The sequence below is a fragment of the Phocoena phocoena genome, chromosome 1 (assembly GCF_963924675.1).
Source record: "Phocoena phocoena chromosome 1, mPhoPho1.1, whole genome shotgun sequence".
In the NCBI taxonomy this organism is placed as follows: Eukaryota; Metazoa; Chordata; class Mammalia; order Artiodactyla; family Phocoenidae; genus Phocoena; species Phocoena phocoena.
In genome coordinates, this window is record NC_089219.1 from 180,987,723 (window position 1) to 181,484,962 (window position 497,240).

Consider the following 497,240-nt stretch of genomic DNA (forward strand, 5'->3'; position numbering starts at 1 on the left):
CTTAAATATGGAGATATACAGTTAGATATTATTAACGTATCTTATTTTACATGATTAGAGTATGAGAAAGAGGAGAACAAAAAGAAAAAAATTCTGTGATGTGATGTGTGTGGGGGGGTGGGGAGATTTATCACACACATACACACAAACATATTCATATCAAAATAAGGAAGAAGTACTCGTAACTATTACAGTCTGTGTTTCTCCTGTTGATCACATGATCATAGCTGGTATGTATAACACGCTTCTTCCACTACCATCCTGTACACCCTATACCCTCAGCAAGCGCTCCTGTTGGTCACAGACTCTTGCCTGCTAAACTTACCCAAACCTTTATTCCTGAAGAAACTGGACCATAGCAGCCCAACTTGAATTGAGTTATGATAGTTTTCCACTGACTTTAATCATATGAAATGAAAGTATTAAAAGGCACCCTGGAGGATCTCCTGCATTCCATACAGACCCTCCTTTGCCCACATTATTTGGTAGCAATCCAATTTCACCTTGATAGAAGAATCTCTCCAACTAGTGCAGAAACCCCATTCTTTGCCTGTTAATTCAGAAGTCCCATCTGGCTAGGTCAAACTCTCAACTTCTACTTCAATGAAATTATTGTCAGGTTCCCTGGCAGAAGCATTATTTTCTTTGGTACTAAGATCTCACAGGACTTAACGTCATGGAGATGAGAAGCAAATATTTTGCTAGTGGATCACTGGCAGTGATAGTGGAGGAGCCTCTTCCATTTTCCTCCCTTGATTCCCTGACCCAGGAACTCTGACTATGGGAGATATAGCACTATATGTGAAGGAATGGCGATCATACGGAACACCCTGGAGATATTACCTCAGCCCTGAAAGGTATTGCCATCTAGCTGGCACCATAACTGAGTCTCCCTTAGACCATTCCACCATTACATCTGTGGTTCTGTAAGGAAAACCATGGTTGGACTAATTAATTCCGTGAGAATGGACCCATTGCCACATTTCATTTGCTGTGAAATAAGTCCTTCGGTCAATGATGGCACATTCGGCGCATTGGGGAAGAGCATGGTGATGAATAAGGCATTCTGTACATACATAAGGTAGTCTTGTGGGCAGATCGGGCACTTGGCAGTGCCTGTAGCCAGTAAACCTTCACTTGGGACACAAATATGTTCAAACTGTGTGTCTGTTTGGAGGATTTTTGTCACCAGTTGACCATCCAAGCAAACAGCTGGACATAGACCATGTATCACTATAGACCTGAACCTCTGGTTATTTCTCATTCTAAGCAAAATGAACAACAGGGTGCACTTTTCCCATTCTGCCCATTGGGAAGGTTTCTTTTCATCACTGTCCTTCAGGGCTATCCCATAGTGGAGCTGGAGAGCTGCCACTGTCCTCTTTGAGAGGTACCTAAATATTGTGCAAGACCACAGATAACAGACCTGAGGGTTTTTCTTCCCCTCATTCAATTGATTGTAGGGAGCTTAACATGACACCATAGACGTGGACTGGGAGAGAGATGTCTATATAGCAGGAGTCCATGGGCAGTGGGACCATCTCCTTGAGCAACTCACTTGTGTCTTCAGGGCCAGCCCAGCCCCATCTCATATATACCACTGCCATCTGGTGGTGGAGCGCTGCAGTGCCTGCCCCGTTTTATGACTTGGTGGGTCAGACACACCCAGTTCATAATGGGCAGTTCCCTGTTGCATGGTAACTTGGTGGTCCATGGTCAAGTTTTCAGTGTCTACTTAAGCCCAGTAGCAAGCCAAAAGCTGTTTCTCGAAAAGAGTGTAGTCATCCACAGGGCTTTGCTCCAAAATCCTAATAGTCTGTGTAGTGATTTACCTATGACAGGCTTCCCAAGCCTTCAACAGCATCACCATCAAATGTGCTGAGCCATATGGCCCAGGAGTCAGAGCAGACTGTTATACAGCAGCCTGAACCTGTGGCAAAGGCTCCTTTTATTCCACGCCTGACTCAAAACTGCCGTTTTTTACTCATCTGGTAAATGGCTTGGAGTAGCACATCAAAATATGAAATTCCATTAATTCCTAAAGTCTGTGGAGTAATCGAAACGATTTCTTGGAGACATTCAAATTTAACATCATATAAGTATACTCTGATTCCCAAACCATAAACAGAAGTTCAAATCAGATTTGGAGACATTTATAAAGATACATAATCGGGGAATTTCAAAATGTCCATCTGTCACTATTTAAAGATTTGATTGTTTCCCAGTCAAAAATAAAGTGTATTTCAATCAATGTGTCCATTTGTGATCCATGGGTTAATGTGTGCCTATGATTCCATTTATGTGATAATTTCTTTGGTTCAAATGCTGGAAATATTGATGTAGTAGCTCATTAGTTTCAGTAAACTCAGTCCATGCTGTTTTCTAGAGGTGAGATATTAAGGTAGAACACAAAGAGCTATAAATGAGAATCCATAAAAATTAGTATTATATTGGCAAATATAAATGATGAAGAAAATTGAATGTTGACGATTTAGCCTATAAAAGAGAAAGCTAAAGGAACTATGTTTTGAAGAAGATGTAAAGTTTCTTCTAAAGTGAATTTAAAAGAAAACAAAAAGAAATAGAAAGGAAGTATGGGAAGGAGGAAGGAAGGAAGGAAGGAAGGAAGGGGGAAAAGTATAGGTTCTCCGCACTGGAAGTGTACTACATAGAACCAAAAATGACACGAGAGAGATGTGTTTAGACTTCCTCTAGTTTCATTTTTCTAACTCATGTTTACAATCTAGAAATTATAAACATTTATACTCAACCCTAATATTTAATAGAAAGGTGAAGCCTGAATTTTGAGTAAACAGATGGCATCTACTACAGAAAAATGCACTCAGCCCCACTTCTTGTTTGCCTACATCTGCTTCCAACTTGGATCATTTGTTTGGCTTCCTTCCGTGCTGCATGTACACAGATTAAACAGGTTTATTCAATATGCTGTTTATTCAATATCTTATTGAGATAGAGTAATTCACTAATTTGCTATATTTAAGACTAATACCTTACTGTACGGCAGGTTTTAGTCCATGTTTTCAAAAGAGGTGCTGATGCAAACACGGAGCTACCAAGGTAACTGTCAATAAACCCTTCCATCTTTTGTTGAAGTGCCAGTTCCCATTTCTTCTGCTGTGACTTTTTTTTTTTTAAACATCTTTATTGGAGTATAATTGCTTTACAATGGTGTGTTAGTTTCTGCTTTATAACAAAGTGAATCAGTTATACATATACATATGTTCCCATATCTCTTCCCTCTTGCGTCTCCCTTACTCCCACCCTCCCTATCCCACCCCTCCAGGTGGTCACAAATCACCGAGCTGATCTCCCTGTGCTATGCGGCTGCTTCCCACTAGCTATCTATTTTACATTTGGTAGTGTATATATGTCCATGCCATTCTCTCACTTCGTCCCAGCTTACCTGTGTTTTCCGTGGAGACGGCATGGCGTATTACCCTTCAGGAAGCCCTCCTTAGTAACTCAGGTTGGTGAGCCGGGCTCCTTGCAGGAGAGCAGAGGGTTAAATGCAGACTCTCCTGCTGTTCTCAGTCAACAACCAGGTAGATCACTGGTTCAAACAGATGTTTCTCTTGTAGATCTTTAAGAACTATAATTGGGTGGAAAAATAGCATGTTTCACTTAATTCAATTTACTAGTTGCATTCATTTGTTGGAAACTCATTTAAAATCCACATAAATATGTTGTTTTGAATAAATGAAGGTAGTCTGAGGTGTATGATTCTGTCCAGATGTCAATAAAATATATTACACAATGGTTGACACTAATAAATGGCAGCTTAACTCTGAGAGAATTCTCTGTGAACATATGCCTAACTCACTTGATAACAAGGGTCTTGACGTAGTGTCTAAAGTTCTCTAGGTCTGGCAACTTCTCTATCTGGGTTACTGCAATATATTTATCTTCTGGCCTTGACAATTAAATACCCAGTAAAACTTAAGTTAATATCATATTTAAATATAGGGTATACATTTATACATATTAAATACATATTGTACTATTATATTTATTTAGCTATATGATGTGATATACGAGAGAATAATTAAAGGAAAAAGATAAAAATATAATTGCATGATTATGTCATATGTATACGATACCTTTGTTATTTGCAAATATCAGTAAGTTCTTTTAATTTACTTTGTATTTTATTAGACACTAAAACCAATGGAAATGGAAATATAGGGAGAACACAACATATTTTATTTATTTATTTAAATTAATTTTTATTGGAGTATAGTTGATTTACAATGTTGTATTAGTTTCTGCTGTACAGCAAAGTGAATCAGTTATACATATACATATATCCACTCTTTTTTAGATTCTTTTCCCATATAGGTCATCACAGAGTATTGAGTTTCCTGTGCTATACAGTATGTTCATATTAGTTATCTATTTTATATATAGTAGTGTGTAATGTCAATCCCAGTCTCCCAATTTATCCCTCCCCCATTTCCCCTTTGGTATCCATAAGTTTGTTTTCTACATCTGTGACTCTATTTCTGTTTTGAAAATAGGTTCATTTGTACCATTTTTTTAGATCCCACATATTTTAAATAGTTATTAATTTATGGGAAAGAATCTAAAGAAATTATAAGCTTGAGAGATGGAGTATTTTTAAAATGTGATCTGTAATTTTGAAATTTTTATTGACAGATGAGAGTGGAGGAACCAATGTAGCAAAGTGCCCAGCTGATCACACAGAATTTTATATTTTTTTGCTGTGTTACATAATTTTTTAACATTCATCTCAATTTGAACCAATATGGCACATTAATTCATCAGAATACTGCATAATTATATTTATGGGTTAGTTGGCCATTTTGAACTCATTTTAGGACTCGATAAGAATTTTCTTCTGGTTTTTTTTTTCATTAGACCCATATTCAAGATCATTCACTGTGGTTTACATATTTTTAATATGAAGTGGAAGACTTCAACTTAGATTTTGTTTTAGGACACATTAGGAAATTCTGTGGAGCCATAGTTTTGGAGGTGGCCCTGGAGTTAACATCCAATGTTTCAATAGTTTAATAATTTAATATTAGGGTTTTACTTCATGTAACTGTGGTGTTTCTAAACATTTTCTCTGTATTATTTCTGGGATAACTTACACTCAAATTAGTTCTTAAGAAGCTCATTTTGAGAGTTAACTATGAATTCAGGGGCTCACTCAATTTTAATTTGTTTCACCATTGCATGGGAGATATCAACAAAGTTATCTTTCTTACTGAATGAAGGATAGCTGTATATAAGACGTGATTTTTTTGTTTAGTAAACACCTTGTCATATAAACAAGTTTGTAGGACATACTAACAAGTTCAGAACACCTGAGAAAGCTATTTTCTATCTCTTAATAAAGCCATAAAAAATCTTTCACTGGACCAATGGAAGTCACATAGTGACAACCTAAATAATTATAAATATTAATCTTTATTGAAGTCATAGCATCTTTCAAATTCAGCAGGCAATTCAAGTCATATCATCTTTCAAAATCAGCATTCCTAAAATACTTAACCAGAAATGTGGCACACAAAATTTTTCATAGCAAAACATCATACAATCCACCAACAAAATACTAAGAAAAACATTAATTATAAATTTTTAAAAATTCATTCATCAGAATCATAATCTGTGCCATAGGTCTGATCCTCTAAAGAGTATAGTCATCATTTTGTCAAGTCTACTTCAGCTAAACTTCTCAGTCTAGTCCCCTAATCCTCCAAAACATGCCCAGTTCGGCTATGAATAAGTTTTCTTCTATTCATATCTTCCTTTCAATCTCTCACCCTATCTTCCATTTCACAAATTTATTATAGAGTCTTGGGCCATCTACCTACACCCTTCCATATACTCTCAACATTATCAGAGAATTCTGACAATTTTGAAAGTCAAACACTATTAAAATCTTCTTTCTCATTAATAAGGACGGTCACTTTGAGACAATTATCTCTCTCTTCCCCTTTTCTCACCACAGCACTTAACTCCATATGTATTCAGGTTAAAGAATAAAATAAAGTCTTTAAGGAAAAGAAAAAGCACAGTATAACAACCTAAAAGCCAGCCAACTTACGGAGAAGAAAGTTGAATAATAGAAACCTAGATTCTTAATATGAGAAAGAGTCCTTTCCCTTAATGCAGAAAGCTCCTGTGTAATAACCAGAAAAAAAAAGATTAATAGTCTTTGCTTGAACAATTATAGCAGTGGGAAATTCACTACTTTATTGGGGAGATCATTGTATTGCTGGACAGCTTTCAGATTGGAAAGTTCCACCTGATATTTGTTCATTTTTCCATATAGATCGTGAGCAAAGTGTAAAGCTAACGTAGCTGACCTCATCCAGACTCTGAACAGGGATGACCTCCCTGGATTTGTGTGCTTTGTACTGCAGATAATTTGACAGTAAAGGGCCATGTAGTGTTCACCGTTCAAAATGTTCACGTGTAAAAATATCTACACAGATTCTTTTATTTAAAATTTTGTACAGATGATAAAATACTTTCTTGATAGCTGAACTCACACTCTGAAATGAGAGCCTGACCACACAATGAGTTACCAATCTCCTTTTCCTGCTCACCGAGGATATGGTGAAACTCTTCACCCATGTGCCTGAAATAATAATTCTGGTTTGGTCTGGATCTTACACAGTGTGCCCTTTATAGTTTTTGCCCTATTCAACGTGATCTAAAAATACAGTTGCTTCTTTTAAACCAAGTCTGCTAGTCTATTGATTTTGCCCTTGTTTAAAGCACAATCTTTTATACTAAGCATTGTGTGTTTAAGAAATAGCTTTGCCTCCTTCCAATGTACCTGGCTGGATGCCAGCTGGGAATGTGTAGGGCTTCCCACCTGTCTGAGCTTTAGAGGCTGTGAAGATGGAGGGAGATTAGCATTGAAGACTGTGGGCATTAAAACCTTTTTATAAGGCAAATCCAAACCTGCTTAGTGTTTGAACTCAAAAAAGTGTAGCACATCTCTTCAACATTGGGTCAGTGTAGCAATAACGATCCCCAAGTATGATTAGCTTAGGACATGACGGTGTTTGAGTTTTACAAAGAAGTTTTAATTTTAAACATTTTCATATACACACCATCCTGTATACCTTCCAACCAGGACACCAACTACCAACTTGAAGTATCTGAATTTATATAAACTAAGTGTCTAAAACAAAAAAGCCTACCCCTAATTTTAAGTGACAGAGGCTCAGACATTTATCTAAAATATCACAGTGGTATCAGTACTGGTTCTTTGTTTACATTTATGCTGTGGAAGCCCTTACTAGTTTTTAGCTACAGATAATACAAACTAATACTTGTCTATATATCCAGATAATCAGAAGCAAGACATCAAACTACTATAAAGATACAATATTTCTAAAGATGTGTTTTAATTAATTTACTCAGAAAGACAGCAATACAATAAAAATAGAATACATGAACTGATGTTTGACACAAAAGTAAGTTGAATTGATATTTGACACTAAGTTTTGACACAAAACTAAGTTTGACACAAAACTAAATTGAATCTTGAAGAGTTACATTCAGGGAAGTATTTAGATGTTTTATTTAGAGAACATTCTTAAAATGGTTCCAGATGCTTGAGAACAACTAAATGAGTCACTTTTCTTTCCCAGTGATGTTTCACTTCTTTGTTATTTGAGAAATCTTTCCAGACAATTATGCAAAAAAGTGTGAAAAATAAGGACAGGATTTTCTGAAAATGATAAAAAGAGATTATTTTTACTAGCTATGTCTTTGTAAAAGAGAAGCCACGTATTAAAGATTTAAAATGTAGAAAAATTAACATTCATGTACTGTATTAAATTCAGACAGAAGTTTCACTAAGGTGAAATAATAAACATATGGAGCATGTCACCAAGGAGACCAATTAAAAATGTCATCAATCAAAAGTACTGACGGGCTTCCCTGGTGGCGCAGTGGTTGAGAATCCTCCTGCCGATGCAGGGGATGCGGGCTTGTGCCCCGGTCCGGGAAGATCCCACATGCCGCGGAGCGGCTGGACCCGTGAGCCATGGCCGCTGAGCCTGCGCATCCAGAGCCTGTGCTCCGCAATGGGAGAGGCCACAACAGTGAGAGGCCCGCATACCGCAAAAAAAAAAAAAAAGTACTGTCATCATCCTGGTGGAACAGAAGTAAAGGGGAAAACACAAGAGAAAACAAGTAAATGTTTTCTATATTGACAAAGTTCAGCCATTATTATTTTTTATCTTAATATATACAAAGTAGACTCTCAGTTGGTATAAATTCCTAACAGAAATCTCACCCCTGCATATAAAATTTTTAAATTAACATTTTTCCCATCAGAATTCTATTCTAAAATACCCAGTCTTGTATTTTTATTCTCCCATTATCTTAATTATTCATTTTAGAATGACTACATAAAATTCTGAATTTTGTTAGAGCACACCGAGATTAACTTTTTCATATTTAGGATTATTATAATTGATCAAGATACAGCCACATCTATATACTGAGATAATCTTTCATACATAGTAGATACACATATCTTTCTTCACTTTCTAAATGTCTTCACCATTTCTCCAAATATTGTTTAAACAACTAAACATTTAATATTTCTGGTTAAGTCATCCTGCTCTTTCTGTTAAGATGCAAATTCCTCTACATAGATTCCTCAGTCATAATCAGGTGTATCCTCTAATAGGGTCCATTTATTGAACATCACTATTCCAACATCACTATTGACTGAGAGAAACTGTAACCTGGGTTAAAGTAACTTCATTGTGTAGAGAGCGTCGAGGATGCTGCAAAGTGCAGAGTTTTGCTCATCTCTAGGCAAATACAGTCTCCAGGCAAGTAAGGAACCAGAAAGGAAAGACATAGACCTCTGGGAACAGAAAATGGTTGGAAGAAAAAGTTGGGACAGCAGAAGCAAAATGCAGACAATTAAAAAAAAAAAAAAAAACCTATTTCACAATGTAACCTCTACATTTGGATTAGCCAATGTGTTTTATTACTTTAGTTCTATGTATCATTAATGTCTATACATCATTATGAAAATAAAAAGTGTAAATCAGCTTATCAAAATTAGAGTGTCAAAGTTTTAAAATTAATGTTTATAAAACATTTTAGTAGAAAACGATGAAATAGACCTGATATCTGTTCATTTACTCTGCAAATAATTCTCAAACTGACTGCTCACAATGAACTGTGCTTACACATAACTTACAATGAGGCAGAGGGTACGAATGACATTTCTTTAGTGCTACAATTGGCTCTTGCATATATTTTCATACTTTGACTTGTTTAATCTTATGAGCTTTAAAATTTTGAGTGGGACTCAGGGATTACACTATTAGAAGGTAAGTTTATTTATAAGAACCATTCAGAAGGAGAGAAAGGATATTGCATCAGAATGATTTAGAGAGTTACATTTTTAAAAATTATGATTGTACTTAATTGAGAGAAGATTTAGAGCACGTATTCTTGGGAAAACTATGTGTCTATGATATTTTCAATTTTTGTTTATAACCCTGGAAAGGAAAATATTATTATCCATAATTATGGATTGATACATCTGGGTATCAAGCTTCTTTGGAAAGAAATGATGGCTTGTTGATATGTTCTCTAAATCATTTCACAGTCTAAGATAAAATTTTACTGGTTGATGAAATCTTCGAGAGTTACCCTTTAGGTAAATTATTTTACATTTCATTTAGTTTTCTGTTTAACTTTATATAAAACTGGAGCTGGATACTTCTGGAAAATAATTTTAATACTAACATGCTATCAAAATGCATAACAGAGTATGGCACACTATAAATTATAATAAAATTATAGTATTTTCTAATTTTATATTATGATTAAAATAAGTTATAATCATATAATAAAAGATAACCAGCTTACTAAATATTGGAATACAAGCTTCTCCTTGTATATATATATATATATATATATATATATATATATATACACAGTACACAAAATAGTGCCTATCACATAGTAAGGAACTTAATGAATATTTGTTAAGTGAATAAATGAATTTAAGTTTAAGTGGACAAAGTGACTGCTTACTTGAGTCACTCATGTTATACTCAAATCAATGCATTTCTTGAAAACACTGTGTTCAAAGTTCTATGTTAAGCAAACAAGTAAATCCTAGTTGAGATAAAAAAAAAATGGAAATAAAGAAAGAGAAGGATGGGATTCCCTGGTGGCACAGTGGTTGAGAGTCTGCCTGCCGATGCAGGGGACACGGGTTCGTGCCCCGGTCCGGGAAGATCCCACATGCCGCGGAGCGGCTGGGCCCGTGAGCCATGGCCGCTGAACCTGCGCGTCCGGAGCCTGTGCTCCGCAACGGGAGAGGCCACAACAGTGAGAGGGCCGCGTACCGCAAAAAATAAATAAATAAATAAAATAAAGACAAGGAGGATTTAGGTCAGCAAGAGGAGGAGGGAAGAAGAGGAGAAGTCAAAGGAGAGCATTTACCAGTTACCTTTACCTCTGGCATCCTTCCCCCCGTCTTAGTAGCTTTTATCCCCACCTTGGTGCATCGTTCCCCAATTCCTACTAAGGGACTCAGAGCTACGGCAGTATTTCTGGGATGCCTTTGAACCTGCAGCGGCCCATCAGTGGCTTGTCCTGGGAATCATCAATGCCATGAATCTCCCTCAAAATACTTACAAAATGTTCTCTTCACACATATTCTGCAACAACATTCTATATTGCAAATTACCTAATAAATCATGGCTAACTTTCTAGTTGGTAATTAAGGGCAATTGCTTCATGAGATATTCCTTGATGACCAAAACAAACAAACAAAAAAGCAATCACAAAAAGGCCCTAAACAAAACATGCAAACCAACAAAAGATCATGTCTCTTATCCTACATCTAAGGCAGCCAGCACTGCCAGGGAAAATTACACACCCTGCATATCTATACTTCGATAACTTAATGTCTTAATTTCTCCTCAGGACATTTGACTCTGCTTCTTAGTCTGTCTCCTCAACTGCCCTTTGAAACTTTATCACCTCAGATGCCCATCTGGTAATCATCCCCTGGGTAATTTTCAAATGATAATTCCTAATTCATAAATTTCCTCAACTTTTTATACCCACAGGGAAATGCCCTCACCTTTCCCTCCAGTCTCAGAAATAATAAAAACATAATAACACCCTGGGCTAATGTACACAAAGAATAGTGTTTAACAGAGTCATGATCAATAATTGTTTTTCAATAATGACAACAACGCTCTGAAATAATACTAAAATTGTTACCATTTTTTTAAATAATAAAACTGAAGTTTAGAGAAGTTAGGTGATATTACCATTTTCATGTAGCTAGTAAGTAGCAGATCCAGTATTTTAACCCTCCTGTTTGGAGATCTCCTTCTCACCTTCACTTAAATTGAAAGAGAATAAGCGTTCTCCTCTGGATCCAATTTAATCCTCAGTCTACCACGAATAATCCCTCCAAAATTATCCTTTGGGGATGTAAACAGAAAAGAGTTGAAGAAGAGAAGATGGTCAATAGTTTTGTTCCTTAAGTTCCCAGCCTCTTTTCTTACCTCTACTAATGACCCTTGTTCTATGGGTATCTAGAATATCTGCTGGAATGGATGTGTGTCGTTGATACTCAATAAAGATACACTGAATGGATAAATCTCAGTTTCTCCTCATAGCCAAGAAAAGACATCGTCTTCAGGGTATTTTCTAAACTCTGTGCTAATTCTTTTGTTCCTCATTCCTCTGGTCCTTAAAGACTGGTGAAACCCAGAATTTTATCCTTACTCGTCTTATTTCACCCTAACCCTTTTCTTTGGGAAATTTATTCAACATCCAACACTCAGTTTCCACTTGTAATATGCTAATTTATTTCAAATCAATCAATATCTTATGCTCAGGGCTCTTATTTTCTTTGTCTCACACACTCAACTTCTATTTATACGTGAATGCCCAGTATGCATCATGAATAAAAATAAACTTACTTCCCCCCATAATGAGTGTGTCCTGTATTCTCTGCCCATACAAGTCAGCAACAATTACCTAATTCCTTAGGTGAAAAGCCTGGGAGGTATAAAACATAGCTCTTCTTTCTTGCTCATGTATAACTTTTCCACATCAAAATAGAATTTATTTTCCCCTTTTGGCCATCTCCACTGCAACAGGTTGTACTCTATCATTTTCTTTGTGTAATAATTTCTAACTGAGAATTATCCATATTTCACAATGCATCATAAGTGAATTTTCAAAAATACAATTCCAATGCTGTAATACTCTTATTTAAAATTCTTTACTGGTTCCTATTATCTTCAGAATGAAAATCCAACCTCCTCCATGTTGCATATCTTCTTTCTATATCTATCCTTCATGTTCTGCATAGATATATAGCACTTTCTTTACCAAATTCTTCTTCCACGACGTCTATACCCTTACTCTAGGTTCTAACCATTCTGAATGAATTGATTTTCTGAAAATGAGATGTATTTTATTTTGCTAGTGGCTAACAATCTGGGTCTCAAGATGCATTCCAAGTAGCAACTCCTCTGAGACATTTTTCCCATGACCTCAAGAAAATGTCCCCAGGTTGTGACAACATAGCATTATTTACAAAATTCTATCATAATGGATTACTTTTCCATCTCCCTCTTTAGGCATTGGCTCCTTGAGAGCAGGGAGCAAAGCTTTATCCTTGGAGCACTGGAAATTAATACAATGCCTGTCACTAAGGATTTTGTTGTTCTCTTTCTTTTGACTTGCTAGTGGAAACTAAATCTTTACCACTGGAATTAGAAACATCAGTGAAAGGCAATTTGAGCATATAGGTTACATACCCTCTTAAATAAAGCATTTTTGGTTAGGGTTTACATATTTCAGTCTATTTTCAATAATGATTTCTTGTTCAGATTCATTACCTAAAAGTGTTAGCTACCAGACAAATTTTACTCTAAATGTGGTTTCAATTCCTAAGGAAGTTATGAGGGAAAAATCAGAGAAGAGGAAGAATGTTAATAGATTAATTTCAATACCAGGTAAATTACTAAATTGCAATTATCAAGAAAGTATTATGTGGAGAATGTCATTATTATTCACCGAACTGTGAAGTCCAAGGTAACTATCTTTTAGTTGACACTATGACATATCTTTCCATTACCTCTGCCCTCAATTCTTCTGCATAATCAACCTTGCCCTTGGTGGTAGGGCTTTTATCATTGTGTTAAAAAGTCAGAAGCATCAGTATAATCTGTGAGTGAATGAATCAGTCTTTTTTTTTTTTTTTTTTTTTTTTTTTGCGGTACGCGGGCCTCTCATTGTTGTGGCCTCTCCCGCTGCGGAGCACAGGCTCCGGACGCGCAGGCTCAGAGACCATGGCTCACGGGCCCAGCCGCTCCGCGGCATGTGGGATCTTCCCGGACCGGGGCACGAACCCGTGTCCCCTGCATCGGCAGGAGGACTCTCAACCACTGCGCCACCAGGGAAGCCCTGAATCAGTCTTTTTAACTACATGTATATTTATATCCAAGCCATATCCATATCTAGATGTTTCAAACACATCATGAGTACGATAGTTATAACAGAAATTGGTATATGTGTATTCTTATGAATTTTATATCAACATATGTTCCTACTAGCAAATACAAATTTCCCACAAGTCCCAAAGTATCATGTTCACATTAATGTAATTGCATATATTTTATTATCTTTAAAATAAAGGTCATTATTAGACAGGACTTGGGGAATAGAGACAGCTGTAATATTACAGGCCCCCATACCAAAATGCATCACTAATTTATGTATTTGCTTTAAAAAGTGGGATTGCCTCTCCATTATTTTTTGCATAGATAGACATACAAGTTTTCCACTTTATTCGTAGCCAAAAATATGTGTAAACTATTTGTTAACCAAATTGAACAGCTGCTTTTTTTATGCAGTTGAGTGTTAGCTATAACAAAGGCAAAATATAGGTCATTTCTTTTTCTCTCAACTGGTACATTTATTCAATTCAGATATACAGCTGGGAATTTTTTCAGTGTTTTTCCTATTCTGTTAGTCAAATCAGCACATCTAAGATTGCAAATGAACAGATCAATTTCAGAAATATTGTGAATGTCATTTAGACAGCAGGCTCTGTCCTAGGAACTCTGTTAGAATTCCTTTCCCTGAAGACACAGTTCTTTATTATATTCTCTCTATCACACAACAAATTGTTAGTGTCCTGCAGACACAAAGTCTGAAGTCAGGTTTAAACCTCACGTTAAATATATTCACTGTCTTAAGCAGAAACACATAGGAATAAGGAAATTAAAAATCATATTATCTCCTGCTATGATGTTTTCTATTTCCTCCCACAGGAAAAAAAAAAAAAGAAAGAAAGAAATCTTGAAGGATACTAGTATAGGACTATTCAATCCTGTGATGTTGAATTTTTCACCCTTGTTGTTTAATTTTAGCGCTATCTAATTTATTACTTGAATTTAGAGCATAAACTTTGTCTTTAGGCTCCAGCAGCATTATTTTTATTTCCGACTTTTATTCTTTTTTGATATTAAAGCTTTATACTTCTAAAAATTAAATATAGATCACATTTTAACAAAAAGCCTGTTTTCAATGAAAATTTAGTTTCTAATCTTCTGATTAGCCAACCTGAAAGTGTACAACTTGCTTTTCGTAAACGGTCTTTGCCCTAAAATACCTGACATTTCTTGCTGGTATTCTTCTGTATTCTGTGTGTTCTTCCTACACATTTTGGGGTTGTTTTTCCTGCAATTATTTCAAACCCTGATTATTTTGATTCACGGTTTAATTCAAGTGACATTTATTGAAATTCTGCCCCCCAAAATCTTAGTTTTAAAGGATACAAATATGAAGCAAGCACAAACCCTATCCTTTAGCTTTCAGAAAAAATTGAGAAATCTGACATTTATTGTACATCTAATATGCACCAGATTGCCTCTGATACATATTATTAGCTCAACTGCTGATTCACAAACAACTACCACGCAAAGATATTAATATTATCTATTAATATGAAGGGCTCAGAAACATTAGATAAAAATGTCCTAAATAGTAGGGTCAAGATTTGATGTAAGAGTATATAATGCCAAGCACATATATATACTACCATGTGTAAAACGGATAGCTATTGGGAACCTGCTGTATAGCATAGAGAGCTAAACTCAGAGCCCTGTGATGACCTACATGGGTGGGATGGGGGGGAGGGAAGTCCAAGAGGGAGAAGATATATGTATATGTGTAGCTGATTCACTTCGTTGTGCAACAGAAACTAACACAACATTGTAAAGCAACCAAACTCTAATAAAAAAATAATAAAAATTTTTAAAAAACACGCTCTTACTATATGACCCAGAAAAAAAAATACAACATGCAGTTTAAAATATTTTTTTTGGTATCAGTGTATGTTCAACATTATATTCCTTGATGAGAACTTTAAATTCACTTCTCATTCAGTATCATAGGACTCCAGGTATTTTCTTAAAGTTTTTCTTCCTAACATGACCCAATTAATGTTCTCTGGTATTTTTTATTTATGGGTTTATTTGACATACAATAAATGGATATATTCTTTCTCTGGACACTAATACCACGCACTCCAGATTACTGGCCTTAGGCTGTCTTTCAAAGATAGTATTAATCCTCCAACTCTCTTCTTTTACAAAGTTATTTTCATTATTCTATGTCTTTTGCATTTCCACATGTATTTTTAGAATCAGTTTGTCTGTCTTTACTAAAAATCTTCCTGGGGTTTTGATTTGGCTTATGTTGAATCCATAGATAAATTTGGGGAGAACTGATGTTTTAATAATACAGTGTCTTCCTTTCTTTCTTTTTTTTTTTTTTAATTTTTTGGCCATGCCACGTGGTTTGTGGGACCTTAGTTCCCTGACCAGGCATCGAACCCAGGTTCCCCGGCATTGGAAGCTCAGAGTCCTAACCACAGGACCACCAGGGAATTCCCAATACTGTGTCTTCTGATCCATGCATATGGTATATCTCTCTATGTATTTACGTTTCTTCAATTATTTCTAGTCATAATTTGGAGTTTTCAGTATGAGACTTCTGTCAGATCTGTCCCTGTATTTTGTATTATTTGTTACTGTCATGGCATAAGACCGTCTAGAGGCTATGACATGGAAGGAGAGGAGGGGCAGGGAAAGAGGGGGCTAGAGAGGGATGTACATGTCCAGGTGAGCACAGCCAGGGACCTCTGGGTCAGAAAACACCCAGGGCTGTGGCAGCTTGGGCTCTGTTTGTAGCCTCAGGGCTTATTTTATCTATGGCTAGCACAAGGTGCAGATTTGCAGGGTACAGAAAGCCCCTAAATGGCTAAAAATCTGCTTATATTTTAAGACAATTGGATGTGCAAAAATTTTGAGTTTGGTGCCAGTGGGCTTTTGAGCTAATGGGCCCCAGCTTTCTATGAAGAAGTAAACAACATAGGCTCACTATACAGAGGCCACCTTTAGCTCATTTATATGACAATCCATCCCTTGGCCCCATGGTGCTTTACAGTCAAAGTTGCACATTATAACACTTGAATCTGAAGAAAGGGATAAAGCATCTTCAAGACTCAGAATCCTTAAGGGTCATAATCTTGGATTTCAAAGTCCTTTTGCAGCTAATCTGACCACGTAGTGGAGGAAAACCCTGGGGAATAGATGAGAAAGGAGATTCTGATTTGGTCAATCTGTTTCGTTAGTAAAGTGATATTATGGCCCCTTGGCTGTGTGTCCCTGGCTACCTGTAAAGCAAACTTGGCCAGTGTCATCTACCCACAAGCAGCAAGATGTTCATCAAGTGTACAGACCCCTCCTTCAGTAGCCAATAAATAATCTAGGATCATGTGATTATCTACCACCATGACCGGTAAAGCTCGGTGAGACGCAGGCCGAGAGCTCCAGCCCTCGGGCTGTTTGTTTAATTTGTGTGAATAACTCCTTAGATATGGCTCTCCATGTTGTATGCTGTCCTGTACATGTGAAGTCCCTACTGCCTCCAAAATTAGCGACCTGAGGGTGATGAGTTCCAGGTGGACTCTTCTCAAAGTTCATTTGCAGTGTTGGAGAGCTGTAGCAGTGTAGTTTGTAGGAACAAGAACTTTCATGGGGGAGGATGTTCATCTACTGAGTAAAAATCTACTGGAATTTTGAGCCAAACCCACGTGCAGGAAATTATTGGCCAGGGTTGGATGAGAAGAAGCTTAGGGGAAGCTGTTTGATTCCCTCACTGGTCCATGAGGCTCCCTCTGCTACCTGTATTCTCTGTGTTCTATGAAATAAGTTTGTGTGGCTTAATACCGTTCCAGCTGGTGTTAATAGGAGCATAGAAAGGTATCATGAAATAAGCTTGCATGTCATCTGTCTTGCATTCAGCACATGGGTCAGTTAAATTGGTTATGGGTTCAGCCTATTATTGTCCACATATCAGCAAAACAAAACACACTATTAACTGGTGCCCTCAGGCAAACAGAGCAACGGGGCCACTACCTATGAAGTCTCATTTCTGTAATGCCTAGAGATTGTATTCAGCCACTGTTACTACCAGAATGCTCATGATCGGTGCGATCAAATTAAAGCTGCTGTAACCTATAGGCAACGCTGTCAGATTCTACAGCATTACAGAGATAAACTTATAGCTCTTACTATAATCCTCATCTTACCCTGGGATGATGATAAATGTAACCCCTGCCAACAATGTACACCCCTACAACTACTGGCTTCTTTTCCTATTAATTGTAATAATCTCTCTCCCCATCCCGTACAAGCCCCATTTATCGGTGTGGAAAGAAATTGCACTAGCCCAGTGGCTAAGGGCACCTTAACGCAGGTCTCCTCCTCAGCCGCTAGGCACTAAAACAAGGGAGACAAAGTATACAAAATAATATGTATACAAAAAAGGCAAGTTTTACATAATACTCCATGACAGCCGGCTCTCCAATAATTGCTGAATCAGGTGCCTACAATACATAGTCATAGCTCTTGGTAAGTTAACCTCAGAACTTAGATGTTAGCCACATCTAAGACTCCAAACCATTTACCCATGTTATTGCGAATGTCACCTGTGGAGGTAGCTATACCTGGTAGAGGGAAGAGCCTTGCTTAATTCTCTATAGTCTCTACTTAGCCTCTAGGCATTAGCAGCTGGCTTTAAGCACAGACCACGCCTGGGAACTGAAAGGTGAACTAGTAGGAATTAGTACCCCTTCTTTAAGCAAAGACACTGCAACCCTTCAGTGCTTTGCCTTGGGGGCACTGTGGCATGTCACCACGCACATCAGTAGGGGAATGTTTCCTGGTTCCCACTGGGCAGCCCTCAGCAGCAGCATAAAAGCTCAGGCTTGTTCTGTGAGTAACCTGCTGACAGAGGACATACCTTCCAATAATGAGAAAAAAAGCCTGGGGCAGAGGGATGCAGTGAGGAACAACCGGGACAGAAGCATCTTTCAGCAAACCTGGGCCAATTTTAACAGTTCGCTGTGTAATGACCCCTTTATTTAGTCCTCCCAGGAAGCCAGCACTTCCTGAAACCAGGTCAGGGGAGAGCAGGATCTCATAAAGCGTGAGGTCTTCCTGGGATGTGAGATTTGTGCACCAGGATCCCAGAGAGCCAGCCAGTGTTGTTTATTTTTTGGAGCGCAAACTACAGTTAATGTGGTAAAGGGGAGATTGTCTAGAATCTCACAGGAGGGGACTGCTGGATCCCTCTGTGGAGCAGGTTTCTACCACTCCCTGAGATGGGGGCAGGAATGGAAGTGTAGGGGAGCAAACCTTGTCACCCTGAAATGTTTCTTTGGCATGGGGATTATTTCCAGATGAAAAAAAATCAGGGCTCAAAAGACTCAGGAAGAAACTTTGACTGCCCCCCAACTATGAATTCTTCATCCACACCAGCTTCCCAGCCCAATTCCAAGTCCTACTGTACACTTCCCCTACACTAGCCTTTTTTCAAATTCCTACTCTTGTTTCAAATCTCAGATAGCTAACAATTTTTCAGGGAACCTTCTCTTGAAAAAGATACATAAGCCCTGCACCACTTACTACCATGTGTTTTCATAGAAACACATATCTCTCTTTGTACAACTCATCCCAGTAACATGTATTCAAGTGAATATATTTTTCGTCCATATGTGTCCCACAGTTGACTCTAAGCTTATTGAATTCCAAACACCAAGTTCACTTCCTGGCACATGCAGTGAGCCAATGCATATTTGGTGAGAGGAAATAAATGAATTAAAACATGTATTGGGCTTCCCTCGTAGCACAGTGGTTGAGAATCTGCCTGTTAATGCAGGGGACACGGGTTCGAGCCCTGGTCTGGCAGGATCCCACATGCCGCGGAGCAACTAGGCCCGTGAGCCACAACTACTGAGCCTGCGCGTCCGGAGCCTGCGCTCCGCAACAAGAGAGGCCGCGATAGTGAGAGGCCCGCGCACTGCGATGAAGAGTGGCCCCCACTTGCCACAACTAGAGAAAGCCCTCGCACAGAAACAAAGACCCAGCACAGCAAAAATAAATAAATAAATAAATAAACTCCTACCCCCAACATCAAAAAAAACCCAAAAAAAAAACAAACAAAAAAACCCAGGTATTGATTACTTCTTCTGGGCCAGATAGAGTACCTTATACAGAAACAGCCACATTTGTAGGGGTCTTATCCTAAATTTGTAACTTTAATGCTTAATTGCCAATTATCAGAATTTAGAGTTTAAGGTATTAATGTAATTGTTCTGATCCTTAATTTTCTGGCACACACGAGTTCAATTACTGACTATCGTGCATTTCAAATGCTTGTTACCAACAAGGTAGAGAACTGAAAAATTGGTTAAAAACTAATAAAATGAGATTCTACTCAGGGAGTGATATGTACCACCATATATCTATGGAAAAAATAATAATCTAAAATACAAATTGAAAGGGCAAGAGTTACCTGGAAGTGTGTAAAGCCATACAAAGCGTTGCATGAGGGTAGATAGCAAATTGTATACATAAGTCCCCTACATACAAATGAGTTCCATTCCGAGAGTGAGTTCGTAAGTCCAACTGTGCATTAAGTCCAACAAAGTTAGTCTAGGTGCCCAACTAACACAAGTAGCTATATATTACTGTACTGTAATAGGTTTATAATATTTTCACACAAAATATACATAAAAAACAAACAACAAATAAAGAAAATATTTTCAATCTCATAGTGTAGTATCTTGAAAAGTACAGTGGTACAGCACAACAGCTGGCACACAGGGGCTGGCATCGACTGAACAGGGAAGAAGAGTTACTGACTGGAGGAGGGAGAGGAGGTGGGAGATGATAGAGCTGAAAGATCGACAGCAATAGGAGACAGAGGGCGAGCTGCTGTTTCACTCTCACCTGACCCTGATGGCATGCGCATTCGCATCTTTGAAAGTTCGCAACTTTCAAAATGTTCGTATGTTGGGGACTTACAGTATTAAAAATAAATAGGCATCCAAAGGTCAGTTATTCCCTGTGCTTTATATCAAACTGCTGTCAGCAATGAGATTATGGTCTCCAAGTATTAAAATAAAAGCAGCACATGATAATCCACCTGCTTCTGTTGGACAATATGTCATGGGATATATAGGAAACTGGTGAGTCAAAATGAATTTAGCACCTGTTTCAGATGTTGGTAACACATGGTCAGAGCTATTGCAAGGATGGAAGAGTAGGTGATGATGCTAAACTATTTACCATCAAACTGTAGTCCTGCCATGATCTGACGACAAATAAATTTCAAATCTTTTCTCAGAAATTCTCCTTTGCTCTTCATTTTCTTCTTTACAGAACCCCTGTTGCATCCGTACCATTTCATCTTTTCTTCATCAACAGCCCTGATCCATACATACATCCTAATGGACAGTTTCTCAAGTTCCATTTTCTTTTCATTGTAGAGATATTGATTAATCCTGAATTTATGATTATAACTTTATTCTCATTTATAGCTCCTTAACTTCAGGAAAGCATAATAAGGATGGAAAAACCATACACACTCTTTGGAGCCTTAAAAAAAAACCTGTTTAATCTTGTTCAATCATTTGTTACCGCTTTGATTTGGGAAAACCATTTAAACCATGAGAGATTTCTTATCTAAAATGGAGAAAATAAAAAAGTCTGGAAACAAGTGTTTATAAAAACTACTGGAAACTCTTTAAATGTTAGTCCTCTTCTTCCCCTTAAAATAAATGATATTTAGTAAAAAGGAAAAAAAAAAGTGTGGGAATGAGCACCATGAACTTCATCTGGCATTTTCTCCTCCATCATCTTTGTGTACTTGGAGTCAAAAGTGTTCTCCCATTTTCTGAAATACAGTTTTATTAATTAAAGCAATATCTTATAGTGCACATCATGATCTCTAAAATTAATCAGATTAAAATTTTCATTTCATATCTAATATTTACCATTATGCTAACTATAAGATTGGATTCATAATGTTTCATCACTTGGCTCACAACTAAAATGTGAGACTTAAAATGATGCGCGTGGCTTCTCATATGAATCATCTTGGAAGGACATTAACATCAGTATGAGGTTGAAGGCAGATGAAAGTCCACAAATCATTGAATCAGCAACCTCATTACTATCCTACAAGATTATACTGTAAATAATATAAGACATATCACAAAACAATCACTAACTTCAAGGGTTTGTTTGTTTTTTTTTTTTTTTTTTTTGCGGTACGCAGGCCTCTCACTGTTGTGGCCTCTCCCGTTGCGGAGCAGGCTCCGGACGTGCAGGCTCAGCGGCCATGGCTCACGGGCCCAGCCGCTCCGTGGCATGTGGGATCTTCCCGGACCGGGACACGAACCCGCGTCCCCTGCATCGGCAGGCGGACTCTCAACAATTGTGCCACCAGGGAAGCCCGAGGGCTTTTTCTTCTTGAAGTAACTATTTATCTTCTAAAAACTGGCTTATTTTTGTCATTTATGAAAAACATAAGAATGGAAAAAGAAAGATTAATGGATTAATTTTTAAAGAAAAGATAAAACACATATTCACTGAAATTAACAAAGTTTGTTTTGGGTACAAGATGTCAACTACTCTGTGATGGTCACTGGGAATCAAACATGAATTCCCTTTTTATATTTAAGGATCAATATTATTTCAAAAAGAGGTTTGGCAAAGTTTTGTTTTAAAAATCAAGTGTCAGTCTGATTTCATTTGGTAATTTCAATGTAGGAGTTAAATGTTAACCTAAACTCTATTGTGCAGAAACCTGAAAGTGATTCTTTTATATTACATTCCATTGTTATAAAAGGGAAACAAAAGTTTCTCTACAAAGAACCATCAAAGAAAAGAAAAGAAATGTAGTGAAACAGCATGTTCAGAAAACAAGCATCTTGTACACACATAACCCTTTCAGGCAAGCCCTTGAGTAGGGTCATTTCAAGATGAATCACACCCAGCTTGAGTTCACTGTACCCCCTGACCATGCATTGATATGGATGGAAAAGCAACTTGCTTTCACTCCCATCCAGGATATCAGGGCAACCCCAGTTATTTTTTTAATCTTGACATCTTTATGCACATTGGACACCAGATTTTTACCTTTCAAACTCTAAGGGATACTCATCAATACTTCTAAGGTTTCTCATTCCCAGGTGATCCGTGATGGCACTGACCCTCCACTGGTCTTGGGTTTGACATGTGGGCATTAACATCCTTCTCCTCTCTCCTATGGCTAAGGGAAGAAAAGTGTTCCCCACCACACAAACAGCTGTTTGCAAGGAAATCCAGACTTCGATCAAACTCCTTCACAGCCCTCCAGGTTTCTCCTATCCAGAGGCTGGAAAGAGGCGATGGGTTGGGGAGTCCAGAAGATACTTTTGGCCACTTTTTAGAGAGTCCTGCCAGGATGTGTCCAGCATCTTTCTTTTGAATGTGTGGGTCTTTCACATCCATTGTCATCAACATGGGGGTACCAGTTAAAACTCTGGAAGAGAATGGAAAAGTCAGTTTAACATCCTTCTAAACGAATACCATTAAATCCCCACAACCTGTCAACAAAAGCATTATTTTATTTTACAGGACAATACACTAAGCAGATTAAGTAATTGGCCTGATAACACACAGCTAGAAGGAAGAATGGCAGGAATTCCAATGCAAATAGTTTGAACCCACGATAGTTCTACAAGGTGGAATCTTAGTAGACACTTGAGTTTACTGACCTGTGTTCGTCAAGGACCCTCCTCAAGTTTAGGGCAGCAAGTCTGATTTCCAGTTTCGCTCACTGGAGAAAATGGGGCCACTAGTATACTGTCAGGCTTCTTAATGACTGGTTCTAACAGAGAACAGAGGCGAGTCCACATGGTGAAGGACCCCAGGTCTTGTATTAATTAAATGAAAGTAAGACAGTGTAGGGCAAATGGCCAATGAGGCAGTGCATAATGGGGAAAAAAAGAAACTTATTACTCTCAGATTATTTTAAGCGGGTAGACCACTATGTTTCATGTGTCTTTTTAAGAACAGGAGTACTTTACAGATTACTTTGCCATTCCCTAGAGTATCCTCATCGTTGTCAAGGCCAAAGCTAGGCTGATACATGCAGATTCTAGACAGAGAGAAGGGAAAAGTGTTTGTGAGGCATAATTACCATCCAAAGGCACCATAAGGGACGTGCACATTTCCACCAAGTCCATGGGTAAGGACTGACTCATGTAGTCACACCTAACTACAAAGGAGGTTGGGTAATCAAGTTGATAACTGGAATATTTCCTGACATATCAGTTAACAAAGGATGTCACAGTCATCAGCGATTGAGCTGGTGAGCTCTGAGGGAACTCAGAAAGGAAGAGAATACCTGCCATCTAACAGCCATCAGACTGCAGCCACTCCCCACCATGAGCCCTGAAGAGACTCAGGAGGAGAAAACACAGGATGCTGGCCCCAGCGAGCTGAGGTGCATATCAAAGGAATGATTTCAGTGAGCCCAGACTCTTGCATCTTCCCATACATAGAAAAAGATTATATTCCTTAACTTGGGATTTCTAGTTTTCTTGGATTAACAGTAATCTTTTGTTCCTACTACCTGCCCTTTGTGGCAAAACTCTCTCATGGTTACTTGAGATGCTGCCTCCCGGGCTTGAAGTCCTAAAACTTCCCACTGAAAAAAACATAACTCTTAACTTTTAGGTTGTGAATAATTTTTTAGTCGACAAAGTACAGCGGGGTAACCAAGTACCTGACTACAATCTCAGCATTAGGTAAGAAGGGAAGAAAAAATTACTGTGGGAGACTAGTAATATCTGGCATTGGCCTCCAGTAAGACACAATTGCAGAATGAAAAACTGAGTAGATGGAGAGAAAAGACAGTGGAGTTCGGAGAAGAGACACAACACAGAAAGGCAACGGGTGTCCACAAAATATGATTGCCACACCGTGTGAGAACCATGGTTGACAATGACATTTACAACACACATATGACAGAGCTGAATGCCTGAGAGCAAAGATCAGTAATGCTGGGTGGATACAAAAGAGCCAGATTTGCAGAGGAATTGTGGGAGGGCAAGAAGAAGCTGTAATGGAAACTATGTGGTTTAGTAAAAAAAAAAAAACAACACAAAATCAAAAACAAAACTTGAACAAAAAGCCAGACACCTGGATTCCAAGAAGGCATTTACCATTGATTTTCTGGGCAACATAAGGTAAGTCAGTCTTTCTGCACCTCAAACTTCTAGAACTACACTCTGTAATTCAGTAGCCACTAGCGACATGTGGCTATATATTTTTTATTATAAGATCTTTATTGAGGTATAATTGACATACAGTAAACTGCATATGTTTAAAGTACACAAATTCATAAGTTTTGTCACCACAATCAAGGTAATACACATCACCCCTAAAGTTCCCCTGGGTCTCTTTGTAAATCCTTCCTGCCAACCTAATCATTCCCTTCCATTCCCAGGAACCAATGAACTGTTCACTGTCAGTAAAGGTAAATTTGCATTATTAAGAATTTTATATGAATGAACCCCACAATATGTTTTATTTTAAAGCAAGCTTCTGTTACTTGACACAATTATTTTGAGATTCATCCATGTTGTTTACATTAATAATTCATTCCTTCATGTCACTGAGTAGCATTACATGGTGTGAATGTACCACAGTCTGTTTATTCAGTTGTTGGACTTTTAGGTTGTTTCCAGTTTGGGGCTATTTACAACTAAAGTTGTTATCAACATTTTTGCGCAAGTCTTGCTTTTGTTTCCTTTGGGTAAAAACTTAGTTGCAGAATAGCTGGATCATGTAGTAAGTAAATGTTTACCTTTTTTAGAAACTACTAGGTTGTCTTTTAAAGTGATTACACCATTTTACATTTCCAGCAAACATGTGCAGGAGTTCCAGTTAATCCACACTTTTGTCAACACATGTCAGTCTTTTTAATCTTAGCTTTTCCAATAGGTTTGTAGTGGTATCTTGTGATTTTAATTTACATTTTCCCCATAAATACTGATGTTGAATATCTTTCCATATTTTTTATTTGCCATCAGTATATCTTCCTTAAAGTAGCTTTTCAAATACTTTGCCTATTTCTTAAACTAGATTGTGTATTCTCTTATTAAGTTTTGAGATTTCTCCTGAATCCATGTCTTTCATCAGGGACATCACTAGCAAATAATTTTTCCCAGTTTGTGACTTCCTTTTCCATCCTCTTAAGACTGACTCTGATAAAGTCAAATTAGTTAATGTGTTATTTTATGGATTTATGTTATTTTTATTTTGTTGTCATGTCTAAAAAGTCAGTGGCTAATCCAAAGCCACAACAAATTTCTCCTGTTTTCTTCTAAAGATTTGACTGCCTTAGGTTTTATATTTAGGTCTGCAATCCTTTTTGAAATTTAATTTTTGCATGTAGTGGATGGTATGGACCGAATTTCATTAGTTTGCAGATGGATAAATAATTGTTCCAGATCCATTTGTTAAAAAGACTATAATCCTCCAATACATTGCCTTTGCAACTTTCTCATAAATGATTTGACTCTATATGTGTCTATATATGTGTCTTCCATATTCTTTCTTCTGAATTTGTCTATCTTAAGGCCAATACCACACTGCCTTGATTACTATAGCTTTATAAACGGTCTTGTATTCAGGTAATATAACTCTTCCAAATTTACATCTCCATATAAATTTTAGAATCAGCTTACCACCTTTTACAAAGCAACAACAACAAAACACCACTAGCTATATAATGGAAAATAAGCACTTGACAGTATTGAGTCTTACAATCCATGAACACAGGTCTCCATTTATTTATATCTCTTTAATTTCTCTCAGCAATGTCTTGTAGTTTTAAATGTATAGGTCTTGCACGTCTTTTTCCAGATTTATCCCTTAATATCTCATAGATTTGATGCTACTGTATGGAGATATGATAAATGGATGTTTTTCTAAGCAGAATGTATATTGCAGTACTAACCATATGAAACATACATGATGCAACGTTTTGTCAATTTAGTCTTCTCAGAGGTCTCTTCCATTTTGTTAAAAGTATATGTTTTAAAATATTGAAAGTGTTTCTTGTATGAATTGCCAAGATGCCTTGTCATCATTCTCAAGCCACTGAGAGTTATGATTAATAAGAAAATGGCTCTAAATACAGCAATCCCTTATTTAATGATTCTGAAAATTTTTCACATCATGGCTGCCATAGACTGAATGTGTCCACCCAAATTCATACATTGAAACCTAGTCCCCAGTGTGAAACCTAGTCCCCAGTAATTAGAAATAGGACCTTTGGAGGTCATGAGAGTAGAGTCCTCGTGAATGGGATTAATGGCCTTGTAAAAGAGACGCCAGAGGGCTTCCACGGTGACGCAGTGGTTGAGGGTACGCCTGCTGATGCAGGGGACACGGGTTCGTGCCCCGGTCCGGGAAGCTCCCACATGCCGCGGAGCGGCTGGGCCCGTGAGCCATGGCCGCTGAGCCTGCGCGTCCGGAGCCTGTGCTCCGCAATGGGAGAGGCCACAACAGTGAGAGGCCCGCGTACCGCAAAAAAAAAAAAAAAAAAAAAAAAAATTGTATGGTTAATTAGAACTTTAGGGAAAATCACATTGAAAAACTGCCTAGTTGCCTAAAAGCATTGATGTTAGAAACAAATTAGCCGGGGAGGGAATCGTATGGCATGTTGCGTTAGACATGGAGTGCCGGGGGCATTCTAAACATCAACAAGTACAATTTTTGTCACGCTCGCGTTCCCTTTCACTGTAGTTGAGACATCTGACAAGCAGTCTCCGCGCTACAACAGACAATCTCCCTAGACACCAGGAGCTTTCAACAATCTTAATCCAGCTGGTTGCATTTCAAAAGAGTTTCAGTAAGTCTGAAAAACCAAGGGGCTTCTCTTCTCCATACTCACTGCACAAACAAGAACCATATTATTGCAAAGTTGAAGAGGATTAGTGATTATGCCACCTGGCTTCATTTTATTATTATTATTATTATCGTTATTATTATTTGAACACCATTTTTATTCTCAAGTGTAATAAATTTGGCGATTCTTAATTCAGTATGAAAGTTGGATTATATCACAACAGAAACAAATCAGCTTTTCATTTGTTTTGATGTAATGCACATGACAATAGCCTAGAAAAAGTGTGACTTGGTTACATTAGAGGTTAAAGCCTATACTTTTCCTCTGATACAATTTAGGAAGCAATAGAACTTTGAATAATATTTTTTACAACAATTCTCCCTCACCTCTCAGTGGGCACATTGTTACCAATACCCTTATCCAGGTTAGCATCGCATTTTGCTTGGACTAACAAAGTAGCCACATCATCAGTCTTCCCACAAATCTCCTCTAATCAATATTCCATCCATAGGTGTCATTTGAAAATCCAAATGTGATCAAGTTCCTCCCCTCCTTGAAACCTACAATAGTTTCCCTTTGCTTTTCCACCGGGATCCTTTAAATCCTTACAAACTCTATACCAACAGCTTCAAAGCCCTCTTTTTGTTGTTAGAATGCCCACACTTAGTTCCAACATGAATTTTCATGTAGCAAATACTACTATTCTCTTTGCTTGGACAAGGCTCTGCTCTCATTCACCCAACACCACTTTCGACTCATTCCTTACCTTAGTTCCTTATCTCAAAAGTCCCATGTTCAAGGAGGTCTTTCCTAACCTCTGAGACTCTACAATTTCCCCATTTAATGATCTCACAGGAACCTACAGTTCTCTTTTGCAACAACTGTAAACAAATAACTAATTGTGTATTTAGTCAGTTGATGTCTGCATTCCTTGCTAGAATTTAATTTTCATGAGGGCAGTTCTAGGGAACTATCATCACCCTGCATAGTAGAAGACCATTAAATATTTATTGAATATGAAAATTAGTATTGTTCATTGACAGAAAATAAAATTCTAAACTAACTAATTATCATTATAATGTACCCAAAGAGAAGTATGTTAGAGAAGTTGTCATAGAGAAGTTAGGTGGCCCACAAACAATCAAATCCTTAATACTCAAAGTAGATTGGTGTCTATAATACTATTGGTATTACTCCAACATTACTAAATACAACTTAAAATAAAATTTCAGTCAGTTTAAAGCAAATAGAAAACACTGGTAATTTTACACCCTTTGTGTATATATATATATATATATATATATATATATATATATATATATGTTGTAATGCTGAACCACTTAATTTTTCTAAACATTTTTTCATAGCTGACACAAAAATAAAGCTTATTACATAAAAAAGATTTCAACTTAGAATGATAAAATAAATTGTCAGTTCCAGACTAACAGACAGGCTACAGAACTAGAATTTCTTTTCTTGGAAAAGTAAAGCCAGAATGAAATTTAAAATATGGCATAAATATTATCTAAAATGAGTTATAGACAAATAAAAAGGCTTTGTATTATGAGTATTATTTAAAATATTATAATATTTATATATGTAATTTAAATTGAAAATAACATATTGAACTCTATAAGAATGTTTATTAAAAAGTTTAAGAAAGAAAAGATAAACAATAAAACTAGAAAATAGTCCTAATTTTTTCACTTAACAGGTATTTATTAACATAAACAATGTTCCAGGCATTATGTATTTTGAGCACTGGGAGATAAAAGATGGGCAAAAGTTGATATTGTCCCTACCTTCACTGAACTTTATATTCGTCAGAGATCCAGGCATTAATCAAATTATCACAAAATTAATGGAAAAAGTTGTTATGAATACATTAAGGCGGGGACATGATGGGGTGAGGCATATTACAAAGACACTTGACCTTTTCTGTGGATTTTGGAATGGTTTATAGTATTTGAGGATGAATATTTAGCTAAGAGTTGACTCGGTGAAGGTTTAGGGGAACAGAAAATGGATACCTGCCAAAGGAAATAATGATGGTTTCAACAACCAAAAAATTTCAAAAGCCAATTTAACAGTATTACAAATTATTTTTCTGTCCTTCTCTGTGTGATACAGAGTCACTCAGTTGGAGAATGGAGGGTGTTTAGACACACACACACTCACAATACACACATATAGATAGTAATACATGCATACACACTTATATATGAATGACAGAGCAAAGGGAATAATTCAAGAACTTAGGAGGAAAAATTTTAAAAAGGCATAAACAAGCTCTGCAGTCTTAGTAGGCACCTGACTAGTGGCCAAGAAAGATTTTAGCCTTAGTTATATTTTCTTTTCTTTTTGGTTTGTTTGTTTTCATTTTCCTCTCTTTGTCACTTTTCAGAAATAATCTATTAATCAATTAGCTGTGTAGTTTAAAGTTAATGTTATTAACTTGGCAATCCCCAAAATGCATTCATGGCTAAATATTTTTAAATCCATTTTACTGAAAAATTATTGAATTATACTTAGAGTAATACATTTGGTTACTTATTAAATATTGATTACTTAATGTTTTAATGACATTTTATGGTGCATATAAAGTAATAAACAAAGTTTCAACTTGTTAATATCAAATTAGTAATTATTACATTAATATTTTATACGTTCCTATAAATGTCTATCCATCCCCCAAGTATGTGACTGGCTCTGCTCACAAACCAGGTTTAATTTAAAAATTCCAGACTTGCTTACAGGGTTATGCAATTTCTAATTTTATAGGATTCTAACTCTCTAATGAGCACTCTACTACAGAAAACTAGTACAATATAGCATCTGCAACCCAAGACACATACAGATTTCTGACCACCACTAATTGCATGAGTAAATCATTTAACTTATCTCAGCTACAGGTTTGCATCTGAAAAACAGACATTCTAAAATTAAACTTCAGAATTGTTTTAAGGATGAAGATAATGGTTTTAAATTACCTGCCACCCTTGGTGCTCTTCCAAACTATGACACAACAAATGCAATATGGTGGAAATAAAATTAGACTGGGGACAATATGATTTGGTTTTTTGTCCTGGCAAAAACAATTAACTATCTGATTCTTACATGTGACACAACTCCTGAGCAACTGTTTTCTTATATATGTAAGATAGAAAGAATAAAATCTGTCCTGCCGTTCTATGAACATACAATGAGATAACACACGAGGAAAGGCAGCAGAACTGAACTGATGCCACCAATGCTTTTGAAATAGACCTCTGAGAGTTCTTCCCACGGTGTTTGTCTAGGTGGATTTTCTCTGACCAAGGAAAGAGCCAAAAAGAAATAGGTAAGCTGGGGCCACTCAATGCACTCCAAATAACTAGGGAAAAAAAACTTTCTCTGCTTCCTATTCCATCATCCACCCCCTCGTCGTCCTTGCTTAAAATAAGACCCCTATAGGCAAAAGAAAGCAAGTAACGTCCAAAGAGATCTAGGCTGGATTTTGCATCAGAGCCAATTTGTACTAGTTATTCTACTGATGTGAGAGTGCTGTATTCATGAGTTATGATTTTTTTCTTACAGGTCCAATTGCTGTACGTTAAAAAACAAAAAACAAAAACAAGAGAAGTTATATCCTAACACCGTGACAATGTGATGGTAGTTTTACTTGAATCTTTATCTTTTAATCTAATTTTAAAGACATAGGATGAATATAAATGTGTTTTATTTTTTAAAACAAAAGACTTTAGCACAGTAGATATATTACACAAAAGAGTAGTCTTACGTTTATGTTATTTGGAGCTATGTAACTTTTTCGATGATATTTGAGATCTGTATGAAAAGCTTAGGGGAAAACTGATGAAAGTAAATGAAAATAACCCCATTTTTCTAAATTTTTGCCTTTTAAATTCACATAATTCCCCTGATTATTTTCATTTCTTATATACCCGTATGATGGAGAATATATTTAAATGATAATAGAATATCTCTTTGTCCCATCTTATGTAGCACCACTGTTTCAATACATACACACTTGTGTGTCTATGTACATATCACAATATACACACAATATCAAATATTCTCATAGGCATTATATATAATGAAACTTACTGGCAACACTGCTTTATTGAAGACTGCATTTTTAAAGAAAGCATATAACCTTTGTTTTTCTTTCTCTGAGAATTAATATGTGGCTTGAACTATGCCAGAAATTTCAAGTTTATGTAAAACTATATTTTTGTAAAGAAAAAAGTGGAAAAGATAGAAATTCGGAAGGCAAGGGATTTAACTGGAAAAGAAATGGTGAATTTCTCTCTGACTCCATCATATGTGCTAAAAATCCTGTTGTGCATACTTTAGACACTGAGGTTTATTAATATTCAGGAAGCCTAAATGAAAGTAGATATGCATATCCAAATTTAAAAATAGGAGATTTATGAAAGGAAAATCCTCCAGTGACCAGACACAGGCTCAAATTTTTCCTTTGACCAAATGAATGAACATCATTTTGCCTGAGCATTAAAATCGATTAATCCTGGATCAATTGCAGGAAGATGCATTTCAGATGGTATAAGGATAATTATTAGGATAGTGTCCTTTCAGATAAATGGTTTATGATATCCATTATCCTATGTTTTGCTAGGATGAGTTTTTAAAATAATATTTTATTGAAGATTAGGGGAGAAACAAAAGACTGAAAAATTGAACTATCTCAACGATTTAAAATAAATTTCATATCTGTCAGAGCTCATATGTGAGAAATCAAGTAATACATGTTTACACTGCAGTAGAATCCCAAACAAATTATATTAGCCATCTGCTTTGTATTATTCATATATACCCTTGTGAATTTGATTTCTTTCCAGAAAATTTCTCTCATTTTTAAAGCTGCAGCTAAAATGCAATGCCTGGTTTCTGCTGGATGTTTATATATATATATCTCCCTCTCTAATAATATTTTATGGGTCCCTGTGGAATTATTTTTTAATTTAATTAGATAAAAAGATAAATACTGTTATATTATAACAATAAATTTCAAATCTTCATAAATTATCTATTAAAACAAGAATCATAACATTTGAGGATTCCATAAATATTTCCTGTGAATTTCTCTGTGACTTTTTGGGATTTTTGGCCCTGAGTATAACAAAAACAAAAACATAATGGTCTCCATGATTTCATAATCTATTAAAAGAATTACACACTCCTATAAGCAATTATCCAAGAGATCGGAACTATTAATTCAGCATTATGAACAATGAAGAACATTCTCAGCAGAGATGAAGAAGCAATAAAGTGTATTGTTTATGGAAAGTGAGATGAGGCTGTTACGGAGGGAAATATTGAGGAAAAGTTTGGCTGGGAACCCAAACATTCTAGGGAAATAAGAATAGGCTATGGTGTCAGAAATACCTGTAAACTGGCTAAGACATTGTGACTTGGGGTTTAATTCACCAATTCTTATATACTTCATGCACTCGTGAAGGCAAGAATGCCTTTTTTTACAGAAATAATGTATCAGATGTGGAATTGCATGCATACTGCCTGACACATACAGAAAGCCAGTAATTTCTAAGTATTAATTTTAATTACAAAGAAAGTAATATTTTTGATTAATTATTTATTTATTGGCCGCGTTGGGTCTTTGTTTCTGTGCACGGGCTTTCTCTAGTTGCTGAGAGCAGGGGCTAATCTTCGTTGCGGTGCACGGGCTTCTCATTGCAGTGGCTTCTCTTGTTGCAGAGCATGGGCTCTAGGAACACAGGCTTCAGTAGCTGTGGCTTGCGGGCTCTAGGGCACAGGCTCAGTAGTTGTGGCGCATAGGCTTAGTTGCTCTGCGGCATGTGGGATCTTCCCTGACCAGGGATCGAACCTGTGTCCCCTGCACTGGCAGGAGGATTCTTAAGCACTGCACCACCAGGGAAGTCCAACAAAGAAAGTAATATTTGAACTCACCATAGAAAATGACAACTACTTCTTCAGATAGAGCATGAAGAATGTTAGTTTCAATTTGAAAGAAAACATAAACAATAGATGGAAATGTAGCACATATAAGGGAAACATTAAATATTCTCTTATGAGTAGAAGTCGTACAGAGATAGTGGTGGGAGATGATGCTGGGAAAGGAGACTGGATTCTGATAATAAAAAATTTAAATGCCTTACTCATAAGTGTGGACTCCATAGTGTAGACAATGGGAACCAGGAAAAAGTGATAGAGGGCTCAAGTGGGTAGTGGTATATTATCTGTAGATAAAACTTATTTTTGATTAACTGATAATATGAGCAATACTATCACAGTATGATCTATTTATCTATATTATATAGAAATAGAAAACAATCCTAAAATTACTTTGGAACCACAAAAGACCCCAAAGAGCCAAAAACACTTTGAGCAAAAGAACAAAACACCTGGAGATATAATACTTCCTGCTTTCAAAATATTTTACAAAGCTGCAATAATCAAAACAGTATTGTACTGACATAAAAGCAGACATATAGACCAATGGAACAAAATAGAGAGGTTGTAAATAAATGCACCCATATATGGTCTCCTAATCTTCAACAACGGTGTCAAGAATACACAATGGGGGAAATATGGTCTCTTCCACAAATGGCGGTAGGAAAACTAGATATCCACAAGCACAAGAATATAAGTGGACCCTTATCTCTCCCCATAGAAAAAAATCAACTCAAAGTAGATTAAAGAGTTGAGCATTAAGACCTGAAATCATAGAATGCATAGAAGAAAACATAGGGATAAATAAACAAGTGGGACTACATCAAACTTAAATGTTTCTGCACAGTGAAGAAAACAATCAATGAAATCAACCTATGGAATGGGAGAAAATATTTATATACCATACATCTGATAAGGGGGTAATATAAAAATATATAAGGAACTCCTATAACTCAGTAGCAAATAGAACAAATAATCTGATTTCAAAACAGGCGAAGGACCTGAATATTTTTCCAAAGAAAGATATACGAATGGCCCACGAGTATGTGAAAAGATGTTCAACATTGCTAATCATCGGGGAAATGCAAGTCTATGAAAACAGTGTTTAGGTTCCTCAAAATTTTTAAATAGAATTACCATTTGATCCAGCAATTCCAAAGGAATCAAAGTCAGGATTTCGCAGAGATATCTGTATTCCCATAGTACTGTTCACAATAGCCAAGATATAGAAACAACGAAAATGTCCATCGCTGGAGTAATGCATAAAGAAAATGTGATATATACATATAGCAGAATAGTATTCAGCCTTCAGAAAAAAAGGAATCATTGCTATTTTTGACAAAATGAAAGCACTTGGAGGCTTTTATGCCAAATGAAATAAGCCAGACACAGTAAGACAGACATGGTTTGACCCCTGCATTATAAGGAATCCAAAATAGTCAGATACATAGAACCTAAAAGTAGAAGAGTGGTTACCAGGGGTCGCAGTAGGGGTGGGTGGGAGGTAGTGGTCAAAGGACACAATATTTCAGTAATGTACATACTACTCTAGATATCTGCTTAAAACTTATGTTAAGTGTTCTTACCACAAAAGAAAAAACAGTATAAAAAAGGCAGAGAAGGGAAATGGGAGGAAACTTCTGGAGATGAATCATACATTTATGGCCTCATCATAATGACGGTTTCCTGGATGTATCCTTATCTCCAAATTCATCAGTTGTATGCATTAAATATCCATAGCTTTTCATGTGTCAATTATAACTCAATAAAGTGAGTTTTTTGCAAAGGAATAGGCCTCATTTATTTGTAAAGCACAGAGGGGAAAGGAGGAATGGATTACAGAGTTACAACAGGAAGTTTTTAGGTGTGGTGGTTACATTCATTATCTTGATTGTGATGATGTTTTCATAGGTGTATACATACGTCAAATCTAATCAGATTTTAAATTTGATATATTTTATATGTCAAGCACATCTCAATAAAGTTGTTTTTTAAAGAAAGAAAAAAATACCTTGAAAATCAATATCCGAAACACCTAAAGAATATATATTCTACACAAGTCTGTTGCTTCTAAAACAACATTAGGGAAGAAAATTGATAATTGAAAAATAAATTTATTCCATGCCCTATCTTGTAGACCAAATTTTTGCCAGAGCTGTGACCTTTGAAATCTTCAATTACTTATTAGTAACTGAATCTTACCTCTGAGTTTCTTTACAGAGCTTGCCCAAGAACTCATATCAATCTCTGAGCAAAAGGTCAGAATGTTTTGCCATGTAATATGAGTTTTCATTATTTCCTTATAAACTATGACATTTTCAAAATGTCTGCATCAGAGAAAACTCTAGGGTTTTTCATTCTTTCTTCTTGATATGTACTACAAAATATATTACATGGAATTCATATGAAATAAGTTTAACTTGTGACGTGTAATAATTGGTGATACATAATAGTAATATAGAGGGCTTTTAAACAACTTTTCTTAAAGAATTTAAAGGCAAGTTGAGGTGTGTTTCTAAGTTACCTAAGAATACGGATGACGTGTGTTAGCAACCACACTTTCCACTTAAAATCTCTCACACTTAATTTTCTTGTGGAGTCTGAAGTCACATAACAAATCAGTGAAACTCAAATGTGGCCTTCAAGTGAAGCAAATCGAAATCAGTAAGATATGCTGTGTAAATTTGGACTAATTAAATAAGCCTAAATAATTTTCCCATCAAAGTAAAATGATTTTAAATAGATCCTTTAAAAAATGAAAATTTTATTAATTTAGTAGTTAAATTTCTTTTTTTTTTTTTTTTTTTTTTTTTTTTTGCAGTATGTGGGCCTCTCACTGTTGTGGCCTCTCCCATTGCGGAGCACAGGCTCCGGACGCGCAGGCTCAGCAGCCATGGCTCACGGGCCCATCTGCTCCGCGGCATGTGGGATCCTCCTGGACCGGGGCATGAACCCGTGTCCCCTGCATCGGCAGGCGGACTCTCAACAACTGCACCACCAGGGAAGCCCTAAAGTTCTTAATATGCTCTATTTTAAAGTACGTTATTCTAATCTCTGCTCAGTATAATACTTAAAAGGCAATTTCTTTGAATCAATTGCATATACACTCCAAAAACAACTAGTACAAATATACCACATACTTTTTCATTTAAACTGGCATTAACATTTTCTAAGACCTCTGAGTTCCAGTAGGCTCCCATAATTTAATATTTGCTACATTATATCCTATTTGGTTTAATTTGTTCATTATTAACTCTGGATTTTTGGAAGTATAGAGTGAAAATCAAAGTCATGCTCTGTTATTTTCAACAGCTTTTTCAGGCTACTAGAGGAGGAGATTGTGTGTGAATTTGAGAAGGTGCTGCTCCCCAGACGTCATTTATTTCCCACAGGATCTGACCTATGGAAGGTACTGTGTGAAAATACACTTCTGAAGGACACATGTTATTTTCAGAAAAAGAAAGGTCTGACTAGGTTTTCACTGAGTTGTAGTCCTCATTTTATTGTTTTTTTTTTTTCTTTTTTAATAACTAACTGAAGCAGTTGCTGCGGTTAAGTGTCTACTGAAGAAGTAGCATCTGGAAGATGAATTAGTATTGTGTGTTGAATTTTATTCTTCTAAAAGTGAGATGGGGAGATTCCCATCAATATATTAATCATAGGCTGGTGAATACATAGAAAATTAGCAGCCATGGCCCTGCATTGTATCCATACACTAATATTACATGAACTACATACAATGTTAAAAAATATTACAAAACATGAATATGAGGGGAAACAAACTTTGGTATCTATTAACCATGGATCACCAGAGTTGATTCTGCTGGAATTTCTCTTTCTGAATGGAGACATGGCTACAGGACATGCCTCCATCTGGAAACTATGAAGCTGGAAAATTTCAAGGCAATAAAAATTCCAATGAAAGAATGTAACCATTAAAAGAAGGAAAACACAGAATTGTAGACCCATGTTCGGACTGGATTCCTGCCTAAGGGCACCTTTCACTGCCCGGTGGAGGGAGGTTGAGCCCAAACAAAACCCAACAGTCTCACTACATCAAGGATGCAAAGGTCAAGCCTGGAGAAGAGGCAGGACTCTCAGAAACAAGAGGGGACAGAGCAGCACAGAAGAAGGGCATCCGATATTTGCGTGGGGATGCTCTGTGGTGTCTTAGGTAAGGGCCGGGCTAAAATGTACAAGGCAAGACTCCGTGAGGACCACCTGTGCGTTTGAAAGCCAAACAGGTACCAGAGATCACTCAACACAGGGATGGGTTAGAGCTGCAGTCCTGCCAGAGTTGAGAGATTCTTGTGAACCTGAAAGAACAAAGTCCATTCCTTATTACTGCAGACAAAACTAAAATAGATTTGCCCTAACAAAGAAATGAAAATAAGGCTTACAGAATCAGTCAAGAGAATTCTCCAGTAGCCGAACTGCCTGCCATAACAAAACACAAATATGAAATAGCAGCGAGTACCCAGATCTGAACACCAATTGAGCAAATTGACATTTACCAATTTTATCCCCAGCGACATAAAAGGTAACTGAATAGTTTCATAGCTGTTTTTTAAAAAGTTATTTATTTATTTATTTTTGGTTGTGTTGGGTCTTCGTTGCTGCGTGTGGGAGCTACTCTTCGTTGCAGTGCGCAGGCTTCTCATTGCGGTGGCTTCTCTTGTTGCGGAGCACGGGCTCTAGGCACACGGGCTTCAGTAGTTGTGGCACACGGGCTTAGGTGCTCCGCGGCATGTGGGATCTTCCCGGACCAGGGCTCGAACCCGTGTCCCCTGCATTGGCAGGCAGATTCTTAACCACTGCACCCGCAGGGAAGTCCCTCATAGCTGTTTTTAAAAAACTAAGTTTGTCTGTAGAAACTTTAAAAAAGGACTCAAGGTCCGGATGGTTTCACTGGTAATTTATATCAAATTATATCAAAGTTATAGAATTACATTAAACCCCTTATCTGCATTTTGCTTTCAATGGTTTCAGTTACCTAAAGTCAATTACAGCCTGAAAATATTAAATAGAAAATTCCAGCAATAAACAATTCATAATTTTAAACTGGGCACCATTCTGTGCAAAGTGATGAAATCTCTCACCTTCCTGCTCTTTCGCGCCCAGAACAGGAATCATATCTTTGTCCAGCATCTATGCTGGACATGCTACCCACCAGTTAGTATAGGAATAAACATACTATAAACAGGGTTCGGTATTATTGGTAAGTCCCCCAGTTTCAGGCATTCACTGGCGGTCTTGGAAAGTATCCCCTACAGATAAGAGGAAACTACTGTTTCCAGATTCAAGAGGGTGGAGAAAAGCACTGCAACTCTTGGATGAGGAATAGCCAACGTGACGGTGCAAAGAGCACATGTAGTGGCAGTTAGTGCTGCAGATATCCTTGGAAAACATAATCTGTCACATAAACATTTATTGAATTTCCAGCATGTGAAATTGTCGGATGCTTTAGGGTACGTAGTCCTGGAATCGGCTAGCCATCTAGAGTGGAGCTCGGCAACAAAACTTCAAATAACAGAATACAAGGTAGAAGGTGCCAAAGCAAAGAACAGAGTGCTGTGGAGCTTCCAAGGAAATAATCGACATTCTAGCGGGGAGAAATTGAAACAATAATGCACACAAGAGTTGGAGTGCAAGGTGGCCCTTGAAGGAAAGATAAGCTTTTTTACAGATGAGGAAATGGGAAGCAACATATAATTAGTGAATATTCTATTTGTGGAAACAAAGAAGAAGATGAAGGAAAATGGGGCAAACCTTCTGGAATCTTTGTAGGAAACAAGAAAAAACAGTGTGTATTAAAAAAACACTAGAAGTTTTTAAAAAAAAAACAAAAAACAGGCAGGTATGTGGATATTATAAGGCAGAGAGAAGGACCATGATTTGAGTGTCAGCAATGCAACAGGAAGGATCCTGGGTATGTTACGTAATTTAACTCACGTTATCTTCATAGCCATCTTGTAGGTTTTAGTATCGTTAAAGGAAGTGAGGCTTTCAGAGTTTCAAAAACTTGCTCAAAGCAGAATAGAGAGTCAATTCATGCTCTGTTCTGGAGCCCATATGTTATACACTTCACCAAGTGCCTTCCCTTGAATGAATCTGATTTGGTATTTAGCAGAGATTCATAGAAGGGTGTGGACAATTTTAACTGTGTTTTAGAAAGATTCTGATGGCTTGAAAAGAGAACTAAAAGAACTTAGGGAGAGCATTCAACAGGCCACAACAAATTTCCATTACAAAAGATATGAGACCTTAAGTTATGACCAGGCAGGGGCATATATCCAGACAAACCTATAATTCAAAAAGATACAGGCACCCCTATGTTCACAGCAGGACTATGAACTATTGTCAAATAGCCAAGACATGGAAACAACCTAAATGCCCACTGACAGATGAATGGATAAAGAAGACGTGGTACATATATACAATGAAATACTACTCAGCCATAAAAAAAGAATGAAATAATGCTATTTGCAGCAACTTGGATGGACCTAGAGATTATCATACTAAGTGGAGTTAAGTCAGACAGAGAAAAACAAATGCCATATGATATCACTTACATGTGGACTCTAAAATATGACACAAATGAACCTATCTATGAAACAGAAACAGAATCACTGACATAGAGAACAGACTGGGGGTTTCCAAGGGTGAAGGGGGAGGGGGAGAGATGGAGGGGGAGTTTGAGGTCAGCAGATGTAAGCTTTCATATATACAATGGATAAACAACAAGCTCCTACTGTATAGCACAGAGAACTATATTCAATATCCTATGATAAAAACTATAATGGAAAAGAATATTTTTAAAAAGAATGTATATATATGTATAACTGAATCACTTTGCCATACAGTAGAAATTAACACAACATTGTAAATCAACTATACTTCAATAATAAATAAATAAATGTCAGGCAGAAAAAAATAGAAAAATAGAAAACAGACTTAAAGGAACTTGCAGACTTAGCCTAGGACTTGACAATCAATTGTACATGTACATCTGAGACATTTGGGCAACAATAGGTCAACAGTGAAGCCAAAGAAAGAGATTGATTGGTACAGATTTAGTCAGAGAAGATGCTTGAAGGTATATTTAGTCTTTGATGAGATACTGATGATTTTTTTAAAAAGATAAAGTGTAAAAATAGCAACTGACATTATCAAAAGAGAGATGTAATGGCATCACAGAAAAGGCATTAGCAATGGCCTTGAATATTAATGGAAGGATAAAAATTCTCTGAAATCTCTGTGAGCTTAGCTACCAAAAACATATGACAGACAGGTGGAGTTTACAACCAACCTGGCATGCAGTTTTATTACGTGCAGAGTTTTGAGTATTTAGAAATGAGCCAGGTATAAAACCTGCAGCAATATCTTACTGTTTGTTATCCAGGCAGAGGTCCTTGATAACTGAAATATTAAAAAGTGAATGTGTCACAATTCCAAAGTTTTACTTGTCTATTTCTCTCAAAGAATGATCCAATATTTTTATGGTAGGCAGATGGTCTTTTTTCAGTGAAACACTCACCTCTACTTACTGAGAAACCAAATGAATGGGGGTCACATTTCTTCCAGATTTATCAGCGTGGTCTCTTCCCTTGTAAACTATTGATTCATAAAGTAATACTGTGTTTCTATCGTAATTTTAATTAAAGTCCATATTATATATTAGCTTAATTTTATCCATACAGCTCCCCAAGGGGAAGAAAGTTATGATATTGTAGTCTCTGGTCTCCATTAAATAATGGTGGAAAGTGTTACGTAGAAGAATTCATTAACTTACCCAAAGTCTTAGAGTAATTGTAAACTTGGCACAGATATTAGAACCCAAGGAGCCCAGCACCCACAAATGATACTATTTCTCCTAAATTGAAGTACTATTTTTGTCCATAATGAAAAAAAAAACAAGATCACATTTACCTAAATAATATTCTATTCCATGCCTATGCCCAACATATTTACAGGCCTTAAAATTGTCCACCCCTATGAAATACACATACTCAAAAATTATATATATATATGTATATATATATATATACACATATATACACACACGTATTTATACAATTGTAAATGTGTGTATATATACCTTCACATATGTGTATATATTCACCATGTGTATATATTAATACACATTAACCATATATTTATATTTATATACTATATGTACGGTATTATATGTAGTATTTATATACAATGAATTAAAACAGTGTATATATACAAAAATACTGATTATTTCCAAATATGATCTTTAGGAAACCAATTGAAAGAAGTTCAATGTCAAATCAAAGCTAAAATTATGCCAATATTGGACTTCCTGATTCATACTACTCTAATTTATCGTCCACTTTTTGTGGGAAGGGGGCATGTTGCTCCCTCTGGAATACCAGTAAGAGACCTTGAGCCCTGACTGACATCCTGCCCTTCCTGATATGATTGATTCCCTGAGGGGAAAGCAGGGTGCCGCTGTAACAGTCCCATCAAACTGCATCCGTTGTTGATCGAATCATGAGGAAACACCGCACAAATGCAAATAAAAAGACTTTTTACAAAATAGCCTGGGATCTTCCAAAAAGTCAAGTCATGAAAGCCCAGGAAACAATAAGGACCGGATTTGGAGTAAGGAGACTACGGAGAATCGCAGTTAAATGTATTAGATCCTGATTCAGTGAATTTTTTTCTCTTTCTAAAGAAATTAGTGGGACGATTACAACATTTGAATGTCTATAGACTAGGTAATAATATTGTATCAGTATTACTTTTCTGATTTTGAAAATTGAACTGAAATGATATAATAGAATTCCTTGCTTTTAAGAAATACATATGAAATTACTTTTGAGATAAGGCATCAGGTTTGCAACTTACTGTCAAATATTACAGAGAAAAGCACACATACATGAATACACATTGAGAGGAGAGAAAGATGTAAAGCAAATTAGATGACATCTTAACTTTGGGGTCATCTCAGCAATTATATGGGAATTCTTTGCATTATTTTTGCAACTTTTCAATGTCTGAAATTTTTCAAAATAAAATGTTAAGAAAGATTATAAATTCTCATTCATTCTTATTTTGCTCATTTTAATTTTCTGAAGCCAAGACAAGTGAAATTACACACATTTTAAAAAGAGAGAACTATACCAAACAAACAAGATAAGAGGAATTGCTATGTAAGATTATAAATTACAAAACTATACCCCAGAAAATGGAATGCTGAGTGGTTTGCATTTAGTTTCTAAATATCACTTTGAAAGTTTTTGTTAATGTTGATGAATATATGAGGATGGATATTGTTACAATCAGAAGATTTCAAGTTAGATATACTCCAAGTACCATGCACCTGTTAACACTATAAAATTTTGCTGAATCCTATTTCTTGTCCCTTCAGGGACAAAGCCATATTGCAATATTTAGTATCTTTTTGTGTATCTGTTTCTTATAGATAGGAATACATAATTCCTTCTTTGAACTTCTTAATCAAAAAAATGATTCATAAATGAATATTATTCTTGTGAGTAGTATATATAATAACACAGTGGGGGAAGGGTCCTCAGCATTTCTGCCCCAGAACTACTTTACTTCCTGAAAACTCTATACTCTCTCATCCCTAGAATAATCTTTCCCCCTCAACTTCAACTCTGAATTATCCCTTTCTTTATATTCCATAGTTGTTTATACTTCTTGTAGAGACTATCACACCTCAGTATAAATAATCACTCTCTTTTCTGCGTTGTAATGTCTTAAAAGACAGGTACTAGCTCATACTTTTCTTTGAATTTGGCAGTTAGCCCATTCCTGTCACATAGTAGACACTCATTAGTGACGCAGAAGCGCTGAAAAACAATGGGGACTTTGGTGTCAGGCATGCCTGTGTGAACTCCAGCAAATGACTTAACCTCTTTTGGATTCAGTTTCCTCATATGTCAAGTGAGAAGAGTAATTTTATCTCACAGAGTAATATTCAAGCTAGTCAGCTAACGTCTTTAAAATCTAACCTGTTCTCAACATGCAATGAATGTTAAAAAAAAAAAAAAAAAGACTTCCTAAAGGTAACACTGAATTCAATGAATTTTTAAAAAGTTAATAGGGCTTCCCTGGTGGCACACTGGTTGAGAGTCCACATGGGTTTGTGCCCTGGTCCAGGAAGATCCCACGTGCCGCGGAGCGGCTAGGCCCGTGAGCCATGGCCTCTGAGCCTGCGCTCCGCAACGGGAGAGGTCACAACAGTGAGAGGCCCGTGTACCGCAAAAGAAAAAAAAAAAAAATAGTTAACAGAACACATAATATGGAAAAGTACAGTGAAAAGATGAGCCTATCTTCACTTTCCACGAATAATCTGTACTTTGAAATATTAAGTGATTATACCGAAATTGTTCCATATTCCTTTCAGAAGGGTATTTATTACTGTTGTGTAGGAAGTAGAAGGGTATTAAAAACAGCATTGTCTTATAGTTCCTACTTCAAAAAGGAACATGCCCAGCTCCTAACACAATGCCAGGCATAGCCAGGCACTAAAAAACCAGGTACTGAATGGATTATTGAGTGAATACATATCCACTAGTGAATAAATGAGTAAATACCCATTCTCTCCTTCTTTCAATTGTAATCTCATCAATTGTTACCTGGGCATAAATTGCCACCCAGAATTAAGACCACCTTTCTCAGCCTCAGGTGGACCTCATAGGACTTCACGGAAAATATCCCAAGGAACATGAACTTATAAATATATACTTTTACACTCCGAAACATGGAAATAAGGCAACATGGGCAAAGGCAAAAATCATGAACAATTGAATCAAATCACAAAGGCACTACACATTGTAATCAAATTTTATATTTATTAAATGTTTATGATAGACTCAAACAGAATTTTGGAAATATAAACAAAGAACAAGAAATTATCTTAAAATAATAAGGCATATTTTAAAAAGGACCAAACAGAACTTCCCAATATTGAAAATATAATGGTTGAAACAAATAATTAAAATGTGGTACCTATTTCAAACAGAAATTCTGAGCGCTATGGACTCTTCAATAGAGAGCGATGCAGTAATGTGTATGTTATCTTACTGGCTTTTCTATTTGCAGTAACAGCATTGGAAACAAGATAAATTTAAAACATTAAATCAGCACGATACCTTAACAGAATGTTTTGCTATAGTTAACATGTTTTCAAGTGCATTTTTTGAAGTTAAAGTACAATATAATGTCAGCTGACTTAGTACCTTTGACATTCAGAGTGAATTATTTATTAACGCTGCCTCAACAACAAAATCATTTGCAATAATAATCATGCAATAATCAGTAATAATCATTTCTCAATTTGTTTTAAAACAAAATGTCAATATCAAATTTAAATGCATTATTCAAAATCATTTTCAAAAAAATGCGTTATTCAAAATGAGTAAAATATTTCATGTGCATATTATTTATTAATTTATTTTTAAAAATTTTTGCTGCATTGGGTCTTCGTTGCTGCACACAGGATTTCTCTAGTTGCAGTGCACGGGCTTCTCATTACAGTGGCTTCTTTTGTTGCAGAGCACGGGCTCTAGGCACACGGGCTTCAGTATCTGCGGCTTGCAGGCTTAGCTGCTCCATGGCATATGGGATCTTTCTGGACCAGGGCTTGAACCCATGTCCCCTGCATCGGCAGGTGGATTCTTAAACACTGCGCCACCAGGGAAGTCCTCATGTGCATATTTAAATATGCACATACTAAGCAAAAACACTATATCTCTTTATCTCACTTTGTTTCACTCTTTTCATTTTAAACACATACCAAAATAAACTGCAAGTGTGCATATAGAAAAATAGAAATGAAAGAAATCAAGTTCTGTTTCTTTCCCTTTATAATCATTATGAAATCATCTTTAAACATCAACAAGTAGGGTTTCTCAACCAAGGTTCCGTGGAATGCTAGTTTTTGGCAAGAGGCCACTAGGGTCTCTGTGAGCGACTATGGTTAAACAAGAGCAGTTATTTCCACTTTACGTGCCACATGACACGAGTGCTCCCAGAGATAGAGTGCAGCCCCTTTACCAATTGCACTGAGGGATGTTCCGGCCCACTTGGCGCCATACAGAAGAATGGTCCCTTTGGCTGAGTCCAGTCTGCGTTTCCGATGTGCAGGGACAGAGGCTATTGATAATTGGAGGGTGTCCAATGGCTTAGAGGGACCTAAAGCTGATGATGTTGTTCTCTCACTCTTCAGTCGGCTCTCCTCCCAGCTCCCCTCGCTGGAGCTGACATACCTAATAATAAGAACATGCTTTACTCTTAGGATAAAAAAATCACAGGGGAATTTCCATCCTAAAGAAGGAATTTATTGTGTCCCAGCTGCCCCAGTCATCTTGCTATTATGTTAAGGGCTACGAAATGTGGATTATGCAGATTAGAAGTAAATTGTTGTGCGAAGTTTTCATATGTTTTTCATCTTGTCACTCATCTATTAAGCTCTTCCGTTTTATCTTTTATTAGTGTTTACATTTTGCAAACTTGTCTGATAGTGTTGCTGAAACTCAGCCTCTGTTCACTGGTGCCAAACAGAAAGGTGGAGACAGAGTTTTGGATGAAATAAAAATCAATAGCTTTATTGTTTGCCAGGCAAAGGGGGCCACAGTGGGCTGCTGCCCTCAAGACTGTGTGTCCCGCCCTGGAGGGGGTGGTGGAGAGTCTTTATAGTATTCAAGGAGCAGGGTGTGATCTGCTCGTGGGCACTCTTCTGATTAGCTGGTGGTGAGGTCAACAGGAGGTGGCATCATCAACCTTCTGGTTCCAACCAGTCTGGGATCTCCGTGCTTGTGGGCAGCAGACCGTTAACTTCTCCCACTGGTAGGGGTCTCAGTATCTGCAAAACAGCTCAAAGGACATGGCTCAGAATATTATCTATCATCCTCGAGGAGGAACCAAACGTCCTTGACTTTGTTTACTGGCTAAAGTATTATTATTTTGTCTTGCTCAACTGTTTTCCTTTCTGCATTTTCTCATTTATCTGATTAAATTTATTCTTTGGCTAAAGTTTTTCTACAGACAAAAGGCAGGTGGAGGACATGGGTGGCATCTATTCTGGGAAGGCCTTGTAGGGTCCTGCTTGGTTACAATAGTCTAATATGATTATTTTTGAAGATGATATATGGGATGGAAGAGAAGGATTCTGGGTCTACAATGATGAATACATTGGTAACAGTAGTGATAAAGGATGAAAATCTCCACTGCACTAGTGCAACAGAGGACACAAAATAAATCCTTTGTTGCAAGGAAAACTACTTATCACTGGGTCTTACACAGGCTGCTGGTCCAAGCCGTCCTATTGCACTGCACATCGTCTGCGGCAAATGAGTCAGAATGAGTCAGATATGCTGCAATGGCTCTGGCCCAGTTGTAAAGCTGCTTCACTAAATATCAAGGCATTTGAGAAGTAAAGGTGCTGATTATTTAAGACAAGTATTGGAATCTCAAAACAGAGTATGACTTTAAAAAAAAACAGTTAGTGGGGCTTCCCTGGTGGCGCAGTGGTTGAGAGTCCGCCTGCCGATGCAGGGGACATGGGTTCGTGCCCCGGTCCGGGAAGATCCCACATGCCGCGGAGAGGCTGGGCCCGTGAGCCATGGCCACTGAGCCTGCACGTCCAGAGCCTGTGCCCCGCAACGGGAGAGGCCACAACAGTGAGAGGCCCGCATACAGAAAAAAAAAAAAAAAAAAAAAACAGTTAGTGAAAAGGTTCAAGAAGAAGTTATTGCCCCAAGAAGCAAAATTACACAGATGGTGAAAGTCTATAAGACATTTAAGGAAGTAAATGCTAGGTCAAGGTGTAGTATGAAAAGTTGGAAAGATTCCACTCTCATAAAGTATAATGAGTTGACGTACTGATAATATGTCACACGATGCTGAAGAGGCTTTGTGTAATAAACTGATAAACAATAGCTTCTATGCCCGGGTGGATGGGTCAGCCAATTTTACCACACTGTAGCTGGTTTAGATTTGTAAATGATAATGAAACTTTAGAAAACTTTTCTGTTGCAAAGAGTAACCTAAAACAAGCAAAGGTCAAGATCAATGTAATGTTTTGTCTTCATAACCGGGAGCAAAAGCTGTGTCTTGGAGAAACTATGTTGATAACTTTACTGATGGTTTTCCGTGGTTAAATCTACCTCCAGCCTATAGATCATCAAAACTGATGACATATGCATATTCTTCATAATATGCTGTGAAATAATTGATTGATCTTTTACAAGAAAGACTCCAAACAAAGTATTTGAAAGTCAATTTAGACATAGTATCTGGCCTCAGTGAGCTGAAAAATCTATTGAGGGAGCAGCCCACACACATAAAGGCCTTTTAAACAGTGGTATAAAGTTTGGGGGAAACAATAAACAGCAGAATTCCTGTGAGGATCAATGTTTACGAAGACAGTCAGGAACGTGAAATGTAAGTTGACTTTCGTCTCTAACAATAGACCTTAACCAAGGGGAAAGTATAGAAGCTTCAGCAACCGTTAGCCAACATGCATATACATTAAAGGAGAAAGGTTGAGTGTTTTGTTTGCATTTTACCATAAATCCAGACATTATTATTTGAGTCAGGCTCACAGTCAAGAATACTAATGAAACACTCATTGACTGTTTTCGTTGCACAAGACTAACGGCCGTGGCAGATGGAAAATATAACTGGTTCGTAATCTCTGAATGTTCATATTATATCTTGAATTTAGTTTTAAAAGAGCAATAGAACATTTTGTCCATATTGTGGATTGGTTTATAAAGAACAAGTTCAGGTACGCTTTGATCATTCACAGTTAACTTCAGGGTTATTTATAGCAAATTTTACCATCATTTCCTTAATACTTAATAGTGTCATACAAACTAATATATTTTGTATTTTCTTAAAAATGAAATATCTGAAGAAAAAAAAAATGAAATGAAATATCTGGATGTCCCCTGTAGAGTGGAAAAGTGTGAGAAAATGGACGACAGTTGAAAGTGTCAATTCTGTTTCTCATTACCTAGAAAGATAACTTATGTTGTAACAAATGCCCAAATATTACACACATATACTCATGTTTAAATATATGCTGAAATATTTATTTTGAGCTCAATAATGTCTAAATATCACTATTTTATACTATATAAATGTAATCCATCGTTACTCGTGTATCATGAAATTGGCTACATTCTTATATATGCATGCAAAGTTTTCAATTAAAATCACAATAAAAAACATAACTTTGTACAATGAAAAATAGACCTCTAATGAGTTGTTTGACAGGCATCGGATTTCTAAAATCATACTATTATTTCTTCTCTCCGCATCATTGCATGGGACCTGCCACGTGGCCACAGTTGATTGTTCCAGGGTAGACATGAATCCAAGTTGTGCAAATAGGTTCTTTTACTGAGAACTTTAGATCAGCATGTTAGGGAAAGAAACCATTTTCTCCTCAGTGTTGGATGTGCTCTAAAGTTTTACTAGGGGATTCTCAGAAGAAATTTTTCTTGCTATATTGAGAAAGCTAAACCGCAGCTACAAAGAATGAAGCAGGTGAGTGAGAATGTGTGAACATACTTGTTACCCATATTTTTGGTCCGCAAAATTAAATCTAACTTTCTGAACATTTTCAGTATGATAAATAAAAAGTAATGTTTCAATGTGCTTTAAACAAATAAATGTGGCTAAACATCTCTTCCTGTATTTAAGAACTATGTACTTTCATTCACAGCCTTTGAGTATTCCCTGGTTATTTGTTACCTAATGCCAGTGACTGAATATGAATTTTTATAAATACAAATGCCTGTAGTCTTCATAGCTGTTTGGAAATTCCTATGAAGGTGTTCATCCTGATTCTTGCATATGTGCTCAAAATAGCCTAATTTGTATACTTAATTTGATCATTCTTCATTTTTTGCATTTTTATTAATATATATCAGTCTTTTTATTGGTCCCTGGACAATGGAGGTATACATTTGAATAAGACCTTACTCATAAAGATATTATATTATAGTTTTGAGGAAAGACAATTAAAAGAGAATGATAAATCCTACAAAGTTATACCCAACCATATATAGGAATATGGAGGAATTGCCTAATCCAGAATTGGGGAAACAGGAAAGTTTTACGAAGGGTCCATCCTGACTGTGGAGGCAGGGCATTCATTAATGTAGGAGGAACATTTTTTGTTCCTCAAAGTCAAGAAAACACACCTTTAATGTGAAACAAAAATACTCTTAATTTCAGAATTTGAAGTGGTCTTGGAACTAGATTTCCACATCGATTGTGAAGGTAGGTTTTGTGACATATGAGGCTGGAGAGATAAATGAAAGTTTAGAGGCTGGAGTTTACACTGAGAGCCCCTAAAGGATTCTGAGCATCCAGATGACACAGAGTCATGCACTTTAGGAAGAAAATATTAACTCAGCAAAGACTGAAGAATGAATTGGAGCAGTGATAACATTGGCAGAAATAATGCAGGAAAGACATCGTGCAAGAATGAATGTGGGAAGTCAATGAGCGGTCCTTGGAAGACCTTGCAAACCAGACAGGTCTCACCTGCAGTTCATGATTTTGAAAGTTTGGAGTTGTCTGGAAGTAGCTTTTAGAAACAAGGAAAATATAAAACTGTCCCAAACTTGAAGGTACATAAGATACGCAGTTATGTATAACAATATATAGGAGTGCATGGGAAGTTAGCTAGTCTAGAGCTGGGGACACAGGGAAGCATCTCAACACGGACGACCCCTCCCCAGTTTAGAGATCTGTATGAAGTGGCATCATTAGGGATAGCACTGATTTTTTTTTTAAAGGCAAGAAGGTAGAGTGGGCATTTTGTAAGCAGATTAAAGATATATTTTGCTTATCATACAGTGAAATTTGCAGAGGTCACAATCCAAAGATTATGGAGAGTAGTGTACAGTGAGAGATTGGATCCTGGGAAAAGAATCACAGAGTATTTTGAGAAAAAGAATTAAGGGAAACAAAGTAATAGATGACCTGAAGGGGATAATATAAGAGCAAAGAGGACAAGGAGGTAAATGATGGAAGTAGAACTAGCCTCAAATATTTAGAAAAAATTTGAGGCAAAATTGCCAAGGGAGGGGCTTCCCTGGTGGCACAGTGGTTGAGAACCTGCCTGCTAATGCAGGGGACACGGGTTCGAGCCCTGGTCTGGGAGGAACACACATGCCATGGAGCAACTAGGCCCATGAGCCACAACTACTGAGCCTGCGCGTCTGGAGCCTGTGCTCCGCAACAAGAGAGGGTGCGATAGTGAGAGGCCCGCGCACCGCGAAGAAGAGTGGCCCCCACTTGCCACAACTAGAGAAAGCCCTCGCACAGAAACGAAGATGCAACACAGCAAAAATAAATAAATTAATTAATAAACTCCTACTCCCAACATCTAAAAAAAAATCCTCCCATTCTACAAATTGTTTTAAAAAAAAATGCCAAGGGAGGTGTCAGTAGAAGACTCATTTGGAGGTTAGAAGTTTGGCAATGCCATCAGGAAGTCTGGACTTGTATATGTTCATTTTAAAGGAGTGCTTGGGGATTAATGCAGACCACCCTCACCTGGAAACCTTTGTTTCATTGATAATACCTTTTCTATCTTTATTAATAAAATAGCTAGATCATCTCAGATAACGGTTGAGCTTTCAGAAAGTTTCATTTTTTGTATATGCACCAACGGAACTGCATTTTCCAACCTTCGATTGAAGTAATAATGCTATGAAATTTCTGAGTTTTCCACATAATACCTGTATCAGAGTCCAGGTCAGGAGAGAGAAATGATATTGGTTTATTTTAACAGAGAGAAAATATTCTTTAATGTATTAGCTCGGTGTGAGCTTATTAACTTGACGACTGAAAAAGGAAAAAGTGAAATTATCTTGGAAGGAGCAAATGCAGGAAGCAGCTATGACATCTACGTCTGGACGAGAAGATGTAGAGGCTAGAGTTACTGAGCCTAGAAGCCTGGGGAGAGGGCCGTGGGCTGCTGAGACGCAGACCCCAGGGAAGGGCACGGTACTTGGCTCGGCTGGCATCTCTGAGTTTGGGGAAGGAAACCTGGGGAGGGGGACTCAGACCTCTGAGCGGATGTACGGAGAGAGCTGCATTGAGATTGGTCCTGCTGTGTTAGAAAAGCAGCAAGCTGGACTTAGATGCTGCCAGGAGAGGGCGCTGTTGATGCTGTGGCTGCAGGTGCCGCTGCTCTGAAGAAAGGATCCCCCAGGAACGTAAGGCCCAGGAAAGGAGGTGGAAGGAAGGAATCCTGAGCCTCCCAGTCTCTCTCTAGCAGCTTCTGTTGGTGAAGTTTATCAGGGAAAGAGCTGGTAAAGCAGAAACGTGGTTTGCAGATTCCAGCCCCAGTATCACAAAGCTGAGTGTAGAAGGATGGAGTTAGACCCAGAGCCCAGAGCGAAAACTCAGCAACTGTATTCAGGACTCACAATGTATAAATTATACCTGAATATCTGACCCAGAAAAAGTGCTTACCTCTAAGTATATGTGCATGCACGTGTGTATGTGTGTGTGGTGTGTAATGTATACATAATATACACCTGAATATATATATATTATTAGTATATATCTTTATATCATTTATATGTATATAGATGATTTTATACACACACATATATATATATATATATTTGTAAAATGTATCTACTACAAAGCCTCCCCCCAGGGTGTAATTGAAAAGCCTCCATTCTTAATGGGTAAACAAGGTCTTACGGTATAGCATAGGGAACTATATTCAATATCCTGTGATAAACCATAATGGAAAAGAATATAAAAAAGGATATATATATATGTATAACTGAATCACTTTGCTGTAAAGCAGAAATTAACACAACATTATAAATCAACTATACTTCAATAAAGAAAGAAAAGCCTCCATCCTTTAACTAGTTTTGACATGCACTTTCTCTAAATGTTGTACTGTGAATTTGTTTTCATTCTGTTTTTCTTGAACTGTTCTTTACCTTTAGTAATTTCATTTAATATTTGAGTAAATTGTCTGCTGTCTTACAGCAGCTAGAAACATTACCCACTGCAGCCGTAAAATCTTATGGGCCTTAGTAAGTGAAAAATGCATTAGTGTCTGGCTTGCAGCTCTGGCCGAGCATCCTGCTTCGTTATGAGAGAAAGGAATCTGCAGATCTGCCAACTGTCAGCAGTTTCCCTGGTACAGACTCTTCTTTCCCCTGATACTTGACCTGTGAGCTAATACTCATAAACACAGCTTTCCAGGATGGTGGTATTATGCTCGGCGTCTCTGGCACCAGAGTTTGGAAATTAATTTGTTTGACTCCCTTAAATCATGCAGATTTTTAAAAACTCTTCTACTGTGCACTTGTCATCAAGCCTAAATAAGCATCTGTTTTTTGTTTAAATTATATTTTCATACACTAAAATAGAAATAAAATACAAGTATTTATGTGCATACAATAAAGCCATGAGTAGAGTTGCAGAGCAAAATGTATATTCATTTAAGTAATTTGAGCCCTATTATTTCACAGAAGCTTAAGCCTTTATAGGTAAAACACTGTTTGAATTCTCATAAAAGTGTACTCAAGGAAAGGAGAAAACAAAAAATGCCTTAATAAAAGTAAATCATTAGAAAGAATAATATATTTTTTTAATTTATATTTTTATGAACTAAAACACTTGTAGAACATAGGTTACTCATTAGGTCTTTTTATGAGAAAACTGACCAACTACAAAAGATAAAATTAAAATACACGTATTTTATATTTCATTGTTTCACTAAAATATTTAGTAAATATTTCTCATAACATTTCAGAAACTCAAACATGCATTAGTTCACATCACTTTATTTTTAAAAAATATTGGGGGTATTATAAGATTGGGGATTCATGTTCTCATAACCTAAATAGTTTGTATTATTCTTTAACAAGTCCCGTAATAAGGCTGTGAAGCTGTATAGAAAATTTTAAATCATATGAGTAAGCATTAGTTCTGTGATAGAAGGATCATGCATTCAAAGTATTTGAAGCACAAATTTAAATGATAATATTCATTCAATATTATAATTCAATTATAATATTCATTCTCAGTAAGAGAATGTGCTTACTGTATTACTTAAAGTAAAAGATGATAATTTGGTTTTTCACTTGGAAAAGAAGACTGAGTTGTTCGGGAGAGAGACTAATTTGTCTAAACTGAAGTCTAATAATAACCATTTTTAGAATGTTTATTCCGAGTACGATTTGAGAAATGCGAGACTGTGCTAACACGACAATAAAGGCAACCAATTAAAGTTGGAAAATCAAACCTTTTAATTTGGTCAATTTCAGTTATATTACAAATAGTATAAATTGGCCTTACTTTCCCCCCAAATAAGTCAAGCATACAGTAATATTATTGATCGACAGATATATCCTTTAAATTTTTTCCCCAGTATTTTAGTGAGAATCTTTAAAGGACTCTAAGCCCTTGTATATGTGTGGTAGCCACCCCTCAAAAGGGCCCCCGATGATTCTTGTGTCTTGGCACTCAGGCCTCCTGTAATCCGTTCCCTTATTGAATAGGTCTGACCTGTGTAAGCAATAGGATATTGCAGAAATGATGGGTGTCACTTCTGAGGGTAGATCATAAAAGACCGGGTGTTTCACATTTGCAAGCTCTTAAATCACTGCTCTGTGGAAGCAGGTTGCCAAGTCATAAGGACACTTGAGAAGACTGATGGAGGGGTCCAAGTGGTAGGAACTGAGGTCTTCCATCAATAGCTGGGAAGATACTAAGGCCTCCGACCAACTGCCCCGTAAGAAGCCATCTTGGAAGTGATACCCACAGCCCCAGTCAAGCCTTGAGTTGACAGTAGCAGTATCTTGACTGCCATCTCATTAGATACTCTGAGCCTGGACCACCCACCTAAACTGCTCCTAGAACCCTAATCCCAGTCTACAGAAATAACTTAAGATAATAAATGTTTACTCTTGTTTTAAATCACTATATTTAAATTTGTTGGGCATTGGTAGATAACTAATAAAAATGTGTTTACTATTAAACTTGAATTCTTTGTTAGGGTAATTTTTTAGACATCAATAGGTAATGAATAAATTTATGTTCAATGCTAACCTGAAATCTCACGAGAGAAGAAACTCAGAATTCTACTTAAGATTACTCTAAATCAATCATAAAATTTCCTTATGTCTTTGAAGACTAGCTTGGAGATTGTTATAAGGCTGTTCAGTAATTAAACATTGACAAATGGGCCTGAACTTGGAAAGCTTCCTTTTTAACCACAGGACCCATGCACGCAGAATATCGAAGGAAAAAGGGGTAATTGCATAGACACAAAATGATGACAGGAGTCGTAGGTAATCATTAAAGATAGCAGATGTAGCAGCAAAATCACTCTGGCTCCAATAGCCAATGTGAATAAAATCTAAAGATTCAAGGACAGCCTTGGCACAAATTTGAAAATGAAACTTTCCTTGAGAGGTAATCTGGTAAAATATCATGCACTCTGGATGTGAGTAATCATTTGAGCAGCTAACTAACCTAAAGGCTGAGTCTACACTAACGAGTGAAGATTTTGGGGGAAACATGCAATTTAAATCAAGGTGACTTGAGTATTATCTCAAAGAAAAAACAACTGTAATGTGGTTATACTACATACAGAAACCTAGGCTGTTTATTTTGTCCCTGTTTGTAGGAAAAATAATAAACTTAATGTAATGCCAATTTAAAAAAAAGTCATACAACTTTTTTAGAGAACGCGAAAAGTTGATGCAAAATTTCATATGGAAAAATAAAAGGCAAAAAATGGCAGAAAAGGGCTTCCCTGGCGGCGCAGTGGTTGAGAGTCCGCCTGCCGATGCAGGGGACACGGGTTCGTGCCCCGGTCCAGGAAGATCCCACATACCACAGAGCGGCTGGGCCCGTGAGCCATGGCCGCTGAGCCTGTGCGTCCGGAGCCTGTGCTCTGCAACGGGAGAGGCCACAACAGTGAGAGGCCCACGTATGGCAAAAAAAAAAAAAAAAAGGCAGAAAAGTATGAAGAATGAGTATGGGGGATGAATTCACCCTACCAAATATCTTTCTAAATTCGGTGGGAATATACAAAACAATAGAGAGCTGATAAAATAGATATGTTAATATACGACTGAAGGGTATTACAAATAAGTAAGGAAGAGATAGGCTAGTCAAATAGACATATATAAATGTATTATTATATATATTTCAGTTATCCATATGGAAAAAAAAATGAAATTGTATCCCTACTTCAAATCATACACAAAATCAAAATGCAGATGGATAAAGGTCAGTTGTGAAAACTCAAACCATAAGAGTAAGCATGGAGTCTATCTTTAAGACATCAGGATCAAACAAGGCTTCTTAAACTAGTCACAAAACGCATCGGCTGTAAATGAAAAGATAGACAAATAGGCCACATCAACATGTATTTTAAAATTCTTTGAGTACAAAGACAACACAAAAACATAAGAGATTGGAGAGGATCTTCGCAATGCATATTATTAGCAAAGGATTCATTTCTGGAATGTATAAATCATTCCTACATTAACAAAATATAAAAATACTAATAACCCAATAGAAAATAATTGCAAAGGAATAATAACATATCTGAAGTGCCAGTAAATATACAGAAAGATTTTCAGACTTATTAGTAATCAGCAATGCATTGAAACATTAAAATACTACTTTTTCAAAATATAATTAATATACTAATATTAAATGTTGTCAAGGATGTAAAAAAATAAGAACTCTTGTGCATTGCTGCTAGAAGGGTAAATTGGTTTAACCATTACAGAGGGTAATTTGACAAATTTCATTATATTAGAATATGTATTCACCCTAACACACAAAATGCTATTTATAAAGGTCTACCTTAAAAATTTTCATCTTCTGCACAAGGATGTTTGTTGTAACATGGTTCCTAATGACAAAGCTGGAAACAACTAAACTGTCCCTCATTATGGGAAAAGTAAATAAATAAAACCTGTTAATTTATACAAAAGAATAGTATACTTAATATGAGTGAGTGAAATCTCTGTGTGGCACCATAGATAAATCACATAACTCAAACCAAGGAAAGAAGCAAGTTGAAAACATATACACAGAGTAAGAGATTTAGGTAAAAATTCAAAGCACCTATAGTTAGATACTGTATGCACAGAAATGAAATAAACTAAATTTCTATGAGGAGGGAGGAATAAGTAGAAAAATGGGACAGGACCAGTGAAATAATTAAATCTGCATTTGGCTTATTAAAATTGGCAAAATATTGACACCTTTTTAATTGTGGGGTAGGTATATAAAATTGTATTCAGTGATGAATTTCAAGAAATTACTTAAAGGAGAAGAAGGCTGCTGCTGGAATATTCTAAAATAAAATAAACATGGATAGTCAAAAGAAAAAAGGAACCCCAGGCCTTAGTGTTTGCTCTGTCACTAATTTCTGCTGTGATCAGGAAACTTATGCATTCCCTCTGCACCTCAAATTATCACTGACTGCCAGCCAGCTTTGACATCCTGAGAATCCCGGGTCTGTGGCTGTGAAACACTGAGGAATATTCCCACAACAGTGGAGGAAAGTAAAAAAAAACACGTGTTATTTAGCAGAAGAATATCATTGTAAACTTTGAATTTAGTCTCCTTCAATCCAGAGTTTGGTTTTCAAAGTCTTAGTTAAAATGTTACATCTTGGGGTCTTGAGGGAACCCCTTCTAACAGCCCTTTGAACTATCTGCTAAAAACAGTTATGACGAACTGGGCTGGAATGAAAAAGATGGAATTTCATCCTGGAGAAATAGGGCAACTTGGAGAATACTTCTGTGTTCTATAAATGCTCTCCCAATCTGTGTCCCAGTTCACAGGTATAAAAATATATATGTGAATTCGGACTAAAGCAGAATCAGAGGAAGCATTTATTTTGCCAACATGTGACTCCTCTTAGAAAACAGGGTTCTCCTTACTAATGTCAAAGCTGGACTTACCTGAAGTTCACACTTCCCCAGCCCTCCAGGTTTAGTATGAACCTAGATTTCATAAAGAATTTGCAAGCAGCTCATGCAGCTCAATAACAAAAATACAAACAACCCAATCCAAAAATGGGCAGAAGACCTAAGTAGACATTTCTCCAAAGAAGACATACAGATTGCCAACAAACGCATCAAAGAATGCTCAACATCATTTATCATTAGAGAAATGCAAATCAAAACTACAATGAGATATCATCTCACACCGGTCAGAACGGCCATCATCAAAATATCTAGAAACAATAAATGCTGGAGAGAGTGTGGAGAAAAGGGAAACCTCTTGCACTGTTGGTGGGAATGTACACTGATACAGCCTCTATGGAAAACAGTATGGAGGTTCCTTAAAAAACTACAAATAGAACTACCATACGACCCAGCAATCCCACTACTGGGCATATACCCTGAGAAAACCATAATTCAAAACGAGTCATGTACCACAATATTCATTGCAGCTCTATTTACAATAGCCAGGACATGGAAGCTACCTAAGTGTCCATCAACACATGAATGGATAAAGAAGATGTGGCACATATATACAATGGAATATTACCAGCCATAAAAAGAAATGAAATTGAGTTATTTGTAGTGAGGTGGATGGACCTAGAGTTTGTCATACAGAGTGAAGTAAGTCAGAAAGAGAAAGACAAATACCGTATGCTAACACATATATATGGAATCTAAGAAAAAAAAAATGTCATGAAGAACCTAGGGGTAAGACGGGAATAAAGACACAGACCTACTAGAGAATGGACTTGAGGATATGGGGAGGGGGAAAGGGAAGCTGGGACGAAGTGAGAGAGTGGCATGGACATGTATCCACTACCAAACATAAAATAGATAACTAGTGGGAAGCAGCTGCATAGCACAGGGAGATCAACTCGGTGCTTTGCGACCCCCTAGAGAGGTGGGAGAGGGAGGGTGGGAGGGAGGGAGATGCAAGAGGGAAGAGATATGGGAACATATGTATATGTATAGCTGATTCACTTTGTTATAAAGCAGAAACTAACACACCATTGTAAAGCAATTATACTCCAATAAAGATGTAAAAAAAAAAGAATAACAAAATTAGACTGATAAAATTGGATGTGTATTACATTTTAATATAGAATCAGATGAGAAGCATAAACAGGCCCTTAGGAGTCACAGAGATGGCACCAAACACACGTGTTTCCCTCCACAACTTTGTTTCAGTTCACGCACACATCTGTGTTTTGTGTACGTAATACACACCAGGCACTGAGATGGTATATACGGTAAGAAAACAGATATGTCTACTCCAGAGGAGTACACATATTAATGGGAAAGGTGGGTAACAAATAAGTAGTTACCGGTATAGCAGGATGCTCAAAGAAACTATTTTTATCTCATTTTCAGTCGAGGCACCAACACAAATGAAGCAAGCCACAGTCAAAGTAAGGTGAGACCCTGCCATGAATGACTTCCTTGGAGGATGCAATACAGTCTGCTCTGTCCAGAAAAGACAGATGCTGAATGATCATTAGGGTACCAATTGATTAGGACTTTTCCAGTCCTTTATCCCCTCTCCTATCCTGCAGCTCAGTCCCTAGAAGGAGAAAAGAGCTTCTGGGTAATAAGTTAGGAGAGAAATAGCAGAAACACTAGATGGGAAAGAGAGAAGAAATTGATTGTGATCCCTCCTTCTCCAGGGACCCAAACAGGGTCAGAGAAAAGTCTTAGCTCTAAATGAAATTTGATTTTTTAAAATTACCATTAAACTAGAGTAGATATAGTAATTGCTAAACTGAGAGTTTTATGACTAGAAGTAACCAAAGAGATTTTACTATTTAAAGATGATTCAGACTATCACAAATTGTAAACCAATTATACTCCAATATAAAATAAAAAAATTTTTAAAGAGATACAAATTGCTATGTATAAAATAGATATGCAACAAGGATATATTCTATAGCATGGGGAATTACATCCACTATGTTGTAATAACTTTTAATGAAGCATAATCTGTTAAAATACTGAATTACTATGCTGTATACCTAAAACTAATATTTTAAATCAAATACACTTCAATTTCAAAATTATGATAAAAATATAAAAAATAAATCTCTTACTAAAAAGAAATTAAAATGATGAAGAAAGTCCTGGGACTTACCCTGAAATTCATCGAAGTGTCAAAGGGAAAACCCCATGGAGTGATTATGAAAACACAGAGAGGGAAACAAAAAATGTTTTAAAAAAATTAAATGTTGCTCATTCAATGTAATATGATGAGCTATAAGAAGGGAAGTAGAGTGTGCTATGAAATTCTATAAAAAGAAGGATCTAAACTTGTCTGGAGATCAGCCAAACCTTTCCAGGAGACAGAATTTAAGCTCGTACCAGAGGGATGAGTAGAAATTAGTTAACTAACATGTATTGTGTGCATCGTCTATATCAGACACTGCGTGATTTAAGCATGTAGATACTATTATTATTTCTATTTCACAGACAAGGAATTTGAATGGCAGAAAGTTTGATAAACTTGCCTGAATGATTTAACAAGCGATCGGTGGTACCAGGATTCAAACTGATACCTGTGGGGTTTGAGAGCATTAAATCTTAACCAGATGCAAAATTGACACACAAAGTTTGGTTCAATCTAGACTCAATAGGCAATTTAAGCAGACGGAATGCTGGTGCTAAGAGATATTAGATACTTCTGGAGAATCAACACCGCTACACGTAAAGGAGAAATACACACCACTACACATAAAGGAGAAATACAGCTTCTACTACAGGAAGGGGATTGGTGTCAGGATGGTCCTGAGGTGGGTAATGTAGGCAGTTATCTACACATCATGTTTCAAAGGGCATTAAAAAGACCCCTGACTCCGGTATATTTCCGTCAGTAGCCTCGTCTTTACACCTGAAATTCTAATAGACACTCTCATGATTTAATGTGCTGCAATGCCTAATCAAACATGTATTTATTTTCTCCACCCAGGCAGATGCTACTGCCTTAGGGGGGAAAAGATAGATAGATAGATGATAGATAGATAGATAGATAGATAGATAGATAGATAGACAGATAGATCAGGTTAATTTCTGAATAATAGAGCCTAAAGGAATAAGTGAAAGAGTGTTATTTTCTGAAGAAAGAATAAAGTTTCAGAGTGCAGTATCTCTTCTGGAGACATATAACTAGAATTTCATCAGAACTGGAAATGTTATGAAATAATCCTGAGACAGAATTAGAGAGGGGTAGTAAAAACTATGGCAGTAAAAATGCAGAAATTATATGTGGAAAAGACAGAAATGAACCAGTTGAGACGTTACCTTGACAGGCTAGTCCCAAGGCTAAAACTAGGTTAAGCCTAGATGTAAACGTGATCCCATTACATGATGGCATTTATGGGTTTTGACGTATGGTGTGATTAGGAACCTTACTAGAGTAAACTGTGGCAATTTAAACTTGTCTGCATCATTTGTCAAAGAAAATGAGTTTTTGTAGATGTAACTAGTGTAAAATACATTATATTGTAATGAAGAGTAAGCAGGTAGGAAATAAAATTTAAAAGTTGATGCTGCGACAACACAGAATTTCCGCGGGATGGAAAGAATTTCCCCAGGATGGTCCTGAGGTAGTGCCACAGCCCGTTACCTACATGCTGTGTCTTAAAGGGCACTAAAAGGACCTCTGACTCTAGTATATTTCACTCACTAGCCTGTCTTTATACTGAAATTCTAATATCATTCTAATATCATCTAACATCATTCTAATATCATTCTAATATTGAATTCTGATAAGAACATCAGCCCTATTAATAGGTATTTACTGAGGAGACTATAAGAGTATAATGTAATCCATCAAATGAAGCTTCTTCTTTCGTTGATAGGAGGATTATTTTTCACAAGGAGGGGTAAAGGGGAAGTTCACAATTTAAAATCTTATAGATAATTTAAACCTAGAATGGCAATTAAAGGACCCATAATGTCAGGAGAATCATCCTTTTCATCTCATTCTCTTCTGGAAGGCTAGAAAATAGAAATTTCTGCCTTCTTGGAAGAATTAAACAAGTGGATTCTACCCTTCTCTGTCTCACGGGCTCTTCACCAGGAATGAGTTGTCCAATTGTCTGATTGGAGAGGTTGTCGAAAGTTTGAAGGACACGTGCGTCACCAAGTCTGAGGTCTTTTTGTAAGGGAGAGCCCTTCCACTGCTTCAGCTTTGACTCCCTGTGTTTCGTCACTAAGGAAGGCTTCATTCCTGGGACTTTGCATTTCCAAGCTACACTTCCTGGCACCACGAGAGTCAGTGCAAACCTCATTCCCCCCTTGGTTAGATCCCAAGGTCTGGACTTGGAAAAAGCAGAGAATCCCAAATTCTGAATTCCAAGTCCAGTCTCAATCTATGTCCCCCAGTGCAGCTCTACTGGAAATAGATCTTATTTTTTTATCTCCTTCTGGTCCCGGGTCTATTTCTACTAAATCCAGAGTGCTAAGATTGAGCTAATTTGATACATTTGATTATTATCTTCAGAAACGAAATATATAAGAATTTTTTAATACTTCCATTCATTTACATCCAAAAGTTTGGACTGTCTTGACCTCTATTACTTTGAATGCATAAACTACGTAACACTGTGTGACACATTAACTTTGTAATAATTTGTTTAAATATTTGTCTGCCTCTGGTAAACTGTAAGTTGAGTGAGGGCAGTAATCCTGTCTGTTTAGTTCATTCTCACGACCAGGGTCTAATGCTGTGTCTGATACATCGATGGTTCTCAGAAAACACTTTAATAAGTGAATTCAGCAATTATTTATTGAATTCACATCATCCTAGCTCCCCAGAATCCTATACTAAACACTACAGATATGATTTCAGGCTTCAAAGAACTTTACTTTTTCTATCCTTTCTCTTAAAATCTCTCCCATGGTGACCCGAATGGTAGCACCTCTCACGAATAAAGTGTTCACAGAATAAAAATTAAGAAGGTGCTTGTGATGTTATCAGAACCATCTAGGGGTTGAGGAGGTAAAAGCTTTGGAAATTTAACTTGCAAAATTTTTACTTTTCTTCCTTTTATCACAGCACCAATACACTCACATACTTCCAAGTTACACTTGCTTGTTTATTCTCTATATTTATTCTACCGGGAAATGAGTTGGTAACATCCACACTTCAGCCTGGCCTTTTGGACTTCAAAGCAGAGATTTTTCATAAGACAAACTTTTTGACTAAGATGATTTCCTCCCATGAATAATTCATTCTGTGCCCACAGTGCTCTTATTTCTAGAAATAATTCCTTAGATGTACTAATGGATGTTGTTGGGGGAAATGACTGATCGGGTGGGGTTGTGGTTTGATATATGAAGTATGTCTCTGATTGGGTGATATGTGAGCAGGACTCTGGAATAAAGGGAGGGATAAAGTTATGCCAAACTACGGATGGAAAAATATTCCCAGCACAAAAACCAAACAGTGTAACGGTACTGAGAATGTGGGCCTCTGAGGAATAACCAGGGGCCAGTGTGGGATGTGCCATACTGGCTGTTGAAATAAAATACAGCCCATCTCTCTCTGCCTTCTCTCTCTCTCTTTCTCTGTGACCTTAGTTCCCCCTGGGTTTTGCCAAGACCTTCCTATAGCTTTTTCTTTTCCTCTCCTTTTTTTTTTTTGATGGTTGTAATGCATTTTTAAAAATTAAAGTATAATTGACACACACTCTTCCTTTTCTTAACAAAAGCCTCAGATGCTGTTATCAGGCCATAGTAGGATTTAATCCACTTTTCAGGCTGTGATTGTTCATTGTTTTGCAAAAAACTACAGGGCAGGCTTTTATTCAATACAAAAGAAATCCTCCAACTCCGAAGGCAAGTTGATTGTCTCAAACAACTCAGATATGTTATGTCTAGTTCCCCCCCTTTTTTCTAGTCATATTCAAGAATTTACAAATTTAAATTCAAAACAGAATAAAACACATCCTGAGTCTTTATATTGAAACAAAGTAGAAAGCTTAAATCCTCTCCATCAACAGTCCAGTGAATCAGCCAATCCGAAATATTTACCTTCCTAAATATCTCCCTTATTTAGCCTCTTGGCAAATGATCCAGACACTATGGTAGCTTCTGGGAGAATTAAGACAAGAGGCCCAGACATCAAGAGATGCCTATGCTATTACAACCATATTCTTTTTCCCCAGCCTCATACCATTCTCTATTTTTTTTTCTGAAAACACTGATTTGATCACATTGTGATCTTGCATAAAACCTTCTTTCACCTTACCTGGTTTGGAAGATAAAGTCCCAACTCCTCAGTACAGGCTGAAAGCTCTTTAACTCTGGCCTTGACCTGTGGCCTCCAGACTTGTTATCAAGCTCATCCTCCCTAACCTTGCTTATGTTCTAGCACGATGGTTCTCAACTCTCGCTACCCATTGGACTCAAAATGGGGAGCAAAAACGCCAATGTCCAGGTACCACCCCAGAAAAATTAAACCAGATTCACTGTGAATGCAGGCTGGGCGGCAATATCTATTAGAAGTTCTCTGTATGGATCTAAGACGCATGGGCTGAAAATGGTTGAAAAGTACTCCCACGGCATGTTGCTGTTTCTGTTAGCAATTTAGCCTAATTTCCAGATGTACTAATTCAAAATCCAATAAAGGAGTGATGTAAAATAACCACACTGAGCTTATTTCTCAAACATCCATAGGTTTCTATGTTCACAGATACTTTCAGTCAACTTAGAACAATCTTATGCACCTTCTCAATCTGGCAGCCTCCTATTTATATTTCAAAAGGTAGTTTAAGCACAGATATGGAGAACAGACCTGTGCTTGCCAAGGGGGAGGGGTTTGGGAGAGGGATGGATTGGGAGTTTGGGGTTAACAGATGCAAACTAGTATATAGAAAATGGGTAAACAACAATGTCCTACTGTATAGCCCAGGGAACTATATTCAATATCCTGTAATAAACCATAATGGAAAAGAATCTGAAAAGTTTTATATATATATATATATATATATATATATATATATATATATATATATATAACTGAATCATTGTGCTGTACACCAGAAGCTAACACAACATTGTAAATCAACTATACTTCAGTTTTTTTTTAGTGTAGCTTGAGTACCACTCCTTGAAAATGCTCACAGTTCCAAGGACAGTTAGTAACTTCTGGTTCTAAACACCACAGTACTTTGAATTTATCTCTCTTAGGATGTTGTAGAAAGATTACTGGCTCTCCAGCTTACCTCCTGCATAACGAAATATCACAGCCTTAAGGACAAGGAACCAGACATGTTTTGTGTGTTTATCTGCCCTATTCCTCTTGAAAACTGTAACCAATGAGGTAGAAGGAAAATCAGGGGGATGCAGAGTCCCAAAGCCAATGGAAGACAGATTTTTGAAAAGGAAGAAATAATCAACTTGTTAAATGATGCTGATAGGTTAGAGACGACAAGGATCAATACTTGACAATTATATTTAGAATATGGAGATTACTGGTGAGTGAGAGAGGTGATAGAATGTAGATGGACCTCAGAGTTGTCTGCCTGGATTTTAATCCCACCTCCACTTCTTACCAGCCACCTCGCAGGCTGCTCTGAGGATTAGGTAAACAACTAAACAGTCTTATAAAGCACTTGGAATGTAGTAAGTAGTATATTGGTGTGAGCTGTTATTAGCAATATTTTTACATAAGCAGTTTCACTAGAGCAGAGAGGATAAAACAGTACTTGGAATATGTTTAAGAGAGATTTGGAGGAGAGAAAGGAGTATATTCTTTTGAGGAATATTACCATTAAAGACAGAGGAGAAATGAGTTAATAGCTGGAGGACAATATTAAAACAAGAGAGAGCTTTTATTTTTAAGAGAAGAGAAATAACACTATGCTTGTTTGCTAATGGGAATGGTGCAGGGCTGGAGAAAATTTAGCAGAATTACTGAAATGATATCCTTTAGGAGATGGAAAAAAAAAAAGCCTGGGTATCGGTGCATATGTGGGAAGATTAGACTTGGAAGTGCCAACAGTTTACCTTCAGTAAAAGAAGGCAAAGAAGAGATCATGATTCCTGAAACTTTGGGGCACAAGAATGGTAAGTGGCTAGATGTGGGGGAAGACGGTAGAAGTTCTTTTCCAGTTCTTTTGATTTTCATAGCGATGTAGAAGGTAGAATTATTAGCTGATGAGGGAGGAGTTGGTGGGGATTTGTGGAGAGTGCTGGAGATGCGAAATTCTGGCCCAGAAGAGTGGAAGAGTAATTGGATGACGGGACTATCTTAGAACTGCCAGGTGGCATTAGGATTATCCATCACACTTTTCATAACAGGCTTGACTCTAAGCTACCGGAGGGCAAAATCTGTGCTTACTACATGATGCAGTACCTGGTAGGAAGTAAGCATTCAAAAAATGTTTTGGTAGGCTATGAAAATATCCATAACACAGTCAATAATCAAGCCCCTTGTGGCAGACAGAGCAATGGCCTCCAAAGATGTACAAATTCTAACCCCCAGAATTAGTGATTATGTTACCTTACGTGGCAAAAGGGACATTGCACATTTGATTAAATTTGAGATAGTGAGGTTACCCTGAATTATCTGGAAGGTTCCATACACAGATCTTCCTGGATTCATGATGGCATGATGTCCTGATACACCCATTGTAAGTTGCAAATATTGTAGGTCAAAAATGCAGGTAAGGGGCTTCCCTGGTGGCGCAGTGGGCCCGTGAGCCATGGCCGCTGAGCCTGCGCGTCTGGAGCCGGTGCTCCGCAACAGACCACAGCAGTGAGAGGCCTGCGTACCGCAAAAAAAGAAAAAAGAAAAAAAGAACATGGAATTCAGCCAATGTGTTCATAATCTGGCATTTGTTAGTTGATTATCAGGCCCTAAGCCTGATAATCAACTATCCCCAACCTTTTGATTCCAACACATTTACACAGATACACATACACACACACACACACACACGCACATTTCATCTGAACGGAAACAGAATCACAGAATTTGGAATTTATTCAATTTGACTGAGTAATGTCCTCCTCATTGTTGTTGAAAATGGGAAAGCTTTACAAAATAGGCTAATTGTTTTTGTGAAAACCCCAAAGTTCTGTAATTTTAGAGGGCAGACGTAGTGCCAGTCTATCCTGATATCAGAGCCAGATGTTAGAGTTGGGTTTTCAGTCTGTGATGGGCTGCTTGCATTTCTGGTGATGCCAACTTAAAGTCCTTCTTGCATCTGGCTACACATATTTCACAGAACACAAAACCCCGACAATTTCAACAATACAGGCAAATACACTCTTACGACTTGCCACTAAATGCTTCCACGTGAACTTGCTCTGAGTTTAGGCTTTAGGGAAATAGGGAAGGTTGACAATGTGAGCTTCTTTGCTTCCGGCCAATCTGGTTTAGAGGAGGAATTTCACTGGATCCAGCCTTTGGCTCAAACCACCACTCACCCCTCTTCCATGCATTTTTTTCAACCAACCCTTTCTCCTCATTAGACATAGAAAACCATTTGTAAAATGCAAATTATACCATATAATTCCCTAGAGCAATAGGGAATTTAGACAAAGTTAAAAAATTTAGACAAAGTTAAAAACCATAAAGGGCTTTACAAGGTCAGAGAGATTTCACCCTTGCCTCCCTCTAAAGACTTATCCTATGCCCTCCCGCTTTCACTCGGTATGCTGGATTTCTGTAAATTCAAATTTCTCATGCTTTTTTTTTTTTCACCTCCAGGACGTCAAATATGCCGCTCCTCTTTTTTCTTCTCTCCGTCTTCCTACCTCTTCTTTACCCTCCAAATCTCAGCCTAATTGCAAGCCCTTCTCAGCTCTCCACAATGAATTAGGTACCATTATCAGACACTCTCATATGCCTTGTTTGCAGCACTTGGCACTGGCTGAATTATTCAATTAATTGAGATTATGTGTCTGATTTGTATGTTTCCCACTAAACTATAAGCTCCAAGAGGGCAGGTACTGTGTTGATTGCTTATTTTGTTGCCCTAGCAACGAATACGGTGCTTAGAAATATATAAAATACTTGGGGGCTGATTAACTCACTGGATTTCAGCTCTGGGAATGTGATACTAAAGTCCCCATTAACGACAAAGTGTTATTTTCCTTGCTTCATTCTCTGTGCATAAACTTCCCTCAGGGGACCCTGAAGGAACTTGCAGGGCAGAACACATTTCTTCCCCAGCCAAATAGCTTCATAATTTAATGTCAGGTGTGCACTGTTCATCACCATTTCTTAAAATTCATGCTCATTTTATCTTCTTTCTCTTTGTAATTTTTTTTTACCATAATTTAAGATCCATTTCACTAATGCCATATAGTCAGTGTTTTATAAAGAAATAAAATAGAGATGACTAGAAAGAAATAGAGATTTTTCCTTAAGGCTTCCTCCTAAAGCAGTTCTATAGAGATTCAAATTCAAAATGTGCACACAATGGACGGAATATTTTATCCTTTTCCAACGTGTTGTTTTTATTGTATTAAGCTTGAATCCACACCACATTAGTTTCTTTTTTAACATTTTATTTTTTTAATTTCATGTGTGTTTTATAAGCTGGATGGGAGATGAAACAAGATGCATTTTACATTGGACTTCAGTGAGCAACTAGAACATGTTATTAGAAGCTACCCTTTGATTTCAGTCTATGTCCAAACTCAGGATAGACCACTGATTTTTTTTTTTTTTAATGAAAGCTTATTTATTTATTTATTTTTGGCTGTGTTGGGTCTTCGTTTTTATGCGAGGGCTTTCTCTAGTTGCGGCGAGCGGGGTCCGCTCTTCATCACGGTGCACGGGCCTCTCACTGTCGCGGCCTCTGGTCACGGAGTACAGGCTCCAGACTCACAGGCTCAGTAGTTGTGGCTCACGGGCCTAGTTGCTCCGCGGCACGTGGGACCTTACCAGACCAGGGCTCGAACCCATGTCCCCTGCTTTGGCAGGCAGATTCTCAACCACTGCGCCACCAGGGAAGCCCTAGACCACTGATTTAAACAACAAAGTTTGAAACAGAGACATACACACATACAGAGATTTTGAAGGTAAGATGCTGAGAACTTATTCTTAGTTTATTTTTACCACCTTAGTAGCTAATTTAGATAAATTGTAATCTATTAACAATAATATGACAGAAATTTTCATTTTCAACCCCACACACGGAACTAAAATGGAATTTCTAGTATTACCTCACCATATACCTAAAGACATATTTTATTTATAATTAGAAATGTGAAAAACATTTCTCTGAGCTTAAAAACAGATGCTGCACTATACCAGGGCAATCAGTGCATATTTTAAAACTGTACAATGAATTTATAGTTAACTTATACTATTATTTTCCACTGAATTTTGGAATAATCATAGAAGTTTCTGTCATGGGCATTTTTCTTTTTCTTTTTTTGTACTTTCAATCTGAATCTTGTCTCTGTATTTAGGGGATCTCACAACCTATATATCTGGGTGGAAGAAATTGTCCATTGATGCTGAAAATACTGGATACTTGCTTTCCCAGCATCTCTTGATTGTACACTATTTCTCCACTCCTTTGATTTGGGTTGGCCCTATGAGTGCTTTGATTAAATACAACCATAGGCCTTATTTGGCTGGGTGCTTCTTTCCATTCCTCTAAGAAGCCAGCTTTGAGAGAACCCTGGAAAGACCCAAGCAGATAGGAGCCACAGTTCCCAGCCGTCCACCCAGCTGAGCTCGCATCGGTATCGACTTGCTCAACATGTCTGTAAAAAAACATTTTTCATCCTTCAACCCTGGTTGTTTGAGTTATCTCAGCTGAGGCCCCAGATAGCATGTGGCAGATGTTCATGGTGCCATGATTGGATGATACTTTGGGAATATCAGGATATCAGGTATGGTGTCAGTACGTTTTGCATGTGAATCATGGTGGCCAACGCTATCTCCCATCCCACATGCCACTCTACATTGTGATCCTGCCACTGCTCCATCAAGAGGTGAAGCCTTTTTTTTTCCTACCTCCTTGATTCTCGTCCATGAGAGCTTGGACCAATGAAATAAAGTAGAAGAAGTCTACTGGACTGGCCATCTCTGCTTGCTTTCTCTTGGAACCCACTCTATGCTGTGAGGAGAACTTGGATAAGACCACATGTAGAAAAAGTGATGTTGCTGGACCACCATGTGACTGATGGAGACATACTGAGTATTCCAGCCCAGCCGTTTGCTCTGTTCCAACAGAAGCTCCAAACATCCCCTCTAGGCTCTATTTGAATTGTTGAACTACAAAACTATGAGCTTGTCACTAACTTTTGGAATGTTATGCAGCAATAAATAGCCAGGACATTCCTATTATCTACCAGTAATTTTCTGGGTGTTGCATATACAACAGTAAATAAAATAAACATAATTCTGCCCACATTTGAGTGAGGAGAAACAGAAAAATTAAAAGCGTAGTAGTAACGAGACAATTTTAGTTTCATATCGTGATGAGTTCTATAAAATAATACACACATGCATACGTACGTAAACAAAGGTAATGTGTATCGTAAGTTCATGTGATATTCAGTGCCTCAGGGGGAGGTGGTAATTTAAGGTAGGAAGATCGTGACAAAAATTTCTGAAAAAAATAACTGAGGTATGAATGATGAAAGTAGCCAACCATGTAATATCCTGAAGGTTCTAGACAGAAGGAACAGTAAATACAAAGAACCTTAGATAGGGATTACCTCGACATATTTAAGGGGGTAGCATTTGAGGTGGGAAAAGGGACGTGGCCAGGGGTCTCGTGAACTACGCGGGGAGCTTAGGTGTCACTGTATGTAAAGTAGGAAGACATTGAAGAATCAAAGGAAAGGGATAACATAGTCTGATTTAATTTTGATGCCCGTTTTGGGGGCATAATTTTAGATTTACAGAAAAGTTGCAAAGATGATACAGAAAGTCCCTGTGTGCCTCTCACCCAGTTTCTCTCATTGTCGATGTCGTATGTTACCATGGTACTTTGGAGAAACTAAGTAGCATCAGTACATTATTATTGACTAAACTCCAGACTTTGTTTGGATTTTACCGAGTTTTCCACTGCATTTAGCTGTCATGATCCTTTGTCTCCTCTGTCTAATGGTCAGGTGTCTTTAGACTCTTCTGGTCTGTTACTTTCTTTGTTTTTCGTGACCTTGACAGTCTTGAAGAATGACTTATTGTTTTCATTCTGATTAGTACCTAGGGAATGGATTATAGGAACAGAAGTGTGAAAGTGGGAAGAGCAGAGCAATGTGATTGGAAGTACAGGGATAGACAGTCTCCGCTTGTACTAAGTCTTCAAAACCTGGTGTGTATTTTGCAACACATCTCAATTCAAGAGCTCAACAGCCACACTGGACTGCATGGTTCTAGAATATGGGGCTTGATACGCTCTAGAAACACCACTTTCCCAGACAAACAAAGAGCAATCACAAAAACCAAACCCTCTGTTAGAGTATGATAATCTAAAAATTTAGATCACTTCCGGCTTCATTAAGGAGGTTAGGCACAGCGATTTTTACAACCAATTTTCTTCCAGAGACTCTATCAGTCCATCAGCATAAGACAATAAGCCTTCCCCTACGGACTTGTTAATTGACAGGAAGGAATTAGCATATGCCAGGATTCTTTCGAGTAAGATGCTACAGAGTCCTTGTCAAAATTGTAGGGAAGAAGGAAGATGCAACATCTGAGCAGAAAAGCAGGCTTCAGTGTCTAGAGCTCCTCTTGGTTGGAGGGACAGACTTTGAGTTGGGATCCAAGGACATGCAGGGAGATGAATGTTCCAGGATTCAGACTGGATATTAGGGAAGAGTGCCTTCATATCCAGTGAAACTAAGAAGACACCATAGACCCTGTTCTGAGCAGTTGTCCTCCACGGAATTAACAAATGTAGATTGGAGCACTGGCTCTCTTCCAGTAAGACAGGACTTTGCATACATCTGCTGTGGTTGAGCACATTCAAGCCCAAAGGGCAGTGTTATGAATTGACACTCACAGGGAACTATAGCAGGACATGTTACAGTAGAAAACAGTGGGGTAGTAAAGTGACTCAGTTGGAATGAGGGTGACAGTGAATGATCCACCAGGAGAAGAAAATCTAGAGTAGCGGCTCCAAAGCCTTCCTCTCAGGGCCTCCTTACGTTAGTGATAATTATTCAGGACCAACCCTGAGAAGTTTTTGTGTTTGCAGATTATCTCGATTACTTCAATTAGAAATTAATCTAATTAAATTTAATTAGAAATTAAAGCTGAGACATTTAAGAATATTAAATAATTTAGTTAAAATTAACACACCCACTAGGTTTTAACACAAATAATATATTTTATGGCAAATAACTGCATTTTTCAAAATCATAATGAGAAGAATAGCCTTGCTTTACATTTTTGCAAATCTCTTGGATAAACTCTTAACAGAAGACAGCCAGATTCTTATGTTTGCTTCTCCCTTTACTCTGTTGCAATAAAGGCATCACACAGCCTCTGGAAAACTCCAATGAACACTTGAAAGAGAATGAGAGAGAAAAAGGCAAGTACTGTCTCAGGGTTATTCTGAAAATATTTTTGACCTCACGGATCCTCTGTAAAGGACCTCCATGGTCCCCGAACCACACTTTGAGAGCCGCAGGGCAAAGGAATCAGATGTTTGGGATGGATGGTTGTAGCTTCTGCTGCTTCTCTTGCTGCTGGATGGCATGTTTCCAGAGGTAAATATGGCGTCCCTCACTCTTTGGGTGAGGGCTTTCCCTGTTTGGATACCAATATCTTTAAACACTGAAAGAAGAGAAAACACATCGTACACCAAATGGGCCAACTTTGGTATTAGAGACTTTCATGTATTTCAGCTTATTTATTTCCTCTCAGCATTCTGAATTCTTCTTCCTAACAGAAATTTTCACAAAGGAGGATACTGAAGTCCAGAACTATAAATAACTTTACTTGTCCTGCACAACTAAGTAATAGCAGAGGTTGTCTCCCAAGGCTATATGTTCTTCCCATAACACTCGTTCTCTCCCCTTAACCGATAATTATAAAATACAGTGATAATTAGGAATCATGGGAAAATGAAGGTCAGTTGTGAGCATAGTACAAATTAAAAAAAATAAAAGCACTTGAAAAAAGTTAGATTGTGAGGAGGTTACAAACGAACTGATGTCATAGGCCAAACGTAAGGTGAACAGATTTTTGTTTAATCTGCATGACAATAATTATAACAAAAATGCTGGGATCTACTGAATAAAATTAAAGCTTATTATGGAGAGCATCTTCTGGGCTGGGTGGTTCCATTAGTAACAGAGAAATGGCAGACGTGGACACAGTCTGTGGAATAAATAGGCTGTCTTGGGAGAATTGAGGGAAAGGAGAAACCCAGAGGTAATCAGCCTGAGGCATGACTCCTAGAAGACCTGAATTGTGCAGACATTTGGGGGAGCAGTGATTGGAGTCATTACACGGAATTTCAGAGTCATCTCTTTAGCTGATCTTCTATGCATTTTCTATGAATTCTATTTCAGTAAACCTATAGATGTCTGTAAAGAGTTTTCATGACTTTTTTAATGTGAAACGTAACATTTCAAGAGTGCGGCTTATCTCATTTCATTATTATTGCTGCCAGATTCACTTTATTTCTGCATAAAATGGTGACACCTTGGGTTATTGGGTTGGTTTTTTCTTTGTAAATAACTCCAGCACTCTCTTCTGACAGGCAATTCAGATTATTACTTATGAGGGCCATCGAGCTGCAGTTGCATTTAGCTGCATTAAAAATAAAATACCATTCCTTATGATTCATGATATGTCCAGAAAGCTTAAATATTTTAGTGTGTATAATATATTTTGTCACTGTAAGTCACTTTCACAAATGACTGAGCAAGAAGTTATTAGCGGGTTGCCAATATTTTCTCAAATTTGAATCCACCTGTACGGCATTTGCCAAAAAATTTCTGAGCCTAAATCCCGTAAGGAATTGCTATAATGTATATAAAAATGAAAATACATCTAATGTTATTTACAACTAAAATGAAATAGGCCCATAGTGCTGGGGCTTTTGTTATCATATTATAACCACACACGGCATGAAGATATAACTGTGTCACACTTATCTATCATCATAATGAAATTCATTTATTTTCCATCTTTTTTTTTGAGCGAAAAGGGAATTTATGTATTTCTTTATTTTGTGTGTGTCTATTCTTTTTCATTTCTTTTCCCAATTAAGTTGTTACAGAATATGGAGCAGAGTTCCCTGTGCTATCCAGTAGGTTCTTGTTGGTTATCAATTTTAAATATAGTATTTATTCTCCATCTTGAAGGTCAAAGGATGGGGTAATAGAAGGCAGAGGGAAGCTATCTCAGTGTTTATGTGGAAGTGAGATAGAAATTCAGCCCTCGGGACTAGGATTTCTACTAGGGATTGTATCAGCCCCTTTATAGAGGTAGGGAGTGTTCGGTTTACAGTCCAAGGAAATAATCAGTTTAATTACCATGTCTGTTAGTTTCCTACTGGTGCTACAACACATTACCACAAGCTTATTGGCTTAAAGCAGCACAAGTTTATTACCTGATAGTTCTGGAAGCCAGAAGTTCAAACAGAGTCTTTGGAGGCTAACATCAAGGTGTGTGTCCCTTTGCTAGGCTACGGAGGAGAATCCGTTCCCTCGCCTTTCCTAGTTGCGGGGAGCTGCCCGCATTTCTTGACTCCCGGCATTTATCCTCCATTGTCAAGTGTATCATCCAACCTCTGCTCCCATCCCCCAGCACCTCTGCCTCCCTCTGGTGAGGACCCTCATGGTTACAGACGTTCCCCAACTTACGACGGTTCTGCTTAGAATTTCTCAGCTTTACGAGGGTGCTGAAGCAATAGGCATGCAATATAAACCATACTTTGAATTGTGAATTCTGATCTTTTCCTGAGCTAGGGATATGAATTAATACACTCCCTTGTAACGCTGGGCCACAGCAATTAGCCACGCGATCATGAGGGTGAACAACCCATTCTGTACCCACTCAACCATTCTGTTCTTCATGTTTGTTTTCTTGTTTTTAATTAAAAATTTTTTTTCTTATTGGAGTATAGTTGCTTTACAATGTTGTGTTAGTTTCTGCTGTACAATGAAGTGAATCAGCTATATGTATGCATATATCCCCTCCCTCTTGGATCCCCCCCGCCGCCCCATCCCACCCATCTAGGTCTTCACAGAGTGCCGAACTGAGCTCCCTGTGCTATACAGCAGGTTCCCACTAGCTATCTATTCTACACATGTTAGTGTAATCTGAATCAATCCTAATCTCCCAGTTCTTCTCATTTTTAATACAGTAGTTAATGAATTCAATGAGATAGTCAACACTTCATTCTAAAATAGGCTTTGTGTTAGGTGATTTTGCCCAACTGTAGGTTAATGGAAGTGTTCTTGGCACGTTTAGGTAGACGAGGCTAAGCTGAGATGTTCAATTGATTAGGTGTCTTACCTGCATTTTTGTTTTTTTTTTTTTTTTTTTGCGGCACGCAGGCCTCTCACTGCTGTGGCCTCTCCCATTGCGGAGCACAGGCTCCGGACGCGCAGGCTCAGCGGCCATGGCTCACGGGCCCAGCTGCTCCGCGGCACGTGGAATCTTCCCGGACCGGGGCACGAACCCGCGTCCCCTACATCGGCAGGCGGACTCTCAACCACTGCGCCACCAGGGAAGCCCCCGGGAAACCGGGAAGCCCCCATGTTCTTTTAATATCTGTATGTCTGCCTGTGTGCTACCCTGTACCTTAGCAATCACACTGAATAGTGAATAATGGAGATTAATGAGATTCACCTGAGTGGTCACACGACGAGCCGAACTAACCAAGCTTTGGTAACAAAATACCAGGACTGGAGGAGTTCTGAAACGGCCCTCCACTCAGGTGGCATCCTCTGAAACTTTGAAATCTCTGAGCAGAATTGTGGGATCGAAAACTTGCAATCCTGAGTGATATGACAGCGTTGCTAATCACTCTGCCTTAGGAGCCAAGGGCACCGACTTCCTTCTATATCCCTTAAACAGTCCCCCTTGCTTGATTCACTGAAGTGTGTCTGAGGCTGCTCGTTTCATCAGTCTGAACAAACTGTTGACAAGATAGTTGTGCACTTTCCTGCCAGAGGTCTGACTATCTGGATTCTGAAAAGCATCAGCGCCTCCTTGGGGATGCACACTTGGGGTCTCTATACCAGCGAGCACATTCAAAAGTGTGTTTTCAAACAAACAGAAGAGCCGCAGCAGGCCCTGACTGAGAGATTCAAAATGACTGAAGCCCAGTCCTTTTCCCCGGGGCCTTGAGAGAACCCTGGTCCTCTGATGTTGCAAAGGGGGATGCGGAGACCCATGCCAAGCGGAGCCTGGGGCAGACTCAGGGGGTCCTACAGCATCAGTCACGGGCCTTTCAGACTAGACATCTGTCCAATGCAGCTGCTTAGTACCCACCCTTTAAAAGACACTTATAAGCCTCCTCCTGGGCACTGCTTTTTGCTATATGTGCTGCTGAAGACCCCATGTCTGAGACCAGATATGACGAAGACTACATATTTTGCATTCCTTGCAAATAGGGAAGGAGCAGATTTTTGAAAATTCACTCATTTAATGATAAAAGCAACCAACCCCATCTCTCTGGAGAGAAACAGCACCTACAGGCACCTAGAAACGACCCCCAAGCGTTTGCTTACCTGGGACAGATGCCAGAATGTCACGCGTAAGTTGGTTGGCAGGTGGAGCTAGAACGTTTGATTGACAGCTGAAGACTTGATGGGGGCCGCGTGAGAGTGTGACCCCCTGAGCTGCAGACACTGGGGGGTTCCTTCTCTTTTGTAGGCTTTTCCTCCCTGTACATCGCCCGGCATCCGAGGGGAAGCTTGGGGGGGGGGTCCTGGAAAATGTTTACCTGTTTTGCCACCTGGGGAATGCAAATAGCCGCTGCCAGAACGGACGCTACACGAATCCATCTCCTCCAAGGGAAGCTTTCATCTGTACGGAAAAGGACCACACACGTTTTCCCCTGAAGGCATGCAGGGGAAAATGCAACTCTTGGGGTATGAGAATAGGGGAAAACCTCTATCCCTGGAGAAGGAGGAGGGAGGCGTATTAGGCTCAAAGTTATATCTACAGGGGAGGCAGGAAGCCCCGTGAAAGCCTCATCCCCAAACCTGGGTTCCCAGTGGTGCCTAAGATCGAGGCCAAATCAGAACACCAGAGAAGATCCCATTCACCACTCCGCCCCTGGCACTGACAGGCACGAAATAAAAATAAAAGTGGGGACAGGGGGACAGCTGCCCTAGGCAGATTTTCTTGAGGCCCAGCACAAAGGGGAGGCCCAGAGACAAGCAGGGAAAAGACATTCAAGGATAAAAACACCAGCGATTAGCTTGCAACAAACACAAGGTGTCAGTAATTCGACATCTCCTGTGCTGTGAGAGCCACCACAGCACAAAGCAACTATAAACTCAGTCCAGCTCCTGAAGAGATGAACACAAATCCCCACTCTAAAGCCCATCAGAAGGAAAGGCAGACTCACCTCCAAGCAAAAAAGATATTTACCTTAGTATCAACTGTCTTATATGACATGTCATACACGCACACACGTACATATGAGGCACAGAAAAATGATTAGTATGTGAAAGGTACCAAAGGAAAATGTAAAGACAAAGTGACTCAAAGGATGGGAAGGAGAAATTGGGAATATACTATATATTATCCAGGATCAGATAGGTATTTTCGTCAGAGAGACAGACGCTGTAGAAACCCAATGGAAATTGGTGACCCGCAAGATAGATTGATAAAAGCTACGAAAAACTGAAATGAAAAGAGAGAGGGGGGTGGGTAAAACAAAACAAAATGACCAGAGCATCCAAGAGCTATGGCACAACATCAGTGGTCTCATATATAATTGGAATTCCAGATGAAGAAGACAGAGAGAAGGGGGTAGAAAAATATCTGAATAAGTAATGGTGGAGAAATAGACAAGAAACCACAGATCCAAAGGTCAGAGAACCACAAACAGTATGAATAATAAATTTTTAAAGCCTTAGCATATTATATTCAAACTGGTAAAACAAACAAAAAAAAAAGAAAAGAGGATATCTTGAAGGCAAAGAAAAAAGACACGTGAACTACAGTAGGGAAAGAATAAGAATTTTAGCAGATTTGTCACAATCCATGCAAGCAAGAAGAAATGGAGTAACATCCTTAAAGTGACAAAAGAAAGAAACAAACTATCAGAATTCTATACACAGAGAAAATATTCTACAAAAGAAATGGAAAATTAAGATTTTTCTCAGTAAAACAGGAGCTGAAAGAATTTCTTGCTAGCAATCCTGCTTTATAAGAAGTATTAAAGAAAGTCTTTGGTAAGAAAGAACATGATATGGGTCAGAAATCTGGATGTACAGAAAAAATAAATTTTCAGAAATTAAATAATTGAAAGTAAAATATATTTTTATCTTTAAAAGATAACTGTTTAAATGAAAACTAGTTATAATATACTGTGTGTTTGTAGCACAGGTAGAGAAATGTACAACAAAGTGACTCAAAGGATAGGAAGGAGAAATTGGGAATATGCTATATATTATATAAAGTCCTCATGCTACTTAAGAGGTGGTTTATTATTCTATGAACATAGATTACTTAAAAGTGAATATTGCAAAGCTTATGAAACTATTGAATTAGTCAAAAAGAGACATAAATAATAAGTCAGCAGAAGAGATAAAATAGAATCATAAAGAAGACACAAACTCAGAGAAAGCAGGAAATGAGGGGAAAATAAAAGCAAAAAAATAAACAAGTGGAAAAAAACGTCTAGCAGACTTAGATTAATAAAACCATATTAACAGCCACTTTCCACGTGAATGGTTTAAACACATCAGTTCAATGAGAGAGACTGTCAGATTGGGATTTAAAAGCTAGACCCAATCTTATGCTATCTAAAAGAAAAAGTGCTTTGGAAGAAGTGTTTCACTTTCAGGGTATGAATTTCCTCCTTGGCAAACAGAAGGGTTTGCACTTGTGACACCTACATTGCCCTTCAGATTAAAGACTCCGCGTTCTCTTTCTTGTCATCAATACTTTGCACCTATAAGCAGACAGATGGGACATGATCCTTCCTGGAATAATCTCACAATCTAAATTAAATGGTCACGGGAAATACACCCTAGGGGAGAAGATCGAAATGGGGCCATACTCCTTACAATGAGCTACAGTTGATAATTAGAAATTGTGCATTATGAAGAAAAATTAACATTAAATTTATAGCGTTGGCAACGGTTTGGAATAAAACACGGTGAGATGGTTCCCAAGAAAAACGAAATTGATTGAAATGGCCCCTCATTCCAACATAAGGAGTGGAAGGCAGGCAATCTAAACCTGGAGTCGTTTGGTTACACTCACTATTAACACCTAATATGAATAACACAAATTTTGATGGCCTTTTCTCTATTACACTTTTCATACTTATGACACATTTCCTATGGATTAGAGACTGTTATCTTTATCTTGTCAAGCCCTTAGATTCTAAAATATTTTAATGATAATAGAATTTCTTCAACTTTTTTCTAGAATGTTTAACAAGTAAGTTCATAACTGGAAATATTTCTGATTTTAAATGAATTCCTCTATATAATGCATGGTAGACAGGATTTTTCTTTGTTCAAATACAACCTTGGTTTTAAAAAGTATTAAATACTTTTTGGCGTATCAAATTCGCCTTAAAGATTACAATAAGATCTTTCTCAATAATTTACATGATGATAACCTTTCTGACTCTTAGATAACACAAAACCAGTTCTTAAAATTACAGTAAAATCACTTTAAAAAAGACAGCGTTGTATAAGTTTAATATGGTAGAATATACATAGGCAGCTTTATATTGGAATAAACCCAGCCTTGATTAGTTTGCAATGCAACCTATTTTAAGTTTGGCCACGAGATGGTGCTATCACAAAACAATTCCAAAGAAACCAAATCATATTCCCAAGTATTTGTACTTCACTTGTGCTTATTTCCAAGGTAAGTCTTTAAATATAAAACTTCTCGTCAGTCAGTGTCTTCTCCCAACTTATTTTGTATTTCTTGATCTGTTCCGTGTCTGCATTTTGGGTTGTTTTTTTTTTTTTTGGTGCCTCATATCTATTGCCTCAAAGGAGATCAACTAAGTCTATTGTTTTGAAATCTATATGCAATGTTAGCAATATAATATTTCAGAAATACGAAATAATATACTTCTATTTGTATTCATTATTGTTGTTTATTTGTTTCTTGTTATTTAACAGAAAAGAGATTTCCCGCTCCTGGACCAGTGTCAACGTAACGATGACAGAGCAAGCACTTGGGAAAATAATAAACTCAATAACAGGCTGTAAGAATACTTTCGTTAAGTTGGCCAGGTGGTCCCTCTTTTTCCTCACCACGTGGATCTCCATGTATTGAAAGTTTTGCCTAGCCAGCAGAGAAAACAAACAATTAAGAAACTTCTCCAAGATACACAGAAATTGAGAGCAAACCTTAACAAAGCATCATTCCCAGATGATTTGACATCCTTCACACTGCATTCGATGATCTTGTGTCCAAAAGGTGCGGTTACTAATTATTACTGCTTCATGAGGCTCAGAAAAATTTCAGGACTGTAATGCTGCAACTTGTCTAGAACCTAGGTGTAACATCGAAGGTCCTGAAGACCCTCAGTGTATCAGAGGATAGTGATTTTAGGGTTTGTTGAAGCAGAGAATGAATTGTACTAGAAATTGCAGAAGCTAATGGTCCAAAGGTGAAAAATGCACGGTAGGTATAGATTTTTGGAACTTTCTTGGACCATCTCAGAGTTAGCACCACGTTGGCACTTTGTGCATGTACATATTTGGTAACTGCCCTTCATTAACTGAGTGATTTTCTCACCTCCCGATTGAATAATAGATGTTGAAACTGATCGTCTGTATACAAGATCTCACAAACGACGCTAGATCCCCTCTTCGCTATAACCGAGTGCCTCATTTTATTGTGTTTTGCTTTCTTGTGTTTTTTACAAATTGAAAGTTTGTGGCAACCCTGTGTCAAACATTTCCAATAGCATTTGCTCACTTCATGTCTTTGTGTCCCATTTTGGTAATTCTCCCAATATTTCAAACTTTTTCATTATTATTATATTTGTTATGGTGATATATGCTCAGTGATCTTCGATGTGACTATTGCAAAGAGATTATGACTCGCCAAAGGCTCAGATGATGGTTAGCAATTTTTAGCAATAAAGTATTTTTAAAATTAAGGTCTATACATTTTTTAGACATAATGCTTTTGCACACAATAGACTACAGTACAGTGTAAACGTAACTTGCACTGGGAAACTAAAAAACTCGTGTGACTTGCTTTATTGTGATATTCCCTTTACTGTAGTGGTCTGGAACTGATCCTGCAATATCTCTGTGTAAAAATCAGTCATTTCTACAAAATAACAATAATTAATATTTATTGAGTGATTATTAAATATATTAACACATGTAAATCCCATAACAACCATATGAAGTACAGAGACTTATACCCATGTCTTACCATGACAATACCCATATTGAAGAAACTGAAACACCAAGTTGAGTAACTTGCCTGATGGTCTGTAAATACTGAATTGGGGGCCTGGAGACTGACCCAGCATCTCTGATTTCAGAGACAACACTCTTAATCACTTTGCCACGATGCCAGCTTAGGTCCTGCTCAACAAAATCAATGTTGATACATCAAAGCAAAATACATTCCTGGCACCTGCATAGAGTTGCAGCTCCATTGGAGCTGATTCTTGGCTACTGAGAACAATCCTGACAGAAATTACATACTTTTATCAATGGGAGAACTGAACTTTTCCACTGGAATTAGATTTCTGTTCTTTTTCGCTATGTTGCTTTGGGCAGATCGTGTAACTTCTCAAGGGCTGTTTCTTAGTTTGAAAGGCAGGTAATAAAACCTACCTCATATGATTGACCCTTAGGAATGTAAACTGATGGAACCAATGCAAAAGTGCCTGGTATAGAACTCGACATTTTACATCTGCCAAGAATGCTGTGTCACACATTGTCTCAAAATACAGTGGCCTGAAATTAAAAGCATTTATTGTTTATTTCTGTGGGCCACCTGGGGGTCAGCTGAGCCAGGGTGAGCACGGCTGGGCTGGACTCCACGCTGCAGGTCGGTCCAAGTCTGCCTTGATGCCTCTCATCTTCCCCAGACCTGCGGGCTGATTAGGGCACATTCTTCTTATTGTAGTGATACAAGAACAAGAGAGCAAGTCCAACCCCACCAGCACATCTCAAGATTCTGCTTGCATTGTGTATGCTTACGTGCCATTGGCCAAAGTCAAGTGGGAGAACATGAAGTCAGGGGATAGAAATGCACCCTGTCTCTGGGGGAAGGAACTGCAAGTTCCCAAGGCAAAGAGTATGTAGGGAAAATAGAGCAAAAATTCAACCCTGACTCCTAAGTCTTTGCACACATCAAATCAAGCAAACCATCATCTAGAGAAGCCAAAATGATAGAAGCTCTTTTCCCAATATCCATAGTAATAAGTTAAGTGATGATTTTAAAACACTAAATAAATGATCTATAATTCCACCCATCAAAATGTCATAGTAAAATAATAATAATATGTAGTTTAGTCAGGGTGCTGTGGAGATTCAAAGCTGGCGTTACCTTGCTTGACAATATATTCTAAAGCCCTGACGTTATTCAGAAATTCTGATAGAGAATTCCTATAAACAGCCACTTTTTTCTCTGCCCAAGAACTCAACAGCTGATAGAGGTTAAGAGAACATGGCTTAGTTTTGTGGCAACGTGATGCTTCTAATACTGAAGCCCAGAGTCAAAGACTTGCCCATATGATCTCAGGCTGCCCTGAAGACCCGCAGGCCCCCTGCCAGGACAGAGCCCTTATCGATAAACCTTAGGCACAAATGCCCACCAGGCTCTCTGCCGGCTTATAGGGCCCCAAATGAGGAGGGGGACAGGGGACTGGGCTCTGAACGGTCTTAGCTCTTGTTACTAACTTATCATTCTGAGAGGCTTAGAATGCTGCTCTAATGACTGTCTCCACCTTTCAGGAAACATCAAGAATAAATTAGGAAAGCATTAACGTGTCTGAAGATGAATCTTTGGCTATAATCCAAGGTACAAACATATAGAACCCATGTGTCAAATAAGAAAAAAGACCTAAATATATATATTTATTTATATAAATATTATGATGTAAATATCCATTATATAATATATCAGTCAGGAGTCGTGAAGCAGAAAAAAAGGGTGGGTTTGGAGCTGGGGACAATAGCTTAAAAACCATATGAAAATGGTTACATTTGGGTGTATATAAATGATGGGACATTATACAGTCATAAAGATGTTTTCAAGAATGCTTCAAACTTTGAAAAGTCCCACAGTAGAATATTAAGTTCAAAAATCAAGATATAGGGCTTCCCTGATGGCACAGTGGTTAAGAATCCGCCTGCCAATGCAGGGGACACAGGTTCAATCCCCTGTCCGGGACGATCCCACATGCCGTGGAGCAACTAAGCCCACATGCCACAACTACTGAGCCTGTGCTCTAGAGCCCTTGAGCCACAACTACTGAGCCCACGTACCACAACTACTGAAGCCTGGGCGCCTAGAGCCCGTGCTCCGCAACAAAGAGAAGCCACCACAATGAGAAGCCCAAGCACCGCAACAAAGTGTAGCCCCTGCTCGCCACAACTAGAGAAAGCCCGCATGCAGCAACAAAGACTCGATGCAGCCAAAAATAAATAAATTTTTAGAAATAGAGAAAAGAATCAAAATTAAATTAAAATTTAAAATAATCAAGATATAATACTACAGGTGCATCTAATATAATATTCGATATACGTACTATACTGAGAAAGTTATGTAGAAAGAAGAAAAACACAAATATATTAATAGAAAATATGTTTGGGAGCTGGAATTGTAAATTATAATGATTGTCTTTTTCATATTTTATGTATATTCCAAAATCTCTATAAGCATATATATAACTAATTAATAATAGCACAAATTATTTAGATACATTGTGTATATTTACCTTATTCAAGCAAAAGCATTGTTGAGATAAGCCTTAGTTATAAACAGAGTGCTTTTTTTTTTAATGTCCCTTCATTGTGAATATAAATTCATGGATGTTGGGCAATTTCTCTTCACAGATTGGACTAAATTATGCATTTATAACTTTATATTCTGCAAAATCAAGTACTATAACTACACTTGTGGAAAAGCTTTCATTGATCATTCTTACTGTAGGGAATCCCGAGTTTTCATACCCTTGGTGAAAGCTACAGAGCACTTCCTTCTCAGGTTAAAGTAAATTCTTGACCATACTTAAGATCATAAAATCAAACTATGATAAACTAAGTATATTTTTCTTCCACTGGCACAGAGTACATACAGTTTGCAAATCTATTCCATAAACCAAAACCACTGAAGACAGGTAGAACAGAACAATTCTTATTGGTTTCAAAACTATGTACTTTTTTTTAAACATCTTTATTGGAGTATAATTGCTTTACAATGGTGTGTTAGTTTCTGCTTTATAACAAAGTGAATCAGCTATATACGCATTTATAGATATACACACATAAACATTTTCAATAATGTTCTAGGCAGTGCATTATAATACACAATAATTGTTGTCTAATCTAATGGAAAAAAGACATTAAGCAAATAATAACAACATAACTAGTATGTAACACAAATGGCAAACGTTGAAAAATGATGCAGTGAATAAGTATAATAGGGGAGGGAGGCATTGTGTGTTGGGAGATTCTGAATAATAGACATTGATGCTGTGACCTGATACATTTAAATTTGGGGAGTCATCCACGTGAAGATTGCATATATTCATTAGTTTATTGCAGAAGTAAATTAAATTGCCTTGAGAAAGAATGTAGGTTGTGAAGAGGATTATAACTCGGTGATATGAAAACCCTCAGAACTATTTATTGATGTCCTTTGCGTCTAGTAGAATCGTTACGTTTTCTTTATTTTTATATCCTATTTATCTAGAGGCTTTTTGGTGTATTTTTCCTTGAACTATTTCCCTTTGATTTTAGTCCAGCCCTGACATTAGCCTGAATGGCAACTTTGGGCAAAGTATCTCTTCTTTAAGATATTTAATTCCATCTGACTTAAAATCATTTGTTATATGGATTTTCCAGGTGCAAGGCATTTTACTGCTATCTGGAGAAAATTGTCCTCAGAAATCTAAAAATCTTCAATGTGTACATTAGGAAAGTCACCCCCTTTAGATTTAGAACCATACAGGGTAGCTCCGTCTTGGTTTATTTATTTATCATAAGATTGATTTTATTGGGCCCATGGAGCTCCCCATCCACTTTCTACAATATGGTAAATAGTTTCCCTCTAATCTTGCATTCCATCCTTCATTGTTCTTTCCTTTTGCTTGTGTATATTGACAAAAAAACCTCATGAAGAAATAAAAAAGGTGAATGGGAGATAGATTATCTGAGTCCTTCCATATCTCAAAAATAACTTTTTTTCTACCCTCAGACGACACTGATAATTTTATTTGGTACAGAATCAAAATGGAAAACAATTTCCTTAAAACTTTAAAAGTGTAGCTCCATTATGTGCTAGACAGAGCATGTTAAAGAGAAATCTGTTGCAGATCTGAAATTCATTTATTTCTAGATGGCTTGTTTTATTTGTGTGTCTGTTTGTTTTTCTTTGTTTCTCTGGGAGCTTTCAGGTTGTTATTTTTATGACTCATGTCCTAAATCTTATGGTGTGTCTAGGTGTATGTGGCAGCCGTTGGTTATGCTCTAAATATTGCCAGCTCTCTCTTCTGAGCCCTTGAGATAGGTTGGACCATGTGACCAGCTATGCACAGTAAGGGTGAGTGAAAGTGTTCTCAGTCTCTCTCTATCTCCACAGACGTGGAAAGAGACAATCTAAGGAGAGTAAGATAGTCAGGTTTAAGGGCTATATTCAAATTTCAGATCTCACTACTTGACCAGAGAATGGATGAAAGATGAACTGAAATCAGGTTATCGCTTCGTAATTATGAATGCAAGAGAGTAAAAAAAGAAGGGTACATATATGCAAGATAGTTTAAACAAACTACTCCTGTCATTAGTAAAAATGGACCAAACAGTGTCCTGGACTTTGGAAAAGTAGATTAGATTTTCTACTACTTGAAATGAAGTAGAAAGGTGAAAAGAGTAGATTACTCACCACAGAAATCATTATTATATCCTCATTTAAGGAAATGTGGTGATTTATCAGCATTTGGTTTTCTGTTGATATACATGATATTAGTGTCTACTATGCTGTCAGCTATGTATTGTTTCTGCTCCTGCGGTCAGAATATTCTTGTTCAAAATCAAAATGAGCTGACAACATTAAAATATTTTTTGCTTGTTATACATTTTCAGCATCATTTGTATCAACTATATGAAACCAAAGGTATAACATTATTTTCAGATCCAAATTTCACTTCATTTTACCTATAATGTCAAAGGATCAAGATAAATGAGAAAAGAAAGACACATATTTACTAGATAGGGAAGATCAGCGCTTTAGAGCTGGATATACTTTCTCTATTGCAATATATCAGCTCCTGAAGACACTTGAAAAAGTTACAAAACGTGAGTCACATAAAAACAGCAATTATCTGTTCTCTGCATTTCATAAAATTGCCTTTCTTAATCTGTACCATCTACTTACAAATGAGCTACTTACTTTTTCATACCTTCTGGTGCCCAAACCCAATACTCTTTTAGCTCCAATTATAACAGGAAGATAATTTGATTTTAATTTTCAAAATTTTTCTGAAAGCAGAAACTTCATCCCTTAAGGAAATCAAAGCAACAAAAACCCTCACAATGAATGCTTCTACCAGAAATCTGTTTACTATGAAAAAAAAAGTTTAATGGCAATAGACGAACTTTTAAAACTAATGAGAAAAACATGTATTCATAGGCATATTAATTTTTTTAAGTCAATGAAATACACAAGTGTAAAGACTAAACATCATTTTTAGTATTTGTTAATCTATTCCTAACCATATAAGAAGTCAGATGGAGACAGTATCAGGAAAACCTGGGGAAATGAAACTGTGGTACAGGGTTATCCTGTGGTTCCCATATGTAAGCGAAGTGTTGGGAGAGACAATTCCACTGAAGATGTAAGGAAAGAAAGTAGAAAAGGTCATGATATTATTCAACAGAACTTTTAGGATACATAAGAAAACTTGACCCATAAAGTTCTAATGGGTATAAAATGGGTTACTATTTATGACTCCAGTGTCCATTTTTTTCATGAAAACAGACTCTGATGTGTGTGTTAGAAGAGAGATCCTGATATAAAAACTATTAGCAACAATTTCACCGTCAAAGCTTTATTTCAGTGGCTTCCTATGAGAAGAATTTTGCTTATATGAAATTCTGCTAAAAGATGGTACATGCTAATGGGTGTTTATCTTCAAGTACAATACTCAGATTTTCTTTCTGGAACTGGATATGTGCTTTTAGAATCTTTGGCCTCAAAAAATCTACACTGCATCTTTCAGCATTAGCTATAAACATTTAGAAGTTGTGCACATAGGTTTAGGTTTTTAGAGTTTAGGATTCTCGATAAAATTGCCACCCAGAATATCATTCTTTAATTTATATAAACTTAAGTTTTCTTTATGTCTTTATAATAACCTTATTACTGCACATCATTTTTTTTTCTACTGAAATGATTATACTCTGGAGACTTTTTCGAACAGGTAAACTTCCTTGTTCCGAATAAAGAAGAATTGATTCTATCACAATCTGGGCTTTTGTGACCTTTTGTGTTCGCTCTATGAAATTCAAGCTATACCACAATTATGAGATTCAAATTTGACTCCATCATAATTTGAATATCAAAAGAAAAACATACAACTAAAAATTAAAGATGATTTGATTATCTGAAGTTGTTGATTCCCTACTGATATTTATTATGTGTGTAACTTTGAGAATTAGTTGGGTGAAAATGCAGTAAATTCAAACCAAGAAGTATTAAATGATTATAGAAAGCATAAGAGTTACTCTGTGGGAATGCAATAATGAATAATTAATGATTTGTTATGGTTTTACACACGTACAATTTTCTCCTACCAAAGTCATTTCCAATTTCATCACCCAGGTACCAAGGCCGGTGGTTTACATTCCTCAGAGCCTCAGACAGAGATTACCAGGTTGGTAAGAAATATCACAGAAACAACAGCCATGTTACAATATTGGGGAGTTGATACTGGGTGACAAAGCACCTTTCCACACAGACAAAATTTCCCACTATTGAGCTTCTGCACACCCAGCACTAAGTAGCTGCCTCTGTAAGTTGGTGCGGTAAACCGTACCAGGATGCAACACAGGTAAGTCCAGAGACATGATCAATATTGTATACACAAAACAAATTACTTACCCTTGATCATCACCTGTATCCTGTAGTTTATCCTGTGAAGATATTGCAAGAGTTACAAAGAAACAATTGATTTTGGACTCAGATGAAAATTGTCTTCTATCCATGATACAAAAAGACATTAAGTTACTTCACTAAGTTACTTCAAGGTTACATGAATTTAGTAATTGCTTTGGTAGCTATTTTATATCAAAAGGTAGACAAAAGGAAGGTGTTGAGGAATATTGAAATATATCAGGGAAGTCTGATTCTTTTAATACAGAAAAATGGCTCTGTAAGTCCAAATAATTATGAGGCAACACAGATCTTGTCAATATTTTAAAATAGTTTCTATTTAAGAAAACATTTACAAATATTACAGGAACTCTTGTGAAATGCTAAGCTTTTGTTCTTGCAGATTCTTTTTTTTTTTTTTTTTTTGGCTGCACTACAGAGCATGCGGGATCTTAGTCCCTGGACCAGGGATTGAACCCGAGCCCCCTGAAGTGGAAGCGTGGAGTCTTAACCACTGGACCACCAGGGAGGACCCCTTGCAGATTCTTAATAATACACGTTTAATAGTTTATTTACAGGATGTAGTTTTGTTGATCCAAATGAAAATGTAAAATGATGCAAGCTCAAAATTGTCAAAAAGATGAGTTTATTCAGAAATAGCAGAGGAATTGCTATTTGGGATGTGCAAACAGTAGTAAACTACAGTACAGGCAAGTCTGTTGAGGGTTTGGGGTCGGCTGTATTTATGGGCAGGAATGTAAAGAGGGGAGAGTTCAGTTAGAATCTTTTAAAAAAAAAAAAAAAAACGGAGACCACCTTTGAAAATTCCCCATGCAGACAAAACCAGCATTGCCATACAAACAAAGCTCAATTCAGTTTATTTTGTGAGACCAACCTGACCTGGGTCAATTTTTGTTCATCCCTCTAGAAACCATGAAAAAATTTCCTCAGGTTGATATGAGGCAACACCAGACCAGCCCCCTATCATTTAAGAAATTCTAATATTATCAGTTTTCTATAAATCAGGCATTTATAGGAAGTCAGCTTCTCAGTCTTTAAGTTTTTGTCTTCCTGAAGGCACATGTGTGAGATTTTTCCATTTTATATCCCCTGATCCGTTTTAGATGAAATTCTTTCACACTATCAATATTTCAGCAAAGAAGAAAAAAAATGATAGCATGCCCCCAAAATGACAACAAAATAAAATTATTTTATTAAGTGATTTTTAACTTATAGGACCATCTAATAAATATCACAACCATGTTGTTAAATAGAAATTTTTCAACAGATTTTTAAAAATGTGTCCTGAATTATTTATATTCCAGAGTGATCAAGGAACCATCTTCACTCCTGCTAACACAGGTTCTTGAGTTTGTAACAGTGACTTGGAGGTAACTGATTACTCTCCATTTTGCTTCAAATTGGATTTCAATTTGTTTCCTAGTGGAAGGATACATTTTAATTTCACTCAAGTGAAAAATGAGGATTGCCCACACTAACTTGGAGGCCGTTGAGTACTTCAAAATAAATGATTTTGCTCCTTTAGTTAGAGATAATAAATCAAGCACAGCTACTTAATTATTTTTAGTAACGTTTTCCAGTGAAAATGTTAGTCATGTTATAGTCATTTCACAGCATGCTTTTTGCCATAAACATTAAAAATCAATTAGTTTTTATTAAAAGGCAATCATAAGATAGTCTCTTTTCAAAATCAAATTGTTTGCAGCTTAGTTGGCCCAAAATATCTAAAATTGAAGTATTTTTCAAGTAGTTAGTGTTTTCTCAACATTTTTCATCTAAGTTTGAATTCTAAGATAGTAAATATTTCCATTATATTTATACTACTCCAATGATTTGAATATTTATATTATTCTAGTAATTGTGTTTACAAACATCAAGTTCAGTACTTACCTCAGGCATAGTAATAAGAGCATCTCATAGGTCCTATCTTTTGTAAGTTGAGAATATTCCAAGACCTACATAAGCTTTCTTATTCTATATAAATATTAATAACATACGGATCAGGGAAACACAGTCTGCAAATTCAGGAATGTTTCCTTTTGGAATTGTATTTAACTTTCAAGTACAAAGTTATCTAGCCTGGTAGCACATGAAATGAAACATATTTTGTATGTGATAGATGGAAAACATAAATCTCTGTGTAGAACTATATATTTCTTTGGAGTGTGACTAAATAATAGTGCAGTTTCTTATATTTCTGCTATGACTTATACTTAGGAAGACAGACTATTATTTTATCTCTATTAAAACATTTTAGATATAAGCAATAGAATAAAATTCTGTTGAATATTATGATAGCACATAAGCTTCAATTATAAGCCAAGTAACTGCTTCTTTAGAACCAGTTGCTATAATCGTAGATTGAGCTACCATAGTTAAAACTGACCTGTCCCTCCAAATTATATAGACTAGAGAGAAGTCCTATAAAAAATCAGGGAAGATCAAAATGAAATAGAAGTTGTCTTATGCTCCCAGGAATAAGCATTGTCTGTCTTAAAAATTTCCCAGCAGACACTATTTAATTTGTTGAATTTTCCCAACATCTGTCCTTCAGATTCCAGTCCTTGGAATTTGATATCACCATTATCTCAGATTTATTCAGATGGAGAACTCATTTATGCATCCAGTCTCAGCCAGCACTCAATCTGGAGAAATAAACTACACAGTGATTTGGACAGAGAAAGTTTAAGGTAGATAATTATAAACTGTAGCAGAGCTTTGGAGTAATGACAGATTGGTTAGTAACAAGTAGTAAGAACTTGAAAATAATATAGCAATAGCAGATACAAGGAGCATGCATTGTCTTCAGAGCTGAGATACAGCATCCCATGAAGAGACCCCAGGGCTGAAACCCAGACTCTGCTGGCACTGCTGTGGCTCAAAGAATTGCAGAAAAGTCACTGGGGTTCTCCCTTGTCGCCGGAGTGTCTTCATGGGGAAGGGTCTCACTGGAGGCACTTGACTACACCACCATCCGAGGGGATGCTGAGGGAAGCTCCTAGCCACTGGGTGTGTTGACCACCATATATTTAAGGAGACATTCTCTGAACAAGCCAATCACACTGCAGGATCATCAGAAGGCTGGTGCTGTGACCGTTGCATATGCTGCAAAGTCAGCCCCTTGGAAGTACAGAGCAGTTTTTCTTGGTAATTTTGTCCGTGTTCATTAGTATTTCCGTATATCCAGAGCAAGCTCCACAGAACGCAAAAAGAAAACCCACCATGCTGCTCCTCCAGCTCCAGTTCCCTACTCCATCTTCCTTCTCTTTACCTTTCAGTCTTCTTATGCTGGATTGATGCATAATATCTGTTACTCAACCAGACTTGGGTCTTCTTGCCCAACGTGCGGCAAAGCCAATTTTCTGACACTTGGTTGTGGTGAAGGAAAGTACAGCATTTACTGCAGGGTGCCAAGCGAGGAGAACGGTTAGCTACTGGTCAAAAGACCCAAACTCTCCAGTGGCTTTCGAGGAAGGGATTTTAAAGGCAAGGCGAGGGAGAGGGTCCTGTGTAATCAGTTCATGTACATCCTTATGATTGGTTGGTGGTGAGGTAACAGGATGCTATTTCAGGAGTCTCAATTTTCAATTTTCTTGTTCCACCTGGTGTGGGATCTGCGTGCTGGTGGGCAGCACACAGTCAGCTTCTTCCCTCTTGCAGGGGTTTCAGTATCTGTAAAACAGCTCCAGGATATGGCTCAGAATTTATAGCTCTTGAGGAACTAAGGGTCCTTGACTGTTTTATGGCTGAACTATTATTATTTTGTCTTGCTTCACTGCTTTCCTGAGACATGGTGCAGGAGGTGTCTGCCCCTGGGAAGGCCCCACAAGGTCCTGCTCAGTTTCATATCTAGGGTTTTTACCTGTATTTAGGAGAAGGAATGGGGAGAAAAGTTTCTATTCCATTTTCCTTAGATCAAAAGCCTAGTTTTGCATTTAAACTTATTTTTATTTTCTCTAACCAGTGCTTTTCTGGCCTTTAAATGACTCTATTGAGACATTATCTTCCATTTTGTTAAAAAAGAAAATATTCTCTTCTGGCACCTACATTGTTTTCATTTCGCCTTCTTTTTCTTCTCTCTTCTTCCCTTTCCTTTTCTACTTTTCCCTCCCTCGCTTTGTTCACTTCCTCTTCTCTCTTTCCACCCTCCCTGTCCTTCCTTCCTTCCTTCCCTTTTCCTGTGACATAGCTATTCAGGAGCTATTATGTTAAGAAGTAATTCAACGAGTTTATTTATGGCTATCTTTTCCAACAAGATCACCTTCATGTTTATATTGGTTTTGAAATATTAAAGTGACAAGTGAAAATATAATTGTGACAACTCAAAATATAATTTGTCTAAATACCTCAAGTTTTGGCAAAAAACATCAAGGGTTTTCATCATCAGAAATAATTTTATTATTTATTTTAAAGCAATTCAGTGTAACTGGTAGCAAAATGGTACATAGACAATAAACAGAACCAAATCCCATAGGGTTACAAGGACTAATGTTGACTTCATTTTTTATTTTCATATGCAAGTGTAAGTATTTAAAAAGGCAACTGTTTGTTAAAAGGCTTTTATAAGTATGTTTTTATTCTTTAAATAACAGAAAAGCTAATAAACTATCATTATTATAGCAAGCTAATATGAATTGTGTCAAATATTAAATTTGGACTAATGTTCATAATCAAAAATAATTATTGTAAAATTTATGAAACAAATTTTATAGTGTTATAGGAAATATAGTCAGGTCCTAGCTTAAAATCCTAGTCTTGACAACTGTCATAATGCAAAAATACTCAACTTGAGATCTTGTGGGGAAATAGAAGATTCATAAAATCTTACATTTATTCCTAAACATAACTGTAATGGAGTAAAGAAAAGGCAACTCAAAGAAACATCATACTTAAATATCAATGTGCAGATATAAAACAAGTTCATTAAATTTATTATTGTTCTCCATTACATGTATTTGTTCAATTCCACCTTTAGTTTGAAATTTTACATGTGAATATGTATTTGTCTGATATATTTCAGCTGTGTTTATAACATATACACATACATATGCATACAATCTTTGTTTTAAGATATGTTTCCAATTTTAAGTAACCTCTTATAAATTCTACTTCCCTGTATAGTTAAAGAAAATTAAATATAGGCTCTCCCTATTTTAGGGGAAATTCTTGATGTTCTTGTCATTCTAAAATGAGAGCAATGTAAAATACTAAACAAATAGGCATTTCATATTCTCAAAGCCAAATATACAATGGCTATATAATCTATAATTTCACATTTTATGTTTTATATTTTATATCCATAGAATTATTGGGGAAATATTAGGCTTTCTTTATTTTTCTTTATTTATTTTTTTGCGGTACACGGGCCTCTCACTGTTGTGGCCTCTCCCATTGCGGAGCACAGGCTCTGGACGCTCAGGCTCAGCGGCCATGGCTCACGGGCCCAGCCGCTCCGCGGCATGTGGGATCTTCCCGGACCGGGGCACGAACCCGTGTCCCCTGCATCGGCAGGCGGACTCTCAACCACTGCGCCACCAGGGAAGCCCTCTTTATTATTTTGAATCCTTCTATTTTCCTTTCAATTTATCTGCTTCTTTGTGAAAAGAAATGATAACACGTCTCTTTCTAGTCTTATGTGTCCTATTTTCTGTTGAATTAAAATTTAATGTCAAATTCAGAAATAAAAACATACAAAATTGGAAGAAAAATATCTTTTTAAATTTGTCAATGTCTCTTTCATGGGAATGACAGTGCATTTCAACTGCCTGGCAAACTGTGCTCTGTGCTTTTCAACCTGTTTCTGAAAGGGAATAATGCAACGTAGGTAAAAGCACTGGTGTTGCCAAAGGTCAGCGTTTCTTTATTTATAACTGTCAAATTATGTATGGTTTACCTTACATTTAAACAGCAAAACCTACTTATTTTTATTTTATGCTGTTTCCTCACAATGTTAAAACATAGCTCCTATAGATAACTTTCCAAAATTAGATCAAAATTTTTGATATACCAATTTTTGGTGTATTATTATTTCAATACTAAAGGCATAAAGGAGGACTTTTAATGTTTTGAAATTTCTTTGTATTCTATAAAAAGTATAATTTTGTTTCTTTTAATTTTAAACTATCTTTCTAATGAAATATACTGTATAGATATATAAAAAATGTTAAAGCTCAAGAGTCTAATGAAAATCATTACTGAATATTTCAATTAATGTTTCAATTCTTAGATTAAAGTCAACAAGTGTGTTTTAAGTATTCTCTATGTTAGGACTATTTTAGGAAAACAATAAATATTTGCTTTCGCATACTGTTCTTGGCATACAACGTGTGTTAAACATAAAGTTAGGGAAAAGTTCATGTAGTTGATATTTCTTTTTGTTTGTTTTGGTTTCTTCAGAGTAATAAAACATGCTATGAACAGCTCAAATTCTAAAATGAATATATCATGTGAAAAGTCAACAAAAAGGGTAAAATGACTTAAAGATTCATATTCTAAAGCAAACTATGATTCTTACACAAAAGTCAGCCATACAAGTTTGTCTGTTAATCTGTGTAGAGAAGGCCGGACACTTGTGATGAGCTCATTTTTATAAAATGGCAAGTTTAAAGAATATAATAGGACACATTTAATTTTAAGTGGAGCAACAATCTTCTATGTCCATTGGGACGCACCAGATATAACTGGACTTCTAGTTTACTTTCATAAACCTTAATACTTTTTAAAAATTGGCTTCATACAGTTTGTATTATTGTCAAACAATGAAACATCAGGTTCAAATTTTTGCGTTTCAATTTAGGTGTTCAAAATCATTCCATTGATGTCTTTCAAATATTAATGGGAGGAGTACCAGCAAAGCAGTACTTTAAATTTCAAAATTATCTAAACTTCTAGGAGAATAGATTTTTTTTTTAATATGAGAGAATTGGATATACTCCAATCTACTTTATTTCATGCCAGCAACACTCTTGTTTTTCTAAGATTTAGAGTTGTTTCAAGCAAGATCCTTGTAGGAGAAAAAAATCTCTTATTTTCTTTTTTATCAAAGCTGAGTTTCCTCCCGAGAATCTTGGCCTGTGGTGTTGCAGATGCTGTTTTTTCGACTGGGTTCACCATTTGGTAGGTAGGCCAGTGGATCGGGTCGGATTAAGTATCTAAGAAAAGAAAACAAGGCAAATAACTGTAATCAAAAAAACTAGTTCACATTGACACTTTAGATTGTTACTTTAAATTTATTTGTTCAGTGTTTAAAGTTACTGAAACTTGTCTCTATATGACGTTGGTGGAAGGACTTGCTGTTTATTTGGCAAGGGCTTGTAATAATTCTACACCTGAGAAAATTATCAAGATGAATGTGGATGAATGAAGAATCATTATCTTTCAGTTAGGATACATTTCACCACCTCCATCTTTTCAAAAGTTTATGTTTTATTTTAGTATTTTGTTGATTTATTATTCTTTTCTTTGGCTATTTTTCTATCAAGGATACCTAAATCCTAGCCATGATTATATTAATCAACTGCTCTTAGTGTTATTTTTATCATTCATAAATAAATTTGACCTACATTATTCTATAGGCTTTTTAATTTAAATATTCTATGATTCTATAAAATTAATGATTTCATAAACGCTCTGGAGGATATTATGCCTAGATAATATTTTAATTATTGGGAAATTTATTAACCTAAAATTCAGGTTATGCTATAGTAAGAAATTGGACAAAGAAAATAATTCTCAATTCATTCTACTAGTAAATAGGAAAATGTTGACCTGCCAAACTCACACATTTCAATAATGTTAGAATTTGTCTCAAGAGAGATGTTTTACTTCAGACCGTCAAGTGACATGAGCGTCCGTTTCTTGAGCGTGTCTGGACTACTGGGCTAGGTCCTGGGAATACAAAAAACCATACACTTCTGACCCCTGCAGAGGATTAACAGAGCGTAATTTATGAAACAGATGGAAAGATTAAAAAGAAATTCCAAACAACACAGAAAGACAAAAAGAACAACAGTGAATGAGGGAATAGTTTATTGAGGAGGTTGGATTGATGGCTTTCCAGGCTTAAGTGGAGACAAACGGAGAGGAAATGGGACACAGAAAAGGATGCTCCCAACACGTTTAGAAAATGAGTTTGACTTTAGAGGACCAGTTAGACCAGGAGACGATGGTATGTAAATTCAGGAAGAAACATAGAAAGCAGCTAATACAGGACTTTAAGTTTCAGGATAAGTAGTTTCTATTTCTGTTCCAAAGGCTTCCCACTGGAAACCACTGAGGTTTTGGAAGGGAGAGAAGGAAAGTAAATATATGTAATACAGCATTCTAAAAGTCTTGTTCAGGTGCAAATGCAATTAGTATTTCATAGTTTTATAATAATGTTCGGAGTTACAAAATAAATGGAGAAACTATTTTAAAAGCGGGGACTCTAATGAAGATTTGTACTGCTCCTCTTAAAAACCGAAGGAAAAATATTTGTAAAATATGTCCCTTAAAAGAGCAATTTCAAGCACTACAGTCTATTTTCTTGGATCAAATGAAAGTTGAGATTAGCGTCCTTGGATCTATTTATTAACTAGATTTTGTTATCCAACCACCTGCTTTATAATTACTTTGAATATCAATAGCATAGTAGATCAATGAAGAAAACTAACAGTGCACATTAAGCTTTTTAACCCCATATCACCTAGTGATTTATTGTTCTTCAAATCAAAGTATTGTTGCACCTTCATTTAAAATGAACTTTTGAAAGTGATTTTTTAGAAAAACATAAAAGGTATGAGTATAATCCATTATCCCCTAAATTCATTGATGTAGCTGCAAAATTTCCTTTCCCTATTATAATCACTACTAAAAGTATGAGTCTAATAAAATAAGTTTCTTAAATGCATTTTTTGTACTGCTTGTCATGGTAGCATATTTTCTTGCTCCAGTTATACTAAAATTTAATTATCTCGATGCAAAAAAACAGATCATGGAAAAAAAGAGTTCTTTTTTTTTTTTATAGCACTCAAGTTGATGTTTTAGCTTAAAACTAATAAAAAATAGTAGCATGCAAAAGGCAGAAAATTCCATGCTTATTTTACCTGTATATATTGTAACATCATATATTTTATTTTTATGTTTCAGTTTTAAAAAGTTTCAGGAATTATTTTGAATTATAAAATCTATCTGATGGAAGGATTTGTATTGATACATAGACTCAAAAGGTTAACACTATCTTCCCATGCCATCAAAAATAATCATGGAAAAGAATTATATTAGGCTTAAGAAATTTACAACTTGTTATGAAATAAAAATAAGGTAATCCCAACTTTTTAAAAAAAAACATATATAGTTGATAATTTGAAAAAGAGACATATGAAAGTTGGGACTACAAGGGCAGATTTTTTAAAAATTGCCTGATTTTATGGGTTAAAGGAAGAAAGACATGTGTAAATATGGACACAAGAAAAACGGAGCAGTTTTGCTGTATTACAGTCATATGCTAAGTAAAGTCTCCAGAATGGGCAGTTGAAAGCCAGGTGCATCACAAATAAGATATTTTCCTCTAGCTTAAAGTGCTCCAAAAATTCAGCATCCCCACTGGATATAAAGTTTGACAGCCGCCTTAAGAACTCTAAGCAGCTGGAATCACCATTCATCAGATTCCCCCAAGTTCCTATACTCTAACCAGTATCATCAGATGGCAAAATAAAGCATTATTAAATTTGCTAGTTGTATCTTAGGTGACTTACAAAAATCTTTTCACACTGATTTTGGGTCAAAGTTACCCCTGCTGATGTATTTTCCTAAGAAGCCTTTGAAGCACATTCATCTTTTTGCCCTAAAACTGAGCAGCACTCAGCAGGCCAATATTCATTCTTCTACTTTTACTTCATGTATCGCTTTTTTTCAAAAAATCATTCTCTTTTCGGTTTTATTCATTTAGAAGGTGAAAAGTAACTAGTTTCTATATAGAACTAGCTTCTTTCCAAAGCTTGGTACTGTATCTCTATATGCTTTCTAGACATTTCCACTTAGCACACTGAACAAGGTACCTAAATCCCAGCTCATCATCTCTCTTTTCTCCATACCCAACGACTGCTCTTTCCTGCTTGAAAAAGTGCCTCCCTCTACTGACTTGTTTCAGTGAAGCAGTAATTTCTTTTGCAATCACATAGATTTGAAATCTGAAAGCCATGTGAGAGCCCTTATTTTCCAATTCCCAGACCGATGAACAAATCTCACTCTTTGTCTCCATAAATTTACCTCCATAGGATCTTGTCTTTACAATCCATCATCCAGATGTTATGAGCGATTCTTATCTCCATCCTGCCAATCAATTCTATTGCTTTTTACAGAGCTCTTTTTTAAAAAATTGAACCCTCCAACCCCAGCCAAAATCTCCCACGAAACTGACAGCATCTAATTGCTGGCATATTACTGGCTTTAGTTCTAAATCACTTGCATGGATCCACTTCATGCTCTGCATCACATAATGTTCTCACTCTTCTTAGTCACTGACCTTATTATTTCCAGGTTATAGATACAAACACATCCTGTGGACCTAACACCCACCAAGACTTTTGAATCTTTGGCATTTGTTTTGTCACCAATACAACCTGGAGTTAACTACCCTGTGTAAGCAGGCCTTGATGCAGCTCGGCCTTAGAACCATGAACCTCAAGCTCAGACTCATTAGGAATTTCTCACCTAGGTTTACACCTACAACTGTCAAAATGCCTTTGCTAAAATCCTTCTACTTTCTCGCTCATATACCCAAGTGCTGCCCGTTGTCTATAAGGTTGAATATCAATTCCTTATTTTGTCATCTAAGGTCCTTCCAAAGCCAGGTTTAATATGTTGCCAATATTATGTTTAACTAATTAACAACAGAGATGTTAATACAAAGCTTTTACTCTGGTCAAACTAGGCTCTGTTGTATTGCCAGCTGGCACACATTATGCAATGCCCAGGCAGTGCATTTTCTCAAGCCATCTCCCTGTTCTGGAACAAATGTTCTGCATTTGTCCCCTCCTTTCTCTCCACCTGCACAAATTCCATCTACCCTGAGTGTCTAGTTCAAGTCCGTCGTCCTTTGTAATCCCTGTAGCTCACAATAATGGCTTCTCTCCTGAATTTTGAAAACCACCATCTCACTTAATCAATGCTTAAGTCATGTGACAAACTCATATATATACTGCTATTAAAAGTTAAGGCTTAAATTGTAGTTTTGTTAATTAGAATGTAAACACTTTGAAATCAGGGGAAACGCCTTATTTGTTTCTATAGAGCACATTTTTAAGGCAACACTAGTACAACTGAACATGCATAATACATAGTTTTTAATGAATCAAATTACTACCATAGATCCTTTCCTAATAAGGGTTTTGACCAATTTTACCTTGGCTTTGAGAAACTCTCAGGTATTTCAAACTAGCTAGTGTGGGATATTTTAGGTTTTCCTTTGAGCTGATCTCTTCTTGTTCCACATATTTTCTATTATTTGTCCAAATGTATATTTGCTCACAAAATACAAAATTCATGCTGCTTTTTCCTTCTTTTTTAGCTCTACCATCCTACACTGCTTTTATATAGTATTACACACAGCAATATACAAAATGCATTTGTTTATTGAACACAAAATTTAGACTTTGATTTCCTAAGCATTCATATCACAAGAAAGATAAGGGGCTATTATGGTGGAAATAAAAATATAAAAGTAAATAAATCCATGGTTTTCTGAAAATACATGCCTTATGTGAGATCAACTTACACAACATCATTCAGCTCTAGTCTGGTATCTGGAGATGGGTTTATCAGGATGTAGGAGAGGGTACTTTGATGATCGTTCATTTCATCTAGAAGATAAATAAATGCCAAGTGTGTTATACCACTTACAGAAAATTACAGGAATTATTGTAGAGTGTCTTATCTTCAAACCATAGAGCTGTCAACAATAACTTGCTACAGCTTTGTCCACAGCAGGATCGTGTACATAACTTTGGCTATTTTCAAATTACTGCCACTGGAAATATCTGACAGGTGCTCACCTTTTGTTCCAATAGATGTTAAAAATAAAGTATCTAATTCTGTTCAGAACAACCACAGTTATAATCTACCTTGTAAGCTATTACACTGAAAAAGTATTCCTGTTAATGAAATAGCTAGACAGGATGTTCACTTAATTTATTATGCTTCAATAATTATTTAAAAAATTGTGGTTATAAATGGCCATCCCAGAAAGGAACATTCATATGGGAATTCTGCAAAAAATCATCTAATGTCATCGTGTTTAAAAAACACAACAGAAATGTACCTAAAAAGCACGAAGGCCCTAAATACTTTTGACTTCCTTACATGATATATCTGATATAAGACATGGTAATGTTCTTGCCAAATGCAAAGAATCCCATGGAACAGAATTTAATTGTAAGTTTTAAGGGAAGTGTACCACGGGATCCTTTGTTTTTTCTCTAAAACAATACATATTTTAAAAATAAAAAGCTGTGCCCTTTAAGTTTGTCAATTCACTCTGAAAACATCATCAGACTTCAAGTATAGAGAACTGAACTGGCACTGAAAATGAAAATAGCTTTAGGATTGAGATTTTTTAGCTGCTAAGGCTATGAGAAGGTGTAAATATAAAGCCACATGGACACATACTCAATAAATATTAATCTTCCCAAGGGTAAAGTTTTTAGGCTGGGAGGGCACTGTTTCAAACCCTGCTCTAGAGCCATAGTACTCATCTAGCCACTTCAGTTGCAGACAAGCTTGGTTCCTAAAAGTAGTACTAAATTTTGCAGTTTGTTCCAAAATCTAAGAATATATTTCATACTAATAGAGATATATCAATATATATCAAGTATATATCAAGATATATACTCAAGTAACTGCCTAAAATTAAAGATCTTTTTTAGGCCAATATAGCTGATCCTGATAATTTCCTACACTTGAAAATATATATTATTTTTATAAAATAGCATCTACCACTAGGTTTGACTAGAAACCTGTCACTTGACTGTGAAAGACAGTAATTTCGGTTATGATCTTTCAAGTTGATATCCAGATGTGCCTTATTCTTAAGTCTATAAATGAACATCCTTATCTTACAAGGCAGATAAACTGCAGTATAATCGAACCCACCGTAAGTTTGCCAGTAAAGCTATTATAATCATAAGATTATCAAATTAATACTCAAATAAAGGAATATTTTCAGTTGCATATCCCAGGGGCAGACACAAGGAATTGTATCCTGTCATGGGGATAAGGTTGCCAGGCAAAATAGAGAATGCCCTGTGAAATCTGAATTTCAAATTAAAAATTAACAATTTTTTAGCATATATATATATATATATATATATATATATATATACACACACCAACTATTATAGGTAACACGCTTATACTAAAAATCATTTGTTGTTTATCTGAAATTTAAATTTAACTGGGAATCCTGTATTTTTACTTGCTAAATCTGCCAATCATACCTGGGGGAGGGGGTGGACGGCTAATTCAATCAGCTGGAGCTTGGAATTCCAATGAATATATAGCGATGAGCTTACTCCAAATAAGGTGCAATTTCAACTCAAAGCATATTGTACTGGCAGAAGATTACCAGAATCATCTTTCTACATAAAAAGCAATTTTGACTTATGTATTCTTTCTGAGAAATTTCCCCCTTGTGTGAATTTCCACAATAATGAAACCAAAGAACAGAGGTTAATGGTGCATTCTGGAGACTAAAGCAGGATGCCCTGAAATGTGATAGGTCATTAGAAAATCTCCACCTATTTGGCTATGTATAACTCAATTTCACATGTAAACAATGGCACTGTTGAAGTCTCTTATGTAAAGCAGTGAACATTATTGAACAGTGGCACTAGAGGGAAAACAATTTTAACAGATACCTTCTCAGTTAATATTGATACTCAACCCTTCTCCTTGATTATTAACATGATGTTGTACTCATTTTTGGTTCTGGGATGAGGTCAAAATCTTATTGGTGACTTGGTATGCCTGTTACAAATGTAAAAACTCTCTAGATAACTGAGAACTTTACAGAACTAGGTATAACTATCGTGTCTGTTCAAGCAGATAGTTGGATTTTATCTTTCTGAAGATTTTTGTTTTTCCATGGACTCCAGGAATTGGAGCAAACATTTTGCTGATGTGCTCAATTCAATGATCCCATAAGGTTTATATGGAAACACGGGTAACATCGCAGTCAGAACTCATCACTCCTGGTCTTTCCTCACCCACCCCTCACTGACCTCCTCAGTGTTAACAGAATTAAAATAAATTGCAGAGCTCAAAGCTGTTCTCTCTTTCCTTCTGATGCCTGCCTTGCTGTAGGGTTCACCTTGTCTGCTTGTTCTCTGCCGTGCTGCTCTGTCTGGAAGTCCTACAGTTCACTCTCTTTCACTCTGTGACTTTAAGAATTAGACGGTGAGCTTTTAAAAGCCCACTGTAGTCATCTATCAAAATCACATTCAACAATCTAGTTGTATCAGCCCTAAGTCTGGTATTTTTATCTCTACCAGTTATTCCCTACATATTTTTTAGTTATTTCTGAATTCTGGAGGGAGAAATATGGTAGGTTTCCTGTATTTTTAAGACCTCATCATAGTAATTAATCACCATTGGTGGTGGCAAAGACATGAATAGATTAAATCTCTTGGGACTTCCCTGGTGGTCCAGTGGTTAAGACTCCACGCTTCCAAAGCAGGGAGCGCGGGTTCGATCCCTAGTTGGGGAACTAAGATCCCACATGCCGTTCAGGCAGACAAAAAAAAAAAAAAATTGCAGATTGACCCTCCATATCTGTTGGTTCCATATCTGCAGATACAACCAACTGAAGATAAAAAGGCTCTTTACCACAAATATAATAACATATTTAGCGAAGAAAATAAATTTACTTAGGAAAATTTGGCTCATGAACCAGAATCGAGATTTTATCTCCTACCCAGCAAAAATATCTACTAAGGAAATCTATTGTGAGGACATTCAATGTGTTCTTAATATGCAATCTCTGACCTTGGTAAAATAAAAAGCACTATATCATTTAAAGTGTCTTATAGAAATTATTGTTCATCATTGACATACTTATCTTAATAAAACTATTCTTCTTTGAAAAGTTGAAATAAATGAAGTAGAATACTGAAAACTTTAAAAGAAATTCAAGTCAAGTTAAACAACTACTAGTAGTGTTTACCAAGAAACTTCTTTTGTTGCATTAATTAGCATATGTAATTATTCAATTGAAATCTTCATATAGGAAATACTCTGCATAGAGTGTTTCAGGTAAATAGATCATAACAGAAAGGATATAGATGTATATTCCTATTGTTCTTACATAATAATTGATTGAGTCCCATTCCACACACATGAGTTTCATATTTTTGTTTTGTTTCAGTTTTTAAAACATCCCTTTTGAAGTATTTTAAAAGAAGTTTTAAAAGAGGAGAATAAAATTTGATAAAATAAATTTAAATCTTACATGTATTTGTGTAGGTTTTGTTAAATAAGACTGCCAAAAACACACATCCATTGTGTATTGTTATCAGAGAAGCATTTCAAAGAATACAAAGGTATCAATGAAAAGCTCTGTTAAGAACAAAGACCCTGAAACCAGAGGGCTTGCATTGAAATCCTGGTTTCCCAATTATGCTGAGACCTTAGGCACATTACTTAATTTCTTAATCTTTCTCTGTTCAGTTTCCTCACCTGTAAAATGGGGTAGCAATAGTTTTTTGTCTTAAAGCGTATTATTAGAATTAAATGATAAATGAATAATAAGTATAATTTAACATTAATATATCAGAATAAATATACAGTTCTTAGAATCAATTCTGATCCAGAATATCAAGTGCTGTATAAAGGTTTCCTATTATCAGAGCAGGCAAATTCAATCCATAACTTGTAAATAATAATTGTACCTATATTGTGATATGAAGGTGTTGGCATCCAAAGATAGGGGAAGAAAAGTTTACAGACAAAGAACCCCAAATGGGAAAGGCTGAAATGATTGAGTTTAAGTTGCAGAAAGCAGGTCCTTGAGAATGGACTAAACAAGGAGGAGTTAGTTGGAGACAATGTCAAAAGGGCAAGCTGGGTCCAGACCCTGGAGAGCTTTAGAGACCTTGATCAGAAGTTTGAATTTTAGTCTAAAGGCACAGGGAAGCCATTGAAAAGTTGTAAGGATGGGAGGTTTGGAGGCATGATCTGATTTCGTGTTGAGTATATCACTTTGGCTGCTCTGTGGGAAATGGACTTTGTGGGGGCTCAAATTTGCCCTCGGGGATAGTAGGCGAATAGTACAGAAGCCCAGGGGAGAGACGATGGTGGCTTGGGAGCAACGGAAATGCAGGAAATTTGGGAGGAGGGAGGGAAAGATAGACGGAGAGCTTGAGAGAGCAAGAGAGCCATATAGAGAGAAAGGGGGGGGAGGGGAGAGCAGAGTGAAGTGGGGAGGAAGGGAGGGAAGAAGAGATGGAGATGTTTTAGGATGGACACCACAGTATATCTGAATGCTGATGGAAAAGGCAAGTAATTAAAAAGGAAGAAATTGGTCTGTACCAGCGTGAGAGCATATTTTTTCTTCAGTGACACAAGAAATACCAGAGAAAATACTCTCCATGGCACAGTGCTTATCTCCCCAACAGGGTGCAGTCCAAATAACTGGTAATAGCACAACCTAGAGATGATTTCCCTTTCCCCTCACCTGAATTTCCATCTACATTATGTGTTATCCACCTATGAAACGGGTTAGTTTTTTAGTGCTTATTTAACTGGCTCATGTATTCCAGTTTAGTATCAAACTGTGTTTATGAGTACAACTATTTTGTTCATTTTACTGAACTTACCAGTGTATTTTCAGGGAAGAAAAGGTGGCTAGAGGTACAGATAAAAGAATAAATATATTTAACCACCTCTACTTAAAATGATTTTCATTACCTTTCGATAATTTGGAACTACTTTATGATACACAAGATAAAAGCAAGAAATATACTCTCTTAACCTCCCTTCATATAAACATCCAGAAATCAAGATGAGATGAAACAATTAGCCAAACAAGAAGAATGATAAAAAGCAAAGCTTCAGAAATCACTCATTTTCAACTGTCATGAGCCTCCCCATCACTTACTAGCTTCATACACAAAACTAGTTACTTTAGACTCAATTTGCTTTTAAAATGGAGTATTTGATATTTCTTAACATTTAGAAATCTATATTACTACCTTGTATAAATGGTAAAAGACCAAAACCCCCTTGCTATTTTTTAATGTGATAGAGAATTCAAAAAAAGTGAATAATGTGTCTAGAAGCATACTATTTCTTCAATGGTTCAGGTTCAGTTTTGTTTTTTTAAAATGCTTTCTCCACTGCCCACCCTCCCCTAAACAAGAATTGACCTTTAGAGCTATTATGTGTCCCTAGTGAATGGAAACTGCTCAATAAATGCTAGTTTCTTTGAAAATACTATTACAATACTTTACATTAAGTGATGTGGGCTGAAACAGTACAGATTGTCTGCAAAGTAACAAACACAGGTACACTTTAAAAAATAGAACATTAATTACATTTGCAAATAACGGGCTCAATATATTTTCAGGTGAATATTTCTAAATTTAAAACTATGATCTAGCTGATCATCTGAAAAAGTAAAATAAATACACTTCTACACAGAAAGTCCAAAAGGTTTTGGAAAGACCTTATTTATTTTCATTTTAGTAGTTGGATACACTACTTTAAACTTAAAGGTACTTCACCTGAAATAGTATCTGAGATTGAAGAAAAATGTATTGAACATATTATCTGAACAAGTTAAAAATAAGTATATAGCATGTTTTTCAGTTTTGCAGCTAACCTGTAGTACCACCGTATGACTTACCAGAGGCATTTTTATGATTAGTTGATAATCATAATTTATCACATGATATTCATTATTTTATTCTACAATTTAGTCATTTAATAATGTTAACTGGGCATGATTATAGTCACAAATAATTCTAAATCTGGGGACAGCAATGAACAAGATAGGCAAAGTCTATAGGTTTACCTTTAACAAGTTAACTGTAAACTTCCTAGATGATTTTAAGCATATAATTTATCTTTGGATAATCATCATTGTTCTGTTTATCTCATAGACTTATTGGTAAAACAAAATAAGAAATTTACTAATTCAAAATGCACATTCAATGAGTTTTGATATATGCATAGAATAGTGCAACCTCTACCATAATTACAACCTAGAACATTTCTATAATGACAAAAAGATCCCTCTTACCCTTTTGCAGTCAATTTCCACCTTTCACCTCCAACCCCTAGAATCACTGATTTCTAGGAACAATAACTCTGCTAAGATCTTACAGTGTGTTTCTGTGTGGCTTTTTTTCCCTTTGTGTAATGTTTTTGTCAGGCATCCAAGTTATTGTATGGACCTACTTTAATATTAATATAGCCACTCCAGTTTTCTATGGATTTGTGATTATATGAAATATAATTGTATGCTTTTACTTTTGATCTATTTCTTTGTTCACATTTTAAGTGGGCTTCTTTTAGGCAACACAGAGCTGGATATTGCTTCTTTTAATCCCATCTGATGCCTTCTGCCTTTTAATTGAAATGTTTAGTCCGTTTATATTTAATATAAATATAGTTGAGTTTAAATCTACCATCTTGATAGCTGTGTTTCACTTGTCCCAGATGTTCTTTGCTCCTCTTTTCTTCTTTCCCTGTCTTCTTTGGATTAAATGAGTTTTTTTAAAGCTCTTCATATGATCATTCCATTTTATTTGCACTATTAGTTATTAGTTATATCTCTTTGATTTAGTTGTGTTGTAGTTTCTCTAGATCATGGGTTGGCAAATGTTTTTTTTTCTGTAAAGAATGAAATAATAAACATTTCAGACTTTTCAGGCCATATGAGCTCTGTTTTACTTATTAAATTTTTTAAACTGTAAAGTGAAAGCAGCCATAAAAAAATACAAAAACTAGAAAGAATGTTTGCTTTTCTCCAAAAACTGGTGTGCCTCAGTTTGCTGTCCCCTGCTCTAGGGTCTAAAATATATAGCTTTAACTTTTCGGTATCTACTCTTAAATAATACACCACTTCACATGTAATATAACAAGCTTACTACATTATACTTCTATTTCTTCCTTATTATCTGAGTTATTACTGCCATACTTCTTTGCTTCTATATATGCTATAAACCTTACAATGTTTGTTATAAACAGTAAATTACCTTTGAACAAAATTTTAAAAATAGAAATGTATATTTTACATGTGCCCACATACTTATTTTGTTTAGATCTAACTTTCCACCTGGCATCATTTTCCTTCTATCTTAAGAACTTCTTTGAACATTTTTTTTAGACTGAAGAGCTGCTGTTGACAAATTTTCTCAGCTTTTTTCCCTAAAACTGTCCTTACTTGCTTTTAGTTTAGAAAGATATTTTTATAGAGTATTAGGTAGACTATTTTTTCCAGTACTCTAAAGAAGTTCCCCAACTGTGATTTGGTTTGAGAAGTTTCTGACAAGAAGTTATCTATTGTCCTTTTATTTGTCTCTCATTCAAGAAAAAAAAGACTTCTTCCGCCAGCTTCTTTTTTTTTGTTTGTTTTTTTTGTTTCCAAAATGCTCTTCTGCCTACATGGAAACACAATAAGAGGTAAGTATACTGTGTTGTCCAGTTTCTTTTGATGCGTTTTATCACTGGCTTTTGGCAACTTTTTATATTGTGTCCTGGCATTATTTTATTTGTTATATTTATATTGCTTGAGTTTCACTGAGCTTCTTAGATCTTGAATAGAGTCCCCATCAAATGTGGAAAAAAAATGTTAGTCATTATTTCTTCAAATATCCATTCTCTTCCTCCTTCTGGTACCAATTACATGATTATCTGATACTGCCCCACAAGTAACAAACAGTATTTTTTCAAGGTTTTTTTCTTTTCTTCTCGATTTTGCATTTTGGATAGTCTATTGCTATGGATTTTTGTTCATTGATATTTTCTTCTGTGGTAGCTATTCTTATGTACATCCCATCCAGTACACATTTTATTTTGAATACTGCATTACAAATTCTAAACTCTAATAAGAGTTTCATATCTTCAATTTCTCTCCTTATTCTCCTGTTTCCCTCTACCACCTTAAACATATAGATAGTATTGTAATAACTATGTAATATTTGTGTTTTTTGAGTCTGTTTCTGTTGATTGATCTTTTTCTACTGGTACAGGTCATATTTTCTAATTTGGGGTCCATTTACATGACTTCCAGCCTGTAAAAAGCTTAACTCACTTGTTAACCTTTTCTCAGGTAACAAAGTTATATGCTAATTTTTTCCAAATCTGCACACACTGATTTTTATTTTTTCTAGTTATTTAAATTGAGAGCATAAACAGTCATCATAATTGGAAATTTCTTCTTACTGTTTTAATGTATTTAGAAAGCTCATTCTTTTCTCTCATTGACTATTTATACTCAACTCATAATAAAATGTTGGAAGTAAAAAGTTCACTCAACCAGTTAAATTTTTTTCTCAATGACAAAAAAAATATTTTATTTTATTCAAATGGCCACATTTTTCTTACACTTATGCCAAAACACAATACTTGAATTTCCAGTTGTAAAAATAAAATATATGTATATTTAAGTGCAATTAAGTTAACCATGGTGTTAAATTATGTAAAAATGTTGATATCATTGAGAAATTAATGTTCTGGGAAGGATATGATACAACTCCATGAAACAAAACTTTATAGTTTTACTTTAGGGATATATGGAAAATTCATTGCAGAAATAATTTCATTTACCATAAATCATTATCAGCTCAGCAATTACCTCCTTTGAAAGCTTCATTACTTTATCTATTAAGAAAACCATTGAGTTTGTTTCTTTCTATTAACATTCTATATACAAAATGAGATTAACATAAAAACCATGGATTTATCCTTCTGTGTCTGCCTGTCACCTTGTGAGAATGGGTCAGTTCTGGAAACATTAAATCGTCCATTTTCTAGAAATCTATACTGGCAGTATATACTGATTGTACATGTCAACACTATTGTACTAATTTATATTGGGAGATGGAAAATGATATATTTCAAAAATCAATAAAAATCCAGTGTCAATTTCTTTTGAAATAATAAATTGTTATTGAAGTCATTACAGTGATCTCAGATACTTCTATTATTCCTCCTAAATACTAAATGTTGTAAAACACGCTAGAAAAAGACCTAGCTTTGATGCCTTTTCCCTCTTTGGTAATTTGTGTTAGGATAAATTTGTAAGTAATCTTTTACTAGAAAAAGGTACCTAACCTATTGTTTAGAATTTGGAGGAATTTTTTATTAAAAGCCTGTATGAAAATGGTCAATGATTTATAAAAGAGTCTAAAAATAGAAGTTGATGGTTTTACTATTACTATTACTGCTACTATTACTACTACTGCCATCACCATATATATCATACATTTGGGTGGGAATAACAATCCTTTCTTGTTATTTTTGTTTGTTTCTATCCCATAAGAAAGAGGATGATTAAGAATTAAGTCACCATATTAACTATAAAAAAAGCTCTTGGTTAACCCATCCATTATTTCAGGCAAATTATGAATTTACTTAACAAAGAAACGAAGGCTTCCTGGTGGATGTAATGAAAGCCATGTCTAACTAGAAGTTACTCTTTGTCACTTAAAAGGATTTCATTTTTTTCCCCCTTGGCATTCCCTCATTTACTAACAGTATGAAACGTAAAATAAACCATGTCAAAATCAGCTAGAATCTGTAGCAGCAGCCACACCAGGAACACTTACTTGCCGATTTATAATATGAAAACATATTCTATTTTATATAATACAAAATCTTATAATATAAATATTGAATATTAAAAATATGCAATATTCTAAGTGCTACTCATTTAGAGTCTGTTAACAGTTTTTAAGAATAGTTCTTAGTGACTATGAAAGCCAAATAGATTGTTGAAGAATAATGCCAGTTATTAACAGAAAGAAAATAGTAACTATATATTTGCAGCACAGTTTATAGACTGAAAAATCTTTTGTCACATGCATTCTATTATTTCATATCTCACCCCTTCGGAAGACCTGATTACCCCTATTTGATGGTTGAAGAACATGAAATTCAGGGACACAGTAACTTACCCAAGGACACATGGCCAGTTAGTATATAATGCCATGATCTTTGAGGTCAATAAGTTTTTAAAGTTATATCGAAGATGTTTTCAAACAAATTTCAATGAAAAGCAGGCAGAATTTGTAGATTCTCATGTTATTTAATTTCCCAAGACAGGCAGGTCCTCAAATTCTGTCTCCCAAACCCCTGGGGCCAGATGTGTACCAGAACTGAATTTTTTAGATTTAGAAAGTAATATTGGGCACATAATGTATTTCATGTAATACACTCAGTTGGGCCTGAAGCAACAGACAATTTCATATTTCTGTAGCAAACATATGAATATTCACAATAAATCTGATAAAGGATACAAAGAGTTTCAAGAAGTTTGGATAAGGTTCAGCATTTATACAAGTTTTAGTGTCAAACCTGCTTAAAAATTCAATCTTCAGAAATTTGGATTTTAAAATTGCAAGTGAGGGATTATATACCTGTTATCTCATTAATGTCTTTTGGGGGATAGGTATATGTTTATCTTAGTTAATACATGCACAAGCATTTATAGTATTTCAACCTAACCTGTAGAGATAGGCATGTCAGGAAATATTAAAAATGTTATCCCCTGGTTTTTAAGAATTACCTTTCTTTTGGAATTGAATACTATAAAAAACAAGTGAGAGGTAATCCATGCCTTCAGCAAGCACGGTTAATTATCAAATATTAATTTAGTGACTTTTTAGGTTTTAAGCATTTTTGTCAGTGTTTCTTTATGATTTCCTATTATTTGAGATATAATTGTTTTTCTTTAAATAGTATAAAAATAACTTTTCTAATCTATCACTTATAAAGCAGCATTGTTCTACAAGTTTGATCATTTGAAGTGATTTTCATGCAAACACTTAGTTGAAAGCTAAATTCAGAAAGAGGACAGAGAAAGAGGATCCAGGAAAGGATATTGCCGTAGATAGAGCAGGGAAAATAAGAATCCTTTGTATGTGACAGTGTTCTCAGAAAAGGGGTAGAGAAGGAGAAATGTGTGGAGAGTAAATGTGAGGTAATAATGCGCAGACATGGAATGTAATTAGTAGATAAAAGAAAGAACACAAGAGAAAAGGTGAAGACTAAAGGGTGTGTGTGTGTGCATGCACGTGTGGGTGCATGTGTGTTTCTGTTGGGATTACGGGAAGGAGACCTGATTTCCTTGGAAGAGGAACTAAGAGAAAGGAAAGGGAGAAACATGAAAGATTAGGAAAGAGTGGGATTAGATGACAGAATCTGGATTTGAAGGAGCCAGGAAGAAGTAGGATTAAAAGCATGGGAAAAGAATCCTTTCTTTTCATCTGAAGCAAATAAGTTAATTATAAAATTAATTCAGAAGAAGAAGCATCCAAATATAGCTAGGCAAATATTGAAAAAGAAGAGTGCAGTGCTCCTAGCCCTACCAGATATCAAAGACTCCAATTAAAACTGTAGGTGTTTTTGTCAGAAGAGGCAGACAGACCATTGTAACATGACAGAAAGTATAGAAATAGACCCAATAACAAGTACAAATTTAGGATCTGCTAAAACAGGATCTAAAAATCAATAGAATGGGGTGTGCATTTTAATAAGTGGTATTGTATAACTAAATATGAAAAAATATCTTAGATAATACAAAACTGTGTTCCCTTGCTCACCATATATACCAGGATAAATTCCAAACAGATGGGATATTTAGATGCAAAATGTGAAACCAAATAAGTAATGAAAAAAAAAAAAACATAGAAGAACTTCTCTCTTAACTGGAAGAGAGAAACATGTTCCTATTACTTAAAATTGATCAGTAATCATGCAAATGATTTAAAAATTGGATTAAAATATAAAATAATAAAAGTAAAGGAAAAAGACTAAGCTGAGAAAAGAATATTTGCCATTAATATCCATAGTTCTAATTTACTTAATATATAAGCACCTCTAAAAATATTAAGAACAAAAACTAAATCTATAAAAATTGGCTAGATACAAATAATTCACTAAAAATGACTCTTAACCACATGAAAGGATGCTTGACCTCATCAGAATAAGAAGGCTTCCTGAGATACCCCCTAAAAAAATCTAGTAGATTGGCAAAACATGCAAAAGACTAACAACACATTCTGTTGGCAAGGTTTTGAGAAAATGGTCTCTCATACTTTTCTAGCAGAAATGCAAAATCATACATATTTAAGGAGGAAAATTTTTCCAGTAGCAAAATTTTATATATATATACACACTTAATCTTTAATCCAGTAATCTCACTTTTAGATATCCATACCAAAGACACACTGAGAAAAAACACAGAAAGATGTAGGCGTATGCCTATTAATTGCAAGACTTTGTAATTAGAAAAGACAGAAAGGACTAGCTTAATAGACTATGATACATTTATACAATGGAGCATTAGGCAGCTGTAAAAAGAAATAAGAATTATTTCTATATTCTACTAAATCAGTGATCTCCAGGATGTACTGTTAAGTGAAAGAAGAAATGTGGGGAAAAAAAGAAAGGAACATAGCATGCTACCATATATATTTTTAAATTTATAATTAAAACTGGAAGGATAAACCATAAAGTTAAAAAAGGTTACTCACGGAGGAGAAGGAGATTGTGTGGCAGTGACAGGGACAGATGTTAAATTTCTTTGAATATAACTTGTATTAAATATTTCTCTTTGGACTGTGTACATAGTTTACATAACTAAAAAACAAAATTAAATTTTAGAAAAAGCAATTCTTAAACACTGAAAACAGAAATGAGTCTAAATTTATATCCAATTGATAGTATAACCACATCAAGAAGAACTTTTCCAAGACTTAGAATAGTTTTACTAAACATCCCTATTGGGTTAGTCTATAAAGTGAAGAATGCATAAAAATGCACTTTTAGCAATTATAGTGTTAATATTAGCATTATATTATATTCTGAGACTGTTTTATGTATATTGTGAAAAAATACAATATGATTTTTTTATAATTCCATCATTTCTATTGTTATTGACAAGCAGTAATCTAGGTGTAGGAAAAAAGAAGTACAGATATAGGACAGAAAAAGTTAAATGAAATCCCTATAGCCTGCATTTTAATTGTAAGTATCCATATGAACTGGTGAAATAGTTTACCTATCTATCTATCTACTTATCTATCATCTATCTATCTATTTATCTATCATCTATCTACCTAATCTTTTAGCTCTCAACTGAAAAACTCAGAAAAAGTGACAAACACAGTAAAAATGAACATCTCTGAAACTTGGTTATAATCTTGAAATACCATTTCCCACTAAAAGAGATAGGATCCTTGGAGGGATGCCTTATTTTAGGTGGGGAGCATTTAGCCCTACAGAGAGCAAGGGAAGTCGATCACAGACAGTTGATGCCATGACAAAAGGACCCAGGAGGCTATTTGAAGAAGCTCCCACTGGCCAAATTTAGAACAACATGATGAATAATCTAATAACATACAGATTAAAACATATAAAATACATTTAAATCTAGGAGTTCATAATAATAACAAAAAGTGGTTAAAAAAAGAAAAGACAGGGAATAGAATAGGCCAACTTAGAGTGGAAATTCAGAGTCTAGGAAACCGCAGGACAGAGAGTGAGTTTCTTCAAGAAATAGATGGCAGTAGGAAAAATACAAAATGAGGGAAATTAAAAATGAGTTAACAAACTTGTCACCCATCTCCATGCACAGACCTTCATTAATCCTAATTTAAATAAAGTCTAAAAAATTTATGACATTTGTGAGGTCACTGGAAATTTGAACAAGTGAACACTCGATGATATTAAAATTATTTTTAAGTGTGAAAATGGTAGGTGGCTATATTTTTTAAACTAGTATTTAAATGATAGATCTACTATCTATATATTTCAGTATCTACTGAAATATATGAGGTCTGAAATTTACCTGAAATTAATATGAGACATGAAGGAAATTGGTGGGCATATACATGGAAGAAAATAGGCCATGAGTTGATAATTGTTGAAGCAGAAAAATGAGTATACGTGGGTTCGTTATACTTTTCTTTCTACATTTATTCATGCTTGAAATTTTCTATATTAAATTTTTTTTTAAAATCAAGAATAAGACAGAAAGGTTTGTCTCGCGCAGAAAGGACACCTTTTCCTCTGAAGCTGCAAACATTCTGGCTTATTTTTAAAACACTCACCCTTCCACTCTTGCCATCATTCTCAACAGACGATTATACCTCTTACTATCACGTGAAATATTACTCAACTTCCTGTCAAAATACCTACCTGTTAATGCAGTTTAAAACAGTCATCTTTTCCTCACTTCCAAATATCTAAGCAAGGGCTCCAACTGTGATATCTTTTCTATATTTTCTTTCAACTTCTCCACTGGTGGCTTAATCTTATTTAAACATGCTCTTACCTCTCTGACCTTAAAAAAAAAAAAAAAAGAAAAATAGTCCCTCTTCCCTCTCTACTTTCTCATCCAGATTCTTCCAGATTTCTCACCTCTCTTTCACAATGACATTTCTTAAAAAACATCCACTGAGTCAGAGAATAGTTGTCTTTCAAAAGACATTTGCCTTGTCTTCCTAAATATTAGATTCAGGCCACTGAAAATGAAACATACTTGCTTGCCAATGGGACATAGTGGAAATGGTGTACACAACTACTTAATTGAGGAGACAACCCTTTCTTCTCTGGTCTCTGCCTCCTTCCTCCTGGATGGAATTTCAACATACGTCTTGTACCGTGATATGACTTTGGCAATGGAAACAATAGATCATGGAGCAATAAGACAGAAGACTAAATTTTCAATATCTTGAGGTCCCTAATATATGAAATCTACTATATCTAGATATTAATTCATCCTAATGCTACTCAAATCTGGCTTTCACACATGCTATCCAACTGATACTATCCTCACCAAGGTCAGCAATGACATATCACTATACTTTCTGCACTATTAATCATTCCCTTCCATTTCTCTACTGCAAAATTTCAACATTTTTTTCATATCATAAAACACATAGGACATACAACTTTATATTACATTGGGGTAGCAGACAAACCTGCTTATGACTAGAAGTGACCAGCTTCTGACCAACCCAGGCCCCACCTGGCCTTTGAAAGGTATAAAGAATCAATGTAACAATAAAACATGTAACCGACTGATAGCATATTATTGTACTAGGACACATCTTTTGGGTAATTCAGTTCTAGACACTTCAGCCTCTTGTCTTATAAAGAAAATAATTCTTCCCTTAACATTCCAGGAATGTATTTTCTAGAGTTCTCTTGTAGTCCTTCACCTGGGGTTATTCCATCTACTTCTATGACCTTACTCAAAATCTATAGGCTGATGACTCCCAAGTCTCTATACACATCTCATTTGTTCTTCTTGAGCACCAGACAGCAGAAATCTAGCCTCTTATGGATCAATATCCATTTGAAGTCTTCCAGGCACTCAAATTAAATGTATTATCTTCACCCCAAAGTATTCCTCTTCTTCTAAGCTCAGTGAATGTCACCACCATGCACTTACTTGCTCCAGCTAGAGCCCTCAAAAGTCATCTTTTGACTCCCTTTTCTCTCCTTTCTGTCTCATATCCAATAGGTCAAAAGAAATCTATTCATTCTCTTGAATCAGGTGACACCTACTCAAGAAAAATCAGATTATGACTCGTGGTTAAATCAATCATCATGCATTGTGTATAAAGCACTTAAAAATATTTCAAATCTGTAAAGCGCTACAAAATATTGACACTAATGTAGGAAAAGTAAGTGGTCCAGTGGATACACAAAAATATATGGAGTCAAAAGTCACAAGTTAAAGGACTGACTTGAGTGTATACTAGGTTGGGAGATCCAAGTAAATCGTTTATATTTGAGACCCAGTTTTCTCATCTGTAAGCACTCCATTTGTTCATGCAATCAACATGCAGCTACTGGGTTCCTATGTCTCAGGAAATGTGTAATTGGTTTAGGGATACAAAGATTAAAGAATGAGTAAGACATTTCCTTTTTCCCAAAAAAAGAAAAAAGAAAGGCAAACATGTAAAACAATAATTGTCTCATAGCATGTATTCTGCTTGAAGCCAACATTGCCCCCAAGGGTGCAAAATGTGTTTGTTGTTTTTTGAGGTGGGCAAAAAAAAATTACTTTTTTTATGTATAAAGCACAGACAGACACACAGTACTTAGACAGATACACAGTAGATCTGTGGGATTAGCTGAATGCCAGTTCTGGGCTAAGCACATTATTATTCATTACCCCATTTGTCCTTCACAACAAAACCTACAACATAGGTATTATTATTTCTATTTCAGAAATCAGAAAATGGCCTTGAGAAGTTAAATAATACAACAAATCTACCGGCTGACAGTAGAATATAAATTCCATAAATGCAGAGGTCTTGTCTGAATAGGTCATTGGTCTATTCCGAGTACCTGGAACAGTGCCTGACACTAAGAAGGCAACCTAATAATATCTGTTGAATGGATGAACTATTGTGAGTTAGGAATAAATGGAGAAGTTCAGAGGCCCATGATGCATTAGATTCCAAATCCTGTCTTCATAATCGCTATGTTATTGGAGGGTCCCAATACAGGACTTAGAACGGATTGATGGATCTATGGGTAGATAGATGGATAGAATGGATGGAGACAGAAAGAAGGAAAGAAAAGAGAAAAAACGGTGGACAGTGTCTGTTCTTCCTTCCTGTAAGAATTAGCATGAGAATTAAATTAATAAATTTACATAAAAAAAGAGAGAATGGCTAAGTGTAAGGTAACTGATAGAAGTTTTATTAGCAATAACATAACATGCTTTCCTGATGATTCTCCCATGCAGTCAGTTCACGCATCTTGTGTCTCTCAGAGTCAAACTATTATTTGCCACACTGCCTTCAGGACCAGCCTGGGGTTATAATGTCCATGAAACACAGCTGGAACTTGGATGGATAATCACGTATTAGAACTTTAAAAAAAAAAGAAAAAAAATACCTGAATAATAACTAGAAAAAGTACATGTAATTATAGGACTGTAAGAAGTACAATCATACTTCATGTCATTAAATTGGCAAAGAGCTCCTAACATAATTTTTAAATTAAGATTTTTTCTTTTAATTTGCCTCAATATAAGACCTTTTGTGCTTATATGAAAATTATTCGTCATGAATGAGTCTGTACTACATTTTAAGTAAGTGAAATATAATTATGAATTTCAAGTACCTATGGAATCCTGACTTCAACATATTTCAAGTTTATGTCCTCGAGCAAGATCTTTTACCTCTCGAACTTCAACTTCTTGAAGGGCAAAATGGGACACACATCTAATCAGTGTTTATAAGGAGTAATAAGAAAATATACATAAAGCACCTAACACAATTCCTGGCATAGATTAGGTACTCAGTAAATATGCTTCGTCTTCTTGTTCAAAGAAACACAGATAACTTCTTTTAAACTCCATCCAGTTCAATGATTAAAATTTCTCCCTATGTACACTGTTTCAAGTTGAGACGTTAATAATAAAGATGAGATGGGGGCAAATACGGCATTTATTCTATGTTACCCTTAAAACCTACATGATACTGACATCTTAGCTCCTGATTTACCCAAGTTATGTATATATATACATATACATGTATATATATATAACAAACTAAAACACCTTATTTATTATTTGATTTTCTCATATGTTGACAAAATTTCCTTTAAATAAAATTCTTATAGTGATAAATGACATATTTTAAAATTGTCTTTGCATTATTTATTTAAGCTGTGCTATATGCAATATATATATATTACGATCATATATCAACATAAGAGCACAACAGTCATTGGGACATATCTGCACTGTATGAGGTTAAGCACTGTTTGAGCTTCAGATGAAAGCTTTTGAAGATTCTTTGTTTCTGGATCACAACAAACTGAACAAATTTTATAGAAACATTTTGGTTCATCTGTGGCTCATCCATTTAGTTACTTGCCAATGCCACAAATTAATTTTATCCCAGGCCCTAAAATAAAATGTGGTGTGTGTGTGTGTGTGTGTGTGTGTGTGTGTAAAACAGACTTTGGAGCCAGACAGAACTGGATAGAAATCTCAGTCAGGCTATTAACAAGCTAATTAGCAAGTTACTTGACTTAGTTTCCTTATCTCTAAAATGGAAGATTTTTTGTGAAAATTAAAATTAAGATAATTCTTGTAATGGGTTCAGCACAGTGTCTAGAGACCTGAGCAAATACTTAAAAATTTCAGTGCTCTCTTTTTAATATCATTGTTACAATTGTCTCTAGGAGATTAGACATGTGTTACTAGTCCCTTCAAACTGACCTGTGAAACAAAAATGTGATTCTTAAGTTACTAAAGTAGAGCCAACTCTGTTACAACTAACTGCAAGAAATCACAAGTCCACATCATACAATACTTGTAAAGAGCATACCATATCCCACTGTAGAAAGACCCAAGTGTTTCATTCTATTTTTCACAAGTTCAGCAAGCTCTTGTCTTTCTGACCTCCTGTAGAGGTTCAGGCGCTGCTGGGTTATTTTCTCAGCTGTTTTACCGGAGTGTTTGGGACCTTTTCTGCTCAGTCTTCGGGCCCACTGCATGCTCTTCCTCCTTAGCAGGGGATGGTCGGACTGGTCACTGGATGTTGAGTTGCGGTGGTTACTTCGGTGGTGACCTTGCTCTTTGGCATCTTTGGTGTCTTCCCACTCTTCCACACTGATGGATATTTGAGACTTTAAAAGAAATGCATATTGGTAATTAGATATTTTAGGAATCATGTAGCCTGGAGTTATATTCTTATTTTTTGCTAATATCTTAATATAATTATATATCTCATGAGAGTTTTTACAGAAAGAGCAAAATCATAATCATTGATACTAATTTTCTGCTACTAAAAAATTAGAAAATATGTTTTTTGAACTTATATTTGAACCAGATAAAATATGCTTGCATCCTCCAATATAAGTTTCTTTATAAAAATAATTTAATTTTTTATGTATCAGAGTTATCTTATCAAATGACTACTAGCATAGAGTTGTTTGAAACCACAAGCAAAAGAACTAGATATTTTATAACCTTATTCAAATAAAGTCAATGTAATGGACTTTTCTCAATTTGCTCCTAGTATTTCACATGAAATTTAAATAAGGATTATAAAAGTTGTTTTATTTTTGGAATTAATAATATTTTTAAGGTTTTAAATTTACTGTTCTTTCTAAAGAAGGCATTGGCCTGAACTTTATAAAATGTGAAATTTTTTATTTGCTCATATGACCCAGAGGAAAACAAAAAGTACATTTTATTTAATTCATGCATTAATTATTCACCGCATAAAATGTTTTCTGATGGAAATATTACAATATATTTCAGGAACTGTTCTCAGTGTTCTAAGTGAAACTGTGTTGTAAATATTAGTATTTCACAAATGTATTCTAGAATCACAAAGAAAACTTAAATCAGGCTCTTCTCCATAGGAGGGAAAAACAATGAACATATTCATAAAGTCTATTTTGATCTACTCTTTTACTACTAAATCTGATTTTAAAGTAAGAAGCTTTCCTTTGATTATAGGTCCTTAGGAGCCAAAAGTTTCCTGTTTCAAAATTGTTGCTTTTCATACCAGGAAATCATATGAACTGAAACACGGTTCAAAGCAGAAAACCTTACTTTCTAATGCATGCACATGCAAAGGGACAGCTTCCTGCATTTTATTCTGCATAAGAGCCATGTTTAGGAATCCTGCTGTGTTTCCTGTCTGTGAATGGAAGTTTGAGCTTCAGCTTCAACATGCATGTGTCGCTGGCTTCCAAACTAATAGAATTTAAATTACCAAGTTAAGTAAGGTCAGGAGTCAGATCCAACAAGATCCTTTAAAAGTGAATATGAATTATGGAGGCGCAGTCAATGCCTTACACACAATTCTGAGTGGCAAGCTATGCAATCATCTCACACTTAAATTCAATAAAAAATGTAAATATTCATTCACATTTGTTCCAAAACAGCACTGTAGAAGAGTGATATCAAAACAATTTGTTTAACCTTCATAGCTTCATGATAAGAGACTATTTCTCTCTTGTTTAGATTGAATTGTTTATATATGTATATAACTAAATCACTGTGCTGTACACCTGAAACTATTGATAACACGACATTGTAAATTAACTATACTCTAATTTTTTTTAAAAAAAGAAATAATTCAATCTAAACAAGAGAGAAATAGTCTTATCATGAAGCTATGAAGGTTAACAAATTATATATATATTATACATATAATTTTTCAGGTTCTTTTCCCTTATAGGTTATTACAAGATATTGAATATAGTTCCCTGTGCTATACAGCAGGCCCTTGTTGGTTATCTATTTTATATATAGTAGTGGGTATATGTTAATCCCCACTTATAGTAGGGATAAGAGAACATTTCACCCAAAATATAGAAACCTCATTTTAGCTATAGAAATTTAGGTTGGAAGTATTAAAAATTTTAATACAATGGTTTTGCAGTAATGGATACCTTTATAAGTCTTAACTTATTCTAGTTTTATCTGGTTGATAATATACTGAAAATCCTCTTCTCTGAAAGTAAAATACATAAACCCTTGAGTAATATCTACCATCAGTAAAGAATATCAATCTTTGTTCAGTAATTTCAGTTTATGTGTACTTTGTGGCAAAAATGAAAACATGTTAGTTCATTCATATTTAGATACTTGGCTTGTAGAGATTCATGAATCACAATATTAAGTTTATTTGAAGTAATCTTTCTAGTCATAAGTCCCTGTAATAGTTTGATTCCTACAAATATGTGGAAATAGTATCTTATCAGACCAAATACTCAAGATATGCCCATATAATGTCACTGACAATTAAAGTCATGGAACCGTAAGTTAATAAATATTTTAAGGGAGAGACTGGAGATTCGCTTCTCTTCCAGGTAGACGATACAACAATATTTGTCTTTGTGAATGCTTCCTCTTAGTTATGTGTACCAGGAATTATATCAAGTATATATTAGCTAAATAATACTGGATCCCCTATTCACCATTGTTTTGAATTCCCTAGGGAAATGATATCATGATTTATACAAAAAATCCATAGGACTCACAAGGCATTTTTATCATTATTTCAATAAAAGTAACACCTTTTGTTATATACCAGTTTAACTAAAGAGAAAGGGAATTAGAAGGAGTTGGGGATCAATTTTAAGAAATCTAAACTGACAATACATAGATTGTTCTCTACATGTTTGGAATTTGTATGCCTTTCTCCCGTCCTTCCAGTATGACATAATAAAAAGTACTTTGAATTTTTCTGCATTAAGATACACAAACTTGATGGATATTTCCTAGCTCTGTGCCTACAATAAACTGTGTAACCATTATGTAACATGAGAATAATGATACCCATCTCCTACCTCATAGAAATGTGCAAATTCATATAACACATTAATATATAAAGAAAACATGTCACCTGTATCCTTCCACACATAATAATAATATTAATATATCCTGGTAAGAATGATGATCCATAATATCAGTTACTTTGGTAATAAACTGAGTTATTCTATTGCTGGGTACTGAACGTGTGTAGGCACACGTGTGTGCCTCTGTGTTTTAAAAGAAGGTCAACTTATAAATATATTTTCCTGGTGCCATTTCATCACCTGGTTGTAACTCTACTGTGTTCCTAACATGACATCATGACCTACTGGAAATAGAGTAGTGCTAGGATACACGAACGTGCCTTCATCGTAGGACCTTTTCCTGAACATAGAGTCAGGGTTATAGAGTGGTTAAAAGCAAGTATTCTGGCATCAGATAGAGCCGGGTTTAAATACAAGTTCTACCACTTACCAGTTCTGTATTCCTGGTTATGTAACTTAAAAGATTATCCCCAGTTCCCTATCTGAAAAATGATAATTATATTATTACTTTGCTCAAAGTGTTTTACCAAGCAAATCTAAAAGATGACTCATGAAAAGTGCATAATATAGTGACTGTCTCAGCAAGTGCTAAGTAAATATTAGTAAGTATTATGGTTCATAATCTTATATGAAAATACCATAAAAGGGAGAAAAGAAAAATAAATAATTATGAGGAGCTATATAAAAGTGAAGCATAAGTATGACAAAGGAATGACTCATATTTTGGTGCAGTTCCTCTACCAGTGACTATATTTCATAAGAAATCAAGGTGCTATAATCAAATTCTTGGGGTGAAGTTTCCTCAGTTAAAGTTTTGTGAAATCTGAAAAACAAAATAGGTATTTAAGCCAAAGGGGAGATTTATTATTCTGTACTGCTTCTATGAATTATTTTTCACTATTTCTATGAATAATTGGAGAACTCTGGCTTTACTTTTTGTACTTTTATTGTCAGAAGCCTAACATAATTATTAACCTGAAAAACCAAAGTTTAACACTAATGTTTGTGAGAATGAAAAAATATATCTGCATATTGCCATGGTCTGATCTGAATGTTTGTGTCCCCTCAAAATTCATATGTTGAAATCCTAATTCCCAAGGGTATTTGTAGGTGGGGCCTTTGGGAAGTGATTAGGTCATGAGGGTGGAGCCCTCATCAGTGGGATTAGTGCCCTTATAAAGGAGATCCCACACTGCTTCCTGGCCCCTTCTACCATGTGAGGATGCAAGGAGAAGTCTGTGACCAGAACAGGACCCTCACTGGACAGTGCTGTTACCCTGATCTTAGGCTTCTAGCCTCCACAGCTGTGAGAGATAGGTTTTGGTTGTTTGTAAATTACCCAGCCTGTGGTGTTTTGTTACAGCAGCCTAAATGGACCAAGAAACATTGTACATGAAATGATTCTAGAAACATATTTATATAGTTCAGTAAGGAAATGAAAAATTCATATGGCTACACCAACAACAATTTTCATATACATTTAAAACTTCATCTTTTTTTAAGTTATATTTTTTCCAAATATTTATCAAACAATATGGTTGAAAAAAGCTAAAAGTGTATCTTCATAATAGTAAGACTAGAAAACTTTATAAAGAATAAAATGTATCTTATGCTTAAAACAGCTTAAGTACCTTAATTTTCGGAAAGGTAGAAAGTGTCAGATTGATAAGATATATGAGACATTCTTTTCCATACTTCACATGCACACAGACACATACACACAGCTGACTCTATTCAACTTCTCTCAATTTTTTATTGAACAGTTATTCATGTCATAGGTTATTGAGCATCTGTGGAACAAAGTGGTATTTTAAAATAAATCAATTCACCCAGCAGTTTGAAAGTGTATGTAATCTGGATTAGTGGCTCCCTTAAGAATAGTTTTACAGCCTTAATAATAGATTTAAACTGTGCTAGCTGATTTATGTCTGAAGACATTCTGGACTGTTGCTAAAGAAAACAGAGGAAAATGAAATCACTGGAGATGTGTTAGTTGAATCTTATAGGAAAGAATTCCTATAAAATGTTTTCCATTAAAATAGGTTAAATTATAATAATATTTGAAAGATCATCTAAATTTAAATCTACAAGCAACATGGCTAGTAACTCTGGGTCCCCTGGAAATTTCTTTTTATCAGTACAAATCCACAGAAAGACATTTCTCCATTTTCAATAAAGACTCAGTTTAACAAGTTCATTTAGTCTTTGGTCTAAGAAGAGATATAAAATAACTAGTTACATTGTATTTAGATGTATTTCCAGAATCACAGAGATAATTAAAGAACAAACAATATTATGGGCTAAAAAATGCTGGATTTGGAATCAAATGCTAAGTTGTATTTTTAATCACATCAGGTAAATGCTTCATGACTTTGAGCAAATCAACTGAGCTTCTTGAAAAATAGTGATCACAATACTTATCCTGGTTTTCATAGCAAAAATAAACAAAACTTACAAGAAAACAGTAGTAAAAATCTCACCAAAATTCTAAAACCAAATAATTTCTCAAGAATTCAGGCTCAAATAATCGATTTTCTAAAGCTAATAATTTGATAGAATAATTAACATTATTCCAATCTCTTGGCTTCATCCATATCTAAAAATAAGATAATTCATCTACATGTTCTCTTAGGCACCTTTCAATTTTATCGTTATTCTATGAATATAAGGTTTACTAGTTGTAGGTAGAATCTCCATTAACTATTAACTCACCATTTCAATCCAATAACTTCAAAAGTCAATGTTTAATTTTATGTCCAAGTGAAAAAAAATTTCAGATTCTCTAAAGATAATGTTGAATAATCTACAAATTTATGTTACTTATTTTCCACTATGGTCAGACCACATCTTTTCCTCCTCCTTCCCCTCCCCCCTTTCTTTTCTTTCTCCCTCTGTCATATGTAAGACCTATCTTTCTGTTGTTATCTGTAAGAGAAAATCAAACCTAGTCAGTTACTTTTCTATTTATGAGTTAAATCTCATTTTTGATTATTTGTTTGCTCTAAATGTACAATTAAGTTATATATTCACACATCTTTGGTTTTCCGTGTGTGTGTGTGTGTGTGTGTGTGTTGTATGTGTGTCTAATTAAATCTCTGCTTTCTTTGCTGTCTGTGAAATTTGAAACTTGGCTAATTTATTATCTCGATATTATTTCTCACATTGGTCATTAATTTTTTTCCTTTGAGCCTTCAAAACTGTCATTCAGAAACAACTAGTGTACAAGGGTTTCAATTATCTAATGCCTTTCCTAGAGCTTTAAGCCCAGAAAATCTTACTTTTTTCTTCTTTGTTTAGGATCTTGAATACTATTATAATGAACTTGCTAACTACATGGTGGATGTTTTCCCTTAAAATTTAACTAATTCATCTTGGTTCATAAGAACAAATTGAGAAATAATTTTGACCTAATTTTAGTTGGTTGTTTGTGTTCTTTTACTAGGAGTCTTGTAAAGTGTTTATAAATATGTAGGTGTTAGTTGGCAAATATGTTACTCATTTTGTTTTTTATCACATGCTTAGGAAGTTACACTCCAAAAGAACTAGTTCAGTTTTTAAATTTTTACAGATCAAAGTCTGAGAAGCATGTTTGGAAATGGATATTAAGGGTACGGGGTAATGGTGGAAGAAACATAAATTTGGATCGGGCAGGATTTATTGGGCTCACTAAGCGTTTAACGTTACAGCCTGGGGAGTCAGAAAGGGTTCTTAAAGTTGTAACAATCGGTACAGGAAGCAGGGTATCTAGGCCACGACTGCCAGCCACACAGTTTTATGTTGCATTTATTCAGTCCTCCCACGCTTCTGTTTGGATTTAACCAACCTAAGTTAGAAGTTTCAATTGGCATTTAAGGACAAGAGTATGGAATTGGGGCTCTAGTTAAAGTGGTCCTGTGTCATATGTCTCAGACTTATCTGAGTGTTTCATATTGAATTTTGTGCCTAGATTCCAGTAAGGAACACGACTGACATTAAGCTCAAAGAATCATCCTTAACCTGTGACCAGCGTTTGTGTGTCTAAAGCAGGCATCAATCCCCATTGCATAGAGCGTTCAGGGAAAATGCTGATACCTTGAGCATCCTACAGCTGGATTATGTGGTTGCTTGTGTGAAGGGAGAGTAGTTGCCATGCTGAGATCCACAATTCTGAACACAGCTCATTGGGACCCTACAAAATGCTTCTGCTGCTGCCGCCTATGCTTCTGGAACAATAGAGTTGTCGATCCCCATAGCAGTAAGGAGAAGTAGGAGCAGCAGACTTATACATATGAACAGGGTAGAAAAGAGCTCCCAGAGTGTCTACCAACCAAAGACAACAGCAGCAAAAAAACTGGAGGAAATGAACAACTGCAACAGAAGTCCACAATTAGTCCAACTAGAAAATTCTTAATTCACCAAAAGAGTTTATTAAGACCAAGAAAAATACAATAAAAAGGGAGCTGACTGGCTTTGTGCCTCTACAACATAGGTCCCAAATTAACTTTAACATCTCCTGAGATGTACCGATTGGCAAACCTTTAGGGCCTTCTTTTCTATTTGAGTTGGAGCTCAAATTATAGTTATGACTGAAGATCTCACTACTTTTAAACAAAGACCCTAAATATGGAGATTGCTCTAAAATTAAGGTAATCTCTATACTCTTAGTGTAGTTATCAAATATAAAATAGAGGAAAAAGAGGTATGCCTCATGTTAACTATTAGAGCTATTTATCGCCTTGCCTAAATTTCCCATGGTCATAACACCCATGGCCCCAAAACATCCCTTAGTAGACATGAACACTCTTCCAATGAGTAATAAATTAAAATTAAATGAAATAAAACCTTTGGTGCTTACAATCAGTTGGACAAAATGGGACCCTATGAACCTTCTGTCTGCCCAATATAGTTAATAAAATCTCCAAGGATAGTACAGAACTTTCAAGGATTGAAATCCATTATACGAACTATTTAGAGAACAGATGATAATCACCACTGCTTCTCCATTTAACAGCCAAACTGACCTGTTCTTAAACCTGTTCTTAAACCTGGAAAGAATGAATGGTGCCCCACAGTAGACGGTCCCAACCTTAGTGCCCCACTCCCACATATTAAGGCGCCGTGCCCAATATTGTTGAAATTACTGAATCTATTCAGTTGGCAACTGGTAAATACTTTGCAGTCATAAATTTGACTAATATGATTTGTTCGGTGCCTGTTTTGACGGACTCAGCCAGTTTCCCTTCACCTTCGAAGGGACACAATACTCCACTTAACTATACATGGGGCACCTCAACAGCCCTGCAATCACACACAGGCTTCGCAGGCAAGATCAACACTGCATCCAACTTTCTCTGGAATACAGGTATGTCATGACATCGATGACTTATCATTCAAGGAGAGTCATTTGACACCCTCATTCAGGACACAGAAACATTCACAAAGGAGCTCACGAACAGGGACGGGCCACTGTCTCACACAAAGTACAAGGTCCCCTCAACTTAGGAATATTTCTAGACATTATTTGCTCAGTCAAGGGGTTCTCTATCTCTGACACTGTCGAGAAATAATTATTGACCTGTAATTACCAACAATATTAAGACAAATCTAATACTTTTAGGCCTTTGGGTTCTGGAGACAACGTATTTGTCATTTACAATTTTTTTAAAGCTCATTTATGCTGCTACTCACAAACTGACCTACACTGAATGAGGTCCATTACAAGAAAAGATCTAAATTCTCTCCAAATTGCAATACAACAGACAACTGCATTAGTTTCACCTTTCCCTCCTCTGCCTCTACCCCCAGATTCCTTCACTGCAGAGGCCTCCTCTAGAACCTCCTGGAGACTCTGAACCACTCACAACAGTTAGGTTGTCCACGGCTTCCAGTGCAAGAAACTGTCCTCCTTGGTCTCATGCTCACACCATCAGAGCAGCAATTACAAGGCATGTATCCATAAACATTTACATAAAATTAAGGGTAATACGATAATTAAGGGCCAAAATTTATGACAGATGTGGTACAAAGAAAATTATATAAATTTGTGTAGATTTGAAAGGATGACTGTATGTTGAGAAGGAGATCTGTGTCTGATTTCAAGAAACATACACTGAACACTTGTGCAAGGCACTGTCCAAGGCACGTGGGATACAATAATGAAAAGATAGATGTGGTTTAGCGATAATTCCCCAATTTCAAATTTTATACCTCAATAACATCAGTTGGAGAGTATGACGTAGAAGAGAAGTGAGAAATTAAGAATAGGAGACAAGGTAGAAGAATGGATTATCTTGGAGTCCAGGAAGATGCATTTTTCATGGAATGGAAGGGGTGATGAATATTGTCAAATAGTTCCTACTGTAGCTTTTCTTCCCTCTAACACAGGGGTCCCCAACCCCCGCACTGTGGACTGGTACCGGTCTGAGGAACCGGGCCGCACAGCAGGAGGTGAGCGGCGGGTGAGGCTGAAGCTTCATCTACCGCCCCCATTGCGCACATCACCGCCTGACCCATCTCCCCACCGTGACCCGTCCATGGAAAAATTGTCTTGTACGAAACCGGTCCCTGGTGCCAAAAAGGTTGGGGACCGCTGCTCTAACATACATGTCATAAATAATATCTATCATTACAGAGACATGAGGAAGAGGAAGAAAAGTTATAAAAGGTCATTACTTTATCTAGGACCATAGCATTGCCCTATGATGGAAGTTTGTTTGTTTGTTTCTTTTAATAAAGGTTAGGCATCTTCCACTCATATGAGTATGTTACAGAAATTACTGGTGATCTTGAGAAGTCAATTTTCTAAATAGCAAGTTGAAATATTTACTAGTTAATATATCTAACATAATGTTTTTTTGAGTTGTGGTGTTCAGAAATGCATTTTAAGTGTTCAGTGAAATTACCTTAATTATGTCATGTTTCTATATCATATAGCTCTATCAATGTGGCAGCACTACTTTCTTTCATTGTTTTTCTTATGAACTCAGGTGACCTTTCACTGTGTAACAGTGGAATGTTTTTATCTTTTCTGAAGCTATAACATTTATTTTCTCCTCAAAATAATGTTTTTTTTTTTTTTTTTTCAGTACGCGGGCCTCTCACGGCTGCGGCCTCTCCCGCTGCGGAGCACAAGCTCCGGACGCGCAGGCCCAGCGGCCACGGCCCACCGGCCCAGCCGCTCCACGGCACGCGGGACGCTCCCAGACCGGGGCACGAACCCGCGTCCCCTGCATCGGCAGGCGGACTCCCAACCACCGCGCCACCTGGGAAGCCCAAAATAATGTATTTTTAAGGTGAAGTAATAATATTATCAGCATCAAAATTATCACTACTGTACATTTTGTAACTACGTTTTTTGTAGGTCTCAAGGCATCTCTTCACTCTTCTAATGGTTATTTAATATTGACTGTTGTATTTCATGTTGATACGTGTCTGGTAGGTTAGAATCAAAGTCTGGCTCAAATCTAGACTAATTTCATCCTCATTAACTTTCAGTTCATTAAGGAAACTAAAAAGCAGTTTTCTTTAACCAAATGATTCATTTTATATCTAGAAATAACCAAATGCGTCAACATATTTTCTTTCTACATGAAATGTCCTTTTGGGGTACATATGATTTGGTTTTTATGTATTGTACATACTTATATATGTGTGTGTAGAGAATTTTCTTATACACCCGAATAGTTTTAAACTGCAAATTTGACTTATAAACAAAAAATCAATAAATGGAAGAGTACTTATTAAGCACACAGGTTCAACACAGCAAGAAAGGAAGGCATTCAGATAGTTTACATGATCAGAATCATAGTTTCATTGCCAGTTCTGTCATCTTCACAGTACAATTCTCACTCATCATTTTCTAGAATTTTCTAGAATTACAGGAATACATAGCCTAAAGCAATGGTTTCAACCACATGTATATGTGTGTGTGTAGACCCTACATACTATAGGGTAGGTGAAGGGGGCTATCATTCTATCACCTCCAGAATCTTACAGTACAGAAGAAAACATCTAAGCATATAAAGTTATGAAAAACTATTATAGTGATTTCAATATGAGTATAGCATCAATTCCACCACACCCAAACATTTTACACACACACACACACACACACAGACACAACACACACACACAGAGTCCTCTTCTCTTTTTCAGCATTTGAGAACCACCACCCTAAAGCATGTAACAGTTATGAATAAATGAGACTGTGGAAAGAAAATTTCTATGATATATGTAACGTCTTAACTAAGGAAGAGATTCAATGGTATAAGACTTGGTAGATATGAATATTTATATTCTTATGTAAAGAATCTATATAAAACGGTATTATTGATCCAAGTATACTGTTGCTGAGTGATCATCACTCCCTTATTAAGACCTAGGTGGCTTAGATCAACCTTATAACTTTCTATTCAGTTCTGATTTTGTAGACTCCAGCATCCATGCAACAAGAAGTTGTGACTAAAGGCTTACTTTACTTCCTGTGGCTGGGTAAAGTGAAAGAATGATGTCATGCAGTTTAAGATATTAAGTGAACAGAAAGCCATGACTATGTAGTTAAAATAAAACAAATAGACTGGATGTATTTAAATAGCTTCTTGCTAATAAGTGTGCCAGTGAGACTGTTTTTTCTCTTTCTCCCTCCCCCAAGCCACACAGCATGCAGGATCTTAGCTCCCCAACCAGGGATGGAACCCACACCACCTCCTGCAGTGCAAGCTCAGAGTCTTAACCTCTGGACTGCCAGAGAAGTCCCATGCCAGTGAGAGTCTTAAGTTAAGGTACGTAAATAATGCAAGTAAGAAAGGCTTTCCTGACATTGAAAATAAGATAAGAATTAGTAGAGCTAGGAAATATTATAAAAAAGAATAATAAAATGGACTAAAAATATTCGAGTCAAATTTTTATAAAAGTGAAAGAAAATTACAGGTGAGCTGAGACCCATGGTGTGTGTGTATGTGTGTGTGCCTGTGTGTGTGTGTATGAATTAGAATGCACTTGAGGTTAGTGAATATATCTACTTCTGATAATATTACAAGGTATTTATCCAAATCACAGGAATACTTCCTATTATTTCATTTATAAATTTAAGTGTATTGACACAGACATTTTCTGAAGCAGTGTTATCCACTCAAAAACGAAGAAGCAGTGAAAAATGATGAGATGAGATCTATGTTACTCTATGTACGTTGGCACAGAATTGTTTGCCATTAACTATGAACGATTCACTTAACACATTTCTGCCTTTTTTCTAACTGTTGAAGTGATAATAATAAACCTCCCTACTTAACCTCCACTCTGCTATGTGTTGAGAATTGCCCAAGTTCACACACAGCTAGTAAAAGTAGGAGGCAACTTTTAAACACAGACTATCTGGCTCCATGTCTAGTGCTTTTACGGTCAGACAAACTAATTGAATAAATGAATCTTCCCAGGAACAGGGACAGAGGAGAAAAAAGAATGGCTAGAATACAGGAACTTAAAATTGGGTCACAAGCAAGTGACTTGGTATGACAGGCATCAAACATCCACGATTAGGCATTGTTAATCTGTGTGTATTACACAAGACACTGAAGGGAAGAGAATTTGGATATCGTAAATCCACCCAGAAGTAATTAAATCCAAGAATAGGCATGAAGTGTTCATGTCCACTTTCTGAGAAATCTTTCTGGTATGTTTACTGACTCATTCCAAGTCCCTAGATGAGAACATCTGGACCTTGGTGGTGCTCAGTAAATATCTGTAATTCTGGAAGATTATAAGACAGAAAGTATCTGGCAGATAATGAGTTTGTCATTCATGTGTAGGAATTAGAACAGAGAGGGCAGAGAACAAAAATTTGCCATCCCTCAACCCCGAAGTAATCATTGAAACCACAAGATACATTGAGTGTTACAAAGCCATGTGTTGAAAAGAGGAAAAGCCTTTTCCAAATCCCCAGTTTTGGTTCAAGTGGCAATTCCCACGTTGATTCCCAAACAAAGCACTTTGGGATCTCAAAGCAGATGGTGGAAAAGAGAGAGGTGGCCGGAAATTGGTAGAAGCTCCTACAGGGAAACCTAGTGATTAAAAAAAACAGGCTCTGATGTCAGAAAGTGATAAAGTTCAAACCCAGGTCTGCTACTTCCTAAGTTTTTTTTAATCAAGTTAATGTGTCTAAGTCTCTGCTCATTTACAAGTGGGAATAATATCATCCACCGTCTTAGCCTGCTGGGCAGATTAAATAAAACAAGAAAGCGCTTAGCATTGTTCAGGGATCGAGATTAATGCTCTGGGAGAGATGACCTGCAGTGAACTTTAGCCCACCCTTAGGTAGATAATGAAGTACTTTCTGGAATCTAAAGATGAAGCCCCATCCTAGGGTAGGAGGCGAAGGTGATCGCTGCCTCTCCTTGGGGTCCTGCGTTCTAGAGCCAATCCCGAGAGAGGAGATTAGATGAACCTTCAGATGGAAGATCACAGTAGCAGCATCTAAAATGAGCTGTTACAGGCAGAAACTGAAGAGCAAAAAAGGGGAAAAAGAAATAAACCAGTGCAAACAGGGAAAATAGGAGTAATTCATGATATGAAAACTAAGGATAAGAGAATTTTAAGATGTAAGAGATAATGAACCCTGTTAAAGGTTCTACAGTGCTTAAACAAATTACAACTAATTTAAAAGGCCAATGATTTTGGCTAAAAGAGATTTTTAATAATTGAAGAACAGTATGGATAAAGTAGTGGGGGAAAAACTGGGAGATAAGGAATAGAATGGACAGCATGTATGAAGTCTTCTGAGAGTTTAACAGCAAGAGTAAAATAAGAAAAAACAGAAAAAAAGGAGAAAAATTTCTTGAGATTTGGGGAAACCTGAACATATTTGAAGCGAGAGAGAAAAAACCAAAACAAAACAAAACTAGAGGTGGAAAGGATGGAAATTGTATAAGAAAAAACTGGAATTACAAGGATAAGCATATTTTAATATCTAAAGTACAATTAGAGCTTTTTCTTCATAAAAAGGATTGTGAGAAGGATACTTATATTGGAAGACTCAAACTTCCCAGCAAATTAAAGGGAAGACACTTTATTTATATAGGGAATTGACTGGAGGATTTTGAGACCTCAAATAGTAGCCATGAGAAAGAAAGCAATCAGAGGAAAAATGTTATGAGTCAACTTGTAATTGGCTACGAAAAGTCAGAAATGAGCCAAACCTTTGATTTTCTGCATCTGAAATGGTAAGTTAGAGAAAAGAGGAGATAGTGAAGCTTGACATCTGAATAAAAAGTGAAGAACAACATTTAGAATCAACATGGAAAACTGCAATACAGCCAAAACCTACATTTAAAAAATTAACTTTACTTTCAAACATGAAGCTATAAAGTTTTTTCACAGATGAAAACTTTGTTCTTACTGGGACATGGTGTGACCACTAACTAGTGTTTCTACCACCATGGAGCAGATCTGGACTCACACCCTAGAAAGCCTTCAGTAGAGGCAAAGTGAAGCAACCTGGCTTGTGACATGTTCCTAAAATATTTCCTAAAATAATGTCTGCCAGTTCATTATAAATAAAATTAAATTTTATTTGTGAATCAGGTCAGGTCAAATGCTGGTATAAATTTAAAATTTTAGAAATATATGTTTGATCTCATGTGAGCTCAAAGAACTACAAAACATATTCTAATAAAGCAACTGTAAGAACCCTAAGACGAGCTCCCCAAACTTTGCATGTGCCAGAGCTGTGTTCTGCATTGAACTAGAACTTTAATTTGCACCACCTGTGGTGGTATCTGGACGCCCTGAGCAGCTTCATGCTAAACAAACGTTCCTATTTTCTATGTACCATCATGTGAAAAAGGTCGGAAAGCATCTAAAACATTTTTCTTACATCCCAAAGTGAAGCCTCCTTAGTAAATACTTAGTAAATTCCAAAGGAATACATATATGGGAAAACAAAATTAGAATATTTAACAATATAATAAAGCTAGAGATTATTAAACCTTAAATAATTTAGGATGCTCAAAATAATTTAATAAACAGAATTTGCATTTATTACATGGATTCAAATCTATGATGTAGAGAAAACAACAGTCACTCTCAAAATGTTGGGTATTATGATAATACAGAACTTCTCTCCAAAATTCAACAAGCTCAAAAGTAGACTCGTACCTTTGGTTGGTAATTTTGGCACACAACTTTTACACTTGTGACTGTGTTCTCCCAGTGGGCTGAATGGTACCACTGCTTTGACATTCAAAATGCAATTTTTAAAGTTGAAAATGTTTATATTTGTAATAGTTTCTTTAATTCTATTTAATGCTTGGGAGTTTGTGTTAAGTACTAAGGCCATAATGACAATTATTTATCGTGATTTAGATGAAGAAAATGGAAAATAAAATTAAAAAATGCAAATCACATGAAGATAACATCAAGGGTTCAGGAATATGAGAAGTGTATGTAAACATACATAATGTATTATTAAGAATTTTTTTATTGTAGTAAATCAATGCTTATCACAGGTTAATATTATCAAACATTAAAGTGATGGCTTCTTCATGACAATAAATTAAAGCTATTAAAGAATAAATTCAGCATTAAAAAGTGTCCCAGAGGAATCCATCACAGGTCCTATTGTTCCCATAACCATTTCTAGGGGGTCCAGCCTACATAAGAAGCAAACTAAAGGTATGTTTTATATCAAGACCCCCATTCCCTTTCAGTACCAGCTGATTGCATTGAAGGTGGCACCTCCCTTGAGGACAATCTACAGCCAGTAAGTGACTAGCTGGTAATGACACCACACAGTAAAATATGTGATTGGATTAATACATAAACATAATTTGAAGACAAACAGGTAAGATTTGGAATATTAGGGAAATATAAATACACTAACTTGAAAATAGAGCATTTAAAAGCACTTCACCTTACTTGTTTTCTTTTAAAATATGAAATATTGAATTCAATCTTTAATATTCTTTTCATTTAATAACTGAATTAATACATTAGACAATTTGAGGAAAGGGAGACAAACAAAATACTTACTTGTGATGCTATTTCTCGACACTGACACAAAGCAAGGGAAAAAGAAACACACAAAATACAGTTTAAACAATGACTAAACAATACATACAGAAACCAATCAGTAACAGGACAATATATGACAGATACCACAGAACACATCATCTAATTATGTGTTTGATTAGTTATCATAGCACTTTTGAATACAATTAGGTAAATAATAAGCTAATATTTTTAAAATTTGCTAGAAAGTTGTTCTTGTTAGATTTTTTTTTTCTAAAATCGTCTAAGATTTGATAGAAAGTTAATGCGGTGCTAATAGAAAATAAAACAATTGATAAAAGCTTATGAAAGTACTATATTCATGAGAGGATATTGACACAATCATTGATATTCAATAATCACTATTGGTATTAATAGCTGTACTATTTAAAAAACTTTAGACCTTATAATAAGATTGTTTTTTCACCTCTATGTATACATTTAAGTAACTTTATAGAAATAGATTTAGTTATCACATAGGCTATAGAGGATAAAAATTGATCTGCCCAGTCAACACATAAACCCTAAATATTTAGGGGTTATAAAAATCATGCTATCTTTTTCTTAGGAATAATATTTTCATTCCTCAAAAGGTGGAAGTGAAATTTTCAATTATATTCTTTGGTGTAATGTAACTCAAGTCTAACCCATTATCTAGCATTCTCACTATTGTTACAAATATTAAAAATGCATAATAAATACATGAATATGGGCTCCTTGAAATTATTTGTCTGCAGAGTCTTAACAATTGGCCCAATGAGTGAGTGGATAAATGCAGAGAATGGGCAGCTCGAGTTTCAAAACTATTTTATCTAAATCCTTACTAAAATCATTGTACTAATGTAATTTTATAAAATGAAAACTTTGTTTTTTGGCTTTTTTTTTTTGCCATATGCAGACCTCTCACTGTTGTGGCCTCTCCCGTTGTGGAGCACAGGCTCCGAACGCGCAGGCTCAACGGCCATGGCTCATGGGCCCCAGCGGCATGTGGGATCTTCCCGGACCGGGGCACGAGTCGGCAGGCGGACTCTCAACCACTGCGCCACCAGGGAAGCCCGAAAAGTTTAATCTTAATAATATATTTAAAATATTACTTTCCAATTTAAGGGAACCCTCCCTTACTGTTGGTGGGAATGTAAATTGGTGCAGCCACTATGGAGAACAGTATGGAGATTCCTTAAAAACTAAAAATAGACCTACCATATGACCCAACAATCCCAATCCTGGGGATACATCTGGAGAAAACCATAATTCGAAGATATGTGCATCCAATTTAATTGTAAAAAGTTAATGGTTGGTAGATGGTTAACTATTACCTATGCACATTTTTTTAAAAATATAGGATTTATTGATGATGAAGGTGAACAACAGAGTAACATACTCCACAAATTTATTGGTTATACTGTAAAGCTGTTGGTATTTTAATATGCTTTAAAATGACCTCTTTCTAATTTCTAGTAAAATCTTCACTGGTTGTGGTTCACTTCAAGAAAATGTGATTTTCACTACACTGGAAAACTGAAGGCAAATACAGTTTCACATTTTCTTACCAAAAAATGAGAATAAATATTTTTATTAATTCAGAAGTTTTCAGATTTTGGAAAGTATCATATACTGAATAGTAGGTAATACCTTCAGAGGGTCTTGGGTAGTATTTTATAATAAAAACACTTCTGTAATGAAAAACATGAATATTCATTTTAAGGGGAATAAGTAAGTATTATGAAAAATCTCAGAACAGTTAAAGTGAGGTTTTGCCACCAAATCAGTTTAGTAAGCTTTCTGAATTTGAGAATTATGGAGAAAATATTGTGGACAGAAATACTGTTCTCCTTTGTCCCCAAGAGAAGCACGAGTCCTTGTTGATTCTCTATTTATTTTTTGAACCAGAAAAGTATGGTATTTGTAAAACTTCCCTGAAATAGACATGTAGAGAGTGGTCTATTCCAGCTTGGCGTTGTACAATTAGGTGAAAAGGGGCTGACCCAGCTGTACCCTACTCTCCACGGACTGATTTTCCAGTCCCTGTACGCACCTCCACTGTATGTTTGTATGAATCCTCCTTCCACCAATTTATAGCCCACAAGGAAAAAACTGAGTAAGTGTGCCAGGGCTTTTATAAATTTCATGATTTTAACTATGTGTATTTTTTTATCATCACGTGTCTTTGAAAAGACATCTGCAAAAGGATTTGGTGCTTCCCCTCCTCCCACAGCCAAAGCAGTGACATAATTTAACTTTTTTCTCTATACACCAAATATGGGAAGATATTGAAGTCAGATTAGGAAACGATGTGGCATGAAAACCTGCATCTGCCTTTAAAATGTATTTTTTTTCAACTCCATGAAAAAACAAGGAAGCAAGACCTAGATTTTTTATATTAGTTTATCCCTCCTACATTCTTATATGAAATGTTGGCATTAAATTTAAAATATTTCATATATTTTGAATAGAATTGAATAGAATAGAATTGGATATTTAAAAGCATAAACTGAAGAAAGGATCAATGAGTCTGAAAATGAAAGTTTACAGCTGGAAATGTATTAGTTGTTTTTATTAGTTATACATACATAGTTTAAATAGTCAGAAAATGTTACGGTTTGTTTTGAAAAATAGCAGCTCCCACCATGATCTCTTCTATTTTCCTCTGGTAGGACCCAGCTACTTTTACCTCTTTTAGCTAGACATGTAGGTCGTTATCTTTGTGTCTCTATATAACATGCTTGACTGTCATTTCTTAATTTTTTTTTGTCAGTTTCTACTTTTATCTATTGACTTCTCACTCTGGAAGAAGAGAGAGTAACTATCTTTTCCACCCACCATTGCCATATCCCATCATTTCAAAATGGTTGAAGTATAATTTTGGTTAGATCAAAATTCAGGGCATATTATGACTACAATTTACAGCTGAAATACATGGGAAATGTGGTTACTATTCATTGCCTGCATACTCTTTTGATGTTGGTGATATTGTATTCCTAGAGTTAATTAATTACTTTTATTAATTGCTTCATTAGATTTGTACTTGGTAATCCACCCTGAACTCTTTGGCCATTGTCTAATCTTTCTTTAAGACAGTGAGATGCATCATGTATCCTACGGCTTCCATTTTCCAGAAGAAAAATTTTCTGAAGCTTTCTGACCTGCTCAGAAAGGTTGCACTTCTTGCCTGGTGGTCCTTTCATCACCTTCTTGACTTTTGCCTTGGCCTCATACTTGTTGCCAGGTTTCCATAAAATGTCTGGTTTCTTTGCATACATGATTACTTCCTCAGTTTACTCATTCATTTTGGTGGAAGTAATTTCCTTAGAGAGCAGGCATGGGAGCATATGTTGGAGAAAATTTTGAAATATGATTAATCCTACCCTAACACAAGTCTGGTAGTTTTGTCTGAATATGGAATTCTAGTTTGGAAATAATATTCCCCCAAAATCTCGAGGGCATTGTTCCATTGTCTTTTGGCTTGTAATGTTGCTGGTTGAGAAATCCAAAGAAATACTTTGAATGTGACCTACCCTTTGGTTTTCTCTCCCATCTCTTTTAAGATCTTCTCTTTTCCTTCAGTGTTCTGAAATTTTATGATGCTGTGCCTTAGCGTGAGCCTATTTTATTCACTGTGGTGGGCCTCTGGTGACCCTTCCCATTTGGAACATGTTCTGTTCTAGGATTATTATTAAGTTATTAAACTGATATGTCGTCAATTTGCTTTCATTTCCTCTTTAGGGAAGTCTTAAAATTCAGATCTTAGACTCTTAGACCTCCTGGACTAGTCCTCTCATTTTATCTTATCTTTACTATTTTCCATGTTTGAATTTTTGCTCTAGTTTCTTGGTGGTTTCCTCAGCTTTATGGTACAAACTTTTTCACTTCTGCTCACGTACTATCAATCCCCAAGAGTTCTTTTTTATTCTAAATGCTCCTTTAAAAATACAGCTTCCTATTCATCTTTTATCCTTATAATATCTTATCTTTCTAATAATATTAATTACAGCTTTTCAATATAGAACTTCACTAATACATATTTGACATATCCTATAATTCACCCACTTCAAGTGCAAAATTCAAGGATATTTTAGTAAATTTACCGAGTTGTACAACAAACACCATAAAAAGATTTTAGAATATTTCCATCACCCCAGTAAGTCCCATCATGTTCATTAACTGTTACTCTCCATTCCCTCCACCTCAGCCTGTCTTAGGCAATCACTAACCTACTTTCTGTCTGCATATATTCACCTTTTTTGGAATTATACAATATGTGGAATTATACAATATGTGGTCTCTTGAGTCTATTCTCTCACTTGACATAATGTTTTTGAGGTTTATCCAAGTCACAACACATATAAGCATTTTGTTTCTTTTTATTGCTAAATGATACTCCATTGTATGGCTATACCACATGTTGACTATCTGTTCGCTAGCTGAAGGACTTTTAGGTTGTTTCTAATTTTTGGCTATTATGGATAATGCTGCTGAGAACATTCATGTGCAAGTCTTTGTATGGATATATTTTCATTTCTCTTGGGTAAACAGGAGTAGAAGTCTTTATTATATTTTATGTTTTATATTTTCTTTTCCCTCAGTGATCTTTCCTACAAGTTCAGTTTTTTCTTTCTGTTTGTTTATTTTGGTATCTCTATTTCATTCTATTCCCTGAAATAGGGAATTTTGAGTTGTCTTCTTATATTAAGAGTATAGGGCTAATTGATTGAAAGCTCTGGGTGGGGTGTTTTTAGTGTGAGTTTCATGGTCCCCTGACTAGATCATTGACCTGGAGACTCTCCCGTGTCTGTATCATTAGGCCGTTCACGTGGCTTGGTCAGATTCCCTGGGGAAGACTCTTCAATCTGCTGTTGAAGGGTAAAGTACACAGAATGTACCTTTGCACTTAGCTCTGTGAATTCACTGTGGTACTACTGCCTGCAAACGTGCAGTGTCTCCCAGTCCACAGACCATCTGTGTACCCTCTTCATAGAGTCACCTTTCAAACTGCCCCTGCAGGGTGAGGGACAGTAACACAGCTCTGTGAGCTGTTAGGGAGAATGAGGACCTGTGAACCATCTAAGAAAGAAGATGCCAGATGTTTCAATTCTAAGCTGTTGTTGTTGCCGTACGTGGGCCTCTCACTGCTGTGGCCTCTCCCGTTGTGGAGCACAGGCTCCGGACGCACAGGCTCAGCGGCCATGGCTCACGGTCCCAGCTGCTCCGCGACATGTGGGATCTTCCCGGACCGGCCCGTGTCCCCTGCATCGGCAGGCGGACTCTCAACCACTGCGCCACCAGAGAAGCCCCCAGTTCTAATTATTGAATGGAGTTTCTACCTCCTGGAATCTGGTGTCCTTTTTTTTTCTCTGAATTTTTTTCTTTTTCTTTATTTTTGGCTGCCTTGGGTCTTCGCCACTGCACGCAGGCTTTTTCTAGTTGCAGCGAGCGAGGGCTACTCTTCGTTGCAGTGCGCGGGCTTCTCATTGCGGTGGCTTCTCGTGTTGCAGAGCACAGGCTCTAGGCAGGCGGGCTTCAGTGGTCGTGGCACTCGGGCTTCAGTAGTTGTGGCGCATAGGCTTAGTTGCTCCGCGGCATGTGGGAACTTCCTGGACCAGGGCTTGAACCCATGTCCCCTGCATCGGCAGGTGGACTCTCAACCACTGTGCCACCAGGGAAGCCCTGGTGTCCTTCTTTAATTAAAGTAAGAGAAAAATTGGCATTTTGGACAATGATAAATTATTTGAATTCTAACACTTGAGTATTCTCGAACCATTTGAAATCTGAGAGAGATGGTGGAATATATGAGCCACTCTTCCATTTCATTAGATCCACTAAGCTCTTATTCTCTGTTTTTATATAATCAGGAAAAAGAGAATGTTTTCCCCTTTGCACAAAACCCAATGTCTTTACTGAGTTAATACTGAATTGATGTTCCCCTCTTTAAAAAAAAAAAAAAAATAGAACATCGACTTAAGGGATATTCACCTTATTGGTACTTTTGCATCTTGCAAAACTATAATTAAAGATAGATAATGTTCATCATGTTATCTATCTCTTAAATAACTCTAAATATTCAATGTCTTAAATAAGGAAGCACATAATATACTCATTCTTTTAACAGTGATCAGGAAAAACAAATCTTTCTCTAGATGAACTTACACCCTTTTGTGTATCAAACTACAAGTATTATAAAACTCAATAGCTCTATTTTTGATTATTTGCCAGGAAAATAAACGTAGAACTCCTTTTCAACTGTAGCAGTCACTTCATTTTAAATGTAAAGTAGCATTAATTTCTCTGCCCCTATTAATATATTTTGCTGTAAAAGTGCTTGAAGGTCCTATTTTTATCTTTAATTATTTAAATTGCCTTTTTTTCTATAATAGGCAGAATGTAAAATCTAAATAAAAATATGTGTTCCAGAAGATGAACTGAATTCAGTATAGGAAGACAACAGGTATTACCCTCATTTAACCCAGTATCCTTTTATTTTTCCAAGGAGGTGTGTTTTTAATATAAGCTAAAGGGTTGGGGGTTTATAAACATTTTGCTGGTTTGTGATAGGAAGAAATGACCAAAATGTAACATTAAATACTCCTTGATGACAGTACAAATACTCAATTACTCTTTCCCTATCTGTACTGTAAACAGCATACAACATCCCTTAATAATACATAATGACTGAACATGGATATGAACTTGACCAAGGGCAGAATTTACCATGTTCAAATTCACAAAGTACATATTATAAGATAAAAACAGGATAGTATTCTGCTGTGTGAAAATCTTCTTTTTTCTTATCAAGTTCAAATAAGGAATGGTTAATTGCTTAGGTCTGAAAGCACTTCTTTTCTCTTAACCTTTCATCAAATAATAATTTTTTGGATGCAGTGTTCTTTAAATTTTAGGCGTATCTGGCTAAGCTGTCCTACACATTTAACTTTCTGGTATGTTTCTCCCATCAATCATTCCTGATTTTCTCTGATTTTGTCTTGCTCTTTGTGGTGTGAACCACGGGGACCACAGCCAATGACAAACTCAGATTCAGTAGCAGAGCTGGCAATAAAGCTTCTTTTAGCACCTCTGAAGCTGCAGTGAAACCACTAAAGAGCATCTCAGAAAAACTGAACTATTTTCTTCTGGCCTCAATATCACTTACTTAAATGTCAAACTATAAATTATATCAAGAAAATAAAAATCTACTCCATTACTCTTATGCTTCTTATTAAAATGCATGTAATTAATCTGAGCCTCATAGTTGAGGTTCTATTTTGCATAAGACCAAAGAAAGAAATGGTTAACCAAAATTTTGAATAACTTTGAGGTACCTGAAGAAGAAAAAATCTTTCAAGAATATAAACCGTAAGTTGGAACCACATAGTGTGACCAAATTAAAATGTGAATATGTTTTTGGTCACACGCAGGCATCAGAAATTCTGTTCCATTTTCATAGGCTCTAGTTTGCTTTTATAATTACTGAGCTTTCCTCTGGGAGGGTCTGGCACTGATCCTAGAGTTTTTTCTTAGCTTCAAAGTAGTCCTCAACCTAGAGTTTGAAAAATGTGAGTTTCATGCTTCCTAACTCATCTTTGTTTTCCCTCTTTCCAAATGCTAATATGTGGAGTTGAAGATTATATTAGAAAACTAGTTTGCTTGCCCTGAGAACTTTTCTTATGTATCCAAAGGTTACTTAGAATTAACTTACTTCCTGAAAACCTACAAAAGACATTCAGAGCCCAAAGTCCACAAACTCTAAAACAGACCTTTAGACAACATTATTTTATGAAATTCCTGACATAATTTACATAATTTAATGGCATATTTCAGAAATAAGTTTATAGGCTTAGGAATGGCAGTATTCAATAAGATTAAACATTAAGACAGGAATATTTTGATATTTCCAAACCTCAGATGTAGTAAGTTTTTGAGATTCAGTCCTGTAGATTCCAATGGGAACATCTCCAGTAGAAGAACATAACTTCTGATACAGTCTGGCATAAGTCCTGATCCATAAGTCATCCTCGGTGATTTTCATCTACAATCAGATGAATTATTTACATATCAAATTTTAAAGAAATAACCCAATGGTAATTTTTCACTCTTTAAAGGTAGATTTTATTGATATTTTGAAATCTCAAAGTGGCATTCATAAGTGCTTATACATGTATGAAAGTTTTTTATTACATTCCATCTCAGCCTTATCCCTGGGTTCACCCAAACTTAAGAAACCAACTGCTCCATTTGTGGCAGCATGGCACTGTATTAGTCCCATGTACTTGGAATATCACTGGTAATTGATTGGGAATTGTTGGAAAACCTGTAAGGACTCGTTTGAATGTTGCAATAACCTTAGTGGACAGGGTCTGCTGATGTTACAAGTCTTGAAGTGCAAAGGACACTCCAGCACAAAAACGAATTGTCCATCCAAAGTTCTACCCATACTGAGGAAGATGTGTAAAAGTATGGAGCACAGGACTCACAGACAGGAGGCATAAGTGCTGGTCTCTCTTTGCTAAACATGAATTTGAATTTGTTAGCAAGACACTTCATTAAATACACTTAGGCACAGTATACTTATTTATAAAACAGAGAGGTTAAATGTCATGATCGCTGTTTACCTTGGCAGTGTAGCATCCTATGTCAGAAACTGTCAGTCTCAGATACCTGCTAGAGTTTTGTACAGAACGGCTACCTTCAGGATCATTTTTGTTCTGAATTTTGTACAGAATGGCTATCTTCGGGATTATTAATTTAAATAATGTTTTCCCTAAACATTGTTTAAGGGATTAAAAAAAACTAGGATGCTATTCTTTGAGCACATATTAGAAAAAAATAAATAAATGACATAGAAGAGTTAGCCAAAGTACATTATAGATGGCTTTCAGAATTGCCTGTCAGAATAATCTACACCAGAGATTAGTAACTTACAGAGCAAAGAAACCCCGATCCTGGTGTAGTGTCCAATCCCAACAGAAGTCTGGTGATAGAAATCATGTAGTCCTTCACAAATGACTGCAATATAAACAAAATATGTATTTATTGTGTGTAGGAAATACATAGAATAGCTTAGAGCATGAACATCTTATCACATCTTAAAGGTTATTTCTTGTAATACATCATTAAGCCCCCATAAAAAAGGAAATGAAAATCTATCTTGCCAGTGTCCTCAATACACATGTACAGTTAAGCTGTCCTTAAAGAAATATGGGAAATGATTATTTTCTAGAATATCTGGATATGCTTAAATTTTATGGATGTTATTGGACGTGATGAAAACATTTTTAGATTTTTAATAACAAAAACTATAAGCCGAAATATAATAGAGAATGTTTTAAAAACTCTAAAATGACTAAAATTTACAATGAAATATTTCAACCGGTATTTGGTTTTTTGTTAGGATTAAACTTGATGCTAGTAGAATACATTTCTATATAATATTTAAGTAAATCTAAATATTAGAGAATTAATAGGCTAGTATTTTTTTTTAAATAAATTTATTTATTTATTTATTTTTGGCTGTGTTGGGTCTTCATTTCTGTGTGAGGGCTTTCTCTAGTTGCGGCGAGCAGGGGCCACTCTTCATCGCGGTGCGCAGGCCTCTCACTATCGTGGCCTCTCGTTGTGGAGCACAGGCTCCAGACGCACAGGCTCAGTAGTTGTGGCTCATGGGCCCAGTTGCTCCGCGGCATGTGGGATCTTCCCAGACCAGGGCTTGAACCCGTGTCCCCTGCATTGGCAGGCAGATTCTCAACCACTGCGCCACCAGGGAAGCCCGATAGGTTAGTATTAAATACCATCATGAGACTATTTTGTTTGCTAACATATATTTTGACATGTTGTTAGAACACTACTCAATAGTTAGAATATTAACTGAAAAATGCTTCTAGTTTCTTCAGTTTATTTTTTGGTCTGAGTGAGAAGATAGAATTTCAACCCATACAAGCAAATTTCACCATGATATGTAACAATTACTTCATAAATCGTATGAAATTACTGCCTTGAGTTTGATCGTCAGGTGTTAACAAGTGAAACATTTAAATAATCATCTAAGTATTTTGCACCCTTGTTGCTGCAAATGGCATTATTTTGTGGTTTTTTAATGGCTGAGTAGTATTCCATTGTATATATGTACCACATCTTATTTATCCATTCATATAGAGATTATCATACTAAGTGAAGTAAGTCAGAAAGAGAAAGACAAATACCATATGACATTGCTTATATGTGGAATCTAAAATATGGCACAAATGAACCTATCTACAAAACAGAAACAGACTCTTAGACATAGAGAACAGACTTGTGGTTGCCAAGGGGGAGGGATGGGCTAGTAGATGCAAACTATTACATTTAAAATGAATAAACAACAAGGTTCTACTGTATAGCACAGGGAACTATACCCAATCTCCTGGGATAAACCATAATGGAAAAGAATATTAGAAAAAAGAATGTATATATGTTTATAACTGAGTCACTTTGCTATACAGCAGACATTAGCCCAACATTGTAAATCAACTATACTTCAATAACAAAATAATAACAATAAATCATCTAGTTATTTTGTATAGCAAAGACTTTAAAAGTTATAACACCTTTTTTTTTTTTTTTTTTTTTTTTTGTGGTACGCGGGCCTCCCACCGCTGTGGCCTCTCCTGTCGCAGAGCACAGGCTCCGGATGCGCAGGCTCAGTGGCCATGGTTCACGGGCCCAGCCACTCCGCGGCATGTGGGATCCCCCCGGACCGGAGGACGAACCCGTGTCCCCTGCATCGGCAGGCGGACTCAACCACTGCGCCACCAGGGAAGCCCTATAACACCTTTTAAATAAATCATCTAGACTACTTTGTTGATTGCTAATTTCTTTTACCAAGAGCTAGTTTCAAAAAAATAAACCCATCTAAAAAAGAACATAAGGAAACACATCTATTCCATTTTTTTCAGGCCATTTATTTAAATGGCCCTTTGGTTTTCAAGGCGTATTAACCTCCTAGTAATTAGGACATGAACGTATTGGGGCCACCAAGAGGAGCTGTGACACACACCCCTGTTAGCATCATTCAATCTCATTTGTAACTCAGTGTGTGCTAAAGAAAAATTTTAAACAAATTCTTGGGCACTTAAAATTATTATTTCCAAAATAAAAAACAGAAAGCACTCATGGAAGAGAAATTAAACTGAAGATTTGGCAAACGACTATTTTAAATTATTTTAGAGCCAGGTGTGGTAATATAGCTAATGTTTACTGTATTCTTCATCAACACATTCTTTGTCCAGAGGTCATCTGTCCTGTAACTTCATCAGGGCATAGACTAGAGTTAGATGTGAGCCAAAAATGTGGATAGCCCCATGTAATATCACAAAATCCATGCATTAAGTTTTATGTGATGCAATCATAGAACATTTTTCATAGAAGATTTTTTTAATATCTATTTAATTTTATTTTAGGTAATAACTTTTTTAATAATTGGCTTCCCTGATCTACACAGATGAGAATTAATAAAAATGATTAAAAATATGAAAGTGATCTGTGTTTCAAGTGGGATATAATAAAACCCAACCAAACAAGCAAACAAACTCAAGCATTATACAAATGCAGAGTCATTTACCACAGGAAAAGGGTCGGGATTAATCTAATGAGGTATGCATGGCTTGAAGATGAGTATTCCCACTAAACACTGGACAGTTGACCTTCCTGAGCCCTTGTCTCATCCATATATTATGACTGATAATACTGTTTATATTACAGTTTTCCTTGGGGAAGCAAATAAAATGAGGTCTAGAATAGAATTACATTAATAGTAAATCACTATAAAATTGTAGTCATCTATAATAGTTCTTGAATATATAAGCATTTATCTTTAAGAAGATGGGTTTAAATCATTAACCAAAACAATTAGATTGTATATTTTAAGAATAGAAGAATGCATGTTATATAATTTTAGAGAATAAAATATTTTAAATTTCTAATCTCTTTTTAACCTGTAAATAAATACTCTTTACCTGTCTGAAAAACCTACCATTAAAATATCTCATTTGACATCAGAAAGTAAATGGGCAATTACTACTTCGAAAATTATTGTTCTAGTTCATTCTTTCTGCAGCTGCTAGCTTTGGAAAAAACACAATTTCCTGTATTTCTATGTGTAACAAAAAAAGTGAAACAAAAATGAAAGTAATAACTACTGCTCTCCAATTCTACAGAATGGTTTTCCTTCTACTTAGCTTATATATCAAAGACTTTCTCATGAGATTTCGTTTAAACATAAGGTATTGTGGCTAAAATATCTGAAAACCACTGGTGCATAATGACAGCAAGCATTTGACTGCTATGGATATAAATCCCCCCAGAGGCAACACTTCCCTTCAAACAATCCCTCCCTTGAACCCCCTCTTTGAGAGATCAGAATTACGTGTGCCTGGCAATGGGGTCTGGGGTAGAAGCCTGGCTTCCGGAGTACCCAGATAATGTGTCTGGAAACTTTCGGGAGAACAGGAGTGTTTATGGTTCTTTACTGTGTTGTTCCCGCATTCATCTGGCATAAGCAGATGGTTTGAAACACGGCCAGAGACATAGTCATAGGCATAATTAGCCCAGAGGCCAGTAGAAAAGCCTTAACTCTCTTTGGATTAGTTTATTCAGCCAAGCATGGAGGAAGAGGGTACATAAAATACATGATCAAAAAAGACAACACAATGCTTGAATGCTTAATTTGAGATTAAAGTTATCAAATAACTTAAAGGCTTATGAATATCTTTTTTCTCTTAATGGATATATTTAAAAAGTATCTGATTACTTGATTCAGAGAATATGAAATATTGCTTTTGTTCAGTTTCTGAAAGAGTTAAAAAAAGATCAAAATATTTTAGTGTAAAATAAAATCTCTATGAACTTCTTAGGTAAAGTTAAGAATGATAAAATGACAATGTAAAACTCTGGCATTCAGGAACAAACTGAATGGTTCTTAGGGGTTGTAAAATCTTCCTTACGTTTTTCTGAAGCAGGCAATAATTAGCAGATGTTTAAAATGTCCTTGGTTTATCAGTTTATTGACATTATTTGCTATTACTTACTAAAACAATATGTATTAGAAAGAAAGCTGTCTTTTTTTTAACCTAGTAATTGTTTCTTAGCTTTTATTGTCTAGTAATGTGCTTAGAGGAATATGCAAAATGTATTAAAATGTCACATTAAACATTGTAGGACACTGGTGTCATAGAATGCCTGATATCACTTCATAGATTATTCTGAAAAATAATTTTTTCTTACTGTGTGTTTCATAGGCACATTTATGTCATTAAATACATGAAGTAAAATATTGGATTACTTCCAGAGCCAATTTTAAGTTAACGGCTCCAAGAGAAACACTAGTTGTATTATGCATTTGATAGAACCTAAAGAAAATAGAAAATAAACATTTTAGACAGATATAAGAAACACTGCATACCTGGTAAAGAAGCGTGTCCAACATACTGATACTGAACACCCTCCCGGCAGCAAAAGGCAGTCGGAACATAAAGGCCAAATTAGAACCTCGCTCTCTTTCTTTCTGTTCAGAAATTTGAAAAAGAAAAATTTGTGAGCATTCTCTATTTTATGCTTTTCTACTTACTTAAATTTTCCTAACATATGTGAAGAAAGCCATTTTTATCACGTGGTTCTTAACTATGAATGTGTCATGACTTCACTTTTAATTGTATTTTTAATGTCCCTTTACTTTTCATAACCAAGTTTTCCTGGTTAAAAATACCCAATAGTAAAGAAAGCTTAATCCTTTCATACATTAAACATTTATTTACTCTTAGTACCTATTTCTGAACAGGATTTGAAGTGACATTAATAAAAGGAACACACATAATAACATTATTTCATCAAATATAAAAAAACCTAAAGCCACATAATGTATCCTAACATCTAGAATATCTGCTTTTGAATATTCTCATATGTGAGGACAAAAAACGTAGGCAAGTAAGGGCGATCACAACCAGTGGTTCCTAGCTTTCTGTCATTCGAGTTTTAATTTACCCATCTGCCTTTAAAGTTGTGCCAACCATACCAATCTCCAGCTAAGCTTCTGTAAGTGACAAAAAAAGTGTGTGTGTTTGCGTGTGTATTATGGTGGATGAGGCTTTCTTTTGAAAAATTCTGTTGCTATTAGTGCCTGCTAATAAATGAAGGCCTAAGACCCGATGTTTGTGTAAGATTGGAAGGAATTTCTGAAGAATGAAACTTAACCTTGTACTTAAGTGGTAACCCCAAAAATGTTCGTTTCTTTTGCTGCCAACTTCCATTTAACAAGAAATTACAAGACACAGCCAAGCCAATAAAAAAATCACCCCTCGCTCTCAGAGGCAATGGGAGGAAGCCCCTGTTTCTAATGTAGCAAATTTGGGAGATCTCAAGGGAGGGGACGTCTCTGGGTCCCCCTTTTTAAGAATGGAGGGGAGGGAGCATTGCTGAAGGAAGGGGTCTTGGAGAGGACGGGGGCCACTGCTGCTGCTTGCTGTCATGATGGTACTAGAGAGCCTTGACCCCTGGGCTTCCCCTGGACAGACGGATGAGGCTGGTGCTCAGAATCAAACCTTTCAGGGAGAAACAGGAGTTATTCCACCACATCTAGGCCCATCCAGACTATAAGGACATCCTCACTTGAGATGTAGACAGAAGGAGGGATACGCAAGTGGTGCCCCCTTGGTGTCCGTGTCCATTACATCACCACGCAGTCTCTGATTTACTAGGCTTGGTGCCAAAAATGCTTCATTTGAACCGCCTCGGTGGTTAGGAGATGCCTGGAATGAGCTGTCTTCTTGCAGGGATAGGCAGGCTTTCCTGTGAATTGGGGGCCACATCTGGTTCTTAAGGTGTACTGCCAAAACCACAGATCTTCAGCCCATGTTAAAGCAAGTAGCCAAAATAAAGTGCTGAGACCCTAAGAATCTGAAGTCCAGCATCTGTCACAAGATCAGGTGGGAAACAGCAAGACTGCTGGGCTCTACACATGGCTCATTCAGGATCTTCTTTCCCAGAACTTGGCGACGGATCTCTGTTACCTGCCTGGGATCTTCTACGCCAAGGACCATCATCTCTGTTCATTGTTCACTCCTCTAGCTAACAAGGGGCTTGGGACACATGGCAAAGCACGATTTTATGCTTTTGCATGTTTTCTCATCCCTTAAAATTTTTAAATCAAGTTTTGTTCTTTTTTTTTTTTTTTTTTTTTTTTTATTTGATGCAGACTTAGCTGCAGTGGAACTAGACAGGGAATTAATTTGTTCATGGTTAGACTCAGAGAGTCGTGGTGGTCGGGTGGTGGCGATGGAGAGGCACAGGAGAATGTTCCCAAGGTGATCATACGTGGGGCTGGGGTGGGTGGGAGGCAGGGAGTGCGCAGTGGCTGCACAGACGGAGATCCGAGGAGCCGGACACACTGAGCACGTTCCAGCTGTAGAGGAAGATGTGGTCTCAAATACTGTTCAAAAATCAAGTCGGAGGAAGACTGAGAAAAGCCATAATTTAGTGATTAGAACATGATTCCAACTCCGGCCTCTCCTCTGCTCTCTCAGTGTGAAACCGTCTAGTTTTTGGCTTTAAATATCTCATCTTAGGACTTCTAAACCCATACATTAGCATTCACATCTTTCCCAAAGTTCAGTTACAGCTATCAGCCTGAATAGTTTTTTTTTTTTTCCAATTAGACAACTTTTACTAAATGAGAAAACTACATTTAAAATGTGTTTTAAAACAAAATGGAATTAGAAAAAAAGACATATGCATTTGAAAGAAGGTTGTACTGTGCTGAAAATCAAATCTCTTGCAGTAATACAATACGCCAATTCTTAAAACGTAAGTCAACAGAATTCTCAATTTAACATTTTCAAAGACGATATTAAGGTCAAGAATTTCACATCTATGGTAGCACTTATAGAAGGGCACTTATAAATATGATGTCCATCCCTGTGAAGCTTACACATTTGACAACGCTCAATAAAAGCTTTTAGAATCACATCCAAAAGTGCTGCATGCAAAGCATCACAAATCTGTGTCCTGTAACTTCTCCTTCTAACATCTGTATGTTGACTTTTCTACTCCTGTCATTGGTTAATACTACCCTTAAAAAAAAAAAAGAGAACAGGAAAAGAAATGCTGCGATAAACCCTTGGTCATGTACAGAAATTACTGCTACTATAGTTCACTACAAAGCATGTCTATACAATACCATATGAACTTTGATCATGAATATCTTTCTGTAAACATAATCTCATGCTTTACTAAAATGAATTTCTCATCATGCTGAATAATCGCCTAACTAGTTAATCAAAGGTACTGACTAGTCAATCAGAGAATCTCTGACCCCCATCTCCGCATCCCTCTCCCCAGTCCATCCATTAAATTTCCAAACTCCAGCATTTATCCTTAGAATTATCTTAGAATTATTCCCCTCTTTGCATCCTACTGCTACAGTACTTGCTGGGGCTTAAACCGACTATTAATTTGCCAATCTCTAGTCTTTTGTAACACCCAGTCATCCAACACGATGCTGCCAATTCATATACAAACAATTGCAATAATGTAAATTTTTGTTCATAAATCTAAAATCAGTTTACTCTAAGATTCAGACTTTCTTGCGGAATACATGCCTGGAGAACTCAAAGGCAAGATTTCTGTGAAAAAGCAACATATCCTCATGAAAAGAGCTTGTCCTAAGAATTTCCTGACAAAAACTTGAGTCTATGGTAAGCTCAGTGGATCAGAGGCAGGGTGATCTTTGGCATATAGCGGTTTCTTTCACTCACAATTATCCCTGCTCAATGATTTACTGACGGAGAAGATACATTTCCTAAATCCAGTGGGTTGTTCTCTAATTTTAATAAAGGTTTAACCAATATTTCAAATGTTCTCTTTTATTATATACCTACATTTACATAGATGCTTCAGTTAAATTACATTACGTAGCACATTTAATTTAAAAAAATTTTGGTTCAGTTACATTTTCATACACTGTATTTTCCAAATACAGAAATATTCTTTTACCTTCAGGGCTTACACTGAAGGAAAGGTACTCTCTTCCTTTTTCCACACATCTGAATCCTATTGATAAGTATCATTTTATAAGTCATTCATTATTAAAGGTTCCAATCAAACATTAACTCATTCATTTATTTACTAAATTAGTCAGTTAACAAATACATTAGTCAGTTAACTAACAAATACATTAGTCAGTTAACAAATGTTGACAAGTCTACTCTACATAGGGCATTATCCTTAGTGCTAGGCATACAGAATCCCTGTATAGAACTCATAAATTCTGTTAATATAGAATTATTATGCATTGAATATGGACCAGGCACTAGTAAACAAATATGGATACTTTCCTTGCCTACAAGAACTCACAAACTGTGAGTGATACCAAAAACAAATAGGGAAGACACCGGGGTGAGAATATGCAACAAGACAGGGGTAGATGCTTGGGTAGCACGTAGGAAGGGCGTCTACCGTAGTCTTCTGGTGGAAAAGTCGAGAGACTGAATTAGAAGTGATGTCTAAGTGGAGACGCAAATATGAGTAGAAATTAGCCAGTAAATTTGGGAAGGGCAGGTGTTAAGCAGAAAGTTATAAACAAAAGGTTCAGCATATGCTAGAAGCTGGATAGGAATAAAGCTTAAGAGACTTGAGGAGCTATAAGCAATTCTGTTTGAATACAGCATTGAGTGTGAGTGTACGGGCTGGAAGAGCAGGTCAGAAGTGAGACTGGAACAGAAGCCAGGAATTAGATGTTAAAGTTCCAGGACACTTGAGAAGAAAAAGGATGTTATCAAGAATTACACTGAAAAACAAGGGTGAAAATTGGGACAGCTCCAGGAAAAATAGGATATAAGATGAACCCATTTTGAAATCATGTTAACAATTTTGAATTGTATCTTAAGTGTAATGAGAAAAAACTTACATATTTTTTAAGAGGAGGAGTGATATGGCCACATTTCTAGAATGGTCATTCTGGTGACAATATGGAAAATGGACTGGAAATGGGGAGGTGGCACTGGGAGACCAAGCAAGTTAAACGAGGGTGTTAAGGCAGCAATTCTAGTGAGAAATGAAGGTTTACAGAAACAGATCTTCTTCAAATATATTTAGACATCAGACATTAAATTTGAGGGGATTTTTGACTGAATTGGGTAGTAGAGAGAAGATGAAGATGATACCCCACTTTCTGGATAACTGGGTGGATAAGTGTGCCCTTCTGTAAAAAAAGGAAATGTGGGAGAAGAGAAGACTGTAAGTTAATTTGGACTTGAGTTTCAAGGTTAGTAGAAAAGTCCAATTGCTAAAAATATGGATCCAACAGACAGTATAACACACAGTGGTTGGGAGCTTGGATTCTACAGACACACAAGGTGACCAGTCAAGTATTGCCACTTCTGGTTGGATGATCTCATACAAGTTACTTAAGCCCCTTCTTCCTCTGTTTCATCACCTGTGAAATGGGGTTCATATTGGTGATGACATTGCATTGTCATTCTAATAAATATACAAGATAAAACATCTAAAAGTATTATGTATAGTAAGCACTTACTGTCTTCTATTACTAGTAATTCTTCAAACACATCAAATGATGCATCACCTTGTGGACTTGATATTGCTTGCTTTCTTCCTGTACTGATACTTCCAAGTTTTGACTGGGCTGGTCTGGTGTTATCATTATAGCTCAAATATCACCTCCCCAAAGAGACCTTACTTTATCACCTTATTTAAAGTAGGCGTTCCCCAGTTACTTTTGAATATAACCCTGTTATGACTTTCAGAGATCTGAAATCTATAATTCCTTGTTTATTTTTTTATTAGTTAACTGTTGGTCTGAGGTAGCTCAGTGAGTCCCAGAACAATGCCTAACACAATGCCTGGCACACAGTCAATGAAATTTATTGAACAAATGAATAAATCCTTTCCACTTATAGTAGTTGCCTACATCTAGTGAAAATTTGTTGCATAAAGTTGAAAACATTTATATTAAGAGGGAGGAAGGAAACCCTTTGAGGTTTACTCAATACCCCTTCTTCTCACTTTGGTTCTTTAGGTTTGAAGATGGAAAAACTACAATGTTTGTGTTATATAAATTTCTCTGACTTTAGTATTTCTTTTGACTATTGTGTGTTATAAAATACAATAGTAAATATTTCTATGATTGCTTCGAGTATAAATATATAATACCTTTTTATCAGACATATTGTATTTGCTTCCTTAGTAGAATTCTAGATTCAACTGAAGCTTCCATGATGATTTTGTGTTTTCCTAACAACCACTTACCTAAAAATACCTAAAAGAAATCTGAGAAATCCAAATCAATATTAAAAGATCCCAGACACTTTAATACCCTTGGTCTTACCTATTTCTTTCATTTGGTTTGTTATCATGAACATATGCTTTTTCTGGAAGAAGGGATCTGTTTCTGGCAGAAACTGTGTTTTTTTTTAAACTGTGTCCATCCAGTACCATATGGAATAGATGATAAAATTATTGGACTTAGCAGAACGGTGTGGGAGGTGAAAAAAAGTCAAGAATTTTATTGGCATAAATTAACGGTTTCTATCCGTATTTTCTCAGCGATTGGCTTTTCTCACCATTCATCCTACTTGACCTTCTTTACACTGTTTGACATAATGTCTTCTTTTTTTTCCCTCTTTTCCTCCCTCTTTCTCCCTGTCCCTACCCTAGTTCACCAACAACCCTCAAATCCTATTTCCAAATTCTCAGGTCCTGGGCAAACTAACTCTGCCTTTCCTCTCACAAAACTGCTTGCCGAGGGAGTGGCCTTTTGAATGCAAATACAGAAAATCCTTATATTAAAATACCAAAGCCTTCAATGAGTTGCTAGTGTTTTATGTATCCTGTTTACAGAGCCTTCCCCAGAAAGAGACTCATCTCTACAGAAGGTACCCCATCACAGGGGCTCTGCATAGCAGCTCTGAGATGCGCTGGCTCTTCCAGAACAGGTTTCCTATCAGAGCCTCTCAATGAAGTGTGTGCTTGGGAACTGAGGAGAGGACCCTGGGCCATCGGTGGCTTTAAATCAATCTCTCTTTCTCTTTCTTTCATCTCTCCTCTTTTTATATTGCAAACAGAAAGAGGAGGAGATTCTAGTAATAAAGAGCATTTCTCTCTGCCTGTTCACTTTTCTTCTTACTGGAAAGAGTAGGTTCCCACTACACCCATGCACACACACACGTACACAAACACACACACACACACACACGCACACGCACATCTGTTCCAGTCTAAGTGGCAGCTTAGAGGGGGTGCATTTGATGGACACTCAGGGAGTCCACCTTGTTTATGAGGATTCAAGGCTAACTCAGACCCACGTCCCAAAAAACCCTTGAGTCAACCCAAGGCAAGTTCATGCTGAAGGAGTTTGGGGTGTGCGGGACCCTCTTCCTTATCTTAGAGAGGAATGCAGGGTCTTCTAAGCAATGTTATTATCCTCCTACACTAAAATACAAGTGGTCCTTGCCTTATAAATAGGGTGATTATATAGTTAACCATCCAAATCAGGACATCTTGACAGGAGCTCCTAGTAATTATACTGAGACAATAGCCATACACTAGGAGTGATGGGCAAAACTGGACTTCAACCACGCCACTTATATGTTAGAAATATGTGTTTTACAAACAATACACACAAATGGCTTCCTGCACCCTGTTCTCCCGTGAAGGCCCTGATGCTCCTGAGAATTGAGAAATTTGGAAAAGTGGAAGCTTCTGAAAGACATGTAGGTTCAGAAATAAAGAAAGAAAGGATGTTGAAGGATTAAACATGTGAATTTTGGTGTGTGGGGGGGCATAAACATTCAGCCTGTGACAACTTTGAAACTATTGTGTGAAATCATAATACTATGCACACTCTTTTTTTCTTTTTTTCTTTTTTTTGGCTGTGCTTCACAGCTTGCAGGATCTTACTTCCTGGACCGGGTATTGAACCCAGGCCCTATCAGTGAAAGCACCGAGTGCTAACCACTGGACTTCACTACACACATTCTTAATAGATACATTTGTACATTAAAATAGTTATCCATATATAAATTACATATCATCACTCCTCTAGAGTAGATCTGGCAGTGCTTTACTACATTTAAAAGCAATAGAAACTAGTTAGCATTATCAAATTCTTCCTGGACCAATATGGGGGAAGGTAAATATTTTCTTAAAAATTGGATAAGAAATTTTCCTAATGAATCCGGAAGATAGCACCAAACTCTCCCTCATCATTATAGCACTTAGATTATGAATAAAAAGTAGTCCAAGTTGTTTGGACAGAAAAAAAAAGAATACGGCAATGTGTTTTTGTTTGTTCCGATATATCTGTCTCCCGTCAAATTACAAATTCTATGTGTTTTATTCAAATTCATAACTTCTAGCATTGAGGAAGGCATATGGCTCATAGTAGGTGCTCAGAGAATATTTAGTGGCTTGAATTTAAATTGAGAATATGTAAAATTTTGCCTTCTAGCTTTAAGACGGCGAATATGTTAAAAAGTAAATGATATTCTTGCCTATTTCTCCTGGAATATATCTCCAATGTGTATTATTTTGCTCTACCACTGACTACATTAGCAATATATGATTTATAGCCATGACTGTTTCTATTCTGACACTCATTCTCTAACACCAACAGGGTGTCCTACAATTCAATCCTGACGCTCACTACTCAGAGTTGGCTCAGACCCCCAAGGCTGCTCTCATTTCAGCCACCATCTCCAAGTCCTTGGTGTCTCCAAACCAACAGCACTTCTTCTCCATCCAGCTACAAATCTGGGGCTTCCCATAACAGCCTCAGTTTCAATAATTTTCCAGAATGCTCACAGAACGTGTGAAAGTGCTATACTTAATGATTATCATCTTAATATAAAGAATGCAAATGAACAACAGATGAAAAGGCACACAGGGCAAGTCTGGGAGGGTCCTGAGCACAGAAGCTTCTGTCTCCATGGAGTCTGAGGGCACCACCTTCCCGGTACATCAATATGTTCACCAATCAGGAAGCTCTCAAGCCTCATTCTTCAGAGTTTTATCAAAGTTTCATGATGTAGGCATGATTAATTAACTCATTAACCACATGATTAAACCCAATCTCCAGCCCCTTTCCCCTCCCTGGAAGCAGGGAGGTGAGGAGGTACTGAAAGTTTCAATCTTCAAGGCCCCTCCATGAGTTGCCTTGTTAACATAAAATCAGGCATGGTTGAAAGGTATGAATAACAGAAGACACTCCTATCACTTAGGAAATTCCAAGAGTTTTTGAAGTGCTGTGTCGGGAACTACAGACAGAGACCAATTATTATTTTTTATTATACCGTATTATTCATCTCACTTTTTCATTACCTTTCTTCTTACATCAATGTGTAATTACCATATGATTGCTAAAGTGTAATTATGATCATCACAGCAATTCAAAAGCAATTTTTAAAAAGCAGTCTTGAAGCAAATTGCACCATAAGCATGAATAAAATTCATTTTTATGAAATGCATCAAAATAAGAGAAATGAAATAAGTCTTTAGAGGGAGATGAGACAAAAAATTTCTCTTTTTTTTCTATTGTTGTTTTCCTCTCTTCCGGTTCCTTGTTACCCGTCACATTGCCCATCTTTGCTTAGCTCTCATACTGTGTTTCTGCTGCCCACTACATCAGATTTTTAGGAGAAGTGTCAATGACCCAATGACCAATGACTGAACATGGGAAGTACGGTTGGTCCTGTGTATCTGCAGGTTCCACACCTGCCAATTCCACCAACCACAGACTGAAAATACTGGAGAAAAAAAATTCCAGAAAGTTCCTAAAAGCAAAACCTGAATTTGCCACCTACTGGCAACTATTTACATAGAACTTACATTGTGTTAGGTATTATAAGTAATCTAGAGATGATTGAAAGTACACAGGAGGGTGTGCGTAAGTGATACGCAGACACTACACCACCATTTTATATAAGGGACTTGAGCATCCTCAGATTTTGGTCCCTGCTGGGGTGGGGGTGGGGTGAGAAGGGAGGGGTCCTGAAACCAATCCCCCATGGATACCGAGGGACGACTCTACTTTTGAGTAAACAGTAGCAGTAAGGTAATGTCAATATCCAAGACAAGAAAGATAATGTAATAGAAAATAAAACAACTCAGCAACAATGAAAGAATAATCAGATGAAAAAAATACAAACTAAAGCATGATGGTCTGGTCCATTAGGAAGTTATTATTGTGGATATTCTTCAGTGAGTTGTCGCTTCCAGAGAAACCTTGAAGAGTATTCCTTCATTAGCAATGGCAACGACATATCTACGAGAATGCAAGGTCTACCAAGAACACATCAGCTACCAGGCTGAATGCAGGCTAACCTTCCATACTCATTCTTGCAAATCCTATCACTTCTTCAATTTGAATGACAACCACGATCAGTTTCCTAATACTAAAACTACCTCCCTGTGCTTAGAATACAAGTATAGGAAGATGATTACTTTAAACAGTAAACTAACTGTATACGTATAAGTGATAAGAAGCACTGATGAGAAATGAACAGTTACCATTATCACTGATGGCATGTGTGTGAGATTGCCAGGGCTGCCGTAAGGAAGTATCATAAACTGAGTGGATTAAACAACAGAAACTTATTGCCTCTCAGTTCTGCATGCTCAAAGTCTGAAATCAAGGTGTTGGCACTTTTTGGTTCCTTCTGAGGACTGTAAGTGAAGGTTCTCTTCCAGGTCTCTCTCCTTGGCTTGTGGATGGCTGTCCTCCCTTTAAATGTGTCTGTCTCTGTGTCCAACTTTACCCTTTTTACAAGGATTGCCAGTCATTTTGGATTAGGGTCCACCCCAATGGCCTTCTTCAACTTGCTTATCTCTGTAAAAACCCTACCTTCAAATAATGTCACCTTCTGAGGTAGTGGAGGTTAGGACACCAACACATCTTTTTTGGTGGGTGGAGGGACATAATTCAACCCACAATAGCACAACAGTCTAAAACATTTCTATGTGACGATCCTATTTCAATGGATAAAAATGATAATAAGTGAATTAAAAAAGGATTTTCCATGGTTTTATAGCATTCAAACCATTGGTTTCAATTCCACTTCCCCTAACTCCTCTGTTCCTAATAATTAGGTAATGTATTGATTTTTTGTATTCTTCTTGGGAAATATCTAGAAGATGCAAGGGTAAACATAAATCTAAAAAAAAATGAATTTCCCCGATGCCAAAAAAGAAAGAAAACTCCCCTCTCCCACTTCTTTTTCCTAGAGAGTTTCCTTAAAAATAACTTGGAATTGTAAATCCTTTCCATGTCTCTTTGAGATGGATACAAAGTCTGAATAACTTCTAGCTAGCTTCGTATCCCGGGAATGCCTTTCTCGAGGGGGGTGGGGGTGGGGTGGGGGTGGGGGGGCCTTGGAACTATCTTTTTGAAATGTGAATGTAATGTATCCTGTCTCTCTCTTTGGGAGCTTAGCCTAGGTGCCTGGCTCCAAGTTGTAACCTTTTGCTTGCTACAAAGTTAGAAGACATTTTATTTTTCCTTTGGATCAAGACAGTTAACATGTATGTAAATGACTGTATCTGCCTGGCTATATAAAAGGATAAGATGTCTTTCTTTCTTTGCAATGTCTTTAGTGGATTGCTGAGATGCATATCACAGTCTGGTTTAATGCTTATTCAAACAAAACTTTTCTACATTTCTGAAGAGGACTTCTAGGTTGGATGAGGATTTTATTTTTCATTAATTCCCCAAAAGAGATCAAAATCTCATTTCGTTCTTCTTTTTCCCTCGTGCAGTAGATACACAATAATATAGACACACACATTTACCAACATGAAAATCTCTTCCACAATTATGACCTTACATCAACTGATCTGGAATAAAACTGAATACACACAATAGAATATTTATTAGTGATGATGTTGACAATAGTAATTTATAATTATGAGTTTAGGGCTATTTATTTGAGTACTGATTATATGCCAAAACTGGGCTAAGTATTGTGACTAGATTGTGTGGTGTGATCTTGGCAATGACCCTATCATTTGGCTATTACCACTATTTTCCAGAGACAAATCCCAAGGCTACAAACGTGTCATAGATTTATCCAGGTTCCAATCCTACAAAGTAGTAGAGCCTGTCTTCTTCATCATGGGGTGAGCCTCCCTCTCTTGTCATGGAGGAGACTGTACCACACCAGGCCAGCATGGGTTCCACTGGATTCCCATCCGTGGGTTTGCCTTTGGATTCTCAGCCATTCAGCTGTGATTCCCACCCTTTCCATGCTGTTAAAGCAGTTTGACATAAGAGATGCTTTCTAAACATGAATGGCTTTAAGTTTCTCTTACGGCACTCACTCAATGACACTGAGCAGGATACTGCCTTTTGTTTTTCAGTCTCCTAGACCTTCCCTGAGTTCTAAAGGGCAGATTCACTTACTAATTAGGGGAGTGAGGGAATGCAGAAAGAAGCAATTGTGCTCCATTTATAGCTATTATAAAATACTGGCTATATTCCCCCTGTTATCCATATATCTTTATAGCTTATTTTATACCTATAGTTTCTCTTAATCCCCTAACCCTATATAGCCCCTCCCTCCTTCCCTCTCCCCACTGGCAACCACTAGCTTGTTCTCTATATCTGTGAGTCTGCTTCTTTTTTTGTTATATTCACTAGTTTGTATAACCTTTAAAAATTGTGAATCACTGTATTGTATATCAAGTATACTTCAATAAAGAAAGGAAAAGAAAAGAAAAAAGGCAAGGAAAGAACAGAAAAGAGTAGTACAGCAATGGGGCCTGATCGTGGTTCCTCCTTGGGGGATGTACAAAACATTTACATACATATCTCTGAGCTCTGTGGGAACTAAGGCTCCCACCCTGGTGGAGGATGGTAACTTCAGGCAGACCATAAGCTCGTGAACCCAGACTGGTTGGAATGAGAAGGTTGATGATTGAGATTCCTGGAATACCACCTCCAACCAATCAGAGGAGAGTAACACACCCTGCAGCCCCCTCCCCAAATTTTGCCTATAAAATGTCTTCCCCAAAAACCATCAGAGAGTTCAGGTCTTTAGAGCACTTGTTGCCCCGTTCTCCTTGCTTGGCCCTTTCTCTGCTCCAAACTCTGACCTTTCAGTGTATTTGGCCTCACTGTGTGTTGGGCACAACAGTTATTTAATCTGTCTTAAACTCTGTTTCCTCATCTGGAAGCAGTGCCTAGCAACAAGGTAACTATGCCTATAAAGGGGCGGTGGCAAGGTTCCACCAACACAATGTATGTGACCAGCGTTGAAGAAGGAAACCATAAGACAAGAGTACCTCACTCTGTGAGTACCTCACAGACAAGAAAGAAGTGACCTCACTCAACAGTACGTCACCCAGGAATCAGGACAGTGCCCGACGTAACAGGTAATCAAAATAAAATGAAGTGAAGGAAAAAAACTAACCAAAAAAAATGTAAGCCATCCTTATCTCTATTTTATAAATATTATTACAAACAATAAAGATGGCATAGATTTAACACATTTTCACATGTATAAGATTGGATCTTATTTTTTTCTCTTACATCGAATTCTCCCAGTACACTAGTATCAAGTACACCTGGAATGCAAAATCCATTTATCCCCACACTCAGCCTGGATACTGAGAAGAAAACCACACTTTTCTGTGCCCATAACATGACTTTGCAACAACGCTACTGTCTTCCTTAGCGTTATTCTCATCTCTTCCCAATCCTAGTAAGTCCCCACTTGAAAAGAGCCTCATTAAATACAATTCCCAACTCTTGATAAACTTTGACCTTCCTTTCCCCACTCCAAGACATTGACAAAGCTCTCCTGAGTCTTAATTAGCTCTATCTGATTGCAGGCATTTTTTAGATTTGTGGGGAGAAAAATTCATCTTTGGCTATTATAAAACCACTCTTATTTCTTAGGTGGACTTGAGTCTTTGACATGTCCAGGCCAACTTTTTTTGGATCCCAGGTATATGTTTTTATTCATGGATGGCTCACTTGGGGTACAAATTTTGGAGACCTTTTATATAAAGTTGTGAAGAGAGGTGTTGGCTAGGAAGGCAAGGAACAAGGAGTTTTAAGCAAAGGCAGATGTGCTGTTATCCTAAAGATTCCAAGGGCATTTATGACAGCAGTCATGCATCTAAACAGGTGACAGGCAGGTGGATGGATGCTCATGGGATAGAAGAGCAAACAACTTTCAATTTTAATAAATATTTATAAACCAAAAAAAAAAAAAAAACAAAAAAGCTCTCTTGAGGTGACAGCCTCCCTTACGTAAGCAATAAACTTGGCTTTGTCTCAGATTGTGAGCTTGTGTCTCATATTATCTCCTCTGGGAACTGACTTTCAACAAAGCCTACAAGTTTCCTAGGACTGTAAGGATTTATGAAAACTGCAAATTCCTACGTAAATATAGATGTCTTGACAGAGTACTCGTGGTATTATCAATAATGGACATTATAAGTGAGTATATATACCCCTGCTGAGTTTAACTCTTTCATATATCATGCTTTCAATTTATGATTAATGATGATGGAACGAGATACCTCTATCATGTTCACTTGTGATATATATGGTTCAAATCCATCAATCCATACTTTAAAAAAATTATAAATTAAGATTTTAGCCCCCATATAGGAATTCAAAACAGCATTTTTATTTTTACTATTTCATGGCATTCCTCTCTACATGTAGAAATTTTAGAGTTAGTCTTTCAGCCCAAAAGGTTAAATGCAACTTACTTCATGATGTGAATTCCTACCTTTTCCAGCTTGGAAAGAGCAAGGGAGTAACAGTCTTTGGCTCTGAATTGCATGAATCTCATGTTGGCTGGGTGGGTGAGCTCTGTGATAATACTGAGACTGGAAAACAACCTGCATTTCAAAGAAACATTTGCATTACGCTAACAATCCAATATGGTATTTTTTATAACAACATATTTATGAGTGAGTGATACCTAGCTGTAGGCATAAAACTACACGCAATTATAAGAGCAGGCCATACCACATCACCTGTTCTGTGCAGTGCAAGAAAAATGAAACCCTCTTTCCCAAAGAATATTTTAACCAACATTTTAGCACCATAAGAAAAATAAATTCAGTAATTTGGCTTTTATTAGGCATTTTCTTGTCACACATTCATAAAGCTGATTGAAGAAGTTACCTCATGGATAATATTGAAATAGAAATTTGTAAGGTGAATATCCGGATTGGCAAAAATTTCCTATGATGAGCTTATTGTTCATAATTGAGTTCTTTGATCTTCTATGGTTCCCTGTCCTCATAGTATGTGCTTTTAAATGCCAAATCCTGCTACAATGAACTTCTGAGAAGAGCAACTATTTTAACTGAAATAACAACTCATTGTAATGAATTGAGGTCATGGCTCAATTGATGGCATTGTTCTAGAAGGATCCTGAGACTTCCCACTTGCCCAGAGTTTTGCATTAGCGTTCTTTCCATTTACCTCCTCTCCCTCAAAAACACACACGTGTGCAAGCGCACACATACCCATGCACACGCATGACTTCTCCCCCCCCGAAAAACCGGGCAAAATAAAACCACAGCAAACACCTTCTTATTGTCGCTGTGCTTGATGTCGCTGATCTCTAGCTGATGTCCGTGATCACTGGTAGCTGTCCTGGCTCAAATATTTTGAGATTCTCTGTGGCGGCCACATCATGTGATAATCAGCTTTGCTCTCCATACAATATGTCTTCAAACCCAGTTATGGCCACTTCAAATTCCTACCAGTAGCTGAACCCATGCCTTGAACTCAGGCACTAGAACTGACCGAAATATGCTGGCCAGAAACATCTGACTCGTGGCTCAGAAACAAATCAGCATCTCCAGCTGATCTCGCATTATCTGCGGGGTCCAGGAGTGAGGGCACTGTTACTCCATCTGCCTGAGCGCTTGGCTTGGTGTCTTAGAGAGGAAGCTGGGAGCCCTGACTCTGAACTCCAGAATGACGGATGCGATTACCCCTTTCCTCGGCTCTAACTCCCTAAAGCTGATGGATGGTTTGCTAGACCCTCTCCCTCCTCTCAGGGAGTGAGGGTCTGTCTGCAGGCTTGCTGGGCCTTCCCTGAGGGGCCCTCAGGTCAGTTTCCAGGGGGCTTAGTCACCCTATCAGTTAAGACCTAAAAAATGCTTAAAAATGCTATATTTCAGAGTTATCTGTGAAAACTACATGTGCCCTCTTGGTTACATTGCTGGACCGGTATCGAGACTTACCTAATCAAAGCCTTTGCAAATGGTATCATCAGGTGTTTCATGAGATCCACTCTTCGGAGGAACAAATATAGCCACACGGCCTCATCTCCATTTTGAGAACAAATATTATTGTACTTTAAGTACAACAGGTAACTTGTAATAAGTTGGATTGAAATAATATCAGCAAAAGAACAATCAGAACATAATTTCTTTTGTTGACTTTTAATGTTAAAAGTATAATTTTATTGGGCTTTCCTGGTGGCGCAGTGCTTGAGAGTCCGCCTGCCGATGCAGGGGACACGGGTTCGTGCCCCGGTCCGGGAAGATCCCACATGCCGCGGAGCGGCTGGGCCCGTGAGCCATGGCCGCTGAGCCTGTGCGTCCGGAGCCTGTGCTCCGCAACGGGAGAGGCCACAGCAGTGTGAGGCCCGCGTACCGCAAAGTATAATTTTATTTGTGCAGTTCATCACGGTTTACAATAGTTCTGTTACCTTGAGTTGATTGAGGAAACACTAAACCTCAGATTCTGTACAGGAGAGGTGGTATGAAACTTAGAGATACAGTTTGTGAAAGACTTAGCACAGTGTCTGATACATAACAGGTCCTGTTCCTTAGTTGTGGTGGTATTACTATTTTCTTAACTTTTTTCTTTTTTCTCCTGTTGCTATTTCTGCTTGAAACGTAGTTTCCTCCTTCCTTACTCTCCTCCTCCACCCCTATATTTGGAATCTCAACAATTATTTAAAGCTCTTATCAAATCTCATTGAGATGAAGCTGTACCATTGCTTAAAGTCAGAATCCACAGTGGCTCCTGGTATTTGGTTTATTTGTAATACTGCTTATTACATTGCATTTTGCACTAAACTCTGGTTGGTTTCATCCACACTTCAGCCTTCCTACTAAAGCACAGCAGCCAGGAAGGCAAAGTTTCCCTCCTAGTGTCCTAGTAGTTCACATTATATTCCTCTAATTGATAATTCTTTGTTACAATAAACACATCTCGCAGTTCTGATTTGTGTATTTTTGGTTTAGTGGATTAAATCTTGGTGAAGAAGGGGTGTGATTTAACTAGATTAGTTTATGGAGAAACACCATATAATCTGTATTCCTCAGGACTTTCTTTTAGAAGCTCTATTCTCACTCAGAAGTCCCCAGTGGTAGCACATTTGATTAAAAGTTCATTTTCTCAGAAACTTTTGAAAAATTAGAAGAGTGGCCTGATAGAAAAAAATATCAATTGACTTTTGGGCTGGTGGGACTCCATCTGGTAAGCCTAAGAAATGACAAATCTCGTACCATCTGGAAGTTTCAAAAGTATTCACTTAAGAAATATCTTAAAAGAACAATGTCTCTAAAGATATTTACCATGATATGGTGTGTCAATCGGCTGTCAAAACAGAAACTAAAATGAATAAATAAGAGCAACATGGACGAATGAAGATAAAGCATGTAGTCTCATTTAGAGAATAAATGCCATATTCATGATCTGAGCTTCTAAAAAGGAAAATTAACTGACCTGAGGTTTTTCTCTTTGTCTTTTCACTTTTTAAATTTTTTTTTTTATCTTTTGGAAGGTTAAAGAAAGGTCCAAAACCCGATAATATCTAAAATTTACAGAGCATTATTCTTAGAGCTTTCCATGTATTGATTCATGTAATCTTCAGAACATCAGGTTAAGGACCTCCTTCTTTTGGGCCTCCATCTGCACCCCCTGTTCCCTGGGAGGAGTTGGGGACATATGGCTCACTTCTGACTCTGCCTTTTCAGTATCTCTGGGTGTGCGCTGGTCTGAGCCAGGCCATGAAGTGAGCCCAGCCCTACAGGGAAGACCCAGTGGTTGTCTAGCAGGGCTCCTGATCAGGGTTCTCCACTACTGCCAGGCACCAACGCTACACAGTTCTGCCTAGCATGGGATCCCCAACTGCCTGACTTCTTTGGGTCTCGATAGTTTCCAACTTGTTTAGGAAATCGAGAGAGTCACTTACTGTTTCTTCAAATTCCAAAAACTACTCTATGATTTACTTACAATTATTAGTTTACAGTCGAAGAAACTGAGGCCCAGAAAAACCAAATAAAACGTTCAAGGTAAGATTCTAGTAGGTAGCAGAGCCTGGGTCACACACAAACAGTCAGGGTCTAGAACACGAACCTGCCCCCCTCCCTATTTTAATAAATAGGTAGGTAGGAAAGGAAACTCAAATGACCCAAATAAAATAGTAAGTTATTAAGAATATCTAGTAACATGTTGGAGTTTCAGATATTACAAGTCAACTCTATTTTAAACTTTTGTAATCTCTACTTCTGTAGCTATCCGGAAATAGGAGCTGTTAGATCATAACTTCATTATTGTTGTTTCAATTTACTGAGGACAATATTTAGTATCTAATTTAGCAAATAAATATCAAGTGTTTGCTGTTGGAGAGCTCTGGTCTCCAGGAGATAAAAAAGAAGTGGAACATGAAATTCCTGCCTTTATATTAGACTCTTATGATCTAATAGAGGAAACGGCAACAAATTCATAAATTATAAGGATGTACATATTTTTCTAAGGATGGTAAATGTGGATGACTGAAATCTGTGGTTCACAAATTAAATAGCTTTAAGATGCTAGTGAATGGATAGCTTGTGAGGAACATCTTGGAAGGTACTGAGATATATGGCCAGAGAAGGAATTTCTGAGGAAACAAAAAGTAAACAAATGAAAAATATATCTCAACTTTTGGAAATTTTTATTTTCTTTGAGAAATATGGCTTTTATCTTTCACATATATTATTTTTCTAACTTTAGACAAATTTGTGACCACTTGAAATCTTTTGTTTATAATCCTTTTCTAACACATTACATCAAACAGAATATATATATATATATATATATATATATATGTAGCCAGATGTATTTGAGGTCTTAGTAAGAGTCAGTAATAAAATGATTGAGTGATCTAGTCATTGTATTTAAGTGACTTCTAGAGTTGAAATTAGATAGGACAACAAAATTTATGTGATGTGCCATTTCTGTTCTATATAATTGAACCTACACCATTTATGTTAGTTTAAACTGAGAAACTGCACTAAGTCTGCCACCTAGTGAAAATCTAGAACTAAATAATACTTAAATAATGAAATATTTTATTGTAGTGCCCTTCGTATCTATAAAATATTACTTGTATTCATTTATAATACTTTATATTTGCAAATTTGGTTGTCTAATAGATTTAATTATATATCTTTAAAATACTAATACTGTACATCCATTTCTGAGCCTTAATATGACCTAAATACATTTTGAATATATAACATTTTAGAATTAAATGACCTCATAAGTCTCTTTTCCCTAGGTACTAGGATCATCATAAAGCAATATAGTAATTGAAAATAATGTAGTTTGTTCTATTTTAAATTGTTCTACAACTACTTCTCTAGTTTAAGTTTTAAATGACTTGTTTAATACTTTCCTTGTACATTGGAGCAAAACTTGCTATCCCAAAATGTCTTTGGCAGTTGAAATGGTTGCTTTTTATTAAAGACACATTTTGATGGGCCAATTTACTCGGTGACGTAAGTATAATTGTGTAAAATACCTACGGAATTGTCATCTGCTTGAATTAATTCATTTAATAAATAATTTTGACATGCCCAGGTATGTTAACCAACACAAAGATGAAAACCATACCATATACTTCATTTCAGAGACTGGGAGAACTCTGAGACTAGCTGCCTGTATATATTAAAGCAAAACAAACAAACATCAGAACATACAAATCTGAAAATTATTTACAATATTTTAATAAAAATATTACTTAGGGCTTCCCTGGTGGCACAGTGGTTGAGAATCTTCCTGCCAATGCAGAGGACACGGGTTCGAGCCCTGGTCTGGGAAGATCCCACATGCCGCAGAGCAACTGGGCCCGTCAGCCACAGCTGCTGAGCCTGCGTATCTGGAGCCTGTGCTCCCCAACAAGAGAGGCCGCGACAGTGAGAGGCCCGCGCACTGCAATGGAGAGTGGCCCCCGCTCGCCGCAACTAGAGAAAGCCCTCGCACAGAGACGAAGACCCAACACAGCCAAAAATAAATAAATAAACTAATTAAATTAAAAAAATATATATATATTACTTAGTGAGCTAGTGTGTTACACTATAAATTTTGATCTGTGGTGGCTGGGAATGATGTTTCTGAATAACAAAGGGTGTATATTATTATGAAAGGTATAGAAACACACTTAGATGCATGAGCCCCCAGTTTTAGACTATGATTGAATATTGGCACTAAAACAAACATGAACATATTTTTTCACAAATGTTTTTAAAACACTTTAGATCTGAGTCTGGGGTAGTAGTAATAAATGACAGTAAAATAATTATCAGATATCTCCTGCATTTAAAATTTTAATCCATGTAAACTGAACAAAATATTAAAAATTTTGCACTGTATAAAAAATTACTCTTGCATTGATACGTATTCGGTATCAATGTTTTGAATTACATCGTTTCCCAAGTGCCTATGTGTGTTATTTCTTCAGTAAGCCTATGACTATTTTGCCAAGCTAGAGACGATATTCCTTTTTTATTTTTAACTTGACATTTATGCTCTTATAGTCCTTGCAATTCAAAAGTCTTCTAACTGGTCGGTTTTCACCCACTCTCACTTTTCCCCAAACCATTCTTCACACTGTAGCTAAAATAATATTTTAAACTTTCCTATCTTTCAATGATTTCCTGTTATTCTTAAAATAAAGGGCAACTTACTAAAGTGTTCTTCAAAGCCATGAATAGTCTGGCTTCTGGTTTCCATCTCAGCCTCTGGCGTACCTTCCTCCGGCTCTGCTCCAAGTCCTTGGATGTTTAGTACCTAGCGCCTTGGTATTTGCTGCCCCCCTGTGGAATGCTCTGTTCATCTTTTAAGCCCACTTACTGCCTTTATCTTTTTAGTAAAAGACCAGTTCCTCAGGGAGAGGCATTCCTTCACCCACTGGACTAGATCACATATATTCTTCTATTTTCTTTCAGTAGTTGCCAAATTTATAATCCTCTAGCTAAGTCCTTAAATGACTTGCTTAATACTTTCCTTGGATAGTACAGCAAAACTTCCTACCCCAAAATGTCTTGGGCATTTGAAGTGGTTGCTTTTCATTCAAGGCACATTTTGATGTGCCTATTTAAATTTAATTTAGATACTAATACTCGTTCATAAAAATGTGAAAACGTTCAATATTTTCAGAATGTATCGAGCACCTTGTTAGGTAAAACTTTAGCAAGAGAAACTTAAATTTGAAAGTAAGGACCTGCTTTTCTTATTTTTTTTTATTTTTATTTTTTTGTGGTACACGGGCCTCTCACTGTTGTGGCCTCTCCCATTGCAGAGCACAGGCTCCGGACGCGCAGGCTCAGCGGCCATGGCTCACGGGCCCAGCCGCTCCGCGGCATGTGGGATCTTCCCGGACCGGGGCACGAACCCGTGTCCCCTGCATCAGCAGGCGGACTCTCAAGCACTGCGCCACCAGGGAAGCCCCCTGCTTTTCTTTTAATTTGGAAATCAGACAGGGGACCTTTGTGCTAGGGAGACTCACTTGAGTGTTTCTCTTAGAAATGTAAGGAAAGGTGCTTAGACAGGTAGCAGAGAAAGTTTAACAGGCTCTAACCTGACAAAGACCTTATCTGCCAATGTCTTCTGTGCTCTGAAATGCTCTCTGGGGGAGGTGGTGGGCCAGCTACGAAGGATTCAGTCTCTTCTGAGCAAAGTAGTGGAGCCATTCCCTTCCTCAGGGCGTCTGGAACCTCTGGGCTAGAGGTCATCCCAGAGGAAGTTTGCTGCTTTATGGGGCTACTAAGAACCCATGAAGGAAAACTCACCTTGCGAGAAAGAACACATCTGGGTAAGGACCCACTTAGGTCCTTCTGGAGAGGCAGCTCATGCTGGCACAAAGCACAGCTGGAGGTTCCTCTTGGTCCAGCCATCCTAGCACACACTTCAGAGTGCTCACTAAATGAGCGTTAAAACTCTGGACACCATGCTCTAGGCTTTGGATGTTAAAGATGAATCACTTCCTGGGTAGGTTCTCCGGGGCCAAACCAGCAAATAGGTAATCGCCACACAAGGTGGATGAAGACACATTAAGTGTGTTGTGAGCTTCTGAATAAAAAATTTAACCTTATTTCAGACTGGTCATACCAGTTACATCAATAGGTTGTGAACTAGAGCACTCTTACTTTCATTCCATACTTGAATTCCATCTCATTCTTGTCTCCTGGGCTCTAATATAAGCACAGACTGAAGACTTTTCTAACACATTCCTTCACAGTTTTAGAAGCAAAAAATGTAAAAGTCAAAAAACCCCACATCCAAACAGAATGTCAAAATAATCAAGTTAAAATGGCATGGCCCAAACAGCTAAACAGTCAGAAATGCTAGCATAAAATGTAGCATCACCCCATATAAAGTAACAGTATAAAGTACTCTTTATTTGCCTAGTACCATCCAGATACTACAGAGATCACAAGGTTTGATTGTCTCCTAGAAATAAATAAGCCAAAGAAAATATTGCATCTAAATTCTTGCCCCAATTTTCTAACTAATAAAGTAACCATGATGTCTGCTTCCACATTTTCGTGACCACGATATTTTAGAAACTGCAACTTGAGGACACTGCCAATTATTATCTGCCTATTATGTGCCTGGCGCTGCTGAGTGCTTTTCAGAAATCATCTCACTTAGTCCTTTCAGCAACCTTGCTTGGCAGGATGATGCGATAGTGTGGGCACATTCAGGCTGCCTAGATTAAAATGAACTTGATGTTAGACTTTGGGACCCTTCTGATTTAAATCCTAAGCGCCATCAATAGCAGCTGCATGACTCTTAAGATAGACAGTTCTCACTTTACGTTAAAATGCTTCAGCATAAACAGTGTGATAGGTTCAAAGGTTTGGTTTAAGAGAAACTCCAGGTACAGCTAAGCATTCTATTTCACCACTCAGGGTGGCACAATTTGGTTTTGTAATCAGAGTACACATCCCAGAATTGAAATGGCTTCTGTTAGCCATACTTCTATCAACACCCCAGCCTTACTAGTTAACCAGTAAGAAATTGGCTCTCGTTTGAGGAAATGAATGATGGTCATAAAGATGCAAGGATTGGCTGAGATCTTTTAGACCTACTATTGTTGAAATAATTTCTAGGCCCAAGATGGAGTGGCTCCTGCCCTGGGTGCCACATCAGCAAACCAAAACCTAAACTTTCTTGTTCCTGTAAATGTCCCACTTGACCAGATATAGATTATAGTCAGTCAGCCAACCCCCAAATGCCAAGCCAACTCTGGGCTCTGTACTTATATCTTTGTTCCTTATTCATTTTCTATTTTTTTTCTCTTCCTTGTTTCTCATTCTTTAAGCTATAAAAACTTTCTGCCTCTCACCCCAGTTTGGAGTTCTCTGGACCCTTGGGGATGCAGACTGTCCACTTCATGAAGTGTTAAAGTTTGTTTGTATTACCTAAGTTGTGTTCTTTAATCATGTTTAACACTACTTACTCTTGCATACTCGATGTGTAAGAATCTAGTTCCCTTGGAGATGGGGCCCTAGGTTTTTCTCCTAAATAAATAGTCTGCTATCCATCCACTGTGACTGGACTTCTGGGTGCCTGACGCTTACTTATAAGAGTAACTGGATCCTCTCTCTGGAGTGCTGTCATCTGCCTCTAGGAAATTTCATGCAAGCTGGTGGGTAGAAAATCTGAAAGGACAGAAAACTGGGAGTAGGAAGAAGACAGAAAAAGGAAACAGAGTTGAGATCTGTGTTAGCCCATAGTAGATAATCAGTAATTGGCTGTTTAGGGTTTCAGCACAGGACTGTTTGTCATGACTGATCTTGGAGTTTAATCCAGGTAAAGAGGGAAGAGAGCCCTCAGGTGACTAAGGACAGTAGAATCAGTGGACAGTAGATTCCAGCAGAAAAGGACTGTTCAGAGTGGGGGATATGGGAAGCAATGAGGTAGAAAATAAGTAGTAGTGCTCAGAGAGTTGAATGAAATTCAGAATATGGCGGGGAGGAATTATTGGTACTCTAATGACCACGAGAATAGGTGGCTAAGGTCAGACATCGAAAGGACCATCTGGGTAGGATTTTTGAAAACATCAAGAATTATGGTAGAAGCAGGGTTGGCAAGAGTCACAGTGAATCAAGAAATGAAACCTTCAAGGAATGTGGCAGAGTGACCTCAAGGGTGATATCTGACTGACTGCACCGATAAAATGAAACTACCGAGTCTGTACGATTTGGGTCATTTATCTACATAAATGGTATTCCATATACCATAGGGACCCACTTGTATCTGACTCTTTTATTATGGAAGACTAGCCTAGTTTAGCATGCCTAGATTAACAGCTGATGAATTACTCCATAAAAAAGTTTCATAGATTTTTTAAAGTTTATTTTAAATATTACCATATTTTTTAAAATAGAAGTATAGTTGATTCACAATGTTGTATTAGTTTCAGGTGTGCAGCAAGTGATTTGGTTACACATACCTCCCTCCCTCCCTCCCTCTCTCTCTCTCTCTCTCTCTCTCTCTCTCTCTCTCTCTATATATATATATATATATATATATATATATTCTTTTTCAGACTCTTTTCCCTTATAGGTTATTATAAAATATTGAGTAGAGTTCCCTGTGCTATACAGTAAGTCCTTGTTGGTTATCTATTTTATATATAGTCATGTGTATATGTTAATCCCAATCTCATAGTTTATCCCTCCCCTCCTTTTCCCCTTTGGTAACCATAAGTTTGTTTTCTATGTCTGTGGGTCTATCATAATTTTTTTTTCCTGAAAAATATTGTTATATACTTAGAAAAATGATAATGCCTTTACAGACACAGGAAAAGAGAGAACAAAATTTGGGTATTTCATAGTTCTTCTCAAATTTCTGCTTAAAACTATTCAGTCTAGATGTTTTTATGAGCCATACAAATTGCATAATTTCTAAAATGTTCTGCTGAAGATAGGTAACCTTAATAGTGAAAAGATCCAAAATCACTCATTCACTCATCCAGTCATTCTTTCAATATGTGATGCCTCCTCCACCAGGTACTCAGGGAAGGCAGCCTTCCCACCACCAGCAACCACATGTGCGGCTGCCCTTAGTTATTCTGGTCAGCTAGTTCATTGAAAAAAATTAATTAGAGCCTTTGCACCTCTCAGTAAGATGGAGATTTATTATTCTCTTGAAATAAAAATAATTCATTCAGAGAATATGTCAAATCAATACAACTGTCACCATAAGAGAAATAAACTCACAATAAGCTGAAAATTAAAATAGCACGTTTAATCAAAAGACCAGGATCCTCTCCTGTTAAAACTGTAATTAGCTTTTGCCAAGCATGGAATCAAAAAGATTTTACTTTATTCATTGGCTATAAATCTCATCCATCTGAATTCATTTTCCACCCTGTGGTTTCCTTTTTCATTCTCTAGAGAAAAAAGAATGCTTATATATATGTCATATTTTCCACATGTGCTATGCTACCTTTAAATGTACTATTTACATAGCTCAATGACTAGTTAGCTATATTCTAAATGAACTGCCCATAACAGTAACTTTAGAGGGTGTATTACTCTTTCTGGAACAGGAGGAGATTCTAATGCAAGTTAGGGTAGATTTTTCCAATTGCTGTGACAGATTCTTTACATACCTGATTTCCTGTCCTCACACTGACACTGTAAGAAGGGTTAATTATTCTCCACATGCATTTTATAGATGAGGGAAACTGAATTTCAATGCGGTTAAGAAACATACTCAAAGTCACAGTAATTTTCTGCGGGAACCTCTGGGATAGAGATCATGTCAGATGAAGTTTGTTGCTATATTGTTCCAAGGTCTGTAGCTTTTCCACTCTGCCCCACGTAAGTGATAAGTCTTTGGCTAATAATGATAGTAGCTAACATTTATTGAGAAATTGAAAACAACCAGGCAGGTACCAAGGCATTATATGTTTTTAAATCTCCAACAACCTTGTGATTAAGACATCAAGGTTTAGAGAAGGAAAGTAATTTGCCTAAGATCATATAATAAATAGTCAACTTAAGTGAGACACACAACTTGGCTCTCTCTCCTGAATTCTGACTTCAAACTATAAACAGATAACTATCCTCAATATATGGTTTGCTACAATACAAAGGTATGAAGTGAGGGGAGATGAAGATAGAGTTCAGATTGCTTTATTCACTTTCATAATTTGGTAGCTCAGATATTTCCTTTAGACTTCTGCAAAATGCATAAAACTGAAATAATGATCTTTTAGTTATTTAAATTTTACGATGATTTTAGGAAGAATCATTCCAAATGACACCGATGTCTTGATTGATTGGCAATTTTGACTTTGCTCACAGCATGAACTTTTCTCTGGTCAGTATTGCTAATTCTTACGCAAAGATGACCCTAACGGGAATTCCTACCAGGATGGGTTTAATTATTGAAAGACAGGAAGTGTCTTTCATTAGGAAGTGAGGATAACATTGTGACTTGGCTCCTAACATGGGTATATTAGCCTTGTGATCTTTTCTTCCTGGTTATTCAGTATGTAAATGCATACCTTTGGCTACTGCTGGGCATAAAACCAAAATTAAACATGCGTGGTTTGGCAAAAATCATGACTGCTACTGCACACAGCTTTTTAGAATTTCTTAAACTATACGAAAAAACAAATGCATTATTCTTTTTATTTTTAAAAGAACTGCTGACCTGATGTTAAAAAGTAAACTTCACACAGTACCAGCCATACATTAGGTCCTAAATAAGTATTTGTTTTATGATAAAAGGAATAAACATAACTGCAGTATAAATGTCTCATGTTCATTCTTTATACACAGAGTCACAGAGTCATATATCTCACAGATGCTTAAGGGCTGGGTTATCCAGATATTTACCTGAAAAGGGTCTGCACGTTTACAATCGTTTTGGCATCTGCCATGTAGTCTTCCTCGGCACTCATGGTGCTTTCTTTGTCCACAACCACCATGTTGGCAGCGAAAGTCACTCCACACCTGAGTAAATCGTCTAGACTTTGATAAAAACCAACAGAGAAAAATGAACTTTCAATAAATCTCAGTACTAGGATGGTGCTAAAACTTGTTTACACCCCTGCACTTACAGACGTATAGGTTGCCCTTATACGTGGCTTTCACAGAGTGGACACTGGTAGATGTTATGGGAACTAATATAAGACAATATTCTCTACTGATATGAAGTAAATTGTATTTGGGGTTTCTTTATGTTTCATTAGATCTCAACCATTTCAAAGCACGCGTTAAGGATCTTTATTTAATAATACTTATTAATTTTATAAATAAAACATGGAAACACCCATTTTACAACCAAATAGAATTAGAACATGTTAGAACCTTGTTTTTACAATTAGCACATAATTTCAAAGACACGACATTCACATTTTTTATCCCTGAGGCACTTTTGGTAAGAATAGAAATGAACACATATTAATTTAGATGGTCAAGCCTAATAAAGAAATATTTATTAAAAATACTTATTTTTAAATGTCTATTATTTATTTGTGTAAAGCTATGTGTTATAGATTGGTTCTACACAGCCAAGAGCATGTAAAATATATAAATATCGGTTGCATTCAAGCCTACCTTCTAGCCACTTTTGAGCAAGTGATTGAATGAAGTAATTTTGTTGGTTGCAGGAAATAATTGCTAAACTAGGACACAAGCTCCTATGAGTTACCACAGAGTCAGTCTTCTCCCCTATCACTGATAAAAATTTTACCTAGCACTGAATTTAAAAACAATGTTACCATAAAAGCTGAATTAAGAAAACCATTATCTCATTGCCTTTGCTTCATACAAACTACAAAAATAGGACTGAACTGGATAAGGGAGATTGTATCAAAACTTGAATGAGTGCAAGAGTAGTCTAGGTTCAGAACTGACTGAAGATAGATAAGAAGAATTGGGCTAATTGATTTCTACATCTTTTGATTTAAAATGAGAAGTGTAAAACTTAAAGAACAGTAGCTCTTTTTAGCTTCTTAAATGGAAGAGTCAGTTCCCCAAGGATCTTCTCCAAGTTCATGATCACTTGAATTAGTCATCTCACTAATTCACTAGAAGGAATTTTCCTTTTATGGGAAGGCAAGAGGCAGGATTTCTTACTCTTTTATATGGTGAGAGAGTATTACCAAAGCTTTGAGTCCAAGATCCCCAGGAGTAGTCCAGAAAAAAATATTTCGCTTGAATCAGGCACAGTGTTCTGTGGCAGGGATTTTATGGCTAAAACTGTGGAAACAGAATGTTATTCCAAATAAATTTCCTATGGTGAGAGGGGCCAGGACCATAACACCCAATCAATATGATGACCAAGTTTAAATCTCTAGGAACACTTTACTAGGGTGTTCCTTTTAGCTAGGAAATTCATAATTGTTCTTACATCTATTAAAATACATTTTTTAAAAAGAAAAATGTAGGTGGAAAATGAATGTGATATGGTCCCTTATGTACCATAAAAATGATGCCTAAATCTTACGTCTTCACCAACCTTATTTTAGTGGTAATCCACTTTCTTATATTTCATTTCTTACAATCTTTACTTCCCTGATTAAAAAATTATAATTTTCTATATAGGAAAAGGGAAAGATAAGGTGGTAGAAGGTAAGCTTGACTGAAAAAAGATACACAAATAGAAGTGATAATAAAATATGAATATTTCATCAGCAATAAATCAATGAAGTTGAGACTTAACAAAAAACTTAACTATGAGAATTCCTGTACTAAATAGTCACTAACTACCTAAACCTGTATATATCAGTTAATTCCATACTCAAAATATTGGCCTCTGTAGTTGACACATAACTTTGGCAAATGATTTTAGTAATTATTATTAAATATGAGTTTAAATCTAAAGAAATCTATAGAATCTATAGAAAAAATATAAAATTGGAATGGCATTTCTGAACCACGTAGAAACTTTTTTGTTCTTCATGTTTTAACTTTAAATTATTTATATTCATTTAATATTGTATTGTATTCTTTCTTTCCTTTTTTTATTTGGCTACCGATTTATTCTTATAATTCTGTGTCTATCATAATTTCTCCCCACTATCTTATCTACAAAGCCACTGCCCATTTTTTCTTTAGCACTATTGCTTTACGCAGTTTGGTCACCAGATGGTGGCCCAAGAAAAAAGTCAACATGGATGAAAAACAGTTACAGATAATCTAACTGACATTGCCCCTCTTTCTACCTTTCTCTGACTTCCTTTTCGAAGAGAACTAGAATGTAAAGGAATGAATATAGGTGAATGTTTGTGAGTGTGTTCTAATTCATTCATAGTTTTCTTCGCTTATTTATGTTTAAGGAAACTTTCAAACATAAGCAGAAGAGAATACTATATACTGAACCTCCTGTACCAATCACCCAGCTTCAATAATTAGCAACTTGTAGCCAATCCTGTTTCATCTCTAATCCTAGGGATTTGATCCTTTCCATTCTTCTTTTCCTCCCCGTAAATACTTTTATAGATGGAGAATTCATTATATAGTTTACATCAAAAAAGACAGATGAGAGGTTTATTTTATATCTTTTAAATATAATGTTCTAATGAATTTTAATAGAATACTCTCACAACAAAGAAACATTACTATTGATAAAATATGGATTGATTTCATTTTCATGGATTTAAATAATAGTTTTAGTACATCTACATTTTAGTTAGTTGGTTAGTATTATGCAACTGATAACATAAATTATATTAATGTAGAATGGAAGCTAAATATAGGTTAATCTGTTTGGCCTTTAATGTGCCCACGGCCAATAAACACTGTCAAAGTTACGAAGCTTTGTTTTTCAGCATCTACAAGATGAAATGTAAGCATGAAAGTTCTCAATGGATAACCTTTAGCATTTTATTTGGAATGTTTTGGGCTGATTTTTTTTTAGAATGGAAAATTAACACATTTTATAAGCATACTAGTTTTCGGATCTTTTAGTTTTTATATTTGTCATAATGTCATCTTTATGCATATAACAATTTGTATTTTAAAACTGAAGCATTGCACACATTTGACCTTTAATTAACAAATTTTTGGAAGACTCTGGTATGTTACCAGAATAGACTGTCAAGGAAATGCTCCAGTTAATAAATCTGATTTAAAATGAGCATTTCCAAATTATTTTGAAGGTTTCCAGAAGTTATGATAATGATACCAATGCATCACAATGTTGAAATTCTAGGTTTTCTCTACAAAGATGTTAACAGTAATAAAGTTACTGCTATAGATGACACAAAACTGGAATAACTTTAGAAAGGGAACGAAATTGACATGCAACAAGATTTGTTTTAATTCAACAACAGATTACTGCTTAGGAAGTTTGAATGCAAGATGTGTAACACGAGAACATAAGCTCCACATGCAATAAACATATTTTCAACACTGAAAGGGCAAATTACACTCATCATGCAACACAGGGGTGCAGCACATGACAAACCACAGGACACCACACTAGTTAGTGTGCCAAAGATTTTGTCACCTACTTGTCAATAGAGCCCACCATGTAGTAAACCATTGGAAACCAACAGATTGCATCCAGAAAATGCATATCTGGCCTAAGTAGCAGATGGGTTACAAAATGAAACACAATGTCACAACAGTGGCAGCACTTCTAGGGAAAGGAAGTAAGTTGACTTAGTTTTCATTTCCAAAACTAAACATTGTTGACAAGATTAATTTTAAGTGCCTTTTCTCTTAACATTAATTTTAAAATGTCATTTGCACTTGTTATGAATAATACAATGCGCTCAACAATGATAAAAACAAGTTGTATTTCTGCTTTCTAAATCAGAAACATTATGGCATTATTCTACAAAAACACTGAATTGATACTCTTAATTTATAACTAAAAAGTCTTGTCAGTGAGTTTAAAATTATTCATGATGAGAGAGTCTTGTAAAATGGGGAACTGATGATTTTATTTTGATGATATAAAACATAAGGAACTAAATTATCATGCCTATTAAGAGCAATTTTCTCTAAGGGATATACAGAATCACAACATGTCCCTTAATATATCAACATATCAATAAATAAATAAGTGTATGTACCCATCAATATATATATATATATAAAATGTAAAATTAAAGTAATTCACCTTTTACATTACTGATTTCCTCCATATACATTGTTGAGCAAATGTGTACTGCAACTGAAATCTTTACTCTTTATGCATATTTGGGGAAAGAATCATGAACCTGGAAGCTTCCTTAGAAATTACCTAATCTACTTATTCATTTTGTAATTCTTTGAATTTGTATTCATTTTGAATTATTAATTCTTTCATGTATCTATTCCCTCAGCATATATGTATCCAAAAATTTTTATCTAACAGACATTTTGGTATACGCAGGTGTATGCAAAAAGAATATGTTGTTAACTTGTACTGTAAGAAATAGAGCTTTTGGAACACATAAGTAAAAGCACAAAATTACAACACATTGTAATCTGAAAAAATAAGGAATAGGTTGCACTCAGGAGACAGAGTTCAGGATCATTTCACAGAGGATATATTTAATTTGGATGTTGAAGAACGAGTAGGATTTGGCTCAGTAAAGGAGAAGCAAAGGGAACCTCTAGGCAAAGGGAAGTACAGCCCCTGCAATATCCCAGGTGCTTCTCCCAGCCTGAAGAAGTCTTGTCCTCCCTGATTTATTTTCTTCCTGTTGATCATACCCATCTTTTTCCACTCTAAAGAAAAATAATGCTCAGTGCAGTGAAGCATTAAAAGAAAACTTCCAAAGACTATCCCTGTTGATCACCTCCCTACCATCAATAAATTACTTCCTAGCCATTTTAAGTGGCCCCATATTACTACATATTATAAATGTACCACAATTCATTTTAAAAATCCTCAATTATTTCATTTATGTTATTTTCACTTTTGTGCTATTAATTACTGGAGTTCCAAGCTATTTCCAATATCCAGCTATTATAAATGTTACTCGTTTGGACATTTTTGGATGACTCTTTTTCTAGCATTTGTTTTTATCATTTACCCCAAAACATTCATAAAACTTTTCACATTAGTAAATCACAGGTTACAGATATTTTTAAAGCTCATGCTGTAGGTTGTTTTCAACAAACATAATCATATACAGTCCCAGTAGTGGTCATGGCTAGTGCCTGCCAGTTCTTCTCTTTCTGGGCATTGCTCAGAGGGGGTATTCTCACTGCTGACTCAAGACCCTCCATGTCTCTTACCCACCTCGTGATTATAGAATAATACATCAGGATACAAGTGGCACAAGACAGGGACAGCACTGAGATTCTGCGGTGCTTTGAAAGATCCTTTTGACTGTGTCATTTGGGGGGTTATTATTTTGTTTTATCTCTCTTTGCTCCAACATAGTTCCAGTCAGATAAAGTGAGTAGCTCAATAACTTGTGTAGCAGAGTTGGGTTCATAATTCCTCATTATTAATTGCAGAGCTATACCCTGTCTGGAATAACCTCCTCATTTTTTTAAAATTCAGATTATTTCAATTATTTACACTATCTTCGTGACCATCTGTCCACTGTAACATATCTGTCTTCCAAAGTCTTGCAACAGTAGTTAATGTTATTGAATAATTCAACTTAATAAAGATACCAAAAATTTTCCATGTGATAAGAAGTACCGGGGTCACTAGTCCTTATGCTATGCCAACTCTTCTGTTAGAGCTAAAACTGAAGATGTGGCCTTTGTATTCTTTTGTTTTGTCCAGTAGAAATCATTCAAAGTACGTAGACATCAAAATTATTGCCTTATATATTCCTAAAGCTCATGAATCTTACTGACATGCAATTCTGCCACAAACATGTATTTACAATGCACAAACAATCTTTCAAATCCTTAGAAATTAACATCTGTATCGTGGTAGCACGATTCATCCTTACATGAATCCAGCTGTGTTACAAGGCAAGGCAAGTCACCTGAAACCTGGTAGACATATAATCCTGATGAAGCATATCTAATGTAGGGAGTTTAGTATGCCATACCCTGCAAAATTTAACTTGCAGAACAAACAGATCCATCCACTACTTTTACTGATAAAGGTGGTTTAAAAGGAAACCTGAAATATAAAGAATATATCAACTATACGTTCATATGGATTATGTTGGCTCATTTAAGTAAATCGGCAAAGGTTTTGATGGCACTAAACTGCCTAGGAAAAAAAAATGAGCACATCATTCATCAGAGTCCTAACTGTAATTCTATTAAGAAACATGACTATTTATGAGTCTAAATATCTTCATTATATTTAAAATATCTTCATTATCATCTAAAAATTTTCATTATATGAAAATATGAATTAGCTAGCTATTGATAGGAAGTTAAAAGTTTTGGGAAATTGCATGGATTTGCAAGTTGAAGATCATTTCATTTTTTCCCATTTAACTAATAACTATAATGAACTTAATTTTTTATTTCAAATTCAAGAAAAGAATGCAGTGAGAGTTTATTTTGCTAGCATTTCATAATTCCACTTTTAAGAAGTTTATCTCTCCCTTAAAAATACAGTAGTAGCTTAATTTCAACAACTTGAAATAAATTTCCCATTCTTTGTTAATTGGGTTTTCACAGAAATTCTCCCATCAGTTTAAATAGTGACAATGTCCTTCTCTTGATTGGTAGAAGGGGGGAAACTGACATTTCCTCACTGCCTTTTATAAGTCAGATATGGTACTCGTCCTTCATAGACATTATTTTATAGACTTGCAAAATAACTTAAGATAAATGTTCTACTCATTGTATAAATGAGAAAATTGAGGCTTACAGCAATTCCGTAATATGCAACAGGCCTATCAAGAGGGTAAACTTAGATCTTATTTCAGATCCGTATGAGTCTAAGGTCTGAATGTCTTTAATAAGGACCCTGACATATCAGACAGTTTATCATTATTCTTGAAATAAGCTGAACTGGAGCTTACTTGTAGCTCTATGTGGAAAGAAGATTGATTTAGTAAAGGGATAGTTTAAACAAGATGTTGTAAAAATTAAGGAGATAAGCCTGGATCTTGGACTACCTTGTGTAGCTACCTTGTGTAGCTTTGGGTAATGTATTCCAAAGTGTTTGACTCTCTTTTCCATGTCTCATATGAAATGGTATCAGGAGATGACTAGACGATCTTTAAGGGTGAGATGGTAATCAAAATATTTAAAATCAGTGTGGCCCAACAACAGGCCAAAGAGAACAGATGGCCAATCAATCAGAACTGAGACCAGCTCCAATGAACCAGTATCAAGTGTAAGATGTTTTCCAATGTACACGGTTTTATGTAATTACCATATGAAATGGAGAAGGCTTTCTATTTGGAAACATTGTGAAGACTTATTTTGACATATTATGTATGTGAATATCATAAATTTAATTTACATTTTTAAATCCCATATTTGTGGCATCTGTTATTTGTTTCTGGTATATTGAATAAATTGGTCTTCAACTAAATTTCCTAAGTAGCCATGTATTGATATTATTTTCAGCAATGCTTATGTGCATTAAGTAAAGTCAAACCCCACTAAGCTAATAATTGTAGAAGTGTGTACAATTATTAGTGTGCAAATTCTTATAACCCAGAAATATTTTAAAGAAGACATCATATTTCTTTGTAACACTATAGGATAGACTGAAAAATACTAGCCACAGCAGAGAAACAAGTATCTCATTGTTTAAAAAAAAAGAAGAGGATTGCATAAAATTTCCTGGAACATTATTTACTGGTGTTTAGTTTTTGCTTCCTCATTCTCAATCAAAGGAACAGAGAACAACAAATAAAAATGTTAGATACTGCTTTCGGGAAATGCACAGGAAGCTGATAAATTTTACAGCCTGAGCTTTCATCTCAACGCTTTGAAAAAAAGTCAAAACCCATTAAAATCATTTAACAAACAACATCATGTGAATAGCTAGATTCCAAACTGTAAGTCCTTAGGAAAGCCGAGAAAAAATTTAATGCAAAATATTCTAAAGTTAAAATATTCTTGTTTCTAAAAACAATTGACAAACAATGTATTTTTGCATATATCAAAAACCTGTAAGTAAAGTAAGGTCACATAGTTGAAAGATCAATGAACTATGAATTGCAGAGAGGGTTCTAATTCTAGAATTGACCTTGGAAAAAATCATTTAACTTCTTTGGCCTGTTTTTTCCTTTCTATGAAATAAGAGGCAGTGGTGTAATCAAGTCACACAGACTGAATTCTTTAAATGTTATCATTGTAATTTGTAAGCTTTGAGATCTTAAGCTGCTTGGTACATCTTTCTGAGGATAAATCATCACTATATGACATGGATATATTTTTTATGGAAATACGATGTGAAATAAAGGTTAGGTATCTACTATGATGATTGCCATGTAGTAAACGCTCAACAATTATTACTATAATAAGCAGAGGGTGGTGGCAAAGAATATTAATTTTATTAAATAGTCACTATGGTATTATTCAGATAAAATATTCTCTGATAAAACCTACATCTATATTTATATTGAAATACTGACCAGTTTGCCAGTAACTAAGAGAAACAGAGTCTTCAGATTTTTCTGTGATTGATCAGATTCAGGAATTAAGACTCTAGAAATAACCACTTGATTTTTATAATTCTAATATACAAACCAATCAATCAATCATTCAGTAACTGGGCAGTTAGGTAACCTGTTAATTCAAAACCAAACAGAAAGAGGCTGATTTAGTTATGGCAATTCCAAAGTCTACACCAGGTACACAGGTTAAGAAATCCTAGCTCCTGCCACCTGTTCATTGGAATAATAAGGGGGAGAAAGGGGGATTAGTGACTCTGAGATAAGATTACTTAGCAAGACTGGTTATGGAAAAGGATTGGAGCCCATCTCCACTTCATGGAGTAAACTCCACTCCCAAATTTGGCAAGACTGATTCTTTATTGTGTTTTATAAGGAATGTATATTTGGTATTCACATTCAGATTTCTCACATATATTTGGTCTTCACCACATTTTCTAGCTCACAGCTCCCAAAACCCTTGGAATTTCCTGAGTGATAACAGCAATGGGAGCATCTTTTGTCGTAATATTTGGTCTCTAATCCTCAGTTCCTGAAATCACTTCAGAGCCAAAAAAGGTGAAATGGGTGTCTTGTTCTTCATAACAAGCCCCTTTCCAGGACCACTGGGTTTAAATTAATGAGGTGCCTTTTGGAAAGTACCTAAGGATGAGGCTGTTTGCCAGGGAAACTGAAGTTCCAACCTGAATAGAAGGTTGGAACTTCAGTCCCACCCCGTGATTTCTGAGGAAGGGGGAGGGGCAAGAGATTGAGTTCAATCACCAATGGCCAATGAATTAATCAATCGTGCCTATGTAATGAAGCCTCTATTAAAAACCCAAAAGGCTGGAGTCTGGAGAACTTCTGTGCTGGTGAACAGGTAGAGATTTGGTGATAGTGGTGGCCACATAGAGGGCATGGAAGCTCCATGCCCTTTCCCCATACCTTGCCCTGTGCATCTCTTCCATCCAGTTGTTCCCAAGTTATATGCTTTTATAACAAGGTGGCAATCTGGTAAGTAAAACGTTTCTCTGAATTCTGTGAGCTGCTCTAGCAAATAACTTGACCTTGAGTAGGTGGTTGTGGGAACCCCCGATCTACAGCCATTCAGTCAGAAGTACAGGTAACAATCTAGACATGCAACTGGCATCTGAAGTCCAAGGAGGGGGTCACTGAAATTTCCAATCTACAGCTGATCAGTTATGGGGTGATAACCTGGCTTGTGATTGGCTTCTGAAGTGGGAGTGGGACAGTTTTGTAAGACTGAACTTTCAACCTGTGGAATCCAATGCTATTTCTGGGTAGACGGTGTCAGAAGTGAGTTGAATTCCCCCAGAACTGAGCTGGTGTCCTGCGCATTGCTTGCTGGAGGTGTGGAGAAACCCTCTGACACACACATACACATTGAAATCAGGTCCAAGAACCCAATTAGGAGATTTACACATCAGGACAAGAAATTATACCTTGAAATAATATAAGTAAGGTGAAAGGATAGTTTTTCCCCTTTGCTTTATCACAGGGCTGCTGTAGGCACAGTGCCACTTCTTTCTTTCTAAGCCTCTTCCTATCTGCTTCTCTGTATTCTGGGGCCTGAGTTGATCCACTTTGATCCAAGCCATCCGAGATGGGAATGCTCTAAGTCAATCAAGCTGTAAATGCCCCTGTCTTAAATTCATCTTTAAGGCAGTGGACACATTACACCATAAGCAAAAAGAGCCAAAATTGGACACTTCTGAATTCACACAGCTGATGAACATCTCTTATGTGCCAGATCTTCGCCAGTTTCTTAGAGCCTCCTACCAGAAAAGTTCCAGAATAAGGGATATATCCCAAGGCCTTGGAGGTGCTTTGCCACCATACTCTATCACCCTAGCCATCCAGTAATTCAACTTTTATTCTCCTAAGATTTGTTTTATTAAGCTTTTATTTCTTCTGACATTGGGTCCAAGTTTTTGTTCCCCTACACCTGCCCTAAATTTATCTCACCTTTCCTTGGATGCTAAAGTGGTATCAAAGAAGTCATTGAGTCATCAGACCTGAAAATTCTTCAACTGAAACCTCTGGAGGTGTGCTCAAGTTTTAGAGTTGATTACCATTGAGATACTGACTCTAAAACAAGATGCATCAATCAGTATCTTGATATTCATATATTCAGAATAAATAATGTCATGAAGTTACAATATATTGGGGAGATACCTCTGTTTTGAAAAAATTCTTTTGATAAATTTTAAAAGCAGAGACAAGGCAGCAGATTTTGGCCTCATTTGGTTTACCCTGAAATTTGCATCACTTTAGAGTTTAAGAGGAGAGTTGGAGGATTCTAAAACATGGTATTGATTTAAGGACCATCTGCTACTAATCTGAGTCAGAGAGAGAAATATTGCAATTTTAGTATACAATGGATTTGACCACAGCATTTAGTGATGCATATTTACATTCATATAAGGATTCTGAAATGCTTAAGTAGTCTTATTTCACAAGAGTATATCAAACATTTTCAAAAGAAATGAACATTGTAAAGCACAAACTATTTATGTTATGTTACAGAATATATGTTTTAACAGTGGAAGAATCATAAGAACTTATGATGATGTGTAATGGTATGATATAAAATGGATCATTAATATGCTCCTCTGATAATTAATGGTTCTTCACAAAGACAATGAAATTGTCCAGTTTTGGCAGAGATTTTCCAGGCTAGTTGATTAATTTAATGAAAATAACTATAATTATTTCAGTGGCATGTTTCCCACTGGTAGAGAGCAATGACCACTTGCAAAAATAGTTTTAAATAAAAGGCTCAGAGTACTCCAGTGATGTTTTAAGTTGTATTTGTGAAACACAATCATATACAATGGTTGTTTTCTACCACAGCACAGAATAGATCTCTCAATGAATCATGTGCCATAATGTATCTGATTTAAAATATTCTAAGTAAATTAAATTATTTTTGATAAAATATTAACAAATTTTTGTCTTGTTTGTGCATTTAAAAATATACTTACGGGTTATCCAATAGCAGTATTACGGGATTAAGTTCTTTCTTTGGTCTATAATATGCCCTGAGAGGAACAATAAAATTATACAATCCATTTCCAGCTGTTTCAGCTGCAACTATAATTAGCTTATTTTTGAATCCATAGGCTTTTGCGTCCTCATAGTAGTTATGCTGGCAACTCTAGAGAAGAAAAATTATACAAAGAAAGGCCATTTTTATACTCCACTAATATTGGGTAAAAATATTTAGAAGATCTGGAAATGTGAAATTAATCTAACCTAGTAAATCCTTTGTTTTCTAACAAATTTGAAAATAGTTACATTTTTCTATGCCAAGTTCTCCAGCCTGAAGGTGTGCATGGACAAGACAAATGAATTGCAGGTATGCAGCTTGATTTGGGGAAGGAAAAGGCAGCAACACAGTGTACACATGTTCCACTGCAAACTGAAACTTGCTGCCAGATGACATCTGGGTATCAATATTAAGGCATCGTCACAAGGTATATGTATATCAAAGCATCACGTTATAGACCTCAAATATACACAATTTGTACTTTTCAATCATACCTCAATAAAGCTGGAAAAAAATAAATAATCTGCCTCTGACTTTATTTCCAGAAATAGAGTAATATTAAAATTAAATAACCTTGGAACATTCCAAGTATGGAATACCAAAAGGATGGATATCGATATTGAAAGGGATTATTTTTTTGGTTAAAAAACAAAAATTAAAAGAAAAAAACCCTAATTGTCTAAATGTATACCGGAGCTGGCAAGATAACGATGCAAATACTGAAATGTAAAATACTAATGTTAACAATAATAACAACAAATTACCAAAATGTGTTTCCTGAGGATATTTTGCTACTTCCTAGGGAGCTAGAATTTACTGGACTTAGCATTATTAAATCAAGATCCTTTTAAAATTATCTGCCTGGATAATTGCTTTAGTGTTCTGTTTTTTTAATCTTTATATGTCTTTATGAGGGTTTCTTTTTATTTGGGTTGAGATCTGTTGATTCTCTGTGGATTCATCATCAACTCTGGAATGTTCTCTGCCTTTACTCTTTAATAAAAAGTTACAGAACATTGCTGGGAACAAGGTACTTTGAGTCAGCTGAAACAATAAACACCAGAATTAGAATCACAAAGATTACAGATTTCACTGTTATAAGATTCAGAATAGAAAATGAGCGTGTTCACTATGTTTAGAGAAATAAAAGAGAACATTCAAAGCATGAGCAAAGAACAAGAGGGTATTTAAAATATTCACTTAGATGTTTAAAAAACTGCATAGACTCTATTCTGGAACTAAAAATATAACAATTAAAAACAGAAGCTCAAAAGATGATTCAAATTGCCCGTTTGATGCATCTGAAGGGATCAACTGCATGATTGAGTTGAAGAGTAATTACTCAGAATACAGAAAGAAAAGAGAAAGTCATATGGAAAAATTAAGATACTTCGAAGATAATGTGAGAACGTCTAATACACATTTAAAAAGAATACCTGAAAAAGAGATGCAAGAATCAGCAAGAAGCACTATTCACATAAATATTGACTGAGGATTTTCTAGAATTAATGAAATATCCAAATCCTCAGGCTCTGGAAACCCAATGAATCCTAATCCAAATAAATAAAGAGAAAGCCAGTGTCATACACATTGTCACAGTGCAGAACAGCCAAGACAAGAAGAAGATCTTAAAAGCAGCCAGAGAGAAAAGAGAGCTTTAACTACCAGAAACACAAATTAGCACGATGGCCGACCTCTCATCAGCAGTGTGGAGCACAGAAGGTAGTAAATAGAATCCTAACAGGCTAAAAGAAAAAGAAAATTCAGAGCCTGGAATTGGACACCCAGCAAAACTATTCTTCAAGGAGGAGGACAAAATAAGGACATATCTAGGGAAAGTGAAATTGAAAGAATTTACCACTAATAGGATCTCATTAGTAGAATTTCTAAAAGCTGTAATCATGGAAGTAGGAGGATCAATCCAGCAGGAAGGATTAAGGCATAAGAAAGAATGGAGAAATGGGGAGTGGTAAAGGAGAAGGACAGGCAGTCTTCACTGGAAGTATGATTGGAGAATTACTACTATAAACAGGATCTGAAGCGACATGAAATTAGGTCACTTACAAAGAGACTGTGGAAGGAGAAGGAAGACAGGCTGAGGCTGAAATTATTAAGAACTTCATTTTTATGAGATCAAATGAGGCAAAAGAACTAATTTAGAAGATTTAGAAGTAGCTCAACTAGTAAGAAAAAAAAAGAAATAGAACAAGGACAAAACAGGGAATTTAGTATTGATAAACCTTGACCAAAAGGAGCCTGCTGATACTAATGCAAAACGGACTGGGCAACAAAATACCTGCTCACAGACTTCATGGACACAGTAGGATTGGCTGCATAACCCCATCTGCTAATCGCAAAATGGGCACTCATTTACAGAGCAGACCACCACCTCCAGCCAGACTAACGCCACCTAAAGAATGGATAACCCCAGATGTTATCGGTCAATCAACAATACTCGGATACATCGCTTTTTACTTTGGTAAAGAGACAACTTGTCTTTCGGCTTTAAAAGACTGTTTCTCCTCCAGCAAGCCTCATCTCTGAAAGCTTAACTTTTCCTGTATCAGGTTCCCTTCTTGGGAATCAGTGGAATCATTTCGACTCTTTGGTTTCCCAACATTACTTTCATCTTTGTGTGTTAAAAAGTAAAATGCCACCAGGTGTGAACCCAAGCTTTATGGGACCTAAAGCTTATATTATTTTGGAAAACCTCTTTAAGGAAAAACACACAAAAGTCACACATAAAAAATCAGTCACAGGTTCTTGGAAGGGGCCAATACAGGAGAAGGGCTCTGAAGCTTAAGATGCATCAAGGTTACCAAAGATGCAGAGCGAGCCAGCGCTAGAAATGCTGTGAAGCAGGAAAGCAAAACTAGGACTGACAAAAAATAAGGCATCGAGAGACGGAACTGTCCACCTTAACGGACCCAGATGAACATCTGGGAGCAGGGGTAAGGGTTCACAAAAAAACTTTAGGAAGATAGAGGCAGAAATTTTCTAATGATCTGCTAATCTTCCTCAAGAGTGACAGCTACAGCCAAGATTCATAATGTTTATCACATGGAAAAAATAATAGTAGTAAAAATATTAACAAAATGTATTAAGTGCCTATACATTTATTACATTCCTGGCACTGTGAAAAGCTTTCTCCATGCACAAATTTATATCATCTTCACAAGAACCCTATAAGGTTCATATTAAAATTACAAGCATTTTGGAGCTATGGAAACTGAAGTTTAATGATAATGTTATTTGCCCAAATGGCTGAGCCTGGAAGCGGAGAGCTGGGATTTTAACTCCAGCTAACTCCAAAATATAGAATAAAGGAAGAAATTCCTGGTTAGATTTAGTGGCACATTTTAATTTCTGGGAGATGGGGCGTTTGAGAGTCTTCTTTTTATCTGCTCTCTGACTCATCATGAAAACAAATTCTTACCCAGGTCATGTCCAATGGCCATACTGTGAAAGAGAAAGATTCCTGCTTTCTTGGAATCTTTCTGTTTCGGATGGTTTCTCCTGAATATCAAGGCAGGAACCAAGAACTACTGTAAAATCTTTAGGAAAGGGGACATTAAGCAAGACACTTCTAGTCTAATAATTCAATAATGAATTATGACTAGCTAATTTCACCATGTAAAGCGATTCCACTTTGAGATTTGAGGCAAAAATGTCTAGTAAAATATATAGAGCGCATCTGGCCAAAATGATCTGGGGAGACTCTGGTTTGAGGCTCTGGCATCTTTGTTTTTCTCTTTGAAACAATGACTGACCAACTTGTTGGCTACATTAGTAGAGGGTAAAGCACTTGGGTAACCTTTAGTGCAGTTAAGAAAGTAAAATTCACCACTTTATGTATTACATTTACATTTGAAAGATAATATTCTTTTAACATATTTCAGTCAAAAGACTATACAAAATTATTTAAATACATGTAATTACACAATGCCATCATTTTAGTTTTACAGAAAATAACAGCAGTAAGTGCTTACCTTGTCTAGTCTTAAGCAGCAAAATGGCACTTTTTCATGAAGGAGATGACAAAAAGTGGGTGAACTGCCTATATATGGAGAGTAAGGTGGGTAGCCTTTAGCATATCTGTAAAACAATAGGAAATATTGAATTGCCTTGAATTAATGCAGGCAAAGTCAGACAATCAAGTTATAGCCGTGTTCCTCTACTTCGATAAAGTTAGATGCAGTAATTCTTTATTTTGATATGGACATAGTTTGGAACAGGGCCCATGGACCTAATCTGGCTCATCGCATGGTTTTTGTGAACTAAAGTAGTTTTAGTATTTTTAAATGGTTGGAAAAACAAGTCAAAAGAATAATAATATTTCAGCTCGTGAAATTATATGAAATTTCAATTTCAGTGTCCAGAAGTGAGTTTTGTCAGAACACTGTCATGCTCACTCATTTTATGTATTGTCTTGGGGTGCTTTCACGCTTCAGAAACAGAGTTGAGTAGTTGGGGCAAAGACCACATGGTCCATAAAGTTGGAAATATTTACTAGCTGGTTCTTTCCAGAAAAAGTTTGCCAATCCTCAGTTTAAAAGATTTAGACACATTTTAGAAAATAGTAATGTTAATCTTTACAAAACACATGAAAGCAAAATGCATTATTATGATTCACTCTATCACTATTCATCAGTCATGGATGCATAACCAAAAAAGAGTAAATCATTTTAGATTGAGTAAATTATTCCATTAGACCCACACAAAAGCCAGAGTTTCTGCTGGAATCACGCTTAAATATTATCAAAGATGCTCAGTTTATTTGCTGACTTTATAAATATAGTCACATTATGGTTGTAAAATTCTCAAAATGAAACTATCAAAAAGTAGCAGCACAAATGAAAATTAAGAAATAAAAGAAAACTTAGTAGAGGCAAAGTTATTTTATCCAATATGAAAGCTCTTTTTTGATAAAGAAAATTTATCTTTCAAACCAAGAAATTTCAAATCTAGGTATTCCAGACATCATTAGCTAGGATGGTAAAATGGAGAACATTTTGCAAATTTAGAAGTTGATAGTCTCCCACTATTACTTCAACATCTTTTTCATTTTTCTAGATATAAAAAAAAATTCCACCTCAGTTTTTTCAGTACATGTAAAGAAAGAATTTGTATCACACCACACAACACCATTTCTAGAAATATACTGGTGGTCAAACCTCTTCTTCTTCCTGTCAAATATTTCATAAATCTATTTGAGTATTATTAATTTCTTGGAGAGTGGACTTGTCTTCTGTGGGTATGTGTAAGTTTCTTGTAATAAATATTTAAAAGTGTGAAGGATTAACAGAAGGATTTTTCTAAGTTTCAATTATATTTCAGTTCATTTTAGTTCAGTTCAACATTGATTGAACTTCTATTATATGAAAAATATTAGAAGTGTTTGAATGATGTTACCTTTGCCACTACGACCACTACTACACCAAATAGTATTTAATGCTCATTGAATGCTTACTCTGCACAAACCATTGTCCTAAGCACATTACTCTATTACCTCAATTAATCTTCATATGAACACTATTTACAGATAAAGCATCGTGGGTCAGAAGATTTAATCAAAGTCACTGGCACACAACCAGTATAAGGTAGAACTGCCATGGGACACAAATTCCTTCAGACTCCACTGTCAAGACTGTTGAACACTGTGCTTTCCTCATGAAATGCCAACAGGGCTTCACTGGTGGCGCAGTGGTTGAGAGTCCACCTGCCGATGCAGGGGACACGGGTTCGTGCCCCCGTCCGGGAAGATCCCACATGCCGCGGAGCGGCTGGGCCCGTGAGCCATGGCCGCTGAGCCTGCGCGTCTGGAGCCTGTGCTCCGCAACGGGAGAGGCCACAACAGTGAGAGGCCCGGGTACCGCAAAAAAAAAAAAGCCAACATAATATACGACAAGTAAACAAACTCTACTGTAGGCTAAAATGTGATTAATAGCTTAAACATTGATACTATCTGTTATGGAATCTTAGTAAAGAGAACTAGTACTTCCTTTATTCAGTCATTCAAAATATTATTGATGTATCCTGAATAAAAATGATTGCTGAATGCTGAAATAAGAGAAGCTTAATGGAAGAAGCTGCATTACATGTCATTGAATAATTGATTGAACTTCAATATGGAAGTGAAAAAATAAATTAGAGGTAGAAGGTACATTATAATTCAACAAAACCATATAATTATGAAAATACAAACTGTATCCTTAAAGAAAAATATGTAAAATATGATATAGGTTATATCATGGAAATGCTGATTTACCTATTTTTTTCTTTAAGGATAAAGGATAATATAGAGAAAAATGAGGCTGTCAATAGCTGTTGAAGCCAGAAATTTGAGGACTTAGGTTACTTTATCATCAAGAGAGATACTGGCTAATAGGAAGGGTGTTTCGGTAGAAGCATGTAGGATTGATTCTAGGATGTCCAGAAGGGAAGGATATTAGTTTTTCATGGCAAGCACAAATCCCAGTAAATGTTACAAACATACTCCACATTTGAGGACATTTCTTCATCTGGTGTAGTTTCATCTTCTGATTGATCACTTAGAAGATCGCATGTTTGAAGTGATGACGTATCTGCAACCTCTAAAACGGGAGCAATGCTGGGTCTTCTGACTTCTTTGTTTCCTTCTGAAGGAAGAGACAGGGTAGGGCCACTTGCTGACCTACAGCTTGTGTCTTGCAAGTCTATGGCCACAGTACCTGGAACAATGAGACATGAAAATCTGTCAAAGCATTTGCCACCTAACCTATAGGACCTGTCAATCATTTAATGATCAAAGTAAGATGAAATACAGCCAGTAAAACCAGGAAATATACGATATACTGTTTATCCTTTAATCTCAAAGGTTATTTATTTCTTTTTAATATGGGTCTTTTTGCCTGCATGGATAAAAAAATTTCTATATTTGTGCAAAAGTGTATTTGCTGCAACGAGCTCTATAGTATGAAACATAAGATTTGTGAAATCCTGAAATACTTAGAAATTTCAGTTAAAAAAATACCTTGTTTCCATTTATATTTATTTAAAATTAATGAAAAAAATTTAGGCCATTGGCATTTTGTGGGTTTCTCATTATATCTTTTCCCCCATTTTGTTATCTTTCTCTTACTGATTTATAAACGCTTTTTTACATTAGAACCAAGCACTAAGAACCAAGAACTAAGTACTCTGTGTGGCAAGCACTAGTCTAGGCACTTGAGATATGCAAGGAACAAGGCAGACAAGGTTTCTACACATACGGGTTTATCTTTAAGATAATCAAGTGGACAGAGAAGTGAAAAAAGTAATTCCTGATAACGCTAAATACCATGCAGAAAATAAAACAGAGTTATGTGATACGGAATAGTGGGGATGGGAAGCGGGAGGAGGGATGAGCTTTTCACTAGGCGATGACAAGGGCTACTCTGAAATCATGACATTTGATTTTTTTGACCTAAAAGAAAGCCATGAGCACAGGAGCCACGGAAATACCTTGGGGCAATAAGAAGAGTGAATCTAAATACCTTAAGGCTTTTGAATTCTTGGGATACTCAAGGAATAGTAAGCGGAAGAAACAACTTCCTTTGAGATTTTAAATTAACATTTAAAAACTAGTCTAAACATCAGTATATGGAAAGTGGATGTCTCTCCCCTTCTGGAAGAAATAATCCAATCTAACGGATAAGTGCCTCCATATTTTACGATAACTCACTTCATGTATGCTTTTATGGATAGCCGGTCATCCTTCTGAAAGCCCTTAGTCCTCATTTCGTCTCATTCTTCGAAGCAACTATTAAAACACTCTCCACTTCCTTCAGACTTCTGTCTGACCTTGCCACCTTCTTCACTATAACAGCCTGAGTTTGTAAAGGGGGGGGAAAAACCTCATGGGTTTTGGTATCTCAATGTTTCTGAGTGTGAACGTTGATAGAAACAAGAGACTGGGGAGAATAGCTGGGTATTCCTCAACATTGAAATGTGGGAGGTCAGGTTTTAGAGGCTAGTACCTCTTCATATACTATACACAACACTCAGATTAGAGGGAGGGGTGGGCTGGTGTGTCTACAGTCAACAGGGAAGACTCCTGCGAGGGGCCTGTAAGAATATGTCTAGAGCTGCTGTGCCCGAGGAAAGGACGTGATGACCAGCAGTCAGCAATTCCAGTATCTGAGCAGAGACAAAGGCGGTTGGCATCAGAAGCTGTACACTTGGCCACTGTTTTAGCACCGTAAATAAGGATTAATTTATAATTCCATCTATCTTAGAGGTGAGATGGAGATCTTAGAAAAACTGAGATTGACTTTTCCACTAATCAGGTGACTGGATCTGATCAAACATGAAATTTTATAAGGTTGATTTATCGAAATAAAGCCATATGATATGATTTGCATCTTAATACTATTAATCCAAATCCATATTTATGACGTTTGTCCCCTGCAGATGACCACGTCGTCTAATTCAGAGAGAAAAGAGAAGTTACGGCAGAAGAAATCCTTCAACTTCTTCAAGCAAATGAACATGAGAGTTTCACCAGACATTTTTTTTCCCCCTCATTTACGTTTGGAATGAAACAGACATACCTCCATTTATGTAAAACTAAGCCCTACTCTTGCGGTGGGGATAAGTCCCCACCTGCTTCCTAAGGAAACATGTTCTCTGAATTCCACCCCCTCCCAAATATGTCTCCACATCACCTCCAGTTACATCTTCACCATCTTCCTGACCAACACAGGAAATGTGGTCTCTCCCTGACAATTCTGTCAACACTGATATCTGGCACCAAGCTGGGCTTGGGGGATATGACCAAGAGAAAGTCAGAATTTAGCAGAGGGAAGACACAATTTTAGAAAGCAGTCACAGTTACAGAAACAAGCTCTTCTTTGAATCCTTCCTTCCCCTAACAAAACCTGGCTCTTCTCCGACATCTTTCCCTGCAGTTCTGAAGGCTGCAACACCTAAAGAGATGTCTGTGTTTTGGAAGTGGGGAGATACCCTCAATGTTCTCACTGCCTCTTTCAGACCATTTTCCTTTCATCACCTATAATACCCCAGCTCTGTACCCAGTATCTTTCACTATATTATTTGTTCAGTCCTGTGTCTGTCATCCCACGTAGTGTTGTTGTTGTTTTTTATTGAAGTACTGCTAACAACATTATATTAGTTTTATATTAGTTTCAGGTGTACACATAGTGATTCCATGTTTTTTTTATAGACTATACTCCACTAATGGCCTTTTCTCCCATCATTCCTTAGCCATTCACTTTCACGGTCATACCCTAGATTTTATAATTACTATTGATTACACATCAGCTCTATTTCTGGCGTCTCATTCTTTGATACTTATGGTCACCTCTTCTCTTGCCAGCTCCCTCCTTTTTGATTCCCACTGGAACTATAATCTATTAAATTCACTAGCTTTTCAGTCTCCTTCAACCAACAGATGTCTTTTTACTTCCTTACCTAAGTTCCATGGTCCATCGCTGTACTCATTCTCTTACCTACACTCCTGATTAACTTGCCCTTCTCACTTTCTTGCACATCTACCATTGCCACCAAGTGTTTTCCTTGCACTCTCTTTCAGCACAACTTTTTCAGAGTCGTCTAGACCTAGTTTCTCTACATTGTCTTCTGCCATTCTGTCATAAACCCCTCTGACCTGGCATTCTCCACTACCACGTCATTGAAAGGGCTGCTATCAAGGCAAAGAACACTGTTTTGCTAAATTCAATGGCCAGTTCTCAGTTCTCATGTTATTTGACCTACCAGCAGCATCAGACATGGCTGGTGACTCCACCCTCTGCATACACTTGATTCATTTGGGTCCCAGGACAGGACACTCATCTGGTTTCCCTGCTACCTTGTAGTAGCTCCTTCTTTGTCTCCTTTGTTGGTTTCTTCTTCTCATCCTGATATTAATATTGACGTGCTGTAGGATTTGGTCCTTTGTCTTTATCCCTTTTCTGCCCACAATCATTTTCTCAATGATCTTGTTCAGTCTCATGGCTTTAAATATAATACATACGCTCAGGAATCCAAAATTTACTTTTTCAGCATACACCTCTCTCCTGAACTCTAGACTCCTATCTCTCTTTTTTTTTTTTGCAGTACATGGGCCTCTCACTGCTGTGGCCTCTCCTGTTGTGAAGCACAGGCTCCGGACCCACAGGCTCAGCGGCCATGGCTCACGGGCCCAGCCACTCCGCGGCATGTGGGATCTTTCCGGACCGGGGCATGAACCCGTGTCCCCTGCATCGGCAGGCAGACTCTCAACCACTGCACCACCAGGGAAGCCCCTAATCTCTTGTTTGACATCTTCCTCTCAATGTCTAACAGGTATTTGAAATTCACTGTGTCCCAAACTGAACTCTGTATCTACCCTGGCTCCCCCTAAACCTTTACTCCCCCACCCTCATTGATGGCCATTCCCTTTTTCCTGCTGCTTATATGAAAAACCTTGAGTTCTTTACACTTCTCTTTTTCTTACAGTTCACTTCCCATTCAGCAGCAAATCCTGGTTCCTCTACCTTCACAGTATACACAGAATTTTTTTTTCTTTTTTACCAATGCCACTTGAAAATACACTGGATCCTTGACCTAAAGCATCTATTCTCAACAGCAGCCAGAGTGATTGTGTTAAAACGGAGTTCAGCACAGGTGAGATCACGCTGTTCCTCTGCTTAGAACTTTATCGTGACTCCCACTTCACTCAGAGTAGAAGCTACAACTCTTACGTTGACTTAAAAAGCCCAACATGATCTGACCTCTTTTTACCTTTTCCCTCTCATCTCCTGTACTCTTACCATCAAATCATCATGTTTGAGTCACAAAGGCCTCTTTTACGTTTTTAAATTAATTTTTATTGGTGTATAGTTGCTTTACAATGTTGTGTTAGTTTCTGCTGTACAGCAAAGTGAATCAGCTGTATGTATACATATATCTCCTATTTTTTAGACTTCCTTCCTACTTAGGTCACCACAGAGCACTGAATAGAGTTTCCTGTGCTATACAGTAGGTTCTCATTAGTTATCTGTTTTATACATAGTATCAATAGTGTATATATGTCAATCCCAATCTCCCAATTCTTCCCACCCCCCCTTCCCCCTTGGTATCCATACGTTTGTTCTCTATGTCTGTGTCTCTGTTTCTGCTTTGCAAATAAGATCATCTGCATCATTTTTCTAGATTCCACATGTATGCGATAATATACGATATCTGTTTTTCTCTTTCTGACTTACTTCACTCTGTATGACACTCTCTAGGTCCATCCACGTCTCTACAAATGACTCAATTTTGTTCCATTTTATGGCTGAGTAATATTCCATTGTATACGAGGGCCTCTTTACTGTTCCTGGAGCACAGTCAGGCTCCTACTCCTACTTTAGGGTCTTTGTACTGGCTATTATCCCTGAAGGAATGTTCTTCTTTCAGACAATCACAGGGATAATTCCCTCATTTTCTTCAAGTATTTTCTCAAATGTCACCTTTTCCATGAGGTCTACAATCCACTCAAAAATCCAGTTCTCCCAAAATTCATACGCACTTTTACTAGCTCTGTTTTCTTCTCTCTTTTATCTTATTACTCATCAACTTCTAACATACTAAATAATTTACTTTTTTTTATATGTGTTATTTATTGCAAGTCTTCCCCATGATAGAATGTTAGCTCTGAGAGCTAGGGATCTTTGTCTGCTTGTTCTCTAATCACAAATACTTATAAGTGTTCCTGGCACACACTAGGTACTCAATAAGTAATTCTTGAATATGTGGAAGAAATGAATAGAACTGCTATGGAAGAGAAATAATCATGTTATATCAATGACAATGAGATTTACTTAACAAAGTCCAAGCAGGGCCAGGAAATATGCCTCAGAGGGGGTGATATTGGGACTGAGATGCAAAGGATTAGAAGTAGTTACACCGGCAAAGTTAGGGGCTGAGGAGTAGATCCCGTCCGAGGAAACAAAGCATTAAGGTCCACTGGTGAAAAACCATTAGGGAAGATTGAAATGAATTAATATGATTGGGGCTTAGGAGAGCAATTGAAGAGATGATGAAAAACCATTAGTGAAGACTGAAAGAAATTTAGTATGATTGGGACTTAGGAAAGCAATTGAAGGGATGGTAAAATGTGGGACTAAAAATATAAGAAAGAATCATTAAAAAAAAAAACTTTAAGTAAAGTGACTGTGTAATTTATCTTCTAAATTAAGATATTCCTGAGAGTCAAAGTAGAGTTCTGTTAATAATGACACCAGGACAATGTATATAAACTGGTACTGCCCTGGGAAAACTGGGATTGCCTCATGTAAAAAAGAGGTTTTGATCATCCAATTATAAGCCATGTTATAAAATTTAGACTTTTTTTCCAATGGCTCATAGGAAGCAATTAAAAAGATTAATGCAGGAGAATGACTATAACATTATGTAAACATTATTACTCTGGTTGCAAGGTGGAGGAGAGTGCAGGGCAGCAAGGCCGGAGGCGTGCAGAAAAGATTGGGGGGACGATGCTGCAGTGGAGAGAAAGGATGAGGGAGGTTCAGACTGACCACACTGATAGCACTGAGAGTGGACACAGAAATGAATGACATTAGGGGCTACTTAATGATCAGATTTAGTAGAATTCAGTGAATTATGAAGTATAAGAGGAGAGGAATCGTAAAAGTCAGACTTGTGGCATTACCAATCAGAGGATGATGATGTCCCATTTGTTTTTAGCAAAAAAAAAAAAAAGGAGGTGGAAATGGTTTTGAATGAGGGGGGAAAGATTAGTTCAATTTGAATATGCCGCGTCGGTTTTTCCTGTAGGCACTCAGATAGAAATAACCCACGGACAGTTGAATATATTGTTGTGAAGAGAGGATTAAGGTAATGATTTAGGTAAGGGAAGCATCAATTTATGGAGAACAGTTGAATCTCTGAGATCAGATGTGACTATTTAGGGAAAATGAATGTACAGGATGCAGAGGGAAAGCACTAGAGCGTTTTAAGAACCGTCACACACTGCGAAGATGTCCAATGGATTTAGTGACAAAGAGGAGAGTGGTGGCCTTGCCAGAGTAGTTTCAGTAATATAATGCTTGCAGATTTCAGACTAAACTGGTAGAGACGTGAGGGAACGATAAGATTTCAAGCTGTCAACCGCAGACAGCTCTTTAGAGGAATTTATCTGTGAAAATGATGTTGTAACATGAGGTCCAGAAGTGTGTGTTTGTGTGTGTGTGTGTGTGTGTGTGTGTGTGTGTGTGTAGAGAGGTGAAGTCAGAGAGAGAGACAGAGGGAGATAGGAGAGAATGAACCAGGGATTTTGAAAAAAAAAAAAAAAATTTAGGTAATGAGGATGAATAAAAGACTGAAGTCCCTAAGGGGGAAATGGAGAAGGGTCCATGGCATAAGTGAAGGCACATTTATACTAAGATATTAGAAGTTAAAAGAAGAAACACATTTTCCTTGTGATAGAAACTAAATGCTTATAGGTGTGTAGGTGGTTTGGTGGCAAAATTTAAAGGAAATTCTTATTTGTCTGAATCTTTTTTTTTTTTTAATTTCTGTGTCACAGAAGCCAAGTTCAGTGATGAGAATTAGATGGATAGGAGAGTTTTGAGAAAAATGGAGAGTATTTGAAAGACCCACTACTGATAACTGAATAGGGAACTGACAAAGAAACATAGAAGTGTCAGGTGCTTATATACTAATCAGATATATGAAATCATCGTTAGAAGTATGGAATTAGCTTAATTCCTTACCAAGTTAACAGATTAGAAATTTTGTTCTGTATACTTAGCTACACCAAGTTTGTAATACACACAAGTATGTTTTAAATTTGGCTTTGGAATTTTAAGAAAAATTAAAGTATATTTATTATTCATTTCAAAGAAAGAGACTAATGATATTTCCAAATGTATTTATACTTACCCATGCTGGCAATTATGCTATGTACAGGTAATCTAGATGGTCCATGATAAAATGACCTTGATACATTGCTTTTTTTCTGATGGTCGTGGTTTTTAAATGCTGAATTCTCTTCTTTGGTAATATTAATATAGAAACATATATCTGTAGCACTCATAATGTATCGAGGACCTGGATTCAGCAAAATGTTTTTATTATCCTCCCTCCTAATACCAATCAAGCAGACACCAAACCTTAATTTAAAAAAAAAAATAAAAGAGTTTAAGGGTTAAATTCAGCAATTAGTTGTTTTTTTTTAAAGTTCACATATGTAAGAAAATAATTAAACTATTATAAGGCAGAGAAAAATTAAAACCTCAAATAAGAACATTTGAAAGCTTGAAAAGATCCTAAAAGTTCAAGGCTCTTGTTTTTAAAGGAAAAAAAAAAAAATCAACTATGTCCTTAGTGTGTTGTGAAATCAATTTAGTTAATTAAGACTATATATGTTTTTTAATAAAAAAGAATGGAATAAAAGATAATAGAAATATCAGAGTACATATCATTTAGTAAGGGTAAGAGTTTTATTGTAAATTTTGTGTGTGTGTACTGGGTCTTACCATAAAATGACCTTAATTTGGTCAAAAAAGATAAAACAGTATTTCTTACTTTGGTCAAAAAAGTTTGACAGCCATTGGCTTAGGGGAAAGGAAGAAACTTACTCAAGGTCACAAGAGAAAGAATTAGGGTCCCTAAATTTATTTTTGTTCTGTCTTGAATTTTAGAAAAAAATTTAGAAAAAAATTGAATAGGTACACAACTTAATTAGGAGAAATAATAACCACTAAATGTAACAGGTGTTGCTTAAAATTTCTTATATACTTTTTCAGGTTATGTTCCAAACACAAAACCTTCTGAATATTTTTATCTCAATATGTCTTATAGTGTTACAAATAAATCAAACTTAAAAATATTTTTTAGGGCTTCCCTGGTGGCGCAGTGGTTGAGAGTCTGCCTGCCGATGCAGGGGACGCGGGTTCGTGCCCCGGTCTGGGAAGATCCCATATGCCGCGGAGCGGCTGGGCCCGTGAGCCATGGCCGCTGAGCCTGCGCGTCCGGAGCCTGTGCTCCGCAACGGGAGAGGCCGCAACAGGGAGAGGCCCGCGTACCGCAAAAAAAAAAAAAAAATTTTTTAAATATAAAAAAAGTATATAAACAGAATCCTGTTGGGAATTAAGGTAGAATACTTTAGATATTAGATTACTGGAATATACTAGATTATTACAGATCTTAAAAATGTTATATTAGTATTTTATAATACTAATAAGATATTATTTTCATGTTAGACATACTTTTTATTTCTTAAGTAAAGAATTTCTCTCAAAAAGAACAAAAATAATAATGTTCTATGTTTGAATTGGAAGGTACTATCATTTATTTTTAAACTTATTTTTCTGGACAAAGCAAGTTTTAAAAAAATGTCTAGCTTTTATAAATGTTATTTTTACTTTGTTTAAATTTTTAATCACCACTTTAAAATTTAGATTTATAAAGGAGATTCATTTTCATGTGAATTTTTACAGGATTAAAATATTTTTAAAGATAAATTAAAAGACACTAAAGTCAATATTCTTACTAAGTTATATGATACACCCAAGAATCTTAACTCGTAGAGACCATACCAAAGGCCAGAATTCAAATGTCTCAATAATTATGTCAAAAATTCAAGAATAATTGCAACTTATGAGCACCAATATGGGTTATATTATGGAAAACTGTGTTTAAAGGTAGGACTGATTAATATTTTAATTCCACTCTGGAAGTAGAAACATACTTTTTGTGTGCATGGAAAGAAGCATAGGTGAAGCTCTTTCCTTCATATTCAGCAAAAAATGTACTTTCTTCCAAAACGATGTGGTACACTTCATTCCCAGAGCATCTGCCGTACATCTTCTGCCATTGTTCTGGCGATTGCTGGCCTTCTCTGCAACAAAAGCATACACACATACACACAGAGAGAGACAAACAGGGAATGTGGTTCAAAAAACGGTCCTTGTCATACATAATCTGGAGTTTTCCAACTGTAAGAATGGACAAGCACAGTTCAAAGAAGTTATCTGTGTGGTGCTCAAAATGATGACATGATTTACAAAGAGTTGCTATAAAAATTTCAAAACTAACACAACATAGAAACTTGAGAGATGGCAAATTTTTAAAAAGTAGAAGGTTTTCACAATCCAGTTAATAAAAGCATTTATTGTGATCATGAACCAGTGAGCTATAGCATCTGATTTTTAGTCTTTGTTTATGTATATCATGTCATGCACGACCTATATGTAATACTTGCCTTATAGTCTCAGTAATACAGCCCACTTCATCCCCTTTATGATACCTGCTTGGCTCCTGTATGTAACTGACTTTGCTTTGTTTTTAAAATTATGAATACATACATCTCAAATTATCAGTTTGATTTTATAGGAAACATACTCTTAATTTCTGTCCATATCATAGCAATGGATTTCTTCCAATTGTGTACCAGTTAAGAAAAGATACTTCTTTGTGATAAAAGTAAGGATCTCCAAAAGAGATTGCCAGAAGTATTTTTTAAAAGAAGATAAGTTTATCACAGAAAGTACAGTTTCTTTTTTATTCTAGAATATTCTGCTCAGTGAGTTTGGAAATTTATTAAAAACTCAACTTATGACAAAATTTATTGTGAATATACAATAATGATTTTTCCCATTTTATACAATAAATTCCATTTACTTTTGGTGAATAAAGTTTATGAACTCTGTAAGTACAACAAATGCACCTCCTAGAAGAAAAGAGATGAATTTATAAAAATCAAAATATTTCATCATAACCTCTGTAGCTTCTGGATGGATTAAAGCAGACAAGTCATACTTATCATATTTTAAACTCTGAGTTTTGTCTGAAAACATTATAAAACACTTATAAACATTTTCAAAGTGTCAATAAATTTTTAAAAAACCATATATTTTCCATGTATGTTTCACTTGCACTTCATTCCTTCTTAAGGATGTTTAAGGGTTAAGAGTCTGAGCCTTGGAGTCTGACTGCCTGATGTGAACCCTAACTCTGCAATCTTGGGTGAGTTATTTAACTTCTCTGTGATACTTTACTTCTGTAAAAAACATTATCAGTCTCACTGGGTTGGAGAAAATGCAGTGAATCAAGTAAATCATTTAGCAGATGTTGGGAACACAGGAATCTTCAGTAAATGTTCGCATCCATTATTACTTTGCTGTTCTATCTTCCTCATTGCTGAATTCGGGAGCCATTTTCAACATTCCTAGTCACAATATGAACAGTATTGCTCTTAAAATCTTCACCCTTTCTTCTGTAATGTTAACATATTTTTTAAACTAGGAAAATAAAACAAAACACATTTGACTATTGACTATATATGGCTACACCTAACTACTACTTCCTAAGAATGATTGTTCTTGGTGGAGAAAACTCTTCCTTTGGCCAACAGAAATAAAACTATTTTTGGTATGTAACATATTGCTACTTGGCAAGATAGTACTTGGCAGAGATAGAATTCGTTTAAAGGGCTGAAAATGTAAGAGAAGGTGCCAGTAATTCATCAGGGTTTGTTTGTCATCCAAAAGGCCTCATGGGGTCAAATAATTGTCACATAAGGGCACTAAAAGCTATTCAAGAGAATCACAAATCTAATTCCAGCAGCTGAAATGGAAATACAATATGGTAACTTGGAAGGAAACAGAGAAGGACGGGGTCAGACAAGGACAGCTCTGATGAATTTCCTTAAATCACTTGCTGGTTCCAAGCTATTTTATACTGGCACCTTTTTACCAAACATCTTTAATGAATCTCTAAATTCAGCTAATTGTAAATATATAATTCTTTTTTCTTTCACGTCATGTTAATTACCTGAGAAATGTTGGAAATGAGCAACTCCATCTACTACTAATGGGTATGTCCAAGTCTCACTTATTAATTCCTACATGAAATATTTATTGAGCACTTGGGATGCGGCAAGAAAAGTTCTAGATTTCTAGGCGATGACAGTTGACAAAAAGGGCAGACATACTTTCTTTCTTGAATCCTTTAGTGGAGGAAAACTGACAATATAGCAAATTATGTGTTGGAAGTGATAAGTGGTGGGGGGAAAAATAAAGCAGAGAGGGAAATCGTTTTCAGGGGTGGATTGGAGTATAAATAGTATGACTGAGGAAGACCTCGCTGAGAGAATGACATTTAAGTAAAAATCTTGAAATGGATGAGAGAGGTAGTCACAGGGGAGAAGACTGTTTCTGGCAGAAGCAGCAGCAAGTGCTTCCCTGAGGCAGGGGGATGCCTGGTATGGCTGAGGAGAAGCAAGGAAGCCAGTTTGGCTGAGGTTGAAGAAGGAGGAGAAAATGAGGCCAGAGAAGTAACCGGCAGGGAGACAGGTCATGAAGGGATTTCTAAAATCTTACTACTTTGACCTTTGTAGGGAAAATTTGCAAAAGATTCTGACTTATACTTCGCAAAAATCCCTCTGGTCATTGTCCTGAGAATAGACTGAAGCAGCAGCAATGAGCAGTGAGGAGTTTATTGCAATGATTTAGCAAGAAGATGATGGCTTGGACCAGGTGAGATCCTGGGTGTGTTCTGCAAGTGGACCTGAAAGTATTTGCTGATGGAAGAGAAAAATAAAAATAAACACCTTAAGTGCCCATGGCCATCAGAAATATGAAAATTAAATGAATAAATATCCATACAGATAAAAGTGAAAATGTAAGTACTAATGCTTATAAAGCACCATGGGGAAATCTCAAATACAAAATGTTAAAAGGATTAAGTAGCTCTAGGTGGCTCATTTAGTTAACTAGGTCCTAGGGAAGAAGACACATAAATCAGAGATAGTATATGTGGGCTTCACAAACATGTGGAATGTTTATTTTTTCTAAATTTGGAATGCTAGGTTCATGGATGCTCATAATAATATTCTTATACCTTTGAATATCTGAAATATTTTCTAACAAATAAAAAATAAAATGCATCACCAAAGTGAAAACACAAACCAGGGCTAGTAGTAAGGATTTTAAGCTTTTTGTTGTTATATTTTTCACTGCTACCTTTCAAGGCAGCATTACAGGCTACACTATACAAGGCCTCCCTGCTTACCAATATTTTGAGACTAGCATTTTATTTAGGCAGAAAGTAATATTTTCCCCTCTTACTATGAGGAATGTATCAACAATTTTTTTCCAGAAAGCTACCCAGTTATTCAATTTATTGAATAGTCCATCTTTTCACACGCTGGTTTGAAATAACTCCCCTATCAAACACCAAATTCCTGTTACCTATGGGCCTCGATCTCAACTTTCTAGTCGGTCAAATTGATTTGCCTCTACCCATTACCTAACACTACCTATGTCGACTATTGTAGCTATAAAATTGTTTCAAAATATATCAGGATAATCCCTCTCGTTATTATTCTCCTTCAAAAATTTTCTTGCTATTCTTGTCTCTTCATTTTTCCATACGAACTTAAAATCAGCTGGTTTACTTCAAAAAGAATACCTTTGATATGATTATTGGGATGATTAATAAATTTGGGTGAAATTGACAGCCTTGTGATATTGACAATCTTCATTTGTATGTTTATTACTTGTCTATTTCTTCCACTATCTCTCACTCATCCTGCAGCAGAATGTAAGCACCAGAACTTCTCAGTCCATTGTCTATCCTGATCTCTGTGGGATCTCCAGTAAATAGAACATCTTCTAGAGTACAGTGAATGTTCAAAAAATGTTTGTTTAATGACAGCATTTAATTCTTCTGACAATCTGTGAGATGCATGCTAGTATTATGCCCATCACACAGATAAAGAAACTGAGGCTCAATGGTTTCAAGTCTTTGGTCTTGCCAGCATGGACAGACCAAAGAATTCAACCCAGGCAGTCTGGCTACAAACATTGCCCCTTACTCCGAAGCTTCAGTTCTGAGTAACTCCAATATTTAGCGTGAATGTGTAGCTGTTCTATTTCTTTTCTTCAGGATACTAGAATGTGAGAGCCAAATTTTCCTTTTACCCTTATTAATAATACAAGGCATTTTATAGCCTGTAGCTTTGTAAAAAACAAAAACAAAATAAAAAACTTCTGATTTGTCTTCAACTTACCATTCTACCTGAATTTTCTTTTGTCTTTTCCCACTTTATGTATCTGGGGAGACTTAATTCAAGATTATTTTTGAATGAGAGGAAATGTATCATATAAATAAATAATATATTTCCAAATATTTTATACAAGAGAATTCTTTAATTCTACCACTTAAGTAGCTCTTAAGTAGCACTTACCTATTTCTCCACCATCCACTCTTACACTCCTAAAAACTGTGCTAACCCATCTCCTAGCTTCCTTGCTTCCTGTGTTGATTGGTGCTACATTAGGAGTGAATTTCAAAATCTCAAATCACTTCATGTCACTCTCCTGCTGAAAATAGTTAAAGGGCTTCCTCCTTCCATTTGAAAAAGGTGAACTTTCTTACCATCATTACAAAGCCCTCCTGACCTATGCCATGCCTGTCTTCCAAATTTCAAATATCATTCCTGTGTCGTTTCTCTTGAGCTCTCCAGCCATGAGCAGTCTTTAATTTCCCCTGAAGAAGAAACTCTCTTATCTTGGTCTTCTCACAATGCTGTTCTTTCTTCCTCCTATGCCTTCCTTGTTCCTGGACCCACAGCTCAGGCATTACTCTCTCAGCTGTGCAGTGGTGTACTTCCTTCATGATATTATAACACTAAATTGTATTAACTAATCCTTAATGTCTTGCTTCCCTGTGAAATAGTCCCCATGAGGAAAGGGATCATGTCCTGTTTACCACTGTATCTCTGAGGCAAGACATCTGTTCTGACACAGAGTAACTGCTTAATAAATGTTTTGTTAAGTGAACAAAGAATAACCTAACAATGTTCTTCATGCTCAGTTACTAAATGTTCTGCTTTTCTAATCATATAATTCCTTTCTCCTTCACCAGAATCATGTTTTAGGCCTCACCAATTACTTTCCCCATGATGAATTTGCTGTTAGAATGCGAGGAGGACCTTCACTGAGTTTCATAATCATAAATGGATATGAAATGAACTTAACCTCAGCAGCAGTAAACAACACGAAAGATATTAAGCCTAAAAAAGCAAAGAATGGAAAGCTCCGTGAAAAGCCATTTTAAAAAGACTTACTATGTGTTTACACTAATCAAATGAACATTTAGGGAAAATAGTTGGCTTGTGCATTTAATTCCTGTTAACCTCGAAGTAAACCCCAACCTGTAAAGTAGGATAGCCCATAGTCTATTTCATACACTTTCGAGGCTGCTCTACCATATTGACTGGTAATTAAATAGTAATAAATTCTTCCTAGACAGGTTTAGGTACACCTTTATTTTCAAAATAATGGCAGCTCCAGCTGTTTGTAAAGGTGTTAGTAGAAAAAGAAAGAAGGAAGAAGAGGAATATGAAAAGAAAATATTCTACTAAGAAAGTAAAGGAAGTACAGAACGAACGTGTATGCTCAGTACTTGAATCTCTTTAGATCTCTATTTGCCCTGAATAAAGGGTAATGCTGTGAAATCCATGCATCCAATACCATAGTCATGAGAGCCTTAGAAAAATGTCAGTGGGAAGCTTAGAAGGAAAAGAAGCTTGTGCCTGCTCTTGTCTGCATTTTAAACCCTTAACAAAAGTCTTAGTGAGAAAAATATTTGGGAGAAAAAAAAAAGGAAAGTGTAAGGACAGGTGATAGAGAATTGTTTATGAGAAAACAAACAAATGTCCGGTGAAGTAAATTACAACTTCCATGTTAAAATCTTCATGACCTTGTAGCCTTCGGCCATGCTCTGTCAAATCTCCATCCCTGTCCTATAATAATAATGTCTTGGGCAGATTCCACTTCTTTCAAATCATGTTCAGTTATTAAAAAACCCAATCCCATCTGATTTGAAACTCCAATCTTCCCAGGTCAGGCTAATTCTCCCTGGAATGCTGATGCTTAGAAGTGACTCTAACTGGTCAGCAATGGCCTCTGTGAAGGTGTCTTGTAGAGACATGTGAACATACTTTGTGGGGTATGAGGGGTGGGCCTCTGGGCACCATCACTGGGAAGCAAGAAACTGTCTTTCACTCTATCTCACCTACTTCCCAGCAACACATCCCATCCACCCTATGGCTGCTTGGGTTTCCTCACCTTGTAGGCAGAACCCTTAGATGGGGTACCACAGAGAGAGAGTGCAAATCTTTTTAAGCCATCAGCTGTGCTGCTGGAAACCCAAGCACGGGAGGGAAGGTTCTGCCATCTCTCTTTCTCAAATTCTTTTTTCTTCAAGTTCAAATAATCACAGAAAACTACATATGCAGATGTCCAACGAGGGAACGAATTGCTAGTTCCCACTTCCTGCAGATACTCCACGAGTATTAGGTCATTTTTTGGACTTCACTTCATGAGGCTGGGGGTAGGTGCAAAAACACTGTGCTGTACTACTGCTCCCTCTCTGATCTTCTCTTTCTACAGAAAGGTGGGGAGATTAGAAAATGGGATTCTTGACTCTTTTTCCTCCTTGGTTTTAGGTTATGGTCACCAATCCTGGGACAACATGAAAAGTCCCTCTCATGACCATAAAAGGCCAAACAGTGGGCAGTGACCCAATTCCTGGAAATCTCTGCCCCTTCCCCAAAATAGTTGTAATAATTCTCCCACTAATGAGCCTATGAAATTAGCCAGCCCATAAAGAACCAACCACCCCATATTTCAGGGCCTCTTTCACTCTCTGAGATGGACCACATACTGTCTATGGAATTCTGTCTCTAAATAAACCCGCTTTCACTTATAAATAAATAAATAAAAATAAAATAAAAATTTAAGAAAAGGTATGTTCGTTCTATCCTGTTTATTGTTCCCAAGTTAGAAATATCATTTGCTCCAGTTAACTTTTCAATGGTGCATAAATTAAATTTGACAACTGATTTTATTTTTCTTTCAAATGCAAGTTGCACATCCCTTGTTAACCCACGATTACACTTTCAAGGCAAACGGGTTTTTATTGCCGGAGAGCAAATTAACTCCTATACAGTCTCCTGTGCTTCAACACGACCAACCAGTTGGAACAGGACTGTCAGCTAATAAGTGCTTGGGTCTGCAATTTGCAGAAACGTGCTTCATACAGGCCTCTGAATGTAGTAAAAGAATCTGACATGGTTTTGGTTTTCAAAATTTCCCTACATCAGGGCTTCCCTGGTGGCGCGGTGGTTGAGAGTCTGCCTGCCGATGCAGTGGACACGGGTTCGTGTCCCGGTCCAGGAAGATCCCACATGCCGCGGAGCGGCTGGACCCGTGAGCCATGGCCGCTGAGCCTGCGCGTCCGGAGCCTGTGCTCCGCAACGGGAGAGGCCACAACAGTGAGAGGCCCGCGTACCGCAAAAAAAAAAAAAAAAAAAAAAATTCCCCCACATCAAATTTTCCCAAAAGGAGAAAATAAGAATCTAACTGGAATTTCCTGTTCCAGATACAATACCTTGAAGTCTTATTATACTGCACTCTCTGTTCCTGTTTCAGGAATGTACTGAATGACCCTGCTCAGTAATGTGGTTTGCATTTTTTTTAAAAACAGCATACAACCTTATTTGATGGACAATACCCTATTTTTATGAAGATGTATGTTTTTGTAAAACTCAAACTAATAACTTTTAGAAGGTAAAATTTGAATTTTACTTTCATATTTTCTTTGTGTATTTAAAGATGCCACCAAACTAAAGGTAAACTCAAGAAGTGTAAGCAGGCATTACTGCCTTCAAGATTGTACAATGAAATTATTAGTGCAAATCCATCTCTTCTACAATATTATATCTGTCATTTTAAACACCTCTGCATCGTAATTATTGGATTTAGTTTTGCTAGTACATTTTGTTCTCTTCAATCCTAAATAAGGCATTTAAATATACAAAAAATGGTTAGTTTCAGATTCACCAAAATTGACACAGATTGCCAAATTAGTTGCTTTTATATACTTATTTTTATTACCAAACTAAGTTATTTTCACATCAATGGGAATAAAGAACATATTGTCACAAGGTATCTTCGGTATAAAATCCATTCTTCAAAATGTAATAAAAGGCTTTACATATAACTGGAGGAAATCTTTGCCTTAGGAAAAGATGTCATTTAAATTTATACTTGCAGAGTTACATAAGATAAAATTTCCTTATGATGTTTTATTTTAAACATAAGAAAATCTATTACCTCATTATACTAGATTGAAAGTAGATGTAAAAAGTGTAAAACAAGTGACCCAAAGGTTTTAATATAACTGAAATTAACGTATTTTATTTAATTCCATACTCTAGTAGTTCACCAATTTAATGTCAGCTTGGTTCCAGATAATTGTTTATATTCTTTACAGGAGCCTCTCTGAAAACATACATGAATTACATTAATTCACAATTGTCCCAAGCTTTTACTTTATTTAAAAATTAAAATATTTAAATGGTATTCCAATTCCCTTTACTATTAATGTCAGGAATCTACAGTGAACACTGCAAAAGAAATGATTTTGACAAATTGTAGCCTGTGTCATTGAAAACATAATTGTAATTTATGGAATGGAAAGGGCATATTAGAGTAGACGGAAACTTCCACTACAGGTGAGGCTACAAAAGAGAGAGCTAACACAGAACTTTGGATGAAAATTTATTCCTGCTGGTCTGGGGATCGATCTGACACACAAATTGTGTGTCTTACCTAGAAAGAAAAGTAGTCAAGTAGACTACTTTTCAAGTAGTCTAGTCAAGTCTAGTAGTCTAGTAGTCTAGTCAAGTCAAGTAGAAAGAAAAGTAGTCAAGAACTCCAAGTAGAGGAGGTAATAAAACTCAAGATTAAGTAATAAGACTCAAGATTTTTTTTCCCCCAGCTTTTTATGGTATCAGACATCAAAATAAAAACCTGAGTCCTAACATTAAAACCATGTAGAGGATGATAATCAATTTTCAGCCACTAGATGGAACCAGAAAGCTGTTTGCCAGTCTCAGGATAAGAAAAATTGCTGTGAAAGTGAGGAGAGGAGAGAAATGCTATACAACTTTCAAGCATTCTTAATAGTGAACATAAACAGTGAACACCCTTTTGAAAGAGATTTCAAAGAGAAATGAAATAAAGCTCCACCGTTAAATTTGAAAGGCTGATTGCACATGAAAGTGGCCCAAACTCACTACCCTTAAAGTTTGTTCTTCAAAAATTCTAGTGTGGTTTTCTGAAGTGCTCACTTAACTCAAGAAGCCACCTAATTATCACACACACAAATCCTAAAATTCTGTGAAGACTTTTCACCTGCTTCTTAAACTGTCAGGTGAAAAATAAATGCATCTCTCATAATGACAATGAATTCTCAGCTCTTTAATTCCATTATTAAATAAGTCGTATCCCACTGATTTTAAACTGTTCTCCTTTAGCATTAATAAAAATCCATAGCGAAGGGGTACCTTCCCCCTCTCTCTCTCAGAACACAGCTTGCTTATGAATAAGTACCATACACTTAGCTTATGGTCAAGTGCTCCGTGCTCTTGTACATTTGCATTGCTCTGCTGTATCTGTCACTTTAGTTGAGAACATCATAGTGAAGTCTTCGGGAAAGTTGTATTCTATAAATATTAATATTTAGGGATATAGGAGTTTCATAAGCTCCTATTGTTGTTATTCACATTTTATCATTTTGAGTATGTTTTTTGCTCTTTTAAAATTATGTGTAACTGGCAAGTTTCTTCACTGGCTGTCCATGTTGTCATTTGGTTTATTCTCAAGGTATGCAAACTAATCTTACCATAGCTAAAAGAAATTACATTAATAAAATAAATCTACTAGGGGAAACTTATAATACATTGCAAACATACATAAGCCATGTTTACATTGTATTCTGCCTTGTGGTTTTATTAGTTTTTGTGACCAGAATGGAACATTTTCATTTTTGTATTTCCCAAATTCCTAACACAGTGTCTTACACTGTATGAATGCATGTGATTGTTATCGTGGGATGAATGAATGAATGACCAAACCATAACAATATTTTAACTCTATTCAGTGCTATTTTTAGCATGGGACTTCATTCATAACTTAAATTGACCCAAAAAAAATGCTTCCAGATTCTGGGCTTCATTTGAAGAGTTTTGAGGTATCTCAATAAAAATGTGTTATCAAATTTTATTGCTATGTCATTGTAGGCATTTTCTATTGACCACCATCTCTGAGGTGTGAGAGAAAATAATTATCTCACAACAGATTCCCCACAGGGCTGGAAGTATAGAGTAGCAGTGACTATAGATACAGGTCTCTTGATTTTCCATTTTGTAGGCTGAGGATATTAGCTACTCTCCCTTCTACATCTCCTCCCTACTTTTCTCTAAAATATCATTGCCTGCACCTTTTTACATTGTTGAAAATGCAAATATCTGTATTTTGTTCCCTGGCTATAAATAAATCAATGGCTTCAGATAAAAGTGGAGAACCCGTTGTACATCTCAAACTTATACGTTACATGTCAATTATAATAAAGCTGGAAAAAAAAAAGTAGAGAACATGAGTTCAGTGATTACATTATTAGGATTATTGCAACATAGTTCATTTAAGAGTTCAGTGGAATGCTATAATTATATAAACTTCTCTGTATTCCCTGAGCAATTCAAGAGAGAATACCAAAAAAAAAAAAATTCCTTACTTACTGACAACCTATTGTTCAGTATTATGGCACATTTTAATTTGATTTATTATAGTTTCTTTTTCATTTTCTTGGAGTTTATGACCACCTTTTTTTTTTCCAGTTGGGAGAGAAAACAGAAACTTCCTTTGCCACATCCCATTGTATATGTTGCTTTTAATCTAGTCCAGTCTCTTGTTGAGACTTGTCTGGCTTTTCCTATCTTGACCATAGGTTTTAGCTATGGTACAGACATGTGACCTAGGTTCTACCAATTGGACACAAATGCGAGAGTTTATTTTGGAAGTGAGCTAAATGAGGAAACAGGCAGGCAAGGGAGCATCTATATTGTTGAGATGTTTGGCTGCAGAGGTAGCTGGCTCCCAGGATGTTCAGAGGTCAAAGTTCCTTATTGGGTTAGCTGTGAGGTGGGGTAGTGGGAACTGTTCGTGCATGTTGAGCCTAAATAAAGGTTAACTTTCCTGTTCTATGAGTTATCTATATTCCTCCATATACCTCTTTATAATCAGACTAGCTCAATGAATATCCTTGCCTAAAGTTAAGAATCCTAGTCAATATTGAGATTGCTCTTCCTTTCTACAACTTTAAGAGAATTCTTCTTCATCATTACTGCTTTATAATTTGGCAGTGTTATGTCTCTAGGTGTGGTTCTCTTTCATTCATTGTCATTCACAAGCAAGAAACCCGGTCTATTTAAAGATTTAAATCTCCCTTCTTCTGTTATAATTTCTTGCATTCTATTCTCTCCATCCTTTCTGGAATTCCCACCAAATCAGATATTACCTCTTTAAGACTGATCTTGTGTACTGTGAATTATTTTTCCTACATATTCTATCTCTTTTTTTAAATCTGAAATCCTCAAGATTTCTACGATGTTATCTTTCAAGGTTTTTATAATCACTCTGTTAATTTCAAAAGGTCTTTACTTTCTATTTCTCTACTATAACTCCTTTTCGTATCTTCCTGGGAGTAATAATTACAATTATTTTTAGCTATTCTGGATTTGTGTATTTATGTATTATGGCTTTTCCCATTATTATTGAAGAGAAAACCATATACTCCAGAATCATAATCAACAAATTTAAGTTAAATATTCTGAAAATTCTCAACTCTACAAATAAAAAAATTCCTCAGCATTTTATTCCTTTGAACAATCATCATCACCCTTTCATAATCCTTCAGTATTCTTGTGAACTATTATTTATATTTCTCTACTGTTCAAAAATACATTTGAATTTCTTTTTAATGTATTTTTGTTCTCATTTACTGTGACTCTCCTTCCTTCCAAACATTTGACTCTCCTTTCAAATGTTATAGTTTTTTGACCTTAGAAAAAATTGTTTGCTAGTGAGTAGAAGACCCAACAGCCCTATTATACCAAAACAATTCCAGTGTGAATACAGATATTGTTCTCTTCTAGCTGGATTTGTTCCCTTCATTTCAACCTGCATGCTGGCTGTCAGCAAATGTCAGGAGCCATATTTCAAAGTTCTGAGTATAATATATAGGGATATTAAATAGATTCCCTTCTCTGTGAATATGATTTGTTAATTCATATTACACAGGTTACATCTTATATTAAGCAAGAAGGGCTCAAACTATCTAGTCTGGGGTCTCTAAATGCCAGATTAAGAGCGTTGAACCCCAACCCCAAACTATATGCTGGCTTATAATTCAGACTAATTCATTTAGGAAAAATCTGATTTTTCCCAGTGGTAAATGTCTGACTAAACTTAATTATAGAGAAATGGTACTGTGGTGGATGAAACAGGGGTAACTTTTTCTGTATACAGAAATTCAATCAAAATGTGTCCTCTTTTTTTCTAGGTATCTTGCACCCCAGAGCCTCACTGGGGGCTGGGATTTTGTCCTGCTGTATCACCTTCTAAACATATGCTGGGATGGAGGTTTCATCAAGTTTATTTACTCACTTTCCATCTTCTAGGAATTCACTGAAATCTCTTCTTTTTCACTGATAAAAGCTTATGACTTTTATTTATTTGGTATCATTTCAATGGAGCAGATGAGGAAGAGCAGAGGAAGACTGTGGATCATAAACTACTTTGAACCAGGGGCCTCAATGAATCATCTTTAGTATATCCTTTACTTCATTTACTTAACTAGTGTTTTTTGAGCATTCATGCTGTGAAACACTATAGAAGGTATAAGAATGAGTAAGACATGTTCTCCACCTTAAACGAAATTATACCCTATTATGTAGGAAAAAATAAAAGGACCATAACACATGCTCTGGCAGAACGTCATAAAATTCTATGTGAGTTTGTAGAAGGGAAAGATCACATTAAATTGGGGAGTTTAAAAATATTCTTGAGGAGATAGAATTTTTGAATTCTAGCAAAACCCTCTAGGAAGGCAGAAAAAATTCAAGGCAGAGGGAACAACGTTAAAAAAAGATGTAGAAGGCGGAAACTGCAAAGTATATTTAGGATCATGTTATTTGGAGAACACGATACATATGAGTATCATGAGAAATAAGGATATAAAAATAAATTAGTACTAGAGCATACAGGGCTTTAAATAAATAAATGGATATACTTAAATCTAATTTGATAATGAAAGATGAGCTATTAAAGCCTTTCCAAGCAGAGGACTGTCAGACTGAGCAGGACCTGTATTTCTCAAGATATGTTTAATAGAATAATGTTCTAGTCAATCTTTTTTTTTTTTTTTTTTGCGGTACGCGGGCCTCTCACTGTTGTGGCCTCTCCAGTTGCAGAGCACAGGCTCTGGACGTGCAGGCTCAGCGGCCATGGCTCACGGGTCCAGCCGCTCCACAGCATGTGGGATCTTCCCAGACCGGGGCACGAACCCGTGTCCCCTGCATCGGCAGGCGGACTCTCAACCACTGCGCCACCAGGGAAGCCCTCTAGTTAATCTTTTAATAGGCGTGATTAGGAAAGACATTTCTCGGGTAATCAAGCAGATTTTGGATACACCTAATAAAATGTAGTTCTGTGGAGATTTTCAGTCCATGTTAGTTTATATAAAAGAAAAATGAGTAACCTTCAGAGGTATATCGTTTCCCTTTCTTGCAATTACTCCATTCAGACCTCCAGTCTTGAAGTGTGTGTGTGTGTGTGTGTGTGTGCGTGTGTGTGCGTGTGCACGTGTGCGTGTGTGTGATGGGAGAAATGGAGAAAGGGCCACCAGGGATATACAGACAATCTTTCTTAATCGCCATGATCAAAGAAGCAGCTTTCTGTGGAACCAGAACTATCTGCTGTGCAACAGAGCTTTCATTATTTTTCTTTCTTATCTTCCTGGACAAACTTAATGAAGTGGCGGCCTTCGACCAGGCTTCACTTTCTTATCATCTCCTTATTTGTTCACACTATCTCAAAATGAGAAAGTCTCCATCGTCCAAAATTGTTTTCTCAGAACTTCCCAGAGACCAGTGACCTACTAAGTCTGTTTGCGTCTTCTCCATCTTAAATCATCTGTATTGTCAACCATCCAGTTCTTTCTAGAAATCCTTGCTCCTTTTTGTTCTGTTAGGCTATACTATAGTTGCTGTCCTTTTCTTCCATCTGTTTCCTAAGGAAAAGCCTTAAGTGGTCATTTTCCCCAAATCCCCACCATTTCTGCTTTCACCTCTGTGGCCCTGAATAGCCCTGATCTCTCCTCCGGAACCAAGAGTAGCAGTAATTTCCACGAGCAATGATACCCGCATCAGAAAGCAAATAGATCCAATACCAAACTCCTTTCTCCTGCCAAAACCACACATTTTATAGTTCTCTACTGTCAAACCTCAGTGTGTAAATGGATTTTTTTCTTTTTTTCTCTTTTCTACATCCATAACTCATCAGTGGCCAAGTTGTGTAAATTCTAACTTTGCAATATTTTTCTTATCAATTCTCTCTTTCCTTCCCATTGAGGATCACTAAGAGCAAAAATATTACCTCTTGGATGGGACTAATGAAATAAATATTTTCATGAAAGTAAATGGAAAGGAAAAGAAAAAATTGAATTTTGATAGAGACAAAATGTCATCAAGATGGGCCAATTGAAGGTCTACTAACTGTTCTGATAATTTGGCATCTCCTTGCTAAAATCATCACCTGTTTGACAGCCTACAGTGATATCGATCCAAAGAATAAACTTCTGTTCCTCTTTCTAATGAGTTTGCCAAATAATTCAAAATGTTAATTTAATTGACAATAAGAAATACCTCTGCCAAGAGCACTGAGCCCTCAAATGTAAATGAAGTGAGTGAGAGGGGAAAACTATGAAGGGCTAAAATACAGAGTAAACTTGAATGAACAAAAGGAGCACAGTTATTCAAAGTCACCGAAAGTTAGCATCATCTAGTTGACTCACAGATCAAATAGAACAAGATGAGTACATTAACATCTAGGAAAAGAAAATGTAAGATCGTGACAGCATTAATGAGCCTTGGGAGATATTGTTCAGGGTCCCAGCTAAGTTGCTCCAGAGACTCCAAAATATTTTTAAAATTAATATTCCCCATAGAAAAGTACAGAGGTAGGCAATTCGTACTTAATATATGGTTTCCATCTTTCTCCCCATTATCACGGGCTAGAGGAAGAGAACTAAGAAAAGGACGAAGGTGTTTTTTAAGTGAGCAAATCTAATTCTAAGGCTGAATTAGGAACTCCATTCTCAGACCTAAGGCAGGTCTGTCACTAAAAGAGCTGACCTTTCTATCTCTAACTCCTGTTTCCTTTGTCTCTTTTATTTGTTCCACAACTCATATTTATTATTTTCCTTAAATACCCATAATCTACAGAGCACTTAATTTTAAAATATATTTTTAAGTTAGACTATTTTAGGTTTTGTATTATATTTATGTCTGTGTTTGTTGGATCTTAATGTGTTTAGCTTGTCAATATCAACTATTTTTAGTCAAAAATCACCATTAGGGCTTCCCTGGTGGCGCAGTGGTTGAGAGTCCGCCTGCCGATGCAGGGGACACGGGTTCGTGCCCCGGTCCGGGAAGATCCCACATGCCGCGGAGCGGCTGGGCCCGTGAGCCATGGCCGCTGAGCCTGTGCGTCCGGAGCCTGTGCTCCGCAACGGGAGAGGCCACAACAGTGAGAGGCCCGCGTAACGCATAAAAAAAAAAAAAAAAAAAAAAAAAAATCACCATTAAAAGTTCATTTATGATATAATGAACTTCTAATAATATTATTCTCTCTCCTTTTTTAATGGGGAAATTTGAGTATTATCGTAAGCTTTTTTTCAACTAGTGGTTTGATAATCTTTGCATAAAGCATTTCCTAGACTATTCAACATTTTCCCCATTATACTACTTAATTCAGCTCCCGAGTTTGTTCTCTTATTATTAAATCAATATGTTTGAGCTCTCTGATTTCTGCTGATGCTCAAAGGCAAAATTTCAAACATATTCTGTTAATAACTGAATCTTCACTACACCTTCATTTAATTCATAATACAGAAGACAATACAAATTACTTTAGTCATACAATATTCTTAATAAAATATACTAGATATTTTAAATTAAGTGATCTGTTTGGATGACTATTTATATTCAAGTGATGGTATTTATCTGTTTAAAGATCTGAATAGGTTTTTCTTCAAAGGTGATATGAAAGTGGTCAATAAACACATGAACTAATGCTCAACATTATTAGTAATCAGCAAAATGCAAATCAAAACCACGAGACAGCACTTTACATCCACTAGGACAGTTATGATGCAAAAGGCAGATGATAACAAGCATTGATGAGGACATGAAGAAATTGGAACCATGATACACTGCTGTTGTCAATGTAAGATGCTATAATCCCTTCAGAAAACATTCTGGCACTTCCTAAAAAAGGCTAAATCGAGTTACCCGATGACCTGGCAATTCCACTCCTAGATATAGACCCAAAGAAATTAAAGCACATGTCCACACAAGAATCTTTACATTAATATTAAGACCTGACTTATTCACAATGTCGTAAACAGCCCAAATATCCATCCGCTGATGAATAGAAAAGTAAAATGAAATATACCCATACAATGGAAAATTATTCAGCTATAAAAAGGAACGAAGTAGTGATGCATATTACAATATGGATGAACTTTAAAAACATTATGCCAAGTGAAAGAAGCCAGTCCAAAAAACAAAAAAGCACATATTGTATGATTCCGTTTATATGCAATATGCATTGTCCAGAATAGGAAAATCTATAGAGACAGGGTAAGATTAGCCTATGGTTGAAAGAGTTTGGATACAATGTGGGCGGTTGCAAAAAGGTAAAGAATTTCTTTATGGGATGATGAAAATATTAGGAGTTAGCAGCGATAGTTGCACAGTACTATGAATATACTAAAAATATTACATTGTATACTTTAATGTGTTAATTTTATGGTATGTGAACTATATCTCAATAAAGCTGCTATAAAGAGAGTTATTTTGGTAGACTAAGGCATTTATTGTATCACTTAACTGAAAAATAATTTTGCAGGTCAATCTTACTTGTGGGAAATCCTTAATTATGTGGTAACAATGTATTCAACAACATCACTTTCATTTTTAATATGACAAAATTCATTAGAGTATATTAGGAAAAGTCCTATTTTAAGTGTCGCTGAAATTCTTTTTAAATTTATGTTAAGTGCAATTTGTTCACCAGGCAATATTGTGTGCCAATAAATAATATTTACTAGGAGTTGGAAAATGTAATTTAACCGATCTATAAATACTAATGTGTGTTAGTGGTGATGGGCCTCGTTTTATCATTTGTGCAAGAGAGAAGCTGGGCTAGATATTCAGCTCTAAAGCTGTATGATTCTATGACAAAGATGGATGACAAAATAATGAAGCCATATGATAAGTTCTATGAACATTCAATTAGTTGGTGACAAAACAGCTTTCAGTATTTTATTTAATTCCATCAAAATGCTAAGTATGTCCATCAAAGAAAATCAATTTCATCCATGATCCTGTTACATCCTTTCCACTGCAAATCTTAAAGGCTTATAAATTTATAGAATAGAAACATTTATATTCAGAACTTTGAGAAAATTGCTCCTGGGAAAATCTTTCTGTCTCAATAGAACAGAGACGTAACTAGAGGTAAGAGAGTAAAATCTACTTAAAATACCAGAGGGCATTTACTATTTTTCAATCAGCAATTTCCTCCGTCCAGTACTAAATCCCAGGAAAGAATTTTCCTTTTCCTTGACTTATTTGATTTGGCACATCACTTAAATAACTATTAATTAACTCACTAAATTTAAATTTTCATAACTACAAGCACCATGGTGGAATTTACTTAGAAAATCAACATTTTGTCTAAAATACCAAGTAAGGAATATGAAAAGTACGAAATTCAGTGCAACATTTGTCTTTAAATAAGGGCAGTAACTATGTTCGCTGATTGTATTTTACTCGATTATGCAAGTCAAAAACAACCTCTATATTTTATGAAACTCTACCAAAATAAACAAATAGGAAAAAATGTTTTGATGATATAATTTCCCTCAATACCCTGAAATTCATATTAAATATTATTTCTTTTATACTACATTAGCTGATTTTATCAACTACTTTGTTATCATTCCATAATAATTATAAAATTTTAATTTTGAGCTCATTTGTGCACATGTAGCTTTCAGATAAAAACTTACCTCAGAAACAGAAAAAAACCAGCTTTAAGGCCATACAGTAATGACTGCTGTCATCCTGTTTTTACAAGTTTTATTTGAGAATTACTAATCTTGAAAATAGAAACAATGCCCTAATCCTAGGCCTAACAAGTGATGAAGACATAAAATTTAGGATGAAACAAATTATATCAAGATTAGTTAGAAAAGACAGCAAATCACTGTCAATTTCCTATATGGCTTGGACCCTATAACAGTTTTGTATTTGTCTGTCTCTCTACCTATCTATCTGTCAGATGATGATAACTCACACAAATACAAGTATAGGTACATATCTAGCTGTATACCTAGGCTTACTACTGTATTTCTAAATCACATAACTGCACTTATATGTTTTATAATTTAAAATGCATTATCTTAAAGAAAAAATATACTTACTGCCCTCTAGAGGTATGAACCAGTAGTGTAATAAGTGTAGATGTTGCTGGGCATATACAGTTTAAAGCTAACATGGCGTATTTAAACTCTTCTTCACAAACAACATGATCTGTTTGAAATAAAATAGGTAAATTAGAATAATTTACCTTGGGATAGTAGTATTTTAAAATAATATGAAAAATAAAACAATGAATAAAATTACAAAACTTTCCATATAAACACACTTGTTTTAGAGAGGTTTTTACATGTGCAAATTTATCCCCAGGAAAAATGATTCATAAGAGAGAGTACTAGACTATGAGGTAAGTTATTGAGGCATGGAGGATCTGGCCCCAGACCTGTCTTTACTAAAATTGACAGCCTTTGGCAAAATGCTTATTTTTCCTGTGCCTCATCTGTACAAGGAGGTAACATGTAGGTAGGTTAGAGGTACAGTCTGGATAATAAACCAGAGACTATATAAAGTCTCTTTTACTTCTGATAATTCTATGGTATGAAATACAATAGTACTGATTTATAACATAATTGATTTATCAACTTCATAGTCAACATGAAGACTTAGAAAGTGATCATTAAAAAATGTGGCAGATAATATTTGCACAACATACAAGTAATAGATTTTTATAATCAAAACAACCATAATTACCAATCAATAAAAATTAATCCTGAAATAAATATAAATTTAAATTATACTTTAACCTCAGGACCTAGGTCAAAAATTCAAAAGATGATAGAGTCCAGTCAGAAAAGATAATAAATGGTATAAAAAGAAATCCAATGACATAAAAACAATAAAGAGTGTTACAAAAGATGGCACGTAAGGGGGCGCAGTCATATTAAAGGGGGGTGATGCTACTCAGTCCAAGTATATTATTTTCATGCAAGAATGAGGGCCCGGATGCCATATACTTAATTTTCCACAGAAATCATATTTTAGAGAAGCAATTAAAGTTTGTTTGGGAAAAAAGCTGTTTGTTTTGGGGAAAAAAACTTCCCTTCCAAGTAAACTACTATAGCTGGTATTGGAAATAAAGACTGTTTAAAGTTCTAATTAAATAAATATTCTTAGGCAGAAAATAGCAGTTTTAGCTAAATTAAGAAATAGAAGGTTGAATAGGTGAGTCGGATCTATAAAATGAATACATACACCATACAATTTATGAAGAAACAAGATTACTTGGGAAATCGTTCATCAAATGCTCCAGACAGATAAATAATAACATTACTCCAATTTGTATAACATGAGTTAGCATATGAAAGAGCCCATTATTTTTTTCTTTTTCCTTCATTTCCTTATTCATTTTTTTTCTTTCATCTTTTATGGAAGAAATTATATGCTATGGTTACATACCAGGATTTACTCTTAAAAAAATCAAGAATCTGCTAACAATGTCTCTTTCTTTGTTTCTCTTTCATCTTTTTTTGCTTGTCAAATATATTATAATGATAATTTTTAAGGAAAATCTCAAAAACACATAACCATGATAATATTTGGCAGGAAGGCAGGTAGATTCAAAATCCAATTTTGAATGTGGAAAAGTATACAAAAATATTTGCAAAATAACAGTGACTTAAACCACTATTTCGATATTTCTCAAAATAATTTTTGAGTGTGTATGACCTATCTATGAAAATAAAGTAACAAAACTGGTAAATGAAGAGTGTTATTACTTTAGAATCATATGATAGCCATACATATGGGGTCCATAAACCTTAAACCATAAATTGAACATATGATTTAAGAAAAATGTTTACACATATTATGACATGAGATAGACTACCAGAAAATTTAGAAGGTAAGTTTACCATATATGCAAAACCACATGCAATTATTAACTTTCCCTTGGTTTAATGTACAAACCGTCTTTCTTCTAGTAGGGGACCATGAGAAAATGTGATAGCTCTGTGACAGCTGAAAAATATTCCATCTTAGTTCCCTTCAGTGGTTAAAAAGTAAAAAATTGGGTCCCCTTCCTTCCCTTTTCCTCACTTAATGTGTTCATCTGTGTTTGGTTGGGAATGGTTGATGGAAGATCATGTTGCACTCGCTAATTTTTCAAAAACTATACTAATCTGTGGGAAATGGAAAGAAGGGAAAGATTAGTAAGTTTTAGGTACTAATTTTTATTTCTGTATATGCTTTTTTCTACAAGTAAGTAAAGTTTTTGCAGTGTCTATTAGCCTATCCAGCACTGTACATATTACTGGAGGCTATTTTACACATAAATACAAAGTAGGTTCTGCACTATTTTAGTAAATACTGAATTATTTAGAAAGACAACCACTGTATGAATTAAGAGAAAGTTTATTTTGTTTAGTATTGTATGTGAGTCATTAATACAAATTTAAGATATGATCATTAATAATAAGTATGTGCCCACTACTGTCAGTGTCAGTAGTGGGCACATACTAATTGGTGCAAGCAATTGTCTCTCTTGCGTTGTCTTTTTTTGGTTATTCATATCTGGGCATTTACATATTGAAAGATACACTTCCTTACTATTAATTATTTCCCTCTCTTTCTCCTTCATATTACAATTAGGACATTATATTAACTATCTAAAATGTATTCATATAGATGTTTACATTTACTCTGAATTTCATTCCAGGATAGTAAAGGAAGTGTTACAAAATATTTATCATAAAAAAGAGGTATTGGATCAGATACGTTGAAAACAATCGTCTTAGATTAATGAGTTAATTGTATATAATGTTGGGATCCCTTGTTAGATAATAAGAAAAATCAGTACTCTTTTTATAAAGAAAACATCTATGTAATCAATAAGGATGATTGTATAATCTCCAAAATATACAAACGGCTCAGGCAGCTCAATATCAAAAAAATAAACAACCCAATCGAAAAATGGGTGGAAGACCTAAATAGACATTTCTCCAAAGAAGACATACAGATGGCCAGCAAACACATGAAAAGATGTTCAACATCACTAATTATTAGAGAAATGCAAATCAAAACTACAATAAGGTATCACCTCACACCGGTCAGAATTGCCATCATCAAAAAATCTACAAAAAATAATTTCTGGAGAGGGTGTTGAGAAAAGGGAACCCTCATGAATTTTTGGTGGGAATGTAAATTGATACAGCCACTACGGAGATTCCTTAAAAAACTTAAAATAGAACTACCATATGACCCAGCAATCCCACTACCGGGCATATACCCAGAGAAAACCATAATTCAAAAAGACACATGCACCTCAATGTTCACTGCAGCACTGTTTACAATAAGCAGGACATGGAAGCAACCTAAGTGCCCATCAACAGATGAATGGATAAAGAAGATGTGGCACATATATACAATGGAATATTACTCAGCCATAAAAAGAAACAAAATTGAGTTACTTGTAGTGAGATGGATGGACCTAGAGTCTGTCATACAGAGTGAAGTAAGTCAGAAAGAGAAAAAAAATACCATAGGCTAACACATATATATGGAATCTAAAAAAAAAATGGTTATGAAGAACCTAGGGTCAGGACAGGAATAAAGACGCAGACATAGAGAATGGACTTGAGGACATGGGGAGGGGGAAGGGTAAGCTGGGACGAAGTGAGAGAGTGGCATGGACATATATACACTACCAAATGTAAAGCAATTATACTCCAATAAAGATGTTAAAAAATAAATAATTAAAATTTTAAAAAAAAGAAAATGTGGTACATATATACAATGGAATATTACTCATCCATAAAAAGGAACAAAACTGGGTCATTTGTAGAGACATGGCTGCACCCAGAGGCTGTCATACAGAGGTAAGTAAGTCAGAAACAGAAAAATGAATATCATATATTAATGCATATATGTGGAATCTGAAAAAATTGATATAGACAATGTTGTTTACAAAGCAGACATAGAGACACAGACGTAGAGAACAAATGTATGGATACCAAGGGGGAAAGGGGGGAGTGGGATGAATTGTGAGATCGGGATTGACATATATACACTATTGATACTATGTATATAATAGATAACTAATGAGAACCTACTGTATAGCACAAGGAACTCTATTCAGTTCTCTGTGGTGACCTAAATGAGAAGGAAATCCAAAAAAGAAGGGATATATGTATACATACAGCTGATTCACTTTGCTGTACAGTATAAACTAACACAATATTGTAAAGCAACTATACCCCAATAAAAATTTTTTAAAAAATTAAGTTCAGTGCGGGGATTGCTACCAAATACTTTCAGGTCAGGTCAGATTTTAACACCAACACAAATACTAAAATATTTTCTTTTTTCAGAATTTTCTGGATTGGGGATTACAGCTAAGGGATGCTGGACCTTTATTCAAACTCTGATAATCTCTCACTGGGGGTAACAAAACAGCTTCTGAATTGCTCTTCCTGTTCTCCAATTCTTCAGCATCCCACCTATCACCCTTCTAAAACTGTGTTGGCCAATACAGTTGCCTCAGCCATAGAAAGGAATGAAATAATGCCATTTACAGCAACATGGATAGACCCAGAGATTACCATACCAATAAGAATGACACAAATGAACTTACATACAAAACTGAAGTAGACCCACAGACATAAAAAACAAACATGATAATCAAAGGGGAAAGCAGGGGGAGGGATAAATTAGGAGTTTAGGGATTAACCTATACACACTACTATATATAAAACAGATAACCAACAAGGACCCACTGTATAGCACAGGGAACTCTCCTCAATATTTTCCAATAACCTATAAGGGAAAAGAATCTGAGAAAAAATAGATATATACGCATGAATAACTGAATCACTTTGCTGTACACCTGAAATGAACACATTGCAAATCAACTATACTTCGATAAAATAATTAATTACATAAAATAAAAATGAAACTGTGCTGGCCAATACAGTTGCCTCTGCTACATGTGGCTATTTACATTTAAATAAACTAAAATTAAACAGAAATAAAAGTTCAATAACAAGTTCTCAATAATACTTGTGACTACTGGCTAGGTATTAGACAAGGCAAATACAGAACATTTCCATTATCAACAATAACTACAGAGTGCTGTTTGATCTGCCAAATGGATTAATGACCTTTCATAAATCCTAAAGCGTATAGAATATATTTCGAATTCCTTAAAATGTCATTCCTAGATTGTCAGAATTTGGGTAATCTTACTAACATATCACTCTTTTCATGCCTCTTCCCAGCCATATTGCTACTAAAATTGTTCATCTATAATAACAGGAAAAAAGGTAGAATATATGGGTGTTCTACCTTCAGGTTGGTGGGTAGATGTGTAGACAGACGTTTACGAAAATTTTGTTCTTCTTCCAATCGTTCTACTTTCTTACTAAAATAGGTGGAAATGATGATTGGGGAAGAGGTTGGAGGTGACAGAGCAAATATGGTATCACTGTTTAAGAGCGTGGGAGAAGAAACAGTATTGAGGGACAGAATGATCGTTTGGCAGCTTCTAGACCCCTAAAAATTAGTGATCATGAATTTAATGGAGGAATAGCCTGCAGGTCGTCTTTTGTTTGGTTTCCTCTGGCCACAGTCAAATGCATGGAAGTAAACACCTAGAAGACAGAGAGTTGTTCACTAGAGTTGGTTTCTGACAAACAAGTCTAACTAATGGAAGGTCAACGAACTAGGCTGAATTGAAATTATGGGTTCTAAAGGTGTGCTATGGGATGCAAACAGGTTAAGAAGGGAAGACAGGACCAACAGGTGAAAACTTGGTCGAATCAACAAATTGCAAGTCCCAGTGTAGTCAAAAGATTGTTGGAGTTCTGTATTAGAGGACATGAACTAGAAAGATAGGGGGTGGTGGTCACAGAGGAGGGGGCTAGGAATAGCCATGATAGAAGGCTCACATTTACATGATCTAGGGAATATGTCTCTGGAAGTGGGTGCAGAGATAAGACGTGGGCAAAAACACTGAAAGAAGGGAAATCACCGAAACACAAGCCTAGGGCACTGAAAGAAGCATTTCCCTGGCTATCCATACCATTAACTATTATGACCAAGCAGTGTGGAAAAGAGGGACAGTGAGTTAGGAGATTGGGCAGTTTTTCAGCTCATTTTTTTTCATCAGCTACTTACATTTCCTTTTGGGGACATTTCAAGCCACAAACTGCCAATTTTTATCAAGTGATTTTCTAATTAAAAACTGGTCATCATCAAAAAATCTACAAACAATAAATGCTGGAGAGAGTGTGGAGAAAAGGGAACCTTCCTACACTATTGATGGGAATTTAAATTGGTGCAGCCACTGTGGAGAATAGTATGGAGATTCCTTAAAAAACTAAAAATAGAGCTACCATATGATTGATCCAGCAAACCCACTCCTGGGCATATATCCGGAGCAAACCATAATTCAAAAAGATACATGCAACCCAATGTTCATTGCAGCACTATTTACAATAGCCAGGTCATGGAAGCAACCTAAATGTCCATTGATGGAGGAATGGATAAAGAAGATGTGGCACATATATACAATGGAATATTACTCAGCCATAAAAAAAGAACAAAAATGGGTCATTTGTAGAGACATGGATGGACCTAGAGACTGTCATACTGAGTGAAGTAAGTCAGACACAGAAAGACAAATATCATATATCACTTGTATGTGGAATCTAAAAAAAAAAGGGTACAAGTGAACTTATTTACAAAACAGAAGTAGAGGCACAGATGCAGAAAACAAACTTATAGTTACCACAGGATAAGGAGGGGGGGGATAAACTGGGAGATTGGGATTGACATATACACACTACTATATATAAAATAGATAACTAATAAAAACCTGCTGTATAGCACAGGGAACTCTACTCAATACTCTGTAGTGACCTATATGGGAAAAGAATCTAAAAAAAAAAAAAAAACAAGAGTGGATATATGTATAACTGATTCACTTTGCTGTACACCTGAAACTAACAACCCTGTAAATCAACTACACTCCAATAAATTTTTTTAAAAAAGAAGATTAGGTTATATAAAATTTAAGTACTATAGAGATGCATAGTGTAGAATTATATCTGTGACAGAAATTGCTATGTTTCCCTATTATCCATTTTCCCTTCTGAATGCAGAAACTACCTGTCGATGGAGACACGTATGGGAGAGGTATCAGAAAGGGCAAGAATACTAACGTGGGTGACAGCACCTTGCTGATTTTAGTAAGGTGACAGATGATCTGGGGCAAAAATCGATCACTCTGCAAGTGGAGAGAAAAGGGAAAATTGCTTGAAGCCAGAAACCTAGGAGTCCAGGAATCCGGACAGTTGCAGAACCAAAACAGTGAACTGTACCCTAAATCATGGGAGATGACACTGTCTTTCAGATCTTTATCAGTGACTTCCTTTTCAGACTTTTCAGCTAGATCAATAAAGCTGGACCTAATGTGGGGATCAGATAAAGGTGCTGTGCTGCCTTCCCACCCAATAAACCTATTGTTTCAGATGATGCGGAGGTAGTTGCCATGACAACCAAGAGGGTGATACAGACACGGCAACAAAAGCCAGTAAATATGGCAAGTGCAAGAAAGTTCTTAGAAAAGAACTTCGAGCACAATTATTGACACATAGAAAGGACTGGAGGAAATCTGTTCTAATTTCAACGTTCAACGTAGCCACAGAAGATAGTGACCAAGGATCTATGCTTATGAATAGACAAAGGAGTTATTTTCTAAGAGCAGGATGGGTGTCTAATCAAAAAAATTACTGCAAGGTCTCTGCAATTCATGTCCCACAGGATTTCACCATTCCTATGGAACAATGTCTGCTGTGTGTCTCCCTTTCTTTTTCCAAAACCCACTATTTTATCACAGCTATCTTGCTCTGCTATTATATATGCATATGGGGTGGGGGAGAGGTAACTCACTTATTGGTTTGTTCATTGCCAGACTATTAGGATCCACAGCTAGCAATGACTCTGTATTATCGAGATATCCTGCACTTTGAGTTGGGTTCAGCAGTTGAGGCAACTTTGGGGTATTTTTCATAATAATGAATGAGTATCTTAATGTATAAGGGAAAAACACTGTACACGGATACTTGGGTGGACAAAAAGATTTGAACTGTGGCTGAAACTACTCTCATCCCATATTCATTCTCTCCTTCTTCCTTTTAGTAAGAGGCTTCATTTTCCCTCACCCATCCCCAAGGTTTAGCTGGGTGCGTGCCTGTCCAGGGAGAAATGACATGTCTCAACTCCTCTTTTAGTTAAATATGGTTACTAGACTAGGTTTTGTAAACTTCTGGATTAATATTTTGTAGACACATCCACTTCCTCTACACACTGTCCCTCTTTGCTGGTGAGACCACATAAGTGGCAAAAGTCCAGTTTTGATTATGCAGACAGAGATGACTCCTTAGCAATGATCAAATCTGTCCATGTTTTCTTTCTAATTTCCTTCCCTTGTTGAAGAAAGCATTTCCTCTTTCGAAATCTTGTATTTTCTTCTCGTCCCTGTAAAGTTGCCGTTTTGACTCAGCTCTTTCTCTTGGGTTGCTTGCCACCAGAGCATAAGCACGTGAGAGCAAATGGTGTCGCCCCCAAGTGTGCCAGGCCACCGGCAAGGTCCTGATCCCTCAGAGCCTAACTTGCCTTATCTTTAAAACTGTAAATCATACATAATATTTACCTCATAGGGTTTTCTGCGGAGAAAAGTAGAAAATGAATATAAAATGCTCATCAGAATTCTAAACAGGTACTATTTATCACCACAATCCTACATTATTAAAAATAAAAAGATAGATTTCAATAAACCATCTTGAAAGAACGTCAATAATACAGTTTTAAAATTTAAGTAGCAAAACGATACAATATAACTCCATTGATAAAAAAGCTGACTTCTGCATAATACAGTTTTAAAATTTAAGTAGCAAAACGACACAATATAACTCCATTGATAAAAAAGCTGACTTCTGCATATATGTTCATGTGTGCATACGTATGTCTGAATAAGCATCAAAAATTGTACGACTGGGAATCAAAATGTTAATAGTAACTCTCTTAAGGAATGGGAAACAGTTTTCAAGGGCTACGACTTTTAAAATAGCAGGATTATGTGAGAGTTGTGGTTTCTGTTTTATGGCTGTTTTTATTATTTTTGATTTAAGAGCTCTTCAGATAAGCAATTGCAATTAAAGCTACAAATTTATAGATAGATACGATCAAATCTATTTTCAAGGCCCTTTTGCTTTATGGAAAATCAATTTGTTAATTACATTATAACAAGTCAGAATATTTTTTTAAAAGTCTGCCTCACAGTATTTTTTGAGCTTGTCTATGATTTAAAGTACTGGAAGCTTCTTCCATGCAGTTGCTAGGTAACAGCTCTTCAGAAAGCAGTAAGCAACAGTGGACAGTGCATGAAACCAATCTAGTCCTGGATTTTGATTTACAGAAATCAAATATCCTTTGGAGAAAGAGCTTTTAAAGAGAAACACGAAACAGGGTAAATTTTAAAAATTGAATGTTTTTTGTTTTTATTTTACAGGGAAAGAGTTTATTACATAGACCGACTGAACAAATTGCATTATAAACCTCTCACATAGCCTTCGCTTATTAGACTCGGTTTATAAGCATGAGTGGGTTGATTGCCATGAAAATTGCTTCTTTTTCTTCGAGGAGAGTAATCTCTAACAATCGAGTTTTATTTTGATCCTGTTGCTTTAATCAATAAAATACCAGTCAGAGTGTGTGTGTTTGTGTGTGTACATGAGCAGACATCACACTTCTGCCAATTCTAGGACTGTGAACCATTCAATGGCTAAGAATAGGTTTAAGTAAAGCTCTAAAAGTCATTTAGTTTCACAAGATCTAAATACAAGATGCTTATTAAATATACAGAATTCAACCCAGTTTGACACTGGCAACGTTCTATAAACAGATGTATTTCACTTCAGTAATATTGAGTATAAAACACATTTTTGTGTGTTTCTAATTGCTTGAATCCTTATGTTAATGCTGTAATTTTTTTAATGTATCATACTAATTAAGTGCTAAAGGGGAATCATTTCCTGTATCCTAGAGCAAAACAGTTCAAATTTTAATAACCTCCTTTTTTTTTAAAACATGTCACAGAAACAGCAGTCTTAATATTTTTTGAAAAATTGCTGACCTCAGAACTCCATTTATTTAGGTACTAACCGAAAGTATTCATTTCTCACTAGCTCATGATAGTAATTGATGTCATGAGAGTTAATGATATAGTTATTGAATTGTCTTAATATATTATAATAATACTAATTCCAAATAGGATTTCAAGTTTTATGCTAAATGGTACATATATATGTATGTATGCATGTGTGTTATTAAACCTCAGAAAAGTTTTATGATATATATTGTGTTAAACAGTTTTCAGATAAGCAATTAGATGTTCAGAGAGGTCAAGTTACTTGCCTAAATCCATTATTAACTTAAATTCACACGGCCTATAAAGAACTCTACAAAAGCTATACAAGTCTAAAACTGATTAAGGAAGCACATTACAATAAGTGAATCTTCTAGTGGTTTTTCTCTCCCCTGAACTTACTTTAAAGCTTACTACTTGCTACCAGACGGACAAGTGGTTCAAACAACCTCTTAATTGAACTGAAAAAATACAAACACCACGTTTCCCAAAACCCCATCACTTTATGAGGGAGTTTGGAAGGAATGTGGCCAAATCTGACCTTGAAATCAATCCCATTGCTTTTCAATCACAAACACCCCAAAATCATAGCTGGACTAAAATGATTTGAGTCACTGATTCAAAGGGATTTTGAAAGATCTCTAGAAAATTTATTAGTAGCAAATATACTGTGATAAATTTTATAAAGGACATAAATGCAAGTGCTCTAAGAAGATACAAAAGGATACCTTTCCTGCTCTGCAGGAATCAGAAAGAGTATCCCCAAAGAAGTGATGTTTAAACTAAGATTTTTAAGGATGATTAACAGCAGTTAGTTGAAAGGTGAAGAAAGCATACAGAGGTGATTTTCTTAAAAGTAAATCAGAGAGGTAGGAGGATATTTAAATTTTTATGGAGATAAATTAACAAAGAAAGAGATTTGAAGATTAAGGAGAGAAAAATATCACAAGGTTGCTGACAAGGTACAAGGTGATGGGGTCCAGCCTGGAGATAAGGAAATCCTATTGTAACAGGAGAAAAGAAGGAAATAGTAAGTGAAAAGGAAGTAACATTAGGAAAATATGGTAGCAAAAATCTGAGGAAATTTTAACTCATTGGCTTCCCCTACCTAAGAATTAAGAGGTGAACTAAAGATTGAAATGGTAACTGCAAGAGTAAGAGTGTGTTTTGATAAGGGAAAAAAATCCACACAGTTAAGGGCCTGTGAGCTGCCAGACCATGAGTTCACAGTGATACGAGTCTGACCCACGGGGTGATTTTTTTTTTTTTTCTAGCAGGGCTCAGTCAAGGAGCAGGAAAAAAGAATCCATCCGATAAGAATTTTGTTTGTTTGTATGTTTGTTATTGTCGATCAGGCGGCATAAAAAGTTAAAACAAAGGAAAGCAGTATATACAGATATGAGGTTGGCTGAATGACAGACCACAGAGTTCAGGTGGTTTAAAGAGGACAGGACAGAAAAAAGGAAGGTGAGGCACAGAAGACTCTAGACCGATAAGGCATCAGAGCTATGCTTCTCAGCTCTTCGTGATGAAGGACAAATGTTTCTTTTCTTTTTAATTTCCAATGCATTGCAGACACATATGCAGTTCTAATGTGCATGCCTGTATAGAACTCAAGCCATATGTGACTCACCTATGCATATGATATGATCCAAACCAGTCTATTCGCTTATCAAAGAGACAACACACTGTGGTGCACTAGGGTGTCAGAGCAATGGCAGATTGCTATCAAAGTTTCTAAATGCTCACGGTCAATTTGGTATTTATTTTATAGCCTAGTAAAAGTCTGAGCCCACACTTTGAGTAGCACTGCGTTAAAAGCTAATTGATTTACAATGTTGGACCAATCTCTGCTGTACAGCAAAGAGAAAAAATGAAATAAAATAAATTAAATAGGTCTCACATCAAAAAAATTTACAAAAGCTAATTGAAAAGCATTGCATCAATGAAGTGGAGGGGAAGGCTTTAGATAGCACTAGATGGTTGAATTAGCAAAACAGAAGATTGAGTTTGGGTATTGTGAGGTCTGAACAGTGTAAATAGGCCTGAAATCACTTGGGAGGACGTCAGGGGACAGGTATACACTCCACTACATATCTTTTTCACTCTAAATCTCTGGAAATCATTGTCAATTAAACTGGAAAACAGACTTTCTGAACCACACATTCTATGAAGACTAAAATATAATCTCAGCATTTGTAGAAATACATTATAAAGTAGGAAAATGTTGTAAAGGTACTCCTGTACTTGGCTGAAAGAATCACTACATTTGGAACCACAAGGCATAAGTTCGAATTCCACGTCTTTAAGCACGTTAAGGTTTTGAGCAACTATGCCTAGTATCATATTAGACAAGTTGGTATAGTTATTTATCTCTGTCTTACACAAATGTAAACTTCAGATTGAAATAACACAGAAGAGCATACAGCAAACTCCCATGATACGTAAAGTTTTTTCTTTCATAAAAATAGACAGTAAGTGGAAATATGCACTTCCGTGAGTACACACCTTTTCCTTACCAAAGACAGAAGATGCTACGATCTGCCTAATCTACCCACGCAAATGACAACCCATAGCCATATTTATAGCTGTCATGTATAACCTGAGACAGCTGTTTTCAGCCATGTCATTACTCTGGACAAAACTGCAAAGGAAACTCTCACCTCATCTCTTCTATTGGGTATTTAGGATACACTCTTTGGCCACCGCCAATGAGTGTATTCTAAATACTGTTTTTCAGCAGTCTCCCATAATAATCAAATCTTTTCCTTTCCCTCCAAAATGTCCATGCTTACAGAAATAAACAGGTAGATAGACGCTACTATCAATTAGATATTCATCTAACAATCTTAATAAAGAGACATACAAAAGACGATTGAAATTTCAATTTTACCAGGAGGCATATGCAATTTAAAAGGAGTTTCTTAATGCAAAGTGAGGTTGACTTAATGGGATAATTGAGGCACGTGTCTTGTCTTGCTGAGTCCCTGCCTACTATGGACTATTCTTCCACCAACCAGCCCCTACAATTTTTCAACATGATGTTCACATCAACAGATTCCAAAACAATGAAGTAAGTTAGGCATTTCAGTCCTTCACGATCCACACATTCTTTTTGATCTTAGGAGATAATTCTAGGGGTTGCTAAAAACTCTGTCTTTAAGAAAAGTAACTATTGGAAAAATAAACTGATTTGAACTATTACATGATGGATCCTTGGATAATCCAGAGGCAAAAATCATAAAGAAAACATTGATGATTGTGCAAGAAGGAGACAAAAATTCTGTTAGTTAAAAACACCATGAACACAACAGAAAGACAATTGGCAAACTGAAAAAAAAAATGCAACTTTCAAAGAGTCAAAATGTTAGTAATTTTAGAATACAAAAAATCTCTACAATTCACTAAGAGAAAAATAGTCACCTCTGTAGAAAATAACGGTAAAGCGATGTTTTATACACAAATGCACACACAAATTAAATGTACAATAGATACATGGAAATGTGCAACTGTTAGTAATCAAAACTTTAAAATTAAAACAAACTATTAGTGGCAACACCACATGTCTCTTAACAGCACACGTTCTGGAGACAGAAAACGTGCATTTAAGGTCCAGCTGTACCACTAAGTTATGGTTCCATCAGCATTTTACTTAACATCTTCCTGCTCAGTTTTCTCATCTGTAAAAGGGGTATAATACTGGAATCTACCTGTGGCAGCTAGCCTTCCAGACAGCCTCTATGATTCTCATATCCTAGGATTTAGATCCTGTGTCATTCCCACCTACACAGAATAGGACTGATCTTGTGACCAGTAAGATATTGTGGAAATGACAGAGTGTGACGGCCAAGGCAAAGACATTCTGGCTTCTGCCTTAAGGAAAAGTCTAAGTGGGAACTGAGGCCTCCTGCCAACAGCCAGCACAAACTTGCCAACCATGTCAGTGAAAAGGGGACCACCCTGGATGCAGATCTTCCAGCCCAAGTCAAGCCTTCAGATAACGTAGCCCCAACTGACATCTTTACTGCAACATCACACATATCCCGATTATTACTCCTCCCAAATTCCTGACCCACAGAAACTGTGAGACAATGAGTGCTTACTGGTTATACCGTGAAGACGTGAAGTCATTAACTCAGTATCAGCAATGGATAACTAATCTACTATCTTAACAAGGTTGTGATGAAAATTCATTGAGTTACAATACTCTGTAATGACCTGTATGGGAAAAGAATCTAAAAAAGAATGGATATATGTATATGTAGAACTGATTCACTTTGCTGTACAGCAGAAACTAACACAACATTGTAAATCCACTCTGTTCCAATAAAAAATTAATTAAAAAAAGAAAATTCATTGAGTTAATCTATAAAAAGTAATTCAGAACCGTAGTCATTGCACATAGTAAGCATTAAATAAATGTCAACTGCCACAATAATAATAATAATAATATAGTTCTTATATTATTTTTCATCCAGCCAAGGGGCAAAAGTTAAAAGGAATATTGCTCACTCCTGCAATGGTAAGTTATTCATTTCTGGAGAGCAAATTGGCATTGTGTATTAAAAACCATAAAAGTACACATACCATTTAACCTAGGAATTAAACTAGATAATTATCTTAAGGCTATTATAACACAAGTTCACAAAAACCTCTTTTATGATAATTGAGTTTTTATTTTACTTTTTTTAGTTCCAGACAAAACTGAATCTTAAGAAGCTGAAAACCTAATAATGAATAAAAAATTGAAAAAGAAACTGATTTTGTCAAAATTACTCATTTACAATTTCAACATACTACAAATTTCTTTTTCTTATTTTTAAACATGTAAACTTCCAAAATTTTTTGGAAATAACTTATCTCAGCTAATTACATTCACCTTGGTGGTTTTAAAAATAGCTACCCCTTTTTAAATTGACTTATTTCTCAATCCTTATTGGAAGGTGAATTTAACATTCTCAAGGAGGAACTAGGTATTGGCTAATTCATCAGATTTAGTCCTTATGATTTACTACACAGAATAGCTTGATGGTTTAAATGAGAACTGGGCACCAATGAAAGTTGTCATTATATCAATATATTAAATGAGAGTTGGTTGTGGGTTATATAACAATATGCTAATTGCACAGATCTGTAAGTTCACATACATTATCTTTTACCCACATAATAGTGATATTTCAGGTCTATACAAACATATTATAGCCTATATAAACATAACCCCTTGTTGTAATTAACATCTTCCCTGCTTAGATATAACTATTTGCAAATTTTTTCATGGCATTAATTACACTTGATAATTTGGATCTTGGGGGAAAAATGTGAAAATGTAAACTCCATAAATAAATTAAAAACAACCATCTTCAACAAACTTACCTTCTAGCTAGTATTACATTTACATATAAAATACAATTTAATGTACATAAATAGTATTAATAAAAGTGTTACCCTACTTTAAGGAATTTCCTATCTTGCTTATTTCATCTGTACTACTCTTCATTTTAATATAATTTCTAACAATGACTTATAGGTGCATAATTTATATACACACCACATCTTGATATCTTATGTATGTGTTCTCATATGAGACACTTCACTTCTTTCTACATCTATTCTTACAATAAAAACTGTAATGGATGTCTTTTTATTTAAATGTTGTGTGCAGGTCATATTATTTCCTCATGAAAGCTTCACGTAATTGTATAAACCGATACTAGCTGATGTATCCATCCTTTTTGGATTTCTGCATGTGCATCCTTTTACTACTTTATACAGTACTCTCATACCAAGCATTTCCCAATACCCCCAAAGTAGCATTCTACAGACACACATTTTAATGACACTGCTAGAAAAAATGAATGATGCAGAAAAAGTTACGGGGTCTGTACCTAGATTTCTGGTGTTCTTTTCCTGTGTCACTCCTTCTCCTGTAGAATTCCTTGTTACCACATCATGGTGGAAGCTTACTTACTTATTTGAAAGCTTTTTGTGAGATAATAGAAAGTATATATATTGATTTCTATCCCCAGTTTTCCTGACACAGAACTCCTGAAACCATTGTAATATCCTGGTTGATAAGAGCACTCGGAACATCTCTCGTTATTATATTTGGCTTCAACCCAGTCGCTGACATGGAGCTCTTAAAACTGTTGTAAATTCCTAAGTGATAAGAGTACTCAGAGCAAGTTTTGTCCTAATGAGGTGGCTCTGGGTGGGCTTCTGGATGGCTCCAGGATGGGACTGGTCACCAGAAAGACCAAGTTATGATTAGAAGCTTGGAATTTTCAGTTCCAACCCCATCTTCCAGAGAGGGTAGAGGGGCTGGAAGTGGAGTTAATAAATGGGCATGCTTATGTGAGGAAATCTCCATAAAATACCAGTGGTCAGGGGTCTGGAGGGCTTCCAGGTTGGTGAACACATCTACCCTGGGAGGCTGATGTACCTCAAATCCACAGGGACAGAGGCTCCTGTGCTCAGGACCCTCCCAGGCCTTGCTCTATTTACCTCATCATCTGGGGGAGTCTTGCAGGTCTGGTCCCTTACCTGTGGGATCTGATGCTATTTTTGAATAGACAGTGTCAGAATTGAGTTGAATTGTAGAACATCCAGCTGGTGTTGCACAGAATTGCTTGGTGTGGGGAAAAAAAAAAAAACCCACACATTTGGTGACCAGAAGTGTCAGAAGCGAAGTGCTCGGTGTGAGAAGTAAAGGTCACAGCAAAGAAACAGGAGGAAAGACCTGGGGTTTCCCCAACACAGGTGGAAAACTGTACTTTTTTTTTTTTTTCTTTTCACTATTTCATACATTTTTGCATATTTTTATTCTCCTGAGTTACGGTATTACTTTTCAACATTCTTAACAGATCATTTAAGTTTTTAAATCATACGAGTTAAATGAACATCTAAGCAACTACAAATAGATTCGTTAACTGTTATAGTATAATTCATATTAAATATGAGAATACACAAACAAGAGATGGAAAGTTGCAAAGATAAAATTATTTCTCACTCTTCTGTGGCTCTCACAGTCAACTTATTATGAAGTCTAGAGAACATCTGAAATGATTTGTGAATCCGTTCTCACCCTGAGCGACCATTAGGTTCAATCTCTCAGTATCGCTCACCTGAACAAATATAATAACTTCCTAAATAATCACCCCATGAGGTCCTTTTTGTCCTCTTCCCTGCACTCCATATTTCCCCTGGAGTCACTCTGTTAATTAGTTAAAAATTTACACCTTTACCTGAAACTTTCATTAGCCTCTCATCGCTTCTCCAACAACATTCCAATTGTTTAGTAAAGCCAAATTCACAATCGCACACACACACAACACCCACACATGAGCATGTTTACAATATGTCCTTACGCAGTATGATTTGAGGCAATGTTAGATTAAATAAACATCCCATTATAATATTTGCTCTCTCCACTTGTTGGCTGTCCTAGTATTAGGATCTCATTCTTTTGGGGTTAAAAACTGTGTTTTAAGAGACTCTTTTCAATACAGAAGTAACTATTCCAGGAACAGGGATATTATATCAAATCATGAAAACTTTACTAAATTAGAACATAATTGGGATCATGAGTTTTGATATATAAGGAGGGTGGCAAGGGTTGAGGAGGAGAATTCTAAGGTTACAAATGAAGTTCTCTGTAGAGAGAAAAAGCTCAGTTGAAGTGCTATTCTTGGGATGAATGTAAAGGCGCACTCCCTGGTTATTAAAGGGTTAGAGGTAAAGAAAATTAGAAAATCTGCCATTGGAATAGATAGCTACTCCATCTTCATCTTTATTATACCACTAGTGCCTGGAACAATTTATTGCTCACAGTAGGACTCAATAAAAATGTTTTGAATGAGTAAGCAAGAATAAAAGAGGATGTACCTGGTTTTCTTTATGAAACATTCATATCAAGAAACTACTTTACAGACTGAAAATCATAGGCCTAGGTTGTGATAGAATATGTCTGGCACTTTCCTAAGACAGAAGAAGAAAAACGTTTCTCTGGTTTCCGGAATCATGAAAATGAGTCTTTGAGAAATATACAACCATAAGAAAATTAATGGAGAAAAACATAAAGATGCTTTGAGTTAATTAAATTATAAGCGGTCCACAAGAAAATGGCTTTAAAAACCTAATGGTCAGCAGCAATTAATCAAGTGTCAAAGAGAAAAGGCAGGAAATATGGTTTGGCCCATATTTTAAACTTGTAAAAGTCACAGAAAGGAAAAACAAATACAAGATTGATACTTAATTAGGAGGAGCAAAATACAGGAATGCATTTAACTTAAAAATAATCCACAGCAATGTTAATTTTTAAAATTTTGATTAAATGGGCCATGGCTATATAAGAAGTTAACATTCCAGGAAGCGTGTTATGTGAAAGGCTACATAGAAGCGCTCTGTTCTATATATACCATTCTTCTGTTGATCTAAAATTACTTCTACAAAAAAACTTAAAAAGCAAATGCAATTAAAAATAAAATGTTGATTTTCATCTCTTAGGGGTGAAAATGTTATCTTGGCTATGTAGCAGAATGTCATTCTTAGGAAAAACATGCTTATGTAAAAATGTGTGTGTTTGTGTATGTGTGTCTGTGTGTGTGTAATACACAGACAGAAGATGAAACAAATGTGGAAATGTTCACTGTTGAATGTAAATGGGGGTAATACACACTTTTTCATTGTATAATTTTAAAACTGTATGTTTGATTTTTTTGCAAAGTGAAAAATAGTGGGAAAAAATGTAAAAACTCCAAATTGTGCTGGGTCTGAAGATGGCCTTATGTTAAGTGGTTTCTGATAATCTTCACAATAAGACAAAAATCAAAAAGAAAATATTTCCATCTAAAAATGGAGAATTTTCAAAGTTTTGGTAATTTATCTTTTGAAAATATAAGAATTCAAAGCATTATGTTTTTAAGTAGGTTGTAAGAATGAAGTTTAACATGGTGTCTATGTGGGTGTATATGGGAAATGAAGAAATTATTCAGCATGAAGAACTCACACATCACCATTTGGTAAAAGCCAAGCCTTGTGCATACATATGTTATTTAGAAACAGCTAAGATAATTTCCAATATTTATATTGCTTAGAAATATTTTTCCACTCTCTTTTTGGGGAGGAAAAATTGAGGCATTGGAGTGTCTGGTGCGCCAGTAAAAACCGATGGCTAAACTTTTAGTCAAATCATTTCTCCAATATGTGCGTGTGTGTGTGTGTGTGTGTGTGTGATTTTAAACCATATTGTTTTTATAACGGTAGCCATCCATGACTATATACTATAAGAAAAACATATGTTTATAGAGTATTGTCAATGATATTGTTAGAAAGTATTTCCTTTTGTCCATTTTAACTTTTTTTTGCAATTAAAATCTTTTTTTGTTTTTTCTTTTAAGTTGCCAGAACTAACTCCTATAGTTCTAGTATCATGAATCATTCTTCTCGGCACACTTTAGTGGTGAAGGAGAAAGAATTTTATTAATTCAGCACTTTACTGTTGTGGTCTGATTCTTCCATTCATTCATGAACTTTAATTCAAATCTGTTACTTAGGAAATATCATCATCGAAGCATGGGAAATAAAATTCATAGAAAATTCACAAATCACTTACAAATTGATTTTATGTTCCTCACTCCTACAAATTTATTTACAGACATATGTTTACATTCTTTACTCCTACTTGTGGGTGAAAATTTATCAATTTGATTTTTATGCCTTCCTATATTTGTTAAAATGAAGTGGGAAATTTCCAGAGAACCCAGTAGTTGAAAGAAAATTAGTCGATAAAGAAAAGGGAATTGAATAGTCACAGATGACCTAACACTTTATTTGGCAGGGGGAGTATAGAGTGGGAACCTAAATTTAGCAATTAATTTACTCAGATAATAGGGGTTCACCCTCTCACAGATTTTCTGAGTAATTTCATCTGATTAGGAGACAAACAGCAAAGATTTTCCATTCAAGGGACAAACTGGAGAGTACAGTTCATTCTTTAAGTTCATTCAAGGCTTTTCAGTAAAGGAGTTCTTCTCCTAGTCAGGTACATATTTTTCTTGTCCATTTATTTTGTTTTGTGTATTTTTTTTAAAGAGTTTAGGAATGCACAGTGAAGAAAAAGATATGGGTTTGGTTTTATTCTGATTAAAACGTGGGCTACAGAAACACATCTAAAAACCGAACTACTATAATGTTTTGCCTTTTTCTTCACAGTTTTGTCACTAAGGAGAGACAATTTATGAACGGTTCAGCAATGTGGAGGCGAATCTTTTTTCCAGGTAATTTCAGGTCAAATATTTGACCCTGGAGAGGCTTTACTGGAATTGCTAGTCCCACAAGAGGCTGACAAAGAGTACAAGATGTTATAAAACCACATTTTTCTATTAGTCATAGCTAGGGAACACTGCCATTACCTCTTCCTATGTTCAGTACCAATTCCCACTTCTAAAAAAGAAGTGCATTGACAAAATTATTTCTCACAGGAAAAAAGATTTAACCTAACCAAAGCTATATTACCATTCAATTTTTCATCTACAGAGGTTGACAAAAAATAATCCACTAGAGTCGTTTAAAAGTAATGATGTTGGGACTTCCCTGATGAAGCAGTGGTTAAGAATCCACTGCCAATGCAGGGGACACGGGTTAGAGTCCTTGTCCAGTAAGATCCCACATGCTGTGGGGCAACTAAGCCCGTGCGCCACAACTGCTGAGCCCACGCGCCTAGAGCCCGTGCTCCGCAAGAAGAGAAGCCACCGCAATGAGAGGCCCACGCAGCACAACAAAGAGTAGCCCCCGCTCGCCGAAAGCCCACGCACAGCAACGAAGACCCAACACAGCCAAAAATAAATTTAAAAAAACATAAAAACAAAGCTGTAAAAGAATGCTGGCATCCATATACTGAAAGGAGGAAACAGTGAGTTTAGGCTGACATCGATGGTATGAAGATGTAACTGTCTCCTACAATACACAAATGACATTCATTATTGAAAATATGATGGGAATATGAGAGCAGCAATAAGTTTATAGATATAATTTGTAAATACTCAGGAAAAAAAGGAAAGGGAGTGTTTTGAAACAGCCTAAGTAAAATTTGATTATGGCATGGACAAGGGTTGTGTCTGTGGATAAGCCTGAGATATTCAGGGAGTGGAACCATACACCACTTGATGGACTGGATACAAACAATGGAATAATGAAAGACTCATGGGTTTTGGGCTTGAGTTCTAAGTATTAGTAGATGCTGCTGGGAAGAATGGGGGTGAAACAGATTTTAGGTCAGGGAAAATCAGTAACTATCTCTAGATATCTTAATTTTGAGACAGCTATTAGAAACCTAACAGGAGACACTGACTATTTATTTAGAGGAACAAGACAGGAGTTCATAGTGGATATTTGAGGGAGAGACTCAGTTTTGGAAATCAAATAAATGGATGAGCTCCCCTAAGGAAAAAGTATTCTAGGAAAAAAAGAAAATTCTTTTTAATTTTCTTAGTAGAAAATCTTATGATATGTGGATAATGGCAATTTTATTTCTCTTTTTCCAATACTTATTCCTTTTATTTATTTTTGTAGTCTTACCGCATGCCTTAGGATTTCCAGGACAATGCTGAGTAAAAGTGGTTTTAGTAGGCATCCTTGTTTGTACATAATCTTAAAGACAGACTCTCAATATGTGACCATTAAATATTTGTTTTCCTCTAGGTTATTTTATAGATAACCTGTCTTAGGTTAAGAAGTTCCTTACTTGTAGCTTCCTAGCATTTTATATTTTTCTGTTTTTAAAATTTTGAAAGGATGTTGAATTCTCTCTCAAATGCTTTTATGTATCCATTGAAATAATAATATTTTCTTCTTTGAAATGATCTACTTCTAGAATAATTCCAACTTGGTGATGATACATTATTTTTTAAATACATTACTTTGCTAATATATTTTCTATAATTTTTCAACCATGTTAATCAACTAAATTGGTCTCTAATTATCATTTCCCATACTATGCTTAATGAGTTTTGTATCAAGGCCATAATCCCATACAATGAGTTAGGGAGACATCTTTCTTTTTCTGTTCTCTGGAAAATATGTGCAAACTGAAAATTATGTGCTCTTTGAATGTCTATAATAAGCTCTTTGTAAAGCTTCATGGGAAACCCTCAGTTACTTTTCCTGGAGACAAAGATAATACAGACTTATTAGGAGGGTGAGACATAGGTATTCAAGATTCATGACAATCATCAATTTGATAGGTACTAATTACTAGTGGCTGATGTTCTTTTGAGTAATTTTTTTAATCATAACAACCCTATGGGATAGTTTCTCTTATTACCCTCACTGTACATACTGAAGAACTCAACCTTGAGAGATCAAGAAGCGTGAGATCATGCAGTCATTACATAATAGAACAAAGATTTGACTGAGGTCAGCCTCATTCCAGAATTTGCAATACATATCTATTCACTTTGACAAATTTATTATAAAAAAGGGCAAACTGCTGAAAATAAATACTGTTTTTCTATGAACCAATTTGTGTTTATTTTCTTCTTGAAAATTGTGGTGATTAAAATAATCAAATTATCTGTGAAGGATATTTTTATTTTACTTGAATCATTACAATTTATATTTGGGCTCATATTCAGAAATCTTTTATTGTAACTATTATTTTCCTGAGGATTTTGTTCTTTCTAACTCTAGGCTCACTATGTTAACTTTCTCTCTTGTTGACATGAGTAAGAGCATATCTTTTCTATTGCTGAAATCATGTCCATATGGACTTTTCTTCTGTGAATCTGATCAAAATGTAGAAAATAATTGTATTTATAATTAATACTATAATAATTCACATAATAATTGTTTTTATAATTAATACTATAATAATTCATTCAAATAATAGTGTAACAATTCCATAATTTACTTTAATGAATGCCTACAGTCTTTTTGTTCAGGAGAAAATGATCCATAAATTATATAAATGGTATATCTGCATAAAGTAATAGTTACTAGGTTGCTACATATGTTTTTGCTTTCTAATATTTTCCATACATATCAGTTGACTTTTGAAGTCCTCCCTTTCATATTTTAAAAACGTGGATTTACTTTAAAAAATACATCAATGATAGTCATGCTAGGAGTTCCACAATTTAGGGGACTTGAAGAAAGTAATTAAATAAATGGAAATAAAAATATATTTTATATCTTGTGATAATTGGAATCATGCTGTTTAATACTCATGAGACTACAAGGACAAAAATATAATGAATATTACCAAGTAAATATGATTTAAGATTAAAGCAATTATTATTTTATTACAAACAGTATTCATTATCTATTGCTGTATAACAAATGACTCCAAAATTTAGTGACTTAAAATAATCATTTCATTTCTCAACATTCTGTGGGTCAGCATGGATTTTTGGGTTGGTTGATGGGTGAGTTGGGAGCTAGGGAGGTGGGGTGCCAGGGATGGATGAGCCTCACTTTCCATGTGATTTCTCATCCTTGGAAAGACTAAATCGGGATTCTTCACAAGCAGTCTCTGGGCGGTGTTCCCATGAAAGGCAAGCAAAGGCTGGATGGCCTTTTAAGGCTTAGTTTCTAAAGTCACACAATGTCGCTTTTGTCACAGTACATTGGTCAAAGCCAAGTGACAGGACAACCCATACTCAAAGGGTGGAGGAATAGATTCCACCTCCTCATGGAAGAAGCCACAACGTGGAATCACAACAGGACACAGACACAGGGAGCATGGCTCATTGGAAGCCATTATTTTAACAACCTACCACACCAATGAAATGACAGCTTGATACACTGCCTTTTGAAAGGTTAAGTCCATAATCTTTTTAACCTCATGCTGAGATATAAAGCATATTATATTGGTTTGAGAGTCTCATACATCACCCCAAACTGTTTCTTATGGCATTTTAATGAAACCACGGTGCTTTCATCTTTTCATATTATAAAAAGAGTTCCTCTGAGATGTTTTAATCTCAGCCATAAAAGAATACAGACATTATTAAAATGAATTTCAGCAGATGCCATAAATGAGAAATAATGAGATAAACTATTGGGATAGAATTTAAAAACTGTTCATTTTGATGGATTTATCGAAATAACAGCAAAATAAGAATGTGAAAGAATCAATTCAAATCATTTTGTAAAATGGTTTGTTTGTAAAATAGACAATTTCAGTGAGTTTGGTCTGTTGTGAGCACATCCATGGCTTGCTAAAGGGAGAAAAACTAAAATCTGCTCTGAATTTTAGTTATAGCACATTCAAAAGTAAAAATTGTTTTCCCAAACGACATATTGTTTTAAGATCCACATTCAATGCTCATTTATTGAAGACCTAATATGTTTCAGATATTATTTATTTAATCCTTACTGCTAATTCTAAACAATGGAATAGAGACATTATAATATTATGGTCATTTAACAAGAGAAAAATATAGGAGCAAAAATACTAATACGCTGAGCTAAATCTTAAATGTTGGCACTCAAAGTTAAATATATTTTTAAGAACTTTAGTGCTGTGCCATTACTATCTTCCTAAAAATTTTATCATACCAAGTCATTATGAGGTATGAAGATTTCGCAAAAACATTCCTTTTCCTAAATAATAATAAAAATAAGGCAGCTTAGTTACAAACTTTTTTTTAGATAAATAATTGGCACTTCTTGAATGTTAATAACAAATGTAACTGGCGAAGAATGGAATACTTTACATGTATTTTTCCATTCAATTTCAAAAGATTGTCTACAAAGGAGGTACTGTTACTTTTAATTTTCGGTTTAGGAAACAGGCTTAAAGAAACCCTGGCACCATCTAAACCATTTAAATTCACAGAGACCATTTAAATTCTCAGAATCTTTGGTTAGTACTTTAAAAAAAATCTTCAAAACAGATTGTAAAATGCTGCCAAAGTTGAGAGTCATTGCTTTAAGTTGTTTCCTATACTTTTTTAGAAAAAAGTGATGTCATTAGCAGCAAGGTTAAAAGATAAGAGTCAGAGAAAATTGAATAGCAATAATTTCATGATTCTCATCATTATTTTAAAATTTCTTAGTGTTTATAATGTTTCTTTTAAATATCATATGCTAATAGTAAGCATTTTAAGGTATGTGAATGCATCTTCTGAAGGACATACATTTTGTAAATGCATACTTAAAATGATTTACATTTCAATGACTTTTGAAGGTTTAGACCATTAAGGTGAAATTTTATAAAAATGGTTCTTATATTTGAAAAAAAAGTATATAAATTACTGCCTGGATCAAAATCAATTCCTACAGAAGCACTTAAGAAAAAAAGAAAGTACCATTTTACTGTTCAATTTTCTAACAGTTTAAAGTATAATGCCTTGTGGATAGTTATTTTAAAAGCAGCTCCTGAATGAAAAATTCACATGTATCTTGTGCTTGAATTGTTTTCAAAATCTACCCCCAAATTAAGTCTATTTAAAATACTTGAATATATTATATTATTCTATTCCGTGGTAAGTTTATATGTACATAAAATGATCTATAGCAAAGTATTATCTATCTATATGTAAACATAAGTATAAATTAGTACGTAGAACATTTGAAACCTGTGTCTATATTATGTACTCAACTAATCACGGCTAAACTATTCAAGCTTACTAAGGTATCCAGCAAGTTCGGTTACTAAAATCACCAAATTATATAAAAAAGTAAAAATTCACCACAAAGATTTACATTTTAAAGTGAATAAATCCTCATAACAAGTAGATGATAAAAAGGAAATTCTTCTGTTCTACAGAAGCATGAATGTAATAAGTTACCACTAACTTCAGAGACATAACTCTTACAATCAAAATGGGAATTTGAGGCAATTCAAAGGATCTCATTCAAGGCCAAACTTACCAGCAAATTTGATATGGAATTTATTTTCAGGCTTTAAGATCTGGACATACAAAGGGCAATTTGGAGCAAAATCTTTTACAGCCCATGCTCTCAAAATTGTTTGGTGGTCCTGAAATGATAAAAATCAAAGTATCATGAGATAAATTGAAAATTTTATAATGTATTAAGTAAAAATCATCAGTCAGTGTGTGAAATGGTCATATTTACAGTTTAAAATTAAGCATATGAAATCATTCTTTGTGAGGTCTTACTATTAAAGATAGTTATTATTTCTATAAAAGAGATCAACAATACCTAATTCAATCAGTAGTAATTATCAACACTTAGGAAATTAGCAGAGATTAAGAGGGAAGTCTCTTGACAAGCTTAAAAATAATTTTCCCAGAAAATACTGGAGGGGTAGAAACCTTCAGAAATGCAGCACAACTGTTAGTTTGTAATAACAGTTTCCATGGAAAAAAAATATGGACATAAAATAATTTTAACATAGTTAGAAAGATTGGTAAAAGGGGAATGACTGCAGTGACTATTTGTGAGGAGAACACATTAGTTTACATTTTATATGACAGTAAAGATAAAAGGATTTTGACTGTGTGTGTGTGTTGGAAGACCAATAACGTTCAGATATTAAAAAAATAACAGAAAAAAGATCTTTTAAAAAAGATGCTAAGACTGAGAACGACAGTGAAAATCATGCTTACCATGAAATTTTACACAGTGTCACCCTATAAATTATTACTTAATTAACTGAATAAAACAAAGCAAATTACAGCTGTCCCTCAGTTTCCAGGACTCTCTGTGGACAATAAAATACAAGGATGCTCAAATCCCTCATATAAAATGGCATAGTACTGGGGGCTTCCCTGACGGCTCAGTGCTTAGGAATCCGCCTGCCAATGCAGGGGACACAGGTTCAATCCTTGGTCTGGGAAGATCCCACAGGCTGCGGAGCAACTAAGCCTGTGAGCCACAACTACTGAGCGCATGTGCCACAACTACTGAAGCCCATGTGCCTAGAGCCCGTGCTCTGCAACAAGAGAAGGCACCACAATGAGAAGCCCACGCACCGCAATGAAGAGTAGCCCCTGCTCACCGCAACTAGAGATAGCCCGCAGGCAGCAACAGACCCAACACAGCCAAAAATAAATAAATACAATAAATAAATAAATAAATAAATAAAATTTAAAAATTTTATTTAAAAAATAGAATGGCATAGTATTTGCATATAACCTATGTACCTCCTCGCATATACTTTGAATCATCTCTAGATTATTATAGTATTTAATACAATGTTAATAGTTGCTGGCAGGCAGTAAATTCAAGTTTTACTGTTTGAAAATTTCTGGCATTTTCTTTCAAATATTTTTGATCTACAGTTGGTTGAATCCGAGGATGCAAAACCCTCAGATACAAAGGGACAACTGTATTGGAGAAATTTGCTACTCAGCTACATTTATTTTATTTATTTATTTTTTATCGAAGTATAGTTGATATACAACATTATATAAGTTACAGGCGTGCAATATCGTGATTCACAATTTTTAAAGGTTATACTCCATCTATAGTTATTATAAAACATTGGCTATATTCCCTGTGTTGTACAGCTTATCTTATACATAATAGTTTGTACCTCTTAATCCCCTACCCCAATATTGCCCTCCCTCTCCCCCTTTCCCCACTGGTAACCACTAGGTTTGTTCTCAATAAATGGTAGTCTGTTTCTTTTTTGTTATATTCACTAGTTTGTTGTATTATTTAGATTCCACATATAATGACACCATACAGCATTTGTCTTTGTCTGACTTATTTCACTGAGTATAATACCCTCCAAGTCCATCCATGTTGCTGCAAATGGCAAATTTTCATTATTTTTTATGGCTGAGTAATATTCCATTGTATATATGTACCACATCTTCTTTATCTTTTCATCTGTTGATGGACACTTAGGTTGCTTCTATATCTTTGCAATTGTAAATAATGCTCCTATGAACAGTGGGGTGCATGTATCATTTTGAACTAGTGTTTTAGTTTTTTTTTCAGATACATAAGCAGGAGTGGAACTGCTGGGTCATACGGTAGTTCTATTTTTAGTTTTTTGAGAAACTTCCATACTGTTTTCCACAGTGGCTGCACCAATTTACTTTCCCACCAAGAGTGTACGAGCATTCCCTTTTTTCCACATCCTCACCAACATTTATTATTTTTGTTCTCTTTGATAACAGCTATTCTGACAGGTGTGGGTGATTTCTCATTGTGGTTTTGATTTGCATTTCCCTGATGATTAGTGATACTGAGCATATTTTCATGTTCCTGATGGCTATCTGCATGTCCTCTAGCCACAAAAATCAGAGAAGAAAACAAAATAAAAGAACTCCAGATTGGAAAGGAAGAAGTAAAACTGTCACTGTTTGCAGATAACATGATACTATACATAGAAAATCCTAAAGATGCCAACAGAAAACTACTAGCGTTCATTGGTGAATTTGGTAAAATTGCAGGATACAAAATTAATATACAGAAATCTGTTGCTTTTCTATACACTAACAACAAAATTTCAGGGAGAGAAATTAAGGAAATAATCCCATTTACCATCACATCAAAAGGAATAAAATATCTAGGGATGAGGAGGTAAAAGACCTGTACTCTGAAAACTATAAGACATTGATGAAAGAAACTGAAGACCACACAAACGGATGGAAAGATATATTGTGTTCTTGGACTGGAAGAATTAATATTGTTAAAATGACCATACTCACCAAAGTAATCTACAGATTCACTGCAATCCTTATCAAAATACCAATGGCATTTTTAACATATCTAGAATAAATAACCTTAATATTTGTACGGAAACACAAATGACCCCAAATGCCCAAAACTGTCTTGAGAAAGAAGAATAGAACTGGAGGAATCACACTCCCTGACTTCAGACTATACTACAAAGCTAATCAAAACAGTATGGTAGTGGCACAAAAACAGACACATAGATCAATGGAACAGAATAGAGAGCCCAGAAATAAACTCACATATGTATGGTCAATTAATCTACAACAAAGGAGACAAGAATATACAATGGATAAAAGACAGTCTCTTCAATAAGTGGTGCTGGGAAAACTGGACAGTTACATGTAAAAGAATGAAATTAGAACACTCCCTAACACCATACACAAAAATAAGCTCAAAATGGATTAAAGACCTAACTGTAAGACCAGAAACCATAACACTCCTAGAGGAAAACATAGGCAGAGTACTCTTTGACATAAATTGTAGCAATATTTTTTTGGATCCATCTCCTAAAGCAAAGGAAATAAAAGCAAAGATAAACAAATGGGACCTAGTTAAACTTAAAAGATTTTGCACAGCAAAGGAAACCATCAGCAAAGCGAAAAGACAATATACAGAAAGGGAGAAAATATTTGCAAATGATATGACCAAAAAGGGTTAATATCCAAAATATATAAACAGTTCACTCAACATCAAAAACCAAACAACCTGAATAAAAAATGGACAGAAGACCTGAATAGATATTTTTCCAAAGAGGACATGCACATGCAGATAACTAATACATTTCAAAAAAGAAAGCAAAAATATGTTCTAGTGTAGCACTGTCCATGCAATAGCCACTAGCCAAATGTGACTGTTTAAACTTAAATTTAATAAAATTAATTAAAATTAAGAATTCAATTCTTTATCACACTAGCTACATGTCAAGAGTTCAAAGCAACATGCAGCAAATTCAAAACTGTATTGGATAGTGGAGATATAGAATATAGAGCATTTTCATCATCACAGAAACTTTTATCTGACAATACTATTAGGGAAAAGGAGGATTAAAAATATAGGTAGATCTGAGGGACTACAGTGCAGAAAGAAGAAACTGTTGTCAATGGTTTGTAACTTTAAGTTGCATGAAAGTTAATGAAGAGTAAACCAGAATTCTTTACGTGAACAGTGTGTGTCTTCCAAAACATAACAATGAGCCTAATATGGTGTGATAGTTAATTTTATGTATCAACTTGACCAGGTCACAGGGCGCCCAGGTATTTGGTTAAACATTGCTCTGGCTGACTGTGAAATACCAGAATATGGAGAGGCAGAGAAGAGAAACCACAGACTGTGTGTAAAAATTTACACAACATTGGCTGACCCCTGAACCGTACATGCATGGGGCTGAATAAAAGCAATCTGAACTAAGACTTGAATCACTGCCAACTGCAAGGGTGATATTGAGTTGGATCAAATTAACTGCTTTCTAAAACAAGAACATCAATACTCTTGGAGGAATACAAGAGAATCCAAGGCTTCGCCACAAAGCACTATAGACAGAAAACAAAGCAAAATTACTGAATATATGAAGTGGCAGAAAAATGTGACCTATTTTCATTGGAAACAAACAAATAAAACAATACCCAATAGCTGCTAGCCTCTAGATGATCTAGATGTTAAAATTATCAGACAAGGATTAAAGCAACTCCTATAACTAAGATCAGCGAGGCAAAGGAAAATAATGCTTGTAATAAACAGAGAAAAAAAATCAGTAGAGTAATAGAAAATACTTTAAAAATTAAATAGAAAACTAAAATATCTGAAAAATATTCACTGGATGGACTTTGAGATAGACTGGAAATGACAGAGGAAAGAGTCAGTGAACTTGATCACAGATCAGTAGAATTTACCCAATTTGAAAAACAAAGAAAATAGGAATGGAAAAAGGAACAGAGTTCAGGGACTTTTGGAGCAAATGTGAAAACATCTTAAGTAATGTAATTGGACTCCCAGGAAAGAAACAAAAGATAAATTAAAGCAGAAAATTATCTGAAGAAATAATGGTCAGAAACCTCCCAGTTTTATGAAAGACACAAATTTACAAATTTAAGGAGTTCAGCAAATCCCAACTTATGTACACAAAATGATAACCACACCTAAGCACATTGTAGTCAAACTGTTGAAAACCGAAGATAAAGATACTATCTCGAAAGCAGCCAAAGAAAAACAGTCATAAGACCAAGGACTCTCATCGAAATCATGGAAACCGGGTGACAATGAAACAATAGCCTAAAGTTCAGAATGATGAGGAAACAAAACAAAAACTTGTGAAACCAGCATTTTATATATAGAGAAAAATCCTTCAAAGAGGTGAAATAAAGGACTTTTTCAATAATAAAATCTAACAAAATGTGCTGCCATCAAAATCATACTACAAGAAAAGTGTAAGAAACTCCTTCAACAGGGAAAGTTAGAACTTCAGAAACCAAAGAAGAGCATTAGAAATGGTTACCATTAGAATGAATAGAAAAGACTATTTTCCTCTTAATTTCTTAAAAATATATGTCTGTCTAAAGCAAAATTTATAGAATTGTCTGTGGGGTTTCAAATTTATAAAGATAACTGACACCTGACAATTACAGCATAAAGGAGAGCAGAAGAGGAATAAAAGCAAAGTATCTCATTTTAAAAAGTGGTATAATATTAACATGAATTAGACTATAAAAAGTTAGTGAAGTGTATTGTAGTCCCTAGAACAGTCACTAAAAAATATTCAAAAGGTATTTCTAAAAAGCCAATAAGTATATTAAACTCAAATTCCAAAAAAAATTCAAATAATTTTTAAAAAGTAGAAAAGAGGAAACAGAGGAGCAAAAATCAGTGGGAAAAAATAGAAAACAATTTAGAGTTACAACCAACCACAAGAATGATTATATTAAACGTTAATGGACTAAATATACTAAAACATAAAGAATATCAAAAGGACAAAAGAAGTAAGACCCAACTATGAGCTATTAAGAAGAGATGCATTTTAAATATAAAATTACTGATAGGATAAATGAAGTAGATAATAACAAGAAAACAAACAACACAATTTAAAAATGGGCAAAAGATCTGAACAGACATCTCATCAAAAGCATGCACAGATGACACACAAGCATATGGAAAGATGCTCAACATATTATGTTGTTAGGAATTGCAAATTAAAACAACAATGAAATACCACAACACACCTACTAGAATGACTAAAATCTAAAACAGTGACAACACCAAATACTGGTGAGGCTGTGGAGCAGTAGAAGTCTCATTCATTGCCGGTGGGAATGCAAGATGGCACAGGCACTTTGGAAGAGAGTCTGTAGTTCGCAGCAGCACTATTTACAAAAGCCAAGGTATGGAAGCAACCTAAATGTCCACTGACAGATGAATGGATAAGGAAGATATGGCATTTTTTATATATAACCACAAGTCTGTTCTCTATGTCATCAAGTCTGTATACATATATATATATATATATATATATATATATATATATATAGTGGGAATTTGGGGTTAGCAGATGCAAACTACTATATATAGAATGGATAAACAATAAAGCAATATATAGCACAGGGAACTATATTCTATATCCTGTGATAAACCATAATGGAAAAGAATATAAAAAAGAATGTATATATATACATATATATATATGTATAACTGAATCACTTTGCTGTACAGCAGAAATTAACACAACATTGTGAATCAATAAATACCTCAATAAAAAAAGATGTGGTATATATATACACAATACAGTATTACTCAGCCATAAAAAAGGATAAAATAATGCCATTTGAAGCAACATGGATGGACCTAGATATTATCAGACTAAGTGAAGTAAGTCAGACAGAGAAAGACAAATATCATATGACGTCACTTATAGGTGCAATCTAAAAGTATAATACAAATGAACTTATTTACAAAACAGAAATAGACTCACAGACATAGGAAACAAACTTATGGTTAACAAAGGGTATAGCAGGGGGAGAGGAGAGATAAATTAGGAGTTTGGGATTAACATATATACACTATTATATATAAGCTAGATAAACAGCAAGGACCTACTGCATGGCACAGAGAACTATATTCATTATCTTGTAATAACCTACAATGAAAAAGAATCTGAAAAAGAATATATATACGTATATGTGTATATACATATATGTGCATATACATGTATGTATGTATAACTGAATCACTTTGCTGTATGCCTGAAACATTGGCTTTCATTACTCTCAGTATCAAGTCCAAACTTCTTAACAAGGCTTGCAAGACCGTTTACTCAACTGTCCCCAAACTACTTCCCCAGCCTTTGGACTCTTTCTTCCAGTGACGAGGCATTCTCCCCTCCTGAGACTCCAGGATTTCCCACATGGAACAATTTACCTGGAACCATTTGTCATTCACTCTAGGAAGTCCTTTCTTCGGACTGAAGTCCACGGTACTTGTTCCCACTGTATTCTGTCTCTGCCTGATCATACCATTAACCCCACATATTTTTTTTCGAGTTTATCTCCACTAAACTATGAGTGCCATGAAGTCAAGGGCCATGTCTATATTTTACTCACCCTAAGCACAACCCTAGCACCTAGCTTTCATTTGTATTTCACAGATGAATAAGAAAAACAATATTTATTTCATAGAGATATTGTGAGCATTCAGTGAAATAATATAAAGACCAGCAGACACATAGAAAGCACTTAGCAAATATTTCAGTTCAGCAGATAGATGGGATGAAGTACCTATTGTAAAGGCCCAGAAGCCTTCTTTATTTTATTCATACACAGTGCCCTACCAAGATATAAGCAACATCTATGATCCTGTGAGCGATGCATTAAGTGAGAAAAAAGGAAAAAAGATCAGTACACTACGGCATAAATTTCACATAAGGAACAGAAAATAAATATTTTCCTACTACAGGTAATAAAATTGGAACAGAAACAAGATTTTTAATTCATTCTTCTAAAAGTAGAGGATGATATTAATTTTTTTTTAATTTCCTTGCTGACAAACTAATCTTCAAAAAAGATACTCTATTTAATTTTAACCAAAAAGTAAAAGTGCCAACTGTACCAACTTTGGGATAAGCAACCTATGATAATAAAGGAAGGTAGCATAGGGTATGTTTAGGGCACCCTAGTGTCCATTGCTACTGTGAAAACAGAACATTTCACCTATATTCAGTTCACGTAAAAATCAAATTGACTAAAATGTCTTCATAAAATTCAACTTTAATAATTTGAAGCATGTAAAAATTATCGTTGGCATGCTAAGGACCTAAAATAAATCACTGTATATACTGCAGGTATTTTTTTTTAATGGAACTCCAAATGACCATCAAGGAATTGAGACATTTCAAGTGAAATTTTATACATGGATTGTTTCCCTCTCCTCCATAAGAATTTGTAATTTTCATTACAGTCTCAAACAGAGTCTGTGACCCAGAAAATGGTAAGACATTGGTCTGGTCAAAGGTCAAAGGTCACTTTCAACCCAATTTTCAATTTATAAAATACATCTGTAGCCCTTAGAAATGATAGACTTATTTTTTTACATTGTGAGTATGTTTTGCTAATTTATCTATTGGATACTTTGGTAAGATGACACTAATTTATAAATTAAAACTGAATTATGAAACTTAATATTTGAAAATAAATATTTATAGACAACTGAACAAAGACAAAACATTTATACAAGAGAGAGTAAAAAGTCTTGCCACAGACTGGATAACAAATCTTTCCTAGAAACACTCAAATGTGTTGTTTTATAACAAATTCTGGTTAAATATAATCCTTGCCCAGAGAACAATTTACACACAGAAAAGCTTGTAAAGAGTTTGCATTAGATTAGACTCAAAAGCACCTGAGTACATAGATCTGTTTTATTCACGTTTAGGTTGTCATAAATTATAAGGTTAGATTACATATATAGATATCTATAATGTAAGGGATGAAATGCAATTCTGATACAAAGTACCTATAACATATATCATCTATAATTAGTTGGTCTAACTTTATGACTGAATTTAAAAACTACAAGATTTCATTGTAGTTAATTATAATTTATATCTTTGGAGAAGCAGCCTTCAAATTTGATATATACTTATTATAAATACAAAAGTAATTCAGAATGTTCTGAAATAAAATACTTGAAAACAAAACATATAACCAAAACCCTTAAGATACAAAAACACTAAAATACATTGCTGCCTTTTAGACTAAGAATCTATTAGAAAGCAAATGATCAGGCCATCTAGTTTTAGTCAAATACCTATAGGCTCAGCAGTAACTCGGTCTTCAAAAATAATCTGCACCACAGGCAAGAATAATTAAAGAAGCTTTAGTCTTGTATTCTGGACCTTGGTGTCAAAACTCATAGAGCTGTTAGCATAATTTTATCTCCCTGCCATGTTTAAACAGAACAGTTTTTACATTATGTCTGGGACCTGCTAAAGAGAAAAACCCCAGGCCCAAAATGGCATCACTTGTGCTAAAGTCCATGATACCAACCTTAGATTTAATACCTAACCTGCATTTTTGATCTTTACCAGAAGTGTAATCTTAATCAGTTTGGAAATTTCTGGTCAGCACCAGTGAGGTAAGGTGTCATGTGGGCCCTTCTCCAACCCCACGAGAGGAAGAAGAGGTAATCTGCAAGGTAAACCCCTTGCTGATCTCCTGGCCCCAAATATCCCTTTCTTTCTTTTGTAATGACTACCTGGATCCATCCTCCTTTCTATAAAATCCTTCCATTTTCTACCACTCCTCAGAGCTCCCTTCTACTTGTTAGATGGGTTGCTGCCTGATTCATGGATCACCTATTAAAGCCAATTAGATCTTCAAATGTACTGGGCTGCATTTTGTTTTTTGACAGACTGAAAAATTATCTTGGATTCCAGTTTTAAGATTACTTGTACTCCCTTGCTCTTGACAATGACTTCTCAGGGATTGTAATCCTACCTTTGATTTCTGAGAGTATACTAATTCTCACAGATATGTACTGGCAAAAACCTGACTGCCTGTCTGAATTTCTAGATATAACGTATTCTTAGAATGTTACTGGAAATTTTGGGACTGAGAAGCAAGTCAACTATAGTCAGTTCACATGTTTACTTTCTCTTTCCTATACAGAATCTATTTTGGACTGTGCTTCTCAGAGCTGAAATCCTATACTGTTTTCTAGTGCTTGTTGGTCTGAGTTCCAGCCACTTATTCAAAGCCCTACATAGTGCCTCTGGCTTATTTAAATCCTCTCCCAGGTTCTGGAGGAATCCACCCTGAACACCAAATCCAACTCCAGACTGTAACTGAAGTCCAGTGATGATCTGTCAAGAATTTACCAAAAGGTATTTCTGGACAGATTAAAACACAAATAGCCACAGTTTAAAATTCTGTGATTTTATGAATCGGTAAGAAAGATCTTTTTGAGAACAGGTTAACCATTAGATTGAATAAAAAGCAAAATAAAATTGCAAAACCTCTCTAAAGAATTTAAGGTACATTTAAGTAGGGAATAAAATAATAGAATGATTATGTACTACAGTGTTGCTTTGTTTTGTTTTTTTGCGGTATGCGGGCCTCTCACTGTTGTGGCCTCTCCCGTTGCGGAGCACAGGTTCCGGATGCGCAGGCTCACGGGCCCCAGCCGCTCCGCGGCATGTGGGATCTTCCCGGACCGGGGCACGAACCCGTGTCCCCTGCATCGGCAGGTGGACTCTCAACCACTGCGCCACCAGGGAAGCCCCTATTACAGTGTTTTAATGCCCCAAATGGATCTGCTTAAAACAAAACCAACTTAAAAAAAAAAGTTTAAATTGTGAACGGTAGCAGAATATGCTAACCAAAATACGCCTCTTTAGCATAAGGATTATTTTGAGCTGATTATTTTTGAGAAAAAGCAGACACAGGAGGAGTTCTTAAATCAGAGTAGAATTTATCCTTTTGTAAGGGCAATTTATATTCAAAAGGGAAATCTCCATTTTTAAGGATATGTCTCTCTTTGTACCAGGAAGGATGACTAAAATCACAAGAAACTCTATATCAGTAAGGAAGGCACCAGACTTAAATCTGCATGACAACCTTATGGTACCTTTCCTGATAACCTCCCATAAATAGCCTCCCCTCTCCCAGCTCCTTTCTTTTGTCTTTAGTTGAAGATAGTATTTGAGGTGGTGGCTTGGACCCTTTGGGGGAGTTTTACTCAGTCTTCCTAGGTATCGCCCAGGTACACGTGAGTTATACATGTTACTAAGCTTCGGTTTGTTTTGCTCTCCTTAAGCAGTCTTCTATTACAGGGGTTCTCAGCCACGGAAGGTATTGAGAGAATGTTAAGGGAAGATTATTTTTCTTCCCCTGCAATTGCACATATTTTATTTCAGTTCTTTTCTCACGCTCTCTGAAAGGGTCATCCAGGGAAATTACTGTCTGAGCCCTCAATGATTATTTGCATTCTACTCTAAGATCCCATATATTCCAAAATGCATGTAATGATCAGAAAAAAAAAAAATCTTTGACATTTAAGAGGAAAGCTAGGGCTTCCCTGGTGGCTCAGTGGTTAAGAATCCGCCTGCCAATGCAGGGGACGTGGGCTCAAGCCCTGGTCCCGGAAGATCCCACATGCCGTGGAGCAACTAAGCCCATGCGCCACAACTACTGAGCCTGCGCTCTAGAGCCTGTGAGCCACAACTACTGAAGCCCGCGCGCCTAGAGCCCGTGCTCCGCAACAAGAGAAGCCACCGCAATGAGAAGCCCACGCACCGCAGCGAAGGGTAGCCCCTGCTCACCACAACGAGAGAAAGCCCGCGCCCAGTAATGAAGACCCAACGCGGCAAAAAAAAAATTTAATAAAATTAATTAATTTAAAAAAAAAAGAGGAAAGCTAACCATATGGTCTAAGATACAACTTTTTCTGAGACTTAGAATACCAAGTCTTTGGAGTTGGATGACCAAGATGGCCTTAAAGTTCCCCAGGCTTGACTTTCTGACAGGTTTCTTCAAAACTATAGGCCCCTTGCCTCCCTTTTCTTAGGGCATTTACTTTAGAAAACTTTCAATTATAAATTCTTTCTCTGTGCCTTTGAGATGTAAATCTTCTCCAAGCCCCTCACCAGATTTACATGAGAGAAAAGTCTTTCTCAAGGGCCTGGAGGTCATCTCTTTGAAATGTGACCTTCAGAGGTGAAATCTTCCTGATCTCCAGTCTCTGTGGCCAGAAGACAGCGGACTTTCATACACAGCAGTCAGCAAATGATGGCCTAATCACACTGACCAAGCTCCCCAACCCAGGACTTTTCCACTAGCTCACCCCAGAGGGTAAAAATCCTCCAGCCTTTTGCTTCAGAGGAGTTGAATTCAATCTCTCTCCCCAAGGCAACAGCCTTTAGTAGTCTTCCTTGCCTGTTTAACTCTGTCTGGTACAGTTTTTCTTTGACACAGAGTAGGGTATAAATACAAGGTCTGTGAGCTACTAACCCTATATCCCTAGAAGACTAAATAAAATAGCTAACCTGAGCCTTGGTTTGTTAATCTACCAATTGGAGCTAGTAAGAACTTCCTTGCAGGATTGTCGTGAGAAATACATCACATGCATAATATGTATAAATATATATAAGTAGTCTCTAGCCTGTAACTGATATTTAGTGATGGCTAATAAATGAGGGTGTTATTGTGTAGTTCTTGTCTCTCTCTTTTTTTTTTTTTTTTTTTTGCGGTATGCGGGCCTCTCACTGTTGTGGCCTCTCCTGTTGTGGAGAACAGGCTCAGGACGCGCAGGCTCAGCGGCCATGGCTCATGGGCCCAGCCGCTCCGCGGCATGTGGGATCTTCCTGGACTGGGGCACGAACCCGCGTCCCCTGCATCGGCAGGCGGACTCTCAACCACTGCGCCACCAGGGAAGTCCTCTTGTCTCTTTTTATTCCCAAGAAGCAAGAAGTCTAAAAATCAGTAGTGCCTAAAAAGCTAAAAGAGAAAAGCAGACGCTATTGGTTTTTTCAGAACCAGATCACTTTAAGTAAAAATTCATATGCCTAGTTCAGCTAAGAAAATCAAATTCTTTCACCACTGCAAAGAAAGGCTATTTAGAAGGTAAAGCAATTATGCTTCCTGCATTATAATGACTCAGAGAAGAGACTTAGCTTTGAACAAATCTTTAAATTGAGCACATCTACTGATAGACTGAGTGAACAAGATGTTCAAAAGTAAAGTGTCTGAACCTTGGAAAACATATCACAATATAAGGCACCCTCCTTCCGTCCTTTCATTGCCCCTTACTTCCCAGCTCACTGTCTAGGACGGTGATTCCAATGAGTGTCTGACATCATAAACAAATTCAATCTATTGACACTACCAATTTTCATTCCCTGTTACCTCTATACCCTCATCTTCGTTTTGCTTCTTATCAGCTTACATTAAACGTTTCACCAAAATAACCAAACCCTTGTATAAACAGTCCGTTTGCTTGCCTCCCTCACCCAGGCCTACTCTATAGGCAAAATTACAACCTTGATGAATCCAACGATCCATCTACTGCAAAGAACAAAGAACGGTTGGTTGGGCGTAAACACAAATAGATGATAAATAGGTCCTTCTTTAAATTCATAGTCCATAATATCATCCAGGTGGTGAGTATTGTCCAGGAATTCCACATCTGTCCAGTCCATCCCCTCTCCCACTGTTTTAGAGAACTATTTTATATCTTCTTCTCTCACCTCAAACCTGTACCATCTGACGATTTCAACTGCTATAAAAATAATAATAAAAACCGGGCTTCCCTGGTGGCGCAGTGGTTGAGAGTCCGCCTGCCAATGCAGGGGACATGGGTTCGTGCCCCTGTCCGGGAAGATCCCACATGCCGCGAAGCGACTGGGCCCGTGAGCCACGGCTGCTGAGCCTGCGCGTCCGGAGCCTGTGCTCCGCAACGGGAGAGGCCACAACAGTGAGAGGCCAGCGTACCGCCAAAAAAATAAATAAATAAATAAATAAATAATAATAATAACCAACATAGAAACGGTAAGAGAAGGACTTCCATAGCTCTCTCATATCACATTTGACCATATACTTGTCTCTGGATCTATATAGCTTGTCTTCCCTGTTTTTAAAATACATGAGCATTTTACTCATTTATTTATCAAAGGAAAATCTTCCAATTTTCCTTCTCCTGCATTATTCATTTTACTTTCTCTGCTAGGTCACTTCCTTTAGCATATAAGACTTGCTAAAAAATTTCCCACTTAGGAATAAAAAATATGACACAAATGAATCTGTCTGTGAAACAGAAACAGAATCAGGGACGTAGAGAATAGATTGGTGGTTGCCAAGGGGAAGGGGGTGGGAGAGGGAAGGATTGGGAGTTTGGGATTAGCAGATGCAAACTATTATGTACAGGATGGATAAACCACAAGGTCCTACTGTAGAGCACAGGGAACTGTTTTCAATATCCTGTGATAAACCATAATGGAAAAGAATATGAATAAGAATCTATATATATGTATAACTGAATCACTTTGCTGTACAGCAGTAATGAACACAACATTGTAATTCAACTATACGTCAATAAAAAATAAATTAAAAAAAAAAGAAATGGAAAAAAATTTTCTCACTTAAACAAATGGGCAAATATTACCCATCAGTTGCTGCCTTATTTCTCTGCTCCCACTTACAGAAAGCACGTCTAAAGACTGTAATTGTTGTCTCCACTTCCTCTTTGCTATTCAATTTTTAAACTTCTTTTCTAATACAAGAATTTAAAACTATGAATCCCTCTTTAGGCACTACTTGAGCTGCATCCTACAAATTTTGAAATGTTGCATTTTTCATCACAATTCAATTAAAATATTTCTAATTCTCCTTGTTATTTCATATTTTATCCATGGGTTAAAAATGTATAATCTAATTCTTTAATATGTGGGTATTTTCCTGCTATAGTTTTAGTATTAGTTTCTTATTAAATTCTATTATGATCAGAGAACATACTCTGCATGTTTTTTAATTCTTTTATCTTTTCTGTCATTGCTTTTACGGCCCAGCACATGGTCCATCTTTGTGAATGTTCCATATGCACTAGAAAAGAACGTGTATTCTGCAGTTGAGTGTAATGTTCCATATGTCAGTTGATCTAATTGATGAAAATGAGTTCAAGTTTTTAATAACCTGAATGATTTTCTTTCTATTTGTTCTATTAATGACTGAGAAATACTGAAATTTCTAACAATAATTGTACCTTTTTATGTTTCCTTTCTGTTCTGTTGTTTCATACTTCATAAATTTTGAGATTTTATTATAAGGTGCATACACACTTAGGAGAGTTATGTCTTCTTCATGAATTAACCCTTTAATAAATATAAAATATTTCTCTTTATCTCTGTTAAAAGTTCCTGCCTTTGAGGTCTTCTTTATTTATTTTATATGGCCATCCCAGCTTTTGTATGACTAGTGTGCACACAGTATATCTTTTTCCATCCTCTTACTTTTAACCTAATTGTACGTTTTCCTTTTGAGTGAAATTTCTGTCGTAGTACTTCATTTGGTCTTTCTTTTACTTATCCAGTATGAAGACCCCTACCATTCAATACTGAATTTAGTCAATTCATATAATTCACAGAGTCATTGATATGGTTTAAGTTTACTATCTTGTTGTTTTCTACTTGTCCTATTTGTTTTTTGTTCTTTTCCTGCCTTTTTTCAGATTAAGTAAATATTTTTAGTATACCATTTTGTCTTCTGTTTTATCTTAGATATCATGGTCATTCTGTTTTATAACATAAATCTCTATCAAACTCTTCATTCAAATAATATGTAAAGCGCAAGAATCTTATTACAGTATATTTCCACCATCCCTTTCCAATCTTTGTCATATTATTGCCATTAATTTCACTTCTACATTTCTTACAAGTTCCACGACTATTATTTTTTTTGCCTTAAACAATAATTTATATTTTAAAAATTAAGGTCATTTATATTTACCTACATATTTACCATTTTTGCTCTCTTTATTTCTTCATATAAATCTAAGTTCTCAGAAGACATCATTTCTTTTTGTTGAAGAACTTTAACTTTTTTAAAAATGTAGTCTGTTGGCAATAAATGCTCATAGGTTTTGTTTGTATAAAAATGTTTTTATCATGGCTTCCTTTTTGTGAGATATTTTTACAAGAAATGAAATAGTATATTGACAATTTTTCAAAGCACTCTAAAACAGTTGTCCCATTGTCTTCTGATTAAAATTGTTTTTTCCTCTGTATGTAATGCATCTTATAGCTACATAAGTTTATCTTATTGATTTTCAGAAATTTGATTATTACAAGTTCCAGTGCAGTCTTTTAAGTAATCATACTTTAGATTTGTTTTATGAATCCGTGGTTTTATAATTTTTGTCATAGTTGCAATAATTTCAGCCATTATTTCTTTATTTGTTTTCTGCCCAGAAGCGGAAACTTCCTCTCCATATATTCAACCACATCAGGGAACGTTGATCTCATCTTTTTCCAGAGGCAGACCTCCCTTCTTGCACTCCCTTCTTGCTTTTGTCCCAGAATCTGCTTTGACCGTAACCTTGGGAATTCCCATTCCCTCCCCTGAGTTGTATTCTGTCTTCACTCACTCCCTAGTTTTGGTAAAACACATCTCCCAGCAGCCTCCTGAAAACTGTGCATTTTTGCAACTTTTTAATATCTGTAAATATCTTTCTATCTTCTTACTTGTGGAGCCCTACATCAAGGACACAGGACAAAAATTCTGGAATTAACCAAGCCCCCATAGCAACTGTTGCCATGCGCTCTCCTAATCTAAACTGGACAGCCCCCCAACTCCATATTAGGTAAAATAATCACCATGTAGTAACCTTGTAGCATCCTGACCAATTACCTAATGCCATCCTGCCAGCAGGAATTTTCTTTATCTTGAGGCTATAAAAGTTGGCCACTAGCCCACAAAGGAGGTCGGCTCTCCCTGGTCTATCAGGAAGTTGGCCCGTTGTATTTGCAGCGCCCCTCACTAACTCTGCTCTTTCTTCTCAATAAACTGTCTTTTCTAAAATACTTCCAGCCTGGAAATTCTTCTTCCACCCCACGCTCGGACCACAACATTACTGAAGTTTTGCCAGGATACAGAATTCCAAGTGGAAAAGTACTTTCCCTCAGCATTTTGAAAGCCTTGACCCACTGTCTTCTGGCTTCTGGTATTACTGCTAAGTCTGAAAACATTCTAATTCTCCATCCTTGGTTTTGAGTGTTTTCTTCTACTTTACCTTCTCTTCATTTTCATTCTTTTCTTCCTCTTGGTCCTTCTTGTATCTCAATTTCTCTGGCAAGCATAACATTTTTTAGTCATTAATCTCTAAAAAGTGGCCCCTCTTGATCTGACAACTTCAGTCTGAGAAATTTGTTTTAATTTCTGGGGTTTTTGAATTTTTTTATTTTGTTTTATATTTTTGCTAATAATTTCCCCCATTTTCTAGACGTTGTTCCTTAAATTCTTACTATATGGATATTGTTTCTTCCTGACTACTCCTTTCATTTTCTCTTGTTTTGACTCCCCTTTTCCATTACTTGGTTTTATTGTTCATTTTATTACTCTTCATTCTTTCAATGTCCTTAGATTTATCTTCTAAATATTTTATTTAATTTTTCATTTGTTACCTATATTTAATTTCCAGAAGCTCTTTTTGGTTCACTGAATGTTCTTGTTTTGTTTTGATTTGTCTTGTTCTATAGCCTACTATTCTTGTTTTATATATGTATACTCTTCTCATCTTCTCAATTACTAAATGACTAAAAATAGGATATTTATTACATATTTTGAAATTTATTTATTCTCCCAGAATTCTATGGTGGTATTTGTGTTTTCCCTTAATTCCTCTTTTCTATATGCTTTTTGTATGTCCGTTACTTGGTTCCTTCTTTTTCTTGTTAGGAAATTCCTTAAATGTCTAGTGATCACTGTTGTTTGAACATATGTAGGAGTGAAGTACTCAAAAGCTGTTTGGGACCTGAGTGAATGCAGGAAGCTTATTTTCACATCCTATGTACACACACACACACACACACACACACACACACACACGCTTGGCCAAGAATGCTTCCAGTCCTAATGTGTGTCTACCAACCAGTCTTGCTGCACCAACCAGCCCAATACCAAGGGAGCCCTTCTGGGTGTTCCTGGAGGGCCCCCACTCCACCATCTGGATCACGCGGTAGCCTGAGCTGTCTCCACCATAAGTAGGCAGAGGAAACAGTCTCCTGCGTCTCCTGTCCCCCAACTGCTTCAGTAACTCACACTGACCTTCTCTGAAACTGCACAGAATCAGAGGATTTCGCTTCCAGTGCTTCATTCCCAGGGGGCATCAGTGGGTCAGGAGTCTCTGCCACAGGCTAATTTCCCACTCTTTCTTCCTGGGCAGCCAGAAAGTGTTTATTTTGGCCAAATTCACCAAACAGTAAACCCATTTTCCAAGGATGGGGAGAGGGGCCAGCCATGGATGTGTGGAGGGGTTCAGGGAATCTAACTGCTTCTCCTCCAGACTTTTAATCACTGTTCATATATTTAGTACCACGTAAAACCCTACTTGCAGAGGCATCTGGTGCCTCTATTTCCTGCAACTTTTGAGGCTCCATTGCAGAAAAGAGCCTGCTTCTGATTTGTTTCCTCTCTCAACTTAAATGTTACCTTCCTTCTGTCTGTTAAGTCAGTTACCACCCAGCCATCTGCTTTCTAGCTTCCAAACTTGTATTAATGTCTCCTCATCTACCATCTCCTTTGTCTTGATGAGTGAAGTCTCTTTATGCATTTCTTATAAATTTTCTAGAGCATCAGGAGGAAATGGAATGCATTTGTTTAATGGAAAGCTTCCGAATTCACCTTGTAAAGGGTACTCTAAAAGACATTAGGTAATTATTTCCTAATGTTTACTCCCCTTGTTACATAGATACTGGAAGACTGGAAGTCTTCTGAAACTAAGCGGCCACTGGAGAGGCCCAAGATTCCCAATTACATAAGTTAAATAATTATAGAAACATAAGGTAGAGGATGTTCAATTCCAGTTCACTTATTCAATAAATATGTTTGGAGCATCTAATGTGTGGAAACAATTAAGAAACCATTGCAATAGTGCGTAAGTGGACCGAGGAGAATCTGGTCTGAATTAAGACAGTAACTGTGGAGAAGGAGGGGAGCAAGTGAATTTTAAAATATATATTTTTTAAAAAGAAATATTTTACAAACTTTGCAATCATTTGTTTGGTCTATGGCCTTACATTAGTTTGCTAGGGCTGCAATAACAAAATACCACAAACTGGGTGGCTTAACGAAAATTTATTGTCTCATCGTCCTGGAGGCCAGAGTCCAAAATCAAGGTGTTGGTAAGGTTGGTTCCTCCTGAGGGCTGTGAGGGGAGTATGTGTCCCAAGCCTCTCTCCTGGCTTAGAGAAGACTGCCTTAATGTGCATGTGGCATTCTCCCTGTTATCTGTCGGTCACCACATTTCCCTTTTTTACAAGGACACGGCTCATATGGGACTAAGACCCACTCTAATAAACTCATTATAAGTTGATTATCTCTATTAAGACCTTATCGCCAAGTAAGTTCACATTATGAGGTACTGGAGGTTTGGAACACACGAGTTTTTGAGGGATACAATTCAACACATAATAGTCCTCTTCAAATGAAGGATGAGTAAGTTGGTTTAAAAATGAGTAAAAATTTTAGTTAAATTAGAGTGAGAACAACACAAAGCCTGTCACATTCAGGACTTGCAATTCTAAAGTAATGTACCAGAGCACACCTATTAGATGCTCCAGAAAAGTGCAAATCATGTCCCTAAAAGACCCAGACATATTTTGCCTTTTCCCCAATCACTACAGAAGCAACCAAGGTTCTCATCTACTCTGTGTACCACAGGTATGACTACCGATGAACTTACTGGCTTAGAAACACAGGAGTTAACAGTACATCCTCAACATAGAATAATAAAGCACTTTTTAAAAGTAATAAAATTAAAATGTATTTAAAAAATAGAAGTTATAATTTGGTAAATTATAAGATTTAATTTAATTGTGAGTTTATAGAACTTTAGACCTAAAAAATGTATCATGGAGATCATATAAGCCAGAGATTTCCAAATTGGGAGGTGCTTCAAAATCACCTGGAGATCTTTTAAAAATACACAGCTTCCCAATCCCCACCCTGCATATCCTGAATAGAACTTTCACAAATGCATATTTTTTTAGAAACTCTCCAACTGATTTTATGCAGAGTGCCTGATCCATCTGCCTTGTTTTTAAGTTGAGGAAATTGAGATCTTTTGAACAAAATCACATAGCATAGGATATATTTAATTAAAAATGATCTAGTTCTGTTTATATATGACTCATTTCATTTTGATCAACTGAAAACCCAGGGATTAGTGATAACTACTTCAAGAATACTTTCGTTGATACAGTCAATGATGCAACTATTCTTATATTTTGGCAAGATAGTTTAGAGATATTTACTTCCATTTAGCAAAATTTTTAAGGTCATCAATATTTAATGTTGGCAGATTAAAAAATAAATAAATTAAAAATCTTCTAAGGAAAAAAGAACAATTTACAAAAAGAGATTTTAGAAACTTACAGAGGATGTCCTATCTACTTCACAACGGCTGCTCAGAATAAAACAGGCCTCAGCATCATCCATCCTAAATGCAGATGGAAAAATAAAATAATCACACACTGACATATCTGTGTATATCTATGCATTATCTGCAAAATAGAATTCCAGTGCATATAAAGTACGTGTAAACTACGGACATCCTTAGGTTTAAATGAAAGTAGGATTTCTAGGATCGTGACTATATTTGACTGTAAACAAAATAATTGTTGTAGATTGGCTATATAACTCAAGAGCTTATAATGACAGAAGTTAAAAAAAGTCAACTTTTATTTTCTCTTTTATCATTATATATTTTTTTCATATATATACTTTGTGTAAATTGAGGGAGTTGTATTAGCCTTTAGTTTAGATGGATTACATTTTGGCTTCAGTATGTCAACAAAACTAAGAGAGAGGAAACAAAGCTGCTTAGTATTTGTAAGCCAAACTCTACTGTACATTTATATTTCCTGGAGATGAATCATCAACTGTTCGAAAACCTTTCCTTTCATGCTAAAGTTCTATATTTCTTAAATGTAGTGATAAACAGTAATTACGCTTCAGTGCTTGATAAGTAATGTTCTAAAAACATAAAACTGTATATTTTCAAAATAAGGAATTATTTATCTTTCTGGTTCATTATGATAAAAGAATTTTTCTCCAAAATATTTTCTATGAAAAATCCATGGAATTAGACCAAACCAAACAGTTCTGGAAAAATGTGAAGTAGTCATGGTTATTAAGACACTATGAGCATTGTATAACATTTTCTAAACGTCATCTTCAACAGAGCAATTCAAAACTCATACAACTGACCTTTGGAACTGGTCTGGAGAATCCTACTCCTTGTTTCTTGCATGGGGAATTGTATTGAAGAATGTATTACTTAACATTAAATCCCAAATCTTCATGTGACACAGGATAAGAAATGAACATAGAAATGGTGCCTTCTTTCTTAATTCAGCTTTTTGAGAATTACCACCCTGCTACCTCTCACTCATCCACACTTTTCTTTTTTATTCTTATGGAGGAATGCTTCTTGCAAATGTGACTGATTTTGCTAAGAAACCATTATTAACACTATTAATACTAAATGAGTGTGTTAATCCTAGGTAGTATTGAGCTAAGACACTAATAGCCAATCCTAATGGCTTAGATTAATTTATTAGGTAGTCAAAAGACTTCATTTATCACAGAAATTCATACTGACCATAATATGTGCATGACTCATTGTTACCATATGAAGAACTTAACTCATTATAATAAATTAAGCATATTGATTACCTATGCAGATTAATATAAAGATCCAAGTTATATTACTGTCTAAGCAACTATTTCTTTACGGTTCCCAAATAATGAGTATAGATAGCAAATAGCAAACACCTGTGTCTTACTTGAGGTACTGGGAGAATCTGACTTATTCTAGAACTGTCATGTATAGTGACAACATATATGCAGTATGTAATCCACAACAAATACTAATATTGGGTGGGCCAAAAGGTTCGTTCAGTCTTTTGGGTAAGATGGCTCTAGTATGGAGAAGGTGCTGCGACTGATTGAACGTGTCAAAAGTGGTTTGCGAAGTTTCGTGCTGGAGATTTCTTGCTGGACGATGCTCCACAGTCAGGTAGACCAGTTGAAGTTGATAAGGATCAAATTGAAACAATAACTGAGAACAATCAACATTATACCACGCGGGAGATAGCTGACATAACCAAATCAAGCGTTCAAAATCATCTGCACCAGCTTAGTTATGCGAATCGCTTTGATGTTTGGGTTCCACATAAGTTAAGCGAAAAAAACCTTCTTGACCATGTTTCCACGTGCGATTCTCTACTGAAACGTAATGAAAATGTTCCATTTTTAAAACAAATTGTGATGGGCAAAGAAAAGTGGATACTGTACAACAACGTGGAATGGAAGAGATCATGGGGTAAGTGAAATGAAGCACCACCAACCACACCAAAGGCTGGTCTTCATCCAAAGAAGGTGATGCTGTGTATATGGTGTGATTGGAAGGGAATCTTCTATTATGAGCTCCTTCCAGAAAACCAAACAATTAATTCCAACAAGTACTGCTCCCAATTAGACCAACTGAAAGCAGCACTCGATGAAAAGCGTCCAGAATTAGTTAATATAAAACGTATAATCTTCCATCAGGATAACACAAGACCTCATCTTTCTGTGACGACTAATGTAGTGATAAACAGGCAAAAACTGTTACAGGTTGGCTGGGAAGTTATGATTCATCCGCCGTATTCCAGACATTGCCCCTTCGGATTTCCATTTATTTCAGTCTTTAAAAATTCTCTTAATGGAAAAAATTTCAGTTTCCTGGAAGACTGTAAAAGGCACCTGGAACAGTTCTTTGCTCAAAAAGATAAGATGTTTTGGGAAGATGGAATTATGAAGTTGCCTGAAAAATGGCAGAAGGTAGTGGAACAAAAAGGTGAATACGTTGTTCAATAAAGTTCTTGGGAAAAATGAAAAATGTGTCTTTTATTTTTACTTAAAAAACTGAAGACACTTTTTGGCCCATCCAATATATTCTCAAAGAAGCTTAGTTTTCCAATTATGTACCATTCATTATATCCTGACAGTTTCTACTGACTTTTCTGTTTCAGAAGTTATTAAATCTTTGGAAAAATCTCAGTTAAACTGACCTATTATATATAAATCAAAACTAATGTCAGAGTTCCTGTTATTAGCTATCTAGTCATCTTTTGCAGGAGTAGGCAGCAAAAAGGAGTTTGGAAATTTTCTTCTGTTCTTTTCCGTCACCCACACACCCCCTCCCCCATACACACACAGAGAACATGCATAAAGAAACACAGAACATACACAAACACATGGAGAACATGCACCAACACACCCACTAACACACATACTCAAGCGATCTGGAAAAAAACCAAAATAACAACAAAGAAAAAAACACTTATGTCATGAAATTGAGGGAAGATACTTTTAAACCTAAAAGAGTTTGTAGGACAACTCAAGGATAAACATGAAGATATGTTTAAAACTTGTAAAACAAGAGAAAACATTGAGCAAAACTACCTGTGCTAAGGATCTCTTCTGGCTTCTGAAACTAAGGATGCTGTTTTGCAGATGCCCAGATTCGCCAGTGTCTACAGCCTAACCAACCATCCTCTCACTCTGCCCCCATGAAATGACCCTCATGACCTGTGACAAATGTGTAAGACTATGTCACCTTTAAGCTGGGTTGGCTGGCATCTACACAACAAGAAGAGAGAAACTAAGACCCCTGTCACCTTTCTGATTCTTCCAGTTCCCAAGGACTCTTTCATCTCAGACACCGGGCAACACAAGTGTTACCCGACCCGTATATGATACAAGCTCCTTAAATTTAAACCCTGACGCGAACTGCTTTGGCATCTCACACAATGTTTAGCCCAAGATTTTTATCTGTGGAATAAAAACAGTATCCAGGGATTTGGAGATGACTCTCCTTGAGTCTGGATAACTCAGCTCACCTCCCAGCAGCCTGAGATAATTACGTGACACCACACTTCTCACCATGTTGTGTGGACACCGTCTGCCAAACATCCCTGCCCTGAGAAAGAGGAGCAAATACGCAGATTTTATATTTTTAACCTTCCGATTTGACCAGCAGTGGGATGAAAGCAAAAGCCTGTATTCAAAAACACACCTTGCAACACTGAAAACTGCTAAAATTTGGAGGAGAGAAAAGATATTAAAACAGTACAAGATGGAAAATATTGAAGAGATATACTCACTTTGCTCGCAACAGATCCTGATCTTTAAGGGCTGAACCTTGAAGGTAGATGACTCTTTGTGACCACATCGGAATCTGTAGGACCCTTCGGACCTGCACATCCATTTCAGTAGGACACAAAATCACCACATAATAATCCTACTCAAAACAAAGGGGGCCGTGGCTTAGAGACAATAATGCTTTATTTTATACTACGTAGGTAAGTAGAATATCTAAGGACATTTTGAAATATGATAAAGTAGAAATTAACTCTTAATAACAAATAAAAGTTTGCATTTAAAACCTAGCGTTAAATAAAATGATTCAGTAATAAACATAACAGACATATAAAAATCTCATAAATCAATATATTCATCCTGATCTTTTTCAATTTTCGATTTTATTAGTACCAGGAAGGGAAGGTAATCGGTGCTTATACTCAGCATTTCCAGTCTACGAAGTTTTCAGTTACGACTTCAGGCTGATTCTAAAAGATAAATTGCATACCAGCCAGAAGTCCTAAGGATCAATTCATACTTCGAATTGTTACTTTTAGAATAAAAACTGTGATGGTGATTTGTATCATTTGGTAATATTATTATGAACTGATAATATTGAAAATATTCTGATGAATATCTGAATGGAAAAAGATTCACAAAAATATTGATAATACTGACAAAGTAACTTAAATTTAAAAGTTTGAGATCAAAATATTTCAAAATAATGGTCTTTTGGAGAAAATAAAAAACAATCTGTAAGAATTTAAAATCTATAAGAATTTAAAATAATTTATCTATAAGAATTCAAATTCTCTGGTAAACACTCACCATTTTATCACTTTATAATATATCTAGTAGGAATTTTTGGAGTTCTAAGAATTCTCCATATTGATATTAGACAAAATAAATTACTAGGGATCAAAATTTGGAAGGATCGGATTTTCCCCCAAATAGATTTTCTTTGTGGGTTATAATAAGCATCTGAAATTATTTAATATGAATAATAAAAAACCTAACCATTAAATTTGGAATTCCTGCAAAAAAGGAAAAATAATTTATGCAAAAACAGAAGAATATATTATATAAGTATCACTTCTAAATTAGATTTTTTTTTTTTTTTTGTGGTACGCGGGCCTCTCACTGCTGTGGCCTCTCCCGTTGCGGAGCACAGGCTTTGGACACGCAGGCTCAGCGGCCATGGCTCACGGGCCCAGCCGCTCCGCGGCATGTGGGATCTTCCCGGACCGGGGCACGAACCCGCGTCCCCTGCATCGGCAGGCGGACTCTCAACCACTGCGCCACCAGGGAAGCCCTAAATTAGATTTTTTTTAAATCCAAAAAAATAGTATTTTAAAAGTTCTCTAAAATATTCAAGAAAAAAAGCTCTTTATTTAAGGGAGAGATAATTGATGTACTCAGCACTGTCTTGACCTCAGGATTGTCCAAACTCTTGCCACTAATTTATTGGGGAAACACAAGAAATTCAAGTAGCTCTTTGCTGTTAGGACTAGATTAAGTGCCTTGAGCAGCAAAGGAGATGACCTAAGTCTACAATGACCCAGAACCATGGCAAGTGGAAGAAGTGTCTGAGGAGTTCGTCTGCATAGACAGAAGAAGAGATTTTTCTGAATTTATGATCTCGATCAGCAAGTTATTTCCCAAATTTTGGTCACTTATTATTACTATAAATAAGACCTAGTTTCACTCCAGGAAACAAAAGGAAAAATGGAACTTCCAGACTTCCACATTTCTATCAGCAACACTTGATAAAATTCTGAAATATTCAAGTGAGCAGATGATATTGCAATGATTCTTTCATTGTTTTATTATATTTTATGTTAAATTTCACTGTTTCATAAAAATATCATTTATGCATTACCCAAGGGAGAAAAAAGCAATCATTTTAATCAGAGGAAACCTTTCTCTGTAGCAGTAACATAATTCCATCTGTCTTTCAGTATAGATACAGAAGGAAACTTAACATACTGTGTATTCCTCCAGCATTTTTTTCTATGTTCCTGGTTATATTTGTAGTTCTTCATTTTCTCATTCTAAATTTGAGTGTATAAATAAAAATTCTCCAGAACACAGGCTGTACCATGATTAACTGACTTTGACAATGTTAGTAGGTATGATCTGTTTAGAGGTACCTGGAGTCTTGGATGAGCATAGAATTCATTCAAAAAGTCCATGAGTAAGTCAATCTTCAGTGAGCTGACACACAGAACAACGTGCTTTTCAGTTTGAGCTCTGTGTCGACTATAGTTTCCACCTGACTTTTGTCTCTCCATCCACAAATAGGCCAGCTGTTCAAACTGTAATGCATTTTCCACATGTGAATGAAAGACACGGGACATAAATAAAAATAAAAATAAATGCAATACATCTGTTGTTTATTAAGTATACTCAATTTCTTAGATGAAAGTCTTTGAGATCCAAATGATCAGTGTTCCCTTCCGTAAGAGGCTCTTCACAGGATGGCTGCAGAGCTTGCTAATGCCTCCCAGGGCCTTCAGGTCTTCAGGAAACACAGTAATATGATTTTCCTATTGTATCATAGCAGGGCACTAAGAGGTCCGTGCCTCTGCTCTGTCCAGTAGCGTATGCAGCTATATATGTCATACACTGAGTCAAAGAGAAAAGCCTCACTTTTTTCTCCCACATTCTTATATCAACTTCAGCCCACATCTCCTGCAAGGGGAGATACCCTTACCACCAACAAAAGGCCACATTCTAGTTATTTAGTAGCTGGTATCTAAGGGTTGTGGAGTGTATAGGGGAGGGGTGTCATTAAGGATGACATGTATGATTGGATAGGAACGGGAAGATCTTTTTTTTTTTTTTTTTTTTTGCAGTACGCGGGCCTCTCACTGTTGTGGCCTCTCCCGTTGCGGAGCACAGGCTCCGGACGCGCAGGCTCAGCGGCCATGGCTCACGGGACCAGCCACTCCCCGGCATGTGGGATCTTCCCGGATCGGGGCACGAACCCGTTGTCCCCTGCATCGGCAGGCGGACTCTCAACCACTGCGCCACCAGGGAAGCCCGAAGATCATTTTTATACCTATGTAAAGTATATTTCAATACACTGTGTCCAATGGTTCTGTAATGGAACATGCAAGATTTATTTGTATTGGCCACATCCTGTTTCTGACCTGCCCACCCATGGACACCCAGAGTTCATTGCAGGAAAAAGTTGAAGATTGCCTCTATGTACCTTTAGTCTCATTTTATATCTCTGTCTGTCCCTTTGCTATCTCCTTATCCATTCTCCAAAATGCTGCATGATAGCTATGTATCATCTTCGATTTTGTTTTAGTTGACCATCATATGGAAACAATTTTTATTCATTACAACATATGGCTTTTACATGTATTTTCAAGACTCAAGAGAAATCAACCCTTCACAAGTATATTTCCTTGAGCTATCATTCTATAATTTAAAAATATACTATCCTACAATTCTAAAATTAACATAAATACTCTACATTTGAAAGAAAGCACCTTGAAGAATTCAAATGAAATGTGAGCTATCAATTGTGACTGGAGGGAAAAAAAACTCAGTGTTTCTAATACAATGCAAAAAGGCATTTCTGATACAATTGTAATTAACTGACTGGATGGAACAATAGCAGGTGTTAATATATTATTGTTAGATTAACAAGCCACCCTGCAATTTTTATTAAATGTGGAAGATTTGATTTCATAAGACTTTGCAGGTTCCTATAAAATTTAACATGGTTGTGTTTACCTGTATGGGGAGAACCACGAGAGCAACACAGATCATGGCAACAACGAAAAGCTTGGACGACCATGTTTCTGGAGTGACATCCCCAAAGCCCACAGTAGAAAACGTCACAATGCAGAAATAAAGGGAGTCAAAGAGATTCAGCTTCTTTCCTATTCGTTCCAGATGTTGGATTCCACAAATGCTAAAGAAACACATGTGTATTTCAATTAAAACTTTCAAATTAGGCACACTGCTTCTCATCATGACTCTCTTGAAAACCAAAGTGCATTTCATAAAGCCACTTAGTAGTTAGGATCTTATATGGAACAGTATTTGGGTTGAGGAAATATCATTTTTAAGCTTTTTTACCTACATCAAACAGATATAGTCTTATTTTCATTAGTAGCCAAAAATTGTAGCCAAATTATCACAAAGTATATTTGAATAACATGTAAAATAAACAGACTGAATTTTTTTTTTTTTTTTTTTTTTTTTTTTTTTTTTTTTTTTTTTGCTGTACGCGGGCCTCTCACTGTTGCGGCCTCTCCCGCTGCGGAGCACAGGCTCCGGACGCGCAGGCCCAGCGGCCATGGCTCACGGGCCCAGCCGCTCCACGGCATGCGGGATCCTCCCGGATGGGGGCGTGAACCCGTGTCTCCTGCATCGGCAGGCGGACTCCCAACCACTGCGCCACCAGGGAAGCCCAACAGACTGAATTTCATGGGTGACTTACACAAACATTTTGAGTGCGTGTCAAGGAAACACAGACACCAGAATTCACTAGATCTCTTCCCCATCAAAATAGCAATTGTCAGGGGGTGGTGGTGGGATGAATTGGGAGATTGGGATTGACATATATACGTTAACATGTTTAAAATAGATAACTAATAAGAACCTGCTGTATAAAAAAAGTAAATAAAATAAAATTCAAAAGAAAATAGCAATAGTCAGTAGTCTTTTTTTTTTAACAGAGAGACATTTTTCAGTATATACATGTGGTATAGATATATGTGTGTATATTCCGTGTGTGTGTGTGTTCCATACACAGTCATCCTTCAGTATCCCCTGGGGTCTCGTTCCAGGATTCCCCACAGATACCAAAATCCACAGGTGCTCAAGTCCCTTATATAAAATGGCATAGTATTGATATTTGCATATAACCTATACATATAACATATAACCTATACAACCTTCTGTATACTTTAAATCATCTCTAGATTACTTATAGTACCTAATACAATGTAAACACTATAAAAATAGCTATAAATAAGTTGCAAAGTCTATGTAAATAGTTGTTTGTATGCGGCAAGTTCAAGTTTTGTTCTTTGGAACTTTCTGGAAATTTTTTCCCAAATATTTTCAATCTGTGATTGGTTGGATCGACAAATGCGGAACTTGTGGATACAGAGGGACAACTGTATACAGGAAAGGCTTGAGGAGTTAACCATTGCAAGGTGCCCCTAAAAATGAGTCTCTAAGTAGATCAATTATCTGTACAAAGCTATTGATGATATGAAAGTAAGGGAACAGCATAGAAATTGTTATAAGATGTTCCCAAAGTAGAATTCCTAAAATAGCATTAGAAATAGCACTGCTACTAGCTAAAAAAAAAAAAAAGTAAGGCTATGAAACATGCATATATGTGCAATGTTGGAGGGAAATGAGATTTGCAACATAAAAAATCAGCAATAAAAAGGAATCTAGTACTGACGCATGTTAAAATATGAACAAGCCAAAAAAAGAGTGTAAGAAGCCCGATGTAAAAGACTACATATTGTATGATTCTGTTTATATGAAATGTCCAGAAAAGACACAGAAAGCATATTAATGGTTGCTTGGGACTGATGGTAGGAATGGGGTGATGAAAATGTTCTAAAACTGGACTGTGGTGATGATTGCAGAGCTTTGTAAACATATTAAAAATGATTGACTCTTACACTTAACATGAATGAATTTTATGGTATGTAAATTACTCTTTTATAAAGCTGTCCAAAAAAATTCCTGTATGCTTCTGGATACTCCTTGTAACTTCTATACAGAACAAGCAGACACAGCTTGATTATGATGACCAAGAAGATGTGCTATTCAATGTTTAAACTACAGAAATTCCTTTTCCAGCCTTTTAAGATATCTATGTATTTGTCTAAGTTACATATCATAAATATTCAATTATCTTAAACCTTTTTAAGGCAGAGTATATAAGCCACTGGATAGTTAGGAAGATGGGTAGGCACAAAGGTAGATAAACCAAGGGACAGAAGAGAAACAGTAGGGTACGTGTCACCATTTTGCTTCTGAGGCAGGAACTGTTCTGTTCTTTTACTGTTTTCTTAACTCCAGGTCTCCAGAACATTTCAGCAAAATTTCACTTGTTCTATGTTCAGAAATTTTGTGTAAGCTGCCAGGTCATAATAGTTGACTCGTGTCAGTTTATTTTCTCAGCTGCCTATATGCAATATACCAGCCAAGCTAATTCTAAGACTATTCAGATGGAGCCTTCATACAACCAAAGAGTACAGCTGTTTGATAACAATAGACCTTTCTGTGGAATATGTTTTTTACTTTATTTAAAATAATTTATATTTGAGAAGGTAAACAACTTTGCATCACTTTTATACTTCAGTAGGAAATAGAATGAGGAAAAATATAATTTATATATTTTTAAGAATTCAAATGTTACTGAAGGGCTTACTATATTTTACATCACTACACATTAAAAGCAAATCTCTGTTTATAGATAAAATGTATATTTCCTAATTCAGACATGTGTTACCGTGACCAGAACTACCAGAAAAAAATCTGCTCTGCTTCCTGGTCTTCAGTTTGTCCTTCTTTTAATGCAACCCACTAATAAAGGCCATATTCATATTCTTTAAACACAGCTTGGATATATCAATCTCAGGTTCAAAAAAGCAACTGGATTCTCACTGTTGAAGAACACTTTCTGTTTGTTTGTTTGTTTGTTTCGGTACACGGGCCTCTCACTGCTGTGGCCTCTCCCGTTGCGGAGCACAGGCTCCGGATGCGCAGGCTCAGCAGCCATGGCTCACGGGCCCAGCCACTCCGCAGCATGTGGGATCTTCCCGGACCGGGGCACGAACCCGTGTCCCCTGCATCGGCAGGCGGACTCTCAACCGCTGTGCCACCAGGGAAGCCCAAGAACACTTTCTAATTTGTGGTGTGACATATTATTATAATAGCTGCCAATAAATCAATTCTTATGTTCATTCTCCTTTGCAACATGATATTGCTGTACTTCCCACTAAGGTGTACAGTGTGTCTCTCCTTGACCTTGAATTTAAGCTGGCCTATTGACTTGTTTTGACCAATAGAGTATTGTGGAAGTGATGCTGTGTGAGTTGCATAAGCCTAGACCTGAGGGGACACTGAAGTTCTTGTTCTCACTTTCTTGGAAGTCTAAGACCAAGACTTCCAAGTCTCGGAAGTTCTGAAGACACAGAAGTTCTTGTTCTCACTCATGGTGCTGTGCAGCAGCCCCATATAGTCAACTGGAGGATGAGGGGCCATGCGGAGAAAAAACAGCATGTCCCAGCTGCCAGCCAGCACAAAGAGCTGCACAGCAGAGAGACGCCATCTTGGACTCAGCAGCAGCTGTGAGGCCGTCACGTGACTGAAGCCGAAAGAGTAATCACAGGTGAGAACAGCAGAAAAACTGGCCCAGTCACCCATCACACAACTGTGAGAAACTACAAAGTTTTGGGTTTGGCAGTGGCTTGTTATTCAGCAATAGATACATGGTGCATATAGAATTAACTAGAATCCAGGGGCTTCCCTGGTGGCACAGTCGTTAAGAATCCGCCCTGGTCTGGGAAGATCCCACATGCCACAGAGCAATTAAGCCCATGAGCCACAACTACTGAGCCTACGTGCCACAACTACTGAAGCCCACACACCTAGAGCCCGTGCTCCGCAACAAAAGAAGCCACCGCAATGAGAAGCCCACCCACGGCAACAAAGAGTGGGCCTGCTCACCGCAATGAGAGAAAGCCCACACGCAGCAACGAAGAGCCAACCCAGCCAAAAATAAATAAATAAAATAAATGAAAATGAAATAAAATAAGGTGCCTCTAGTAAAGAGAAATAAGGTGTAAAATAAGGTGAAAAAGTAGCAGAAATAATTAATAATCATTTGATAAATCTTTGCAAAGCTTTGTAAGAAAAGAGAATTAACTAGAATCCAAAACCTGAATCTAACCTGTTTTTTCTTCAACGTTTGTCTCGCTTATCTCCCCTTTACATGTTATTTGGACTGTTTGCTTATCATAATATATATAACCCATGGCCCAATGTATACTTTTTGCCCAATCTGTTTCTTTCAATTGAAAATCCTCTTTCTCCAATACCTACAAGAATTCCCATTTTTTGAAACCCTAGCTCAGATATGACCTCCCTCATGAAGACTTCTTTGTATCCCAAGCTACAGTGTTTCTGATGAATTTCTAAAGTATATATGAGTTCATGTCTTAGATAGCTACACTTTTACAAATATGTATATATATATATATATATATATATATTTAGTGTTAAATATTTATCAACCCTACTCAACTATTATCAACCTCGATGACAGTATTTATACTTTATAATTTTCCTACAACACTTAGAACAAAGTGCATAGCAGCTATCCAGTAGCTAACTGCTAAATGAACAAAAGAACACTGAATTAAACCCTGCTCAAATAATATATACAAACAAACTCCAAAAAATAGTTCATGCATGTTTCAGTTTTTTATTACTGCATAACAAACTCCCCCAAACTTAGTGGTTTAAAAAAGTAACAATTTATCATCTCACATGGTTCGGTGGGAAGCTCCTCTGGTTTTCTTGGGCTCACACCGGCAGCTGTGGTCAGCTAGAAGTCTGGCTGAATGGAAGGCTCAGGATGGTCCCACCACTGGGGTCTATGGTCAGGTTTCATTGTTGGCTGTGGCGCCTAGTTTCTCTCCATGAGACCTCTCAGCCTCCAATCAACTCAACCAGCTTCCTTTTTGGCATGGCAGCTGCAAGCCCTCTAAAGACCTAGCTTTGATCTGCCCATTCTATTTGCCAAAGAAAGTCACAAGATCATCCCAGATTGAAGGAGTGTGGAAACAGACTCCATGTCTTCATGAGAGGAGCCACAAAATATTATGGCTATGCTTTTCAATCTACCAAACTGTATACATGATAATACCTATCACAACCTATGTAAATCTTAATAAATTTTGCTGAATAAACCATATTGCAAGGTATTTAATTTCCTTGATATGGTTGTAGTTAAATCTATACTTATAATCATTTTTTTATAATCCTTATGCAACATTCCATTTACTTGACCTGGGAAAATCATGTGAGCCTTTCACTTATTTGTTAATATTACACTTACACTTAAAGGACTTGGTATACCTTAATGCTCTCTAAATTGATACGAAAATGAAGACCCCTAAAATGATAAGAAAATGAAACAGTTGTTGCATATTTGGTATAATTATACAAAAGCAAAATCAACTTTTTAAAAAAAGACTAATAAAGATGAATACACTGAATTACTTTTAGAGTTTTCCTCTGATTTTGAATAGGCTCGTCTGCCAGTTTCTCTTAGGGGCTCATTAAATGGGCCACTGCTTAGGTTCATGAGTAACAATGTCCCTACAGTTTTTAAAACATTGATGTCAACATATGATCTTCTAAGTCAATAAATATTTTTGTAATAAATAAATGACTTTTGTTCCTTCTCCCCAAGAGAAAATGATGCAGAGGATACTTAAATATCTAGCCCGAGAACACAATAATCCTTTTAAATTACAGGTCAAATCTTGTTCCCTCTCTGTTTCTAACTCTCAATGCCACATTCAGAATAAAATCCCAAACACCTGGCTCTTCTCTGACCTCATCTTCCGAGATCACCCCGAATTCACTGTCCTCTAGTCCCTCAGCCTCACTGCAGTCAAGCATCAACCAGCTCCTCTCAATGCCTTCCCTTTATTTCCAATAGACATCTCAAAGTTAACATGTCCAAATGGAATCCTAAACTTCCTCTCAAACTCTTCATCATTGGATGGTGGCAAAGAGAGCTGTCTTGAACCAAAATCCTGGAATCATCCTGGACTTTTTTTTTTCTTTTTTTTATAACAACCCATATCCAATCTTTTAGCAAACTCCACTGCTTCTAACTTCAAACTATAACCAGACTCCACAATCACTACTCACCATTTATACTGCCACCACAATGATCCCTGCCATCAGTTTTTTTTCCCTCCACTGCAGTAAACATCCCTACCCTTTTTCCAACAGCGTATAGTCGACCCGTCAGCCAGAGCTGCCCTATGACAACGTGAGTCAAGCCATGCTATTCCTCTACTTAAAGCCCTGAGAGGGCTCCCTCTTTCGCTTAGACTAAAAGCTAACCATCTTTCATTTGTCTCCAGCGTGCTCCTCTATCCGACCCTTCCCTATGCCTTTTGGACTAATTTTCTACTGTCCTCCCTGTGGTTTGCTCTGCCCCAGCTACACTGGCATTCTTGCTTTCTGACCAACATGACAGGCATGGTCCGGACTCAGAGTCCTGTCATGGACTGCTCTCTCTGGCTGGACCCTATTGCCGAGATATTGTCATGGCTATCTCCTCACATCCTTCAAGTCTTTACTTCTATCCTGACCATCATATGTACCCCAAGTCTTTCTTATACTGCTTAATTAAAAAAATATATAATAGTTTTAGTCATTTGCTGGGTTTGATGCCCATTATCCATAAACCTCTATAAGAATGGAGTCTATTAGGACAGAGTCACATGGTGTCTTCATCTATGTTGCCTGAGCACCTATATTACTGCCAAGAACATAATGATGTGCATTAATATTTCCTGAATGAATGAGGGTCTGAATGTAAAATACACAGATCTCTGTTGCCCACATTTAAATCACCTAGCTATTTAGCCTGTTTAGATAGATATAAACTAAATACATTTCATTAAAGAAAGAGCACACAAAAATGTTTATCTCACCACTGCCTTAATGGTGGAATCTAATACAACTAAGAGGCAAGGCTAAATACTTCTTTGTCAAAACAGGCAAATGACTTTCCCACCACCTTTTGAAATATTCGAGTACTTATAAACAAGTAAATTAGGTTTTATTTTCCTTAGTAACTCGCTTTTGTAACCCCATCATTTGTTTAGTTAGCACTACTTAATATGATAAATACAAAATTTGGAAATTTAAAATGCATTGACTTACTTATTGAAACCCATTCTGCTTGGGTAGTAGGCGAGCAAATTGTATAACTAAAAATTTGTCTTTTTATAAAATCAAATTTAATATTCAAATATAAAGCTTGTATTTATTTAGTCTTTCTGTCTAAACTTTCTAAACTTTCTGTCACTAACATATTTAAAAACAGTTTGAATTACTGAATTAAACTGATTATATTTCACGATTTACTAATCAAAAGTTTTACCCAAAATCCCATTCATGTTAGTGAGTGAATCTTGCATACATTAAGTTCAGTCAATCAGGTTAGTTACATAGCTATCATAATAACAAAAGTATCCAGCTTATGTTTTATGGAAGAAACAAATTACTCTCCAACATTAGAGAGAGATTTGCCTACAATAACTTTATGATCTTGACTTCGTTGTTGGGATTCACTTTCACATGAACTTCTGCAACTATTTCCCTTATGTTCTCTTGTATTTACGTAAAGAATCACATTATTTGAAGGGTAGAAACACTTTAGAAGGGAATTCTGCAGAATTTGCACTAACATCAAATTCTAAGATAGGATCTTCACATTATTTAAACAAAAAAGTCTTTCAAACCTCCTCTAGAATTATAAAAATTAGATTTTAAAAGTATTTTGAAAATTACTTGCTGCATGTTTTTATTTTACAAAAGTAAATACTAACACATGGGGAAGCTTAATAAAAAGGCAGAGACCAGACTACTCTGATCACATTATATGGACACAGCATCACTTTCTGATACTAGTCATAGAGCATCTACATGCAACACGTGGAGAATGTTAAGAATATCTGCCAACTTATTACATACCATTTTGGTTATAGGTGACACAACTAGGAATGTTTTAAAGAAATATGAAAACTTATATTACTCTTCTATGTCAATCATTCAAATAAAAATACTTTAATATTGTTCATATAAATTATCTTTCTAAACAATAATTCAGCTACTTTTATGAAGGAACGTAAAAAGTGCACTTTCAGGAGAGACAGATACACAGATAGTTTACTGTTACTTTATTATATAATTCTTGAAGCTAAGACAGTTTTAGCATTGAAATGCCATTTTATTTTACTATGCATAAACATTAATATTTCATTTATACGTTAGCTATTTTTCCTAGCACTGTGAACGCTACAATGTGCTGCATAAGGATTTGAAGCTATTCAGTGATTATAATCCATTTTAATATAGATTGTTATCTTATTTCATTCACAGATGTCTTTCGAGCCATTATTAAATGAAAACTGCCTCTTCTCCCTGATCATAATTGATGAAGTTCAGTTAATTATTATTTTGTCTCTGTACCCAGAAGTGATTTTAATGATGGCACAGATTTTCTGATGAACTAAATCCAAGAATGTGCTCAAATACAGCACATTCATAATCAAAATATCCTATTTTGCCTTCTTATAAAAGAGATACATCTGTCCAGTCCGTCAAAGCCCAAGGTAAACTGTTCAAGTTATATCCTGAAATGAAAGTAGCAGTAGGATTTAATAATATAGAATTAAAAAGTAAATAATCATAGCTGGTGGATATTAGTAAACACTCTGTTACCTTCAAATTTTCTAGTAATCAAATTTAATGTTGTTTTGTGACTGGGCCATAATATTTAAGAAAAAAAGCTCACTTAAATGCTTAATTTTAACGGATACCTAATTGTAACCAAATTTTTGTTTATTATCATGTATCCCCTGCCTAAACATTTGAAATTAAATAATTTACTACAATCTAAGATATAAAAATAGACCAATATCACACCATGTTCTATTTGCCTTTTTGTTTCTTTAATATGTATACAAGTTACTCAGATTCATTTGTAGTGAGTGACTTTGAAATGGAAAGTTGCAAATGAATATATTTTTCTTATAATTTCTCTACTGTAAAAATACCTATCAATTTTAAATTTAAAAATGATTTCTATAAAACCAGTAAGTGCTATAATATTTTAATCAAATGTTTAAAATGGAAAAAGGGTGAACTAATATCATAAAGGTAAGTCATGTTTATTCATACAAATACACTTATTGATGGCTTACTAGTGCCAGGCACTGTGCTGTATGTTAGAGATGCAGATACATGACATCTTAGTCTACACAAAAACAGTTTCTAAAATCTAAAGTGAATGATTCTGACCTCAACTTTATAACACTAATTACTACTAGCAATAACACCATAAATTAATAATCAAACACTTAATTCATAACTTGATTGATACTAACTTAGGGAAACTACTTAAGCTTTTTAAACATCATGCTCCTCAACTGAAAAGTAAACGTAATCATGTTAACTTCTTCATTTGGTTATTATGAGAATTAAGTGGCCTAATGCTCAGTGAAATGCCTGACACCTAAGAATCTTCAATGAATTCACTAGTAATTTTGTTATTTATATGACAGCCCCAGCATAAAAGAAAAAGAAACACAAAAATGAGTCAAATATAAGGATCCAATATCTCCACATAAGTGTTAAAAAGCCCTCTCCGCCTGACAAAAAGCTAAATGTACTATTAGCAAGAGAGTCAGGGACTGTGGAGGAAGAAACTGGCAATGAGAAAACAGCCTGTTTATTCTCTTTGCTGTGGATTAGCTAACAGAGTTGTTAGCAGCAGAAAACCACCCATGGATTAATGAATATCTGTAATCGTGTCCAATCTTTTCTCCGCCCTGTAACTCTTAGCTGCTAGGGGAAGTGGAAACATGGGCAAGTGTGGAGGGCTCTAAAAAGAAGAGTTAGGGGCTCCCCTGGTGGCGCAGTGGTTGAGCGTCCGCCTGCCGATGCAGGGGACACGGGTTCGTGCCCCGGTCCGGGAAGATCCCACATGCCGCAGAGCGGCTGGGCCCGTGAGCCATGGCCGCTGAGCCTGTGCGTCTGGAGCCTGTGCTCAGCAACGGGAGAGGCCACGACAGTGAGAGACCCGCGTACCGCAAAAAAAAAAAAAAAAAAAAAAAAAAAAAGAAGAGTTAGGCAATTTGCAAGGTAAACCTATAATCTTTAACTATTTAGAAAGATGGTCATGCTGATATTAGTTAACCTTTGGAGGGTTCACTGTCGTCATTTACAGAAAGGGACAACTAATTCTTGGTAATGCAGTAAGGGAAAAAAAAAAAAAAAGTTAGGTGTTATTTCTGGGCCAAAATGTCAATATTAGGCTAGTGACTTGTTCTAAAACGGAATACTTATTTTTAAAAAAGGACTACTTATCCCTGAGATTGCTTAAATGAAAGAATTTCTATTGTGATTATATAAAAGACTGTACATATGTATATTATATATGTATCTATTTTAAAAATTCACTGACAGGTAACTACTAAGCATATCATTATATGGTAATATTTTAAGATTGAAATGTTAAAATCATAATATTTTGAAAAAACAGTACAATTTTCTCTTTTTGTATTATTTAACATATTAACTCATACTCAAGGCTATCATTTAAATATGTATTTAATTTTATATAACTTATGAATTTTCTATCTTATGAAGATTAAATATACCTAGTTTTTGAAATTCTATGCATTTTGAAAAGCAGAGTATTCCTGCCATAGAGTATTCCTGCCATTCACATATTTATGTTTTTTTCATAATTGTAGTCAGTATTCACAATACTGGGCTTAAACTGGAATTTCAAAAATCTTTCACATAGCCATTTCTGCCTTAATGCAATTTAGTTTTACATGAATACTCACTTGTGACAATGTCTATTTTAAAGATCATTATCACAGAATAAAAACCATTGAGGAATTTTATAGCAAGCACTTTGGAAAGTTTTTTGTTTTTTTTTTAAATCAAGTGGACATGCATTTAAACTATGCAGATTGGAGGATGAAATGCCAACTAGTCAAATATGTCTTTAAATACCAACTCAGAACTTGATTATCACCAACATGCACCAGAAACAGAGAAATGTCCTCGAGATTTCATATCATCCAATACTTCCACGATCAATAAGGACAAAGACTGACTATATGCCTAGAACCATATGAACAAACACAGCTCATGAACGATACAATGTTTTGCTTGGTTTTTAACCAATATTTGTTGTTTTTCAATATGACCTATAGATATCAAGGAATAAAGGCAACAGATAATAGCGGCATAAGAAAAGAAACAGTAGGAAAAATTTTGCAGATGGAGAGGGATATAAATTATTTAATTTGGGGATATGTTGAATTTATCATTCCTGTAAAATATTATGTCCAGTTCACTGTAATAAAGTAGTTTATTAATATATACCTATAAGAAGCCATACCTACACTCCTTGGGTAAATCTTACCTGATGGTAATTTTTTTACAGTTCTAATATTTTAAATTCCAAAAATCAGTAATATGTGCTTGTTATTACAAGACAAATAACGAGATATAAATAAGAATTAATATCATTCCACCTCTTTTTCTCCATGAGGTAATAATATTTAATATATACCCTTTTGCTTGTTTGGTATTTTGTTTTGTTTGCTTTTGTCCTTAATGTAAATGCACTTTTGATTTGAGTTTGGCAATTTATTACTATAGGATTTTTATATCTATCTTTTTAAAGTGATCTTGGGTTACAGTTTTATATCCCAACCCATGTTCCTTGAAAAGCCAGTTTGCTGACCAGACATAGGGGTCTACAGTCAAATACATCTGGCAACTCTGAGTTATGTATGTTTTATTTAGCAAAGGATTTTTCAGATCCCTTTAATGAGTTAATGTTGATCATGAATCTCTGAGAATAGAATATTTTTCATAGGATTAACCAAACATATCTGCCAAAGTTCTTACTTCTGATAGAGTATCTTGAAGTAGGAGCATTTTATGAACTAAAATATGAGAACATCAGCCCATAATTTGTGCTCTGAGTATTTCAGAATAACTGTTTAGCTTAATCATTAAATGATTTGGGTAACTTTGTACCTTTGTCCATGTCCTGGACTGTTCCTTGAAGAAGTTTAACAATGAAACATTCAGTTCCTGGAGTTTTTTGCTTTGTTTTGTTTTTTGTCTTTTTAATTGAGATCAAAAGATATAATTTTTAAATGCAACATTTTAAAGGTGTTCCATCTCTACCCTTAATCTCAATTTATTTAATACTACTTAAAAACCCATAAATATGCATTTTGGAATGACCTACCATTCCTTCCATAGATCCACAAAAATCAATATGCCTCGCTCATAATTCCTTGGTCTTTACCGACTTCCTACAAAACTGAACTTTGAGCACATATGACAAAGGACAGTTTATAAATACAGGTCCACAGCAGCCGTGCTGAGTGCTGGATATACATAGAAGAGTCCTCTCTTTCTTCCTGCTCACAAAGAAGCTAAGAGAATAGGACAAATTTTTTCATAGGCACTGTAATTATTTAGATGTGGATTGCCAAATTGAGTATCTTATATGAAAAAGAAGACTCCAAATTTTATCTCATTAAAAAATTTATAAATTCTCCTTTTTTGTTAACTGAAATAGTGTTAAATCTTAGGATAATTTTTTCAAAAGTATTCAAACACATGCAAAAATCATAATCACATTAATTAAAAAAGGATTAGGCTCCGTTTTACACTAAATATATATAAAGCAATGATATATATTATACCACACATTTAATTTCTAGTTAAACTTAGGAAAAAACAAAGGCTAATGTAAAGTATTTATTTCTTAAGTCTCACTTTCACTAAATACTCCTCCATTTAGAAACGCTGACATCTTAATTTACATATTTTAAAATCTACTTTGTTTCTCTTTCACTCACTTAGTGAAAGAAGGATCACCAGAGTATGAGTTAGAAATTATGTAAGGCTATACGCTACACTAACCATAACCAAATGGTAAGTGTTCTTTCTTATATTAAATATTTCAATTAAAGAGATTCCACATTGTCCCTTACCAGTCCTACAGAATACATTTATTTTCACAAAATTACATTAAATTTTAGTTTATTACATTCCCTCTCTTTTCATCAATAATGACCTAAACAGAATAAAAGCATCTACTCAATAGTCTATGTAAATGACTCATAGGCTCATCAGCCTATAGGCCATTACTAGTATATTGCACACAGATGGAAGTAGGATTTTTTGCTCATGGTACGAAAGACGGAATTTATAATCATGTAGTGTTTTTTTTTTCTATGTTCCTCAGGTTATATGTTGAGCATGTATTCATATTCATCCATAATTATTTATTAAAAGAATGGGTACTGTGTGTCGATGTAAAATGTATTTTCTACTATAAACTGTGAAGGAAGTAGGCAGATAAAGAAACAAGGCAGTGGGATAAGAAAGATGATTAAACTAGGTGAAAACAAGGAGACAAAATCATCATGGTTAAAGGTAATAAATAACATGGTATAGGCAAGAATCAAGTAAAATCAGGATGATGTTCTTGAAAATCTCACTTTAGGAGACTCCAAAATTCAGAGATTAAGCCCTTACTGGAAAAAATGGGGAACTGTATCACTAGCAGAAAGCTATTAAAATTATGTTCATATTTTTAAAACAAAATAACATGGATAAGACAGTAAATAAAGACGTGATACTTATCTTATATTCTTGTTAATAAGTGAAAGCATTTTTTACTTACTACTCCTTGCTTTCTGGAAAACTTTTAGGATTTTTCTTTCCTGAAGCTTCAGTAAAGGGCTTGTAATTTCATTTCCACTGTGTTGTAGATCATAAGCATTTGAAAAGTTTTTACATTTATTTGTTCTCCTATTTAGTGAGTGTTACTAAGTGTTTGTCTCAGTACTAGGTCCTGGGAGAGAAAATGGTATAGAAAAACTTGCAAGACTACTTCCTCAATGGGAGTTAGAGTGCAGTGGAAGAGATAGAAAATGATGACTAATGTAAATATATACAAATAACAAAGGAGAGCCCTCTAGTGCTATGATTTCCTGTAATAATGGAATCCAACCTACTCAGGAGAGTCAGGATTCAATAAAAAAAAGTGATGTTTACATAAAAAGGTGAGTCTGACCTTAGTCTGCAGAGAAGGCAGAGCATTTTAGGAAGGGGGGGGTGGTTAATCTGAAAGAGGAATCAGGGAAAAAGAAAGAAAAGCAGAGTTTCTTCTTGAGAAAGAAAAGATGGGGGGAATCCCGATGGTGAAGGAAATTTAGAACTTATTAAGGAGTTTTGTATTCATCCCACAACACATGGAAAATCTTTAACAAGCATTAAGCAAGTGGTGACACAATTGTATTTACATTTCCCAGTGCTCACTGCGGTGGACACGAGATGAATGGTTTGGAAGGGAACCAGGGTGGACAACAGGAAAACCAGTTATAGGGCTGTTGCCATAAAAAGGTTATGACAGTTTAGATGAGTGAGGTGAGACTGAGAGGGACAGAAGTGGGAAGATTTCCAGGATATACTGGAGGTAAAGTGTATGGGATTCGTTTTATCATGTACTGTGTAACAGAACAGGACATGTGACGAATGACTCCATTCTTTGGGATTGTCCAAAAAATGGAGAGTAGCTGCTATTTCAGAGTTACGGACCATTTGGGGGAAGAAATAGCATAAGTTTGCTTTTGAACATATTTTGTTTGAGGAATCTAAGAGGAAATGGCACAGAAACGGCTAACTATAAAGGACATAATTAACACCATAGAAACTGGCCCAAGACAATTTGGTCACAATTATTAGGTTCTTTCTGTTGCACATTTGTAACCTCCAACGAAAAGAGGAAAAGTTGTGGTGTCAGAATCTCTCCCTAACAACCTTGTTGCCAATCATGACACGATGAGAGCAAGTCATGGACTGAATTCTGCCACATAAAACACTCACGAATCCCTGTTCTGTAAGATCCAAGAGCTTCCTGTTCTCTTGTCTTTCTGTGCATAACAACAAATACATTGAAAGAAATGATCATACCAAAGAAAGCCTGAAAACATACTGAGGGTAGTTTCTGCTCATGGTCTGTGGGATGAGATGACAAAATGCTCTAAGTAGGAACAGGTTTGAAAGGGTCTCTAGACCTAAGGCACAACTTCCTTAAAGGGTTAGGCTGCTGTGCTCACCAAATTCTTATAGTCCAGTTATGCAGGAGCAGAAATAACCAAACCACACTTTCTTGACAACTATATGTCTAGAAAACGATTTTTAATTCCCTTTATGTTAATTTGTAAAAATTCTGACACAGATATTGATGCTTTAATCTGTTGATACCTGATAATGAGTCCCTGATGAGAATCCTTCACACACTTATTAACCATCCCTAGATTTTAACTTGTCTGGACACACGTATACCATGCTGTCTTGTGGTATGTATGTGATATTTACGGGATTACAGAAAATATAACTAAAATATATGATACATTTCTAGAAGAAAAATAAAAAGGCTGAGCACTGACTGCTGAGAAAACACATCATTTAATGAAATGTTATAGAAGAGAATGAAGACATAAAAAGAGTGTGAATGCACATATGGGGTGTGTGTATGTGTGTCTCACATGCCCAATGCATTCTCATAACCCCCATGTACATGTAAATTATTCTTCATGTAAATTTTTCTGACTTTAATACTGGGAAATATTAAATAATATTTAATATTAAAATATTGGAAATATTAAAGTCAGTGACTTACGCTGGCTTTCTGAGTCCTACTGTGATATCAGAGATTCCTTCAAATATATTTTTGCTCCATTTCTAGTAATAGAATAACAGAATAAAGTCAATAGCTCTAAGGATCATATTTCATTTTTTCCTCATTTTTAAGGCTTAAATTTCAAAAACAAACAAAAAGTATGATATCTATTCTTCTTTCCTCTTGATTTACACTTTTTATTTCTACCCATAAGTTTACTTTAACAGAGAAAATAAAAGGTATTCTTGATAGGAAAAGCTTCACAATCAAGTCATGAACAGTTCAAAGTAACTTCTACTGGTTGCAAAGAAGATAAAATGGAATCTTGCATAAAAACCTCAACTGTGAAAAGTATTGCTATAGTGCCATTGCCTACAGTATAGCCTTCAGACTAAGACAAATAAGGGAAGATAAAGCCGGTGATGTAAGACAGGAAAAATTGTAAATTGCTTTCTATACAACACCGAAGAATTTATACTATACTGAAGACTCCAAAGACACGAATGAAGAATTTTAAGCAAGAGAATGAATGATATGATCAAATCAAATAGTGTCGAGCTCATTAATAAAGTCTGCTGATACTCTGAGTGGTTACTACTGCTCCAAGCAGTAACATTTACACTAGACTCTCAGTCTCCAGGCTGACAAATCACCTTTAAGACACTGCCCATGCAAATCACCCAAGTGAAGTTCCATCTGTGAGCAGAGGAAATAATGGCTACTACATTCAGTCCTAAAGTTTCTTCTAGGCTTGAGCTCTTGCCTCTCTGCAATATACTTTTTTTTTTTGCTCGATTTTTAAAAAATTATCTTATTCAGTTCTCAAAAGTGAAGTATATAACCAATAAAATATTAGTTTTACACACCATTAATTCCCATTATATATGTAAGATAGGTTTATAAAAATATGTATACATATTTCTTTTCAGAAAATATTTGATTTACAATGCATTTCTATTTTACTATCAAGAAGCTAGTAAGATAAACACTAATTCATATGTTTCTGTACATATGAAATATGTAACAGTGCCAAATAAATATCAGCTAATTTAGGCTGATTTATACTCATTTAACGTGTTCCCACAGGAATGTCTTGCTAGTTACTGTCACATAACAAGACCAATCCCAAATATTTAGTCACTAGTCAACAGTTTTTGGAAATCACCTAAGGCACAAAACAAGGCTTATTTTATTCTATCTGAAATGATCCAAATTTAATTAGCCATTAGAAATAAAAGAAAACATAGACCCTCACATGTTACTTTATATTGTAAGGAGTGGGAATTACTCCCATAGAGAAAGTGACTCTTACTTTTATGTAATAATTTACTTGAATCCAATTTTTAAAATGTAATATTGTTATCATGTTCATTGACAGAAAAACTCTGTCATACTGATAACAATTTTACATTCATAACACTTAATCTCTGCTTAAAAGCAATTGAAAACTCTCCCCTAACAGACAGTGAGGTGAACCTATAACCATTTCATAGACTCTATGAAAGCTAATATTTCAGAAAACTCTGTAATATAAAATATTTCTATATGTGAGTCAGAACACTCGTGAGAAGTATCTGACTGGCTCATTTGAGCATTCGACTAATTGATGGTGTATTTACTGCTTCTAAGTTAATGCCAAATATATCAGTATCTATGTAGAATTGTCTCCTAGGTAAATAATTAATTTTCGTTTTCACTGGGAATCACAACTGTTTTCCTGATAGATAATATTTGTTCAAAGGGCAGTTTCAGGAGGTCAATCACACATTCTAAACTAAAGAAATTTATTGGAAACATGGTTTGCATTAACATGTACCTAAAGCACATTTTGCTCCAATGGCTTCAATTTTTAAAAAATTTGTACCAGCTTTCCCATATCAGATTATATATACTCAAAGACATTAAGCTAGGGATTAATATTGCAATTAAGGTACTACCATTCAAAAAAATCTTTGATTTTTTATTTTTTGGCATCCAAAAGAAATTCACTAAGCAAAACAATAGCATTTTTAGGGTCAAACCTATACAATAAATATGGCATTTCCTTTACTTTTTACTCATCATAAGACTCATTCAGCTCAAAATTTCATTTAACATACATCATCCTAATAGAATTTATCCTCATTCTTAGCAATTATGAATGTCATAGAATGATATAACTTCAATAACCCTGCTGGGAAAGTTCTGGGACACCCAGGGTACCATGGCACACTGGATTGAGAACAACTGATCTAGTCCAACTCCTTTCTCTTCAGAGGCAGCATCTCAGGGAGAAAAGAGTCCAACACTTGACCAAGGCTATCTATACTCTTAAGAGGGAACACCAGGAATATAACAAAGTTTCTTTTCCCCTACCCACAACTTTGTAGAGATTAAATAACACAAGCTTTCTTTAATAAAACTGTGAAATTAGACATGTTTTTGTTTGAGAGAACAATTAGAAAGGAAACCAATTGCCTCAAAGCAATTTGTTAATTTAAGTTGTAGGTTCTAAATCCTTCCTGTACCAAAGTGACTAATGATCTATTTAGTTAGTAATTAACTAGGGTGAATGTCCCAAATAAGATGAAATTTGACTAAGCTATGTTGTCTTTCCTGAGTGACAAATTTGTGTACAATATCTTCCACCTAGGTAAGGCGAAGAGGAAAAGACTCATGTAACATCAATCCTTTTACTACATTCTGTCTTTAACCATCTGAAATGTAAACCGATAAAACATTTTGATACATGTTTTAGTACTTGTGTCAAAGTGTAAAATAGGGCTAGGATAAGAGGGACTAATCATCTATAAAGTGATCTTTAGTATTAGCACCTTTAGATATGACTGAACTTAAAATCAGCTTTATATTTTACATCCTCAAGCAAGTATTTTATCCCAGACTTACAGTACAAACTCAGTATCATTACATAACCTATTTTATATAAGAAAAAGAAAATAAGTCTAATTTCTGATAAAGACAGATGATTAAGATAACAGAAGGCTAGTGCACTGCAGAACCACTGCTTGTGGATGATACAGCAGAGTTGTCAGGACCCTTGACTGAGTTGTTAAGAAAGGTTCCATTAAGGCTTTAACATATGAGCTGAGGCCTTAAGGACGACAAAAGCTAAGTGGAGATTATACAAAGCAAAGAGAACACTGTTAAGAAAACCCAGAGGGACCTTCAAGATGGTGGAGAAGTAAGACATGGAGATCACCTTCCTCCCCACAAATACATCAGAAATACATCTACATGTGGAACAACAACAATATGTGGAACAACTCCTACAAAACAACTGTCTGCTGAACGATGGCAGAAGACCTCAGACTTCATAAAAGGCAAGAAACTCCCCACGTACCTGGGTAGGGCAAAAGAGAAAAGAAAAAACAAGGAAAAAAGAATAGGGACGGGACCTGCACCAGTGGGAGGGAGCTGTGAAGGAGGAAAGGTTTCCACACACTAGGAAGCCCCTTCAGGGGCGGAGACTGTGGGTGGCAGAGGGGGAAAGCTTCGGATCCGCAGAGGAGAGCGCAGCAACAGGGATGCGGAGGGCAAAGCGGAGAGATTCCCGCACAGAGGATCAGTGCCAACCGGCGCTCACCAGACCGAGAGGCTTGTCTGCTCACCCGCCGGGGTGGGCGGGGGCTGGGAGCTGAGGCTAGGGCTTCGGTGGGATCCCGGGAAGAGGACTGGCGTTGGCTGCGTGAACACAGCCTGAAGGGGCTAGTGTGCCACGGCTGGCCGGGAGGGAGTCCAGGAAAAGGTCTGGACCTGCCGAAGAGACAAGAGACTTTTTCTTGCCTCTTTGTTTCCTGGTGCGCGAGGAGAGGGGATTAAGAGTGCTGCTTAAAGGAGCTCCAGAGATGGTTGCGAGCTGCGGCTAACAGCGCGGACCCCAGAGACGGGCATGAGATGCTAAGGCTGCTGCTGCCACCACCAAAGAGCCTGTGTGCCAGCACAGGTCACTAGCCACACCTCCCTTCCAAGGAGCCTGTGCGGCCTGCCACTGCCAGGGTCCCGTGATCCAGGGACAACTTCCCTGGGAGAACGCACGGTGCGCCTCAGGCTGGTGCAACGTCACACTGGCCTCTGCCACCGCAGGCTCGCCCTGCACCCCGCATCTGTACCCCTCCTTCTCCCCGCCTGAGTGACCCAGAGCCCCCGAATCAGCTGCTCCTTTAACCCCATCCTGTCTGAGCTAAGAACAGACACCCTCAGGTGACCTACACACAGAGGCGGGCCAAATCCAAAGCTGAACCCCAGGAGCTGTGTGAACAAAGAAGAGAAAGGGAAATCTCTCCCAGCAGCCTCAGGAGCAGTGGATTAAATCTCCAAAATCAACTTCATGTACCCTGCATCTGTGGAATACCTGAATAGACAAAAAATCATCCCAAAAATGAGGTGGTGAACTTTGGGAGCAACTGTAGACTTGGGGTTTGCTTTCTGAATCTGTTTCTGGTTTTATGTTTATCTTAGTTTTATTATCATTGGTAGATTTCTTTATTGATTTGGTTGTTCTCTTCCTTTTTATTTTTTTTAATATATATATATTTTTCCTTGTTCTCTTTTTGTGAGTGTGTATGTGCATTATTCTTTGTGTGATTTGACTGTATAGCTTTGCTGTTACCATTGGTCCTAGGGTTCTATCTATCTGTTTTTTGTTTTGTTTATTTTGTTTTTAGTATAGTTTTTAGCACTTGTTATCACTGGTGGATTTGTTTTTTGGTTTGGTTGCTCTCTTCTTTCTTTCATTACCTTTTTATTTTTTTATTATGAATAATTTTCTTAAATGCTTTGTTTTAATAATTTCATTTAAAATTTTTATTTTATATATTTTTTCTTTATTTATTTCATTCTTTTTCTCTCTTTTTTTCTGAGGCATGTGGCTGACAGGGTCTTGGTGCTCTGACCGAGTGTCAGGTATGAGCATCTGAGGTGGAAGAGATGAGTTCAGGATACTGGTCCAACAGAGACCTCCCAGCTCCATGTAATATCAATTGGTGAGAGCTCTCCCAGAGATCTCCATGTCAACACTAAGACCCAGTTCCACTCAATGACCAGGAAGCTACAGTGCTGGACACCTTATGCCAAACAACGAGCAAGACAGGAACACAACCCCACCCATTATCAGAGAGGCTGCCTAAAATCATAATAAGTTCACAGACACCCCAAAACACACCACTAGACATTGTCCTGCCCACCAGAAAGACAAGATCCAGCCTAATCCACCAGAACACAGGCGCCAGTACCCTCCACGAGAAAGCCTATGCAGCCCATTGAACCAACCTTAGCTACTGGGGGCAGACACCAAAAAACACTGGGAACTACGAGCCTGCAGCCTGAAAAAGGAGACCCCAAACACAGTAAGTTAAGCAAAATGGGAAGACAGAGAAATATACAGCAGATGAAGGAGCAAGGTAAAAACCCACCAGACCTAACAAATGAAGAAGAAATAGGCAGTCTACCTGAAAAAGAATTCAGGGTAATGATAGTAAAGGTGATCCAAAATCTTGGAAATAGAATGGAGAAAATAAAAGAAACGTTTAACACGGACCTAGAAGAACTAAAGAGCAAACAAACAATGATGAACAACACAATAAAAAAAATTAAAAATACTCTAGAAGGGATCAATAGCAAAATAACTGAGGCAGAAGAACGGATACATGACCTGGAAGATAAAATAGTGGAAATAACTACTGCAGAGCAGAATAAAGAGAAAAGAATGAAAAGAACTGAGGACACTCTCAGAGACCTCTGGGACAATATTAAATGCACCAACATTCGAATTATAGGGGTCCCAGAAGAAGAAGAGAAAAGGAAAGGGACTGAGAAAATATTTGAAGAGAGTATAGTTGAAAACTTCCCTAATATGGGAAAGGAAATAGTTAATTAAGTCCAGAAAGCACACAGAGTCCCATACAGGATAAATCCAAGGAGAAACACGCCAAGACACATATTAATCAAACTACCAAAAATTAAATACAAAGAAAACATATTAAAAGCACCAAGGGAAAAACAATAACTAACACAAAGGGAATCCCCATAAGGTTAACAGCTGATCTTTCAGCAGAAACCCTGCAAGCCAGAAGGGACTGGCAGGACATATTTAAAGTGATGAAGGAGAAAAACCTACAACCAAGATTACTCTACCCAGCAAGGATCTCATTCAGATATGATTGAGAAAATAAAACCTTCACAGACAAGCAAAAGCTGAGAGAGTTCAGCACCACCAAACCAGCTTTACAACAAATGCTAAAGGAACTTCTCTAGGCAGGACACACAAGAGAAGGAAAAGACCTACAATAACAAACCAAAAACAATTAAGAAAATGGGAATAGGAACATGCATATCGATAATTACCTTAAATGTAAATCAATTAAATGCTCCCACCAAAAAACACAGACTGGCCGAATGGATACAAAAACAAGACCCATATATATGCTGTCTACAAGAGACCCATTTGAGACCTAGGGACACATACAGACTGAAAGTGAGGGGATGGAAAAAGATATTCCATGCAAATGGAAATCAAAAGAAAGCTGCAGTAGCAATTCTCATATCAGACAAAATAGACTTTAAAATAACAACTAGGGCTTCCCTGGTGGCGCAGTGGTTGAGAGTCCACCTGCCGATGCAGGGGACATGGGTTCGTGCCCTGGTCCGGGAAGATCCCACATGCCGCGGAGAGGCTGGGCCCGTGAGCCATGGCCGCTGAGCCTGCGCGTCCGGAGCCTGTGCTCCACAACGAGAGAGGCCATAACAGTGAGAGGCCCGAATACCGCAAAATATAAATAAATAAATAAATAAATTAAATAAAATAACGACTATTACAAGAGACAAAGAAGGACACTGCATAATGATCAAGGGATTGATCCAAGAAGAAGATATAACAATTGTAAATACTTATGCACCCAACATAGGAGCATCTTGATACATAAGGCAAATACTAACAGCCATAAAAGGGGAAATCGACAGTAACACAATCATAGTAGGGGACTTTAACACCCCACTTTCACCAATGGACAGATCATCCGAAATGAATATAAATAAGGAAACACAAGCTTTAAATGATACATTAAAAAAGATGGACTTGGGCTTCCCTGGTGGCGCAGTGGTTGAGAGTCCGCCTGCCGATGCAGGGGACACGGGTTCGTGCCCCGTTCCGGGAGGATCCCACATGCCGCGGAGTGGCTAGGCCCGTGAGCCATGGACGCTGGGCCTGCGCGTCCGGAGCCAGCACGTCCGGAGCCTGTGCTCCACGATGGGAGAGGCCACAGCAGGGAGAGGCCCGCGTACCGCAAAAAAAAAAAAAAAAAAAAAGATGGACTTAATTGACATTTATAGGACATTCCATCCAAAAACAACAGAATATACTTTCTTCTCAAGTGCTCATGGAACATTCCCCAGGATAGATCATTTCGCAAGTCACAAATCAAGCCTTGGTAAATTTAAGAAAATTGAAATTGTATCAAGTATCTTTTCTCACCACAATGCTATGAGACTAGATACCAATTACAGGAAAAAATATGTAAAAAATACAAACACATGGAGACTAAACAATACACTACTAAATAACAAAGAGATCACTGAAGAAATCAAAGAGGAAATCAAAAAATTCCTGCAAGCAAATGACAAGGATAACACAATGACCCAAAATCTATGGGATGCAGCAAAAGCAGTTCTAAGAGGGAAGTTTATAGCAATACAATCCTACCTCAAGAAACAAGAAACATCTCAAATGAACAAACTAAAGTTACATTTAAAGAAATTAGAAAAAGAAAAACAAAAAAACCCCAAAGTTAGCAGAAGGAAAGAAATCATAAAGATCAGATCAGAAATAAATGAAAAAGAAATGAAGCAAATGATAGCAAAGATCAATAAAACTAAAACCTGTTTCTTTGAGAAGATAAACAAAATTGATAAACCATTAGCCTGACTCAGCAAGAAAAAGGAGAAAACTCAAATCAACAGAATTAGAAATGAAAAAGGAGGAGTAACAACTGGCACTGCACAAATACAAAGGATGATGAGAGATTACTACAAGCAGAAATATGCCAATAAAATGGACAACCTGGAAGAAATGGACAAATTCTTAGAAAACCATAACCTTCTGAGATTGAACCAGGAAGAAACAGAAAATATAAACAGACCAACCACAAGCCCTGAAATTGAAACTGTGATTAAAAATCTTCCAACAGACAAAAGCTCAGGACCAGATGGCTTCACAGGCGAATTCTATCAAACATTTAGAGAAGAGCTAACACCTATTCTTCTCAAACTCTTGCAAAATATAGCAGAGGGAGGAACATACCCAAACTCATTCCACAAGGCCACCGTCACCCTGATACCAAAACCGGACAAAGAAGTCACAAAAAAAGAAAACTACAGGCCAATAACTCTGATGAACATAGATGCAAAAATTCTCAAAAAATTACTAGCAAACAGAATGTAACAGCACATTAAAAGTCTCATACACCATGATCAAGTAGGGTTTACCCCCAGGAATGCAAGGATTCTTCAATATATGCAAGTCAATCAATGTGATAAACCATATTAACAAACTGAAGGAGAAAAACCATATGATCATCTCAATAGATGCAGAAAAAGCTTTCGACAAAATCAACACACATTTATGATAAAAACCCTCCAGAAAGTAGGCACAGAGGGAATTTGCCTCAACATAATAAGGGCCATATATGACAAACCCACAGCCAACATCATTCTCAATGGTGAAAAACTGAAACCATTTCCACTAAGATCAGGAACAAGACAAGGGTGCCCACTCTCACCACTATTATTCAACATAGTTTTGGAAGTTTTAGCCACAGAAGTCAGAGAAGAAAAATAAATAAAAGGAATCCAAATCAGAAAACAAGTAACACTGTCACTGTTTGCAGATAACATGATACTAATCATAGACAATCCTAAAGATGCCACCAGAAAACTACTAGAGCTAATCAATGAATTTGGTTAAGTAGCAGGATACAAAATTAATGCACAGAAATCTCTTGCATTCCTACACATTAATGATTAAAAATCTGAAAGAGAAATTTAGGAAACACCCCCATTTACCACTTCAACAAAAAGAATAAAATACCTATGAATAAACCTACTTAAGGAGACAAAAGAACTGTATGCTGAAAATAAGACACTGATGAAAGAAATTAAAGATGATACAAATAGATGGAGAGATAGACCATGTTCTTGGATTGGAAGAATCAACATTGTGAAAATGACTATACTATCCAAAGCCATCTACAGATTCAATGCAATCCCTATCAAACTACCAATGGTATTTTTTACAGAACTAGAACAAAATATTTCACAATTTGTATGGAAACACAAAAGGTCCCAAATAGCCAAAGCAATCATGAGAAGAAAAATGGGGCTCAAGGAATAAGGCTCCCTGACTTCAGACTGTACTACAAAGCTACAGTAATCAAGACAGTATGGTACTGGCACAAAAACAGAAATATAGATCAGTGGAACAGGACAGAAAGCCCATTGGCTTTCTATGGTCACCTGATCTTTGATAAAGGAGGCAAGAATATACAATGGAGAAAAGACAGCCTCTTCAATAACTGGTGCTGGGAAAACTGGACAGGTACATGTAAAAGAACGGAATTAGAACACTCCCTAACACCATACACAAAAATAAGCTCAAAATGGATTAAAGACCTAAATGTAAGGCCAGACAGTATAAAACTCTTAGAGGAAAACATAGGCAGAACATTCTTTGACATAAATCACAGCAAGATCCTTTTTGACCCACCTCCTAGAGAAATAGAAATAAAAACAAAAATAAACAAATGGGACCTAATGAAACTTAAAAGCTTTTGCACAGCAAAGGAAACCATAAACAAGATGAAAAGACAACCCTCAGAATGGGAGAAAATATTTGCAAACGAAGCTACTGACAAAGGATTAATCTCCAAAATATACAAGCAGCTCATGCAGCTCAATATCAAAAGAACAAACAGCCCAATCCAAAAATGGGCAGAAGACCTAAATAGACATTTCTCCAAAGAAGACATACAGATTGCCAACAAACACATGATAGGATGCTCAATATCACTAATCATTAGAGAAATGCAAATCAAAACTACAATGAGGTATCACCTCACACCAGTCAGAATGGCCATCATCAAAAAATCTACAAACAGTAAATGCTGGAGAGGGTGTGGATAAAAGTGAACTCTCTTGCACTGTTGCTGGGAATGTAAATTGATACAGCCACTATGGAGAACTGTATAGAGTTTCCTTAGAAAACTAGAAATCGAACTACCATATGACCCAATAATCCCACTACTGGGCATATACCCTGAGAAAACCATAATTCAAAAAGAGTCATGTACCACATTGTTCATTGCAGCTCTATGTACAATAGCTAGGACATGGAAGCAACCTAAGTGTCCATCAACAGATGAATGGATAAAGAAGATGTGGCACATACATACAATGGAATATTACTCAGCCATAAAAAGGAACAAAACTGAGTTATTTGTATTGAGGTGGATGGACCTAGAATCTGTCATACAGAGTGAAGTAAGTCAGAAAGAGAAAAACAAATACCGTATGCTAACACATATATATGGAATCTAAAAAAAAAAATTGGTTCTGAAGAACCTAGGAGCAGGGGAGGAGTAAAGATGCAGACACAGAGAATGGACTTGAGGATATGCAGAGGGGGAAGGGTAAGCTGGGACGAAGTGAGAGTTTGGCATGAACATATATACACTACAACTGTAAAATAGCTAGCGAGTGTGAAGCAGCTGCATCGCACAGGGATATCAGCTCGGTGCTTTGTGTCCAGCTAGAGGGGTGGGTTAGGGAGTGTGGGAGGGTGACGCAAGAGGGAGGGGATATGGGGGATATATGCATACGTATAGCTCATTCACTTTGTTATACAGCAGAAACTAACACACCATTGTAAGGCAATTATACTCCAATAAAGATGCTAAAATAAAGAAAGAAAAGAAAACCCAAGTCAGGAATCGTCATAATATCATCAAGGAACAGAAAGAAACCAGTCGTGTGGCAGCCCAGTGGTTCAGAGGAAATACAATATAAGTTGAGGTCAAAGAGGTAAGCATGGGCCAGACCGTGGACAGCCCCATAATTATTTTTGGTGTTTTGATCCAAGTGCATTGGGGGGGAAGATGGAGGTTCTTAAACTTGTAAGAATATTCTTACTGCTCTGTGGAAATAGATTGTAAGAAAGCAAGGGTGTCAGCAGACAGACCAGATATCCAAGCAAGAGACAACGGCTGTTTGAGGGGTAGAGACAGTGCAGATAGAGGGGGATGGTGCCTGGAGGGATCTTGGCCCTTAAGCCAGTAGGCTTGCTGATAGATTGGATGTTCTGCCTGAGAAAAAAGGAGCAGGCCAGATGACTCCAGGTACTTTACTTTTTTTAAGGGATGGGTCAACAGTGGGATAATTGAGAACATATAGGTGAAAATTGCCTGGAAACAGAGAAGAATTAAAAATGTTTTGGGCTGCTGAAGCTGTCCGCTTACAGATGGTTTTGGAAGCCATAGGCATCAATGAGCTCACCTAGGCAGATAGAGTAGCCAGGTCGTGGAAATCAAGAAAAGCCTTGATAACTTTCTCTGCCAATTCTTAGCAAAGGTCTGGAAAAAAAAATTTATGTTGGAGAAAGTTAGGTGAAAGTACAAATGATCTTTCCACCCTCTACGTGTTCTAATTGATCTCCTAGAATAAAGTTGAACCCTGCCAAGCACCATAATTTGTACCACCACACATTGTCTCCTGAAAGAATTGCTTTCACGCACCTGTTAAGGCCTCATATGCATAGAAAAGATGACAGGTCATGTTCAAACAAATCTGAGCTCATTCCTGGAGCCCCACTTACTTCCAAAACTCCTTAACTCTTTCCTCTGCCCTTATTGGTCTCCTCTCCAAACTAGGGATATAATGCATACCTCAGAGTGTCATAAGGCTGTCATGGGGGCTTAGGAGAACACTAAGCCAATAAGCAGAAAACCAATGCTATCTTTCCATTATGTAAATTTTTGTAAAAATAATATACATTGTGCATCTACCCTTATATATTGTCTCTGTATCATTCTGCCTACAGAATGAGGTTCCTGAGTTCTGCAGGAAACAGGGAAAGAGGACATTAATTACATTGAGGGATGTGTGTGCTTTCTTTTTTCTGATAATGAGAGCTCAGTATAATTCATTTCTCTCCCCACCTCAGCTGTCTTAAAACTTAATATCAGGTTTATACTTCATCCCTACTATGTTGATTTATTGTTTCTTCTACTTCTGTTATAATGACCCAATTTCATGTCTGTTTTGAAAACTGCCTCCAACTTTTGTTGAAGATTATGCAGTGTTTTTCTGTCTCCATTTGACAAATGAATAAATTAAGCCTCAGAGAAGCTATAATTTAACTGAAGTCACAGCAAAAAAGTGACACAACCAAGAAACCTTCAAATCCAATGAATTTCTGTTTTTACCTAAAGCCCCTCCAGAGAGCTGCATAGGTCCCTGTGAGAAATAAAGCCTAAGAAGAACGATTTCTTTGTTAAACTAAAAATCTGTCCCCTAAATTATGGCAATGAAAATTACTACTTTACATTTACATGTATTAACAAAACGCTTTTATATAAATGATCTTGATCTTTGTGTTTATTCAGCACTGGGTCTTGCTTGACTTTATAATTAGAAAATAGAGAAAATTTAGTGAAAGGCAAACGAACAAACCAAAAAAGTCCTGTAGAGAAAAATTAAAGCACTTGGGGGATATTTGACTTGAAGAAAAGAAGACTGTGCTTCAATTGTCAATATAAAAGCTAATTATAAAGCAGGGGATTGAAAGTGGTTTTTCACCTTCCCAGCTGGCACACTAGAGGGAAGAAGCTCATATGAAATTCAAATGAGGTATTTAGAACATCCTAAAATCAATTTGCTAGCAAATGAGAAGCCTAAAAATAAATGCCAAAAACTTAAATATAAAGGTAGAACAAGGGCCTATAATAAATATAATTCAGTGGGCTAATAGACAGGAATGAGAAAGAATTTTAAGTAGCTGAATCAGCCTGAATTATTAGGGATAATCAGAAATATTCTGTATACCATTTGCATAGCAAAATGTTGGTGAAAGTTATTATAACCTTGGGGCAGGAGATACCACCAGAATAAGCAATGGGTCTAGAGAAAGGAGACAGTGCTGAAATGAGGCTCTCAACACTGAATCAAAATACTCAAAAGCACAGAAAGAGGGTAAATTACAATACCCTCTATCTATTTAAATAAAATATAAATGTAAAATATTATATATTTTATAACATAAAATAATTTAGAGAATTTACTAACAGGAAGTTGTGAGAAGAACAGCAATGATACATGACCCTGCTAAAAGTCAGTTGAAACACAAAAGTGTTTGAGCAATTTAAGGAGTTCAGTAACTGAAAAGGAATTAATGAGAAGGGAAAGACAAGATGAAAAAATGAGGAGGAACTTTGAAAGAGAAAAAAAAAAGATTTTATGGTGTTTTAAAAAGATGTATGAATTTTGCATAGGCTTTGTTGCTTGATGGTAAGAAAATGCTTTTATTATAATGAAAATGTACTATAAAAGCTCTGACGTTGACTATGGTTTGAAATAGGCAGCCATCTGGTTGGACGGTATAGAGAGGGCTATGTTTGGAGAAGTGAAAAATAAGAAATATTCTGGGATCCACTTGAGTATGATTCTTTATTAAAGTCGTCTGCTGCTATTATATTTTTATCAAGTTCTCCTTGCATTTTCACTAGTTTTTACTTTATATATTTAACTGCCACCTCTTTTGGATACAGAGGTAAATGAAGATCCCGTCTCCTTGTAAATTGTGCCATTTATCCTCTCTTCCTACCCTGTTAAGGTTTTTGTTTTGCTTTGTTTTTAATCAGAATTTCTACTGTGTTCTTCCCTAGGTGCTCTTTTTTTTTTTTTTTTTTTTTTTTTTTTCCGGTACCTAGGTGCTCTTTTCTAATCCATTGCCTTTAATGCTGATCCATATGTTGACGGTTACCAAATTCACCACCTGGTCCCCACCCTTCTCCTAAACTCTGAGCTCCTACAGACACATGGCTACTCAACACCTTACCTTAGGTTTCTAAAATGTGTCTCAACTAGAATGGACTCTTTTTCTTCCCCTTCATGTTCCTTTCCAGATTTCCTTATCCTCACATATGGCATGACATTCAGTCAAAATGTAAATCTCAAAACCATCTTCAATTTTCCTTTCTCTCTCACCTTACGTCCAATTTGTCATCAAAACTGTGTTACTTCTGTTAAAAAAAGAAATCATGGGCTCCAAATGGAGTCACTTGTGCTGAGCCCCACATCAGCAAGCCAAAACTTAACTGCAATTTTAGTCTCTCCCAAGAATGTACTCTTTAACCAGTCAGTCTGGAATCACCTGGTGAGGTCATCTGCTGGATAGACCCTTGCCTCCCTCCATGGGAAAGTGACCTTGCCTGAAACAATCTACTCTTTGCTAATAAACTTCCTTTCCCCACCCTCTTTCTGCCTTTGAAAACCTTTCCTTTTCTATAGCTCTTCAGAGCTCCTTTCTATTTGCTAGATGGGCTGGCGCCCGATTCATGAACTGTTGAAGAAAGCCAATTTGATCTTCAGATTTACTCAGTTGGATTTCAGTTTTTTACCCTTCTAAATATTGGAGTAAAACACTTAACATGAGATCTACCCTCTTAACAAATCTATAAGTGTACAATAAATGATCTAAAGGTATAGTCATGGAATTAATCAATGGAAAAGGCATAACATGAACCCAGGATTGTATTGCTCCAATTTATGATTTTTACCATTATACCAAAGAGCAAGCACACCTCAGAGCTCACCGAAAAAAAGCAACTCTGTAGTCATTCTGGTATGACAACAGCTGTCATTAAGATAGAAATTAAAGAAGTTCTTAATAAGTGACGGAAAATAACCGTGTTTAAGACCAACCTGAGTGAAAGGCACACAGAAAATGAAAAAGTTTCAGCACAGATTGAACCAGAATGGGGCATTTCTTAATTGTTGTAACGCTCTGTATTTTGGCCAAGGTCTCACACACCATTCTTACGGAGGAGCCAGCAGGTAACATAAATCAGTATGTGGCTTGTCCTGACCTTGAGGGGAATGCACTCACAGCTTGAGAATACAGGTAAGACAGTACAGGTGAGTCATGGTCTCAAATTGCACCATTCACAGCAGTGATGGACCTGGGCTCTTAACAATGATAAGAGCTAGAATTAGAAGACAGGGCCCTGGGCACTTGGAAGGCTTATGCAGCAGTTCAAGACAAAGCTCCCAGTGCACATATGGTTGGAGCTACAGAGATGCAGCATTAGACTTACCAAGTATCTCAGCCCCAACCTGCAAGGAGGTCAACCTACCTTATTAAAATGACATATATAGAGTTTTGTTAATATGTAGCTGCTTCATTAAAAAACCAATACTGAAAAATAGTATAGGCACTGAAAACATACTTCATTTACATTCACATGAATTAAATACATTTTTAAGTTTCAATGTTAGCTTATTATTATTTGCCTTTTAGAAAAATATGTTTATTTTTGAAATGATTCATGAAGAGTGCTGGATTTAAGAGTCTACTGTGAGCTTTGCTTCTTTACAAAACATTCTTATGTGCTGTCTTTGACACAGATCCATGCAAAATAATTTTAGTGTTATACAATTCTAAAACAAAATGTGAACAACATTTATTTAGGATTTAAAATACAGACTCTCATGCTACCCTCTTTAAAAACGACTGAAAAATCGTAATTGATTTGCTTACTTAAATAGGTTATAACTATAATAACAAAAGCACCTTAATTTCTAATCACTTGTAATTAGTGCTTTTTAAAATGTGCTTCTTTTAATATGTTACCTATACATTGAGTTATACAAGCTTTTTAAGCTTTGGCAAGGTTTATAAGGAAAACATTAATTTGAATGAAAGGAAATATTGAGACTGTAAACTTTCTCACCACAAATTTCACCTGGTAAATGTCAATTTGTACAACGAAATGTTTTCAGAGGGGAAAAAAAAGTCACATAGCAGAAATAAATAAATATCAACGCACTCCCTATGAATCCCATTGCTGTGCAGAGTTAACTGGAAAAATTTAATTAGCAATGGCATTCTGTGCTGAAAGCATCTAACACTTTGATTTCGTGCTTGTAATTCAGACATTAGCATTCAGATCAACCCACAACTTGCAATTTGGTATTTACTGAATGAATACCAATTAAATTGTTCCAAATAATCATTTGTATTTCCTGTAGAATGTCTGCCTAAAACCTAAGATTCCCATTGGATTTAATATCACTTGAGATGTTGGGATTTTACATTTTCTAGAGAGAATTGTTGCTTTTGAAGTAATAATAAATCTCATTTTTCTATTGTTAAAAGCAAGTTCTCGCTCTGCTGGTCATTGTCTTCATGTCTATGCAAAAAAAGGTTAGTAACTGATACCACAGGCCACAGATCGGAAGTCAACATACACTGCAATTTAGTAGTTCGTGAAAAGTGACCACACCCCACCCTATGCCCTGATGCACAAACGTGCATTTTCTTTATTTCAAAATAATAAACAGACTTTTCAGGAGAGGATTGGGATTTAGATCAGATGGGAGCAACAAAAGTGAGATTTCAGGAACCAAAAAAATCAAGGAAAGAAGTAGAAGAAAAAACAAACAAACAAAAATCCTAAGAGATGATGGGAAGAGAAAAGCATGAGAGTACATGTATCCCAATGCTCTCTAGTATCACACAGGAGGTGATAATTTCAGTAATTTTATGACTTTGCTCTGCTCTCCCAAATTTTAACATTAAAAGAAAAATTCTCAAGACGTAAATTCTGAAGTTATATGGAGAGAAAATTAACAGCCAAAATTTGATTTATCTGGAAGCTCCTATTTATGAGGTATGTGTATGCAATTTATAAAAATTATTTCAGAGAGCATCTCTTTTTAACTAAAAATGTTGTAGAAGTTTTACTACCCAGTTATATCTCTTTGACAAGTGAACAGAACTAGAATGTCTTCATAAAACCATAGTGGCCTAGAAGGTTACAATTATAAAGATTCTTTCCATCACCTGACACCAAAATGTGAAAAGAAGGCATTTAAAAGAACATTCTCAGAATATATGGTTTGAATATGATTAGCTTACAATATATTTAAGTATCTTCAGTTGATAAGGATATTGTCCTGGGATTTTTAACCCCGGAAGGTTATTTTCTATCAATCGCAAACATTTGTTAAGCATCTTATATTTTCCAACCACAAGAGATACTGGACATAAAATGGTAAGAAAGGAAAATTGAAACTTTGTTATATATGATAAAAATTTGGCAGGAAACACTGATAATTAAAGAAGCATTATATATTTTATAATTTTTTCCATCACTGAGAAACATAAAGCTTGGGCATCTCCCATTAATTCAGATAAACTTCAAGAAAACTTCATAAAAGAGCTTCAATCTAAAAGTCGAGACTCAAAGGATAAGCAGGAGAGAAAGGTGAGGAATTTAGATTTAAAAAAACTTAATATGAGAATCATTTTACAAATGTAAAAAATTAATCATACAAATCATATTGAATGTGATCCTTACATTTTGCATTTTGTGTTAAATTTTTTTGCCTCTTTTTAAATCCCTTAATTTTTGTGACTTTCGTTTTAAAAACTTACACATATTCATTTTGAAAATTTAAACCATAGCAGAAAGTATAAGAAAGTTAAAAGAAAAACCCTATATCCTTATAGAATCACTTGATATATTCTTATCTATATCTCTATAGAAACATAGAAGTATAGAAAGACAGATGAACAGGTAAGTGGAAATAATCTGAACAGATTTTAATCATGTATATATGTGGTAATTTTATCTAAACATATCATATTTGTTGTTGATAAAACTAAAAAAATAAAGATTAGAAACTTGCTAAATTTAAAGTAACTATTCACACAAAAGAGAAAGTAATGGCTAAAATATTTTTCTATAGTTAATCCAAAATATCTTTACAAATGAAGAAAGTGTCATCTTAATGTCTTATTAAACTATTATCCTACTTTAAACAGTAATTTAAAATTCACAATAGAAATGAGCAAATTATCATAATTCTATTTGAGTTTTTAGTTTGATTATAATTTTTATATATCTAGGTTAATGACTTCTAGAACTTCATACAAAAAATACTACAAAGGTTAAGGAGGTGGGCTCTGGAACCAACCAATTTGCCTAGGTCCAGAACTGAGCTCTGCTTCTTACTAATCGTAGACTTTGGATAAACTAAGGCTTATCTTTCCATCTAACCTTTCTGTGCCTCAGTTTTCTTTAACATTAAAAGAATGTTACATTTATTCTCTGTAAAATGAGAATAATACCTACCATAGAAGGTTGTTGTGCAAAATTAAACAATTTATTACACATAAAGCAATAAAAAAATTGGCTGGCAAAGAAGGTAAACATTAAATAAGTATTAACTATAATTACTATTATGATGACATTTTAGGATCTCTTTGGGAACAGAGCATTCATGTCTGCTGCCACAAGTAAACTGATTTATCTCTTACCTCAAATCTTTTATCAAGACTTCTTTATTTTCCTTAATTTTATTTCTTAATTTTGTAGATTTTGTCCTAAGGTAATTTTTTCAAGGAGACCTCACATGTGTCACACTCGCTACGTGTATTCATTTTTGAGGTTATCAGTTGATGGCTTTCATACATAACTGACCATCTTGAGTAGTATAAAACCAAAGTCACAGAGCCTTTCCTGCAGAACTATTATTCTCCTAAAGACCATCAGAAGTCGTTGATTCTCAATTAGTGTAGTATGACAACTGGCTTTCTCTCACACCTTTACCCCAGCTTCTAAGTGGAAACCTCCCTTGGCTAGGTGTCTTCACCACGGACAATAAAAATGAGGTCTCTGCCTCTGCTTGGATAAATCTTCAACTACACTTCTGATAAAATGAAGTGTGAGATGGGGTTTCCCAGAGCCAGATCCAATGAGTAGCTGTTGCATATACTACTGCTTCTCATATTTTCTTTTCCCTTTACCTTTTTTTTTCTTATTTTTGTAATACATGTTTAATACTACATAGGTAGCATACTTTCTAAGTTCTTGTATATCTGAAAATAACTACATTATTCTCATAATTCAATGAGGGCTTAAATTCTATTAAAGTTTAGGTTCTAAATCAATTTTTCTTGGAAACTTGTGAACTGTGTTTTAGAAACTTTTAACTCAGATGAGAACATGGATATCAGATTGATTCTTATTCATTTGTAGGTAATGCCTTTATTTTTTCCTGAAATTTTAGCACAGCTTACAGTAGATAAGTGGATATTTAAGATAGATATACTTAGCTGTTTTACTTTTTTTGCAAATTCCTTAACTACTTTGTGCCTCAAAGTTTCTTCATCTATAAAATAAGGACAATAGAACTTATCTTACAAGCTGTTAAAGGTTAAATTAGTTAATACATGTGCTCAGAAAAGTGCCTAACACATAGGAAACTCTTGAAATGTTAGCCATTATTCTCAGTATTAGATGTTTGAAAATAACCGTACATTATTGTCATATTTCAAAAATTGCTTATTTGTTGCAGAATTTTAATTCAAAACCATGCTTCTTAGATTTTTATATTAATAATAATTACATAATTATTATTTATATATATTCAATAACCATATTCTGCTTTCCTCAATTTGAATTCAGCTTACTTGGTTAATTAACTGCCTAAAACTTGGCTGCTCACGTATGCAAAATTGAGTTGGGACAAATAGTTTTCTATTTGTTCTAGTGTGAAACAAGCCTGGGGACTGTTAGTCAGTTGCCAGATCTTTAGACAAATGCACTTTCTGTCGTTCATTTGTAATATAAGCAAAACAAATGTGACCTAACAAAACTAGTAATCAAATATCATGATGGTGCTATACTGCTAGACCATATGTTATAATACTTTCTCCAAACTACAGTACTTAGCTTCTCACTGTCCACTTCCCAAGTAGCTCTTTGCCCTAAGAGTCAATTCAGTAAATTGAGTTCAAGAACTTAAGCATCCAGTATTCAATAAGTATTAATCAAAGATGCACAAGAAAATCCCAAATACTTTTGAATTAAGCATGCTAATAATGTTTAACTAGATCATATTTTAAACAATAAATAAATAGGTTCATTTTCTCTTTAAATAAGACTGAGGAGGTAAAATAAATTTTTTTACATTGGACTAAAACACAAAATATCCACTAACCTAATATAGCTCTTTGCTTTATAACTCTACAAAATAATATGAAAATATGTAATACATATTCAAATAAAAAATTTGAATCAAAGTAGGTGCAAAAAAAATCTACTAGTGTAAAATTAGAAACACCAAATGCATTATAAATTAGAGTACTTACTATTGGTTAGAATATGCTGATAATTAAGCTAAAGTCATGCACTTAATTACCAGATGGACCAGTTGTCTCTGCTTTGTTCCAGAGACACAGGCTGAATCACAATTTCCAGCTGTCTTGGAACTGTGCACTACTGAGCTAGAGGGGCACACAGCCGACATGCGGGAAGATTAGTCCAATTCCATTACAATGACAGGAAAAGCAATTCTGAGCACATTCCCTACAGGAAGGGGTCAGTAGCCTCATTTTTATTTCAGTCTGGCACTGAGCATGGTGTCTTTTATAGACGAATGCTTAATGATAGTCCTTTTTAATGTTCATAATGTTGAAGACAGGATACATTTTAAAACCATACAGCAGCTTTCCAAACAGGTAATATTAAGATTGTGAGATCCATGAACAACAGAGCCATTTCATCAAATATTAGTTCCTGAATCATTTGGGGCTTAAAATTTAAAGTATGTATTAAAAGTTCTGATTTGGTAAAGCAATGATAGACTTGCTCTATGAAACAACTTAACAGCAATTAATTATGACTAATTTCACCACAGTGGAATATATATATATGTGTGTATATATACATATATACCATTACATATACATAGATACAAATATATATAATACACATATTTACAAATATACATATAAAATATGTACATATATACACACACATATATATACATATATATATAATGGAATACCACTCAGTCATAAAAAAGAATGAAATCTTGCCATTTGTGGCAACATGGCTGAACCCAGAGGGTATTAAGTTAAGTGCGACAGAGAAAGACAAATAATGTATGATTTCACTTATATGTGGAATCTAAAAAAACAAAACAAGTATATGAAAACAAACAGGTGGTTGCCAGAGGGGAAGGGCTCTGGGGACTGTACGAAATAGATGAGGAGAATTAAGAGGTACAAACTTACAGTTGCAAAATAAATGAGTCATGGGAATGAAATGTACAGCATGGGGAATATAGTCAATAATAATGTAGTATCTTTGTATGATGATGATGGCGGTCAAAAGGTACAAACTTCCAGTTATAAGATAAATAAGTACCACGGATGTAATGTAAATCAGGATTAATATCAATATAATTAACACTGCTCTGTTATATATGAAAATTGTTAAGAGAATAAATCCTGAGTTCCCATCACAAGGAAATTTTTTCTTTTATTTTATATTTATATGAGATGATAGATAGTCACTAAACTTATCATGGCAATTATTTCATGATGTATATAAGCAAATCATTATCCTATACACCTTACATTTGTATAATGCTGTACGTCAATTATTTCCCAATAAAACTGGAAGAAAAAAAAAAGTAGTCAGTCCCCTGTCTGCTGCCTAGAGTCATTTTTAGGCATCCTGATTCAGTTTCATAGTATTATTAACAAATTACTATGCTTAAACATTTTAGAGTAAATCTCTTTTTGCAGGTTCACGTGATAATTCAATCATCTTGTATAAAGAGGACTTCTGAAATTAAAATTTTTGGAGTGCTCACACCATATGCCATGCCCTCTGTTAGATAGACATTTTATAAACATATCCAATTTAATCCTCATTTGAAAAAACACAAACAACAAAAATCTTATAGGGTGATTAATATTGTACTCATTTAATGATGTGGAAAACAAGGCTAGATAAATAAGTAATTTGCCCAAGGCCTCCAGATTAGTATAGCCTTGAGTTTTAAACAAACAGTGTACATGTAAACGTTCATGACTTATCATTGCCAGAGACTGCTTATTGTTCCACAGCATCACATTTTTTTTTTCTTGATAGTATAATATTCAACTGGGTATTTGTTGCCCCGACAGACTACATTTTTTGCAGATCCCCTGCAGCTATTGTGTGGGTATATGACCAAATCTAGCCTAAGTTATGCACACAATTTCTGGGTTGTGCCTTATATTCTTCTTTCCTAAGGATGGAGTAAGGACGTAATGGCAAGAGCAAAGCAGCCATACTAAAGCATGGAAACCCTGTTTTGAGAATGGCTGAAAACAAGATATAAGCAAACTTTGTCTCCAACAGTATTAAGCTGATGTAACAATCTTGGACAGACTACCTAGATGTTTCTATTTGTGTAAGTTCTTGTATCTTTGTGTATATTTGTCTTTTATAATATGTGTAGTGTAACTCTTCGGTAAAATAGCCTGATGATACAGCATAAGTAATGTATCATTGTTCATATTTTTCTTGTAGGTAACCCAACCATCAATGGTGAATTTGAATAAGACTTATTCTACCTTACTATGATGATCATGATTTATGAAGATATTTCGCTTGTAATGCTAGAGAAGAATACACAAAGAAATCAAACTTCAGCTTTTCCATCCTTGATATTATAATTTTAAAACATATTAATGTAAATGTATCGAGTACGTGTGATTAAAAACAATAACATTTTATGTACCTAAACTAACTCTATATTATAATTGCATGTTAAAAGGTAGACTCATATCCACGTATTGGTGACAGTTTTAACATTAGATAGTATCTGTCAAAACTACCACTCAAATGTCTAAAGTTTAAACATACACACAACAACAACAAAGTAACTATAATTGCAAATAAAACAAAAAGTGAAACACAAATGATTAAAGTGACAAACTGCATAATAGAAATTACATATAGATCATGAAAACCCTTTATCTAGCACAGCACTGTGGCATAAGAAAGTGGCAAAATTTGTGTAGTTGTTTCCTTTGAAAATAAAAATTACTCAAGAAATAGATGTATAGGCAGAAAGTAACAGCAAATAGAGAGCCCATTGTGGGTAGTTCACTGTGATGAGGATGCCTCGAGAACCAAAGTACTGGACTAAGTGTTATCATATAAAAATAATCTGTCCTTACTTTTGCATTAAAATTTCAATTACCTCTTTAGCAAATTTACTTTAACAGACTCCCATATTATTTAGACTCATTCATTTTACTTTTTGTAATTTTCCAGTAATTGAGAAAGTAGCATGTGCATAGGTATATAAAAATTTTAAATAATACTTTCCCTTAAGTAAAATGAGAAAATTCCTAAATTATCTAAATTATGTATCTTAAAATTAAGAACTTTTTGTGACATTAGAAGAGAAGACATTACTGTTAGTATTTCAAATTTATGCAGTTAGATACTTACTAGGTAAATAATAAAAACAATTTGTGAAGACTAAAAAAAAATTAAATGATAAGATGGCATTGTGTCCATTTTAAAGGGGTATTTTATGTTTAAAGGCATGGAATATCCTAAAATGTTTACTTTTTAAATATAAAAGTATGGAATAAAACATATTTTAAATCCATTTAATAGAGGTATTAATTGCATACTACTTAGGTGTAATAGTTGTTATATTGCTGTACCTACAACTATATTTACATACATATATCTATAGCTATACTTTAATCTAAAAATAGTATTGTACTAGTGATGAAGGCATTCTTCCTACTGTAGTACTTCCTAATTAGCTTTTTCTCTTTCTCAGTAGGTCAAATCCAGGTCAGAGCACAATTACACATAATTAAGTTGAAAAACAGACATATCATTCTACCTCATTTTTTTGATTTTCACATTTTTTTTTCTCTAGTAAGGCTCTGCATGAATCCATATGGGCAGTGCATCATTTCTCATTCCAAAAGAAGAAATACTGCTCAACATCACTAATCATTAGACGAATGCTAATCAAAACTACAATGAGGTATCACCTCACACCAGTCAGAATGGCCATCATCAAAAAATCTACAAACAATGAACGCTGGAGAGGGTGTGGAGAAAAGGGAACCCTCTTGCACTCTTGGTGGGAATGTAAATTGATACAGCCACTATGGAGAACAGTATGGAGGTTCCTTAAAAAACTAAAAATAGAACTACCATACGACCCAGCAATCCCACCACTGGGCATATACCCTGAGAAAACCATAATTCCAAAAGAGTCATGTACCACAATGTTCATTGCAGCTCTATTTACAAAATAGTCAGGACATGGAAGCAACCTAAGTGTTCATCGACAGAGGAATGGATAAAAAGATGTGGCACATATATACAATGGAATATTACTCAGCCATAAAAAGAAACGAAATTGAGTTACTTGTAGTGAGATGGATGGACCTAGAGTCTGTCATACAGAGTGAAGTAAGTCAGAAAGAGAAAAACAAATACCGTATGCTAACACATATATATGGTATCTAAAAAAAAAAGTGGTTATGAAGAATCTAGGGGCAGGACAGGAATAAAGACGCAGATGTAGAGAATGGACTTGAGGACACGAGGACGGGGAAGGGTAAGCTGTGACAAAGTGAGAGAGTGGCATGGACATATATACACTACCAAATGCAAAATAGCTAGCTAGTGGGAAGCAGCTGCATGGCACAGGGAGATCAGCTCGGTGCTTTGTGACCACCTACAATGGTAGGATAGGGAGGGTGGGAGGGAGATGGGAGAGGGAGGAGATATGGGAACATATGTATATGTATAGCTGATTCACTTTGTGATAAAGCAGAAACTAACACACCATTGTAAAGCAATTATACTCCAATAAAGATGTTTAAAAAAATAAAAAACTAGTTCATAAAAAAAAAACAAAAAACTGTTTTCTATAATAAAGCAAGGTACCAGTTGCCTCGCACTGTCCTGTCTGCCCTCGCTTTCTGCCTGGATGCCTGAGAGAACATCGGGGGAGGAGGGGCAGGCAGACAGGGATGGGCAGGGACAGTGTTCTCAACAGCAGTTCTGCTTTGAAGAATATGGAAAGATGAGGGCACCCCCATGCCAGCAGTTTGAAGGAAAAATTATTGTTAGACAACTGTGGCCTGCAGTACAAATTCTTGTGATCTGGTTGTTTATAGCATTTAGGAAAACCTCAGAGCTGCAGTAAATATCAATACCAAATGGTTGATGTGCTTTCTTGTTTTTTTCCTTAAGACTGCAGTAAGGATTTTACTTCTATTTCTACAGGTGACCATTACCTTTTATGGTGAATATTTATCTATTCATTTACTGTAGCCAAATCTTAATTAAAGTGGTTTATTATATGTTTTTGTAGAACTATAATTAAAACAAAACATAATAAAAATGCTGATATGTATGATCTTACCAGGTGAAGATAAGGCATAGTAATGTAGATATTAAAATCAAAACTTGATTAAACATTGCAGACTGTGTACGCTGAATGGCTCTGTGTAGATCATTCTGAAATAATACAGAACAAGCATATTTAAAATTTTGATAGATACTACATATTCAGGAGTTTTGTTACATTTATCACTATGTATTACATTTCAACTATCTTGTGCATACTCAACACATATACTTTAAATGGATATAGCAGCATATTTTAGTTTTTGCCTTGGTCTATATAACCTTACTGTAACATTCATATTACCAAGATAATACTATGGGAGACCACCAAAGCACCAAATTTTAGTTTACTCGCCTTACAAACATCTGTAGAGTTGTTACACTGACTCCCCAAAAGCCCTCCACGGTGAGTATGCTCTCTTGTGGAAAATTCTAATTTTAAAAGATCAGAAAATAATATGTTCAATTAAGGGGAAAGTAATAGCTGGATCAAACTACAACCATATCTCATTCTCTGAATCAGGAAAAATAACATGAATTATGCCAAGTGATTTATCATAAAAATAAAAAATTATATAGCCAATGAACATTTTTAGATTAATTTCATTCATATTAAGAGAAATGTGAATTCAAGATATAATTTTATTTTCCAATTGAAAAACATTGAAAATAATAATACCCACTGTTATTTAATATGCAAAAAACAAGCACTCATATATAATACTGCTCATGTAATTTGTCATAAATTTCTTGAAAGTAATTTGGTAATACAGGTCAAAATTCACAAAAGTATGCCCTTTCTACTTCATGGATTCATTCATTTAATTAGTATTTACCCCATAACATAATTTCTAAAAGCTAACCACATGAAAATTATGAGATGGAAATCGAATACTTATGTATGTTCATCTTTCTTACAAAATTTTAATATTTATTACGTGAAATAATGAATGTCCATTACTATTAAAGTAACTAAAAATGCAATAGAAAAATGGTTAAATAAATTGATCAAAACTAGATAGCAGATTTAGATGCATCCATTAAAAATGGTTTGAACAGGAATATTTAATGACATAGGAACCTGTCCACCACATACTATTATATGACAAAAAAATTAAATTATAAAATTAAACATACTATTTTGTGTGTGTGTGTTTTCATAGAAAATATTAGAAGAATATAAATTATTACTAGTGCTTAGTCTGTGTGGAAGGTTTGTAGTTTTGTATAATGTTTTATTTTATGGTTTCCTGTTGTATAAATTTTTTATAGTAACATTTTAACAGTCTGCATATCAGGACTGCGTGAGATAAATAACTTCATCAATACAAGCAAAGTCTCAATGAGCCATAGTTTATCTTTCTCTACCACACATTTAACCAAAACTATAACAAAAACAAACTAAGTTGACTAGAATTTCACCTCGCATCTCTTACTTTCTTCTAACAGAGGTGCTAATGAACAGAAAAATAAATTAAAATTTAGCAACCAGGGAGAGGAGAAGTAAAATAGAGAGCTATGATGGAAAATGAATCCTAAATTAACAATGCAAGCACTACTTCTACTCTCAACGATTGACTAATAATTCCTCTCTTGGTTAGGTTACTTTTTCCAACAGCTAACAAATGCAAATTAGCAAAGACGTTTATTTTTTTTTTCCTGGAGTATTTTTTTTTCATTAGGAATTTAGGCAATCTATATTTAGTGAAATAGTATTTTTTTGGACAGTTAAGACAGACTGATGTTTCCACAAACCATCCACAGGCTACAGTCTCCCCTTCTTAGACGTGAACTTTCATGAGGCTCCAGTGGTTACTTAACACAGATGTTTAGAAATATTCATCTGGTTGTGAATATTCAAATGTTATCCAGATATTCCTTTTGGCCACAACTTGTGTCATAATTTCTGTTAAAAGCTATTTACATTGTAAAGCAATTATACTCCAATAAAGATGTTAAAAAAAAAAAAAAGCTATTTAAGAGAAAAGCAAGTTTGCCTCCAAACAAATTTAATTTCTGTGTAATAAAATTAATAATATTGAGCCCTTACTATGTTTATGCCAGATACAAGATTTTACACATACATATATATGCATGTATATATAATTTCATTTAATTCTCACAGCAAGCCTGTATGTAGGTACTTTTATTCTCTTGTGAAGATGAAGACATTAGCAAAGAAGCTGAATCATTTGCTTATCTTATCACAGCACTTAACATAGAGTGGACTCCTATTAACACCTGTAGAATAAATGACCAAGCAGCAAGCTCACTCATAAGTGTCCAAGTCTATTATAGCAAAGAGACTTTGGTCATAATAATAAATCAGTCCTCTGAACAGGGTCAGCCTTGGGCAAAACGCAACTGTGGCACATCTCTGAGTTCTGCATCTCTTCTTTCCTGCTTCCCTTTCTCCCTCCTAATATCCTACTACCAACCCAACCCGGCCTAAAAAGGTGACTTTACATGAGGGCCTTCTGGCTCCAATATAGGGTCTTACAAAAGCCCATAGATATTTACGGACTGCGAGACTACCTACAGTTAAGAACAGTTTGACAATGTTACCTCCTGAAGCCTTAAAACCAGGGGTCCCGTTATACATCAAGAGATTGCCTTAGAAGGGAAGGCTGTTTGTCTTCAGGAAATTGGCTAACTAGTTGGACCAGTCCGAACAGCAGTTAGCTTTGGTTTGGTGATATTTGGAATATCTGAACTATTTCTGTTTACCAGCTCATAGGGCCTTATGAAGGAAGGGACTTGGCAATATGGGCATTTTATGACTTTTCATTCTCCTTAGGGTATAAGCCGACTTGGGATCTATTAGCTTAGACATTTATGCAACACATCACTTTAATGAGGTAAGAAATAATGGAGTGTTGAAAAATATTTTTGTCTTTACACTTGTCTTTTATACTTACAATCATATTTTCCAAGGCATGTTTGGCAAGCCAACAGTTTAGAAAGACTGGGACAAACAGATTTCTTAAGGAAGGCCAGAATATCTGGAAAACAAATCAAAACTAAACTTTTATCTCAGAGCAAGAAATCGATATGATTGAGAAGAAATGTGAAACAGAAATAAGTTATGAAAAACAATAGAATGATCTAAAACATGTGGCAAATACTTTAAACTCATATGACTATTGAAATGCAAGGAGCAGACAGGATCTTTTCATTCATTCTCTAAGTCTTACTTAAGGAAAAATTCTTTGGAAAATTATTGTAGAAGCAGAATGAAAATAATCAGCCCTCACTGGATGTCAGCTATAACTGTGCTAATTCGATCACTAAATCTTTTAGTGTGACAGTTTATAATAGACATCACCTCTTTCTTTCCTGCAGCTGAAAGTAAAAAGTAGATGCAAGGAGACAGAGCTTTAGTTTTTCATAGCATTACCACTTAGTCTCTGCAGATGCAAACATTCTTAGTGACATTGGGGAACTGTACTCCATTGGAATTATGTTTAATTTAGCCAGTCATTCAATCTGGGGCCAGTTGCTCCTCTAGATAAATCACTCAAATTAAAATAACTGTCAGAACTGAGCAACAGCTTCAGATCATATTGACTTCTTTTCATAATTTTCCAAATAAAATTCAAACAAACAAAGTTTAGAAAGCATATTACCAACAGATATTACTGTAACTTTATCAAATAGAGATTAAGACCTAATTTTGCAATGGGAAGGTGCTAGTTACATACTTTGTAGTTAAAACAGGATCACTGTGGAATTGGTCCTCCACAGACTTTGATAAAGAAGCAAATTACTAGTTGTCTGGCTGACGGCAACTTTCTTAGTAAAAAGAGAACTGGACTTAGGAAATCCTGTGGTTAAGCTCGAGATAAACATATTCTTAGCATAAGAAACTTTTATAAATAGTTGGTTTTACTTGGTTTCTATTTTTTTTTAATTCCACAATATACACAAGAAATGGAATGATTCATTCCTGGTCTGTTTAGAAAATATTGACACTTGTTAAAATGGCACCTCTAGAGTGTATATTTCTAAAAGCATTTCATCTTGCAATTGTACTAAATCTCATTAATTTTCACTTAATTTCACAATCCAGTTACCCAACTGATTTTACTATTTCTTTTTTAATACCATGATTTAAAACAATAACAAAGTCTAAATTAATTCATCTGAGCTAATATGTTATCTATTACTATTTAGATTTAAAGACTTTATGTCTAATAAAAAACTTATTTCTTTTAAAGACTCTTTTCGGACTTACTGAGATAATGAAGGGAACCGCATTAATTACTTCCAAGATGAAGGGTATTCGTAAAATCTGTTCCCAGATGTTTCCCTTCCAAGAAAGAATGAGTAAAAATGAAAGTCAATTATAACTGAATCCCATTAAAGGGGGAAAAAGACAGCATCAGAATTTCTCTAGCAATAAGGATGCTTATATTAATAGAATACCAAATCATTATTTAGAAATGTAGCAATGACTTTTAGAGATTATTTTGCTGAATATAATTGTGCCCTCTCAATTTTGTAGTCAGTGTAAGAAGTAAAACAAATGTTTGTAGTAATCCTTGAATATTGCATGTAACACATTTTAATCATATCATATTTCATGGAAGAAAAGTTACTAGTAAAAATAAAACACATTAAAAAACCTTACAGAATCAATGAAAAAGCGACTCAATCTTAATTTTTTTACTATAATAATTACATTCACAAACTTTAAAGCATATCAAATAGTTCACAAACATATAACAATGTTCCTTGGAATTAACATTGTTTTTAGATTAATAAAATTTAAAGGGAGGATTTTCTCAATCTTCTGGATTCTAATTTTCCAACCCACATAGTGCAACAATGTTAATCAGGCCTGGCTACCTAATTTGTGGGGCTAAGGGCAAAATGAAAATGCAGGGCCTCTTAGCAGGGCCTCTTATTAACAAATTATGAATAACTTCAAGAAGGTGACATCAGAGCATTAAAACAAGCACAGGCCCTTCTAATTGTGCAGCTCTGGGCAACTGCACTGACTAACAGGTCATTCCTGAAACTTTCTTGAACGGTGTCTAGCAAAAAAGGACTCAGAACTTCCTAAAGCAGTTTATTCGTCTATGAAAACAAGAACTACCCATTAGTAAGGCAATTTGAAATCTGACTCCCTGTAATGTCTAATTATTTTGTGACACTGGCTATAATATTGGGATTCTTTATTTTTCTTGAGGTCCCAAAGCCTTTAAACATTACAATGATATAAAACACCTCCACTTCACAAGGCAAGTCCTAGATCAGCAATCGTCTGTGTGCTAAAGAGGTTTTATCATCATTCGTTCATCACCCGTCTGCAAGCTGTATAAAGAGTGGAGGAGGGAGCAGGTGGAAGAAACAGAAGCAATGAGACCTCCTCTGTGTAGAGATACAAGGGTGCTGTGTTACTTCCCTCACCACATCCAGCTCAGTGAGGAGAGCTCGGGTGAACGACCCAGACAGCTGTGCTCAGACATGGGGGCTGCATTTGGCGAATGCTTAAAACATCATCAAAAAACAGCAGAGCAAAGACAAAGAGGGTTGAGATGAGAACAGGCCACACTTATCCCAATCCTAAGAGGTACTTATTTTCTGCGGATGAGATATAGACCCTAAAGAATGAAACTTATGGCCATTCTAAGTTCACACTCAGGAGGGCTGTGTTCCTAAGGGGACATGGAACCGTGAGAGATGGTGGCCCTCAGGACCCCAGGGCCTGGGTCAGAGCCCTAGTGGCCAGCCTGAGGCTTGAGGCATCAAGGAGCTTTGGCCAAAGGCCTCAGGAGAACCACAAAAGCCCCGTTTGGACCTGCCATCAGAGCAACCCAACCGCAGACTGTTCTTGTGCCAGTAAGGCAACTTCGTCCCAGAAGCTGACCTCACTTCTCCCCATGCCTCCTCAGCCCTGAGGGACCAAAATCAGCTGGTGTCAAATAAGGGAGGAGGGGAAAAGAGGAGATAGCCCCCAAGATGATCCCCTGCCCCATGTGGTTCCAGGCCAAGAAAAAGCTAAAACTGGATAAGAATTTTAAATGTTTACATACTGATCATAATTTCTTAAGTACTAAACTGAGATTTGCATTGCGATTGAAAAGTCTAAAAAAGCTAAGATACCTGCCCAAGACTTCATCTGATGAGCATGGCTCATAAGGACAATGACTGGATTTGAAGGAGAAATGCAGGAAAACTAAAGCCTTTTCCTACTTGCACTGAGTCAGGCCTACCTGTTCAACAGACCATTTATAATTGATCTTAATTAGGTGAAGCTCCTATTTTTTACTGTGCAGGTTAACATTACCATTTCTTTCATCAGTTTTTTACATGACTCTGATTCCAGAATGCTTAACACTTGCCTTACTCTCTCCCTACTGTGTTTTTACTTGTCATTGTACATTGTTCCTTGATGTCAATGATTCTGCACAGGAAAAGAGACCGATGTGACCAGAAGAAGACGGCAGGGTGGAGTGGGGAGGGGTATGAGGACAGTTACCACTGGTCATACGGCAGGATCTTTCTACGAATACACAGCAGGATTAGTTCGTTTTCTTAGCTGTGACACACTGGAAAGTTTAGCTCATAGTAAACCAAAAGCCTTTCTATCTCTAATGTCCCTCTTCATTTCCATTTATAACACACCAATTCGATTTTTGTGATTTTTTTCTCAAACCAGTAAAAGAGTCTCATGACTGGTATGTGACTTGGTTGGGTTCACTTCTGATTTACCTTCCATATTAAAGCCAGGGAATTATTTCTAAAGTTCCAAATTTCCATTGCCATCATATTAACATCCAAACTCCTCATTACATCATATGAAGTTTCATAACTTGGACTCTGGCTACTGGTTTGGTTTGTACCTACTACATTCCTAGCCCACCTTGAATTCAGCTACAGATTCATCACATGTAAAACTGATTTTGATGCAGTTCTCTGAACACACTACACTGTTTCATACTTTTACAACTTTGCTCACATACTTGTCCCTCTGCTTGGAATGTCTCAGTCCCCATACCTTCACCACTAACTACCTGGATATATCTTTGTAACATTTTATAAAACTTATTTGTTTATATGACATTTGGACTCAATAAGCATGTTAATGAATAGATGAAACTTTCAAATATCTTATACATATTCTTCCCTTCTTGGTATAATTAATTTTTGACCTTAAACATTTATATTTCTTTCTATGGGATCCAAGTGGAAACCCCTGAAAGAATATTAGTGTTTAAAGCCTTCTTGGTGCAATTATAAATAAGTTGTTAAACTTATGGCCACAAAGCTCAACAGGTTTTCCGGAAGAAAGCATTTCAAGAATACTTGGCTATATACCCATCTTAGGTAATCTCATCTCTGTGTCAACTTCAACATATCGTCAATAATAAACCAATGCCTTCCAATGTTATATCTCTAGCTCAGATCAATATTCTATCTGAGAATCTCTTTCAGATCTCCACTGCCTAATCCACTGCTTCACACAGATGCCTCAAAGGCACCCTGTGGGTAATATGTCTAAAAGTAAAATTTAAACGACAATGAAAACAAGACAATCCGAAACCTATGGGATGCAGAAAAAGCATTTCTAAGAGGGAAGTTTACAGCAATACAATCCTACCTCAAGAAACAAGAAAAATCTCAAATAAACAACCTATCCTTATACCTAAAGCAACTAGAGAAAGAAGAACAAACAAAACCCAAAGATAGTAGAAGGAAAGAAATTATAAAAATCGAAATAAATGAAATAGAGATGACTCATCTTGATGACTCAGACTCATCAAGAAAAAAAGGGAGAGGATTCAAATCAATAAAATTAGAAATGAAAAAAGAGAAGTTACAACAGACACCACAGAAATACAAAGGATCATAAGAGACTAACAAGCAACTCTATGCCAATAAAATAGACTACCTAAAAGTAAAATTTATGATGTTTGCCCTGACTGGTTCTCCAGTAACAGAAACCAAAAGTTCTGGAGAAACTCTTTACACCTTCCTTTCACATGCTAAACAAGAATAATTCGACAATAAGACTTCCTGATTCATATATGGACCTTGAGTCCTCCGGTTCTCATTCTAATGCTAATCCCACTCCAGCCTCCTAACCGGTCTCCTCCCCTTCCTTCTTGCCCCATTCCCATTCACCTCCCACAATGTTACCAGGAATACGTTTCTAAGGCACATCTCATGTGCCAATCCCTACCCCTCACCCCACGCCACCCCCACTCACTTTGTAACTCTTGAACAATTCAGACACTTGCACAGCGAAACACAGATTCTATTACAACCTACAAAAGGCAACATATCGTTTAGCTCTCCTTGTCCTCTCCCCCCGAATTTTAAAGATCATTCTTTCCTAAGACCTTCCACTCCTCATATATGCCAGGGCCTTGGCACGTGCTTTTTAAGAGACTTGGAAAATCTCCACCTTCCTTTCCAATTTCCCTTTGTCTAGTTAATTCACACACATCTTTCAGCTCTTAACTCAAAATCTTTTGAGTGTTTTGAGGCTTTCCTTGCCCCCTCACTGCACACACACCAGACAAGATCAGATTCCCACACTAGGTTTTTCTATCTTCATCAACATCCTTCTCATTCCTTTTTTTGTTTGTTTTTATATATTTAATCAACACTTGATTTTAATGTCATGAGGTCCAGGTGAGAGCATCTGTTTAGTTCGGGATTCTTTGCTCTCTTCCTAGCACAGTCCTTGACAGCCTGAAGCTCCTCAATAAAAACTAGAACGGCATTATGTCAAACACACTCCTGTGGATTCATAGCTAATGTGTGTGTATTTGTAGCAAATAAGGAATTTCCCCCTGAGGACTAATTTTCACAATATAAAATTATACAGGGAGGCAACGTACTCATTGCTAAAAATAAGCAAATAACTTTTCGATTATATTCATTAGGTTTAATTCTAAGATCTCAGGTTGTCTTCTGAACATTCATAAATTATCTCCCCTAAGATAAGCTGATGAAAAATAGATAGAAAAATTATCCAAAAGTTGCATTGGCTATTAGAGAGTCCCCATGGGCCTGCATCATATAAATCCACATGATAAAAGTAATTATGGTGGAAAAAGAAAGCCTAAATCTGGAGAATGCGGCTACCTAGAGAAGCATGAAATAAGATCCAAAAGGCAGGCACATGCCTTTCAAAGTTAAGTTAAATACCTGTTTCACTTAATCTTATTTTCCTGAATGAGATGAAAGGCATTAGTCTCCTTCCAAATGGTAACCTAAAGAAAAAAAAGTTTCTAAAAAGTAGGTTTTTCTGTTCTAAGCGTGTAGAGCTCTCTGTGTTCCTCTCCTTATTGACAGAATTCAGTAAAATAAAAATAAAACCTAATCTAACCATTCTACAACATTTGGTATGGATGTAACCTTCCTTAACCAATAAAAATGCAGGACAACAGGTGATTTTCTAAGATGTACCAGGCTTTTATTTTTATCATAAAAGAAAGTGCAAGTGTGGAACTATTATCTAGGTAACTCTAAAAAGCACTTTAAAAATTATAAGATTTATGGTAATTTAGTTGTTAGCCCAGGATGGAACATGGGACTTTTAAAAAGCATTTTCTTCTATAATATTAAGAATACCTATATTTAAAATATTTAACCAAAAAGACTAATAACTTACTTTCCTTCAGTGAGTTTAAATTATGGAGTAACCCTATGGCAGTCTTTTGTATTTCTGAATGTAAACTCAACAACATTTAGATTTACCATTTCCATGGCATGGTAAGCAGAATCACCAGGATCTAGGCGTCCTAGTCCAAATCCTTTGTTCTTTCCAGAAATAAGCCCATCATGATGTTAACATTTCAAAACTGTTGCTTTTTCATAAAGCGATTACTGTATAGAAAAAAGAATTGTAGATTTAACCAAAGCCTTCTAGGTGTGCTGAACTTTTGTTTTCAGAGATTTGGAAATTATGCCAGGGTGTGTTTTTGTTTCCTTTTGAGTTAATGAATGTATGTGTATAAATAGAGTTCTATTTTGAAAGCAGCTGATAAAGACATATAGGGTATCTATCTGACAGAAGAATAAGAACTTCCCTGTTGGGCAGTCCCTGCGACTATTTTGACAAACAGCGACAAATAAACATGAATTGAATGATGATTTAACTTCAGACCTGCAATTCTGTATGACAGAGGACAAAATAAGTGGATGTAACGGATTTGTAAGTTATTATCTGCTAACCTCAACATACACTTTTAAGAGTTTTTGCTCATTTTGCTTTTACTCATTAGTCTTTTGATTTAAAAAAAACTATAGTCTCCATGATAGTTTAAACTTTTTTAATTGTTAAGGATTAAGTCATGCTTATTTCAGAAAGTCTAATTTTAAGAACTATGAAGTACTTACAAATAAAGTATTAAATTCATTTTAAAATATCACATATATACATATATGTTGTATATGTAAATATATACATTATCTGTATATATATATGCAGATGTAAACAAATATGAGAAAATTGTATGTTGATTTGCTATTGATATTTCAGAACTAGAAATATCAAAGAGCAATATTAGAAATGGATTTCATTACTAATGCAATATCCATTTCTGCATACCTATCTATAATTTTTCTTAAAAGTCTACTTTGAGAGAAAGACCTCATTTGAAGTTCTGCTGTATGGATTTGCATTATATATATGCCATAAATAGTTATCAATTATTTAATTTTTTCATTCCAAAAAATGTATCCAACAGTTTATTGAAAGGGTCAGAAGAGTTCATGAATTTGACTGAATATATGAAAGGAAAAGAAGGTAATTAACAGCAACCTGTCCTTCCAATGTCACATAACTCCTTTTTATCTTTTGTGCTGTAACACACAGGACTCTCACCATGAACCTCTCCTCCATCTAGACATTAATGTTTATGAAGGTCAGAATGAAAATATTATATGTCATCTAGCTCTACCTGCTAGGTCTTTGCTCTCATTTTATAAATGGCAGGAATTAATTGATTACAAATGTCAGCACCACATAATTACAATGGAAAATTATAATTCCACCTTGAATCTCTTCGTGCTTTTTAAATGACTGCTATTAGCAAAGCACCAAAGTTAATTTCATATTCCTTTTTAGTTTGAATTTGGAGCACATACATTCACCAATGCAGATTAATATTTTGGCCAGTTTATGCATTTGTACATACTCTTGTACTAGCGGAAGAGATTTCATTAAATTACAAAAAAACACCCACATGCCTAATTTTTTAGTATGTCACTTTTTGCGTATCATATTCAACATTTATCACATACTTGAATACTAAAGACCTTAGAAGATAACATCTTCGATGTTAATTTACTTGATTTTTATTTTATTCTTCTAGGTATCCAAAATCCAGATTTGTCAATCAGTACATATTTATAGAGCACCTATTCTGACAAGAAGATATACTAATAAGCCATTAAAAGATCCCTCCTCAACATCTTATTCTATAGTGTCCATCACTACGCTAGTATTTTCTAAGTAATTTAGGATTAAGTGACCAGCTATGTGCAAGATCTTTCAGCTTCCTCCTCTAACTTCAAAATATTCTTTCAGGCACCATTTTCCATCTCCTGTGCTCTCAGAAAAGAACAGAATGTATCCAAAGCTACTTAGTAGTCCTCAACTTCCTGTTCTAGCTTATTCTTACTTTTTATAAACCTTGCTTCATCCATCATTTTTTCCTGTCCCCTCTACTTGCTCTCTTTAAAAGATGCATATTTTTATCATCGTGAGGCAATCTTCCACCTCATTATATTGCCTCTAGGGAGCTCCTGTACCAGTCAATCAACATTCTTCATTTGACAATTTTACTCTCAACTGTATTCCATTGAAATTGGGCTCTTAAGGGTGAATAACAAATGATCTCCCAAATTGTAAACCCAAAAGCCTTTCTCAAGCTTCTTACTAAACTTTCCAAGGTTCCCATGCTTTCATTTAACACTTTTCTTCCCTAGACATTTCTAACATCCTATTTTTCTCATAAATATTAAATCAATCCATCTGTATTATTTTTGGAAGGCACTCACTCTTTTCTTTCTACACTTTCTAATTCATCAATCTCACCTTATTAGACACTGGCCTTATGTTCTTTAGGCGGAGTTAATGAGAGTTTTAAAAAGGAAGCCAGCGGAAAAGGTGAAAGAGTTTGTAAAGACTTCTTGCCCTAAATTTTGGATTAAAAAGTAGTCTAGGGAATGTTATCTTCAAAACCTTATGTTATGAAGTGAGAAAGAAATTTATATGGTAGATAAGAATTCCCCCAAAACAGAACCTTGAGTGCACTTGTTGACGTCGTACATGCAGAACCTGCGAACTGGAAATCCGTGATGACTATGACAACCATTCTGATGACTTTCCACGCTTCTCACCTATCCCTCTGTCTGTCCTCATTGCTCGGTTCTTCCTATGGACACACTATAAGCATCTTCATTAACGTGGGCCTTCTCTTCTCCATTGGCTACTATCCCATCCTTAATGGACTTGCATGCTTCCTTCATCATCTCTATGGAAATGACTGTCAATTCTTAATAAATCTCTCCTGCAAGTCCCAGATCCTCCTTTTCAATTGCCTGCATGTCACAGCTATTTGTCCAAAAATACCTCAGATTCATCATTTCCAAAACCATTTCCATCATTCCACCTATCTCGACCCCAGTCTGATTTTTTTCTTGATGTAACTTTTCTTGGTTTTACTGCCTTGTTCCCAGTCATTTGGATTTAGGAAATCTTAAAATGATTTTTGACATTTTCTTCTCCTCATCTATTTCAACTAATCAGTTGATGATTTCTTTAGTTTCTACCTTCATGACTTATCTTGCATTGAATGTATTCCTTTCACCCAGCCGAAGCTTCACTCGAAGTTTTCCTTTCATACTGCAAATGCATCTTAACTGAGCATGTAGTTTTCAGTGTCACGTCTCTTTGACCAGTGCTGCACAGATGTTCTGAACTAATACTCCTAAAACTTAGTTACAATTATAGAACTCTCGCGTTCAACATCCTGCATCAACTTCCCACTGTAAGTTGCCGTACAAGGCCCTCACTATATTGTCCCATCTTTTTCCACCAATATTTTCCTACATATGCCATACTCTGCCCAAACCTAAGTACTTATTCATTCTTCCAATTTTATATGCACATTCCTTCTTTTATGCCTTTGCTAATTCTATAAATCCCTGATGTTCTGCCTTTTCATCTTTCTTTAGTGAAGTTACTGATTCAAGGATTCTGCTTAAATCAGTCTTTTTGCCTCTCTCTACGAAGCCCCACAGGACTTTAGTTGCACCTCACAGGAAGTACCTATTATTCAGCCTTGTATTATTATTGTCTATATAATTTTCTCCTGCCCACCCCACTTTCTAGATTGTAAATTCATTGAGAAAAAAACAATGCACAGTGTGGTGCTCTTCATCAAATAAGAACTTAATAAACATTTGTTAAATTGGGTTAGCCAAGCAAACCTTCGCCAAAACTGAAGGGAATTCATTAAAATAATTCCTAACAGACATGTTTTTCTCCCTCAGTGTTTCCTGTACAGATCAGGAAAAGAGATGGAGAACAATAAAAAGCCAAACCATTCCATCTGCTTGTCTCATATGAGCATGTACGTAATGGGTAAATTAGCCCATGGGAATTAGCGAAGTATGTTTAAGACACCGAGGAAAACATTACTGTGTTACCACAGCTTTTTATCACATACTGGAGAGGTTCAAAACAGTTAAAGGGGTTTAAGAAGAGCTTGCTTTATCCCCAGAGTATGAATTATAAATAGAGGAATACTGGGTCAACGCTAGTAATGTGTTCTACCAGCAGAAAACTTCTAATTAAAATAACTTACCTTATAACTGAGATAACCAAGTAGTATTGTTTCAAAGAGACTTATCAATGCCACTGAAACCTAAAATATAAATTATACCTTAATGAGAAAATCCAACAAAATCAAAATATATATTCTGATTACAATACTTTTAACTTTATAAATATGTGCATATATGTGTGTATATGCATATATACTTATATATATATCATATATGATATGTATATATATATATATATATATGATATAGGAGGTGCTATGTGGCACTTTAATTTCTACATACAGGTGGTAGGCAGCAGGCTGTCCCAGGCACTACAGCTTAGTTTTTATAATTTCTAATACTCCTCACTAAATCTTTTTAAGTTTATTACCACAAATGTAAATGTGGGATTGGAACAGTCAGATGGCTGGAATCTTCACCATACGTAAAGAATAGGTTTTGTTTGTGTGTGTATTCTTAATACACACAATCACACACAACTGTCCCATCACAAATAATGCTCTCCCCCAGCCACACCACCACCATCTCAGTACACCCACCAAAAATGGCAGTTCCCTTCAGAAAATAAAAGAATACAAGCTTGGAGTTAAAGGATACTTTCCATCCTATCACCCACTTCAAACAAAATGAAACATCCTCAAACACTAAACAAAATAGTCCATGTCAGCACTTCAAGATAGTTTCAGATTTTATTTGAATGGACTTCACAGCCAATTCCCCTTCTGCCGCTGGACATGGGCATCCTGCAGCCCCCTAGACAAGCTTCCACTTTTCTCTCTATTCTCTACTCTTTATACAGTTTCCTCTGCTCAGCTACCAAAGAGCTATGATTGCAACAGAAAAAGTAACCAGTAAAGACATCCAAATTATTTTGTGTTACAGACCCTAAGCACTTCAGGGGACAGGAATATAATCAAAATAAGCAAGCATCAACATGAAATAACTGAGGTAACAAATATATTTGTTCATAGATTTGTGAGAGTACAGTCAATCTGCATTAGAAAGGCAGATACCATAGAGTTTTAGATTCTGACTCCTGTTGGAATGAAAACTTTGATTTAGGTAAAATATAAGGAGAATTTTAAAACATATGAATGCATGACAATCTAAGTAAAATAAGTCCAGAAGTACATACAGTAGACAGATAGTAAAATAGAAATTTTTCACTTTTTCAATTTTCTCCACAAATTCTCTAAATCATAATCTCTTACTTTTTCTAGAGGTACACATTGTTAGATGATCTTGAGACCACTTTTAGCATGAATTGCCCAAAATCCTATGTGAAAATGAGTGTTTTTATTATTTTAGAATATCACTATCAGATAAAAAGCAATTTGAACAGATCAAAATATATTTCAAGGTCATATATAACTATTCATAAAAATATTAACTTACTTTACAAGTGTGTACGGCACTGAAATGAAAGTCAGTAAAAAAAAAAACATAAAACACAACTTGACTTCAATAAAATACAAAATATGCAGACATAGTAAAGACTTGGTTCATAGTTATAATCACAATGCATACATAATTAAAATAATTCATTGTCACATATAAAATGTACAGACCTCACAGTCAACCTGACTTTAAAAGACAACCCAAACATTTGATTTTAAAGTATTTTAAAGGTTGTTTATACACAGTGAGACTTGAGTCCTTCCATTTCTTCCAGACTCAACTGTTTTTAATCTTAGAGACTCTCTTCTTTGAATGATTTTTGCTTTTGAAAAACAATAGAAACTAAAAAGTATCTGCAGAGACACGAGTAGAGGAGATGGGAAGTTGTAAAAAGTTTGCCTGGCATGAAATTCAACAAAAAAAGGAACAAAGATAGATCCAGAGGACTCCAGGGAACACCACAACAATGTACTTCAGACACACTGTGCTCCACAGGTTCCCTTACTCCTTCTTCAAGACTCCTTTTATGCCAGGGCACACTTTTTGTTTTATTTACAAAATTATCTGCTTAGGGACCAAGCTCTTCCTATTGGTAATATGAACTGTTTGTTCATTTGTTTATTCATTTAACAATTATTTATTGAGATTCTACCATGTTCCCAACATTGAGCACATAAGGTAAAAAATGCAAACATGGTTATGGGCTTTTGATTAATTTTTCAAAGATGATATAACCTAAGACTTTAGGAATGCCTAAAGTAGTTTGGGGAACTTGTTGTGCCTTCAAACAAGGTTGGGTTTACTTTAGTTTCCTTCAGATCCTCAAAAGCTTTCTGAAGTCTAAACCTGATCATGAGGAAATTCTCAAAAGGTAGAATGGAGGGCTCACGTAGACATGAAGAAAGGAATAAAAATTTTAAGATGTGCATCAAGATTAATTAAACAATAAACGAAAACTCATTTTTAATGTCAAAACTTTTCTCCCTGGTAGTATTGCTCAGTAAAATATAAATAAATCCAGAAATATAGGAATACAACAAAATTGTACATAACCTGTAAGCCCCATAAAGGTAGACTTCTGTTCACCCAAAAGATATGAGACCTATGAAAAGAATAATAAGACATTAGTTTTTTTTTAAATGAAAAAAGCATTCATTTTCACATTTTCACTAAAGTTGGAAATATTTAAATGTTGTTACCATAAAAAAACAATAAAATACCATAACTAAAATTAGAAAAAAAATCTTACATTGCTTCAATTTTCTTTTTGGTAATACTCGTCTCTGTTCCAGGAAAAAAAAACCCTTTTTAATTTTGTTTTCCGTCTCATGTTAATCATGTAAGAAAAGACAATGGGCCCTTATTTAAGGAGTGAGGATGGCCAGGGTAGAAAAACTCAAACCACCTGCTAATCAACTCTCCATTGAAAAGCTACTTAAGGCTCTTCCATAAACTCTAGGACTTTGTTATTTTTAACACAATATATCGGCAACACACATTCAACAGTTGAAATAATCAGAAGAAAGTCAGTGACTCAGATTGCAGAGCACATTTATATTCAGATTTGAATCTTTATAAAATATTTAATATATCACCCAAAAACCTGTGACTGAGGTTAGCATAAAACATTATGCAGGGGCTTCCCTGGTGGCGCAGTGGTTGAGGGTCCGCCTGCCGATGCAGGGTACACGGGTTCGTGCCCCCGTCCGGGAAGATCCCACATGCCGCGGAGCGGCTGGGCCCGTGACCCATGGCCGCTGAGCCTGCGCGTCAGGAGCCTGTGCTCCGCAACGGGAGAGGCCACGACAGTGAGAGGCCCGCATACCGCAAAAAAAAAAAAAAAAAAAAAAAAAACATTATGCAGGACAAGGAGTAATTGTCCTTAAATGTCTCTTAAAAATCCTATTATCTCTGACGTTAAAAATTGTTTATAGTCTGCAAAGAACACCATACATTCTAATGTCCTACTAGTTATAATTTCTCACTGTTTATACCTCACCCTTACCTACATCATTTGGTGTACAGTTGATTCAAATACTAGTCATTCACAGCAATACACTCTACTTAGGAAAAGATGAAAATAGCTGTATTACACTGCCCAAAATATGCAAATAAAAAACATACAAAGCAGAACAAAGCCTACTCACTAGAGTTAGGAAGTATTCGAGGAATCCCATAAAAGACTGTGTATTTTTAAATCTTTGAATCATTTTCTTTTTCATAATATGTTAAACAAAAATAAAGGGCAAGAAACTCTTTAAAATTCTTGTTTTAAAGAGAATTGCAAACTTTAGAAAACTATTCAAAGAAATTACCAAGCATATTAGACTAAAGTACTCTTTGTGATTCTAGAATGTAACATCTACCTGGGTGATTAACATCTTCAGTTGCTCCAAAACAAACCTGTGACCTTTCTCACCAAAACAGGTCCTCTCAGGTTTTCGCATCTCAGTAAATGGAACCAAATTCCATTGTGTTTGGTTAGCGGAAGACTTAGGCATCGTCTTAGATGCTTTCCTCTCCTCTATTTGTAAATACTTAATACATGAGTCACCAAACCTTTTCAATTCTTCCCACCAAATATCTGTAGAATGTACCTACCTCTCTTCATCTCCACTACCACAGCCACCTTAACCTAAATTAATCATTTTTTGCAACTGGACTCTTGCAAAAGCCTGCAACTGGAACCCTAAACCTCCTTTTGCCTTCTACAGTTTTTCTCCAAATTACAACTACAGAGATTCTTTCTAAATGCACATCATCACATCACTCCACTGTGTATTTTTTTAAAGCATTTCCTTTTTTTAAAAAATAGTTATGAAAAAAAATAGTTATGTATTTGTTTTTGGCTGCTTTGGGTCTTAGTTGCAGCATGCAGGATTGAACCCACATCCCCTGCATTGGAAGGCAGATTCTTAACCACTGGACCACCAGGGAAGTCCCTCCACTGTGTACTGACACTTCACTTTTGTCAAGATAAGGACCAAAACCCTTGACCTGGCATTCTGAGACTTTGTCAACTGTGACATGGTCCTTCCTATCACAGCCCTTTTCACATGTTCTTCCCTTATCTGAGAGCTCTCAGCTCAACCCTCTCTCAGGGAAACCTTCCTGAAGGCTTCCCCTTGATCAACGTAGCCAATGAATCTCCATGTGTAGCCATGTCACTCACCATACCTCCCCTGCCACTCATCTAGGTTGTAACCTTGTATTTGTTTGTAAATGTATTTCTTGAATAGTTGGCACCTCACTAAACTGCAAGTTCCACAGGATGAAGTAGTATGTCTATTTCACCCACCATTGTGGTCCTAATGTCTTCCCAAGTACGTGCCTATAGTAGGCTAGGCATTCAATACAAACAAATGGATGGTGCCAGTAAAAGCAAATTGTGAGTGATGAACTCAGCAACACTGTCATTTCCAGAACACATCTCACATACGTTCTCAGTAACATTTGAGAAATCAGGCCAAAATACAGTATGCAGGAGCAAAGAGGGATAATCCATGTTTTTTTGCAGATAGAAATGTATTCTACAAAAACTATGAAATAATTAAGGAGATAGCAATCTCTGTAAAATCATAAAATAAATTGCAAATAAGATGTTTGAGAACATTTTCAAAAAGAGATTGGTAATTAGCATAGATTTACTAAAAGCTAGTTATCAAACTAACGGCCTTTTCTTTGATCTGACATTGTTTTAATAGGTCTTGAAAGATCATATACTTAAATTTTTTTTTTTTTTTTTTTTTTTTGTGGTACGCGGGCCTCTCACTGCTGCGGCCTCTCCCGTTGCGGAGCACAGGCTCTGGACGCGCAGGCCCAGCGTCCATGGCTCACGGGCCCAGCCGCTCTCTGGTACGTGGGATCCTCCCGGACCGGGGCACGAACCTGTGTCCCCTGCATCGGCAGGCGGACTCTCAACCACTGCGCCAGCAGGGAAGCCCCATACACTTAAATTTAAATAAGACTTTGAAAAAAAGATTTTTTTGGACAAGACTGTGCCATGTGGAATAAGTTTCATGATCCTTAAAAAAAGTTTCTACAAGACTGTAATATGTAAAGTTTGATAAAAAGTAAGATCTCCAATGGAAAGTCATCTTTTACATCCATTTACCAGGGACTAAACTGAATAAATGCATAGAAGGAAAATGTACACATTTTAATAAAAAGCTAGTGCCCAAACTCTCCTGCATAAAATAAATTTATCAAGAAAAAAGAATGTGGGATCTGATCTGCACAGTCCTAGAGAACCATCAAAACAAACAAGAGTTGAAACTGAAACTAGCAGACAGACTAATTCCAAACGAGGCTTCAATCCCATTGACAAAAAAGCACTTGGAGGAAAGAAATCCTGTACAGAAATATTTATTGCAATATTATTTAGAGCAGGAAAGTAACTGGAGTCTACCAGACCAACAAAAAGAGAATAGTAGTAAGTAGGCTCCTCATCATTAGCAACAGCAAAAATACCATCCCTGAGAGAAAACTCACTGATAAAAATGATGTAGATAATATTGTCATAATTGTATCCGTGTGAGTGTGTTACACGTATACGTGTATAGATAGAATTTACAAAAGATGGGTGGTCAAAATACTAAAAATACTTATTTCTAGGTATTGAGATTTTAGGTAACTTTTACTTCCTTTTCCTTGCCCTATGTATTTATATTGCAATAATCATGAACCATTTATAAAGTCATAAAAATAAATTTCACTTTTTAAAATTATAACAATAAAATAACAAAAGCAAACATAAAAATGAAATTTATATCACTCAGTTATTCTAAATTAAAGTAGGCCTATAGATAAAATCATGTTGAAGCATCATTATGAAAACTGGAAGAACCATATCAAACAATGGAAATAATGAAGTTAAATATGGAAAATTAATAATATGCAGCCCCAGCCACTCTTCACAGCGTGCTTATTTATGGTGAATAAATACCTCTCCTAAAGGTAAGAAAAGAGCTGCTGAAAATGTCAGAACTGCTTGGGCCACAGAGGTGGAGGTCAGGCGGTGAATATGTTAACCGGAAGAATCAAGCACCTGCTAAACATGCGAAAGTAACAGGGTCACCACATGGGGCAGAATTCATATGAAAGACTTGTGGGTCACAGCTCAAGGTGAACTCGGGTTGCCAGAGCTCCAAACACAGAAGGCAAGCTAGTATTGTATTAACGAAAGTGTAAGATCCTAAACCAGGGAGGAAAATTATGACACTCGCCTAACCATAACAAACACTAAGCAATGAGTACTACCTGTGGTTCTAAGTCCACGTTTTTAAAGACAGACAAAATTTAGCATATGACCAGGATACTGAAGCACAGGAGAGTCTTGACAATATATTAGGAACATTTTCCAATAGCCAAATCCTTTCAAAATTCAGGTATACTTTACACTAACTGTCAGGGTGTGGACGAGAGAACTAAATGTTGAGCCTTTGAGAGAATGGAAGTTAAGAGCCTTTCCATCTGACACACACGGGCTGAGGCAGAAGTGGCTTTCCATCTATCAACATTCATTCTCCCCTTCCACGGTACAGAGCTGGGTGCAAAAAGCGACTCTTCATCAAAAGGCCACATTTCTCAGGCTTTGTGTCAAGGTATGACATGTGACCGATTCTCAAATGAGATCTGAGTATGAAATACAAGTAAGAGTGACGCTCCTCATTTGTCGGCCAATAATTTTAACAACTGTATGTGCCTTCTCCATGCTCTCTTCATCTTTCTGAAAGCTGACTGCGAAGGATTCTAGGGTCTTAGGACAGCACATAGCCACAGAATGAAAGTGGCTTGCATATATAATATGGAACTTACCATGTTATAGTGTGTGTGTGTGTGTGTGTGTGTGTGTGAGATAGAGTGTGTGTGTCGCCATATGGAGAAGTATACTGACTAAGAGCACCAGTGTTAGACTCTAGTAAACAAAGAAATTCTTTTGAATTTTTGAGTTTACATGTTACAATACTTGGAGATGCTTTAATCTATACTATAACCAATGTATATGAGAGAAGAAAAGGCCTACATTATGATATTCAATCTTATTGGTCATCAGATATTTAAAAATACTGTGAAAATGATATTCCTTCTTTGAATAGTTGTTACCCTAAAGAAGAAATACCCTTTAAAATTGGAATGTCATCTCAACACACTTGTTGCTCTATTAGGCACTGATTTTAAATGTAAATCCAAGTACCATAAAATATAAGCACATTTACATGCTTCTTACTTTTGTCTTTATCATTTGATGTTGAAAATTAATAATCACTTCAACAACTCTTAAAGTGGGAAAGGATGCGTGAGTTTTGACCCATTGAAGAGCCACCATAAGCACCAGCAGGCAATGAGTCAATGCTGATGATTCAGCTCTCAATGAAATTCATGAACTACATGCTGGATGTGTTTCCTTTGCTAATGCCTTTAAATCATTTACTACAAACTGGGTGTACATGAGAGCTTGTCATTTGCACAATTTCATACATTAAGAGTAAAATTCTTTTCATATCCTTCAGTTTGTCCACACCTGCAACATTTTCATATCAGTTTTGACTCCTGGGACTTAAAAATAAAGCAAAGCGGCACAAAATACCTTCAGCTTTATTATGTCAGAAGCTCTAATTAAATAAATCTCTTTGCTGAATTAGCCTGATTATTTTAAAATAGAGCCTGTGCTCATAAGGGCCACTGCTGTTTTTCATTAACCAATATTACATTGACAATGGGAACCAAACAGAACATTGTATTCAAAATAGAGCCCTGAGTTTTTTTGTTATATTTTTTCATTGCAGTAATCTGATTTTTCAAGTGTATATCCTCTGTAATTACAGTTGAATATTCTTACTAATATGGCATAGAAGTTAATTATGGGAAACTTTGTTCCTCTTAATGTTTTCAAATAATATTATCTCATTTTTCTATCACCTGCCAATGCCCTTTTACTCTTAGAAGGATTCTATCATGCCTAATTTTATGATTCCCAGGTCTCTCTAAAGTACATTTTATTTATAAATCACCAAGTTTTAAAAACAATGCTGGAGGGTTTCTGGAAGGGTTTGAAATGTGATCCATTTTTAATAACACATAGACAGAAAATGTAATAAATGTAATACTCACTGACATCTCTAGGCAGTGGTCTTCAATCATTGTGCAACATTATCAGTAAAACCATTGAGCATAATTCCATTAATTCAGCAACATTCACTGACCCACCAAGTCCTATGCTAAGTATGAAAGCTACAAAGGCAAATACAACATGGCCCTTGACCTTGGTGAATGTATAGAGAGAAGAGAGAAGTAAACAGTGAAATCAAGGGCAACATGTTAACTGTGGTGACAGAAATATGTGGGGGACACTCGCAGAATCCCCAGAAACCACTCCTAACCCAGAGTGGCACTGGGTTATAGGGCATGATGTCAAGTGAGAGTGTCAGATTAAGTTTTATCCAATAAATTGTGGTTCTGAAGGTCCAAAGGTCCTGAGGTACATTGAAAAAGAGTGAACGAGGAGGGACAGGAGTGGAAATCATGGGCCCAAGAACTGGGAGCAAATGTTCAAAGGCCCAGAGACAGTGGAGAGCAGAGTATAGGTAAGTAGCTTCAAGTAGGTCAGCATGGCCAGACTAAGAGGCTGGTGAGGTGAAGTAAACAAAGGATCTTCATTTACTCATGCTCACCCATTACTCAATCAATACTCACTTGTTTAATAACTACTAGTGCCATATGGTGCCAGGCTCTTTGGATTCAGACAACAATCTGTGCCCTTGTGAAATATCTATTGCAATCTACATGGAACAAACAGAAAACAAAATAAACAAGTAACAGACATACCCTATGTGAAAGAGATAAAGGCAATGGAGAAAAATGTAAAAAGAAAGGAAAAAAGAGTATTCAAGAGAGTCTTGTGAGGTGAATACAATTTTAAACAGGATGTTTGGGTAGAGCTTCACTAAAAATTTGATTTTGAGTAAATATCTGAGGAAATGTGCCAGAGTTACCTGATGAAACTCCAGACAGAGGGAACAGCAGGTATGAAGGCCCTGAGCTGGCAGGGTGTCTGGTGTGACCCAGGACCAGAGAAGAGGCCAACGTGACTGGAGCAAAGTGGGTGGGTGGGGGGTTGAGTAACAAGGAGGGAGATGCAGGGAAAATGGGGGTTCTTATAGCCATGGCAGGTACTTTGGCATTCAGAGCACAGCTGTGCCAAGATCTGACTTATACTTTAAAAGAATACTGGCTGCTTCACTAAGAATAAACCAAAAGGGAGAAAAGGCAGAATTAGCAGGACTAATTAGGAAGGGTACTGCAGTGATCCAGAGGAGAGAAGATGGCTTGGCCAGGATGGTAGCATTGAGAAGTGATCGTATGCTGAACTATCTTGAAGGTAGAAATGATGGAACTTTCTGCGCATTTTGCACATGCTGCAAATTGTGAGGAAAAAAGAGAAGTGAAGACTTACTGACTCCAAAACATTTGGCCTGAACAACTGTTCGGATGAAGTTGCTATCAACCGCAATGTAGGAGGCTATGGGTTGAGCAGGGTTTGGGGAAGGATGGGGTTGCCATTCACTGAGATGTAGAAAAGCACAAAAGTCGACTGGAACATGGCAAGTTTGCAATGCCTATTTGACCTCCAAGTAGAGAAGGTGAACGTGTAGTTAGAATTTGGGGAGTGGCAGGGAGGTGCTGGCTTCCTGCAGACAACAAGTTAATCAGGGATAAAAAAAATTACTTTCTGAGGTTCTCAAAGTGGAGGTCAAATAGGAGAGAACTTCTGCTTCTTTATATGTAAGGTAGGAATAATAACATTAAGTATGTATTGAAGGAAATAACATATATAAAACAACTAGCCCAGAGCCAGAAAATATAAGAACTCTAAAATATAAAGCCTTTTAAAGGGCTGAAAATTTCCTGAGGGTAGTTAATGTTCCTTTTCGTAGCTATGTCTTCATTTGCAGCAATATGAATATATACTAAGTATTCAAAACAGATATAGCGAAATATCCATAATTATATTCATTGAATAAATTATATCATAAAGGATTATCATGTAAATTATTACACAATGAAATTTCACTTTTTAATCTTTATCTCCAAACCCTTTAACACATATGAAATCATTTTCACTATCTAAACAAGCTGAAGAGTAACCAATTCATTTAAATGCATATTATGACTTCATTTCCCACTTAACTTTGATCTTTTTTTTCTTTACTTTTCTTAGGGCGAGCCTCCACATGAAAAAATAATTGTACAGAAGTTAGTCATCAAATTCAGTTTCTGCTTTGAAAATTATTTTCAATTTTGTAGGCTGGACAGAGACCCACAGTAGCTTTGAGATAATAATTATTTAGGCCATTACACACCCAGTCCCCTTCCCTACTGCTTCTAGCAAAAGACAGAAACTAAAAGGAAAACCCATAAATGAATAGAAATGCAATTTAATAAAAGCAACATGATAACGAAGGGAAAAGTAAGTTAAAATAAATCAATGTCATTTAACTCAAATTAGATAAAGAACTACACAAGCTAAATCTGTGACTTGAATCAGGCATCCCAATAAATGCTGATATGTTTCTATTCAAGAATAAATAACCAGTTTTGTTTTTGTTTTGTTTTGTTTTGTTTTAAGATTCCACATGTGAGATCATACAGTATTTATCTTTTTCTGTCTGACTTATTTCACTTAGAATAATGCCCTCAAGGAAGCTTAAAAAAAAGTAATGTCTAGACTATAACTGAAAATACTTACAAAACTGGTATACAGTAGAGTAAACCTTTTTGGAGTATATGTGAATCAAGAACAGAAAAGTATTTGGGTCTTTAAAGAGACTGATTCATTTCAAACAATTAAATAGAGTACTTTGACTAGCAATAAAAATTGTATGGGTAGGTGTCAAGTATTAGCATTAGACAACTAGATAAACGAAATAAGAGATGTTTTCAAAGAAACTACAAATACTACATTGATGTATTAACTGAAAACCAGATCAATTTAATTGCGACAAACACCTAAAATGTCCTTGAAGAAATAAATTCTATACAACATTCTTTAAAACTATACTACAATTCAGGAGGTGATTCAAAATGGCAGTGTAGAAAGATCCTGAACACATCTCCTCCCACGGACACACCAAATATATTGCTACATATGGATCAATTCCCTCTGAAAAAGACCTGAAAACTAGCAGAAGTGTTCCTCCACAACAAGGGATAAAAGGGCCACAATGAGACACGTAGGAGAGGCAGAGATGCAGTCTCATCAAAAACCCCACCTCTGGGGCTTCCCTGGTGGCGCAGTGGTTGAGAGTCCGCCTGCCAATGCAGGGGACACGGGTTCGTGCCCCGGTCTGGGAGGATCCCACATGTCGCGGAGCGGCTGGGCCCGTGAGCCATGACCGCTGGGCTTGTGCGTCCGGAGCCTGTGCTCCACAATGGGAGAGGCCACAACAGTGAGAGGCCCGCGCACAGCAAAAAAAAAAAAAAAAAAAAAAAAAAAAAAACCCCACCTCTGACGCAGTGACCCACGGATGGGAGGAATCTCACAATACAGCGCTTCTCCCTGAGAAACAGGGAGTCTGTGCCCCACACAGACACCCAACCCTTGGGACCTGGAGAAATGAGCCCAGAAAACCACCAGCTTTGAACACCAGTAGGACTTAGGTTCAGGAGACCCAAAAGGCTGTGGGGTACTAGAAGTCTGCTCTTAAAGGGCTCACATGCAGACTAACTCACCCTAAGACTCAGAGAAAAGGCAGCAGTTTAAAAAGCACCTAGACCACATATGTAGGAGATTCATTAGCCAATGTTAAAGCAACTGCCAAGGGCACAGGGCTCTCTTTGGACATCATCAGGAAACAGAGGCACTGGTGGGTGCCATTTTTGTGTTTCCTCTCCTTGCTAGCATCACCCACACTATCTTGTGGCCCCAATGAAGCCCACAGGTGCAGAGCGTCAATACAGGTGATGCCCCTTGAGTACCTGGCCCTGGTGGCCAGGGAGGCCTGCGTTTCTGGGCCTCAGGAGATTGAAATAATTAGGCATCACAGCTACCACCCCAATGACATAGCAGACTGAAACATACCCCCAGTTTTCCACTAAAAAAGGCCCATTTTCTCGTCCTAGAGCCTCAGTGCAGAGTAGCTTCAGGCTTTCCACACATCTAGGGGTTACAGAGGAGCTCTCAGAGAACCTAGGCTAGGGGAATACCATCTTTGCACCCTCCCAGGCCTTGCTACAGCTCACCAGTACCTCCCAGAAAAGAGCATATACACTCGTCTACAGCCCTGACTTTTGCAACTGTCACCTCCAAATTACCTGGTTTGGAGGTCAGTAAAGATAACAACAGTGGTCCCACCAGACTATATATATTTGCATATTTTAAAGCTGCTGCCTGAGAGTCTGGCTTCAAATCAGTCTGAAACTAGGGGCTGACTGAGATCCCTACCTTTGAACACTGATAGGGCTTAGCACAACCTCAAAATCTGGAACTTATCAAGAATAAACCACACTGCTTAAACAATCACAAAGATTTGAGAGACCACCAAGAGCTAGGGCAAGGTCAAACAATAATGTTCACTGCTTACACAATAGAACTCCTTCGAGACTGGGTGAGGTATCCTCTTTTGCCTAATACATAGAAACACAGAGAGGCAAGCAAAATGAGGAAACCAAGGAATATGTTTCAAAAGAAAGAGCAAGATTAAATTAAAAAATCCTTAATGAAATGGAGATAAGTAATTTACCTGATATAGAGTTCAAAATAATAGTCATGAAAATGCTCACCAAACTTGAGAGAAGAACAGATGAATACAGTGAGGACTTCAACAAAGAGATAGAAAATATAAGAAAGTACCAAAACAAAAGTCACAGAGCTGAAGAATACAATAACTGAACTGAAAAAATGCAGTAAAGGGGTTCACTAGATCAAGCAGAAGAAAAAAAAAAAGAAAAAACTCAAAGAGGATAATGGAATTCATTCAGTAAGAGCAGCAAAAAGAAAAAAAATGACTAAGGGTGAAGCCAGCTTAAGGGATTTACGGTACACCATCAAACAGACTAATATACACGTGATAGGGATGACAAAAAAGGAAGAGAGAGAGAAAAGGGGCAGAAAGTTTATGCCAAGAAATAATGGCTGAAATTTTTCCTAACCTAGGGAAGGAAACAGACATCTAGGTCCAGGAAGACAAGAGAGTTACAAATAAGACAAACCCAGAGAGAGACACATTACAATAAAAATGTCAAAAGTTAAAGAGAGAATATTAAAAGCAGCAAGAGGAAAACAATTTTTATGTACAAGGGAACCTCCATAAGACTACCAGCTTATTTTCAAGAGGAAGCTTTGCACAGCAGAAGAGAGTGGCATGATAGATTCAAATTGCTGAAAAGAAAAATCTTCCAACCAAGAATACTCTGCTTGGCAAGGTTATCATTCAGAATCCAAGGGGAGATAAAGAATTTTCCAGACAAGCAAAAGCTAAAGGATTTTATCATCCCTAAACCACCCTTAAAAGAAAAATAAAGGGACTTCTTTAAGCTGAAAAGAAAAGGCACTAACAAGTAACAAGAAAACAAAAGAAAGTAAAAATTGCACTGGTAAAGGTAAATACACAATAAAACTAGTGGACTGACCATTTATTAAGCTATTATTAAGGTTAAAAGAAAAAAGTAGTAAAAGTAACTGTAACTACAATAATTAGTTATGACATACATAAAATTTTTTAAATGAAAAATATGCTATCAAAAACATAAAATGTGGATGGCAGTGATAAAAATGTAGAGTTTTTAGAATATGTTCAAACGTAACTTGCTCTCAATTTAAAAGAGACTGCTATATATATATATGCTGTTATATGTGAACATCATGTTAATCACAAAGCAAAAACCTTCAGTAGGTACACAAAAACAATAAAGAAGAAATCTAAACATAACAAAAAAAGTCATCAAAGCACAAGGGAAAGGAGCAAGAGAAGAAGAAAGGAACAGAGACAAACTACAAAAATAGCCAGAAAATAAGTAATAAAATGGTAATAAGTACATACCTATCAATAATTACTTTAAATGTAAATAGAATAACTTCTCTAATCAAAATACATACAGTGGTTGAATGGATTAAAAAAAAACTCATCTATATGTTGCCTCAAGAGACTTCAGATATAAGGACACATACAGACAAAGTAAAGGAGTGGAAAAAGATATTCCATGAAAATTAAAATAAAAAGGAAGCTGGTATAGCTATATTTATATCAAACAAAACAGACTTTAAAACAAAGACTGTAGTAAAAGACAAAGAAGGGTATTAGATAATGATAAAAAGGTCAATCCAGCAGGATGATATAACATTTGTAAATATATATACACCCAACTTAGGAGTATCTAAATATATAAAGCAAATATCAAGACACCTAAAGGGAGAAATTGACTGCAACACCATACTTCCATCAATGGATTGATCATTCAGAGAGAAAATAAAGAAACATTAGTCTTAAATGACACATTAGATCAGATGTATTTAATACACACATACAGGACATTCCAACCAAATTTAGCAGAACATACATGTTCAAGTGCACATGAACATTCTCCAAGATAGGACACATCTTAGATCACAAAACATATCAGAAGACTGAAACTATACCAAGTACCTTTCCTGACCACATGGTATGAAACTAAAAATCAATTTTAGGAAGAAAACTGGATAAATCACGAATACATCAAAATAAAAAAACATGCTACCAAATAACCAATGGGTCAAAAAAGAAATCAAAGAGGAAATAAAAAATTATTGTGAGACGAAAATGTCAACACAGCATTCCAAAACCTATGGAATGCAGCAAAAGCTGTTCTAAGAGGGAAGTTCATACAGATACAGGGCTACCTCAAGGAACAAGAAAAAATCCAAATACACAATCTAACTTTATACCTAAAAGAACCAGAAAAAAAGAACAAATGAAGGGAAAGAGTAAAAAAAAAAAAAAAAGGGAAATGATAAAGATCAGAGTAGAAATAAATGAAATAAAGACTTAGAAAACATTAGGAAAGATGAATAAAACCAACAGCTGGTGCTTTGAAAAGATAAAAAAAAATGACAAACCTTTCACTAGACTTACCAAGAAAAAAAGGGAGCAGGTTCAAATAAATAAAACCTAAAATGAGAGAGGTATTACAAATGATACCACAGAAATACAAAAGATCGTAAGAGATTATTACGAACAATTATGTGCCAAACTGGACAACTTAGAAGAAATGAAAAAATTCTTTGAAATATGCAAGCTTCTAAGACTGAATCATATAGAAATAAAAAATCTGAATAGACTGACTACGAGTAAGGAGATCTAATTAGTAATTTAAAAATTCCTAACAAACAAAAGTCTACCACCAGCTGGCTATACTGATGAATTCTTCCAAATATTCAAAGAAGGTTTGAAACCTAGCTGCCTAAAGTTCTTCCAAAAATTGAAGAGGAGGGAATGTTTCCAAACTCAATTTTAGAGGCCTGAAACCCTGATAATGAAACCAGACAAGAAAACCACACAAAAAGAAAATTACAGGTCAATAACCCTGATAAATATTGATGCAAAAACCCTCAACAAAATATTAGAAAACGAAATTCGACAATACATTAAAAAGGATCACATATCATGATCAAGTGGGATTTATTCCAGAGATGCAGAGTAGATCAACATCTCATTAACATTAACCACATCAGGAGAGACCTTCAAGATGGCGGAGGAGTAAGATGTGGAGATCACCTTCCTCCCCACAAATACACCAGAAATATATCTACATGTGGAACAACTCCTACAGAATACCTATTGAACGCTGGCAGAAGACCTCAGACTTCCCAAAATGCAGGAAACTCCGCATGTACCTGGATAGGGCATAAGAAAAAAGAAAAAACACAGACAAAAGAATAGGGACAGGACTTGCACTTCTGGGAGGGAGATGTGAAGGAGGAAAAGTTTCCACACACTAGGAAGCCCCTTCACTGGCAGAGACGAGGGGTGGCAGAGGGGAAGCTTCGGAGCCACGGAGGAGAGCACAGCTACAGGGGTGCAAAGGGCAAGGGGGAGAGATTTCCACACAGAGGATCTGTGCCGACCAGCACTCACCAGCCTGAGAGGCTTGTCTGCTCACCCGCCGGGATGGGCAGGGACTGGGAGCTGAGGCTCGGGCTTCGGAGGTTGGATCCCAGGGAGAGGACTGGGGTTGGCGGTGTGAACACAGCCTGAAGGGGGCTAGTGTGCCACAGCTAGCTGGGAGGGAAAAGATTCTGAAACTGCCTAAGAGGCAAGAGACCATTGTTCCAGGTTGTGCGAGGAGAGGAGATTCAGAGCACAGCCTAAAGGAGTTCCAGATACAGTCACAAGCTGCGGCTATCAGCTCAGACACCAGAGATGGGCATGAGATGCTAAGGCTGCTGCTGCAGCCACCAAAAAACCAGTGTGCAAGCACGGGTCACTATCCACACTTCCCCTCCCCGGAGCCTGTGCAGCCCACCACTGCCAGGATCCCGTGATCCAGGGACAAATTCTCCCGGAGAACACACGGTGTGCCTCAGGCTGTTGCAACGTCACGCCAGCCTCTGTCGCCACAGGCTTGCCCTGCATTCCGTACCCCTCCCTGCCCCAGCCTGAGTGAGCCAGAGTCCCTGAATCACCCGCTACTTTAACCCCATCCTGTCTGAGCGAAGAAGAGACGCCCTCCGGCGACCTACATGCAGAGGTGGGGCCAAATCCAAAGCTGAACCCCACAAGCTGTGCGAACAAAGAAGAGAAAGGGAAATCTCTCCCAGCAGCCTCAGGAGCAGTGGATTAAATTTCCACAATCAACTTGATGTACCCTGCATCTCTGGAATACCAGAATAGACAACAAATCATTCCAAAATTGAGACGGTGGAATTTGGGAGCAACTGTAGACTTGGGGTTTGCTTTCTGCATCTAATTTCTTTCTGGTTTTATGTTTATCTTAGTTTAGTTTTTAGAGTTTATTATCATTGGTAGATTTGCTTAATAATTTGGTTGCTCTCTTCCTTTTTTTGTTTATATATATATATGTATATATATTGTTTTCCTTTTTCTCTTTTGGTGAGGGCGTATGTGTATGCTTCTTTGTGTGATTGTGCCTGTATAGCTTTGTTTTACCATTTATCCTAGGGTGCTATCTGTCCATTTTTTTGTTTGTTGGTTGGTTTTACTATAGTTTTTAGTGTTCTTATCATTGGTGAATTTGTTTTTTAGTTTCGTGGCTCTCTTCTTTTTTCTTTCTTTTCCTTTTTTAATACTTTTTACTTTTTTATTTTTAATATTTTTTTGCTTTTTTATTTTAATAATATTATTTTATTTTATTCTATTTTATTTTTTACTTTCTTTATTATTTTCTCACTTTTCTTCTGAGGCATGTGGCTGACAGGGTCTGATGCTCCGGCCAGGTGTCAGGCCTGTGCCTCGAAGGTGGGAAAGCAGAGTTCAGGACATTGATCCACCAGAGACCTCCACATAATCTCAAACAGCAAAAGCTCTCCCACAGAACTCCATCTCAACACTAAGACCAAAAAACACTCAACCACCAGCAATCTACAGTGTTGGACACCCTAGGCCAAACAATTAGCAGTAAAGGAACACAACCTCACCCATTAGCAGAGAGGCTGCCTAAAATCATAATAAGGTCACAGAAACCTCAAAACACTCTAACGGAAGTGGTCCTGCCCACAGGAAAGACAAGATCCAGCCTCATCCACCAGAACACAGGCACCAGTCCCCTCCACCAGAAAGCCTACACAACACAATGAACCGACCTTAGCCACTGGGGGCACACAAGAAAAACAAGGGGAACTACGAACCTGCAGCCTGCGAAAAGGAGACCCCAAACACAGTAAGTTAAGCAAAATGAGAAAAAACAGAAACACACAGCAGACGAAGGAGCAAGGTTAAAAACCCACCAGACCTAATAAATGAAGAGGAAATAGGCAGTCTACCTCAAAAAGAATTCAGAGTTATGATAATAAAGATGATCCAAAGTCTTGGAAATAGAATTGAGAAAATACAAGAAACATTTAACAAGGACCTAGAAGAACTAAAGAGCAAACAAACAATGATGAACAACACAATAAATGAAATTAAAAATTCTCTAGAAGAAGTCAACAGCAGAAGAATGGATAAGGGACCTGGAAGATAAAATAGTGGAAATAACTACTGCAGAGCAGAATAAAGAAAAAAGAAAGAAAAGAATTGAGGACAATCTCAAAGACCTCTGGGACAACATTAAATGTACCAACATTCGAATTATAAGCATCACAGAAGAAGAGAAAAAGACAGGAACTGAGAAAATATTTGAAGGGATTATAGTTGAAAACTTCCCTAATATGAGAAAGGAAATAATCAAGTCCACGAACCACAGACTCCCATACAGGATAAATCCAAGGAGAAACATGCCAAGACACATATTAATCCAACTATCAAATATTAAACACAAAGAAAACATATTAAAAGCAGCAAGGTGAAAATAACAAATAACATACAAGAGAATCCCCATAAGGTTAACAGCTGATCTTTCAGCAGAAACTCTGCAAGCCAGAAGGGACTGGCAGGACATATTTAAAGTGATGAAGGAGAAAAACCTACAACCAAGATTACTCTACCCAGCAAGGATCTCATTCAGATTTGATGGAGAAAATAAAACCTTCACAGACAAGCAAAAGCTGAGAGAGTTCAGCACCACCAAACCAGCTTTACAACAAATGCTAAAGGAACTTCTCTAGGCAAGAAACACAAGAGAAGGAAAAGACCTACAATAATGAACCCAAAACAATTAAGAAAATGGGAATAAGAACATACATATCGATAATTACCTTAAATGTAAAAGGATTAAATGCTCCCACCAAAAGACACACACTGTCTGAATGGATACAAAAACAAGACACGTATATATGCTGTCTACAAGAGACCCACTTCAGACCTACGGACCCATACAGACTGAGTGTGAGGGGATGGAAAATGATATTCAATGCAAATGTAAATCAAAAGAAAGCTGGAGTAGCAATTGTCATATTAGACAAAATAGACTTTAAAATAAAGGCTATTGCAAGAGACAAATAAGGACACTACATAATGATCAAGGGATCATTCCAAGAAGATATAACAATTTTAAATATGTATGCACCCAACATAGCAGCACCTCAATACATAACGCAAATACTAACAGCCATAAAAGGGGAAATCAACAGTAACACAATCACTGTAGGGGACTTTAACACCCCACTTTCACCCATGGACAGATCATCCAAAATGAAAATAAATAAGGAAAAACAAGCTTTAAATGATACATTAAGCAAGAGGACTTAATTGACATTTATAGGACATTCCATCCAAAAACAACAGAATACACATTCTTCTCAAGTGCTCATGGAACATTCTCCAAGATAGATCATATCTTGGGTCACAAATCAAGCCTTGGTAAATTTAAGAAAACTGAAATCATATCAAGTATCTTTTCTGACCACAACGCTGTGAGACTGGATATAAATTACAGGAAAAAATCTGTGAAAAATACAAGCACATGGAGGCTAAACAATACACTACTTAATAACCAAGATATCACTGAAGAAATCAAAGAGGAAATCAAAAAATACCTAGAAACAAATGACAATAAAAACACAATGACCCAAAACCTATGGGATGCAGCAAAAGCAGTTCTAATAGGGAAGTTTATAGCAATACAATCCTACCTTAAGAAACAAGAAATATCTCAAATAAACAACCTAACCTTACACCTAAAGCAATTAGAGAAAGAACAAAAAAACCCCAAAGTTAGCAGAAGGAAAGAAATCATAAAGATCAGATCAGAAATAAATGAAAAAGAAATGAAGGAAATGATAGCAAAGATCAATAAAACTAAAAGCTGGTTCTATGAGAAGATAAACTAAATTGATAAAGCATTACCCAGACTCATCAAGAAAAAAAGGGAGAATAAGAAATGAAAAAGTAGAAGTAACAACTGACCCTGCAGAAATACAAAGGCTCATGAGCGATTAATACAAGCAACTACATGCCAATAAAATGGACAACCTGGAAGAAATGGAAAAATTCTTAGAAGAGTACAACCTTCCACGACTGAATCAAGAAGAAATAGAAAATATAATCAGACCAATCACAAGCACTGAATTTGAAACTATAATTAAAACTCTTCCAACAAACAAAAGCCCAGGACCAGATGGCTTCACAGGTGATTTCTATCAAATATTTAGAGAATACCTAACGCCTATCCTTCTCAAACTCTTCCAAAATATAGCAGAGGAGGAACACTCCAAAATTAATTCTACGAGGCCACCATTACCCTAATACCAAAACCAGACAAAGAGGTCACAAAGAAAGAAAACTACAGGCCGATATCACTGATGAACATAGATGCAAAAATCCTCAACAAAATACTAACAAACAGAATCCAAAAGCACATTAAAAGGATCATACACCATGATCAAGTGGGGTTTATCCCAGAAATGCAAGGATTCTTCAATATATGCAAACCAATCAATGTGATAAACCCTAGCAACAAATTGAAGGAGAAAAACCATAAGATCATCTCAATAGATGCAGAAAAAGCTTTTGACAAAATTCAACACCTATTTATGATAAAAAAAGCCCTAAAGAAAGTAGGCATAGAGGGAACTTACCTCAACAAAATAAAGGCCATATATGACAAACCCATAGCCAACATCATTCTCCATGGTGAAAAACTGAAAGCATTTCCTCTGAGATCAGGAACAAGACAAGGTTGTCCACTCTCACCACTATTGTTCAACATAGATTTGGAAGTTTTAGCCACAGCAATCAAAGCAGAAAAAGAAATAAAAGGAATCGAAATTGGAAAATAAAAAGGAGAGCAGTCACTGTTTGCCGATAATATATAGAGAGAATCCTAAAGATGTTACCAGAAAACTACTAGAACTAATCAATGAATTTGGTAAAGTAGCAGGATAGAAAATTAATGCACAAAATCTCTTGCATTCCTATACACTAATGACGAAAAATCTGAAAGAGAAATAAAGGAAACACTCGCATTTACCATTGCAACAAAAACAATAAAATACCCAGGAATAAAACTACCTAAGGCGACAAAAGACCTGTATGCAGAAAACTATAGGACACTGATGAAAGAAATTAAAGATGATACAAACAGATGGAGAGATATACCATGTTCTTGGATTGGAAGAATCAACATTTTGTAAATGACTACACTACCCAAAGTAATCTATAGATTCAATGCAATCCATATCAAACTACCAATGGCATTTTTCACAGAATGAGAACAGAAAATATCACAATTTGTATGGAAACACAAAAGACGCTGAATAACCAAAGCAATCTTGAGAAAGAAAAACGGAGCTGGAAGAATCTGGCTCCTTGACTTCAGACTATACTACAAAGCAACAACAATCAAGACAGTATGGTACTGGCACAAAAACAGAAATATAGATCAATGGAACAGGATACAAAGCCCAGAGATAAACCCACACACATATGGTCACCTTATTTTTGATAAAGGAGGCAATAATATACAATGGAGAAAAGACAGCCACTTCAATAAGTGGTGCTGGGAAAACTGGACAGCTACATGTAAAGAATGAAATTAGAACACTCCCTAACACCATACACAAAAATAAACTCTAAATGGATTAAAGACCTAAATGTAAGGCCAGACACTATAAAACTCTTAGAGGTAAACATAGGAAGAACACTGTATGACATAAATCATAGCAAGCTCCTTTTTGACCCACCTCCTAGAGAATTGGAAATAAAAACAAACAAATGGGACCTAATGAAACTTAAAAGCTTTTGCACAGCAAAGGAAACCATAAAGACGAAAAGACAACCCTCAGGATGGGAGATAATATTTGCAGACGAAACAACTGACAAAGGATTAATCTCCAAAATATACCGGCAGCTCATGCATCTCAATGTCAATAAAACAAACAATCCAATCCAAAAATGGGCAGAAGACCTAAATAGATATTTCTCCAAAGAAGATTATACAGATTGCCAACAAACACATGAAAGAATGCTCAACATCACTAAACATTAGAGAAATGCAAATCAAAACTACCATGAGGTATCACCTCACAGCAGTCAGAATGGCCATCATCAAAAAATCTACAAACAGTAAATGCTGGAGAGGGTGTGAAGAAAAGGGAATGCTCTTGCACTGTTCGTGGGAACGTAAACTGATACAGCCACTATGGAGAACAGTATGAAGGTTCCTCAAAAAACTAAAAATAGAACTACCATACGACCCAGTAATCCCACTACTGGGCATATACCCTGAGAAAACTATAATTCAAAAAGACTCATGTACCTCAATGTTCATTGCAGCTCTATTTACAAAAGCCTGGACATGGAAGCAACCTAAGTATCCATCGACAGATGAATGGATAAAGAAGATGTGGCACATATATACAATGGAATATTACTCAGCCATAAAAAGAAACAAAATTGAGTTATTTGTAGTGAGGTGCATGAACCTAGAGTCTGTCATACAGAGTGAAGTAAGTCAGAAAGAGAAAAAACAAATACTTTAAGCTAACACATATATATGGAATCTAAAAAAAAAAAAAAAAAAAGGTTATGAAGAACCTAGAGGCAGGACAGGAATAAAGATGCAGATGTAGAGAATGGACTTGAGGACACGGGGAGGGGGAAGGGTAAGCTGGGACGAAGTGAGGGAGTGGCATGGAGATATATACACTACTAAATGTAAAATAGATAGCTAGTGGGAAGCAGCTGCATCGCAGAGGGAGATCAGCTCAGTGCTTTGTATGCACCTCGAGGGGTGGGATAGGAAGGGTGGGAGGGAGATGCAAGTTGAGGGGATTTGGAGATATATGTATACGTATAACTGATTCACTTTGTTATACAGCAGAAACTAACACACCATTGTAAAGCAGTTATACTCCAATAAAGATGTTTAAAAAAAAAACATTAACCGCATTAACAAAATAGATGAAAATTATATAATCATCTCAATAGATGCAAAAAAGGCATTGTTTAATTTTGATTCAACATCCACTTATGATTAAAAACTCTCAACTAAGTAGGTATAGAAGGAATGTACCTCAACATCATGAAGGTCATATACACTAACCTACAGCTAACAACATACTCAATGAAAATTTGAAAGCTTTCCCTCTAAGATCAGGAACAAGACAAGGATGCCTACTCTTGCCTCTTTTATAAACATAGTATTGGAAGTCCTAGCCACAGCAGTTAGGCAAGGAAAAGAAACAAAATCATCCAAATTGGAAAGAAAGAAGTAAAACTGGAATTATTTGCAGATGACATAAGACTACACATAGCAAACCCTAAAAACTACACAAAAAAAAATATTAGAACTAATAAATGAATTCAGCAAAGTTGCAGGATAGAAAATCAATGTACAGTCAACCCTCCTTATCCATGGGTTTTACATCTGTTGATTCAATCAACCATGGATCAAAAGTATTTTAGGGGCTTCCCTGGTGGTGCAGTGGTTGAGAGTCCGCCTGCCGATGCAGGGGACGCGGGTTCATGCCCCGGTCTGGGAAGATCCCACATGCCGTGGAGCGGCTGGGCCCGTGAGCCATGGCTGCTGAGCCTGCACGTCCGGAGCCTGTGCTCTGCAACGGGAGAGGCCACCACAGCGAGAGGCCCGCATACCGCAAAAAAATAAATAAATAAATAAAAAGTATTTGAAAAAAATTCCAGAAATTTCCAAAAATCAAAACTTGAATTACATGCTGGCAACTATTTACATAGCATTTATACTATATTCAGTATTGTAAGCAATTTAGAGATGATATAAAGTATATGGAAGGATGTTCATGGGTTATACGTAAATACTATGCCATTTCCTAAAAGGGACTTGAGCATCCATGGATTTTGGTATCTGTGCAGGGGTCCTGGCAGCAACTCCCTTTGGATACCTAGAATGACTGTACAGAAATCTGTGCATTTCTATAAATTATAATGAAATATCAAAAAGAGAAATTAAGAAAACAACCTCATTTACAATTACATCAGAAAGAATAAAATACCTAGAAGTAAATTTAGCCAAGGAGGTGAAAGACCTGTAGACTGAAAACTCTAAGACATTGATAAAAGGTATTGAATAAGACACAAAGAAATGGAAAGCTATTCTGTACTCATGGAGTGGAAGAATTAATATTGTTTAAATGTCCATACTACCCAAAGTGATCTACAGATTCAATTCAATCTCTATCAAAATTCCAATGACATTTTTCACAGTACTAAAACAACCAATTTACACATTTCTATGGAACTACAAAAGACTCTGAATAGCCGAGCATCTTGAGAAAGAAGAACAAACCTGGAGGAATCATGCTCCTTGATTTCAAACTATACTACAAAGCTATAGTAACCAAAATAGCATGGTATTGGCATAAAAAAGATACACAGATCAATGAAACAGAATATAGAGCCCAGAAATAAATGCACACATATATGGTCAATTAATTAATGACAAAGGAGCCATGAATATACAATGGGTAAAAGACGATCTCTTCAATAAACTGTGTTGAGGAAACAGGACACACATAAAAAATGAAAGTAGACCATTCTCTTACACAATACATAAAAATTAATCCAAAATGGATTAAAGACTTGAATGTAAGACCTGAAACCTTAAGACTCCTAGCAGAAAACATAGGTGGTAAGTCCCTTGACCTAGGCCTTGGTGATGATTTTTTGAATCTGACACCAAAAGCAAAGGCAACAAAAGCAAAAATAAAAAAGTGGGACTATTTCAAACTAAAAAGCTTCTGCACAGGAAAGGATACTATCAATAAAATGAAAAGGCAACCTAAAATGGGAAAAATATTTGCAAATCATATATCTGATAAGGAGTTAATACCCCAAATATTAAAGAACTCATTCAACTCAACAGCAAAAAAAAAAAAAAAAAAAAATTGGAATAAAAATGGTCATAGGATCCAGATAGACATTTTTCCAAAGAAGACATACAGATGTCCAACTGGTACATGAGAATATTCTCAACATTACTAATTATTAGGAAAATGAAAATCAAAATCACAATGAGATATCACCTCCCACCTGTTAGAATGGCCATTATTAAAAAGAAAAGAAATAAAAAATGTTGAAGAGGTTTCAGAGAAAAGGAAATCCTCTTACACTATTGGTGAGAATGTAAGTTGGTGCAACCACTATGGAAAACAGTATGGTGGTTCCTCAAAAACTTAAAAATAAAACTACCATATAATCCAGCTATTCTACTTCTGGGTATTTATCCCCTAAAAATCCCCCAAAACTCTAATTCAAAAAGATACACACACACCCCTATGTTCGTTGCAGTAGTGTTTACAATAGCTAAGATATGGAAACAACCTAAGTGTTTATTGATGGATATATGAATAAAGAAGATGTGGTATGTATGTATATATACACACCCACAATGAAATGTGTTATTCAGCCATAAAAAGAAGGAAATCTTGACATTTGTGACAACATGGTTGGACCTAGAGGGCATTATGCTAAGTAAAATAAGTCAGACAGAGAAAGACAAATACCATATGATTTCACTTATATGTAGAACATAAAAAAAAAAAAAACATGCTAACAAAACAAAACTCATTGATTGCTGGTTATCAGAGGAAAAGGAAGAGAATGGGGTAAAATGGGTAAAGGGGATGGATTGTATGGTGACGTATGGTAACTAGACTTATGGTGAGATCACTTTCTCATGTATACAAAGATCAAATTATTACGTTGTACACCTGAAACTAATATAATGTTATTTTTACCAGTTTTACCTCAAAACTTATAATACAATTTAAACTAATCAAAAGAATATTGTAGAAAATCAGACAAAGATACCTTACCATTCATTTCCTTGTGAAGGGTTTTCTAGTAGCACTCGGATTATGTACAAAAAGCAGCTTAATAATTTGAGAGAAAAATTGAACAGACGTATTCTTAGACCTTTAAACAAACAACAAAAATTGGATTTTCATTTGAACTCAGTCCAAAAAAGATTAAAAAGAATTGTCAAAAATATCAGCTTTAAGTACAGCACTCAAATTGTGTTTAGAATCTACAATACCATAATTGCTTACCCACTCTGAAGTTCTAGGTGGCTAAATATTGAAACAAAAAATGAGAATGACAGAATGTATGAACCGCAAATGAAAGTAAATATTATACACTAAGAGAAAACCTACATTTGAGCATTCAGAAGCCACAAAAATCATGTCCGATCAAGATTGGTTCAAGTATGCTTAGAAGTTTAAGCATTTTATAGATCCATGAATTTTGGAATAAATTTTAACTAGCCAGAAAATCTAGCTGCTTACAAATTCACAGGATAAGTTATAAATCTTGTATCTTCTGAGCACCTTGTAGGTTTGATTGTAGAGAAATTATAATCATGTAAATAATTATGTATTATACATTTAATTAGTAATTATAGAGAAATCCTAATAGCATATGCTGGGAAATACACAAGCACACACACACACACACGCAGACACACACACACACACACGCAGACACATTTTTGAGACTCCACCAACTTTTTACTTTAGGTTTAAATACCAATGAAATCTTAAAAAAAAAATTTGTGGGAATTAAGACTGCCATGTATGTATCTTTGAACCTGTCGTTCACAGTTATGCAGCCTATAATACTTGATGATGAAGAAGAGTAATTAATATTAAGCAAAACATGTTTAAAGTCTGATTAATAGAAGCATTACCTTTCCTGCAATTATCAGGTGGGGACTGATTCACAGATTGTGAATAAAATTTTGAGGTCTTCCTATAATTAATTGTCAATAAAATCTGGAAATGAAATGCCATTTTGTTTTTACTCTGCTATAAGTGAGTGTACCTGAGGTAATATTTCTTAACAGTAAAAGGTTAATGCTTATTAATTGTGCAATTTTTCCTGGGTTTTCCTACTAAAATGCTAGATACTTATGGTTTAGCTTCTTTATAAAGTCTTCTAAACTGTTAATGAAATTGCCCCAGTTTTATAGAACTGATCTCTTCAAATGACAGCTTAGTCAAAGCTGGCTGTTGTTAAAGTATTCAAATAATACATCTATTCCTTCTGGTCTGGAGAAAGAAAATTTTTAGTAAAATTTTTAAAATAAAGGAAACCTTCTATGCAAATGATGTGGCCTCTCCAGGTAACATCTATTGGTGGGATTCCACCTTGGGAATTCAAAACAACTGGATTAGAGAAGCACTAGTTATTATTAGCCTAATCCTAAAACTAACCAGCCATTAAGATTCTCTAACCTGTGTGCCTTACAGACTGAAATATTCCCTGTAGTCAGTATTTGGGTAACTGCTCACAACTCAAGTTTCTCTCTATGAACTCTAAAGAAGCACAACTTACTTTAGACCACCCCAGGAGGTCAAAATTCAAAAAGAGCAAAGTCTACATCAGTCTAATGTAGACCTCTCAATGCTTCTTGACATCTTAAGTAATAATCACATGAAAAAACTGCATATTGGTTCATTATTTATGGCTTTTTCAAAGTACATGGTACTAGGGGGAGGCAAGTATGACTGGCACTTCAACCCTGAACAGGCTTAGGAGGTCAGTGACTATGCTGATTTCATGCCTCCTTGAAGTTCCAACGTTTCCCAAGGTTTTTTGATGATAAGGATCACTGAGATGTTATATGCTGAGCTTAGCTCTATACTTTCTGATTTTAAATCTCCAGGGGAGGATGCTAGTAATCTGTACCTTTCGGAACAGCCTACATGTTTCTTGTTATTAGGTGTGATGGGGAAACTCTTCCCTACTAAATCACTAAACCAGAAAATTATTCCCCATTATGGTCACTTGGAATCACCAGAGTCTTCTCAAAACAAGTTTTGGTATCCCTCACAGTTAAAATATGGGGAACCCTCACTTAAATGATTTTCCTCAATGTTCCTAGCAATCCAAATGGTCCACTCAGAAGTCTACTTACTGATGTGGGATTTCGAGAAGTAAAATAGTCAAGAAACCTTGACTTGACACCACCAGATGTAACATCTATTGTTTTCTAAACTTTAATGCCCGGCAGATAAGACTATCAATTTTACTTCTCTCTATAAAAGATATTTTGCAAAAGGATTGCAAAGCTGAAATTTTTTAAGGTAAACATATATACAAATATATACACAGGGGAATAAAATTAAAGACTTACTTGATCTCTGGTTTTTGATAAAAAATAACTTTAGTCTCTCTTTAAATGTGTTTTCATTCATATAAAATTCAACTTGCACCCTGCAAACAAAAAATAAAAACATAATTAATCTAAAGACTAATATATAAGAAAATAAAAATAAATTATTTGATGTGATACATTGTATACTTTGAGTGAATCCCCACCACAGAAAAGGAGAATTGAGTAAAATGCTAATTTTTTATTTTTGAGAGAAGCAGTTACTTTCCAATTTTAAAGATATAGTCAGTTCAAATATCATATGTAGTTGATTTGATTATTTGTATCAGTGGATATGATGAGTGGTATGGGTGATTCCAAACAGCACTAATGCAAAAGTCTTTCATATGTGTTTTTGGAATAATTTTTCATGAGTGTTTTCCTAATTCTTTTCTCTGTCATCAAAATCAACTGCATGCTTAAAAAATTCAGGTTGAACTAACCACTCCAGATCTACTGTGTCTGAAACTTAAGGGACTGGGCCTGAAAATCTATTTCTACCAAGTCTTCACTTTATCTTGAGACTATGTGGGACACCATGTATGGAACACTTTACCTTTTTATTTATCTAGCTCATAATAAAATATATATGGATCAACAAAGGACTGGTAGTGCAAGTGGCATGTTAAAGTCACCATAGAGAAGTTACAAACCAGACAAATCAGTTAAGGGACTGAATATTCTACATTTAATCTACTATAAACTGATACCAACACTCTAAAACATAATAGCGTTCTAATAAATGCATTTGCTTTCTCCCTAAATTCTAGCAAACTTCTCTTATGTGATAGGGCTTAAATAATATTTTCAAAATACTGAGTGAAAAGAAACATTGTGTTCAGTGCATGGTAACTTGTGAATAATCATCATCTGAAATTTTCTTAGTTAAATAGTCTCAAACATATTTATTATGGGTTAGGATTCTAAACAAATTAAGAAAACATTTTAATGCTTACACAAACAACAAAGACATAATTTCATTTTTCCTTATGTGACAAAATTTTGATAAGGTAATCTGTATAAATGAGATAGTTTTTTATTTGTTTTTTGTTTTGCAGGAGTACACAAAAGAGATAAAACTGGAGAAAAAATAATTGACATGTACTACAGAAATATTACTCCTAAATTCTAAGCTGCATGTTCAAGAAGATCTATGAATATTTTAAAAGCAATATCTCTTAGGCCATAAAAACAAAAGGGCTTTTGTTATCAATTGCAAAACAAGTTTTATCTGTTATACCTTCCAGAAGACTTGAATTGCTCTTTTTCTTTTATTCCTAAAGAAAATATCCTCACCCATAAACATTTTTTCTCTTCTTTGCATAATTTTGTCATTTACTGTCCTCTTTTTTACTTTATATGTAAAATCACAAAAATCAACACATAAATCATGATTCTCTTTACTTGTTAATTTCTTTAGCAAGAAGCCATGAAAAAACAAGATCTTCTAGCAGAACACCTCTATATGCATGCCTGTGTGCATGCACACACCACTTCACATATATGCAAACCTTCACACTCACATGCTATAAAAGTACATGTACACACATGCAGTCCCACAACTCCACTAGTATCTTGGAAAGCCATGATTGGCTCTATTTCCCTTGTTTATCAAATGAAAAGGACTTTATTTTAAATAAAGTAACTGTAACACTGATATCAAGCTAAATTAGTTCATATTTGCTATGGATACAAAAGCAAGTTTGAGAGGACATATGGCTAATACACAAGTAATAAAGCAAAGGCCGTGCAGATTTGCTTCCTAGAATTATCCAATTTATAAAAATATGAGTCCATTCTTCAGTTAATATCAGAGTGCAGTACTGGGTATATAATAGAAGTGCATTTTTCAACTAAAATGAGATCATCTAAAGCCTGAAGCAAAAAATGAGGGATCTGGAAAGTATTTCATTGGATGACAAGTTTAAGGAACTGGAAATGTTTAACCTAAATATGAAGAATATGCACTAACAAAATGGCTGTCTTTAAATACTGAAGTGACCATCAGTATTAAAATGAGATGATTCATAATATGATGCTCTATTGTATAGGATTAATTATAGAAAAATATGAGATTATGAATGATATTACACGATTTTGAAATGGCTATCATTATAAAGTGGAGAGCTCGCCAATCCATATAAATGTGCCAAAGACTAGATAAGAGCTTGCAAGTGACTGGATTTTTTTCCTGAGGTAAAAACAATTTTGCACGGTGTGAGGTCTCTCATTAAATGACTTCGAAATTCCATTTTAAGTATAATATCGTGCGAAGTAAAACTCTTTCTTTTTTAAATTAATTTATGTTATTTTATTTTATATTTTTGGCTGTGTTGGATCTTTGTTGCTGCATGCTGGCTTTCTCTACTTGCGGCGAGCAGGGGCTAATCTTCATTGTGGTGCATGGGCTTCTCATTGTGGCGGCTTCTCTTGTTGCGGAGCACGGGCTCTAGGCGCGTGGGCTCAGTAGTCGTGGCACATGGGCTCAGCAGTTGTGACTTACGGGCTCTAGAGCACAGGTTCGGTAGTTGTGGCGCACGGGCTTAGTTGCCCCACTGCATGTGGGATCTTCCCGACTAGGGCTCGAACCCTTGTCCCCTGTATTGGCAGGCGGATTCTTAACCACTGGGCCACCAGGGAAGCCCAAAACTCTTAATTAATCTAGCGATCTCTCCAAGTCAATAACACTGAGGACCATGGATGATATTAAAGCATAAATTTATACAAATGCTTTTCAAAGCTAAAATGAAAAAAAAAAACAAACAAAATGCTTTTTGACCCATGTCTTCTAACAGGTACAAAAAAATGTCCTTTGGGTTTACGATTTATAATATGGAGTGGATTTTTCTTTTATTTGATCCAACAGCAACTCTTTGGGAATCAACGACACTTAGTGTACTGTACACTTTCAGGAACTCTCCAGCACCATAAAGTTCTCTAATACTCAGAGATTTAGGACAGAGTTTACTTTTTATCTTTCCCAATTTTTTTCAAGATTTTAGTTGATTTTCAATATCCTCCTAGTATTTCCCTTTCCAGATTTAAATGTACTTTTCCTTCCTTCCTTCCTCTCTTCTGATCTTCCTCTTTCCTTCTTCTCTTCCTTCCTTCCTTCCTTCCTCTTTTATGGCCTGCCTCCTCCCATCTAACTTTATCTGAACTTACCTCCATCCAGAAGGTCATTTTAGTGGACTCAAACTATATGGTTTTGAACAATACACCAGGGCAAATCTGCCCTCATCAATCCTTAAAATGTGATTTTTCCACATTTATACTCAAAATAAAATTAAGATCATTTTGTCACATTTATCCTAATATAATAGTGGAAATGGGTGTATTTAATAAAAAATAAAGTGGAGTTGCAATCCTTATTAGGCCATATCTGTTCTTACTGACATATGTTACCATTGGTTAATAACATTATTTTTATGTTGGTCAACAATGTTTTATTTGGGCAGATCCTATTATATTGTTTGCTATTCTAAAAGTGTTTTGTTCCAACCTTTAACTTTTGTTTTTGATACTGTAACTGACTACCATGTTGAACTCTCTCATAGGTAGTGATATTTTTCAGGTTTATTTTCTGAGTTTTCTAGGCAGACAATCATGTCATCTGGAAATCTCCAATATTTGTATTCCCATTTTATTGTTCTTGTCTTATTACGTTGACTAGAACTTTTTGATGAAAAAAAAATAATCAAATAACCGTGGTGTGCATTCTTAGAAGGCTTCTAGTGCTATAGCAGTAATTATATTGTTGACCATGAGATTGCAATAAATACTTATGTTTTACTAAAACTCATAACAGGAATGAATGAATGTTGATGTTAAAAAAAACTCGTCTTGAATCTATTAGTTGATGGTACATTTTTGTTTTTCTCTTGATTTATTGATTTGGTAAATTATTTTAATAGTTTTTCTATTAGGCAATTATTTTTTTCAGTTGTGGAATAAGTTGTTTTTGTAATAGTGAACTATTCATGTAATTTACTGCTGGATTCATTTTCCTATATTTTAGGAGCTTTTCTTCTATGCTCATAACTAAGATTGATGTGCTATTACCTTTAGATTATTCTAATATCTTCAAATACAGACTGAAAAACTCTCCAGATATTTTATTCTCTGGAACAATTTTAAGTATATAGAGATTTTTTTGTATAACCATCATCAATTTGTCTTAACAATATCAACTGCCTTAATACTGATTTAAATGTTTTATTTTTTTCCCATTTTCCATTGCTCTGGTTACTTGAATTTAGCATAAAAATTATGCAGGATCTTGTTAAAAGGCAATTTCCTTGTTTCAGTCTTAAAATTCTTGTTTACTTTCTTTAAAATACCAAAAATAATTCTGACCCAGGTTGTCAGTGCACCATTCTTTCAGAAACACTTTTTTTTTTTTGCTCTAATAATGCCTTGGACTCTGTTTAGGATGTCAAAGTTTTGCAGATATTCTCTTTTGAAAATTATGCTACATACAGATCATTACCAAAGGAAAATTCTTCCTCTGTGTCCACTTTGTGCTTTTCCCTTCCTGCCTTCCTCTGATGCTGTGATATTGGTCATGGAGTCCAGGTACCAGTTTTTCTATTACTACACTCATTCAAACAAGGCAATATCTACCTGGACTTTCTGGTCTAACTGTTGTTCTTCCCTTCCAATCATTCTCTATGATGGTGATGGTAGCGCTTCTTAGTCATATGAAGTAAGTCCATTAGATTGTAAGCTCCATGAGGGTGGGGACCATATTGTTCATGTTTATGTCTTAAGTATCTCTTAAGTTACTTGAGACCTATTAGGGACCTATTCCTGTTCAATGCCTGAATGAAGGTCCCCAGTTCTTTCTTTGGTACAAATCTTAAGGACTCTGAGTCGATAGTGTAGTGGAATAGATAAAGTCATCTTCCTTTCCTTAGGTTATAACTATTTTGAGGATGCAAAACTTGGGTTTGTGGTGAGCTGAATCCTCGTAAGCTCTTATTCCAACTTGGTCTACCTTGTGATTAATGATCATTCCCTGCAGCGTTTTTTTTTTTTTTTCAGTTTTATTAATTTGGATGTGTTTGTTTATTTGCACCATCTCCCCATGATTTAATGAACATTTAGAAAAAAATCCACTACTGTTGATTGATTTAATTTTTACAGTGTTGCTATGACTTGGGTAAGGCCACCATCAACTTTATTTTATAGAGAAAAAACTTCAATTCAAATAATTTTAGCGACTTGCCCAAATTTATAGCTAGTACTGAGACAGAATTGGGACACTGGTCCTTCTGTTACTACTTCTTGCTTCCTGACTCCTCATCAAGTTAGTTCTTCATTATTAGGAGAGTTCTAGGTCACCTGCAAAGTCTTACAAAAGAGGACTGCAAACACCAAACCCACACAGGGGCACTGAGAAGTGTTTGTTTAATACTGCCCTTTGATTATTGACTCTAAACCAGGTTCCTGTCCATTTCCAAATATTCACCCTTAACTTCAGGTAACTAAATTATTTAACAGAGCTACCATTCAAGTGGAACCTTGTAAAACAATAAATTAAAAAATAAGCCTACCATTAATTTCTCATTTAAAAAAATTAGTTTCACCAGTTCATGCTCAAGTGCTTCCAAAGGCCTTCTACCTGGCTTCCAATCTTTACTACATGCACAAAAAATAACCTCACTTTAAATACTTTGGAGTCCTTCCTAAAGCATCTCCCAACATCTTTTTGCCTGTCTTATTCTTTTCATAATTATGCAAGCCTAACTTTCCCACCTCTTTTAGTTGGTAACATCTTATAAGGAGGCAGAGATTAATTCTGGAGACTTTCAATAGCATTCTCTGCATCTTAAAAATAAAATTTTAAATAATGTCATTTTCAGAAAGGGAAACCAGCTATTATTATATGCATATGTATATATATACATATATGTGTTTAAATAGATATATGTTTATATATAGTACATGTACATATATATGTTTAAATAGATATATATTTTTATATAGTGATGATAGATAAATAGATAGATAGATGTAATGGTAATGAGGAAAGAACCTGGGGTGCTAATCACTCATCAATTTTCTTTCATTCTGGATAATGCTGATACCCCTCAATAATAGCATTTATGCTTTTGTCACTCCCTGGTAATCACAGCTTGCTGGTAGCTGGAAATACACAGATTTGTGGTTTCCATGGGAAAACAATTTACAAGTCCACCCAGGAGTACTTTTTTATTCAAGTCTCTCTTCAGTTTGAAAACTCATGTCCTCATGTCAATGTTCATTTTCAGGACCTACTCTCTGTACTTCCCCATTTTTCTAAAAATAATTAAATTTAAGCAATCCCAATTTAACTTAAACCTATGCACAGGAAGCAAAACATAAAGAAAGCTAGAATAAGTATTTAGCTTTATTTAGGTATAAAGATACACTTTTTTCACCCTTAAATTGCAAAAAGATTTTGCTTCTTCATACCTTGGCCCAACTGCATGGTGGCGGGCAGGTCTGGATCAAGTAGGTATATATACATACTCATACAGGGTATAAAGATATATATATACACAAATATATGAACATGCATAAATGTAAACATACGTTCGTAAAGTATAAAGCTGTTAGCCACAGGAAGGTAGAAAAACTTACATAATAACGACTACAGGTAGCATGGCCTCACCACAAGCCTAACGGCCTCCCAATCAAAACTCATAACAACTACAACATGTAAATCCTCTTTGCTTTTTCTGTATGCATATAAGATAAGAAGAGGATAGAAGACACCATGTAACTTCTAACTCAGATTGGACTCTTGCACCAGTCATTTTAAAGCCTTGAAGGAAAAATATAACAATGCTCCCACAGCCCAGGATTGCTAGGAATGGGCGGCATGATTAAATAGCAAAGCCCAGTTTGGGAAGAAATGTGTGTGTTTTGGGGGAGGAAGCTATTGGGTCTCAAATAGGGCATGATCAACAGATGCTAGTTGTTAATATGAAACTGGAAATTACACAAAGACTTCCATATGCAATGAAAGAAGCACCTTTTAGTTTTATTGAATTCTTTGCACCAATGTCATAAGATTTTAAATCAGTTCTGCAAGCCCTCTCCCATTCTGTACCTCAAAAGTCATAGATGAGTAATAGGCACAGCTCACTGGGGACACACATTTTTTTAGGATTTATTTTATTACTTAATATTCTTACTTAAGTAACATATATGATTTTAATAGATAAATCATACTGGGTTGAATACAGTTAAAGACATGGCCCCACAATTTGGAGAAAGAGGGGGAAACAGTCACAAATAGAATTTCACTTAATAAATATTACAATAAATCTAATGGGTTTTCTAGAGAAACTGAATTTTTCTCCATAATAGTTTGTTGATATGTTCATTTATTTGTTTATTTTGTAGTGAAGTATAAAGCTAAGAGGGATAAGAGCACAGACTTTGGAATCAGATGATATGCATCTGATTATCAGATTTCCTAACATTTATTCTCTGTAAAATGTGGATATTATTTCCATTAACAGGTTATGAAAATTAAAGAAGATACTTTCTACGTGAGACAAACAACTGGACAATGGCAAATAACTGTTTTCTGGTATGTTGGTAGCTTAAAAATATTCCTAGAATAAACACTTATAAAGGGAAAAACAAAAACTGTGGATCACTGATGCCAATTTGATGTAGTTGATTCCTCCAAGATATTTGCTTAGGAAAAATGAGGATACAAGGCAATAAATAACTTCACTGTTTACTCCAGAAAACTCCTACAGATCAATTTATTGGAGACAACAGTCCATTTACCTAGGCAAACACATCACTTATTTATAAGACATTAAGACTTGCATTGTCTTTTTACTTATTACTCATTAAGAGTTCAAAACCTTCACTTTGCTGTGTCCGCCAATGCTAAGTGACTTATCCTTTTTCACCATGAAAGATCCCTCTTACACCACTTGAGCCCTTATTCCAAAGCCTAATAAATATCTCACTTCTAACATCATCTTCTGAAGCATTGCCAATGCTTACTCACTAACTTCAGGGAGTTTAAATAAACTTAGTTTTGCTCCATTTACAAGCATCTGGTGACATGTCAATTATTTAAACAATAGTATAAAGGAAATTATCCTACATCTGCTGATTTATAACGTAATTATTTTTACTCAATCATAGAAGATGCAGGCCTAGATTGTCATTTTTAACACTGCATGGTATTCTTCTATATATTCCTCTATGTTAACAATGCACCATTTTTTCACAATTCTCTTACATACATAAATGGATTTTTAGGTTTTGTTGGTTTATTATGAAAAAATAAGAAAATATCATGCACTTTTCTAATAAATAATAAGTATATTGCCTATATTTTTACTAAATAACATAAAATCTAAATGTCAAATCAATTTAAACCTATGTATATGACAAACAACATAGCAGTAATCTAAAAATCTGGTTATCATCTTATTTTAACAGTCAAATAAGTTTCTCTCAGAGTACTTTCCCAATACTTTTTTCCCAAACTGTCCAAGAAGGTAGAAAATGATACAGTTAAAATGTGAAACTGTTACACTACAGAAACATTTGCTGTCAGTTTTGTCAGGAAAATTATCCAAAAGTTGGAAGTAAGCAAAAGAGATTACTAGATGTTCTTTTAATAAAATGCTGACTTTGTATTTTCTGTGCATTTTTACCACCGTGGAGGAACAGACCTTAGTAAGCAAAGTTGTGTCAAGTAGACATGCAAAGAATCTCCACTCAACAAAAGAGAAAGCTCCAAAGGTTAATGCACATGGACCTGTAGGACTTCTGGAGGTGGGGCTGCTAACCCAACCACCTTATTTTGACATTGCCTGGAAATACCTAGCTTCTTCAATACTCTACCAGTTTTAAATCAGTACTGTTTCCCTCCTTAATCAATGAGTTGAATATAAGTTTTGACAAGTTTTCATTTCGTATTTGGATGAGGGACATGATCTTTTAACCTTTTGAAAATTGTACTCTAACAGTTCCTCCTCTAATAAGGGCTTCTTATTAATTACCAGCATAATTTAAGTTGTCCCAAATGCTTTGGAAAACAATTTGGTATTTATATTATAAAATAAACCAAAGGTTCTATAAAATTCCAATCAAAATCACATAGGCAATGTTGTGGAACTTGATAAGCTCATTCTATAGAGGGTGAAAGATTAAACTAAATAAGACATTTGTGAAGAAGAATAAAGAGTAGATATTTTCCCTACCTGATATCAAGACTTATGATCCTACAGTAATTAAAAGATTATAAGTATGGCACAGAGAAAGAAAAATTGATTCATGGAATAAAACAGTCAAGAAATTGACTCATGCATATATTGCATATTATTATGTAACAAAAAGAGTATGACAGGTCAATAGTAAAAAGAAGAACTTTCAATAAATTGATTTTTTAAACAGTTATCCAAATAGGAAAAAAAAAGTGAAATTGGACCCCTATCTCACACCATATGGATTAAATCACCTTTACATAGATTAAGGAAACTTTTTTTTTTTTTTTTTTTTTTTTTTTTTTTTTTTTTTATGCGTTACGCGGGCCTCTCACTGTTGTGGCCTCTCCCGTTGCGGAGGACAGGCTCCGGACGCGCAGGCTCAGCGGCCATGGCTCACGGGCCCAGCCGCTCCGCGGCACGTGGGATCTTCCCAGACCGGGGCACGAACCCGTGTCCCCTGCATCGGCAGGCGGACTCTCAACCACTGCGCCACCAGGGAAGCCCTAAGGAAACTTTTAAACTCTTATTAAAAAATAATGGTGAGGGCTCCCCTGGTTGCACTCCGCAATGGGAGAGGCCACAACAGTGAGAGGCCCGTGTACTGCAAAAAAAAAAAAAAAAAAAAAAAAAAGGTAGAAGAAATGGCAGGTACAAAGGGAAAAAAAATGTGAGAAAAAGTATAGTACATTTATGGAATTAAAAGAAGTTAAAATGGCTAGAGCACAGGAAGTGTACCAGGTAATAGCAATATGGGAAAGCAGAGAGGTAGAGAAGAAGCCAGATAATTAAAAGAACTTGAATAGAAGCCAAGAAAGGTGTTAATAAACAGTGACAGTACCATGGAGGAGCTACTTATTGAAAATACCCAAGCACTCCACTGAACATACAGATGTATTACCTCATTTAATTCTCAAGACATACCCTTAATGGTACTATTACTATTTCCATTTTACAGATTAGGAGACAGAGGCATTTGCCCAAAATCACACAAATCCTACATGGTGGACCTAGCATTCACAACCAGGCAGACTAACTCCCATACGCCTAAGCCTGATGATATATGAGCTTTAACCAAGAAAGAAAAATCGTGGTATATAAATCAAATTTACTTTTCTTTTTGCTATTTTTTACTGAGATAAAGGATGGATTTTAAGGACAGAAGGGAATGAATGAGCTAAGGATACCCAGGAGGAGTAAACTGTGATGAGAACTTTTAAGATCTACTATCTCAGCAACTTTTTTTAAGATCTACTACCTTAGCAACTTTCAAATATGCTATACAGTATTTTAAACTACAGTCACCATGTTGTACATTACATGCCCAGGACATTTATTTTATAGCTGGAGGTCTGTACTTTGACCATCTCCACCCCAAATTTACTTTTTATTTTTTAAGATATTGTATTTTTTTTCTGATTATAAAATATAGTAAAACGAATTATAAAATATACAACCATAGCTGATAGACATTTTTGGAATTTATTGGATTAAATTTTATTTACACAAGAAATACTGCCTAACAATTTCACCTTCAACTATTTTAGTTTAGTAAATAAATATTATCCCTAAGACTGTACCATGATTAAGTACCATATAACTGAATTTGGTAGACATGGAATTTTGGCACCCAGCCCGCTCTCCTTCAATGATAGCTGGATAATTGCTAGCTCTAAGCTGCTACAGGCTCTGCCTCGGTTGCAATGAGCCAGCCTACCTGAGATCACACCTTTCACAATCCAAACTCTTATCAAGGTCTGCTTCCAGAGAATCCGATAAGAGACACTGGCAATTACTTTAGATAGATTGTCTATGAGTTTAACGGCAACTCAACTTGATCAAAAAGCAAGCAACTGATTGTGATTACATTGGCAACGTACAGATAACAGCAAACTGCTTTATCACAAGAAGACTTCAAAGTAACTCAGGATTTTGCTTCTGACAATATGGTAAAACATATTCCATAAACTCTTCCCAAATGAAATACCTTGAGAAGTTAAATAAATTATTAAACGCACACGCACACACACACCACACCACTTTTTTAACGTGTATATCTTAGTTAGTAGGAAAGTAAGGGAAATCCTTAGAAGCCAGAAAAGACAAGAAATTAAGAAACCAGAGATATAAGTTAGCATTAAATCTGCTGTTCACCCTGGTGCTTTCTGCCAATTTTTGATGATATGGAGTTTCTATTTTGACAGACAGGAGACCTGGCAAAGAAATCTCCCACAGAAATCCCCTAGAAAGAACCAGGGTTATTGAAAAGGCAATGTACATCATCAGTGCATGAACTAAGGAAAATCTCTTATAGCAGAAGAGGATGTGAATGCACTTGGCCGTCTTGGCTATGCATTGATCCGTAATGAAAGAAATAAAGAGGCACTGAGACTTGCTGTATTCATTTTCTAGAGCTGCCATTACAAAATACCTGGGTGACTTAAACAACAGAAATTTATTTTCTCATAGTTCTGGAGGCTGGAAGTCTAAGATCAAGGTGCCAGCAGGTTGATTTCTCCTGAGGCCTTTCTCCTTGGCTGGCAGAGGGCACCTTCTGACTGTGTCCTCACGGGATCCTCCCTCTGAGTTCAAGCATCCGTGCTGCCTCTGTGTGAGCAAATTTCCCCTTTTTACAAGGACACCAGTCAGATTGGATTAGGGCCCATCCTGATGGCCTCATTTTAACTTAATTACCCTTTAAAGGCCCTGCCTCCAAATACAGTCACGTTCTGAAGTACTGAGGATTAGGGCTTCAACATAACGAATGTTGTAGGGCACAATTCAGCCCATAACACTTACAAACAATAAACCTGAAATCATTGGCTTCAATTCCTCACCTCTTCTTCTTTCTTAAGCCTATTCCACTTCTCCACCAAATCTGCAATCATCAAGGTCACCAGTGACCTCTACGTGGCACGATGCAGAAATCAGGTCATCTAACCTATTCTATCAGCATTGGGCATAGTCGATCACTTCCTCATCCTTGAATCCCTTTCTTCACTCTATTCTCTTGGTTTTCTTCCACCTTACAGTTTACTCCTCCTGGGTATCCTTGGCTCATTCATTCCCTTCTGTCCTTAAAATCCATCCTTTTGCAGCTATACTCAAAGAGTAATGAATCTCTATGCCCAAGTTTGCCAAATTTATATATCCCGCCCACTCCTCTCTCCTAAACTCATACATTCAAATTCAACTGCCTACTCAACTTTTCTACCGGGATCTCTAGTGGATGTCTCCAACTTGGCATAACCAAGACCTAAATTTCTGATTTTTTCCCCTGGAATCTTCTCCCAATCTGAGCTGATGTTAAATCCATGCTTCTGGTGGTACACACAAAAGTCATGTAGTTATACCCGAATCCTCTTTTCACTTGAGCATACATTAATATTATTCTCCAGAGTTCTTTGAGCAGTACAAATCTTTTAGCAGAATAAGAAAGAAGAAACTTTTTTAAAAAACGCTTATAATCAACATGTTTGGTCAACACCAGCTTGCAAGAATGACCTAAAGATATTTAAACCTGCCTGCAGGTTAAAATTGATTTTCAAGGCAAGGTATGGAAAAACAAAGTGAAACAAAACTTCAAGTGATAAATATAAATATAGAACCCAAATGGAAACTTCATCCATGTATCAATCTAGAAAAATACGTGCAAAATATTTCACATCACTGAAAGAACTGTGATGTGCAAAGTCTTCTATCCTGAGCCATGACCTTTAATTAGATACCACTGCAAAAACTGCCAGATTAGATACCTAGGGATGTATAGTGACACAGAGGGAAGTATTGGAAAGGAAATAACCACCCACTTTCTTCTTCCCATCACCTTATTGTGTCTGAGAAAGGAGATACTCTGATCTACCTGCTAATTTTCCCTATGCTATCCCCTCGCTCCCCCCAATTAATTCCAATTCTATCATCCAGAGTTCTATAAAAATTCAGGATTGGTTTGAGGATAAAATTTGTCATCGCACAGTTTCTTAAAGCCTCATTAAATCGCAAGCTCCACTAGAGCGATACTTATCAGGTTTTGCTTATAACTGTTTGCCCAGGGCCTAGAATAGAGTGGATGTTCACTAATATATATGGAGTGAAAAATTATTTGGCAGTAGTTGCTGCTGACACCACGTTAGCATCCAAAGTTGACAACTATCAGCATGCAGTGGCTGGCAATCTGTGGCTACTGCCATCTGGCATCTATGCTGGGCAACAAGAACTCCCAAGTTACCTTGCTCCAAAAGGAAGAACACATTTGTCAGTTTGCAAATGCATGCTTCTGATTTGCTGTGGATAATATGGATACTCTAGCATGCCATAGTCCCTCTTTACTTTCTCAACCAGACTTAATTATCCTACGAGTTACTGGGCTTTTAAGTTTGTGGGTCCACTACTTTTCAATAAAAAATATTCAGCTGGATCTTAAGAAAAATGAACAGCTCAAACTAATTAAGCTTTCTTTTGCCTTCCTTCTCCACCTTGCTCTGCTTCCTTCAGGTCTCATTTCAGATGCCACCCCAACCTCCTTCCTCACCAAAGTCTTTAAGTGACACACATGTATTTTTGTTTAGCGCACTCGATTCCTTTGACCATAGTGCTTATTATAATGTATCAGAAGGATCTTTTGAAAGGTGTCTATCCATCAGATAAACCTTACAGAGCACAAACCTAGTTCTATGGCATAGAACACAGAAATGTAAAAGAAGGAAAAAGTTAACTTTTAAACAATATTTACATAATTAGAAATTTGGTCCATTTACATTTTGAAAATGTATACCCTCCTTGAGCAAAGCAGAAACCGCTTAGCTTAGTGCTTTGCAAGAATAAAGAGCAAAAATAGACTGAAATAGACAGGAAGCTACCAAGTACCAGATGGAATGCATCATTAATAACATCGAACTATAAGCCTCATCAAGAGTTGATTTGAGGGCATGTTTCTTGCTGTGTGTCCCTCCAAAGCTGCTAGTAATGGCTTTGCTTGGCTCTAAAATTGTGAGCGCAGGAACTATGTCTATTTTGCTCATTTTGATTGTGTTCTCAGAAGCTAACACAGTGCCAGGTACACATAATAGGTACTCAATATATTTGCTGAGAGTTGAATGAATTTTGCTATAGAAGTTTGCTTTTTGCTCGTTATTATTTACATTCTTATCTGCCAAATCATATTGTCAATTTAAAATCTCTTCTGAAGATGTTTCTAATTTTCCATCATCCTTCCTTTACACATTCTGATGTGGAGGCATATTTGAAATTTCCACCCAGTATTTCCTTCAACCTTCACTCCTCAATATTTTCTGCCCTGTGGGAGAAGTACTATTGAAAATACATATATTTTTCTTTCTGATACTTTCAGAATAACTATTGCACTTCACAAAAATTACTGATAAAATGTGGCTAAAAATGTGTACCATGTGAACATTGACATATATTTACTTAAATATTTAAATAAGTACATGTACAGTATTTGAATAGTAATTTACATATTTAACTAAGCAGTGGCATCTCTATATTTATATAAAAATATAAGATAGTTGATTTCCATTTATTCATTTCTGTTGGATATTTTTCTTTTACATATTAATAAATCATTAAATTCCAAAAGTATCACTTTGGTAATTCTGCCAAAACATGGCTTTTAGAATCGTGAAACTATTTGCCCCTGAAATGAAACATGTAAGATATCTCTCAGATCAAATAAGTCTGAATTACAATCATCAGTTTTTAAGAGGGAAACAAAAATGAATAGAGCTCATCTCAAAGAACAAATGAAACAAAGCCACAATAGATGACAGAATCCATCCCAGATGGATGGATTGAACCTCTTGTCAGAACCCAAGTCTCTGGTTCAGGGAAATTGAAAAATATGTTTTAAAGTACTAAAAAAAAAAAAAAAAAATTGGGGAAAATTCTGGGTCCTGGCTCACCATCATTGACAATATTCATGGAAAGGAACTATGAGGATGGTTGTACAGCATTTGTAGCATTTTTTAGATGAAAGCAATTTTACTAGCAACCACAGCTATGGGTATAACTACAGCATGACCCTTTCAAGGATCCTGAGGTTTGTCACCAGAACTCAGAAAGCTGCCACCTCACATTCTAATCCCTATTAAGAAGGCTTCCAACTCTAAATATCAATACAAGGCTTTTAGTTTTCTGTTAAAAGATAGTCATTCTACACTATAAAATAGATGATAAGCTCAAGAATACTAATACCATGCAAACTTGCTTACCACTCTAGTATTTATGAAAATATGAATATTTCATTTTTCATTTATAAAGTTGAGCAAGCCCTGGCTCGCCATTAGCAAGGAAGGTGTTCCTTAGAATTAGAAAAAAGTTGAAGTGAAATTAAAGCCTGATTATAGATATATCTTGTGAAAATAACTGAGATTCAATTGTAATGGAATTTTTCTTCTTAATGATGGAATCATATTTTCCCTCATTTAAAGAAAAAATGGAAATGCCAAGAATATGTGTAGCTTTATCTAACAACCAAAGAATATAAAGATCTCTATAATTATATTTAACAATATGTTTATGCAGAAAGAATCTCTACTTGGCAATTCCATTTCAAACTAGCTTTCACTTTCTCCATGCATATCTGACAATTCTACCCTTTTTTTTCTTATTAAACTTGTTTGTAAATGTACTTGGTATTAATTCATGTTAACAAAAGTTAAAATTAAAGTGAAAAACTTAATTTTGTTGTCCAAAAATGTTATAGGTCTCTTATATACAAATGCTGAAAGATACTACATATGCAAAAAGTATTATTAATAGAGATGCCAGCAGTTTCTGATGAAGAACAGATTTACATATACCAAAACAATGTTATAATTTATACGAAGAGTCAGTAAAATCTGCAGTAATGAAGTTACTAAATCTTACATATTTATGCTTTGACTAAAAAAACTTGCAGATGCCTGAATTGACTATATTATTTGATATGTGTTATATCACTTAAGACTTCAGTTTGCAATTGAGGAAACAAACCTATTCAAACTATCTTAAATTAAAAAGGAATTTAAACTCATTCATAATTGAAAAGTGCCAGCCTGGGATTGACTGACGGAATGGCTTGAAGCAGGAGCTCATCAATTTCACTGACTTTATTTTTCTCCATCTCCCAGGCTTCATTTCCCTTACTTTATCCTGAAACGGATTTTCCTTTATGGTAATTAGATCTCTACAACTGCTTCAGAAATTGCATCTGTTCATGTGAAGTGCAGAGAAAAAGAAGCAAGTCTTTACCAGAATCTCATTGACCACAGGGTGTCAATGGATCTGATTGTGCCATATATCCATCCCTAAATTAAACACTGAGTTCAGGGGATGAATTTCTCTGATTGGCTTAGCCTTGGCCATATTCTTCGGTCTCAAATCTGGAGCTTAATTAGGGGTGGGGTGGAGGGAGGAAGGCACTAAAGCCCATGGACTGAGATGGAGGAATAGGTGGTTTTCCAGAGAGAAATCAAGAATCAAGATCAAAAATGAGCAACTGGGGCTTCCCTGATGGTGCAGTGGTTAAGAGTCCGCCTGCCGATGCAGGGGACACGGGTTCGTGCCCCGGTCTGGGAGGATCCCACACGCCGCGGAGCGGCTGGGCCCGTGGGCCATGGCCGCTGAGCCTGCGCGTCCGGAGCCTGTGCTCTGCAACGGGAGAGGCCACAACAGTGAGAGGCCCGCATACCGCAAAAAAGAGCAACTGGATGCCAGTGGCAATACGATGTATGATATGATGCAAATTATACGATGTAAAACAATACAGTTCACATTAAAATCACACATAATCAGATTTATTTTCAGTGCTAAGCAGGATCTTCATGTTCCTATATCTTAAATATAGTTATCATAAATAATATTGAAAAATGACATTAGAAGTGCATTAGGGCATTTCTACCTTGATTTAATATTTGGGGTGTCAGCTTATTACGGCAGTTCCTAGCTATCAAAATTTCATTTTGCATACATCTCTAGCTACAAGTAGATAGGAAAATCAAATTAGATATAATTTTGTGTTAAACTGTCCCCTAGCTTAGAGAAAATTAAGTTAAATAAAATGCCAGGTTTCAACTTTTATAAATACAGGGAGTGTTTTGTTATATAATCTTCAGTTTTTACATCTATTTTATATTGTTATGACTGGAGTAGAGAAAGCAAAGGAAGGTGATCATGGGAAGGTGTCAAGGTTTCATAAGCCACATTAAGGAGTTTGAAATTGGACTTTAAAGGTAACGGGGAGCCATTTAGATAGAGAATTATTTGTTATGTCTGTGGTTTTTGATAGTTCTGATCAGTATAGACATTGCATTTAAAGGGTCATGGTTAAATATGAGGAAACCCCAGTAGTCCAGGAAAAAGGTGATGTTAAGTAAATTTAAAAACAAACACTTATTTAGGGCTAGGAATAAGACAATTTGGTGATTTGTTGTATATCAAGGTCCCTGTGGAGAAAAGAAGTCAAATTTGACTCCCAGATTTCTATCTCGAGCATCTGATTAGATGTGGGTGTCATTTAACAGGAAAGCAAATATCAGAAAAGAGATATTTCAGTGATTTTTAGTTGTTGGAGAATAACTAGTGAAGAGATAGAAAATGACAAAATCAACATTCTCAGTAGTTTCACGGTCATTTGTGGATTTTCACAAAGCAGCAAAAAATGTGAGTCTTTAGGGCGAGTTTTCAGCTGAGGTTGAACAAGATGCTCTAACTTCTTTTATATATATATTTTAATATATTTTATATATATATATATATAACTTCTCATACTTTGAACAAGTGCCTTTTCTATGGTCTATTTAGTGTCATGTTTTTTGCATTTTGTGTGCTTTTTGTTGGTGATTTCGCTGTTCAAAATAACCCTCAAGCCACAATGCTGAAGTACTGTCTGGGTTCCTAGATGCCAGGCTGGGATGTACCTTATGGAGAAAATATGCTTGTTAGGTAAGCTTCATTCAGGAATAAGTTAGTGTTATTGGCTGTGAGTTCAATGTTCCTTCAGAAAAAGGAAGTTCACTGATCTGTATGTGAGCCTGCTCTGGAAAATGTCTAATTGAGATCTATAGTGTATGATGAAGCTATGGAAAAGTTGGAAAACTGGCTAAATGTGTGGATTCATGAGATGTGAACAACGAGATGTTCACACATGCGTACCTGTATACAAATTATATATACAGTTAACCCTTAAACAATGCAGGGGTTAGAGATCAGTCAAAAATTCACTGGTAACTTTATAGTAGGCCCTCTGTATCCTTGAACTTAACCAACCACAGACCACGTACTACTGTAATTTTTACCATTTAAAAAAATCCACATACAAGTGGACCCACGCAGTTCAATCCTGTGTTGTTCAAGGGTCAACTGTATATATATTATATAAACATAGATATAATATGAAGTTATCACTTGTACTAATTCTTGATCAGGACCTACCTTGTAGTTATACTTGGATAGTATAATGTATACTTGTCTGTTCTTTAAATGTTACCAACACAAAGGCACTAACAGCCTTATACATTTTTATATTCCCCACAGTGTGTTGGTTCTACAGTATACCCCTCAAAATTTCCTGTTGAAGAAACAAAGGGTTTTTTGAAATGGCAAATTATCTTTTATTCATTTTAATGGGAATGGAAAAGGTAGACCTCAGAGCATTTATGAGCCATTTATTAGCTTCAGTAATTTGTCTTTTGTTATCAAAGTATAAGGTTTTACTACCACAAAGGCTGAAAGTACACACATAGAAATCTATCACACGAAAATAAAGTTGGTTAAAATTAACTGAAATGTGTTCCGAATTATTCACACATAATGACACTTTACTAGCAAAACAGGGTGACCTAAAATCAATGGTATTAATAATCTAACAAATTTCCCCAAAATGAGGCCATTATCTTTACAGTTTCAAGTACTTTAAAAGCTGCTTGAATTTCTTTCACAGGGAAGAATATTAATAGGAAACCATTATTCCGCTTATAAATCAGCATGTGTCCTTTGAAAGTAGCATATATTTCTAGCATATGAAGGATATATGCTTAATAACGCAGAATCTTTCATTTAAATAAAAAAATAAAGTTGCAATTTGAAAAGTTTCCATTACTTTAAATAACTGAATGTGAAACAAAGTTCCTGATGCACATGAAGGAAATTTGAAAAGTTTCCATTACTTTAAATAATTGAATGTGAAACAAAGTTCCTGATGCACATGAAGGAACATAATTCATATAAAGAAATACACGAAGCTTCAAGTTGAATTCATTTCTCACTGTAATCTGCAGATTACAGTGAAAAGATCCAATCTGTAGGTCAAGAAACTATGAAAAGATCCAATCTGTAGGTCAAGAAACTATTCAAGAAACCTGTTTTTACACTTATGCATCTTCAACAATTACATAGCTCAAGCACTTTGTCCTAAGTATGTGCAAGGCAGGTTGAAAAATACGGGTAAAAGGAAACAGAAGGAAAAAACAATCCCAAATGACTAATAAGAGGAAAAAATTTTCATCACCAATAAAAATTTTCATCTCCAAAATGTACTTGTATTAGATTAGTCATAAATACCATCTTAATATATGTCTGCTATATGCTAAGAATGTATTTTTTATTAATTTTTATTGTTGTGTACAACTAATGTACAACATTAAGCTAGTTCAGGTGTACTACATAATGATTTGACATTTGCATACATTATGAAATGATCACCAGGGTAGGTATAGGAACCATCTTTCACCGCACAATGTTATTACAATATATGACCATATTCCTTATGCTATATATTATATCCCTGTGACTTACTTATTATAAAACTGGAGGTTTGTACCTTCTAACCCCTTCACCTATTTTGCCCACCACTCTCTATTCTGGCACCCACTGGTTTCTTCTCTGCATCTATGAGTCTGTTCTCACTTTGTTTTGCTTATTTCTTTTGGTTTTTAGATTCCACATATAAGTGAGTTTGTGTGTTGTCTTTCACTGTTTGACTTATCTCACTCAGCATAATACCCTAGTCACAAAAAGATTTCTCCTTTTTTATGGCTGAGTTACATTTTATTGTGTGTGTGTATATATATATATGTATATATATACATATATATATACATATATATATATATATATATATATACACACACATACATACTATATATCACCTCTTCTTTATCCATTCATCTATCAATGGACACTTAGGTTGCTTCCATATCTTGCCCATTGTGAATAATGCTGCAATGAACATTAGAGTGTATACATCTTTTTGAATTAGTTTTTTATTTTCTTCAGGTAAACACCCAGAATTGAAAGTGCTGGATCATAGGGCATTTCTATTTTTAATTTTTTGAGGACTCCATACTTCTTTCCATAGTGGCTTCACAAATTTACATGCTCACCAATAGTACACTAGTGTTCCCTTTTCTCCACATTTTCATCAACATTTGTTATTGGTAGTCTTTTTGACGATAGCCATTCTGTCAGATGTGAGGTGGTATCTCATTGTGGTTTTGATTTGTATTTCCCCGGTTAGTGATGTTGAGCATCTTTTCAGTTACCTGTTGGCCATTTGTAAGTCTTCTTTGAAAAAATGTCTATTTAGGTCTTCTGCCCAGGTTATTTGCATTTTTGTATGAGTTCTTTGTATATTTTAGATATTAACCCCTTTATTGGATATATGGTTTGCAAATATCTTCTATTCAGCAGGCAGCCTTTCTGTCTTGTTGATAGTTTCCTTCCCTGTCCCAAAGCTTTTCAGTTTGATGTAGTCTCATTTGTTTACTTTTGTTTCCTTTGCCTGAGGAGACAGATTCAAAAAAATATGCCTAAGACTGAGGTCAGAGTGCACCGCCTGTGTTTTCTTCTAGAAGCTTTATGATTTCAAGTCTTACATTTAAGTCTTTAATCGGTTTTGAATTAATTTTTTTATAGTGTGAGAAAGTATTGTGTTGGCCAAAAAGTTTGTTCGGGTTTTCTGTAACATCTTATGGAAAACCCAAACAAACTTTTTGGCCAACCCAATAGTTCAGCTTAATTCTTCACTGTAGCTGTCTAGTTTTCTCAACACCATTTACTGAACAGGCTCTCTTTTTCTCATTGTATATTCTTGCCTCCTTTGTTATGGGTCAATTGAACACATAAGTGTGGTTTTATTTCTGGGCTCTCCACTCTGTTCCACAGATTTATGTGTCTGTTTTTGTGACAGCACCACACTACTTTGATTATTGTAGCTTTGTAGTACAGTTTAAAATCAGGGAGTGTGATACCTCCAGCTTTGTTCTTTTCTCTCAAGATCGTTTTGGATATTCAGGGTCTTGTGTGTTTCTATACAAACTTTAGAATTATTTGTTCAAGTTCTGTGAAAAACACCATTGGTATTTTGATAGGGAATGCACTGAATATGTCTTGGGTAGTATAGTCATATTAACAATACTAATTCTTCCAATCCATGAGTATGTATATCCGTTTGTATTGTCTTCAATGTCTTTCAACAGCATCTCACAGTTTTCCAAGTACAGATGTTTTACCTCCTTGGTTAGATTTAGTTCTAGGCATTTTATTCTTTCTGGTGCAATTGTAGATGGGATTTTCTTAATTTTTTTCTGATAGGTTGTCATTAGCATATGGAAACTCAACAGATTTCTGTATACTAACTTTGTATCCTGCAAATTTACTGAATTCATCAATGAGCTCTAATAATTTTGCATGGAGTCTTTAGCTCTTTAGGAATTTCTACATATAGAATCAAGTCATCTGCAAAGACAGTTTTACTTCTTCCGTTCCAATTTGGATTCCTTTTATTTCTTTTTTTCTTGACTGATTGCTGTGGTTAGGACTTCTAAAACTATATTGAGTAAAAGTGGTGAGAGTGGGCATCCATGTCTTGTTCCTGATCTCAGAGAAAATGCTTTCAGCTTTTCACCATTAAGTATGATGTTAGCTGTGGGTTTGTCATATATGGCCCTTATTATGTTGAAGCCTATTCTCTCTGTACCCTCTATACTTTGTTGAGAATTTTTATCATAAATAGACATTGAATGTTATCAAAAGCTTTTCTTCATCTATTAAGATGATCATATAATTTTTATACTTCAGTTTGTTAGTGTAGTGTATTAGGTTGATTAACTTGCAGATATTGAAACATTCTTACATCATGAGAGGAAATCTCACGTGGTGAGAGTTTATGATACTTTTAATGTATTGTTGAATTTGGTTTGCTAATATTGTTTGAGGATTTTTGCATCTATGTCTATCAGAGGCATTGGGCTATAATTTTCTCTTTTTGTGGTGTCTTTTCTGGTTTTGGTATCAGGGTGGAGCTGACCTTGTACAATGAGCTTGGAAGCCCTCTTTCCACTTCAATTTTTTGGAACAGTTTGAGAAGGATAGGTGTTAACTCTTGTTTAAATGTTTGGTAGAATTCACCTGTGAAGCCGTCTGGTCCTGGACTTATGTTTGTTGGGAGTTTTTAAATTACTGACTCAATTCCATTCCTGGTAATATCTGTTCAAATTTTCTATTTGTTCATGACTCAGTTTTGGAAGATTGTATGTTTCTAGGAATTTATCCATTTCTTCTAAATTGTCCATTTTATTAGTATATAATTGTTCATAGTAATTTCTTAGGATCCTCTGTATTTCTGTGGTGTCAGTCATAACTTGCCTTCTTTCATTTATGATTTTATAGATTTGGACCATGTCTCCTTTTTTCTTGATGAGTCTGGCTAAAAGTTTATCAAGTTTATCTCTTCAAAGACTAAGTTTTCTACTTTTTTTTTTTAACTCTCTATTTCATTTACTTCTGCTCTGATCTTTATTCTGCCTTTCTACTACTGGGTTTAGTTTGTTCTTCTATTTCCAGTTTGTTTAAGGTTGGATTATTTATTTGAGATTTTTCTTGTTTCCTGAGGTAGGCTTGTATCACTATAAACTTCCCTCTTAGAACTGCTTTTGCTTCATGCCATAGATTTTGAACCAGTGTATTTCTGTTTCTGTTTGTCTCCAGGTATTTTTAAAATTTCCTCTTTGATTTCTTCGGTGAAACACAGGTTGTTTAGTAGCATATTGCTGACCCTCTATGTGTTTGTATTTTTTGCAGTTTTTCTAGTAGTTGATTTCTAGTCTTAGACTATTGTGGTTGCCAAATATATTTGATATGATTTCAATCTTAATAATTTTATCAATACTTGTTTTGTGTCCCAGTATGTGATCTATCCTGGAGAATGTTCCATGTGTACTTGAAAAGAGTGTGTATTCTACTGCTTTTGGATAGAATGTTCTATAAAAACCTATTAAGTCCAACTGGTCTAACATGTCATTTACTGCCAGTGTTTCCTTATTAATTCTGTCTGGATAATCTGTCCATTGATGTAAGTAGGGTGTTAAAGTTCCCTACTATTATTGTGTCACTGTAAATTTCTCCCTTCATGTTTGGTCCCAGAGGTCTCGTAAATTATCCTCATTTTTTAAAATTCTATTTTCTTTTTTCTGTTCAGCATAGGTGATTTCCATTACTCTTTCAATTCTCTGATCCATTCCTCTGTATCATCTAATCTACCATTGATCCCCTCTAATGTATTTTTTATTTCAATTGTTTATTTTTCAGCTCTGTTTAGCTATTCTTTATATTCTCTAACTCTTTGTTAAAATTCTCACTGTGCTCATCTATTCTTCTGCAGAGTTCATTGAGCACCTTTATGATCATTACTTTAAATTCTTTATTGGATAGATTGCTTTCCTCCACCTCATTTATTTTTCTGAAGTTTAATTTTGTCCCCTCATTTGGAACATATTCCTCTATCTCTTTGTTTTGCCAAATTATCTGTATTTATTTCTATGCATTAGGTAGGTTGGTTACATTTCCTGATCTTGGAGAAATGGCCTTATGTAGGAGATGTCCTATGAGGCCCAGCAACACTCTCCCATCTGGTCACCAGAGCTGTATGATCTAGGGGTGCCCCCTATGTGGACTGTGTGGGCCCACCCATTGCAGCAGGTCCAACTTCTCTGGGTGCACTGTAGGCAGGGCTGGCCCCTGGCCTGGTTGGCTACCAGGTTCTGCCCTTTACTGTGGTCACAGGCCAGCTGGTGGGCGGGACCAGTTCCTAGTGCAGCTGGCTGTGGGGCCCAGGAGATCTTGGGGCTGTGTTGGCCCATTATTTGGTGTGGCCAGGTCTGAGGGCAGCTGGCTATGGGGGTCAGGGACACCCTGGCTGGTGCTGGCCCACCGATGAGCAGGGTTGGGTCCTGGTCACTGGCTGTAGGGCCCAGGTTGAGCCTGGGGCTGGTGCTGACCTGCTGGTGAGGGGGTAAGCCCCCAGCACTAATAAGATAGAGGGAGAATTCCCAAAATGGTGCTTGCCAGCCCCAGTGTCCTTGTGGTAGGATGAGCTCCATAAAATGGCTGCTGCCAGTATCTACATCCCCAAGGGGAGTTCAAGTTGCTTCCTGCATCTCTGGGAGGACTGCCAAGATGAGCAAGCGGTCTGACCCAGGCTTCTTTCAAATACTGCCTGTGCACTGAAACTCTGAGCATGTGAGATTTTGTGCATGCAAAGAGCAAAGTCTGTTTCCTACAGCCCTCTGGCTCTCCCATAGGTAAGCCCTGCTGGCCTCAAAGCCAGACATTCTAGGGACTTGTCTCCTAAGTGCAGGATTTCCAGGCTGGAGAGCCCAATGTGAGGCTCAGATCCCTTGCTCCTTGAACCTCTGCAATTGTGATTATCCCCTCACTCATGGGTTGCCTACTGTGAGGTGTGGGTGTTAACTATAGCACGTCTCATTATGGTTGGTTCCTTCTTTATAACTTTAATTGTGGAAAATGTTTTCTGCTCGTCTTCAGGTCTTTCTCATCAATATTTGTGCTATAAATACTTGTAATTTTGGTGTGTCTCTGGGAGGGGGTGAGCTCAGGGTCTTCCTGCTCCACCATTTTAGCCACACACTTGGCATTGTTTTTCTAATATTACAAAATAACTAAGAATTATTATTCTCATTATACAAATGAGGCAGATGGGGCTCAGGAAGTTCAGTATTTACCCAAGGTCACACTGCTAGTAAGTCATGAAGCTGGAATTTAAAAGAAGTGCAACTTTGCAATGAAAATAAAATGAATCTTGAAGACTTACCCCCATATTTCTTACAGTTTACCTCATAAAATCACTACATGTAAAGGGCCGTAAGTCCTTCTGCACAAAAGTTCTTTGGAATTAGACTTATAGTTAGAAACTGAAGCCCAGAATAGATAAGCAATGTGACTAAGGTGCATCCCTTTCACACATAGTGTCAGAGCAAAAACCGAACACAATTCTGATTCTCAGATCACGGCTCTTGTTGATGTATTAGATTTCTTCTGCCATATCTCCCCTACTTTTAACTTATCAACTTTCTCAGCTTCAAATCAATTTTGATTAACTACCTCTAATAAACATTTTTAAAGAAAAAACAATACGATAATGATCAATAATGGATTGACAGCCATCCTGTCACTAGTCTTATACTCTCGGTAATCATCTCTATGGGAAAATGACCACTTGCAGGTAAAAAATTAAAAGGTTATGCTTTGTCAGTCAAAATAGCCTGTCTCATTTTTAAACAATGTTTTAATTTCTTTAGTACATCAGTGCTGTGATCATTGTAAACACATGATCATTGAAAACAAGTCCTTTTGATTTTGCATAAGATAATACCTTCTGGCACGTGAATAAGATGTGGAATTACTCTGAACAAACATTTTACCCCCAATATTACAACCCTGGGTGGCCCCAAGCATTTACAAATGCTGAAAAATATCTTCAGATACAACTAATTTTATTATTTTTTGTTTTCCTCTGAGCGCAAGAGGAAATTCTTAAGCTGCCATTTCAATTGCAAAAACAAATTATGTGTGATCCTTTCCTCACTTCTCTCAGAGTGACTCTTTTTGTTCAAGCAAGGATCAAATAGAAATGGCATATATTAACTTCTAATTTTCTAATGATATCCAAGCCAAAGAAGGTATTATTGACCTAAGAGCCAAGAATAAATGCAATAAATCTTTATTCACTATGGGTTATCGCCCAAACTTTTACTTGACTACAGTCCATTTAAGGAAGAAGCATTTTAGTTTTAAGTGTTGATCATAAAATACATAATCATTAATGGAGTAGAGATATATCTTTTATGGGAGTTTCCTTTTTACCGCCTCAGACTGCTCATCAGTAATAAAAATTGGTTAGAATTTCGCTTTCCCATTAGGTAGAATTATTCCCTTGACTGGTGACATCAATGTATCTGAAACAACCCATCTGCAAGGCTGACAGCCTGGCCTAAAATGTGCCAATAAAAGGAGCAGAAGCAGGAGTTGGCATTTGAGAGAAAGCTATTGTAGTCAGTCAAAAGCAGGAAAAGTCAGGCAAGACGTATCTATGCATTAGATGGCCCCATACCTGTCATACTTACAGTTATGCTATACATAAATATTTAACTCTTGAATATGTATCTTAAAATAAATAATGTGATTGAATGATTTTTTTTTTTAGAACAAACATTGGGCTTAACATATTCAAAATACCTTCCATTTAAAAAAAAATACCTCCCATTTAAATAAAAATGTTAGAAACAGAATATTATGTTGAATCAGAGCAATTGATAATGATTTAAAGTGGGAGCATATGTTATATACTCAATTATGCTACGGTATCTTAAAAATAAATTACTAAATTAAATATTACTAAATGCTAAAAGAATTTTCTTAAATGTATCTCTCTTTTTGATCATTAAAATAAATATATTAAAACATGCAATATAAGTTCACTGAAATCACGAATTATTAAAAGTACTCTGGGATATTAGTAAATTAGTAAAGAACAAATACTGATAGCTCTATCCATGTCAACAAAAGCCCTTGAACATTGTTTTCATTTTTTCAGCCCCTTGATGTTGTAGCTTACCCTACAGTACCTTTCTCGTGAGTCAGATATTGATGGTTGAAGTCGTGGAAAAGGCACAAAAGTGGAGCCACAAGGAACTATCTGTGGAGACATTATGATCTTCTGCTCAGATATTTGTTCAAGAGAAAGAAATGTGTTTACAGCCACAAACTCCTTTCAATCCAGTTACAAGATCAAAGGAATTAAGACTTCTGTTTTTACCATGACTTTAGAAAGATTTGATAGGGTGTCAACATTTCGGCTCCAGCAGCTGATTCTAATTTCTTTAATGCTATCTGTAATTCTGCGTTGCTTGACAGACAATTAAGGAAATGTTAATGATGCAGGAAGACCAGCCTACGTTAACATAATTATTCCACAGAACACTGCATAGTGAATAAGTTGTCACACACTCCTCTCTATTTCTTTCTAAGAATCTTCTATTTATCTGTATTTAGTCTTGGGATGTTTGATGTTCAAAATATAGAAATATCACTTGTTTCAGAAAATACATAAACTTTTCTCTGGTAAATTATGAAGAATTTGAAAAAAATAGATTTGTAAAAGAAAAGAATCTGAAAAGGAATAGATACGTATATGTATAACTGAATCACTTTGCTGTACAACTGAAATGAACACAACATTGTAAATCAACTATACTTCAATAATAATAAAAAAAAGAAAGTATCACACTGTCCTCAAGAAAAAGGTCTTTGTTATAAATTCAGACTTTTCATGATGAAAACAAAACAAATTCAGATGCTAATTTTCAGAAAAGTCTATGGTACTGAGACCATGCTACCAAACACACAAGCCTTACAACTCAGAACAATATGAGTGATCATATTTCAAACAGCAAGGGCTTTCTGCAACTAAAATATATATACACACTAAATGTTAAATTCCAAGAGGACATTATTGTTTAGCATGGCCCTTTAAAATGGCTGACATATTGAGAGACACCGTAAATGAGGAGAAGGTTCTTCTAGGCATAACTGGAATGGCAGAGTATATGAAAGAAAAAAATATATATATATGTATGAATTAATAAAAATACAGACATACATAAAATGTACAAGTCTCATTAAAAGGCAGTGATAATGTTAGGAAGATATTAGCAATTTATATGATAACAATGGTGCACAGAAGTATATAAACTTTTTTCTTTTGTAGCCTCACTCATTATAATCTTGCTTGGATTGTGAAAAATCAAAGCAATGTAAGTGCCCAATAATAGAAAATCAGATAAAAATATTTTTGGTACATCAATAATATGGAATAGTAAGCCATCACAAATAATGATGGAAAGCTAATCATAATATATTATTAAGTGGAAAACCAATAAATAAACAAACAAAAATAGGTTACCAAATACCATTGTCGTTTGATTCTGTTTAGATAAAGCCCATACACCTCAAAATAGAAAAAAAAAATCTGGATTATTATACAACAAGTTATTAGCATTGATGAAATTATGCTTTTGTGGGTTTTTTGAAGTTTCTGGTGGTTGTTGTTAATCAATTATTTTCCACCTTTCCCGTAGTGACCACGTACTACTTATGTAATAAAAATAAAGCACTGGGCTTCCCTGGTGGCGCAGTGGTTGAGAGTCCGCCTGCCGATGCAGGGGACACGGGTTCGTGCCCCGCTCCGGGAAGATCCCACATGCCGCGGAGCGGCTGGGCCCGTGAGCCATGGCCGCTAAGCCTGCGCGTCCGGAGCCTGTGCTCCGCAACGGGAGAGGCCAGGGCAGTGAAAGGCCCGCGTACCGCAAAAAAATTTTTTTAAATAAATTAATAAATAAATAAAGCACTAACTAAAGAAAATGAACCAGTTGTACCAAGTGACAACACTATCACAAAGTTTGACCACGATTTTACTTCCTAAAATGTGTATCCCTTCAAAATCACTTTCTGGATGTCATTTACAAAGATCCAAATAATTGCTCTCTGGTGACATGAGGTCATTTTAAAGTACGTCATGCTGGAAATCACATGACATCCAGAGTCAGAATTGAGAGCTCCTCATCCTAAATACTACTTACTAGTTAGTTCAGCTAATTAGACTTCAGGCCCTACCAGCTTCCCAGGGTTATTTGCTAAGCTCAGAAAAGAAGTTTAGAAGAACAAATCAAAGGCCAAATATTTACTGTAAATAGCAATTTTACAAAACATAAGTTCTTGACCTTATCACTATAGATCAAGCACTGTATTACCTAATATCCTTATTTACCTTATTAATATCCTTATTACCTAATATCCTTATTAAGTTATCCTATAACTTATATCCTTCTGCAGAGTCTCTGGAGGTTGCTTCTGTCATTCCTTCCAGTACAATGTATGTGCTTTGCTGTTCAGAGCTCAGGAGGCATTTTCTTCAACTCAACGGAGCTGGACCCATACTTTTCCACCAGTCCCATCAGGGAGTCCCACAGTTCTCAGAGCAGAATCCCCAAGCAGACTTCCTAGAGAACAGGTTACCATCTGGGGATTATAATGTTGAGGGAAATGGACAAAATTCAGAGCCACAGGACTTGCATAGACTGGCTAGTCCCATAGGACTTTGAACAAACCAAGGTTACCTAACTGTTCTGAGACTCACAGTTTCCTCGAAGCGGTGAAATGGGGGTAGTAATTCTTACTTCCTAATGTTAACGAGAACGAAATGAGAATGCGTGTGAAATACCTAATATAGAAACTGACATAGTAGCCTCTCGATTTTCTTTCTCATATCCTTATTAGCCTGGTATTCTTAAGATAACCATCATTATCACACAAGGCTAATAAAATTTTACCCCACAGCAAATAGACATTTTAGTAAGGCGTCCCAGTATTATCCCTAAGAAATGTAGATTTGTGGTAAGTTTATTGAAACAACAAAAATAACTCAAGGGTTCCGAGATGATTATAGCAGGATCTCTAGTCAGGCTGTACTACAGTCTCTCTCTATGAAGTAATCAGAGATGCCTTTATTCCAGCAATTTAATGTAATTAGACCATATGGCTGCTGGTGGAAGTGCAGAAGCACAGCTGAAGCAGTATTTCCTAGCATTTAGTTTTATAAAGTGATGGCAGAGAGTACCTAGGTAGGCTTATCTGGGAACTAACTTTTTTGCTCTGCCCATGCATAAGCCATCAAAATCCTCAAATTGGTGATTTAGCTTCATTTGCTTAATACTACAGTAAAGTGGGTTTTCTTAGTAAACAAAGCCTTCATTAGTCTTTTCTCCCTCTTAGGAAAGAAATGCCTTATCACATGCTCACATTCATTTATTTCACAGTGACTGCAAATGAGGATCAACAGAAATAATATTCTGACTTAAACCTTTAGTCCATGAAATATCTTTTCAAAACATCAGAGTTTGGGCTAACAGTGCACGCTGCCAGGAACAACTCATTCTGACTCTGAATAGTATCATCAACACCAACAGTAGCCAAGCAAGAAGCAGGGAAAAGTAGGTGATTTGTACCATTTCCATGTAATGTATTTGGACATCATTTGAGTTTCCAGAACTAAATCAACAGAGCCATTCAACAGCTAAGTTCATTTTTAAACTTCATATGCTGGAGCCCTTTAACATTTCTGAGCTCAAACTTGGAACATGAGTCTTACTAACCAGAAAGGAAGGAAAATGTAGAGATAAACAAACGAGAAGACAGACAGGATCCTTGAGACCACCATATGTTTCTTATTTCATACTAGAATGTTCAGTATACCTAGCAGGATTCTGTGTGCATAATATTTATTAAATGGAATAAAAAGAAAAAAGTCAAAAAATTGTAACTATATTGCAACCTCCAATAATTTATCAGCAGAACATACTTTTCAATATATTTAACGATTCCCTGCGGCTGAGTCAAAATCAATTACCTCTGCTTTCTATTTGAACTTCTGCATGTAAAAAGGGATGTTTATAGGATAATATCCCGCTCTATTAATATGCTTTGATAAATAATCAAGTTGATGAGCTCTTCTTATGGAGAAAAGGAAACCCTCCTACACTGTTGGTGAGAATGTAAATTGGTACAGCCACTACAGAGAACAGTATGGAGATTCCTTAAAAATGAGTTGCCATATGGTCTAGCAATCCCACTTCTATGCATATATCTGGAGAACACTATAATTTGAAAAGATACATGCACCTCAATGTTCATAGCAGCACTATTCACAATAGCCAAGGCATGGAAGCAACCTAAGTATCCATCGACAGATGAATGGATAAAGAAGATGTGGTATATATACACAAAGAAATCTTAGCCATAGAAAAGAATGAAATAATGCCATTTGCAGCAACATAAATGGACCTAGAGATTATCATACTAATATGTGGAATCTAAAAACAAAAAAATGATACACATGAACTTATTTACAAAATGGAAAGACTCACAGACTTAGAGAACAAACTTACAGTTACCAAAGGGAAAAGGTGGGGAGAGGGATAAATTAAGAGTTTGGGATTAACAGATGCATACTACTACATATAAAATAGATAAGCAACAAGGACCTACTATACAGCACAGGGAACAATATTCAATATCTTGTAATAATCTATAATGGAAAAGAATCTGAAAAAGAATGTGTGTGTGTGTGTGTATAAATATATATACATGTACATATGTATATATATATCTCACTTTGCTGTATACCTGACACTAACACAACATTGTAAATTAACTATACGTCAATTAAAAAAATAATAAAGGCAGTATCAGTAGCATATAGGAAGTGGGAAATCCAAACCACCTGAATCAGTTAATGACAACTCCAATGAAAAAAGACAACTGAAAACAACTCTAATAAGTATTTCAGAAAATGTAGTAAAATTGGGCTCTTTGAAAACAGTCCAAAAAATGTTTTTAAGTCATGCTCATTTTCTTTGTACATTTTTATAACCTTGGTTTTGTAGCATCATGACCTGATAGGAGAAGGATATTATATGTAACACAAGTTATAGGTAATTATGTTCATAGGGAACCCTAATCTGAAGTACCTACAACTGTATATAATGTCAAGCCATATTAAAATGAGATTTTACTAAATTGTAAGACTCCGTTTTCAATATACCATTTGACTACCTTGATTCATTAGTCTCAAAATTTTCTAACTTCTGCTTACTATCCTAGCACCACCCAGCTGAAAAATTAACTTAAAAATGTATTCAGAGGATTAGAGCTTCAGAAATGAAATATGCACTTCCATGAAATGTATCTCTATTTGAATGAAAAATAAATAAATGGCTTTAACTCCCTCTTCATGTTTTATTATGTTACAGTTTTATATTTTGTTGAAGTGAGGGCATTTCATGTATTTCATGCAAAGTGTTGTTAAATAACTTCCTGAAGACAGAAATGAGAAATGAATACAAAGAATAATTTTAAATAACTAATATATTTCAAGAAATTATCCATTATAAACTAACTGAGCTTCTTCAGTTATTAAAAAAAATAATAGGACTATTTACTGAGGATTGACAAAAGGATATGAGAAAAAAAGATTTGGGGGGAGATAAAACAAAGTAGATAGAATATCAGTGCCATTAATTCATTCATTCAATAAACATTTGAGTACTCCATATGTACTGGGCACTGTATGGCCTGCTGAGAATACTATGCCCTCCCTCACAGGGCTTTCTGAAATCATTATTATGCATACATAAAGTATAATCGTTGGTATATTTAATAATTTTCAACATGTTTATCATGTTTCAACTATAAATTTCTGACTTCTGTGAATAAATATCAAAATATTAATATCTTACACTGTGTAAAAAGTTTAAAAATAAGAACAGCTAATGTTTTTAAGGGTATTAGTGTCTCTTACATAGAACGGCATTATTCCACATTCTTAACAAATATTTTCAATTTCATCACACACAATATTTAGTTTTTATTTTAAATAAACTACTCTTCTTACAAAGAGGGGCTTTTCCTCCTCCTTTATAGTCATTAAGTAATGACTACAACTCTTATCAATAGAATAAAATGCAATGGCATGATCTTAGTATTAGTTTCTGCTTTAAATTGTGGAAGGAGATATGAAATAAATTTTTTCTCTGACATCTACAGGTCAGTAAGTGAACCTTCTAATTATTAGCCTTTAAACGATCATTAAAATTAAAGAAATTGTCTGATCTCTAAAGCCCTATGATTTGGAATCAATAATTTAATTATTTAATTACAGAATGCTGTGGTACACCGGAGATAAACCCACAAATCTCTAAAAGGATTATAAAATGTATATTTGCCAGGGCTAAAGAGAGAATGTCTTAACAGCATGGCAGATGACTGTTGAAGGTCATAATCATCCAATTGGTTAGCATATTTCAAGCTATTAGTGCAAGATTCTAACGTAAAATGAAAATTTAACCTTTTCCAAACAAGTGATAATATTAATTATAATGGCGTGCTACTAGTTTTTGCTTTTACTGAAACAATCCTGTTTAAATAATTTAATAAACTCGTAAAATACTCTGAAATAATCTCTATGCAATAAATCAGTATCTATTCAACAAAGGTTTGTTTAAATTTAAATAGTAATAAAGTAAAATGCATTTCCTATGTTGAAGTCCCTTTTTAAGGGTAGCTGAATTTTACTTTCAACATTATGGCTATAATTCAATGCTGTTGTTGGGATGAAAGGATCACACTCTTAATTGTCTTAAGTCCCAAAGAAAGAGCGCATGCTTTAACAAATGTTATAATCCCTCCAGAAAAACATTTCATTCTCCCTCTAACCACTGCGAAAAACAATCCCCTGATATCGGGTGTCATCCAATGTTCTGAACATCTGAGGATGCAAGAGGAAACAGACTGAAATTGCAGAAAGAAAAATTAAATTATACATATAACTGCAAGTCAGGGACCATATTTGGAAAAAAAAAAAAAAACCTCTATTTTAAACTCCATTTGCCAATTTTCCAATCCAATTCCCCTTAAAAGGAAGTTAGATAAAGTAAAATCACTCAGGTGAAAATTACGTAATGAAAGTCACTATAAATTCAATTTTCCTGTTTATATGTTTGTGAAAATAGCAGCACTGAACATCAACCTACCAACAGACAGCAACAAAACTTTGAACACCTAAGTTCCATGAGCATAGAATGGTGCCAAGTGGAAGCAGCATATTTATGTGACTGAATAGTAGTTGTTGTTGTTCAGTTCTATAACCATGGAGTATGATCAACCTCTGTTAAAAATCACAGTCCAGGGATTCCCTGGTGGCGCAGTGGTTGAGTGTCCGCCTGCTGATGCAGGGGACGTGGGTTCGTGCCCCGGTCCGGGAGGATCCCACATGCCGCGGAGCGGCTGGGCCTGTGGGCCATGGCCGCTGGGCCTGCATGTCCAGAGCCTGTGCTCCGCGATGGGAGAGGTCACAGCAGTGAGAGGCCCGCGTACCGCAATAAAAAAAAAAAAAAAGAAAACTACAGTCCATCCCCTAGCTAGTACATAGGAGAAATGTTGCTAATCCTCTTCTTCATTACTTCGTCTATAAAATAGAAATAATATCTACTTCATAGTGTTGGTAAGTGGATTAAGCGAGATAAAGTACCAAGTGTCTAGCATCTAATCGTCACTCGAAAGTGTTACGTCTTCTTCCCTAAGTAATATATTGAATTGAACATATAAGACAAAAAAAATTAAGATATTTAATAATCAGTATTATGAATACACTAAAGCAAAAAACATCAGTTAAAAATGAAATGAATTGTGTTCAGAACCCAACAACATATTTTGCTGTACTTCAGGGGTCAGCAAACAATAGCTCAGAAGCCAAATCTCACCCACTGCCTGTTTTTTTTATAACCTGTGAACAAAGCATGTTTTTTATATTTTTAAATGTCTGGAATAAATTCAAAGAAGAAGAATATTTCATGGCATATGAAACTCAAATTTCAATGTCCATAAATAAAGTTTTATTTCAGCTCAAACATGTTCATTCATCTACATATTGTGTACAGATGCTCTTTAAGTTACAACAGCAGAGTTGACTACTTGTAAAAGAGTCCTTACGGCCTACAGGGCCTAGACTAATTACGGTAATTTCTGGTCCTTTCCATAGGAAAAATTTGCTGATTCCTGTTCTAGCAAGCAGAATATCCTATCTTCTGCCATAACCTATTTTGTTACATTTTAGCAAGACCTTTAAGAGACTCACTTTTTGATTATAGAGGATTTGTTTTAATTATCTGATAATACACCCTGGACTTTTAACTAATCCATATCCTATGAGATGAGATGATGTCAGGACACTAAAAAAAAAAAATGCTTATTGAGGGCTTCCCTGGTGGCGCTATGGTTGAGAGTCCGCCTGCCGATGCAGGGGACACGGGTTCGTGCCCCGGTCTGGGGGGATCCCACATGCCACGGAGCGGCTGGGCCCGTGAGCCATGGCCGCTGAGCCTGCGCGTCCCGAGCCTGTGCTCCGCAACAGGAGAGGCCGCAACAGTGAGAGGCCCGTGTACCGCAAAAAAAAAAAAAAGCTCATTGAATGGAGGTATGGATGAAAATTGGGTAGAGGACAAAGCCCAGAGAAAGACTTTTCACAACATTCTTGTACAGTCATTGATTATTAATATATGTAAATATGTTACCTATTCAAAGTATATGCTTATTTTTTAAGAGAGGAGATGATCAAACCCTTTAAGCACAATGTTTTCCTCTGTCAAATTAAGAAAAAATTGTGCATAGTTTTTATAAAAGTTAGAAATATAACATTTATAATTTTAAAAATCAAGATTTAAAAGGCTTAAATAACTAACTCACTTACACTGAGTTAAAATCTACCTAACGTATTCTATTAAAAAAAATAGTTTCTAAGGTGCACTTTTTAATCTAATTAGAATTTCTTAATTACCTTCTATGAATTGAACCAAATATGCATTACCCTTCCAAAGACATAGCCACAAAGTGATATCGTCTTTTCAAGACAAGGAAAAGGAACAACTTCCATTTGATTTTGTATATAAAACTTCATAACATCTGATTTATGTATGTAAAACTTCAGAGATCATTGATTTGGAGTAAACATGTAGGCATTTTCATAGAACTCTGCCTAACATATAGAATACTGGATACAGGAGTAAGAGGTCTAACATAAGTCTGGAATATCTGGAAGTGGTTGGAGGAGACTAAATTCCAGGCAACTTTCTAGGGTTCTCCCTTCTTCTTACATAATCTTCCTTCTGAGTTATCAACCTGCTCAGCCTCAAAGAAATGGGAATTAGGAACAAATAACTTAGTTGAGAAAGAATCATGAACATGTCCATGGAACTTAGAAGTTGGGAGGTATTTTCAAGTCGTTATTTCATTCCCTCAACCATTCAACGAAAATACATAAATTTATTGAGTGCCTACGATGGGTAAGGCACCCAGCTTGAGAGTGGAGAGAAAACAATGAACAAGAGAGACATGGTCCTCCTCCTGAAGACAATGAACAAGAGGTTCTGTTAAAGGATGATGGATACTGGGCTTCCCTGGTGGCGCAGTGGTTGAGAGTCCGCCTGCCGATGCAGGGGACACAGGTTCGTGCCCCGGTCCGGGAAGATCCCACATGCTGCGGAGCGGCTGGGCCCGTGAGCCATGGCCGTTGGGCCTGCACGTCCAGAGCCTGTGCTCCGCAACGGGAGAGGCCACAGCAGTGAGAGGCCCGCGTACCGCAAAAAAAAAAAAAAAAAAAAAAGGATGATTGATACCGAAGATGCTGGCATATGTGTTATAAGAGGAGAGTTAAGGAAACATATAGAAGGAGGATTTAACCTGGTCCAGAGCTCAGAATGCTCACTTAGGCATCAGATCTACCAGAACTGGAACCATACAGAGAAGATAAGCATGGTCCCTGTGCAAAGATGACAGAGTTCCACAAAGCCAAGAAAATAACCAAGGAATAGAGATCCGAAGGGTCAGAAAGAAAAAAGCTGGTAGAACACCAAGGAACAAAGTGAAAACAGAAATAAATACTGTGAGATATTTGGTATTGTTATAAATTGATAATGTAACTATTTAGCTAACATGTAAGCAAACCATTCATTTAAAATATAGTGGTAGTGGTCTTGAAAGCTATTGACTTACAATTCTTCAAGGGATTTCACTAGAGTTCAGCTTCATGCATAAGAAATTTGGTTCATGATTTAATTTGTAACTTCCAAACAATTATATTTGATATGTAGATAATTATCCCATCTGTCTCTCAGCAATATCTTAGAGAATTAACATTTTAACATACTGCAATTGTGAGGATTCTGAAATCAGAAGACTAAAGTTTAATCTCAGCAAAATGTCTTGTGTACATCTCACGAGGGATTATCAATCAGAAGTTTCTTCTGGTATAACCACAGAAAGATAAATTTTGTCAGATTGAACAGCAATTAAAACATCACACTACCATCTTAATACTCTCAAAGGTAAATCTGTGAAAGTAAGAATATAATGAAAAAGAAAATATTGCGAGACAAAAGGAGTCCAGACAAAAACGAAACTTAATTTTTAAAAACTGTAAAGTACATTTAACTTACGTTTTTTTAATCTTTTTTTTTTTGCGGTATGCGGGCCTCTCACTGTTGTGGCTTCCCCCGCTGCAGAGCACAGGCTCCGGACGCGCAGGCCCAGCGGCCATGGCCCACGGGTCCAGACGCTCCATGGCATGTGAGATCCTCCCGGACCGGGGCACGAAGCCGTGTCCCCTGCATCGGCAGGCGGACTCTCAACCACTGTGCCACCAGGGAAGCCCTGTTTTTTTCATCTTTAAGGAACAATTCCATGTTGGAAAAATGGACATCTCCAAGACTTCGTATAAAGTGAAAAAAAGAAATGTACAAAATAGACTATATAATCACTAGCATTTGTATAAAGATGAAAAAAAGAAATATGTGTGTGTATATATATATATATATATATATATATATATATATATATATCTCCTTCTTAATCTGTAGAATGTTTCTTGAACCATATACCAGAAACAAAAGACCAGCTAAACTGCTTGTCTTTGGAAATGCAAACTGGGAGGGGGTAGGGGGGAGGAGGGAGAATTTTCATTCTATTTCTTCTATTCCTGTTTGCACAGTTTTAAAATGTTAAACCATGTGAATGTATTACACATTAAAAAATTATTTTTGAAAAATTATATAAATTTTTATAATTATATATTATATAATTTTAATTATAACATATATTATACAACTTTAATTATGTAAAAATATTTATACATATATATTTCAAGTTCTAATAACCCTCTTCCCAAACTAACAGAAGTGTTTTAATTATAAATGGGGTTACAATTATAAACGTAAAAGGGCACCTTGGGGAATTTTAGATTTAGAATTTTAGATTTCCAAATTTATTTGGAAATAAATTTGCCTAATACATGTCTAGTCTGGAAGTGAACTGCTGGATGTCAGAAACTCTGATGGTTTGAACACTTTCTTTGATATGATTCCATATTCTCACTGAGTAGTCTTTTCTTCCTAATTTGTTTTCAGACATAAAATTCACTGGAAAAAGAATGCCCCGAGCAGTGTTAAAGCGCACCAGCAGGCCCGGCACTTTTATGTCTCATTATACATGATCAAATTTGTTTTGTAATACAAATAATGTCTCCTGTGAGATTAAACAGTGAAATTTTTCTCAGGATGTGAGCAGTTGAGGAAAAAACTTTGGAATGAAAACTGACCACAAAAATAAGAAGAGTGGGTTTAACTCTGAAATTTATGAAATGTTTTCCTGGACAAGAGAAAGAGAAAAAAATCAATCCTCATTTCATTCTTAGCAAAAGATTAAAAAAAAAAACAAAACCCAGTGGACTTCTCAAAGAAGCCTAGCAGGCTTGGAAAACATGATTTGGTTCCAATATATTTCTGTTTTCTCCAAACATGCCAAAAGTTACTAGCAGGAATTACAATTCCTGTGAATTATGAGATATTTCCTACAACCCTAATCCCAAAAACAACCATTAAAAAAATTGTCTAGGTTTGGATTTTTACTTTCACCAGAGGTTTTTGGAAAGCAAAAAAGAAGGCTTTGGGAGACAAGCAGGGTATAATGATGCAGTGACTGTAATATTAAAAAGAAAGCAAGGGAAGAATAAAGCCACCTCCATGTGTTAGCTCTGATCTTCACCAGGACCATGAAAGGAACCACCTGGACTGAGGGGAAGAGGGACAGAAAAATGGTACCAGAGTATAAGCAGAGCCATGACCTTGGGGAAACAGTCTGACTGGGAAGCTGCTAATATCATGAGGGACCAAAGAGAAACCTGGGAGCAAGACTGCACTCCACTTGGCTTTTTTCTTTTAGTGATTGTATTGTGATATAATTCTCATAGCACAAAATTTACCTATTTAAAGTATACAATTCTGTGGTTTCTAGTATATCAGCAGAGTTGTGCAACCATCACCAAACCTAATTTTAGAATATTTTCAGCCCCCCAAAGAAACCCTATACCCATCCACCATGAGCAATGTCTCTACATCCCACCCCCAACCCACCCCAGACCCTGGCAAAGACTAATCTATCAATACTTTGTGTTTCTATAGATTTGCCTATTCTGAATATTTCATATGAATGGGCCACACAATATGCAATCTTTTGTGACTAGCTCCTTTCATTTAGCATAATATTTTCAAGGTTCATCCATGTCGTACCTTGTACAAGTACTTAATACCTTCATATTGCTGAACAGTATTCTTCGGGTAGATATATCACATTGCACTTACCCATTCATCTATTAATGGGCACATACTTGTTTCTATTTGGGGGCTATTATGAATAAAGCTACTATAAACACCCACGTACAAGTTTTTGCATGAACGCATGTTTCCATTTCTCTTGAGTGTACACCTAGGATTCCTGGGTCATATGGTAAATCTGTGTTTCACCTTTTCAGAAATTGCCAGACTGCTTTCCAACGCAGCTGCACCAGTTTACAACGCCCACCAGCAATATATGAGGGCACTGATGTAGTGGAAAGGAGGTTCTCACTGTGGTTTTGATTTCCATGCCCATGATGGCTGTAATGCTATCTTTTCTTATGCTTCTTCGCCAATTTGTATACATTCTTTGCAGAAATGCCTATTCAGATACTTTGCCCATTTTTAAAAACTGGGTTATTTGTCCTTTGATTATTGAGTTGTAAAAGTTGTGCATATATTGTAGATTATAAATATCTAGAATATCTGATATATGTTTTGGGGATATTTTCTTCTATTCTATGGATTATCTTTTCACTTTATTGATGATGACCTTTGAAACACACAATTTTTTAATTTTGGTAAGGTAAATTTTTTTTTTTTTTTTGTCACTTGTACTCCTGATATCATACCATGTGTCGTTATTATAGAGGAAACTATATATCTTCTGAGAGGGGAGCCTAATGAGCTACTTGCAATCTCTGGGCCATATGGGCCTTCCAGTGATAGCAGCCAACAATGTGACATTTATATTACCAACAGATGGACATCTTCCCATAACTCTGAGTGTTTTCCAAGTCACCTCTGCTTGTACCCTGTGGCCACAGTTCAGAACATTCATCAGTCTCTGAAATAGAACATTGGTGATAATTCCTAAGGGTAATGACATAGTACAGAAGGAAAACTCTACACATCAGGGTCGAGTGAGTGATGAAATCTCCCATTCGTAACAAAGCTGGTTATTACTATGTTGAAACAGAAGAAAAACAAACAAATCTGAACACCCAGATAGAGCTCCCAAGAAAGGGAACAAGTAAAATGGAGAAAAAAATTTTAAACTTTATCAAAGAAAACTATACTGAAGTAAAGGAAACTCAAATCTACGGCAACTTACGGCACACTGTGCACCACAAAAATATTGATAGTAAAGCTAGGATATTCTGGTAAAGTTACTAAACTTCATAGAAAAAGAGTTGTATATATACTCCCTAAGTACAAGAAGGGGGAGATAGGTGTATTAAACTGTTCTGAGATTTCTTCCAGAAAATAATCTCTGAAAGCACAGCAGTATCACCAGTATTAAGCATCAAAGAATAACAAAGTATATATCCATGCACTTTGGCCTTCCAGGAGAAGGACAACATGCCTTCTCAAGCATGCAAGAAGCTAAAGAAAACAATACTCGTTGCACTGTCTTGGGAGGAGAATAGTAATATTTAATGAAATCTTTGCATTTAAGAGATGAATCAAAATAAAAATTCAGGATGGGAGATGCTGTAAGTACTACTGATAAGATAATTGTACCCCTAAATAAAGTAGTAGGCTTAAACAATTATTAAAATCATGATGGTATAATGGAACGTGAATATTAGAAACCTTGACATTGCAAAAAAAATTGTTTTGAAGAAACAAAATCAGGAGGTGAAAGTGCAAAGCAGTACAATGATATTTATTTCCTCATCCTTCATTGGACAGACAACAGATGTCCAAACTTGAAACACAATGTTATTACATTTTAGAAGACATTTAAAATCTAATACCTCTTCTTGTAAAGAAAGGTTTGCTTCAAGTTCAGCAATACCTTCAATTTCACTTAAATTTCTTCGTATTTATAAATTCTCAATAATTTCGATTTCAGAAAAAAATAACTTAGTATCTTTCATTTTAAAATGTTTTATAGATAGCATGATTTCACTTCAGTAAAATTTTCACTCTTGTCCTTTCCCCATCCATCCATACATCCATCTTTCTACCTATAGCTACATCTATATCTGTATATAGAAATGTCTAAATTTATCATATGATAATGTTATTTCTGAGTGGTTGAGTGAGTTTCCTTATTTCTATTTCTCTGTATTATCTTTATATCTTAAATAAACGTATAATTTATACAAAAACAATACAGCTATTTTTTAAAACATTATTATTAAAAATTTGTAATTTCATAAGGTAACATATTAAAAGTAAACTCCAGTCTGGTAGAGCCCAAGGAAAAGTAATTTTAAGGTAGCACTTCTCAAATTTTAAAACAGATACAAATCAACTAGGAATCTCATAAAATGCAGGTTCTAATTCAGTAGGTCTGGACTGGGTCCAAATTTTCAGCATTTCTAGTAAAGGCCCAAGGCCATCCACTGAGCAATAGATTTTAAGGAATTTCATGGAGTTGCTCATTAAATAAGCAGAACTTTTATATGCCATGAAAATGAGTATATGAGGGGAATTAGAGAAAACAATAGTAACTAATAAATAAAAATACTAAAAATCTATTCTTGGCATTGAACTTCTACAGTAAGTCACTTAAGGAAGATCTGTTTTCATAGTTTTTTAAAATATTCTTCTACCCAATCAAATGGGCAGAAGATCTAAATAGACATTTCTCCAAAGAAGACATACAGATGGCTAAAAAGGACATAAAAAGATGCTCAACATCACTAATTGTTAATGAAATGCAAATCAAAACTGCAGTGAGATACCACCTCACACGGGTCAGAATAGCCATCATCAAAAAATCTACAAACAATAAATGCTGGAGAGGGTGTGGAGAAAGGGAACCCTTTTGCACTGTGGGTGGGAATGTAAATTGGTACAGCCACTATGGAGAACAGTATGGAGGTTCCTTAAAAACCTAGAAATAGAACTACCATATGATCCAGCAATTCCACTCCTGGGCACATACCCAGAGAAAACCATAATTCTAAAGGATACATGCACCCCAATGTTCATTGCGGCACTATTTACAATAGCCAGGTCATGGAAGCAACCTAAATGTCCATCGACAGATGAATGAATAAAGAAGATGTGGCACATATATACAATGGAATATTACCCATAAAAAAGAACAAAATAATGCCATTTGCAGCAACATGGATGGACCTGGAGATTGTCATGCTGAGTGAAGTCGGACACAGAAAGACAAATATCATATGATATCGCTGCTATGTGGAACCTACAAAAGGGGACAAATGAACTTATCTACAAAACAGAAATAGAGTTACGGATGTAGAAGGCAACCTTGTGGTTGCCAGGGGGTGGGTGAGGGGAGGGATAAATTGTTACTACTATATATAGAATAGATGACTAATTTGTAATTTTGAAAGTTCATTTTCTTCCATTTTTCTCAATTGTGACTCCACTTTTTTACACATGAACTCTAGGTGAAATACTATATGGGAAAATTCATTGGAGAAAAGAAACAATTATTCTGCAGGAAATAGGCCCCGTGCCAGAGAGTGAGAACTGTCTAAGGAGTAAAACCTATAAAAATTATGCACAATTTTATTATGTGACTTGAAGCATCATGTCACAAACCCCAAATATTCTATCTATAATTTGAAATAAATCCTTCTAAATCTCTGGCAATATACAAAAATCCTAGACCTATGTTTCCCAAATAGCCTCCAAATCTGTTTGGGAATTTGTTAAAAATGGACATTCAGGGGCTGGGGCACCAGGCCCCAAATATGGGCTTTCAACAAGTGATGAATACTAAAAACTGAGAACATGAACATGTAAGTCTGCTACTTAGATTCATTCGAGTATTTATTTTTTATTGGTAGCTGAAAGCAGAGTTTAATGGGATAAGGCCTGGGTATTATGGTAGAGGTTAAGCTAAACAGCAAGTTATAAAAGTCATCATAGGGCTTCCCTGGTGGCGCAGTGGTTGAGAGTCTGCCTGCCGATGCAGGGGACACGGGTTCGTGCCCCGGTCCGGGAAGATCCCACATGCCATGGAGCTGCTGGGCCCGTGAGCCATGGACGCTGAGCCTGCGCGTCCGGAGCCTGTGCTCCGCAACGGGAGAGGCCACAACAGTGAGAGGCCCACGTACCGCAAAAAAAAAAAAAAAAAAAATAGTCATCATAAACCTTTGCAAGAAGGAAGAAGTTCAGTAGGAAACCTCGTGGGCCCTGACACCTGAATATTTTTAGCAGAAAGCAGATGAGCCAGAAAGAGGAGAGAGTGGCAAAGAAATATAGATGAGAAGGCCCCAAAGACAAACCTCGTGTTCTCACAGATGTTCTAAGACTAGCCTGGTTCTTTCTTTAGTCAAACAAACTAGAGCTAGAAATGGTCTCCCATTCCGTCCCACTGGTTTACAAATGAAGAGACTGCGAACCCACAAAGTTAAATGGTTGTGCTAATCTAGTGTCATAAAGATGTAAACAAAACCCAGGTCTCCATTTCCTTTTAGCTGTACCTCTAAGATATACCACTTGATTTCTCAGAAGTCTATTTTCTCAATAGATACAGAAGAAAATATATTTATAAGTATATCCTTTAAAATCAGTTAATGCCTCTAGTGTATATTCTCTATCTGTTCAAAATCTTTCTTAGGAGTATAGGACTATATATATATTATAATATATTATACTGTTATATATGTTTATATATGTTATATATATATTATGACATATATATACTATCATATAACATACATGTTATTTTATAATCATATAATAGAACATATTATATATATATATGTATGTTATTTCTAAATACATGGTTCCGAAAATAACAGAGATAACAAAAGAATGGTGATAGGATAGGCATAATAATAATAATATTCTTGCTGCCGCTATGTGAATTTCAGTATCCCTCTCTGCTCCTTAATTCTCTTCCTTGAAAACCATAACTTTATAACTCTAAGGACTAAGCAAATTAATCACAACCCCAATTATGAAATATACTCCAACCATACGTTTCTTCCTATAAGGTCCACATCAGGATGATTTTTTACTGAACTTTTAATACATTTTAGCCTATCACTGGATAGTTATAAAAAAAATTTGATACCTTACATTTTTTGAGTATTCAATAGAAATCAACAGCTTGTCTCAAATTCAATCCCACTCCCATATGCTTATTATCATCTTAAAGGGGAATAAAAGCATTGCTCAAATAGACTAAATTTCAAAATGTATGTACTTTCTCAGCAGGAGTGAGAGAAAAAAAATTTTAACTCAAAGATTCTGGCAAAAGCATTTGGAAAATCAAACATTTGGATTGTCTAGATTCCTCTTAAGTGTTTTGCTTCCAGTACCATGTGTAAGAAAAAACACAAAATGAAGATTGGTTATTTTAAACATCACACATTTTGTGATCACTCTGTCAGAAAAATGTGGATTTTTATATTACATATAATTTCTGTTAGATATACTATTATACTAAAAGATTCAAAATCAAGGAAATAACTTCAGCCTTGTAGTCTTTCGACATCATCACTTATGTTAACATACAGGACCTCATTTAGGATTTTGAATGTAGACCACATTTATATTTTATCCAAGTACACAGGCTTAAAAACAAACACAAGATCACGTGTACAGGTTCTAAAATAAATCAGCCAGCAGACACCAGATCTGCTCTGTTTCTCACTTCTATTCCCTTTCCCCTTAGATATCATGGAAACCTCTGTTTGCTTCAGGTAGATACTTCTGTTCTCAGAACCAGAGGCTTGGGGACAGTAAAAGGAAAAACAACCAAAACCAAAACCAAAAAAACATGCTAGGAAGAAGAGGGATTGTTGAGAGTAAATTCAAGTTGACCTCATGGGACAACTATGTTCCTAATGAAGTTTTTTTTTCCTACATACAATCAACTGTTCACATTCACATACTTATCATTCATGAGTTCAGATACTTGCAGAAGTTATGCCAGACCATGCTCTCTCAGTTCAAGGTGTGTGTTTTTATAGCACTGCCCCCTGGGGCGGGAGTCACTGAAAAAAAGTGGGTGGGCTCATCAGGGCCTCCAGCAGACATGTCGAGCTTAGAAGTTCCCTGTTCTTACCTCTTCCAGGACTGAACACTTAGATATTGATGGGGATGTACTCATGCTTAAACACCCTCTGAGATCATTCCATTTATTTTAAATCCATAACTTCTGTTGAATTATTTTCACCAGATTGTAACACAAAAGCACTGAGCAATAAGGGCTGTTTTTGTTTGGATTTGAGGGACAGAACAGATGTTGAATTGTTTGCATAAACAGTGGAACTAGAGGGAACAGGAGAGCTGGTACATGACAGGTACACGTGGGGCTTTGGAGATTTTGAAGATGGGAGAACAATTTTAAAAGGAGAGGGATTCTGAAGTGCAGAGAGAGAATTACAGAAATGAACTCTGACTACTTTGCTATTTCAGTTAGATCGTGGTGACTGCAGTATTTTGTAAGCTAAGGACATGAAAGTTAGAATCATGTAAAATTAAAATGCAGGCGTTCTTTAAAAGGTACTTTCTTCTATGCCCCAGAGAGATATCTTCTAAATCATCCATGAAAGATGAACACCAGCATTGGAAGTCAGACTTAGTGTTAGGGAACCCAATTCCTTCATAAGGATGAAGTCCATTCCTAAATACGAGATAATTCTTCCTCTATGTGTTTTCCTGCAACTTTTTACTCTCTTAGTGTTGCCCTGAATCATGACCAAAAAAAAAAAGTTTCCTGGGCTTCCCTGGTGGCACAGTGGTTGAGAGTCTGCCTGCCGATGCAGGGGACACGGGTTCGTGCCCTGGTCCGGGAAGATCCCACATGCCGCGGAGCGGCTGGGCCCGTGAGCCATGGCCGCTGAGCCTGCGCGTCCAGAGCCTGTTGCTCCGCAATGGGAGAGGCCACAACAGTGAGAGGGCCGCGCACCGCAAAAAAAAACCAAAACAAAAACAGAAATAAGTTTCCTTCTTCAATTACAGTCATTTAAAGAACATCCACTGTAAGCTACATTTAGTGCTAGGTAAAAAGGCTACCACATCAAGTTAAATAAACATGGTGGTCACTTCCCTGAGAAGCTTAAATATCTCCAGGCATCTGAACATAGATAGATCTCATACACACTCTCCACACTTGCATTTTAATTCAGAGAGTGTCACCCTTCTACCTGCCCTGGTTGGTATCCTTTGTGAATTGGTGCACCTATAACTAACCACAACATGTGAGATGAATTTTGAGGAGTCCATAATGCAGTAGGAATCCAGGCACTATTACTAGATTAAAAGTCATGTGATTTGGGATTCAGAAGTATTTATAAACACGATGAACCTCAAACTCTTGCCAATTCTTCTGTTCTTCCTATCCTTGTCTATCAAGTCGCCACAGTACTTGCCTACCCAATTCCAACCCCACCCTAGAATCAGAATAAAATAGGTTAAAAAAAAAAAGAGAAAGCAAGATAGATATTTTTATGCCAATGAGAAACAAAGATACCATACACTAATTCTAAAACAACACTCCCCAATTCTCTCCACAGCTGTGTCCACCCCTACATTATATTTGTTCCTAAAAACAGTAATTACTGATTGTTCTATCGTTAAAATCATGAGTTTTTTCACTTTCTGGGTGTCTCTGTATTAGTTCATAAATACTTCATAGTACTGTTTTAGAAAGACAAATAAAGATGACATAAAAAATCTTTTTTCTACAAAATTCTAACAGTATTTGCATCATAATTTTGATTATGAATTAACCAAAACATAGCAAATATCACCCTACACCATTTCTTAAGGAATATAATGATCTCGGTGTACATTCCCACCGAACTTTATCACCTGTAGCAGGCCTTGGTGTTAATTAACAGTCATGACGTAATTTTTCATGGTCACTGTGGATATTCTCCTCTTACAAAGTTTATGATTCAACATTATCTCTGTGTAGAAAAAAAAGAATGGTAGGCTGATAAGAAAAATGACAATCTGACCCAGTACATACAGGGAATGTATTAATTAAAAGCAAAGTAATTCCATTCTGCTTAGCAGAGCCCCACCTAATCACATCAAAGTGATGAGAAATACACAAAAAGAAAAAAAAACTTTTTAAAAATTATAAAATCACTCAAAAGTGAGGAGTGGGTAAAAAAAAGTTCTTATTTGTGAACAAGAGCAGGTAATTTACTTAAAATCAGTTTTCTGGTTATCTACCTTCTTTTAAATGAAAACATACATCATTCACTATTTTAAAGCACATCTTTTGCTCCCTAGGAAATCAGACTTCTTTATCAAAGAATACGTTTCAGGACTGGTTCAAGATGGTGGAGTAGAAGGACATGCTCTCACTCCCTCTTTAGAGAACACCAGAATCACAACTAACTGCTGAACAATCATCAATAGGAAGACACTGGAATTCACCAAAAAAGATACCCCACATCCAAAGACAAAGAAGAAGCTGCAATGAGATGGTAGGAGGGGCACGATCACAATAAAATCAAATCCCATAACTGCTGAGTGGGTGACACACAAACTGGAGAAGTTCACCCACTGGAGTAAAGGTTCTGAGCCCCAGGTCAGGCTTCTCAACCTGGGGGTCTGGCAATGGGAGGAGGAATTCCTAGAGAATCAGACTATGAAGGCTAGCAGGATTTGATTGTAGGACTTCGACAGGACTGAAGGAAACAGAGACTCCACTCTTGGAGGGCACACACAAAGTAGTGTGCACATTGGGACCCAGAGGAAGGAGCGATGACCCCACAGGAGACTGAACCAGACCTACCTGCTAGTGTTAGAGGGTTTCCAGCAGAGGTGGGGGGCAGCTGTGCCTCACCGTGAGAACAAGGACACTGGCACCAGAAGTTCTGAGAAGTACTCCTTGGCATCAGCCCTCCCAGAGGCCACCATTAGCCCCACCAAAGAGCCCAGGTAGGCTCCTGTGTTGGGTCACCTCAAGCCAAACAACCAAAAGGGAAACCCAGCCCCACCCATCAGTAGACAAGTGTATTAAAGTTTTACTGAGTTCTGCCCCCCAGATCAAAAGCCAGCCCTACACACCACCAGTCCCTCCCATCAGGAAACTTCCACAAGCCTCTTAGACAGCCTCATCCACCAGAGGGCAGACAGCAGAAGCAAGAACTACAATCCTGCAGCCTGTGGAACAAAAACCACATTCACAGAAAGACAGACAAGATGAAAAGGCACAGAGCTATGTACCAGATGAAGGAACAAGATAAAACCCAAGAAAAATAACTAAATGAAATGGAGATAGGCAACCTTCCAGAAAAAGAATTCAGAATAATGATAGTGAAGATGATCCAGGACGTCGGAAAAAGAATGGAGGCAAAGATCAAGAAGATGCAAGAAATATTTAACAAACATCTAGAAGATTTAAAGAACAAACAGAATAAATAAATAAAGAATGAAAGAAAGAACAAACAGAGATGAATAATACAATAACTGAAATGAAAAATACACTAGAAGGAATCAATAGCAGAATAACTGAGGCAGAAGAACGGATAAGTGATCTGGAAGACAGAATGGTGGAATTCACTGCTGTGGAACAGAATAAAGAAAAATGAATGAAAAGAAATGAAGACAGCCTAAGAGACCTCTGGGACAATATTAAACTCAACAACATCTGTATAATAGGGGACCCAGAAGGAGAAGAGAGAGAGAAAGGACCCGAGAAAATAGTTGATGAGATTATAGTCGAAAACTTCCCTAACATGGGAAAGGAAATAGCCACCCAAGTCCAGGAAGCTCAGAGAGTCTCATACAGGATAAACCCAAGGAGAAACACACCAAGACACATAGTATCAAATTGGCAAAAATTAAAGACAAATAAAAATTATTGAAAGCAGCAAGGGAAAAACGACAGATTACATACAAGGGAACTCCCATAAGGTTAACAGCTGATTTCTCAGCAGAAACTCTACAAGCCAGAAGGGAGTGGCATGATATACTTAAAGTGATGAAAGGTTAGAAGCTACAACCAAGATTACTCTACCAGGCAAGGATCTCATTCAGATTCGACAGAGAAATAAAAAGCTTTACAGACAAGCAAAAGCTAAGAGAATTTAGCACCAACAAATCAGCTCTACAACAAATACTAAAGTAACTTCTCTAAGTGGGAAACACAAGAAAAGAAAAGGACCTACAAAAACAAACCCAAAACAATTAAGAAAACGGTAATAGGAACAAACGTATTGATAATTGCCTTAAATGTGAATGGAGTAAATGCTCCAAGCAAAAGACACAGGTTTGCTGAATGGATACAAAAACAAGACCCATCTATATGCTGTCTACAAGAGACCCACTTCACACCTAGGGACACATACAGACTGAAAGTGAAGGGATGGAAAAAGATATTCCATGCAAATGGAAATCAAAAGAAAGCTGGAGTAGCAATACTCATATCAGATAAAATAGACTTTAAAATAAAGAATGTTACAAGAGACAAGGAAGGACACTACATAATGATAAAGGGATCAATCCAAGAAAAAGACATAACAATTATAAATATATATGCAACCAACATAGGAGCACATCAATACATAAGGCAACTGCTAACAGCTCAAAAAGAGGAAATCGACAGTAACACAACAATAGTGGGGGACTTTACAACTCATCGAAACAGAAAATTAATAAGGAAACACAAGCTTTAAACGACACAACAGACCAGATAGATTTGATTGATATTTATAGGACATTCCATCCAAAAACAGCAGATTACACTTTCTTCCCAAGTGCGCATGGAATATTCTCCAGTATACATCACATCTTGGATCACAAATCAAGCCTCAGTCAATTTAAGAAAATTGAAATCATATCAAGCATCTTTTCTTATCACAATGTTATGAGAGTAAAAATCAATTACAGGGAAAAAAAAAGTAAGAAACACAAACACATTGAGGCTAAACAGTATGTTACTAAATAACCAAGAGAACACTGAAGAAATCAAAGAGCATATCAAAGAATACCTAGAGACAAATGACAATGGAAACACGATGATCCAAAACCTATGGGATGCAGCAAAAGCAGTTCTAAGAAGGAAGTTTATAGCTATACAAGCCTACCTCAAGAAACAAGAAAAATCTCAAATAAACAATCTAACCTTACACCTAAAGGAACTAGAGAAAGAAGAACAAACAAAACCCAAAGTTAGCAGAAGGAAAGAAATCATAAAGATCAGACCAGAAATAAATGAAATAGAAACAAAGAAAACAATAGCACAGATCAATAAAACTAAAAGCTGGTTCTTTGAGATGATAAACAAAATTGATAAACCATTAGCCAGACTCATCAAGAAAAAGAGGGAGAGGACTCAAATCAATAAAATTAGAAATGAAAAAGGAGAAGTTACAACAGACAGCACAGAAATATAAAGCATCCTAAGAGACTACTACATGCAACTCTATGCCAATAAAATGGACAACCTGGAAGAAATGGACAAATTCTTAGAAAGGTATAACCTTCCATGACTGAACCAGGAAGAAATAGAAAATATGAACAGACCAATCACAAGTAATGAAATTGAAACTGTGATTGAAAATCTTCCAACAAACAAAAGTCCAGGACCAGATGGCTTCACAGGTGAATTCTATCAAACATTTAAAGAAGAGCTAACACCCATCCTTCTCAAACTCTTCCAAAAAATTGCAGGGGAAGGAAAACTCCCAAACTCATTCTATGAGGCCACCATCACCCTGATACCAAAACCAGACAAAGATACTACCAAAAACAGAAAATTACAGCCCAATATCACTGATGAATATAGATGCAAAATTCCTCAACAAAATAATAGCAAACAGAATTCAACAACACATTAAAAGGATCATACACCATGATCCAGTGGGATTTATCCCAGGGATGCAAGGATTCTTCAGTATACGCAAATTAACCAATGTGATACACCATATTAACAAACTGAAGGATAAAAACCATATGATCATCTCAATAGATGCAGAAAAGGCTTCTGACAAAATTCAACACCGATTTATGATAAAAACTCTCCAGAAAGTGGGAAAAGAGGGAATCTACTTCAACATAATAAAGGCCATATACAACAAACCCACAGCAAACATCATTCTCAATGGTGAAAAACTGAAAGCATTTCCTCTAAGATCAGGAACAAGACAAGGATGTCCACAGTCACCACTATTATTCAACATAGTTTTGGAAGTCCTAGCCACAGCAATCAGAGAAGAAAATGAATACAAATTGGAAAAGAAGAAGTAAAACTGTCACTGTTTGCAGATGACATGATACTATACATAGAGAATCCTAAAGATGCCACCAGAAAACTACTAGAGCTAATCAATGAATTTGGTAAAGTTGCAGGATACAAAATTAATGCACAGAAATCTCTTGCATTCCTATACTCTAGTAAACAAATGGGACCTAATGAAACTTCAAAGCTTTTGCACAGAAAAGGAAACCAAAAACAAGACGAAAAGACAGCCTTCAGAATGGGAGAAAATATTTGCAAACATATCATCAGACAAAGAATTAATCTCCAAAATATATAAACAGCTCATGCAGCTCAATATTAAAGAAACAAACAATCCAATCAAAAATGGGCAGAAGACATAAATAGACATTTCTCCAAAGAAGACATACAGATGGCCAAGAAGCACATGAAAAGCTGCTCAGCATCACGAATTATTAAAGAAATGCAAATCAAAACTACAATGAGGTATCACCTCACACCAGTTAGAATGGGCATCATTAAAAAATCTACAGGGCTTCCCTGGTGGCACAGTGGTTGAGAGTCCGCCTGCCGATGCGGAGGACACGGGTTTGTGCCCTGGTCTGGGAGCATCCCACGTACCATGGAGCAGCTAGGCCCGTGAGCCATGGACGCTGAGCCTGTGCGTCCGTAGCCTGTGCTCCACAACAGGAGAGGCCACAACAGCAAGAGGCCAGTGTACCGCAAAAAAAAAAAAAAAAAAAATCTACAAACAACAAATGCTGGAGAGAGTGTGGAGAAAAGGGAACCCTCTTGCACTGTTGGTAGGAATGTAAATTGATACAGCCACTATGGAGAACAGTATGGAGGTTCCTTAAAACACTAAAAACAGAATTACCATATGACCCAGCAATCCCACTGCTGGGCATATAGCCAGAGAAAGCCATAATTCAAAAAGACACATGCACCCCAATGTTCACTGCAGCACTATTTACAATAGCCAGGTCATGGAAGCAACTTAAATGCCCATCAACAGATGAATGGATAAAGAAGATATGGTACATATATACAATGGACTATTACTCAGCCATAAAAAGGAACAAAATTGGGTCATTTGTAGAGATGTGGATGCATCTAGAGACTGTCATACAGAGTGAAGTAAGTCAGAAAGAGAAAAACAAATATCACATATTAACGCATATATGTGGAACTAGAAAATGGTACAGATGAACCAGTTTGCAGAGTAGAAATTGAGACACTGAAGTAGAGAAAAAAAACCTATGGACACCAAGGGGGGAAAGCGTCAGGGGGAGTGGTGGTGTGATTAATTGGGAGATTGTGATTGACATGTATACATTGATGTGTATAAAATGGATGACTAATAAGAACCTGCTATATAAAAAAATAAATAAAATTAAATGAAAAAAAAGAATACCTTTCAGAATTATTAAGAAAAAGCAATGAGATCTAATTATTCTTACCTGGAGAGATGTGAGAGATTGCACACTCTGACAGGGAATGCTCTATAATATGTTACCTCACTGTTTTCACCAAAATGTTACAAATTAGCATCCTGGTAAAGTGGGGGATGTCTAATACTTTCCACAAAGCACTCTTTAACCGCAAGCTGATATTGTAATAGAGTGAGTGACTAACTTTTATTTCTAATTAGAAAATAACATGATACAATGAAACCGAAGACATTTCTTCAGTACTGTAGTCTCACATCCTATGCATTGCCAAAGAAATTATATATGCAACGCTCATATACCATAGGAAAATGTGCATAAAGGTCAAATTGAATCAAATGGTGAAATCTATTAAAAATCAACCTCCAATTTAACAAGGAAGATCATAAAGTAAGGATATTATATCTGTATTATTATTTTATAATTTTTAAATTTGCCTTAACTTGTGTGGGGTTTTTTTCTTTCTTTTTTTCTCCTTCTTCTCCCTTCCTTTTTCTTTCTTTTTTTTTTTTTTTTTTTTTGGTTTTTGTTTTGCCCTGCAGCTGTTGCAGGAAAATGGGAGCAATTCTATTCCCACAACCGGTGCAACAAGCCAAGTAATATGTACTTACCAGAATCTCTAATGTCTTTGGGGACCTGGTCAATGATTTTCCAGGAAATAGAACAAAAACAAATAGGCTATGAACTAAGAGGAAGAAGAAGAAATGCTGAATTAAATAAGCTCACAACCAATCTCTTATCCTTGCCTTTTGTTCAAGTATTTTTCTCATGGTTTTCTATTTGCTTCTCTTTTTACACAGTCAAAATGTGTTTTCTTTCAGAGTCGAAATTTATTTTTAATTATTTTGTGAAAATACAGTAAAATTGAAATATATTCACTGAATCAAATGTACCAGCTTCTGAATTTCTTTTCAGTATGCATAGAAAATTTAGTTATAAATCTCTAATTCTAACACACAGGTTTATATACAGTTTTATGAAAAGGTGATAATACATGGTTATTCTTCTTAATGCAAATAATATCTTCAGAGGGACATTTATTTGAAATACACATAAAGAAAAGCCATGCCTAAATAAAAACTAAAGATGTAAACAATAGTTGTTTTACTTGGGGAAAAAAATTCACTGAATATTCTCCTTAAATTGATCACACCTAAAGAAGAGCTTTTTAAGATCACCTGAAGGTGAAGTGTCTTTTCAACAATTCTTATTTACATATAAAATCTAATTTTAATATAGGTCATAGTAAATAAGTGGAATGTTTTTGTTATTTAATATTATTATATATGTGTGTGCGTGTGTGTATATATATTTGTTAAAGTTGGCAATAAATACAAAAGGACATATTTCCATGCTGTTAAAAACTACCTGAAAACATATTTTGTGCCTGCACAGAAATTCATCCCATAAATATACATATTCTATAAATTAGTAAACCATTCCACCAATTTTGAATAGTTAGCTTGTTTCCAGTATCACACTATTAAAACAAACTGTGAATAATAAGCATCTTTATGTGCTAAGTTCTTGCTGCATTCCAGAGGACATTCCCAGAAGTGGATTTACTTGTTCAAAAAGTATCAACATTTCAAGGCTCTTCATAAATATTACCAAGTCATTTTGCAAAGAGTTGTACAAATCTACATTCCCACTAGGAATGTAAGAAAGTTTTACTATATCCTCTTCCATATTAAATAGTACAATTGTAAAAAGCACTGCTAAACATGACATCTAACTTTAATGTGCATTTCTCAGCTTACTGGTGATGTATTTTTTTCTGTGGCTGGTATTTATTTAGATATCATCTTTTCTGGATTTTATTACCTAATTCTTTGTAAAATATCCTCCCCCCAAAATTATAATACAGTACTTAATTCATTGCTGTATTTTTCCAGTGTATTATTTGCCTTTTGATTTGTGTGTGTGTGTGTGTGTGTGTGTGTGTGTGTGTGTTTACACATGGGACACTTTAAATCAAATTTATCATTCTTTTTCTTAAAGAAACCGGTTCTAACGTCTTTTTTTAACCATTAAGAAGCTTTCCTCCATTCAAATATTTGGTAAGTATTTAATCAATTTCTCTTTTACTTTTTTTACTAACTTTTTAATGTTACTCTTTTTTATTAATTCCTTTAAAATTATTAGGTGCTGGACTTCCCTGATGGCTCAGTGGTTGAGAGTCCGCCTGCCGATTCAGGGGACACGGGTTCGTGCCCCGGTCTGGGAAAATCCCACATGCCGCGGAACGGCTAGGCCCGTGAGCCATGGCCACTGGGCCTGTGCGTCTGGAGCCTGTGCTCCGCAACGGGAGAGGCCACGACAGTGAGAGGCCCGCATACCGCAAAAAAAAAAAAAAAAAAAAAAATATATATATATATATATAATAGGTGCTTACTATGCATAAAGAAAACACAGTTTAAACTTGGCATAAAGCAATACTGAACAAAATCTGATACAGCCCCTGGGCTCATGCAGCTTAAAATCTCACGCAAGAGGCAGCTATTACTGAAAGGAAGGCTCGAGCTGAGATGTAAAAGATCTGACCATGGCTAAATTTGTTGAAGGGATGGTGAAGCAGAAAAATTATCTTATGCTAAAGCAATGTGGTGTGAATTCTGATACAATAAAATAAGAACAATGTAGCTGAACATGCGTGTGAGGAGAGAATGGAGTCAGAGGTAAAGCTGGAGAGAGAGGTAAGGCAGCATTACAAGCCTGTTAAGATTTCTGGTCTTTATCCTAAGAAGAATGGAAAGAATGGAAACATTTTTGGTGTTGTAAAGACAAATACAAATTAAAAATAAGAGGCTTAATTCTCCCTGTTGAAAATAAAGAGATTTCCCCAAGCTCCTTTTCCTTTGAGCATTTCCTTTAAAAAATCTGTACTTGTAAATACTTTGCTCTTCTGAAGTGATAGAAATCCTTTCGAAAACTAGGTCAGCCTCCTGTGGGCTTTACAGACCTCGGACTGTCATTCTTTCTCAAGGACCTGGGAGCAATCTCTCTGAGATGTGAACATCAAGGGAGATAGCCCCTGTCTCTCAGTTTCTGTAGTAGGACAGCAGTCTATCTTCAGGACTTCAAGTTGCAAAACAACTTCCTGTAATAAAGACCTGGGAAGTTAGTTTGGTTGTCCTCTGGGTAAAGCCATTTAGTTAACACAGATGGTCACTCCAATTACCAAGTAAAGTTAAGATGAACTGTGTGTGACAAATGGTGCTGTCAAGTCCTTTTACTTGAGGATGAGTTACTGTTTATCTTGAGAACATGTAAGTGATGGGTTGTATCTGCTTGGCTATATCAAAGGATGAGGTTTCTCTTTTTTCTGTTGCCTAGTGGGGTGCCTGTGATGTGTCTCAAGTTCCAGTCTCAGGCTTACTCAATGATAAGTGTTTTCTTTCTCTCCTCCCTTCATGGAGAAATTTTCTGGACTGGAAGAAGACTGTGTTTTTAATCATTTTCCCCCAACAGTATGAAGGGAGGGAAAATACACTTAGTTTTTATATTTCAAAATGATCTCTTTGGCTGTAAAGAAGAAAATGGGATAGAGGAAAGGAAGTCTCACCCAAATAATAAACATTGTGGAGGAGAAATGGGAGAAGCTTGGGATAAGATGGGGATGGTAAAGGAGAGAAGTGGATGTATTCACAGATATCTCACACACAAGAGCAATAGGATCTGATAATGAATATGATATAATGGTTAGAGGTGTAAAGATAACTCCTAAATTATTTTATAAGAATATAGATAGTGCAAGAAATATGGCCACAGATACATGGCCATTTCCCTTGGTTGGGGAAATACTGAATTTGAGGTGACTAAAAAAATGTCAAATGAAAATAGAAAGTTAACCATTGCATAATTTATTTTGAATTATATTTTAGTGAGTGAAGTAAGGTTCTAATTACTTTTTATTCCTTTTTTCTTTTTTTCTGAATAGCTAATTACCTCCAGGGCAAGTTCCATTTCAGCTTGGTCCCATTCACAAAGTCCTCTCTTGCCAAATGCAAACAAATAAAACAAAACCAAGAACCTGAGAACCCAAGAAGAATATTATCTCCTTCACACCAGGTATTCTTCCTTTCAATTTAACTAGACTCCACCACCTAAATCTAGTGCAGAATCTTTGCTTCAAACTCATTCATGCTCTCCACCTACCATCAGTGTAGAGAATTAATATAAACGAGTAGGCATTTGATTCTTTAAGACACCGTCCCAGTATTTGAGCTTTCCAACCTCTAGGACTTAGGCTTCAAATCATGATTATTCTTTGCCTTCAGCTTTGGGCCCTTCCCAACAGTTGCCAAGAATCTAAGGACTTTAACCTACATCCTATTCATCAGCCTCCCAATTGCCCAGGAAATTAAGGCAGCGTTAGGAATATGAGGAAAAGAGAAAGCATTTTTTGTTAGCATTATTCTTTCTGAGGGAACAATTTTCCTCCCAGTGCCCCCCAACCTGGCCCCCACCATTCCTTTTCTAATCACAGCCAGTGAAGGAAAAGATAATTTGGGTCAAGAGATCACTAAAGACCCTTACCGCCAAGGGGAGTGGGATGGCTGCCTGTGGGTCCAATTTCATTGGGTTCAAACAAAGGAAGAAATGACCTTCCAGAAAAAGAGAAAATTAATCAAATAGCAAAGGACACATTTACCTGAATAGAGCAGCTTGAATGATTTCATAGGTAATCTGGTATCGAAACTGGTGGCCTTTAAATGTTAAATTGCAGAGTTTAGACTGTGTCCTTTGGACTATAAAAAAGTCATGGGGGTGAACAATAAAAGTTGTCTTGATGAGACATGCCATGATCCAAGAAATTTTTATGAACAGGAGTATGGCAATAGTGTGCAAGATTAATCAAATGGGATGGAGCAGGAAACCAATGTCTTAAGAGGCTTATTTCAAGACCAGATGTGAAGTCGTAAAGAGGCAGGTTAACATGGTGGAAGTAGGAATGGAAAAAAGAAAAATTGTACAAAATCTACATGGAAACTCACCTACAGTTTCACAGTGAATAAGCTATTTTTATGGTTTCATCCTCTTCTAGTCCCAAAGGACAAATAGCTATCTACAGGACATTTCCTTAAAGATAAGAAGTAAATCTTATACCGTTACCATAGCTAAACGTGGTCGGTGAATGCCACACAGAGAAGTCAACTTAATAGGATACCTCTTACAGGAAAAGTAGAAGATGTACGTAAATAATCAGATTTAGCACTTTGTTCTATTAAAAGATATATTTTAAAGTGAGAAAAATTTTATAGGTTTTGAATATATATTTAAAATGTATGAGACAATACTTTGCAACATGAATAAATATACGTAAGGTCTACAGGCAAAAATACACACTAAAATGCATAAATAAACACATAAATAAGTAGTACATAAAAATAGCCTCGAGGTTCATATAACATCTCATTAAGAAAGGTAGTGATTAATCAATATACTTAAGCGAAAACTTACTGGCTGAATATTAACTGCAAAATTAAATCTGAATTCCTCAATTTAGAGTAAATCAATCATAAAACAGTTCAGTCTACTCATTCATATCTCTCACTCCTCCTCTCCATAAGCTACTCTAGACTAAGCACCATTTCTGGAACATAACTCACTTTTCCATGCCCTCTTCCATCCACCTGGAATGCCTTCTTTAATTTTCTTTTTTAAATTTTTATTTTATACTGTAGTATAGTTGATTTACAATGCTGTGTCAGTTTCAGGTGTACAGCAAAGTGATTTAGTTATACGTATACACATATCCACTCTTTTTCAGGTTCTTTTCCCATATAGGTTATTACAGAATACTGAGTAGAGTTCCCTGTGCCTTCTTGACAGTGTAACCTCCTGGGAATCCCCTTATCTGTCAAAAGCAAAACTCAAATGTCCCCTCTCCCCCGACATCTTATCTTGTGATGACATAGTTTGTAAGTCTCTGCATGATGAGATGGAATCTTTAATGCTACTGGCATAAACCTAGGACTGTCCACGTTTTTCTACAATCTTTACAAAGAGGATTGATGATGCTTGAGATTCACTGGGAAGGGAGAGCAGACGGGTCCAGGGAAGGTACACTGCACACCCCTGGAAAGATATGTCTTCTTGTGTCATGAGGTGTACTCACCAGGGCCAGGTCTAAGAACCTGAGGAACTCTCTTGTGTGATGGCTTCTACCTTACCCCTGAAGTGGGAAGCTAGGCCTTCTGTTAAGAAAAAGAGGAATGTAGTGAAGAAGCACTCCTGAGCAGAGTGGAGAGCATCTCACTGAGCCTGCATGGGAACGGGACGTCAGGGAACAGCACAGGAACCGCAGGGCAGCACAAATCTCCGACTCTCCCCCAGTACTTGAGCCTTCCTCCCCCCAGAACTTTGATCTCATTCAGGAAAACTCGATGCCTTGAGCCTTGGGTTCCAGTTTATCGGATCATGGTTTTCTTCACAATCCTCAGCAGTTCTGATATTCGAGCATTGAAGGCATCGCCTCTCGAAACAAAAACAACCACCTTGACACTTGCTCCCTCCTTAGACTAGGTTAAGAAGTCCTTCTCTGTTCTTTCTTAATACCCAGGACTAATTTCGATCTGCATTTACCACAAATTAAAATGCCTGCTTTATGTTGTAGCATGACGGGCTTCTTTTCTTTCCTCTCCAGAGTCTGACACAACTGAAGCAAGTAATAAATGTTGGTTGAATGCAGGCCAGAAAGATCCTATGCTAGGAATGTAAAGACAGAGTTCTGGGCTCAAAGAGCTCATGGCATGTAGAGTCAAATCTATGGATGTGTTCCCTTGTGATAATTTTCTATCCATTTAAAGAAATGATAATCCAGGGCAAAGGATGGGGCAGAAATCACTGAGTAGATTAAGAAGCTAAGTATAAAACAAAAGTCCAGCTTCCCTGGTGCCGCAGTGGTTGAGGGTCCGCCTGCACATGCAGGGGACGCGGGTTCGTGCCCCGGTCCGGAAGGATCCCACAGGCCGCGGAGCGGCTGGGCCCGTGAGCCATGGCCGCTGAGCCTGCGCGTCCGGAGCCTGTGCTCCGCAACGGGAGAGGCCACAGCGGTGAGAGGCCCGCGTAACGCAAAAAAAAAAAAAAAAAAAAAAAGTCCTTTCATTAATGTAGAAATTAATTTGAGGATATCAATGAAAGGATGGAAACTTATTAGGAGTAAGTCAGTGTTATTATAATTTTATTCCTAATAAGTTTCCATGTCTTCATTTAAATCCTCAAATTAATTTCTACTTTCTCTTAGTTTGTCTAGCACTTTTGTTTTATGCTTAGCTTCTTAATCTACTGAAATATTTGTAAACTGGTCTGATTTTTATAGCCAACTACATCTCTAAATTTCTTTAATTTTTTTATAGCAATTTATTTATTAATTTATTTTTGGCTGCGTTGGGTCTTTGTTGCTGCGTGTGGGCTTTTCTCTAGGTGCAGCGAGTGGGGAGCCACTCTTCGTTGCGGTGCGCGGGCTTCTCATTGCAGTGCATGGGCTTCTCATTGTGGTGGCTTCTTTTGTTGGGGAGCACGGGCTCTAGGCACGCGGGCTTCAGTATTTGTGGCACATGGGCTCAGTAGTTGTGGCTCGCGGGCTCTAGAGCGCAGGCTCACTAGTTGTGGCGCACAGGCTTAATTGCTCCACAGTATGTGGGATCCTCCCGGACCAGGGATTGAACCCGAGTCCCCTGCACTGGCAGGTGGATTCTTAACCACTGCACCACCAGGGAAGTCCCAAGTTTTTTCTTTAAAAGTTAATTGATGACTTTCTATCATGTCAGGACTATCAAAACTGTTTCATTGATCTCTACAACTATTGTGAATGAATATTCGGTAGTATCTGTCTCTATTTTTTCAAAATGACCTCTTGTATTCTCAACATTTATTTTTCAGATTATTTTGATGGTGATATGTTGATTTTTCAATAAAAGATATATTTTAAAACTTTTATTGGAATTGTAATAAAGCTATAAATGTATCTGATATTTGGTGACCTCCTTAGGATAAAGCTACAGCCTTACATTTTTAAGTCTCTATTTATATATCCCAATTAAATTTTATAGTTTTCTTCAGGATCATTTGGAAGAATTTACTGCTCTGCTATTTATGGAGAAACATGAATGAAGGAGTTCAGACTTCTGGAGAGACCCAAAGAGCCCCTGAATTCTTAATTCAAAAGGATAACAACAGGGAAGTAATACTGGCTGCCCACAGGGAAGGAAAAGAATAGCAGACATGGGGCTACAGATCCCTATTCAGATATGAGCAACTGGGGTTCATGTTCATCCAAATTGGCCAGACTGGGGAGAAAAGTAAAAGACTGCTATTCACTACACCGTGAGAAATTTCTATTAAAAATAAAGTCATGCTTTTGTTTTGATTACAGGGCCAATGGACAATCTGGGGGGAGGGGTGATGGGCAGAGGTAGAACGAAATCTATAGCCAACTTTGTCATCTCCAAAGTCACTCAAGGATTACAGGGTCTTCTGCTCATGCAGGAGAAGTTCTGACCAACAAGTCTCCAGGGTCCAGGAAGTCTGAGCCGGAATAGAAAAAGCCCTTTTAGTAAAAGGATTTCGTGTAATGGTAGGCTATGAAGTTCAAAACAACACCTCATTCTGCTAAAAAGAGAAAAGAGAGAGAGAACCTGTTCTTAGGGTAAAATTTAGTGACTGTGAAAGGAAGAGTCTCATTTTGAGGAACTGCTGGAATATGATAATTCTTATTGATAAAAGCCTATTAAATGTTTGTGTTGGCAGATTTTTACAAGGTGTTTGTATTATATAATTTTGATGGGGCCTAAATAAACCTGACTTTAAAACAATCAGATAAACTTTTCTGTACTATAAAGAAAGGAATCTGAAGCTTTGCTGACTTGGAGAGTTCCTATTTGTGGGCACCTCCTCTCAACACTTTCATATACCATGCTGGTGTCACACTCTTACTCAATACCAAGCCAACTGAAAAGTTTTGAGTTTTGAGTAGAAAATACCACTTGCAGTAGTGTTCTCAAGGCAAGAACATACTTTACACATCTTATAAGCCGGCAGATGCAGTGGTACACAAGTTGTCTGCGGCAGATTAGGGTGCTATAAAGAATGTGTGTCAAGCTCTCACAGGAAGAACCAAACAGGGATGCCTAGGATTCTGAAGCAAAAATAAATCTTCCTTGAATGAGTAACTACCGTCCTTCTTTTCAGAAACAGCAAGATTCTGGCTTGCTTCTAGATCTTGGTGAGGACAAAATGTCTAACCATTAAACATCAGAGAATTCATCTTGAAGGTGCCCCATAAATAACTGGTTGCATCCCATCCATTCGGCCAAAAAATCAAGCATTCATCCTTTCCTCTAAAGGAAGTGCCTGGAAGGCAAAAGTCAGTTATAGGAGCAGACAGCTCACTCCCCTAGCCTACTCCTGCCACACTGCTCTGATCTGGTCCCATATGACAAACCTCCTATATTAATTTGTCTTCCCCTCCCCTTTCATTGTCCCATGAGGGCAGAAATGTTTGCCTATTTTATTCACCTGTACAACCTCAAAAATTTGAATAATGACTGTTACCTAGGAGATGCTCAACACATATTGGTTGAAATAATAAATGCTTTAAGATTAGATATTTTTGCAGAGATGGACAGGATGTTGCTATTAAACAGAAAAGGTAGAAATAAGTTCAATATAGATCCATTTACAGTATCTGTTGGAAGAACTTGGGCAACATGGGAAAAGACACAAAAAATTCCCCCGACTCGCCCCTGCTCAAGCTATTAATTTTGGAGGAGAAAGAACAAGAGGTGACATGGCTATTTTGGAGGAACATCCCAGAATACAGTAGCACTGGGACTCAGTTCAGACAGAGAGCTGAAAGAAATGTAGAAATGAATAAAATAAGCCCCTTGATGTAGAATTTTTGGTACTCGAGCGACTGGAGTTAAGGTAGTTTTTCAACACAAGACAAAAGTGTCCTCAAAAGAGATCCCAGTTCCTCGTTATTAACCATGCTGATGAGTTTGCCTTCACCGTAGAATTCTTGTCTATAAACAAGATACTTATGATCAATAGGTCAATCAGGCCCTGATACCTAGCAAATAAGAGTCCCAGGGGTACAAATCCAGAAGGCATAGGATGGCAGAGACACGTATTTCCAGACATGCAGTAAATTTCATTACTGCCCCAGAGATGCAGAAATCTCCTTCCATGGAAAGGGTCCGGAATAGCTTGGAATGAGGGCTGAAGTGTGTTTTGGGGATGTCACAAAGCAGAGATATCAATTCTTTTGTCTTAGTAATGGATATAATGTGTATTTGGGGGAATGTATATCCATGCTAAAAGTCTGACGCTGACTGTGTGGTTATGCAGATGCTAAAACTTGCCTCAAGGAGATTTTAAAACTGAGAAGCAGGACCTGAGAGGTAATGTATTCCAACACCATGAATGAAACAATCCAACTGACTCCATAAGGCCCAGATCCTGTAGAAAGGGGCTAATGAGCTTTAAAAAGTGCTCACCTTTTAATCTCTTTCTCTGGTGGACTAGCAAATGACAACAAATCTTGACTGTAAAAGAAGAGAATATGGTAGTGACATATTTTGAGAGTGTACTCACCCTCTTGCAAAAATTAAACCCTGCAAATTGAAGTTTTAGATCTGATACAAAGATCCACTAGGGGCTTGGGATTTCTCCCAATGCAGGGAAAACTCTGCCTGACACAGGATCCTCCAGACCCAGAGAAGCCTAAGCTTGGGTGGTAGAAGTTGGTATGATGACTGGGCAAGTGAATGAGGGTGTCTCCCAGCATCTAAAAAGGAAGGCAGATCTAGATATCAACAAACAAAAGCGATCTTAGGGGTATTAATCTTGGCCTTCTAGAAGTAAAGAGAGTGAGAGAGTGCCATGAAGTGAATTAGAGAAGGCTGAGGAAGAAGTATCCAACTGACAAAAATAAATATGCTTCGTCACCTTGTTAGCAAATCAGAGCCACCATCACCGCGTTTGGTGGGATAATCAGTAAAGCACCATCGTCATGGCATCCAGATGCTTTCTAATGAGTGTAGCTATTATCATTAAAAAGCTGTTTTATTTTATTGAGCACCATGATGCATTTGGATAGGTGAACGTAGGCTTTCAAGAAAAGCTGATGACAAAGGAAAAGAGAAATTTCCTGAGATGCTAGAAGGCCAGACAGTTTGTAAAATGAAGTAACACATGGGAACCACCAACAAAAGAGTTGCTGCAAAGGCTTTAGGAGTAAGAAGGTCTAGCATATGATTTTCAATTGTTTCTGGATGCATGCTGACTCTTTAATGCTTCTCAGAAAACTTTAGGCATAAGTTCTACTCCATATAAATGGGGCTATAAATGGAAAAGGGCTCTAGTGCCTCACGTTTAGATGGATGCTAGGATGAAATAAAAGAACCCATGTACATCAGAAAGGAAAGAATCTCCAGGATTTTTTAACCACAGCAGGCCTTGTCTTTTCAGAATTTTGAAAAAGTTGAGTGTAGGTTTTTAACTTCTGCAAGACACACAGTGGATATTTGACCAAATCTTCTAATTCGAGGATTAGGAAACAACTGTCACAAAGACTTCGTCCACTGCATTTAACTTCAAAGAATTACCTTAACTGTCTTAATGGAAAATGTGAGAGTTATGACTAATGTAAAGTTTTAAGAATAAAATAAAGCTGACAGAGAGAGAGAGAGAGAGAGAGCAAGAGAGAGAGAATTCTGAGAGGTACATTTAAAATTCTATGAACGTAGAGAATATAATTCCTGAACATACATGTGTGTGTTTAATCACTTCATGGCTTACTCAGATCCAAAATCAATTGCACTTTTTGTGGTTGGAATGAGTAGACACAGTGCTTTGGATTTGGTTATACATACAGCATTACATTTCATTGCTTAATTATCTTTTTTAAAAAGTTACTCAGGGACAGTCTTTTTTTTTTTTAACATCTTTATTGGAGTATAATTGCTTTACAATGGTGTGCTAACTTTCTGCTTTATAACAAAGTGAATCAGTTATATATATACATATGTTCCCATATCCCCTCCCTCTTGCGTCTCCCTCCTTCACACCCTCCCTATCCCACAGCTCTCGGTGGTCACAAACCACCGAGCTGATCTCCCTGTGCTACGTGGCTGCTTCCTGCTAGCTATCTATTTTACGTTTGGTAGTGTATATATGTCCATGCCACTCTCTCGCTTTGTCACAGCTTACCCTTCCCCCTCGATATATCCTCAAGCCCATTCTCTTAGTAGGTCTGTCTCTTTATTCCTGTCTTACCCTTAGATTCTTCATGACATTTTTTTTTCTTAAATTCCATATATATGTGTTAGCATACGGTATTTGTCTTTCTCTTTCTGACTTACTTAACTGTGTATGACAGACTCTAGGTCCATCCGCTTCATTACAAATAGCTCAATTTCGTTTCTTATTATGGCTGAGTAATATTCCATTGTATATATGTGCCACATCTTCTTTATCCATTCATCCGATGATGGACACTTAGGTTGTTTCCATCTCCGGGCTATTGTAAATAGAGCTGCAATGGACATTTTGGTACATGACTCTCTTTGAATTATGGTTTTCTCAGGGTATATGCCAAGCAGTGGGATTGCTGGGTCATATGGTAGCTCCATTTGTAGTTTTTTAAGGAACCTCCATACTGTTCTCCACAGTGGCTGTACCAATTCACATTCCCACAAGCAGTGCAAGAGTGTTCACTTTTCTCCACGCTCTCTCCAGCATTTATTGATCTAGGTTTTTGGATGATGGCCATTCTGACTGGTATGAGATGATATCTCATTGTAGTTTTGATTTGCATTTCCCTAATGAGTAATGATGTTGAGCATTCTTTCATGTTTTTGTTGGCATTCTGTATATCTTCTTTGGAGAAATGTCTATTTAGGTCTTCTGCCCATTTTTGGATTGGGTTGTTTGTTTTTTTTCTTATTGAGCTGCATGAGCTGCATGTAAATTTTGGAGATTAATCCTTCATCAGTTGCTTCATTTGCAAATATTTTCTCCCATTCTGAGGGTTGTCTTTTGGTCTTGTTTATGGTTTCCTTTGCTGTGCAAAAGCTTTGCAGTTTCATTAGGTCCCATTTGTTTATTTTTGTTTTTATTTCCATTTCTCTAGGAGGTGGGTCAAAAAGGATCTTGCTGTGATTTATGTCAGAGTGTTCTGCCTATGTTTTCCTCTAAGAGCTTGATAGTTTCTGGCCTTACATTTAGGTCTTTAATCCATTTTGAGCTTATTTTTGTGTATGGTGTTAGGGAGTGATCTAATCTCATACTTTTACATGTACCTGTCCAGTTTTCCCAGCACCATTTATTGAAGAGGCTGTCCTTTCTCCACTGTACAGTCCTGCCTTCTTTATCAAAGATAAGGTGACCATATGTGCATGGGTTTATCTCTGGGCTTTCCATCCTATTCCATTGATCTACCTTTCTGTTTTTGTGCCAGTACCATACTGTCTTAATTACTGTAGCTTTGTAGCATAGTCTGAAGTCAGGGAGCCTGATTCCTCCAGCTCCATTTTTCATTCTCAGGATTGCTTTGGCTATTTGGGGTCTTTGGTATTTCCATACAAATTGTGAAATTTTTTGTTCTAATTCTGTGAAATATGCCAGTGGTAGTTTGATAGGGATTGCATTGAATCTGTAGATTGCTTTGGGTAGTAGAGTCATTTTCACAATGTTGATTCTTCCAATCCAAGAACATGGTATATCTCTCCATCTATTTGTATCATCTTTAATTTCTTTCATCAGTGTCGTATAATTTTCTGCATACAGGTCTTTTGTCTCCTTAGGTAGGTTTATTCCTAGATATTTTATTCTTTGTGTTGCAATGGTAAATGGGAGTGTTTTCTTGATTTCACTTTCAGATTTTTCATCATTAGTATATAGGAATGCCAGAGATTTCTGTGCATTAATTTTGTATCCTGCTACTTTACCAAATTCATTGCTTAGCTCTAGTAGCTTTCTGGTAGCATCTTTAGGATTCTCTATGTATAGTATCATGTCATCTGCAAACAGTGACAGCTTTACTTCTTCTTTTCCGATTTGGATTCCTTTTATTTCCTTTTCTTCTCTGATTGCTGTGGCTAAAACTTCCAAAACTATGTTGAATAAGAGTGGTGAGAGTGGGCAACCTTGTCTTGTTCCTGATCTTAGTGGAAATGCTTTCAGTTTTTCACCATTGAGGATGATATTGGCTGTGGGTTTGTCATATATGGCCTTTATTACGTTGAGGAAAGTTCCCTCTGTGCCTACTTTCTGGAGGGTTTTTGTCATAAATGGGTGTTGAATTTTGTCGAAAGCTTTCTCTGCATCTATTGAGATGACCATACGGTTTTTCTCTTTCAACTTGTTAATATGGTGTATCACATTGATTGATTTGCGTATATTGAAGAATCCTTGCATTCCTGGAATAAACCCCACTTGATCATGGTGTATGATCCTTTTAATGTGCTGTTGGATTCTGTTTGCTAGTATTTTGTTGAGGATTTTTGCATCTATGTTCATCAGTGATATTGGCCTGTGGTTTTCTTTCTTTGTGACATCCTTGTCTGGTTTTGGTATCAGGGTGATGGTGGCCTTGTAGAATGAGTTTGGGAGTCTTCTTCCCTCTGCTATATTTTGGAAGAGTTTGAGAAGGATAGGTGTTAGCTGTTCTCTAAGTGTTTTATAGAATTCGCCTGTGAAGCCATCTGGTCCTCGGTTTTTGTTTGTTGGAAGATTTTTCATCACAGTTTCAATTTCAGTGCTTGTGATTGGTCTGTTCTTATTTTCTATTTCTTCCTGATTCAGTCTTGGCAGGTTGTGCATTTCTAAGAATTTGTCCATTTCTTCCAGGTTGTCCATTTTATTCGCATAGAGTTGCTTGTAGTAATCTCTCATGATCTTTTGTATTTCTGGAGTGTCAGTTGTTACTTCTCCTTTTTCATTTCTAATTCTATTGATTTGAGTATTCTCCTTTTTTTTCTTGATGAGTCTGGCTAATGGTTTATCAATTTTGTTTATCTTCTCATAGAACCAGCTTTTAGTTTTATTGATCAGGGACAGTCTTGCTTTCTAATCAGACCAGGTGAAAATGATCTTAACTTAAGTTGATGAGTCACTCTGTAGAACTCAGTTAGACTGAAGATTTGATACGTGATATTCATATTTTCTTCTACGTGTTTATGCAGTATCCTTCAAGGTGTTTTGAGCACTAAATGATGACTAAAAGAAAAAAAGGGAGGGAGGCACACAGAGGAGAAGAAGAGGGAGGGAGGAGCGTCTGAATGTGCTAATACACAGAAAACTGGCTAAAATATTCATAAGATTTGGTCATTTTATTTCTAACAATTTTCAGTGCTAATGGAGGAGACATGAAAACTGTTCTCCCCCAGGAGGCATTTACTTTATTTATGTTTATCACTTGCTTTTTTTTTTAAGTCTTTTATCTTGAGATGATATAAATTCACAGAAGGGCAAAGATGTTCAGAGGTGTTCTGTGCACCCTTCACCCAGGCTCCCTCGATGTTAACATATGACATAACTATAGCACAATAGTAACACCAGAAAAATTGAAATTGGTGCAATTCAAAAAGCTTATTCAGATTTCACCAGTTGTAAATGCACTCACTGGTATGTGTGTGTTGTATGTGTAGCCCTGCAAAGCTTTATCACACGTGTAGCTGCCTATAACTACCACACAATCAAGATATTTAATTGTATCATCACAAGACTCCCTCCTGCCATCTGCTTAGAGTCTCTCCACCAACCGGCATCACTTATACCTCGCTACCACTATTCTGCTCTCCATCCCTATAATCACATTATTTCATGAATGTTAAATACATGTAATCATGTCATATATATTCTTTTGAGGTTGGCTTTTTTTCTTCAGCATAATTTCTTTGAGTTTCATCCAAGTTGTCGAATTTATAAATCAGTTTTCCTTTTTACTGCCGACTAGTATTCCATCGTATGGATGTACCACTGTTTATATAACTAGGGACTGGCTGCTGTGAATATCTGTGTACAAGTTTCTGTATGAAAATCTAAGACTGCCTTAGATTGAAATTGCTGGGTCATATGGTAAATCTATTTTCAGTTTTAAAAGGAACTACCAAACTATTTTCCAGTGTGGCTGTACCATTTTACATTTCCACCAGCAATGCATGAGTGCTCCGGTTTTTCCACAACCATACCAGCATTTGATGGCAAGGATCACTTTTTTTTTTTTTCCCATTCTGAGAGGTATGTAATGATAGCTCCTTGTGGTCTTAATATGCATTTCTCTAATGGCTAACAATATTGAACATCTTTTTATACACTTATCTGCCATCCGTATATATTCTTTGGTGAAATGTCTGTGCGTATCTTTTGCTCATTTCCTAGCTGGATTGTTTTTGCTTCTTTTTCAATGCTGAGTTTTGAGAGTTCTCCATATATTCCAGAAACACGTCCTTTATTGAAATGTGGATTGCAAATATCTTCTCCCAGTTTGTAATTTGTCACTTCATCCTCCCGACAAAAGCTTTGAATTTTGATGAAGCACAATTTGGGCAGGGGGGCAGGGGGTTGTTTTTAGTGTTGGTCTGAGGACCATTTGCCTCTTCTTGGTCCCAAAGATTTTCTCCTATGTCTTCTCCTAGAAATGTTAGTTTATGTTTTACATGTAATTCCATGAACCATTTTGAGTTGTTTTGTGTTAAGTGTGAGACTTAGGTCCGGGTTCATTTTTTTAGCTACAGAGGTCCAATTGCTCCAGCAGTGTTTTTTGAAAAGGTTATTCTTCCTCCATTGAACTGCTTGTGCTCCTTTGTTAAAAATTAATTGGACGTATTTGTATGGGTGCGGTTCTCTATCCGGTTCTGTCCAGCTCTGTGCATCCTTCCTCTAGGACCACAGCGTCTTGAATACTGTGCCTATAAAGTAAGCCTTAACATTGAGAAGACCAATTATTTCCACATTATTATTCCTCCCACAAAACTGTTTTGGCTATTCTAGAGACTTTACCGTTCCATAAAAATTTTGGAATTCATCTATGTCTACAAAAAAAGCTTGCTGAAATGATGATAGAAATTGTCTTAACCCAACAGATGAATTTAGGGAGAAATGACATCTTTACTATATTGAGTCTTCTGATTCATGAACGTGTAAACTGTTTCTTGAACCTCACTATTTCCAAATTCATTTTTTACAGGACACTGACACCTCTGTGAGGCACTAAGGTGGAGGTGTCATGTTTGAGTATTACATAATTAAGCCAGTGCTTTTGGTAATTTCTATTATCTACTCCAATTTGATACTTTGACAAGCTTATCCCGGTCTGAATAACTTCCTTTATGTACAAATTTTATCACAACATTTATCATAATTACAGCTGCTGAAATACATGTTAATCCCACTTGAGAGGGCTAGGGACTATATCATTCATCACTGTATCCACAGTCCTGACTTGAGTGCCTGCCACATCTTGAAGACTCAACAATGTTCACTGAATGAGTGAAACCATTCTCTAATCAATGAGGGAATACCTATACGTACTTATGTCAGATTTTTAAAGATCTGGGGTGTCTGAATCTTCAACACAAACTAGGAATGCTCTCCCCTAGGAAGCTCCTCTCTTTTGCTTTGTTTTGCCATACATCATACTTCCAATGATAACATATATAATACAGCATAAAACCATATATATAAATACACGTCTATGTGCACACACATCCACCTACATACACACTCTTACCAGGGCAAAAAATTACCCATTAAAATCTCAAAATGTAATGACACAGTTAGGCAATCTGCTTTTATCTCTAAGAAATAATTCGTTGACTGTAAAGAACTTTCCCAACAGAAATTTGAACCAGAAATTATATCCATTTTGCACATATCTTGTGTCACAGCCAGACTTAATCATCCAAATCTTCGCTAAAGCAAAGCTAACCTTTAGTACACGCAGAGGAGAAAGATCCAAAACTGGATTCCCAGCAGGTCACTTCGTGGTTTAAAATTATTCAGTAGTCTCCCTCCTCCATCAGTCAAAAAACTCTAGAAATTTGAGAGAGGCATGGAGTGCTTTCACGATCAGAAAGCTCCCTACCTTCACAATGTTATCTCCTGGCATTCTTCAGCCCCTGGCTCGCCAGTTCCTTACGTTCTCCATGCTCTCTCGTGGTTCTGCACCTTTGCACATTTTATTCCTTCTGCAGGTTCCTACCACACTGACCTGTTGAACTCACTCAAGCAACTGGTCCACTTCAGATCCTCCCCTGGTCCTTCCTTTCCTTGTGCTCTCACGACACCTGCAAGTTGATCACACCATGCTACATGGAACTCTTATTTACTTTCCCAGCTACTGTAAATGCCTTTATAGCATGGTTTCCTTTATAATAGTACCTGACAGGCAGGTACTTGAAATTTCTTGAGATAAAGAGAGAAAGAAATAGACTGACATTTCTAAGATAAAGAAAACTTGACTAAGTACACAAAATTGGGTAGCGATAGAATAGTACAGTAGAGTGGGCCTGGGTTTGAATCCCAGCTCTATCATAGTTACATGGTCCTGAGAAAATCATTTAGTTTTGCTGAGAATCAGTTATTAAGAGTTTTATTATCTAACCTGGAGAAAAGAGAAAATAATACCTAATTTTTATTTTATGAAATACAGCAGGGCTTCCCTGGTGGTGCAGTGGTTGAGAGTCCGCCTGCCGATGCAGGGGACGCAGGTTCGTGCGCCGGTGCGGGAAGATCCCACATGCTGCGGAGCGGCTGGGCCCGTGAGCCATGGCTGCTGAGCCTGCACGTCCGGAGCCTGTGCTCCGCGACGGGAGAGGCCACAACAGTGAGAGGCCCACGAACCGCAAAAAAAAAAAACCAAAACCAAAAAAAAAACCAACATCTATCCTGTAGCTTCTACTGGCCTAGATATAGTAACGGACACCAGATCCACACACACACACCCCAGAAACAACAAAAAGACTGACCACACACACACACACACACAAAATTTCAAGGCAATGAACCTCAGGCAACAGAGGATGGTATTCCCGGAAAGATAAGAAACAAACGAGGTGAGCCCTACAGTTGCTTCGGTTTACTGTAACTGCTTTGAGAAAGTTGCTCACAGACAGTAAGATCCAGATGGAGCCTGGCAGCCTCTGAACTGAGAAGACAGAGCTAAGTGTCTGGAAAAACCAAGGCAGCGAGAAATCACAGGATTCAGTACCAGAGAGGAGAGGGCTGCACAGGGAAAAAACTCTGGAGATAAGCAGACATTCTCAAGTACTCAGCTGACTGCTGATTATCACATGCATGCCAGGAAACTAAGGCTGGGAAAGAACCAGCAGTAACAGTGCCTGGCAAAGAGCACAGGCTCAGGAACTGTACCCAGGCTTACACCAAATAGCCTGCAGAAACTCAGGATGCCCAGGGCTAGAGGACTCAAAGGGTCTTGCCTCAGTAGTGGGAAATAATAAACCTTAGTCTGAGCACTGCTTTGGGGCTGCCTGACAAATTTCAAAAGCAAGACCTGAAAGGATCAAACAGTTTCCAAATAAAAACATTCCAAAATAAAGCTTGGAATATTTACAGAAATATAAAATATCTGTCTCAAAGGACAGAATTCACAATGTTTGGAATCCAATACAAAATCACTAGGAGGGCTTCCTTGGTGGCGCAGTGGTTGAGAGTCCGCCTGCCGATGCAGGGGACATGGGTTCGTGCCCCGGTCTGGGAGGATCCCACATGCCGCGGAGCGGCTGGGCCCGTGAGCCATGGCCGCTGAACCTGCGCGTCCAGAGCCTGTGCTCCGCAACGGGAGAGGCCACAACAGTGAGAGGCCCCCGTACCGCAAAAAAAATGCAAAGAAACCAGAAAATACAATCCTTTGAAGTTCAAGTTCTTTGTTTCCTTCTCACATGTGCTATTTTACAGTTTGTGGATACTTTTCTCAGTAGGAAAAAAGGACAACAAGCCATGAGAAATGTAATCTGCACTGCTTTCAGGATGTTGTAAGATTTTACTTAATGCTATATATTACTTATTTGCTGTCCTAGATCACTGATGGAAGAGAACAGAGCTCAAGGCACAGAGATTGATATTAGAAAAAGTTTTCATTTGTAAGCAAAATTTAAAAATGAGTAGTCATTACAGACTCCATCATTAGCAGAAAAACGAGTCAACTGAAACTGCTCCAGAATTGACACAGATGTTAGATAACACAGAAGGACAAGAAGCACCTTTGTACCTGGAAAGACCAAGTTATTGGGAAGTGGGAACCTTGGGAGTAGAGGAAGGGCTGGTGAGAAAACAGAGTGGATAAAAGGTCTATTAGTACCAACATCCCCTGTTCCATCACACACAATTAGGCAAATATCATTCCCTAACACCCAGAACACCGGACGATGAAAGAGATTACACCAGGGTGGACCAGGGTAGACCAGGGAGAACAGAAAGTGGGGAGGGAGGTGGCACTGTCCAAGACAGGGGGCTTATGCTAAAGGCTGCTATTGTAAGTTAATGTATAAATGACTTCTTTTCCAAGATTTAGAGGATTCAAATCTGGACAAACTAGCCCAAGAGGTAAGAACTACAGATGGGGGCAGGGGGTGGGGGTGGGGGAAGGGGAAAATGACAAAGAAACAGTCAGCTCCTCTCCATATCATCCCCAGTAAAGTCCACAGGCAACAAATACCATCCATTCATAGAGCTTCCAGTTAATTTTTGGTCATTCACTACTAAATTAATGAAATGTAATAATAAAAAGACCTGCACCGAGGTACATCATCATGAACTATCAGAAGAATGGAGATGAAAGTTTTCAATACCTAAAAGTGAGTCACTCAAATGATCATGGGGTTCTCAGCAGCAGCACAGGAAAATAACAGACAGTGGAACAGTTCCTTCCAAATTCTAAAAGGAAATAATTTTCCAAAATAAATTTTGTATTTAGTCACATGTAATGGTAGAATAGCAATATTTTTAGACATGTCCCAGCTCAAAATCTTTCCTTTTAAAAACCATTTCTCAGGAAGCTTCTGTAAGATGTATTCCACCAACAGAAAGGAGTAAACAAACTTAGAAAATAGGAGACTCCAATATGAGAAAATGAGGACAATCCCCAAGATGATGGAGTAATGATGAACTGAGGTCCCAGATCAACAGAGAGAAAAGAAGCCGAAAGAGTTGAGTCCAGAATGAAGCATGAAGATGGTTCAGTGGGAAGGCAAGGGGTACCTGAGTAGCTCCACAGAGAACAAGTGAGGATTTGAGGCTGTTTCTGACCTTAGCACAACCTGAACCATCCTGACTGATACAATCCCTGATGTGTCTGACCACACTGAGAAAGCCTTTATGTATAGTTCTGCTAGAGTATTGCGGGAAAACTAGGCAAACAAACCAACAAACCCAAAAAATGAAAATGATTAAATTCCTAAGAAGCAAAAAATCTGAATAAGAAAAAGTTAATCATAATACATTACTCAGCTCTGAGCAATATTTCAGTAGTCGTAAAATATACATCCTTGGCATCCCCTAAGCAAGCAGGACTATAGTGGGGGGATGGGGAACGGAAGGTGTGTGTGGTGGTGGTGTAATCGGACTTCTAACTCCTCATCTTCTACAGAAGGAAGTCAACAAATACTGCCAGAGACTAAAAAACTAAGAAATATACTACAGTGAGTTAAAAACTCTATAGAAGAAACAGGTAAAAGACTGAAAAGTGTTTCTGTCTGAAAGGTAAACCATGTTGTTTTAACATGTTGATAACATGTTGGCAGGAGCCAAATGTTTGGTTTTAATAAATTTATTTATTTATTTATGGCTGCATTGGGTCTTTGTTGCTTCCCACGGGCTTTCTCTAGTTGCGGCCAGTGGGGGCTACTCTTCATTGTGGTGCGCAGGCTCTAGGCGCGCGGGCTTCTCATTGTGGTGGCGTCTCTTGCTGTGGACAGAGCACGGGTTCTGGGTGCGCAGGCTCAGTAGTTGTGGCTCGTGGGCTCTAGAACGCAGGCTCAGTAGCTGTGGCGCACGGGCTTAGTTGCTCCGTGGCATGTGGGATCTTCCTGGACCAGGACTCGAACCCGTGTCCCCTGCATTGGCAAGCAGATTCTTAACCACTGCACCACCAGGGAAGTCACGGGCCAACTGTTTCTGTTGGTCTTGTTTTCTTATTCTAAGCCTTAGGATAACTGCTGACTTTTTGAACAATGTACATGTATTTTGATAAAAACACTTTTTCAAAACCAGGTCATTTATTCTCAAGGAATTACAGCAACTACAGCTATTTACAAAACAAGCAAGATTTTACAACAGATTAAACTTTAAACATCAGTCTATATGGAATACAATCTTTTTAGCATTTTTAGCTATTAATATCACAAAGGCTTAGTATAAGATCACATAAATGGGGCTTCCCTGGTGGCGCAGTTGTTGAGAGTCTGCCTGCCGATGCAGGGGACACGGGTTCATGCCCCATTCCGGGAAGATCCCACATGCCGCGGAGCGGCTGGGCCCGTGAGCCATGGCCGCTGAGCCTGCGCGTCCGGAGACTGTGCTCCGCAACGGGAGAGGCCACAGCAGTGTGAGGCCCGCGTACCGGAAAAAAAAAAAAGATCACATAAATGCTAATCTGTGGCAAGAAAATATAGATTAGGTTGCAGTGTTTCACTTTTTTATATAATAGAAAAATTGTTTTTACATATTTAGGGAGTGGGAAGCAGGAGATATTTTTCCTAAGTATTTCATTTTTGTAACTTCCCAAATCCATATGCTTACAAAGGCACTGCATTCTTTTATCTATTTATTACTTTAAATTTGTATGTTACCTTAAACTTTTAAAAATGTGAGGGAGGAAATCTGGTGGGAAAACGCAAGAAAAAGGCACATCACCCTATCTGACATTTTAAGCTCTCTCTTTAGACTCAATATGGTAAGAAATAAATTATAACTTCTGATAATGTATAATTATTGTCATGGGTTAAAAATGCAAGGTCTTACACCCCAATGTTCATAGCAGCACTATATACAATAGCCAAGACATAGAAACAACCCAAGTGACCATCAACAGACAACTGGTTTAAGAAGATGTGGCATATATACAATGGAATATTATTCAGTCATAAAAAGGAACAAAATAATGCCATTTGCAGCTACATGAATGGACCTAGAGATTGCCATACTGAGTGAAGTAAGTCAGACAAGGAGAGACAAATATTACATGATATCACTTATATGTGGAATCTAAAAAAGAATACAAATGAATCTATTTACAAAACAGAAACAGACTCACAGACATAGAAAACAAATTTATGGTTACCAAAGGGGAGAGGGAGAGAGGCAGAGATACATTAGGAGCATGGGATTAACAGACACTACTATAACATAAAACAGGTAAGTAACAAGGATCTACAATATAGTACAGGGAGCTACATTCAATATTTTGTAATGACCTGAAAATTATAACTAAGTCACTTTAATGTACACCTGAAACTAGCACAAAATTGTAAATCAACTATACTTCACTTTAATAAAAACCACCACCAACAACAAAAATGCAATGGCTAATGTGGGCACCTTCGGTATTAAACAAAAAGAGTTCCTTTCCTTTTTATGCAAACAGGCAAAGTGAATTTGCAAAAGTGAAGCTGAGATTTGAGAGGATTTGGGGAATTAGGTAGAAGGACAGAGGGCAAACTGTGCAAGCTGCCTTACCAAAGAAGGTTTAGTTAGAATTTCATGCTCCTGGTTTGGGCAACTGGTTGTGTGTTACTACCATTCCCCTAAAACAAAATACCAGAGAAGAGATAGTTGTAAAGAGATAAAATTAATTTTGCACATTCTACACTGAGGCATCTCTTGAACGTCAGCTATGCAAAGACGCTCAGTGGGAAAAGGTAAACATAATTTTAGGTATATATAAATTTACATAGAGGAGCAAGACAAATATAGAGATTTGGAAATCATCAATACATCATTACAGTTACTAAAATTTGAGTGAAATGAACTACAAAGAGGTAAGAAGCGAAGAGAGCAAAACACCAAGAAAGGGCCCTTGGTAAACCATAATTTTTAGGAGTAAGTAAAAGAAAGGAAAACCTATAAAGGAGAACTAAGAAGGAACGTACAGGACATAAACTAAAGGAGAATGATGTTGTAGAAATCAAGAGAAGGAGGTTTTGGGAATTCCCTGGCGGTCCAGTGGTTAGGATACTGTGCTTTCACTGCCAGGGCCCAGGTTCAATCCCTGGTCAGGGAACTAAGATCCCACAAGCGGCGGCGTGGTGCTGCCCCCCAAAAAAAAATTAAAAAAAAAAAAAGAGAGAGAGAGAGAGAGAGAGAAAGAGGTATCAAGAAAGAAGAAGAGGAGAATCAGAGAAAACTGTTCATTGGATCTGGCATAATAAAGATGATCAGAAACTCTAACAGAAGTGTCAGTGGAGCAGTAAGACAACAAGAAGTACAGGAAGTGGAGGGTAAATAAGAGGCAGAAAAGAAAACCAGAGGCTAGAAATAATGGCGAGAATCCTGGAAGTAAAGTGGAAAGGGACTGAAGCTCTTGCTGACAGGTGAAAGTGAATCAGTTTGGTGCCAGTGAAGACATGAGGGCTGCAAGGTCAAGAAGTCATACAGTGGGAGGTTGCAGGGTATGTTCTCAGAAGTAAAGCAATTCTGGTCACAGGAGGGTCCAGCCTTATAAGAGGATGCTGAAGAAAGCTGAACGTGAAAGTCATCAAAATAAAGCAACCATAGAGGCAAGATCCAGAAAGGGTCGTTCACTAAGGTAAGGAACCTGAAAAGGGGAATAGCAGAATCTGGGATGACAAGAAAATATGGAAGCTGTACCCATACCCTCCATGACTATGAAAGAACCACTAAAAAGTTGGGAGAACACAGCGACGAGGAAAAAACAAAGGTCATAATAAAAAAAATGCACCTCAAAGATATGGAGATGTAACGGTCTATAATTTATAAGGTCAGCAACACACCCCCAGACCTGTGGTATGTGGGGAACAGCGTGAAAACGGGCAGTTTTCATTGAAAAGATGTTCACGTTACAGCTTGGTTCCTATTAAAATAAGCAGATGCAGTGGACTCTCTTCCCTGGTGGCACAGTGGTTAAGAATCCGCCTGCCAATGCAGGGGACACGGGTTCGAGCCCTGGTCTGGGAAGATCCCACATGCCGCGAAGCAAGTAAGCCTGTGCACCACAGCTACTGAGCCCGTGCTCTAGAGCCCGCAAGTCACAACTACTGAGCCCACGTGCCACAACTACTGAAGCCCGCGCACCTAAAGCCCGTGCTCTGCAATAAGAGAAGCCATCGCAATGAGAAGCCTGCGCACCGCAATGAAGAGCAGCCCCCACTTGCTGCAACTAGAGAAAGCCCGCAAGCAACAATGAAGACCCAACGCAGCCAATAAATAAATAAATTTATTTTTTTTAAAAAAGATTTAAAACAAGCAGATGCAGCATCATGGATGGACCTAGATATTGAGTGAAGTAAGACACAAAAAGACAAATATCATATGATATCGATTATATGTAGAATCTAAAAAAAAGGGTACAAATGAATTACTTACAAAACAGAAGTAGAGTCACGGATGTAGAAAACAAACTTATGGTTACCAGGGGATAAGAGGGGGGAGGGATAAACTGGGAGACTGGGATTGACATATACACACTACTATATATAAAATGGATAACTAATAAGAAGCTGCTGTATAGCACAGGGAACTCTTCTCAATACTCTGTAATGGCCTATTTGGGAAATCTAAAAAAGAGTGGATATATGTATACGTATAACTGATTCACTTTGCTGTACATGGGAAACTAACAAAACATTGTAAATCAACTGCACTCCAATAAAAATTTTAAAAAATAAAATAAAACAAGCAGATGCAGTGGACTCTCTTTGAAAAGTACTGAGTGTGTAAGAAAATGTATTTATGATGGTGCAGGAATTCCAGAAGATTCCAAAGAAAGTAGGGTTAGCAGAGAGGACAGTGTCTGCACAGTTAAATCAGCACAGTGTGGGGATAAGACAAAGAGAATACAGATGAATGAACATATTCCCAGGAAAGTATATCACCAAACATTGCCGTGACTAGAAATACTGTTGTCAAAAGGAAAATCCTGCCTTTTTTCCCTAACTGAATTTTTTGTTAATAGTAAATTGATAGGCTTTGCTAGAATAGGAACCTTGGGACTTAGGGTGAAATTACTTGGCTTCAAGATTCTATAATGGAATTCTGCTTAAGTTTCTAGGAAGACAAATGGAGAGAAATACACAGCCAGAGGAAAATAGTCAAGACAGCTACTAAAACAAAAATTGAGGAAAAAAAATTTTTTAACCAGTAAGTAGTACAATTTACAATTTCTTCCACTATATCTCACCATAACAAACTATATATTTTTCACAGGTCCTTCCCTTGATCTCTTAACTGCAGTATTTAATAAGTGCTCATGGAAGAATGAAAGTCTCGTCGTCTGTGACTAATGAAAGAAAGAATTCCTCACCTTGGAGCTTGACTCTCCAAAGCACAATCACCATATTTTGTTAAAATAGACTCAAAACCTAGGAAACAAAAAACAGCAATAAACTTTCACTATCAAGATTCAACTTTTTTCAAAGCTACTTTATCTCACTCCCAAAGGCAGTAAGATTACTACCCTCATTTTATAGTTGAGGACTCTAATACTACAGAGATTAAATAATTGCCCAAGACCACAAAGTTACTAAGTACTATTTCAAGACTGAGTGGCTTTTTTGTTCTTTTCTTGGCCATGCCACGAGGCATGCGGGATCTCAGATCCCCAACCAGGGATTGAACCAGGGCCACTGGCAGTGGAAGCATGGAGTCCTAACCACTGGACCGCCAGGGAATTCCCAAGAGTGAGTGGCTTTTGAATATCTCAGCTTTTATAGTTCCATGTGAATGTGAATTAAATAGTATTTGAATGGGGATGAAATATGCAGGAAAACAAAAAACAGGAAAAAAATAAAACATTTAAAACAAAAAGCTGCTGCCCTATTGTCTTGGGAGTAGTATGCCATAAATGTGATGATTTACTTGAAATAATAAAAACCTGACTATTATTCATTTACATCATTAGCTTTTCCTAGCAGTCAAGGTCTATGTGTGATTTGTTCATCTTTTCGCTTTCTTTTTGTTGCTACCAGCACAGAGCAAAATAGAGATTTTACTAGCAAGCAAAAGCATTATCTTATTGTAAGCATTTTGAAATTTCATAAAAGCAGTAACTTTTATTGTTATTGCTAAAACATGCACTGACATGTCAATTTCCTTGCTTTTTCTTCTTTGCTTTTGTTTTGCCAATGATATGCATGTATAATCATATAAGGAAAATACATAAGGAAAGTAAATATATATGAGACAAGGATGATACCCAAGGAATGTAGAAAAGACTAATATAGCACTCCCTAGGCAACCATGTTATAAACTTCTTTTTTACAATGATCTAAAATCTGCATAGTTATGGGCACCAATGAATAATTACTGTATCTAGAAACTGAAACATATTTCTAGAGTACAGTATGGAAATACACGTTAAAAGCTTTAAAATTGACATGGTAATACCACATTTAGGAATTTATTTTAGGAAAATCATCAGCAAGGCCTTAGAAATGCTTACAAATATTTAGAGACAAGAATGTGAAATAGCATGAAAGCAACCTACAGCCTAATAACAATATGAATTAAATAAATATGATCACTCCTATCATGGAATATTACACAATCATAAATAATCTCATTTCAGGAATCTACTTAAAGATACACTTCACTTAACAGATTTAATTAGATCTACTTAACAATATGTTAAGTGAAAATAGCAGTTGACAAAACTGTATCTTTGAGAGGACACACAGCAGAATTAAGAAGAACTACAATCCTGCAGCCTGTGGAACAAAAACCACATTCACAGAAAGAGAGACAAGATGAAAAGGCAGAGACTTCGTACCAGATGAAGGAACAAGATAAAACCCCAGAAAAAAAACTAAATGAAGTGGAGATAGGCAACCTTCAAGAAAAGGAATGCAGAATAATGATAGTGAAGATGATCCAGGACCTCAGAAAAAGAATGGAGGCAAAGATCGAAAAGATGCAAGAAATGTTTAATAAAGACCTAGAAGTATTAAAGAACAAACAGAGATGAACAATACAATATCTGAAATGAAAAATACACTAGAAGGAATCAATAGCAGAATAACTGAGGCAGAAGAACGGATAAGTGACGTGGCAGACAGAATGGTGGAATTCACTGCTGCGGAACAGAATAAAGAAAAAAGAATGAAAAGAAAAGAAGACAGCCTTAGAGACCTCTGGGACAACATTAAATGCAACAACATTTGCATTATAGGGGTCACAGAAGGAGAAGAGAGAGAGAAATGAACCAAGAAAATATTTAAAGAGATAATAGTCAAAAACTTCCCTAACATGGGAAAGGAAATAGCCACCCAAGTCCAGGAAGTGCAGAGTCCCAGGCAGGATAAACCCAAGGAGAAACACGCCAAGACACATAGTAATCAAATTGACAAAAAATAAGGACAAAGAAAACTTACTGAAAGCAACAAGGAAAAAACAACAAATAATATAGATGGGAACTCCCATAAGGTTAACAGCTGATTTCTCAGCAGAAACTCTAAAGCCAGAAGGGAGTGGCATGATATATTTAAAGTGATGAAAGGGAAAAACCTACAACCAATATTACTCTACCCAGCAAGGGTCTCATTCAGATTTGACGGAGAAACCAAACGCTCTACAGACAAGCAAAAGCTAAGAGAATTCAGCACCACCAAACCACTCTACAACAACTGCTAAAGGGACTTCTCTAAGTGGGAAACACAGAGAAGAAAAGGACCTACAAAAACAAACCCAAAACAATTAAGAAAATGGTAATAGGAACATACGTATCAATAATTACCTTAAACATGAATGGATTAAATGCTCCAACCAAAAGACACAGGCTTGCTGAATGGATACAGAAACAAGACCCATCTATATGCTGTCTACAAGAGACCCACTTCACACCTAGGGACACATACAGACTGAACGTGCAGGGATGGAAAAAGATATTCCATGCAAATGGAAATCAAAAGAAAGCTGGAGTAGCAATACTCATATCAGATAAAATAGACTTTAAAATAAAGAATGTTACAAGAGACAAGGAAGGACACTACATAATGAAAATGAATCAATTCAAGAAGAAGATATAACAATTGTAAACATATATGCACCCAACATAGGAGCACATCAATACATAAGGTAACTGCTAACAGCTATAAAAGTGGAAATCGACAGTAACACAGTAATAGTGGGGGAATTTAACACCTCACTTACACCAATGGACAGATCACCAAAACAGAAAATTACTAAGGAAACACAAGCTTTAAATGACACAACAGACCAGATAGATTTAATTGATATTTATAGGACATTCCATCCAAAAACAGCAGATTACACTTTCCTCTCAAGTGTGCACGGAACATTCTCCAGGATAGATCACATCTTGGGACACAAATCAAGCCTCAGTGTGTTTAAGAAAAATGAAATCATATCAAGCATCTTTTCTGATCACAACACAATGAGATTAAAAATCAATTACAGGAAAAAAACCATAAAAACACAAACACATGGAGGCTAAACAATACGTTACGAAATAACCAAGAGAACACTGAAGAAATCAAAGAGGAAACCAAAGAATACCTAGAGACAAATGACAATGAAAACACAATGATCCAAAACCTATGGGATGCAGCAAAAGCAGTTCTAAGAAGGAAATTTATAGCTATACAAGTCTACCTCAAGAAACAAGAAAAATCTCAAATAAACAACCTAAACTTACACCTAAAGGAACTAGAGAAAGAAGAACAAACAAAGCCCAAAGTTAGCAGAAGGAAAGAAATCATAAAGATCAGACCAGAAATAAATGAAATAGAAACAAAGAAAACAATAGCACAGATCAATAAAACTAAAAGTTCGTTCTTTGAGAAGATAAACAAAATTGGTAAACCATTAGCCAGACTCATCAAGGAAAAGAGGGAGAGGACTCAAATCAATAAAATTAGAAATGAAAAAGGAGAAGTTAAATCAGACAGTGCAGAAATACAAAGCATCCTAAGAGACTACTACATGCAACTCTATGCCAATAAAATGGACAACCTGGAAGAAATGGACAAATTCTTAGAAAGGTATAACCTTCCAAGACTGAACCAGGAAGAAATAGAAAATATGAACAGACCAATCACAAGTAATGAAATTGAAACTGTGATTAAAAATCTTCCAACAAACAAAAGTCCTGGACCAGATGGCTTCACAGGTGAATTCTATCAAACATTTAAAGAAGAGCTAACACCCATCCTTCTCAAACTCTTCCAAAAAGTTGCAGGGGAAGGAAAACTCCCAAACTCATTCTATGAGGCCACCATCACCCTGATACCAAAACCAGACAAAGATACTACAAAAACAGAAAATTACAGCCCAATACCACTGATGAATATAGATGCAAAATTCCTCAACAAAAGACTAGCAAACAGAATCCAACAACACATCAAAAGGATCATACACCATGATCAAGTGGAATTTACCCCAGGGATGCAAGGATTCTTCAACATACACAAAACAATGTGATACACCGTATTAACAAATTAAAGAATAAAAACCATATGGTCATCTCAATAGATGCAGAAAAAGCTTTTGACAAAATTCAACACCGATTTATGATAAAAACTCTCCAGAAAGTGGAATAGAGGGAAACTTCTTCAACATAATAAAGGCCATATACAACAAACCCACAGCAAACATCATTCTCAATGGTGAATAACTGAAAGCATTTCCTCTAAGATCAGGAAAAAGACAAGGATTTCCACTCTCACCACCATTATTCAAAATAGTTTTGGAAGTCCTAGCCATGGCAATCAGAGAAGAAAAAGAAATAAAAGGAATATAAATTGGAAAAGAAGAAGTAAAACTGTCACTCTTTGCAAATGATATGATACTATACATAGAGAATCCTAAAGATGCTACCAGAAAACTACTAGAGCTAATAAATGAATTTGATAAAGCTGCAGGATACAAAATTAATGCACAGAAATCCCTTGCATTCCTGTATACTAATGATGAAAAATCTGAGAGAGAAATTAAGGAAACGCTCCCATATACCATTGCAACAAAAAAATAAAATACCTAGGAATAAATCTTCCTAAGGAGACAAAAGACCTGTCTGCAGAGAACTATAAGACACTGATGAAAGAAATTAATGATGATACGAACAGATGGAGAGACATACCATGTTCTTCGACTGGAAGAATCAATATTGTGAAAATGACTGTAGTACCCAAAGCAATCTACAGATTCAATGCACTCCCTATCAAATTACCAGTGGCACTTTTTACAGAACTAGAACAAAAAAATCTTAAAATTTGTATGGAGACACAAAAGACCCTGAATAGCCAAAGCAGTTTTGAGGAAAAAAACAGAGCTGGATGAATCAGACTCCCCGACTTCAGAGTATACTATAAAGCTACAGTAATCAAGACAATATGGTACTGGCACAAAAAGAGAAATATAGATAAATGAAACAGGATAGAAAGCCCAGAGATAAACCCATGCACCTATGGTCAACTAATCTGACAAAGGAGGCAAGTATATACAATGGAGACAAGACACTCTATTCAATAAGTGGTGCTGGGAAAACTGGACAGCTACATGTAAAAGAATGAAATTAGAACACCATACACAAAAATAAACTCAAAATGAGTTAAAGACCTAAATGTAAGGCCAGAAACTATCAAACTCTTAGAGGACAACATACGCAGAACACTTTATGACATAAATCACAGCAAGATCCTTTTTGACCCACCTCCTAGAGAAATGGAAATAAAACAAAAATAAACAAATGGGACCTAATGAAACTTCAAAGCTTTTGCACAGCAAAGGAAACCATAAACAAGACTAAAAGAAAACCCTCAGAATGTGAGAAAATATTTGCAAATGAAGCAACTGACAAAGGATTAATCTCCAAAATTTACAAGCAGCTCATTCAGCTCAATATCAAAAAAACAAACAACCGAATCCAAAAATGGTCCAAAGATCTAAATAGACATTTCTCCAAAGAAGATATACAGACTGCCAACAACCAAGTGAAAGACTGCTCAACATCACTAATCATTAGAGAAATGCAAATCAAAACTACAATGAGATATCATCTCACACCAGTCAGAATGGCCATTATCAAAAAATCTACAAACAATAAATGCTGGAGAGAGTGTGGAGAAAAGGGAACCCCCTTGCACTGTTGGTGGGAATGTACATTGATACAGCCACTATGGAGAACAGTATGGAAGTTCCTTAAAAAGCTAAAAATAGAACTACCATAAGACCCAGCAATCCCACTACTGGGCATATACCCTGAGAAAACTATAATTCAAAAAGAGGCATGTACCAAAATGTTCATTGCAGCTCTATTTACAATAGTCAGGACATGGAAGCCACCTAAGTGTCCATCGACAGACGAATGGATAAAGAAGATGTGGCACATATATACAATGGAATATTACTCAGCCATAAAAAGGAACAATACTGAGTTATTTGTAGTGAGGTGGATGGACCTAGAGTCTGTCATACAGAGTGAAGTATGTCAGAAAGAGAAAAACAAATACCTTATGCTAACACATATATATGGAATCTAAAAAAAAAAAAATGATCATGAAGAACCTCGGGGCAAGACAGGAATAAAGACACAGACCTACTAGAGAATGGACTTGAGGATATGGGGAGGGGGAAGGGTAAGCTGGGACAAAGTGAGAGAGTGGCATGGACATATATACACTACCAATTGTAAAATAGATAGCTAGTGGGATGCAGCCGCATAGCCCAGGGAGATCAGCTCGGTGCTCTGTGACCACCTAGAGGTGTGGGATAGGGAGGGTGGGAGGGAGGGAGATGCAAGAGGGAAGAGATATGGGGACATATGTATATGTATAACTGATTCACTTTGTTATAAAGCAGAAACTGACATGCCATTGTAAAGCAATTATACTCCAATAAAGATGTTAAAAAAAAAAAAAGATTGAAATTAGAACACTCCCTAACACCATACACAAAAATAAACTCAAAATGGGTTAGAGACCTGAATGTAAGACTGGACAGTGTACAACTCTTAGAGGAAAACATAGGAAGAACACTCTTTGACATAAATCACAGCAAGATCTTTTTTGATCCACCTCCCAGAGTGATGGAAATTAAAACAAAAATAAACAAATGGGACCTAATGAAACTTAAGAGCTTTTGCAAAGCAAAGGAAACTACAAACAAGACAAAAAGACAACCCTCAGAATGGGAGAAAATATTTGCAAACGAATCAGCGGACAAAGAATTAATCTCCAAAATATATAAACAGCTCATGCAGCTCAATATCAAGAAAACAAACAACCCAATCCAAAAATGGTCCAAAGACCTAAATAGACATTTCTCCAAAGAAGATATACAGATGGCCAAGAAGAACATGAAAAGCTGCTCAGCATCATTAATTATTAGAGAAATGCAAATCAAAACTACAATGAGGTATCACCTAACACCAGTTAGAATGGGCATCATCAGAAAATCTACAAACAACAAATGCGGGAGAGGGTGTGGAGAAAAGGGAACCTCCTTGCACTGTTGGTGTGAATGTAAACTGATACAGCCACTATGCAGAACAATATGGAGGTTCCTTAAAAAACTAAAACTAGAATTACCATATGACCCAGCAATCACACTACTGGGCATATACCCAGAGAAAACCGTAATTCATAAAGGCACATGCACCCCAATGTTCACTGCAGCACTGTTTACAATAGCCAGTTCATGGAAGCAACCTAAATGCCCATCAACAGATGAATGGATAAAGAAGTGATACATATATACAATGGAATATTACTCAGCCATAAAAAGGAACGAAATTGGGTCACTGTAGAGATGTGATGGATCTAGAGACTGTCATACAGAGTGAAGTAAGTCAGAAAGAGAAAAACAAATATCGTATATTAACGCATCTATGTGGAACCTAGAAAAATGGTATAGATGAACCACTTTGCAGGACAGAAATAGAGACACAGATGTAGAGAACTAATGTATGGACACCAAGGTGGGAAAGTGGCGGGGTAGGGGTGGTGGAGTGATGAATTGGGAGGTTGGGATAGACATATATACACTAATACGTATAAAAGGGATAACTAATAAGAACCTGCTGTATAAAAAATAAATTAAATTAATAAAACAAAAAAAACCTATCTTCTCTGGTAAAACTCCATTCATGTAAATAACATCCATTAAAGTCACTACAAATAAAATAAACAATATGTATACACAGATATGCAAATAGTCAAAGTATTTTATGTATTCTTTGAACAATTTTACATATTAAAATGTACCAACTATATTAAAAAATGTTATAAAAAATACTATTTAGCATAGTATCTGCAGTCCAGAAATTATTGGGACTAAAGATCAAAGTTTGATTTTTTAAATAAAAGAATAAAATTATTTGAATGATTTATTATCAACTGAGTTTTCTAATAAGTTTAAACATAATAGTTTGCCTCGTTTTTCTGTTCTAAAACTAAAACTAGCTATCACTGGGGTGTCTACACAATCCAAAGACAACCTCTCTGAAAACAGCCACATCTTCTCAATCTAAGAAGTTGCCCCTCCCTTATAAAAGTATGAATAGGTATGTTTGTGACATTTATTATATTCATTGACACATTATATTTCGCTATCACTGCATATCCCTGATATTCTTGGATCTCTATGGGTGTTTTGAAAATATCTAACTTTCCCTTTTATTCATTGTGTCAGTTATTGAATCGATAGCCTATCATATTCATGTCATTTCATTAAAAGAAGGCTTTAGGCATATAAATAGTTAAATCAATTTTTACTAAGCATTACCTAGGATGTGCTCCTACAAACCTTCTAAAAGACATTTTTTAAATAAAAGAAATGGGCTTCCTCTGGCTTTCCTCATTCCTATACCAGAGAAAACATTTTTGTAGCCACTGTTGTTTTAAAAACAGCATGGCCCGCTAGACTTTGGGAAATCACCAAAATGTTAAAGAAGATATTAAAAGGAATAAGGCTAAGTGCACTACTACTTTTCAAGCATTATCTGATCAGTTATGGTCCCTCCTTCTCATAATTCATCTTAAATATGCCAGATCAGCAAAATTATAAAAGGAACTATATAAAAATTCCACACCTGTCATACGTGATCAAGAGATGCCTGCTACTGCCAGACCCCAGATTTATTAATGAGCAGAACATATTATAATTGTCAGATGACTTGTTACAAGAAAGAGATAAAGTGCTGTAGTCACTGGGATGCAGGCCAGGTTTTAGAAGATGTCCCTGTCCCCCTTCTCCCCCCATATCCTTGCTGTAGACCTGAAATGAACTAAGGCCGCGAACTCCTCATCATGTCAAGGCTAAGCCAGGCCACTCAGGCCCTCAGGAAGCCCGAGGTCAGCGGCATGATCCGGACCATCGGCCCGGGCCCCCGCCAGGCCCCGTCCTGGGTCAGCAAGGCGTTTCTGTCAACCAGTTCTCTAAGGAGTTCAACGAGAAGACCAAGGACATCAAAGAAGGCGTTTCTCTGCCTACCAAGATTTTTGTGAAGCCTGACAGGGCATTTGAAATCAAAATTGGCCAACCCACTGTTTCCTACTTCCTGAAGGCAGCTTCTGGGATTGAGAAGGGGGCCCCACACACAGGGAAAGAAGTGGCAGGCCTGGTGCCACTGAAGCACGTGTAGGAGATCGCCGGCGTCAAAGCTCAGGATAACGCCTTTGCCCTGCAGGACGTGCCCCATCCTCTGTTGTCCACTCCATCATTGGGTCTGCCCGTTCCCTGGGCATTTGTGTGGTGAAGGACCTCCGTTCTGAAGAGCTGGCAGCTTTCCAGAAGGAGCGAGCCCTGTTCCTGGATGCTCAGAAAGAGGCAGATTTGGCAGCCCAGGCAGAAGCTGCCAAGAAGTGACCCCTGTCCCCCACCCTCCAGGATTTTGAAGGGGGCCAGTTGGGAAGGCGGGGCCAGCGGGGAGGAAGGCAGGTCACATCAACCTGACCTCTCCCTGGCAGAGTTCAGCCCACCTGTTTCCCCATAACCTGGCAGGACCTTCAGTCTCTCCACTGCTCTTCCAGATAACGTAGGATGTGCTTTTTCAGGTAAAGAATGACTTTTCAGTGAGGGGGGTTGGTGTGGCTGGTCTACATTAAAATTTTAGATAAAACAAACTTCCTGCTTCTAAATTGATATTTTGAGTAATAACACCTGGCAGTAAGGAAGCATTCACCTCAGCTACACCTCATTTATCTGTATTATATAGAGATATAGATATAGATCTATCTATCCATATATCTGTATGCCCTTCCTTATTATCTACTATCAGCACCAAAAATACCAAAACTTCCTCAACACCTATATGATTAAATGTAGATTCTGTGAAAAGAAGCTTTGCACTCTCAAGACCTGTTAACTACCATCACATAGGGATGATTTACAGTGGCTCACAATTTTCCAAAGGGTCCAGTTACAAGTTAGTGCAGTGTTTATAACATTATAATTGTTTTGTTTGTTTTGTTTTGTTCTTTTGGCCGCACTGCGCAGCATGCAGTATCTTAGCTCGGGACCAGGGATCAAACCCGTGTCCCCTGTAGTGGAAGTGCAGAGTCTTAACCCTGGACCGCCAGGGAAGTGCTTATAACGTTATAATTTTCATAAGGGAACTTAAGAACCTTCCCATATTGGACCATTCTGTTTATCAAGAGAAGACTTAGGATACCTGCTGAGATTACGATTTCCTCTGAGAACTGCTCAGAAATGAAGGCAAACAATCAAACAGTTAAAGAATTACACTTAGGGCTTCCCTGGTGGTGCAGTGGTTGAGAGTCTGCCTGACGATGCAGGGGACACGGGTTCGTGCCCCGGTCCGGGAAGATCCCACACGCCGCGGAGCGGCTGGGCCTGTGAGCCATGGCTGCTGAGCCGGCGCGTCCGGAGCCTGTGCTCTGCAACGGGAGAGGCCACAACAGTGAGAGGCCCACGTACCGCAAAAAAAAAAAAGAATTACACTTAGAGTTAGAATTACACTTAGAATTGGAATTATGGGTTCCCTACCCCAATAGCCATATCACTTGCCTAACCTCCATCCCTCCTCACCCACCCACCAACACACACATACATTTTTTTTTTTCTCCCATAAACAAACCTGATTTTTGCACACCTTGAAGTGGCACAGTTCTTCAGAGGAGGCTGAGTCCGCCTCCAGCCCCCGAGGTCTCATTGCTGTGGCCATGGTTTGGTTTGGGCACAGCACAAAGCAACTCCAGCCAACAGCACATGAGAGCATATCTGTCAGGATGCCTCTGGCAACGCTTTTCTCACTTTAAAGAAGGACTTAATACAAGGACAATTCTTTTCTCTACCTCTTGACTTTGTCACTGGAACCAGAGGAGCCATTCAGGGACCAAGGGGACAAGCTCCAGGACACAGAGATAAGAGTAACACATGTCAATGGAAGCCATGGAGAAAACAGATATATCCTGGAGTCTAAAGTCAACCCTGAAACTATAGTAGTTCCAGACATCTTGTTTTATTGAGTGTATCTTAGCTGGGTTTTTTAGGATTTGCCGCTGAGAGAATAGACACTTTCTGTTATTGTGTCAGGCATTTAAATTCTCTTTAGTTGAAGAAATAGACTCAGACATAGAAAACAAACCTATGGTGGGGGAGGGATAAATTAAGAGGTTGGGATTAATATATACACACTACTATATATAAAATATGTAACCAACAAGGACCTACTATAGCACAGGGAACTCTACTTAATATCTTGTAATAACCTATAATGGAAGAGAATCTGAAAAAGAATAGATATATACATATGTATAACTGAATGTAACTGAATGTATAACTGAATTTCTATGCTGTACACATGAAACTAACATGATACAGTAAATGAACTATACTTCAATAAAAAAATAGAAGAAAAAATAAAAATAAATTATCTTTAGTTGAGTTTCTGCCTATAAAATGCAACATGAGATTGGTTTACCTTTCCATACATGTTGTGAAGAATACAAAACCAATAAATTTTAAAAGGATTAAATACAATATAATAGCTGTTTTATGTATTAATGCACATAATATTGTCACATAATTCTTTTTCCCCTGTGCTAGCTCCACAATTTGCTCATACTTATTTTTATGTAGTATGCTATATAATAATTGCTTGTTTATTTGTCCTTCTCTCCTTTCTAAGATATATGAAGGTGGGAACACCTTATTCTTTGTTTTCAGAGGCTTAGCACAGACCACAATTCATGGTCAGGCCTTAACTGTCCCTTGTTGAATTGAATTCAATTTTATCAATAATGAAAATGAATATGTTAAAGAGTACCTTCCTTGGATGTTTTGCAAGGCATAATTAGATACTAGAGATTTTGCTACCTAGTATTTATAACCCCAGTGAATAATATCAAGTTGCATTGCACAAACATGACAAACACTAACCCAAATTTATCCTCTTTTCATATTTCCTCTCATTTCACAACATTGATATTCTTTACCCCAATCCATTTTCACATTTGTTAATGACACTTCCAAAGTATTTTATTGAATTTTTTTTTGGGGGGGCATTTTCACTATCACTGCTCTACCTCTTTTATCCCATTAAACTAGCTTAATGAATTTCCTACTCCTCCAGTAGTTTCTAAAGCTACAATTTTAATCACGCAACTTCCTTATTCAAAACCTTTCAACAATTCCCCACAGTCTACAGAAAAAAAAAAAAAAAAAAATCACACTCTTCAACTTGGCAATATAAGTTCTCCTACAGTCTTCCCCCAAACTACTGATATCCATTATTGATCCACAAGTATCTTATACTATGTCCAATCTAGTCTACTTACTGCATCTTTTCCTAGAACATGCCCCATGGAAGACCCACCATACCTTTGGGCTAGCCATAACTACTTTATGTCTAATACATGAATCCTAATATATAAAATTTACTTTCTAAAACTCTCCAAGAAGCTCTTTCTAATACTCCCATAATACTGTCCGTTGTACCATGTTCTACTTTATGGGAGTTATTTTGCATGTCTTATATCTCCCACACAATATAAGCTCACGGATGGTATGAGCGTGGGACTGTATCATTCAAGTACCTCACATACATCATCCTAACTCATATGGTAGCAGGCATAAGTTCAATGTGAACACAATTTGAGATGCACAGAGGAACTTCCCCTCACTTTATTATACGGGTTTACTAAAAGGAGACATTACTTGGAATATGTAGTAGGAGTTACAGAATCAGCAAGTCAGAGCAACTTTATAATGAACATTTTAACTAGTCTTTTTTCTAAAAACACATTTAATTATATATTTCTGTAAGTGACTAGAGTATGTTTCTCTCCTACCTGCCATGTGGTAAAGAGATGTATTATAAGCTTCTTTCTGATACTGAAGAGGAGAATGAAGTGAAATCAAAAGTGTTCATTCCATTGGACAAAAACAGCAGGTAAAGATCTGACTCGGTAAATAGAATAATAATTGGAATATACACGTTTTGGAAGAATGCGCCTCCTTCTATTCAAAGACTTGGAACATGTTTAGATAACTGTCACTGATATATTTCACACAGTTTTTATTCCTCTAGAAAATCATTCTATTCACACTAACACTGCAAAATTTAACATACTCAACTACTATAAGCACCGTTCCTCAATAAAAAAAAAAAACCCTGTTTTTTACAGTATTTAAGACCAAAAGAATTCCTTCTGTTCATCCCAATTATATAAGTATTACTACCACTACCTATCTGATCTTTTCAACACCTCCACAAGTCTCTTGGACAATGGCACTGCTGGCTGTCAAGCAGACTGATGGCTTTCACTGAGCAGCCCTATATGTAAAATTCAGAATTCACTTTAACAGTCATTTGAACTGTCACTGTATGAATTATGGACTGAAGCACATTCTGCTTTGCCATTTCAAAAGGAAAGCTTCTTGTGAATATTAAACTAGAAGTGGGAACGGCATTTCCAAGTCAAATGATTTAAACTACATACCTGGGTTTAGAAGGAGCCTTAAAAAACTATTTTGTTTCCATGGAGAAAAACATCTCAAATTCAAAGACCTTGTACTTTTATTATAATAATGTATGTATGTATGTATGTGGTGCACATATATATTCATAGCTGTGACTTTTTTTTCTTTTAAAAATATCTTCCTTATATTACAGAATTAAAATTCTTGGAACCTTTGTGTAAACCACATGTGTTAAATAATATAGGAAGATCCAAAATGAATTGAAGACATGACTTTTTCCCTAGAAAGTTATATGTTATACCTGAAATAACATGTCAGTAATTATAAAACAACATCATGATATGTAAAATATATTGAATAGCCTGAGTGATTTCAAAGATTTCATTAGTAACTCTGGTTCTGTGTTTGATTTGGGGTCCAATCATGAAGCAGGGGGATGACGTGAACAGGAAGAGATGCCGGGAAGCCTCAGAACGTGGTGTGATACCAGCAAAGGCAATGAAGTGGATATCAGCATGGGAGGTGGGGAGTGATTTCTGTGAGTAACTACAATGACTAAATTTCAAAAAGCAGTTTAGGAAAAATTAATGAAGATATTATGTGCTCATAGACTGGAAGAATTAATATTGTTAAAATGTCCATACTACCCAAGGTAATCTAGAGATTCAATGCAATCCCTATCAAGATTCCAATGGTTTTTTTTCACAGAAATAGAACAAACAACCCTAAAATGTATAGGGAATCATAAAAGACCCCAAATAGGCAAAGCAATCTTGAGAAATAAGAACAAAGCTGGAGGCAACATGCTCTCTGATGCCAAACTATATTACAAAGCTATAGTAATCAAAGCAGTAAGGTATTAGTATAAAAACAGACACTAGATCGATGGAACAGAATAGGGAACCCAAAAATAAACCCATGCATATATGTTCAATTAGTTTACAACAAAGGAGGCAAGAATATACAATTAGGGCAAGGACGGTCTCTTCAATAAATGGTGTTGGGAAAATTAGGCAGCCACGTTGAAAAGAATGAAACTGGACAATGATATTACACCATGCAAAAAATTAACTCAAAGTGGATTAAAGACTTAAACATAAGACCTGAAACTCCTAGAAGAAACCATAGGCAGTAAGGTCTTGACATAGGCCTTGGTGATCATTTTGAATCTGACACCAAAAGCAAAAGCAACAAAAGCAAAACTAAACAAGTGGGACTACATCAAACTAAAAAGCTACACAGGAAAGGAAACCATCAACAAACTCAAAAGGCTGCCTACCAAATAGGAGAAAATGTTTGCAACTGATAAATCTCATAAGGGGCTGATATCCAAAATATATAAAGGATTCATACAACTCAATAGCAAAAAAGCAAGCAATCTGATTTTTAAAATGGGCAGAAAATCTGAATAGACCTTTTTTTTTTTTTGCGGTATGCGGGCCTCTCACTGTTGTGGCCTCTCCCATTGTGGAGCACAGGCTCCAGACGCACAGGCTCAGCGGCCATGGCTCATGGGCCCAGCCGCTCCGCGGCATGTGGGATCTTCCCGGACCAGGGCACGAACCCATGTCCCCTGCATCGGCAGGCGGACTCTCAACCACTGCGCCACCAGGGAAGCCCTGAATAGACATTTTTTTCAAAAAGACATAGACGGCCAAAAGGCCAAGGAAAAATGCTTAGCATCATTAATCATCAGGAAAAAGTTAAAACCACAGTGAGTGGGGTGGTAGTGGTGGTGGTGGGATGAATTGGGAGATGGGATTGACATGTATACACTAATATGTATAAAACAGATAACTAATAAGGACCTGCTGTATAAAAAATAAAATAAAATTCAAAAAAAAAATCAAACCACAGTGAGATATCACTTCACACCTGTCAGAATGGCTATTATCAAAATAACAAATAACAACTGTTGGAGAGGTTTTGAAGAAAAGGGAACCCTCGTGCACTGCTGATGGGAATGTAAATTGGTGCAGTCCCATGGAAAAGCACTATGAAATTCTTCCAAAAATTAAAAATAGAACTATGATATGATCTTGTGGGCACTTCCACTTGTGGGTATTTATCTGAAAACAAGAAAACACTAACTCAAAGGATATATGCAACCCTATGTTCATAGCAATATTATTTATAATAGCCAAGATATAGAAACAACCTAGGAGTCCCCTGATGGATGAATGAATAAAGAAAGTGCAACAAATACATATGTGTGTGTGTGTGTGTGTGTATACATATATATTTCAGCTAAAAAAAAAAAAAATGAAATCTTGCCATTTGTTACAAATGGTGTTGGGAAAATTGGGGAGCCACACTGAAAAGAATGAAAATGGACAACGATATTACACCATGCAAAACGTTAACTCAAAGTGGATTAAAGACTTAAATATAAGACCTAAAACTATAAAACTCCTAGAAGAAAACATAGGCGGTAAGGTCCTTGACATAGGCTTTGGTGATCATTTTGAATCTGACACCAAAATGGTGTCAGATGGACCTTGAGGGCATTCTGCTAAGTGAAATAAGTCAGACAGAGAAAGACAAATAAAATATGATCTCTCTTTCATGTGGAATCTAAAAAAATAATAAGTTTTTTAAAAAAGAAAAAGCTCATAGATACAAAGAATAGATTGGTGGTTGCAGAGGGTGGGAGAGGGAGTAGGAGAAATGGGTGAATTGTTTGTTTTAGTTTAAATAAATTGATTTATTTAAAAGAAAAAACTGGGCCTGCAGTTTGAAGACATTGAAAATGTGTTTTCAGGAAAAAAAAATTAATGGAGGAGTCAGTTAATGAAGAACATTGAATACTGGGCTGAGCATTTTAAATTTTACATAATAAGCATCAGTGACATGAATATTATGTTAAAATTATGTTAAGAAGATTCTGATGAAAAATGCTTAAGTTGAATGAGACTTGAGCTGGCCATGGAGATTATTGGAGGTGGGGTGCAAAGAACAGGCTTGGAACAATGAAGCATGCTAGCAAGAGCTATATTAATTTAAATAAGAAGGAATGAAATGTTACCGATAAAGAATAGATGGAGATCAAGAACTAACTAAAAAAGCAAGCTGAAAAATAATACAAAACTATGGTGAGTTTTGAAATGCAGAATTCTGGAGGATTATAATGATATTGGTGATGGTGGATAAACTGAAAAAATATTCTAGTTTGAGGTTATTTGTATCAATTAATTAGCAACCAGAAGTCTGCTATAAAAACTATATGCTGAATATATATCTCTATGTATATGAAGATATATAGGGCTATATAAATAACTAAATTCAGGATATTTACAAAGTCTTTATATAATGTTAAATTGTATGATATTTACTTTAGGTATTTGTGGGAAAATAAATGAATTAATCTAACCTTTGTGAGGAGGTGAGAATAACTACAATTCAGTCTTGTGTTTTGGTTAGAATCTTCGTAGATTCTCCATGAAGTGAGTCATCCTACCTACTGTTGAGTACATTTATACTTCCGGTTCACAACGAAGAATATAACCCTAAACTCTTTGCATTCTTAATTATTAATCAAAGCCATCTATATAAAAAAAGTTTTTAAGGAAGATTACATGACAGACTCAGTAACCTCAGGAGTTTCTCTTTTTTTTTTTTTGTCCTAAACTATGTATCTGAAATACATGTATGTGTGTCCTGTAGATCTACTTTAAGTGAATAATTCTTTCTAGTTATATCAGCACCTGACAGTGAGATGTCACAAAAGTCTTATGAAATTTGCTCTTCTTTTATGACAGGAAAGTGGGTGAGGATATTGTACACTAACCAAGACCCACGGTACCAATGTCCTTTCAATTTGAACACCAAGAAAAGCTGTATTTCTCCTGAACTGCTGGTTTATTTCTCATCTTATGTGACCAATCATGTCTTTGCTCTAACTCTGTGGTCCATCTCTGGTAACTACATAGGAACTCATGGAATTCGTATCATGTACCAACTCTACACCTGATTCATTTTTGCCCCCTTATTATATTTTTCTTCAGCTGTTTTTTTTTCTATTTACGTTATTGCACATAGTTATGTGAACCACTGCAAATCTTTTTTGGAACAGGTGAAACATACTAATAGGTACACCTATACATTAAGGCCTCCATCAAGTAATTTGACATTACCACATTTAGATGTCATAACATCTCTGCAAGAGGATTTTCATGATCACCAGCACAATTATTGAGAAAAATGAATTTCAGGTGGGTACAAATACCTTAGGGAGTAGAAGTATAAGTAGAAAACCCCAAAGTTCTACTGAGAACCATAAAAAAAAAAACCTAGCCATAGCAAAAGAAAGGTAATTGTTGTGAATTGTTGTGACTCCTGGGATATCAATTACCTTTAGCCTATTTCTACTACAAATAAATAAATATTTAAATAAACAAAATCTCTGCTTTGTTTGTTTCACTAATTTCCTATTTCAATCCACTCTCTTTAGACTGTCAAAAGAACAATGCTCTATATGGAGAGAGGAAAAATTATTTTCTCCCAGAAAATATTACCAACTTCAAAAATTCCATAACTTTCCTCGAGTTACTCATTGTGATGCTAACTTAAAGGGATGCAGATGCTATGTGATTCTTTTACCTTCCAAAGCATTCACAGTTCTTTGTGTTTTGTTCCTTCTATTATTTCATAGCATTAAATCACATCTGTTTAGTTGTAAACATAGGGGTAGGCATAATAATTAGATTCTGGTTCTAGCTCTTAGGATTATGTAATTTGGAACAAGTCATGAATTTCTGTACCTCAGGACATTCATCCTGTAAGAAGGAAAGGATACCAGATTCCTCAGAGCTGGTGGGAAGATTCAATGAAATAATACATGGGACATGCTTAGAACAATGTGTGGCGTTCTATACCTTCTTCAATATCATCACCTATTTTCACTTCATCTTCTGTATTTTCAGTAAAGAGGTGGAATAGCACAGGAACTCTTGTGGAGAGATAGGCAAGAAATAGAAACATCATACAAAAGCTTCCATCTACAATTTGCCAGTGTCATCATCCGATGGTGTGGTCGTGACTAACGTCATTGCCATCACTCCTGACTGGAACTCGGGCAGCTTACTAATCACCAGATCCGATTCCTAGGGGACGGAGTGGTATTTCAATTTTTGACAGACCTGACACAGCAGGCTGTCCATTATTAAACCACACATCTGGTCCCTCTTGTTAATAACTGGTTGTTTGCAAAATGTGGACAATCTGCGAGTCTTCCCACAGGGAGTTAAATGAGGTTGACATGTGTTAATCCACTTTTATCCCTATTCACACAGTGACTTACAAGATGGGCTAAGTGTGCCCCTGTAATAATTCATCATTCTGTTTCTGTGCAAGGTTCACTGCAAGACAGCCAAGAACAAGGTGTCCTTTAGTCCTTAGATTCACTGGTTTTTGGCTTTGTGTGCAAAGTCCATTTCTTGCACATACATATAGTGTGAAAAGTAGAAATAATACAACTCTGAGTTTAAGAAAGGCGCACACGGAGGGAAATGATTCTCACTCTTTAAAGCCGTGGCATAATTGCAGTAGTGCTGAGAAGACTAAAGCACAGTCCAAAGAGAGGCCCGGTTACGAGTCTGAACAGGAAAGGGGTCCAAGAGTTGAGACTTGCTGTCAGGCAACAGTGCCCTACAGACCAGCCAAGCTTGGCAGCCTGGGTTTCTGTTTCTACTTCCCTTCACTGCTTCTATTTGTCAAAAAAATGTGATCAACCCAAGACAAAATCGGGGAGAGAAATCTCACTGTCCCCGGTCTCCCTTTTCCGCGGATCCTCTTCTCAGTTTCCGCAGGAGTATTTCCCCCCTACTCCATTCAGGTGACTAGGACTTTCCAGCCTCTACCGAATCCCTTTCCCAACTCCAAACCCATCCCCACTTCCCAGCCAAAGAGGACAGGTAAATCTAATACCACTGGAGCACTCAGCTTACACAAATGATTTACTTTTCTGAGTTATGTGCAGTGGTTCTTCCTTCCCTTGAAATTATACTACATCTCAGATTCTCCTCAAGAGAATCTAGTTCTGATTATTGAGGAATCAAGGTCAGATATTTTGAATTCACTCTTCTGCTTCCAGATGATCAGATATGAAGGACCCAATGCCATTCTTACAGCGCTTTCTTGCCTTCACAACACCTGGGTTTTTATTTATCTTCTGCAACCACATATATGGTCACTCTTGCACATGAGAGATATGCAATCAAATATCACAGTGGCTCAGGGTCATGCAATACCCAGACACTGTAACAAATTATGAGGCCAAACATACACGAACAAAGATTTGGGCTGGAGCGATGGAGGAACTTAAGGAACCATAGCCTATGCTCTGTAATACATGAGTGTATAACAAAACAACAGTGACATAATACAGAATATTAGAAAAGTTATCAATATTAATGATTGTTTTAGGCGAAATAAAACTAAATAATGTGATTTGGCTGGCAAAGTAAAGCTCATGATTGCAAAATGTGGCAAATTTAGTGCTCTCTTCGGCAACACATATACTAAAATGTGGCAAATTTCTTCATTTCTACGTTAATTAGAATCAAAGTACAATAATCATTATAAATGTGTATTAGGTATAAATATTTAATATGAATTATATTAAATGTTTGACAGATTAACAATGTTCTATATTTTATTGAATTGCAAGGGTAAAATATCTATGCTCAGTCTTTATAATTTGTTCATAAAGTTTGGTCATGTGCTTACAACTTTAAAAACCTTACGTACCACCACCATGACTACCAGAAAGAAGTTTCTGGCTCAGCTTAACTTTATCCACTCTACTTGGGCGGTACACTCAGTATGAAAGGGGACTCTCGCCCACCATCCGCTTCACTCACATCCTAGTTTTTACAACTCCACACAGCCAGTTTGAATCTGTACTGAGGTTGAGATTTTCTCAGTGCTACAGATGCACCTTTTTCTTTTTACTCTGTTCTCCAAGTAGTTTTCTCTTAAATTGCAACTTGATTGCTGTCTAATGATTAAGATACTTGTGAAAAAAAAAAAATCATGACCTATTAAAAAATATCCCATATCCAGTCAAAAATTGTCAAAGAGTAAAAGTAATTGTCCTTCTGGATTATTACCTATTGTTTTGATTACTTTTACAGAGAAATTTTAAATTAGCAACTTAAGACTCAGGAAAAGCATTAGTTTAAAGACATCTTGATTGAAGGTATTAAATACAGCTCAGAAAAGGCCACCCTTATTACATTTCAAACTATAAATATACAAAGCTACTGGTTAAATTTCACTGTAAAAATTATTTCTTCTTGTTTCATTTTCTAAAGGCAACTTAGACAAGCATGGCACATAAGTAAGACAACGTTGGCAATACATAAATACACTAATAAAAACAGATGAACCATCAATGACAAAATGATATATAAACATATAAACGATAAACAAGAGCATGATTTTTTTTGCTTTTTTTTTGGGGGGGGGGTATAGTTGTTTTACAATGTTGTGTTAGTTTCTACTGTCCAGCAAAGTGAAGTAGAGTTCCCTGTGTTATACAGCAGGTTCTCATTACTTACCTATTTTATACATATTAGTGCATATATGTATAATCTCCCAATTCATCCCCCCCCACTTTCCCCCCTTGGTGTCCATACGTTTGGTCTCTACATCTGTGTCTCTATTTCTGCCTTGCAAACCGGTTCATCTGTACCATTTTTCTAGATTCCACATATATGGGTTAATATACGATATTTGTTTTTCTCTTTTTGACTTACTTCACTTTGTATGACAGTCTCTAGGTCCACCCACATCTCTACAAGAGCATGATTTGAAAAAGCCAATAAAAGTATCGCATTCACTATTAACCTAGCTACAGGTACACGTGATGACTAAAGATATTGTTAATTTTTATTTTGTACCAATAATGAAGACCAAAATAAACTTTCATTTGTATTACTTCTCTTACTACCTTTCAAATCTATTTTTGCAGAAGTTGAATTACATTACTAACAGAGAAGGAAAAAAGTATGTTAATTCTGATAAAACAATAAGTTAGCTGAAATCATTTTCTTGGTCATCCATCTGGATTTATGTCTTTCTACCCATCCTCTAGACTAACTTGAAGCTGAAGCTGTTTAGTAGAAAGTTTAATCTCCTTAAAATGTCACATACTTTATGTGGAAAATGAAATTGCTACATTCCAACTTCCTTCACCCAAGATTTATTATACATAGAGGTATCTTGAGAAAAGTGTAATACCCACAGAAGAGGTATTACAAATAAGTAACCATATACAAAAAGTGGATATATAAGAGTGGTTAAATGGAATCAAACTTTAAATTCCAATAAATTTGAAAAGCCATATTTCAATTTTATTAATAAGAGTAGGTAAAAAGAAAAAATCATATGTTTTTATATAAAATATGAATGTCTGAATTATTGGTAACTATTGAAAAATAATAATTATTACACTATCTTTTTCTCTGCATTTTATATATTTTATATATATATATATATATATATATGTAAAGTCAATTTTTGCACCATTACTTACTTCAGCAGTAGGTAATTTTTTATTGCCTTATTCAAGGTGATTTCTCTTAATATAATAGTGCTAAAAGACACCGGATAGTCTGGGTTTTCTGATAATAAATGCTTAAATCATTTTTATAGATATTGTATATGCATAGTTGGTTCCACTATATAATTAAACAGTAAAAATAACATTTCATTCTTTTTAATAACACTTAAAATATTTTAAAAGAATATTTACTGACCTGAACATAAAAACTTAGAATAAGAACTTTATATTAAATGGCTACTTTTCAAAATAATATATAATTTAATAAGAAAGATAAAATTGGTAACACATAAATGTGCCAGATGCCAATCCAAAACCCATTTTCCCAATTCAATTTGATTATATAAAGTCATATCGCATATTTTCATTGTATGATATCTAAACTTACACATACTCCAAAAGCTATCCAACATTCTCCCCATTTTATAAATACTTCTTAAACTATTAATCGATTGAACTGTACCCTTTGTTCAATTTCTTTTATGTTTTCAATTACTACAATGCATTAGGTGACTTGCTTGCACTACTTTTAAATTCCACCTACAAAATATGAAAGATATACTTAAAATTACTGGAGTTGCAACACCTGACCAAATAGCTGAAAACTAGAATAATGTTAATTAAATAAATGGCCTACTCCGATATGACTGCAAATGAAAATTGTCCATTAACAGTAATTTATCCACAGCTGTGATAATTTATCCACATCAAGTACATTGTGTTCCAAACTTTAAAATTACTGAGTCATGATGAAGGATGAGAAGGGCTTGTCCTAACTGCCTAAAGGCATTTAAAACCTGAAATTTACCAATCTTTAACTGTAAGAGAATATTCTAAATTTTTATTGCTTTATGAATCTTAGAAACATTAAAATAGAAAAAAGAAGTATTTTAACACTACAACAATTTTACATATTACAGAATGGCTCCCATATAAGATCAGTTAAATTCTGTCTCTACTCATATTGGTTTCAATCATAGAGTAACTTTGATGATATTAAGTATTCTAAATATTAAATTCAAAGTATATTAAGATTTTGAGCCATCTCTAATATAGTGATTTTAGCTACTATATTTTCAAGCCAACACTGACTATCCTACCTACAAATGCTGGATGCTCTTCTTGACAGTCTTAAAACAGAAATTCTGCAAGGATATCATCATAACATAAGCAATACTTTCAACATTCTGGGGGAAAATTCACCTCTAATTATATCTGTGAACACCTCCTGATCAAGCCCTGTTTCATATTCTTTCTTACATTTTTCCCAAAGCCTAACTTAGTGAGTCCCTCAGATGTAGCATGTATTCAAACATTAGCTGATTGGATAAATGACCATTAAAGAAATATTATACAAACCATTTAAATTAGATTTTTGTGTTCTATTCAGGAGGCCAAAAAAGTAAACACGCATTATATATACAACAGACATCCCTAAGGCATAAGCAGTGTTGTCATTTAGCAACTCTCAAACTTAGTCATGGCCTCCCAGAACTAATGTTATTCCTGTGCTAAATTATCTTCACTGCTCTAACTCTTTTCCCTTCCGTGCTACTTAGAACAGGATACCAGAATGCAAATAAGGGAGAGGTAATTATGTAAGGACGCACTGACCTATATGTTACATAGTCATTCCATATATTTCACATAGAATACAGATCTATCACATATACATTATACATATACATACATATTGCATGTATTTTAAGCGTGTGTCTGTTTCCCTACCAAAAGGTGGTACAACATAAACGCAAGTGAATTATCCAAGGCTAGTTCACAGACAATCTACGGTGTGGAGTACACACTTCCTGTATCCTGATAGACCCACCAATATTCCCTCTGTAACAATACCCCTTCACACATCAGTGATATGCCTCACTCATTTTCACATGCCAGTCCAACATATCCTACTAAGATTGAATTTAAGATTCTTAAAATGAAGGGCAGGGTAGAAAGTGTCTACTTTCCTATCATCTAATTCCCCCATCATTTCTAGGATGTGACTCTAGATGGGGAAGGTACCCAGCCTGATCCAGATTCCCCCAGAAGAAGACCTTGAGTTAAGGATCAAAGCCTAAATAGCGTATTTGAGAAATGATACAGAAAATACCAGTTAGGGAGAGGGGGAAGGAAGCCAATAAACTCGCAATACCGAGCCAGTTATCACCGTGAGCCAACTAGAGCTGAGTCCCATTGGACACAGTGTAGAGAACATGCTCCAGAATGGTCCCAACCAAGGAACTAGGAGGCTAAGGTATTTGTCTAACAAATCCGTATTTACTCAGTGGCCTTGCTCTCCAAGAGACCCTGGTGTGCACCTGAGGCCAGGAGAAAACAAACAAAAAACCTCAGACAGGCAGAGGGTGTTCATAGAAAATATTCAGAGAACATGGGCAGAGCACTGGATGCATCTGTTGTTAGAAACTGTCTACTTATTCCTGTATGAAAGACTGCTTCTTCCTCGACTCTGCAGGAATTGAGTCCACAAGATAACTGAGCAGAATAAAATTGCTATTCAGCCTTAATTGCAAAGAGGAATTTGTGACAATACTAAAGACAAAAGAGATGACTGTACTTATTTCATATTATTTAAGATTCTGAAGAAAATTTTAAAAGTTGCAAACTTCGAGTCGTAGGTGAAGAAGGGAACTAACATTAAGAGCACCTCACCTATGCTAGATGCTATAAAATTATTCTTATAAATTCAAATTTAATTAAGTGGAGGGAACTTCGGAGCTTCTTAAGTAATTTCAGTCACAAAGTCATCTTTACACTTGTAAGATATATCACCAACACAAGTATTTAATTTCCCAGAAACTGAGTTTCCTAGTCCTTAAAATAATTACCTACAATTCAGGGACTATGTGAGGATCGACTGAGATAACACATATCATAAGTTAACATATACATGTGTTTATATATATATATATATATAAATATGTTACCCACACACATACATATAAGCATATAACATATAGCATAGTTAACATATAGCACTCACCAAGTACTTAGTACCAACTAAGTGTTAGTTTTTCAGAAATATCTTACAGAAATAAGATTACTGAATTTCATAATGGCTGAATGACTTGCCCAAGTCATTTCTTCACTCAGGTAGTGAAGAAATAAGCATAGGATTGAAACCTGGGTCCCTATTAATCAAAGGCTCTTGTCTTCGAAGATGGACAACTAATAGAACCAAAACTAAGTTTTCACGGAGCCACAAAATTACCTTTAAAGTGGACCCACGTTTGGTTCAGTAACAGTACCTCATCCTAACAGTACGTATGGCCTAATTTTAAAGCTAAAGTTGGTCTAGCATAAACTTTCATTATAATACGTATTTTAAATAAACGTGCAAAACTTTTTTTAACACAGCAACGACTCATTTAGGAAGCAGTCAACTAACCAAAATTCTTAATTCCTGAAATATAACTGCAGCACCCCTAGAAAAGTGAAGGCAACCACATGAACAATTAGCATCTTGGATACGATGCTAAAAAAACAAACAAACAGTGCTACCACCACCAAGTCCAAAATATGTACTTCATGTGCTCAGCCCAACTCACACTTTTCCAATGAGGATTTCTATTCTACACGATGATCCTGACCTCCTGAAGTAACAAATACAGATCCAATTACTATGAACACCTCACTGTACTTGATGAGCCATTGAGCTAAGTTAATATAGTTTATCTAAATGTCAATTAGCATTGAAATGTTTAAATATTCTTTTCTTCATCTTCAGTCAACCAGAGCACCTTACATTCCAAGCATCCTCGTAAACTGGTATTTGTTCTTTAATTTTTTTACCAATATATACGTTTTTGCCTAAAAAGAAGAGATTGAACTGAAATATTATCCTCTACAAAACATCCATACCCCTTTAAATTACTAACATGAGACCAAAGAAGTAGTCCACAGTTGATGCTCAAGATAAAATCCCCTGTGTGTAGGGTAGGGGTTGGTCTTGAGAGCTGAGATGGGAAGGAAAAGAAGGAAGGTATTTCCCAGTGGTTGAACAAGAAGATTCTGAATGGGACCAATAATGGATATTTTATGCAATTAAAATAGAACATCAATACCAAACTGAACTTTAAGGAAACATTTCAATTGAGTTGAAAGACTACTTAGTATACACATATTATTTTTAAACAAGGAAATGTGGCATGTGATACCTAAATGACTATTCTGGAAAATACTAAATTCAATGAAACATAAACTGTGCTTTTTAAATAATAATAAGACATAGCAAGAGGAATTCCAGAAGTTTAACTAGGCAAAACAGTGATGCTATAGATAAAACACATAAGCAATATTTTGCTAATAATAATATTTTAGCTTTGAGACTTAGTTTTAATTTTGTGACATATACACTATTTAGGTTAAGTACGTTATTTATGAAAAGGTTGGATCATACTATACGAACACCATTATTCGTAATAGTCACAGTTACCCGTTCAAAGTGAGTATTTTCCACTGCCAACGCTGTCATTTTCACTAACTACCTGTTACATATTTAAACCAATTGTCTACCTGCGTCTTCAAATGTTTAAAAAGCATAAAATTCCCAGTGGCAGGTGCCCTTACACCTAATCAAGACAAGACTGACACGGAGTAAGTAAACAGGTGGGTGCAGGTGATTTTAAGTTTCTAACGTGCTTTTTCAATCAACTTGGATGCATTTTCGAATTTGGTTAACAACACCTAAGAAAAAAAAAATGAAAATTGACTGGCACTGATATTGCGTGCCATTTGGATGTAATTGTACCTCTCACGCCAGCCTCATACACACCCTAAGAAAGCACAGATAGACAAAAGAATAAGCACAAATAAATGCAACAAATACATTGCAGGGATCATAAAGTGAAAAGGCAAAGAGTTCCTTGCCTACAGCAATTGCTCTAGAGAGTCAAAATGGAGAGACACGTCAAAGAGTCCCTTTTCCTCCCTCCCCCAGCCTCTGGCTCCTTTCCCTCCTCTCCCTCCTTTTCCCCTTCCAGCCTTCCCATCCCTCCCTTTTCCAGCTGCATCTACGGAACCACACTGCAGCACACCACTCACCTGTCGTCGTTCTGCCATCCTTGGTCCCCTAGCAGCAAATCCCGAAACCTGTACCTGGGAGGCAGAGGGGGCACTTCGCTCTCCAAATCAACCATCCTTCCTCAAAGAGTGGGAAACGTAAAACAACGAATGGAGGAGAGGAGGACAAGAGAAAGAAAATATTGCGGAGTAGAGGGCGAGGACTAACGAAATGCGGGAGATGGGCTGGAGCAGGGGAAGGGGCCTGGGATGGGGGAGGGGGGTCTGCTCCCAGCCGGAAGCTGAGGCTGAAAGGGGCCGGCTCCTCTCTCCTGAGGGTGTGATGGGGATGATGCAAACCCAGCCCAAGAGCAAAAGTCTGGCTCTGACAAGAACCAGCGCTGCCAAGGAACCGCCCCCAGGATCGGCGCCGCCTCTGGTCCCCAGGACTCGGGGGAGGCGGGAATGCAAAAGTTACTTCGCCCGAAAGAAAAAAGAGAAAAAACGCGCGGTGCCTAGAAAGAGGGGAGAGGGGTGGGCGTGCGCTCAGCGTTAGGGTGAAGCACTTTCCCTCACGGCGGGCGGCGAGAGCCTCCTCAGAGGACAGCTCCGGGTAGCAGGTCCCCTCAGGCGGACGCCCCGCACGGCCGCGCAGGCGCCGGGGGTCCCGGGGTTGGAGTCCCCGCGCGGCGGACGGGCTCTCCCCGTGGGCGGGGCCGCCGTGGAGGCCCCGCCAATGAGACGCCCCTCATTAGCATGACGGTGACGGCGGTGCCTGGGGAAGACCAATGGGGGCGAGCCTAATTAGCGGGTTCCAGGGCTCCAGCCCCCTCTCTGGAGGAGGGGGACACGCGCGCGTGGAGTGTCCCCAGGTCCCCCAGCTCCTTCTCCTTGGCCGTCTCCAGCCAGGTAGGCGGGGTAGAAATGGCACGTTCCGGGAGAGGGAATCCCCGCTCCCAGCCCCAGGAAAGTCTTAGTCTTTTTTCTCACTGGCTGAAAGCAAGGGAGGTGTTTCCCTGTTCCTGGAAGAGAATGAAGGGCCACTTTAGGCCGCTGCAGAGAAACGATTAATGCAAGGAGGATGACATACTAGGAAATGAGCGCTGCTGCTACTCGTGGTGCGGTGGGCTTCCAAGTGGCCTTCACCTTGCCAGGTGTGCTCTTGTTAGTGGCCCACGCGGTCAGAGGAAGGATGAAACACACAGCCTGTTTTTGAGTATGGACCGCAGCTTATGGGAACCTGCTGTGTATACAAGCCCTAGTCCTATTTGCCTATAGTGTTGTTACACCAAGAACCGACTCCCGATTCCGTCAGGGTACGTACAGACACCAAATATTTCCCCCTCTGAGAGACTCGGGCCTGAGGATACAAGACTGTATCACGGCCCGTGCCCTCAGGATCTCATCGTTTTCTTGCAGGAACAAGCTTATAAATGAAGTGATACAATATGAGACACAGTAATCAAGCAACATATAAAGAGTTTTGGAAATACCTGTGAGATAACACACTTTTTCATGCAGGGAAGGGTCAAGACATAGAAAGTGAACTAAGTCTTCTATGCTAGTTTGCAACTTACTCGAGGGATGGGAAGAAAGCAATGGAGTGAGGAAAGAGAAGCCTATGAGTAGAGGCAAAGGGATATTTTTAAATGTTTGGTTTATTTGGGAGACAGTGATTCATCTGGTATGATTAAATTCTCAGTGAGGTCATGTAGTGGAGGGCTTAATACAGAACGTTAGAAATTCAAGAAGAAATCAGCAAAAAGGTAATAGCAGATAAAATAGAATGAGTACCTACCTAAATCTGAAGAGTCAGTGGAAATAGATGTCTCTGTCGTCCAGATCCAACCCATTCTTCCAGACCCTTCTCAAGTGACATCTCCTCTATTAGATTTCCTGATGCGTCCAGCTGGTTAAAATGCCTTCTTCCTTTGAACCCTTCATACCCTCTGTGAGTATTTTGCTTGTAGGGCTTATTATATTATGGCCTGCTGTGCATTTTTCTACATCTTATCCCCCTTCCTGTGGCTTATCTCTCTAGGACAGTGCATTCAAAATGAGTAAAATCTTAACAATGTTGAGATGCATTAAAAGCTTTTAAAGATAGTAAATTAATCTTTTTTCACATTTGCTTTAGCTCCAAAGTTATGTATTTATGTTTTTTTGCATAAACTTTTGTCATCCCTTTGCCAAATGAGAAAGTTATATCACTACATTGTTAGTTGGGGAGAGATGGGGCCGGAAGAGAGAGAGAGAATATCTGTTTTATATTTTGGACCTTATCATCTGCTATAAAGATAGCTCTGTGAAGTTTACATTTTTTTAATGTTCCAGGCTAATATTTATATTTTTATTTATATTATTATAGTCTGCCTTTATATATTTGGCAGGAATCTGAAATATTTATGTATCAGTAACAGACTCAGAAGTAAGGCACTAAAAACAGGAAAAAAATAGCTGTTGAGTGTTAGACTCCTGCAATGCTAGAGATTAGAGAGTAAAGCAATAGCGTTTGACTTAAAAGAAAGTTGTGCTATGCAGCAGCTTCCCACTAGCTATTTTACATTCGGTAGTGTATATATGTCGATGCTACTCACACTTTGCCCCAGCTTCCCCCTCCCCCCACGTCCTGAAGTCCATTTTCTATGTCTACCTCATTATTCCTGTCCTGCCCCTAAGTTCATCAGTACCTTTTTTTCTTTTTTTAGATTCTATATATATGTGTTAGCATACGATATTTGTTTTTCTCTTTCTGACTTACTTCACTCTGTATGACAGACTCTAGGTCCATCCACCTCACTACAAATAACTCAATTTCATTTCTTTTTATGGCTGAGTAATATTCCATTGTATATCTGTGCCACATCTTTATCCATTCATCTGTCAATGGACACTTAGGTTGCTTCCATGTCCTGGCTATTGTAAATAGTGCTGCAATGAACACTGGGGTACATGACTCTTTTTGAACTAGGGTTTTCTCAGGCTATATGCCGCTAGTGCAGTATTGTGAAGCAGTTATACTCCAATAAATATATATTTAAAAAAGAAAAGAAAGCTCTGCACCTTATTTTGGTGTGACTTTTATGGCAGTCTTAATTATTTGGCTTCCAAGTGCCCAGAAAACATTTTAAGAGGGAGCAAGTACCTCAGAAAGAAAGAAAAAAAAATAGAATAAGTAAAAACTTGCTCAGCTAGTAGTGTCATAGCCCAGCTGTTAAGGATACAAAGGGTACAAAGGACCGTACTGTGTCAAAGCAGGTGGAGACCACTATGTGCCTTAAAATTGTCACAGTGAAGAATCTTATCTTTCTAAGTTTAAGAAAATAAAAAGAATAATGCAATCTAACAAATACTATCCTGACATTCTTAAAATATAGCAATATTTGGACATTGAAACTTAAATTTAGAATTGGAAGATCCTTTGCTCTCCATTCTATTTTTTTGCCAGTTTTCTGAAGGCAGACTTTTCATTTTTTGTCATTAATTTTGACTGTTAGCTCTCCCACCTGTCTTTCTATACTTTTTTCTCTTTTTTGTCATGTCAGTTCCTGCTGTTAAAATATATTTTCCTCTTTCACTCTTTTTATCTTGGTTTCTTTTTTTCATTGTGCTCTTTTAATGTCCTATTTCATAGACTCTTTTTCTCTCTGTGTGTGTGTGAAAGCTTTCATCCTACTATAACATGAAATTCGATTTTTAGAAACATTTTTAAACTTGGTTCTGTACATTACAATTTTGCACCTTACTCACTGGTGTTCTTAAGCACCCTACTCAACATCTAGTGTAGATTAGAGCAATAGACTAATTTGGTCCCATACTACTAAGAGAGTACTCACCAAAAATCTTCTGAATTACAATGGGTGATGGAGTAGAGCATGTTAAGAATGAGAATTAGGGAGAAGATTCATTCCCTAGTTTAAGAATTTTTCTTTCAAGAAAACACATTTGAGAATATCTTCTAATTTCTTCCTTTTCTTTAAAAGAAAAAAAATTGTTTTTTTAAATTTTTGATTTCCAGTACACTGATTATATTAATATTTAAATATAAAAAGAAATGAGTCATTCCCATGATTGAAGAATGATTTTACTTACAAAAAAACAGTTTCTTGATAATTATCTTGTGAATAATGAACATAGTTGTGAGTATAGAATATGATGGGGTTTTTTACCCAAAAAATATGTGCATATTACATGTTATTTTTATGACAACATTTTCAAAACTGTCCATGATTATGTCTACCTAGACCTGTAAAAGCTATTTGAAAATAAATTTTAAATAGAAAAAGGTAACTTTCTATGTGTTAGACTACCTACTTCATAGATGCTTCATCTGTGTAGGCAGAAAAAGACAGGATAATCCACATCTATTCAGCATCATTAAGCTACATAGCAACATCTCAGTGTAATGGAGAGAGATGTGTTCAATTAATTTTTTTAAACAAAGATTCATGGAGTAGTTACTATGAATTGAACCTCTCATAGTCTTAATGGGGGAGAGGAAGGCCATACAATAGTTACACTAGAATGTGGCAGGTCACACTCATTAGCACTGGCAGCCGTGTTGCTGAGGAGCTCAGAGAGACATATTCTGGTTTTGGAAAATCAGGGAAGGCTTTGTGGAGGAGCTCACATCTATACTGAGGGATGAAAAAAGTGAGTGAGTAAGAGAAGAATCAGCAAGTATACAGGTACAGATAATGGATATAAGAAAGCAATGGCAATTTGAGCTCAGGGTCTGTATTTAGATGGGGAGGGGGCAGAGAGGAGGGAGGAAAATTGGCAGGAAGATTAGTAGCCAGGGACTGCCTTCATTTATCATCTGGAGAGGCCAGGCAGGTCATGCCAACAAGTTTGGGTTTCAACTTGTAGACAGTGATGAATCTCTTGAGGATTTTTAAGTAAGTAAGTGACAAAGCCCAGTTTATGTTTGGAAAGACCGCCACGGTTAGCAGTGCAGATGATTGATTGGTGGGGAGGACAGGAAGGGAAGAAAGGAGACCATTTATGAGCCATACAGTATGTCAGGAGAGATACGCCAGTTGTCTGAAATGAGGCAGTGGTTACAATGCAGATGTAAAGGAGAGGTCAGATTTGTAGGAAATTAGGAAGATGGTACTGGCAGGACTGGATAAGTGAGAGAGAGACTATGAAATTTAATGGGGAGTGAAGAATCGATGATACTTTCTAGGCTTCTGGGATGAGTAAGCACGTGAAGAGTTTACTGTTGGGTGAGACAGGAATATAGAAATAGGTTTGAGTGAGAAAATGAGTTCACTGTGAGCCACCTGCAAAAGGGAGAAGTCAAGAAGGTTTGAATCTGTGGGTCTGAATATAAGAAGCAAATTCTTATCCAGACAAAAAATCAGGAAGCATCATATAGAGGGGTAAATGCACCTGACTCGAGGCACTGGGAGAGCACAGCGGGGCAGACACTGAGCCTGTAAAGGTTCCTGGGAAAGGGGGTGGGCTGGAGAGGTGGGAGGGATGACAGAAGGGAATTCAGCTTCTACCCCCAGCGTAGAGACGGGCATTTCTCTATTTTCTTAATTAGTTTTATTCTGTGACCCTTGATTCAAGCTAAAATAGATTCTATCTGCAGGAAGAAAAATGTAACAAACCCTGCCCTATATTCTAAGCATGTCCAGCCACATGAGCAGAATAATTTTTATTTCAGCAACACTGAAAAGAGGAAGCAGTAGAGAGAAAAGGAAAAGGCAGACTATCACAACTGATTCACCAATTCCACCTGAAAAGCACAGGTAAGTAGTTTAGAGGAAGGCCATCTGGAGATTTATGAAAATATTGTGGTAATTAACCAACACTTCTAGTGGTTTTTGTCATTCTAAAATTAAAACTTGCCCGAGAGGCAAATCTGTGTGTGTGCTTTACGGTGGAAGCTTGTCAGGAGTTATATTAATTTAATAGTATATTAATATAATCTTTTATTATGAATATATTAAGAGCAATGTCCTCTGTGAGCTTCCTCCTTGCTTCCTTCCCTTTTCTCAAAGCTCTCCCTAAACACACATCTTATTCAGCATCACTCTTAATGATAACACACATCATCTCCCTTTACCTGCTTCTAAACTCTCTTCCTTTGCCTGAATTTTTGGAGGAAAAACACAGAGCCAAAGGGGGAATTATTTAGTATCAAATGTGATTCAATACCTTCGAAGCATTTTATCCAACAGTAATCCAGGAATCACACCCACATGAGTCTTCTACCTACAAAACAAATATATTTTCTGCAGGGAAAAAAATCTCCAGCATGTTTGGAGAACTCCAGTTCTCATCTTCGATCTACCCATCCTTACGTTGCTAGGGTCCCAAATCCAGCTCACGGGTAGATCAGAAGAAGCACCCTGTTCATGTTCGTTCCTCCACCTTCACCCTTCTCATCTCCAAACCTTCTAAAACAAGTAATGGCAGCTACGACTTGGCCTTTTTCACAAGGGTTGTCAATTAGTGGGTGATCAACAACCGTCTAGTGAGTGGGTGAGAAGCTACATACGTGAATGGATTAGGTCGTATCCTTGTCATTCTTCAAGCATAAAAACGCACAAATGCTAAAAAATTAATAGCTGCAGTGTAACTGTTATGTGCCAGATATTATGTAGGAGATTCACAACAATTATGAAAACCAAATAATTTTGTCCAGTTTTGAAAGGAAGGAAAACTTAGGCTCAGATAATGTTACCCAGATGGAAGGTGCTAGGCCAAGATTCAGAACCTTGATTTTCTGACTCCAAAGTGCATGTTCTTCCCAATAGAGCTGAGAAAGAAGGTTTATGGTCAATAACTAGTAGATATCTGTGTTTCCTGATTGGTCATCTAAATTAAAATTATGATTGCCCAGTCAAAGTCCTACTGATCCACCATCATTTACTTCCTTTTCCCCCTGAGGGACTTCCCATCACTTGTTTGTTTTCCCTGAACTGTATTCCCCCTTCTTGCCACGCTGCCTCATAACTTCCTTGTCACGTCATCAGAGCAGACTCTTCTAATCATCCAACACGGAGATGCTCTTTGTGTTTGTGTTTCCCTAGTCCTTCAGTCCCACTGTGATCAATATAAGCTCTATGAGGGCAGGGGCCTTGTTGATCTTGTCAGCATGCAGAACAGTGCCTGGTATATAGTATGGACCCCAGAACAGAGTTTGCTCAATGATAGAAAGGAAAGTAAGGCGGAGTAGAGGAAGAGAAAATGATTCAATAATCTTGTTGAATAATTGCCTAGATTTTTCAATTCCAATATGGGAAAATGGCATTGCCCATATAGATATTATTTTTCTGTGTGTGTGTACACATGCACGTGCATGTGCCATGCTTAACTAAGTAAGGCATGCCAATTTAAAAAGTGTTTTATCACAGCCTTTTATTAGGTGTAATAGGTCCTCTCTCATGAGGGTGTGATTTGAGAAATAGAGTAATGCTTGCTTGCAAGAAAGAGAAAGTATATGGGGTATGATTTTTGCAATTAAAATGGTTTTACTTATATTGAAACATTGTCATTAATTTTTTTATTGATTCCTCCTATTAGAAATTTAATTTACAAGGAGGAAAACTTTTGGTGATTTCTGTGTTATTTCTAGAATATATTAACAACTTACACGGTTACTGCATGTCCATTCCAGTGTTAAAAATGACCCCAGACTCATTTGTTTAAAATTTACAATAATTTGACAATATTTTATATTAAGAGAATAGATATTCTTCTCATTCTGAAGATGATTAGATAGAGGAAATGGAAAGCTAAAATAAATCACTCAGTACCTATTTCACTATAAATGATATGGAAGTCCAATTTTCCTGATTATTATGCAGTGTCCCTAGGCTATGAGCTCATAGTAGTAATTTTCATTGCAAATAACATGATGGTGTAAACACAGCACATAGTAAAGAAATCAAAGAAATTAGAAAAATCTCACACTTTTTTTTCACAAATAATAGTGTTAGATACATTGAGGTTACTGGTGTTTATGAATACATAAGACTGTGGACACTCATGTATTTTCTTTAGCTATAAAGTTATGTTGTAAATATTAACTATATTGCTTTCATATACCAAATTTTGATCTTATTTTCAGATAGCTCTACACTTTAAGGTATTAAACGGTAGCTCTGCGTCCATTGCCATCTTGATTTGTACCATTTGAGTATACAAATTATAAAATGTGTATTTACTGTACATTTTTCTATTGTCATATAAGAATGAAACAAAACTACAAATACTGATACTAATGACAAGATGTTGAATACTCGTTCTAGGGATTGAGAAAAGAGAGGGAATCATTAGGCATGGCCATTAGCAGCAACTTCTCAGCCTCAGTTGAGCCTTCTATATTCAGTCTTCAGGAAAAGAACAAAATTATAGAAAATTAGATATATCTTTGAAGAGGTTGCAGTTTAAAAGGTGATATATTATTAGTGATTTCACACTTGGTAGGTATCTGAAAATCTATTATTTGAAAGTAGTGAGTCAGTATGTATCTCATTTTCAATGTAAATGCTACCTTTTTTACTCCTAGGTCACTCCAACCCGAGGGGTACAAAAGTTGTGTCCTATCTTTTACACACACACACACACACACACACAAATAAAATCTTAGTAAATCCTTTCCTGCAGTTCCATCATTTAGGCTCTGAATTCCAGAAGTGGGCATAGTTTGGCATAAAATCTACCCTTTCACTTGACCTCCCCGCGTACCTGGTCCCATTGCCCACCAGCCCATCCACCCAACTACCTGAAAAGCAATATTCTTTGGTGATCATGTATACATGTTCTGAGTCTGGACTGCTTGGATTTACACCCTGACACTGGCATTTATCCGTTGCTTGACCTTAGGCAACTTAACCACTGTGCTTCAGTTTCCCCATCTATGAAATGGAATAATTAGAGCACTTATTTTTTGAGGATCAAGTACATTAACACGTCTAAATATTTTAGAAGGGTGTTCACCACATACTATGCGATTCTTATTACAAGTGTTTTTCAAAATGTAGGCATCCAGGTTCTTAGGAGTCTTTTCCTTAACATAAACTCGTCTTTGCTGTTTAGCAACTAATGACTCTAATTACGCGTCTCCAAGTTCACACAACTGGTTGAACAGCTTTGATTACCTTTTAAGAGATAAGCTATGTACCCTCAGAGCAATTGAAGCAATGTAAAAATATACTAAAATTAAAAAGAAAAAAATATCCGGCTGCTCAGTGATTCTTCTGAACTCCCATGGAACTAATAAATATGGATAATCAGAAAGTACCTTAAATATTCTCTAGTTAGAAGCCAGATCATGGAGGCTTTTAAAATTAAAACAAGCATCTTGAATTATTTTCACATGCAAAGCAGAAAAAAATACACACCATATTGAGTTCAGATGCAATAAGCTGTACATGTGCTACAGAGCTCCATGAGAAATGCAGTTTTTACACTGGCTTCACGCAAACTTTACAGTTGCAGAAAATAAGGATATGGCAAAAAGCAATCTGGAGATGTCACAGCCAAATCAATAATTAGGAGGAAAGGTGACCACCTCCTACTCAAATATCAATACAAAATATATTGAAATACTGATTAGTGTGAAGAAATGCAATATGTATTTGAGAATATTACAATGAACCTGTTTAACAAGGCATTCACCCAGATTTAGGAAACATGAATAAGAAACAACTTTAGGGCTTCCCTGGTGGCGCAGTGGTTGAGAGTCCGCCTGCCGATGAAGGGGACACGGGTTCGTGCCCCGGTCCGGGAAGATCCCACGTGCCGCGGAGCGTCTGGGCCCGTGAGCCATGGCCGCTGAGCCTGCGCATCCGGAGCCTGTTGCTCCGCAATGGGAGAGGCCACAACAGTGAGAGGCCCGCGTACCGCAAAAAAAATAAATTAAAAAAAAAAAAAAAAAGAAACAACTTTAATTTGTCCTTTGCACTTCTATGTCTTTTTGTTTTGCCTGTAAGCCTATACACTCACTTGGATTTAAGCCCTGAGAAAATCACCACGTTGCACAAGGTAGTACAGAAAACCTGAATGCTATTATATGTTAATGACCTGACAGCCAAAGTGAGTTTTCAACTAATTTCTTGAAACATTAGTAGATAATTTTCCTAGGAGTTAACTACCAAATTCTCTAAGATCATGATTTCTCCGTGACTTACCTGTTTTACTCAGACAGTCTTTCCAAAACAATTTATCCAGTTTAATTATACTAGAACATGGTTCAGATAGGACGAAAACTATAAAAATAATAAATCAAATAGCTTTGTTTTGAAATGTCCCACCTTCTCATTTTCTTTCAATGCTTTTTTGCTTTGCTAAGCCTCAGCTCCCTGATCACAGATGAAAGACCGATTCCAAATTCCTAGGTGAAATTCAGTTGTTAGAAAGAGCAAACTAGGAGCTAGGTCTTTTATGCTAGAGTCATGTGAGAGCTAGTGAGTAGGAATGAATCAAAGAGGAAAGAAAATAAAGTTGCCAAAATTGTAACTTAGTAGTAATAAAGAGACCATGTTAGAGATTCTGCAAAAGCTGAATTGGATTCTAAAGAAGATCCAAGTCAGTAGATCAAGTCAAAAGTCAAATGAGGATGCTCAATACAGAGGAAATATTCTAGGTACTGGGTCTAGTTAGATAGAGCAAGAGGAGTTGTTATAGGAAGAGGGACATCAGAGAACATTAAGGTGAATATGACATATCCAGATTAGCAGATTATTAATTCTCATGAAAGGAGATTTTGACACTTAGTCAAGGCTAAGGGCCAAAATAAGCTGGAGTATCACTTAGGATGTTCTTGATTATTAGTAACAGAATACCTGATCTACTGTGCCATAAAACATTAAAGAAGTGTATTATCTCATATATGGAAAAATCGAGAAGTAGAACATCTTTAGCCAAAGCTTGATGTGGTGACCTAATGGTACCACAGAAGACTTAGTTCCTCTGCATTTAATTGTCCTGCCTTCTATATTCCTTCCTATGATTTCAAGATGCTTGAAGAAATTCAGAGGACTAGTTCATTCACTTCCAACAGAAACAAGAGAACATCTTGAAACCTAGGATTCCAAGCAAAACTTGAAACTGCCAGAGTAAATATCCTGGTGTTTGGTTTTCCAATCTGCAGCTAAAGAATAAAGATCACTGAAATAGCCTAGTCTTATGGTTTGTTCTTTCCTCCAGTCCTCTGCAAAACAAAACAGAAGAGGCTTCAGGGACTCTGCACATACTTAAAGTAGAAATGCAAATCCTTTCCCAAGATTATATTGCAATCAGGATATTGAAAGAGTACAGCCCAGCTAATTATATTGGACTTAAGTTTTGCTCTACCAACATCCTGTTTTTGTACATAAAAGTTCTACTCTTCTCATTTGATCACAGTGGAATTCAACACACATTCTTACATAGCTGCATGATCCAAGTTGGGTCAAAGAGCATGGACAATGGGAAAGGGGTATCTTTCATGTATGGATATTCCAAGTGAGCAATTCTCTTTCTGCTGGGGTTTCTAAGAAGTTATGTGTGTCCTTCTTGTAAATAACTTGGAACTGACCGGACTTTTGCAGCAAAACAAGATATTTTTTAAGCTTCTGGGGCTGGCCATGACTAAAGTAAGCATCATTCTTAGAATACTCAGTCATAGGAATCAATAAGCTCTCCCTTTTTCCTTAAGATGGTTTGAATTTCTATCATTTGCACCTGAAAAAAAAGTCCTAACCAATAAATAAACTTATGTCACATATGACAGTCTCCTCAATAGTGCTATGAATAATTACCAGTCCTTTTTTGGTCCCATACCAGAATCATTTCCTAATAAAACTAAGTAGTACAACAACTTTACATTTTCTTTCTCAGCAAATTTCACTGCTGTTTGGATGCTAATTTTCACATCATTGGCATGGACCAGCATTCCATATGCGAGTCCCAAATTTTACATTCTGCAGTATTCAAATAACCACCACAAAGCAGCAGACCACCTCATCCTACAGAAAAATGTAAAATTGCATGATAATAACAGACTTTAAAAGATGAGCAAATTAGAAAATATTTTTACTGACCGAAGTTTTACGCAATTTCAGAGAATTAAACATTGTTCCCTTCTGTAATTTTATCTGTTTTATACTGTAATGCCAACTGAAAGAACAAACAAATGTAAAAAATAGGGGCTGCTGTATCTTCCACGGGAACAGGAGATAGTCACAGTCCAAATCACAACCTCCGAAAAGAAATTAAAAATATTACTGGGACCAAAATGGCAAAAGGTGACAAGAACAAATGCAAACTCCTAGAGACACTTTGAATAATTCAGAGGTCCTTCAAAGTAGGGAGAAGAGCTCTAAAAGGATCAAAGATACCTGGAATGGAGGTGTGAGCAGAGTACAGGTGTCTAAAGCAAGCCTGAGAAGTGAGGGAAGGCTAAATAAGATTCATACATACTTCATCTTTTCAGGAAGCAGACAAGAAGACAGAGCATACACCACAGTCATTGTGGTGACAGCTAATCAAAGTCAATGAAAATAAATTAATAATGGTGAGATATATCATAGACACCTGAAACATAGGGCTTTACTGTGAAAACTCAAGATTTTCTGCTTACCAGACATGGGAAAGGTAATAATGAGTGGAAACATTTACGAAGGAGACGACAAAACAGAGGTGATGAAGATGTGTCCTAAGCTTCCACTGCTTTAGTTTACACCTCTCAGCTTTAATATATTTCAGCAGATACTTCAACGAGATATATGTACCCCATTCAAACTTAGTAAAAGTCAGTAAGAAATAAGTGTGCATGACATACTCATAGGTAAAAAAAATTAAACATGTAGGAAAAGAGCAATGTAAGAAGGGCGAGAAAACCATCAACAAAGTGAAAAGGCAACCCACTGAATGGGAAGAACCTATTTGCAAATGATATGTCTGATAAAGGGTTAATATCCAAAATATACAAAGAACTCATACAGCACAATAACAAAGAAAAACAAGTTGAGTTAAAAATGGGCAGAAGAGGGCTTCCCTGGTGGCGCAGTGGTTGAGAGTCCGCCTGCCGATGCAGGGGACGCGGGTTCGTGCCCCGGTCTGGGAGGATCCCACATGCCGCGGAGCGGCTGGGCCCGTGAGCCATGGCCGCTGAGCCTGCGCGTCCGGAGCCTGTCCTCCGCAATGGGAGAGGCCACAACAGTGAGAGGCCCGCGTAACGCATAAAAAAAAAAAAAAAAAAATGGGCAGAAGACCTGAATAGGCATTTTTTCAAAGAAGTCATACAGATGGCCAACAGGCACATGAAAAGCTCTCAACATCACTAATCATCAGGGCAATGAAAATCACCCAGTCAAAGTTAATAGACCAATGACAGAATGGGAATCTGACATTTACAATACCTAAAATCAATGAGGGGTAACTTTAGAATATATTAGAAATATATGATACAAGAAATTTCTGCATATTTACAATGAAATGTATGATTTCTCATTAAAAACATAAAAAGGATATGAACAGGAATTTTGTAGGAAGGGAAAGGAAAAAAGCTAATAAGTATATGAAGTATAGAAAGAGATGTTTACACACATTAATAACTAGAGCAATGCAAATTAAAACAATAGCGAGATATGAGGATACAGGGAACTACATGTGCTGTCTGGGAAGAGAGACAGGTATAGCCATTCTGGAGAGCAGGTAAAGTAACTTTGGACTAGAGAGTAAGACTGTCTCCACTGCTTCTGGACTTCAGTTTTAAAAAATACATAATAAGCTTAAAGTAATGATTACATAGCAAAAAAAAGCGCAAACCAATGTTTTTGAAAATATTGATTTTCAAAGATGGATAAGGAATTTTACAAAGATAATGTTCTATTTCTTAAGCAAGGGTAGGTTTTTTTCATAGTTATTCTTCATTATATGTTATAAATAACAATGCATATGTTTTAAATGTTGAATACAAATTTTAGGGGGAAATGGGAAAATCTGCATATCTTTGTATAGCAGTATAGAAAAAAAACTGTTGAGTAGTATAAAACTGTTAAATAAGTTACCTTAAAGTAACTTAAACAGTGCATTATCACTACAAACACACAGAAAATTACTAAAATGAAAAAATCACACAACACTGAGAAGGATTTAGAGAAACCAGAACTCTCATTTATTGCTGACAGAAATGGACATTGGTGCAACTACTTTAGACAACCCTTTGGCATAATTGACTAAATCTGAACACATGTATATCCCACAATCTAACAGTTCCATTCCTAGGTATATATTTTTATGGGAAATGTACAAAAATGCCCAAGGCAACACTATTTATGATGGTCAAAAAATACCCAAATGCCTATTAACAGCTGAATGGATAAATAAATTGTTGTTTAGTCACCAATTGAATATGATACAGCACTGAGAAAGAGCAAAGTACAACTACCCAGAACAAGGAAAAGGAATCTCACAAACATAAAGTTGAGGGAAAGAAGCTACAAAAGAGTGCATAGTATATGATACCATTTATATAATGTACAAAAACGCTAGTTTTAGAAGTCAGGATATTCAAGAGAGACTTCTAGAATGTTGGTGGTTTTCTGTTTAACGATCTTGTGTCATGTACCATTATGACCCATGATCATTTATATATAATTCTTCAATAAGACATTTTATCAAAAAGACCTTGCTAAATAGACTTATAATCACTAACTTAAGATTTTTTTAAGAAGCATCATTAAACACACAGCAATGAGTCAAAACTCTACCATCCTTCCCAGATAAGTACAATCATTGACACCTGAAGGTATGGAAATTTAGTCTTTCAAACTGCTCACAAAATGTAGTTCAGATATGATTATTCAAACTATGCATGCCTCTTTTCATTTGATATGGCACTCTGTAAGCAAATGCTTTTATTAATAAAAAGTATAAACTTCGTGTCACATTCCATCTGTCTTTGTTCCTATGTGAAATTTCATTTACCAAAGAACTTCTTTGTTTTCAGTCCTTTAAAGAATAAGCAAAACTATTTTAGCTGTTAGAATAGTGGTTACTCCTTGGGGAAGGAATGGAGCATGAGGGTGCTCCTAGAATGCTGGTGTTGTACTGTTTTCTTATCTATATGCTGCTCACATTGGTGTATTCACATTTATAAACTTAATTTGCTTTATATATAATGCAAATATATATATTTGCAAAATATATTAATTTGCTTTATATATATATGATTTGCATATATGATACATTTTCTGTATCTGTGTTATAATTTAATAAATATTTATATTTTTAGAAAAACAAGCTTAGGAGAGGAGATTGGTGGAGGATATAAAGGCTATTGACATTTTCTCTGCCTCTGTGCTATATGAATGATTAAAATACCACATCTTATTTTGTAACTTAAAAAGGTAAATAAAATTACATTTAAGTTAGTTAAAAAATAAAAAGCATCCTATGGGCATCCTGGGGACAAATCATGCAAATGAGAAAATAAGAATAATATTAAATAAATTTAAATTAAATAAATTAAAATTAAATAAATAAAAATATGAAATGTTTAAAATGAGTGAAATAATGTTTATGAAGTCCTTATGAAAAAGAAGTGCAATTCAAGACTTTTTTAAGACTTTTTATATTCAGTCAAGTTGACATTTTAGTATAAAAGAAATAAATTCATGAATATGCAAGAAATCAAGGAATAGAGTCCAAAAGCCTGTTTTTAAAATTTGATTATGAACTTCAAGGAAAAAAATCAAAATTAAGACCTCAATAACAGAGAAGCCACAGTTGGAAAGTACCAGTGATTTAAAAAAAGTACACTCAGATATAAAACTAAGATTTGCAGAAAATAGAAAAATTAGTTATGAAATTGAGCATAAATGTTAGAACCACAGAATACATGTTAAACCGAAGACAACCAGGAAGTGATGAAAGGAGGGTGTTGGAGGTACACAGCAGAACTGACACAGTTTTTATATTAAAAACATGCTTGGAACCTGACTTGGATGATGAAACGAGAGCTGACGTGACTTGTGTGATCTCAAGGCAGAAGCTTTAAGAAATTGTATGCAATTTGCATCTCTTTCCCTCTCTCCTAGTGACTGGTAGTCCCACATGACCTGGACCCTGGGGCTAGAACAACATGTACTGTCAATCCATGGGTTGCCCATTAAAAACAAGTAGCATGAATGAGAGATAATATAAACAAGTGTAAACTATTGTTACAGAAACATATTTATGAAACATAATACTCATTTATATGTTTTGCACTTTGTATATGGTATGCACAGTTACAGTATTTTGTATATGTTTGCATTTTTACATATAAAAACAAATAGAAATATCATCTTCAGCCATTGAGATTCTAGGATTATCTTTTTTTTTTTTTTTTTATAAATTTATTTATTTTATTTTTTTGGCTGAGCTGGGTCTCCGTTGCTGCACGGGGGCTTTCTCTAGTTGTGGCGAGCGCGGGCTACTCTTCATCGCTGCGCGTGGGCTTCTCATTGCGGCGGTTTCTCCTGTTGTGGAGCACGGGCTCTGGGCACGCGGGCTTGAGCAGCTGTGGCACACGGGCTCAGCAGTTGTGGCATGCGGGCTCAGTAGTTGTGGCACGTGGGCTCAGTAGTTGTGGCTCACGGGCCCAGTTGCTCCACGGCATGTGGGATCTTCCCAGACCAGGGCCCGAACCCGTATCCCCTGCATTGGCAGGCGGATTCTAAACCACTGCACCACCAGGGAAGCCCTAGGATTATCTATTGCTGCCACTTTATCTAGCTGCTGGGAAGGACACTTGGGGGTCTAAAATGTTCCAAGGCACAGTGCTGACTTCTGGAACCTGGCAGAAAAATAGGCCTTCAGTATTCCTGCATATCAAGAAAATATTAGTTGACAATCAAAAATCATCAAACATACACAGATTCTTGCCTTCAAGAGTGAGAATGATCAAAAACCAAAACCAAAAGATTGACAATCACGTGGACTTTAGATACTGAAATTATCAATCAAAGAATATGAAATGTGTAACTGTGAATAACCCAAAATGCATGTGAAAGAGAAACAGAGGAAATAAAGAGAAGGCATAATGTATCTCTAATCTGAGTCTGAGAAAGAATATATAAAAGGAAAAAGAGAGAGCTCTTGAAGAGATCATGACTGAGAATTTACCAGAACAAATGAAGATAGGAAGCCAGGAACACAGAAGGCATGTAAATGACTAAATATACATCTACACCTTGGCATATATTCATAAAACTTAAGGACACCGAAGACACAGAGAAAATTTTAAAGCAGGCAAAGATAAATGACAAATCGCCAGCAAAATGAAGACGACTAGACTTAAGATGCCTTTTAAGCAAAGATGGAAACTGTTAAGGTGGTGGAATGCTCTCCTTATATAGCTAAGAGTAAATAAAATCAGCCTCTAATTGAGAACGTAGAAATACTATGTTTGAAGAAAAAATATTAAAAAAATATTTTTAGATAAAAAACTAAGAATTTACTAAAAATAACCAATTCAAGTAATAAGCTCACCCATAAACACCTTCACTGACACACCCAGATATAAAGTCTAGCTAAATATTTGTGTTCCTGTGACCCTGTCAATAAATGAATATAATTAACAATGAATGTTTCTATAAAATAACAACAGAAGGATAGTCTAAGGTGCCGTTAAGTTGGTAAATCTATAGATATATTTAAATAAATATTGCTTTTTTCAATTTATATAATTTTTAAATAGCAGTGTTGAAGGAAAGTTGTTCAATTATTGAACAATAATAGCATGTAAATTGGGAAAGGCATAAACAGATATATTAAGTATTAAAATGTTCCTTTGTTGAAAGGTGAGTAAAATATGGATTAACTTTATGTTTATAAAATTTAAAGGTAATCATTTAAATAATAAAAATAGAGGTAGAAAATTGAATAAGAAAAGGAAACTGAAAAATGAAATCTTGCTATTTGCGACAACATGGATGGATCTAGAGAATATTATGCTAAGTGAAATAAGTCAGACAGAAAGACAAATACCTCATGAACTCATTTATATGTGGAATCTAAAAAACAAAACAAAAGGAAAACAGACTTATACATACAAAAAACAAATGGGTGATTGCCAGAAGGGATGGTGGCGGGAAGGGTGAGCAAAATAGGTGAAGAGGATTTACAGGTACAAACCTCCAGTTAGATAGTAAATAAGCATAAGGAATATGGTCAATAATATTGTAATAACTTTGTACGGAGACAGATGGTTACTAGACTTGTCATGGTGATCATTTCATAATGTATGCAAATGTCAAAGCATTATTTAGTACACCTGAAACTAACATAATATTGTATATCAACTATATTTCAATTAAAAAAAAAAAGTAGTTTCCAACCACCCTTGCCCTTCTCCTGTGAACTGTTGTCAGTGACAAACCATCATGTTGTACTGCCCTATATAAGTTGAGTTCCACACCAGACACTCTTTTTAGACTTTAGTACTTGGATAAATTTTCTCTCAAAAAAAAAAAAATCAACGTACTTTCATTTCTTAGAAAAGGCATTTTCATCTATTTTCACACTGAATTTGCAGTTGTTAAGGAGAACTATGTGAACCAATGTTTCTCTTTGTGTCCTGGTTGTTAGGAAGCTCAGTGCCAAATTTAATATTAAATTATTGTACTATGGTAATAAAGTTTTTGCTGCCTATAAAAAGAAAGAAAAGAACACTGAAAAATTCAGAAAATGAGAGAAATAGAAAAGTATAGAAATAGGGAATAATTATTATAAGGTGGCAGGAAAAAAAATAGAGACAATTGAAAATCACAATTACACTAATTGGGCTCAACTCAGCAGTGAAAAGCCAGAGTTGTTGAATTGAACAGAAAAAACTCCACTCCACTGCAAAACATTAGCAGAGGTAAAGAGGATCAGCACGTAATGGCAAAATGTGTATTTAACAATTGATAAAAACTTTTTTTTTTTTTTTTTTTTTGTGGTACGCGGGCCTCTCACTGTTGTGGCCTCTCCAGTTGCGGAGCACAGGCTCTGGACGTGCAGGCTCAGCGGCCACAGCTCACGGGCCCAGCCGCTCCGCAGCATGTGGGATCTTCCCGGACCGGGGCACGAACCCGTGTCCCCTGCATCGGCAGGCGGACTCTCAACCACTGCGCCACCAGGGAAGCCCTGATAAAAACTTTTAAATTTTATCTAACAACATACGAGGGAGGAAGAAAGGGAGGGAAAAAAAGAGAGAGGAAGAGAGATTGAGAGAGAGAGAAGAGAGAGCAAGTAAAATTGACAAAAGTATCATCATTCGTGTTACTTTATTATATCTATTTTAAAAATAAGCAATTTGAAGGCTCCGATCACCCCATTGCCAAATTGGAACTAATAATATATACAGAATATTGTACCTTCGCACTTGAAAAATATACATTTTTTCACGCACATATAGAATATTTATGAAAAGTGATGGTGTGCCATGTCATAAAAGTAGTTTTTAAAACTTTCAAATATTTGCTAATATTGGAACTTGTCTGATGACGTTGCAATTAAGGAAGATAATGATAACAAAGGATGACTAGAATAAAACTACATTTGGAAATATAAAAATTAACACATGCAACTCATGGATTATAGAAGAAATCACTATGGAACTTAGGCAATTTTTAGACATTTAAAATAGAGGAAATACTAGGTATCATAACTTGGAGTGTTGGGTAAATGGACAGACTAAAATTCTTGCATTAGGAAAGAAGTGTAAAAATTAATGAGCTAAATATCTATCTTATGATATTAAAAATAAAAAAAACAGACTAAATCCAACCAAATAAAAGGAAAATAATAAAGATAAGAACAGGTCATAATGAAGTTGGAAAAACAGATGACAAATCAAGTCAAAAATTAATTTCTGGGCTTCCCTGGTGGCGCGGTGGTTGGGAGTCCGCCTGCCGATGAAGGGGACACGGGTTCGTGTCCCGGTCTGGGAAGATCCCACCTGCTGCGGAGCGGCTGGGCCCGTGAGCCATGGCCGCTGAGCCTGCGCGTCCGGAGCCTGTGCCCCGCAGCGGGAGAGGCCACAGCAGTGAGAGGCCCGCGTACCGCAAAAAAAAAAAAAAAAAAAAAAAAAAAAAATCAATTTCTTTGAAATGACTAGTAAAGTAAATAAACCTTTGATAAGATTAAGATTAATCAGAACTGAAAGGAGAATGGGTAGAATTAAACACTATTAAGAATGAAGTATTGTACATAAATAATGCTACAGAAGTTAAACAAATAATGAGGCTATTATGAACAAATGTATGCCAGTATATTTGAAAATACGTGAAATAAATTCCTAGAGTTCCTAGAATTATTATTTAAGTAGAAGTTGATAAAAACTTATTTAAAAAGAAAGAGAAAATCTGAACAGTCATAAAACCATTAAAGACATTCAGTTGAAATTCATGTGCTGACTGTAAGCAGTCCTGAGAATTCTCATTATTTCACAGCATGGACCAGGCATGCGTGGACTCTGTGGACCACGGCCAGGAGCCTGGGCAAGATGTGAGTCTCCAGAGGAGAGAATAAGCCCTGTCTCCACTTCATGTCACATATATTTAAGTTAGTTTAAGGGATACTTGCGAATGCATAACTTAATTAACAAAAAATGTTTCAAGAAATCGCCAAAAGAACACTACAGAGAGGTCATTCTAAGACCAAAATCTGCAAACCAAGTGCTATAGGGAAAACCTTGAACGCCAGGAGTGCTGTCATCAGTCAATGGTTTTGTTCCAGTTAAGCTAGTCAGATCTTTGCTATGCTATGAAAAGGGGCACGGACATGAACCTCCAAACCATCCTGATGTGTCTCTCATACCCTGGGGAGACACAGTAATTGTAAGTCATTCTATTAGTTCTGATTGACACAAGCTCCTAGTGGGTTTCACGGTGTGTCTGGGAGTTGAGATGTTTGCCCACTATTTTCTGAGAGTGGAGCATCAGTGAGAAGCCGTGCAGCTGGATCAACTGGGATGTGGCATAGCCACACTTAAGAGGGATTCAGATTTATAAGGCATTGCCTAAAAGCTTTGTAGAAAGATATTTCAGGCTGTTTGTATATGTCTGTAATAGAAAGAGGAAATATTTTATTTACTTTCTTCCCCCTACTCATCTTCCAGGGTCAGGGATTTTTATTTCCAACTAGCTAAGGTCTGAATGCCCTCTTGGGAATGAGACAGACCGATTGTCCTGTGTCCAGAATAATGAATTGAGTAGGGACATAAAGCCATCATGTTGTTCACATAAGCAATCTATGGGGCTGAGAAGGGGGTCCATAAAACCACTTGAGGCAAACTCAGTGTCCAAGGTCATGTCTGCTCAGGTGTCCTTGTTTGAGCAATACAATCTTTGCCTCCACCTACTGAGGTTAAAGCAAGCATTTAAAATTTTTTCCTTGTATCTTCAGAGGTCAGAAAAAGCACACACACGCACACACACACATGGTAGATGTTACACATATTTAACAACACTGCTATGAAAAGGAGGAAGACGTACTGTTTCTTCTCAAAATTTTCTCATTCTCCACTCCCTGATTCATGGGTTTCCAGGAGTACTGCCAAGGCAGAAGGGGTATGGGCATGTGAAACTTACAAGAATTTGAAGACAATCAGATCATTTGTCCTTGCTTGTATAATCACAAATAATAATAAAGGCTTTGAAAATAACACTGCCATTCTTATCTGGTTTCATTTTCTTGGTATCTTTGAGTGTACTATGTGGGCTACACCAGAAGTAATAGCTCTATGTTCTTGATTGGGCTTTGTCGGAAAATACTTTGACTGAAACATAGTCCCTTTACTTGGACATACATGTGTGTGATGTAAAGATTTAAGTTCATGAACAAGTTATTATATCCGGTTTCATATAGATGTATTTTTAGTATTATAGCCCTAAGTTCGTATCCAATAGCCTGACAATTTTTAGGCTTTTAGTGTTGGCCCACGAGTCTGTGTAAAGATGAATTTCAGTTAGTGTTGAGATGATGTGCTCTGTGTCTAGAACACTTTTGACGTTCAGCCCACTTTGCAGAGCCTCACTGCTGTGGGCTCTTGGTGGTCCATCATTATGTTGGAAGGCTGCATTAGTCCACTAAATGCGTCCTCTTTGTGTCTAAAGGTGGATTTGTTAGGGAGGCCAAGGATGCAAGGCCCCGTTTGGCTCTTATTTGGAGGTTCCATTAGAGAGTCATGACTTGTAGTGAGACAATCTCTGAATCTCCTGGGCAAGCTATAGGCCCTTTCATGCAGAATCCTGGAGGCTGAGGGGTACTGATGGTCTCTGGCCAAAGGTTCCAATCAAAAAGCTGTGAGGCCAAACACAGATATGTGTAATATTGTGGGTTCTGAAGGAAGTATGGGCTTCAGGACAGCACTTGAGGTATTAGTGTTTGGATTGATTTCAAGGCCTCTACCTCAAGAGATTAGGCTGTCTGTCTGTTGGCATGGTGCAGAGGCCGCAGCAAAATTTCCGCTTGTGCTATATGCTATCTGCATAAGAACCAACAGTTCATCTCTACCATTTGTATTAGTCACTTAGGGCTGCCATAGCAAGATACATAAACTGGGTAACTTAAACAACATGCATCATTTTCTCACAGTTCTGGAGGCTGGGAGTCCAACATCAAGGTGCCAGGGTTGGCTTCTAGTGACACCCCTCCTCCTGGCTGGCAGATGGTGGCCTTTCCTCTGTGCATGTGTGGAGGGAAGAGGATCTCTGCTGCCTCTTCCTTTTCTTACGAGGACACCAGCCCTATCGGATTAGGATCCACTCTTACAACCTCACTCAATCTTAATTACTTTCTATAAGACCCTATCTCCAAATACAGTCACATTTTGGGTGAGGGTTTTGACGTCTGAATTTGGGGAGGTACAATTCAGTCTGTAACATAACTATTAATTACGGTCCAGAAAGTTCCCAGAGTGGTAACTTGGTGGTACCATGGACTTCGGCTTCATTCAAGGTTGATCCATTTTGTCACTTGTGCTAGGATGGCACATGATGTGATGTAAGGGGTTTTCTCAGAATTGTTACATTCAAAAATCATCATTGTAAGAAAATCTGAACATACACTGAGTCAGTATTGTTTTACTATTTGTCCGACTTATTAATGATTTGTCATTCACATGACTTAGTTTCTTTCTTCAGAGTCACTGTTATTTCAGTGTGGAAACGATAACCACTATATGCCTCTACAGTGTGAAGCGGCTCCATTGTCTGGTCAGGGCTGTTAAAATCGGATATAACTTGAGACAGTGTTTCCACTTCCACTAATCCCTCTGTGAAAAGACCAAATACTGTTTCTTCTCCTAGTCTGAGACATTGTCTCAATTGTTCAAGCTAGACAAGCATCCCAGTGACCATTCTCAGTCATGCATTACTCTGACAGAGGTCACCAATAACTATATCCAATCAAGATATTTTTGCATTTAAGCAGCTGGAACATTTGTATCAACAATATAGAGAACCTTTTGGGAATTCCCTGGCAGTCCAGTGGTTAGGAATCTGTGCTTCCATTGCAGGGGGCATGGGTTCAGTCCCTGGTTGAGGAACTAAGATCCCTCAAGCTGTGTGGCAGGGCCAAAAGCAAAACAAAACAAAAAAGAACAACAACAAAAAAACCCAAAACAAACAAAAACCAAAAACAATATAGAGAACTTTTAGTTCCAGCAAGTCTTCACTGCTGTCCTTACAAGAAGAAAATCTGGATAAATTGAAAATCAACAATTTTTCTTGAACCCGAAAAAGAATTGAGTTTGCAGACAAAGCACTACCCTGAAATCTGGAAAGAGAGGTAAATCCAGAGAATCACAACCAAGATCTGCTTATCTGGAGCACAAGTCACTTGATCCATGAACTGGTAAGATTTAATTGATAATGTTGACAGTTGTTGGAGACTAAGTATGGACTAGAGTAAGATGAGAAGCTCCTGGGGGCTTTAGCCTTGTAGGAGACCCCCACACTTTTGTGGGCTTTACTTCCCGGAACCCCATCAGGTTCTCAAAATGAAGATCTGAGAATTATTCCCCTCCTGAATCTGCAGGGACAGAGGGAGAGTAATCCTTGCAAAATATGTCCAGACCTTCTCCATAACAAAGCCCTTCCCTCCAAGAGGAAAAACTTGACCTGAGCCTTATCCCAGAATCATAGGAAGGACATTCCTCTCACTCCAGCCCCCTCTGTCCTTCCTGTCTTACCTTGAGAGGAGGGATTTTTCTAAAGGCTATACAAGAAAAAAAAAAAAAATCCCTTGTGAAGGTCACCAGCCAAAGATTAAGGCTCACTATAAGAATGAGACTTAAATGGAAAATTACAGAACATTCACCCCACACACACACACTTTGCCACCACACCAACAGGGTTCCTGTTGATCACAGATGAAACTGCTATAAGACACATTCTTTCCATAGACGGGTATTTAGGAAAGCCTGAAGTCCAGAAGGGAGACAAAACCAAGGACGCTAGAGAAATTTGAAATCCCTGGCACCTATAGCTTGATTAAATATGAAACAAAGCTCAGATCCTGATAAGATCATAAATTCTCATGGTAGAGGCCTGTTTACCTCAATTCTTATTACCTGATATAACATGTCTAGAATTCAACAAATAAATTACTAGCTGCACCAAAAGGCAACAACAACAAAAACAGTTTGAAAAGACAAAGCAAACATTAGAACTACACTCAGATGTAACACAGATGTTGGTATTATCAGGCAGAATATCTTAAATAACAGTGATTAATATGCTAAGAGCTCTAATGGGATAAAATAGACATGCAAAAACAGAGGGGTAATGTAAACAGAGATAGAAATTCTGAGAAAGAATCAGAAGGAAATGCTAGAAATCAAAAACACTGTAACAGAAATTTAGAAATGCTTTTGGTGGGCTCATCAGTAGACTGAATAAGGCCAAGGGAAGAATTGGTGAGCTTGTAGATTGGTCAATAAAAACTTTCCAAACAAAAATTCAAAGATAAAAAAATGAATAATTTGAAAAAACCACAGAACTACTAAGAACTCTGGGACAAAACAAAAAGGAATAACGTATGTATAATTAGAATACCAGAAGGAGAAGAAACATAGAAGAGAGCAGAAAAAATAATTGAAGAAACACTGGTCAAGAATTTTCAAAAATGAATGACAAACTCCAAACCACAGGTCGAGGAAGCTTAGACAATAGCAAGCAGAATAAATACCAAAAACTACTCCTAAGCATACCACATTCAAACTTAAAAAAAAAAAAAAAAAGACAAAGTAAAGAGAAAATTTTAGAGTCTAGGGAAAAGAAAAACAAAACTGATTTCTCATCAGAAAACATAGAAGAAGAGAGTGGAGTGAAATATTTAAAGTGTTGAAAGAACAATATACCAACCTAGAATTTTATACCCAGCAAACTTAGCCTTCAAAAACGAAGAAGTAAAGACATTGTCAGACAAACAAAAGCTGAGGGATTTTATAATTGATAGACCTGCCCTATGAGAAATGTTAAAAGATTTTCCTTAGGCAGAGGAAAATAATATAGCCAAAAGCTTGGGTCTATATAAAAAAAGAAGAGCATCAGAGAAGAAAGAAATGAAGGTGAGATAAGATCTGTTTTTCTTATTTTTAATTGATCAGCTATGTAGCATGGCCGAAGAACTGCACGTACAGTCCAGACACAAAATACAAAATAAAAGCCATATAAAATCTGGTCTCTGGCAAGTTCAAGAATGTTTGAAGTCTTCCACCTGCGAGGCAAGTGGGGGACCAGATCATATACCTAATCTTTATTCCTGATCCCATCTCTGTAATTTTTTTGAAGCTCAGTCCAGATTTTTGTATCGACATGCTGAGGATAAAGTAGACTTTCTTGGGATGGAGTTGGTGAATCAAGAACTTTGTTTTATATATGTTAGGCTTAAGATGTCTATTAACTAGTCATTGATGCTTCAATTCAGAGAGTCTCTTGACATAACTATATTAATAAAGCAAAATTTAAGAAACCACTGATAGTGCCATAGATCATAACAGATATTTGGCAAACTTCAGTTATTTGGTTTTTTAATGAAACAATTAAATAAGAATAGATGGAAATTTGATGTTCAATGATGAAACACTGGAAGAATATATATTAATGTCAGGATATGACACTATAGCCACAATTATAACAAGCTTTAGCAAACAAATTAAGGTAAATAATGTGTATAAAATATGGATATGGTGACAAATTCATTAAATCTTGTTGTAGCCAGATTTGGTTCATTGAATAGCTCCATTGATGCATTAAGAAATATAACTCAAAAGAAAGTAGTTTTTCAGAGCTGGAATTCCTTATATGTTAGCAAAGTGAATGTTTCAATATTATACTCCCCTTCTCTCCCAGCCTTCATTATAATAATTCAGAGGAGAGACAATTTAAGACTTTAGCCAAGACAATAAGAGATTTACTGGAGAACAAGGGAGCCAGATAATAAAAATTAGTGAGTTAAAAATTCACAATTTGTTTAGGTGAAACACAGGGGATTTTTTAGGGCAGTGAAACTATTATGTATGGTACTGTAGTGTTAGATGATGACATGCATTTGTCAAAAGCTCATAAAACTTTATATCACAAGGAGTAAACATTAATATATCCAAATTCAAAAAAATTACAAGGTTGAGGGAACTCAGAATGAAATGCAGAATGTAAAAATTATTAAGTATATTACAAATGTGTGACTGAACCTCACTGTGGGGGGGGAAGGCAGGGAAGAAAAGCTGCTGACCTAAGTAACTTTAGAAATTATTGGACCTGTAAGACTAAAGGCAAAGGAACTGTGTGTAAGCTCTACTCTAGTTGGTAAAATTATTTCTCATGTGGACATGGGTTAATAATTCTGAAAATGCTATGCATGTATACTGGAATTAAATAAAACTAACTAGATGTTAGATGTGGGAACCAGGCTTCTCACCATTGGAAAGGGAGATTATAGATAAGCAAGAAGGAAGGCTAGAATAAACCTTGTAGAACAGGGTTATAGCCAGAGCCATTAGCCTGAATTCATGTTTGGCTTAATACATAGATGGGTAGATTTAGAAGTTATTATAGGTATATGTATAAACATAGACTGGGATACACACGTATATTTCCTAGGTCTGCCGGCTGAAAGATCCTAGAAGAAATAACACTCCAGTAAAACAAGCACAGTTAGTATCCAGATCTTTGTTTCTAATACTATTTTCCAATAAAAGGAACCAGGGCTCCTCAGAGAAATCACTGATTCTAGGGCTGGGGCAGAAATCTACAAGATGATCCTGAGTTCAGGATCGTCTTCTTGTACTAGAAAGTAAGGAAGTGCTAAAAACCCAAGATGATGGGGGCATGCCAAAAGTACACTGGAGTCAACCTAAAAGAACTCTCGATGGCCAAAGTTGGAACAATTTGAGAAAAAATATAAATATGTAGTATTGGATTATCACCTAGAGAATAAACTGAACATCCACAAATCCATGCTGATATATGTCAATGATCAAATAAATAAATAAAGGGGAGTGAAGAACAAATTTTCAGTATGGAAGAATTCCAAATAATTTATGTAAAGACTCTCCCATCAAGAGGTGGGGCTTCATTCCCCACCTCTTGAACATGAGCTGTGCTTAGTAACTAGTTTCCAATGAATACAATATAGGAAGGGGGGGAAATAGCTTCGTGTGGAAACCTTACAAACATCACTTCAGCTTAATTGAAGTTAGCATCATCAATGATGTCCTGATGATAGCATGTACCTTTGATACGATGTAATGAGAATGACACTTCCTTTCTTTAATCTTCCTCCCCAAACCCATAACCTCAATACGGTCATGAGAAAAACAGCAGACAAACTCCAACTGTGGGACATTCTTCAAAACAGCTCATCCTTCCCCCTCAAAATTGTCAAGGAAATACGTCTAAAAATCTGTCAGTCCAGATGAGCCTAAAAAGACATGATGGCTAAATATAATGTGATATTTATGTTTAATATAATTTGGACGGGATTCTGGAAAAGAAAGAGGACATTAGGTAACAACTAAGGAAATCTGAATAAAGCATGGAGTTTAGTTAAATACAATGTATCCATATTGGTTCATTAGTTGTAACAAAAGTACCATGGTAATGTAAGATGCTAACAATGGGGGAAACAATAGAAGTATACAGGGGTTCTTGGCACTGTCTTTGCAATATTTCTATGAATTTAAAACTATTCTATAAAAAGTTATTAAAAAGTTAACACAAAGAGAAATAGTAATATGAACATTCCTATATCTATTAAAGAAATATTCTTCCTCATTAAAACCTGTCCATCAAGAAATAGTGTAATAGAAATTCATGAAAATTAGCCTGGTAAACACTTTTTCATTTTTTTCAAAATTTAGTTTCAGTGTCTTCTCAATTCTGCAGGCTTTCTTAATGTATTATTTATGTCCCTTTTCTATTCAGTTTTATACTTATTGATATATCTACATATGTAAGTTCCCAAGCAGGGACTATGATTAATTTTCTCTACGTAGCCAGTATCCAGCAAACATAAGTACGTGTAGTTACCGGTATGTGCTTATTAAATGTATGGAGATTCAGATTATGGAAGAAAAAGAACTAAAGCCAAAGTTATTGGAATAGAGGAAACAAGAAGATAAAATAAGAAGACAGAGCCAAACAAGGTTAGAGAAGATTAAGAACAGAAAAACTCAGTATCACAGAAAACAAGAAGGGGGAGTTTCAAGAGAAAAGGTCAGTAGTTTCAAATGCATCAAAGAGAAGATGGGGAATTTTTATAAAGACTGAGTGTTGTGGTTGAACCATGTCACCCAAAATAGTACGATCAAGTCCTAACCCCATACCAGTGAATGTAACCTCATTTGGAAATAGGGACTTTGCAGATGTAATCAAGTTAAGATTAGGTTAAACTAAGAGTAGGGTCCCTAATCCAGTGCTTTGTGTTATAAGAGAAAGAAGAGGAAGGTTTATTCACGTAAACACAGAGACAGCACACAGGGAAGACAGCCACATGGTGATGGAAGTAGAGATTGGGGTGATACCACTGCAAACCAGGGAATCACAAGGATTGACGGCAACTACCAGAAGCTAGAAAAAATCACTGAAGGATTCTTCCCCAGTGGCTCTGGTGGTGGTCTGGCTCTGCTGACACCTTGACTTCAGACTTTTGACCTCCAGAATTGTGAGAAAATAAATTTCTATTGTTTTAAACTACCCAGTTTGTGATAATTTATTATAGTAGCCCCAGGAAACCAATACCTTGAAAGGGACTAAATGATTAGAGAGTACTAGGAGTGTTCCAGATAATTGTTTTCAAGGGAAGACAAAAGCCAAAATTATGAATAGCTGGGAAATGTATGACAGGTGAAGAAAATAATTATGTGATCATAAACCACTACTGCAAAAATTTTTAAGTGGTCAATCCAAAAATAATTTATGTTAACTACACATCATAGGAAAGACTCACTTTATTTTCCCCAAGAAATTATTATTTCCATCTTGAAGTACATAACTTATTAGATATTTTTAGGATAACTTTCAATAAAATTACAGTCTACCAAAATGCAGCTTAATATCATTATAACACAAAATACTGTGTTGAATCTCTATGAGTCCTCATTAGAGACTGGAAAAAGACCGATTCTAAGAGTTTCCTCTGTCCAGAGGAAAAATTGATGATGAAGTTTTTGGAATAATACACACTTGGGGTCAAAAAGGTGGTGAGTCTAGTGTTTAAATATTCAACTGTGGGATCAGACAGTTTGGGTTCTAATATAATTAAATAAGTTACTTAACCCTCTCTGAAATTCAGCCACCCTATGTGTAAAAAGGGAATGATAGAACTATCTCGTAAGGTTTCTGAGGGAGTTAAAGTACGTAATACAGTACCTGACACAAAAAATTAATCATTATTAATTATTAACAGATTAATAGTGTCTGGAAGGTTGAAGCAGTGTTAGTGCAGGGGCAATCAAGTGACTTTGCTCACAGATTTCTAGAAAAGCCTCATAAATGTGCAGCTATGTTGTGTGTTGTACCCTATGGTGAATGCCTGGAAAAAGGACATTAGGGAAGGGACAACCAGTTTTCTCTGAAGGCTTTTAGAGCTTTCTGCACGTGCTCCATATGCTTGAATAAGTTGCCAAGGAGACAGCAACTTGTTTTTTCTTCTTCCTCTAAAGGGTTGAAATATTTGGAAGAGCTTGCAATCTAGTTTTAGAAATGCACCTAATAAAATAAATGCAATAGTTAGGAATTGAGGCCATATGTGTTTTCACTTCCTTGCAACTAGAATTAAACAAATCCAGAGTCACTGTTCTTCACTTCTATGCAAATTATTAAATTGGATTATGCTGGCGGTGCCCCCATAGGAGGAAGTAAAGGTACTAGCCTCCTAAGGAGTGGGAAAGGGAACTCTGGAATGTTTAGGGCTTCTCCATGCAAGTGAGGAGATATTCTGAAATAAATCTGAAGGATGATCTTTATCTAAGGCCATGCTTGTATAGTGCAACTTGTACATTGTTTTTCAGGATATCAAAGAGGAAAGATGACAAGGAAATGTGTCAGGATGTTTTAAGCTCTTTCCTAAAGGAGATCATTACACACCTGAGTAGGTAAGGGGAGGAAAAGGGAAAAGTTAACCTCAGATCAGGAACAGTGATAGAAAATGACAAGCTGTTCCTGGTTTAAATTAATTAGAGAAAGGATAATGAACTCTTCACAATTCCTTTTCCTATTTTTTGCAACTCTAATTTGTATTTGCAATAGTAGTGGTGCTCTCAAAATGGTTGTATGAAAAAGAAGGCAACATTTTCTGTAGGCTGACATTGATATATACTCAAAAGAGGAAGACGTGAGACAACAATTACCAAATTATATACAATTGTGAATGCAGAATATACCTCACTCATCTCCAACTACATGTATTCTCTCCTTGACTTCTTGGTTGAGTCCTCCAAAGCCTGTAATGCCAACTAACTCAGTGGAAATATGATGAAGGGGGAAATTAGAGTAGAAAAAGACAGTAGTTTATTCTCTTGCAATTAAGACATCTTTCCAATTTTTACAAAAATATACGACCTCGAAACAACATCACTGGGGTCCCTCTCAGGTCCTTGATGGTGTCTGTTCAAACGATAAGCTCCGAAGTGTAAACTCCACCAGCCTCAGAGGAAATCAAGCTCTTAACTCTTTTCATCAGTTTTTCCCTTTTTCCATCCGTTGAGCTTCTGTATAATTGTTGCATGTTGAATTCATCCAGTTATCTGCTTAATCTGTTCTCCTACGTCCTTTTCTCTCCATCCATCCTAACACAACGGCCAAAGCAATGCTACTTAAACTGCGTTTCCTACATTCCTTTTCCTTAATTAGGTCTATCAATGATTACATATTGCTTATAAAATAATTTACAAATGTTTTATCTGGAATTCAAACCTTTCCTCATTCAAAGCCCCTCTTACTTCTTCCACAGCTTCCTTGTGCAAAACCACTGCTCTGCTGTTGATATTCTCATTAATTCTAGAACACTCTCTACACTTTTCCATACCTCAGAGTCTTTGCTTGGATGTCCTCTTCCCCTAAATTAGAATTTAATGAGTAAATATTCTTGAGACCCTCCCAAATCAAGTCTTTGGAAGAAATTTCTCTTTCCTTCAACTCCTGTGGTACACAATTGACCATAATAGTCATTTGTTACTTAGTACGGATATTACTTACTTATAATTTTAAAATAGGAGAATTTTTAAAGTCTCTTAAGTCTTATAAATTTTCCCTAACTTTTTGCCCTACAAATACATAGAACACATTTGT

At 36.3% G+C, this 497,240-nt stretch overlaps 1 protein-coding gene, 1 non-coding gene and 1 pseudogene across 4 annotated transcripts; 2 read left to right on the top strand and 1 right to left on the bottom strand.

Moving 5' to 3' along the window:
- Positions 1–94,801: 94,801 nt before the first annotated feature.
- KCNT2 (potassium sodium-activated channel subfamily T member 2) lies at positions 94,802–465,605 on the bottom strand. Of its 3 annotated transcripts, XM_065876363.1 has the most exons (28): positions 465,511–465,605; positions 358,394–358,473; positions 356,073–356,172; positions 332,243–332,291; positions 329,812–329,871; positions 320,214–320,288; positions 318,898–318,981; positions 315,996–316,090; positions 274,691–274,871; positions 273,094–273,258; positions 270,967–271,103; positions 267,191–267,254; positions 246,786–246,894; positions 220,819–220,927; positions 201,887–202,036; positions 200,077–200,306; positions 192,668–192,881; positions 190,161–190,266; positions 186,107–186,279; positions 178,086–178,157; positions 174,463–174,597; positions 162,096–162,207; positions 147,755–147,856; positions 143,242–143,325; positions 142,220–142,348; positions 118,320–118,620; positions 99,518–99,602; positions 94,802–94,913 (listed from the first exon to the last, which is right to left on the bottom strand). In XM_065876363.1, exons 1-28 carry the CDS (start codon positions 465,603–465,605, stop codon positions 94,802–94,804), a joined length of 3,408 nt encoding a protein of 1,135 aa, XP_065732435.1. The 3 variants fall into 3 exon arrangements, with proteins under 3 accessions (XP_065732435.1, XP_065732451.1, XP_065732443.1); XM_065876379.1 differs by lacking the exons at positions 178,086–178,157; positions 201,887–202,036 and adding an exon at positions 134,311–134,331; XM_065876371.1 differs by lacking the exon at positions 178,086–178,157.
- LOC136140663 (U6 spliceosomal RNA) lies at positions 395,304–395,408 on the top strand. Its single transcript, XR_010657644.1, has one exon. It is a non-coding gene; the product is annotated as a U6 spliceosomal RNA (small nuclear RNA).
- LOC136137711 (large ribosomal subunit protein uL11m pseudogene) lies at positions 447,251–447,809 on the top strand (annotated as a pseudogene).
- Positions 465,606–497,240: the final 31,635 nt, after the last annotated feature.

Bases quoted from the DNA above. Each gene is read 5' to 3' on its own strand.
- KCNT2 (XM_065876363.1), bottom strand. From the start codon at position 465,605: ATGGTTGATTTGGAGAGCGAAGTGCCCCCTCTGCCTCCCAGGTACAGG. The intron at 178,158-186,106 runs GTAAGTATATTT...TCTGCTACTTAG, and splicing joins ATACTGCTATTGGATAACCC to GCCAGATATGCATTTTCTGG. The intron at 162,208-174,462 runs GTAAATATCTGG...TTTGAAATGCAG, and splicing joins AACGTGCAGACCCTTTTCAG to GTTGTTTTCCAGTCTCAGTA.